Source organism: Myotis myotis, unplaced genomic scaffold (assembly GCF_014108235.1).
Source record: "Myotis myotis isolate mMyoMyo1 unplaced genomic scaffold, mMyoMyo1.p scaffold_m19_p_2, whole genome shotgun sequence".
Lineage (NCBI taxonomy): Eukaryota > Metazoa > Chordata > Mammalia > Chiroptera > Vespertilionidae > Myotis > Myotis myotis.
The window spans coordinates 136,524,378-137,028,406 of NW_023416324.1; the positions used below are offsets into that span (position 1 = coordinate 136,524,378).

At 39.5% G+C, this 504,029-nt stretch overlaps 3 protein-coding genes, 1 non-coding gene and 2 pseudogenes across 37 annotated transcripts; 3 read left to right on the forward strand and 3 right to left on the reverse strand.

The window, feature by feature from the left end:
• Nucleotides 1–37,144: 37,144 nt before the first annotated feature.
• Nucleotides 37,145–37,524, forward strand: LOC118675690 (annotated as a pseudogene).
• A 55,350-nt stretch (nt 37,525–92,874) lies between these two features.
• On the forward strand, nt 92,875–350,593 carry LOC118675254 (ABI family member 3 binding protein). 28 transcript variants are annotated; one of them, XM_036347661.1, is made up of 66 exons: nt 92,875–93,041; nt 154,223–154,402; nt 184,085–184,153; nt 187,605–187,737; nt 199,336–199,517; nt 200,077–200,132; nt 211,619–211,667; nt 212,896–212,967; nt 213,566–213,658; nt 219,970–220,047; nt 221,962–222,036; nt 222,766–222,840; nt 223,492–223,563; nt 224,055–224,129; nt 234,544–234,609; nt 236,271–236,345; nt 236,888–236,962; nt 237,769–237,828; nt 238,751–238,822; nt 239,630–239,704; nt 243,147–243,188; nt 244,305–244,352; nt 245,001–245,081; nt 245,508–245,555; nt 246,786–246,860; nt 247,568–247,615; nt 249,427–249,486; nt 250,300–250,434; nt 250,733–250,765; nt 251,560–251,646; nt 252,986–253,045; nt 253,301–253,384; nt 253,544–253,576; nt 254,368–254,454; nt 255,746–255,805; nt 256,061–256,144; nt 259,897–259,956; nt 260,774–260,857; nt 262,125–262,184; nt 263,262–263,345; nt 264,028–264,087; nt 264,861–264,944; nt 266,625–266,681; nt 271,230–271,304; nt 272,192–272,248; nt 272,940–273,011; nt 273,479–273,526; nt 276,837–276,911; nt 280,737–280,811; nt 287,214–287,273; nt 287,868–287,915; nt 288,702–288,782; nt 290,832–290,909; nt 295,237–295,302; nt 297,789–297,863; nt 306,369–306,446; nt 308,538–308,642; nt 311,891–312,019; nt 312,562–312,630; nt 318,472–318,681; nt 325,740–325,848; nt 343,585–343,664; nt 344,463–344,492; nt 345,085–345,246; nt 347,959–348,081; nt 349,373–350,593. In XM_036347661.1, exons 1-66 carry the CDS (start codon nt 92,963–92,965, stop codon nt 349,486–349,488), a joined length of 5,286 nt encoding a protein of 1,761 aa, XP_036203554.1. In that variant the 5' UTR covers nt 92,875–92,962; the 3' UTR covers nt 349,489–350,593. The 28 variants fall into 28 exon arrangements, with proteins under 28 accessions (XP_036203554.1, XP_036203525.1, XP_036203527.1 ...); XM_036347632.1 differs by lacking the exon at nt 221,962–222,036; XM_036347634.1 differs by lacking the exon at nt 221,962–222,036 and having other exon boundaries at nt 290,835–290,909.
• LOC118677999 lies at nt 188,312–188,399 on the forward strand (annotated as a pseudogene).
• Nucleotides 350,594–350,930: 337 nt separating the features above from the next.
• On the reverse strand, nt 350,931–382,940 carry TFG (trafficking from ER to golgi regulator). 7 transcript variants are annotated; one of them, XM_036347663.1, is made up of 9 exons: nt 382,555–382,938; nt 380,218–380,338; nt 378,564–378,790; nt 375,625–375,708; nt 367,697–367,843; nt 363,630–363,797; nt 359,531–359,671; nt 356,150–356,248; nt 350,931–351,756 (listed from the first exon to the last, which is right to left on the reverse strand). In XM_036347663.1, exons 3-9 carry the CDS (start codon nt 378,769–378,771, stop codon nt 351,377–351,379), a joined length of 1,227 nt encoding a protein of 408 aa, XP_036203556.1. In that variant the 5' UTR covers nt 378,772–378,790; nt 380,218–380,338; nt 382,555–382,938; the 3' UTR covers nt 350,931–351,376. The 7 variants fall into 7 exon arrangements, with proteins under 7 accessions (XP_036203556.1, XP_036203557.1, XP_036203560.1 ...); XM_036347664.1 differs by lacking the exon at nt 380,218–380,338 and having other exon boundaries at nt 382,688–382,938; XM_036347667.1 differs by lacking the exon at nt 380,218–380,338 and having other exon boundaries at nt 350,931–351,753; nt 359,543–359,671.
• A 15,635-nt stretch (nt 382,941–398,575) lies between these two features.
• Nucleotides 398,576–485,239, reverse strand: ADGRG7 (adhesion G protein-coupled receptor G7). The gene is made up of 16 exons (XM_036348525.1): nt 485,050–485,239; nt 455,994–456,107; nt 454,602–454,706; nt 454,056–454,168; nt 450,648–450,806; nt 449,319–449,416; nt 442,539–442,678; nt 442,312–442,419; nt 426,104–426,267; nt 425,623–425,778; nt 417,406–417,515; nt 413,473–413,801; nt 411,684–411,774; nt 405,512–405,667; nt 402,886–403,042; nt 398,576–398,824 (listed from the first exon to the last, which is right to left on the reverse strand). The coding sequence occupies exons 1-16, from the start codon at nt 485,162–485,164 to the stop codon at nt 398,576–398,578; spliced, it is 2,364 nt and encodes a 787-aa protein (XP_036204418.1). The 5' UTR covers nt 485,165–485,239.
• On the reverse strand, nt 411,875–411,930 carry LOC118677926. Its single transcript, XR_004974632.1, has one exon. It is a non-coding gene; the product is annotated as a small nucleolar RNA SNORD31 (small nucleolar RNA).
• Nucleotides 485,240–504,029: the final 18,790 nt, after the last annotated feature.

Sequence of the window (504,029 nt, forward strand, 5' to 3'; positions counted from 1 at the left end):
TTTTTGGAGCAGAACACAATGGATGAGTAACATAGAATAGAGTTGGAAGAACATGTTTTTACTTGCATTATAGTAATTTTTTTTTCAACTTTGTTAAGAGTGAGACAGTTATAATAGTGAGAGAAGCCATGGACCAGCTTTCAACTTCCTTGAGCCTACTTTCAATAATATTTCTAAGTGCCACTGGCATATTTGTATTTTCTCTTTTTATTATAAATTGATGCAGTTAGTGTTCATAATTGTGGACACATTTGGTGAACTTTGTCATTCTGTGGACCCCATTACACTAGGATATTTCTCTTCTTCCTCCTGTTGCAACAGCTCTATAAATTTCACAGGGATGCATCTAAATTTTTTTCTTCCGTTTTTGTTTTCCTCTTCAAACTTTTGTTGATATCAGTTCAACTCTTACATTTATGTACTAGTAAATGCCTCCTGAGTTTGAATTTTTCTCCAGATTCCCCACTCTCCCCACCCCCCAGACACTTATTTCACTTTTTGTTGCATCCCCCAGTGTCCTTATCTTCTTTTTTCAACTCTGTTCACAATTTCCTATTGTTTTTCGGTTTCTATGAAATCACTTTTCTAATTACTTGGGCTCAAACAAGGTCTCCCTTCATTCTTTTCTCCTTTAACACCAATCCTCCTAATTAGCTCCTGATAAGTAAGCTAATTCAGGTACATGTCTTCTGATCAGTAGAGAACAACTCCTGAAAAGCAATAGTTTTCTCCTTCTCCCCTCCCTCCCTGCACTTCCACTCTCAGAGGAAAGTGACTTGAACTTCTGTTCTCTCTTTTCGTGGTTATTTCAAAAACTGTAGGCAATGTGTTTATACCTGTACTTATTTATTGATCTATCAATTTCATGTCTATTAACTCTCAACATGGCATATAAATCTTTAATTGTTTACCTCTCTGCTTCTGATGTTTTGATATTTACATTTATAGTTTTTATTCTTTTTACTTGTATCACTTAATCCATGTAAGCTTTTATTTCTTTTCCTTCAACTCTTTTACTGCTTCTTTTTTTTGAATAGTTTGTTGATTTTTAGAGAGAAAGGAAGGGAGAGGGAGAGAGAGAGAGAAACACTGATGTAAGAGCACAACATCAATAGGCTGTCTCCTGCATGCTCTCCCCCTCCCCCCGCACCAGGGATGAAGCTTGAAACCCAGTATGTGGCCTGACCCGGAATTGAACCAGCAATCTTTCAGTGCACAGGACAACACCCAACCAACGGAGTCACACTGGCCAGGGCACTTTTATTATTTCTTGATTTCCTTTTTGTTAAATGAGAAATCAGTGCCCCTACCATTTCCTCTATCTTTATTGTAGTCCTCAGTTACCTTCTATCTGCATTACTTCTAAGTTTTCTGTGTTGTTGTTGTTGTTATTTTTACCTCTAAAGGTTTAAAACCAAAAAACCAATTGCCTACACTATTATAACATTATACTATCTATGCCCACAGCTGGGCCCCCATTACATTTCTTCCCCTACCAGAGTCAGTGCCATTATTCCCAGACCCTAAAGGAACACGTGCTTTGTTTCCAGGTCTATTGAATTCCTGCTCTTTTTTGTTTTGTTGGTTTGGTTGTTAAGGAGGAATGATTGTTAAGGTATTAAAATAATAGTACAATTGACACTTGAACAATGAAAGGGTTGGAGTGTCAACCCCTGGCACCGTAAAAATCTACATGAAACCTTTGACGCTCTAAAAACTCAGTTGTCCCTCAGTATCCGTGGTGGATTGGTTCCAGGATCCTTGTGGATGCCAGAATTTGCAGATGCTCAAGTTTCTAATATAAAATGGGGTGGAACAATGCATACAGGTGCCCTTCCACATTCGCAGGTTCCCAACTATGGATAAAAAATATTGTTTTCAGCCCTGGCCAGTGTTTCTAGTGTGAGAATGTCAGCCTGTGCACGCAAGGATCTCAGATTTGGTTCCCAGTCAAGGGCCCAGGGTGGGTGCAGGAGGCAAGCAGTCGATGTGTGTCTCTCACATTGATGTTTCTCTTTCTTCTCCACTCCCTCCGCCCCTCCCCTCCACTCTTTCTAAAAAGCAATGGCAAAAATATCCTCAGGTGAGGATTAACAAAACAACAAAAAAATTGTTTTTAATCTGCAGTTGGTTGAATCCATGGTTGGGAAACCTGAGTATACTGGGGGCCAACTGTAAATTTATTGAAAAAAATCAGCATGCATGTGGACCCCTGCAGTTCAAAGCCATGTTGTTTAAGGGTCAACTGTACATATATTTTTGAATTCATTTTATTATTTTTTTTTTCAGAGCAGTTTTAGGGACACAACAAAATTGAAAGGACAGTGCAGAGATTTCCCATATGTTCCTTGCCCCCAAACATGCATACCCTCCCCTGTTATCAACATCTTCCACTATAGTGGTACATTTCTAAATAATTGAAAAACCTACATTGATACATCATTATCAGCCACAGTCAATAACTTACATTAGGGTTCATTCTATGGGTTTAGGCAAATGTATAATGACATATATCCTCTGTTATAGTATCATTCAGAGTGGTTTCATTGCCATAAAAATCCTCTGTGTTCTGCCTATGTATCCTTTCCTCCTCCCTAATCCCTGGCAACCACTGATCTTTTTCCTCTCTATAGTTTTACCTTTTTCAGAATGTCAGATAGTTGGAATATTTCAATATGAAGCCTTTTCAAGTTGGCTTCTTTCATTTAGTAATACATTTAAGGCTCCTCCATGTAGCATTTACATGGCTTGATAGCTCATTTCTTCTTTGTGCTGAGTAATATTCCATGTGTACATGTACAGTTTATTTATCTACCCACCTACTGAAACACATCTTGGTTGCTTCTAAGTTTTGGCAATAATACATAAAGTGGTTATAGACACTCATGTGAAGGTCTTTATGGGGATATAAGTTTTCAACTCCTTTGGGTAAATACCAAGGAATGTCCTTGCTAGGTCATATGGTAAGAATATGTTTAGTGTTGTAAGAAACTGTGAACTGTCCTGCAAAGTGGCTATACTATGTACATTCCTGCTAGCAGTGAATGAGAGTTTTATTGCTCCATATCCTCCCAGCACTTGGTGATGTCAAACACATTTAGTGCCTGTCTGGATTTTGGCCATTCTGATGCGTGTGTAGAGGTATTTCACTTAATTTGCATTTCCCTAATGACATGATGTGGAACAGCTTTTCACATAGTTATTTGTCATTTGTATATCTTTGTTGGTGTGGTGTCTGCTGAGGTCTTTGGCCCATTTTTCAATCAGATTTTTTAAATCCATTGTTGAGTTTTAAGACTTTTCTTTATATTTTGGATACCAGTATTCTATCAGACATGTCTTTTGCAAACATTTTCGTCCAACTTGTGCCTTGTCTTTTTATTCTCAACAGTGTCATTGGCAGAGCATAAAACTTTAATTTTAATAATCCTAGCTTATCAGTTCCTTCTTTCATGGATTGTGACTTTGGTGTTGTATTTAAAATGTCATTGCTATACCCAATGCCATCTAGGTTTTCTCCTATGTTATCTTCTAGGAGTTTTATAGTTTCGCATTTTATTTTAGGTCTGTGATTCATTTTGAGGTGACTTTTGTGAAGGACATAGGTCTAGATTCATTTCTTTTTTTGTATGTAGATGCCAGTTGTTCCAGCATGATTTGTTGAAAAGACTATCTTTTCTCCATTGTGGATTCATCTATTTCCCTTAGCAGTTCTATTTCCATATAAGTTACTGCTTTGAATTGTTGCCCTTGCTCTTTATTCCTATTTTTGTCTTTTGTACATATTTGTCAACTTTGTCCCTGTAGCCCTTTATGCAAACAAATTTACAAATAAAAAAGGTTCTAAAATAAAATATAATTCAAAGAAACTGCTTTAATATGCATTTTGTTGAAAATAAATTACCTTTTATTAGATATAATATTTTTACTTTGAACATTAGTAGTTGAGCATTGATCTATGAACCAGGAGGTCATGGTTTGATTCCCAGGTTGTGGGCTCAATCCCCAGTGTGGGGCATGCAGGAGGCAGGAGATTTAAGAGAGATTCTTAAATCTCTCTCATCATTGATGTTTTTATCTCTCTCCCCTTCTCCCTTCCTCTCTGAAATCAATAAAAAAATATGTTTAAAAAAATAAAAGGTGGTCTATCATCTATCTATCGTCTATCTATCTATCTATCTATCTATCTATCTATCTATCTATCTATCTATCTATCATCTATCTATCTATCTTTCATCTATATCACCTATTATCTATCTATCTAATCCCTGAGAAGGGAAAGGAAGTAATTAGAAAATACTGTACTGCAGTTATAAAAAAATATAGATGTGCTATTGTTCTTTACTCACAATAGATGCCCAATAAAGACTTGATTGGTTCCAGATGAGTAGAGCATTTGTTTTAAAATCTAAAAATGTTTAGAAATTCTCCCTATCTCTTCTTGAGGCTGGTCCTTGAATATTTGTTTTCTGACTTGTGCTGGAGAGACCTGTCTCAGTATGGGGTGATGTGGTTCTGTGCTTATGGCCACAGAGTTGGAAGCTGCTCCTCTATAGACCCATGCAGTTCTGACTAATACCTGTGTAGGTATTAGAAGATGTGCTGACCTATGATCTGCCTACTTAATTAACAGAAAGTTCTGTCGGCTCTTAGCTAAGGTTTTAAAATAATTTTGAAACAATACTGGAGAGATTTTATCTTTGAAAAATAAATAAGAACATGACTCACCATGAACAAAAATACAAGGTACTTTTTCCTCGTGTTGGAAATCAGTGGAGTTTCTCCAACTCTTTAATTTACTTTCACAAGCTATAAAGTTTTGAGAATTTAACCCAGATTGCAGCACAGCTGCAGTGTTTGGAAGCAGCTGCCTGAGTGGGGTGGAACTTGTCATGGTTATTTGAAAGGATGTTTGAGGTTATTTGACAAAATGAAGAGCTTAACAAAGAATGAAGCTCTTTTTTTTGTTTCTTCCTTCTCTATATGCCACCCAATAGTTTTAATTTGATGAATCATCTGAAAATTACAAAAAGTTGGTTACTGTTAAAATAAAAATATTTTAATAGTTGACAAATTGACTCTTTCTCTTCCTCCCACCCCTCATTCCTTGTGAGTGAATCAAAGCAATATAAACATACTAGAGGCCCGGTGCACAAAAATTTGTGCACTCGGGGGTGAAGGGGGGGTCCCTCAGCCTGACCTGTGCCATCTCGCAGTCTGGGACCCCTCGGGAGATAACGACCTGCTGGCTTAGGCCTGCTCCCGGGTGGCAGAGGGCAGGCCCAATCCCTAGGTGCAGCCCCTAGTCGGGCTCAGAGCAGGGCCGATTGGGGAGTTGGGGCGCCATCCCCTGTCATGCACAGAGCAGGGCAGATTGGGAGGTTGCGATGCCACCCTCAGTCATGCTCAGGGTAGGGCCCATTGGGGGGTTGGGGCACTGCCCCCTGTCACACTCAAGGCAGGGTCAATGGGGAGGTTGCGGCACCACCCCCTGTCACGCACAGAGCAGGGCCCATCAGGGGGTTGAGGCTCCTTACCCTGTCATGCACAGAGCAGGGTCGATCAGGGGGTTGGGGAGCTCCCCCCTGTCACGCACAGAGCAGGACCCATCAGGGGGGTTAGAGAGCTCCCTCCTGTCATGCACAGAGCAGGGCCCATCAGGGGGTTTAAGAGCTCCCCCCTGTCACTCACAGAGTAGGGCCGATAGGGGAGTTGGGGCACCGCCCCCTGTCACACACAGAGCAGGGCCGATCAGGGGGTTGGGGCACCGCCACTGTCACACTCAGGGCAGGGCCGATGGGGAGGTTATGGCTCTACCTTGTCACACACAGAGCAGGGCCCGTGGGTGGGTGGGGTGGGGGGGTTGGGGCGCCGCACCCTGTCACACACAGACCCACAGGGCGATCAGGGGGTTGGGGAGCTCCCCGGTATCAGGCACAGAGCAGGGCTGATCAGGAGGTTGGGGCGCCTTCCCCTGTCAGGAACAGAGCAGGGTGAATAGGGAGGTTGTGGCCCCGCCCCCTGTCTCACACACAGAGCCGCAGGGCAATCAGGGGGTTTGGGCGCTGCCCCCTGTCACACTGATCCCGGTGCTGGGAGGCATATTACCCTTTTACTATATAGGATAGAGGCCTGGTGCATGGGTGGGGCCGGCTGGTTTGCTCTGAAGGGTGTCCTGGATCAGGGTGGGGGTCCCCACTGGGGTGCCTGGCCAGTCTGGGTGAGGGGCTGAAGCTCCCAACTGCTCCTTTTTCTCTTTTTTTTTATTCTGGGCCAGCTTTATCTCTGGCTCCAGCTCTGAGGCTTCTGCTGCTGAAAGCAGGTATCTGGTTTGTTTAGGTTCTATAATTGAAACAATGTATAACTCCAGATCTGAGATCCCAGCTTGCTGAAAGCAGGTTTCTGGGGTTTTGTTTAGCTTCTATATTTGTTACAATGTTTCAAACTGCAGGCTCAGAGGCCGGCAAGGCAGGCGGGGAACGTTGGTTTCCTCCATCACTGAAGCAAGCAAGCCTCATGTTAGTTTCAAGCTGCCTGGCTGCCGGCCGCCATCTTGGCTGGCAGTTAATTTGCATATCACCCTGATTAGCCAATGGGAAGTGTAGCGGTCGTAGGCTAATTGCCATGTTTCTCTTTTATTAGATAAGATACCTCTCTCAATCAATATAATTATTTTGTTTGAATGCATTTTTTTGGCAAGTCTTTATATATGCTCACCTCTGAAAAGAGATTTAGAATTTTCTTAAATCCCTTTTGAGTGATTTTTTTTAAAAAAAATAGACTTTATTTTTTAGAGCAGTTTTAGGTTCATAGCAAAATTGAGGAGAATGTACAGAGTTCCCCTATACTTGCAACCCCTATACATGCACAGTCTCCCTCACTATCAATATCCTGTATCAGGTGGTGCATTTGTTATAATTGATGAACCTACACTGACAAATAATTATCATCTAAAGTCCATAGTCTTGGTCTTGGGCATTCTATGGCTTTGAACAAATGTATCGGACTTGTGTCCACCATTATAGTGTCATACAGAGTAGTTTCATTGCTTTAAAGATCCTCTGTGCTCCACTCATTCATCCCTCCATCCCCTCTCCTCCTAGCATCCACTGATCTTTCTACTTCTCCATAGTTTTGCTTTTCCAGGATGTCATATAGTTGGAATCATATAGTATGTAGCTTTTTCAGATTGGCTTCTTTCACTTAGTAACATTTAAGTTTGTTCCATGTCTTTACATGGCTTGATAGCTGATTTCTTTTTAGCACTGAATATTATTCCATGTCTGGATGACCTGCAGTTCATCTACCCATTCATCAACTGAAGGACATCATGGTTGCTTCCAAATTTTGGCAATGATGAATAAAGCTGTTATAAACATCCATGTGCAGGTTTTTGGCTGGACATAATTTTTAACTCCTTTGGGAAAATACCAAAGAGTGATACCACTGGATCATATGGTAAGAGTATGTTTAGTTTATAAGAAACTGCATTTTACATGCCCACCAGAAATGCATGAGAGTTGTTGGTGAGATATTTTAAAAATAAATTTATTTTAAATTTTATAACAGCCTTATAAAATGGGTATTAGATTAATGCAAAAGTGATCAGACTCGAGGAGACAGATTATCTTGAAGCTAAGCAGTCAGTCTGAAGTCTGTTCTGGTGCAAAACTTTGCGTTATGTCTTCTGTGCCATGCTGCCTACTCTAAATAAAAACCATGATACACACACAAAATATTTATAAATGCATTAAGTTCAACTATTTTTTATAAATAATCTTGAAATATTATAATCAGACATTCCATGTGCTTACTGTATATATGTTGAAAATGAGGTCTAGCTTGCGTGAGTAATATATATGAAGTCACACAATTAATTAATGGTAGAGCTAATTTTGTCCTAAGGTCTCTTGACTTTGGATTTAGCACTGGTAAGATTGATTTTCATATGTTGCTTATGGGATTGTGTTGCTACATTATATTAGCTTTAATTTTTAAAAAGTTTTGTCCAATTTGGCTTTCAAAAAATAACATTTTGTTCTATTTGTCTATATAGATTATTAAATTAACAGATAAATTCAGATCTGAATAGCTTGAAAAAAGAGTATTTACAAGTGATAATTCACACAGAAATGTTTTAGTGTATGTCATAACAACCAGGAGAATTGATTCTAGTTGCCACAATAGATTCTTCTATTTATCTAGAACTCCTCCAGTGCAGCTCATGCCTAAACAACCATCAAACTTTCATCTTCACTCTCCTGTTTTTTTTACTGTTCTCTGCTCCTCACATTTAGGTTCAACAAGTATTTACAGGTCATCTGCTTTGGGCAGGACTGCGTGTGAGTGAAAGTATATGGCACAGCATGTGTCTTGCTCAGTCCTTACTGCAACTCTGCAGAACAGACATTACACTGCAGGAAAATAATACGGCTTTCTTCTTCCTAGTAATTATTCCATGGATGTTTTTCTTCTTGCTAATAGGTTGACATTGAACAATGCAAAATCTCTCATGAAGCCCCTTGTTAACCTATAGATGGTTAACCCCCAGGTGGGCTTATGCCATTAGCTCTGGCAGCCTCAGCTTCTCATGTGTCAAAACACAGAGCTTGAGCCCATGGTATACCTACTCTTAAGCAGCATTTTATATGACATTCTAGAGCTATAAAATAATTTAAGGGAAAATTATGGGATGTAGGAAGGATTCTTAATATTTATAACTTTAGGAATAATACATAAATACCTTTTCTATAAATTACTTAGCCCCAAATTTCCTAAGTGTCTTGTTTATTTTCAGAGGCAAAGGAAGGAAGCTGGTGACCTTTCGGTGTTGTCACATCCATAGCCACAAGGCATTTTAATTTAAGGGGAAACAAAATCTGTGAACCACTTTTAAACAATTGAGATTGATTAACCCTTGTTTATGTAAATTTATGTAATTTTAAATAAACAGTCTGGAAATAAGTCTCGGACATTTTTTGGTAGGAAATGGAGAAAGTGGCCATGTAAATACACAAAGTGAGAAGAGATGTTAACTGTATAAATGCTGGTGTGAACTGCAGGTAGAGTTTCATTTAAAGAATTTCTCTAATCATCCGAGAGATGCAAATCAAAATGACAGTGAGGTACCATCTCATACCTGTCAGAATGGCTATCTTCAACAAATCAACAAATGACAAGTGCTGGCGAGGATGCGGAGGAAAAGGAACACTCATGCACTGCTGGTGGGAATGCAGACTGGTGCAGCTACTGTGGAAAACAGTATGAGGTTTCCTCAAAACACTAAAAATGGAACTCCTATTTGACCCAGTAATCCCACTTCTAGGAATATATTCCAAAAACCAGAAACACCAATCAGAGAGGACATATGCACCCCTATGTTCATAGCAGCATAATTTACAATAGCTAAGATCTGGAAACAGCCTAAGTGCCCATGAGCAGATGAGTGAATTAGAAAACTGTGGTAAATCTACACAATGGAATACTATGCTGCTGTAAAAAAGGAACTCCTACCATTTGCAACAGCTTGGTTGGAGCTGGAGAGCATTATGCTAAGTGAAGTAAGCCAGTCAGAGAAAGATAAATATCACAGGATCTCACTCATTTATGGAATATAATGAACAACATAAACTGATGAACAAAAACAGGTCCAGAGACAGAGAAGCATCAATCAGAACATCAGACCTCAGAGGGAAGGTAGGGGAGGGTGGGGGTAAGGGGGAGAGATCAACCAAAGAACTTATATGCAAGCATATAAGCCTAACCAATGGGCACCAACACCAGGGGGTGAGGGCATGGGGGGGGCACAGGGGGAATAAGAACACATATGTAATACCTTAACCAATAAAGAAAAAAATAAATAAAATAAATAAATTTAATTTTTTAAAAAAGAATTTCTCTTGTCTCTCTTATGTAGAATTCATATCCTCATTCCTACTGGTCTGAGAAATGGATTATTTTTTGCATGTGAATGAAACCAAAAAGAATCTTGGCAAGTTTCAATATTTTACATATGTATAACATTACAAGGAATATACATGTTTGTTCTTTGTGGAAACTGGGGCTCTATCTTTCCTCCTCCAAAGTATAGTGAGTCAGTCATAGTGTTAAATACAGAATTTAATTGGAATTCCTGAGAACCTGAATTCTTATTGGGGATGGATTTTGATAGTGTGCGGCATTCTTCATTGTTTCCTCGCTTGCAAAGTTTTTGTCCATAGTGGTACGTAGAGAGTTCTAGATTAGGAGTCAGGAGGTTTGACTTTGCTATTAACTAGTTGCATGATTTGGGCAATCTGTTTAACCTCCCTGTGCCTCAGTCTTTGTTGAAGAATAGAAAAGAGTGGGGGGAACCTGTCTTTGCTGGGGCAAAAACTGGTTATAAGCAAAATGTGTTTTAATACTTCTTTAATACTACTTTAATACTTCAAATACTTCTATCAAAACTCATGTAGAATTAATACATCAATATGAAAGAGTTTGGCTTAGGTGATGATGCTGTTATGAATTTCCATCGCAACAGAAACATACTAAATTCTATCTCTAAAAATTATTATATCCAGCCCTGGCCAGTGTGACTTGGTTGGGTGTTGCCCCATGCACCTAAAAGTTGCTGGTTCAATTCCCAGTCAGGGTGAGTGCCCAGTTTGTGGGCTCTATACCCAGTAGAGGGGGTGTGCAGGAGGCAACCAATCAGTGTTTCTCTCTCACATCAATGTTTCTCTCTCTCTCTCTCTCTCTCTCTCTCTCTCTCTCTCTCTCTCTCTCTCTCTTCTCCTCTCTCTAAAAAAATAAAAACATTAAAAAATTATATCCATAAGTTGAATAAACTTAGAGAATAAATAATTATGCAGTTTATTAATAGACACAGCACATTTATACTTCTTTGAAGAATCTTTTAATTATTGTATTTGTATATTTAGTGGTTCCCATGTGGTTGCCTATGGAGCTTTTTCTCTATGGCAGGCAACTGTTGGCCTGCACAAGGATGCCTTCCCTGCTGCCCAGGAGTAGGGAATCCTGACCATTGCTACGTTCTGAGAATTCAGACCACTCAGCACTGATGCTTCTTTACTTTATGTTATTGAAACTCTCCTTGGCCACAGAATAGCATTTAGCTCTGGGGCAACAATTGCAATACAATATGTCAGATTAAAAACAAATGTTTTTATTGACTTTTAGAGAGAGAGTGAGGGAGAGGGCAAGATAGAAACATTCCTGAAAGAGAGAAACATCCATCAGCTGCCTCCTGCATGCCCCCTTCTGGGGATCTTGCCCTCAAACCTGGGCATGTGCCCTGATAGGAATCCAACCTGCAACCTCTTGGTACATGGGTCGATGTTCAACCAACTGAGCCACACGGGCTAGGCACCTTCAGATGTACATATGAATTATTAAGTCCTAGTTGGTAACTGGAATCCTGACCATCTCTATGGCCGCGTCCTAATAATCTGTGCTGATTGCACGCTCTTTAAGAGTTGTTTTGTTCAGGATGCACCTGATGTTTTTCTTTTCATTGCACTATGGCTCTTGAAATTTTGCTCCAGGCTTCTGTCCTGAGACATTTGACACAGGTGTATAGATTAGGTGCAACTGACCCAGGAAGTTTGATCATTATAGGACCCACCTCAAGCACCTTTTCAGGGTGATTGCAACAGCTTGGTTGGATATAGCCTACTGGTTCAAAGAGCAGAGTAATAGATGATTCACCAGAGAGCTTCTAGATTCTAGACTCTAGAACAGGGGTGGGCAAACTTTTTGACTTGAGGGCCACAATGAGTTCTTAAACTGGACCGGAGGGCCAGAACAAAAGCATGGATGGAGTGTTTGTGTGAACTAATATAAATTCGAAGTAAACATCATTACATAAAAGGGTACGGTCTTTTTTTTTTTTAGTTTTATTCATTTCAAACGGGCCGGATCCGGCCCGCGGGCCGTAGTTTGCCTATGGCTGCTCTAGAATCTAGAAGAGCTTCTTCTAGAATCTAGAAGAGCTTCTTCTAGAATCTAGAAGAGCTTCTAGAATCTAGAAGAATCTAAACTTTATAGACTAGTACTTCATCAGAAAGTTTATGTTTTGTAGGAAAACAGTTTATATTCCCAAAGGTGGCTGCTGCATTGATCCTTGGATGTTATTTTTGTAGACTTCATTGCTAACTGTTTGTTATTATCTGTCTTTACTCTCTTTGGTAGCATAAAAGGGTTAGCTTATTCCAGAATATATTTTGTTTCATAAAAAACTACTCTTAAGGCCAGCAAATGTTTTGTTTAAGCCTAACAACCCATTTTTATTATAGACCTTTTTATTTTTGAAGAAAATATTGCTGTTTTATTCTTTATTTATATGTGATGCACTTAGATTGTATATATCTTTATAAAACTAAAACATAATTTGGAAGAAGAATTTAGAAGTTTTTAAAAAGAAGGTTATTTAAGGGTTTGTAAACATCATGTAAGTTAGTTGCTATTAGATAAACATTCTAAGGGAGTATTTTTCTTAGATTATTTTGAGCTCTAACATACTCCTTTCTGGCATTCTCTTGAGATTATGAATTTTACAAATCAGACCAAGTTATTAAAATTTAAAATAGCTTTATCAGCCTGAGCCAGTGGGAAAATTAAGAAATTTCTTATGTAAATTACCAAACAACCTTATATTCTCTATAGTTTTGGCTTTCTTACAATAAAGTGAGCAATAAATTCAATTTTAACTGTAGGCTTATTTAGGATAAATGTGGAGTTAGTTCTTAGTACCCTGTGCTCTTTTGCAAACTAATCATTGCTTTTTTCTTCCTCCCAGCTATATTAAGACATAAATGACAAATAAAATTTTACATATTTAAACTGTACACTATGATGATTTGAAATACATACACTTTGTGAAATTATTACCACAATCTAATTAATACATTTATCACCTCATGTAGTTGCCATTTTTCTTTTTGTGCGGTGAGGATGTTTATTTATGCTTAGCAAATTTCAAGTATATAATAGAGTATTATTTTTTTTAATAATATTTTATTTTTCAATTACAATTCATGTACAATATTATATTAGTTTTAGGTGTACACATAGGATTAGACATTTATATACCTTACTAGAGGCTCAGTGCACGAAATTCATGCATGGGGTGGGGGGTACCTCAGCCCGGCCTGCACCCTCTCTCAATCTGGGACTGCTGGCTCCTAACTGCTCACCTGCCTGCCTGCCTGATCACCACTAACTACTTTACCTGCCTGCCTTATCGCCCCTAACTGCCTTTGCTTGCCAGCCTGATCACCCCCTAACTGATCCTCTGTCGACCTGGTTGCCCCCTAACTGGCCCCCACACTGGCCTGATCATCCCTAACTGCCTCTGCCTTGGCCCCCGCCACCGTGGCTTTGTCTGGAAGGAAGTTGGATGTCCGGAAGATGTCTGGTTGGCCTGGTTTAATTAACATATTACCCCTTTATTGGTATAGATGAAGTGATCACCCTGATAAGTCTACTACCTATCTAACACCACACATGGTTATTTCAATGTTATTGGCTACATTAGCTACGCTGCACTTTACCTCCCTGTGACTGTTTTTTTAAATTTATCTTTATTGTTGAAAGTACTACAGATGTCCCCTTTTTCTCCCATTGACCCTTCCCATCCTGCCCTGCACCCCTAGACCTACTAAACTATTGTCTGTGTCCATGGGTTATGCATATATGTATACAAGTTCTTTGGTTAATCTCATCCTGTTCCCCACCCCCCTTCCCTCTGAGATTCATCAGTCTGTTCCATGCTACCATGTCTCTGGACCTATTTTCATCAGTTTATTTTGTTTTTTATATTCCACCTATAAGTGAGATCATGTGATTCTTGTCTTTCTCTGACTGGCTTATTTCACTTAGCATAATATTCTCCAGGTCCCTCCATGCTATCTCAAAGGGTAAGAGATCCATATATTTTTTTTTACAGCTGCATAGTATTCCATTGTGACAGTTTTTATAACTGGCAATTTTATAATTGATGATCAGTTTTGCTCAAATAAGCTCTTATAGAAATTATCTCCAGGTTTGGATGTTTGGTTTCCATTTTTTGCAAATGACTGTGATACACAAGGGATTCATCAAATCTCTCATTTAGTCTCTGAAGAAGAGAACTTGATGGCATTTGAAGAGCTGGAAATTAAATTGAGCTTTTACCTTTCTCTTTCTTTCTTCCTTTCTCCTTCCTTTCTCCTTTCTTTCTTTCTTTCTTTCTTTCTTTCTTTCTTTCTTTCTTTCTTTCTTTCTTCTTCCTTCCTTCCTTCCTTCCTTCCTTCCTTCCTTCCTTCCTTCCTTCCTTTCTTCCTTTCTTTCTTTCTTTCTTTCTTTCTTTCTTTTCTTCTTTCTTTCTTTCTTTCTTTCTTTCTTTCTTTCTTTCTTCCTTTCTCCTTTCTTTCTTTCTTTCTTTCTTTCTTTCTTTCTTTCTTTCTTTCTTTGTTGCTAATCCTCACCAAGGATCCTTTTTTATTGGTTTTTAGAGAGAGTGGAAAGGAACGGGAGAGACAGATAGAAACATCAATATGAGAGAGACACATCGATTGGTTGCCTCCTGCATGCGCCCTGACCAGGGTTGGGGATCAAGCTGCAACTGGTATGTGCCATGCCCTTGAATGGAATCAAACCAGGGACCCTTCAGTCCACAGCTGATGCTCTATCCACTGAGCAAAACCAGCTAGGGCTATATTGAGCTTTTTAACTCCTGAGCTTTTAAAGCTAAGTACCATCCTGGGAGGGGTAGGGAAGAGCATTCTTCTGGGTGAAAACTCATGAGCTCTGAGTGGGTGAAAAGCAAGTGGTTTAAGATTGCTTGACTACGTCCTCTTTTCTCCTCATTAATGTCTTTTCTACTTACTAGACTTTGGTTCTTGCTTCTCTCGTCTTCTAACCTCTGGTCCTAACATTGTTGTAGGTGATGGGAACGGCACCTGTGTTTGTCTGGTGGAGTCAACACCAGACCTGAGTTCAGCAAACCTCAGTACTTGAGTTCTGGCTAGGAAAGAATTCAGAGCCAAGACCCAAACTATAAGAGAACATTTATTCGGTAAATCACAGAGGTAGAAAAAGTAATTCTGAAAAGAAATGGGCTTAGGAAACAAGTTATCGAGGTAAAATAAGGACCCTTGGAGCTTGGAAATGAAGAAACTAATGGTAACGTGCCTTGAGGGGAGGGAAAGAAGAGAAAGGCACAGGTGTGCTCCCAGGAGGGAGAGCAGCTGGTTCCCCATCCTAAGGACTTTAAGAGTAGATAGTTTAGGGGAGGTCCCAGGGGAAGATCTCAATAGAATATTCAGTTCTCCAGGCGTGTCCCCTCAGGGTTGTGGTCTCCACTGATTGATTGGCCAACAGCAGGGCAGGGGGCCATTATTCAATGCAGCTGATCCTGAGGTCAGCCCTGGCTGCTTTTGTTGGTTTCTGGTCCGGGAGCTGAAATACAACTGAGGCCTAGATGCTATCTCTAGGGAGGAAAGGCCAGGGGGTCCAAACTGCATGATCATCAATCTGCTAGGGGAGGCAATGCCACCCCAGGGCGAGGTCCCACCCTACAGCTGTTGCCAGGCACTTGAGGCTTCCCACCCTGGGAACCTTCTGTACCTGGCCCATGGTCCTTGCTCTGCTCATGTCTGTCTAATTGCCCACCACAGCATGAGGCCTAGAAAAGAGTAGCTGTTACAGGATTTGTTGAGTCATGGTTTTGCAGTCTCTTGACTTTTGGGAATAAGTAGTCAAAATAGTTTCAAAGAATGATTTATCTTTGGTTTATTTCTTTCTAAATAGTGTAAAATAACTCCCTCATTAGAAAATAGACTCATATTTCCTAGAGCCTCAGGAAACACCTTCATATATCTTTTGCTTTGCAGGTAACTCTTTGCTACTATAGACTTGTTCTTGTGGTTTTAATTTTAAGTGATACACTTGGAATAAGGGAGCCTTTTGAAGGCTTTTCTTGTGAATTCAGACTGTAGACACATCATTGCAAGAACTGCTGCTGTAGAAAGAGTCTTAAAGCAAAAATAAAACTTAGAAACTTTAGAGAAAAATGGCAACACTTTGTTTTATCCAAAAAAGAAATCCTTATGGCATCATAATTGGAACTCAATGTATTTGGAGCCAGACAGCTTGCCCTTGTCTTTGGAGGCCAGCAGGCTGGTCTCCAATCATCACAGCCCAAGCTAGCCCTATAATTAAAGAGGAAAGCAACTGAGGAAAACTTTGGAAAGTCCCTATCTCTGTTTATGTGTGTTCCTTTGCCTAGTTTGTAATAATTAGACTTTTTTACACTCTGGCCACAGTACTTGTAATGGTTCTCTGAAACCTAATATTTGTCCCTTGTCTATACACATATTAGATGAATCCTGTAACATAAAGAAGCTTGTAGAGGGTCAGTGTGATATTTTATAGAGCCCAGTATTTTGCTTTTAGGTAGTGACATTAAGCTATTGTCATGGGGGAGGATGGCAGTGACCTCCACTGATGCCACACATGGACATCAGAAATATGTGGCTCTTGTTTAGCTTCACATGTAATTATATGGAAGTTTGAAGCATGAATTAAAGAATACCTAAAATAAATATTAAGTAAAGAACTTGCCTTTTGTTTTCTTGAGATTATCTGAAATGGCCAATTTTATATTCCAGATACTTAGCTCAAGAAATGTGCCCACTTTGAAATTTTGTGCTTGATAATGAAGCATAAATATTTTCATGACTAAGTGGACATATGAATTAGAAGGCCCTGACATATTAAATATGATGGAATATAGGTTTCTAAATTAATATAAAAGAAATTAAAAACATATAAAATAAACTTGTCCCCAAATCAGTGATTCTCAACCTTGATTGCACATTAGAATGACATGGGGAGCTTAACTGTTACCAGAGAACCACCTTAATTATTACCAGAGACCTACCTATTGGAATCAAAGAGAACTTGGCTCTCCCCTGTTTGGCTCTTGTTATACTCTCAAGAAAGAATTCAGATGAGTGATAGAAAGCAGTGTTGAATCAAAGCAAATGACGTTATTAAGGAAGCAAAGAAAGCTAATTTATTAAGAATGTACTTGGCATAAAGCACAAGCAGGCAACTCAGCTGGTCTGAGCACCCTGCCTGGTGGAGATTCAAGAGTTTTATGCTTTATCCCCTATAGGTTTCAAGGTTCCCCTTTAGATTGTTGTGGCTTTCCCCAGAATTTATGAGAACATCTCGTGATTTTATCTTGACAAGTCCCAAGACTGCTGACTGTTCAGTGAGTGAGATAAACTCCCCCTTTTTCCCTTTCCTCTTCCCTGACCTAATAGCAATTTATCCTGCCACATTCCCCCCTCAAGTGATACCACCCAAATACTTTTAGGGGTTTTTGTTATTTGTCCCCCAGATTTCTTTTGTCCTTGGGTTTAGCTTGCACAAATGGCATTAATTGGGTCTTTGCTCTCTATTTTTCCCAGACCAGGGTAATTTAAGCTATGTATTTTCTACTTAGGAAGGAGAAGTATAAACATTTTGCTATCAAGAGTCTTTGGTTGGGGAAGATAAGGCCTTGTGATTCATAAACTGGCTGTGAGCTGCCCCAAATTTTTGGCTTTGTTTATATTCTTGTCTCAGTTTCCCCATTGCACTTGCCCTGGTTTCTTACTATCCTGCCACAAAATCACATTGATGCTTGGGTCCCGCCCCAGTTTGACTTATCTGGTCTTGGTGTGTCCCAGCCATCAGGATTTTTGAAAGCTGCCTTAGGTAAAACTGCTTGATAGGCCAAAATGTATTAAAAAGTATTGATTTTATCCAAGTGTTTTGTAGTCAAGTTGATATCAGATCAAATATCGCTATCAGTGGGTAAGAAGCAGCATAGTGCTCACCCTGGTTATTTTCTTAAATTTAATGATAAATTGTATACACTGTTCAATGTCTGTTGCACCCTCTATACTGTAAGCTCTTTGAGTGCAGGGAACCCAAAGCTATATATAGTGGCAGACATATGATGGGCCCTTAAATATCCTATATTAGAGGCCCAGTGCTCGAAAATTCATGCATTCAGCGGAAGGGGGCAGTGGGCAGACCAGGAGCCCTCAGGGAATGTCTGACTGATGGCTTAGGCCCGCTTCCTGTGGGGAGCAGGCCTAAGCTGCAGTCTGGCCTCCCTCTGTGGGAGGCAACTGGGGGCCGATTGGGGACAGTACCAGCTGACGAGAAGCCGGCCCCACCCCGCGTTGCCCCACCACCACTGCCGGTGGCCTCCCTCTGCAGGAGGCGATCAGGGAATGGCGCTGGCCTGTGAGAATCTGGCTCCGCCCCCCAATCGACTCTCTACCACCGCCAGTCGCCACTGCCCCCCAATTGCTGTCCCCTCTCTCTGCCTGCTGGCACCCACCTTGGCTGGCTTAGCACTGCCCGCTCACTGGCCCCACCTCCTGCCAACTAGTTGTTCCACCATTTGGTCGATTTGCATATTAGGCTTTTATTATATCGGATAAGAGTAGGTAGTTTACAACAAATCTAATTTATTGTAGCTTCTTTTGTATATTCTACAAGTATATCATAAGCAAATAATGACTATTTTATTTCTGCCTTTTCTGAATTTCAAACTTATTTCTTCTTTTTCTTGTCTTAATGCACTGGCTAGAACCTCCAGTACAAATTTGAATAGTAATGGAGACAGTGAACATCCTTGTCTTGGTCCTTATTCCAGGGACAGAGCTCTTACTATTATACCATTTGAAGTATGACATCTGCTTCATTTCCACCCTCCCACCCCATTAGATATCCTTTAAGAAATGCTATTCCTTATTGGCTAGAAGTTATATATAGAATTTTATCAAATGCTCTTTTTACATCTATTGAAATGATTAAAAAAATTTTCTCTTTTATTCTACTACTAGAGGCCCAGTGCATGAAATTTGTGCACTCCAGGGGCTCCCTCAGCCCAGCCTGCACCCTCTCACAATCCAGGAAGTGAGCCTAAGCCATCAGTCAGACATCCCCAGTGCTGCTGTAGAGGCGGGAGAGGCTCCCGCCACCGCCGCTGCACTCACCAGCCGTGAGCCCGGCCTCTGGCTGAGTGGCGCTCCACCTGTGGGAGCACACAGACCACCAGGGGGCAGTTCCCGCATTGAGCGTCTGCCCTCTGGTGGTCAGTGTGCATCATAGTGACTGGTCTTTTTGTCGTTTGATTGATTTGCATATTACGGTTTTATTATATAGGATTGTGTTGAATTGATTTTTAACATTAAACCAACCTTGTATTCCTGGAACAAATCCAATTTAGTCATAATATATTATTTTCTTTTTACATCAGTTTGGTGAAATTTTGTTTAGAGTTTTTTGCATCTACAGTTTTGAGCAAAATTGGCCTATGTGAAGGTTATGCTGACCCCATGTCAAGAGGGGAAACATTCCTTCTTTTTCATTTTTTTTGAAGGTTTTATATAAAATAGGTGTTATTTTAAAAAATGGTTTGTGAACTTTATCAGTAAAGCTACCTGGGTCTGGAATTATTTTGGGAGCAGGTGAGGAGGTTTAAAATTATAAATTAAGTATAAAAGCAAAAGGTTATTGATTCAGAGTTTCCATTCTTGTTTCAATTTTAGTTATTATATTTTATTTTCTGAAATCTTTACATTTCATCTAAATTTTCAAAATTAATGGTATAATTATGGTATCTTCTTATTTCAATGTTAATGTTAGTAGAATCATTAGTGATGTCCCATTTTTATTCCTGATTTTGAATATTTAAGTTTTCTCTTTCTTGCCCACTTTCACCACCAATTTAATAATTTGATTAGTCTTTCAAAGAATGATGTTAGACTTTGTTTATTGTTCTGATAAAATGTTTTCCTATTTTATTAATTTTGCTTTTTAAATTTTATTCCTCCTAATTTTGGTTATAATTTGCTTGGTTTTACTTTTTGTGACTTCTTGATTAGATACTTAGATAAATTTTTAATTGTTCCTCTTTTCTAATATATGCATTTAAAACTACAGGTTTCCCTCTGAGTATGGCTGTAATTGCATTATAGACATTTTAATATATACTATGTTTATTGTAATTCAGTTCAAAATTATTTCTAATTTCCATTTTTATTTCTTTTTTTAAATCTGTAGATTATTTATTTAGTAATATGTTACATAATTTCTAAATAATTGGGGAATTTAAAAATTATCTTCTTGTGTTTTTGTATAACATTGTCTAAGTTTAATGTGTACAGATTGATTTGATATATTTGTATTTTGCAAAAATGATTACCATCACAGTGTTAGCTGACACCTACCTCGCATCACATAATTACCAATTCTTTTGGTGGTGAAGACATTTAAGATCTACTCTGTTAGCAACTTTCAAGTATATAATACAGAATTGTTAACTACAATCACCATGCTGTGCAATAGGTCCCCCGAACTTATTCATCTTACAAACGAAAGTTTGTACCCCTTGATAACTATCTCCGTTTCCTCTACCCTCCCAGCTCCTGGCAACAACCATTCTACTCTCTGGATTTATGAGTTAAAATTTTGGAATGCACATGTTAGTGAAATCATGTAGTGCTTACCTTTCTCATCTGGCTTATTTTACTTAGCATGTCTTCCCCAGTTCATCGATGTTGTCACAAATAGGAGGATTTCCTTTTTTTCTTCTGACTGAATTACATATATAATCTCTACTTATTCATCTGTCAGTGGACCCTTGGCTCGTTCTTATACCGTGGCTATTTATTGTAAATAATGCTGCAATGAACATAGGAGTGCAGATAGCTCTTCATTATACTGATTTCACCTAGTTTGAGCATGAACCCAGTAATGGGATTGCTGGATCATATGGCAGTGTTCTTTTTAATTTTTTAAGGAACCTCTACTGTTTTTCATAATAACTATCAATTTTACATTCTCATTAACAATGTACAAGACATATGATTTGCAAATATTTTTTCCCATTTTGTAGGTTACCTTTTAATTTTGTTGATGGTTTCCTTTACTGTGCAAAGGCTTTTTAGTTTGATATAGGCTTATTTATTTTGCTTTTGTTGCTTATGCTTTAGCTTTGCAGTATAGTTTGAAATCAGGAAGTGTGAGGCCTCCAACTTTGTTCTTTCTCAAGATTGCTTTGGCTATTGTTCCATAGGCATTTTAAGGTTATTTTTCTATTTCCATGAATAATGCCATTGGAATTTTGGTAGGGATTGCATTGAATCCTTAGATTGCTTTGTGAAGTATGGACATTTAAAAAATACTAAATCTTCCTGAATCTGGGGTATTTTTTCACTTATTTGTGGCTTCTTCTTCTTCTTCTTCTTCTTCTTCTTCTTCTTCTTCTTCTTCTTCTTCTTCGAGAGAGAGAGAGAGAGAGAGAGACAGAGAGACAGAGACAGAGACAGAGACAGAGACAGAGAATGGAAGGGATGGGGAGAGACACAGAGAGAGAAACATTGATTGATTGCCTTCTGCATGCACCAGGACTGGGGCCAGGAACCGAGCCTGCAACCAAGGCACATGCCCTTGACAGGAATCAAACCAACAACCCTTCAGTCCACAGGCTGATGCTCTAACCACTGAAAAAAACTGGCTAAGATTTTTTTTTCATTAATATTTTATAGTTCTCAGTTTACAGGTTAATCACCTCTTTGATTAAATTTATTCCAAAGTATTTCATTTTTTGATACTATTGTAAATTGAATTGTTTTATTATCTTATTTTTCATATAGTCCTCTGTTGCCATTTAGTAATGATTTTGTGTCCAACAACTTCATTGAATTAGTTTACTAGTTCTAACAGGATTTTTAGAATGTTTAGGTGGAGTCCCTAGGGTTTTCTATATACGTATAAGGTCATGTCATCTGCAAACATACACAGTTTCACTTCTTCCTTTTCAATATGGATGATTTTTTTTCTTGTCTTATTGCCCTAGCTAAGATTTCCACTGCTCTGTTGAATAGAAGTGGTGAAAATGGACACTGTTCTTTTGTCTCTGATCTTACGGGAAAGGCAAAACAAACAAAAAAATCCAATCGACAACATACCAAAAATACTTCTAAGAAGGAAGCGTATACTATAAATCCCTACATTAAGAAAAAAGAGGGGGGAGGTAGGACTGGGTAAAGGGTGAATAAATGGTGATATAAGAAAACTTGACTTCTGGTGGTGAACACGCAATACAATAGACAGATGATGTAGTAGAGAATTGCATCCTTGAAACTTTTATAATTTTATTTACCAATGTCACCCCAACAAATTCAATTAAGAAAAAGGAAAATAAAAATAAAAAAGATCTAAAAAAGCAACCTAACTTTACATCCAAAGAAACTAGAAAAAATAAAGTTAGCAGAAGGAAGGAAATAATAAAAATTGGAGCAGAAATGAATGAAATACACACCAGAAAGACAATAGGAAAAGATCAACAAAATTTAGAGTTGAGTTTTTGAAGAGAAAAATTGGCAAGGCAGTAGCTAGACTTACCAAGGGGAAAAAAAGGACTCAAATGTATCAAATTATATATCAAAAGGGAGACATTATAACTAACACAACAGATATACAAAGGATTCTAAGCGACTACTATGAGCAATTAGATAACCAACAAATTGGATAATTTAGAAGAAATGGCTAAAATCCTAAGAAGCATAATTATATCCAGATTGAATCCTAAAGACAGAAAATATGAACAAGCCAATAAGGATAAGGAGATTGAATCACTAGTCAAAAACCTCCCAAAAGAGAAAAGCCCAGGAATAGAAAGAAGGCTTCACAGTTTATCAAGCATTGAAAAGAAGAATTAATACCAATTCTCCTCAAACTCTTCTAAAACAATCAAACAAGAGGGGACATTTCCAAAATAAGTTTTCAAGGACAGTATTAGCCTGATACCAAAGCCAGACAAGGATACTACAAGAGAAGAAAGTTACAGGCCCATATCCATATGAACATAGATGTAAAAATTCTCAACAAAATTCTAACAACCAAATTCACAGCACATTAAATGGATCATACATGATAATCAAGTAGGATTTATCCTTGGGATGCAAGGATGGTTCAACACACATAAATCAATAAACACGAGCCTGACTGGCATGGCTGAGTGGTTGGGCATCAACCTATGAACTAGGAGGTCACGATTCAGTATCTGGTCAGGGCACATGCCCAGATTGTGGGCTTGATCCCCAGTGGGGAGTGCAGGAGGCAGCCGATCAGTGATTCTCTCTCATCATTAATGTTTCCCTCTCTCTCCCTCTCTGAAATCAAAAAACAATATTTTTTTAAAAAGTAAGCATGATACACCACATGAACAGAATGAAGGATAAAAATTGTATCATCTCATTAGATGCAGAAAAAGCATCTAACAAAATTTAACATCCTTTTATGATAAAAGCTCGCATTAAATTAAGTATGTGCCTCAACATAATAAAGGCCAAATATGACAAATCTATAGCTGACATCAGACTCAATTATGAAAAGAACAAATTCTTTAGTGGTTTGTTAATTAGATATATGTCAATTCTGCTTCTTTTGGTAATTTCACTGCTCTCTCCCTTTATTTTTTATCTGTTATTTTTGTTTTTATAAGTTTCTGTTTTTAATCTAGTTGTAATTTTATAATTGAATGCTTCATTTATTCTTATTCTTCAAAGTCAAAATTTTTACTAAAAGTAGCTTTATAAAACTATAACTAGTAAGTTTTGACATAGAAAGATTTCAATTTTATTTTTCCTAACTTACTTTTGCATGTCTGAGTTTTATTATTGATATTTTAACTAATGGGGAATTTAAAAATATGATTTTTTTTTTTAATGTCTCAGCTGGGTAAGTTCCCCCGCCTTGGTTGGTCATGAATTTCAACTTCTGTCTCTCTAGCACTGATAGATTGCTTTACACTTGGCGTCTCAGCTGGATGTTTTTGCTTGGGTTTTCAAATCTCACTCTGCATGGGAAAGGCGTAGGAATTGGCTAAAGCCTCAGGAGGAAGTTGCTGCTGCATTTCAGACGATGCTTTCTATTGCTTGTTCCTCCCTGGTCTGCTTTGGCACTGTGGTCTGTGTCTCTCCAGCCTGGTGGAACTGCTCCGAGCCCCAGCCCACTAACTTGTGTTTGGAAATGATGGTCCAAACCTCCAACACCTCTGAGGAAAAAGCCAACCATCAAAGTGGATTCACCTTAGTCCAGCCCTCTTTTCTCTCACATCTTTGCAAAATGAACTCCCGATTATCTTGGTTGTCCTCTAATACCTTCACTAATGTTTCCAAACTTTAAAAAAATGTCTCTTTTTCAGCTTTTATAATTGTTTTTGGCAAGAGAACTGCTAATGAGAATACAAGATTTCCCCCTTAACTTAATGCATTCTTTTCTTATAATGGTCAACTCCTTTTAAATTTTAATCATAGTTTTGATTTCAGTTTATTCTATTTTAAACTCAACTTTTGACTTAATGTTTCAAAAGTCTATTTCTTTTAATTTATTAAAAATATAAAGTAGAGTCCTGCCCAGTGCGGTTTAGTTGGTGGAGCATCGTCCTGTGCATAAGAAGGTTGTTGGTTCGATTCCCTGTCAGGAGGCAACCAATGGGTGTATCTCTCTCAAATCTATGTATCTCATCTCATCTCATCTCATCTCTCTCTCTCTCTCTCTCTCTCTCTCTCTCTCTCTCTCTCTCTCTCTCTCCATCTTTTTCTCTCTTCCTCCTTCCTTCCCTTCCTCCCTCTCTAAAATAAAAATAATAATAATGATAAAATGAAATAAAAAATACAAAGTAGATAATTTCTAAAAATATCTTCAGTTTCTTACTCTAAATCATTTTGTGCATACATCCTGTATCCCTAAGGGAATTTTTCTCTTTATGTAATTTAATATTGTTTTACTCATTCTTGAAAGAGAAAAAAATCTGCCCAGGTTCTGTGTTTGGAAAAAAACAATTTAAAATTACTCTAGGTGCCCTTTTTTGGGTGTGGAATAAATCTCATATATCTTAAACTGAATAGGATAGTTTTTATTAGATATCTGCTAGCCAGATGTCAAAGGTCATGGCTCTGCTAGATTTTCTCTTGTCTTTCAGCTGAATTCCCTGACTCAGAATGGAGTTTATTCTTAAATCATTAGAAAACAATTGCAATTCTTTCACCAGGGTAGTACTTGATAAGTAACACTCGTTTCCTTGCCTCTTCCTTTAGTTCACCCTTGTCTTTTAACTACTTCATATGAGGAGATGCAACATACCTCCACTTTGCGTTTTTTATGCCATCACTACCTGGGGTTATGGAGGCTTAGATAGAATGACGATGCCTTAAAAGTTGTTGTGTTATAGAGGAGTGGATGCCCAACACCAGATATGGAAAGAGGAGAGAGAGTTATGTCAGGCAGTACTGGGCTTTAATACTGGTTACCCCATTCTCAAGTTACTCATCAGTGGAGATTATTTCCTCTTTTTTCAATGGTAATATTGGTATGATAATGTACCCTCCTCAAAGGATTATTATAAGAACAAACTAACAAACGAAACACGATCAATATACTCTTGCTACAAAAAAAGTGCTCCAAGTACTAGCTATTATTATAATTCATTATTATCTTATTTTAAATAATTATAACCATTAGTAACTTAATTTTGGGTACAACACTCCTTTCAGAAATCTATGTATCTTGTACATTAGGCGAGGTTTTGTAATATTTCTAATTTGGTGAGGTGGGGGACATGGTCAAGTGGAAGTTACAGTTGGCAATGAAAAAAGAATTAGTCTTGTGGGAAGGACGGCCCTTAGACTAGTCTTTGCAACGTGAGTGACTCAGTCGGGTCATTTGGGGGGCCAGGGCTTCCACATCAAAGCCTGAGCAAAGACCTATTATAAATATCTGTGCTATTTCCCCCAAAGTTCTATTGTTGCTGCCATTTCTTCACTTTGAAGCCCTTAACAAACTTACTTCAATTTATCATTCCAATCTGAATCTCTGCTATTGATGCTTATATACTCTTAAGTTACAACTGCACAGGGCAATTGTGATATTCTCTGAACCTATTAACCCTTTTTCCACTTCTGTGCAGTTTTGTATGCTATGTTCCGGGCCTGACAGTCTCGAATGTCCTTTCTCCTTTGTTATTGTCAACACGAATTAGCAATATCTTCCTTCTTCATAACTCAGCACGAGTATCTTCTTTTCCAAGAGTTCTTCCCTTACTCCTCAAGCTCCTATTATTTTTATTCTGCATATTAAAAACTTATACTTGCTATTATTCACCATCCAGGCTGTAAATTTCTTGAACTGTGTCTTATTTTCTTTTGTATTTCCTGACAATAAGGTGTGATTTTTGTACCTATTAGGCATTGAATAAAGGCCATTAAAAACTGAACTCAAGTATCTTAATTAATGGTAATGCTTTTTTACTTAGATGCCACTGGTGAAAGATAGTACTTAGACAAATGGAGAACTACTTTTAAAATCTGTTATAATTTTGTTTGCATATATAGTCAATTGTCTGTAGATGGTTATTTAAACTAATAGTGCCTTAGTTTCTATGGTCTCAACTGTAATCACTGAGCCAGAGAAGGACTTTATTATTAATTATAAGAGTGGGCACTTTACCCTGCACATCATGGCTCTAAGTTTCACTCATAGAATCAACAAGGGCATTTCTAGGCCTTTATGCCCTGTTCCCAGAGTCCTTAAATGAAGTTCTCATTCTTTGACCCTCAGATGAACACCTCCTTTACCCTTGATCATGGTTAATGATTTTACTCAGTTTCCCAAGTCAGAAATTTCCATGTTTCATTCAATTGTTTTTCTTTTCTTCCTGTATTCTATTTATTATCCTAAATCTATCGATTGACTTGAAGTTTAAAAGTTAAATGCTCGGGTTGTGGGCTTGATCCCTGGTAGGGGGCATGTAGGAGGCAGTTGATCCATATTTCCCGCTCACATCACATTGATGTTTCTCTCCCTTTCCCTCCCGCTCCCCTCTCTAAAAAATAAAATAAAATAAAATATAGCTCTTACTTTATCTTCTTTTCCTTTTGGAAAGAGTAGGAACCAGTCTCCTACCCATGTCACTGACACTAATTTCTTTCCCACTCTAGTCTATTTTAGTCAATGCCAACTAAAAAATTGTTCAATAAAACCATCTCTGCTATTTGAAAATTTTTTAGATTCAAGTGGCTAATTTATTGAATTGAAACTGATTAGTTTTGACCGAACTGATCAGTCTCACTTCCCACTGCTCCTCTCTGTACAGCTTAGTTCCAGGAAAGCTTCAGGTCCTTTAGGCTTCTCTGGACTCCTTTGTTTCCTGTTTCTCTGGACTCCTTTGTTTCCTGTTTCCTGTCTAGAACAGCCCTTCTACTCAACTTTCATCCCTAACAAAATATTAGGTAATAAGTTGCTCTATCCATGGGGCTTCTCAGCCCTTTGTTAAAGTACCCTCAGTGGTTACTGCACTGGTGCTTGTTTGTGTCCCTGTCCCCCAGAGTAGAAGTCCCATGAGAGCAGGAATCCTAAATTATTAATTATTGTAATCCCAAGGTCTGGCACAGTGCCTAATAATGATAGGGGCACAGGTTGCTTTTCTTAACTCTGGATTTAAGATTCCAGCCATGAGTTTAAGGGTATAATGAGAAGAACAGTAGAAGCAAGTATGGGGACCTGGGTTCTGGTCCTGTGTTGATTGTTAATAAGCTGTATAATGCTGGGTGTGTCGCCTCATGTCAGAAGCTGCAACATACCTCCACTCTATGTTTTTACGCAAATCTCCTTGTACTTGGTTTCATCACCTGTAAAGTGTGTGTGTGTGTGTGTGTGTGGGGGGGGTTTGAACTAGATCAGGGGTGGGCAACCGTTTTGTGAGTGTGTGCCAAAACCAGCAAAATCTCTGACTCAAAATTCTTCTGCGTGCCAACCCTAATTTTTTGAGAACATGTTACGCCTACTTGATATCTCTTAAGGTGTATGTATGTGAAGAACCTTGAAGAAATAATAAAATTCATTCGAGCAACAAAAACACAGTATATGATGATGAAAAATACATTTATTTTTTAATGTATACATGTACGATGATAGTCCGACAGAAAACTTTATGACTCCGTTTGATATTATCAGTGGGACTTTTGCTGCTGCATCACTGATGACAGAGATTTTACATCAGGTTTATATTTCATGACCTTCAGAGATATGCACGAGCTACTACTTTCATCCATCAGGCTACTCCTATTACAAGACTTAACAAAATTCATCACTGAGAACAAAGATTCACAAGCGTATGTGAATGAAACCAAAACACTGGTCAGATCTAGGAAGGCAGGGAGAGTTAAGGCAGAGGCATAGAAATTGCTCTTCCCCTCTTTCATCAATCTATGTCTATGGTCTTTAAGATAACTTGTTATGTAAAATTATTTATTTAGCTAAGATGCACCTACACTGAATTTATCTGAAAAATAAAAAAGTCGATATTAAGAAAAAAATTGTAAATGGAAGATTATAAGAGGGTTTCACGTGCCAGCAAAAGTTACTGGCGTGCCATGTTTGGCACGCATGCCAGGGGTTGCCCACCCCTGAACTAGATGCTCCCTGTTCTAACTGGTGGAAGTTCTAGGTGCAGAGGTTTGTGCATTGACTTGAGTGGGATGGCATTTCTTAATTTATAATTATTAATTTCCTCCTCTTCCTTTACTCTAACCACACACTCATTCTGTGTGTGTGGATTTCAGAGTGAGATGTTAAAGATTCATAGTGTCATAGTTTAGACATGTGATCTTATAATCACATGAGGTCCTCAGTACACACAGTGCACACACAAACCTTTAATTAAGCATGTGAAATGTATTAGTCACATGCTCTTGAGAAAACTATAAAAAGGACCCATCCCAGGCCCAGATGTGCCCTTGGAAAGGTTCGGGCCATCAACAGGGAAGGAGGGGTGAGAGTTTCAGCCATGATTACTCCCATCTGTTGTTCTTTAAAACAAACAAAAAAGTTTCCTAAATGAACACTAGATGTGGGAAATATTATAAGAAGCTTTTATCAAAGCTGGAAAAAATATGTTTTGAGATGAGATTTTAGATTTCAAATTTTGTTAAAGCCTGAACTGCTTATCTCTCCTTCCCCCCCTTGATTTCATTGTTTTTAACTTTGATGCTTCGGTGATGAGCCTAGGACATACCATTTATTAGGTGGGTAACTCCACTTTGTGGAGCTAAGCTTGATCACAATTTTTCCATATAAACTCCTGGGCAATCTAAACATGTATGCAATACCAACTTCCCTCATTCATTTAAGGAGCAGAGAATATAAGTGAAGAGAACTCAGTTGAAGGTATATTAATCCATCTAACTTTTTCTTGGTTACTCCTCACCTCACTCAAGGATAATTTTTCCATTGGTTTTTAGAGAGAGTAATGGGAGGAGAGACACAGTGAAAGAAACATCAATGTGAGAGAGACACTTCAATTGGTTGCCTCCTGCATGCACCCCAAACAGGGCCAGGGATGGAGCCTGCAACTGAGGTACGTGTCCTTGATCAGAATCGAACTTGGGGTCCTCTAGTCCAAAGGCCGAAGCTCAATCCACCGAGCCAAACTGGCGAGGGCTCATCTAACTTTAATAAGCCACCTTCTAACTTAACAAAGATAAACTTGCTACAACACAGGACAGAATTTGTGTTATTAGCTTATCTATTATTTTTCCCGGATGACAGCAGAATTTATGGCTGGGTAGACCCCACATGACTATTGGTATTAATAAATAATCAAATGAACCAACTAAATTCTCATAGATGTATTAATAAAATGTGCAGTTGTTGATGTCTGAGGAGTGTGAAGAATGGAATTGCTATAAATATTTTAACCCTTTGGTTTAAATGTCTAACTTGTTGTTGCCCAATATACATGAAGTCCTACTGTGACTTTACATAAATTCTAAGAAGATAGTTTTATGACTGTGCTTACCTTTTCTAATGTATTTCCATTCAAGGCAGTTAATGAAGTATTTTAATTTATTTGTTCTACACAACTGAAAAAATCATCAAGCTCAAAAGCAAATAATAATTCTTTTGAGATACTCTAAGTCCTAATTAAATGTAAAAACATTGAATACTTTAAAAATGTGAAATGTTTATGGATGTAGATATTTTAAAAACAGCAATTAAATATTGTTTTTTTCTCCATGCAGATAAGAAAAGAAAACATATTTAAGAACATTATGTTTCCTTCACTTCTATTTCCAACAAGAACTCAAATTTAAAGGCTTCATTCATTACAACTCTAGAGAAAGTCTTTCACTAAAGAGAAAAGTTGTTGCATTAAGTTTTAACAAATGTGAACAATTTCAAGTGAATTTGAGTGTTATTTCAAAGCCAGTTTATAGAAAGTATCAGGATCAGAGTTTAACTTTTGAAACAATTTTATTCCTATTTGTCTTTTCTTCCTATTGCAAATCTGTGGGAACTATGACACAATTTGATTTTAACATGTTCATGTGTAGTCCTATTGGATGTCTTAAACCAAGAGAGAAACCTTTATGTTTCTGGGATAAAAATATTAACACACCTGGCGCAGACATCCTGCTACTGAATGAGTGGATCAGTAAATGAACCAATGAGTCCAGTCTTTTCTACTTTGCTGAGCCAATGATACCTTTCCAAATGCCATCTCAGAGATGTCTTCATACAGTTTAACAAATCGAGCTGATAGGACAAATGCCTCCTTCAGCACCCAACCATAGAGTATTTGGAAAAACTTGAAGCAAAAACAAGTTTTCTTTTTTTCTTTTTATTTCCCCCCATCACCATTTATCCCCCTGTACGCTCTTCCACTTCCTTCCACTCCCTTCCCCCTACAATCACCAGACTGTTGTCCTTGCAAAAGCAAGTTTTAAATGAATAGTTCAAAAAAGAGAAGGAACAAAAGAAAAATACCCACCTTCAAATAACAGAGATAACTGAGGTAAATCCAAATGGCCATGGATGTATCTCAATTAGATGGACTTAAATGACTGGGGTTTGACATGAGAGCTAAATGGAGGCTTAGGTCTGTAGGTACCAAGTGTGGAGGGAGCTGGAATTGGGCTGACCATATAAAGCTAGTAGTCTGAAATGGCTGTGTTGTTCCTAAAACTAGAAAATTGGGCTGGGGCAATTAGAACAAGAATGACTGCTGTGGGCACTAGGAAGTGTCATCCTGGAGAATTCAATACATCAAGCTCATATTGGGAATGCCACCACGGCATAAGGCTGAAGAGACAGTCCTAACATCCATTTCCCCCTTTTCTCTGGGAAGGATCTGGAATTGGAATGACATTGCATTTCTTACCAACAGTACTGGAATCTAGAAAATAACAGACATATGCTTTTTATTTTTTATTTTTATAAAGGTGTTAGTGTTTTGTTTTGTTTTAATCCTCACTCGAGGATATTTTTCCATTGATTTTTAGAGAGCGGGAAGGACAAAGAGAAACATAGATGCGAGAGAAACACAACAATTGATCGACTCCTGCACACACCCCAGGGCCCGAGCTGAGGAGGAGGCTGCAACTGAGGTTCATGCCCTTGACCAGAATTGAACCCCGGGACCCTTTTGTCCACAGGTCGATGCTCTATCCACTGAGCCAAACCAGCTAGGGCAATAGACATATGCTTTTAAAGTTGAGGAGAAAGTATTTCCAGCCTAGAATTCTATGCCAGCCACCTGTCAGTTATGACAACAGAATAAACAACCTCATAGGCAATCTCTTAAGTATTTTTCCTTCCATATCCCTTTTCTCATGAACCTATTGGAGAATGTACAGCATCAAAATAAAGGAAAAAATAAGAAACTATAACCAAAAAACCAGGCAATGGAGAATCCCATAGAGAAAGAAACGAAATTCCCAGGATGATAACAAAGTTCAACCTCAGAGTGACAGCTTTTCCTAGAGAGCGAGCAGTCTGGTTGTGGAATAAGAGAACACAGGGATCCTGGTGGATGTTTCCAATGAAAACAAAACACAATGGATGGATCACCCAACGTGTTGAGGAGGGTTTTATGGCTCTTGTGGAATGTTTGCTTCTAAACTGGCAATAGCCAGAAGGAAACCAAGGGAGAAAAAAGTCAACTATTAACTCATCCCTGAAAAGAAGGGTTACACAAAAAAGGTGAGTTTTATTAAACCTTCAAGAGGCAAATGACCTCTAACTTGCACCATCTGTTTCAGAGAATAGAAAGAGAAAATATCCCAACAATTGTCTATTATATCTTTGATATCTGTAGTGGATAGGATAATGACCTCCCAAAGATATCCTAATCATTGGAACTTGTGAATATGCTGTGTTACATGGCAAAGGGCAAAGTAGTGGATGGAGCTGAGGTTGCTAATCACCTGAGCTTAAAGAGTTTAAGCTTGAATTGTCCAGGTGGACTGAGTGGAATCTCACAGTCCGTAAGAACAAAATAAATGAACAAAACAGAAATGGACTCATCAATACAGAGAACAAACTAATGGTTGCCAGGGGGGAGGGGGGTTGGGGCTGGGTGAAAAAGGTAAAGGGATTAAGAAGTACAAATTGTTAGTTACAAAATATTCACTGGGCTGTAGAGTGCAATATAGAAAATATAATCAGTACTAGTATTATGGTAATAATTATGTATGGTGCCAGGTGGGTATTTGAAATATTGGGGGACCACTTTGTAAAGATATGATTGTTTAACCACTATGCTGTACACCTAAAACTAATATAAAATAATATTAAATGTAAACGGTATTCTAAAAATAAAATTTTAAAAAGTGGAAGAAGGAGTTGGGAGAGAAGGTCTGATGATGTGTTATGAGGAAGGCTCAACCAGCCTTAGCTGGTTTGATTCAGTGAATAGAGCATTGCCCTGCAGACTGAAGAGTCCCAGGTTCAATTCCGGTCAAGGGCACATGCCCGAGTTGCAGGCTCAAACCCCGGCATGCAGGAGGCAGCCGATTAATGATTCTCTCTCATCACTGATGTTTCTATCTCTCCCTCCCTCTCCCTTCATCTCTGAAATCAATAAAAATATATTTTAAAAATAGAAAGACTCAACCAGTCATTGCTGGCTTTGAAGGAGACCATAGACTAGATAAAAAATTAGGATTCCTATACTAGTAACAACCAATTCCAAATATAAAAGCATCCCATTTTATAAAGTACCTACTAATAAAGCTGCCAGAAGGTGTAAAAGATAATTTATGAAAAAAAAATCTTTAAATGTAAAAGAAATCCTGAATAAATTGGGAGCTGAACCACATTGCTGTATGGGATGATTCACTATTGTAAAAATGTTTCTTCTCTCCCAAATTAATGTGTAAAGTCAATTCAATCCCATTCAAAATTCCAGCAGGATTTATTTTATGGAATGAGACAATTAGATTCAAAATTCAAATGGAAGAATAAGGAACGTATTTTGAGGACACTGTTTATATTTTATTCTATGAGAAGTTGCCTATTTTAGCAGTATAGGGGCCCAAGAGCCCACCCCAAATAAATAAAGAAACAAAAATAAAAACTTTTGAAAAACAACGGGTGGGGTCATCTGTCCTACTAGATATCATGATTTATTATAGAACCACTAGAGGCCTGCAGGGAATCAGGCCAAAACCGGCTCTCCAACATCCCCTGAGGGCTACCGGATTGTGAGAAGGGGCAGGCCAGGCTGAGGGACCCCACCGGTGCACAATCCGGCCCAGAGAAGGACTGTGGGAGGGCTCCAGGGCATGTTTGGCCCATCTCGCCCAGTCCTGATCTTCTGGACCCCAGCAGCAAGCTAACCTACTGGTCAAAGCATCTGCCCTCTGGTGGTCAGTGTGTGTCATAGCGACTGGTTGAATGGTTGAATGAGCTGTCAGACACTTAGCATATTAGGCTTTTATTATATAGGATGATGTTGAATTGATGCAGGGATGTACAATGGAGCAGAAGAGAGAGTACAGAGAAGACCCATGCATATACAGAACCCTTATGAAAGAAATGGCATTCAAATCAGTGGGGAAATAATAGACTATTCAGTAAATGGATATGCCAATTGGGTCTCCATAGGGGAAAATATAATCCCTCTTATATTGCACATCAGAATGTAAAAAAAGAAACTTTAAAACTAAAACTATTTTGATCTAGATCTAGCTCATCTAGGTTGATCTAGAACCTTTTGTTCAAAAATATAGGAAGATGTGTAAATTGTGTTCATTGCTATATTTTTGTAATAGCAGAACATTGGGAGTAATTTGATATCAGTCAAAAGGGAAATGGATAGGATAAAGCTATTCATATGTTGGAAAATGAACAGCAATTAAAACAAACCAAATATAGAGAAATCTTAATATCTAAGGTAGATGAAAAAGCAAGTTTTAGAATGATTCATATTATAGAATTGCATGTATGTAAATTAAACCCAAAGCAATGTTATAGATGTTTTTGTATTTATGAATGTAGTAAAAGTATAAAAGCTTAGACTGGAAGGCATATATGCCACATTCCTCTTAGTGGCTGTCTCTGGGTAGGAAGGGACTTGTGGGAAGCATGAGAGTACAATGTCTTGGCTTGAAATATCTGAGTGTTCATTTATATTTTGATTCAATTTAGACTCAATTCTTTTTATGTCTGGAAACTGTCTGAACACATTTCCAGGAGTCTCAGCTACAGTCAAATTAGTTCTTACTATTGGGAGCAGATAGAGATTTGTGTTGTAATTTTGAGGACAAGTTATAAAATTTGTATTGGAGCAATTATGACCATTTTTTTTATTTCCCCACTAGTGTACAGTCCAGTAGGAGGACTTTTATTTCAGTTTTTAAATTTATTTTTGAATAATATTAGGTTGATAGAGAAGTTGCAAAGGTGGTCCAAGGAGTTCCTTATGCCCTTCACCAAGCTTCCACAGTGATAAATGGAAGAAATTAATCCCCAGCTAGTGGAATAGTAAGACGACAAATGCAGTCACACATGTGGTCACCTGAGAGCAGCTTGTTTAAAACGAATGAGTTTTCACCAATGTGAGAGGTGACATGCTTCTAAGACGGAAACAGTGTATGGGAAGAGAATGAAAAACTTGAACAATTTTTCAATTTGTATCATTAATTGTATTGTGGCATCATTTTAAATTAAGTATTCAATTTATTTGTATTCAGATATAATTATCATGCATAAGCAGAAATGAAACAAATTAATTTTAAAATGTTCACCACTGTTATTGGTGTCACTTACTCTGGTCCCAATTTCTCATATAACCTGTTTCCATCTGTCACACCTGAGCTACAGTGTTCTTTTCTAGGCTAGTTGGGTTCTCTGAGCCCCCAGCTTTAACTGACTCCTTCCATCTCTCCTGATCCTTTCTAATTGTCTGGAGCATCTGCTGTATAAATTTCTCACGCCGTATTCCTTATCTCTGTGTAGTTTTACTTTCCTATAAAGCTTTTACAAATGAGTTCTACCAACATTCTTTTCCCATTTGCATACTCCCTGATCTCCTCTTGTTTAAATGACTGCTGTAATTATTGCATTGAATCTATTCTATATGTACATACCGCTTGTCTGCAATAATAACAAACATTTGTGGCAACTTGCCAAGGATATCTTACATTATCATGGGAACAGAAGTACTAATACACTACTTACCAAAGACACACCAATTTCTATGTTCAACCCTTACTCTCCTCTAAGCTTCTGCCAATTCAATAGACTATTTGGATATCTCTGAGTACCTCAGACTCAACGTCTTGGAGACCTAACTAATAACATCCCCTTTAGACTTGCTCTTCTCTCCATGTTTTCTGTTTAGTCAATGGCACTGTCACCCACCAAGATGTGCAAGTCGGACTGTCATCCTTGAAACTGGATCTCCTTTCCTTATTTTTCATATCCAGTTTTCTTCCAGGGTATGTTGATTCTGTTTTTTTTTTTAAAATATATTTTATTGATTTTTTACAGAGAGGAAGGGAGAGGGAGAGTTAGAAACATCGATGAGTGAGAAACATCGATCAGCTGCCTCCTGCACACCCCCTTCTAGGGATGTGCCTGCAACCAAGGTACATGCCCTTGACCATAATCGAACCCGGGACCCTTTGGTCTGCAGGCCGACGCTCTATCCACTGAGCCAAACCAGTCAGGGCTGATTCTGTTTTTTTACATATCCCACAAATATGTCTGGATTCAAGCTACACACCATCATTGGGCACATGGACCATGGCAACAGGCAGTTTGCCGATCTCCCTGTGTTCCCTCTTGCTGTCCTTCAGTGGGTTCTGTAGACAGGACTAGGAGTCGGGGCAGGCTTTCCAGGATGCAATCACTTCACACACACTCAAACCCTCTCACCTGCTTGCTTAAAACCCTGTCCTCAGGCTAAACACTAAAGTCCCTTATGTGACCAGTAAGGTCTGGCCCCTGTTTTTCCTTGAAACCCTTACTGTGCTCTGACCACACTAATTTCACATAGTATCATTTCTCTTTTATTCTTGATACCTAGATTGCCTCTGTGACACCCTACTCTATCTAGTTGACCCTTACACTTTCGTCAGATTTCTCCTTCCATGCCACATCCTTACAGAAGTTTTTCTTGACGTCCCTGAATTGGTCAAATCTTCCTATTATTTGTTTTCAGAGCACTTAGTACCTAACGTCCTTATTAGTACATAGTACAGTTATAATATTACATTCTTTTCATTAAGTATTTTTCCTACTAGACCTGCACTCTCCAATACAATAACCTAGCTACATGTGGCTATTTAAATTTAAATTAATTGAAATGAAATAAAATTAAAAATTCCATTTTCTAGTCACGCCAGATGCATTTCAAGGGACTAAAAGCCACATGTGGCCAGTAGCTACCACATTGGGCAGTGCAGAACAAACAGCGTTTCCATCTTTGTAGGAAGCTCTGCAGGACGCATGCACCAGACTATAAGCTCCTTAAGGGCAGACGCTGTTTATTTTCTCCTTTCCTGTTATCTCACTATCTGTCTGGTTGTCTGTTTTTGTCTTTCCATTGTATTCCCAGTGCCTAGCAACATTCTGGCCCACAGAAAACCTTCAAAACATTTGTTAAGCAAATGAAAAAATGAGTTGATTAATGAGCACCTAAAGCCTTGGGAGGATGAAGTGGAGCTGTTGAAAGTGTTTCAAATTGTTATAACCCTGTGTGCTTGCCTCTCCAGCTCTTTTCCCACCATCTTTCTGTGCCGCCATAATGATGCGCATGAATGCCCTGGCTGAGGCTCTAAAGAGTATCAACAATACCGAAAAGAGAGGCAATGCCAGTTTAGCAGGCCTGCTCCAAAGTCATCCTCTGGTTCCTAACTGTAATGAGGAAGCATGGCTACATCGGCAAGTTTGAAATTATTGATGATCACAGAGCAGAGACAATTATTATGAACCTCATTGACAGGTTAAACAAGTGTGGAGTATTAGCCTGATATTTGATGTGCAGGTCAGAGATCTAGAAAAGTGGTGGAACAATCTGCTCCCAGCTCTTAGATAGGTTTCATTGTACTCACAAGTTCAGTAGGTATCATGGAGCACGAAGAAGCAAGGTGAAAACACACAGGAGGGAAAATACTGGGATTTTTAAAAATTATTATTTTTAAAAAATGTATTGAATGTATTGGGGTGCCATTAGTTAATAAACTTATATAGGTTTCAAGTGTACAATTCTATATTACATCATCTGTATATTGTATTATGCATCTCCTTCCATCTCCATTTATCCTACCTTTACCCTCTTCTACTTTCCCCATCCCCCTTTCCCTCTTGGTAATCACCATACTGTTGTCTATGTCTATGAGTTGTCTTTTTCTTAATCCCTTCATGGTTTCATCCATCCCTCCAACATCCTCCTCTCTAATAGCTGTCAGTTTGTTTTCTGAATCCTTGCTGTTTATTTGTTTGTTTCTTTCATTAGATTCCACATGTAAGATTCCACATATGCTATTTGTCTTTCTCTGACTGGTTTATTTCACTTAACATAATACTACTCTCCGGGTTCATCCATGCTGTCACAAAAGGTAAGATTTCTTCCTCTTCCTCCTCCTCCTCTGCCGGGATCCCGTCCATCCTTGCTGTTTCAAGGGACTTGGCATATATGGCATACTGTTTTTAATATGTTTGCTCACCTTCTTGGCACTATGTGTTTTAACCAAGGCCACCTCTCTGAGAAAGGTTGTTTCCCCAGGTAGGGATTTTCCCCTGAAGTTAGGGAGGGAATAAAACCCCTTAACTAAGTGCCAGGCGGGTAATTAATCACTTAAACTACAAACAATCATGCTTAAGCTACATAATCTCTACTCCCTGGAATGGAGATAAGAAACACCCTAACCTTTGGAATAGAGCTTGATAGGATTGGAGTCAACTGGTATAAATACAGATGTAACAAGACAACAGGAGACAGAACCTAGACACAGAACCTAGACACAGAACCTACACAGAACCTAGAGACAGAAGAACTTCGCTGGAGAGAACATGGCAAAAGATCCTGGACAGAAACTGGCCACAGAACCTAGAGACAGAACCTAGAGACAGAACATGGCTGAAGAACCTAGAGATAGAACCTGGCTACAGAACCTGGATTGAACATGGCAAGAGAACCTGACTAGAACCTGGTGACTGAACCTGGCTGGAGAACCTAGCGAGGGAACATGGCTACAGAACCTGGCTGGAGAACCTGGAGAGAACCTGGCTGGAGAACCTATCAAGAGAACATGGACACAGAACCTGGCTGGAGATCCTAACCAGAACTTCGCTGGAGATCCTGACCAGAACTTGGCTAGAGATCCTGGCTAGGCTGCTGATCAACTGAACGCTGTCTCCGTGCCATTCCTTCTTCGCCGACTCCGTCCACACCTTTGGGGACCCCTGGACCTGCTGGGGTTGGACCCCAGCATCTGGCGCCCAATGAGGGTGGGGGGGCTTACCTAGGGGAATCCTGTTCCAGGGGTTCCCAAAGGTGTGGACGGAGTCGGCGAAGACTATCCACCCTCTTCCTACGGTGGAATCCTATCTGTCCCAAGTGCGGGGTGCTTACCTAGGGGTCCCTGTTCGGGCACCAGATGCTGGGGTCCAACCCCAGCAGGTCCAGGGGTCCCCAAAGGTGTGGACGGAGTCGGCGAAGAAGGAATGGCATGGAGACAGCGTTCAGTTGATCAGCAGCCTAGCCAGGATCTCTAGCCAAGTTCTGGTCAGGATCTCCAGTGGAGTTCTGGTTAGGATCTCCAGCCAGGTTCTGTAGCCATGTTCTCTTGCTAGGTTCTCCAGCCAGGTTCAGTCACCAGGTTCTAGTCAGGTTCTCTTGCCATGTTCTATCCAGGTTCTGTAGCCAGGTTCTATCTCTAGGTTCTTCAGCCATGTTCTGTCTCTAGGTTCTGTCTCTAGGTTCTGTGGCCAGTTTCTGTCCAGGATCTTTTGCCATGTTCTCTCCAGCGAAGTTCTTCTGTCTCTAGGTTCTGTGTAGGTTCTGTGTCTAGGTTCTGTGTCTAGGTTCTGTCTCCTGTTGTCTTGTTACATCTTTATTTATACCAGTTGACTCCAATCCTATCAAGCTCTATTCCAAAGGTTAGGGTGTTTCTTATCTCCATTCCAGGGAGTAAAGATTATGTAGCTTAAGCATGATTGTTCGTAGTTAAAGTGATTAATTACCCGCCTGGCACTTAGTTAAGGGGTTTTATTCCCTCCCTAACTTCAGGGGAAAATCCCTACCTGGGGAAACAACCTTTCTCAGAGAGGTGGCCTTGGTTAAAACACATAGTGCCAAGAAGGTGAGCAAACATATTAAAAACAGTATGCCATATATGCCAGGTCCCTTGAAACAGCAAGGATGGACTGGCTCCCGGCACTCCTTCTCCTCCTCCTCCTCCTCCTCCTCCTCCTCCTCCTCCTCCTCCTCCTCCTCCTCCTCCTATTCTCCTCCTCCTCCTCCTTCCAATTAGTATTCCATTGTGTAAATATAACAAAGCTTTTTTATCCACTCATCTACTGATTGGCACTTGGGATGCTTCCAAATCTTGGCCTTTGTAAATAATGCTGCAATGAACATAGAGTGCATATATTCTTTTAAATTAGTGTTCCAGGGTTTCTTTTAATATATTACCAGAACTGGAATTGCTGGTAGTATATTCTGTCATAAGACAGTGCGATTTTTTTAAGGAAGCTCTATACTGTTTTCCACAATGGTGGCACTAATCTGCATTCCCACCAAGAGTACATAAGGATTCCCTTTTCTATACCTCCTCACCAATACTACTTTGTTGACTTATTGATGATAGCCATTCTGACAGCTGTGAGGTGATATCTCATTGTGGTTTTAATTTACATTTCTCTGGTGATTAGTGATGTTGAGCATCTTTTTCTATGTCTATTGGCCATCTGTGTGTCCTCTTTGGAGAAGTGTGAATTCAGGTTCTTTGGCCATTTTAAAAAATTGAATTGTTTTTTGTTGGATTTTTTTTTGGTATTGAGTTGTATAAGTTCTTTATAAATTTTGGATATTAACCTCTTATCAGATATACCATTGGAAAATATGTTCTCCTATTCAGTGGGTTGTCTTTTTATTTTGTTGATGGTTTCCTTTGCTATGCAAAATATTTTAGTTTGAGGTTGTCCCATTTGTTTATTTTTTTCTTTTGTTTTCCTTGCCTGAGGTGACCTATCAGAAAAAAAATATTGCTATGAGAAATGTCTGAGATTTTACTGCCTATGTTTTCCTCCAGGATTATTATGGTATTGTAACTTACATTATTTAAGTTTATTTTTGTGTATGGTGTATAAAGGTAGTCTAATTTAATTTTTTATTTTTTTTCAACTATCTGTCCAATTTTCCCAATAGTATTTATTGAATAGATTATCTTTATCCCATTGTATGTTGTTGTCACTTTTGTTGAATATTAGTTGGCCATAAAAGCATAGATTTATTTCTGGGTTCTTTAGACTGTTCCATCTATATGTCTATTTTTATGCCAGTTTCTGTGCTCTTTTGATTACTATGCCCTTGTAGTATGGTTTGATATCAGGTAGTGTGATTCCTTCAACTTTGTTCTTCTTTTTCAAGATTACTATGTCTACTCAGGGTGTTTTGTGGTTCCATATGAATTTTGGGAATATTTGTTCTAGTTCTATAAAATATGTCATTGGTATCTTCATAGGAATGTAATTAAATCTATAGACTGTTTTCAGCATTTTGGAAATTTTAATGATGTTAACATTTTGTGGACCAGTAGTTTTATTGCTAGCTTTACCAGTGGCCAGAGAAGTTTTTATGGAATGAGTACAAAAAACATTTTACATAAATGTTAAAGGCATGCTTTAAAATTAATTACCCATTGCATTTTGAAGTTATTTATTACATGTTCTTACAAGCTAATATCTTTTTAAAGTATGATACTTTGTAAAACACTGTGTAATCTGAAGTGAGAATTCTCGTGATTCATCTGCAATGTGTTAATTTTCCTATCTATGAACACAGTATATGCTTCCTCTTAGTTGTATATTTTTTAATTTCTTTCTTCAGTGTCTTACAGTTTTTTAAGTACAGGTCTTTTACATCCTTCGTATAATTTATTCCTAGGTATTTTGTTCTTCTTGAAGCAATTGTGAATGGGATTGTTTTCTTAGTTTCCTTTTATGATAGTTCATTATTGGTGTATAAAAGTGCAATTGATTTCTGGATATTTATTTTATATCCTGCATCTGTACTGAATTTATTTTTCAGTTGTAGTAGTTTTCTGGTGGAATCTTTAGGGTTCTTCATATACAGTATAACAAATAATGACTGTTTTACTCCTTTCTTTCCAATTTAGATGACTTTTATATCTTTTTCTTGTCTGATTGCTGTGGCTAAGACTTCCAGTACTATCTATCTATATAAACAGGGAATATGCTAATTAGCCAAGCATCACAACCGCTTAGGAGGAGCTGCGCGCAGATGGGCGGGAGGGGACTGCGTGTTGCCCCCACCCCAGCGGCCGTGGGGAGGCTGGGGCTGAGGACGGACTAGAATGGAGACGCAACACACGGAGAGGTTGGGGCTGGGGCGGGCTGGAGTGGAGACACAACACACAGGAGCACCTGCCCCCACCCCAGCAGACACAACACTGCGGCCGGTGCTACGCAGGTCAAGCACGGGTCCTGGCCCCGCACGGAGTGCCTCCTTGCATGATTTCAGTTGCGTGCTGGGCCTCTAGTCTCTCTATATAAAAGCCTAAGCAACCTTTCAACTGTTTGACCAGTAGCTATGATGCACACTGACCACCAGGGGGCAGATGCTCAACACAACAGGTATGGAAACATGCAACAGACTGATGAATCTCAGAAGGAAGGGAGAAGGGAGGAGGGCAGGAAGAAATTAACCAATGATCTTATATGGATACTAGAGGACCAGTGCACAGATTCGTGCACCAGTAGGGTCCGTAGGCCTGGCCTGCAGGGATTGGGCTGAAACTGGCAGTCCTACATTCCCCGAGGGGTCCTGGATTGTGAGAGGGCACAGGTCAGGCCGAGGGACCCCACTGCTGCACAAATCTGTGCACTGGGCCTCTAGTGTTGAATAAGAGTGGTGAAAGAGGACATCCCTGTCATTTTCCTAATCTTAAGGGAAACACTTTTAGTTTGTGTCCATTGAATATGATGGTGATTGTGGATTTGTCATACATAGCCTTAATTACATTGAGGTATGTTCCCTCTAATGCCACTATGCTGAGAAGTTTTTATCATAAACTAGAGGCCCGGTGCACGAAATTTGTGCACTGGGGGGTGGGTTCCCTCAGCCCAGCCTACCCCTCTCACAGTCCGGTAGCCCTTAGTGGATGTCCTACTGATGGCCACAGTCTGGCAGCAGAGGCTCGGAGCAGGCATCCCGTGTGTGTATGTGTGTGTGTGTGTGTGTGTGTGTCTGCTGGGGGCCTGCCCCCAGCCACACCATGGAGGCTTGGAGCAGGAGCCCCTCTGTGTTGATCTCTCAGGCTCCTGGCCTCCACTGCATGTTGTACTCTCCCTTGAGCTATGGCTAGGATGGGGGTGCTGCTTGCAAGCTGGGCTTTCCTACTCCAGGATCGCCATGGTGACCGGGGAGCAGGCCCAGCTGGGGGCTGTCCACAGGCCGGGCTTTCCCGCTTCCCAGTCTCCATGGTAACTGGGAGCAGGCCCAGCTTGGAGTTGCCTGTAGGCTGGGCTTGCTCTCCTGCTCCCGGATCCCCATGGTGACCAGGGAGCAGGCCCAGCTGGGGGCTGCCTGCAGGACGGGCTTTCTTGCTCCTGTATCAGGCCCAGCTTGGAGCTGCCCGCAGGCCAGGCTTGCTTTCCTACTCCCGGATCCTCATGGAGACTGGGGAGAAGGCACAGCTGGGGGCCGGTTGGTTTGCCCTGAAGGGTATCCCAGATCAGGGTGGGGGTTCCGCTTGGGTGCCTGGCCAGCCTGGATGATGGGCTGATGGCTGTTTGCAGCTAGTCACACCCCCTTCAGGGTAGGGGTCCCCACTGGGGTGCCTGGCCAGTCTGGGTGAGGGCCTGAGAGCCGTTTTAAGGCTGGAGGGCAACTTAAGCTCCCAGCCTCTCCTTGTTTTCTTTTTTTTTTTTTTATTCTGGGATTTATTTACCTTCTATAGCTGTCACTGGAGCTGAGAGCCAGCTCCAGCTCTGAGGACTGAAAGCAGGTTTCAGGGTCTGTTTGGCTTCTATAATTGAAACTCTGTTGCCATCACAGCAGCTCTAAGCTCTGAGGCCGAAGCTGGCTGAAAGCAGGTCTCTGGAGCTTGTTTAGCTTCTATAATTGCAACATAGTTGCTTAGAATGCAGCTCAGAGGCAGGCAGCAGCAGGCAGGGAACGTTGGCTTCCTCCGTCACTGGAGCAAGCAAGCCTCCTGTTTGCTTCAGCTGCGTGGCTGCCGGCCACCATCTTGGTTGGAAGTTAATTTGCATATCCTGCTGATTAGCCAATGGGAAGGGTGTCGGAGTTATGGTCAATTTGCATGTTTCTCTTTTATTAGATAGGATGGGTACTGGATTTTATCAAATGCTTTTTCTGCATCTATTGATATGACCATGTGATTTTTACCCTTCATTTTGTTTATGTGGTGTATCATGTTTATTGATTTACAGATATTATACCAGCCTTGCATCCCCGGAATAAATCCCACTTGATCATGGTATATTATGTTATTAATATATTGCCGGATTTGATTTGCTAATATTTTTTGAGGATTTTAGCATCATCTATGTTCATCAGAAATATAGGCCTTTAATTTCTTTTTCTTTGTAGTGTCCTTTTCTGGTTTTGGAATTAGGATAATTCCAACTTATCCTGGCTTTGTAAAATGAGCTTGGGAGATTTCCCTTCTCTTGACTTTTTGGAATAGTTTTGAGAAGGATAGGTGTTAATTCTTCTTTGAATATTTGGTAAAATTCACCTATAAAGCCATTCTGTCTAGGACTTTTGTTTGGAGATTTTTTTGTTGCTGCTTCAATTCAGTTAGTTGCAATTGGTCTATTCTGAATTCTGATTCTTTCTGATTCAGTTTTGGAAGATTGTATGTTTGTGGGAATTTATCCATTTCATCCAGATTGTCCAATTCTTATTCACAATATTTTCTTACAATCCATTGTATTTCTGTGGAGTCAGTTGTTACTTCTACTCTTTTATTTATGATTTTATCTATTTGTGTCCACTCTCTTTTTATCTTGATGAGTCTGGTTAAAGGTTTGTCAATCTTTTTTATTTTTTCAGAGAACCAGGTATTGTTTTCATTGCTCTTTTGTATTGTTTTTTAAGACTCTATTTCATTTATTTCTGCTCTGATGTTTATTATTTCTTTTCTTCTACTCACTTTGGGTTTTATTTGTTGTTCTTTTTCTAATCCATTTAAGTGTAAATTAAATTGTTTATTTGAGATTTTTCTAGTTTCTTGAGGTAGGCTTATAATGCTATGAATTTCCCTCTTAGGACTTTTGCTGTGTCCCTTAGATTTTGGGTTGTTCTGTTCTCATCTTTATTTGTGTCAATGTATTTTTTTTAAATATTTTATTAAATTTTTTCAGAGAGGAAGGGAGAGGGACAGAGAGTTAGAAACATCGATGAGAGAGAAACATTGGTCAGCTGCCTCCCGCACACTCCCCATTGGGGATGTGCCCGCAACCAAGGTCCATACCCTTGACCAGAATCGAACCTGGGACCCCTGAGTCCTCAGGCTGACACTCTATCCACTGAGCCAAACCGGCCAGGGCTCAATGTATTTTTTTATTTCTTCCTTAATATTATTATTAACCCAATAATTATTTATTAACATGTTATTTAGTCTTCATGTCTTTGTGTATTTTTAGTTCTTCTCTTGTGATTGATTTCTAGTTTAACACTATATGGTCAGAGAATATGCTTGATATAATTTAAATCTTCTTAAATTTATTGAGACTTCTTTTGTTTCCTAACATGTGATCTATTATAGAAAATGTTTTATGTGCACTTTAAAAGAATGTATACTCTGCTGCTTTGGGGTGAAATGCTCTGAAGATATCAATTAAATCCATTGTGTATGTCATTTAAGGCTGCTACTTCCTTGTTGATTTTCTGTCTGGAAGATCTACTTATCAATGTCAATGGGGTGTTAAAAATCCCCTACTATGATTGTATTACTGTCTATATCTCCCTTTTTGTCTGTCAAGATTTGCTTATATATTTAGGTGCTCCTATGTTCGGTGCTTAAATGTTTACAAGGGATATATTCTTTTGTTGGATTGTTCCCTTTATCATTATGTAGTGTCCTTCTTTGTCTCTTAACTTTTGTCTAAAATCTAGTTTGTCAGATATAAGTACTGCTACCCCAACTTCTTTTTATTTCCATTATGTATGAAATGTTTTTTTAATCTTTACTTTTAATTTCTGTGCATCTTATGTCTGAGATGGGTCTCTTGTGGACTGCATATTTATGGGTGTTGTTTTCTCATCCATTCAGCTACCCTATGTCTTCTGATTGGTGCAATGATGCCATTTACATTTAGAGTGATTGTTAATAGGTACATACCTATTGCCATTTTATTCTTTTAACTATTCTCCTCATCATCATCCTCTGCCGCTTCCTCCTCTTCCTCCTCCTCTACCTCCTAATTCCAGAAGGCCCTTTAACATTTCATGTAATACTGCTTTGGTGGTAACAAACCGCTTTAGCTTTTTCTTCTTTGGAAAGCTATTTATTTTTTCTTTAATTTTAGATGATATCCTTGCTAGGTAAAGTAGTATTCATTGTGGATCCTTGATTTTCACCATTTAGAATATCTTATGCTAATCCTTTCTGGCCTGAAATGTTTCTGTTGAGAAATCAGCTGACAGTCTTATGAGAGCTTTTTTGTAGGTAGCTAACTGCCTTCTCTTGCTGCTTTTAATATTTTCTCTTTGTCTTTAACCTTTGCCATTTCAATTGTGATCAGTCTTGGTGTGGGCTTCTTTGGGTTCATCTTCTTTGGGACTCTCTTGCTTCCTGAGCTTGTGTTTCTTTTTCCTTCATCAGGTTAGGGAAGTTTTTGGTCATTATTTCTTCCAATAGGTTCTTGATCTCTTGCTCTCTTTCTTCTTTTTCTGGTATCCCTATGATATGGATGTTGTTATACTTCATATTGTTCCAATAGTCCCTTAAACTATCCTCATTTTTAAAAATCCTCTTTTTATTTTACTGTTTTGATTGGGTATTTTATGCTACCTTTTCTTCCAAATCACTGATTTGATCCTCTGGTTAATCTAACCTACTGTTTATTCCTACAAGTATATTCTTCATTTTAGATATTGTATTCTTCACTTCTTACTGTTTTTTTAAAAAAATATAGTTTCTATGTCCTTTTTATGTTTTTCATCTCTTTGTTGAAATTCTCAATAAGTTCCTTGAGCATCCTTATATATATTTTTGAACTCTATAGCTGGTAATTTTCTTGCCTTTGTTTCATTTAGCTCTTTTTCTGGAGATTTCTCCTGTTCTTTCATTTGGGCAAATATCTTTGTTTTCCCATTTGGCTGCCTCTTTGTTTTTGTCTCTATGCATTAGGTAAATCTACTATGGCTTCCACTCTTCATAGGGTGGTCTTATGTAGTAGGTGTCCTCTGGTGCAGCCTCCTTGATCACCTGATCTGGGTGGTCCAGGAATGTCCCTTGTGTGGATTCTGTGGGTCCTCCTCTTGTAATTGTCTTGGTTGCTATTGGCCCATTCATGTGTGAGGTCGATCCTCAGACTGGCTGACTGTGAGGATCAACCCTGACCGCAGTATATGAGCTACTGTGCAGGTGCTGATCACACAAAGCTGAATTTGATTCAGCAAAGTCTGCCAAGATCTTCCTTTGGATATGCCCCTGGTGAAGCTAAATGTATCCTGTTGTGATGTTTTTTGAACCTGGCCACTGGTTGTGTTATTTTAGGTCCTCTTGTTAGGGCCAATGCCAGACTCTGTCTGTGACTGTTCCTGGGCAACCTATTTGAAGCTACAAAGTGATCCACAATTTGTGGCTGCCTCTGTTGTTCCTGAGTGTGTATGGAAAGGACCACACTGCAAACTAAGGCTGGCTTTACCAGCACTGGGCCTTGGGGTAGGTCAGCAAAAATCCCAAGATACCTCAAGATCCTCCACCTGCCTCCACCTGCTGGCTGCCTGATAGGCTCAGTCACTAAAACAGTCTCTGGTGGTACTCAAAGTTGTATGAGATAGGTTCTCAGTGAGTCACCAGGTAGGGGCAAATGGTGTTCACTAGATCTCTACAGGTTCAACTTAGTGGCACTGAGTCTGAGGCCACTTGGCAATGTCCCAGGATATATCAAATCTAGCTGCCACCCACTGGGTGCTTCCAGACATTTGTGGTGGGACAGTATTCTCAAGGCATCATCAGGGTGAGGCCAGCAGAATTTATTACACTGAAATAGATCGATATTTGGCCACATAAAAGATGGGCACTGCACTGGTTGGAAGTGGGAGGGACACACAATTCAGTCCATCCAAGATCCTTCCAGAAGCCCAAACTCAACAGGGCTATCAGGAGATAGGGCAGTGGGCTTGTGGATCTCCTGTGCCAGGGAGGTGTCGATCAGCCTTGGGGGAAGGTGGAAGGACTGGCCTTGTTCCAGAGCCACACAACATAGTCTGTTCTGGATGCTGCCCAGACTTTGGCAGGACGGGGTCATCAGGAGCCCAAAGGACGGGGCCAAAGGATCTTCTGTGAGCAGGAGGCACCAATCGGTTTCACAGGAAAGTGGGAAGAATGACCCCCATCCCAAAGCAACACCACTCAGTCGCTGACACCCCCTGAGTGTGCCCAGACCTTTACATCCCTACCCAGACAGATGACTCAGCAGGGAATGAGCTTTACAGGTGGAGTGATATGGAGTCTAGAGGGTGGGACTGTTGCATCCCTCCAGGCTGATCCCGTAAGAAGGGGAATGTTCCACCCCAGAAATATGACGTTTGTGGTGTGAGAGATTGAGCACAGAGGTCCCAGTGGCTGTCCCCTCAGCTCTCTTCCCAAAGCCACAAACTGCAGTCTCTACTCACATTACTCCAGTGCACTTTGTCCTTCCTCTCAGGGAGCCCAGGGAGAGTGACTGCAAATGAGATTTTGTGCATAGACCCCTTAGAAGGGTGCCTATGTCTCTAGCAGACTCCTGTGTCTATTTGGCATACAGAATCCCCACTGATTTTCACAGCCATATATTATGTGGATGCCTCTTCCCAGCCCAGGTGCTCTGGGCTGGGAGCCTGGCATGGGTTGAGACCCCTCACCTTTAAGGGGGACCTTTGAAGCTGAGATATCACTCTGAATCTCAGCCTCTGGGAGCAAGGCAAGGCCTTTTTGTGTCTCTGCCCCTCCTACCAGTCTGGATGTGACTTCTTCTATAAGTCCTTGTTTTTAAGACTTCTCTTTAGCTAGTCTCTATTTGGATATTCAGGTTGATTGTTCTATATTTTAGTTGTAATTCCAGTTTGGTCCTGGGAGGAGGTGAGTATAACATCCACTTAGTTCACCACCATTTGGAGCTCTATCCTGGGGTTCTTTTACTAGGGCTTTGATATATACATGCATATAAAATGCCTCAATGGAAAAAAAAAAGAATGTTTCAAATTGTGAAAATTTTCTCTGAGCCTGGTATTTGCCGAGCTTTGCTGCAAGGACTCAGCACTTTATGCTCCCCATGTGCTTACTTAGTGACATGCCCACAGAAAGCTTTGTTTTGTTGTCTCAAAATTATACTTGGCAAACCATGGTCTGGAGGTCCTTCGTGAACACTTTTTAAGAAAGGGCTCTTTGTGGAAATAAAAGTACCCAACTGAGGTAGTGTACATATTAGTATATGTGTATTAGTTTTTGGCAGTGAATAATTGTCATGTCTGAGATGTGTTCTTACACCTAAATGAATATGCCAAATGCTGTGAGGGAATCATATTTCTTATTTTACTTTGTTTTATTTAGCTTAATTTACTTTTAGCCAGGAGGAGAGCTATTGAAATGTAGTCTAAACACCAATAAGGTGGGGCTCTGGTTTCACAGAAACCCATGTTCAAGCTGGAAAACACCTCAAAAGGTTCGAGAGCCAAATCCAGCCCAGTGCCTGGGCTTATTGGAACAAAGCCACACCCTTTCATTTACTCATTGATCACTGCTTTTGCCCCACAGTCACATAGCTGAGTAGCTGGTTAGAGACCATTATAGTATAGTGACTATGCCAGTAATGACCTGTTTACTTAAACTCAATTCAATGGTATATATCTATTACTTTAAATTGTCAGCAAAAATAATTTTAAATATTTGGAAAACTATACAGATAGAATTTAGATGTTGGCAAAAAACAACAACAACACAAAAAAACTATTAAGAAATGAAGTGCCAGATATGCTTTGTTGAAAAAATTGTTTAATGATTATTTTGTTTGAGAGAAAAAAATGAAGAGAATGACTTGAACTTTGGTGAAGAAAAATAATGTAAAATAGAAGACATTTTAGTAGAGGTGACATAAAAATTAGAAAGACAGATACAAATGATACTTGTTCTTAAAGTTCTACACATCAAAGAGTGCAAGCAGCATTGCAATGTCATTATTCAGTCTGACACTAGCGGGCACTAAAATGAAGAGACATAAATGAGTTTATTTATTTTCAAGGTCTTTTAAATATTGAATCAGAAAATTAAATCTGATTTATAAAATGCCTTGCTTTTGCAGAAACAACCCTATACCAATCATGGCAATTGTTGGAACTCTTTTTTCATTGTGTATGAATGTTTAGTTATATGTTTGCTGAGCAAATTGAGCCCTGGGAGTTTGAGTGTGGTCTTCTCAAAGGGAAAAGAGAATTCCAGTCTTACTCATAGGATAGATATGAAAACAGAGCTACGGTGGGCAACTGATGGTCCTGAATTCAGTGAGTCCTATGTGGTGCTGGGAAGGAGAAAGTTCTAAGGTCGGAGCCTGTCGTTACTGGAGTAGAGCTCATCGCATGCTTTGATATGATAGACTTTGAAACGAGGCACTAGCCGAGGGTGTTAAACCTGGCCCTTTATTGCTTAACTTCAGGAGAAACAGTGTGGCAGGCATTGGGGTGAGACCACCAGCAGGGGACTGGCAGCACTGCAGTCCCTTTGTTACAGGAGGTTCCTAGTATTAGACCTATTGTTGCTGAGGTCCCAAGCAGTATCACTGAATCATAGTTCCTCCATTTTTTCAAAATAAAAGTTTTGAGTGATCAATGTTTGCTGGGTAACATCTAAGATCTGACTTCCCAAGATTAGAAAATGCATAATTTCTGCCCTTAAGAAGCTCACCTCAGCTGTTCAATGGTGAGTATGGCATGTTGTCATTATTTATAGACAGAGGTTAACAAAGAAAGATGTGTGGACACCTTGGAAAGATAGTTCTTCAGATACGGGGTCATTGACCCACAGTTTCCACAAAGTAGAAATTGAGGGGAGGGAAAGAAGGGATTCAAATGAATGTGAGTTGCTGCCAGGTAGAGTGAGTTGGGGTGGAGTTAGTGGACACTCAAGGAGGGAACTTAGGAAGGAATGGGGGGGTGGGGGTGGGGTGGGATGGGGTGGGGGGGATGTCACTGAAATCAGAGGAGGTCCTCAAGGGGAAGGTCATTTTTGGTCTTAGGATAGAGAGTATAACTTTACTAGTAATTATATGGTATTGAGGCAATTGTATAATAGCTTGTGAGAACTGGAGGAGACTTGATCTGTCATCTAATTAGCCCACTCCCCTTTCAACTCAACAAAGAGAATCCTAGAGGGATGGACTGACTTACTTTAATTAGCTTTTTCTTTTTTAAAAAAATAAAAATATGCAAAGAACACATTGTGTCTAAATTCACCCACTGCTTTTCAGTGATCTTGTCTAAGTGTTCTGCTGACTATTTGATACTGGTCACTCTTTTATATTTAAAATTTCTGGTGCTTTTGGTGGCACCACATCCTCCTGTTTTTCCTTCTGTTCTTCTGACCAGTCTTTCTCAGCATTCTTTTTTAGGTTCTCTTATTAAACTAAGTCTATACATTCTGCTCCCTGGGGTTTTGTCTCTCATCTCTCTCTCTCTCTCTCTCTCTCTCTCTCTCTCTCTCTCTCTCTCTCTCACACACACACACACACACACACACACACACACAATCCTTACCCAAGAATATTTTTCCATTGATTTTTAGAGAGAGTGGAGAGGGGGATGAGACAGAGAGAGAGGAACATCAATGTGAGAGAGACACATCAATTGGTTGCCTCCTGCATGCACCCCAAGTGGGATTGGGGATTGAGCCTGCAACCAAAGCATATGCCCTTGATCAGAATTGAACCCAGGGCCCTTTAGTCTGTGGGCCAATACTCTATCCACTCAGCCAAACCGGCTAGGGCTTGTCCATCTTTTTAACTTCTACAATCCCCATGCATTTTCTGAGCAGTCCAATCTAATTGGCCATGACTTTACTGTCTGTAAATTGATAATTCCTAAACATACATATCAAGCTAAGATCTGTCTCCTGGATTCTGGGCCCTCATTCCAACATCATACCGAATGTCTCCACTCAGCTGTTTCATGTGAGCCTTAAACTCAATAAACACAAAACTAAAGTTATCATCATTTCACCACACACTCACCCTGTGCCCCCAAATCTCTTCCTCTTCTATTTCCTTTTTTCCTCGGCACCATAACCTTTGGCTCCTCAAACCACAAATGCAAGTTTCATCTTTGATTTTTCTCTCATCTTCCGTTGAACATTTTTTTTTTTTACCTCTGCAATTTATTTCCTCACTATCCCTAAAGCTACTAGGTTGAAGGGCCATCCTTTCCAGAATGGATCATCAGTCTACAAAAAACAAATTGGCCTCCTTGCCATCATTCTTGCCTACCCCTAACTGCTATCCACCTGACTGAGGGGGATTTTACTGAAGGAGAAAGCCTAATCCTATCATTTTTCTACTAAGTAATTCTTTGAAGGCTTTCCATCACCTGGAGGGTCAAAATTCCTTAGCATGGCACAAGGCCCTTTCAACACTTTTATGTCAGAAAAGTGTTGAAAGCATTGTCCACTCTGACTTCCTGTATAGGCCCTGCTTTGCTGGTGCCATGTAAACAACCTCACTGGCATTTTTTAAGGGGTGTTGTCATCTGAAGGCAGCATATGATGGAAAATTCTGTTATGTTCCTTTGCTAGAAATTATTTTATGGCCATTAGAGGGGAAAAATAAAAAAATGTCACATAATCAAGTTTTGGTAATAATATGAAGAAATGGGAAATTAAGCATTGCTGGTGGTCCTTTTGGGTAACTTAGCAATAACTAGTAAACTCATATATGTATAAATCCTTCAACCAGTAATTGATGCTTCCAAGAATATACTCCAAAGAAACTAAAGCACAGTTACACGTGAAGAAATGCTTGGAAATAATAATTATTATTATTGAAAGTTTAACTGGAGAAGAGAAAGGTGGGGGCAAAGTCATTTAGTGGAATACCATACAGCAGTTAAAGTGAATCTACTGGAAGCTGCCAGAATCAACATGAGTATATATAAAAACATAGTGTTCTGCAAGAAAAACAAGTTGCAGAATAATAAAGTGTAACACCATTTATAAAATTTAAAAACATGCAAAAATATTAAATATTTTAACACATTTGGCCAATCTATTAAGGTATGCATGGAATATAAACACTGACTTCCCAGAGGTGTTAGAGAAGGAGGAGAATGAGATTATGAATAAGTATCTGCAATGTTTTATTTAAAATAAACTACAATTCAGAGGCTCAATGACTTTGCCAAATTGTACCAATTAGCCAGGCTTCTAGTAGTATAAAGAGTAGGAATAGATAGTAAAAATTGGGATTTAAATATTAAAAAGTAAAAGTGTGTTTTTGGAAAGTGTAAGTATCAAAATAAACCAACTGCCTTGCGTAATTGTGGGTGGATACATAAATGGTTTTTGGTTTTTGCCAATTCACAAAAACTCTCTCTTCTATCAGAAGAGTGTTGAAAGCATTGTCCACTCTGACTTCCTGGATATGCCCTACTTTGCTGGTGCCATGTAAACAACCTCACTGGCATTTTCAAGGGGAGCTGTCATCCGAAGGCAGCATGTGATGGAAATTCTGTTATGTTCCTTTTCTAGTTCAGTCCTTTTTTACCTGACCTTTAACTGTTTAATTTGTCTTGATTCCATCCTTCTGACACTATCTGTTATTTCCCTAAGTGATTGCATCCACATTTAAATCTCAAGTTCAAATAGCTAATTTGAGCTCTAGATATGAAATAGCCAACTGCTCACTCAACATCCCAGTGGACATCTCATGGACAACTCGGAGTCCAGATGTGATACTGAATTCATTATCTTTCCACTCGCTTCCCCAAGCATATTCCTGCTATATTCTCTTCCCCAGTTTCGCCATCCACCCAACTGTACCTTCCAGAAACCTGGGAGTTATTATTGACATTCCCTCTCTCTTTATATCCAATACATCACTAAGTTCTGTTGATTCTACCTTATAAACAATCTCAAATATATTGGCTTTTCTACAAATTCATTACTGCCTTTAGTTTTCCTGGCCTTTGATGGTCTCCTTATAGGTGTCAGCCACCCCCTCTCCCCCACCCATATTTTATCAGCCTCCACCCCACTAAGCTATTTTCTATTCTATTTCCAGAATTACCTCCTAAAAATGTAAATCTGAACATATCACCCTGTCTTGAACATATCCTTAGCTCTTCTTGTTCTGGGGGCCCATCCTAGAATCCTTCATAAGCTCTAGAGAACATGGTCTCTTCCCATCTTGGAAGCCTCATCCTATTGCAGACTTCTGCTCTTCTCTACACCAGCTTCCAGCCACACTACATCCCTTTTAATTCCTCAAATGCATCAAGCTCCTTTCCAGTTCACAGGGATGTCTCCTTCTGCTTCCTTTGCCTGTAAAACTGACTCCTAAGCTACTGCTTCCCAATCCTTCCATCTAAGACATGACTCTTCACTCTTTAGCTATCAATTCAATCAGTACTTTAGGGAAGTCTTCTGTGACCACCTTAGGTGGGATTATCTGTAAAATCCCAACTCTGCAACTGTTGATAGCATTTAACTAAAAAGTAATTAAACACTTAATTGCATAATTGTCTTCTTGTTCCTTTGCTAGTTCAGTCTGACAGTAAGTTTTACAAGAGCAGGACAATGCGTGCTGTTCACTGTTGTCCCCCACGACTAGCTCAGTGCGCTCCAAGTGGTGCCTGAGTGCAAGGCCGGACTTGTGGGATGGCTGCAGAGAAGGATCTACAGTAGTGCACAACATTTGGAAATCAGTCCTTTTTATAATTTCAGAAGAAAAAGTCTGAGATAATAATTTGAAAAAAATTTTAAACTTCTGAGGAATTGTATATGGAGATACATCTTCAATCTGAATTAGTTTTCCTAAGCCAAAGTGTGGTTCCTTGAAAACTGATCAAAGCCCTATGCATGTTAGAGGTTTGGTTTCAGGGACTGTGGAGTTTATGCTTGGGAATGCTTCATTAGAACCCTTTTCAGGGTGACCCTTCAAATAGCTCATAGCCAAGTAGTGTTAGTCGTGGGTTGGTGAGTAAAGAGAACTAATCTTTTCTCATGAATTGAGTGAATTCTTGTCTTTGGAATTGAAGAAAAATGGATTTTGAATTCATATCTGCATTAGGATCTCAATTTTTTTTCACTTAAATAATTTTTATTTTTTAGCTAAACTTTTTAACTGCTGTAGGCTTCAGTTTCTTCATTTATGGAACTGAATCTGTTTCTCCTTCAAGTGAACATTTACAGAAAAGCCATAGACTTGTGACATAACATTTATCCGGCTCTGAGCACAGTGCTTGCTGCCGGTAGAGACCCAATGAGTTTCAGCTCTTTTCACTTTCCTTCTAACTGAAACCAGTTCAGTTGTCCTTGAATTGAGAGCCAGAGCCCCAGATAATTTAAATTAGACTTTTGACACTTAAAAACCTCCCTTTACTAGAGCTCAGTCTCAAAAACTATTTGCATAGATTGAGTAAAAGATTGTATGCTCATAGTACACATCAATCAAGGTGCCTGTATGCATCTGGACAAAACTGATAATGAAGCAAGGATAAAAGAGGAACTCCCATAGGTGGAAGACTTTGGCAAATTGTAAGAAAGGAATAAAGCAAAGCCTGTCTTACCAGGGCTGGGTGCTATTCAGTCATAACCTTCCTAGAATATGGTGGTAGACGTGTTCTGAAGAGTAGCTGGAAGAAGGACCAACATGCATCTCCTTGTATTGGAGAGTGATTCATCCACCCTTCAGCTCACTCACCTCACAAATGTTTGAGCACTCAGGTTATGTCAGGCACTGTCAGCAGCATAAGTCCAACAGTAAACAAGACACAGCTCTGCTCTGGTGGAGGGAGGGGAGGAAAGGGAGTAGAGGATAATAAGCAAATATAATTGATGTTGGGTGGAGATAAATTCAATAGCACATAAAAAAGGATAAGGGGATAGGGTGTGTGTGTGTGTGTGTGTGTGTGTGTGTGTGTGTGTGTGTACACTGTTTTATACAAGTCTCTTAAAGAGATATTTCAACAGAGGCCTGAATGTAGTCAGGAAGCAAGTCTTGTGGGTCACTGTGAGAATGGTTTCCAAAGAGAGGTTACAGCAAGCATGAAGGTGTTAGGCACCATGATTGATATGTCTGAAGAAAGGCAAGGGAGCTGGAGCAGGGAGTACAGCAAGCTAGGGGAAAGGACGTGGGAGAGAGGGACAGCACACCATACTGAGATTTGTCTTTGAATCCAAGAGAGGTGGGAAGCCATGAGGGAGATTTGAGCATGATCTCATTTACCATTTAATAGTATCACTCTGGCTGCTATGGGAGAATAGATTGTTGTGGGGCATAGACAGAAGCAGGGAGACTAGTTTAGGAGGCTGTTACTGAAACTGGATGAGAAGTATGTTTCCCTCAGTATGAGCTATAAGTTGTGTTAATAAAATATGCCTCCATATAGTATTTTTCTCAAATAAAACAAATTTTTTTCTACTGTCTACTAACTACCACATTAAACACAACCTGTTTCTCTTTGCTTATTCTTTTATTTCCCTCTACACACACTACCCTTCAAACATAAAAGCTTAACCTAAAGTAACAATAATGGGGGTGGTAATGAATAGTTGAATTTTGGATATACTTCAAAGGTAGAGCTGAAAGAATTTGCTGAGGGACTAGATGACAGGTATGAAAGAAAGAGAAGCCAAGGATGACACTTAAGAAATGGGCCTGCGCAACTGGAAGGGGGGAAGAGACCAGAAAGGCCAAGAGGGGCAGATGTGGAGGATGCTCTGAAGACTTTTTTTCTTCTCTGAGAACCCTCTAGTCCTATTCAGTGTCTGGAAACAATCCTCCCAGGCTTATAAGTCATCATCTTCCTGCAGTTGAGTTGACTGCTGAAGGATGGGTTCCATGGAATACCAGGCTTTCCGGGCATGAAGGGTATTCTTTAAGGGAAGTTGGGAGGAGTGTAAAACACAAATTGCATCTATTTGGCTGCTTACCCAAGGGCTAGCCCTGTTTATTAAAAAACATTCCTGACTAACTGTCTCCCTAGAGGTCCAAAGCTGGAGTAACAGCTGTAGGTGATTCCCAACTTGGCAGGAGTTACAATAGACACTAAGACTCCAAAAAAAAAAAAAAAAAAAGAATCTCAAGCTTTCCTTCCCAAATTTTAGTTAGTGAAAGCAAAGAGCTGGAAGAGGGAAGAACTTAAAAGATGGTCAATAGCTGGAAGGGACCTTTGCTAGAGCCCAAACCAAGACTCAGAGGGACATGAGATGCAGAGTAGCCGAGATAGGGCGGGAACCTGGTCTCTCACTCCTAGTGCAGTGCTTGTCTGGCTGTTTGATGCTGGAGGAGTATAACAGTCCAAGGTATGCTCTGACTCAGAGAAAATCATCTTTTATTCTTGGGAAACTAGAACTTGTGAAGCCTTCAACACCCACTACTTTTAGGCATTTATGAATCCCATGGCTTTACCTTGTAGGGAAACTGGAGATTCCCATGGCTGAGTTTACTGGTCTAACTAAGCAAGTGGAAAACAGCAATAGCAGTCCTTGCCTTCCTCTGGGGATAAAATAGTACTTTCACAATCATGTATAATTTCTCATTCGGGAAGTGAGGGATTGTAAGTTATCATGGTTGGAAAAAGACAGTGGTGTAATGAGTGACGTTACCACCATGAGTGTGGGGAATAACTAATCTTGATCTACAGACAATTACTCTAAAAATAAGTTTGTAGTATTTCAATTTTCTTTATCAAACTGGCAGCAGAAGCAAAATGGTTTGATTTGAATTTCGACCACTCTCTTCTGAATATCGAGGGAGGTGCCAAGGAATAGCAAAAGGTCCAAATTAGACTACCAGGGAAAGAAGTGATGTGAGTAGTCAGCCCCTGAAAGATTGAGATTTGATTGTTTATTTCCTTTGAAAATCCTGGTGTGAGTTTGTGAACAGCTTCACACTGGAGCCAAGACTATCTCTGATTATTAGTTATCACACCCACATGTCAACAATAGTCACTGTTCACACAATCTGTAGTCACACTCTTAGCTTTTGTGTGTATGTGTGTGTATCTGTAGACTGGGGTAGTCCAGCCTTTTGGTGAAAGTTTGTCATTGTTTTACAGGTTATTATGCTTGACACCCAAGCATAATATTCAATTTGATTTTGAGGTTCATTGAATCTAGACTTAGACTCTGTTCTATCTATACCAGTTGATTGACATCTGATGCTTTTTTTTTTTTTTAAGAGAAAAGCTTTTCACATCTCTGTAGATTTCTTACCCTGATGTGTTCTAATATGGAATATTTTATTTCATCCTGACTCATTACCTTGATATCTTCTGTCTTTGGTTCCCCAAGGATTTGGGAAGAATCTATCCTTCTTCTTTGGAAACTGAATGCTGGCCTTCTGAAAATTAAAGATGCTAAGCTATTTTCTAGGAACTGATGTGACACCGTTATTTCCCTCTGTGACCTGGCAGCATCAATGGAGAGGTCCAATGAATTGCATAAAACAAGTTAATATTTCAGTGATTTTATGACCTGTTAAAATCTAGATACACTTTGTTCTTTCTCTTTTCAGATTTATCTCCTGTGCTAATTGATTTAGCTCCTCCCCTCTGCCCAGGAGTACACAAAACCCTTGATAAACATGGAACATTTTCCCAATGCTTCAAGTTTATTCTATGATATGAATGAAGGGAGTCAAGGGGTGTTGAATTTTTACATTCCTCAAGGTTTTGTAATCCACACATGAAGTCAAGATCAGTGAATTCTGCTTTTTTGCTTTCCTATCAATATATTACAGACCAAATACAAAAAGTCACTTAGATTTTTATGAAAAAATAACAGACTAAAAAATTTTGAGTTGGAGGCAGTGTGCTCCTGGCTATGGCCAGGCTTCCAGTTCATTATTCTGGGCCTTCAGGTTACTTCAGTGGAAAGTGTAAGGAGAGCTTACCATGCTCACTCAGTCTCAGCAACCTGTCACCTGGATGAAAGATATTATAATCCCAAATCCTGGTAAGGTATGTTTTGTTTTTACTTGCCTCTGTTTACTCATTTAAAGTTGCATCTCCCTTTCCTCCCCCCCCCCCTTATAAATAATTATATGCATTTGGCTGTGAATGAACAGAATGTGTTTATCAGTTTTTAGGACATCATATAATTCATCTCCTCAATTATCCAATTGGGTGAGCTGCCCTATTTACTCCACTAAAAATAATTTTTTCTTGTTTCTCTTTCTGAGCGTTCACTATTGGTGTATACAAATGCTATGGATTTTTGGGTGTTAATTTTGTATTTTGCTATGTTTCCAAATTCATTTATTAAATCTAGTAGCTTTCTTTTGATGGAGAATTTAGGGTTTCTTATGTACAGTATCATATAGTCTGCAAACAATAAGAGTTTTACTTCCTCCTTTCTAATTTTGGATGCCTTTTATTTCTTCTTTTTGTCTGATCACTATGGCCAGGACTTCCAGTAATATGTTGAACAAGAGTGGTGAGAGAGGGCATCCTTGTCTTGTTCCTGTTCTTAGGGGGAATGGTTTCAGTTTTTATCCATTGAGTATGATGTTGGCTATAGGTTTGTTATATATGGCCTTTTTATGTTGAGATATGATCCCTCTATTCCCACTTTGCTGAGAGGTTTTTTTTTTTTTTTTTTTTATCAAAAAACAGTGTTGGATTTTGTTGAATGCTTTTCCTGCATCAATTGATATGATCATGTGATTTTTGTCTTGAAATCTGTTTATGTGCTATATCACATTCATTGATTTGTGAATATTGTACCAGCCTTGCATCCCTGGAATAAATCCCACTTGATCATGAGATACTTAGGAATAAATAACCAAGGAGGTAAAAGACCTGTGCTCTAAAAACTACAGAACATTGAAAAAAGAAATAGAGGAAGATATAAACAAGCAGAAGAATATACCTTGTTCATGGATTGGTAGGATCAACATCATTAAAATGTCCATACTACCCAAAGCAATCTACAGAGTCAATACAATCCTATTAAAATGCCAATGGCATATTTCACAGACCTAGAACAAACACTTCAAAAATTTATATGGAACCAAAAAAAAAAAAAAAGGAAAAGACCCGGAATAGTTGCAGCAATATTGAGAAAGAAGAACAAAGTTGGAAGAATCACAATACCAGATATCAAGTTATACGAAACCACTGTGCTCAAAACAGCCTGGTACTGGCATAAGAACGGGCTTAGAGACCAATAGGACAGAACAGAGAACCCAGAGATCGGGTCAAGCCACTATGCTCCATTAATATCTGACAAAGGAGGCAAGAGCGTACATTGGAGAAGACATAGTCTCTTCAATATACTATGTTGGGAAAATTGGACAGGTACATGCAAAAAAAGAAAGAAACTAGACCACCAACTTACACCATACACAAGAATAAACTCAAAATGGATAAAAGACTTAAATGTAAGATGTGAAACCATATAAGTTCTAGAAGAAACCATAGGCACTAAAATCTCAGACATCTCTCATAGCAATATGTTTACCGATACATCTCCTAGGACAATGGAAACTAAGGAGAAAATAAACAGATGGGACTACATTAAAATAAAAAGCTTCTGCACAGCAAAAGAAACTATCAACAAAACAACAAGAAAGCCCACTACATGGGAGAACATATTTGCCAATGTTATGTCTGTTAAGGGTTTAATCTCCAAAATTTACAGGGAACTCATACAACTTAACAAAGGAATACAAACAATCCAAATAAAAAATGGGCAAAGGACCAAAATAGACACGTCTCCAGAGTGAACATACAGAAGGTAAGAAGGCATATGAAAAAATGCTCAAAGTCACTAATCATTGGAGAGATGCAACTCAAAATAACAATGAGGTACCATCTCACACCTGTCAGAATGGCTATCATCAACAAATCAACAAATGACAAGTGCTGGGGAGGATGTGGAGAAAAGGGAACCCTTGTACACTGCTGGTGGGAATGCAGACTGGTGCAGCAATTATGGAAAACAATATTGCATTTCCTCAAAAAATTAAAAGTGGAACTCTCATTTGAGCTAGTGACCCCACTTTTAGGAATATATCCTAAGAAACCTAAAACACATATCAGAAAGGATATATGCACTCCTATGTTCATAAAAGTGCATTGTACAATAGCTAAGATTTGGAAACAGCCTAAGTGCCCATCAGCAGATGAGGGGATAAAAAAGCTGTGGTACACAATGGAATACTATGTGGCAGTAAAAAAGAAGGATCTCTTATCATTTGCAACAGCATGGATGGACCTGGAGAGTATTATGCTGAGTGAAATAAGCCAGTCAGAGGAAGATAAATATCACATGATCTCACACATATGTGGAATCTAATGAACCAAATAAACTGATGATCAAAAATAGACCCAGAGTCATAGAAGCCTGAATAAACTGTTGAACCTCAGGGGGAAAGCAGGGGAGGGTGGGTGGGAAGAGATCAAGAGATATATGCATAACCTGTGGACACCTCACAGGGGTGGTGAGGGCCTGGGTGGGTGGGTGGGTGGGGGGCGGTGGGAGCAGGTTGGAAGAGATTAATGGGGGGGGGGAAGAAGATCTACATAATACTTCAACAATAAAGATTTAAAGTATTTTTTTTTTCTGGTGTTACTAAGGTTGCTGGGTGTAGAACTTGATGAGATTTAGGGATGATCTGATAGCTGAAGCCACTTCCTTTGTTCAGATTATCCCATATCAAATCTGTTTCCACAGGAAAGCAGAGGGGAGAAGTTGCCCAGTCTTATCATTTATTTGAAAGCAGCCTCCTTATCAGCTAGACAGAGTGCTTGTGTAGGTGGCAGCCACTCAGGGCCTTTTCCCCTTGGTCAAATGGGTATTTTGATGTGCAAACTGACTTCCTACCTGCACTCAGTTGCAGGGGAGCTTTAGACAGGCATTGTCTTGGATTGTTTGCATGCTCTTTAGTTGCTGTGTAGAATGTGTCCTTCCAAGGTTTTTGTGTGGTTGCCTCAGCTTGGCTTGGCTCTTGGCATCCAGAGACAGCTGGCTCATGCTGCCAAGACTCACACAGGACTGGCTTTTGCTATCTCCAAGTGAATAATTTAAACACCCGTGTGGATACACACATGTAAATAAAGAGACTGAAGTTGCCTCATAGTTCTATCACTCACCTAAGGAAACATGGTAGAATAACTCTGTACTTAGAAAAAGAATCAAATTTCAATTAGAAGGATTCTTGACAAATCTGGAATCTATAGGAGAGGCTTGAGGTCCTTGTGCTGAGGTGACGTGGTGACACACCTTTCTCCAACCTAGAGACCCTCCCTATAGGATTGAAACTGCATTTCCTGTCTGGGCAGGCCCAAGATAGTTCTCCCAATTTGCATTCACTCTTATTTTAACTATGAAAGACTTTTAAAAATTTTTTCTCTTCAATGACTTGCTGCTCTTTCATTTCCACACAATTTTATAACAAGGTCTCAACTTGTTTCAGATTCATTATATTAATGATTTGTGTAAATATCTAAGAAAGCAACCTAATCTAATCAGCTTATAGTCTCCAGACCAGGTATTCCCCAATGACTGCTTTATGAAAGGCTGCTTGCTATTGTACTAGTATGTAGAAGGATTTTTTATATTTAATTTTTACCTTCATTCAACACATGTTTTCTGCTAGGCTTAAGTTCCCTGACTTCTCTTATAAGCTTTCTTTATATCAATGGTTTTTTGCATTGAAATATTTATTATGTAACATTTTATGCATACAAAACAATATGTAATGAACATTCACAGCTCTACAGTCAAATTTAGAACTGGAGTTTTACCAACAGATTGCATATAGGTGTATTCTTTCTCTTGTTTTCAGTAATTGGAAACCACTATCCTGAGGTTATGTTGTTTATCCATGCCATCCTTTTTTGGAGGTGGGGGGCAGGCTTTATCTATAATAATAAAAGCATAACATGGTAATTAGACTGGACATTCTTCTGGACGTCCTTCTAGACGACCTTCCTGACTAAGCCGGGGCTGTGAGGGAAGCCCAGGTCCTGGGTGCCGGAGGGAAGTCGGTGCTGGCAGCCAAGGGAAGGAAGTCCTACTCTTGCACGAATTTCGTGCATCGGGCCTCTAGTATGTATACAATGCTAAAAATATTTTGTTGTGTTTTATTGTTTGAGCTTTATTAAAATGCTACCATTATCAATATAGTCTTTTCCCACTTGCTTATGTCATTCAGCTTTGCAATTCCTCAGTGTTGTTACATGTAATTTTTGTTCACTTGTGCTCACTGTTGTATAATATTCCTTTGTGAGGCTATACAAAAATATATCTATTTCCTGTTGATGAATTTATGGATTGTTCCCTTTTTAAAAATTATGAGCTTAGCCACCATGAACACTCTTATACATGCCTTTGGTGTGGATGTGGAATTGCTAGGTCACAGTGTATGCTAAGTTTTAACATTAGAAGATAATGTCCAGTTGTTTCCCAAAGTGATTGTGCAGTTTGCATATCTGTCATCACATACTAGTACACAGCGATTCCTTTTGAGCCATATCCTTGCCAATACTTGTATTTTTAGGCTTTTCAATTTTTGCTAATCTAATGGGTATAAAACGGCTTGTTTTTAGTTACCAAGCAAATGCAAATGAACCTGCCAAAGAGGTTAGGCATTTGCCATATGTATATTGGCTGTTTCTCCGTTCTCCTTGTGAAATAACTGTTCAAGCCTGTTGTCTACTTTTCTAATGGGTTGTTTGTCTTTTCCTTACTGATATGCAAAAGTTTTTATATATTTTAGTTACTTAGCCTTTGTCAGTTGTATGTGTTGCCATTAATGTCTTCTAGTTTGTGTCTTTTTTTCACTTTATTCATTTTTGATGAGAAGTTCTTAATTTTAACAGGGTAAATTTCATAATTGTTTTTTCATGATTAGTGCTTTTTATGCCTCAAGATGACATCCCCTAATCTGATGATATAAAGATATTCTCCGATATTTTCTTTTAAAAGTTACAATTGTGACATTTACTATGATGTTTTTAATCCATCTAGATTGGTTTTTATGTATGGTAGGAGGTGAGAGGTCCAGTTTCATTGTGTTCTCCTGCGGGAGAACCATTTCTCTCAGCACTATTGCAGCTCCTTCCTTTCCCCAATAATCTGCAAAGTAACATAATATTTCAGATTCTATGTTCATGTCTGTCTGTCTTAGAACTCTTTGTTCCTTTTGAAAAAAAATTCTTAAAAACAAACAAAATCTTGTTAAAAGTTGGTATTGAATTTCATCAAGCATATTTTTCCTGCAAAGTTGAGATCATATGGTCTATCTCTTAGTAATCTGTTAATGTGGTAAAGACATTTATAGACTCTATTAAATTGCCCTAAAATTCCCTAGGATAATCCCAACTCAGTCATGATGTTACATGTATTTTTTTTTTTAACTGCTGGGTTTGGCTGGCTAATATTTTGTTTACAATTTTTGCATCTGTGTTTCTGAGTGAAATTTGCCTGTAATTTTCTTTTCTAAAGCCATCTTTTACTGGTTTTGGCATCAAAGTTACATTTGCCTGAGAATGCGCTGGGGAATGTTCTTTTTCTCTTCGCTAAAAGACCTTGAGATTATTTGTTCTTTGGAAGTTTCATAGAATTCACTTTAAATATCTATATCTATATCTATACCTATATCTATGTCTATATCATCTAATATATCTATATCTATATCTATATCTATATCTATATCTATATCTATATCTATATCTATATCTATATCTATATCTATATCTATATCATCTAATATATCTATCTCTATTTCTATCTCTATCTATCTATCTCTATCTCTATCTCTATCTCTATCTCTATCTCTATCTCTATCTCTATCTCTATCTCTATCTCTATCTCTATCTCTATCTATCTATATCTATATCTATCTATACTAGAGGCCCAGTGCACGAAATTCGTGCATGAGGTTGGGGGTCTCTCAGCCCGGCCTGCATCCTCTCCAATCCATGACCCGTCGGGGATGTCCCTGTGGGATTGGCCCTAAACCAGCAGTGGGACATTCCTCTCACAATCTGGGACTGCTGGCTCCTAACCACTTGCCTGACTGTCTACCTGCCTGATTGCCCCTAACCACCTCTACCTGCTGGCCTGATCACCCCCTAACTGCTCCCCTGCCTGCCTGATTGACCCCTAACTGCCAGCCTGATTGCCCCTAACCGCCTCTGCCCAGGCCTCTGCCATCATGGCTTTCTCCAGAAGGATGTCCGGTCTAATTAGCATATTACCCTTTTATTAGTATAGATTTTTTGGGGTTTTTTTTTTTTGGCTGAAGAAGATTTTAAACTACTAATTGAATTTCTATATTGGCTATAGTATATTTAGGCTTCCTATAATAAGGCAGTTTTAAGTTCTTTTTTCCCCCCCCTAGAATCTCTGGCTTCAAATAGGAATCTTAGGTTCAGTTTCCCAGTCTTGTTCCTGCTTCAAGATTTCATCTTGTATTTTCAGAGTTATAACCAACCCCCATAGAAATCACCTTCAAAAATAATTTTCACAAAGGTACTATTTAAGTCAGCACTGTCCTTGTAGATGCTATTGTTGAATTTTGTCTTCAGGACATTTACATTTTATTACACAAACCTGAACTCCCTAGCTGCTTGCACACATGACTTTTCAGAAACATCTGCGAAGATTCTGATTTTGGTTTGCCTAATTTGTGGATGTCCCAATTACAGGAGCAGCGCCCCCACCCCGGGGGGATAATATGTACCACTTGGCCAGTAACGGAAACTCATCTCCCTCTCCTGTGGCTCCTGGGAGATTGCCCTAACTATAAATACCGCATGGGAAAGAAGCAGTATATGGCATGTATGCGCATGTGGATACTCAGTGGTTATAAGGAACTGATTTCCTTTACTATAAACACAATAAATTGATGTTTATATAAAATCAGGACATATGTACTGAGTTGGCATTTTGTGCATTTGCAATATACCTCTGCTGCTCAACTGCTGCATTTGTCAACAATTGCCACAGGGAGGAGGGACCTTGCAGATTCTTCAAGTGTCACATATTTATCACCCCTTCTGATCCTCCTTATGTTATTAGCAATCTGCTAGAGTTAAAGGAAGAGTCAACAGTAAAGCAAGTTCATGCTTTTGAGGCTGCCAAAGGCTCCGTTGCATTAGCTATTTTCCTCATAATAGTCATTTGCTTCACAGCCCCTGTTAATGTAAAAAAAAACACCATTGAAACCTGTGAAGAATTTTTGTGAGTTTGAGTCCAACTGTCGACATATGCTGGGAAGCAGAAACTTAACAAATTGAGATAATGCTCCGGAAAATGGCGGGTTACATCTGTATTTATACATTGCAATCAAAGGAAAGGGATGTAGGTGGGTTACATGAAATCCATTGGCGATAGACTAGAGAGGTGGGAGAAAGCAAAGTGGGAGGGAGTGGGGGGGCTGGGATTGGATAAAAAGTAAAATGATGGACACATACTTAGGTGGGTGCAGGAACAATTAACATGATAATGAAGGAATTTGTGGTATCTGTCCTGGCACCCAGCATATTAGGTTGTGCCCCAAGGGGTCCAGAAAAAGGGAAGTTACAGGTTACCCAGACATTTCAAAGGGTATGTTATTATAGATGCATAAAGACAGATAGGCTCAGTTAAGATAAAGGTTGACCTTGTCAATGAAGATACCGGCCTAGAATGTAACTACCCATCATAACTGCTTTTAGTTAAAGTTTAATTTCAGACCATCCTTTGTGATTATTTTAGGTCTCTGAGGTTGCAAGACCGCCATGCAGGCCTCCCCTAAGCTTGTCAGGTTAGCATGAGGCCCCTTTCGTCCACATCCCTAATCATTTCTCCTTGTAAATCTTAGCAAGTGCTAGAAACTGAAGGCATGGTAGTAGGATGTGCTCAGAAGAGTTTGAGTAGAGAGATTGCTGGGGAAGAAATAGTAAAATCTAGTGACTATACTGGAACCCTACTCCACCTCACCTCCCTTTTTCCAAGTCCTGAACTACTCATTTTAATGATATCTTGCCAGCGCAACTCATTTTTAGTTTACAGTAAATGCATCTCCCAGAAGACTAGATGGATATCCAGTTATCCTATAGCTTCTGAAACAGAAATAGTGATAGTTGATAAAAATTATTCCTTTCCCATCTGCATAACTGTATTCTATGTTTTCTGCAACCTTAGGAACAGGAGAACATTAAGAGTGTTTTACAGCAAGAGTTGGCAGCTTTTTCTGTAAAAAGCCAGACAGAAAATAATTTAGTGTCTGTGGGCCATATGGTCTCTGTGGTAACTACTCATCTCTGCTGCAAAAGTATCCATAGACAAAATGGCAATACACAAACAAACAGGCGTGGGCGTGAACGTGTGCCAATACAGTGCTATTTACAAAAATAGGCAAGTGGGCCAGGTTTGGCTCATAGGCCATAGTTTGCCAACCCTATTTTAGAGGCAGTGTTTAAACTGGGACTTTTCTCAAGATTTGTTGTAATCATTCATTTGTTTGTGATCATTTATCTAAAGCAGTGTTTCTCAACAAAGGCCCTATTGAAATTTTAGACTGGTTAATTCTGTGATTAAAGGGCTTGTCCTAAGCACTATAGAATGTTTAGTAGACTTTGTGACTTCTACCCACTAGAGTTGTGATAACCAAAAATGTCTTCAAATGTTAAATATACCCTTGGGCAAAATTGTTCCCAATGGAAAATCACTGATGTGATGTGATATGATGAGGATGACATGTCACATGTGGGAAATGTAAATTGTTAAGTTCTCTGGCCATAGAGCAAAGGAGGGAATATCAGAGATTGAGGCCAAGAGATAGTCAGGGCAAAGATCATTCAGGGCCATTTGGACTCCCTTTTGAATGCAACTCGATGCCATTGAAGGGTCTTACAGAGAAGGGTGTGGTGGAATTTCTATGTTCTTTCATCAGAGAAGAAAATGGGTTAAGCAGAAAAAGACTGGAGGCTGGGAGGTTGATGAGAAAACCCGGCTCCTGATGTTTTGACTGGTACGTCTTGAACAATGTTGGTTTGGTTTCTGGGTATTATTAAATCCTCATAAAATTCATGGAATGCTAACTGAATCTAAGAAAGACTGATTAGTGCCATTATGTCAAACTACAATTTATTAAAGATGTACTTGACCTTAAAATCAAGTTGTCTTAGAACACTTATTTCCTTCTTGTTGGGAAAGAAAATCTAATCTAATAAAAGAGAAACATGCAAATTGACTGCACCTCCACTACACCCCAAACCACACCCACCAGCCAATCAGAATGACTATATGCAAATTAAACCAACCAAGATGGCGGCCAGCAGCCACAGAGCTGGAGCAAGCAGGAGGCTTGGTTGCCCCGGTGATGGAGGAAGCCAAGCTTCCCGCCTGCCCTGGCTGGCTGTGGGCTCCGCTCAAGGCAACAAAGTTTCAATTATAGAAGATAAATAAATCCCAGATACCTGCTTCCAGCCAGCCTCCACTGGGAGCAGGCTGGGGGCCGTGGCCAGCCTGCAAACAGCCATCAGCCCCTCACCCAGGCTGGCCAGGCACCCCAGGGGTGACTCCCACCCTGAAGGGGCTGTGGCCAGCCTGCAAACAGCCATCAGCCCCTCACCCAGGCTGGCCAGGCACCCCAGGGGTGACTCCCACCCTGAAGGGGCTGTGGCCAGCCTGCAAACAGACATCAGCCCCTCACCCAGGCTGGTCAGGCACCCCAGGGGTGACTCCCACCCTGAAGGGGCTGTGGTCAGCCTGCAAACAGCCATCAGCCCCTCACCCGGGCTGGCCAGGCACTTTAGCAGGGACCCCCACACCTGAAGGGGGTGTGACCAGTCTGAAAATGGCCCTCAGCCCCTCACCCAGGATAGCCAGGCACCCCAGCCGGACCCTCACCCTGATCCAGGACGCCCTTCAGGGCAAACCAGCCGGCCCCCACTCATGCACCAGGCTTCTATCCTATATAATAAAAGGGTAATATGCAAATTGACCCTAACAGCAGAACAACTGGGAATGACTGGTCACTATAACACACACTGACCACCAGGGGGCAGACGCTCAATGCAGGAGCTTCTCCCTGGTGGTCAGTGCGCTCCCACAGGGGGAGCTCTGCTCAGCCATAAGCCAGGCTGATGGCTGCCAGTACAGCGGTGGTGGTGGGAGCCTCTCCCACCTCCTCAGCAGCACTAAGGATGTATGACTGCAGCTTAAGCCTGCTCCCCGCTGGCAAGTGGACATCCCCCGAGGGCTCCCGGGCTGCCAGAGTGATGTCTGACTGCCAGCTTAGGCCCAACCCCCTGGGGAGCGTGCCTAAGCCAGCAGGTGGTCATCCCTTGAGGGGTCCCAGACTGCGAGAGGGCACAGGCCAGGCTGAGGGACCTTCCCCCCCACCCCCCAAAGTGCACAAATTTTTATGCACCAGGCCTCTAGTTACTTTATAAAACAAAATCACCAATGAGACTTTTCAGCTGTGATTATAAAATAAGAGTGAGGATGCTGACCATCACTATGAGATGTGTTCAATAAGCTATTATAGCCAAATGAATAGGTCAATTCCATTTTGGGGGTCAAATTGGAAGAAGCCTTAATATTCAATGTTCATTGAATACGTTTACGAAACCATTTACAATTGATTATATCACCTCCCTTTAAGTAATTCTAGCTGTGTCTTGGCTCCCGAGAATGCTCATGACATTTTTTAACCTGTAATTATTAGATAGCTCTTTTGTTTTTTACTTCCACAAGATGTTAGATATTTGATATTTTTTTCCCAAAGACCTGGAATACTTGAATGAGTACCCTCTTTCCTGGACAGTCTTGGGAATGTGGACAAATTCTCATTCTCAAACTTAGCTGTTTTGTTCTGTCTTTAATTCCAGTCATTCACACAACTGTGATAATCCAATCATATTATCAAAGGTCTTCACTCTTTGGGCATCATAGTAGGTAGTGGGGATACAAAGGTGATAAGACAGAGATTCTGTCCACAAGGAGCTCACAGTTTCATGGGAGAAGGGGGAGGGGATTCCATATTAAAATAACAAGTATGCACTTGATATAATTTATATAGTGGGATACATTCTTTATCAGTATTGAGGGAGGAACAGGAAAATTACTCACCTAGTTACTGTCTAAAATTGAACTTTTCCTTGAAGCAAATTATCTAATGGTGCTTTTCGCAACAGAAAGTATCTTTTGGGTCATTTGTTCCTCCTCTTGGCTGACAATGGATTCCAACCTACTTCCTTAATACCATATTGATTCCAGCTGCAATTTCTTAATAGCTATTCTGTTTGAGAATGTTTATCTCTTATTGGCCAGAGTCCAACTTTGACAAAATATACCAGTCATAGAGGTGCTTAAGGTGTTCATATAGGAAAAGGGGTTACACAACCATTGGCCACCACCAGAGAGCCATCATTTTCCTAATAACTTAAACCTATAAATACTCAGAAGTGGGGGACTGAATAATTTCAGAATATATGGTTTCCACTCTAGAAAACTGGGAGATGAACTTAAGTATTAAACAATAGCTTTGATTTCATATGTGATAGTTTAATACTTTGATATGCGCTTGACCTCATACCCCCCAACATCATCACCTACATTTTGATTCAGTGAAATAGCAGAAACAACTTCCTGTAGGTATGTTTTCATGCACATTTGCTTAAGCCAGCCGTGGGCAAACTATGGCCCGCGGGCCGGATCCGGCCCGTTTGAAATGAATAAAACTAAAAAAAAAAAAAAAGACCGTACCCTTTTATGTAATGATGTTTACTTTGAATTTATATTAGTTCACACAAACACTCCATCCATGCTTTTGTTCCGGCCCTCCGGTCCAGTTTAAGAACCCATTGTGGCCCTCGAGTCAAAAAGTTTGCCCACCCCTGGCTTAAGCACTTCTGTGTATCTTCCAATTAAAACAATAAGTGAAGTACTGTAAACTGGAAGACAGATAAGAGTTGTGAGATTTTTTTTCTTTCTCTTACCATCTGCACATATTTTGCTGATAGCATAATGCTTTGGATAAAATTCAGTGAATTTGGTAAACTTTAAGAGAAATCAAGGTGAGAGCTTTTTCTTTTAAACTGCTGTATTTTTGAGTTTTACAGAATCATTATAACTGGTATTTAATGGAAGCATACCCTGGCCTTTAAAGGCACAGAAATATTATAAAACTTAGTTTTATAAACATAAGTGTTTTGGATTTTTGAAGTCTGAACGAGTAGCAATTCATCTGCTGGAAGGCATTTTGCTTGACCTTCACGAAACAGAAATATAAATTGGGAAAATCACTTAGTTTCACACATTTAAACATACTCTTCATCTCTAAACTGTAAAAGTAGTATTTGTTGCACTAAGACAAAAAAAACCCACACAAAACTGTTCTTTTTTCCTAGTAAGAATTCCAGGAAAAGCAAAAAACTTGTTAAAACACTTAATCCTTCTTTTCTGAAGTGACTCACTGCTTCCTTCTTTCTCCTGACAAACTACATATCTTTGTATCTGTGCATCAGCCTGCCTAAGGCTTCATCTCCTTCCATCGCCCAAAGACAGTGCCGTGGGGACACTTCCAAGAGTCAGCTGAGGAGAATGCACACACTTAAAACCCACACCTGTTAATTTCCCATCTTTTCCAAAAGAGCTTCTTATTCAGTTTTAGACTGAGAGGCTTTGTGAAGGAGTCCAGAATATTTTAACATTTCCTGCTTCATCTGCAACCAGAGCCAAAAGTATAGTCCCCGTTTCTTCCAAGATGTTTTATGAGGAAAAAATCATGTGCTCCGTGATCATTCTTAAAGATGCCTCAGGCTTCATACTTTGGGGATAGAGGAGGAAAATACATTTTCTCCTGCATTTCAAGTTCATGTGATATATATTTCAGAATGCTCCCCCCCCCCCCCCCCCAGCTGGATTGTGGTTTTCTGAAAACCAAGCTGGGATGCCATGTTAAGATGCATGAGTCTTGATTTGTCAAATGACATGTTACTGTGGTTATAAGTGACCAGCTATGAGCAAAATGGTGCAGTCAATTATATGTGACTTCATTGCCCCTTGCTTTGACTTCCTATGCAGTTTTTGTGGATGCTGCCCTCTCCCAGTCTTCTAAGATGGCATCCTTATATTTTTTGTTTTTCCCTCCTATCAAAATCTCTTATGAAGAAAATATTAGTAGCACACTCACACTGGCTAAACATGGCTTAAAAACTCCTCTTCACAAATAAATTCACATTTAAGCCAGGCCCTAAGCTAAATGCCTGTGTTTTCCTGTAGATTGAAAAGATGGAGGTGAGGGCTTTCCTGAGGTAGCAATCTAACTCTGATCCTAATTATTCATCTTTTGGTCATCACTGGGCTGATTCCACAGCAAACATATGTTCCTTTTTTGATCTCATCCTTTAATGCTTGAAATAGAAGGCAACAAAAATAACCTAAGGAAAGTTATTCTTCATTACTTCAAAAGACATTATTAATTGCTTAAATACATCACATACCTATTAGGCAAATGAATATGCAAAAATGTGTAACAAATACTTAAACTGAAAACAAATAGTGGGCACAAAATACTAGTGAGTGGAATAGACAGCAAGAGCCAGATCAGAGGAAGGAAACAGCAGACCAGGACTATGGGATTTAGGGAATTTTTATTGGAGGTGGTAGAAATCAGAAAAATTGGTAACAATTTAGAAAACAGCTACAGTGGTCCAAGAATGAGGGGAGGCTACATACACACACACACACACACACACACACACACACACACACACACACACACTCCAGAAGTGACAAATGACTGTAGAGGACAGTTCTTTCCTTTCTCTGCTCCTTTTCCACATGACAGAAGTTGGGGACTACTGAATCTTATTTCTCTGTATTTGTATTGTGGGCAATGCCACATAACAAAGGAGAAGGGGTGGTTATGTTCAACAGATAATTATTGAGTCTGCAGTGGACTGGCAGCTGGGCTTTCCTGTAATGGCCGCCATCAGCCTCTGTTCTGAATGCCTGAAACAGACCACTCTCTTCTAAACCTAGGACAATATATAAATTGGGCCTCAGCCTACATGATTGATCTAGTCACCATTCCTGGTTAGTGTTTTTCTCTTGTCTTGTATTGAGTGTTTGCCCTACCAATATATGTTGTGATGTGGCCTGTATGTTGTGAATAACTCACTTGGGTGAGAAGGGTGAGAGATCTGATTATCTGCTGTTTTAACATCTAACCCCTCCTAGATCCACTTACTTCTACCAGCTATTTAGTGCGATGGTTGCGAATAAGAAAAAAAAATATTTCCAGAACATTTTGTCATTGTCTTAGTCCATTCAGGCTGTTATAACAAGATACTAGAGACTGGGTTAATAAACAGCATGAATTTATTTCTCACAGTTCTGGAGGCTAAAAATCAGGATGCCAGCATGGTTGACAGAGGCCCTTTTATGGGCTGAAACTTCTCCTTGTATCCTCACCTGGTGGAAGGGGGTAGGAATCTCTCTGGAACCTTTTTTATAAGGGCACTAATTCCATTCATGAGGACTGCTCCCTCATGGCATAAGCATCTCCCAAAGGCCCCACACCCAACCCCATCATCGTTAGAGGTTAGGATCTCAACATATGAATTTTTGGGGAACACACTCAGCCAAAGCAGTTATTGCACAAAAAGTACTTGCTTATCATGACTATTTGAAACTATGAAAATATAGGGGGGGAAAAAGGTGTCTCCATAGTTCTACATACAGACAACTGGTCTTGGTTTATATTCTTCTAGCTTTTTTGTTCTACACATATTTTTAAAATAGTTGTGTCTGTCAGTGTATAACAGTTTACAAACTGCATTTTTTTCTTTTTGCATTTTAGGATTTCTCATGCAGCCAATGTCATGTGGGTTTTAGTCACTAACTCCTATTTGTTGATTAGATTGTGCCTCAATTTATATAACAAACCTGTTTTTTGAATGTCTTTTGTTGTCTCATGCTGTTGTAATTTTTAAATTTTCAATAAAGGTGTTTATGTGGTCTTTATATTTTGGATTATTACCTTGGAATATTTCCCAATGTGAATTATTAAGTCAAAGAGCATAAACATTTTTAAGGCTCTAATTACTATTGTTAGAGAAGCATTAAGAGCTATTTCTTAGTATGGATATGTTGGTTTCATTGGTTTAGGTGAAACCCAGTGACAGGGCCATGGTGCATTGAAGTTGGTAAGACTAATCCAGTAGAGATATCTTAACACATCCATGCATACAACAATACATATATACTAGGTTTCCTTAGGTAGAATCAACAAGCAGTGGGTTTAAAATATATTTTAACTAAATCTCCTTGTTTATCTTTACTGCTTTGTCTTTTAACTATTTTAACCTCCCAAGGCAAATGTAGTTTATTCAATATCTGCATTTTCCTGAGGTTCTTTGAACCATCTTGTCATAGTGATTTTAGAGAAACTTCACTTCTTTGGGAAAATTTCACAAAGACGTTCACATCCTAATCCCCACAGCTTGCGAATATGTTAGGCTATATGGCAGAAGAGAATTAAGGTTACAGACAGAATTAAGTTTGTTAATTAACTGATCTAAAGTAGGAAGATTATTCTTAACTGTCCAGGTAGACCTAATGTAATTACAAGGACCCTTACAAGCAGAAGAGGGAGGCTGAAGACAAGTCAGAGAAAGAAATGTGGTGATGAAAGCAAGGTCAAAGAGTTAGTATGCTGCTGACTTGGAACGTGCAGGAAAGGGCCCGTGAGCTAAGGAGTGTAGGCTTTAGAAGCTAGAGAAGGCAAGGAAACAGAATCTTTCCTAGAGCTTCCAAAAAGGGATGTAGCACAGCCAACACATTGATTGTAGTCCAGTGAGACTGCATCACACTTCACAGCTACAGAACTAAAAGATATTAAATTTTTTATTGTTGGCACTATTACAGATGTTAAAATTATGTTTGTTTTTAGCTACTTGTGGTGATTTCTAATGGCAGCAGTACAAAACTACAACAGGTAGTTGTCATTTAAAAAAAGATATTTTTATTGATTTTTAGAGAGAGGAAGGGAGAGGGAGAGAGAGAGAAAAATCATTGATCAGCTGTCCCCTGCATGCCCCCCACCAGGGACTGAGCCTGTAACTCAGGCATGTACCCTGACCCCAGGAATTGAACCCCTGAAACCTTTTGGTGCATAGTATGATGACCAACCAACTGAGCCACACCAGGCAGGGCAGTTGTCATTTCTAAATAGAGTTAAACCACGTTTAACTCTGTTTTCTATTTTATATCATTTTAATTTTGCCTTCCATTTATCGAGTAATCAAACTGCCATTATGAGGAAGTAAATATTCTTATTTTGTTCGAGTCTAAAACTTGCTTGCCAAGAAGTGTTTGAGTAGATGCATAAACTGTGTTGTTTCCAGAAAATGGAATATTATTTAGTGCCAAAAGAGAAATGAGCTAACAAGCCACAAAAAGACATGGATGGATGTTAAATTCATATTACTAAGTGAAGGAAAAAATCTGAAGAGGCTGCCTACTATATGAATCCAACTATATGACATTCTGGAAAAGGCAAGACTATGGGAACAGTAAAATATCAGTGGTTTTTGTAACTCCTACTTGCCCTTTAGTAGTGACCAGAAGCTAACACCTTCAGGAAGCCTTTCCTGCACCCACCCGTCTAGGTAGGGATAGATGCTCTCTTAGGGTTTCCATATGTTCCTGTGTTTACCACTATCCATAAGGCACAACACACTATTTAGTAACTTTTGGATTGCTTTTCTTCATTCCCTAAACGTTTAGTTTTCCTCTTGAGCAAGGCATAATTTCTTCTCTGTGGCCCTAATACTTTAGAGTATCTGGCATATATTGGGCTTTCCATAAATATTGGTCAAATAAATGCAAGATATATATATATATAGTCAATATATCTTATTGCTAGGGACAGTTCTGCTTTTTTATATACAAAAGATCTATTCTTCACTTATAATATAGCTGAGGTACTTTTAAAATTAAGACTATTTAGTAGAGCAGTTTCAGGTTCACAGCAAAATTGAGAGAAAAGTACAGAGATGTCTTATATACCTGTTGCTCCCACACATGCATAACCTCCCTTATCAACATCTCCCACAAGCGTGGTGCATTTTTACAGTTAATGTATGTACATTGACACATCACACATCATAGTTACCCAAAGTTCATAGTTTACATTAGGGTTCACTATTGGTCTTGCACATTTTATGGGTTTGGAGATACATATAATGACATCTATCCATCATTACAATATCATACCAAGTATTTTTAATGCTCTAAAAATCCTGTTTCTGCCTATTCATCTCTCTGTCCCGCCCACACCTGGCAACCACTGATTTTTTTCACTGTCTCCACAGTTTTGCCTTTTGCAGAATGTTATGTAATTGTAATAAATACAATAGGTGGCCTTTTAGATGAGTTTCTTTCACTTAGTAATATGCATATAAGGTTCATCCATTTCTTCTCATGACTTGATAGCCCATCTACTTTTGGGTCTGTATAATATTCTACTGTCTGAATGTACCAGTTTATCTATTCACCTACTGAAATAAATCTTGGTTAGTTCCAAGTTTTGGAAGTTATGAATAAAGCAGCTGTAAACATCTGTGCAGGGTTTTGTGTGGACATACATTTCCAACTCCTTTGCATAAATACCAAGGACCTTGACTGCTATATAAGGTGGTGAGAGTATGTTTAGTTTTGTAAGAAAATAACTGTCTTCAAAAGTGGTTGTATCATTTCGTATTCCTGCCAGTGATAAATGAGAGTTCCTGTTGCTCCACGTCCCTGCCAGCATTTGGTGTTGTCAGTGTTTTGGCCATTCTTATAGGAATGTAGTTGTATCTCAGTGTTATTTTAATTTGCATTTCCCTGATGACATATGATGTGGAGCACTTTTTTCATATATTTATTTGCAATCTATATATCTTCTTGGGTCAGGTGTCTGTCTGTTAAGGTCTTTGGTCTAGGTTGTTATTTTTTCTTATTGTTGAGTTTTAAGATCTTTATATGTTTTTGATAACAGTTCTTTATCAGTGTGTCTTTTGTAAATATAGTCTCCCAGTCTGTGGCTTGTCTTCTCATTCTGTGGATATTGCCTTTCACAAAGCAGAAGGTTTTCATCTTAATGAAGTACAGTTTATGAATTCTTTCTTTCATAGATTTTGACTTTGGTATTGTACCTAAAAAAAATCATAGGTTTTCTCCTATGTTACCTTCTAGGAATTTTATAGTTTTGCATTTTATTTTGGGTCTGTGATTCATTTTGAGTTAATTTCTGTGAAGAGTATAAAACTTGCAACTGGATTTTTTTTTTTTTTTTTGTACGTGGATGTTCAGTTGTTGAAGAGGCACTCCCTGAAAAGATGATATTTGCTCCATTGTATTACTTTTGTTATAGATGTTTGTAATGAATCATATAATTTCAAGGAAAACTTTTTTTTTTTTACTTTAGCAAGGAGAAGTTGGGGGGAAAGATGATGTTCTCAGTGTTTGCCTGAGATAGTCAAAGAGCAGTTGACTATATTTATGTGGAACTATTTCTGGGTTCTCTATTTTTGTTTCATTGATCTATTTGTTATTCTTTTGGCAATACCACACCATTTTCATTATTCTGGCTTTATAGTGAATCGTAAAGATGAGCAGTACCAGTCCTCCAACCTTGTTCTTCTTCAGTATCGTGTGGCTAATCTAGATCTTTTACCTTTCTGTATGAACTTTAGAATTAGCTTGTTGATATTCACAAAATAACTAGGTGGTACTTTGATTGGGATTGCATTGAATCTATAGATTAAGTCATCTTGATGATGTTGAATCTTCCTACCCATTAGTTCTTTGAATTTGTTCATCAGAGTTTTGTAGTTTTCCTCATGTAGATCTTACATACATATTTTGTTAGATTTATACCTAAGTATTTCATTTTTAGTGGTACATGTAAATGGTCTTGTGTTCTTCATTTCTGATTCCACTTGTTCATTGCTGGTATATAGGAAAGTGACTGACCTTTTATATATTAACCTCACTGGTTTGAGGGGGTTGGTCAATACAGCACATCCTGTGCTGACGAATGAGTTGGGTCATTTGAAATGAGCAGTTCCAGTCCTCTGGGAAAACTCAGAGCCCTGTCAACATCCTCTTATCTGATTAGCATTCTTTGACCCAATTTAAGGTCTTTCCTGGGCACTGGTGCAGGGAATGAGGTATTTCACAAGTCAAAGGCCACCAATTTTCTGTCCAGGCAGTGAGAGCTGATGATACATAGAGCAAGAAGTTGCCACATCTCATCCCATGGACTCTATGTCAGACCCTCCCTGTTGCTTTCTCTAAGTCTTTGTAATTAAGCCTTGTTCCTGGAATTAATTACTGTCAGATGTTTGTCATGAATCACATAATTTCAAAGAAAGCAATTTTCTTTTACTTTAACAAGAAGTTGAGGGGGAAAGATGATGCTCTCAGTGTTTGTCTGGGATAGTAATTGAGAAGATATTCTCTGAAGGATTCTAGTCTTTCTTCACTAGGTCTGAGACCCTCCTTGGTGATATGTGAATAGCCTGTGGCTTCAGGGGAACTGATTTCACCTTGTCAAGTGGGACCATGAAAGCTGAAACTTAGGTTTGTCTTGGTCAAGAGACAATCTTGAATTGGAGATATTTAAGGGTGCTAAGATGGCTTCTTGCTCCTATTCCTTGTTTCCTTAAGTTCTTGTGGTTAGGCTAGAGGAAGAATAAGGAGCTGAAAACAAGCTAGAAAGAATGCATTGTTAGATGAATGGGTGGATTTAAAAGAGAAGGGCTTAGGAAAGTAAGGTCCTCTGTATATTTCAATGTCCTTTAGGATTAGCATAGGCCTCAAACCCTCAGAAGAATCTTGGTTGCAACTTCCTGCATACCTTCTCATCCTCTCCCCACTCCTTTCAAGAACCCAGTCTTCTCCCCCATCCTCTAATCTGTCCAGAATGTCTTCATGAACTCTAAGGTGTAATGGCTGGTAATATACTGTCTCATAATGTTACCCCTCTCAAGGATCTTTACTTTTTTTCCCTGAAGCCAAGAGAATTCTATAAAATATAATTTAGATATAAGATAGTTAACAAGAGAAGAAATTTTGTGTTTTAAGCCCTCTAGAGATTATGACACACTGAAGTTTGCGAATCCCTAAACTATACAATTAATTCTGTTCCTTGGGCAGGTCTCCGAAGTTGTTTGAATTATGCTTTTTTCATCTCAAACTTTCATAGGGTTGCTAATGAGAATCAAAGAATGTGAAAATGTATTGTTTGGGAAACCAGAAATTGAGTACTCCCAGTGGACTTCTAGAGGAATAATTAGATCATCTTCTAGACATAAACTGGGAGGAAAGTTTTAGAAAAAAGTGTTGAACACCCAATAAACAATAGCTCCTATTTACCGAAATCACCATCACTATCATCATCATCATCATCATTGTCATCATCATTAGCCTGATTAGACTGATGCTAAATCCAGATGGTCTCATTCTGGCCAACATTTTTTCTATTATTTTCTGGTTCTAATTATAATAGTAATTCTAATTACAGAGTATTCTCAATAATATCAGAATATCTTATTCAAGGTCACAAAGATAGACCATATTATGGACCACAAAACAATTCTCAGCACATACAAAAGGAATCAATTCATTTAAAGTCTATTTCTCAGGGAGTGAGGAGAGAAGGGATTCCTAATATATAGTGACAGAAGATTTGACTTTGGCACAATGTACAGATCTTGTAACATAGAAACCCATACCTGAAACCTATATGCTCATGTTGATCAATGTCAGCTCAATAAATTTAATAAATAAGTAAAGTATATTTCTCAACCACAATGGAATTAAATTAGAATTAATAACAGAAAGATCCCTGCAAAACATCCAAATATTGGAAACAAATAATATACTTCTAAATTATACATGAGAAAAGAAGAAACCAAAAGGGGAATTAGAAATATTTTTAACCGAATGAAATGAAAATATAACATTTCTAAATTTTGGTTGATCAGAAAAGAGAGAAAAGACATAAATCAATATCAGGAACAAGAAAGGTGACATGATTACAAATTCTACAGATATTCAAAGATCAAATTCCTCGAAAGATACAAACTCACAAACCTCACTCAAGAAGAAACAATCTGAATATATCTGTATCTATTTATTAGAAAAATTAAATACTTATTAAAACAAAAAATTCCCACAAAACTCACCCCCAAAACAAAACAAAACAAAAATCTTCCCACAGAGAAAAATTCAAGCCCACATGACTTTATAGGCAAATTGTACCAAAACTTGACAAAGACATTATATATATGTATGTGTATATGTAAAAACTACAGACCATTATTATTCATGAATAGATGCAAATATTCTAAACTAAAATTTAGCATATTAAACCCAACAATATATTAAAAGGATACTAAATTATGACTAGGTGGGATTTGTCTAAAGAATGTAAGGTTTATTTAACAGTCAAACATCAATCAATGAAATTCACCTTATTAACAAAAAAAGAAAACCACGTGATTATCTTAACATAGTAGAAACTTAAAAAAAGTTTAACACCCATTTCTGATAAAAATTCTCAGAAAACTAGACATAGCAGGAACTTTCATAATTATGAAAAGGTTTATTTAACAGTCAAACATCAATCAATGAAATTCACCTTATTAACAAAAAAAGAAAACCACGTGATTATCTTAACATAGTAGAAACTTAAAAAAAGTTTAACATCCATTTCTGATAAAAATTCTCAGAAAACTAGACATAGCAGGAACTTTCATAATTATAAAAAGCATCTACAAAAAACCTAAAGATAAAACAAGCTAGGATGTCTGCTCTCACTTTCATTTAACACTGTATTGGAGGTTCTACTTTTTTCAATAAGGGAAGAAAAAGAAATAAAATGCATTCAATTGGAAATTTAAAAACTGTGAAACTGTCTTTATTTGAAGATGACATGACTTTCTACTTAGGTAATCTCATGGAATATAGCAAAAGGTTTTACAACTAATAACTGAAGTTGGCAAAGTTGCAAAATACAAGCTCAACATATGAAAATAAATTGTATTTCTATGCACTAGCAGTAAAAGTTGGTAATTGAAATGAGAAAAATATGATTTATGATAGCATTAAAATAAAAAATACTGATGAATAAATCTGACAAAATACGTGTAAGAACTAAACATTGAAAACTATAAAACATTGTTGAGAGAAATGAAAGAAAACATATAATGGAGACATATACTTGATTTATCTGTTGGAGCAGTCAATTTTGTTATGATGTCAATTCTCCCCAAATTGATCTATAGATTCAATGTAATCTCTATCAAAATCTACTACAGCTTCTTCTTCTTTGTTTTTTTTGTTTTTTTGTTTTGTTTTTTTGGTAGAATTTGACAAGCTGATTCTAAAATTCATGTGAACATACAAAAGAGTTACCTAGATAGGTTAATACTACTTGATTTTAAAACTTATAAAGCTGTGGTATTCAAGACAATGTGTTATTGGCATTAACATAGTACAAGTAAAGCAATGGAGCAGAATCGACTCCAGAATAAACCTGGGTAATATGGTAGTTCTATTTGACTTTTTTTTAGGAGCCTCCATCTCATATAAGTATTGCTACCCTGCTTCTTTTCATTTGCATTTGCATGAGATGTCCTTTTTCATCCCTTATTCTTAGTTTGTGTGTCTTTTGATCTGAAGTGGTTCTCTTGCAGGCAGCATATCTATGGGTCTTATTTTCTTATCCATTAATCCACCTTCTGTCTTTTGATTGAAGCTTTTAATTTACTTACGTTTAAAATAATTGTTCATAGGTATGTAGTTATTGCCATTTTATTATTCATATTTTTATCCCTTTTTCTTAAAGAAATCCCTTTGATTATTTCTTATAACACTAGTTTCGTGGTGATGAACTACTTAAGCTTTTTCTTATCTGGAAGCTCTTTATCTCTCCTTTGGTTCTAAATAGTAGCCCTGATTGGTAGAGTAATTTAGTTGCAGATCCTTGCTTTTCATCACTTTGAGTATTTCATGCTAATCCCTTCTCCGCTGTAAAGTTTCTGTTGAGAAATCAGTTGACAGTCTTATGGGAGCTCCCTTTTAGATAACTGCTTTTCTCTTGCTACTTTTAAGATTCTATCCTTGCCTTTAACCTCTGACGTTTTAATTATGATGTGTCTTGGTGTCAGCCTCTTTGGGTTCATCTTGTTTGGGACTTGGTACTTCCTGAACTCATATGTCTGTTTCCTTCACCAGGTTAAAAAAATTTTCAATCATTATTTCTTCAAATAGATTTTCAATTCCTTGCTTTCTCTCTTCTGGTATCCTTGTGATGCAAATGTTGTTTTGCTTGATATTGTCCCAGAAGCCCCTTAAACTATCCTCACTTTCTTTTTCTTTTTGCTGTTCTGATTATTTTCTGCTACCTTTTCTTCCAAATTGCTGATTCAATCCTTTGCTTCATTTAAAACACTGTTGACTTCTTTAAATGTATTCTTCATTTCAGTTGTATTCTTCATTTCTGACTGGTTATTTTTTTATTCCCATTTTTATGTCTCCTATCTTTTATTGAAATTCTCATTGAGATAACCTATTCTTTGCCTAAGTTCATTTAGCATCCTTATTAGCAGTGTTTTGAACTCTGTATCTGGTAGATTGCATGTCTCCATTTTATTTAGTTCTTTTTCTAAATTTTTGTTCTGTTCTTTCATTTGGGACATATTTTTGTCTCCTCATTTTGGCTGCTCCCCTGTATTTGTTTCTACATATTAAGTAGATCTGCCACATCTTTCAATTTTGGTAGGGTGGATTTATATAATAGGTGTCTTGTGGGTGCCAGTGGCACAGTATCCCTGGTTACCTGAGCTGGATGCTCCAGGGGTGTCCCTTGTGTGGGTTGTATGTGCTCTCCTGTTGTAATGGAGCCTTGATTGCTGTTGGCATATCAGTGGATGGGATTGACCCTCAGGTAGTGGGTACTGGCCATGACTACAGGGAACAAGCTGTTGTTGTGTGTGGGCTGACCCCAAAGAGTAGGATTTACTGTAGTGGTGTTCTGGTGCCTGCTGAATTCACCCTTTGGGTGTGTCATTTGTGAAACTAAACGGGTAGTACTCTTAAGTGGTCTGAAGCCAGCCAGGCCACTAGGTATGTTGGTTCTGGGGATTCTTGGGAAGGCCCCAGTGCAGGCCCAGGTCCTCTGTTTCCTGTGCCCGACACAGGGCCATCTGATAGGAGCTACAAGTGATTTGCAGTTGGTTTCTGCCTGCGCTGGGCTTGGAAGCACCTAAAAGAGGCTATTCTGTGAACTGAGGCCAGCTGCCACTGGTGCTGAGCTGGGGACCATTTAGCAAGAAGTACAAAGCATGCTGAGGCCAGCCACTGCTTGTTAGGGGTTTGTGAACTTTGAGAGATTTTAGAAAAGTCTGCAGAGTGGGCTGATGCTAGAAGCTTGTGAGGAATACCACTCAAAGAGGCTTGGGCTGGCCCTGGCTGGTGTTTTACCATGGTTAGAGCGTTGGCCCATGCAATGAAGGGTCACAGATTTGATTCTCGGTCAAGGGCATGTACCTGGATTGTAGGTTTGATCTCTGGCCCCGATTGGGGCACATGCAAGAGGCAACCAATCGATGTGTCTTCTAACATAGTTGTTTCTCTTTCTTTTGCTCTCTTCCCATCCCTTCTTCCCTTCCACTCTCTCTAAAAATCAATATAAGTCTAACCAATGGACACAGACACCAGGGAGTGAGGGCATGAGTGGGGGGATGTGGGGGCAATGGGGAGATAAGGACACATATGTAATACTTTAATCAATAAAGAAAAAAAATCAATGGAAAAAAAATATCCTCCAGTGAGGATTAAGAAAAAAAAAAAGTTCTGGCTGATACATGGGTTGAGTAGGGTGGGTTCTCAGAGAATCACCAGGGTGAGGCCAATTTGTTGGTGACTCAGATTTTGGTGCCTGCCTATGTCCGAAGGCTAGATCAGGGGAGGGCTCAGTAGATGCTACTATACCTATTAGAACGGCTAAATAGTCACAGGTGGTTAATAACTACTATATTGACAGTACAAGTATAAATCAAACAAATACTTTGTTTTATTTTCATTTCCTTATTTCTATTTATTCTCTTGTTAAGAGTCATTATTACACAAAGTAATACCCAACCTTGATCTTGCAATATTCTTAAATAATTTAATTATCTCATAAAACTGTTATTATTTTTGTTAACTTCAAACACAAATGTCTTTTTTAAAATATTTTTTATTGGCCTGGGCTGGTGTGGCTCAGTTGGTTGAACACCGTTGTGGGTTTGGTCCCTGGCTGAGAAACCAATCGATGTTTCTCGCTCTCTCCCTTTCTAAAATCAATAAAAACATAATTTAAAAAATACAATAAGAGCTTGTAACAGTTATAAGTTAAAATTCATGGCCCCACCCCTTTTCTACTAAATTAATTTTAAAAAGCTTTTTAAACTGATTTTTAGAGAGAGAAAGAAAGAGGGAGATAGAGAGAAACATTGGTGCAAGCAAAACATTGATGAGGCGAGCCCATAACCTGGGCATGTGCCCTGACCAGGAATTAAATCAGAAAACTTTTGGTGTATGGGATAACACCCAACCAACTGAGCCACACTGGCCCAGAGCCATGCACATGTTTTTAAGCTGGAGGAGATATAGAGATGAGAAGGAAAAGGGTATCACAAAGTCAAAACACAGAATTTCACATATGAAACTTTTGTTCACTTTTATCCTTGTCAGTTATTGTTACTTTAAATACTAAAATTATTCAACTATTGTATGCTATCATTTTCTAAGAATAGCTTGTTATTCTCAGTTTAGACCCATTTACCTCATCTTTCCCTTTTGTGTCAGGCTGTATTTTTATTTTATATTAGATTTAGAATGTGTCCTTCCCTTTGGAATACTGTTCTATACTTTATTTTAGTCACTAGCTATAGCCAAAAGGACCACATAGATACCTTGAGAGAGATGTACCCTAAATGTGCTTCAAAGGGTCCTTCTTTTTCATTTTCTTATTTCTGTTTATTCTCTCATTAGAGACATTATTAATGATGTAATTCTCAATCTCAGTTTTGCAGTATTTTCATTTTAATTTTTAAAAATTTATTGGGGTGACATTGATTAATAGGATCCTATAGGTTTCAAGTGCATATTTCTATGATTCATGACCTGTATATTGCATTGTCACCACCCAAAGTGAAATCATCTTCTACCTCCAGATATTTGCCCTCCTTACACACCCCATTCCCCACTTTCCATCTCCCACCCCCTTCGCTCTAGTAACCAATATTTTTGCAAAGATATGCTGGGGTTTTCTAGATATCTTTGCAGTATTTTAAAAGCATTTAATTAACTCTACTTGCAGTCTGCTTGTTATTCCCCAAAACAATGCAATGAAGTTGGGAAGCATCTAGAGATTTGGATTCTGTTGTTTAGAAAACTATGAACATGGCTATCCCAGCCTTTAAAAATCATCAGGCCTCCCATACCCCACATGCAATAATGTGTAAGGTTAGCCTGCTGGCCAAAGCTCCTCTATGGTATATTCCCAGGACATTCATCTTCCTACTTGTCCCACCTGCTGCCTCCTTGCATTCCTCCTGTTCTTGGGCTCCCTGCTGCTGTACTCTATTTTAGAACCCTCCTCTGACACATCCTCCTGTTCAGAGGAGAATAGTTTATTAGCTTATATTTCCCACTCAGCACTTGACTGCCTCAATTTTTACATTATTTGAAGCTGGTAAAATATAATGCCTCCACCTGTTCAAGCCCGGCACCTCAACAAAGAAAGGAGAATTTAGAGAATATAGGAAGGCAAGCCTCACCACTCAGAGATGTGTAAATTAGGTCTTAAAGAAGCTTGTTTTGAACCTAACAGAAAGAAAGGATTCTTTATACTCATACTAGAGGCCCGATGCATGAAATTAGTGCAAGGGGCTTGGCCCTTGCAGCCCCGGCTTCATTTAGAAGGTCATCTGGAAGGACGTCTGGAAGGTCATTTGGCTGTTTGGCCTAATTAGCATATTATGCTTTTATTATTATAGATAAAAACATAAGTTGCTAATTACCTCAAGATTTTAAAGCCACAAATCTAGAGAACAAGAAGCCTTTAGATAGATTGAAGAATGATCTGCAAGTGTCACTTAGGCATTTAAGGGGCAGTACTTCCCCGTGCTATATAGAAAGCATAGAGGAGAACTTCATTCTCTGGTCCAATATACCCCCATCGGAGCGGGATACTCGTCTAATTTATCACAGGTCTCACTCAGTAATTATAAAAACAACATTTGGGCTGAAAGCATGGAACACTGGTTTTCCATTTTCAAATATGAGTCAAAATAAAAATTATTTTTATTAGCATCTTCTAGAAAACCCCAGCATATCTGCATATTATAAATTGTAGCTATTTATATAAGCCTTTTTGAATCTCTCAGCAATAGGAGAGCAAATATGAGAGACTAAAAAAATGAGAACTGATAGGTAAAATGATTGCACAGGATTTATGTCCAAACTTTGAAGGACTTATAAATTTTAGTGAAAGTCTCATTTGAAATAATGGAATTAACAAGGAACACTTAAAAAGTCAAATATGCACAGCTTACAAATATGACACTTATTTAGAGCAGCGTTCTGGATGGCCTCCTGCCTTTTACCAACTTTCCCAAAGAGAGAAATAATATAAAGAAATGATGCTATATAATTATTCCACCAGGGTCTACTGTTGTGTAAAGAAAGCAGAGAACAAGTTCACAGGTTCTCACATCACGTATTTGACTAATTTTATTTTTGAAGGCTCCAGTGGCTTTATTTGTGTATTGTTTTATGATTTTACTTTTTTTTATTTTTTAACTTTATTTTCATTGTTGACACATTAAAGATGTCCCCATTTTCCCAACCCCCTTTGCCCACTTCCACCCAGCCCCCACCAGCTCCTTCCCTCTGGCCATCACCTCACTGTTGTCTGTGTCTATGGGTTATACATATATGTGCTTTGGATAATCTCTTCACCTTTTTTTTTCCTTTTAATGTTTATTTATTAAATTGATTGGGTAACATTGGTCGGCATGAACATATAGGTTTCAGGTGTGGGTTTCTATGTTACCAGATCTGTATATTGCACCATGTGCCCACCACCCAAAGTCAAATCTCCTGTCAGCTTACATAAGACCACCCCCTCCCCCTTTTATCCCTTTGCCTCTGGCAACCACCACACTGCTGCTTGTGTTTGTGAATTTCAGTTTTATATCCACACATGAGTGAAATCATATAGTTCTCGGCTTTTTCTCATTGACTTATTTCACTTAGCATAATATTCTCAAGATCTATCCATGTTGTTGCAAATGGAGCTATTTCATCCTTTCTTATGCCCGAGTAGTATTCCATTGTGTATACATACCACATCTTCTTTATCCACTTCTCTATCATGGGACACTTTGGTTGTTTCCATGTCTTGGGCACCTGAATAATGCTGCAATGAACATAGGGGTCTTCACCTTCTTTCGTCCAGTTCCCCATCACTCACCTCCCCTCTGACAAGTGTCGGTCTGTTCTGTGTATCCATGCCTCTTTGTTCATCAGTTTATTTCATTCGTTCGATTCCACAATACCATACAAGTGAGATCACCTGGTATTTGTCTTTCTCTGATTGACTTATTTCACTTAGCATAATAATTGCATCCATGCTGTGGCAAAAGGTAATTTGTTATTTTTTATGGCCACATAGTATCCATTGTGTAAATGTACCACAGATTTCTTGTCCACTCATCTACTGATGGGCCCTTGGGCCGTTTCCAGATCTTGGCTATTGTAAATAGCACTGCTATGAATATAGGGGTGCATATATTCTTTCAAATTGGTGTTTTTGGTTTCTTAGGACATATTTCCAGAAGAGGGATCGCTGGGTCAAATGGAAGTTCCATTTTTAATTTTTTAAGGAACCTCCATACTATTTTCCACAGTGGCTGCACCAGTCTGCATTTCCACCAACGGTGTACAGGAGTTCCCCTTTTTCCACATCTTTGCCAGCACTTGTTGTTTGTTGATTTATTGGTGATAGCCCTTCTGGCAAGTATGAGGTGGTAGCTCATTGTGGTTTTAATTTGCATCTCTCTGTTGATTAGTTACATTGAACATCTTTTCATAAATCTATTGGCCATCTGTATGTCCTCTTTGGAGAAGTGTCTATTCAGATCCTTTGCCTGTTTTTAAATTGGATTATCTTCCTGGTGTTGAGTTGTATAAATTATTTATATATTTTGGAAATTAACCCCTTATCAGATGTATCATTGGCAAATATGTTCTCCCATACAGTGGGTTCCCTTTTCGTTTTGTTGATGGTTTATTTTGCTGTGCAGGAGCTTTTTAGTTTGACGCATATTTTTGATGCAACTCCTGTGTGTGGAGTTTGTTTATCCCTAACCTTATTCCAGAAAAAAAAATAAAAGCAACTTATAAAATCACATAAATTAAGACTCCAAGTAAGCAAGAAATAAGGGTGGAGATGGAAAATAAAACCAGGCATGATTCCAAGACATGCATCATGTCTATACACTTAGTGTGGGCCGGGAACACGTTTGGCTCTGGTTTTCTAGCAGTCAATGCAGAACAAGAAACCTGGTTACGATGTCACGACATAAATACAGTTGCTCAGAAAAATTACAATAGTTTTTCACGTAAAGAAGAGTTAAAGTTTCTTCTCCACGGTTTTTACAAAGAGGATACTATACGGTTTCATAAGCAATGTCTAGCAGCACTCTTCCTTTGCACAATAGACTTTCATGGTTGATTCTTATAGTGGATTTCAATGTGGGTGATGGCATTATACCAAAGATTATCTAATAAAATATTTTGGAATGAGCCAATCTTATTGTCAAGAACTATGAAGGGTTGATATTTTACTGTACGTGCAAGCTAACACGCACAGTACATGGATGCTGGCAGGAGACACAAAACTCCTGAGTCAAAGACAAAGAGGACTGTTTATTTATTCAGAGCAATAGCAGTAGCCTGCATATCCGCATTTGTGCCAGTTCTAGGTGTCCCAGTGCCCCATAGGGAAGCACAAGGAGGTAGAGGTGACACCTACACACGCCATGGGTTATATTATAGAACAGGAGCCCTGTCCTTAGGAAACCTGAATCGTTGATAATAGGAAGTGAGCATGTGTTCCCTTGACTCCAGAGGGAAACACTGCCTTTATTACATAGGGCAGTAAACAAACTTCTATTTTCCAAAGCTGTTTGCTATACAGATATTCTTTTTGTTTAAATTTTAAAAAATATTAAAAAAAATATATGTTTTATTGATTTCAGAGAGGAAGGGAGAGGGAGAGAGAGAAACATCAATGATGAGAGAGAATCATCAGCTGCCTCCTGTGCGCTCCCTACTGGGAATGAGCCTCAACAGTATTTTTTTATAATTTTCTTTTAACAGCAGTTTTAGGTTCACAGCAGAAGGTAGAGATTTCCCATATACCTGACCAGGAATGGAACGGGTGACCTCTTGGTCCCTGTGTCTATGCTCAACCACTGAGCCATACCTGGCTGAGCTAAAATATTTTTTATTGACTTTTGCAGAGAGAAGAAGGGAGAGAGAGAGAGAGAGAGAGAGAGAGAGAGAGAGAGAGAGAGAGAGAGAGAGAAACACTGATGTGAGAGTGAAACATCCATTGGCTGCCTCCTGCACACCCTGCACTGGGGATTGAGTCAGCAACATAGGGATGTGCCCTGACCAGGAATCAAACCAGCAACCTTTTGGTAGCACTGAATGACCAACTGAGCCACACCAGTCAGAGCCAAATATTATTGAAAAACAAGCCTGGAACACAGGGAATCAGTGCCTCTTCTCATAAGATGTGCAGAAATGGGAGGGACCCTTGACTTGTCTCCCAACAACTATCAATCCAGTCATACTCTAGTTCTCTCTGGTTTGATTCAGAGCTAACCTTCAGACTATCTGGAAGAATTGATGAATTTTGCTTCATTTGATACTTACTCATCGTACTTACTGCATTCTCATTATATGCACTGGGTACAGTGATAAGCAAAAACAGACGTGGTTCCTGCCTTCACAGGATAAAGACAACGCACATATATTTTATGTGTTTTTCCAGCAGTTATTCCTAAATGTTCTCAACAATATTTTTTTTATAATTTTCTTTTAACAGCAGTTTTAGGTTCACAGCAGAAGGTAGAGATTTCCCATATACCTACTCCTTGACCCCACACATTTAGAGATAACATCATATACCCTCCACCCTCCCCATACCAACATCCCCATCAGAGTGGTACATTTGGTACAATTGATGAGCCTAAATTGACACATTGTTATCATCCAGAGTCTATATTTTACATATAGTTCACTCTCAGTGTTGTGCATTCTATGGAGCTGAACTAGGTTCAACTTTAAACCTAGTAAAACTAGGTTTTTCACAGATATTGGTGAATACAATATTCTACAATCTCACAACTAATGGAGCTTTAGATTTCTATATTTTCAGATAAATATAGACACAACCAGGGCTTCGTATTGGCCTTCTCTCATGACAGCTGAGAGACCTCACAGGGATGCACGGATTAGTCCAGAGCCATCATCTCCAAGGTACCCATGGTCAGAGGGTAATTCTTCCTTGAAAATGGCCTTAAATCCTCTAATGATCACATGCCCACAGCTCTGAAGTTTTATTCCATGTAGCAAGGCGCTTACAGTTCCTCGGGACTATTTGTCCACCTCCCGCTTGGGTTAGGACTCTGACATGATGGGAAACTTTTCGTTCATTGAGAAGTGAAATGTCTCCTCTAACATGGTCTGCTTCTTTATGAGGTGCCCCTCCCTGGTCTTTGGAGAGGAAGTCTGCCAGTGTCTTCACTGACTGCTCAGTGTCCTACTAGTTAAGGCAATAAATCACCTTTTCCGGACAAAATAATCGGAGATCAGCCTTTATTCAATTAGCTCCCAGACAGTTTCAAACTGCAAATAATGATTGCTCAAGCAGCCTACAGGCCAAGCGGAGACTGATCCCGTAATTCCATTACCTAACCCGCGGACCAGCCCCACACACAGCCTTCTTCTCAATATTTTTGCTCGGTTATTTTTTCCCCTCAGGAACCTGTCGTTTCTGCTGGCACAGAGGCCTCCCTGGCAATGGCATATAGAGGCGGAATCAGCGGTGCCAGCTGGATGAATGTCCGAGCTCGGGTTCGAGAGAGCTGCCTAGTCGAGTAAAACATTAGAGATGAAAAGACCTGGTAAATAACCAGATCCCCTCAGTAACCAGGGCCAGAGCATTCCTAGGGTGAAAGCTGAGACCGCGCCAGCTCTAATGACTTTAACAATGCGCCTCCTCACACTTTATGCGGAAGACAGACAGGGCTGTCTCTTCAGTTTCTCTTTGGGAAGTGTATTGACTGGAATCTCATTTGACCAGAGTTAGTCCGCTTCCCTCAGCTACAGCAATCCCATGAAATAGCCTATTTTCAGAGGCAATATGAATGTACAGACAACACTTAAAGCACTTTATTAATGCAGCCATTCCAGCAAGGCCTATATTCATGGAAATGTGAAGTAGGACCAGAGTGGACACACATGAGCGTTGGAGATAGAAGCACCCAGTTAGAATATAGTTCTACTTACGTGGGGAAAATATTTTTGCTGTTTTCAGTGACTGTTATTTATTAAATGCTTTCTGTGGGTCAGCTACTATGGTAAACACTATCCCAAAATCCTGCTAGCAAATGTATGAACTCGGTACTATCATCTCTACTTTAGAATTTAAAGTTTAGTAATTACGAGTGCAAGCTCTGGGGCTAAATTGCCTGATTAAAATGCCAGCTCTGTTGCTTACTAGTTGTGACCTTGTGCCTGCCACTTATCCTCTCTATGCCCAGTATTTGTCACCTGTAAAGTAGAGATGATGACACTGGCTGCTTGTAGGTTATTTTGAGGAGTAAATGTTTTAATATATGCGAACTGATCATATCAGCACCTGGCATGAAGCAAGCACTTAAATGTAAGCAAAGTTGATGAGCTAGAGATGGAGCAATTTGTTCAAAGGCATATGGCATACACATTTAAACTCTGGTCAGTTCTATTGCAAAGCCCATCCAAATTATTAACCATTAGAATACACTGTCAGGACATTTAACTGTCTAAGCTTCAGGTTTTCTCACTGATAAAGTGGTGATATCATACTTCCTGTACAGCCACTGTGAGGATTAAATTACAATAATGTGGGCAAAGATACTATTACACAACATGGACCAGAACTGTGGACAATCAGTGACAATGAATTCACTATATCTCTGCATCTATATCTAGAGACTATCAGTAGGTATATCTGTGTGTGTGTGTGTGTGTGTGTGTGTGTGTGTGTGTGTGTGTGTGTGTAATGAATAGCTGTGTAGCCAAGTATTCACTTTTAAACGTTTCTTATAATACTGGGACTTCAGAATGGTTAAAAGTGCATTTTTATGAGTTTACTCCCATTTAAAAGAAGAATTGGATTGGTGTACTGGATAATTAAAAACAGTTTCCTTCCTAATAAGGTTTTATTTTATATTTTTAACGTTCCAATGGTTTTAAGTATGTCTTTTTTGGATTTTTAAAGATAGCTCAACCAATGTTTCAAAACTGACTAAATACTTTTTCTTTCGCAAACACAGATTGAACCTAAGTTTGATGTTTATATCACAGGAGCAAGAGACAGACAGTTATAACCTAGCAGGAAATGTTATGATATGTTTTTGCTGTTGTGCCTTTCTTTTTTTTGGTGTGAGAAAGGGTGTGATGTCATGCTGTCTCCACCCCCTGTGAGTAAGCCCACGGCTCGGCTAAGTGCAGCCGCCCGCCTGTCACCGGGAGACAGTCCACTTAAATGCAGCTCCAGGGTGGCGGGACACCCACCAGCATCACTCCCCGTGTGAGGTGGCAAATGCAACATGCTGTCCAGCTTGGGGTGTCTCCTTCTCTGTGGAAGTTTTGCACTAGCCCTGGGAAATGCACAGAAATTGCCAAAAGGCAAGTAGCTCCGATGTGTTGTGTTTTAACAATAATTTTTAAGCGATACTAGTTTTGAAATGTTGACGTTAAGTGTGATCTGCTTTTCCATTTGGGGGTGTGTGGGGGGGTAGCATTTTATAGGGTGGACAGTCTAAGTTCAAATGTGTGAAGGAGTTACTTAAACTTTTACTTTTTTTCCCTCTGTTATTTACTTTTCAGTTGGATCTCTTTATTACAAAAATGAAATCCAACTTCTTATTAGGTTTAGCAGATGTTCACGGGAGCTTGCGTGGTATCGTGTCAAACTACAGTATTTGTATGTGGAATCAAATTATATAGATGAGCATTGTCGTCTGTTAAAAAGAGTTTTTGGTGTTTTATCCCCCTTCCCAGAGACTAAGCCGTTACTGTCTTAAGGTTTTAAAGCAGCTAATTCGGAAACCTGAATCTTTGGCGTAAACCTCCCGCACACCTGTTCGCTCGGAGGTTTGAGGACCCGAGGCGGGGCACATCGGCCATGTGTTAATTCATAGACACGCTTCTCCAATGGAGTTTGGATGAGTTTTGATCTTCTGGACAGGACACTCCCCCCTTTCCTGGCTAAAGTGCTCTCATTTTAGCATTGGTATTTTGTTTACAAATGTCACCAGAAGCAAATTAATATTTTGAAAGTTAAACCCTAAAAACAATCGTTTGAGCCCAGCGGCATGAAAACAAGGGCTTTCCTCTCTCCTGCCTTTAAACGTAAACGTTACATGTACTTTTTTTGTTCCTTTGCAAAGGCACTTTCCGAAGCCAACTCCAGGTCTGAGAGGCTTTTTATGGTGACAGACTGCTTTAGTCAGCAGGATTAGGAAAACAGGCTGAAACTTACATACAGTCACAATGGAAAATAGTGGAGGTAATGCAGAGCCACAGGCTTGTCAAAACCCTGCTGGGCATGGAGTCAGAAGGCAAGGTTGTTAGTGTCAGAACATCCGAAAGATCCTTCCTAGGGGATAGTTTGTCTCAAGTGACAGTTGTTCTCTCCTCAGTGTGTTGAGTGAAAGTTGAATCTAGAATTGTGAAGGCTAAAGGGTTTGGGTAGTTGATATTTAACACAATCACATAAAGCGTAAAGAAAAAGGCAAAGTTTAACTCCGGATAATTATACAAAGAAAAAGAAAAACAAGTACACACTATTAGATTTTTATCTTCTATCAAGAATTTTGTTTTTTGATCATAGAAGTGTTGCAATAAATTAACTATGAGCCACAGCATAAACATTCAGAGTTAATTGTTCCTGCTGCTGAAATATTTAATAAGGTCACACCATTTGAGAGGAATCCAGGGGTTTTCTCAGGCTCAATTTTTACCTTGGTTTTATTTTACCTTTTTTTCACTGTGCAGGGATGACAGTCACAATTTGTTACTGCAGATTTCTGCAAATTCCAAGTGCTTTAATTATCATGTTGTAATCACTGGATATAAATCTGTTGACATAATTTTTTAAATATGTTATGGTAAAAAAATGATCAAAACAGCCACAAAACTCTTCTTTAGTCCCAATGCACTTTAATCTGAAGTATTTTTATCCAGGCTTCTTTTGTAATTTTTGAAAATATCCATAGTTTTGGTAATATTATAAAGTAAGTGGGAGTCTCCTTGCCTGTAATACTATATTTTTCTTTATTATGAAAGCTACGAAGAAACTTTCTTTTAGCTTTAACTGAAGTTGTCTTTCTCAAATTGTATTTCAGGAATAGGTGCACTGTCCTCAAAATGGGGCTGGGGAGCATCTGCTCTCCATCAGTAACTTGGGGAGCACTCATGCTTTGTCTCCTTTTGGGGGGTCACAATAAACATAAGAATTTTACAGGAGCTGAAACCTGTCCAACTTGCTTAACCTATTGTTTCCCAAACTCATTTAACTAAGAATGCTTTTCTGGTGGAATAGCTATAATATCTTGCTAGGGGCTGTCTTTCAGCAGAGCACATTTGGGGAAATGCTGAAATAAATAAGGAAAAAGGGGATAACACTTTTTCTTCTTTTCTACTTTAGAGTCAGCTAAATATCATTTGTGATCTAAGAACAGGGTAGAATTTTGAAGCTAGAAAGTACACTAGTGATCATGTAGTTTAGTGTCCCCTGGCCTTTGGGTTTATGAACCAGTAAAAATACATACGTGCTTTTAATGTCGGGTCCTGCTATGGAGGACATACTTGAATTTTGCCAGGTAAGGATGTCAAAGGAAAAAAATCACCATTGTTTATTAAAAAATAGCCACGTTAACAGATTTATAAAATAAGCAAATTTATGTAAATATATCCATTGTTCTTATTTTTCTCATTTCACCTCAGACTGATGAAGTTCATCACAGGCCAACATTTGGTAACTACTGACCTAATACAACTATGTATTTTCAAATTAAGATGGTCAGGGGAAGTTTAGTGACTTTTCTACATTGATGGAAGAACCAGAACTGGGATCCTGGGCTTCTGACTTGAAACTTTCTATTTGAGATTATAATATAATATAATATAATATAATATAATATAATATAATATAATATAACCTATATATATAAAAGCCTAAGCGACCATTATGACTGGTCACGATGACACGCACTGACCACCAGAAGGAAGGTGCTCAATGCAGGAGCTGTTCCTGGTGGTCAATGTGCTCCCACAGCCAACCTCCTGCGACTAGCCAGCCAACCTCCCACAGTCCCTCCCCCCAGCTGGCCAGCCAACCTCCCATGGTCCCTCCCCAACCCCTGGATTGGGCGAGATGGCCCTGATCAGCCCCAATTGCTGGCCAACCCGAGGGACCCCAACCGTGTATGAATTCATGCACTGGGCCTCTAGTATAACATAATTAATATAATATAATATAATATAATATAATATAATATAATATAATAAATATAATATTTATATACAGGGTGGGGCAAAAGTAAGGTTACAGTTCATATGGAAAATCATACAATAATTGATAAATAATTCATATATATAAAAGCCTAAGCAACTGTTACAACCAGGGGACTGGATGACCAGATGACCAGCCAGTAGCTATGACATGCATTTACCACCAGGGCCAGACGCTCAATGCAGGAGCTGCCCCCTGGTGGTCAGTGTGCTCCCACAGCCAACCTCCCGTGGTCCCTCCCTCCATCTGGCTAGCCTTGATCAGGACTGGGAGAGATGGCCCTGATTGGTCCTGATCACCAGCCAGGCCAAGGGACCCCACTCGTGCATGTATTCGTGCACCAGGCCTCTAGTAATACAATAATAAACCCTGTGTTTTGTGTACTCACAACTGTTGCCCTACTTTTGCCCACCCTGTATATATATATTTTGTTATTTATAAGAAAAAGAAATTATTTTTAATAAGAAGTCACTCAGTGCATGTCTTATGCATGTTTGCATATTTAGTCACATACTTATAGAAAATAAATTATGAGTTGCTGCTTTTTAAAAGCTTAGAGTTGGAGACTATTATTAACAGACTTCTCATCTTCACTTCTCAATTACTATATTCCTTGATAAATCATTTACCTTTGTGAAGTCTCAGTTTTCTCATCTGTAAATGGGAATAATGTTAATAATCACATAGTATTTTAGGATTAAATGCAATAAGAGATGCAAAGCTTTTAGTGAAGAGTCTAACGTATAACAAGTATTCATTCAATAAATATTGTTGGATTACAGAAAAGTGGGTCAATACTGAAAAAAAATATGCATTCCAAGTAATACGTGTGTCCAAACTGTCAGATAAATCTCTTGGAGGATAGAAAATGTGGTGACAAGTTCTTGGCAGAAAGGTGTGGCAAGGGAATAAGTGCTGCTCTGCAATGAGAGAAGGCCTCTACCATGTCCCAGCCTGACCATTGTCAACACAGTGTTTGATTGTCTGTGGAAATCTGCACCTTTGCCTTAGGATCAGCTTTTCCCTTAAGATTGTTAAGGCCTCATGGAACCTCCAGGAGACATTCTCTTGCACTTGTTTTTCAAGAGGAGGATTATGCTATAACACACAGGCCCTAGAGAAGAATTACCACATTGTTTTACACCTTTGACATCCCTGTGCTCCAGCTACCTCTCAGAATCTTTGTTCTTGGCACCATAGAACTTCTTTTTTTCCCCCTGGAGTACAGGCTAAAGTAAAAACCACAGAGAGCACACATATAGTGAAGGGAGCCAACAAAAGCTTGTAATGAGACATGAGGGGCTTGACACACCTCTTTGCAGAAAATCCTGTGTAATAAGCCAGAAGGCAAAGGCTATATTTCTAGCCAACTCTATCAGTCCTCCTGAGGAATATGGGCAGAGAGCAACAGAGGAGCATCCAAGATACAAGTGCAATCAGATGGGCTGAGAGCATGAGGCTCTTGGGAGCGACTCTTGGCATGTGGCAAAGGAAAGCCACGTCTGGCTCTTTGCCTCAGGTTCTTACCTGACAAGGTGGAAATCTCTGACTCCAAGGACAAAACACACAGGGGTAGATGATAATAACAACAGCTCTCATAGCTATTAATAACTGTTATTATTATTATTATCACAGATAACATTCTTTCAGCTCACAGTAGATAGTTGTGGTAATTTATGGCTAAATATTCTTTTTAAAAAAATATATTTTTATTGATTTCAGAGAGGAAAGGAGAGGGAGAGAGAGACAGAAACATCAATGATGAGAGAGAATCATTGATTGGCTGCCTCCTGCACATCCCCTACTGGGGATCAAGCCTGCAACCCGGGCATGTGCCCTTGACTGGATTCGAACCTGGGACCTTCAGTCTGCAGGCTGACACTCTATCCACTGAGCCAAACCAGCCAGGGCTGGCTAAATATTCTTAATGTGGAAAATCTAACTAAATTCCCAAAGCTTTCCTATAAAGCAGGTGTTTTATTACTCTCATTTTATAGAGCATAAAAATGTGTGCCTCAGTGTTTAAGTGATTTGCCCAAAGTCACCCAGCCAGCAAGTGGCAAAAGATTATACCCTTAATTTCTATGTAGTGCCAGTTCCCTGCTCCATGCAAAGATAGCTAATTTGTTCAAGTAACAAATTATAGTCTGTATACATGCAGAACTCCCGAAGCTGGGAAGACACAGCTCAGCACTGGTCTTCAGGGAGCTGACCAGTTCCTGGAAGAGACACGGATGTATAGGCATCATTACAATCAAGTGAGATCAGTGTCTGATTTGGGAGAAGTACGAATGGCTTTGAGAACAAGCAGGAGAACCCAACCCTGACAGAGGATCAAGAATTATAAGAGAACTAGTGGCCCAGTGCATGGATTTGTGCACATTGAAAGGAAATTAATTAGAAGAAAGATTCATGTGGTAATTACATTACTGCAAAAAATTACATGTCAAAATAGTATATATAATATCTATAATAATAAAAGTTTAATATGCTAATTAGACTGGACAACTGAACAACCTTCCAGACAACCTTCCGGACAAAGCCTGGGCTGCGAGGGCCGAGGCAAGCTGCTGTGGCTGCAAGGGCTGAGCCCCTTGCACTAATTTCATGCATTGGGTCTCTAGCATTATTATAAAATTAAAACATGTGTGCAATTGGCAGCAGCAAGAGCTTTATATGTATCGTGCATGCGTGAGTCAACGTTTATTTTTAAATTGCCAGTGTGCATCCTATGTACCAGCTGGTCAAATGGTAGGATGGGTGGTCAGTCAGTCATTTAGCCTTATATATATATATATAGATATGGCACCCAAGTAGAGGCTTAGAAGACAAATTCAAGTTGGGGTAAGGAGGATGGTTAAGAGGTGAGGGGCCTTCCCAACAGGGATATGTATAGGGCCAGACAAAGGCAACCCCCAGGGGCCAGAGCTCAGTAGGTGTTAAAGTACTCAGAGGGGGAGCCAAGACTAAGAAGTCCACACAGATTGCAACTTTGTCTTCCTTGTCTCGATCTACCCTGACTCCCCAAGATTGATTACATGGAGGCAATAGAAGGCAGTCTTTGGAGAGAAGGGTTCCTACATTTTGCTCTGTAAACTTTACCAGCTACTCAACTGGGGTCTGGCTCTCACTCTCCATGGAAACCTCCCATGTTGACAAAATAAGAATGTGTTACTCCAAGGGTCAACTCCATTTTTTTCAAAGGGGTTGGTAGTTGCGAGCAGCTGGAGAGGATTTCTTTCATCTCAGGGCAGGGAGGTTGTAGGTGGGGAGGAAAACAGTAAGGAATAAAAATAAGCCTAGTGGGAGGGGTTCTGCTATTACTTGAATAATGTAATTTATGTACTGGTGGTATTAAAGAGTACACGGGAAAAATGGTTCTACTCCTACAAGAAAACAAACAAGTTCAAAAATCACAGAAAGTTAGCTTAGCATCTTTTGTAGCTCTAAAGTTTCTTAGAAGTGTTAGTGATTTGTTTGTCTATTCAACTACTATTTATTAAGCATCTACTAGGTAACACTGAGATCCAGCCCCTGCGATAAGAGACTTGTATTAGAAATGTAAATTTTTTTTTAATTTGTTTTTTGGAGCTTTTTTTTTTTCAAATATATTTCTTTATTGATTTCAGAGAGAAAGGGAGAAGGAGAGAGAGATAGAAACATCAATGATGAGAGAGAATCATTGATCGGCTGCCTCCTGCACACCCCCCATTGGGGATCGAGCCCGCAACCCAGGCATGTGCTCTTGGCCAGAACCGAACCCGGGACCCCTCAGTCCGCAGGCTGACGCTTTATCCACTGAGCCAAGCCGGCTAGGGCTAGAAATGTAAATTTTTAAAAAATCTTTGTTGTTGAAAGTATTACATATGTCCCTCTTTTTCCCTCAGTGACCCCATCTAGCCCGCCCCCGTCCCCTGCCCCAGGTCTTCACCAGGAATATAAAAATTGATCAAGTATAATTTGTTTTGTACTAAGACTATTATATTTAGAACCCAAGGTTTAAAAATAAGGTTTCCCTGTGTTAATTATACATTTACTAGTTTACTGTCTTAATGAAAAGATAGTTAAAATGTTTTTGTAGGTTACTGTCAGTTGACAGAAGATATGTCTGAGACAAAAATGAGCTATCTGATGACAGGAGGGCCTTTCAGGAAATGTGACCACCCATGCAATCTGGGTCACAGTCCTCAGAAAGATTCCCTTTGCCACTTCCCTAATTTTATAAATTGTCATTTATAAAAGTAGGTATAAGATAAAGAATATGGAATGTAAATAGATGAACTTAATAAAAGTGAGCAAAAAGATAGATAGGATAATCTAATGTGAGAGACTAGAATAGTAAAATAAAAATATAAAAATAAGTAGTATCACCTAAAGAAGGAACATACTAAAAACAGAAAAAGATGATATATACACATACATTCTATTAAAGTTATGTTTAAAAAATATGATAATAATTTACCATGTATTATATATCATGCATGGTGTTTAATGCTAAGTGTTTATATAAATTATCTCATTTTATTCTTATGCCTATGAAATATATATTATTACTGTCTTTATTTCACAGATGAGGAACTAAGCCTAAGGAATATGTTAATTATCTATTGCTGCATAATAAATTACCACAAAATTAGTAGCTTAACACAACACATTTATTATTTCACAGTTTCTGAGGGTTAAGAATCGGAGTTTGGCCTAGCTGGGTCCTCTCACAAGACTGTAGCAAAGGTGTTGGTTGGGACTGGGATCTCATCCGAAGGCTTGACTGGGAAAGGATCTACTTCCAAGTCCTACAGTTGTTGGTAAAATTCAGTTCCCTCATGGTTGTTGGTTTGAGGGCCTCGTTTCTGCACTGGCCATTGACCAGAGGGCACCTAAGTTCTTTGCCACATGGGCCTTTCTATTATGGCCACTTGCTTCATCAAAGTGTACAAGCCCAGATGAGTCTGCAGGCAAGATGGAAATCATAATTTTATGTAGTTCAATCATGGAAATGACAGGCCAAGTCCTTTGCCATAGTTTATTGGTTCCAAGCAGCTCACAGATCCTGTCATACAGGTGATTACACAAGAAATGAATGCAGAAGGAAGGGATTATTAGGGGTTATCTTAGAGTCTATCCACAACAAAATGGGCAATGGCTAGAAAATGATATAGTGGAACTATGAATGCAGACAATCTAACACCAGAGAATATACTGGTTAGAGTATTAATACGCCATCTACTTCCCACAGAATTGAGCCATTAGTGGCAGATGCCAAACTGCCAATTTGTCTTTCATATTTTTTTGGTGTTAATAAAACAATTCTTCCACAGGATCTAGGAATCTAAACACAAAATTTAGATTATACAAAGAACATATTCTTTTTTTTTTAATATATTTTATTGATTTTTACAGAGAGAAAGGGAGAGAGATAGAGAGTCAGAAACATCGATGAGAGAGAAACATCGATCAGCTGCCTCCTGCACATCCCCCACCGGGGATATGCCCGCAACCCAGGTACATGCCCTTGACCGGAATCGAACCTGGGACCTTTCAGTCCGCAGGCCGACGCTCTATCCACTGAGCCAAACCGGTTTCGGCGAACATATTCTTTTTTAAAAATATATTTTTATTGATTTCATAGAGGAAGGGACAGAAAGAGAAAGATAGAAACATCCATGATGAGAGAGAGTCATAGATCAACTGCCTCCTGCATGCCCCACACTGAGGATTGAGCCCACAACCCTGGCATGTGCCCTGACCAGGAATCGAACCGTGATCTCCTGGAGGACATATTGTTAATATGACACCCAGATGGGTATAGACTTTTTAATACTGTGGGTTTTTCCTCTAGCCCACAGTCTCTTCTTGTGTTGGGATGGTCCCAAAGGTCTAGGAGGCACACAGTAAGAAGGGTAGTAAACCTCAAGGTTTCAGGCTGTTTTGTGAAGGTTCTGTGGACAGCTAAACTGAATCAGGACTCACTCCACTGCTCATAATGTTAGCTTGGGTTCCCCACCAAAAACCTTCCACCATGAGATTTTTGGAGTTTGTCATAGGTTTCCCTAGTCTAACAAAACCCTGACTTGTATTCCTAGTGATTTTGATAGAAATGTGGGAGCCTTGAAGCTAATCTGAGGATTTTAGACCCTCTTGGTACAGCAAGCATCCTCTAAAAAGTCAACTAATGCTCCTCCCCGTGGAAGTCCGAAAAGAAGGTTTCGCCTTTATAGAACGTTCATTATCATTCTCCAGTCATGGACTGTGTATCTAAAGCCCATACATAAGAAAGCCAGACTGAAGCCACCCACTCCAAGCACCTTCTGGTCAGATTAGAAATTAATTTTAGAGAAAATTGTGGTCCAATTCACACCTCACCTGTCATATAGCAATTCGATGTTTTCTTTAAAAATAAATTTAGCTATGAGTACAAATACTATAGCAGCTATCCCAAGTGTTGTAACTTTCATTGCACTTAGAATAATTGAAACTTTCCAAAATATCAGTACTTTTCTGCTTCCCTACTCAGTTATGATTTTATTAGTCTGAGGTGGGAGACTTATAAAAATTCTTCAGGTGATTCCTATGTGGCCAAAGTTGGAAACCATTGATCAAAAGTTTTTGAAAATTTGCATGTGTAAGTGGGTGATAAACCTTTCTGGATAAGTACAGGGTAAAAATTAGGAGTTGCAGTAAATTATTTTGCTAAGTTTTAATATTAAGTTAAAGATTTTATTTATTTATTTATTTATTTACTGCTTCATTCCAGGATTTTAAAACATTATTTGAAAAAAAAATTTGGGAATTCCTTCTCAAGCTGCATAAAATAAATATTTATAACTGAGATTAACATTTATTTTTGGCGTTAAAAATGCTAATCTCTACTTTTACAAAATCTCAGAAGCCAGATCCAAAAAGCTATGGCAGATTGTGTTTTTCAGGACTGGACTTATCATTCAACTAACATTTTTTAAAAAAAAAAATTATCATATTAGGATTACAAAGATGAGTAAGACACTGCCGTACTTCAAAGAGTTTGAAATTAGTAGTATTTAAAATGACTTGGCTACACCAAAGTCATTTTCTTTTAGATAAAACTGTTGGTGTCTTAATTCTTCAACACTTGTGGGAGTTAACCCATCCCATTGTATTGTCATGCACTAGCTTTAAGTGAAATATCTGTATATATATTTTAAAAAATGAATTCATGTATTATGTTAAGAAAAACAAAACATCCCATGATCTCAGTCAATGCAAAATACAGGAATTAGGCAAATGTTCGATAAATTTCCATATTCAGAAGGTCCAGGTTATCTGAATTGCCTTTGGAATGGTTCCTTTAGTTGTGCATACTATTTTATACATTCCGGCTCATCTTCTTTCTGTTTTATGCTAAGGAAACTTTGTGGGCATGCAAGATGATTTATTATCTGAAACATATTCCCCTGTGTCTCCCACACAGTCTCTCCTCTCTGAGTGGAGAACGAGCCATCGCCAGGACATAGCCTGGGGGGTGCCTTGCTTCCCACAAGTTGTCAAAGTGGAGTTCCAGATTTCCTTTCTCCTTAACTGCCATCCTTTGATCTCTCCGTTCTGCTGGTTGATAAGAAAACATTCTGGTTTCCCAAGGGCCCTGTTAGAACCCGCTGTGCACGTGTGTGTGGGCGTGCGGGGCCTAACAGGCTTTCCTTCTCCGAGAGCAGCAGACTCTGCCCTTGCAGGAGGGGTTTGGGGCGGCTGCCAGAGTCATGCTGGCAGAGAACCCTGGAATTCAGTCCTGTTACTGATATGCTGGCAGGGGACACAGGACAGAGTTTCCTTCTCCTTTCACTTTCCTAAATGGAGTTGAAGGCAGCTCCAGTCAGGAAGTTCAGGACAAGGAATCAGACAGTCTGAAGAACACCCCCTCCCTCCCTCTCCTGGCTCACTCTCTTCAAATACCCACCCGACCATGTTGTCACAGAGTGGTTCCCTAGGCACTCACATTTTCATAAGCGTTAGAAGATGTTCTCCATGGAAGTTTCCTCTAATCGGCAGTTTCATCATGAATTGGAAAGATAAGTATTGGAAAATAGCAGCAGGGGCTAGTACGGAAAGCCCAGGAGTAAAGGTGAGCCTGGGCACATGTCCTGACCTCTCTCAACATCAGATTTTCTTCCTTGGAAAAAGGGAACGAGAAAAACAGCAGTTCCCTTTTTAGCCTCCACTAATAAATATCAGGGTGACTTTAATTGAGTTTTTTGGTAGTAACTTACTTAACCTAAGTAAGAGGAGATGTGAGGACCAGACACATTTTTTTTCTTTAAATTTTTTAATTTTTCAATTACAGTTGACATTCAATATTACATTAGTTTTAGGTGTCACTTATACAGCTTAAAAAACTCTTTATCTGCTGTGGCAGCTAGAGGATCTCTTAGATGCTCCGGTCTCCTGGATCCCTCCAGAACAGACACTGCGTTGAGAAAAAGCCACTGCTGGATGTTCATGTTGACGGCGTCAGGGCCTGGGTTGTGTAGCCTCAGTGGCACGGGGACTGAGGAGAGGAGCCATGGCACTATGGATTTTTAAACCATGATTCTTCCTATCAGCATTCTGCTCCTAATCTTGGTCCAACTCTCCCTGCAGGGTTTTGGAAGGTCCTGCTCAGAGCAGATTTATCTTTTATTGTGAAAGGTTTGGGAGTATAAGTCATGGTCTTTGGTCATTTTTCTTTCCTCCACATATTCTTGGGATGCAGGTCTGTATATTTGGTTTTCCCCTGGATGCCTCCTGCAGTCTGTCTGGCTGACCCAGGTCCTGGGTTGGTCTGATCAGCTGGCTGATCAGACCCTGGGTGAGATTCTTTTTCCCATCCTCCCTCTTTTTTATTAACCCTCCTTTCCCTTTAGCCCAGAGGTTCGACCCCTTTGGCGGTCGAACGACCCTTTCACAGGGGTCGCCTAAGAACATCCTGCATATCAGATATTTACATTACGATTCATAATAGTAGCAACATTACAGTTATGAAGTAGCAACGAAAATGATTTTATGGTTGGGTCACAACATGAGGAACTGTATTTAAAGGGCCAGAAGGTTGAGAACCACTGTTTTAGCGTTTCTCTCTTTCCCTCTTACTTGCCTCCTTTTCTCTTTCCCCTTCTCTGAACACCATTAGAGTCCCCAGAACATCCTCCTGGCTTCCACCCCAGCTTCTGCTACTGGCCACGTTGGCCCTCATTCATGCCTCACAGCTGACTCTTCATCTGTTTGGATATAGCAGAAATCATTCCCTTGGAAGACAATGCACACTTTATTTTTATTTTTTCAAAGCAGGAGTGGGTGTTTCTATGTCATGCTAAATGTTCCACTTGATTGAAAATACCATGGTTTCTCACTCATTTATCTTGGCATCAGCAAGCTTGCAAAAAGCACAAATCTCCATTTATCTGATCAACTCTGTGCATGTCTGATTGGACAAGCCATAGCTATGTATTAACACTAGTTAATTCTTAAAAGGTTTTAAATATGGCAACAACATATGCATGATAAAAGCCAGATATTACAGTGTTATTTTGTAAGATCACTTTTCGATTTGCTCCTGAATTTTTGTTCCATTGTTGCTGTTGGAGTTTGATATTTTGAAGAACTTGCAAAGAATTTTGCAGTTTAGTTTTCCAGTGGCTCATTGAGTTGGATCTTTAGTTCAAATGCCATGTTTCTCTTCATTTGACTGGTAGCCAACATTTCAATGAAACCAAGTTTCTGTGTCAAATGTCCTCATGAAATTTGATTCTCTAATTGGCAACTGGGTCACAGTTGCAGGCATCTAACACCATTATTACATACCAGCCTCTGATTTGTTGCTGTTTTCAACAGGTGACTCCCGAATCGTCCTCTCACTCTTTCTGTACAGCCCTCCTCTTTCATATCTTTTTAAAGTTCTGATCCTTGTGCTTGGAAGACTCCATAACATCTGCCATGGAAACGTTATGTATTCTGTAGGCTTTTAGACCTTTTCAACCATATCAACAGTAATGATGACTAGGGAAAAAATGTATATATAATTAGGTTTCCAGATCCAAGTATGTGCGCTTACACACATGTGCCATTCTGCATTGTGCTGGTTCACTTTGTAATACAAATAAAAAGCAAATAAATATTAAATCGACAAAAGCTCTAGAAATGGATTAAATTGGGTGTCATGCACCATTGATTTTTGATTGGTCAATAATTTAGTTGCAAAACTATTTATAAAGTCTTTGACTGAAGAAAATAATTATTTTTATTATCCTGTTAACTCAAATATTAACAGATTGGAAAGGGTGCAGGCTGGGCTGAGGGACCCCCCCCCCAAGTGCATGAATTTCGTGCACCAGGCCTCTAGTAATATTATAATAACTGTATAGTGTCAGACAGGTTCTAGACCTATTGTGGCAATCCTTTTATAAGGTATATATGTCTAATCACTATTTTGTATACCTGAAACTAATATAATATTGTATGTCAACTATAATTTTAAAAGAAATTTTAAAAAGTAATAGTACTTCATACTCTAGGTTAGTCAAAATTCCTTCTTTGTATACTCTCGGCAAGAAACCCCACATTCATAATTTTTCAGCATGTCAGTACTTTCTCAAATATTTTCAGGTGCCTTTAGCAGCTGTTTACAAAAAGAAAATACCATTTAGTCTTATAATCTCCTAACTTGTCCATTGAATTGCGTTATGTAATACTTATTCTCCCCCCACCCCCTTGCTTTTATTTATTTATGTGTTTGTGTATGTATATTTAGATAGAGTGGAAGGGAGGGAGAGAGGGGGGAGAAAGGGAGAGAGATGTGAGAGAGACACATTGATTGTGTGCCTCCCACACATGCCCAGATTGGGGCCAGGGAATGAACCTGCAACCCAGGTATGTGCCCTTGACCAGGAATTGAACTGGAGACCTTTTGGTGCACGGGCTGATGCTCTAACCCAGCCGTGGGCAAACTACGGCCCGCCGGCCGGATCCAGCCCGTTTGAAATGAATAAAACTAAAAAAAAAAAAAAAAGACCATACCCTTTTATGTAATGATGTTTACTTTGAGTTTATATTAGTTCACACAAACACTCCATCCATGCTTTTGTTTCGGCCCTCCGGTCCAGTTTAAGAACCCACTGTGGCCCTCGAGTCAAAAAGTTTGCCCACCCCTGCTCTAACCACTGAGAATACTGGCCAGGGCAACACCTATTCTTAATCATCCATTTAATACAAACATCTGTGTTTACATATGTCAGAAAATTAAGACAACCAACATTTACTGTAGTGTTTTCCAATGTCATCATAACCCATTCCTCACAGATGTGGTGTCCCAGAAACATCCATTTCAAATATTCCTTTTCATGGCCAGAGGTTCATAAGCCCCAAAAGGACTACAGATTTTAACAAAAAATAAGCTTCCTGTAAATTATGTTATAAAATAATTTAAAAGGCATTAAAAGATAAGCATTAACAGAGTCAAGATCTTTTTAGGGATCTCTTTCTAGGGATGTCCTTATTTTGTGAGAAATTTTTTTATTTTTGCTTTTTTAAGGGGTGAAGCATGCACACTTGTTTACCTGTCTTGAACCTAAAGTCTTTCTCCCGCCTACCTTTTCTCTTTATAGCTCTTGCAACCTACATCCACCCACAGGGCCTGGTTGTGCAAGATGATTAGATGGTAACTGGAAAGGAAACCTCTGTGTTTTGTTTCATTGAGATGAAGCTGTTTAACAAACCTGGAGATAATAATTCTCAAACTTGATTGAGGAATAAGGAATCACTGAGGATAGTTGTCCTCAAGCTTGATAGAGCATCGGGAGGGCTTGTTAAAACTTGGAAGCTAGACCACATCCTCAGGGTATCTGATTCAGTAGATCTGAGGTGGGGTGGTCCAGAGAGTTGGTGCTGCTGGTCCTGGAACCACATTTTGAAAACCGCTAACTTAGTGAATCTCTTAAGTATGCAGAGCCCCACTGCCTCCACCCGTCACCCTGCCCACACTTAGTAGACTCATACCAGATTCTGAGTTAGTAGGTGTGATTATCTGCATGTTCAATCACTATCACTGATGATTCTGATGAGGTTAACGGTGTATGGAGAAATAATACTGATCTTTTATATAACCAGTACTGAGCACAGAGGCACTAACTGGAAGAAAGCAGTTAAGAGAAACTGAGCTAACTTACTATAGTTCTATACATTTGGAGAACCTGTGCTTTTCGTTGTTCAGTATATGATATATGTCTGTAGAACAAGGCTTATCTTGAGATAGTAAAAACCCTAGGTCTTGTGTTGAACTTCTTAATACTTAGAAACCATCTTTTCCCATAGCTAGCTGGAGTCCTCAACAACATTTGCAGTCAATGCAGCCTTGTTTGGTGGTGAGTAATGTTTAAAATTGGGGCTGGAAGGCTTTGGTGACATTTTGAGATATTAGTGAGAGTCATTCTGTTTGTGTGTATATGTATGTTAAAGTCAACGCCTAATATTAGCCTGAAGCATCTGTGTAGTGTAACCCAGACTCAAGAAAGTCCACTATAAAGTATGACCAGTTTATTCACTGAGCCAATCAAGAAAAATACAACTCTGAAACTAAAGATGAATTTGATACTTCACATAAAAGTTCTGTTATTTTGGCTTACATAGACTGGTAGCCAGCCCTTCAGCTAATACTGGACACCGGTCTATTCTTGAACATTAGCTATGACATTTATATTTGGCAGGCAGCTGAAAACATTGTGTCTGTATCTTGCAGGTTGAAGTCTCTTTTCTGAGCTCCAGAAGTCCATAAAAACATAAAGTCGTACACTTGTGGGTATATACATTTTTCAGGTATGGGTTCTTCAATATTGAGATTCTCAAGGAGTCTAAGAGCTAATAAAAGTTAAGAACACCCTGTCTAAACAGGTGCCTTTTACTGAGTTAGAATTGGGATGCATCCAGTGAGTGGCTTTAAGGATTGCTACCATATACCTGACACATGCAGAAAGGGCTTTGAGATGGTCCATGAAAAAGTTCAAACTTCATAAGGAAGATGCAAACACAGTTTACTTTATGTAATTGATTTCGAATTGCAACAAAAAATTTAAATGTGGAAGTACATCCAAGATGACCCAAGACGACCCTTCCCTCTTGGTATTCATACCCTTGTCCCCTCACACACCGAATCGTGGCTGGTCTGTGTATCCGTTAGAGTACAGAAGGAGTGAAGTGAAGATGTGTGATTTCTGAGGCTAGCTCATAAGAGTCACAAAAGTTTGCACCTTGCTCTTTCTCTTGGATCACCCAGTGGAAAAAGCCAGTTGCATGTCATGAGAACACGCAGGCAGTCCTGTGGGGAGGGCCACGTGGTGAGGACTGAGCCTTCCTGTCCACAGCTGGCACAAACGTGTCACTCATATGAGTGACCATCTTGGAAGTGCATCCTCCAACCTCAGTCAGGCCTGCAGGTGACTGCAACCCTGGCCAGTATCTTGACGGCAACTACATCAGAGATTCTGAACTGTAACTACTTAGCCATGCTGTTTCCAAGTTCCTTCCTGATCCACAGCAACTGTGTGAGTAATAAATGCGTATTATTGTGTAAGTCATTGAGCTTACAGGTAACTTATTATGTAGCAACTAGTCATTACACAGAGCATGTTTGTTGCCTTTTTATTGTAATTTAAAGGACTATTTAAGTGGAGCAAAAATAGAATGAGAACTACAGATAATCTTATTTATTGGCGTATGGCTTGAGACATGTAGTTTTGACTGTAGGCAAAAGATAAGTGGAAATAAATTCTGAAGGAGTATTTTTGAATCATTTAGTTTTTCCAGGATTACAAAAAAAAGGTATAAATGCTGATCAGAGTGATTGGAAAACTATGTGAACAAATATCCTTTTAAAGAAATCATGGAAAAAGTTTGATGGTTTGGAGCAGCATGAGGATCATGTTTTCTAAGGCCTTGATAAATGGCCTTGTCCTTCATTCCAGAGACATTTTAGGACTGGCCTTAGGCCAAGGGTAAGTCTGTATTGGTCCTGCTAACATATAGGAGAGTCAACCTGTGTCCCACACAGCTTAAAGAGAACCAGATCCAAGATCCACACTGTAGCGGACCTACATCACAGAATTCTCTGAGGAACTAATGGGCCTCCTGGCACAAATTTGGATCAGGCCAGACTCTCAGGCCTTAGTTAGTTTTGACCTCATGCTGAAGTTTATGCCATGGAGCTGTAAATATATCTCTAGCATAAGCCTTTGTGAAATTTATCTCTTATACAATACAAGCACCTAATGTTATAATAGGAGGAATAAACATAAAAAGAAGAAAAATGGTTACTGTCCCAGTAGAGTTTATGTCCTAGCAAAAGGAATAGATGAACTAAACAGGATAATACAATGTAATAACAGCTATGATTGAGAAATGAATGAGGCTGAATTGGAGCATAGAGAAAAAAGAGATTTATTTTGCTTGGAAGAGTGGGAAGGCTTTGAATAGAACCTTCTCTGTCATTCTACAAAATTAAAAACAAGTGTTTATTTAAAAAAAAAAAAAAAAAGCCCACACACTTCTTGTAGGGAATTTCTTTATATGTGCTCTCTGGGGAGGGTGAGCAAAATTTTCTAGCTCCAAGCCAGAATGCATAAGAAATAAGATATTCTTAAAGACATTGAAAGTGTTTGTAAACTAGGGCTCTTTCAGAACATTAAGATGCTTTAACTGTATTTAACTTATAGTGTCATTCATTAATGGGTGCTTTTAGTGCTTTAAACAACTCATTTGCTCCCTTTAAATATAACATTGTTTATAAAATTATTACAAAGAAAAATCACAGACACGTACCATCAGTTACTAGGACCTTATTAACAAATAATGTAACAAAACATAGAATTGGCCAGTTCATTGACCAGTCAATATCTGAGTCAATTGGATGATCTAGGTCACAAAGAACAAGTCTTCCTGCTTAGAACTTCTTCTGAGACCAAATTCTAGTCTAGATCTAGACTAGATTTTTACTAATATCTATCATCACTCAGAGACTCACAAGGCCACATGTGGTCTTTGCTTTTTCATGCAAATTCAACGCACCAGGGACTTGACTTTCCCAGAGCATTTTTATCGTAGTTGCTAAAGAAGGGCTATTTTATCAGTAGACACAGCTCATTTCTACCACTGCTTTATTCACTCCCAGTGGACACAGCTAATTAAGCAAGCAAAGCATTCAGGCTTTTAAAGAAGAATCTATTTGTGAAGGATGCTGTGGTCAAATCAATCAGGGAAGGCAAAAAATTTAGTCAGATCTGAAACTGTCATCCAAGCAGGCAGCAGGCACTAGAAGAGTCACAAATGTGATGAGATCAGCTATTTTAGGATCCTTTCCCGCTCTGTCCTCAAAAGTGGGGACCCCTTCATCCTCAGCAGCCCATCTCCTCCAAGTCAGCAGTGAGGCTCACTTTGCTACTCAAACTTCTTCATTAGAAGTGAGGGTGTATTGCTATTAGGTTCAATTTTGTCATCTTGCTTACAAATGTTTTATTTAGTGCAGCATAACAAATAAGGAAGCAACTTCCAAAGACTGAAGGTTTTTATCTACATTCAAATGTAAACCATTTTTACTTTCTCAATATCCTATTTCTTTTTTCTAAAATAATTGCAACAAATTCTTTAAGAAATTCTCTTTACTATTTTAATACATTGAGTTATTTAATACTCATCAGATCAATGTATTAAGAGTGACTAACTTCTTGGCTCAGTGGATAGAGCGTCGGCCTGTGGACTCAAGGGTCCCAGGTTTGGTTCTGGTCAAGGGCACTGGTTTGGCTCAGTGGATAGAGCGTCGGCCTGTGGACTCAAGGGTCCCAGGTTCGGTTCTGGTCAAGGGCACTTACCTGGGTTGCAGGCTAGGTCCAACGTGCAGGAGGCAGCCAATCAATGATTCCCTCTCATCATTGATGTTTCTCTCTCTCCTTCCTCTCCCTTCCTCTCTGAAATTAATAAAAACATATTTTAAAAAAAGAGTGACTAACTTCTAATCAAACAGGAGAAATGTTGTGTCTAGACTGCCTATAGACAAGGTGCCTGTTATCTGGTAGAGAGAGAGGATCCCAAACAGTACCTTGGGCAGGTTTGACTTTCCCGAGTGCCCTTCTTTTGGGAAATGTTAAAATATGCAGCCTAAAGTTAAATGTGACTTATTTTAGCTAATTAGTAAATATTCTGTAATTATAGCTTAATCTAGGAGGATAAGCAAAAAATAACTAACTTTCAGCTTTCCTTCTAAATTTGAACATTTGAAGATGTCTCTGTTGCCTATTTGTCTACTCCTTGTTTCATCCAACCTCATAAATTTTTATATTTTTTCAGTTTCAATCAACATATAAAATATTTCCGTCACCACAGAAGATTCTCTGGTGCTCCTTTGTAGTCAATCCCGTCTCCGATCCCAGCTCCTGGCAACCATTGATCCGATTTCGGTTCCTTTAGTTTTGCCCTTTACAGAATGTCTATAACAGAAGCATATATTATGTTGCCTTGTGGGGAGGGGGGTATCTGTTGTTGCAGGCATTAGTAGTGGTTTTCTTAGTTGGTTGAGAAGGGTTCCATCATATGGCTATACCACAATTGTTTACTCATCCACTAGTTGATGAGTTGTTTCTAGTTTGTGGCAATTATAAGTAAAACTGATATAAACATTTGCTTGCAGGTTTTTGTGTAAGCATGTATTTTTATTTCTTTTGCCTAAATATCTAGGTGTGGGATTGCTTTGTCATGAAAAAAAAGCATGTTTAACTTTATAAGAAATACCAAAGTGTCAATAGCATTTTTTTTTATAGCAAAGTATGAAGATTTCAGTTGCTCCACATTCTTGCCATAGTTGGTATTGTCAGTTTTTTGGTTTCCATTTCTTTAATTTTAGCTATTTTAACAGGAATGATTCAGATAAGATGTGAATCCATATCTTTACTCCTCAGAGATTGGCTCACACTTGTTAAGGATCATTCTTTTAAAAATATAGGATCAGTTTTCTTAAAAGCAGTAAACTTTTCCAAAACGTAATAGGTAAATTAATTTGCTAAAATCTACACTGATTCTTTATTAGGTAAGATAAAATATGGGAATCAGGTACATTTGCCTGACACAGAGAGAACAGTCAGTAGATTTGTCTTTTCTCCTTCTCTCCCTTGATCTTATATTCATGAGACATCAAACCCAAACATCAGAACGATAACCTAAATTGAACTGTCACATAATTTTTTGCCTCTTTCAGCTTTAAGACTAAATTTAAGCTTTAAACAATTTAAAAGACACAGCCTAGCCTGGCTGGGTGTGGCTCAGCAGTTGAGCAGTCAACCTAGGAACCAATAGGTCACCAGTTCGATTCCTGGTTGGGGCATATGCCGGGGTTGTGGGCTTGATCCCTAGTGGGGGATGTGCAGGAGGCAGCCGATCAATGATTCTCTCTCATTGATGATTCTATCTCTCTCTCCTTCTTCCTTCTTCTCTGAAATCAATAAAATTATATTTAAAAAAAGACACAGTCTGGATATGAGGATGCTAAGTAAACCTGGGCACCCGGTGTTGTGCAGAAACAAAAGCCCCTTTCTTTCTCTGTAACTGAGAAAAGAATAGTGGCATGAGGCAGAGAAATGATCCTTGGACTTGGAACAAAACACCTCAATTTTAGTCTTTACTCTCCTTCTAACTGGATGAGTGAGCTCAGAGAGGAAATAATTTAGTCTCTCTGGGTCTTAGTTTTCTCATCTGAAAAACATGCAGTGTAATACAGTGGATTCTCATTACTCGCGGCAGTTATGTTCTATAAAGTTGCTGCAAGCACCAATTTAGCAAATACCAAGTGAACTATTATTTCTAGGGGAAATAGTGGGTTAGGTTCCTGAGAGCATCTGGTCACAACGTTTTTGCAAACCAATCAATACATAATCTTGTTTTTGATATGTTTCTGTTTAAAGACACGTATTTAATACACGTATGCTGTTGACTCATTAACATTGAACTCATAGTCAACAGCACTATATTCATGCCTGAATAGAGCTTATCTTATATTTTCTCCATAAGGCATAACTCAGCCTTCTTGTGCACATAACCACCTCATGGCACATTAGCATTACTCTTGGGGGCCATTTTAAACAGAAAAAGGACAAAAATGAGAAAAACAAAGCATTAAACAGACCAAGCAAAGCACACTTATAGCTGCGAGCCGAAACAGAGGCAGAATGTTGCCGTTTTCCACCTCAGCTTGGAGTGTGCACATCAGGGACTCAAATATTTAACACTCTGTGCATGTCCATGAATGACTGCGAAAGTGCTCCGAGTATTGACTTTGGGGTTACAAACAAACTTCAGCAAGTAGGTAAATTCTCAACTATGGAATCTACTCATAATGAGGATTGAGTGAATCTGTCCATAATGAAGGTGGATCATGCATGTTGTTTCTGTGAAAGGAAATGACGATGCTATTATTGTTTATGGGTGTTTTCTCCAGCCAGGGCCTAAGAACATTCATTGGGGGTGGGGGGGATCTCAGTGCCTCAGTCACAGGGCCTCAAACACTATAAGCAGAAAAGGGAAACCAGAGAGACGAATGGAACTGCTTATTTGCCTTTAAAAAACATGCATTACATATGAAGAAAGCATCATGTTGAAGAGCCTCGATTAGCAAAAATAATAACTGTGTTGTTTGATTTTTTTTTTTAAGGTGAACGAGGGCTTAGGGAACCTGATGGCCTTTGTGTATATTTGCAGCTGCTGTGGGATCCTTTTAAAACTAAGTGGTCATCCATCACGTCTGTTCTTGGCCAGAGAGTAGTTGTCACATGTCAAGGGCGCTTTATAAATATTTGCATCACCAGTCTATTGGTAGATTCCTTTTAGTACAGACAGAATTTTTTCACATAAGATTTGATTTTTCTTACATTAATTTCTATGGTGTAAGTTTCATTTTCTAAATATACAGAGGTTGTTTTAATGGCAATGGTAGTGTTATTAAATCAAGGAAACTCTAAATACATGAATGTATTGCACTACTGAGATGGAATTACCAGGTTGCAGAAATGTTGATGGGAATTTGGAGCTTCAGGGAAGAATGACATTCCATCTTCAGTCGCCCCCCTTTGTACCCCGTTTTTGGAAGGCACACCCCTCTCAGCCCACATTTCTGTGATTCCTTCCCTAACAAGGTGCAAGTTGGTTTGACCGGCAAGAACCCTCACATCTTTCTATTTTCATTTCCATTAAAAAAATCTACTTTTGATTATTTGCATTCTTGATCCATTCATTGAAAAAAAAAATAAAAAGAAAACCCCCCAAAAACCTGTGGTTTTATTGGGACAAAGAAAGATAAAGACTTTAATAAGCAGACAAGTGAAGTTCAACTTCCATCAACATCTGTTAAACATCTCCCAAATACCAAGCCTTGTACTTGCAGTTATTGTAATTTCCATCTGTAGCCTCTGTAAGGTAATTGTGATAATTGGGGGGAAATCCAGAATGGGTGGGAGATATAAATGCAAAAGTGGAAGCACCTTATACCTTTGGGGCCCATGCACATTCTCAATGTTCCCCTCGCTGGAGCTCAATATGTAAAGACTTATATTGTCTCACTCTGGACTTGCCTTCTCTTTTTAATGCTTCAGCTTCAAACTATCCCATCACGACTCTCTATCAAAATTTCCCTAGTCAGTGCCCCATTCCTGCTAGCCTACTTTTTTAAAATAATCTGATATTTTTTGTTCATAGTAAGATGTTAATAGCAGGTAACACGAGATATCTTCTTTTCCTGAGAGGTTTGTCTTTTATCCAAAGGTGTTTATATGAATAAAGCCTAAATGCAAGAGAATCTGGTCGATCTTCTCTCATGGGAAGACTTCAACCAAGTAGGGTTTGTGGGGAAAATATTGTTAAAGCATAAGAGACCTTCTTGTATCTCTCAAATCTTTCAAATAAGTGGCAACGGATTTTGTTTACATGTCCCATGAGTCCCAGAAGAGACGCCAAGTAATGTCTTCCCAGCAGAAAGTGTTTTCAGGGAACTTGCACTTGATGTGTTTGGTATTGGGAGAAGGATGTATATTTAATCCAGAAAGTGGTATCAGCAGCCACAAAAACTTCTTGAAGCAGTTATAATTACCAAGAAGGCAGCTTGAAGGTCTTTTGCTTAATGAACTTCTTGGAGTACCTCAGTTTTAATTTGGATTTAAAGAAAAAGCTCTTGGCTTGAAGCACGTGACATGAGCACCTGTGATGGTCCACTTTCCAATAGTTTCATTCAGATACTGAGATGGAGCAACACTTACTAGTAGATGGGGCCTCACAGCCCTCCCTGCCCCCTTGGTCCACTTCTGTTCTTCCACCTCCCTCATTCTCTAAGGGGAGGAAGACCAATATTGCAGCTGTAGAGGAAAGCCTTCAGCACAAATGGAAAAGCTGCTCTCCTCAGGGTGGGGCTCCAGAAGACGATTGTAGCAAGCTAAGAGCTCATGGGCTCTCAGCCCTGAAGAGAGAGAGTGAGAGAAAAGAGGCCACAGAGCAGCACCTGCTGCACAGATATGAGAGGTCAGTCAGCCATATCTGGGAGCCGGGCTTGATGTGTATGGTCATAGTTTTTAGTGTGTGCACTTTGGAAGGGACTATAGCTACCGACTCTTTTGAAAGGAGCAAAACCCAACACATTTCAAAACCAATTGATGTTTCTGATTTTGCCACTAATCATCATCCTATCAAATAAAAGAGTAATATTCAATTGACCATCACTCCAACATACAAGATGACTGCTTCCATGTGGACACAAGATAGCCTGCAGGGGAGGGCAGTTAGGGGTGACCGGGCTGGCAGAGGAGGGCAGTTGGGAGCAACCAGGGCGGCAGGGGAGGGCAGTTAGGGACAACCTGGGTGGCAGGGGAGGGCAGTTAGGGGCAATCAGGCTGGCAGGCAGCAGCAGTTAGGGGCAATCAGGCAGGCAAGTGGTTGGGAGCCAGCAGTACTGAATTGTGAGAGGGATGTCTGACTGCCCGTTTAGGCCCGATCTCAGTCAGGCCTAACAAGTATTAATAAGTACTTGTTAATCACTTTCAATAGCCCAAGCACTATAAGGGAATGGGTATGAATAAGAGTGCCCTTTGCCTTTTTTATAACATAGACCTAAACAGCTACGGAGATTGTTGGCCATCCAGGCATGTGGCTGTGAGAGAAGTGGGGCTGCAGCAAGAGTTTAGAGCAGGGGTTGGCAAACTTTTTGACTCAAGGGCCACAATGGGTTCTTAAACTGGACCGGAGGGCCGGAACAAAAGCATGGATGGAGTGTTTGTGTGAACTAATATAAATTCAAAGTAAACATCATTACATAAAAGGGTAGGGTCTTTTTTTTTTTTTTAGTTTTATTCATTTCAAACGGGCCGGATCCGGCCTGCGGGCCGTAGTTTGCCCACGGCTGGTTTAGAGAAATAGCCCAGATTCGGCTAGATCTGCACTTGTAGGAATACCCCCCTGGGAGTACTCTGTTGGAAGAAATGCAGTAACTCCTTATGTGACATGAGTTTTTAAGTAGAGACAATTGAATAATGATTTCCTTTGAAAGATATTTATAATAGAGCCTTTTGTTTGAGGCTATCTTTACATGAACAGAAAAAATAAGTACAGAATGAATTTCTCCTCAAATCTCTGAAAAATTTTTTTCCCTCTGCTGAGATTATTGGGGATTTCCTCTGACTCTTGGCAGATGGTTTACAAAAATGAGCTAACATCCTCAGATGTGGAGTCTTCCTGCTCCACCCTGACTCTTTTCCAGCAAAACCCATTCTCCTTTTCAAAAAAGTGTGTGTTTTTATTCTTCTTGATGACATAGATCTGCTTTTCTATCTGTTCAGAGCTATGCCTTGAAATTTGAAGATACTAAAGTTTCTTTACCCTTCTTTTCAAATGCACATTTTTGGGGGGACAAGATGTGTTCTGATTACTACACTTATCATATATATTTATAGTTTGAGGGAGAATTTTTTCAAGGTTATAATAAAATCCAGAGCCAAGGACCTTCTGATGGCCATGTTTATTGGTGTACCCATCTCTTTAGTGATTGGCTCTTGCTCTCTCTCCATGGGGCAGCAGGAGGTGCACAGTATGGGGCTGATTGGTAGTCTGGAGAGTTCCAATTCCAGCGATGGCACTGGTTAGCTCTAGAGCTCTGTATCAATCACCTAACCTCAGTTATCTCTGCTTTAAAATGAAGAATGCATTTTATAATCTCTAAACTCCTTTCCAGCTCTGAAATTCAGGAGGATTTACGCTAGAAGAGCACACTGAGAATTGCCTTATGGCAAACTGCATTGTGGACCATTTGTTTGGCTCTCACTCAGGTCTGTGACTTCTTGCTTCATGGTTTGCATCACTTAGACCATGTCTGTGCCTCCCCACCCTTTGTGTCAGACACTGGATCTGCGTAAAATGAGGCAACGATGACCCTGCTGGTGAACTGAGAATAAATAGATCACTCCAAAGGGAATTATGCATGAAGCTTAGTCTGAAGGAGAAAGTCACATTCAAAGGATAATCTGTATTATCCTTTTAAAACAGCAAGTTATATTTTAAGAACTCTGAAATATATCATTCAGGATTTTTAAAAACAGGATTCTGAGATTCAAAGCTGTATAATATATACTAATAGATTAATAGTCTGGAAGACATCCAGAATCTGGATCAGATATGGTCAGATTGCTGTACTCGAACTCCCCCAGGTCACCCATGGTAGTCCTTGCCTGTGACCTCCAGTACAACAGAGCCCTGTTTTGATGTCAGCCTCAACCATCTGATAGTTAACTCCTTTCTAATCTCATTTTTAGTAAATTTTGAAAAGCTATGTGGCTACTAACCTAAATAGCTATAGGTTGTTGTTTTTTCTTAAATGTCCGTGAATGTATATTTTTATGAAGACTGGGCTAAACTGAAAACTTTTGGCTAATTGCAGAAAAAAAATGACCTTTCATAAAATGTTAATTGAGATATTTTCATTCCAGTCTAATATAATAAAATTTAACTGTCGGACTAGTTGTAAGAATTCTACATTATTGGGCAATTTTTATTATGATTGAAATCAGAAAATTGCATAAAGACATGAGTACATTACCACAAAATTGGAATTAATTATTTTTATTGTATATTCACAGGTTAAATTGTTGTTCTTTCTCACATTGGTGCACCCAAAGGTTGAGAGGTCCAACATACCCGAGGCAGCATTAATTTCAAATAATATTTGATTTAACAAAATTCTAATGCACTATAAAGTGGATCTGTCCTTGCAATTGATGGTAATCAAATGGGATTTACCTTTATTAGTCTCGGAGTTTAGAGCCCCAAACCCCAGAGGGTATACAGTTCAAGCCCTCCCTTTCACAGATGAGAAAATTAAGGTTTAGGAACATGAGGTCAATTAACTGTGACAACACTGCTAGTCCAGGACAAAACCAAGTCTGCCAAAGTAACTTTCTTCTGGCTGAGAAGGCTTCAGTATTGGGTGGGGGGAATAGCCTTATAAATTCTAGAGTTGTAAAATTCATTGCACATGCAACAACATTTGAGTTCCTTAGTGTAAGACCTCGTGCTCATCAAGGCGGGGTTGAGGTGGGGGGTAGATGCAGAGACATGGCATATGGTCTTCTAGGAGGTAATCATGAACACAAAGCCACCAAGCCTGACATCTAAAATAGCAGCTTATGTCTTGAAAGAAGAACAGCATTCTCAGACCAATCTTTTTATGTGTCATGGATCAAGGGAGGTATATTTGAGTCTTTACATTCATGAAATTCCTAATGCTTAATCTGTGCTGTAGTTTCATAGGTTTAACTAAGTAAAAAACTGTATTTAACAAATCATCTTAACTTTTTTATTTGCAATCCAACTCTGTAATAAAGAAGAATCTGCTTATTTTTGTTGCTTAATTATTTCACTTTAGAACAGGGGTCAACAAATCTTTTTCAGTAAAATATCAGATAAGCCCTGGCTGGGTGGCTCAGTTGGTTGGAGTATCACCCTATACACTGAAAGGTTGTAGGTTTGATTCTTGGTCAGAGTATATTACCTAGGTTGCGGGTTCGATCCCTGCTTGGGGCACATATGGGAGACAGCCCCCCCCCCCTCAGTAAACATATGATCAGATAAGGATTTTAAAAAATCAGATAGTAAATACTTAAGATTTTGTGAGCCATACAGTATTTGTCATATTCAACTCTGCTGTTTTTACAAAAACTGGTGGCAGAGTGAATTTGGCTCATGGGCCACAGTTGCTCTTTGGAGCATGAAATTAAGAGATAGCATGCCTCACTTGCTTCACTTCATTAGAGAAAAGTTGGCAACAACTACACTGATGGATGAAGGTCTTACCCAGTTTCCTAATGATCAAATTAGAGAGATTGGGTTTATTGATAGCAGATCTCTTCTCTGCACTCATAGTTCACACATGAAGTCATGGTTCTCTATTTGTGAACAACAGCTGTGCACAATTGAAATAATTAGTGTTGGGGATCCAATGTGACCACTGAAGGTTGAAGAACACAAGCATTCTCAGAATTATGAAGTTGGTCCTGCTTTCATGTATCCCCATTTAGGATTAATTTGGGGGGGGGGGAACTTAGTCACAAAATTAGATCTGTTTCATGGACTTATTTTTGGCTTTGGGCATGACAGCTGTATGCATTCATGCATTTCAGACACCTCTATAATAATGGCAGTATTTATTATTTAAAAAATGATTTAGTAAATGAAATTGAGGATGTTGAGGCCCTGACTGGGTAGCTCAGTTGATTAGAGCATCATTCCAACATGCCAAGGTTGCAGGTTGGATTCCCTGTCTGGGCACATGCAGGAATCAACCCATGGGTGCATGGATGGGTGGAGCAGTGGATCAATGTTTCTCTGTCTCTCTCTCAAATCAATAAAAAAAAAAGAGCATGTTGAGGACAGGGACTTCGTTTTATTCCCAATTATGGTGTTTTGGCAAAGTCACTTCACCAATCTAGGTCTTTGTTGACGTCTTTTGTTAGCTCCATAAGGCTCTTCCACTACTAACAAGCCATGATTCAAGTCTCCAGAGCACCCAGAATAATGCCGGACACATGAAATTTTTCAAAAAAACTTTTTTTTTTTTTTAAATGAATGATACATAAACTCAGTCCTTTCCTCACTAAAACCCCTCACTAAATCTTCTGATGTTGAATCAAATCTTTCCTCTGCTATTTTGTTTTACTTCATTCAAAGAGTACAGGCTTCTCATGTTTTCATGACATTACTATAGCAACTCTACTAGACTGTACTTTGGTCCAGAAATAACTGGCCATGTTTAAGGACACTTGCTAAAACTGCAGAGCTTTATTTCTTTTGTGAACCCTGCTATTTGAAGAAATTAGAATGCTTAATAATTTGAACTGCACAGAATTGTCACAATATCTACTAAAGTTTCTGAATTAGGCCTTGAGATTGGTGGGAATTGAGAAAGCTGGGACTTGACATGAGTTAAGGGCCATGGACCCATAATGTAGCTTTACCTTAGACTCCTCATTCTGCTTGTTCATATGGCTGAAGTTTGGCTTAATATTCACATTGGAAAGGGCTGGCATCTGTGTGAAAGGGGAGGTGGGCACGGGAAAGAAGTTGCAACTGACCGGTAAGAAGCCTGCGTCCCCAGGTTATCTCTGATCACTGTGCTTATACTATTGAAACTTAGATGATGCAGTTTGGTTTCCCTTACATCAGTGGTTCTCAACATTCCTAATGCCACGACCCTTTAATACAGTTCCTCATGTTGTGGTGACCCCCAACCATAAAATTATTTTCGTTGCAAAAAAAAAATTATTTTTGTTGCTACTTCATAACTGTAATTTTGCTACTGTTATGAATCGTAATGTAAATATCTGATATGCAGGATGTATTTTCATTGTTACAAATTAAACATAGTTAAAGCATAGTGATTAATCACAAAAACAATATATAAGTATATATGTGTTTTCCGATGGTCTTAGGTGACCCCTGTGAAAGGGTTGTTCGACCCCCAAAGGGGTCGCAACCCACAGGTTGAGAACCGCTGCCTTACATAAACATTTACCATGACATAAGAAACACCTTAATTTTTGATCAGTCCTTTCCAACTTATTAGGAAGGAGCTCTAGATCCTTCCAGCATGATAATTAGCCAACCAGAGCTTAAAAGTCTGGCACAACCAGTAAGGATAGAGAAGCTGGCAAAAACCACAAGTTGGGGTAAATGTGCTGAAACTGGAGATAGGAGGATGATAACATTTTGCCTATAGAAGTTTTTTCCCCCCTAGGGCCAACCATGCGGAAGCTTGCCACAAACTATTATCCTTTTAAGATGATTTAAATGTCTTAAGTCTTTTCTTAAAGACTAATCAATAAGGAAGAAAGAGAAGAGGAAGAGAAACCCCAGACCAAAAAGCTTGGGTGGATGGCATCTGGTTAGTTGACATTTCTGAGCTATTGAGTACCAAGGCATTAGGCTACTAAAGTGAACAAATATAGACAGTTATGCTTTTAAATAGATTACATTTCAGTGGGCAAGAATATGTTAATTATACACTGAATGATTAAAATAAACTGAGATGAATGTTCTTCATGAAGAAGAGCTCCAAGCACAGAAACCAAATCCAGGCTGCCGTGTCAGGGGAGTCTTCCATAAGGAAGAAACTCTCAAACCAAGTTTGAAGAATGGGTAAGAGTTAACCAAGTAGGGGAAGGAGTGGGGTTCAGAGCTCTTCAGGAGAGGCGTTTGTTCTGAACAGACAGTTGGAGGAAGTAAAAGTTGTGTGGATGGAACAAGTAAGCTGGAGAAAATGAAAGTTGGCCAGTGTGACAAGCGCAGCAGGCAAGTGGAGAGTGCTGACTGATGAGAATGGAGAGAGAGAGGCAGCAGCTAAATCCTGCCTTGGGGGTCAACTATATTAAAATTGTTGGTCGTCATCTTAAGAGCAATGGAAACTTTGAAGTGCCCTATGCCCAAGTGATGTAAACAGAATCATGCTTTAAGAAGTTGTCCCTAGTCGTCAGTGTGAATCTATTTTAGTAGCTGAAGTAATAGATGACAATGGTTTGGATTAGTGTGGTAATTTAGTGATGATAAGGGTCAGTTTTAGGGCTAAAGAATATGTGTACAGCCTTAGACGTGTTGAGTCTGAGGTTTCTTTGAGACTTCTTAGTGAGGAGTGTTGAGCAGGCAGTTGCATACAAAGAGCCTGGAACCAAGTGACAAGGTCTGCACCAGAGTTATAAATGTAAAGTCAGGAGTGTATAAATGACAGTTCAAATCATAGAAATGAGTAAAATCACCATAAAAGGGCTTCATAATGAGCCTCAGGGGCCTCTAATATTGAATGACCAAGAGGAGGAGTTAGAGAAGACAAGAAGACAGTAACACACAAAGGAGCAGTCAGAATGTTTGAATGAGAGTGTGGTCAATAGGGTCTGATGCTGCTAAAAAAATCAAAGATAAAGAGTGTCTGCAGAATGTTAGGGTCTGGAAAATGCAGTCACTGCTGACCTTACAGGGAGCAGTTTCATTTATGTAATTGACACAGCAGCTATTTCATAGTGCGCTGTAGGGTGGGGGAAATAGAGAAAATGAGTAAAGGCAATGTGGAGAAGTTTGTGAAGGAAAGGGGAAGGAGTGGGAACTGAAACAGAAGGAGAGGTCAACTGAGGGCAGTATTTTGTTGCCATTGTTTTTCTTTTTAAATAATAGTTTATTTTTTTAAGAGAAGTTTAAGGTTCACAGCAAAATTGAGACGAAAATACAGATGTTTCCCTTATATCCCCTGCTCCTATAGCCTTCCCCATTATCAACATCTCCCACCATAGTCCATTAGTTGCAACTGATGAATGTACATTGACACATCATAATCGTCCTAATTCCATAGTTCACATCACAGTTTATGTTGGCATTGTACATTCTATGGGTTTAGATGAATGAATAATGACATATTTCCATCATTATAGTATCATACAGACTATTTTCACTGACCTAAAAATCCCCTGTGCTCCCCTATTCACTCCTCCGGTCCCCAAACCCTGACCACCATTGATCTTTTTACTGTTTCTATAGACTTTTCAGATTGGGCATTTTCACTTAGTAATATACATTCAAAGTTCATCATTCATCCATGTCTTTGTAATGCTTGATAGCTCATTTCTTTTTAGTGCTGCATAATATTCCATTATCTAAATATATCATTGTTTGTTTATCCGTTCACCTTCTTAAACCCATATTAATTGCTTTCAAGTTTTGGCAATTATAAAGCTGCTATAAACATCACGTACAGGTTTTTGTATGGGCATACGTTTTCAACTCCTCTGGGTGAATGACAAGGAACTCAATTACTAGATCATATGATATGAGCATTATTAGTTTTGTAAGAAACCACCAAACTATTTTCCAAAGTGACTGAACCATTTTGTATTCCCACCACCAATGAAAATTTCTGTTGCTCCACATCCTTGTCAGTATTTGGTGTTGTCAGCATTTTGGATTTTAGCCGTTCTGGTAGGTGTGTAATCTCATTGTTTTTTATTTTATTTGCATTTCCCTAATGACATATGATGTGGAGCATCTTTCCTATGCTTATTTGCAATCTGTATATCTTCTTTTGTCAGATGTCTATTAAAATTTGTGGCCCATTTTTTAATTGGGTTGTTTGTTTACTTGTTGAGTTTTAAGAGTTCTTTTTATACTTTGGATAACACTCCTTTATCTACTCCTAGTCTTATTGATTTTAGAGAAAGAGAGGAAGTGAGAGGGAAAGAGAGAGAGAGGAAAAACATTGGTGACAGGGAATCTAACCAGAGACCCTTCAGTGCACTGGCCGATGCTCTAACCACTGTGATTACTGATGAGGGTGTGTATTCTTTTCTTTTTGTATTCCATGTAATTTTTTTCTTGATAATCGCACATGTGAAAAGAACTGCTATAAATAGGCCCTTAGAAATGTGACGATGTGTGAGGGGAGGAGAAGAATTCTATAGTTCTTTGATTAGAGACACAGTCTTTAATGATTCTATCCTCTGGACTGTGAACTTCGCAAGTGTTTCTCAGGTGGGTTTTTTAATATATGTTTTTATTGATTTCAGAGAGAGGAAGGGAGAGGGAGAGAGAGATGGAAACATCAATGATGAGAGAGAATCATTGATCGGCTGTCTCCTGCATGCCCCATACTGGGGATTGAGCCCACAACCTGGGCATATGCCCTAACTGGGAATTGAATCGTAACCTCCTGATTCATGGGTCGACACTGACCACTGAGAAACACTGGCCAGGCATCAGGTTTGCTTTTTTGTTTTTTCTCTCATTTAGCGGGGACAGAGTGGCTAGAAGGGCTGGAGGTGAGACTTTCTCTTCCCCAGGGTAGTTAAGCTCTGACCACACCTTAGCTGTCTGGGCTCTGTTTAACAGTTTCCCTGAGGATGGGCTTTATTCCAAAGAAGAGAGTACTCTGGGATATTTCAAAATGGCTCCTTTTCCTCTTCTGTCTGAAGCATGAGGGGATTTTTCTGCAATATTTTTTGTGAGAACCTGGTTGAGCTCCTGGGGTAAATTTCATAAAATTGTGGGGCCTCCCCTGTGATTGGCCCCCCCCCCTGGAGTGTTTAACTGAATTGTCCCCACTGAGCCTCCAGCAGTTCCTGCTTGCAGGATTCTGCTCTGTAAGCCATGACTCCCTGTGTTCACTTGCCCTGTGTTCTGCCCTTTCTTGCATATCCAAGAAGAGCTGTTAATTTTTCAGTCTGGTCAACTTTTTATTTGTTAGGATGAGTGCTGACTTCTAAGGGAACAGAAAACTGTTAAGGTGCTGTTGATTTTAAGATGAGAAAGATTTGCATATTTTAACTGTCAAAGATCAAGTTGAAAGAAATAGATTGAATAGTGTAATTTCCCTGGCAAAAATGAGAATGGGTAAGATGCAGAATATAGGTTGAGGAATTATCTTTAAGTAAGGGGAAAGATACAAAGGAAGACAGAAATGGCTGTTGATGTAGGCAGGTTTGTGGACTTAAAAGTGGGAATTTGAAGTTGCTCTTGTCCAGTGGGTCCACTTTTCTTGTGAACAGATGGTCTGCTGAGTGAAGAAATCGAGGTTGGAGGAAAGGGCTGAAAGTTTGACATGATCATTAGGGAGAAGGGGAAAATAACCTGGCCAGAGGAATGAGAACCCACTAGAGATTAGTGATCATGAATTCATAATGATGCCATCTGCCCTGCTGTGTGATATTCTCTGGCTGAATTTGCTACTTGGAGGCAGGTGATGAAACCAGATTGTTGGGTTCAGCCAGGGTGGAGATATCACCAGAAAGATGTGATGGGGTGGGGGGAGTGGCCTAAGCAGTTTGGGGCCTTAGAAGAATATAATTGTGATGATGGAAATTTAATGCCGGGCCATAGGAGAGGCTGCTAGTTTTAGAGAAAATAAAGGTGTCTGTGAAGGCAATTTTCAAGTGATATCTAAGAATAGCTGTAGTGAAAGTAGTTTAATAAGCAAGGAGAAGAGATGGTGATTAGGGTCTTGTATTCTGGAATTCCTGAGCTAGAGAAAGAACAGGTTTATGGATGGTAATTTTAAGGCTGATTTGTGTGAAAATGTCTTAAACAGAAAGCTCTTAGTTTGTAAACACTTAAAAAATTCTGCAAAAGGGAAGTTTGATCTTTGCATCATAATAGTAGCAATAATATCTGAATCTGGGTTCATGCCTTCCCATACCACTAAGTGTAGATTAGGCTGAGTCATCTGCCTCTTGTTGCATTTTTGTGCTAACTCTGGTATGTAACTAGACCTACTGTTGTTTCCAAACATCCCTCTCATGTCCTCATTTCTCTTCTCCTCTCTTTTCCTTAAATAGTGCTTAATGCCGGCAACCTCACCCCATCCTAGAATGAACTATCATTATCAGTGGAAGTGGGGCATCCCTTTCCCAGAGTGCTGGGCGTGGAGTCATTGCAATATCTCCAGAAAAAGAATTTTCTGAGACTCGCAAGGGAGAATGAGTGATGTTTATTTGCAGGGAATTACATCTTTGTGTTTCTAAAGTCCCATTTCCCCTAGTCCAGGCTTGGAAGAAGTGTAGTTGGGGCTACAGTAGAGCTCAAGTCAGAGCCAGTGTCCAGCATTTCCATTCCATGTTGCAGCCAGGTCTAGTTCAGCATCAGGCTAGTTACAGTTCATTGTGTGTGGGTGAAGGCAGGAGCGAGAGCCCTGAAAGCCAGGAGTCCAGTGCAACAGGCCAAGAGCCAGGAGAGCTAACTCCTTTGTTTAGGGAATTAAATATCTCAAACTTTCCCCAGCTTGCAGTGGCCATGCTTACTCTGGCCAGTGACCTGTTTCCAGCCAGCATCTTCCCTAGTCTCCCCAACTTTACTAGGTATGCGTCTAATTCCCCCGTTTCCAGACCCGTCCCCCCAGAGATCTGCAGGGAATAGACCAGTGGCTCCCTGGGGGAGTTAAACCTGCAGTGTCCCAGCAGATCTGCCCAAATAACATGCCCGTAATATCTGGCCTTCCCTTTGCTCATTTCCTGTTATTAATAATTATGTTAATCACAACAGTATCACTGTCACCTCCTAATCTGTGTGATTTATACATGAGCCTTGGAAGAGACCATACTTTACTCATCTTCTATTTGGTATTAACACAAGTAACTTCTATCTCTAAGATTGACTCTGTAATTCAAATCTGAAAATTCCGGCATGATGGTGGGCAGCTGGGGTGAGGTGTATTTCATTGGGTAGAGTCTTTCGGTGCCTGCCCAATGGGACCGAGATAAGTCCTTCTTTGCTTCCTTATTACTTTGAATATTTGGAGCTTGGGCTGTTTTTGCTGAGCCTTGCTGTTTATAAGGCCTGCCTTTGAGTGGATTGATAAAAAGATATTGTATTTGCTTTTTCTTGTTGCTATAATAAGTTACTACAAACTTAGCAATTTAAATTAACCCAAATTTGTTATCTTACAGCTCTGTAGGTGAGAAGTATGGATAGGCATGGCTGGTTTCTCAGTTCCCAGTCTTCAGAGATATACAGCTGTTGGCTGGTGTAGGCTGTGGATGTGGTCTGGAGGCTTTAGGGTAAAATACACTTTCAAGCTCATTCAAGATTTTGGCAGAATTAAGTTCCATATGGTTTTAGGGCTGAGGCACCTGTTTCCTTGCTGCATGTTGTCTAAGCGTTATTCTCACCTTCTATGGGCCACCCATATTTCTTGTCCTATGGTCCCCTTATTTCATCTTCAAAGTCAGAAACCATGGGTTGAGTCCTCCACATGCTTTGAATCCCTCTGACTTCTCCTGCTTCATATATCCTGCCTCCAGCCCGAGAAAGCCCTCTGCTTTTATGGAGTCATTGATTAGATTGGGCTCACTTTGCTAATCCATGAGAATCTCTCAACTTTAAGGTCCTACATTTGGAAAGTTCATTTAGCACTTTATATACCTTTGTTCTTCAGTATATAATGTCCTTTTGCCCTGATTGCCTTAGGTTTTAATCTTTTGCTTTCAGAAATTTGAAAATAATATGTCTAGCTATTGTTTTTGTGTGTATTTATTCTATTTGATGGTTTTTAAGTGTCTTAGATTTGTGGGTTGGTGCCCATCATTGATTTAGAAAAATTTCAACTATTTCTCTCTTCAAATATTTCTTCTCAGTTCTCTTTCTCTTCTAATTTTCTAATTACATGCATATTGAACTGGTTCATATTGTCCCTCTTAAATGCTCTATTTTTTAAAAAAGTCACTCCTTTTTATTTGTTTATTACAGTGTTTTTCATTTCTGGCATCTCAATATGATTCATTATTACACTTTTCTTCTCTCTTCTGAGATTATCATCCAATCGTACACACTGTCCACATTTTCCACTAGAGTCTTACGCTTATTTATCATAGTTATAAATTTTCTATCAGATAGTTCTAACATCTGTGTCATAAAAGTCTGTTTCTGTAGATTGCTTTGTCTTTTCACAGGTTTTTTTCCTTCTTTGTATATATCTCATTTTTTGTTTGTTTTAAACTTAGCATCTTTGTAGGACAAAGAGACAGAGGAAAATAGTTTTATGCCTGAAAATTAGCATACATTTTCTTTTGTTGAGCCTTTAGGTTGAGACATTTAGGTCATGGGTTGAGCTAGATTTGTTGTTTGCCACAGTTACTTCAGTGAGCTACAGGATTCAGACTCCTCTGGCATTGCCTTGCAGCCAGAGCTGACTGACCAGAGGGTATTTCTCAGAGTCTTCCCTTTGAGGCTGCACCTCAGAGCTTCTCTCCATGCTCCTGATGCTGCCTCAGCACAAAACTGTGATTACTTGTTATTCAGTGCTTGTTAGCGTGTTGCTAGGGGACTTGGGCAGTGTTTCCTCTGTTGTTCTGATCCAGACGCAGTCTTAGGAAGGCACCCTTTCCTGGGTCTTAGGAGTGGAGTGTTCTCAGTGATCCTGACTCCCTCTCTAAGGGTCTGGGTTTAGGAGGTATTCCTGCCCTTCTCCCAGGGAGAAGATATGTTTTTCTAGTCCCTTCTCCCAGCTCCAGGTGGCTCTTCAACTGTGCTCCAGGGCATGTCGTGTCACCCATGGGGCTAGGAAAGACAGGAGAGAAGGATCTGGGTGGTACTTCATGACTTTTCACAGTGGCTGCTCTTTCCCCAGCCTTGAACCACAAAGGAGGCTTTCTCATGACTCTCTTGCTGCTTCCAATCTTTCCATCAAGTAACAATGAGTTTAATGTAGAAAAACCATCAAGTGGGTGCAGGTTCTTCTCATGTCTGAAGTTCCCAGGCATTCTGCATCCTCAGAATATTCCACACTAGGCCGAGAGGAATTCGTTATAATTTCCAACCAACGTCTTCTTACCAGCTCCCATGACATCCACTGACATCTCTCCTTGGATGTGCTTGTCTTTTCTTAGATTCCAGGTTTCCCTACGATCTCAGTTCTGAATAATTTTTAAAAAGCCAGCAAATTTGAAGATTGTTTGGGTGCTCTTTTTTGATTATTATAAGGTGGGAGTGATATTTTTTCCACCTTTCTACATCCTAATATACATGAATGTAGAAATAAGAAGTTTGATGTTTTAAAAAAGTTTTGGAACACTTTTATACTATATTCCTTTTTTAAAACTATAGCTATGCATACTCTTTTCATTAGTTTTCCCAAAATAGTACATGAGAGTATATTTTTTCAGATCGTAAAATTATCCTGGATAAGAACACTGCTGTAAAGTATATCCTCAAAGTACATTTTCTGTAATGGAGTGAGACTGCAAAGAAAATGCTTGTTCCAACCGTTGCTTTGCCTCTTTCTCTCAGTCATATAAACTCTCTTCTGTTCTGTTTCATTTCTTAGTCAATTTATTGTTTGTAGCCACATGTTTCTCAATTGGGCCAATTTTTATGAGCTATTCCAGAAAAAAGTAACATGCAGTTATGCTGAGTCCCAGCACAGTCTTCCTGCACATGAGCTGAACTGTGAGCAGTGGAGCTCCGATCACAGTTGAAGTTTGATTCTCCCCTGACAAGTAACTTAACATCTCCGGTTTTCTGCTTCCTCATGTGTCTAGTTCTCCTCGTTTCTCACAAGCTGATCCTCAGTCTCCTTTGCAGACTCATCCTCATCTCACCAATCTCTTAAATTGGAGTGTCCCAGGACTGAGGCCTTAGATGTCTTCTCTCTCCTCTCTCCTCCCTTGGTGATCTCATCTAGTTTAATGACTTTAAATATCATCTAACCACTAATAAGCTGAACATTCCTATCTCCAGCCCTGACCACACCCCTCAACTTCAGACCTATTTATCCAGGTCCCTACTCAGTATCTCTGCTAGCCTTTCTAATAGGTTTAAGAAGGGAATCAGATACCAGGAAACAGCAGTGGTATCTGCCCCATCATCTGACATACCATGTGTCTTACTTATTATTTGTCTATCTCTTCTCATTAGAATGTAAGCTCAATGAAAACATGGATTTTTTTGTTTTGTTCACAGGCATATTTTTAGCTCATAGAAGAGAACTTGGCATATCTAGATGCTCAATAAATATTTGTTGAATGAATGAATGAATGAATGAATGAGTGAATGAGTGAATGGATGAATGAATAATTGAATTTCTATCATAATTTGAAAAAAAAAATCTATCATTCCTACAGGTTTGTCAATAGATGCAAAAGATTCTTCCATGTGTAAAGTATTGTCAATACTAGTGTTATCAGTGAAAGTGTGTTATCCCTTTCGATATAGAAAGTGGACTCTTTACAATATCTCTAGAAAAAGAATTTTCTGAGACTCACATGGGAGGATGAGTGATTTTTATTTGTGTGGAATTACATCCTTGGGTTTCCAAAATCCCATTTCCCTTAATCCAGTGCTGGTAGATGTGCAGCAGGGTTTTAGTAGAGCTAAAAGCAAAGCCAGCATCCAAAGTTTCTGTTTCAGGGTAGAGCTGGGTCCAGTGTAGCATCAGGCTAGTTGCAGTCCATTACTGCATTGTGTGGGGTCCACATGGCCCTAAGCCATGTGGGTGAATATAGGACTATGAGGGCCCTGCAAGCCAAGAGCCAAGAGCAACCAGGAGCACAAGAGAGCACGAATGTAGGGGCCAGAGGGTGAACACCTTTGTTTAGGGCATTAAATATCCCAAATCTTCCCACACTTACAGTGGCCATGCCCACTCCAGCCAATGACCTGTTCCCAGGTGTGACTGACAGACAAGTACCTTCTCTATGTCTCCCAGACTTTACTGGGCATGCGTCTATTCTCCACCCTGTTCAGTCCCTTCCCCCAGCCCCTACCCCATCTATAGGGAATAGACTGTTGGCTTCCTGGGGAGTGTTAAACTACAGTTTCCTGGTAAAGTTGCACAAATGACATGCCTATACTTTCTTTGGCCTTCCCTTTGCTCCCTTTCTGTTATTTATAACCAGGTTAATTATAATGGTACCACTATTACTTAATATTGTTGTTATTGATGAGAGACCAGTCGGGAGCCAAAAACCAGGATTAAAGGCTGTATTAGGGGAAAGAGACCTGCCGGGCTCTCTTGCAATGGGAGAACAGCAACCCCTGCAGAGGTGGGCACTCCTTTTGAGGGGAGAAGTGGGAAGGAATGGGGGCTTAGTATACTCGGCGCACGCTGATTGGTGGCTGAATGTATGGTCCATATAGGAACAAGAGCTTAGGGTATTGGCAGGTGTGGATTGGCGGTTCAATGTAGTCCATATAAGGTCCATGGTTAATCATTCAGGTATTTTTGGGCTGCAGGTTACATCATACTCCACCCACCAGTTGGGGGAAGGGAGGATCTATCAATTGATATTGTATACTTATAATTAGAAGATATCTGTGAAATGGAAATATTTTTAAAATTGTCAAAATAATGGAATATTTAAGCAAAGAATTGTCTAGCTTAAAATCTTATGAAGAACAGAGACACACAGACCATATATCTAGTGTGGTTCCCAATAAGTTACGGACTGTAATGGAAATCTTCTAATATCACTTACGGAGGGTTGGGGAGAAGACACACAGTGAACATGTTGTAAAGGGAAACTAAATCAGCACAGTCATTCATGACAAAATTTATCTTCATTAAAAAAAATTATTCATCTTCAGGGAGGGGATCCTCTAGGGCCAGTCCTGTCCCCACTCAGATGATATTGTTGTGACATTTGTCTGATATGCATTGAGTGTGGTGCTTGGACTTGTGTCAGGAATAAGGCCCATTTCTTTCTCAGGCAAACTCGTTGTTTTCTTGGGCAGACAGCAAGCTCTTCGAGCTAAGAATATGTAGCAGGGATTGTCAGCCTCCAAACCACCATTTCTCTCTGTCTGATGACACGTGTGTTGATTGCTCTCGGTGGTTATGAAGAGCTTTGGCTGAGTTTATGAGGAAGACATGTCCTGGTTTCCCTGCCTAGTCTCTTGCTAGCCAAGCCGTATGATTCTGTAAAAATAAAACCCAAGTTAACAAATGAATGACAAACACATTTTACTTTTGTCCTGGGATTGGTGGAAACATGCCATTTCCGATAAAAATAAAAGCTGCCTGTGTGCATTTCCATGTGTGCCTTTGTGTCCTGTGGATTTATATGCTAATGATCTGGCATTTTAATTGGGGCCCAAAACTGCAGAGAAAAAGGGTTCTCTATTCCTTGAATACTAATGCAGATTAATATTGGCCCCGTCACAGACAAAATTTTTGTGCTAAGATTATCTAGAGCAGATTATCTACTAAGACAATCTATGTATAATGTAAAGGCCCATGGAACTGGCTGGACCTTGTTTTGTCTCATACCATGTATTTCTGAAAGGAGTGGCTAACAATACTGTAAAAATATTTGCAATTGCTTATCACAGTCAGTTTATTGCCATTTTACTTATTTCATTGCATAATTAATATTTAAATTATAATAGAGAAGAACAGAGGAAAGAAATAAAAAGTAAAGAGAGACTCCCAGGGAATGGCCATTCTAAAAATAAATGTGATGAGGGAAGTTAGGGACAGCATGTAAATGAAAAGAATTCTTAAATTGATTAGAAGTGATTCCGTGACTAATGGCTAACCAGTGAAATTCTATTCAAAGGGTAATTCCAAGATTTCATAATTCCCAGCCCTCTTCAGACTTTTTATAATTTTGCCAAAAAATCAGAGTTGTTGCCTTTTTGGCCCAAAGCTAATGCTTCCTGTTTGTATTGCTGTTTCCAAGTTTTGGGTTATTATGCCCCATTAACAAATAACAATAAGTCTCTCAAATACCACTGAATTATTTCTAAAAGGCAAATATCTCATGTATATTCCTAAATGCCATATTTGAAAGGAAAATATTCTGATGAAAAACAGAAATGCAGTACCTAGGATTGCTGTAGTTGGGCCATTGCTAGAGGAACTAGTGTTTAGGAGGGCGGAGGGTTCTCAGTTGATCCTAACAGCTAATCCGCAGTCTGACTCCAGTGTATCTGTCTAGTGTCATTATTAGAAAGAACTGACACGATTACTTTCAAGTCGCTTGCAACTCTGAGAGTCCAAGGACCTATGAACATGATCCTTCCATTTCAACCAAAGCGACCTATTTCTTTTTGTAACTAAGTGTAAGATGTGTAGTTCAATATGAGTTTCTGCTTCTACCATTTTCCACCTGAAATGCTCTTCCAAGTCCTGCTTTTCATTTGGCTTTTTCTTTCAAGGTTCAACTGAAGTTCCAACTCCCCCATGAATCTCTCCCTGGACAGAAACCTCTAATCCCTCTGAATTCAATAAATGACAAACATTACTTTGTATAAATAGTATCTCCAACTGTCTGGTCGTTTTCTCAAAGGCAAAAATGGTATTACTTCCTCAGAGAAGTGTTCCTAAAAATATTCCTCCTTGCCTCAGAAACTCCCTTTTCTTTCTTTGCAAATGCTCTCTCTGGATATAGCCCTCATCATGTGTTAGAGCTAACACTTAGACATCAGTAGCCCTCATTTCAGAGGTACCAGGCTTGGAAGTGTCTTACCCATTTTTGCGTATGTACTGTTTCACCTGGGCCTGCAACATTATTTTGTAAGTTTCTTTTCTTTTTCATCTATAACAGAGGTTCTCAACCTGTGGGTCGCGACCCCTTTGGCGGTCGAACGACCCTTTCACGGGGGTCGCCTAAGACCATCCTGCATATCAGATATTTACATTATGATTCATAACATTAGCAACATTACAGTTATGAAGTAGCAACGAAAATAATTTTATGGTTGGGTCACAACATGAGGAATTGTATTTAAAGGGCCAGAACCACTGATCTATAAGGATAGCCTTATTTTGACCTTTATGCCAGGAGCATTCAGGAGTCACCTACTATTTTAGTGGTAGATGTAGGAGGAGAAAGAGGTAACCTAAAGTAGGATTGTGTGATTATTACATACAAATATTAAGAAGGATAGATTGAAGAGGTGATGAATTTGATTATTATAACAATGGGTAAGATTACCAGTCTTTTCAGGATAAGTCTATGGGTATTAACAGGCCCAGAGGACCCATGGCTCCATCCCCCAAAAAGAAATGAGGCCGTCCGACATGGGGGTTGGGGAGAATTATATTTAAAATTTTAAATATACTTAATTATATTTAAAATTTTAAAATAAAATTTTTTAAAAAAATCAAAGATGCATCAAGAGGATGCAGGATAAGGTTTCAGAAGTTAGGAATGAAAAGAAAGAGAGAGGGAGAAAAGTTAAGAGCATGTAACAGCTCAGGGGAACTAAGTGGGATTTTACAGAAACAAAAAGACAGATAATATGCAAAATTTACCTAGACTGCATACAGGAGAAAATTGACAAGTCAAGGTTGAGATGGTGTTGTCTTTATAGCAGCAGTGTCTCAAATAACTCTGTTCACTTTTTAAAGATCAATTGAATCGGAAGAGTGGCAGTTTTGACCAAAACTTAAGGGATTTATTTGTAGGCCAGTGACAAAATTGCTTCTTCCCCCCAGAGACCAGAATACCAATAGGAAGAGCTAAGATGTTGTTCAATAGTATACAAATGGAGTGAATCAGAAATAATAAGCAGTGATTTTATTGAAAAGGCTAGGAAAGAAGGTAAAATTAGAATGGCTGGGAAAGTGATCCATTTACAACCTGTTTTATGTAATTTAGAATCTATCAAACCACAATCTATATGTGGTTTGTCATTTAGAGACTCTTCAGTTATAACAAAAATTAGTGAGATCTGAAATGACCTGCCTTAAAGTGGGCAAGTGAAAGAAAGAAAACAAGGAAAGTCACTTTTTCCTCAAATTTAGCCTTTTAGAAGAGAACCACTACTCAAAGCCCAGGGCGATAGTGAAGCAAAGTCATAGGCATCTTTGAATTCGGAATTTTCTGTTTGATGCCAGTTTTATAGCAAGGTCTGAACGATGACTCTTCAAGGGCAACTCAGGTGCCTAGGACTGTTTCAGAAGAAGGGAAATAAGAAAGGCAGAGAAGTCAACTGGTTTTTGAGGAAGACTGGGTTTGCGTGTCATCGATGACAGTGTCAGTGGCTCACGAAGTCCGGAGAACTAAAGCTGAATGAGTTTTCAGAAACAGGTACAGGTTTCAGAGAAAGCCAAGTTACTTGGTAGTTAGCAGCTAAGTTATTATTGAAGACTTGACTGTAAAGGAATTCCCTAGGAGCAAAAGACTGAACCTAAGTGAACTACCAAGTTGTGAGGCCAGAAGAGGAGGAAAAGTAAGGGAAAGAAGTGTTCTTAAAATATGATGAGATCGAAGATACCACTGTGTCCCAGAGTAAAACCAAGGGGGTGGGCGGGGGTGGGGGGTGCATTCATGGGCCCACATGTAAAAGCACATGCATTGAGGTGGTCAAACGTGTAAATGCTATAGAGAAGTTATGAAGATGGGCACTTAAAACAAATGTCTAAAGCATGAGCTCCTCCAATCTGTACGACACTTGTCTCAGATAGTTCTAGAATCATTACAACCATGGAAATTGTTGTAATGCTAGTATGGGAAAAAATAGGCAAATTTAAGAATTAGTCCGTCATTGCTCATTAGAGAGGACTGAGGAGCAGTCCTCAGTGGGTGGAGTTTAGTATGCTGGATTTAGCGTCATGGCCTGTGGCCGCACTGTCCCAGCTCCATGGAACTGGACATCTACTGGGAGATGCCTGGGGTAGGGTGGACACTACAGAAATTAAGTATATGCATTATTTTATGTTTTGACCCCTTAGAAATAACTTCTTGCTCAGAGGAATGATTTCTGTGTGGGAACAATATGAAATGGCATCAGATGCTTATGATCTGATATTCATTTTAAATTAGAGGTTGGATGGAAAGACTGTTTTGAGCAGCAGGATATATTGATAGAATATGCCTTACGCAATGCCTCGTAGAATCACAGACATCAACCCCCAGACACGCATCTTCACTTTTCCTCAGCCTGCAATCCCTTCCTGCCGTCCTCTGGACAAATCCTTTTTACCACTCAAGACCCAGCTCAGAAGCTACTTCTTCTATGACACCATTCCTGACCCACCCATTTCTAATTACTTAGTGTTCCTCCGAATCACCTCAGCCGCAGCTTACTCTACTGTGTAGAATTTATTGAGTAATAACTCGCACAAGTCTGTATCTTCTAATATAATAACACTAGAGGCCCAGGGCACGAAATCCATGCACGGGAAGGGGGGGTCCCCTCAGCCCAGCCTGCACCCTCTCCAATCCGGGACCCCTTAGGGGAGGTCCGACTGCCAGTTTAGGTCCAATCTTGGGGATCGGGCCTAAACCAGCAGTTGAACATCCCTCTCATAATCTAGGAACTGCTGGCTCCTAACTGCTCACCTGCCTGCCTGCCTGATGGCCCCTAACTGCCCCCCTTGCCAGTCTGATCACCCCTAACTGCCTCTGCCTGCCAGTCTGATCTCCCCTAACTGCCCCCCTGGCGGCCTGATCACCCCCATCTGCCCCTATCTGCTGGCCTGGTTGCCCCTAACTCCCCCCACCCCGCCAGCCTGGTTGCCCCTTACTGCCCCCCCGCTGGCCTGGTCACCCCCAACTGCCCCCCACCCCCATCAGCCTGGCCATCCCAACTGCCCCCCCGCTGGCCTGGTCACCCCATGCAGCCTGCTGTTCAGTCGTTTGGTCATCCCTCGCTAACCCCCCTGCTGGCCTAGTTGCCCTACACAGCTGTTCGGTCGTTACTGTTACTGTGATGGCATCCTGGACAATTTGCATGTTCCTCTATTATTAGTATAGATTTTCTCTGAGGAGACTCTTTTGTTTATTTTAGCATTAATTCTGAGCAGGCACAATATTTCCCACATAAGTAAAATGATGTATGTGTTTGCTCATTCTTTTGAAAAATATTTATTAAATATCTTTTCTGTTGCCAGGGTCAATGGTCGTGTGTAGCTTATGATCACATAGATGCTACATCTGTATTTATACAAGGACTATCTGGTTGGAATGCAAGGAACTCTAAAAGTTCAAAGTACACCCAAATTGAAAAACACACACACCATTAATAAGGTCACATCAATAACAACTATCACTGAGTAGCACAGTTTAGAACTGCTTCTCATAAACTATTCCACTTAATTCTACTGGCATCTCTGAGAAGATAGCTATGTGTGATTAATCCTATTTTATAGGGGAATGTGACATCCAGATAGTGAGTTAATTATCATATAACTTGGGACTTGAACACAGGTTTTCTGGCTCCAACTCTGGGTGTTCCCATTATGCAGTCCTCCCTTCCTAAAGCACTGCCTCTTAGAAAACCAGGCAAAGAATCTCGAGACATGGAAACATTAGCACCCACATAGCCAAAATATTCACAATAATCTCACACACAATACAGTGAGTTTATGCAATTGCCATATGGACTCAATAGAACAGATCTCAAATGTGATGAAAAACTAGGTCAAACTAATGATACAAATTTTATAAGACCAAGTCCTCATCTCTAAAATGAATACCAAATGCTACCTAAATTCAATTATGAAACTAATTCACTAGGTGATATGGGTCAAAAGTACAGGTTATAAAATAGTACTTAAAATATAATCTTATTTTGTAAGATGGCATCTATATTATATCAGAAAAAATATCTAACAGGACATATAAAATATTTTTCAGAAGACCTCTCTGCATATTAAATAATAGGTTATTTTAAAAACAAATTTTAACTCTTTTGTAACTCTTACATTTTGTTACTAAGATAAATGTGTATTATTTGCATACTTTTTAAGTTAAAAAGGCAGTGCATTGATTATTATTGGGGTGGGGTGGAAAGGGAGATGAAAGAGGACTAGGAATTGTGCTACCAACTTGGGCTAAACAGGGCGATAAAGGAGTAATTTGGGGAAGACAGATTATAAAATATAAGCAGCATAATTCTCAGGCTGTCCTTGCTAGTAGAGTCAATTAGAGACAATTATTTTACTTTCTTTTAACTTTTGGCTAAAGAATGGAATTAATAATTGATTTTTTAGAGAAAAGTAAGCCTTTATCATGCTTCGTTAAAAAACAACAACTGGCTGACTTTGTTATAATAACAATTGGTTTTAATAGCACATGATGTTTGCATGAGGACCTGTATTGTTTGAATTCCATTTCAACTGTAATCTATTTGTGAAATATTTTTGGTGTTTGTTTATTTAAAAACAGCATTTTTCTCTACCCCAAAAAATTTCTTGGCTCTGAGCATTTTACTTGAGTTGTTGTTGCTGAGGGCACATGAGGCAAGATTCCTACCATGTGGACATACTTTATAACTGTAGAAGATTTAAATTTTGTATTATTCATTTCTCAGAAGTGCATGCGTGTGTGTGTGGTGGGGGGGGAAGTTGGCAGGGGAAAATAATTTAGATTTGCTTTTAACACAATGACAGGTCTTTTAATGTGGTCTAGAGGCGACCCATCAGACTCCTGAAGCCTCCTTGCTCACCCCTTGCCCAATTCCATCCCAGCCACACTGACCTTCTTCGGGGTGCACTAGGAGACTTCCCTCAGCACTGTGCTCATGCTATTCCAGCCTCCTGGGAATGCTGCTCCTGCCCTCTCCTCACCCCATATGCACATTGACACTTTGGCTGACTAATTCCTACCCATCTTTAAGATCTGTCACCTCCTCAGATCACAGCTGTGGTGCTATGGAAGGTCTGGGCACCCCAACAATGGAACCTCAGATTTTTACTCTAGAATTCCCTTGTGACTATTTCCTGCTACCAAGAGCTGCCTTGTCCTATATACTTTATCTTTTTTATTCAGCTTTATGATAGCTTCTGTTACCTAACAGTTTACTATCTCAACCTTAACTGGCTTTGGTTCCTTGTTACCTCTTCTGGCCCCTCTTCCTCTGCTTTCCTTATAGCTTAAATTGATTGGGGAATGGTGTGACCAGTGGAAATTGAATTACTCACATTTTCGGTGTCTAAGGGACAATTTCCCATGAATAGTACATGGGACACTCAAAAGACAATCTTGTTTCTTCATTTTCTACTTCAGAATTTGGAATGAGTTGGGAGCAAATCATCATAGTTTCTAAGTTCTAAATACAAGAAAAAGAAAAAAAGCTAACTTTGTCATAATAAAAAAGAGTTATGAGAAATACTTCCTTTTTATCTTTTTTAAATTTTAAGTCAAAAAGACATTTCCCCCTAAATAGTTTATTTAGTTATATTTTGCTAACATTTTATAAATGTTTTAAAATTTCACTTTAAGAACCTGGTCTTAAGCTTGAATCACATCCACCATGCAGGCTGGGAAATTTTAATAATGTCATACCACTAGGCAATGATATCAACCCATTTTGGCTTTCTTTTCCTAGAAAATTTCAAATGCTACATTAATTACAACCATCAGAGAAGTTAATGATATGTGTATGTATATATATATATATATATATATATATATATATATATACATACATACACATACATATATATATTAAGTACATGATCACAAATTTCAGTATTTTATTAATATTAAAAACATTTTAGACATTCAAAATGTTTTAATTCTGTTTGAATTTTAATTCATTGAAAAAGAAACAGTGAAAAATATTATCAAAATAGCAATAAATTCTGTCATTATTTAGTTACATATTCAGATGAACCCAACTAAGGCATTTGGTTCACAAGGTCAAAGTTTACATCAAATTTCACTTTAACATTAGGTATCCTATATAATAAAAGCTCAGTGACTGAAACGGCAGAAAAACCAGAACAACCAGAGACCAGAATGACCACAGCCCCTGACCCTGGCTGGCCGCCCCCCAGTGAGCAGTTAGGGGGGATCAGGCAGGCAGACAGAGTGCTTAGGAGCGATCAGGCAGGCAGAGGCGGTTGGGCTCAGGCAGGCAAGTGAGTGGTTAGGGGTGATTAGGCGGACAGTCAAGTGGTTAAGGGCGACCAGGCAGGCAGAGGGGTTAGGGGCATCAGGCTGGCAGGCAAGTGGTTAGGGGCAATCAGGAAGGCAGGCAGAAGTGGTTAGGGGTGATCAGGCAGGCAGGTGAGAGGTTAGGGGTGATCAGACAGGCAGGCGAGCAGTTAGGGGCCAGCGGTCCCGGATTGTGAGAGGGATGTCCGACTACTGGTTTAGGCCCAATCCACTGTGAGATCAGGCCTAAACCAGCAGTCGGACATCCCGTGAAGGGTCGCAGACTGTGAGAGGGTGCACGCCCGGCTGAGGGACCCCACTCCAGTGCACAAATTTCATACACCAGGCCTCTAGTAAGTAATAATAAAGTTAATCTTTCCAGAACCGGCTAATTCTCTGGTGAATAAATATTAACATAATTATTATAGGCTAAAATATTTTTAAAACTGAACTGACTAGAGATTGAGAAGACAACTTAGTAATTTATCCTGTATCATAATCATTGGCAGAAAGCTTATTTCTTGCATTCTGGATAAATTGGAGTTACTTTAAAATCATTCTTATAACAAGATAAGTGGTTTTGTCTTTATTAATGACTAAAGATAGAAATCCAAGGGTTGAAAGTTATTAATTTTATTTTACAACACATATTTAATGATAGTGACCAAACAGGATAGCTCATTTACCCGATGATCACAATTTGGTGTTGTCCTCAAGCAAGAGTAATAGTCACAATCTTAAATGTTAATATAAAAATTGAAAAGTTTGACAGTTTCTTAGAAAGTTAAACATGAAGTTAGCATATTTTATGCCAAAGTATTTACCTATCTATATATATAAAAGCCTAAGCAACCGAACAACCAAATGACCGAACGATCGGTAAACTGGTCACTATGACACGCATTGACCACCAGGGGGCATATGCTCAATGCAGGAGCTGCCCCCTCATGGTCAGTGTGCTCCCACAGCCAACCTCCCTCAGTCTGCCAACCTCCCACAGTCCCTCCCACAAAACAGGAAGCAGACTAGTGGTTACCTGATGCTAAGGGTGGGAGCAGGAATTGACACAGGGGAGTGTTTTAGAGTGATGAAAATGTTCTCAAACTGGAATTTGGTGGATTTAGTAAGTTCTAGAAGTTTTCTAAAAATTATTGAAATGTATACTTATAGTGGGTGAATTTTATGGTCTATGATTGTACCTCACTAAATCTGTTAATAATTATATATGACAGTCACATTCTTTCTACATCCCTATAAAAATTTGTGTTCTCTTTTTCACATTTGAGGTGTAATTTTATATTTCTGTGAAAAATAAATGTTATCTGGAAATTATTAGGCAAGTGTTTCTAGAAACAAATTTTCTTTATGATTTATGTTCCTGCATTTTTATAGGAAGATATTATTCTGTCCAGATGAGGTGTTAGGGATAGCCTTAAGATTGAGAATGTATTTGGGATTCCACGATTCATTCCACAGAGGAGGACAATGAGCCTTATAGAGGACAGGTGATTTAGGCCAAACACAGTGAAAGGCGAAGTTGATGCCAAACCCCTTCTGTTGCTCCCACAACATATTAAAATGGGATGCCCCACTATGGGGTTATTAGCAAGTGGCCCTGTCTGTCTTAGTACCTGAGGCCACGCAATCACACTCTCATGGTGGTTTAGTCATTTTTCTCTAGGGCTTTAAAAAAATGTTTTTATTGATTTGAGAGAGAGAAAGAGAGAAACATCGATGAAGGGAGGAACATCAATCAGTTGCTTCCTGCACGCACCCAGACTGGACCCCTGGGGACCTAACACTGACCGGGAATGGAACCAGAAATGTTCAGTGCATGGGAGGACACTCAACCAACTGAGCCATACCTGCTAGGGCTCCTCTAGGACTTTCTGATGCTGTGAAAGCTCAAAATAAGTAGCTGTATACCATCAGCACTGGGTACTTATTAACTAAGCAAATTATAAACAATTCATGAAGACTGCAAATGTCTAAACAGTGATGGTGGATAAAACCATTATTTCAGCTCCATGTCATGTTTTCATTTGTGAGACTTTGCAAAGTAAGTAAATAAATAAAAGCCAGATTTATTTAACAAAGTATTAATGATTGACAGATTTTTACAAGATAGCAAAATTTTTATTTTCATCGAGTCTTTCCAATTTGCTCCCTGCAGCAACATTTTCACAATGGGAGTATTTAAACTTGTATGTGCAAGATTTTTTCTAGTGCAAGTCAAAATTGTGCATTTTCTGCTTCAACCTATAAAGAAGCATTTTGACTACATTTGGCTTTTACTTGGTTGATGTAATTTACCATGTACCCATGGTAAATATTGACTTTTGATACCAGATCATTGTAAAATTGTCAGGATAAGCAATTTTTTTTTCTTATGTCACATGTTAAAACTTATCCACTTTCTTCTTAGTGAAAATCACTCTTAGATAAGAAAGTCAATATCACACTTTGCTGTTAAAAGAGGCTCTCTTGTGCCTGGTGTTCCATTAGCTGGGAGTGAGAGGGGAAGATAGCAGATACTTGAGTATCAATGCCTTAAGCCTTCTAGTGAAGATGAAACCATTACATAGTTTTGTCTGCATTTACTATGAAGCATTTGTTAAAGTCTTATAATTAAGCATTTATTGTAAATAGAAGAGTTTATAGTTTTGTTTGCCTGGTAAATAGCATAAGGTAAATAAAATGTGGAATATACATAAATTCTCCCTTGTACTCATAGAAAATTTTATTAAAATATAATCAGCATTTTAAAAAATTAGTAAATCAAGGCAGATTGATATTTTGTGAAGATACTGGAAGATGTAATAATCTTGCTTTTAATAATAATTATCAGAATACTATGCAGTAAAAATGACAACAAAAAAACTACTTATTCATGCAACAAAATTATACATCTCCAAAACATTATGTTGAGTGCAAGAAGCCTTACATAAAAGAGTACATATTGTATGATTCTATTTAACTGAAGTCTAGAACAGGCAAAACTAATTAGTAAAAATCAGAATTGTTGTTTCTAGGAGGATGGTGTGGGAATGGACAGAGAAGGAGCATGAGGAAGCTTTCTAGATTGATGATAATTTTCTAAATCTTAATAGAGTTTTGGGTTCACAGATACATGGCATTTGGAAAAAATAAGTAATGTGTAGTTAAGATTTCCATTATATGTAAATTTATCTCAATAGAAAAACAAATATTGAATTCTAATGATATGCATGCTGCAGTGTTTGGGAGTGAAGAATACTGAAGTGTAACTTACTTTGAAATTTATTTAAAAAAATAAGATGAATTGATGGATGGATAGAGGGATAGAGAGATGAATCAATATGTGATAAAACATGGACTCTTGGTGGTAGCTCTACAGATGTGCACTGCACAATTCTTTCAATGCATCTGTAGGTTTGAAACTTTTTATTAAAAAAATGTTAACTCATCTTCTAAGTCTCTAAAAAGTTTGGTTAGATCTAAAGACACACAACTGGTGCTAGAAGTAAGAGGAATTTTCCAGACATGTATAATGTTTTATTTTGTGTGTCTCCAGAAATTATAATTCTAGAAAACCCTAATTCTCAGAGTTTGTTCACAGATCAAAATAAATATAAAATGGTCATGGCATGAAATCTAACAGTGTTGTAGGTGAGGTCCTTTTTTCTCTATATTGCATTGCATATCTATAAATCTCTTTTAAAAAGACATTGGCCCATTGATTTTATTTTTGATGCACCAAGTTTGCACAGAGTAATGGTACTCAAACTTGAGTATACATCAGAATTCCCCAAACAGCTTGTTAAAATACAAATTGTTGCCCGCATCTCAGATTTCTGATTCAAGAGGTTTGGGGTGGGGTCTGAGGATGTGTAAATATGGCGTCCCCAGGTGATGCTGATGCTCTGACTGGGGCAGTGTTAAGAACCCTCTCATGGAGGCTCTCCCTCCTTCCATAAGGCGCATCTACTGCCATTACTCCTTACTTTAAAGGGCAGGACAATGTCAGCAGATCAACTCCAGGATTTTCAGGAAAATCAAGCAGAAAAAGAACAAAAAGAAGGGATATGAGTTTTGTTCAATCCCTTAGCCTGTTCCAGTTTTTCTTTTACATGAATTAAAAAAATAATAATTACTAAGAATATACCAGTTGTCTAAAACACTATAGAAAGAGTATTATAAAATAGACTTTGAGACCTACTTCCCTACCTGCATTTGCATATCCTTGTGGAATAAAAATTATTTTTTGTGACTAGTTTAACAAATCTAAAGGGACACTTTTTGTACATTTTTTTCTTCCCACCTCTTCTTTCAGATTTAGAGCCCCTCAACTGTAGCCACATTGTACTAATTGCACTAATGGTTGGCTTACTCATCTGCCTAATTTACTACTAGAATGCAAAATCTTTGTGATCAGAGAGGTCATATTTGAGTCAGTATCACTAATTGTTAGTCCCTGACAGTGAATGAATGGATAAAATGAAAAGCAGATGAATAAAAATAAAAATTCCCCAAAGCAAATATAAATTTTATTTATATTTTGTATTGTTTGAATTTAACCATTTCACTACTCCCCTTGCATTATGGTCATTGACTACACGTGGTTGCCCTCTCATCCACCCCACTCCCCACCTGTAAAAAAGTCCAGCATGCTCCTGACTTTAAAGAATAATTTGGGAAGAATTAGATCAAGGGGAGGTGTGTAAGTGACAGCTGTGTATGTCTCAGGATGAGATTTATCCTCAAAAATGAGAAGCTGTTGACATAGAAGGTAGTCTATGAAAAGTAATTTTCCTGCTTGGCTGTGGTCGGGTCACAAAGTAGGTAATGCGGTCACTGCTCTTGCCATGTGATGCTGAAATGTCAACATTGCCAGGTCCAGTAAGTCTCTTCAGTCATCCAAAGTCATCACCCAGGGAAGTATTGGCCTGAGGAGTCAGGACACTGGGGATTCTGACTGAGGTGGAAACTGGTGGTTTTAGCGGAAATGGAACTCACTTATTCAAACAGTTGGGCAAACATGTAAAGTGCCCCATTAGGGAGAAAACATTTTCTCCCTTGGGCTTTTGGCAAAATAGCATTTCTTTCTAAATTCAATAGCAAATGTACTCTGGGTATTTGGTGACTATAATGTCCTAATGAAAATTTAGTTGACTCCTGGGGTTATGGCTCCTGGGAGTTGTTCGGGTGTGGCTTTAGGAGAGGAGCTCTCCAGGTGAGCTTTGGTCTTTTATTTCCTGGACTCTAAGCACATGCTACATGTGGGGACGTGTCCTGGAGCTGGCAGAGTGGCCCCAAAGCCCTGGAGAGGGAACATCCTGCTCTGCTTGTGCTAGGACTGGGGTCATGGGATTGTAGGTGGAGCTTCTTGCTGTCACTGGTCATGCTGTGTAAAGTCAAGATCTGAGTTTATTTAAAGGACCCCATTCCCTGGCTCTGGCAGCTGTTCATGTGGCTTATGGTACTTTTACACAACCTTTTTCTGTACTTTTTAAAAATTGCAATTTTTCTTTAGATTTATTGAAATCTTGCTTTGTATATATCTACATGAGTTTAATCAGGACGTTTTTCTTATGTTTTTAGATTTACAAATACAAGTAGGGATGCCTCTGTTCACCTCTAAAGTTGTATGCTCTTTTTTGGTGGGTATGTATTTTTAATCTCATTAGATTTACTGGGGGACATTGGATAACAAGATTATATAGGTTTCAGGTATATAATTCTATAATAGATCATCAGTATATTGCATTGTGGGTTCTTAATTCACCATTTCCCAAATGCCTAGAATTTCTTTTCCTTTATTGTTCTGATTTAGATCCTTGATTCATCCTATGAGTTGTATATATTTGGTGAAGTAATTTTATTTGTAAATTAGGGATAACAATGTCCAATGTTTTGTTGCAAATTCCTATCCTGCTTACATCAGACCTCCTACCACCCATATCCCTCATTACCTGTGACAGCAGAATCAGAAGGCAAGGAGATAGAAGTCAAAGTCCTGAAGTGAGTGGGTGGAAGCATGAGGGCTACGGGAAGAGATCAGAGATTTTCAGTTTGATTATCGTATCAAATCATCCAATTTTGTAAGTAGCAATTGTTTTTGCATGGTCTTTGTGAATGTGGCCGCTGTGTAGAGCCATAGATAAAGGATGGTTTGACTGGTGACATGTAGAGTTTTGCACTGTGCAACTTAAACAATACTTGGTGACATCCCTGTTCCCAGAAGGCATGCTGTACAGCTGCTCCATGTTTGCTGCACACTAGTTCTTTGCAAGCTCTCAGAAATCCTCTTTTGGGCCTCAGTAAAACTTCATCCCCCGCAAAAGTAATAGACAATCTATGAGATTTTTGAGAAAAAAATCATGTGTGGAGATCCAGAGAGCCAGGATGCCATAGGTCTATATGATTAATAAGCTGGAATATAAGAATCTGAAATTTAAAAAGGATTCTCTAGTAATTACTCTGTGAGTGCTTTTAATTGCAATTCTGCCTTCACCACCACCACTACCAAAACAATTTAATTCTTTCCACCTATCTTTTCTGTGGAATGCGTCATGACTTTCCTCATCTCCATAACCACCTTGCATAGACTCTTTTTCCCATGAAGGGTTTATTTAAACATCTTGCCATTACAGCACTGGTGGAAGTAGTTTCTATAATGCCTAATACAATTTAATTAATAGCAACATCTAATTTTCATTCTCTTTCCAATATTTAACTGCAGTTGCAATGCTTTTTCTGCTATGGAAAATGTTCACTTGTATCACTGGCTTTCGAGTTGGTGTTACTTGTATGAAAAAGTCATGGTAGAGATGACAGACCACACATTTCTGTTTAAGGATCAGGAACACTGAAGATACCTGTCTAATTGTCTCTGACCACTCCTTTCACCCTGTGGCCGTCACAGAAAATTTACTGAAACTCCATATGGTTTTCTTTTTCCTCCTAACATCTTTCCATCTTAGTACCAGGGCAGGAAGAGATTTGAGCACCAAGCCTATGTTACATGATCCCTTTTTGATTGTCTAAGAATGTTAAATTATTGCCAAGTTCTATGTTAAAATAATGGTTTGTATAACTTAGCATTACAGGTCTATTAAATACAATCTAAGCTATCAACTATGACTTTGGAAGCCTTTGAATGAGTTGTCAGACAGTAACTGCCCTACTTAATACATGAACTTGAGATGTTTTATCCTGATAGCTCCTTAATAAGCTGCTGTGACCATAAGGCATTGGAATGTTTTCTGCTTTCAATCTACTCTGTAAAAACAGAATAGATACGAAACTTACAATTGTCAGTTCTTGGAGCATAAAAAAGCCTGAAAGGACTTGCTGATTTTATATATGTGCCATTTGTTGAATGGCAAATAATAATGTCAGGCACTATTAAAACTACTTTCACCAATGCTGTAATGACAAGATATCTGAATGACCTTCCATCAGAAGGAGATGAGGAAGGTTAAGGCCCATGATGATGTGCCATGTTGAATTACATAAATAATGTGTTCTGTTTTATTGCTGAGTCATATCCCATTATATGGATGTTATAGTTTTATTTATTCATTCAACTCTTGATGGACATTTGGGTTGTTTCAAGTTTTGTGCTGTTTTGAATATTTGCGTAGACTTATGTTTTTACATCTCCTGGGTAAAAACCTGGGAATGATATTGATGGGTTATTTGGTAACTGCCCAACAATTTCATACATGACTATACCTGTTAACATTCTTAAAATGTATGAGGAATCTTCTTGTTCCAAGTCCTGCCTAACACTTGACAGTCTTTTTAATTTAGCTATTCTTATGTGTGTGTTATATCATCATGGTTTTAACGTGCATTTCCCTGAAGACTAGTGGTATTGACCAAGAGTTTGTAAGCTATGAACTGGTAGCTAAATCAAGCTGCCTATTTTTATAAAGATAGTTTTATTGGAACACAGACACATTCATCTGTTTACATAATGTCTATAGCTGCTTTTGTGCTATAATGGAAGAGTTGAGTAGTGAAGGTAGGTAGAAAGCCTCCGGCCAGAAAAGCCTATAGTATTTACTATTCTACCTCTTACAGAAAACATCTGATGACCTTGAGTATCTTTTCATTTGCTTGTTGGTTATCTCCTTTAGTGAAAAATCTATTTGAATCCTTTGTCCCTTTTTCTTAAATGTTTTGTCCTCTTACTGAATAAAAATAATTATTTTAAATATGATGGATACAAGTTCTTTAATTGACATATGTAGTACAAATACATACAGACATGAAAGAATCCCTCCTACTGAAAGGGCTGTAATGGTAATTCCTTTCTCACAGATCATGCCTGGATGTCTGCAGTAGTTGACCTGGTTTAAGAACCATGTGTTTGTACTGTGTATTTTGTCAGAGCTTTATTGAAACTGACCACAGCCACTCAGAACTCTAGGTTCAACATGAAATGTTTGCTCAGCACCTGTGCCTACAGCAACAGCAACCCACTTCCTTGAATTGATACAGAGAATTCTATGAACTTATAGGGTCTACCTTTTGTCTGATTTTCTAACCTCACTACCTCCCTCATTGTTTTTAATGCCACAGGGCATGTATTTACTTTTGAAAATTAAAGGGGGGTTAATTATAATTTTGTTTTGAAATACTTTTTTTTTCTTAAAGAATTTCACAACCCCCTTTGAAATATTTAGAGATATCCTAGGGCCATGGTCGGTAAACTGTAGCTCGTGAGCCACATGCGGCTCTTTGGCCCCTTGAGTGTGGCTCTTCCACAAAATACCACGTGCGGGCATGCACGTACAGTGCGATTGAAACTTCGTGGCCCATGCACAGAAGTCGGTATTTTGTGGAAGAGCCACATTCACGGGGCCAAAGAGCCGCATGTGGCTCTCGAGCCGTGGTTTGCTGAGCCGCAGTTTGCCGACCACTGCCCTAGGGTGTTGCAAAGAGAGGATTAGAAACAATTCCACTCTGCCAATATGCAGTGTTTTTCTCAGCCATACCAGTGTTGCTTTCCTGAAAGGTTTACATTCTTTATTTTCTCTCACTCTTGGCATATGCTTTGTTTACTGTATAGTACAAATAAGTGTTCTTCTAATACTCTTTTTTTCTCTGTACTCCTCGGGTTTTCTGGGTGACATATATGGCATTTTACTTATAAACTTTTCCTTGTTAAGCTTCTATCTTGTATTATTGTTCTACCAATGACCTGGTGCATGGATTCATGCACATTGAAAGGAAATTAATTAGAAGGTGGCTGGAGGGGCAGGACTGGGCTAGATGGGGCTGAACATGCCCTGGGACCAACCTTCCATGATCCCTCCCTGGCCAGTGGCACCTGGGGTGGCGCTGTGGCTCAAAAGGTGTCTGTGGAGTAAGTGGAATCCCTCTGGCAGGTGGGGTCCCTCGGCCTGGCCTGAGGGGATTGAGCAAAAACCGGCTCTCGAGCATCCCCCAAGGGGTTCCAGAGTGAGAGAGGGCACTCTGCAAAGTTGCTGGTTGTACAGGGTGTGGAACGCAAACGCAAGTGTGTGGTAAACCAGATTTGAGGCCAACAGTGCCCCAGCAACAACATAACCCACGGCCAAAGGTGGAATTACACAGCCCCGCTAGGAATCGGGCTCCCGCCTCTCTGGTTTCAGGGTGCATCACCTGAGAAATGCCGCTGCCAAGTCACTGCTGCTTGGCAGCTCCTGCATTGAGCGTCTTCCCCCTGGTGGTCAGTGTGCATCATAGTGACCAGTCGAATGGTCGAACACTTAGCATATTAGCCTTTTATATAGATAGATAGATAGATAGATAGATAGATAGATAGATAGATAGATAGATAGATAATCTCTAAGTCATTCACCAGAGGCCTTCATACTAACTGTTGAAAGATAAATGTCATTACATGATCTAGTATTTCATACCTTTAAGCCAGAATTACTCAGAGTGAATATAATTTTATCAAAGATTAAAAATTAATTTAGAATGCACAGATATACCCTAAAATATTGGGGAAATTTCCCAAGAGCATAGAATTTAATGGTACTCTAAATACGCAAAAGAGAACATTTGCTTAATCTTTTTACTGAGCACTGAAAGAATTAATGGGGTTATAACTGGGTGAGCAAAGGGGTAGAGAGAAACAAACCTAAGATAAAGCTAACCATACTGGTGATACTGTGAGCATAGGTGTAGGGCCAGGGCTTTGTATGCATCACAGAATATGAGAAAATTATACTGGTAAAAAAAAAAGAAAGAAAGAAAAGTAGGATACGTTGAGAAGGAATAAGAGAGGAAGTAATGTGTGGCTAGATAATGAAAGGATTTGAGTGCCTAGTTCCAAATAAAGAACTAGGATGACAGTCTCAAAATATAAAGTTGATGATGCTGTGGTTTTTGAGGTAAGATTTGTCTGGGTGTGTTTCTCTTTTATAGGACAGTTAAAAATTTAGCTCTAGAAAGTAGTATGAATTGGAATTTTTTTATTATGTAGAGAAGCTAACTACCAATTCATTTTAAAAAATCACATGATGTTGATGTATTTTTGTTGTTGTTTTTAAATATATTTTTATTGATTTCAGAGAGGAAGGGAGAGAGAGAGAGAGAGATCAATGATTTTCTCATTGAGAAAATCATTGATCTGCTGCCTCTTGTGCGCCCCCTACTGAGGATCGAGCCTGCAACCCAGGCATGTGCCCTTGACCGGAATCGAACCTGGGACCCTTCAGTCTGCAGGCCGACACTCTATCCACTTGGCCAAACCAGCCAGGGCTATTGATGTATTTGTTGACATTGATTATTAGGAAAAAGGAAAAAAGAGACTGGAGTCATGAAAATTCCTGTGCAGAGGAAGTGAGAACACTCCCATTTCTGTTGGCCGGCGATGCTGTTTACAACCTGCCTTTTTCTTGCTTGGTGTAGGCACCCTTTCCACTTGCCAGGGGGAGTAGTAATGTGGTACGTCATGCCAGAATTTGTAGCAAAGGTCTAATGTGATGATGCTGTGGCTCTTGGCTCTTAGTCAAGTGTGCGTGTAGCCCAAGCACACTAAGATTCCTTACAAGGTGCCGAAACAGGCTGGCTGTGTTCTCATTTATTGTGAGGCCTGATAATGTGCTAAGGCAACAGAATATGTGCTTGCCTTATATTTGTTCCATCTAGTGAGCAGGATGGAGTAACTCTGGGGTTAATTTAGGCACACAGCTAAGAAGAGGAAAATTGGCTTGGATAAAACCTGTTCTATCTGAAGTGTAAACCATCTCATTGAAATCTAATGAAGTTGGGACAAAACATCAGAAGTTAACATCAACTTCTTAAGTGTTATGGTCTGGGAGCTGGCCACTCCTTACTCTAGTGGGTAGTAACAAAGGTCTCAATAAAAACAAGAGAAGTCCAGCCTAGAGAAAACCTGAGACCCAGTTTTGAGCCTGAGATCTGACTTGCAGAATGACAGGGGCGTGTCTACCCTTAGTTAAGCTGTTTGGACTAGATGAACTGGACTAGGTAAGTCTTCCTCAGACTTTAGAGAAACCCAGTGTCTCTGGGTTTCAATTTTGCTACAAGTGTAGGAATAGCTATCTGAGAAGCAAGAAGTTCATGGAAATAACATCAAATTCTTGGGAAGTACAAAGTACTATGTACATATCTAGAAATAGTATTGGCTGCTGAGGTAAGAGAATGGTTCATTTCCACAACCTGGTCTTCAAGAAGGGGCTGTTTTTAGTTTTTCAAAGGCCTAATAGAATCCTTTTATGTAGCTATACTGAGGTGGTCCGGGCTGATTTCGACTGGAATGTGATGACTTTGGGAAGCCCATGCCATTCAGAGGTGCTGACTGGTATATATACAAGCCTTTTATTAATGAGGAAGGAAATGTGAGATGTTAAATTAGTAAGTGCAATTTTCTGAATAGGTACAATATTTTAGAAACATGAAATTCCTGTGGAATAAAGAAAGAAAATAATTGAGGTTCACAATCTTTTATCTAAAACTTTGAGCCAGACATGTTTTTGAATTCAGAAAATCTTTGGATTCTAGAAATGTATTGGGATGCCTAGACCATACATCAGTGGAGTCTTGACCAACAACGCTTAAACACATTAATATTTCTACAATTAAACATGTGAATAGTCAGACTGACCATTCGATGAGATTATGAAAGACTAAGAAGACTTATGACAGTTCAGATGTTACCAAACTGGTTAGGTGTGAAGTTACAAAAACCTTACAAATCAATTCTGGATTTCTGAATTGTGGCTAAAGTGTTATGAATAGACCTGATCAAGTAACCAATTATTAAGTAATTACTACATGTCAGCTTTGAGATGGGGCCATTTGCACTAATCTTTGTAAACATCCTGTTAAAGTAGACATGGTTACCTATTATCCATAATTTATGAATTGGGAAAGTTCCAAGGCTCAGCCTATTCAGTGAGTGGCCAGCGGCCATAAGTATGTGGCAGACCTGGAATTTGAACTCAGCTCCTTCTGCTCCAAAGACAAAGAACAATTGTCTTCCTCCCTGATTGATCAAGACCTCTGGTTATTGTGATCATTTGCGACTGTTGCCTGCACAGAAAAAAAAAAAAAAAAAAAAAAGCCAGTCCTAGCCAGGTAGCTCAGTTGGTTAGAGCATCATCCCAATATGCCGAGGTTGCTAGTTCGATCCCCAGTTAGGGCACATACAAGAATTGATGTTTCTCTCCCTCTCTCCCTCTAAAATCAATAAATAAAAATTTTAATGCCTTAACTTAATTAAGTTTTCTCTCCTCACGCTACAATCTTTCTCAGAAAATTCATCCAATGGTCATTTATAAACGAATGATACCGGCTGGATCTATGGCCCACTCCTGAGTATCACACTTAGATATTTGACTTACTGTTGGGCATCTCCATGTAATTGTCTCACTGTCCCAGTGACCTCCAAATAGAAGTAAGCATTTTCTCCTCCATAGTTGTCTTTCAGAATTCCCTCTTCTACCATCTCAGTTACCCCTAAGCTGAACTCTTCCCATTTCCCTCCCTCTCCAGCTCTGTAATTACAAAGTCCTGTGGAGTACAACACAAGAGCAGCACCAAGGAAGCTGGGGTTCTCCCAGTGCAGTAATTTAATTTACCAACCACAGATCTTGTCACCATTCCCAGCCACTATGTATAAAACGGAGGTTCTGACCAATTGTGGCTAGCCAAAGTAGCCTGGAATCCCATCTACCTGCTCAATGGCAGATTGCTAAATATTAAACACTATCATTTTACCTTGTATTCTAGACTACTTTCTGTGTTTAAAAACCTGTTTTCTGTGACCTCAAAATTACCTGTATTTTCTCTATTCCTGTGGGTGTGTCATAATATTGAGTAACTAAGTAGATAACATGCTTTCCGTTAACAACTAACCTTTGCTCTAAACTTGGGCTGGGACGATCATGAGGTAAAGTAACAGCCACCTATTTTTTCATTCCCACCTTCAGGTAAAAGGCCGAGCCTGAAAGTCCACATCAACACCACAAGTGACTCTATCTTCTTGAAGTTCCTGCGTCCAAACCCTAATGTAAAACTGGAAGGTTTTCTTCTGGGATATGGCAGCAATTTATCACCAAATCAGTACTTCCCTCTTCCGGCGGAAGGGAAATACACCGAGGCGGTAGTCGGTAAGATGCTTGGCTCTCAGGCCTGGGAAGAGAGCTAAAAGTAATGGGTGTTACATGATACATAAATTGTGAGGGCAACACCATTTCTTCTCCATCCTCAGCTGAATCAAATGCCAGAATTACAAATCCTCTTCATAATTGTTATCCATAGCACAATTCCTTACATCAAAGAATATGGGATGCATATTCTGCATGTACTACAGAAATAATCAACTTTATTGCCATTATACCTACAATCCCTGAGCACATACTTAGATTGAATAGGGAAAAAATAAGCTGAAACACCTGGTTTAAATCTCTGTACTATAGCTTATGTGGATTAATTCCCCCACACCCCCCAACCCCCAGTGCCTTAACTTTCTTCTGGTGGAAAATAAAAACTATGGCTTTCTGGATGCCTCTTCATGAGAAGCTACCTTTACAAATGTTATTGATGCATAACCCATGGACACAGACAATAGGGTGGTGGAGGCCTGGGGTGGGGGCGGGGCGGGCTATAAGGGGTCAATGGGAGAAAAAAAAGGGGACATATATAATATTTTCAACAATAAAGATTTAAAAACAAAAACAAAACATAAAAAAATAAAAAGAGGAAAAATAAATAAAAATGTTACTGGTAGAAGTGTGGGATCCTCTTTCCCACTGGGTGCTGGGGGGTGGGGGCCTTATGATATCTAGAGTCAAAGTATTTCCTGAGGCTTGGGAGGGAGGGCTTGTGATTTTTATTTGTGTGGAATTATATTCCTGGGTTTCCAAAGTCCCATTTCCTTTATTTCAGTCATGGGAGAGGTACAGCTGGGGAGTCAGCAGATCTCAAAGCAGAGCCAGTGTCCAGAGCTTCCACCCCATGTTGGAATTGGGTCCTGTACAGCACCAGGCTAGTTCAGACCATCAGTCCATTGTTTGGGGTCCACAAGGCTGTGGGACATTTGGGCAAATGCAGGAGCATGAGAGCCCTGCAGGTCAGGAGTCAAACAAGAGGAACCTGGAGTCAACCAAGAGCAAACTAAGAAAGCAGGAAGCAAGAGAGTAAACTCCTTTGTATCCCAAATCTTACCACACTTACAGTGGCCATGCCCACTCTGGCCAATGACCTGTTCCCAGGTGTGACTGACAGACAAGTACCTTCTCTATGTCTCCCAGACTTACTAGGCATGTGTCTATTCTCCACCCTGTTTAGTCCATTCCCCCAGCCATCCATGGGGAATAGACCCATGGCCCCCTGGGAAGCATTAAACTGTGCTTCCTGTCAAAGCTGCACAAATGACATGCCTGTACTATTTGTCGTTCCCTTTGCTTCTTTCCTGTTAAGAATAACTAGGTTGCTCTAACCTGTTTGGCTCAGTGGATAGAGCGTCGGCCTGCGGACTAAAAGGTCCCAGGTTCGATTCTGGTCAAGGGCATGTACCTTGGTTGCAGACACATCCCCAGTAGAGGGTGTGCAGGAGGCTACTGGTCAATGCTTCTCTCTCATCGATGTTTCTAACTCTCTATCCCTCTCCCTTCCTCTCTGTAAAAATCAATAAAATATATTTTTTTTTAAAAAAAAGAATAACTAGGTTAATTACAACAGTATCAAAAAGAAAAGAAAAAATATTACATTTTGAAAAAATTTTTAGTATGTCAGACACAAAGATTAGAGTTTTCATATCTACACTAATAAAAGACAAACATGCAAATTGACTGTACCTTTGCTATGCCTTAAGGCACACCCACCAGCCAATCAGAGCGACTATATGCAAATTAATCCAACCAAGATGGCGGCCGGCAGCTACGGAGCTGGAGCAAGCAGGGCAGGAGGCTTGGTTGCCCCAATGATGGAGGAAGCCAAGCTTCCCGCTTGCTGCAACTGGCTCTGAGCTCCACTCAAAGCAAGAAAGTTTCAATTATAGAAGGTAAATAAACCCCAGATACATGCTTTTAGCTGGCTGTGGCCACGGAGCTGGAGTGAGCAGGAGGCTTCCCCCCCACCTGCCCTGGCTGGCTCTGAGCTCCTCTCAAGTTTCAATTATAGAAGGTAAATAAATCCCAGAAGAAAAAAAAAAAGAAAAAAAGGAGAGGCTGTGAGCTTCCATCGCCGGAGGGCTTGGCCAGCCTGAAAATGGCCCTCAGCCCCTCACCCAGGCTGGCCAAACCTCCATGGGGTGAGGGTCCCCACTGGGGGGGCGGGGGCTTGACCAGCCTGCCACAGCCATCAGCCCCTCACCCAGGCTGGCCAGGCATCTCAGTGGGGACCCCCACCCTGAAGGGGATGTGACCAGCCTGCAAACACCCATCAGCCCCTCACCCAGGCTGGCCAGGCACCCCAGCGGGACCCCCACCCTGAAGGGGGTGTGACCAGCTGCAAACAGCCATCATCCCCTCATCCAGGCTGGCCAGGCACCCAAGCAGACCCCCACCCTGATCCGGGACACCCTTCAGGGCAAACCATCCTGCCCCCACCCGTGCACCAGGCCTCTATCCTATATAGTAAAAGGGTAATATGCAAACTGACCCTAACAGCAGAAGGACTGGGAATGACTGGTCACTATGACACACACTGACCACCAGGGGGCAGACGCTCAATGCAGGAGCTGCCCTCTGGTGGTCAGGGCGCTCTCACATGGGAGGAGCTCTGCTCAGCCACAAGCCAGGCTGACAGCTGCCAGTACAGCGGTAGTGGTGGGAGCCTCTCCCGCCTCCTCAGCAGCACTAAGGATGTCCAACTGCAGCTTAGGCCTGCTCCCCGCTGGCAAGTGGACATCCCGCGAGGGCTACCGGGCTGCCAGAGGGGTGTCTGACCTGATCCCCTGGGGAGCGGGTCTAAGCCAGCAGGTGGACATCCTCCGAGGGGTCCCAGACTGCAAGAGGGCATAGTCTGGGCTGAGGGACCCCCCGAGTGCACAAATTTTTGTGCATTGGGCCTCTAGTATATAATAAAGTTTAACATTACATTGAAAATGTTTTTAATCACATTAAAATGTAATTTGGAGGATGTGGGCAGCTTCAAGTCTTGTTCAGTAAAATTATTTGCAGATGAGACCTTTTTAAAGAATAATACTTTTTAAAACAGAGATCATCTATTATGAATGCTCTCAAAGGCTTCTGAACAGTCTGAGATTTATATTTTGCTCCACTGCTAGGATTATTGTTAAAGAGCTTTTCCATGAACTTCTGACATTTAAGCCCGTAACTTGAACTATTGTCGATCAGATCTGGCATTTATTCATATATACCCAGAATGTTGAAGATGAATCTGTTTTGTCCTGCAGCCCCTTGCTTCTCATAGAGAAGTCTCAGTTATACTTTAAAATCAGGTAAGGGAGTAACATTGTTAATTAAATGTCTAGATAGATTTTATGTAAGATAATCACTTTAATAAGACAAACAAATTATAGTTACCAAAAAATTGAGATTAAGGAACTTTGGACAAATATTACCACATTAGCCTTGAACATGTAAGCCATAAGGAATTTGAAATTTGCAAATATTCTACCATCACATTCACTCTTTACTATAAAAAGTGACTGGACCCTGTATACTATAACTCCACACAAACAGAAACAGATCTACTGCTCCTTTATTTACTGAGCATTAGAAGTGATAGTTCACTTGTGATGGTTCACTAGTTAAATGATGAGGAATAATCAAATAGTCTAGGTACCCTTTTATTTCTCTACTACTGTTTTAATCCTTTAAAATATTTTTATTATGGAAAATTCAAACATAAGGGGAGAGAATATTATAATGGCCCTCATGTCTCATCATGCAACTTGAATACGTATAACTTTTTTAGTAATCTTGCTCCATGTATTCTTCATACACATTATGTTACGTGAGTATTTTAATTGTGTTGCTGGACAGGGACTGGGCCCAGAGCAGGTCTGCCTTGAACTGGCCAGTAGTGTCTGGATTCTTGACTTTGTGCAGCAAAGATTTCACAAATGAGTCCAGGTGACTTTGAGGATATGTTTATTAAAGTTGGGGACAGCGAGGCAAGGAAGGGCTTAGAATAGAAGAAGCAGCAGGACAGCCTAAGCAGGGCTGCTCTGGCTCTCGAGAAATGTCATAGGAAAGAACAGTGTGCCGTGGGTCCTTTGTTTTGAGGTTTTTAATCTCTCTCTAGCTGGTGGGGGTCTGAGGGGAGGTCACACGAGAGGGTCTTAACAGACTATTCATTAACTTTCCAGGTGTGTCCTTCAGTATGTCCATTCATCATATACAGGGTCAGGTGTTTTGTTTTTTTCTGGTTAGTTTTACTTTCAAAGAATGTCATTGAAGAGTGGCCGAAACCTAGGCCCGTCTGTGACCTGGAATGTGTAAAGTATTTATTCCTTGGGGTCCTTGGTTAGGGAGGGTAAAATTTTGTGATTCATTATCTGGCTGTAAATTGCTCAAATTGTTTGGCCTTATTTAATTATTTTTGTCTCAGTTTCCACTTGTCAAGGAATTTCCCTAGCTTCTTACTATCCTGTCACAATTGGGTATCATATTTTTAAATCTATTTTTTTAATTAAATCTTTATTGTTGAAAGTATTACACATGTCCCTTCCCCCCCCCCCCCCCCCCCCCCCATTGAGCCCAGCTAGCCTGCCCCCACCCCAGGCCTTCACCACCCTATTGTGTGTGTCCAGGGGTTATCCATATATGCATACAAGTTCTTTGGATGATTCCCTCCCACCCACCCATCCTCCCCGCCTTCCCTCTGAGATTCTGAAGTCTATGCTTCTATGTCTCTGGATCTATTTTGTTCATCAGTTTATTTTGTTCATTAGATTTCACACATGACTGAGATCCTATGAAACTTATCTTTCTCTGATTGGCTCATTTCACTTAGCATAATACTCTTCAGGTCCCTCCATGCTGTCTCAAAGGGTAAGAGATCCTTCTTATTTTTACTGCTGCATAGTATTCCATGGTATAAATGTACCACAGCTTTTTTATCCACTCATCTACTAGTGGGCACTTGGGCTGTTTCCAGGTCTTAGCTATTGTAAATGTTCCTGCTTTGAACATAGAGGTACATATATTCTTTCTGATTGATATTTCAGGTTTCTTAGGATAACTAGTATTCCAAGAAGTGGGATCACTGGGTCAAGTGGCAGTTCCATATTTAACTTTTTGAGGAAACTCCATACTGTTTTCCATAATGGCTGCATCAGTCTACATTCCCACCAGCAATGTACTAGGGTTCTCTTTTCTCCACATCCTCGCCAGCATTTTTCATTTGTTGCTTTGTTGATGTTAGCCATTCTAACAGGTGTGAGGTGATGTTTTAATTTGTCTCTCTCTGATGATCAGTGACTTTGAGCATTTTTTCATATGTCTCCTCGCCAACTGTATGTCTACTTTGGAGAAGTGTCTATTTAGGCCCTCTGCCCATTTTTTTTTTAATTGGATTGTTTGTCTTTCTTTTGGTAAGTTGTATGAGTTCTTTATATATTTTGGATAGTGACCCTTTATCAGGTGTATCATTACCAAATATGTTCTCCCATACAGTGGGCTCCCTTTTCATTTTGTTGATGATTTCTTTTGCTTTGCAGAAGTGTTTTATTTGATGTAGTCCCATTTGTTTATTTTCTCCTTAGTTTCCTTTGCCCTATGCGATATATCAGTAAACATATTGCTATGAGAGATGTCTGAGATTTTGCTGCCTATGGTTTCTCCTAGAATTTTTATGATTTCACAACTTACATTTGTCTTTTATCCATATTGAGTTTATTCCTGTGTATGATGTGAGTTGGGAATCTAGTTTCACATTTTTTGCATGTATCTGACCAATTTCCCCAACATCATTTATTAAAGAGACTGTCTTAACTCCATTGTATGTTCATGCCTCCTTTGTCCAGTATTAATTGAGGGTAATGGAGTGGGTTGGCTTTTGGGGTCCTTTCTGTTCTGTTGATCTATATTCCTATTCTTGTGTCAGTACCAGGGTGTTTTGATTAAGGTGGCTTTGTAGTATAACTTGATATCTGGTATTATAATTCCTCCAACTATGGTCTTCTTTCTCCAAATTGCTGCAGCTATTCAGGGTCTTTTTTGGTTCCATATAAACTTCTGGAGTATTTGTTCTAGATCTGTGAAATATGTTGTAGGGATTTTAATACCAACAGGGATTGCATTGAATCTGTAGATTGCTTTGGGTAGTATGAACATTTTAATGATGTTGAACCTACCAATCCATGAACATGGTATATTCTTCCACTTGTTTATATCTTTCTCTATCTCTTTTTTCAATGTCCTGTAGTTTTCCTAGTACAAGTCTTTCACCTTCTTGGTTAAGTTTATTCCGAAGTATCTTAATTTTTTTTTGTTGTTGCCATGGTAAATGGAATTGTTTGTTTAGTTTCTTTTTCTGAGAATTCATTATTGATGTAAAAAAAGCCATTGGTTTTGGGGTGTTGATTTTGTATCCTGCTACATTGCCAAATTCATTTATTAAATCTGGTAGTTTTTTGGTGGAGTCTTTAGGTTTATCATGTCATCTGCAAATAATGACAGTTTTACTTCCTCTTTTCCAATTTGGATGTCTTTTATTTCTTCTTCTTGTCTGATCGCTGTGGCTAGGACTTCCAGTACTATCTATCTATCTATCTACACTAATAATAGACAAATATGTAAATTGACCATACCTCTGTGACCCCTGAGCCAACCAGGAGGGAATATGCAAATTAGGACAAGATGGCGGCAGCCACAGAGCCAGCTGGAGCAGGGGAAGGCTTGGGGTGCTCCCAGCGATGGAGGAAGCCTAGCTTCCTGCCCACCTAGGCCGGCCGCCAAAGGAGGAACCTATGGGCCTGCAGGGAGCAGGCCAGAGAGAGTGGGAGGCTTGGGTCACCCAGGCCAGTTGCCGAGGAATGGGCCTGCAAATGGCCCTCAGCCCCTCACCCAGGCTGGCCACGCCCCCACAGCGGGGACCCCCACCCCAATGGGGGCATGGTCGGCCTGAAAACCACCACAGACCCCTCGTCCAGGCCGCCCTGTCCCCCAAGGGAACCCCCACCCTGATCTGGGACACCCTTCAGGTCAAACCAGCCAGCCCCCACCATGCACCAGGCCTCTATCTATACTAATAAAAGGGTAATATGCTAATTAGACTGGGAGACCTTCCAGGAAACCTTCTGAACATTCTTCTGGACAAAGCCATGGTGGCAGGGCCGAGGTAGAGGTGGTTAGGGACCAAAAAGGGAGGGCAGTTGTGGGTGATCAGGCCAGGATGGGACAGCAGTTGTGGATGATCAGGCCATGGGGGGGGAAGGGGCGTTGGGGGTGATCAGGCCGGTGGGGGGGCAGTTGGGGGTGAGCAGGTCAGCAGGGGTGGCCAGTTAGGGGTGATCAGGCCATCAGTGGGGGTCAGTTGGGGTGATCAGGCTGGCGGGGGGGGGGGGCAGTTGGGGTGAGCAGGCTGGCAGGGGGGCAGTTGGGGGTGATCAGGCTGGTGGGGGGTGGGCAGTTGGGGGCAAGCAGGCCGGCAGGCAGAGTGGTTAGGGGCAATCAGGCAGGCAGGAAGGTGAGTGGTTAGGAGCCAGCAGTCCCAGATTGCAAGAGGGATGTCCTAAACTGGCAGTCGGACATCCCCAGAGGGGTCCCAGATTGGAGAGGGTGCAGGCCAGGCTGAGGGAACCGCCCCCATGCATGATTTCGTGCACCAGGCCACTAAATATATATATATATATATATATATATATATATATATATATATATATATATGCCTAAGTGACTGGCCGACTGGCCAACCAGCCAACCAGCTGACCGACCAGTAGCTATTATGTGCACTGACAACAAGGGGGCAGACACTCAATGCAGGAGCTGCCAAGTGACAGCAACTTTGCAGAGTGCCCTCTTGCACTCTGGGACCCCTCGGGGGATGTTGGACTGCCGGTTTAGGCCCATCCCCACAGGCCAGGCTGAAGGACCCCACCTGTGTATGAATCCATGCACCAGGCCTCTAGTGTTGAATAAGAGTGGTAAAAGCAGACATCCCTTTCTTGTTCATGTTCTTCAGGGAAATATTTTTAGTCTTTGCCCATTGAGTATGATGTTTGCTGTAGGTTTGTCATATGTGGCCTTTATCTTGTTGAGATATGCTCCCTCTATTCCCACTTTACTGAGAGTTTTCATCAAAAATGGCTATTGGATTTTGTTGAATGCTTTTTCTATATCAATTGATGTGATCATGTGATTTTTGTCTTTCATTTTGTTTATGTGATGTATTATGTATATTGATTTGTGAATATTGTACCAGCCTAGCATTCCTGAAATAAATCGTGCTTGATCATGGTATATGATCTTTCTAATGTAATGCTGTATTCAATTTGCTAGAATTTTGTTGAGGATTTTAGTGTCCATGTTCATTAGCGATATTGGCCTGTAATTCTCTTTCTTTGTAGTGTCTTTATCTGGTTTTGGATTTAGGATAATGCTGGCCTCATAAAAAGGACTTGGAAGTGTTCCTTCCTCATGGGTTTTTGGAATAGTTTGAGAAGGATAGGTGTTAGTTCTTCTTTGAATGTTTAGTAAAACTCCCCTGTGAAGCCGTCCAGACCAGGGCTTTTGTTTGTTGGGAGTCTTTTTATTACTGTTTCTATTTCATCAGTTGTTATTAGCCTCTTCAGGTTTTCTGATTCAGTTTTAGGAGATTGTATTTTTCTAGGAATTTGTCCATTTCATCCACATTGTCCAGCTTGTTGGCATATAGTTGTTTATAGTAGTTTCTTACAATCCTTTGTACTGCTATGGTGTCCATGGTTAATTCTCTGCTTTCATTTCTGATTTTTTTTTTATTTGGGTCTCTTCTCTTTGTTTCTTGATGAGTCTGGCTTGTTTATCAAACTTGTTTATCTTTTCAAAGAACTAGCTCTTGGTTTTATTGATATTTTTGTATTATTTTTTAGCCTCTATGTCACATATGTCTGCTGTAATCTTTATTATTTTTAAATATATGAACACTTAAGTATGCATCTCTAATAGATAAGAAATATTTTTTAATAATGCCATGCTTTTATCACATTATAACAATAATAATTCCATAATATTTTCTACCTAGTCCATACTTAAATTTCTCTGGTGATCTTAAAAATGCCTTCTTAGAGTTGTATTTTTTCTTTTTTGAGTCAGGATCCAAACAAGGCCTACATGTTACATTTGGTTGTTATGTCTCTTAAATCTCTTTTATTCTATAATAACCCTCTTTCCCTTCCCTTTTAAAATGTCATTGATTTTCTGAAGAAATTGGGTCACATCCTGGTTCACATTCTATATTTAACTGGTTCCTTCCATTCCATATTTCTGAGTTTGCTCTTCTATCACTTTACTTACTGTGAAAAGCTATTTAAATTAGGAGGTTGCATTATATTTGGATTCAGTTTTTTTTTGGGGGGAATAATATTTTATAGGTGATACTATATCTTTCCTAGCAACTCACAAAAGAGGTACATGATGGTTGATATCATACTTAGTGTTGTTAATACTGTTGTGTGTAGGTGGTCTCAGCCTGATCCATCCATTATAAAATTCACCATGAAATTTCACTTAGTGGTTTAGCATCTACCCATGATCATTTCCCAGATCCATTATTTTAAAGTAGAGTTATAAAATGGCAGTTTTACATTGTAGCGAGTCTAGATGGAATCTAATTTTATCATTTCTTCTGTATTGTTTAGCTGAGATTCTATAATAATTAATTTTCATTTATTTTATTTTTCTTAGTCATGTTTTAGAAAAGGCAGGATAAATTCTCATTGCAGTAAGTTGGTGCCCTGCTATGGTGACTAATGATACTGTTTGTTTTATAATCAATAAGTGAGTTAATTTTTATGTATTTAATGGGTTTTTATCAATATGTCATTTATCCAGCTCTATGTTTCTTCTCATTATCTAGCTTGAATATGGTTGGTTGTGAACTTACTGAAGTCAAAACTTATGTCTTACTCTCTGGCTTACAATGAGTAGGGAGGCAGTAACTACATATTTATGGCATTGAATTTAATAGACTCAAGTTGGCATCTAGTGGTTAGGTTGGAGGAAGCCATGAGAAATCGTGCAATCTAGACCTTGGTCATCAGGCAAGTATTTATCTAAGCCATCCAAGGTGGATAAAATAGATAGATCACTATGTATTGTAAAAATCTCTAGGGATGAGGATTCCCAAACTTCTGGAAAGCATTTTCAAATAGCCTTTTCAAAACTCTTACCTCAGCCTTTAAATCAATATGTTCTTTTTATTAATCTCCTTAGTGTTCTGGTATATTCTAGTGGAAGAAAAAAACATTTCTCTTACATATTTCCTTTCCCACCTTTCTTTATGCCAAGGAATTTGTGCACTTCTACTTTTATTACTTCAAAATGGACTTGCATTTCCAGGATAAATGTTATTCTTTGGTTACTCAGATTATATGTTGATTATACATTGATTAATTATGGTGTTCATATTAATTGCTTCTAATTGATTAGCAGCTGTCTATTATTAGTTTTCTATTGTTGATATAATAAGTTACCAAACTTGGTTGCTTAAAAACATCACAAACTTATTATCTTAGCCTTCTTTAGATCAGAAGTTCAACATGGGTCTCACCAGGCTAAAATCAAGGAGTGGGCAGGGCTGGCTGCATTCCTCCCTGGGGGAGCATCTGTCTTCTTGCTTTTCCCAGCATTCCTCTTTTACCTTTAAAGTCCACAGCGGGTCAAGCAGTTCTACCACATCACTCTGATCTTCTCTTCTACTTCCCCTTTCACTTTTTAAGGATCCTTGTCATCATACTGAGCCCACCTAGATAATCCAGGATGCTCTCCCTAGTTTAAGGTCAGTTGATTAACAACCTTGATTCCACTCGCAGCCTTGATTCTCCTTTAATGTAACATATTCACAGGTGTTGGGGATTAGGATGTGAGCCATTATTCTGCCTGCCATAAACTGTCTGTTTGAAATTAGTGTCTCTATTCTATTCCGGTTCTGCCACCAGTTTACTGCTAATCATTCTCAATTCTATTCATCTGTAAATGTAATAAAGTCTATTTTTCACAGATGTGCTGTGGGCATATTAGTGAATTCATGGTCATAAGTGATGAGTTGAAATCCCTTGAGATCAATATGCTATACAAGAGCAAAGAATTTTGTGGTGGTGGTTTTTGTTTTTTTTTAATAGAAAAAAAGTATCACAGCCCGTCCTATTACTTTTTCTGTAATAGGACATTACACTGAATTATTCCCATAGTAACTGATTCTCATTTTCAAAACAAATACGAAATGCCACATCATCCGACATATTCCACTTGTTCCGTGTGTTTAAAAGATCTCAGCATTGAAATGAGAAGCTGTTGATCATTCAGAAATATTCAAATTAACACTTAGTAATCTGTGGACTAACGCTCTAAATAACCATTTATAAGTATGTCTACATTTATTTTAATGTCTATTTGTCTCTATCTCAATAGTACTAACAGGAGCATTTCCAAAAGTTACATGCTGCTCTTAGATGCAAAACTAAAAAGTTTGCATAAAATATTCCTTTTTGCTATTTTAGAAAATAAGATTCATATGAAACACTTGTAAAAAAATTTTTTCCTAATGTAAAATCTTTTACTAAAATTTTGATAGATTAATTGGAGCAGTAGAATAACTTGTATTTTCCAAGGTCACTATTAATAAATAGCAATGGCGGTGAGAATCTTGCAATGATGTGCTAAAACATGATTCACATATAATAGATCTGCGAGGTCCCTGTGTCCTTTTTTCACCCACATCATCAGTGTGCTCATTTCTGGTTTACACATCCAGTTTTTGCTTTTATGGGCAGCTGTTGGTAATTTTGCATATATCCAATAAAGTAAAAAATGAGAATTTTTTTTACTTTGAAACTTTATAGAGTCAGACTCTATGATGTTCTCTTGACATCTGAAAATACTTTAATCAGTGTCACCCAGGAAGGAAAGCATTTCAGTCCATCAATTATTAGTGCAAGTTAACGAGCTATTTTTGTATGTTTACTGCAAGAAAAGCTTAATTTAAAAAAAAATCATATATGTTTATCACTACCATGAATTCTGACTAAAGAATTTGTCTTTCAACCGGGCGATAGGACTCCAAAAAGGTTTAAGAGGGCAGATTTCTGAACTCTCGTGTTCTCCCAGCTGCTAACCATCACACTCGGGGTCCTAACAAAGCACGTTTCTCACACCCAGCCACAGGCCTCTCAGCCACTCTGCCCAGTCCCCACGCTGCCAGCAGCACCTTAGAGTGACGTCTGTACCAGAGGGGAACACAGCACCAATAGCCCCATAGACTCTCAGCACTGGAAGGAGCCTGGACCAGAATGCTAACATCTGCATTCTAGAAAGATCCATCTCTACCCAGAGAGGCAGAATGGTGAGAGGAAAGAATGTGTGTATACTTTTTAGTCAGACAGACCTGGGTTTAAATTCAACGCAACTACTCACTGTGGAGTAGTTCTGGGTAAGTCGTAAGTTCTCTGCTTCACTTTTCTCATATATAAAATAGAGAGACAATCTCTTAGGAATGTTGTGAAAGCTATGCATAAATTATATAAGGCAGCTAACATAAGCCCTAGCACTGAGTAGGCAGGTCTTATACATTTTTTCAGTTGCTATTATAACGAGCTGAGTGATCCTGGATAATTTACCTCAACTCTCTGAGCTTTGTTTTTCTCAGTTGCTAATAATGAATGGGCTGCATCACCACTAAGGTTCTGGTCGGCTCTAAGAGTTGCCTAGGTTGACAAACCTCGGTCTCAGTGGTAGATCTGTGGTTTTGTTTTCAGTTTTGTTTGATTTTTGGAAGGTGGGGTTTCAGTAAAATGGTAGAAGTAGATGTTTTAGCAGAACTGTCAGATACTAAAAAGAAGTACCGATACACATCTTTCTGTTGCACTTAAATGTTTTCTTGGAAGGGACAACTCCAAAAACAGATTAAGGAACAAAAGAAGCAGCAAAATCTGACTGTGACCCAGCATGTTTGATGGGCACACGCCTCTCCCCTGTAGTCATGGCCTTTTAGCTATGAAGGGGGGGTTCCTGTTTGGTGCCCTTGAATAGCGCTGTCAGGGGCCTCTTAGAATTCCACAGCTGTGGCCTCCAAAGAAAAAAAAGGTGAAACCTCACATTATATATTGCTTAAAAAAATACAGCTGAGCTTGTCATCTCTAGATTTTATTTTTCCAGTCTCTGTCTTACTCCAATAAAGCAGTTTTTATAAAGAACATAGCAAAATTTTTTACCTGTTTTACAAAATAAGATAAAAATAAGAGCATGACACTGTTTTATTTACTTAACTGCTGGTAATTTTATCTCGGCAAGTTCAGGCCCAAGGGTAATCAGCAGTTTCTTATTCTGATTTTTCACTGTTTATTTCACAGGAGAAAATTACTTTTTAAATGATTTTGAACAAAGTTTACTTATAATTGATTACCCAGGTATGAATAAATATAAATTCTATGCTTATAATTTTATACAATTTACATTCCTGCAGATTATTAATTCCTCTTACACATTTTACCCTGAATTTTCACATTTGCACAGAAAGTAAGAGTAAATGCACAATTTTTCTTCTTTCTTCATTGCAACTCAGAACTTCAACTGCCCTTCTCTATCTCTTTGTCATAAAAGTGCTCTGTTCATTTTTATGGGAGTGGGATGAAATATACAACCATGGAGATTGCTACTATGTGTTACACTTAAGGATAAATATCACCTTAATGACAAAAAGAAGTGAATATTCATTGCAATAAGTACCACGAGGAAGGTGGTGGTGGATTTATTGAAGAAAAATAGCTGGAATAAAGAATTGAAGGAACTGTATAAAAAGTAAGCTGAAAAACTATGAGGGGAGAGTGAGATGACAGACAGCAGTGCGAATCCAAGGCAGCCCCGCCGTGCAGATGAGGGATGGTAGACGGATAGGGGAGATCGTGGTGGTTGTGCCCTTTACACACAAGGAAACTGAAGCTCCAATGCAGGGTGTCCCCCAGAATGTATACACACTTTTTTTCTGTTAGTTCAGATTTAACCCATTGGAATTAATAATTATTCAAAGTGTATACATTTTTTTTTGGTGGGGGGGACACCCTGTGGTTTAAGTAACCTTCCTAAAGTTACTCAGCTGGTCCAGAGCTGAAACCCAGCAAGTCTGCCTCTAGAACCTGAGCTATGAAACTCTGTACCCTACTGTTTCTCAAAATTAGGAAATTTTATCTATTCTTCTATAGTAGAAGATACACACCAGCCATTTATTTGTTGCTTCTATAATGTCCTTTAAACAGAAAAGAAAAAAGTCCACATATTATGGAAGGAGCCATTGGCTCCCTAACTCACTAAGATTTAAATGTGGAAACATGTAAAGTACTTTCTGTGCCTCTTCCACCTCCACCACCATCTTTATTATGAGCTGCCCGTCCATCAAGCCCTACCTCTCTGTTCTTTGCAAGGCCATCTCTTGGCAGGTACCATTGTTACCGTCTCCATGAATATCCTAGAGTAGTGATGGCGAACCTATGACACGTGTGTCAGAGGTGACACGTGAACTCATTTTTTTGGTTGATTTTTCTTTGTTAAATGGCATTTAAATATATAAAATAAATATAAAAAATATAAGTCTTTGTTTTACTATGGTTGCAAATATCAACAAAATTCTATATGTGACACGGCACCAGAGTTAAGTTAGGGTTTTTCAAAATGCTGACATGCCGAGCTCAAAAGGTTCGTCATCACTGTCCTAGAGCCTGAGTGCTTTTTTTTTATCATCCTTATTAATAAATTGCTCTTTGTTTTTATTTTGGTGTGTCTTGTCTGCTCTCACACTCCACCCAAACAGAAAACTCCCAGTAGCTAAGGGCCCTAGAGGCCTTAGATTCCTTTTTTACTTCCAGTGTTATTATAAATTTAGAAGCACAATAAGTGAATGCATGGGAGGGAGGCAAGGGAGAGACCCAGGAAGTCTGAAACAGCTGTGGGTCACACTTAATACCTTGCTGACAGTCATGAGTATACTCACGTTTCCATGTCCAAATGTTGCTGACCAGTCACAAGTTAACTCATGTCTTTTTCTCAACTCATCAGTCAGTATTTCTAGAGACATGAAGGGTAATGCATCTAATTCTTTCCACCCACCTTTTATTATGGAAAAAGTTTTTAAAAAGATGTGTCATGGCAGAGAAGAACATTTGGGCAAATTATGTGCAGACATTGTGTCAGATTGGCCAGGTGACTTTGGTAGTCAGCTGGAAGATAGTACTTTGTCAGAAGATAGTAATGAGGCTGACATTAGAACATCACAAAGGCAAAAGAGAAATATGATAGCATCCGACAGTGAAAATGATTCTGACGAAGAATGAGCAAAAAAAGACATTTTACCAGCCTTGGAGGATTATACAAATACTAGAGGCCCAATGCACGAAATTAGTGCAAGAGTAGGCCTTCCTTCCCCAGGCTGCCAGCACCAGCTTCTCTCTGGCACCCGGGCCCCGGGCTTCCCTCACAAGGTCATCCAGAAGAATGTCCGATCTAATTAGCATAATACGCTTTTATTGTTATAGATTTCAGGCCTAACTGTTCATTTTGGAGACCCACAAAGCATAAATGAAGTAACAAATTTATTTATTTATTTTGTTAATCCTCACTAGAGGATTTTTGCCATTGATTTTATTTTAGAGAGTGGAAGAGGGGGAGAGAGACACACAGAGAGAAACCTAGATGTGAGAGAGACACACTGATTGGTTGCCTCCAGCACATGACCCGACTGGGGCTGGGGATGGAGCCTGCAACCCAGGCATGTGCCCTTGACTGGAATGGAACCCAGGACTCTTCAGTCCATAGGCTAATGCTCTATCCACTGAACCAAACTGGCTAAGGCCCAATTTATTTTTTGGTAAGGATTTTTTCTATCTCATTACTTCTCAAACCAATTTATACCATCACCAAATGGAAAAATACCACAAAACCTTTGTTAAAAGATCATCATGGACAGATGTTACTTATACGGATATAAAGAAGTTTCTTGGTTTAATTATATTGATTTGACTAACAAAGAAGCCAGAATGGAAAGATCACTGGTCAACTGATCCTTTACTTGAATCACTCATATTTCCAAAAACTATGACTTGAAAGAGGTTCGAGCAAATACTTAATTCTTTCATCGGAACGATAATTCACAAACTGTCTTTACAAAGTCGGATCTCTTTTGGATCCTTTATCTTGAAAGTAAAATCTTTATATATTCCCAAACAGCTATTATCACTCAATGAAACAATGGTTCCATGGAGAGGACACATCAGATTCAAGACATATAATCTGGCAAAAATGATAAAATATGGACTTTTAGTAAGGATGCTTTGTGAAAGTGAGAGTAGCTATATTTGCAAATTTGAGATATATAAGGGGTGAAGGCAAAAAGTTACAATAGACTATATTATCTGTCTTACAGCCTTTTCTTAGTTCTTTTTTTTTGGGGGGGGGGGCATTTAAAAATATTTATTGAAAGTTATTTTATGTCCATCAGAGTGCTAGAAAATGGGAATCTAAGTAAATAAATCTTGATCCCATAGTCTGGTGGAAAAGACAATCATATGTAAAATCAATTATATTGCAATGTAATAAGAGTTAGATTAAAATACATAAATAAGGCAGTTTAGAAGCCCAGAAGGGAGAGGAATTTATTTCTCTAGGTGGGACTCACTTTCCTATCTGACTTCTTCCTTCAGCTTTCTACATGTAAACTGCCTTCCTAGCAGTTTTGCAAAAATGTGAACCATATTTCTGCCTTTGGGACATTTTACCGTTTGTTCCTCTGCCCATGTAGCTTTCTCCCTCGTGCCCATGGGTCTTTTTTTTGGTTCTTGGCATCATATTTACCAACATAATTACTGCAACAGCATGTCTACAGCTGAACTATTTTTGAACACTGGTCTGTGAAACAGTAAAGGAGAACTATGGGTTGCCAAAACTACTGAAAGAAAAGTAGCTGCTGCATGAGTGAGTTCTGGCTCGAAATAGCCGGTCAGCAAGGTGTTAAGGTGTATTTTTCTCTCTTGCTTAAGGCTATTTTGAAAATGTCATCTAATTCTTAGTTCTTTCTCTGGAAATGGTTTTACCACTTGGGAAGTATTTGGCTTTAAATATTCAGGATTAATCCAAGTTTTTCATTAACAAATAGGAATCTCAGAATCACTTGACTTTTCTCCAAGGTGCAAAATTTAGCACAAGTTACGTAAGCTTCAAAAAGAATTTTTAAAGAAATTGGCACAGTGGGCATCAATTTCTTAGTAATTGCTATGCTATGCTATTAAAGAATTCACCATGAGTTTACACCAGAAAGACCTTGATAATCATAGATGACCATTTTAGCATGTTTTCATAAAAATAGCATCTATTCAAAGTTCTATGTTTTTATGATCTTCCTGACCTCACCAAACAGTAGATAAACTGTTTCCAAGACTCTCTTTTCTTGAAAATGCAATTAAACTAATTCAGAATATTTTAATATAATGCATAACAATTTTTTTTCAAATGTATTGCACTAAGACCAAAATCTAACTTTAAAATTTTATTAATTATATTTAAAATGGTCTCCCAAAATAGATGGGCCAAAAGTATACCTTGTCCCAGATTCATTGCAAGAGGCTTGCTATTGAAAAGGGGTCCTAAATGGAAAGACAGCTGCCAATAGGAGGATAAATTAGAGAATTTGAGGGTTATCTGGAACAGATGTGCAAGATAATATTTAGACTTTATAATTTCATTTATTTTTTAGGTTTAAATGAATTAAAATATATAAAGCATTTACTGTGTCCCCAAAACTTGTTCCCCCCCCCCCCCCACATCTCTTCCACCACCATCTCTATTTATTATAAACTTTTTAAGGAATATATCTCAAAACCAAGAAATACAATCAAATCCTCATTTTCTAGTTGCCCACATATTTTCTTAAACATTTTACTTTCCTCTGGACACTATTGTTCCCTGGAACATACTGATCACAACCAAAGTGCTGACGTGTCGGCCAGCATTTATCATTTTCTGTTTTGAATTGTTCTATAATTGCTTTTGTTATTATTCGTTTGCTCTTATTTGTGTCATGTCTCACCAGCTAAATCGTGAGCTAGGACCTGAGCGGAGCCTCACCTTCCCACGTTCCTTCATGTCCATAGATCTGTGGCTGTAGGAGCTGGCGACCCACAGACTGAAGGGCGGTTTGCTGGGAAAGCCTCCCAGTCAACATGGTAAAAAGTATCTATTTGCCAGGAGTGAAAATCTTCAGAAAAATCATTATTCTCAGGCACGGTTATGGTTTATACCTGTTGTTCTGGCATAATTATTAGCCATGTTCCCCTTTCTCTCAAAAGCATCTCAGTTTAGTGGAAGTATATGCTTAATCTACATGTGAAAGAAAGCCTTGAATTCTTAGCACGGTCATAGGTCTTTCTTCTTCTGATTCTAAGCCAATAGCTCAGCCTTTTCTCTGGCCACCAGGGACACTCCTCAGTGAGAAGGGAAGGATACAATCAAGAAGAGGTTGCCATTATTGTGTTCCATTCACCAGGCTGGACACAAAGCAGCTGCTCAACAAACGCTGGAGTGGAAGTTCTCACCAGCTTGTTAGCTGATGATTTCGTGTTGAGCACCTTCAAAGGCCTTTACAGAAGCAGGTCACTCAATCCTCACAGCAACCCCTTGAAGCAGTACTATCAGTATCCTCCTCTTCCCAATGAAGACAGTAAATCCCCCCAGATTAAGAAACTGTAAGTGGCAGGCTGGCTTCAGACCTGTGCACATGACCACCATGCCTTTGTGCTCCCCCCATGCCATTCAAGTCCCCTCTCACCTTTGAACCCTACGTAAAAACTCATCTCATGGGAATTATTCCTGCCTCCTCACCCCTATGTGGTATCACTAACCAGCATTTAAGAGAGAAAACACCTTGCTGACCGGAAAGCTTTGGCTGACCGTTTGATAGCTCCTGTGGCCTAGCTTCATTATTTGAAAGGGAAATAGCAAGACACAGTCCTGATTTTTTAAGGGTGTTTCCTGTAGAGACAATATGAACGCAGTGATGAACTCACTGGAAAATGTGTGTATGTCCAGTCTGTCCTTCAAAAGCAAGCCCTTGCCAAACCTTAAAACAGTTCACAGACAACACCCATCACTCAGTTTCCCTGCAGATTGCACATGTAAGACACGGCAAGGAACTAACCTACAGGCAATGAAGTAGACCATTTTAATGCCTCCCAAGTCTGCAGACTAGGAAAGGATGTGTGTTGGCTGTGGGGCAAGTGGGTAAGAGAAATAGGTTATTACACAGTCTTTGTTTGTAGTGCAGGGAGAGAATTTGTCTCCAAATAAAGATGGTGGGTATGCAGGATTGGAGTGGATGGTAGGTTCCAGGCTGGCTTCTTGGGCGTGTGACCATTGTACTCAGGAGGGCCCTGCATTTGAAGTTTAATGCTTTACTGTCACTGTCTTGAAATTCTTAATAGTTTTGCCTTTCAGTTTGATGTTGTCAGTTAGGTTGGATGGCCTTGGTTCTCAGCACCTGGTCTCCGGGCACCCCTGCTGCTGGGCCTTCTCCTCACTCCCACTCAACTGTTGTCACCTCTGCTTTTGGCAGGGACTTGATGTGATGCAGGGAGGGTCAGGTCTGCAAACCCCCACCCCCACCCCTGCCAGTGGGGACATCTGTCAGGACATGGTGGCAGCAGTTCTGCATGGGCTGGCAGTGACAGTGCAGTCAGTGGGTGATTTTGCCAGTGAACACTTCTCTCTCACCCCTATAAAGTACACAGTGTGTCCCAGCGCCAAGGCTGCAATCTCTCAGCATCTCAGGGCTGGAATGGCAGGCCTGTGGGAAGGGGAGGTTGGCTTTTTCACCCTGGAGGGTGGGGTCGGGGGTAAGGCGCTTTGATCCTGAGTTTGCAGTGATGGGGGAGGGTCCCACGCAGTGAGGCAGGCAGGTTGAGGAGGAGGGTGGGGTGAGGGTCTGCACTGTCCAGCAGAGCTCAGCATTACGTAGCCAGTGAATACCATGGCAGGTCTGGACAGGGACTGTGAAAGAAAGGAAACATTTTATATTTGAGTGTCCTTAATGTCACTGTCCCCCCGCTTATAAAAACGGGGGTCCCACCCTTTGATTTTGCATTGACGAGGCCTGCAAAGTATGTAGTCATGCCAGGCGACGTGTGTTTTCAGTAGCATTGCTTCCCCAAATCTCACTGAAATTAAAGCAAAAGTTTTAGTAATGTTTTCCAGTAATGTCTTCCTCGGTGGACTGTGTCTTTGAAATGCCTCTCTGGAAAAAGGATGCATCTCTCCTCTCAGCCCACTTTAGTCGGCTGCGGACAGCGAAGGAGCTTAGCAGAGCCTTTGGGTGTACACGTTACTGGGCCTAGGAAAAGTCTCTTCCCCCTCCAACCTCTTCCTTCCACCTCCTCCTTCCCCACCTCCTGTCTTCCTGTCAAAGCTGAGTCCCATTTTGTAGCTAGAGGTTCCACTCACTCTGTAGCGTGGACATGAGGGGCTGCTCCTCAATCTCAGATGACTCTGAAACATGCACACCATCAGCGGTAAGCTCCCTTCAGAGCGTGTCTGTGACTAGACACTCTGGCACCCCACCCGTGGTGATGTTCCTTGTCATTTTTGCATTAGTAGGTGCTCTGAGGTAGTGGGCGGCTGTGCCTCTAAAGACCATTTGGCCCCCGTGTTGCCCCAGCCTGCTGGGGGCCGTGCCCGCCGGATGCCTTTCAGAGGCTGAGAGAAGCCAGGGCTCTCTCAGGGCCCAGGGCCCAGCACATTGTTCTGTCCAAGTGGGTGTTGGTTCATTTTTCAACTGTTTTTATAACTTTTTATGGAAATAACTACTGAACAGTGTAGGATTTGCTTTAAATTATTTTTGCAGGTGAAAAAAGGATAAGGATTATTCTTACACACAAAACCGTATATAAGAAAAAACTTCAAAGGAAAAAGAACAGTTTTACAGATAGCTTACTCAGTGGTTCAAATTTACTAGCTTTTAAGAAAGATCATTTGCTCTTTTGCTGACTGCTACTCCCCAAATCCCGAAGCATTGTTTCCTTTCCTTCTGCAAGCTTCACACTTTATTTTTACTCTAGCCCCAGGCAAAAAAGAATAGAGGAGTAGATTCGGAGACCTTTCAGAAGAGGTTTATTGTGCAATTACTGTATTTCCAGGCCTTATGGTACAGATAGCAATAAAACATGAACTGAGCCCTGGCTAGATTCAGCGTGATTCTCGGCCCCCACGTCTCCTTACAGGGGCTTAGAAACACTCTAAAAGGTGGAGACCTTGTGTTCGTTTGTGGTGATTCATAATTCTATAGATGTTCATTTTTTATGTACAACTGAGAGCAACGTGCTAGTAACCTAAGTGGTTTATTAAAAATTACGAACGTCTTATATTCATAAACTTAGTAAATTAAGTGCAATACTGATATCACTTGTGACCACTGTGTCTTCTCTTTGGACTCCTGCCCCCGTGAAGCTTTGCAAAGCTATGGCTTAGCACTTGTCTAAGCAGATAGCATAATTTCCTCAACGTTCTAGGAAAAACCCATCAGTATTTTTCCAGAAGAGACACCAAACTTCCTGAAAGGACATAAAAACAAACAAGACTAACAATGGCTACTGTTCTAGCTTTTGACTTAATTATTACATTTTATAGTGAGTTTTTTGGTTGATACTCCCTCTGGAGGGATGTATCTCTTGCATCAACAATATCTGAGCCTCTCATTTTCCAGTCACTGGGCTTCAGAATGGATGTGGACTGCGCTCTCATATGAACCATCTGTACCCCGTTGCTGAAACCCATCGGCTGTTGAGACAACTTGTTATTATTTATCATCACTAGAATGTGAGAGTAGGTGGTGTGGGTGGGGAGCAAGGTTGGTTATTCTCCTGAAATTTAGAATTACTGATGCAGCTTTCAAAAAATGAGTAAGTAGACAAGTAGGATTTGCTGTCTTTTTTACACTCCACTCCCCCCCCCCCCCCCCCCCCCCCCGCTCCCTCATCACCACTAGATTACACCTCTTGCCCAGCACACGGCCTCCTTCACTCCCTCCTGGCCCAGCAGGTGAGGGAGCTGGTGCCAGCAGCATGGCAAGGGCCGCTGAGACAGAATGCAGAGCCAGGGCCCACAGAGCTCTGCTGGCTCACCCCCTCCAGTGCCGCACTCCAAGATTCTTCCTTCAGAACTGACTATTGGTTGAGGGGAGCTCTCTGCCTGAGCTTAAAACACAAGGAGGCTGTTCAAGGGTCTTTGCAAGCAGACATTACTCAGTGCTAGTGTTGATGAAATAAGGCACAGGAGCTGTCTGCCAAATGTTAAAGCTAAAGGGACTACTTAAATGTGGACTGTACCTACTCAGGCCAGATTACAGTTAAGGATGGCATGTGAACACTTGCAGATGCAAAGAAAATTTGAAAATATTTCTCTGTGGAGATTTCCAGGGCCACAGACTTTTGGTACAGGCTAGGTGGGTGATTTTCTTAACGTCTTAGTTTTGTGATGTGCCATATGGGCTTCTAATAAAAACACCTACCGTATTTCATCAAATTCTAAAGCCCCTTTAACTGTAAATCACACCACTATTTATCTAAAATGAAAAAAGTTGCTGATGAATGACATTGCTTTTGCATCCTAGTAGGGCCTTTATTTTATACTTATTGAAAGAGCTTCCTTTGATTCATGGATACATAAATTTTGTTATCTATTTTTTACAAAAAGATTTTTAAAATAAACTCTTTATGCTAGAATAACTTGTAATAAGTTGCAAGTGTAGTACAAAGAATTCCTGTGTACTTTACACCCAATTTCTTCTATTCTCAACATATTGTGTTAATACGCTACATTTGTCACAATTAATGAACCAATATTGATACATTTTTAACTAAAGGCCATCCTTCATTTGACTTCCATCATTTTTTACCTAAGGTCCTTTTTTCTGACCCCGGGTCCCTCCCAGGACACCACCTTACATTGTCACATCTCCTTAGGCTTCTGTAGACTGTCACTTCCTCAGACTTCCCTTGTTTTTGATGACCTTAGCAGTCTGGAGGAGTCCTGGTTAGTTATTTTACAGAATGCCTTCAATTTTGTTTTGTCTGATGTTTTTCATATGGTTAGCATGGGATTTGGGGTTTGAGGGAGGAAGATATCTATTACTTAAAAACAACAACAACAACAACAACACGAAAGGAAAATAAGCCAAAGAAAAGTGAACTTACTGTTAAATATTCTTCACCTTGGGGTTTAACTTTTCCGCTTTACCTTTCGACTCAGAGTTCTCAGTAGCCTTATTTTCCACACCATCTCACCCTCTGTGCCAGCAAGAACACTGGTGATGCAGCATTTTGGAGACACTGTTTTACTGGGGTTTCTTCCAAATCACTGGCCCTCTTTTGCCAGTTTTCAAGCTGTCACTTTTATGGTATTTTTGTTTTGTTGTGTGTTTTTATTTATTTTTGTGTGTGTTTTTTTGAAGCTCTCACTTTCTTGACCTTACTGGAAGGTGTCAGGCAAACTCTAGTCTCTGACAAGACATTTGCAACCCAATTGTCTTTAGCTTATGGAGTAGGTAGCTCTCCACACCTTAATGATTTTAGGGACAGAGAAAAGGAATTAGGAAGGGCACTGGGACAAAAAGTCTCCCCATTTGTTGCTTGAGGCTCAGGATGTATTTAGTAGAGGACATGCTTTTCTTATGTAAATGAGATAGATCATGAGTAGAGATTAACATGAATCCATTCACATTAAATTGCAAATGATTGCTTTTGTGATCCTCTCTGAGAACAAAGGAAAATGAGATCTAAGAGGACAAGCTATTCAGTCAAGTGAGGAGGTAACTCAAAAAGGGAAATGGTCATAGGAACTTATATCTGGGACCTTAATGAGCAAGTTTGTTCTAATTCACTCTTCTGGTAAGACTGGTCTTGTGCGTAAATGTTCCAGGAATGCTCCCAACCTACTACTTCATTTTAGCTATTCCTATGGCATTGGCGCACAAGAACACATAATATAGTTGGTTACATAATTCTTTGTTTGCCTAATCCTTGTCCCATTACTCAAAGAAAAGCTGGAGCAGGTTACAAAAATAGAATCATAGTGTAACATTTTAAAAAAATATGATAATAAAAGGGAAAGAAAAATGTGGGTTGAATGTTCTGATAAAGTCAAAGGTGAGTTATCAACAGAAGTATGTGTGTGAGATCCTGCACATTTAATTAAGGTGGTGCAGATGTTTGAAGATATATTTTATCATATTAAGGAATGTTTCATTGAACTTTTATTCAGAATTGGTTAAAAATGGTAATAAAGTTTGTCAGTATTTCAGCAGAAATAGGAAATATCTTTTTCCTCCTTATGTTACATTTCTGGAATAAATTAGACTTGGCCATATGTTTTCCTGTACTATGTACTGCCAGGTTGTGCTTGTCATTCTATTTTCTAGGATATTTTGCATTGATATCTATGAATATTGTTAAAGAAAAAAAAATTACCCAGTGGCACTTGTTACAGATGGTAAGGAAGACTTTATTCAAAGGGAACTGCCTTGATAGTATAGGGACCACTGTAATGGGGGTCTTGTAATGGAGGAGAGAGATTGGGCTCAACTCTAAATACAACAAGGAAAATTGGAAATTTTTAACCAAGAAACAGCATTGTGGAGAGGTCAATGGATGAAAAATTACTAAGGGGAAACATCAAGTGTAAGAGGAATTCTGGTTAAACTGACCTAACAGATTATTGCTGAAGGCAAGCCAGGCTGATCAGATACCTCCTGAGGTATGGTGAAGGATAAGAGATGGTGAAGGGATGGTGAAGGATCAGAACCTGATTAGGTATCATTGGTGATGAAGTATGGAGGATGGGGAATTCTGGCTAAACCATCTAAGCAGGATTCTCCCTAAAACTGGACAATGCAGAGATGAACACAGAATCCTAACAGTCAGGGCCTAGTTGAGAAAGAGCTCGGAAGAAGAGAATATGGGTCAAGGACAGAATTTTTATCAGTATAATTTTCTTTTCTATGAAATTTTTGTATTTTGGAATCTGTGAACAAAAGGTTTGGAAGATTTTCCATACTTCTAATATGTCCCCGGGACCTCTTAAGGCAAAAACTGCTTCAAGAAATCATCCTCGTCATCATGATGGCTAAAGTTACATGAGCACTTCCTGTGTGCGAGGCGGTCTGTAGGCTACTCGTCCCTGGGAACCCCATGAGACTGGTACTATGATTTTTTCCAATTTGAAGATGAGAAAGCTAAGGTGCACAGGTGTGAAGTACTTCACCTTGTACTGATAAGTAGCTGAGCAGGATTACCCAGGCTCCAGAGTCCACACTCTTATGCCATAGTTTGACATGAAACCAAATTGCGAAAAAGATGGCATAGTAAATATGGTGTGTGTTTTTTTCATGCCCCTTACCTGATTTTCTTTAGGATCATCTGGCTTATTTTATGGTTATCGTGTGGAAATGTATGTGGCAGAAACAAACGGCACTGTGACAGCATTCTAAAGCAGGTGGCTTGCAAGGCAGATGTCCTCTATTAAAAAATGAGAGAATTGGAAGTTGTCAAACACAGCAATTATGGGAGGATTATTTATATAATAAAAACTCTAGTACCTTATAAAGGATTTCAATAGTAGATTTCCCCAAACAGTAAACTGCCTCTATAGTCTACCATAGGGCATTTAAAATAGTAAGCAAATTAGATATAAATAGTCTACAACAGGCTTAACTATTAGGAAAGGAACATTTGTTAAGGTAACTGCTTTCCACACGATTTTCTTAAATTGACATTTTAGTTAACACATGCTTTAAATGAAAGAGTCATGTATTTTGGCATGTTTTACCAGAATTTCTGATCAGGCTACTGTTGTGTATATTTCCAGGTTGCTACAAACCCACAAAGAATTTCATAGCTCAGATCAGAAATAGAAATCTTCTTTTTCACTTGTTTTATTTTTCCGTATCTGTGTTACCACTCAAATGCAAACACTGCTGAAATCCATGAACACTAAAAGTTTTTAATGAGCAGAGAGGGCCACATGTGCACCCAGATTCCAACATCTGTTCCAATTTGTAATTGGCTGTAACCGCCTTTGCTTTATACAAAATGACTGGGATCATAACAAAAATTACTTTTAAATTGCTTGTATGTCTTGGATCATGCATGTTATTTTTCTAGTACTCCAAGTCTTCTTAAAAACCACTGAGGCATAGTTGGGTTAATGCGTATCAAGGAAGGAAATAAAAGGCTAACTCTAAGAGGCTTTGTCTCACTAAGGACAATTTAAGAAAAATAGGGATTTAGCTTTTTTTTCTGGAAGTAAATTCCAGAGTTTTAGTAAAAGGGCATTTTGAGGACTAGATTAAGGGAGCGACATAATTTTCAGGGCCGAGTGCAAAATAAAAATGAAGGGTTCCTGGTTCAAAAAGCAGTGGGGGTGGGGGGTACTAAAGGTACTAAAATATAAAGTTCTTCCCTTTCTTCCAGAGTTTCCCTCTCAGCTTGTCCTGGTGTTATTTTATTTGCTCCTTAATGTCATTAAATTAAGTTTGTTTATTATCAGCATCAATTTTAACATTTAGCATTATCCTGGGCAATGCTAGTTTTAAGTGCAAACATAAGTGCTTTAAACTCCAAAGCAGTATCACTGACGTTACACAATTTGCAGTTGGTAGTTCATACATGTATTTCATTCTTACCAGAGTAGTGGAAATGTACAAAACTAACTCAACTTTTTATTTCGTTTCTTGATACGTGCACACACTACCAATACTCTGCCTTTGACTTGCCTATGAATGTGGAAGAATAAAAAGAAAAGGAACTAGGGGTTGCTCTAACTATTCCTTCTGCATCATCATTTCCAGCATAAGTAGTTGGTGAATACAAGAAGTAACATGAGTAAGGAAGAATACAATTGGATTCCTTACTCATTTGTGTTTCTTAAAAGGCTATTGCCTTCATTATGCTTTGAATCAAGTTCTGGTTCAAATGGGAACTGTGGCCCTTACTCAGTCATAGATGTAATATGCTCACCTTGTTCTACCTTTGAGTGTTGCTGAACTCCCAGACAATCATGGATCCTTTGACATGCTGGGCTAATGGGGTATCTCGAATGCTCTATGTGGATGGGAGGACATGCATATTGTTCCGGTCTTTGCTCACTCGCATGCTCCATCCTTCCATCAAACTTCCCTTGCAAAACACAAAGTCAAAGACAAAAGTGTTAACAATTTCAATATGGTGACAGTGGGTTATTAAACCAAAGCTTGGCACCCTTTTGGGCACAGGACTCTGTGCGACTGCCTACGTTTTGTGCCCATCAAGCTGACTGCTGCGGTGACCTTATCTACATATGAGGGGTGATAATAAGATGTCTCTGGGAGGATTGCCATGAAGAGTAATTAAGGCATGAATGTAAAGTGCTTAACAAGTACAGTGGGGCCTTGACTTACGAGTTTAATTCGTTCCGTGACGGAGCTCGTAACTCAAATTACTCGTATGCCAAATCAACAGTGAACGAGTGAGACACGTGATGCTGGGCTGATGATGTGGCGTTCACTGTGATGTTAGCTGTGCTAACTAGCGGTGGGGTATCTGAAGCTGGCTCGTAACCCGAATTTTAGCTCGCAACTCAAAGAAAAAATCGGCCGAGAGGCGGCTCATATCTTGAAAAACTCGTTAGTCGGGACACTCATAAGTCAAGGCCCCACTGTATCCTGCACACAGAAAATACTCAATACATGGTAGTTTCTTAATACCTATGTCACATTATATCCCAAATAAAATCAGGAAATGGTTAATGTATTTCTACTAGGAAACTTGATTTAGATTAAACGCATTCCCAACATAAGCTTCACTAAACAGGATTTGCTTCCAAACACTTGAGACTCTGAAACACAATGAATGCTCCTTTATCTGTGCTGTGCTCACGAGGCAACTAGATGATAAACAGGCAGAGCTCTGTTTATCCTGAACTTCCCTGGTTTGGTTTATGCTGTGGTAATTACCCAGCAAGTTATAGCAAATAGAGCAGTGAGATGTCCAGGAAAAAACAAAGGCTCTAGTCATTTAAGGCAGTTGAATTTCCAGGTTGCCTTTGGCTGAGAATGAGGTCAGTTCTGTAAAGCCGGGGGCAGACAAGGCCTCTGTGAACCCAGAATGAACACAACACCAAGATGTGCAATGTGCCTGAGCAAGTGGTGGGGAACTCTTGTTGATTACAGTGTCTGAATGCAACTTGGAGTAGAATGAGTTTCAGGATCCAAAGTTACTGAAGAAATATCCTATATAATAAGAGAGGAATATGCTAATTAGCCGTTACACCCTGAGGCGTAATGATGAAGCGCATCAAAACCAGATCACGGATCAGCAGGAGGGTGGGCCAGCGAGGTACAAGCGGGCTGTGGAGAGCTACAGGAGGGGGCAGGGCAGCAAGCTATGAGGGGGGCAAGGAGGGGGGAAGCTAGAGGAGGGCAGGGAAGTGGGCAGAGAGCTACAGGAGGGTGGCAGCGACCTACTGGCGCACGGATTCGTGCGCAAGGCTACTAGTATTATTATAAATAATACCCATCACTGAGTAATTCTAGTAGAGCTGCTTATAAAATGCTATTTAGTATGCCCCAAGTGTATTTGCTTTATTACATATATTGAAACCAACCATGGACCTTGGAAACGTCAATTTAAAAAAGAGCATTTGATAAATTATTAGCTCATGATTGAGTTAGCACATACTAATTATTTAAACATTTTATTTAAAACCTAAATATTTTAAAAACAGATTCTCTATTAATTTATTTCCCATTGGCATATTTTAGGTGAAAATCATAGCAACCTAAAATTGTGAGCTTATTTTAAAATTTTTCACACAAATGACTGGTTAGATATGAGACTGGCTGAGAAATTATGTAACAAGATAAAATAGGTCATTATAAATACTCATATGTCGCCCTGACCAGTGTTGTTCAGTGGTTAGAGTTTCAACCCATGAGCTAAAAGGGTCACCATTTGATTCCTAGTCAAGGGAATGCACCTGGATTTCAGGTTTGATCCCTAGCCCTGATTGGGGCATTTACGGGAGGGAACCAATTGATGTGTTGATGTGTCTCTCTCTCCTCAATGTTTTTCTCTCTCTCCCTCTTTCCCTTCCACTCTCTCTAAAAATATCAATGGAAAAAAATATCCTCAGGTGAGGATTAAAAACAACAAAATAATATCTTCACAAAAGTGAGCCATTTCAGATCATACAACAGGTGACACAACCATATATTTTATGCAAGTGGGATTTCCCATCTCCGGTTTTAGCATCAGGATGAACCTCTGTGAGAAAGAGGATCACAGAATCGATTTGACCTAATTTTTGAAAAATCTCTCTACAGGGGAAAGGATTGATGAAGCTGTGACATGAAATCCATGTCTAGTAAGATTCTTTTAAGAACTATCCCCTACCCCTGTCCATTTGGTCTTAAAAATCTGGATTTAATTTTCATTTTAAAACCTGAATTAAATTGAACTATGCAAGAAGTATTAAGTTTCTGAATTCCTGGGTCCTCTCATCCACTGTGGTTATGATGACTAAAGTTGGGAGCACTGAGTCAGGACATGGGTGTGCTGTGGCAAATGCTGCTCGTTCTCAAAGAATTTTATTGATAAATAAAGTTATTATTATTTCCAGATGCAGAGCCTAAATATCTGATTGTCGTGCGACCTGCTCCTCCACCAAGTCAAAAGAAGTCATGCTCAGGTATTTTTAATTCACTTTGTTTTTTATTAACTCTAAACCATGACTTTTTGTCTCTTTTCTACCCATGGAGACCCAGTGCCTTGGGGAGGCCTTAAGAATGCAGTTTAGAAGTTGAAACATGCGCAGCAGGCTCTGGTCAATAGATTAGTAGCAGAGGCAGGAGGAGACTTCTCGGGATCCTATCCCAGTACTACCACATGTGAACTGCAGGGCTTTAGGCAAATATTGAACCTCTCAGTGCCTCCTTTCTGCTGCACAATTAGGGTCATCGTGAGAATTAAATGAGTTTGTGGATATGCCACACCTAGGACAAGGCCTGGCTCATAGCAAGTGTGCCCTGAGAGTTGTTCCTCTTAGTGTCTTTGTTTTGAAATGTGTGACCTCATGCTTGCCATTGGGCCTTTCAGATTTTGAAGGCAGATTTTGATGTCTAACCTTTGCTGAAGGAGACTGTTTACATTTCAAAGGCATAATTAATTTATATGTGTTGGATTAATAGACTGGAACTTAGGTTTTATTTAATCCTGATCTCTCCCTTCTAAACCTCTTCTATTTAGTCAAATATAGAAGAACTCCTTTTATGAAACAGCAATGCAACACCCATCTTCCCATGGATAGGACGTCTCAAAATGGGAACATAGATGCCATAAGAATAAATGAGTAGAATTATTTCCATGTGATCAAAAGATTAAAGTCCTTCTTGAAATTACCCCAGTTTCACTACTTAAGTGTCTTCTCAGATCAAATGAGTTGCCATTGCTATAACGAGGGACCAATTATAGCTGCGAATATGATTGACCACCTGATACGACACCTTCCTAACTCTGTAGGTAGAGTTGACCTTGTCTTCCAATGTGAACTGTTCTCAAAATAATTATTTCCTAATCAGACTTATCTTTTATAATACACTGGATGTCACACACAAAAAAAAGGATCTTTTTTGTTTTGTTTTACTTTCGTTACATATTTTTTAAGGTATGAAATGGGTGGGGAGAACATACAGATCTTTAACTATGACCAGCAAGGGGTCCCTGGCAGCTGTGTGTTTGTCTTCCAGATGAATCAGCCAAACCTGGTTCACAGAAATCAGTTGCCACAATCCTCTCCCCTCTCCCCCCTCCTTCTGGTGTTTTCCACTTCTTTTAAGAGAAGCAATAAATAGTCAAGCATTTTGAAAAATACACATTCCTTTTCCTGACCTTTTATATTTTCCCAAAGTCCAAGGAAAATTTCAATCACTGCTTACAACGTGTTAACAATAGTTGTCCAGGCAGCTTTCCATACTCCTCAAAATAAATAATCTCACAATATTTCAAGACTCTATTTCAAAATATTTAACAATAAAGTCAAGAAGCATGAGTCTGGTTCCATGGGATTCTGGCTTCATATTCATTGGACTGTTTCTTAATGCAAATATGATCATAATACACATATACAAAAATATATAAGGAAAGTCAAGACGGCGATTGCACCTTAGTAGCACCTCATAACTTCACTTCGTTTTGGAGCTGCTATGACACTGGCCTTAGCAGTCATTTTTCACTTTGTGATCCCAGCGCAGGAAACTGCTTCATCTTGCCAGGATATAATGCCCTACCTTTCCTTTCAGGCAGCAGATATCATTTTTGTTTTTGTAATCTGCATTTGAGGATGCTGTCATGACTAATGGATTCACTTCCATTCATTTTATATTTGCATCTACCACATACATTTTGATTATTTAATCATTTTATATTAAAATCAAACTTAGTGAAATAATTATTTGATGGGTCATGTAAGCCATAGGTTCCCTTGTGAAAGAAAAATGTATCTGTGGTCTTTCAGTGGCATCATATTCATAAGGTGTGAGCTAAACCAATGATGCAGTAAAAAGAAAATTAGATTACAATTGCCTTTGGTGTGACCTTGGCCACCCTTGAAAGTTCAGTGGGTTGAAAGTTATATTTATCTGTAAAATAAGATTACATTAGTATTACATTACATTAGTGAAAATCAATGCAGGGGTGGAAAAAGGCACACCAGGATCACCTCAGGGCCTTTTAAAACTACCGGTGCCCCCTACCCTCATTTTAGATTTTAATCTGCCTGCCTTGGCGCCCAGACTTGGACTCTTTGTATCACAATCGTACGAGGTACTATGATTGGTGGATTGGAAAAATCTACAGAGAAGTATAAATGCATGTTTGCAACCAAGTAAACAATAACTATCATTGAAAATTATTTCAAATATCTTGTAAAAATTCAGCTATGTTACAATGAAGCAGTTTGTCATCATTAGGTTATGTATTTTCTGGGCTCAGAAGATTTTTTCACTGGAATAACAACTTTCAGAACTTAAATCTAGTAGAAGCAACAGAATGACACAATTTCCAAGGACTTTTGGTTAAGATAAGCTCCACTAAGCTCATACAATGAGTACCTTCCTACCCGCTGGTTCCCTCTTGCATTAGACTAAGATAACACGAGTTTGTCCTATAGCAAATACAATACCCATAGTCTCATGAAATGAAAGGGGAATCCAATGAGAATACAAATACATATGTTTTATGTTAGCTCTGTGCAGTTTTATTAGGTCTGCTATTGGATTTTTATTTTATTTACTCTGTTTTATGAGACAGTGTTGGATTCTATGGTTGAGGATCTTCCCTTCTCTTTTTCACTGTTTCCATTCTTGCAGTTTCACATATTTTTGGAAATGCAAATGTCTGGCCTCTATATACTTGAAAAGAATCTACAGTGGTTTATCAGCATTGCCCAAATCTACTCAGTCCCATCAGAACAGCTGTGCTTCCTGTTATTCCTCCTCTCCCAGCATTGTTAAAAGTGTATCTGCATTTTCCATTTAGATACTCACTGTAAAAAATATTCTTATTTTAATGGTATGATGGGGATTTTACACTACAAAATAGGTTTTAAAGAGAGAATATACCTACACCTAGATGCTAAGCTTTCTTTTCTCAGATGTTATTTCACACTAATTCACAGTTCCAGGGGAAAAACAGCATGTTTTAATTTTGTATGTAAAAGAAATGGAATGAGTGTGTATATATACATACATACATATATGTATATGTGAATATAGTATGTATATGTATATGAAAATGTGTGTGTTTTTATTTTACTGGTAACAGCCAAGACCTCCATATTCATCCCTGACTCCCAAGAAAATAAAAACTAGATATAATTGGATATAGTTTGTATGTATATATATTACACATATATGAATATATACATATATGCACATATACACACACATAAATATCAAAAGGAATATTTCATTTGATTCATGCTTAAATTCATTGTCAAAGAATTAGTAATATTTGTGCATTGTATAAAAGGAATTTGATACTTTCACACTTTTCTTCATCTTACCAAGTCATCTTCATGCATTTACCCCAATCATGAAAATACACTAAGTGTTACAGAATTAACCTGTATGTCACCTTCACAGGCAAAACACGCTCTCGCAAGCCTCTCCAGCTGGTGGTTGGCACTCTGACACCAAGCTCCGTCTTCCTGTCCTGGGGTTTCCTCATTAATCCACACCATGACTGGACCTTGCCGAGTCACTGTCCCAATGACAGGTAACTCATCATAATGGAAGACTTTATTTTTCATCTGAAAATTAGTGCCTGCTTTTAATAGTATTTGTGCATGCCTTAGAAGAATGTGTAAATATCAGGAGCATCAGCATTTACAGGTCACCTCTTAGCTGTCCAGCCCATTCTGGATGTAAGGGGAATGCAAAGGCTTACCCTTCAGGGAGTTATCACCTACCTGAATAGAAACACATGCAAGTATGTTTTCTTTTTTCTTTTTCTTTTTTTTGATTGATTTCAGAGAGGAAGGAAGAGGGCGAAAGAGATAGAAACATCAATGATAAGAGAGAATCATTGATTGGCTGCCTCCTGCACGCTCTTCACTGGGGATTGAGTCCGCAACCGGGGCATGTGCCCTGACCAGGAATTGAGCCGTGACCTCCTGGTTCATAGGTGGATGCTCAACCACCGAGCCACGCTGACTGGGCAGTATATTTTCTTAACAAAGAATAAACCAGAAGGGAGAATAAGCCACATGGCAAATGGGGAGTATCAGTGAGAAGTGTAATGAAGGCTCAGAGGATGAGGCCGAAGGCAGTTAGGGAAGACTGTTAAAAGTTGGAAAGGTAAATGTCCTAGAGGAATATAGTAGCTTTCTGTTCACCTTTTGCAAGTAAAATGGGTGGATTGTTCCACTACTGACAAAAAAAGGGAAAAAAAAGTTGGAAAGGTTGCTGGCTCCCAGGAAAGATGTATATTTAATTTTTTTTGCTTTGTTTGTTTTTTCCTAACTTTTCCATTACATTCCCATAAGCAACATAGGAAGGGTTCCAGTTGCTCCCCATTCTCGCCATGTTTTGTGTTGTCATTATTTTTCATTTTAGTTATTCTAGTGTAGTTCTCTCTTCATTATCATTTTGATATGCATTTCTTGTGTACTAAGGTATTGAGCACTTTTTCATGTACCTTTTGGCCAAGTATCTATTTGTGTAGTGCTTATTTTTATTTGTCTAAATTGAACTAAAAAGAAAGATCTTTAAAATGTTTATAAGTCCTCAAAAGTACCTTTCACATGACTTTGATTAGGAAATCTAGACTAAGAAAAAATTAAATTTCCCTAAACATGTCCATCCCACAGTTCTGAAGGAGACATTTTTGGGAAAAGGCATGTAGACGATATTGCCAAAACCAATTTTTTTTGAAAAATAATTTTGGGATGTTACAAAGAATCTGAAATATTTTTTATTTCACCCACTACTAAACCCATACTTATTTTGTTTGGAAAATGAACTCTTAAAAGAACATGCTTTCTTGTGATAATTCCAGTTTCTAGTGGATTGGTCCACGGTGATAATGCTAAGAAAATAAACATTTATAAATTGCTTTCTTTTTTAAAATAATTTTTTATTCTCTTATTTTAAAAAAAAGTCAAAAGTAGGGAAGGAAAGAGGGAAGGGAAGAAATTTGGAACACTTGTAGCAAAATGCAGTTATTCAATTTGCTTGATAAATCATTGAGGTGCAGTTACCTGTAAATTCATACAGCATAATATGGATATGATTCCTTCCCCTGTCCTCAAGCCTTTCCTTTAATCTCACCTGGCCTTGCTGACCCTTTCATGAAAGAATTTATCTAATGACTGATTCTAATCTAATCGATAGCTGTTGTCATGGTCTGACAGCACAAGCAGGTAACGGATGTGGAGAAGGTAGAGGAGCAGGTGACCTAGTGCAGTGGTCGGCAAACCGTGGCTCGCGAGCCACATGTGGCTCTTTGGCCCCTTGAGTGTGGCTCTTCCACAAAATACCACGCACGTACAGTGCGATTGAAACTTCGTGGCCCATGCGCAGAAGTCAGTTTTCGGAAAGGAGATAGATGAAACAAGTATACAAGACGAGTGTGGATGGGAGAGTTGGAAGGGGTCAACCTCAGCGAACGTACCTCAATCAGATTGAGGACGTTTTTAGCAAAGGCCAGTTTAGGAGTACCCTAATTAAGTTAATAGCAATGTATCTACCTATATAGTTTAAGTTTAAAAAATTGGCTCTCAAAAGAAATTTCAATCGTTGTACTGTTGATATTTGGCTCTGTTGACTAATGAGTTTGCCGACCACTGTCCTAGTGGAACTAGGATTTTAATCAAGGCATTTGGCTCACAGGCCCAAGCACCTCACCCCCAGCCCCTGACTCACACCCTCACTCTGTTCTTTTCATCAAGTAAATGGACTCATGCCTGTCAAATCACAATATTAAAAATGAAGAATTCCATTTTGAGTAAAGCTTCTTTAAAAATTGGGCATGAGAGGGGGAGTGGGGGGGCAAAGGGGGGATAAGGACACATATGTAATACCTTAATCAATAAAGAAAATAAAAAATAAACAAATTAAAATTAAATAATAGCATGTCAAGATGCTATGGACAGAAATAGAAAATTGTTAAGACATCACTAAAAGGGAAGAATTAAATAGTAATGACTAAAAAGAAGCACTTGAAGTATTTGTGAATTTCATTTAACCATGCCTCCTTTCTCCCAGTGTAGTTAATAAAGAGCTGACATTTTAGTCTTTGTGGTATTTAAAAAAAATAGTAGTCCCTATTTAAAAGCTCTGGAAATACTGTACTCAGTATAAGTAGCCAAATAAATCCACCAGAACAACTCTAAATTAGTGTAATTGTAAGCAGACTTGGAGAAATTCACTCTCAGATGATCATGCAGATGTTTTTAGAATTTAGACTAATCTAGTAGGTTAGAATAAGCAATAATAGCTATAGGGAATGATTGCTTCTCAAAAATTGGAAGGTTAATCTAGCCAAAGTTTTCCTTCAGGAGTATCTTCTTACAAAACCACTGAAATCTGAATGCCCTTGGCTTGCTACAGAAATACCAACTGTTGTTATTTTAATCCCTTGAACTCTAATATTTGGCCCCCTGTGTAGAGTCCCTGATTTAAACACACACACACACACACACAACACACACACACACACACACACACACACACACACACAAGAATTTTCACATTGTTTTGTTGGATAGCCTCATTTATCCTACAAATGCAAATAATTTATTGGAAAAGTTTTTGCTTTTTAGTTTGCTTTTGGACTTCCTATGTCAAAGCTCTGTGTAGTAAGTTTCCAGTGAGAAAACCCCTGTTTTAGTTTTATTTTGTTTGGTTTAAACTTGGGAACATTAATTAAATGTTGATTCACTCTTTTGTGTCACATGTTTCTATTCTGATTGGCATAGGGTTCATATGGGTCTCCCTGTTTTTAGACCCTTTTCTTAATTCACATTGGAGAATAGATGTGCTTAATTTATGGTTTTTATTCTTAATGGACTTTGAAAGGAAGAACGTTACACTTACCCTTGATAAATCTAAGGTCAAATGAAAGCTTTCCAAATTGGCCCAGATGAAGAGTAAAACATGTTTTGAACCAAAATTTATTTTGCCATTAATAACTTATTTTTTCCTTCCCATGTTTCCAATTTAAGTCGTTTAAGATTGCTTTAGTTCTTGCTTCTTTGCCAACTTATTAAAGTTTTATGGTTCGTTTAGATATCATTTTCACATTTTCTAACACTTTCATATTATATTTATTTCCTCTTAATGCAGAGTGAGGGCCTCCTTGTTAGCTGGTTCAGAACAGGTTGTTGACTCTCCTTTCCCCCCCTAAGTTTTTAAGAAGTGGGTATTTTCAATGTTTGTGGATTCTCACCTGAATGAGCACAATGCCTCGGTATCCATTTGTCTTGCCACGTAAACTTTAAGTCCTGTGAGGAGAGAGATCATATGTAAGTTTATCACCATTATCTCGCCAGTTCCTGGAGCCAGCATCTGGTACAAGGTAGACCTTCAGTAAATAGATGCTGAATAATAGGCAGTGAAATGTCAGCATTTTTACTTTTATGTTGTACCATTACTTGAAACTTAACATGATATATTACCTCGCTTGTCTTATTACTTTCTGAAGTATCATAATTTTTCCACTCACCTTAATTTGAATCTTTACTCATTTTTTTCATCTATAACTAATGAGCCCCCAAGTTATATTGGTTTTGCCTTTGAGAAGTATGCATGTAAGTATCTTTGTCTTTTACTTCTCCATTTCCGCACCAATGATTCCAATCCAGGCACTCCTCACCTTACCCCAGATCATAGAAATAGCATCCTGGCTTTTTCCCTACCCTAATCTATCCTGGCTTTTGCAATGCTGAGGAAATTTAGAGTATCCACCATCAGCTTACTCTTTCTTCAGCCCAAATTTATCTTTACCACTCTTTCTCTTCTTTCCAAGGGATATGTTTTTTGCTTTGTACAGTAACAATTGAGTCCCTTCCATATTCTGTAAGCCTTTCTCTTTTACATTTGCCCCTTCCCGGTCATTGGTGCCCTGCCTTTGGCTTACAAACATGCTCTAGAGTTCCCTACCTGAAAACAAAATCTGTTGATCCTGTTATATCTTCCAAGCTATGGTGTTGTTTTTTTAAAAATTTATATTTATTGCTGAAAGTATTACAAATGTCCCCTTACCCCCCCTCCCCCATTGACCTCCTCCACCCAGCTCCAGCCCCCTCCCCAGGCCTTCACTGCACTATTGTCTATGTCCATGGGTTATGCATATATGCATATAAGTTCTTATATTAATCTCTTCCTGCTCCCCCTCTTCCCTCAGAAATATGTAAGTCTGTTGCATGCTTCAATGTCTCTGTTTCTATTTTGTTTGTCATTTTATTTTTTCATTGGATTTCACATATAAGTGAGATCATGTGATACTTGTCTTTCTCTGACTGGCTTGTTTCACTTAGCATAATACTCTCCAGGTCCCTCCATGCTGTCTCAAAGGGGAAGAGATCCTTCTTTTTTACAGCTGCATTCTACGTTTTAATCTCTTCTCTAAATTCCTAAACTTCTTAGAGTGATCTGCTCACTATTCCTGATTTCTGTATCACCAATACAGTCTTTATTCCATTTCAGTGGCTTCCATCCTTCTCTACCATTCACTGAAACTTCTCTTTGTGGTCATCAGTGATCAATTAATTGCTAACTAGATGTAGAACAGTGCTCAATTGATGTGCATGTAAATCATTTGGGAGACCTTATGAAAGTGCGGATTCTGGTCCACAGGCCTGAGGAAGAGCCTGGTTCGACATTTCTAAAAGCTCCCAGGAATTGCTGATGTGGCTGTTCCTCAGAGAACAGCAGGAATGGCAAAGATATTAATGATTTCCAATGCTAAAGCTTGGACCTTGACCCATTTCCAAAACTCTAAGATATATTTAGTTACCTATGGAATATTTTCATTAGATTAATCACTACACTGTCAGCTCATTTTTGAAGTTATGCATAGTGGACCACTCATCTTCCATCTCACAAAGAACCTAGCATCATGTTTTACAGAATAGGTCTCAACAAATGTATGAACTAATAAGCAAATGGAATGTCAAGATTAAGTCTTAAAAATCATCTATCCAGTCCATTCAGCCCTTGGACCTCTTCTGCAATATCTCCCATCCAAAGTTTGCAATGTCTCCAGGGATGGTAACAGCGAGGGGTACAAATTCTGCTCTATTATATACTGTGTGGCCTTTGGCAAGTTACTTGAATGCTTTAAGTTTTGGTTTTCTCATCTTTAAAATTGGAGTAATAATAGTAATATCTCATAGGGTTGTCAGATTTAATGAAATGACACCATAAAATGTGGCTATGTTGCCATAGTGTCTGGCATGCAGTGAGCACTCAATAAATGGTGCTTACCATGTTCTGCTAGTCTTGATGTTTTTTATATTATTGCCTTATATTATAATTATTCACAACACACTGTTATAATTATCACTTCAGACAAGCTATTTCATTTTAGATAGCACTAAAATTACTAGGAACTTATTTTGTTGAGCTTAAGCCAGCCAATAGGAGGTAATAAGGAAAAGAGATTTTTGGAAATGGTTGACCAGTTTGAAAATTATTGAAAAAGTTCAAAGATAATGAGGACCTAACCCGGGTCCTTAAACTCCTTAGGAATAGAGAAGGGACAGGTGCAAGAGGAATCATGCAGGAAAAGTAACTGGCCTTGAGAACTGATTGGACATGAGGGGAGAAGAAGCCTGAAAGGTTTGATAAAGAAGATGGGTAGATTCTAAAGTAGTTTTGAAATTCATGGAGGAGTAAGTCATTGGATTTGATCCTAAGGTTTTACTATACTAACAAGTCAGACACCACATTGTAAAGAGGATTACTGGGGTAGTGAACATGATACAATATACAGATGCATTACCGAATTATACACCTGAAACACATATAATTTTATTAACCAATGTCACCCCAATAAATTCAATAAAAATAAACATGTTTAAGCCAAACAAAACAAAAACCAAAGAGGTTTAGGCATTATGAATGTTAAGAAGGTGAGAGAAAGTATATTACTTTCAAGAAATCTGTGTGAAAAGACAGTAGCAGGAGTAAGAAGTAAGCATCAGTTTTACTTTGTTTTGATAGAATAGAAATATTTAAACATCATTTAGACTCAAAGAAAGGTCCTTGAAAGATCAAAAGAATGGTTGGGGAGCAGATTGAATTAGGACATGCAATAAAATTACCAAGTTACTTAATTTTCAGAAGAAGGGAGAACCCTGGAACCAGAGAGGGACAGGGAGAGAGTGAAGGGGGGGAGAGATACTTTCTGAGGAAGGGAGTGAGGACAGAATTTATATCAGTAGTCACAGTCTTGGTGTGGCAGGACACAAGAACAATGATAAAGGGGGTTACAGGAAGTGTACTTTGATGTGAAGAGAGCAAAAAAATGTGTGGAATAGATGTTTTAGGAAATCTAGTAGTAGTTAATCACATAGAAATAAAAACATTGTTGGGAGGGATTAACCGGGGAATTTATATGCATACATGCATAGCCCATGGACACAGACATAGTGTGGTGAGGGCTTGGGAGAGGTGGGTGCGAGGTAGAGTGGGTCACTGGGAAAAAATAAAAAGAGGGACATCTGTAATAGTTTCAACAACAAAGATAAAAATTTTTAAAAAAGAAAATATTGCTGAAAAGGTATGGAAAGCCTATAGATGGCCTGCCATGTGCACCAAGCCAGGGAGTTTGTGAAAGACTAACTTTATTTTGACATTCTTCCATTTCTCCACTTAGTATAATTCACTGTCAGCTACATCACAGATTTTGTTTTTGGAGTTTTTGGAGTTTTACTCTATGTTCTGCCTTTGTATTTTATTAGACTAGAACAGCGGTTCTCAACCTGTGGGTCGCGACCCCTTTGGCGGTCGAATGACCCTTTCACAGGGGTCGCCTAAGACCATCCTGCATATCAGATATTTACATTACGATTCATAACAGTAGCAACATTACAGTTATGAAGTAGCAACGAAAATAATTTTATGGTTGGGTCACAACATGAGGAACTGTATTTAAAAGGGCCAAAGGGTTGAGAACCACTGGACTAGAATGTCTAATATGTAACTAGAATAAATTTTTAGTAACAGAAACAATCTTAAAGATCATCTAGTCTAGTCCAATTCCCTTCTTTTTCAATGGGAAAAAAATCTATGCATAATTGGACAAAGAGAGTCTCCCGAGGTCACGCTACTAATTTGCAGCTGACAAATATCCAAGCCACTACCTGCCTTCTCCACTACATTTTGAGGGGCTATGGATTTCTTTAAGCTATAATAATAATTCTTGTCAATATTGAGACTATCGAGGACATCAAAGCACAGAATAATGCCCGCTGAACCAAACACTGCCTTCAACAGTTTTATACTTAGTTGGGGTATGAGATGTGTTCTTAAAATCAAAATTGCCAGAGGAAGGCTTTCCAGAGGTCTTCTCTGATGACATTCACGGGCTGCTACCTGTTTAATAGACTTGTTGCCCCTCCATGCACTGGTGCCTAAATTTAACACGTCAAGTGCCAAGCCTGTTTTGTCTTCCTTTCCCGAAAGTATAGTGTCAGTCACCGGTGATTGACATGGTGCTTAACGTGTTAATCATCCACAGAAAAGATGCAATCAACATTTAATCCTGGGTGTCCTCCAGCAATAATGGGAAGTCTGTGATGTAAATACACAATAAAACAAATGATAAAAAGCCTTAAATAATGCTAAAAGGAATTGTGATTCCTTTTACTCTTCTCTTCTGCATCATTTTACCTGTCTTTTACCATCTCCTTTTGCCAAGCATCACAGTACAAAGATAGTCCAATGCAATACAAGAGGTATTAACCTTTTGCCTGGCTCTCTCACTGGTTATCAGACATTAGACACTTCTCAGCCTCTCCTTTCCTTCTATAGTAATTCTTGCTCTGCTCATTTCAGAGTTTATTGTATGGATAAACCAAAATAAATAAAAGTCTTAAGCCTTCTGCACATGTACAGTGTAGACATTTATTGTATTTTCATTCAGTTCGCACTGATTTTATGGGACTCGTGTATTTTGGTAAGTAAAACCTTCTGCAGTGACCATTGAAAAATATAATTATAGACCTAATTGTTTAAGCAAGGTCACTCCAATAAATTCAATAACAAGAAAAAGGAATAAACCAATATATCTTGGTGATTGAATCATTGGCCATTCAGAGCAATTGTATTCTAACTAGAGGCCCGGTGCACAAATTTGTGCCCCAGTGGGGTCCCTAGGCCTGGCCTGTGGGATCGGGAGGAAACCAACTCTCTGACATCCCCCAAGGGGTCCCGGATTGTGAGAGGGTGCAGGCCAAGCCAAGGAAACCCACAGTGGCATTAGCATATCATTAGCATATTAAGCTTTAATTGGTTGAATGGATGACTGGACGACAGGACACTTAGCATATTAGGCTTTTATTATATACTAGAGGTCCAGTGCAAAAAAAATTTGTGCACTTGGGGGGGAGGGGGAGTCCCTCAGCCCGGCCTGTGCCCTCTCGCAGTCTGGGACCCCTTGGGAGATAACGACCTGCTGGCTTAGGCCTGCTCCCGGGTGGCAGAGGGCAGGCCCAATCCCTGGGTGCAGCCCCTGGTCGGGCTCAGAGCAGGGCCGATTGGGGAGTTGGGGCACAGCCCCCTGTCATGCACAGAGCAGGGCGGATTGGGAGGTTGTGATGCCACCCTCAGTCACGCTCAGGGTAGGGCCGATTGGGGGGTTGGGGCACCGCCCCCTGTCACACTCAAGGCAGGGTCGATGGGGAGGTTGTGGTGCCACCCCCTGTCACGCATAGAGCAGGGCCCATCAGGGGGGTTGGGGCTCCATGCCCTGTCATGCACAGAGCAGGGTCTATCAGGGGGTTGGGGAGCTCCCCCCTGTTATGCACAGAGCAGGGCCTATCAGCGGGTTGGGTCGCCGCCCTCTATCACCCACAGAGCAGGGCCGATCAGGGGGTTGGGGAGCTCCCCCCTGTCATTCACAGAGTAGGGCTGATAGGGGAGTTGGGGCACCGCCCCCTGTCACACACAGAGCAGGGCGGATCAGGGGGTTGGGGCACCGCACCTGTCACACTCAGGGCAGGGCCGATGGGGAGGTTATGGCTCTACCCCATCACACACAGAGCAGGGCCCGTGTATGTGTGTGTGTGTGGGGGCACCACACCCTGTCACACACAGAGCAGGGCTGATCAGGGGGTTGGGGAGCTCCCCCTTATCAGGCACAGAGCAGGGCTGATCAGGGGTTTGGGGCGCCTTCCCATGTCATGAACAGAGCAGGGCGGATAGGGAGGTTGTGGCCCCGCTCCCTGTCACACACAAAGCCGCAGGGCAATCAGGGGGTTTGGGTGCTGCCCCCTGTCACGCTGATCCCGGTGCCAGGTGGCCTCACAGTTCCGCTGATCCTGGTGCTGGGAGGCATATTACCCTTTTACTATATAGGATAGAGGCCTGGTGCATGGGTGGGGGCCGGCTGGTTTGCCCTGAAGGGTGTCCTGAATCAGGGTGGGGGTCCCCACTGGGGTGCCTGGCCAGCCTGGGTGAGGGGATGATAGTTGTTTGCAGCTGGTCACACATCCTTCAGGGTGGGGGGTCCCCACTGGGGTGCCTGGCCAGTCTGGGTGAGGGGCTGAGGGCTGTTTTCAGGCTGGCGGGTGACTGAAGCTCCCAACTGCTTCTTTTTTTCTTTTTTTTTTATTCTGGGTCAGCTTTAGCTCTGACTCCAGCTCTGAGGCCTCTGCTGCTGAAAGCAGGTATCTGGTCTGTTTGTGTTCTATAATCGAAACACTGTATCAACTCCAGCTCTGAGATCCCGGCTGGATGAAAGCAGGTTTCTGGGGTTTTGTTTAGCTTCTATATTTGTAACTATGTTTCAAACTGCAAGCTCAGAGGCCGGCAAGGCAGGCGGGGAAGGTTGGTTTCCTCCGTCACTGAAGCAAGCAAGCCTCATGTTAGTTTCAAGCTGCCTGGCTGCCGGTCGCCATCTTGGCTGGCAGTTAATTTGCATATCGCCCTGATTAGCCAATGGGAAGGGTAGCGGATGTATGCTAATTACCATGTTTCTCTTTTATTAGATAGGATGACTTTAAAATGACCTTATGAACACCTAAGTATCCATTCTAGTCATTCCAGAAATATTTATAGAGTATCTGTGGTGTGCTAGGTTGTGCAGCACTGTTTATTATCACAGTCCTATATTTTGCTTTAAAAATAAGGAAACTTCTTTAAATAAGTAGTTTTGTGTACTATCTCTTTTAGAATTTAGAACTTGCCTATATTACATAATTATTAAGTAAACCAATGTGACAAGGGTAGGAAGCTGACCGAAGCAGAGGACATCCTCTCTCCTGATCTGCTGCCCTACTCAGTGAGGCTGTGGAGAGCAGAGCCAGAGGAGTCTTTCTGTATATTCTGGTGCTGCCTTTGCCACTAGGAAAAGTCACTACCTGGGTGACAATAGGCAAGTTAAGTGACTTTCCAAAACTCCATTTTCACATTTGCAAAATGGGATTAATAATTTCTACTACTTGAGATATTTTTGTGACAAGTAAATGAGATATGTAAAATCTAGCATATGATAAAGGTGCAAAAAATAGTGGTGGGGATTATTATTACTTTACTATATATAATGACTATAATATGAAGCCATAAGCTAATATGTAACAGTGATCTTGAATTTACATTGTTTGATTTTTCTCATTGTACCCTTAGCTTGGCTGTTGGTCTTAATTCTTTGTTTATAATCATAAGAAATTTTCACCCTTGAAATGTAGCCCTGGTTGCATTTTGTAGTTTCAGGTTTCTCTTTAACAAAATTGAATAAAATCACCTCTAATGCAATTTTCATGGGGTGAAAGGCTTGAATCCCTACAGTTATGAAACTACTGCATTAAGCATTCAGAAAATTACACCATGTTCTACTCTATGCATAACTGGAATAAAGTGAACATCCAGTGTTAATTTTTCAAAATAGCAATAACAGAACTGAGAAATCTGAATTCTGTCAGACCATAAATGTGCTGCTCCACAGTCTCCTAACTGTCAATTAGAAATTAAAAACTTAAGATTACATTAAGGTATTTTTTAATGTTTTCTACAAATTTTTCAAAAATTGAAACAGAAGATAATATTAAATATAGCCTTTGGAGTAGATAATAGGCTGTGATGTATTAAGAAACAAAACATTCTGAATCTCCCTGTGATTTCAAAGCATCATATTTTGGGTTTTCAACAGATTTTATACAATTCGCTATAGAGAAAAGGATAAGGAAAAGAAATGGATTTTTCAACTCTGTCCAGCCACTGAAACAATTGTAGAAAATCTAAAGCCCAACACAGTTTATGAATTCGGAGTGAAAGACAATGTAGAAGGTGGAATATGGAGTAAGATTTTCAATCACAAGACTATTATTGGAAGTAAGTACCTGAACTATCTTAGCTTTCTGTAATATTTTTCTTTTCCCCCTAATGTTCAAATTTCTAATTATGTATTAACTGTATAATATGAGACCAGTTAATTCCCATCTTCTAGTATTTGAGAAAACACAAAAATAAACAGAACTTATTGGGTATTGATATTTCAGAATCTATTTTTTATAATGAGTCTGTGTTTTTTAAATGGTACTAATATTTGATGCTGCCATTGATAACAGTTCATTGATTGTTATAGTATTTTAAATCAATCCCTGACCTATGAACACAAATTTAGCCAAAACTAATAATATGTGCACATATTCAGATGGAAAGCTACCAGAAGTGAATGTAAGAAGACTTTATGGGGCCCTGGGCTTTCTTCCTGTTATCCTTTCATTCAAAAACTTCATTGGAAACCAGTGTTTTAAATTATAGTAAACAAAATAATATGCTCGAGTTGGAGAGAGCATAAGTTATAGTTGTTTTCATAGTGATTAGTAAGAATTGATATAGAAACCAGAAGAAATGAAAATAATGTCATTTTTTTCCTTGTTTTTGTCAGGTATAAACAAAGTAAACGGGAAAATTCAAAGTACCTATGACCAAGCAAACACAGTGGTATGTACCAGGTTATTTTCAAGAATGTTTTTTAAAAATTTATGTTTGCATTGTATTTTTATTGAAATAAGGAAATAGTCCTATTATTGGGTACTGAGAATGAATCAACTGGTTAGCTATGTATGGGTGTTAGGTAAAAGTACTTAACATTTTAGGCATTCATTTCTTTTTTAGAAAACAAAGTTGGATGTATAAGACAAAATCATACCAAATTATTTAAATATCTAAAAGTCTGATATTCAATATAGTTACTCTAGTACTTCAGTATTTTAGGTATTTTGAGATTATGTTTATTATCTTCTGTATTGTGGATTGTTTTTTACTATAACATATTCCAAGAGCAAATTGGTACATGCTCTACTTACATTGCTACTGTTTAAATCTTCATCTATCTTCTATCACTTCCTACGCATAAGAGTTAACTCTTCAAAATGATAAAGCAATTGCTTTGTTTTGTTTTATTTTGTTTTTTTATAGTTTTGAAAGTATTTTGTATTATTTATTTATTTATTTTTAATTTTTTTTCTTTATTGATTAAGGTATTACATATGTGTCCTCATCCCCCCATTGCCTGCCTTTTTTTTTTTTTTTTTTTTTATGTGCCCAGCCTGTATTTAGTGCAGGAAATGTTTGTTATTTTATGTACCACCAATTCCCACCATCTCGACACCCTTTTCTCTCTCACTTCAGAAACTCAGTCCCTTATTCTCCATTTTCCCTTCACCTTTCAAAATACGTTCTCAGGAACCATTCTCACAGTTGTGTACTACCTGTTGTAAATGCAAGCCATTGTTATAACCATCACACAAATGTTTGCATTTCAAATCACATGCCCAGTTACAAAGTGAAGGATGTTATGTCACTGAGCAGGTAGAGGAAGCACTTTGGTGAGAAGAGGGAAATTTGGTCCTAACTTTGGTTATTAGGTCCTGAAGTATTCAGCCAGGAACTATCCCATATTCAGGTGAACATGCAAAAGACTATTCATGGCTGAGTGTGTGCATGTGAGTATATGGATGGATATCTTTCTGTGTCTAATTAAGTAGTCCACAGAACACTCCATTGATTAGATAGTCCCATGGGGGAAAAGGTAGTACATACCCCATTGAAAGAAAATAAAATACGGAATTGTTTTCAGTGACAAATGGGTTTTGATAAAATAGAACTGAGAAATAATCTTGCTGAGGTGACTGTTTCTGTGGTTTGAATTGGCAGAAAAGTGTGTATAGTGGGGATTATCAGATTATTATGATTGCCCAGAAAAGTATTTTGATGTATTTCAAATAATAATATAAAAAAAGGAGATTGCAGGTACATTCCCAAGCCATAAATCTTGTTTTATTTTTCTTTGCTATCTTTTTCCTCTTTCCCTCCCCGACTTCTACTTTCCCTTCTACCCTCCCTCATCCCTTCTTCCCTTCCTCCCTTCCTTGTTTTCCTTCTCTCTTTCTTGTTCTTTCTTTCGGTCTTCCTCTTTCTTTTTTTCCTTCCTTCTTTCTTAAGTTTTAATTTTTTCTTAATTATTTAATTAATATTTAAAGATTTAGAATATATAAAATTCAAAAGGAAATATTAACAAAACTTTCTATTACACTGCCAAATGACTAGTAATAAAAGTATTTGTAGTCTACTGTTAAAACTTCAGAATATTTTTTTCTTTCTAAGCATATTTTTATTATAAAATTAAAAGAATGTTATATAATTTTATACCTCACTCTTTTTACTTAGCTGCCATATGACATAGCATATTCATGTCATTAAATTCTCTTCATATACATAATTTTAATTGCGATGTATTACATGATCTAAATATGCTTTCACCTACCCAATCAGTTTCCACTTTGTAGGCATTTAAGTTATTTCTAATGGTATTTTAATTGTAAGTGATGTTTCAGTGAACATTTATGATCATAAGTCTTTATGCACATTTCTGATTATTTCCTTTCAATAGATTCTTAGAATGAGAGTTAACAGTTTAAGTATTTAACAGTTCTTAACTTCTTAATATGTCTGGTCAAATTTCTTTCCAGAAAGGATATACCAATTTTACATCTTGCCAGCAATGTATAAGAGTTATACATTGCTATAGTACCCTGATTATTAACATTCTGTATCTCCATCACTAAATTTCTAGCTAATGTAATAGTGTAAAATGTTTTCTTTATTTCTATCTCTTGATTGCTGATAAAGTAGTACTTTCTTCACTTGTTAATTAGCCATTTGCATTTTTCACTTAATGATCTTTACTTGGCTCTTGTTTATTGGGCATCTCATGGTATTTTTGTTGAATAGTTTAAAGACATAGGTTAAAGAACATTGACCTACTAGAAAAAATTATTCTTACATGTGTTATCAACTTTATGAGAATTTTTAAAATAGTCAAGTCTTGAAATTTGCTTAATCAAATTATTTATCTCTTCCATTGTCACATCTTTAATTGCATTATATTTTAGAAAGCCCTTCCCTATCCAGAGAGCGATAAGTATTTTCTCCCCCTTTTTAGTTTTATAAATGGTTTGATTTTGTAATAATTAAATTCTAAGCTATGTGTTTGATTTCTCTCTGTTTTGTATGGTAAGGTTCTCTATTGATTAGGTTATATATTTTTCCCAAATAATTGACCAATTGGCCTAGTACCAGGCATCCATAAAGTCCCTTTGGCTTTGTCTCTCTTAGAACCAATCCCAGGGATTCTCTCCTAGAACAATTCTCAGTCTTGTTGTGATGGTTTCCTAGGAAGCATTTCTTATCTCCTGGCCACTTGGCTGTCATGCTTTGTCTTGCATGTGACTCAATGATATCATCTCATCACATCCCAGTAATTCGTATTTCTTTTGGCAGAATATTCCATTTAGGTTGCGTTACTCAGCAAGATTGGGAAAGATGATTGAGGTTTTAACTCCCAAGGAACTTAATTTCTTTGTCATATCACAATAGCCATGGCAAGAAGGGCTAGGAAGAAACTTCCTGCATCTATGACACAGAGCCCAGATACCTTATCACTTCAAGCTGTGAGGTGGAGTTACCCCCAGGCAGCTTAATGAGATGGGGTTTGAAATTCTTGGTTATTTCCACATGAAAACCTAAATTAATTGAAAAGATATTTTAAGGCTTCTCTGTGATGTTTTCTTCTTTGTTACGTTCTGGAGAGCAGAAAAAAATGTTTCGCAAGTTGCCATCTGTGCTCTTGGGTAGCTCAGGAACACAGGAAAGCTGGAGAGAAAGCACTTGGGAGAGCCATAATTATCTTTTATGGCCACTTAGAATTGATTCTAAAAATTGATTTGATACTTTAGAGGAATATTTTAATCCAAATAAAGTCCATGTCATTCCAAATACTAACCCATCTCTTTCCTGAGACTGATCTTAGAAGGCAATATTTCAAGAGATACTGAATTGATTCCAGATGTTTTACTTTTAGAGTTTTAAGCAAAAGATACACTAAAAATTGTTTTTATTCATATATGCATGCTTACACCTAAAACTTATATCCAGCAAAAACTTCTTAACATTTTCTAAAAAGAGGTATTTGAAATGGGAAAAATAATAAAATAAAATAAAACTATTCAGTTTTAAAAGATAAGTACTCTTTTGGTTAAAAAAATTGACTGTTGATAGATATTTTCAGCTCCAATGCATACATATTACAGAGTTCTATTGCTTCTCCAAAGTAGTGAATGATCCTGGTATTAATGTGTGTGGCATGGGGAAATGATTTAATACAGTTTTAATCACTTACAATAAAAGAGTTAAGTACAAAATATTTTTTTAAATATATTTTATTGATTTTTTTATAGAGAGGAAGGGAGAGGGATAGAGAGTTAGAAACATCAATGAAAGAGAAACATTGAATAGCTGCCTCCTGCACACCCCTCACTGGAGACATGCCTGCAACCAAGGTACATGCCCTTGACCAGAATCGAACCTGGGACCCTACAGTCCGCAGGCCGATGCTCTATCCACTGAGCCAAACCGGTTAGGGCAAGTACAAAATATTTTAATGTTGAACTCAGCCCCCATCTTAAGCATATGTTTATTATATACTAGGGGCCCCGTGCATGATATTTGTGCATGGAGGCTGAGCCTGCACCCTCTCCAATCCAGGACCCCTCGGGGGATGTCCTACTTCCGGGGATCAGGCCTAAACCGGCAGTCGGACATCCCTCTCACAATCCTGGACTGCTAGCTCCTAATCGCTCACCTGTCTGCCTGCCTAATCACCCCTAACTGCCCCCCCTGCTGGCCTGATCACCCCTCACTGCCTCTGCATGCCAGCCTGATTGCCCCCAACTGCCCCTCTCTGCTGGCCTGGATGTCCCTAACTGCCCCCACCCTGCTGGCCTGGTCACCCCCAACTGCCCCCTGCCAGCCTGGTTGCCCCCAACTGCACCCCCCCACTGGCCTGGTCACCCCTAAGTGCCCCCTGCCAGCTTGGTCACCCCTCACGGCCCCCCCACCAGCCTGGTCACCCCACACAGCCTGCTGTTCAGTCGTTTAGTTGTCCCTCACTAACCCCCGTGCTGACCTGGTCGCCCCATGCAGCCATCTTGTGAGGGTGTGAGGGTTAATTTGCATATTACTTCTTTATTATATAGGATTGTAATCCATGTCTGTAAGCATGTGTTCTGCTGGCATGCTCAGTACACTTGTGTCAGGGACATAGAGCAGAACTCTCTCCTGTTTGGTCAGTGACTTTGTTCTACCAGTTGTAAAATATTTTCAATGTTACCCCTGCTTATACCTCTAGAAAAATCAGAGAAAAGGTATATGCATAAACAAAAGTATTATTCTTTCAAATTATATTACTTGAGATTCATGTAGTTAAATAAAAAAACATGTTTTTATGATAATCATGCTGTTTTGTCCATGTTGAGAATCTAGAACACTGTTTTTATGAAGGTTAAATGTTTACTATTAAATGTTTACTGTTAGGTTTTATTATATTTAAAAGTTTTAAACAATGGCGAAAACACCTAACTTTAATATCTTATCTCTATCATTTAAAAAAAACTTAGTTATCTAACTAATTCACTGAACAAACAATTTTTTAGGTAGCATTTATTTTTATTTTTTAAAAATATATATTTTATTGATTTTTTTACAGAGAGGAAGGGAGAGGGATAGAGAATTAGAAACAATGGGAGAGAAATATCGATTAGCTGCCTCCTGCACACCTCCTACTGGGGATGTGCCCGCAACCAAGGTACATGCCCTTGACCGGAATCGAACCTGGGACCCTTTAGTCCGCACACCGACGCTCTATCTACTGAGCCAAACTGGTCAGGGCTAGGTAGCATTTATTAACTGAGACTTTAAAATAGAAGCTTAATTAATCCAAATCTCCTTAGAGTCAGTGTTGCCCTAATATATGACATCTATTTTCACCCTTAAATTTTTCCCATCAAAAATCCACCCATGTTTTTAAAAAGCCACATCTATTATTGGTAACAAGAGATGTGGCGCCAATCTTTAAAGTGTCAAGTTACAGACAAGTAAAGTGAATAGAGAGAAATAACTTATGGTCCCCATCCACACCTTGAGATTGTGTACAGTAAATAAATCAGGTGTCCTTCCATTCTTAGCAATTGCTGTCCTAAGCAGAAACTTGAAAAAATTATATTTAGGCCAATGATATCACCAAAGGTTTATGTCTGATTCCTCCCTAGCTTATTAGAAATATGAAGACTTTCATAAGTAGAATGTGAGATTCACTTTTCACCAGATGCTAGATTGAATCAGTAGGTTTTGTAACTTTCATTAGAGTATCCCCAAGTGATTTAAAACCAGAATGTAACATGCCCAAGTTCTTTTGATGTGGTTTGGCTTGTGAGTCATTGAAATTTAATTTTAAGCAACCCTTAGCCACTGCCCAAATGGACAGCTCCTCCTTATCTCAGAACCTGAACATCAAGTTAAATAAATCTACAGTGAATATTCTGACACCACAATAATACCAAATTGACAAACCTCTCAAGAATAACCTGCAAAGAATAGCATCCCGGTCCCATCACTAGTTGTACTAAAGCTAATTTTCAAAACAGCGCCAGGAGGAAGTTAGTACAATGCAGCGTGGATTGGAAGTCCCTCGTCCTGCATGGCGGCTGCTGGTGTAGTTATTTCTGGACAAGCATAGGCTTTCCCTAATCAGGATGAAAAAGCTGAATTGGTCATCAGGGCATTGCCTTTTACCTCTTCAGTATCAATCTCTCTCTTGAATCTCACCAACTGGGTACTCAGCCACAATGTTCCCAGAAAGATGGTAAAAGTGAATTCCCTTAATCAGTCACCCTGCTCAAAATATACTACAACCTGGGTTCTCAAGGGACAGAATATCTGGAAACTCAGAAAAAAACCAAAACACAATAATGGATCCTTATAGAACAGGAAGAAAATATGCTTACTTCCTGGTATATAGCAAATGTTTGAAAAATACTTGCTGAATGGCAGGGTGAGAGCTAAGGAAGGAAGTGGCGATGGAGGTTTGCAGCAGGAATGGGGGTCAGCAAGCTGCAGAGAAAAGAATCAGCAAGGAAATGACCTAAGGAAGAAAACTGGCACCATGATGGTGTCCATAGACATCACGTTCTGCTGAGGCCACACCAGCTAAACTGTGCAGCAGCCGGTGGGACTCTCACTGCCTCGCTCCCCACCCCCACACCCCCATCTGCTGCAATGAGTTTTAGACAAAATGATAGATGTTCATAAGAGCAAGTCTGAAATGGTAGGTTCAAATTACTGGTACCTTTTAAACAAAAAAGCAAACAAAAACACTATTCCTGAAACACTTTAATTAAAATTGGGTTGCAATTGGTTAAACTTGGAAATTATCACAATATTTCATTTTCCAATGAGTCCAGGTAACAGACATTTCCCTACATGTTTATAAGAAAACACAGGGAAAGGATTCACAGTATGGATTTCTTCTTGGGAATTTTAGTGCCTTCAACAGAGACACACAGGGACTCTCCTGATGCCCTTTTAAAACCTGCTTACAGAAAAGCAGCTACCTGCTCAATAGTCTAATCTTGGAGCATCTTTGGATTACAGATTAGGCGAGAGAGTAACTATAGGTCTAGAAAGAATAAAAATAATTGGATTCTGCAGCTAAATGATTTCCTTGTATTTTGGCAGCACATATTATACATATAGTCTTTCCATCCTCTTAGTAGAACATGGGTCTAACTCAGGTATGAACTCAAAGAGAAACTCTGTTCGGTCCATGTGAAGAGTGAAATATTTTCCATTTGTCCTTGTAAAAAAAATTGTTTTAAAAAAATCATCACAGAAAAAGAAATGACAATTGGAATAATGCAACTCAAAGGCTCAACCCAGCAACATGCTGCCTTTCTGCTATAATGTGATGTCTCTCTGAAAATCTTCACATTCAGCAAAACGGGCACTACATTCAGTAAAACAAAGCATTCAAAATTCTTTGGAGCTGTAGTCACAGCTCTAACAAAAACCATTATCCATGCCCGCGAAGATGGTGTGGCTCCTCTGGCAAGTGCTCCATGTGACTGGAGGTCGCTGCAGCAGGCATTTGGAATTCTGAGAAATGATAGAGGCCATGGACTGTCAACCCTTCACTGGAGCAGGGCAGGTGGAAGGAAGCTGGACACATGAGGCAGTGCCATGGGGCTGACTCCCTCTCTGGGGAAGGCTCCTGTGTACAAGTGCTCATATTTAATTTTCTTATGAAAAGGGTGAAAGACATCCTACTGCCAGTGCAACATCAAAGCTGAGATTTTTTTCTCTCTCCTCCTGAAGGTTATGCTTCTATTCCTACTTCCACCTCTTGCCTGGGAAAAATCATATACTAATTATACTTACAACTAGAAGCCCGTTGCATGAAGATTTGCGCAATAGGACTTCCTTCCCCTGGCTGCCTACACCGATTTTCCTCTGGCACCTGGGACCCAGGCCTTTGGTTCGGCCACAGTGAGGCTTGGCTTCTCCACCTCTTCAGTCTTCAGTCGTCAGTCTTCACTCTGGCCAGAACCTTTAGTTTTGCTCCATGCCTGCGTATGCAAATTAACCTCCATCTTTGTTGGGTTAATTTGCATAGTTCCTCTAATTGGCTGGTAGGTGTAGCAGAGTGACACCAATTTGCATGTTTCTCTTTTATTAGCATAGACTAGAGACCCAGTGCACAAAAATTTGTGCACTCGGGGGGAAAAGGGGGTCCCTCAGCCCAGCCTGTGCCCTCTTGCAGTCTGGGACCCCTCAGGGGATGACTACCTACTGGCTTAGGCCCACTCCCCAGGGGATTGGGCGTAAGATGGCAATCAGACATCCCTCTGGCAGCCCGGCAGCCCTCAGGGGATGTCCACTTGCCAGTGGGGAGCAGGCCTAAACTGCAGTCAGACATCCTTAGCGCTGCTGAGGAGGCAGGAGAGGCTCCCACCACCACTGCTGTACTGGCAGCCATCAGCCTGGCTTGTGGCTGAGCAGAGCTCCTCCCATGTGAGAGCACCCTGACCACCAGAGGGCAGCTTCTGCATTGAGCATCTGCCCCCTGGTGGTCAGTGTGTGTCATAGTGACCAGTCATTCCCAGTCATTCTGCTGTTAGGGTCAATTTGCATATTACCTTTTTACTATATAGGATAGAGATCTGGGGCACAGGTGGGGGCCAGCTGGTTTGCCCTGAAGGGTGTCCCAGATCAGGGTGGGGGTCTGCTTGGGTGCCTGGCCAGCCTGGATGAGGGGATGATGGCTGTTTGCAGCTGGTGACACCCCCTTCAGGGTGGGGGGTCCCCACTGGGGTGCCTGGCCAGTCTGGATGAGGGGCTGAGGGCCGTTTTCAGGCTGGTGGGTGACTGAAGCTCCCAACCTCTCCTTTTTTTCTTTTTCCTTTTTTTTTTTTTATTCTGGGATTTATTTACCTTCTATGGCTGTCACTGGAACTGAGAGCCGGCTTTAGGTCTGAGGCTCAGCTCCAGCTCTGAGACCTCGGCTGCTGAAAGCAGGTATCTGGGTTTGTTTAGCTTCTATAATTGCAACATTGTTTCTTAGAGTGCAGCTCAGAGGTGGGCAGGGGCAGGCAGGGAACCTTGGCTTCCTCCTTCACTGGAGCAAGCAAGCCTCCTGTTTGCTTCAGCTGCCTGGCTGTCGGCCGCCATCTTGGTTGGCAGTTAATTTGCATATCGCCCTGATTAGCCAATGGAAAGTGTGTCGGAGGTACGGTTAATTACCATGTGTGTCTATTATTAGATAGGATATTTTCTCTTTGCCAATAGTATATGAGCTATGCAGTGCAGGAGCATATGTAGGAACTGAACAGACTGTTGATTAAAATAACTTTTTCTAATTATAAATGTACTTCATTCATGTAAGAAATTTGAAAAATAGAGAAAGGTATATGAAATAAAATTACTATAAGCTTATAAAAATAACTACTATTTGTAAGTCAGAATTCTTGATGTTGAATCTATTCCTCTTTACTATCTACCACACAACCTCCTTACTTTATTGTCTTTTAATTTTCTTATGTAATAAAATTTCTCTTTTAACAGCAAAAAACCCAAAAACTACTGTTAAAAAAACTATGATCTATTTCCTTCTGGCCTTATATCTATACATATTTGTTATAAAATCAGGTTAGGTTGTGGTTACAAACTTGTATCCTTTGTATTTATCACATGCATATTTTTCTACTTTATTAAATAGATGTCAAAAACTCAAACCATACTTTATTTAACAAAACCTCTGTTTTTGGATAATGATATTGTTTCACATCGGGGAATAAACACCCTTACACATAAAAAATTATTTGTATCTTCGATTAATTCCTTAGGCTAGGTTGCTGGGCGTCTTAATCCATTTGGGGTACTATAACAAAAATACCATAGACTGGGTGGCTGAAGCAGGAAACATTTGTTTCTCACATTTCGAAGCTTGGGAACCCAAGATCAAGGCACCAGCAGGTTTGGGGTTTGGTGGAGCTCACTTCCTGGTTCACAACCAGCCATCTTCTTACTGTCTTCACATGGTGGAAGGGTGGAGGGAGCTCTCTGGGGTCTTTTTATAAGGGCACTAATTCCATTTATGAGGGTTCCACCCTTATGACCTAATCACTTCTCAAATGCCCCACCTTCTAATGCCATCACATTGGGGAGTAAGTTTTAACATGAATTAGGAGGGGCACAGCATTCAGTCTAGAGCTCTGAGTCAATAGGTAGATTATTTTTTAAATAATCTGATGATAGTCAATTTTGTTCATTTATTTATTTTAAAACATAAGGACCTTAATACAAGAAGAAAAATAGCCAAAAAAAAGCCAAAAAAAGCCTGGTATAATGCCACTTCTTTATTAGGGAAAGGTCATTTATTAAAACGATAACATGTTAGTCTCTTTTGCTCACAATTATGTTGAAACTATTTCATTCAGCACATCCTAATTTATCAACAGGTCTAGTAGGTAGAATATCTGTATTATGTATGCACTTTAAGCATCAAGAAATTGATGTCTCCTTGGCTGATGTGGCTCAGTTGGTGGGAGCTTCATCCCATGCACCAAAAGTGGTGGGTTTGATTCCTGGTCAGGGCACATACCATATTGAGGGTTTGATCCCTAGTCAGGGTGCATGTGGGAGGCAACCAATCAATGTTTCACATCGATGTTTCTCTCTCTTACTGAAATCAATTTTTTAAAAAAGAAATTGATGTCATGCTTACCTCTGTAACTCAACCTAATTCTTCTCTATATCACTTGTTGCCTTTCTCTTATTTTGTTCCCATGTCTCTTCCTTGGCTGTCTTATCCTTGGCTCACAGTGATGACTTCCCTTTAAAGTTCACACTATACCCATCCCTAGTTCAAGTAGGTCTATGATTTTAAAACTCCCAGTGGGACATCTGAGGCAATTTGGGAGAGATAAAAGTGCACAGTCTCCTGAGAACCGCCCTTCTAATTCTGACGTCCCTTGTGCATAAATATGTACAGAATGGTTAAGAGTACAGGCTTTAGAAGTAGAAATGTCTAGATTTGATTCCAAGCTCAACCTTCTTGGGCAAGGGAATGTGTGGTGTCAGGAGCTCATGGTGTGTGTGTGTGTGTGTGTGTGTAGTAGCAGTGGCAGCAAGTGGGTGAACTCAAACAATCGATGTTGTTTGGTTTAGAAAGTAATATGTAGCTTAACATCTATATGAGAGAGAATGTAAAGGCAGAGTTTGACAGGTTACACCTGAAATAAAGTGAAAATTAGCTAGTATTCAACCCAGAAGATTTAGTTTCTTTCCATTGCAGTTTCTAAGTAAACGAATGGGAGTTCTGAAGAAATTGCTTCTGTCAAATCTTTGGACATTTATGAGGGGAGGTTGTCCAATAAAGTAGAGACAGATATATATGTACCAAAGATCTTTCCAGCAACTGTTAAACCAGTGTCGTGGGAGGCTTCATTAAAGACAAGAAAGGGCTATTTCCAATTCTTCTTCTTTTTTTTTTTTATTAGCACTAACTCAAAAACTAATTCTTCCTCTTTTTTCAGCCAGCATATGTCCCAAGGAAGCTGATCCCAATAACAATCATCAAGCAAGGTAATTTTATAAGTCTGCTCTGGATATGTATTTATAACTATTTTTAATATACTTTTTAAATTCAGATCATTCAACATAACACATTTTTTCTCAACTTCTCTGATTATTGTTTTTCAGAAAATGTTTGAAGTAATCAGTATGACCTAGTAAATTAGAAGTTAATAGGTAATTTTGGCTCTTGTACCAATAGGCCTAGTCCTGGCAAGTCACATTGTTTGGATAATCAGAGACAAATCAGTCATAAGTATTCAATTCTAAAAAGCCCATTAAATATGTGTGGCTTAGTTTAGTGTTAAGCTAGCAAACATGAATAAAATCATTCATAGGATATGAATTAATGAAATGAAAACTTTAGGGAAAGGTAAGACATCCAGGCTTCAAGAATTATAATGTCTTATTTTATTTCATTATCCAGTTGTTTCTGTTTTGACTCTCAGTTTTTCAAATTATTATTTTTAACATTTTTTAAAAATCTTTATTGATGAAAGTATTACATAGGTCCTCCTTTTTCCCTCCTTAACCTCTTCCAGCCCACTTCTGTCCCTCACCACCCCATTGTCTATGTCCACAGGTTTGCATATATGCATATAAATTCATTGGTTGATCTCTTCCGATCTACCCTCCCTTGCCTTCCCTCTGAGGTTCAACAGTCTGTTCATGCTTCTATGTCTCTGGGTCTATTTTTTGTTCATCAGTTAATTTGGTTCATTAGATTCTACATATGAGTGAGATCATGTGATAATCTTTCTCTGACTGGCTTATTTCACTTAGCATAAGTCTCTCCAGGCCCACTTTATTATGTCCAGAAAGTTTCTTGGTAGAAGAGATTGGGGACTTAAAATTGTTCTTCAATTTAAGAAAATAATGTCACAAGTATACTTTCAAAGTAGGGTCGATTAGTACTGGAATTATCCAATGATTCTTTGCTTTGAGAACATATATTTTTTAATTTATTAGGTCATTGCCTCATTTTGTGCTAGTTCTTTAGGAAATTTTCAGCTCCTTAGATTAGAACACTCCATGATAAAGTAATAATAGCCTTTCAGTACTTATAGGGATTGGTGTTAAGGTAAGATGTGCTGTGTAGTCAACCCAATGAGTTCCTTTTTATTAATTGGAAAGTTAGATCAGTGCGTCTTCAGTGCAGATGACTTCACATTATTAGCTTCTTACTGCTTTCTGACTATTTCCCCCCAACACACACTATTATCTTTTTGTATTTCAACAGTGATTCAGAATGTTACTCACAGAGCTTCAACTAAATCCCCAGATAGGACTCCCATTGGAGGAACAATACTGGGTGAGTCAGTCTTGAACTCTATATCAAGATTAAGAAAGTCGGGCTATTTTTTTTTAATAGAGTTTTTATGGAATTTTGCACTGTGAGTAGATCTGTTAAATTGATGTTGATTCATTTCCTTTCAATATTTAGGATCCCGGCTGTGTTTATTCCAGGCTAGGAGCCAAGAGATGCTACCTCTATCCCAATGTGTTAGAGAAACAACTCTAGCTCATGCCTAGTGGGAACGATGGAACCCATCCTACCCCACAGGGTTGTTGCAGTTATGAAGGAGTCTTTGTCATATTGAACTTCTCTTTTAAAAATGTATTATTAATAGTGGTGTCCTTTGTTCACCACACATCTTAAGCACCCATTTTACAATTTTTAAGTTTATGGATTAAAAGCCAGAGTATTTTGGTAGTTCAGTTCCTAATAAGAAAAAGATTCTGTGTAAAAGGTACTGTCATATTTTTTTCCAACATTTTAAAGTTGGGGTTAAAAATGACTAAGCAAAATAAGTGCTAAACTCGATATTTACTAATATCTGCCACTCTGAGCTTTATCTTATGTCATGATGCATTTTCTTTCTTTCATCTTTACTTCTGTTTCTTTGCAGTCCACCTTGTTATTCCTGGTCTTAATGAAACCACCGTAAAACTTCCTACATCCATAATGTTTGAGATTTCAGATGCAATCAAGACACAATTAGGTAAGCATCAAAGTTCTATGATTGAACTTTCAGTGTACTAGTACTAGAACTGATATTCTTAGAATATCCAAGGAACCTAGAAAATCGGCTATTTGAGATCTCAAAGTAAAAGCAAGGGACAGGCATATGTACTGTTGGTAGGAATGTAAAGTGGTATCGCTGCTATGGGAACAATATGACCACTCCTCAAAAAAATAAAATTACCATAGGATCCAGCAATTCCATTTCTGGGTATATAACCAAAAGAATTGAAAATTTCTCAAAGAAGTATTTTGTACACTCATGTTTGCAGTAGCATTATTCATAATAGCTAAAACATGGAAGCAATTTAATGTGTCCAACAGATGAATGAATAAGCAAAATATGGTTTATACATACAATGGAATATTTCATTAAAAGGAAAGGAAATTCTGACGAATGCTATAATATTGAAAAACCTTGAGCAAAATAAGCCAGTTACAAAAAGATCAATACACTATGAAGGATGGTTGCTAGGGACTGGAGGGAGGAGAGGAATGAGGAGTTAGTGTTTAATGGTACAGAGTTTGTTTTATAAGATGATAAGAGTTCTGGAGGTAGGTGGTGGTGATGGTTGTACAACATTATGAAAATACTAGAGGCCTGGTACATGAAATTTATGCACTTAGGGGGATCCCTCAGCCTGGCCTACACCCTCTCACAGTCCAGGACCCCTTAGGGGATGTCTGCCTGCTGGCTTAGGCCCAATCCCCCTGGAGCCCCTCTCTCCTTACCACCCACTTGCAGTGGAGACGGGAGAGGCTCCCGCCACTGCTACTGCGCTCGCCAGCCATGAGCCTGACTTTTGGCTCAGCGGCACTCCACCTGTGGGAGCGCACTGACCACCAGGGGGGAGCCCCTATGATGAGCGTCTGCCCCCTGGTGGTCAGTGTGTGTCATAGTGACCGGTCGTTCCTGCCAGGAGTTCTGCCTTTTGGTCAATTTGCATATTAGGGTTTTATTATATAAGATTTAATACTACTGAGCTTTACATTTAAAAATGGTTAAGATAATAAACTTTATGTTATATATATGTTACCACTATTAAGAAGTTGGGGGGAAAGTAAGAGGCAGAGAAGTTGGAGTGTTGAAGGTATTAAATCACATTCTGTATGGAAGTAGTTATTTTATATTTATATAAAATATTAAATAAATGTACATTTATAAAAGAAGAGTGAACATTTGTCAAATTTATCCAAATACACACATTTATATAATTTTCAAATAGAGTAATTGTTATAAATTATACTTAGTATACTATCAAGGGACCACTAGATACTTTCTATAAGAACTGATATAAAGGTCAGGGCTGTTAGCATTATTATTTACTTGAGATTGGTGCTACTTCTTACTTCTAGAAAGAACCTACTATGATTTCAGTGTTTAAAAAAACATAGAAAATAAACAGACAAACAAAAACATAAAACATAACAATTTGGGAAACAACAGCAAAACCTTTTAAAGGGAGCTCAGGGAACAATTGTGGTCACTGGGCTTAGTTGCTGCATTTGAGTATCAAATTAGTTTGATACTCAGACTTAATCAAGCATCACACACCCTGGAGAGCTTGTGAACACAGACTGCAGCCCCCACCCCCACCCCCCCGCCCCAAGAGTTACTGATTCAGTAGGTCTGAGCTGGGGCCTGGGAATTTGCATTCCTTACCAGTAGGTGATACTGATGCTGCTGGAAACCATACTTTGACTGACTGGAGAATGTCTTGGGCTATTGATAAATATGAAAGGAGACAGTGTAATGTGATAGAAATTGAAACAAGACTTAAAATTGCATAGTATTTTCCCTAAAGTAGGCACTAGCTGAGAACTTCAGCACTTACATAATCGACTCTTCACATTGTATGGATGCAAAAACAGAGGCCCAAGCCCCTGTTTGGTAGCACTCAATCAACAAATACTCATTAAGCATTACTCTGTGCCAGATAGCACATTTCTGGGGCCTATCATGATGAGCTACACAGCCCATACCGAGACCTCAGACTTATGTTTCCCTTGTTGGAGACCTAACCTATTTGTTTTCTGATGGTAGGCAATCAGACTGTATCTGTTTTAAAAATTAGGAACTCCTAAATTCTCCTTAGCTGTTAATTTTGAGAACTTCCTGGAAGAAGGAGGAACAAAGCTTAAGTGGGTAAAGAACACTTAATAGGTGGTCTATTAGCCTTACAGTTTTAGAAAAACTTTCAAAACTTATGCATCACCATTTCTTTAAGATGTTAAAATATTTGCCAGTAAATCTTTGTGATTTTGTTCAATCCTTACATGTTTACTGTAAAATATTCATAGCTGTTAGTACTAGAATGAGTTACCTTCAAGGACATAGACTCGTGACCCTAGGCTTCATATCCTTAATTCGTACATCAGGCTTCATCATCTCACACTTAACTGTAAAACCCTGTGACTCAACTCCACATCATCTATACACACTGTGCTCAAAACCAGGACGCTTCCAAATTAAATGCCCTCAGGGAACCTGCCTTTGGAATCGGAGCTCAGGACTTTTGCATTCACTTGTTCTCTGTCTAGAGCAGTGATGGCGAACCTATGATACCCGTGGCAGAGGTGACACGTGAACTCATTTCTTTGGTTGATTTTTCTTTGTTAAATGGCATATATATACATATATATATATATATATATACATATATATACATATATATAATATCAAAAATATAAATCTTTGTTTTACTATGGTTGCAAAGATAAAAAAATTTCTATATGTGACATGGCACCAGAGTTAAGTTAGGGTTTTTCAAAATGTTGACACACGGAGCTCAAAAGGTTCGCCATCACTGGTCTAGAGCCTGCATATTGCCCTGCTCCTCACCTGGAAACTTGTTTTGAGAGAGAAAAAAAGGAGCCAGCCAATCTCTTATTGATTTGGTCCCTAATCTGTCTCTCAAAACTACAAAACCCAGGATGTGAAGGAGATTGAAAATGAGCAGTTTTTTTCCCCCAGACCATTGCTGTCAGTTTTGAATTAGAAGATGTTTTATTCCCTAGTCCAGTGATGGCGAACCTTTTGAGCTCGGCGTGTCAGCATTTTGAAAAACCCTAACTTAACTCTGGTGCCGTGTCACATATAGAAATTTTTTGATATTTGCAATGATAGTAAAACAAAGATGTATATTTTTGATATTTATTTTATATATTTAAATGCCATTTAACAAAGAAAAATCAACCAAAAAAATGAGTTCGCGTGTCTCCTCTGACACGCGTGTCATAGGTTCGCCATCACTGCCGGGCCTAGTCCTTAGTCTTGAGTGATATTTCCTTTTGGTTTTTGCAAAGTTCCACAAGCTACCTTAATATCAATTCAGGTGTTTTGTTTACTTTAGAGCTTCAGGGATTTTGTTTTGTTTTTATTTTATTTTTCTGATATAATTCACTAAACCTTCAGGATTGTAATTTTAATAGAGATGAAATGGTATGCGAATAGTTAAATATCTCTTTTAACTTGTATTTCTGGGAAAACACCTGTCAAATTTAACACTGGCAATTTTTTATGCATTGAAGAGATTGACAATATGTTTGAAAATCTACAGTAAATCCGTCAAATGTAACATCTTAATAGACTGTATTTTAAAAATTATATTTTAAATATACTGTAATTTTTTAATGCAGACATAAGCAATTCTTTATACTACTGAGGAAGAAATAAACTTTCCTGGGGTTATTTATCACCACAATTCAGAAAAGTCCAAGTTTTTGATGGGGTAAATTCTAAAAATAATATCCTCATTCCAGCAGCATCCATCATGGGACATCGAGAAATTACTAGCTTTTGTTCTAAGAACACATGGTGTGAATAATGAGAGATACAAACAAGAAAATTAGTATTACACCCACATCGCCAAGGGATATACATAGGGTTTGCCAAAGTCAAGACTTAGCTTGCCAAAAATTAACGGAAACAACAGTGTTGGAAAAAAGGTACAGAAGAATCAGAGAGGGAAAAGAAATTTCCCGGGTTTTAGGTCATTCTGATGGGATTTTGCTCCACCAGTGCCAAGACTGCACTTGTACATAGATGATGCACAATGTTTGGGTTTGATAGGAAACATAAAATCCCCCCCATTTAAATATTTCTCCATCTACCAATTTCTCTGATTCTGAAAGGCAATATTTAGAAATACAATATGCCTTTGTAAGGAATTGGTGATGTGTAAAGAATACAATTCTCTCTTGGGAACATAGTTTACCCTTTTTTCTTCAGGCTAATTTTAGGCGAAGGTGATTGCCAGCTAATGGCATGTTTAGAATATAAGAAGCTAAAGCAACACAATTTAGAGCATTCATGAAAGTCTAAATGTTAAAATAAGTTAGTAAGTAAATAGTCCTAGTCACCCTGGCAACCACCAAGAACACAGGATGTTACACAGGGAGGAGAGGATTAGCAAACATATCCTAAAGGATCAGAGTACACTGAAAAAGAAAAGACCCTTAAAGAGAAACCTTATAATCTTACATTTGAGAAGTGAAAGCAAACACCTTCCTATGGCACATCCTGAAAATAACAGAACCAGAACTTGCTCATAAAAATTTGTAACCTGAATGGTTTTTCCTGTGCAAACAATCACAGTGGTTCTAAACAAAAACTGGGATTACAACAAAGGGCAGGAAAAAGGGTTGATCAAACTTAGACGTTTCAAAAATAGGATTTTTTTTGTAAAATTATACTGGATTGGCATTTTTAGTTATTCTAGAAATAGAGTCCTCTCTCTCTCTATGCCCTGCTAAATCAATTTGAACAATGATATCAAACATTTCTGCTGTGCAAACATGCTGTACAACTTCATGTGCTCATGAATCCGAAGCACACACATGGCCATTAGATATGATATGGCAAGTACATAGCATGCGTGACACCTATTTCTAGCATTTTAAGTTACTCCTGAAAATAACTAGCTCTATGTAGGAATCTATTGAATGTTTCCATAATGCAGATTAAAAATTGATTGGCTTCTATTATCATTGTGAAAGGGATGACTTTATAACTGCCTTTGTCCATCACAAGTAAATAAGTATGTCATGCCCATGTCAACTATAAAAAAGAAAATGGTCTTTACAGCAGGAATGTGAACTACAAAAGGAAGTTATAAAATTTGCATCCTCAAAGAACTTTGAGAGGACAGGTTAGATCAATTGTTCTCAACAGAGAGCAGTTTTGTACCCCCGTGGAAATTAGGCAATGTCTGGAGACATTTTTGGCTGCCACCACTACATACATGCTAGTAGAATCCAGTGGTAAAAGCCAGGGGTGCTACTCAACATCCTGTAACATAGGAAAGCCTCACACCAAAAAATTATCCAGCCCAAAATGTCAATAGTGCCAAAGTTGAGGAACCCAAGAAGTTCCTGTATAGCCTTTGGACTCTTCAAAATCCCATCTAATTATGATCAGTTCAAAGTGACATGATCAGGGTATCTCAATGATTAATTATTTTTTCATGCCACTAGACTGTTTCAAAATATTATAAGTAGGTTATTGATTTTGTATGTGAAATAGCTGACTCAAGTTAATCCTTGGTGCATTTTTAAAATGGGGAATATCTTAATCATTGGGAAACTCTGGTATAGAAATGTACTTTCTTTGAAAAAAAATAACTACATTTTAGACGGAAGTTTCCTGAACAGTTCTCTGAAGAGGGAAAAAAATCTATTTTAATCTTTACACTGAATCCCCTCAGTGACCAAAACAATAGGTGTTTGTTAACACATGGCTCAAATAAATTACTGTTGGTATTTTTTTTGCCACAAGTATTTTCAAATAAGTTAGTTTCCCAAGTGTGTTACTTGTGCTTTTTAAAAATTTCAGTGTCTGAACCTATTGCATGTTTTACCATGCATAATAATGGAAATTTTCTATTCATTGATTTTTTTAAAAATTAGGAGTACTTCAATATAAAATTCCAGTGAGTATTTGCAATGCAACATATGCCTTCCAGGAACTCTATGAATAAGAATGACTTGAGAGTTATCCAAGTGTTGGGTTGTGATTTATTCCTTCATTCCAATGCCAACTTAGATCTTAATTACTAATGGTAACAAAAAGGGATTCTGAACACTGTCATCTATTCTATTCATGCTAATCCCTGGTAGAAATGCACAATAAATTTGTTGACTGCCTGGTGTGAAGAGATAAAAGCAGACTAGATTTTTGGAAATAGTCTGTTACTTGATTATGTTTTGAATGAATTGTATTTGGACACTGTGTTATAGGGAAGTGAGGTAAACTGTTTGTTCTCTGACTTTTTTTTTTTTTTTTTTTTTTAGCTAAGAATGAAACCTTGGCATTACCAGCTGAATCTAAAACACCAAAGGTAGAAAAAATCCCAGCACAGCCCATAACAGGTAATGAGATCCCCGTATTGGTCACTTGCAATAAGTAATATTTTTCTAATAGTAAATGATTGACAAGCTGTACTTTTTTTTCCAGTGAAGAGCCAGTAGGAAATTCATTTCGATCATTAGCACAAAACGATAGGTGATGTGATTCTAGGTCCTTAATCTAATGTCTGGAAAAACAAAAACTGCAAAATGAACTACTGCATCATATAACTAATATGTAATATGGAAACTATATTTTTCACTCTAAGTGAAAGTTATTGCCTCAACATTGTGAAATAATCCTATACTAAAACATAAGGCCTGGTTTTGGTGTTTTCCTTTTATGTGAAGACATGAGACCATTTTTCATTTCTCCACTTTCACAAGTGGTCATTTGAGCAAAATGCCGTCATTAACCTTGACAAATCCATAGCTTGTGAGCTATGTCATTTAGCAGCAATGTCTTTGGGAGATTAAAAATCCCAATATAGATAATATGTAATAGTTCGGTAAAAATTCTTTAAAGGATAACTGTGGAATGCATTTTCCCCACAGTTTATCGGCCGTTACTAACAAACATTCAGCATTTGAATGAACTGCCCACTGGGGACACATTATTCTCTGAACTACAGGGTTTTGCCAGAGCCGTACCACCTCATCTAGGACTCAGTGAAGCAAACATCTGGCAAGAATTTCCCCAAATCCACATTTAGCAAAGTAACTCCAATCTGGAGTAAAAATTTTAATCCATAAAATTGCTACAAGTTGAAGTATTAGTGGTATTTACCTTGTACTAAACTCTTAGACTTATAACTGGTCCAGAGAAGTTAAACATTGGTGGAAAAATAAAATAATGTGATTTCAAGAAACCAATTCAAATAGAGATATTTCTGACAAAGCAAGAAGTATGTGGTTCTGCCTAAAGGAGAGAGATGGACCTTCCATCCCTCACCTTCATGGCAGGTGGGGCAGACGTAAAAGCTATTCAGGAAGCTGAAATAATCTATTTGAATGAAATTCCTAGGTACTTTTCTGATTTCAATATAATTGTTCAATACCAATAAAAACATAGGCATGACCCAGTGGATGACTCCAACTTCTTTTCTGCCCCAAAGATTCTGCCCAATTATACCTTCTTCTCTTGGCACATTATCTCATGGAAGAGTCTATACTATAGACTCTATAGATTTCTTAGTTCTCTTCCAAATCTTCCTCACAATTTCCCACTTCAGAAACACTTAAACACCATAACTTACTATTCAGTGTTATTGTGTTACCGCGAGTCCTTAACCCTGCAAAACTTCTAGAATTGTCTAGCTCCCAATTCACTCTAGATCTCAGTGATCCTGGTTCTTATTTTCTTGAAAACTATTTAGCTGAGGTGGTCTTTGCTTTTGACCTAGCAATTAGAGCACCTTGTGGCTGAGCATTTGCATCTTTATCATAATTTCAAGCCAGTTCCAACCTTTGCATGTTGACTGCAGTTTGAAAGAGAGAAATCAGAGAATGTAATAGTTCTCAATAAACCTTTTTGCCCTGGATCATTGTTTTATTTGCCCATTTATAAATGCATTTAATAAACATTTATTATGCATTTGCTTACTATACCCCAGACATTGTGCTAAGCCCTGAAGGTAAAGAGAAATAAAAAGGCAGACGAATAAAAAGTTCTGATTAATCTGATCAGTGTTGTCACGGAGGACAGTTCAGAGTGCTTCTTGTAACACATGGGAGTGGACCAAACCTGGAAAGGAAAAGCTGGGAGCAATGTCATGTCAGGCTGCGGCGCAAGCAAGCCCTGGAGCCCTTAACATAAGTAGCTTGAAAAGTGATGAGCTGTGTGTCAGTTATTAATCCTAAAGGGCACCAATGTCTTAGGGTCTCCGGTTGTTTCGTAATTTTATCTTAATTTGTAAAGTTGTCTTTTTTACTTTCCAGTGACTCCTGACTCAGTTCCAGGAACCACTAAATCCACTGTATCTAGTGCATTAGATATTTCAGAAACAACTCTGGGTAATTCTAAGAAGTTTTTTTCTAAAACAAACAAAACCTTCCCAGCACTCATTGAAAAGAAAAGTAACCCAATACCTTACCTTTCCCCTCATCTCTCACCTCCTTTCTGACAGTAGTTAATCTTCCTATTTCTTGGACCAATTTCATTAAAGAGTTAATCGCATGCCTCGATCCTGTTGAATGATGTTCGAGGCAGCGCTGGACGCTAGCTGCTAGCTGCACACCCTTTTCACCAGTCTCGTAGGATGTACAGAGAAACAGATTGCAGCCATTTATCCCAGGAGGCTTGGAGAGGTGGGGGAAACCTGGAAGTCTTGACTATGTCTGTGCTTTACGTTTTCAGTGGCTTTTCCAAGTCTTGTGTGTACTAAAAACGAGGAGAATCCCAAAGGTGTCATGCTTTCTAATAAGAATTTCATGTCACACCTGTTAGCTGCTTCTTGGCCCAAGGGGCTCTTACTTGCCTGGTTCTCTTCGGAAGAAAAGGAGCGGTGTGTATTTTGTCCTGTACTTGTGATGCTGACCATCCAGGCCACACCACAGCCCTTTGGAAGTGCACCTTCAAATCTGAACAGCATGTCCACCTTTTCCAGGGAAAGCAGCGGTGTCCTGGAAAGGCATCAGCTGCCAGTGCACACTCTGTGTGAGCACGCGTCACATGATCATGGTTAAGCCACAGCATCAAATCCCAGTTCATACATTTGCTAACCGAATTCTTCTTTATTTTAGTTCTCAGCGAAAAGACCCCGGAAAGATCGCAAACTATTCTAATACCTAGGTTTGAGTTACCACTGAGCACTCTAGGTAAAAATTTTTAAATACTACAGCTTATTATTACCTTGCAAATTTTATGCATGCTTGAAAGCCGTCCTTAGGCTAATTTATTTAAATTTATCTCCTCGCAGGAAAGAAGAAACACTTAGCTTATAAAACAATAAGCTCCCCAACACCACGTTTTTAGATGTTATAAAATATTATAATTTGGGGTCCTAAAGAGTCTCTATAACAAATCTTTCAGCTGTTTAGAATTCTAATTTCTTTATTGAACGCAGTATAAAAAAAAGTTATTGGTGGAAGTGAGCTTAATTATAAAGCCATGTGGTCACTAAAATTCTATTTTTAAATGCTAGTCGATGGACATTTTCTAGTTCAGATGTGTTTGGTACTTGATGTGAGTCTAAATGAGCACACATACACATAGCTGAATAAATTAGAAAACCAATTTAATCAAAATTAAAGCTCAAATTCCTCAAATCTAGTATCTGGTTATAAAAAAAATAGAAAAGGGGGCTTTGTTATATCATCCAATGTTGAAACACAGGATTAAAATATACTACTAACAGTCCCTTACTTAACGTGAACAATTTGCCTGTCTGTGTTTGTTTATTGCTTTAGTAAAATCTTTTCTGTTACTTGCACCTCAAGTCATAACATTTCTTATGTGTTTCTTTACAGCTCCGAAAAGACTTCCAGAATTTCCTCAGGCAAAAACACCCTTCCCTTTTGAGCAACCTGGGGGCGCCTTGGGTAATAACAGCACCTGAAATCTGGTGTTAAGATGTGGGTGATGATTGCTTCATTCTGGAGGCTACATTCACTGGGTCCTATCTCTGCAAACCTCAGTGAACTGATAAATTCCATTAGCATAACCAGACAAGTGGTTGATTTGGTAACGCAACACAAACAAACAAAAGACATATTTGTCTGATTGTGTTTTTTAAAAGTTTAGTATCAATCATCACTCTATCAATTCCATACAGGTCATTAAGTTAGTTTTCTGTCCTCAGAAACATTGAGAGTATGACACCAGCCTTTGGTCTCTCTCTAGTCACTAACCAATCACATGCTCTCAGGATGGGAACATAGTAATTTCTTCTTGATAGACGGTGGCTTTTGATAGAATGAGTATGTGCTTTTCATTGCAGGATTCTCATAGTCAACCATACCAGCAACCTATTTCTGTTTCTTTGTCCTCCTCAAAAAACTTCAGCAAATTCCCTTTCTTTTTACTACTGTAGCTTCGAGTGAAAAGCCATGGATTGCACCTGTAACTAAAACACCTGAAGATTCCAAAGTTTTACCACCTCAAACTGGTAATTGCATTCTTTTTTTTAAAAAAAGAATAGACTGAAACAACAGTATTGAGTTTCTCATTTTTATCTTTATAGGTTCCTTAATTGATTATCAGTATACTTTATAGTAAATGGTAAAGCTATAATTCATTCTTATACTTAAATAAATCTCATTTTTTTTCTCAGTACAAAAGCAGAATGTTTTTGCATTTGTTTTAAAGATCTGTATTTTAACATCTGGACATCTATTTTGATCTTTGGCTAGAAGATGAACTATGCATTGGCTCATTGAATTTCTAGCGATCTTTTCACGCCATGAGGCAGTAACAAAAATAAGAAGCATCATCCTGGGTCTGATTTAACAGTGTGAATTTAATGTTTCCCTTGCAGGTAGATATTTGCTTCTTTTCCAGCAATGAACTTTTTTTAGTGACAGTTATTGCTATTTATTGAGCACCTTTTATGTGCCAAACGTGGTACTAGGTGCCTGGGAGTGAGCTGTATGACTTGGGGTCCAGGGGGCCAGTGATAGGACATTGCATGCAGAGTCCAACTTTAGAAAGGCTTTCCAGCTCCTGCGTATCCTCAAGTCAGCTTTGATTTGCTCAGCAAGGAGCAACTGAGCTTATAGGTGGAAATCAGCAAGTCTAGCTGAGTGGGGGGTAGGGCAGGTGACTCTCATTCTCCTCATACCATGCCTTATATTTGCCAACAATGAACATTTGAGAGCCTACCATGCACAAGATATTATGACTGAACCCTAAAGTTTACAAGCATACTGTGATATAGAGGGAAGACCACAGGTCTTGGAATTAATAATGGACTTTTTTCCAATTCTGGCTTTCCTGCTAACTGAATACTTTAGATGTTTTACTCTACATTTCTGGGTCTTAGTTTGCTCTTTTATATATTGCGGCAATTGGCTTTCTTTCCTCTAGAATTCTTGTGTTCTACCACTAAAACTGATTAAGGGAGATGGCGCTCCTTTTTTGAAAATTGATTTTTCTCAATTAAAGAGTTTCTCCCTATGTATCTTTTTTTTTATCTAGAAGTCAACTGAAGAGGATGGATAGTTAGCGTATGGTAATTATAAAACCTCAGAAACCACTTAGTGTGATTACCTCCCTGGTTTTTATTTTACTTCTTTGTATTTTAATTTTTGTATATCTCCCAGTTGTGGTTTTTGGAGCACGTATAGTATATTATGTAGTTAGAAGTTGGGTAATAAAGTTATATAACCAACATTTTGTGGAATTTTCCAGTAAAGAGTCCAACAGAGGACTGGTTTGAGAAAGGATGAGAATGATCCTTCAGATAGATAGATCTTGGTCAAATTATATTTTCTCTGATATCTGCAGTGGTCTCAGATCTTAGCAAAAGATTTAAGGATGTATCAAATAAAGTAAGCATGTCTATTATTATAATATCCACTAATTTCCTCATGTGGGAAAACACTTGAAAGTTGGTTAACGTTGTCAGCCAATCCAGAGAAGCCTCAAATTGGGTCTTTCTAAGCCATAGTTACTCTAGTCACTGATCCAGAACCTTTACTGCAATTAGTTACTGTGGGTGTAAAAGTACGTTTAGCTTTCCAGGCCACCTGAGTCCAGGTCCTGAGTAGAGTTTCACACTGTGTTCCATTACCTAACGCACTGTGACTATGGAACAACATTTAGTCTAAGGGCATCTGTGATGGTTCATCTGCAACACTAAGGCAGGCCCGGCCTCACTCCCACATACTTCATGAGCATCACATCTCCCAAACCAAACACTTTGGGGGCTCACTGGACTAGATGAACTCTTAGGTCCCTTTCATCTCTTCGCTTCTGTGCTATAGCATAGGAGACACAGGGTCCCCCACAGTCTCCCTTGAGCAGCCTCTAGTTTTTTGATATCTTTGATTATTAAAGAGCAAACTGATCAAAACCTCAGGGGAACCATATGCAGTTTTAATGCGTAGGGCATGGATTATATGTAAAGCCTGAATTGAACCAAGTATTGGGAGTGGAGAAAATATGTTTGGAAGTGAAGGTTGTAGAGTTCCAAGGAGATAAATATACAGTGGGTGTGATTACAAATCCCATTAAAAGCAGACTTCTTTTTGCCTTTAATTTCAGAAAAGGAATATTCTGGTTTTTCCCTTTTGGAATATGACTAGTGGCTAATGCAGTTTTATTATTCAGCTGCCTCACTACTGCCAGGGCAATTTTAGGCCACCAGAGAACTTCCAACAGCTGACCGCTAACCTTCTCTTGCTGAAGTGTTGGGGCTTGTCATGGGCTGTAACAGTACAGCTGGTAATTATTGCAGGCATGACCAGTAGCCCCAGGAACTCCTAGCCTGCCCTTATAACATTTAATTTGTACATTCCTGCTACTCAGGGTGGTCCTTGGACCAGCAGCGTTGGCATCACTGGAAGTTAGCTGGAAGGCAGAATCTGGGGCTCTGCTCCAGATCTAGTGAGGCAAGATCTGCTCTTAAGAAGATCTCTAGGTGGTCTTGCACATTCAAGTTTGAGAAGCACTATCTATCACTGAAGTCTGTAACATTTCACATGGTATAGATAAGCGTCATCAAAACTTGGTTAACTGTAGACAAGAGGACTCAAATCAATAGAAGATTGGTTTCTCAGAGTGGGTGATTCTTATCCCTTGTTTTTGCTAATGCGCACAACGCTTACATCTAACTCTTATATAGGAGTTCTGTGGCATCTTCCTAACATGTTAAATTTTAAATTAAAATTTATCATATGCATTATTTATGATTTAAAGAGTTGATATGGTCATGGCACTCTTTTATTGGTTTTAGCTTTTCTTGTTTATTGTGATTGATTTTGTGTGAATTTATACAGGTACTGAGGGTATCTATTACCTATTTAGTTTCAATGTATAGGATTTTTTATTTTATATTCCAATTACTCACATGAGTTTCAAATGTAATTGTTTGGTGAATTAAGACGAGAAAGAGGTAGAAATAGTATTTGAATGCTGGTCCATAAAACCATTAATCCAATTTTTAGTTGTTATATCCTTTGAAGAAATGATATATTTTAACTGGTATTAATGACATTACTATAGCAAAATTAGCATAATTTGTTTTCTCTGTTGGGGTACAATGCATCTATATTTACTATATCAATTCCCTTCACCCAAAGACCACCAGGAACATACCTATATTTGAACAAAGTTAGGTTTACTGACTCATTGCAACAATGGAAAATACAGACATGAGAAACTGGGAACATTTAGTAAGACAGTGTTGGAAAGGACTTATTGTAGAATGTGGTCTTGTGTTAGGTGATTCTGGAGAGGCTCCAAGGAAGTGAAGCTTTGTGGATAGGATGCTGTCAGAAAGTGGAATAATTCTGTGATTGAATATCTCAATAATTACTTTTTTCTATTTTATACATAACTTTAATTTAACCATACATAGCATAATTTATTTTTAATTTATTTTTATTGTTGAACACTATTACAAATATCCCTATTTTCCCCCACCTCTTTGCCCACCTCCTCCCAGCCCCTACCTCTGTCTTCACCACACTATTGTTCGTGACCATGGGCTATACATATATGTTTCTAATAATTCTTAATGAGAAGACAAGAAGAATAGAGTGGAACTAAAGTTGTAGTTGGTAAACAAGCAGCAGTTAGTCATATTAGCCAGACTGTAGGGACCGTCATTTTTGTGTTCATTCATTTGTCTGTGTCCCATGCAGTTAGAGAGTGCTCTTGTTTTTTGTTTCCATCCATCTCAGTCACTAAGTGGTCTTGTTTGATATTGGCATTCTTTAAAATTGTTGGTGTTCAGCAGAAGAATGCCAAGCCTAGCCGTGAGCGCCAGACCAGCACTGCATGCCAGCATCTGCTTTTCTCTTTATCAACCATTAAACATGATTTATCAATACCATTTGTAAAATTCATTTTGCTTCCACATTTACTAGATTTGTTTTCCACATTTACTTCATATTCTGTATTAAATCATTAGAATGCACAAGCTCCAAAGGATTTTTGTATAACTTTTGAATATAAAAAGCTATGTGGAAATTCTAAATTGCATACTAAATATTAAAATCCCTGGGTCATTTCAATAGTTTATGACAAGAGTGGTTCAGGGTATTTGGAATTTGGAATATTCCAGGAAACCTGAGAAGTATAGTCATTACGCCTATTTCCCCTAACCTTTCATTAGTGCTGCATTTTGTGATCCCATTATTTGAATTGTATTTTGTATTAAACTTTCTCTAAAGTACATTTATGTAGGATTGATTGTTTTTGAGTCTCTTGACAAATCCAACTCTTCATAAAGTATAGAAAGGAAATTACAAAAATCTGTTCTACAATTACATGCCAGAATGCCAACTTGTTTATAAAGGCTGTATTAGAAGGAAGTTGACCACATTTTAGAAATATTTTAGTGCTTGTGATAATCATTCTGAGAAGTCAGTCTCTCTGATGATAAATAGAATTGGTCTATATTCTACTGGAAGCTGGCCAGTTGACTATGATTTCTGTGCTATTACAGAGCGAGTTCCAGAAAAGCTCTCAGTACTTTCCAACCCCAACCCCACCCACACCCACACCCACACCCTACTGAATTGTGCACTGCACATATTTGCATGTATTTGTTGCATTACTTCTTCATTGGAATAATATAATTTTGTATATACTTGGCAGTTTTCTATTAAGAGATTCAAAGAGTTGTATTTATACCATCACATTGATCTTTCAGAAGTCCCTGGAAGCAAAGAGAGTTATTTTATTTTAAGAAGATATGTAAGAGACTTGCCTTTGAATAGGTAGAGGAGCAAAAACTAGATTCTCATTCATTTCTTTCTGAATCTCTACAATGAACCACTCCATGTTAAAAGTGAAATGATGTCAGATAGTTTGCTTTGAAATTTTCACAGAATAGTGCAACAGAGAAAATAAAATATTTTTATTAGAGCCACGGACCTTCTAGATTTTTTAAGAGCAAGTGGTCTCTAAGGAAGGCTAGCCAGTCCCTGAAGTTTATTCTCTATGTGAATGTGACCTCTGATCTGTGAGCTATAGGATGAGACAGAGCTGGGTTAATAACCAGCTCAACTATTTATTATTTAAGTGGTGGTAGACAGTCATCTAAGCTCTTAGATCCTCAGTTTTCCCATTTTTAAAGGGAAATAATATATATTTTTTTCATTGGGTTGTTATGTTTTAGAAATAATGTATAATCACTTCATCTAATTCACAGTACATAAGGGGTATCCTGCTACCATTTTCTTACTACAGCAGACTCTTGCATTGAACGCAAGAGTCTTTGCATCCCCTTCCCATCACTCAAATTTCCTGAATTGCTATAGATGCTTAATAATAATAACAATAAATTATTTAATTAATGAAAAGAAGGAAGAGAAAAGAAAAAACACTGTTAAGCTTATATACATATGAGCGTATCAAATGATTCTTGGGTCTTCATTTCACCTGTGAAAAATTTTTAAGGAGAATGGAAAGGACGTGTGCTATGGTATTAGGAGAACCTTGCAACCCCGTGGGAATGGTCTGATGTCATATTAAGCTCACAGCATGGCTGGTAAATTATTATCCCTTGGCCATTCTGTTCAGTTAGAGTGGCAGCCTGTATCATTCTGTGAACTGGGCTCAGACCCTGCCTAGGCTCAGGGAGTAAAATTGATGCCAAGACAACTTTCTGTGTTTTCTGTGGGCATCAGAGTTGAGAGAAGCAGCATAAATTCCATGTATTGACCATCCCTCAGATGGGATTTGGGCATGATTTCTAAAGCCCTGGTATGGTTTGAGGGGGTGGATGGAAATCAACTTTGTTTCTAGCTTGATAATGCCATCAGTGTTAAGGCTCCTTAATCTCTTTGATTATCCTCTTAAAAGACCATCATTTAGTACCAAGAGGGATTTAAAGCCCAAATAAAATAAAATTTTTTTATATAATCCCAGGGTGATTCAATGAGTTTATTTTCATCTAGAAAATTCTCCTGTCTGTTCTTCCCCCACAGTGTCCAGACAAACTGATTTTCCCCTCCAATTGTGCTGTGACTAAGACAGTGACTTCTTCTGGCAAAACTATTTCCCCTTGGACAATAAATGGTTATCTTTAGGGACTTCCCTTTATAGTTAGAACTGAGGATGGTAGACCTCAGTCTTTTCATTAGACTCCATTAAAGAGAGCTACCTTTAAGAGTTTATCACCAATTATTTTCAATGTTTAATGCTTTTAGTACTTTGTAGAGCTGTAGTAAATTGCTATATGCGCTTAAGCTCCATCAATTACTTAAAGACTTGAAAATTGAACTGGTCAGTATGCCTGAGAAGTCCTATACTGGATAGAACATTTTGACCCAGGTGGTTTGCTCAGGGTGCCTGAAAAGAGGTTGAACTCTACGTTTGGATCTTATTGCCCACCTGTCAGGTGTTAATTATCATAGATCTGGCCTGCCCAACTGGATTAAGCCCTAGAGAGGAGAAAAAGTAGGAATGAGTGGTGGTGGTGTTGATGCTTTGAGAGCAAGAAAATAGAATTCAAGTGTAGTAGATGGTTTGCAGATTTCCTGTGGCCTCTTAGAGATTTATAACCTCAGCCTTTGACTTTACTTCATGAGCATATTTTTTTTGCAGACCATATTTTCACAAATTTCAGGTTTAATTAGAAAGGTATTTTATTTTCCTATGAATTGAAAAAAGCATTATTTATTTATTGAAATGATACTGAGAACTCTGTGTGTGGTGTTTATATAAATGTTTTTCTCATCAGCTATTTTTTTATAATCCTGTTCTATTTTCTCATTGCATCTATTTTAAAAAAGTATTTATTGTTTAAAGTATTACATAATTCTTCTTCCCCCCCCCATTGACCTCTCCCCGGACACCCCCACCCTTCAGTACATGCACTCATCCCCCTACTGTCTGTGTCCATTGGTTATGCTCATATGCATGCATAGAAGTCTTTTGGTTGATCTCTTACCCCCCTCATCCCTCGCCTTTCCTCATAGGTTGTACAGTCTGTTCCATGCTTCTATGACTCTGATTCTATTTTTTTTATCAGTTTATGTTGTTCATTATGTTCCACAAATGAGTGAGATCATGTGATATTTTCTCTTTCTCTGACTGGCTTATTTCACTTAGCATAATGCTCTCCAGTTCCATCCATTGCAAATGGTAAAAATTTCTTCCTTTTTACAGCAGCGTAGTATTCCATTGTGTAGATGTACCACAGTTTTCTAATCCACTCATCTGCTGATGGTCACTTAGGCTGTTTCCAAATCTCAGCTATTGTAAAGTGTGCTTCTATGAACATAGGGGTGCATATATCCCATTGCCTCTTCATGTATGTTTTTATGATTCTATTTCCATGGCAGGGTATGGCCACACAAGCACATGATTGTGTAGTAGAGAATAAGATTTGTGTGCACATGTATGTGTATCATAGAATAATTAAAGAACCTGTTCATTTATTCTCACTCATCTTTACTAAGAGCATAAGCTACCCAACTGTCAAACTCATTGTTACTTGTTTATTGTAATGGGCATCTGTACATTAACTCTGTTTAGTCTCTGCTTTGTACCAGGCTTTGGGGAAATAACCTTGGAGCACATAATGAGCATGACAGTCACAATTTCTATCCTACTGATGACTGTCTTTCACATAGTTATTAATATTAATGCTACTTGAATAAAACAAACTGATAAATTCTTGATAATTGGAAATACCTTGTCAGTGTTGCCATTATATGTTTCCAGAGCAAGATCATAGCATTTTTATTATGGAATTTTCATCTAATCGGTTTTTTTAATTAAAAATATCCAAATAACAAAACACAATTAACAATATGGCTTTAGGAAGTTATGAGCAAATGGTAGTATGGCTTATCTCATACTATAATATTTTTATCTGAAAAATAGAAGAGTAAAACTTAGCTATCATGATCATAAGTCATTACTGTATTTCGAAAGAAACTAATATTGCTCATTGTAACATTTGAATTAAACTACTTCTTAAACACATTAGATTTCTCCTCCAACCCTTGGTCTCATGTATAGGTGAGAGATAGTGCTTAATGCCAGATGGCTGGAGCATTTCATCCACTAAGTAAACATTGGTGGCAAGATACTTGCCTCCAAACAATAATGCATGACAGAACATAGAGTGTCTAAAAAACAGAGGGATTCACCCCTAATTCTTAGCTATTTGTCAGTTTTGTAGCCTTTTAAAAACCTGCAGTGGCTGACCATGCCATGCATTTTGCTCTGGTATAGGAGTACATATATAAGAGTTTTGTAAGGAAAGCAAGAGCAGTTGGTTTTTAGGGACCTTCATTTCAACGCTATCCTCTCCTCTGACATCTATTACTTCAGAGTAAAAAAAAAAATCTTGTTTAACCCCTGAATGATCTGAGGTGGTGGTGTGCTTCTCAAGGCAGCCCACACAATGTAAAACTTCCACCAAATGATGTTTGTGTGATTTTAGCACTCCTGTTATTTACTACTCAATTCTCAAAAACTCCAGAAATAGAAATATGAAGGGCCAAGTCTGCTGGCAAATGTGTTATTTTCATCTTGGAGCATATTTGAGAAAATGTTTGGAAGTAAGAGGTCCCTGACCATTGAGGACTTCCAGACGGGGGCCACCGTTGCCCAGGAATGATGGGAAGGGGCTTCCTCCCAGGGGAGTGCCTTCTGAGAATAAGCCAAAGAAGGTGGCAGCCAGGCTTGGGAACTCCAGACTAGAAGGAAATTGCAAGTATGGAAAAGAAATAGAGAGAGGGTGAATAAGCATATACCTATGGGACAAAATTACAGACTGTAAGAAAGGTGGGCCATTGTCACGAGATAAAAGGAAACTGTGGGACTTAGGATAACATAAGGACAGTTGTATATTTCAAAAGTAACAATATAAATAAGTCAAGTTATTAATTCATAATTTCTTTCCTAGTATGAGAGGGCGAAATACAAGTTGGTCAAGGTTTCTTACTTTATTTAGTGGTAGCTAGAGCTGACTTTGATGGTTCCATGAAATTGGCTTAAAGCAAGACTAAAATCAGCAACTGCCAGCTTTTCTGTCCTTTGAAAGATTCGTCTTTCTTCTCTGACCCTTTAAAGTTGTAGCTACACTAAAGATGTCATGTACTTACGCTCAGATTGTTTGCACATTTTAACTCATAATATTCTGAGTGCTGTTCTTACTGGTTATTTATTTGTTGTTGTTTTTAAGATTTTGCAAAGCAATAGACTCACCTCCACAAGCTGAAATGTATCTCCTGCCTCTTTAGTATGTGGTACGATATAAACTGTCCAATCCGAATATCAGAGTGTGTCACAGGGTCTGGTACTATCTTTCTTACAGCTTCAACTAGGGGTGGTTCAAATCATTACACTGTCATTGAATTACAAGTAACCCCCTGAGAGAATTTTCCCATGAGCTCCCCCCACCTTTCTAGTTTACTTCTGTACAGCCTTTTTGAAGGGGCAAGGAAAGGAAAGTCCACCTCACAATTCAAGCTTCTGTACACCTGTCATTATCGTAGTGACAGCTCTTGGTGCAGAAGAGAGGACATTTGTATTTTGGTCCTGTTTTTGCTTACAGATTCAACTCTTATGTGAACATAAAAGGGACCCTTGCTTTAAAACCAACCTTTGTTTTTAAGATCACCCTGCTTTCTTTATTTCATGTAGAATATAAATGTTATCTTTAAATCCACTTAGATTATAGAGGGGTTCTTGGCTTAATGGAGGAACAGAGAAAGAAGGCTGCCTCCAGTTAAAGGGGCAAGAACAACAGTGCAAGGGATAGAGTGCTGGGTCTTAGCACCACCGTTCCTGGCCCTGTGAATGCAGTGAAAAATATGCTGCACTGGACAATCCCGTGTGTGACCACTGGCAGATGTATCACCATTGTGAATCTCCGCTGCATTGTCTAGGAAATAGAGATAATATCCTTATCTATGAAGTGGGAATAAAGTCTACCTCACCTATTTCTCAGGGGTGTTAAGGCAGTTAAATAAACGTATATATGAGAGAGCGCTGTGCAAATTATAAAGTGCTGTCCGAATGTTAAGGTAGCATGATGGAAATGTTTACTCAGCAGAAAGACGAAGCAGTAGACTTTGTGCAAAGAGTCTCTATGTGAATGTTGTTTCCTTCTTTGGAAATCTCTCCATTCTGACTTCGTTTACGTTTATATTCTTGGGAGCTCTTTGATTTAGAGCTGGCACCACTTTACTGTAAATATACAGCACTATGCGCACATCAGCCCAAGGCCGGTGTCAGGCTCGCTGCACAGAGGCCTTCAGTTCAGGTCAAGAGGGACTACAGTAAGTGTTAGCGACTGCTTACACTCTAGTGACAAGACCATTACTAAAATATGTGGTGAAATCTTTTCAGTCAAAATTAACCTTATCTCTTTTGTTTTACCTTTTCCTTTAAAGCAGCTTATGACGTTTTCTCAAGCCCTACAACGTCAGATGAGCCTGAAATATCAGAGCCCCACACAGGTATACCCAACCTCTCAATTCTTTCCTCTGATTCCATGTGTTCTGACAATACTGCACCTAGTTCTCTCTTTAATTTTTGCTGAATGAAATAGTACACTCTCCAGAGCTCTGCAGCAAAAGAAATGGCAATCCGCGTCAGGGAGACGATGCTACCCTCTCTCCCTGCGGGATTAGTTGTTTGCATCCATGAGTAAACAGGCTCCCACAAGTGGGAGATGCAGATAGGTTTGCTTGCTACTGAGGCAAAGTAAGGTAATGGTCTATTGCTCTGTTGTTCAGCATCATTCTAAAAAGGTTTTAGAATCCTAGAGAGTTTTCTCTGGAACAGTGGTTCTCCAGTGGGGGGTGATTTTGCTCTCCTCTATTCCCAGGGGATTTGGAAATGTCTAGAGACATTTTTGTTTGTCACAGCTGGAGGAGGTGCTACTGACACATCCAGTGAGTAGGGGTCAGAGATGCTGCTAAACCCCTACAATGCAAAGAACAGGCCCCTACAACAAAGAATCACCCAGCCCTAAATGTCAATATTGCCGAGGTGAGAAATCGTGCTATGGAGCACGATCATGCTATTCATTTATCTACTAGAGGCCTGGTGTAAGAATTAGTGCATGGGTGGGGTCCGCTGGCCTGCCTATGGGGTGGGGCCGGCTGGGGGGAGTGGCCACTGGTGGTTGGCCGCTGGCCCAGCCCCTGGTCGAACTCCTAGTTGAACTCCCGGTCAAGGGAACAATTTGCATATTAGTCTTTTATTATATAGGATAGAAGTTCAGGTGGGTCTAATTTTTGGCATTCACTTACTGATGCAGCTACAGTGAATTTAACTCAGTCCACTAGTTCCTCTTGGCAAGTGTTTACTAAGCACCTACTAAGCTTGGTCCTGCAGAACATTTAAAGTGAATAAGACTGGTCTCTGCCAGGCATGCATGTATGTCTGAGACTTTCTCTTTGTGTAGCTTTATCTCAGCATTATTTGTGTCATAAATAAAAGTGAGTAATTTTAAACAGCAGAAAATTTTTAAAAATGAAATAGAACGCTAAAAGTGGGTTCAATTAGTAGTTAAGAAACAGAGAGAAGAAGCCAGCAAAATCTGCTGAAAATAAGTTAGGTATATAGACACTGTTTTGTCATGACTTCTGATGTTTAAAATATATATGTTCTTTAAAGTGAGCTCATATTTAAATTCTAATGAACCACTCATTTAAAAATGTTGGTCAGAAATCTCTCAAGTGTTCTTTTTTAAAATTTCTTTATTGATTAAGTTATTACATATGTGTCCTTATCCCCACATTACCCACCATCCCTCCCACTCATGCCCTACCTCCCCCCCCCCCCCCCCCGTTGTCTGTGTCCATTGGTTAGGCCTATATGCTTGCATATAAGTCCTTTGGTTGATCTCTCCCCCTTACTCCTACCCTCCCCTACCTTCCCTCTGAGGTTTGATGGTCTGATCAATGCTTCTCTGTCTCTGGATCTGTTTTTATTCACCAGTTTATGTTGTTCATTATATTCCATAAATGAGTGAGATCATGTGATTGGCCTAAATTCTCAAGTGCTCTTGATATTTTTTTCCTATATGGGGCAAAATTTATTACTCATGAATTTGTATTTTATTCCTTGGGCCTTCTACTGCTTTTGTAAATGTTGACATTTATTCCAACAGCAACAACGGATCCATTTCTGGATTCTGTCCCACCTAAAACTTCTAGAACTTTTGAACAGCCAAGGGCAACACTGGGTAATGTTTTTAACAGAAAAATCGTGCTTTGTTTTCCATCAAAAGAAAATCCATGTGAATGCCTTCCTTCCAAATGACCATTTCTTTCCATCACATCTAATCATTTATTTCTTTCCTATTTCTGAATATATATACTTTTTCCCCCCTATAATGCAGGCATCTCGTGTTTCATTTTGGTCTCTTTTTTTCTTTGTACTGTAATAGATGATATTTTTCCATCCCTAAAGGAATGAAAAGTTTTGAAAACTGCATGGATACTTTCATCATCCATATCACCCATCTCATGTGTTTGTGGCCTGTATCACCTTTCTTTCCTGCATTGAGTCTGCCTGGAGTCAGTTACTGAACAATTATCACTTCGACCTTTCCCTGACTTTACATTATTATTTCATTCATCAGCTTTGAAGACTACCTGCATTTTCATCCTTAATCATGTACTTGTAGCATGTGCTTTGTAACACCAGCTGAAAGCATGTGAAAACTCCTAAAATACCTCATTTTAACTGGAACTATTTGGTGGGGTGGGGTGTTTGTATTTTCAGCTCCAAGTGAAACGCCATTTATTCCTCAAAAACTGGAAATCATTACCAGTCCTGAAATGCAGCCTACAACACCTGGTAACTAATGACATTTGTACAGTTGTTTACTTTGCAAGAACAGATCAATTCAAAAAAATCAGTCATGTTGCTCCTTTCAGAATATTTTCAGTGGTGAACACTTCTCTTCATTCCCTACTATGACACTGTGTACTAGTAGATATTGTGAAGAATTATTATTTTTTGGCTATACTTTCAAATTCTCCAACCAGAAAATAGCAGCAGGATTATAGATGGTAATTATTTTAAATATATTCCCTCCTAACTAGCGCACTCACATACCATGAGGTCAGAGACTTTTTCTCAAAGTAGTCCAAATATAAAGAGCCCCAAGAGAGCTCTGCAGTCCTGAGCATGATGAAGAAAAACGGGCAAAAGACAGGTTACACAACCTCATTTTAAAATATAAAATTATAGGGATAATGAAGTTCATTATTTCCTGGTAAGATTAGTAAAATGCTACAGAATTAAAGAATTCCTGGACTTTCTATTCTCTAAAACCCAAATAGTTTATTTGTGTTTCTCCCCAGCTGTTTGGTAAATCATCTTTTGAGTTCTTAAATTGCACCATCTGTTCTCAAATTCTTCAAAGGTGCTCACTTTGTAGGACATTTAACTGAAGAGTTCTCACGTAGAAAATTAATTCCTTTGGCCCAATCAGCACCTTTATTGAGCACCTGCTGTGAATAAGGCACAGTGCTGGGCATTCTAGGGATACAAAGAAACATAAAGCAGTCCTGGCACTCAAGAAGTTTACAAATTTACACTTAAACCTGATCCACCCTGAGGAAAATCATTTCTGAAAGCTATTTTAAATCTTCTTTCAGCTCCCCTGCAAACTACACCTAAACGACGCCTCAGGCCCAAACCACCAAGAACCAAGCCTGGTAAACAAATGTCTCTTTAACCTTTCAGGATATTTAATTCCAAAAGGATAATATCCATCTCCTTGCCATAAAAATAAGTGACATGATTCTGCAGGTTAAAGTTTCTTTACAAAATCTGAAGGTAACTGAAGATGAATAATTAATGATAATGAATAACAAGAGTCAATAATTTCTGATAAAATTTTATTAAAAATTATGTAAGTGGTGTTCTTGCATGTGAATTTTGGTGTAAACCTAAATACAAGACTTGCTATCACATGGTAGAGTGAGATATATAGTATAATTCTTTTTCTTGGTATGCCATCTCTATTTAAGTCTTTATAAGGTGACAGTTCTTGGTTCTGGGTGCCTACTATGCTTTCAGTTTTTCCCCAGGGCAATGGCTGAGATGGAAAGGACATGACCCCAGTTTTCCAATGGCTTATGATCTTATGAAGATAACGTATCATAAACAATGAGAGAACATAAGATCATATAATCTACTTGTGAGACTAATACTCATGTAGAAGGTCAGAAAAAGAAAGTAAGAGTTGAGGATGCAAGCCTCAAAATCTGTGTAGGATTTGGGCAAAGGAAAAAGCAGTGGGGAACAGCATTATTTTCAGGCACAGAGTCTGGGGGATGGAGGCAGCTTATCAGCCTGGAGGTGATTTTCCTCATTGTCAAATAACACACTCAGAATCATACTCAACAACTGGGTTTTGCTTAGTCCTTTGTACTACAAGTACAGTGGTTTTATTATAGTCTATATCATTTTGACTGAGTTTGAAAATTCTTTTCCAAAATGTTTACTCACTGCATACTTTATAAACACTGACTACTAGCTGTGGCAGGATTTTAACATGCCATTCAGTTCCTCTTTGGAAGACATCTTTTTATTGTCTCTAGGATATCATAATATCTCTTTCCTTTCCATCACCAGAAAGAACCAAAAGTCCTGGAACAACTACTTCTAAACTTTCTATGAGCCCTGAACCTACATGGACCACACTGGGTAATGATATGTCCTTAGTGGGTGTCTTACTTCTTGTCACCATGGGAAATCCAGGGCCCCAGCTTTCATGTAATGTCTCAGTCAGTATTCTAATGGGCTCGTTGCAGCAGTACCGAGTATCTCATGTAGCACATCGACTATGGCTTTCATGGTTTTGGATAGCTGGCCCTATAGTAAGCGGATCTGAATGCAACCTTGTACATCACCCTATGCTTTGGAAAGCTATAAAACCACTGCTTCTTTCTCATCTTCTATCCAATCATTGTATCTGAAGTTGGGTCTTACACACAGTTGTTTGTTTGTTTTTTCATAAAGCCCTTAATTTCAACTTTAGACTGCATTTGGAAAAATGACTATTATGGTATTAGTAGAATTTCTTTATGCTGCAGATCATAGCATATCTATCAGTAAATATTAATTTTAAAATATATCTTTTTCTGGTGCTTAAAGACTTAGATGTAACTGAAGAATATGAAATAGGAGCACAAAATGATTACACTGATTTTTTTAAAGCATGGATTAAAATCACACTGTCTTTGTGTAGTTATTATGACTACTTAGTAGCAATGCTATTTCTTTAGGTCAAATATACTCTATAAATGTTTTTTTCAAACCAGATGAAAATTTATCACTGTATTTCCATTAAATGCTGCTCTTAAAATACTCTTTTAATGGACTATTTCCAAAATCTCCCAAGATGATGGGCTCATTCCACTTAAAGTATAGGTTTTCCTTTGTAGTTTTAGACACTAAAATGTCTAAAAATGGATTTGTTTGTTGATTCTTTTTGTTTCTTTATTTTTCCAGCTCCCAGTAAAACACAATTTATTTCTTTGAAACCTAAAATCCCTCTGAGCCCAGAAGTGACACACGTCAAACCTGGTAATTACCCTGATTTTTTTTTTTTTTTTAATATTCCAAGAGTAGGATTGAAAAGTTGTTTTATGCCACTCTTTGGAGCAAGAACTTCTGATTTGTATTTTGGTGTTTGACACATTTTGCCATGAAAAATGCAAAAATGCAATGAAATGCTCTCATTATAACCAGCCCCTCTGATGTTATCACAGCACTGCTCTGAGCTATGTGGAGGAGCATTATGCTCATGACCTTCACAGAGAAAACACAGACATAGAATGATGTACATGATTGAGGACTGCCTTGTCTAGGACTACAAAATAGTTTCCAGTACCAACGTTGACTGGAACTCCATGACACTGAACAGTCGCCTTTCAGCTGGAAAGGAAGGTGTTTCCATCCCCTAAGAACTCTGCCTTGTTTGAAGCTTCTTAGTTTTCAGGCTAAAAAGTGTGTGTCTCCCTGATGCTCCATGACGTCTTTCTCTCCTGGGGCTGATTTCTGAACACTGACTTCTGTTTACTTCTCAGGAGATATTAAGGGTGTTTTCCTGAAGAAAAGGATGTTTTGCTCTTTTACTGGGAGGGGTTATTCCATAAAATTTAAGACAAAGATAATTCCCTACATAAGGATTGTGGGACATATTAAAGGACCAAATCTTCATCACTTTCTATCCAGAATATATACAATAGTTTACATGTTGACTTACATGATTGATATGTATGGATCTCTGTCACTACTCATCACTTTCATCTAAATTTTAATTCCTTAGCTCTGGGAAGAATATATTTCTCACTGTAATGTTCAATGGATTTTTCATAAATTTATGTTTACAAAGCATAGTTATTAAAGCAAGTGACTTTCTGCTTTAGTGAGCAAGCTTTATTTTTTGCAATGAAATGCATAAGGAAGAAAAAGTAACTGCTCAGAAAAAGAATTCTAATGACCCCCTTTAAAGAGGCAGTGTAGGTCTCAGACTGAAGAAAATTAGGGATTAAGGGAGTATGACCATGGGTGAGGTCTCCAAGTCAGGACATGGAATGATGCATTCTTACTCAGGGAGGATATTTGGAGAAAGAGGCATAGCTCATGATACTCAAGAGCTCTACAAGTTTAAAATAAAAAAACACAGACAGCTATATGCAAGAAGGGTTTCACCTACATTTATTTTTAAATATGCTTGGAGGACTTTAGATTACGATAGTAACTATTACATTTATGTTATATTTGCATAGAAGACTATTACCAAGCAGACTGTATGAGAAACGTTACTGTATGTTTGGGTCACCAAATTTAAATGAATATTTCTCCAATCTAATTATTTCTGTTATTACCAATTAAAATTTGAAAACATCAAAAAATGCCTCCAAATGTTAATTGTAATTTACACAAGGTAATTTACATTATTAACTTCAGTGGTTTCTAAAAAGTTTTCTGACAGGCAGTACATTAATACAAATAAGAATTGGAGGGTGTGTTCTTATTATTCTAAGGTATTTGAGCAGAGACTTCTTAATTTGACATTTCCTTTTAAAGTGTAGAAAATTATTTGGAAGCTTAATGCGTTTATGTTCCTTTCATTTCTACCTCCTAATCACTTAAGAATAGCCACATTTCCCCCCCCAACAGCAAGTATAGCCACTTCAGAATCTGCACCAAAATGTATGCCAACTCAAGTTGACACTGAGGCAACACACAACACAGAGTAATGACTGAATGTCTGAAAACTGTTGCTTGTGTTTTAGCTTTTTAAAAGAATTTATTTATTTTTACTTTAGGGCAGGCCACCGTTATAGCTCTGCTGAAAATTTCTGTTTCTAGCCAAGGTTCAGGAGAGCAAATAAACCACCAAAAGCTGTTTGATTTGAGTGATTCATTGCCTTCCCCAGCCCTCTCCTCACTCTCTTTTTTTCCATTTCACTTTCCATGCAGGCTGCTTTTCCTTTGGTTTTCCCTGGCGGTTAAACTAACAAGTAAAAACCACCATTGGTTTTGGCTTGTTTCGTAAGCAGAATCCAGTGCTTCCTTGAAAATCCCAGCCATCTGCTCTGTCTCTCCTTGTCTACCTCATCCAATAAGAACTGTTTCTTTCACAGTTAATCTTTGACATTCCACTCTTCAACTTTTAACACTAAAAAATGGGAGAGTGCTCCAATTAATTACAGGTGTGGTGGATGGACTTGTACATTGTTCTCTTTGCTAGCCACAAATCCATGAGCAAGTTGTGTATTTCTTTGTGTTGTGTTGATGTGAGTGGTGTAGTTATTTGCCTGCCACTCAGGTTTTTTATGGAACATTTCTATATCTTTATCTACAACACCTAAGTAGTGTCAATAGAGGAACTCATCAGAACATGTATTTGTTTTTTAATAAACACTGACTTTTTTTATATGGAGGTGAATTGGAAGCTTCATTGATAGGAATACATACCTATGTGGTCTGCGCCTGCCAAGAGTTCAAAAATGCAGATTTTTCTTTACAGATTTAAAAGACAGTATTCTTTAATCTTTGTAAAGTCTTAAAAATGCTGTGAGCAGCAAATTTTACTTACATTTTCACTCTTTTAGAAGATACCTTTGTAGAAATTAAAACATGAATTACAACCTCGAAGTTTCAGAAGAATTTTTGTTGGTTGCTATTTTCAGATGTGGATCCTTTAAAAATATTTATTATATTTAATGTATTGGTGCTTACTGTTTTTTTCCTTTTCTCCTGTAGAATCTGAAACATTGAGGCTCTCTCTCTCTCTCTCTCTCTCTCTCTCTCTCTCTCCCAATTTGAATGACATTGAGGATTTGTTGTCTGATAGAATATTTAAATGATACTATTATTCAATTTTTTCAGCATTTCAATGAAATCTGAGACTGCCTTTTGACTTCTGCTGATTTACTAACCAAAATGGACTAAATTTTATAAGTGAATCAATTTTTTCACCAGCAATACTGCTAATAAACATGGAGAACATCATATGAGCATTTTGGTTTCTTTTTAGACCATAAGTTTGATTTTTTTAAATAAAATAATGTCAGATCCAGCCAAACTGAAAATCATCCAAAATGAACAGAACTCAGACACAGGTACAGGTCTAATGAGTCTGTTCCTTCTTCCTTGGACCAACCTGACGGTCCTGCATGGGAGCAACATGGCCGGTGGACAAGAGCTCCATGCAACCTTTCAGAGCTGCCTGACCTCCCTTTGATGGAGTATCTCCTCAAGCACTAGAAACAGTTTCAGAATATTGTGTAGTAAATACAATAGCTAAAAATCTACCAAAAAATATAGAAATCTCAATTCTTACTTTTATTGTGGTTTGCGGAGAGGATGTGGGTGTTGAGCTTTACGGTTGTTAAGCCAGGAGAACCTGATTGCTCATCAATGAGAGAATACTTTTTCTACTGAAGGACATTTAGTTTCTGTCTTAGATGGTGCTCTTCAGCATTGCCTTTGATAATACTTGCTTTTATTGCAGCCCCAGAACCTCTGACTCCAACACCATCACAGTCAACAATAGGTAATGAAGTTTTCGTTAGTGAAAAAGAATTATCTCTCTTTTTTACAACCTCTATCTTCAACTTTGTCCTTAATTCTGGCTTTTAAAAAATTTATTTTGCCATGGCTGGTGTGGCTCTGTTGGTTGGGCATCATCCCATGAACCAAGAGGTAAAGAGATCACTGGTTCAATTACTGGCCCAAATTGTAGGCTTGATCCTGCTAAGGGGACAGGCAGCCTCACATCAATGTTTCTCTCTCTCTCTCTCTCTCTCTCTCTCGCTCTCTCGCTCTCTCGCTCTCTCCCTCTCCCTTCTCTCTAAAAATGAATACAAATATCTTTAAAAAAGAGATTTAAAAAATAAAAAATGTTATTTCTTCATCATCCTTTAGCTCTTTCAGCCATTTTTGCCAGAAGATAAACTCTCTGCCTGTGCTCAACAAAGCAGAGGTTCTGAGGTAGCATGACAGCCATACTGACTTTGATTTGACACATTCTTTTCATTTTTATTTTACATGCTTTATTGTCCTTCCATATATTTGAGGAATGTGCCCTGAGCTTCTTTTAACCTGGTGAGGACCATGGCTTTCCTAGGACATGCTTTGCTTTCACATTTGGAGGTGTTTTTCTTCCTTTTCGAAACTCCAACATTTGCAGATTTTCTTGAAAGACATTATGGTCTTTCCAGATCTAAATATCCTGATATGTCACTAGGAAATTCATTAAAAGAAAGAAATATAAACACTAACCCTAATGTTATAGCTTCTTTTTCTTCAGGAGAGCAAATACTGTGTTCTGCTGGTGCCATCTTAGCCAATTACCCATATTTTCCTTCATAACACGAATGGTTGGTTACTTTATTGCATTCACATATTCCAAATAAGAATCGTACCTTTTTCTTTCCAGTTCTCTTTCCAAACTTAACTCACTGGCTATATTTTTGTTCATTTTGTCTAAAAGCACAGGGATCAATTTAAACAAAAAAGGGAATTTTTATGTGGCTAAATTTTTCATCATTTATATTTGTTCAACTTAGTAATTAAAAATTAAACATTTTTCATATTTATTTCATATTAATATTTCATATTAATCATTTTTTCTTTGATCTTGATTCTTTTTTGATGATGTTTCATGCAGCCTTAGAACCTGGAACACTGGAAACCAAACCTTCAACAACAACATTAGGTAATGCAGTTATTGAGTGACCTCTTTTCCGGACTGCTGGTGGCTTTATTAATAGGCTCATATTAATGCATTAATCCATTAATATTCATTTTTGTGTGTGTTTTCTATTCTTACTCCCAGAGAAACATTTTTAATCTATAGTTTTATAAACTATATCTCAATTTTAAAATATACCTCCCTGAAATAATTTCTGAATTCAAAATACATCTTGCTGATTTGCAGATTTTTTTTAATGCTAAGTGCAAAACTTTTTCTTTTGAATCTTAGGCCAAAGAAATTTTAATTGTTACCCCTAGTGGCTTTTTAAACATAACTTTTCTCATGTTCCTATTGAACAAGCACTTTCAAAATTTTTATGAGATTGTTTTCTCTAAGTTATACAGAGTTCTAGGTTTTCCCATCTCAAAATGGATGAACAAGGGATCTCTTGAACAGTGATTGTTTACAAATCTTTGTCCAAAAAAATATACTTGAAGATTCATTTAACTGGCCAAAAAAATATAATTAAGGATTCATTTATTATTTAATGATAGAAAGGTGCAAAACAGAAAGGTACATATCCACAATAAATCGAAGAGTTTAAATGTTCTTCTAAGGTATATGTAAAATTGTTTGTCCTATATTAACTAGCTAATTTTCTTTCTTCAGCTCCACCAAAGACCAAACGACCAGGTCGTCGCCCCCGCCCTAAAACCACACGTAGTCCAGATGTGCCCAAGTCCAAACCTGGTAAATGTGATGTTGAGGGTTTCAATTAACACAGAAAGTGGAATATGATAGCGTCTGATATAGTTGCTATCTACTACCTACGTTGCTGGACTTTGGGAACCACCGTAGTTGATGTTTATATTTAAGTATCTGTACTAACCTTCCATATTCATGTCACATGAATATACACATTTATATTTACAGGTACACACAATAGTAAGCTGACTCACTAAGTGTATTATTAAAGTAAGGCACCCTAATATCTTACGGAGGATGCATATTCATGGCAGATGAGCTGTGGGAGAAGAGGAGGGAAAGGGGGAAATAAAAGGGAGAATCACACCCAAAAAGAGCACACAGGTTAAGTAAAGATTGAGGAGTAATGTTTCCTTCCTCAAGATGCTGCTTCTTGATATAATTATTCTTTTTGATTTTTCACTTCTGTAGCTCTGCAACCTGCAACGGTACAACCGGAGCTCTGGGTGCCCACAGTCGGTAATTCTACTCTCCTCCAACTGCTCTCATGTTGTCACTTTTGCTTTCCCTACTCCCCACCAGGCATGACTGCACTTCTGCCAGATCACCACAATTTCATTCCATGCGTCCCCTCAGTTTCCTATCTGGGTCTGAAGAACCCGATGATAGGAGACTTCTAGAAGAATCCTGTGTGCTTGTTTAAGGAAGCTCTGTGGCCTTGGACACAACTTCCTGGTTTTTCACTAACCCTCTGCCTTTCCATCCCATGTGTCCTTGTGGTGAAAAGACCATCTATTCTCCCAGACAGAGGCTTCTGTGTGCATCCTGAACTTGACAAATGGCAAAATTTCATTTCAGTGCCCTCATTATCATTTCATTGATTTACTCATTCAACTTGTTTGACATTCTTTCTTTTTAAAAGTTGCATGAAATAATGGCTTCTTCAGCTTTTTTGTTTCTTTGAAAAATAATTTTTGAGTATGTTTTGATAATTAGAAGGACAAATACTATCCTTGGTCTACGATCCAATATAAAAATAGGATGGTCTGTAACTTGAGAACATTAGATGTCCCAAGCTGGTTTTATTGTTTTTAGTACTAATGCTGTTGATGATAATTATTTCATTGTAAGTTCTCATCATTCACAATAAATCTGTCACTACTTTACTTTAGAAAATTCCAGAAATCAGTAGCCATGTAACATTGTATAGAATTTCAAGTGTTAAAGATTATTTCCCAGGTCCCCTACTAAGCAAGTTTCAAATTTCTACCATATTATTTTTATACTGAAAAAAATCAATTAAGAAATAGAACTATTATACTTATCACATTTGAAATTACGTAGAAAAGAAGTCTTATTACAGTTCTCATTATTTTTGCTCAAAGACACATGTTGAGCATTTCCTGGAGTTTTCTCTTTTGGACATATTTCCCATTCATCCCACAACGTAGGAGCTAATTTTGCTGGATATCACTGAAATTATTTAGTATATTTGCTCGAGCCTATATGTCCTTAATTCTGACAGTTACAGCCAGGACCATTATGCTAATTTTAATACTTTTTTCTTTAGCATCAGAACCATCCAAAAGACCCTAAACCACACATAGACCAGACGTACCTCAAACCCAGCCAGCTAGCCACTACTTTCAGTGCCTTGATTTATAACTAGGAAAACTTTGTGTCAGTAACATTAATCTTGACATTCACAGCTCTGCTATGACACTAATTATAACACCTTTTTTCCTTCAGATTCAAAACCACCAAAGCAATTACTTCCTAAACCCCAAACCACAGCAAAACCAGATATGCCATCAACTAAATCCGGTAAACATAAGTTCCAATGCTTTGGTTTAAGAAGCTCTTTCTTTGGGAATGTTGCTGAAAATGCTTACAGTTTGTTATATCACATAAAACATAGAAACCCAAGCACCATGACTTTGTTCATCATTGTCTCAAAGTAGTCACGCTAATGTTGTAAGTGTTAAATGAACAAATCAATGTGTGGGAAATTAGTACATTTTACAACTGATACTGACAGCTGCTGTTTCCTTAAGGAGTTTGTAGGCGTTGTTTTCTGAGTCTGTGTGTGTCACGAATGGGAGCCTGGTTTTCTGTATCTGGACCATTTCTGAAAGCGCGGTGAGCAGCCACGGCCAGACAGCACTTGGGAGGCTGGCACTGCGTTCTTCCTTTGTGGGCACAGAATCAGAGCTTGGCCTCCTCTCAAATACCTTATTGACATTTTAAACAGCAACTATTTACTAAGCGATTTCCTACCAAATAAGGGGATGTTTATATAACAGTTCTGGAAATTCAACTGTTTTGCAATTGAAAATTTCTCCTAAGATTCCCAAGAGTATAAAATTCTAACTTACTAAGAGCATCTCTCATGAAGCCTATCAAGAAGTCAATTTATATCACTTTTGAATTTATATCAGGTTCTCTAGCCTCTGAATTAAGCATCAGCGATCACCTAAAAGTTTAGACTTACTGCTTTTATCATTTTTATCTGTTTGTTTTTTGTGCTGCAGGCTTTGAGCCTGTTACATTGGAGGCTGGAGCTCCTTCCATAACCATAGGTAATGATGGCTGTCTTCCTTCTTGTCAGTGTTTCTCTGAGCTTGCTCCTCTCTGTCGTTCTCTTGTGTAAACGGTTATTCACCATCTTTTTCATTCATTTCCAACGTTGTTAGGGACCTTTTTAACATTGGGAGGCCATCTGGCATCTGCTGCTCAGCTGACAACCCCTGATGTTACTCTTTCCTGGGTCACCTTCGGAGGCATTCAGATTGCTTCCGGCCCTTGACGCTGTCAGGAGTCACAGGGGCTCTCTCCATCCATCCTTTAAACCAGGACATGTTTGAGATTTCTGTTTTTATGTGTATAATTTATAAATGTGGGAGGGGATCAATGAAAAAGCTGGTTGGGGCTTGACACAATACATAATTATTTCTTTCTCGAAAAATCTCTTGCTTCTTTGATTCCATACTATTCAAACACAACTTGAATGAATGTCAATTTTCTGTTGAAAAATTAAGCTGATCATGCTGAATTCCAAACAAAACAAGGATTCCCCTTTTTTGTTTGAAGGCAGTCAGTTTTGAATATGGTTTTCATCCTGTTATTCTCGCTTTCTCTCTCTTTTCTGTCTGCCATGTTTTCCATTAGTTCAGAAAATGTTCTCAGATGTGGCTTAACCTAACTCAGTGCTATATGTCTTAGACAGTCAATAAAAAGCAATCTTCATATAATTGCTTACAGGGTTTTTAGTGATAAAAATGTTTTAATGATACATTTAATCTTCTGAATTTAATGAAAAATAGAAACTAATTTAAAACTAGGGAGTCAGCCGAAACCGGTTTGGCTCAGTGGATAGAGCATCGGCCTGCAGACTGAAAGGTCCCAGGTTCGAATCCGGTCAAGGGCATGTACCTTGGTTGCGGGCACATCCCCAGTGGGGGGTGTGCAGGAGGCGGCTGATCGATGTTTCTCTCTCATCAATGTTTCTAACTCTCTATCCCTCTCCCTTCCTCTCTGTGGAAAATCAATAAAATATATTAAAAATAAATAAATAAAAATAAAAAAAAAATTGAAAAAAAAATAAAATAAAACTAGGGAGTCAATAAATCTTAATTTCATACCTATGCATAATTTAATCATTACAGAATTTAAAACAAGAGAGGTACTAAATCCTAACTTCATCTCTATGCATAATTTAATCATTTCAGAATTCTAGGTATCCTATTTATCCAGACAAAAAATTGAATTATTGCTTTTCAGAATTTTTTCTTAATCATCTCTTCTTCTCACTTGAATAATTATCTCCTAATTATCCATTTGAAATAAATGAATAAATAAGAAACAGTAAGAAATGTATCACATTTATTCTGGAGAAAGTCAAAAGTTTATCTTTTGTATAACTGCCACAGATCTCTGATAAACAGACTGACTAAGATTTTTAAAAATTCTCTTCACTACCAATATTCCTCAAAACATATATCAAGAATGATGGTAAAAGGGTTTCAGATACAAACAGAGATTTTCATAATATATTTTCGGAGTAATTTAAAATACATATCAAACAACGAATTATCTGATTTGGGGGGGGGGGGGCGGGGAGGGCAAGTTTCCAGTATAGTTGGAATCAGATAATTAAACACACAAAAAAAGAACTTTTCATTGGCCTCATAAGGATGCAAAATGCAAAGAGTATGACTATTTGTAAGATAAATGGATACCAGAGTACAGCCAGTTATTGGAGAACAAATACTATTTTTCCAGAGTTCAGAACTGCTTTTTAAACATTACAGAGCTAAGAAGATTTATTTTCAAGGTAATTTTTTCCCTGTGTTTCTTAATCTCCATTGCTCATTGTATTGCTTTTGGTCAATTCCTGCCACAGACATTGAACCTGAAAGTCTGAGAACTGAGGCTCCCTGGACAACATTAGGTAATGACCTTCTACGTCTTGAAGCAAGTGCATTTTCTGCTCATTGTCTAGCCTATTCCATTACTATCTTGGCCAGGGGCCTTTCTCTTTCCTAGGATTTTTCTCATCATCCTCTCTTGTCATTCCACTAGATCCCTCACTTTGTACTGAAGATGTCTAAAACAAGTCACTTGGTTAGAATATAAGCCTGTTTGCAGCTAATGCAAAGCATCTATCTGCCGTTCTATCCATCTTTATTAATACTTTACAGAGCCTGTGATTCTGCCCAGTGCTTGGTGATAAAGCTGAATTTCAAATACAATTCTGCCCCATAAACATCATTTATAACTCGGTGTACATCAACAGAAAGTTGTCATAAAATATGCAGGGCACCTTTGTTGTCTACCAAGGATGTTAGGTAATGAAATGTGCTTTTCCCAATCATGTTTCATGGGGTGTATGCCTAACTGAAGTATTATCTAAGTAAAGTCCCCCAGAAGCTGGTGAGCTGGGGTCCCTCTCTAACCTGACAAGTACATGCTGCGCTCTGACTTCCCTTGGTCAGGGTCATCGTTGAAAATCTGACACCAACAATAACAATAATGGTTTCAGGTTATTCAAATAATGTTATACAGACTTTTTCAAAATAAATGTTAGGAGGCCCCCCTAAAAGTATTTTTTTGCATATGGATGGCAAAGAAATTTTTTGAAATAAAGAGGAAAATTTCTCAAGGCTCAAAGAAATCTAGCAAAATTTTAGAAAACCTAGAGCCAGGTATAAACCCTTTTTTAGTTTCTGGAGTTATTTGATATTAACCAGTTTCCTTTCTTCAGCTCCAAAAACATCAAAACGACCAAGAACACGTCCTCCACGTCCCAAACCTTCAAAACGTCCCAAACCTTCAAAACCTCCCAAACATCCCAAACATGAAACCACGCCGAGCCCAGAGGCACCTGCGTCCGCACTAGGTAAATATATGGCTCCTGGTGCCTGTGGAACCTCCTTGGATGTGATTCTGGGATGACAGTTTAAATTGCCTCCAAATTACCTCTGTGACCTTTAAGGGTGAAGGCCCTAGCAGACACCTGTGACTTCCTTACAGGGCTGGTATCTTCTTGGTACCTGTGTATTTATTTACTTCTCTGACCACTGAATTACATTTTTCTCTGTGATTCTGACAAAGTTCATTTTCAAGAGAATTTGATAACTTTTCTCCTGTGTTTAACGTTTCTTTTTAAAAGTACTTTTGATCATTTCTTGCTACAGACATTGAACCTGTCACTCCTGGGACACCTTTAGGTAACAATTCTTTATGTCTTTCAGCAAGAGCTTTTTCCTATTCGTTGTCAAACTTATCTATGGTGCTATATAGATGATGACATCAAAATGTGTCATCCTACTACAATATTCATCTTAAAAATCTAAACAGCTTTCTTTCTAACAAAAATGGGCATGGACTTAATTCAGGACAGCTGTCTTCTCCACATCCCAGTTTGAAATTGCATCTCTGTTTAAATAGTACTGTTTGTGAGAGCTGAGGTCCAAATGTGATTATCTATATGACCCTTATTGAGACCACCAGTACAGGATCAATTGTAATGCCATGAAGTTTCTCTAAGTATCTCACTTTCTACATCCAAATTCTGTGTAACTTTTTTTTTTTACTTTGTTGATGTTTCAGCGAATTTTGTGTACTATATTCTAGTAAATAACCAAGTGTAAAAAGTGTCCAAGCCTAACCATTTTAAATTGTTGTAAGTGAATATAGGGTGGTTTGAACTCCTCTCACACCATCATAGTTTAGCAGCAATTTGTAATCAGTTTTGGATTAAGGGCATTTCAAGAAAATGAGACTTTGTCATATTTATTTCTTAAACATAATTTTAATGTAATTTTTAATCTCTGGAGAACCCTTAATTATAAATGAAAACCTATTAATATACTAAAGGAGAAAATCTCAAACCAAAGTAACAGTTTTCTCCACCTAAAGAAATTCTGACAAGTTTTAGAAAGCTTAGAGTTACGTTTTATCATCCTATTCAGAGTTTCTGGAGCCATCAGCACTATGTTAATACTAATTTTTCTTCCTTCAGCTCCAACGACAACAAAGAGACCCCGTCGTCCACGTCCCAAACCTAAAAAAACCACACCCCAGCCAGAAGTACCTCAGATTCCACTGGGTAAATACCTGGTTTCTCATTTAAGGAATCCAAACAGCCACCCAAGTTGGGGTCCAAAATTCTATGCACATAATCGATATATGTCCTACGTATCTATTAAGAGTAAAAGCTACTGGTTAGGAGAACATGACCTGAGCACCCCATGCCTCCTGCGTGGGGATCTTCTCCATCAATGTACCTTTTGCTATTTGAGTCCGTTCATGTTAAAGCTTGCTCAGGAAAGTATGAACCTATGCAATCAATTCAACTATTTTCATTAATCCCATTTAAACCCCCATGACCATAGTAGCAGCTGTGAGATACTTCAGAATTAAGGAATATGTTTTATTTCCCCAGTTCGTACTATAGCTGTAAACAAAAGCTGTTCCTGCCTAAACCAGTAGAAAATAACAAAAGGCGTCATGTTATATGATGTAAAATAACTTCTCAAATGGTGCAATTACTATATGCTAGGAGTGTGGGAGTATTTGGAACAGGAAAAAATCGAGGATAATTAGAAAGAAATCAGTACAGAATTTGGACTATTGGCAGATAAGCAGGGAATGTGTTGAAGCTGGCATACCAAACAGAGGATGATGTGTTGATGCCATCCTGTTAAATGGGCTCATGGGATGAATTAAGGGGGAGTCTGGGCCCTAGCCAGTTTGACTCAGTGGATAGAGCTTCAGCCTGTGGCCTGAATGGTCCTGGGTTTGATTCCAGTCAAGGGGACATGCCCAGGTTTTGGGCTCTATCCCCAGTAGGGGGCGTGGGCGTGCAGGAGGCAGCCAATCAATGATTCTCCTCATCATTGATGTTTCTATCTCCCTCTTCCTCTCCCTTCCTCTCTGAAATTAATTTTACTAGTACATCCTTCCTCTCTGAAATCAATTTTACTAGTACATTCTTCATCTCTGAAATCAAATATATATATATTTATGTAAAGGAGAGTCTGGGATGTCTACTCAAGAGCTTACATTTGATCCAGTCGGCTTTTTTAGAACTGAAGATGCCTAGCTTAATATGATACAGCAAACTGAGAGGTTGTTCCTCATCTTAGTGATGTTAAATGCCATTGTTTCCACTAAGGATTAGTCTCTTAGTGAGTATAGTCTCAGCTTCCTTTAGGCTCTCTGTTGTATGTGTGGTAGATAGACTAGGGTGACCCCCTGCTCCCCACCCCACTTCATCTCCCACCCCCATAGTTCCTACCCCTTGGTGTTAAAGCTTTGTGTAATCCATCTTGTCCCTCCCCCTCGCCTCTCCCTTAGAAGCATTATTTTTATTGGCAAGATGAATTTTCTGACATTTCATGAATTCACAAAAAATCTCTTTGGTTCCTTTCATTGTTTTTGATCAGTTCCTGCCACAATCTTTGAACCAGTTGTTCCTAGAACCGAAGCTCCTGGAATAACACTAGGTAATGACACATTATGTTCACCAGCATCTGCTTTTCCTGCTCATTTCAACCCATTTCATCACCCTCACAACCATGGATCTTTCTGCTTCCCAGGACTTCTGTGTCATCCTCCATTGTCATTCAATTATTTCTTAATATACCAAAGAGTATTAAAACAACTCATTTGTTTTGAGAAGGCCAAGTATAACAAGCATAATCCTATTCTCAGTTTATCGAACAAAAACACTCTATTAACCAGAGATTTTCTTCCTTTAGCTCCCAAAGTGCCTGAACAAACTCACCATCCACGCCCCAAACCTAAAACCACACCAAGTCCTGAAGCTCCTCAGACCGAACTAGGTAAATGCATAGATCCTGGATAAGGAGTCCTGGCAGCCCATCCCTGTGGGATCTAGAGAAAGGGAAGGGACATGGCAGGGTCAGCAGCTGCTTCCACCCCACAGTAGGCTTGAGGACACATTTCTTTTTAAAAGTATTTTTGATCATTTCTTGCTACAGACATTGAACCTGTCACTCCTGGGACACCTTTAGGTAACAATTCTTTATATCCTTCAGCAAGAGCTTTTTCCTATTCGTTGTCAAACTTATCTATGGTGCTATATAGATGATGACATCAAAATGTGTCATCCTACTACAATATTCATCTTAAAATCTAAACAGCTTTCTTTCTAACAAAAATGGGCATGGACTTAATTCAGGACAGCTGTCTTCTCCACATCCCAGTTTGAAATTGCATCTCTGTTTAAATAGTACTGTTTGTGAGAGCTGAGGTCCAAATGTGATTATCTATATGACCCTTATTGAGACCACCAGTACAGGATCAATTGTAATGCCATGAAGTTTCTCTAAGTATCTCACTTTCTACATTCAAATTCTGTGTAACTTTTTTTTTACTTTGTTGATGTTTCAGCGAATTTTGTGTACTATATTCTAGTAAATAACCAAGTGGAAAATTTGTCCAAGCCTAATCATTTTAAATTATTATAAGTGAATATAGGGTGGTTTGAACTCCTCTCACACCATCATAGTTTAGCAGCGATTTGTAATCAGTTTTGGATTAAGGGCATTTCAAGAAAATGAGACTTTGTCATATTTATTTCTTAAACATAATTTTAATGTAATTTTTAATCTCTGGAGAACCCTTAATTATAAATGAAAACCTATTAATATACTAAAGGAGAAAATCTCAAACCAAAGTAACAGTTTTCTCCACCTAAAGAAATTCTGACAAGTTTTAGAAAGCTTAGAGTTACGTTTTATCATCCTATTCAGAGTTTCTGGAGCCATCAGCACTATGTTAATACTAATTTTTCTTCCTTCAGCTCCAACGACAACAAAGAGACCCCGTCGTCCACGTCCCAAACCTAAAAAAACCACACCCCAGCCAGAAGTACCTCAGATTCCACTGGGTAAATACCTGGTTTCTCATTTAAGGAATCCAAACAGCCACCCAAGTTGGGGTCCAAAATTCTATGCACATAATCGATATATGTCCTACGTATCTATTAAGAGTAAAAGCTACTGGTTAGGAGAACATGACCTGAGCACCCCATGCCTCCTGCGTGGGGATCTTCTCCATCAATGTACCTTTTGCTATTTGAGTCCGTTCATGTTAAAGCTTGCTCAGGAAAGTATGAACCTATACAATCAATTCAACTATTTTCATTAATCCCATTTAAACCCCCATGACCATAGTAGCAGCTGTGAGATACATCAGAAGTAGGAAGTAAGTTTTATTTCCCCAATCAGTTTGTACTATAGCTGTAAAAAAAAAAAAAAGCTGTTCCTGCCTAAACCAGTAGAATATAACATCAGGTGGCATGTTTATATGATGTAAATAACTACTCAAGTGGTGCAATTACTATATACTAAGAGTGTGCGGAGTATTTGGAACAGGAAAAAATCCAGGATAATTAGAAAGAAATCAGTACAGAATTTGGACTATTGGCAGACAAGCAGGGAATGTGTTGAAGCTGGCATACCAAACAGAGGATGATGTGTTGATGCCATCCTGTTAAATGGGCTCATGGGATGAATTAAGAGGGAGTCTGGGCCCTACCCAGTTTGACTCAGTGGATAAAGCTGTGGCCTGTGGCCTGAAGGGTCCTGGGTTTGATTCCAGTACATGCCCAGATTGTGGGCTCTATCCCCAGTAGGGGGCGTGCAGGAGGCAGCCAATCAATTATTCTCTCTCATCATTAGTGTTTCTATCTCCCTCTTCCTCTCCCTTCCTCTCTGAAATCAATTTTATATCTCTCCTCTTTGAAATCAATTACATATATAAGGGAAGTCTGGGATGTTTACTCAGGAGCTTAAATTTGATCCAGTGGGCTTTTTTAGAACTAAAGATGCCTAGTTTAATATGATACCACAAACTGAGAGGTTATTCCTCATCTTAATTATATCAAATTTCATTGTTTTCACTAAGGATTAGTCTCTTATTGAGTATAGTCTCAGCTTCCTTTAGGCTCTCTGTTGTATGTGTGGTAGGTAGACTAGGGTGACCCCCTGCTCCCCACCCCACTTCATCTCCCACCCCCATAGTTCCTACCCCTTGGTGTTAAAGCTTTGTGTAATCCATCTTGTCCCTCCCCCTTCCCGTCTCCTTTAGAAGCATTATTTTTACTGGCAAGATGAATTTTCTGACATTTCATGAATTCACAAAAAATCTCTTTGGTTCCTTTCATTGTTTTTGATCAGTTCCTGCCACAATCTTTGAACCAGTTGTTCCTAGAACCGAAGCTCCTGGAATAACACTAGGTAATGACACATTATGTTCACCAGCATCTGCTTTTCCTGCTCATTTCAACCCATTTCATCACCCTCACAACCATGGATCTTTCTGCTTCCCAGGACTTCTGTGTCACCCTCCATTGTCATTCAATTATTTCTTAATATACCAAAGAGTATTAAAACAACTCATTTGTTTTAAGAAGGCCAAATATAACAAGCATAATCCTATTCTCAGTTTATCGAACAAAAACACTCTATTAACCAGAGATTTTCTTCCTTTAGCTCCCAAAGTGCCTGAACAAACTCACCATCCACGCCCCAAACCTAAAACCACACCAAGTCCTGAAGCTCCTCAGACCGAACTAGGTAAATGCATAGATCCTGGATAAGGAGTCCTGGCAGCCCATCCCCGTGGGGTCCAGAGAAAGGGAAGGGACAAGGCAGGGTCAGCAGCTGCTTCCACTCCACAATAGGCTTGAGGACACGGTTGGAGAGGTCTCAGGTGGTAGCCAAATTCCCTGTACGTTGTGAATCTGAATCATCTATTTGACTTCTTATTTGATTCTACTCATCCTTTAAATATTGAAATTGTATTGTGGACTGAAACAACTACAAAACAACATATGTTTGGACAAATAAGAAATTATTTCTTGGTAACTATAAAGGTTGTGTAAATCATAGTAAGGACCACCCGGCAGTGTGGGTCAGTGGATGAGCATCAGCCAGGAAACTAAGAGGACACTGGTTTGATTCCCAGTTGGAGCACATCCCTGGGTTGGGGGCTCAATCCCCAGGGGTGTGCAGGAGGCATCTAATCAATGACGTTTCTCTCTCATGTATGTTTCTATCTCTCTATCCCTCACCCTCCCTCTCTCTTTAAAATAAAAACAAAACTTTTAAAAAGTCATAGTGAGGATCTAGGGTGAGAGTTAGCAAACATTTTTTTTTTCAAAGAGCTAGATAGTAAATACTTGGGGGCTTTGGTGGTTATATAGTCTTTGTTGCCTATTTTTCTTTTTTCCCTTTTTTCTTACAACTTAAAATAGGGAAGAAAAATAATGTTTTGCTCTCATGGGCTGTTTGAAAACAAGCCATGGACAAGATTTGGTGTAGGAGGCATAGTTTTGGGGGGAAGAGGGTGAAGAAGTACAGAAAGGAAGGACATGTGTAGAAGCCAGTGAGAGGAGGCAAAGGCTTCTAAGTGTTGATTGGGGCATTTCATTGAGATTACAGCAGGTAAATGAGCCCATTGGGCCAGTTGAAAAGGGATTTTGAATGTTGGCTTTGGGAGTTTGGATTTCATAAGAATCATCAGTATCCATGTGTGGTCCAGCTTTCCCTAAGCACTGGACAGACGGATAGATACCCTGCTACCTCAGCCTGAATGGGTGCCCCTTACGCTGTTCTTTAACTATCCTGGTGGTTTCTTTCAAAGATGAGTTTTCAGCATGATAGGTATGGTCTACTTTGGTGTATTACTTAGACTAGGATTACCAAAATGAGTGAGAATCTTCAGGGGCACTTCATAGGGATAGTTATCTGAGTACAAAGATGGTCTCAAAGTGGTGCATCGGTACCTGAGTGCAGAGATGCCATACCCCTACGCTCAGAGGGTTGGTAGTGTTTGCTTTGTACTCTAGACACATGATTACTGTGGTACAATTCTTTTTGAAGTGAATGTTCTGAGATGATATAAATGTTTACCATTTCACTGTTTTATTGTTATTCTTTTTGGTCAGCTCCTACTCTCGTCCTGGAACCATTTACTCCTATAAAAGAGGCTCCAGGGACAGCATTTGGCAATGCCACTTTTTGACCTTCAGCAAGTGCTTGCTTTGCTCATTGTCAAACCTGATCCACTTTGTTTCCATTCAACCAAATTCTTCAACTTATGAGCTGAACAAGTTACCTCTTGTTCTTAAGCGAGCCATGCCTAAATCTAGTTTGGGATAGCTTCTTGTCCTGTACAGTTCTTTAACATTTTTTCATGCCACCTTATGTTTTTAGATTAACCAGAGTGCTTTGTTAAGGTAAATTACATAAATGCCTGGTCTTGGTCTATGCTAACAAGGAATAGGAAAGTTTCTTTATACATTCTTTGTACATATACCTTTTTATCTGCCTGGTTTTTTTTTTTGTTGCTGTTGTTGTTTTGTTAACATTTGGGTAGTGTGTTTTTAGAGGATTGTCTAACAGATAATATGATCAAGGCTGATAAGTTTAAATGGCAAGCTCCATCCTTATGGTTAATCTGACTCTCCCTTACTCTCCACCATAGTTTAGAAATGATTCTTGCCCTAGCTGGTTTTGCTCAGTGGATAGAGCATCGGCCTGCAGACTGAAGAGTCCTGGGTTCTATTCTGGTCAAGGGCACATGCCTGGGTTGTGGGCTCAAGCCCCAGTAAGGGGCATGCAGGAGGCAGCCAATCAATAATTCCCTCTCATCATTGATGTTTCTATCTCTCTCTCACCCTTCCTCTCTGAAACCAATAAAAATATATATTTTTTAAAAAGAAATAATTCTTAAAATTTTAAATGTAGTCAGGGAACTCTAGGATAATGTGAAAAATACCAATTTGACTCCCTGAATTAATAACTTCATTTTTATGTTAATTTTGTGTACATACACACACACACACACACACACACACACACACACACACACCCATCTTCAATAACAAAAGAAGACACAGTAACATAGTAGGATAATTTTTTTATGCTAGAAAGATCCATTTCCTGCAACTCAAGAAAATCTATCAAGGTTCGGAAAACTTCAAGATTTTTTTTACAACCCTATAATTTGTAGAACCATAAACTTTAAAGTAACTGAACGTTACATTTTTTCACATCCCAAAACATCCAATGGACATGTCATTCACAACACAAACTTAAGACCACTCCATGTCCAGATGCACTTGAAACTACACCAGATAAAAGCAGAGTCCTTGGTTTAAAGTCACTGATCAAGAATGTAAACTCAGATACCATCTAGAGAGGAAATCATGAAGAGTCCTTCCTCCTTCAGGGTTGGCAAGGAGTTTATGTTTGGAAGAGACATAATCTTCCCTCAAAGTCTGAGTATTAGAGACATGTTTTACTTCTCAGTCTGCAGGCTAATTGAGCAGAAAAACTTTTCCTTCATGAAAAGCCTAGAGAATGAGAAGAAGACAGGGTGTTTGTACAAATTCAAGATTTTTCTTGGATACATAAAGTGTTAGATGCATCATATAAAGTCTTGAAGAAATGAAAATCCATTTGGGCTTCTGTAGAGTAGGAATAGAGTTTGGACCTTGATGTCACATCAGAATTTACACAAATGGAAATGTGAGAGTAAACAAAGTTGAAAAGAATAGGATATGTGTAGAGGCAAACAGAGGGGGAGGAGATCTTGCTTCTTCTATCAGAGTATTTTTGTTGGTGATTCTGCATTTGGATGACACCGTGAAAGTTGAAGGAGGCTGATATTGTTCACATGAGGATTAGAAATCTCTTCTTTCCACACTGAATTGAGTTGTCCCTCTATGAGAGTGAACGGGTGCTAAACAGTGACCAAAAGTGATGACTATTTCATGAGATAAAAATGTTGAGAACTATAGTTTGGCCAAATCAGGACAAAGAAAGTGATTTCTCTTTGTATTAGTTTGCCAAAGCACCATAGCAAAATACTACAGACTGGGCAGCTTAAACAACAGAAATCTACTTCCTACCACTCTGCAGCCTAGAATTCTAAGATCAAGGTGTCAGCAGGTTTGATTTCTCCTAAAGTCTCTCCCCTTGGCTTGCAGATGACCACCATCTTGCTATCTCTTTTCTCTCCCTTTGTCCTTGCACAAAAGTTCTTCATCTCTCTCCCTCTTCTTATATGTACTTTAGTCCTATTGGGTTGGGGTCTCACCCATCAATGACCATTAATTGCTTCTTTAAAGGCCCCGTCTCCAAATACAGTTACATTGGGAGTTAAGGCTTCATGTGAATCTTAAGAAGACATAATTCAGTCCATTACTACCTTTATCCAGAAATTTTTTAAAAATTATTCTAAAGGTGATAGGATACTGGAAAATTCATTTTGCAGTAATGTAGCTCTTGAAGTAATGTAGCTTTTATTTCTATTACTTCAGTTCCTATTACAGACCTCGGACCCGTTACTTTTACAACTGAGACCTCTGGGACAACATTAGGTAATGACTCTGCCATTCGCCTAGTGCTTTTGCTGTTCATCGTACAGTCAACTCATTCTCCATTCCCATAACAGCTTTTCCTTGTTCATGAGACAGCCTCCATCCTCCTCCATTGCCATTCAAGCACTTCCTTCATCTGAAGAATGCTGAAGCCTCTTAAAAACAAGTTTCCTGTTGTTTTTACGAGAACAGGCATGACCTTAGTCCAAATCATGAACCTGTCATGTGGTGCATTTGAAACTGTCATGTTATCTTGTGCTTCTCTGAAACGTGTTCTGTGTTAAAGCTGAGTTTAAAACAAATGTGGATCTATTTCTTAACTAGGCTGATTTTCAATAACAGCTACTCCAATGTTCCCTTGGGCATCCAAGTTTCTAGATTTTTTTTTAACTATTTGCATGTTATTTTTGTTTCTTTCTTGGTACTTTAAGTACTGATGTATTTTGTTACTAATTTGACAAATAAGGAATTGCCCAAATTTTAAATTTTAAATTGCATGCCTCTTCCTTAGTATGACCCTAACTTCCCCTCCTCTTGCGTCATAGTTGAGCACTCCTTCTCAATCACTTTTTCCCAGTGAGAAAATGCTCTGAGTGTCTGATTATAAGTGCTAATTTTCATGACTTGAATGAGTAATGAGGTGCCCCCAAAGTTCCCTCAATGACAATAAGAAGACACATTGTTATAAAATAAGTAAAAATTTTAAACTATAGACAATTTCCAGGAACTTTAGGAAATCTAACAGGTTTTGGAAAAACCTCCCCTTCATGTCAAAAGCCATCAGACCTAGAGTAACACAAGGCTTTTCTTTCTTCAGCTACCAAAGCATCAAAAAGACCCCATCGTCCACATCTCAGACCTAAAACTACACTGAGCCCTCAAGTACCTCAGACCAAACCTGGTAAATGTGTGACTCCTTGATTTAATGATGAGCCTTAGTAGCCTAATGAGGATGCAAAGCAGTGCCAAGCTCTTACTTCCTCTAAGTGTGAGGTCACGAGGCAGAGTCAATAATGTCTCCTCTTCCCAGGTGTCAAGGAGAATATGACTAGAATAACATGTGAAAATATTCTTTGATATTCATTTAGTGTATTTCTTACTATCAAATTTTATTCAAATCTTAAACCTCTTTAGCAAGCCAATTTATTCAGTTCAAGTAACTAAACAAATTGTAGGCTGCTTTCATATACCTGGACTAATATTGGCAATCATGGGTGATTTGTCAGCTGTAGGAGACCTATTTTATTTCTAACACAGTAAAGTTGAGTATATGTTTGCGTGATACAAGCACTAAATATTGATCTTACAAAAGAAAAGATCAAGGTGAATTGGACCTTGAACCCACTACAGGATTTGAATGAATGGAGGGAAACGTGAACCAAAAAAAGGACTGGACATATAGGTGGGGTAGGGGTTGGGCCAGCCCTGAGGGTGAGCCAGTCTGCCTGAAGCAGACTCTCCTACTTCAAAATAATCAAAACATGGCTGCTGCTGACCCTGCCTTTGGAAGGGTCCATATTCTAGACAGAGTTGAAAGAGGATTTTGAGGACCTGAATCAGGAGCTTAGACTTTACACAGAGACATCAACTGTCTCAACTTTTCTTTTTTTCTTTTTCTGGGCTTAGGCCATCTGGCTGAGTATTACAGACTGAGTGACTATCTTTATTCTGCTCTCTTATGTACCATGATTTGGACAGCGGACTCAGATTCTTTCCATAGATGAGTTCTTGGCAAGATCAACATAGTCCACTTCAATGATTAATTTTTATATCTATTTCAAACTTACAAACTACTTATTTATCCATGTTGACTTAAACATTGTGAGTATTCATGTTCAGCTTCCATAGAAGTACAAGTTGGTCAGATTTTTTAATAGACAGTTTCTTTTCTGCGTGTATATTAAAAAATACATGTAGAGTTTCCTTTAACCAGGAGAATTTCATATTGACTTCTTTAAGGTACTAAGCTAGTTCAAAGGCTAATCCTAAATCTGGCTGTGAATATAATTTGGCCAAATTTTCAAAGAACAAACATCTACTCTTTTTCTTAGTTATTTTTTTCTTTGTTTCTATAACAGTATTATATACAAGTAAGATTGTTTGGATGTGAATGTTCTAATTTTTCACATATTTTAAAATCTCTTTGGTTAACTGTGTTTTTTGGTCAGTTCCTGCTACAGTCCTGAAACCTGTCACTTTTAGACCAGAGGCCACAGGAACAACATTTGGTAATGATACCCTGTGTTTTCAATAAGACTTTTCCTGATTACTGTAAAATCCAGAGTTTCATCTTGCTTCATGTGATAATAGTGTCATCCTTCACGGTCATTCATCTATATTCTCTTCTTAAAATTATGAAAACTGTTTTTAATTAAATTTATTGGGGTGAAATTGGTTAATAAAATTATATAGGGCTTGAGTATACAATTCTACACTACATCTTCTGTACATTGTAATGTGTGTATACCACCCCAAATCAAATCTCCCTCCATCACCATTTATCCTTCCTTTACCCTCTTTTACCTGCCCCCACCCATCTCCCTCCTTCTGGAAATCACCATACTGTTTGTCTGTGTCCGTAAGTCTTTCTAGAAGGATGAAGAGGTTAAGCAAATTTATGAAAACTGTTAAAACAAATTACCTATTGTTTTTAATAGAACCAGTCATACATGACCACATTAGAACATTTATTTGCCATGTAACCTACTTGAAGTTGTGTCATATCAGTCTGTTTTATTTAAGCAATGTTTATAGTAAAAATTATTTTCAAACATATCATGGCTCCCTACCTCTAGTCTAGATAGAGAAAGCCATTAACAGCCATCATAGGGCCAAGAGGACCCAGTATTGTATGTCTACATTTCTAACTTTTTTTTTTTATTTGCATAGAATTTAGGTTTTTTTTGTTTCAATTTAGGGAATACTATGTCCTTATTTTAATAGTTACGTAAACATGTGCCCCAAATTGAAAGATTAAGTTATAAATCTCAGACTTAGTATGACCTTTATTATCCATTAAAATTTAGGGACAGCTCTTAACCTTTTTGTTGCCCAATCAAGCTGTCTTATGAGACTTTGATTATAATTACTAATCTTTACTTATTTAATTTAAAAGTATTTTTGTCTTCAAATAATCTTCTATGATGAAAGAAAATATAAGAGGAGTATATATGACAAAAATCTCAAAGTAAAAAGGCAAATATCTAACAAGTTGTGGAAAATGTAGAGCCATGTTTTGACCTCTAATAGCATCCAGAACCATAGATAATGTAGTTATGTAGTAACCCAAGAATTTCTTCCTTCAGTTTCCAAACCACCACAGAGGAAGGGTCGTCCATGTCCCAGACCAAAAACCACACCAGGTCCTGAAACACCTGAGTCCAAACCAGGTAAACACGTATTCTGGGTTTAGAGTCCCAGCAACCTAATTGAGCAGGATCTCAGGAGTAATATTTGGAGCAGGGAAAGGTAGATTAAGAGAGAGTGGAGCCTTGAAATCACCATAATACGTGGATGAGTAGGAAGATGGGGAGGAATAAAATCAGAAAGAGTGGGTAAAAATAGAGACTAACCAAAAGAAAAAGTCTAACCACGATACTAGTATAGAGGATGCCTGACTCCAGGGTGGTAGTCAAAGATTTTCTGGATCTAGATCGGCCCATGGACTTTCATGGTGGTGTTCCTAAGGCACCTGATGGAGCCGTTGAGATTTGACTCCGTAAACAGAAAACTCTTCTTTGCACAGGAAGGCATGCTCTTTCTTTGCTTAGAATAGAGGGATGCACTATTTGATTCGTCATGAGGAGGCCTCAGTGTCTTTCCAAAGATAAGTTCTAAGCAGTACCCACACATCCCACTTTGGCTTATTAGTTAGATAATCAAAGAAGGGGGAATAAGAAAATAAGTACTTGACTTGATATAACCAAATTTAACAAAAATATTTAAGTTTTTAGAAGATGCTATATAGCTCTAGAAACTATATGATACTAGTAAGATTCATTTTGAATCAAATGTTGCATTTTTCTTTCATTTAAGACAATTAGTTGGTTTACTTTTAATACTTTTGGTCAGTTTCTACTGCAGACTTTGAACCAGTAACGCTCAGCACTGAGGCTTGGGTGACAACACAAGGTAATAACACATTGTGATCCTCCTTAAATGCTTTCCTTCCCATTGTCAGACTCATTCCAACAACGTGGTAGCTATAGGTTCTTTTGTTTCTTAAAGCTGCATTGTCATTCTTTCTTGTCACTCTTTTATATTCTTCATCATAAAAGTATTGAAGATTTTGATTCTTAAAACAAGTTATACCTTGTTTCTCAGAGAGCCATGCATGAACCTAACTCAAGTCATCTGTTATGCATATAACCATCTGAAATTGTTTTATAATTTTATGTGTTTTTTTCACCAATGTTTTGTTAAAGGTGGTTTAAAAGCAATTATTTTGAATCTAACAACTATTATGGTGTCTAGGAGTTTCTTTGTGGATCTAAAGATCTACTTTTTTAAAAAACTATGTGATATTTGTTCTTTGATAGACATTTTAGTTGATTACTGGTCTTATTTAGTAAAATGTCAAAGTTTGTATTTGGGTATCACCACCACAATAATATTTTAGCAGTGATTCTTACCTTTTTATTCAGCAGAAGAGTCATAAAAATGATTCTTCACTTCTTGAGCTAATAATTTTATATATGACTTATTTCCAATGAATTTCCAATTTTAAAAGAATAAATACTATTATTATAATAAGGGTGAGAATTTTAAGTTAAAAAGTTAAAAAGACACGTTTCCTAAAGTGTAAGAAAATCTAATAAGTTTTAGGAAATTGAGAGCCACGCATCATGCTATCCATAACTTCCGAACTACAGACTCCTTAGTAACTGAAGGTTTTCTTTCTTCAGCTCCTAAGCCATCAAAACGGACCCGCCGTCCACGTCCTAAACCTAAAACCACACCAACTACTGAGGCACCTCAAACCAAATTGGGTAAATGTGGGTTTCTGGTTAAGGGACTGAGTCCCAGCAGCTTTGGGGAGCCTAGGGTTGATGTCCATGGGTGGGCGTGGTAGACCAGGTGAGCCTTCTGTGGGTGACGGCACAAGATGACCTGCTGCTGCTGCCACTGTCGAGTTAGCAAAGGAAATCATGGCTGGGGGAGGCCTGTGTGGCAGCTGAATTCCTTGTTCTTCCTGCATAAGTATCTTCTCTTTTAATAGATATTTTATTTACTTTTCCTTATTACATTATATTCTTCTATTAAAGACAAAATATTTTAAATAGAACCAAGCATTTTTAATTGAAGAACCAAACATTAAGTGCCTTTCATCCCTCTAGAGTCACATCAACAGCTGTGAGGATATCACAAAAGTAGGCAGCTTGAACTTCTCGTCCGTGGTATAGTCAAAGTCAAAACCTACCCCAATATGAAACATTCAGAGATTGAAACAAGGCAGTGTGTCTGTGCAAATCTAGCTTGATCTTTCTGCAGGGGCTGTGAATATCTGCAGAGAAAGAGAGAAGTCTGTGAAGGACAGAAGTAAGGAGTTAGAAACAAGTTGGGTCTTAAAATCATGAAAATGAACAGGCAGAATAAAAGGGGTACAGAGGCCAACCAAAGGCATGGGCTTCTGGGAAAAGGGGGCCCTGCTACTAAATGGTGATGATAGTGCTGTGTTTGGAAGGGCCCACAAGAGTAGTAAAAGAAAAATTCTTGAAGTTATGACTCAGAAGTTTGGATCTGACCCTACAAGTATCATAGGATACCACATTTTTGTGATCAGAGATGTGCTCTATTGGGCACCACACACTGAGTGAATGTGCCTTATCCTGATTTATTGGGTGCCTAAACTAAGTTTGAGCCTATTTCCAAATTTGAGTTTTCAATGAGATGAACATGGTTCACTTTGCTTTATTCTTTATTCAAACATAAATGCTATTTATTATATGATTCTTTAAACATGCTATTTTCTTAAAGCTTCCACAGATATACCAACAAGTGCCAGAATAGTTACCTAAATATATCTATATATATAAAAACCTAAGCAACCATTCAACCATTTGACCATTCAACCATCAGGGGGCAGACACTCAACTCACTGACCAGTAGGGGGCAGATGCTCAACACACAGGCATGGAAACATGGAATAGACTAATAAATCTCAGAGGAAAGGGGAGAGGGGGAGGGCGGGAAGAGATTAACCAAAGATCTTATATGCATACTAGAGGCCCGGTGCACAGAGTCGTGCACCAGTGGGGCCCCTCAGCCTGGCCTGCCCAGATCGGGCCAAAATCAGCATCCGAGGGGTCCCAGATTATGAGAGGGCACAGGCCAGGCCAAGGGACCCCACCAGTGCATGAATCCGTGCACCAGGCCTCCAGTATTTAATAAAATGTTTAAACAAGTTTCCAAGAGCAATAGTTAGAATTAGGTACTTACAAATATCATGTTGACTTTATTGAGATACTTACTAGATTTGTGTTAGGCTATGACTGACTATCTCATAAAAGAACATTTACCTGGCTATAGGATGGCTGAGCCTTTAAATAACAAGTATTTAATTTTAGAAAAATATTTAAAACTGCTGTACACCTCTTAAAGCAGTATTATATGTGTAAGATTTAATTTGCTGACTTTCACAAGTGTTTATTTCATTGCTTTTTGATTAGTTCCTATTACAGATCTTGAGCCTGGTACTCCTAGAACTGAAGCTCCAGAAATCGTAGGTAATGAGAATGTGTGTCCTTCAAATAGCGCTTTTCCTACTCATTGTCATACCATTGTAGTAACAGGTTCTCCTTCATCTTAAAACCATCTCAACATCTGTTGCTAATCCATTAGTCTTCATCTTGAAATTATGCTAAGCTCTATGTCAAGCTATCTGTTGGATTTACGAGAACTGTGCATAAACTAATTTCAGGACATCAAACTGCCATGTAACTTCTCAACATTGTGTCACATGATCATGTGCATTTCTCTTTCAAGCATGAATTTCCATCCATTCCTTACTTACACTGCTTATGTCACATCAATTCTGGAAATACCATATTTCTTGGCTCATATTATTTTTTATTATATTTTATTGTATTAGTGTCTCTGTGATTATACTGGTGGATATATTATTTCAGTGAATAATATTTTTAGTTAATTGTTAAGATTTTAAATGCGCTAAGTCTTGAAAGTTTAAATGACAAGCTTATATGACAGAGTAGACTGACTCTTCTGACAAGGTTTAAAAATGTTTCTTAACTTATTGAATCAAGGACCACTTTAAAATTTTGATGAGCACAGTCCATTTAGTATGCATTGATCCTTATGTTTTCAAACATATGAACTCATAATTGTACTGTGGTTATTTAAATACTAGACAAAAATAATAGGCACTTATGTCAACTTGTACAGAGGGAAAGTAGACTGATAAAGGCTTTTCCCAGTAGAGTTAGAAAAGTATATATTATACAAATGTGCAAAAATCTTGTCCAGGAGAGTTTTCCATATTAGCAAGAGTCGTATAACCAAACATCTTGTTAACCATAGTATTTAGTGGAGTACAATGCTATATCTAAGGAGATTAATGGGTACTTGGCCATTTGGTCAAACCTGCAAAGAACAAGTGTCTCTTTTCTCAGTTCTGAAGTTTAAAAATTGACCTCTGAAATTAGTCATCAAAAGAATTTTTAAAATTTCTTCCGCTTATTCTATTATTTTTGGCCAGTTCTTCCCACAGTCCTTCAACCTGTTACTCTTACATTACGTAATGATATTCTGTGTTTCTTATCAACTTTTCTGCCCATTGTCAACCTATTCAATCATCATCATAATCCAATTGTCATCAGCTTCAAAGGACTGTCTTGTCATTCTCTACTGTCCTTCGACTTTATTTTTCTTCTTCTTAAAAGTATTGCAGATTCACCCTAGCTGGGTTTGCTCAGTGGATAGAGTGTAGGCCTGTGGACCAAAGGGTCCAAGGTTTGATTCCAGTCAAGTGCATGTACCTCAGTTGCAGGCTTCTCCCTGGCCCAGGCCCTGGTCAGGGCTCATGCTGGAGGCAATTGATTGATGTGTTTCATATCTATGCTTCTCTCTGTCTTTCCCTCTCTCTTCTACTCTCCCTAAAAGTTAATGGAAAGATATCCTTGGGCAAGGATTAACAAAAAAAAAAGTATTGCGGACTCTTAAAAGAAGTTACCTATTTTTAAAAGCTATCCATGGACCAGATTAGAATGTTTGTGTTATTTGAATTTTTTTCATGTACTTTTGTCTAAACAGCTCTCACATATAAAGCTAAGTTTCAAATGCAGTGGGTAATGTCTGTATCTTCTCTAGACTAAACTAAACATAACAATTGGTATAGTGCCATGGATTCCTTGGCATATTTAAATTTCTTGGTGTGAATTTAAGACCACACAACCTACAGCTTGGCTATAGTCCTTACCTTTTTTCGAAGTTAAGACTCTTCACTCCTTGACTTAATTTTATGTATTTTATCTCTCAAGATTCCTTAGTAATTAAAAGAAATTTAAAAAATAGGAGAAAATATTTTAATCTTAAAAGTTATATAACTTAAATTTTAAGGAAATATAACATATTTTAGAAAATCAAGAGCCTTATTTCCAAAACCACTTTCACTAGAGTAACCCAAAATTTCTCCCTTCAGTTCCTAAAACCACAATGATCTCATCTTCCACATCCCAAACAGATTTTCCAAAGCAAGCTTTCATATTAATTAAGAGTCAGAAAATCAAGCACCTTGGAAAACCTCATGTTGACCATAATAAGATGTTTAACTGAGTTGAAGAGTTGTGACTACTTTCTGCAATGAATTATTCCTAGCTACAGTTTGACCAAAACTTCAAAAAGAAACTATTTACTTCTTGTCCATTCAAAGGTTTAAAAAAATTGTTTGTCATTTGAAACTAATGTTTTGAAGGAAAAATTAAGACTTTCTATGTGTGTTTAAACTTTCTCATTTTCATGTTGTTGCTTTTGGTTAGTTCCCACTACAGGCTTTGAACATGTTATTCATAGTTCTGAGGCTCCAGGAACATTAGGTAACAATTTTTATGACCTCATTAAACATATTCTTGCTCATTAAAACCCATTCCATCACTGTCACAGCCAGAGTTGCTCTTGCTTTCTTAGGCTACTATTGATTGCCATTCCATTTCATACTTCATCATATAAGTAGTCAGGATTCTTAATTCCAGTGTTACCTATTGTTTTTAACAAATGTCCTTGGATCCAGTTGAGGAAATCTATCTGGTATGAAACCCCCTTTAAAATTTTATTATATGATTCAGTGTGAAGAGTCTGAGGATCAAATTGCTCTCCTTCTATTTGGTATTTAAATCTATAAAACAATGTCATCTAAGTAACATGAACTTTCTCTGAGCAACTTTACTTTCTAGAAGGTCTGTTTGATATTCTCATTACTCTTTTCCTATTTTAAGGAATGAGGATTCCTAATTGTATTAAATTATCAAAAAATGTTGCCTCCTGGAAGTGCCAATTCTAATAAATATGTTACAGGCTCTGCAACCTTTGATGAATTTGGCTATTCATTATTTTCCACCACAGTATAACATTGTTCTTAATCTAAGTAGAAATTTCTCTGAGTATCTAACTATGCATATTAATATTTATTCCTTTAATCAATAAATTTTATGTATTAAATTGGACTCTAAAGGACCTTCAGTGATGATAAGGAACAAATTATGTTAGTATAATAAATTTTTTCACACTTTGGAAATAAACTCAAGAAACTGTCTCATATGTTTTAGAAAACATAGGTCCTATGTATAATGTTGGTGGTTGTTTCTAGACCTTCAAACACTATAGTAACCAAGATCTTCTTTCTTTAATTTTAAAACAATGGGGGGGTGGGGAATCCTCCTCTCAAACTTGCATCTTCCTGAAGCTTCTCCATTAAAAACAAGAAAATCTATGGTTTCTGGTTTAAGAGTCCTTCCAGCCCATTGCAGTCGGGCCCCAGGAGTGACAAATAGGTGTCTTGCTAACTTGCACTTCTCACCTCTATGCCTTCTAAATACGAAGGTGAAAATAATGGTTAGCATGTCTACGACTACAGGGTTGACCAGAAGGCTCATGGTTGGGAGACCTATGTGGTAGCCAAATTCGTCATGTGCCCTGCATAAGGATTGTCTCTGACAAAGGATGTATCTTATTCAATTTTCTTACTATTTCATTTCATTCATCTCTTTTTAAAAAGTGCTGCTTCTTTGGTTTATGTAAACAAACATTTCCTTGGTCTATATGCTCTCAGCACCATATTAGCAGTTGAGTGGGGTGGGGTGGGGAGCTGAACAGAGATGGAGATCAAAATAAGAGTGTGTTTTACTTTTTGAACAGATGATAATATAATTATGGAAAAAAACCTGTTCTTGAGTTTTTTTAGATATAAGACAATTTGCTTATACAAAAGCAACTTGTTTAATTGGGTGGTAAAAATATGCAGAGAAAATATTTAAAGGAGTCAAGGATCTATGTTAAAAAAATAGTTGGACTTTGAAATAACTTTAGGATTTGAATTAGTAGATGGAAGGGAGGGAACAGCAAAAATAAAACAAAAAGTCTCACCCCCTACTGAAGGTACCGAAAAGGGCAGTCAAACTGAAACATAGAACAAAACACTGTTAGGTGATACTGAGCATTATGTTAATGATACTATTATGAAATCAGCTGTAGGAAGCTCTTAAAAGCCCTTGTGGGAATTCAGATTCAGATGCAATAATTAACAACCTGATTTTTTCAAATAGGCTCTTGCTTTTTCTAGAAGGATGCTTTAGGTCAGGGGTTAGCAAAAATTCTTATGTGAAGAATTAGTGAGTATTTTAGACTTTGCAGGCCATTCAGTCTCTGACACAACTACTCAATTCTGCAATTTAGCCTGAAGGCAACCAAAGCCAATATGTAAATGATATGTAAATATGCCTTGAATTATCTTAGTTTGTGGATGTGTCTTTGTTCCCATAAAACTTCATTTGAATTTCATACCACTTTTACATGTTATGAAATATTACTGTTCTTTTAAATATTTTCCATCCTTTAACAATGTACAAAACATTCTCAGCTCACAGGCCAAGCAGAGGAGGACCATAGTTTGCCAGTTTCTGCTTTAAATAATGCATAGTCTGCATGAGCTCTCCATCATCCTGCTATTTTGAGGGTCTATGCATTTCAGTTCATTGCTACCCTTGTCTAAAACCTATGAAATAAATTATACATAATTGACAACTTAGATCCTCTTCTTTCAGCTCCTACTGATCTTCAAACTCTAATTTTGAGACCAGTGACATCACGAAGCCTAGAAATGACACAAAGTCAACCTGGTAAATAGATTGTTTTATTTATCTGGATATACTGTGAGCTTCAAGGGATAAACTTCAAGGGTTGTATTTCCAAATATGAAAAAAAACCACAAAAGAATGCACATTTAACAACTCTCTCTACATATTGTATGATGCTCTTTCCATGATTGTATATTAGTGTTAACTTGGTAATGCATTATGTTTATGTTATGTTACTCAACAGTGTAGAAAAACTTACCTTTATTTCACTGTTTGCTCTGTTTCATTTTAGATAATAATCATGTATCTGATTAAGTAATACACAAAACCACTTAAAAGAACTGATTTTATTCTTTATCCTTAGTTTTCACTAACAGCTATGAATTTGTGGTACAGTTTCGCAGTAAGCTTGATTCTGTTCTGCCACGTGAAAAGAATGCTAGTTCAATTGTGACCATCAAGGAAGGAGAAAGTTCTCCCTTCAGAAAAGATAAAAAACTTTACTTATACAATATAAACCTGAACTTATTGCCTTCAAAATTGAAAACTAAATTTTTAAAACATCCTTAGCAATGCTGTTGTTACACCCTAACATTTATCTTGAAACATTGGATCTTATTTTTTATAGCATAGGATAGTAATCTTATTCATCTCCTTTGTGCATCTTTTAATTAGCTAATGGCATTTGAGTACACATGTTGGCAGCACAAGGTATGGTTGTTATTAGTAACCTACAACATTTATATAATTGTGAGTTCAATTCAGTTATCAGAGCTTCTTTTGGTTTTAGTAATAACGTATTATCATATCGGCTAGCATGGAGCAGTTATAGGTACAAGGCACTTTTCTAAATAGTTTGTATTCATCCATTCAATGTTCACAACAACCCATAGTGATCAATTGTATCATCCTGTGTTGTTTTTTACTAGTTTCTGAAGGCCTGGAATATGTTACATTTAGCACTGAGTCATCAGAGGGAGCTAGAGGTAAAAATGTTTCCTAATTGGAAGTCAGGTATATGTGCTTTCTCCATCTCATTGTGGAAGTCCTCTTTGAATGCCCTAATGCTTTGTGACATTTCATAGCTCCTCGCATCTTGTCTGTGCTCATCCAGTGAGTCTTGAAAGTCAAACATTATATAGAGAATATTGTGCTGTCTGCTCTACTACTATGCAAGTTTCACAATTTCCTTGTTTAATTCTCTCAGTCGGAATGTAAATTTTACATTTTTATGTCCTTATCACTTTTTCAATATAAATATGCACAATATGCTATTTTTCATTTTAATATCACTTGTAGTATTCATCCTCATGCTTCCCAAGGACTCATTCTATGTCTTTTTTTCACTAGAATTCTTTTAAAAAATGTAAGGAAGTGAAACAAGCTACTTTGCTCCAGGTAGAAACTGCTGTAGTGTGTGTGTGTGTGTGTGTGTGTGTGTGTGTGTGTGTGGTGTGTGGTGTATGTGTGGTGTGTGTGTGATGTGTGTGTGTTTTCCCACATTGCCTTTATTTCCTGATTTCATTCTGCCATCTTAAATTGTAGTCATCTTCTTAATCACCTAAATGTTATTCTCACAGCTGTATCTAGTAATCTTTGTTTTCACATTAAGCAATATTCCATTACAGAGTACTATGGGCTGCCCACCACTAACCAGACATTCCGTTTCCTCCCTAGCATCAGCCGAGACAGATTATGTAGATTCCACTTCCAAAGCACCACTCAGGCCAGAGGAGCCAAAGACTGAAGGTGGTAAAGGTTTTCATGCTTTGATTTGTTTAATTAAACAATATTTAGTTCACGTATATTATGTCCATGGAACATGGAAGTCAAGCTGCTGTACTTGGTCTTCAACTGAATAGATTTGAAGAGCTATAGCTTCCAACTTCTTGGATTCTTAACATGATAATAGGCTCTCTGAATACAGAAATAGATTTCAGTTTCTCTGCAGTATCTAAATATTGAGGCATAATAACAATTGATAACCAGTTAATAACAGTTAAAACATAAATATTAATTGGGTTAGTTAGGGTTAGTTTTATAGGATAGAATTTCCACTCTTGGTTCTGTTTTTTCTTGTCTAAATTCATTGTCCTATCTGTAAAAATACGATGCAAAATCTTAAGAGAATGAGATGTGTTGATATTAAAGAAAAATACTTGACTATAGCTGGACATCTGACAATTTTTAAAATTGTTCTCCTTTTTTTGATACAGTTGTGGAATCTATTACAAATGTGTCTGAACCACCCGAGACCGCGTTAGGTAATGACATACCTAAGCAGCTTTTGTCCTCATTGCCACCGTCATCTGAGAACCTCAGGTTCTCTCTCATTGTGAATTCATGTTGCAACATCATTTCTAGATTCTTCTATTTATAACCATTGTCCAAGAAGTCTCTTTGTTCACTCAGTTTTGTATCGAGACCTGGTCTCTGTCCCTACTTTAAGTCAGCGAAACTATCAAATCTAAAGCATCTTTTCCCTAACATTGCATATTCTGCCAGCTTGATGTTGTGTTGAATATTTCAGATAATGTATTTTGTATAACGATCCATTCATACTTTCTACCCTGGCAACACATTTTCCGTTAACACTCATTCCATCATGTTCATTTGCATGTTTGATGTTTTCTCTGTTATTTAAGTGAAAGTCAATGCTTCTTGAATTGGCTTAGCTTTATTTATCACTTTTTTTATTACTTTGTTTTTCCCTTTATGGTTACTATGGAATATATCTTTCTATCATTGTTGAGGAGGTACTAGGGTGAAGGGAAAATTTTAAAAATAAGGACATTACTTACTTTGAACGTATTTTTATAACCTGTCATCTCCAAGCATTTTTTTTAACTAAGGCATTATGAAGAAAGAGGAATGCTATTTTTGCTGCAGAGTTGCAGTTTCTTTAAAAAAAAAAAAAAGTCTACTTGTTACCATCATTTCTGTCATCTGTACTTAAGGTGTGCAAAGCACCATGGTAACCTCAGTTATTCTCCTTTAATGAGCATAGAGGCATCAACTCCGCCTTCCCAAACTGTAATCCTACTCAGCCCAAATGAGCCTCAGACTGGACCGGGTAAATACATTATTTTGTACTTGATGTAGAAGGTGAGTGTTTGCAGAATGTAAGAATGGAAAGGTAAGAAGGGCACTGCTTGACGTTGGAAGCCCCACCTTCATCACTCAGCTCACAGTTGTCACTGCCCCTCTTCTCATCTGTCCATCACTTGTAGCTGTCACATGTTGTGAATAATCTTTACGGTATGGCTGAAAAACACCTTTCAGCTGCTGTGCAAGTGTTTAACATGGGAAGTAGTAATGGGGAAGACCACTTATATTCCATTGAAATATAAGTAGATATCCTAATTTTAAGTACTTAATCATCTTGACTAGTTTGACAAGTTCTGTGGTCATGTATTAACAGAAACAAGTTTCACCACACAATCCAGATAAAAGGTATTACTGCCTCTCACCTTGTCATTATCCGATCCTTTACTTCTTTCCACTCCTTCCTGCAGTGGTTTGACCGTTTCACTGCATGCAAATAAGAGAAACTGAAATCAAACCAGTGACTTTGAAAAATCATAAAAGGTTTACTTGATGGGGGAGTTGGGAATTAAGGAAAACAAGTCATTAACATCGATAACTAAATATGCTTCTGATCATAAGGAAAAGCCCTCTCAATATTTATAGACTCTCTTGGAATAGGAGTTTATTACACATAAGTCCAAACGTGTGTTTTGATTGCCATCGGACTTTTTATATGGCTCTATTTCCAAAGATAGAGCTGTTTATTTTACTCATTGTTCACAGAAACATCCTGTTAAATATTGAACCTGTGTCAGTTATCTCAAGCTTTTTGAAGTTTATTGTTTTTAATAGCTGTAATAATTAAATTATTGAAATGTTTAAATGTAAATACTATTAGTGATTCTTATCTCTTTCTGAATCATTTTTGTGGCATTGCCTCATGATATGCCTTTACCTGCAAACTATTTTTCCTATTCCGTGGAGGAAGCAAATAGCCTGTCAGGAACCTCAGCAAGCAAGGAAGTTAGGAGTCGGGAAATCATAAAGCTGAAAGAAACTCTAGAATCAGAAAATCTTAGAATTGGAAGGGCGCTTTAAAAATTCTGTACCTTTGCATGCATATTGGCATAACCATTGAACACAGACACTGGAGTGGTGGGGGCTTGCCTAGGGTGGGAATGGCTTGGTGGGGGAGTGGGGATCAGTTGGGGAAAAAGGAGACATGTAAAACTTTAGTCAGCAGTTCTCAACCTGTGGGTCGCAACCCCTTTGGCGGTCGAACGACCCTTTCACAGGGGTCACCTAAGACCATCCTGCAGATCAGATATTTACATTATGATTCATAACAGTAGCAACATTACAGTTATGAAGTAGCAACAAAAATAATTTTATGGTTGGGTCACAACATGAGGAACTGTATTTAAAGGGCCAGAAGGTTGAGAACCCCTGCTTCAGATAAATAAACAAACAAACAAACAAATAAATAAATAAATATTCTGTACCTTTTGATGGAGATCCTGCGCTGTCACCCAGTGATTAGCAAAAGGAGCTCTAACACTCCAAGTTGCAGGCTCCGAAACCAGTGTAACCTCCAACATATCCTGGTGTTTATCTCTCTACAGGCAAGAAGATTCCACTAAAACCATTGCATGCCTTGCATATTTGACTTAGTTTCCTGAGGAAGTCTCTGCAGACTCTAGAAACTTCTAGTATCTAATAGTTCTTATTTTCAGCAATCTTTTTGTAAGGTACCTGGAACTCCCTGACCTTGGAAAACATTTTGTTAGTCTTACCCTCTTACACCAGATACACTTTAGTCCAACTAAATGAGATGTTTCCACTAACTGCAACCTTGCATTTGATAATTCCTTTTCCCCAGCAGCATAGACTGTTCATCTCCTTGGTGAAGAAATAATTGGTTTTTATACCGAGTGTCCTAGAACTCCTTTGGGAATTGCCCAGCGAAGGAATGACTTTCTTCAGTAATCTTTTGTTTTAATTTCTGTTCAATTTCTCTTCCTCAGTATGACCAATAAAAATTATTTTCTTTAATAAGATTAATTTTTCCATCAGCACTTGCTACTAAAATACATTCATTTTTTTCTAGGTATATTTGGAATGTGACATGCTAACTATTTTTTTTTTTTTAAAAAAAAGAAAGAAATTGTATCTATTTGCACTCAAAATATGTATTATACTGGGATAATCTGATAAAATGGTGTAAACGTGTAAGGATGAATACTTGTTATTATGAAATTTATTTTAACCTGTTTAAAAGGTACTTAAAGTAGATGTTTCTAGAATTCTAACAGCTTCATTTGCCAGTTGAATATCTTGGATGTCGTTTAATGTTCCCTCTTGTTTTCTGCTGTAACAAGAAATTATCTTCCTATACTTTGCAGCTGTATGGAAGATTTAACTGCATGAATTGTTGTGTATGTAGCTCATCAGTCACTCGACAAACATCTCTGAGAGCCTAGAGGCTGTTAAGTAACTGTGATTCTTGCAAGAGCTCAAGAGCTCCAAGCCTTATGTCCTTTCTTCTAGCTCCCAAGCAGACAGCGCGCACTCCTCCCAAAACAAAAACATCTCCACGTCCAAGAGTCCCTCAGACACAGCCAGGTAAATACACATTTTACATTCCAGCCTGAGAAGTTTGATGTTAGTGAAGTTGTTCTGCTGAATTATTGTGAGTTGGGTTTTTTAACTCTGGTAAAACAGGTCTTCCATTGAAACCTGATAAATATTTACATTTGCTTTTATACTGAAAAGTGTATTATTGGAATAAGTTATTCCAGAAAGTTCCCTAGTATTGTATTATTTTGAGTGGGGGATGGAGAGGAATGGAATTTCTTAAGAGTAACCTGTCTACTCTCTCTGCCTTTTCCAGCTTGAGAATCCCTAACGCTTCCATGGTCCTTGAATGGGCCTCCTCTTGCCAATCACCTAGTTTGGTGTTTTTTGTTTTTTTTAAGTTTTCAGTAGATTTTATTTAACATTAATGTCATGAAGAATAAACATATATGTCCTCTCCTATAACATAACAATTATATTATATTGCTTTGGTTGTTTTGCTGTAAAATTTTGATAAGGACCCAAATAAGATTCATTATAAACTATTTTTTATTCTGTTCAAGAAGCTCTCATTTGAATGTTTAACTCTAACCCAACTCTTAACCAACTCTTCTCTAATTTCTCCAGCTACCTCAGCCAATCTCCATGTTGGAATACCATAAACTCGACATGCCTCAAAGAAAGCTTATTGTTTTTCCACCTTTCTGTTACACCTGTGACAGGTTCTCACCACATTATATCTGATTCTTACCTCTTTTTCTCACCCAGCCTCGGTAGCTCATCTGTTACTAAGTATGGGGCATTCTAGCATTGGTGCCTACTCCACGCATCTACCCAGTCATGACTAGTCTATTGTCATCGTTCAACTGATCTCCCATGTCTCTTCTCTTCTAATTTCAAATATGTCAGCCCTTCATGCTGAAGTGACTGTTTAATTCATTTAATCAGTCATTCAACAAATATTTATTGCATTCTGACCATGTGCCAGGCAATGCACTAAACACTAGGAATGTGAAACAAAATTGAATCCTTCCATGGTCAAGGAAGTTACAGTCTAGGCCAGTCACCTAAATTTAAATTTATCATTTATACATGGTCTGCTTTCAAAAATGGGAAAGGAAAATGTTAGCAGGTAGCAGTTCTGGATTCCCACCACAAATCCTTTAATCATAGCTTAGTATCCCTATTGAAAGAAAAAACTATACATTTTGGCACGGTCTTTAAGGTCTGATTCTGAGAGAAATTTTACCTGCTATTTTTTTCTTTAAAAGGAAATTCCTTAAAAGTAGATTCTATGTTCACATCTAGCTCATTTAAATCTGCTTTAATGTACTTTAAAATGTGTATTACTTAATTACTAAAATTTTTATATGAAGATAATATGGGTATGATACATAAGTATATGAGGGTAACAAGACAACAATCTCTTAATAGAATGAGAAATTTAAAATAATAACAATAAATACATGTGTAACATTAATATATAAGAAATACTGGGGGAAAGAATTAATGATTAATGAATAGAATAGGAATAAAAAACAAAGCAAGTAGATTAAATTTATGCATAGGAAACCGAAATCTAATTTTAAAAATAAATCAATTCAAATCACATGAGAATTCTCTCAATTTTTTATTTGAATATAAAGCATAGAACAAAAGTAACAGAAAAAGGAGAAATGGAAATAAATAAAAAAGCATGCAAGTTTAATGAATGTTGAAAAATAAGAGTAGAGATGAAAAATAAGTGCTTGGAGTTAAGACATTGGGAATATAAATTCCTGGTTAGTAAAATTAAAAAAAAATAAAAGAGATATGAAGTAACAAGAAAGACATTCATAATTTTCTTTTTGAGCTGTACTCTCTACATATAGAAATATGGAATAATAAATTAGCAGCTTACTCTAAATTTCCATTATTATACTATATGCAAAGTTTCAAATTTGTTTGATTTAGACCATTAGCCAAGCTCCCTCCACAAGATATGCACCTTCAGAACAATAGAGTCATAAGCTCAATGCATTACACTTTCTACATCTGAAACCCTTGAGTGGCTGCCAAACAAGCAACAGAGCCTCCTGATTCTGTCCCAACTCAGGCAACTAATTCCCAATCCATTAGCATCTCCCATAGAAAATAGCTGCAATCAAATACATCTGGCTTTGTTGGTGATACTTAATGCAAGGGAACAATTTGTAAAATTGATCGGGAAAAACAAAATACATTCTAATTATTCCTCTTAAAAGTGGATGAAATTAGGATCTCTCTTACCCAAGAGAACATGATCTTACCTAATAAATCCCAGTAATATCTTGGGTTTTATAGTCTTTCAAGAATGCTTATGTATGTATTCGTATGTATTACTAAATATTTCAAAGACAGATATTCAAATTCTAGTACTTCCTCTCTAACCTTGGCCAGCTTTTTATGGACTTCAAAAGGCTTTTGGGAGGGGAGAATGTCCTGCTCACATGTATAATAACAAATGAAATTACTATTGCTGGGCTGTAAGGGTATCATCTGACAATAGTGTATACACATGTGTTCATCCACCACTTTTTTAGGATGAAATTCTTTAAATGGACATGCCAGCTTTCTTCTTATTTATACATGAATTATGTTTATAAATTAGATGGCAAAATTTAAATCCATATTTGCCATTGAAGGCAAAGTGAGATAAAAAATTTGGAACAAATTATGAAGAATATTTTGTCATTAAATAAAGATTTGATTTTTGAATTTCTATATTCATAGGTAATGCTTAATAATCCCATTATTAATTGTATACCTAGAAATCTTATAATCATCCAAACTATAGGTGTTCCTAGTTTTTGTAGAAGCAAAGTGAAAATTAAAATGTTCTCAGATCCTTCAATGTCAACTTTGTAAAGATTTTTCTAGAAATGGAAAAAAAATTTATAGTAGTAGAGTCTTCACATCATTCCCACATTTAATTCTCACAATCATCCTTTGAGTTAGCACAGATTTGTCATTTCCTCATAAAAATGAGAAACAAGTTAAAATGTGACATGCAGAACTTGGATATAGAGAATCCAAGTGTTTGGACCTAGTGATAATGTCTGGACCTCAGCTTTAGCTGAAGCCTTTTCTCTGGTACCTAATAACTATGTGACCTCAGGCGGATAGTCACCAACCCAAATCTTCAAAGTGAAGCTGATAGCTCCTTCCTCCCAGCATTCTGATAAGAACCAAAGGGCATAATCTTTATGAAAGCATTTTTGAAATTGTAAAATGTGCTATAAATAAATTAGGGTTTTTTTTCCTGGGATCTATTACATTAGCACCTGTTACAAAGGAACAGTTGTAGAAAGACAATTTTAGTTTGCAAACATGTTCATTTAAAGGTTTATTTGGAACTGAAGAATTGCAGGAAGAGTGGAGTGCCAGCCCACCCACTCCATCCCTTCCATGCTCACTTCCCTTTCTGCTGTGGCCTGATTTGACTTTAAGCTTCTCTTTTTCTTATTCATGCTTCATGGGCTTCTACTCTGACTCATTGAATTCATCTTCAAAGAAGACATAGGCTATGTGTGTGTTGTGGGGAAGGGGTGAGAAGTCAAGCAAACATCTAGAAAAGAAGAATATTCTTTCATTAATTTCGTAATCTCTTCTGAAATGAAGATTTTTAAATGTTCTCCATCCTACCCTTATGCTTAGTCAAATTTTGCATTTCTTAGATTTCATTTTCTACAAGCATCTGGAAATCTAACTGATCTATTTTTAGAGCTTGAGGTTTATTTTTCTACCTACCATTTTCCAATTTTTTTTATTGTCAGGCTTACACTTTGTCAAATCGTGTGTTAAGCATGACCAGGAGATGCTGACAGAACTCATGATCCGAGTCCTCTCTTTCAGCTCCTAAGGTGTTCCAGCGTGTTACTTCAAAACCAAAAATGTCACCAAGGCCAGAAGTGTCACATACTCCACCTGGTAAATGTTTTATTTCATATTTGAGCCAAATGCATTCTATTGTCACATTCTGCTGCAATGAGACATAAGAGCTCATTGGATATGAGGTCAATATTTCACTTATGTTCAGCTATCATGTTGTATCATACATGACATGATCATTTCAAAGGTTTCATAAGACTTCTCTAAGTGCTCATATAGTAAGCTATTTATACCAGGGGTCCTCAAACTTTTTAAACAGGAGGCCAGTTCACTGTCCCTCAGACGGTTGGAGGGCCGGACTATAGTTTAAAAAAAAAACTATGAACAAATTCCTATGCACACTGCACATATCTTATTTTGAAGTAAAAAAACAAAACGGGAACAAATACAATATTTGTATTTGCATGTGGCCCGCGGGCCGTAGTTTGAGGACCCCTGATTTATACAATCAAAAAGCAGAGACTTATGCCAAGAATAAAATGTTTCTTTTAGAACTAAACTTCCCTTATCTTCTGCCTTACCAAAAAAAAAAAAAAAAAAAAAAAATGACCTGCCAATACTAACTCTGCTGTATTCCAATGTTCCACCAAAACACCAAAATAAGATAAAGAATTCAAAAATTTTCCCCCAAAAATGATAAAATTATGTTTTTACAAACAAAAGAAATGATGTTTAACCATTTTCTTGGGTTTAGAAATTTAACACTATCCAGCACTGAGTGTTTTTTCTGTTTATTTGCTTGTTTGTTTTTTCTGTCAAATTCTTTTACCAGTTCATGGAGCAATAGCTTGGGTTCAGAAAAAAACTGTTATACACACACACAAAATAAAGGGTTTTTTTAGCTATAAATTTATATCTTGCCTATCACTTGAGAAGGCCTTTTGTCCATTTATGAGGAATAATCTCATATTTGCGGGAGTATCCAGGGTGGGGACTGCAAGGATCAGACCTTTTCTGGGTCTTGCCACCAATGCTCCAGGTCTTCAAGTGGCCTTAAGAACTGTTAGCTGAACAGCTGTGTAATAAGCAAAACTAACCCATTTTTAACTAGAGTACCTGGGAAATACTCTCAGTTTTTTTCTCTTTCTTTTTAAAGATCCAATTATTATAAATTCCTAGTGCTCCAGAAGCATATCGACCATTCGCAGGACCAAAAGTATTTCTAATCTGTGTCTTGAAATGATGGCATTTTGGAAGCAAGTCTGAATTCAGTTGCTGTAGTGTTTTCAGATTGTGAGTGGGAGGAGGGTGTTGTTGCTAGGGAATTATCTGGTTGTTGTGGGTGGTGGGAGGCTAGGGAGGGGCTCCTTGGCCCTGAAGCCTGGAATTTAAATTTGTATCACTAAACCGGCAGCCAACATTGTAAATGCCAATTACACACACACACACATGCACGCACACACACATGCACACACACACACACACATGCACACACACACACACACACACACACACACCAACGGTGATCTTCCCACTTGCAAAAGATTGGCTTCTTATTTTCAATTGTGGGAAAAAATGTAACAGAAATTGAGTTATTACAGATAACAGCAGTAGATCTGAGTGATATTACTCACTTTTCTTTTTTAAGAGAGAAAGCAATACTATTGGTCCTAATGTTACTTAATCTCATTAAACCACTATATCAAATGAACTTTTTTTATTCTTTTAAAATGTATAATTTTTTTCAATTAATGTGCCTTAATTGTACGAAACACCTTCATTTTCACAGAAATTCTAGCCTGTAAGTGAGCAGGGAAACAACAGCACAAACAGTTCTTGTGGAGCTTCCCTGGCGCTTACTCTGTTAATTCTCTAAATCCAGTCATCCAGTTAGAATTCTGTCTCTAGACCTGGTGTTGGTCCCACTGATCTGTATTCATCAGGGAGTTCCCTGGTGCTCCAGGGACGTGAGGCCTATAGGAATAATCATGAGGCAACTGTTACTATGTTTCAAACAAGTGTTCAAACAACCTAGATCCTGTTGTGTTCAGTTTCTGCGTTGTGTGTAGGCTCAGGTTTGCCTCCTGATGAACCCAAGACCTTGTTTATAGGCTCCTGTAGGTTATTTCCCCAAAACAGAGGTAAATTATATATGTACTTAATATTTATTAATATCCTAGAGAAATAGATGCTCTGTAAAAGTCTAAAAAAAATGCAAAATGTGCTGAAATCAGGACAGTTTTGTTTTATCATAATGTTTACCTCAAAACTTATACTGAGAGCTATCAGCGGTAGCAAAGTTGAATTTTTAGACCTGGATCCAATAAGTCAGTCTAGGATTTGCTGGGAGCAAACCAGGAAGAAAATCTAGATTTCTGCAAGCTATGCAATCCTCGCAGCTGTTCTGCGTAAACCACTCTTTGTGGCAAATTCTAACTTGCAGTCACATTGCAGCACATTTGCACTGAGGAAGTAAGGGAGTGATGCTGAAATGCCTTTGAGATGGAATTGCTAGGACCTAGAACCCTAGCCAATGACTGAATGCTGTTAGGGAAAGAAGGGTGGCCCTGCAGGAAGGAGTAAAGCGTGTGTTCGGATGTGCTGGGTTTGCAGGGCCAGTAGGACATTAGAGTGGAAATATCTGACTGGTGGTTGACATGTATTTCAGGATATCTAAACAGAAGTCAAGATGCGGGATGTAGATTTGGGAGTCACTTGTATAGAAGGTTCTTAAATCTTGTGAGTGGATGACATCATCCAGAAGAAAGGACAGACTGAGGAAATAAGAGGTCAGAGGTCAAAGCCTTGGGCAACACATTCTTTCTAGGAGGAGTGGGCAGAGGAGGAGGAGCCAGCAGACAGGAGAGTCCCAGGGAAGATGGGTCAGGAGGTGAGGCAGGGAAGGGTGGTCAGCAACGCCTGTGAGGGGTCAGAAGAGCTGCTGGACTTGATAGCTCAGGTGCTCAAACCTGTGTCTGAAAACCATGGGCTGATGCTTTGGAATTCAGCAATTTTCAGGTTGCAAGCATATTAATGTGTCTGCCGTGAGAAGTATGCAGAGTCATACTACACAAGACACATAAAAACTGCAAAGAGTCCAGTTCTAGTTAGGTTTTGCTGTGAAATGAGTTTGGTTGTTTGTTTGTTTTTAATTGTTCGGTTTCAGAGCATTTTGGACTTCAAAACCATGGGTGAGGAATCATGCACGGGTCCGTGGTTGAAGGTCAGTGCAGTGGAAGCCAGACCACAGTGGATAGAGGAGATGTAATTGAGAGACCAGGATGCAGAGTCAGATAGAAGGTTTTGATTAAAGCAGCCGTTCTCAACCTGTGGGTCGCGACCCCTTTGGGGGTCAAACGACCCTTTCACAGGGGTCGCCTAAGACCATCGGAAAACATGTATATAATTACATATTGTTTTTGTGATCACTGGGCTTTAATTATGTTCAATTTATAACAATGAAATTGGGGGTCACCACAACATGAGGAACTGTATTAAAGGGTCGCGGCATTAGGAAGGTTGAGAACCACTGGATTAAAGGATGAGAGCAAGAGAGGGATGGTGTGACAAAGGAGCCATGTCAGGGGATGACTTTTTTAAAGATACTGAGGCATTTGATCTGTTTTACAGGTAGAGGGGAAGAAATTGATGGACAAATGGAAATATGGACTAATAGAGAAAATATAAAATAGTAGAAATAATGGAAAGTAAAAGGTCCCAGAGACACGGGAGGGAGCGTGGCCCAAGACCCCAGGTTGAGCTTGCAAAGTGGCCTCCAAAATGGCAGGGAACCTGCTTCCTCTCAGACTGGACCTCAGGGAACAAGGTCAGAATAAAGGGACAGAGAGCTGGAGGTGGAAGAGTGTGTAGCCTACATGTATTCCTTTGCTATGGGATCAGTCTCTTTGTAGCCTGTTGCAGGGTAAACCTTATTGCAGATTTCATATTTCGCCATCTTCGTCAGGGAATAACATATTGATTCTCTCACCTGGTACAACATCCATGCACATTCGTTTTCATTTGTCCATATTAGACATGCTCCTCATAATTGTCGTGTGTTAGTTGAACTTTTCTCTGGAGCGGTGCCCTTTATTCAAAAAGATAGTTCATTTCATTGATATTAATATCAATTAATATAATGGTTCATTAATATACATGGTAAGTTGGTTAATATAATTGAGTCCAAAATACGATAATGGTAAATATTCTTATAAGGAAATCAAAAGTGCCCTCTTAAAAAAAAATTGTCATTATTTACATTGTTTCCCCCAGCATGGAAGGTTTAGGTTTTAGGAATCATGCTCTTTTTTAATGTAATACACAAAGTACAAAGGCATGCACATGGGGAGAAAGGAAAAAAAAAACAACTTGCATTTCTTGAAGCTGCAACTGACCAAGCAAGAGAGTGATTCATAACGCTTTCCCATGAATATTTCTATATTTTTTTCTCTCCACGGATTTTAGCTGCTCTAGAGAGCCTACTGTGGCAGTTTATTAAATCATCACTTCATGGTCACCAAGTGCCAATCGCAGCGGCAGGAATCCACATTACCCCAGCCCGAATTCCCCAGGCAGCTGAAGCAGTAGTGAGGAATGCGTTTACAATATAGTGGATTCATTGGTTGCACATTTCTTCTGGGTCTCCCTTCCTTAATCCCAGCTCCCTCTGTATAGTCTAACACTGTAACCAATTAGGTTATGTATAAACTACTGGCACTTTGTATTAGTCATGACCTTCACAGACCCAAATCCAAGTACCTTCTCCTTCACCCTCCAGATAAACATTTAGTTTGATTTATAACAGGAAATTCCTCATATTTTACCATTTGAATTCCCCAAAATACTACACAGCAAAGGTGAAACAGTCACTGTAATGATGGGTTTTCTCTAACTTTGACAACCACTGAGCTTCTTGAATTTGTCTTTTTCCTTCAAAAAAAAAAATCCAGATTTTTTTAATTCCCCTGGATATTACCTTTTAGTTTATAGAAGTTCTAATTGAGTCAAGTTTCTTTCCAATGTACCAAATTCCACAACTGTAATTTCAGTGGTGGTTAGCAGCCTACACTAAGAACAGATGTGATATGTGCCTTAAATATGATCCCCCAAAGCAATAAAAAGTGAATGTCCATTTTATAAAACCTATTTTATACTAATGATAAAGTGGTGCTTGGCCACCTGATACAAAGGTTTTTTCATTTTTCTCTGAGGCAGAGTTCTAGCCTGAACTCTAATTATTTTTCCCTAGCATCATATAAGATGCAAGAAAATTACACTGCCTACAAAGGGACTCTGGTATTTATGAAATCTTCGGAGTGGCAGGAAGACCTTTCAGTGAGAGAGCGGGGCTGAGAAGGACCTCCTTGTGGGGAAGCTGAGTCAAAGAAGCACATTATCTTGCTCTTGGAAGAAGACTTTGCCATAGAAATCTGATTCTAGCAATAGGCAAATCCCCCTGAAATTTGCTCCACTGAGAAACATGGTATCAAATTCTCAGCCTACTGTTCTATTTTGTTAAAAGAGAATAGGACAAAGGTATCAAAAATATACTTGATATCAGGTACTGAATATGAATAGGTTTATTGTAACGCTGACATTTTTGTTCTTCATTTTCATATTCTCACTAGAGGTCTGATGCACAAAATTCATACAAGAGTAGGCCTTCCTTCCCCCGACTGCCAGCACCAGCTTCCCTCTGGCACCTGGGACTGGGGCTTCCCTCGCAGCCCTGGCTTCCTCCAGAAGGTCGTCTGGAAGGACGTCTGGTCTAATTAGCATATTATGCTTTTATTATTATAGATATGTCAGGAGGCCCTGATACCTAATATACTAAAAGCCACATCACTAAGAATGCCAAAAATGGCAACAATTATCTAGTATTTACTATGAAACAAGCACTCCATCAACTTTTCATGTGGTATTTCTTTTTTTTTTTCATGTGGTATTTCTAATGAGAGACTGATTTCCTTTTACTATTTTCTTCACGTAATAACTGTTAGCGTCTTTTAAAATAAAACTTTGTTTTTCTCTTAGATATTCAAGACTTTTATCTTTCTTGCTATTTTCATCAATTTTTAGGCCATTTATGCACTTTATCTAAGATCATGTATTTTCTATTGCTATCAATGGAATTTTAGTATGAATATCAAATGGCCCCTAGCCACTTACTTCAGGGAAAAACTGACTTTCTATTTTGAAGTCAACTTGAAGGACACCTACCTTCTTGTGTTTAATTACATTAGTTATTTCCTCTTTTTTTTTTCCCTTTCAAGGGAAGCTTCAAAATGAACTGTGGCCAACTCTTTTCTACTCCCACTAGAACCTTCCTGAGACAGTAACATTTTTCCACTTTGAAAAGAACGGTGTCTCCTCGCCTTGTTCCTTAGTCACTGTGAAAGTACGCTTGCCTCATTCTCACTTTCCAGGATTGTGTATCTGTGGATTGTTTCAGTCCAGGGGTGACATTTCGAGTACACAGTGTTCCCTAACCTTTTCTTTCAGTTCCAGGAGATGTGCTCCGTCCCCAGAAACCAGACCACGAAGTCTCTCAGAGAGAACCTGGTAAATGAACCTTTTTATTTTCCTAATTAGGAAGTATATTTTTCAAAAATATTCTTGAGGTAAATATTTTTTAATGATTGTAGATGTGGAAGACGTTTGAAAAAAAAGTATCAATATAAAAGGTGTACTTTATTTCTTTTTGGGAAGGGGTAATCATACAATCTGTTTGATTTTTTCCCCCCTGGTTAACACTAGGGAACAATGTGCAATTAGTTTATTTTTCCTAGAAGTGTTTTCATTGAATAGGAAATCATGTCAATATTATAAGGCCTAATTATTAACTGAGCCAACCATTTACACCTTATTTCAAAATGTAAATATAACTACATTCCAAATGTGCGTGTACTTTGAAGTAAAACATGTAGGACTTGACTCAAAAATGTTCTTAAAGTGGCAGTGAATACAAAATTTAATGTTTTAACTAAACTAAGTTTCCTGAGTGGCATCTAATAGGTATAATTTTCTCATATTTATCATGGTTCTTAGAGAATTGTTAAATGTTCAAATGGATGCATGTAGAAACACAGAAACTATTTTTACTTCACCAGGTAGTAATTCTCATGAATATGTTTCTTTGGTTTCCTTTTGGCCCAGTTCTGCAGCCCGTTACCTTTAGAATTGATCCGCCAGAGACAACAATAGGTAATGGCTTTCCCATATTGACCAAGTCTAATTGTTTTCCTTGCCATCATCAGGATTACAGGTCTTTCTCAAACGATCATATTGAAACATCATCTCTTCTCACACCCGTTTCATCATTTCATTCTCATTATCACTCTTTCCAAAGTAGAAAAGTAAAAGTTTTGCTCTGAAGACCAGCTTAAGACAGCTCACCACCAAGCCCATCCTCACCTACCTCATTTATCTCCATGTTCCAAATGGCTCCACCTCACTCATGCCCATCCAGTTAACATTTTCTGCTGGTTTAGTGGTTCTCAGCTGTAGTGTTACGATATACTAGCGATTTGTGAGCATTACTGGCAAGTAATTATCATTAATATTGGTCAAAATACTAAAATTTGCCAATGGTTTATTTTTAAAAATAAACTTGAGCAGACCTGTGATGATTGTAGCAAGCACAGTGATAATGTCCTCACTCGTGTTGTAATCCTATGTGCTGTGTTGGGTGGGAGAACTACAGCTGACAGACTCAGGACCAGGACTGGCCCACACCCCATCTTGCCAATATGGTCATGGAGTGTGTCAAGCATTGAATGGCATTTATTATCTTAGTGGGAAAACACAGTTGAGAACCATTATGCCAATATTTCAGTCATTTTCCTAAGGTTCTGTGCACACTTTATTTTCTTCTCCATAACTCAAAGTTTTCCATTTTCTGTTTCAAATAAAGGAATCTCATATGATACTCTGATCTGGCACTGGCTTTTGAAACTAGGGATTGAAAACCTTGGTGCTTATCTTTTGCAGCTCCTTTAGAGACCCGAAGCAGCCCTTTCATCCCTATGATTTCACCAAGTTCTAGTCAAGAGGATCTACAAACCACTCTGGGTAAATTTTGTTTTGATATTTCAGTCCAGTGAGGACCTACCTTCTAGGGCTTGCTCTTAAAGAAACCATATTACATTGTGCTCATGTTGTTTCCAAGTGATAGAGGGTTTCTTTCTACCATCATATAAAACCTCCACTTCACTTGATTCTTTTACATTAATTGTGTATTTGTCTTCATCCTTATGGTGATTTTTAACATAAAATGAAAATGTTTTAAATCACCTTGACAAATTTTCAAGCATTCTTAAAAGCAGAATGTTCCCAAAGTGTATCAGTGCTATATGTTTTATTGTTTCTTCTGTATTTGAAAGTGCATTTGAAAGAAAAATTGTATCTAGTATTTATTGAGTGTTTCATGGCACAATGCTAAGCAATGGGAGTTTCGAAATAAAACTGCTTTAAAGATGGGTCCTTCCCCTGGAGAACGTGCCCTCTAATATGAAAACAGGATTTAGGGATAGTGGTGCTTCCTGAGTGCCCCTGAGGATGCTACCTGTATTTTTAAATTTAAGCCACATGACAATGTTGGGAGGTAGGTTCTATTACTTGCCCCATTTTACAGATTAGAAAATTGAGGCATAGAGGGATTTAAAATTGTGGCCAAGTCACACAGCTGACGTCAGAGCCAAATTGGAACCCACACACTCAGTCACCAGAGCTCCTGGGACTCACCCCAGTGTTATGCTTTACCAATGAGTGTGATAGAGAAATGGGCAGACTACCTGCAGGCATCAGGGAAGGCTGCACAGAAGAGGTGACATTTGCACTGGTGTTTAAGTTGGAGAAACAGTTGAAGTTAAAAATGCAAGGTCCTTTCAGGTTAAAGACAGATGGGAATGAGCACAGGACAGACTAGCGGCCAGTCTAATGTGGTGAGCACGCAGGTCACATGGAGAGAAGTTGATGGATGAGTCAGGACAGTTGTTTGGGATGAGCTGGCCATGCTTTCGGGGAGTTCATAGTGGGAAATCCCAGTCTGCCTGACTCTTGGCTGAAAATGAACCAGAAAACAAGTGTTCCCAGCTTGTGATTTTTGGCTCCTTTGCCTGTCCATGCTACATCACACATGACTGTGTTTAAATTAGTGGCCTTATTTTTCTTTCTTCCTTCCCTTTTCAAACTCATTCTTTATGTATGGCTGCTGAGATGAAGTTACAGGTCACATTTTAAAATAAAATTCTTTTGGAGAAAAAAATTAAAAACTGAATGAGCAAATATACCCTGATTACCAAATATTCGTCTATTGTAATCTAGGCCCACAAGGTCAAGATCACCCATGAAAATTAATCAAAAGTACTTTCAAGAACCCATGCCAGATAGGCTAATTATCCAACTTCCACTCCCTATTTTTTTTAATGTATTTTGATTTATTGAAGCAAGAATCAGCACCTCTCATTTATCTCAAGTATCTCTCATGAGCCAAAGCCAGATTATAAAGCAGAACAGAAACACAAAGAATAAGATGACAGTATATTATTTGCACAAAGTTTTTCCTTGGATTCAGTATATGCCAAAGTGAACAATGTAATTTTCATGATGTGATAATGAGTCCAAGATAATATTGAAGGTGGAACTATTGCCACACTTATTTCTTTTTGAGGGAGTGGAGAAGGGGTCAGGAGAAGTGTGTCTATTTGTCAGTAAACACAAACTTTGCTTTTCACACGAGGAAAATAAAAGAAAATTTATTCTTATATGGTACAAATACACATATTTTCATCTGATCTATTTCTTTTCCAGCTCACCTAAATAACTTGTGGAATATTTTATGGAATAGGAAAAAGACATGAAGGCAGTTAGGAGACACATCCAAGTATCATCACCTCCAGTATCATGAAATAATGATCCTGAGCTAAAAGCTTTTTAAAATCATTGAAATAATTAGTGCAAGAAGAGAGAAAATATAATAAATGGGAGTTACTAAAATCTACTATTAACTTTGGATTATCATGATTACTGGGCGTACTGATAAATGCAATTTACCCTTTCGTTACCACTTGTTGGTAGTGTTAATTATTCAAAGCAAGCCCTCGTACTGTGCTTCCCCAGCAGAAACAGACCAGTCCACCCAGGAGCTCTTCACAACTAAGATCCCACGAACCACTGAATCGGCAAAGACAACTCGGGGTAATACTATTTTCCCACCTCTGTACAGTACCTTCTTTTCTTCATTTTAAATTAGGAAACACAATTTCTTTACAGAATGTGATTTCTCATCACAGTGAATTACTTGATTTTTTTTTCATTTCATAGGTGCAGGACATCAGCCAAATATTAATGTCCATATGACTATCAGTGAATGTCGGAAGACACGTTTTCTAGTTAGAGCTTTACTTTTGAATGGATGGCTGATAACCAACAATGAAAGCTCTCTTTTGTTATTCCTTGATGGACCTTCATTTACCTCATTTTCTATATCTGATAAATAAGAATCTTTATTACCTTTCCTCTCCTCCACCCTCCACCACCCTCCTCTTTCTCTCCTTTTTTTGTTTTTTCTGTGCCCAACTTGCTGGACACATTGATATGTGGCCCAAGGAAGGAAACTAGTAAGAAGATATGTCAGTTTTTAGAGATGATTTAATATTTAAATTTCCAGGAAACATTTCTCTGGAATGTCCATTTTTAATTTCTTCTTTTCTATATTTTGGAAATTAAACTCGGCTACACAATTTTCTATCTCATCTTCATGCGCTCAGAAGGATGTTTTTGTCCTATATGGCTTATAATCGTTGTGGATTTCCAGTATTTTTGTGTGTTCTTTCTTTCTTTTCCCCCCAAAGAGCCCCTTTTGCCCATCTCTGCCTCTTTCATATGGAAGTAAGCCCAAAAAGCAAAAGCAAATATTTTTAAGGAGATAGAAGACAAATTTATTTTATTATTTTGTTTATTATAATTTTGGGGTGGGGGAACTTAATGAAAAAAATGTGAAATAATAAGAGCAAATGATAACAATAAAATAAGTCTAATTTTATGGTGTATATTTTATAGTAAATAGAGTAACATGTACTTATTCAATAAGTGTGACTGAACACTATGGCATAGGACAGTTCTCGTAATTTTTCTAAATTATTTTTACTTATTTGGTTTAATTTTTATTATGTTTTAAATGATTATTTTATTATTTGCTTTAATCACCTTTCTACTTATTCACTTTTTTATAAATCCACACAGAAGCCTAATATACTGACAGCCCTCCCACATCCTCATTAGTAATAGATGTTTAATCATGTTACATCCATACTCCACCCTCATTTTTGAATGTTTATTCTTTTATGTTTTTGCAAACTTCTTTAATGTCTGGCTTAATGGAAGATAGCTGGATTAATTTAATTAATAATCAAGCACATTAATTTTTTGCAGGAAAATATATATGTACTTACACTAAGAAGGAAAAATAAAGACTATTCAGCACAGGTCCTGTTACAATGAGAAAGCTTTCAGCTTTTTAGAGCTTTATAGGTTTCAGAATGGAGGATGAAAGATCATAGGGCTGTTCTTTATTTTTGCATTTTATTACTTTAATGAGAATATCATTATTGTATTACTAGTATGAATGTGTGTAGAATTTTTATCAAATTTCTTCTAAAACGTGGTTTTCTTAGATAGAAGTTTCACAGTTGATTGGATATATATATATCCAGGATTTGATATCATTATATGAATTGTCTTAACATAGTGATATAACATACTATGTTTTAATTATTTTCTTATATCCTGAGGATCCTTAGCTTAAGTCTCAACTGCATTGCCTGGGAGTCACACTTTTCTAGACTGTGCCAAGGGTCTTGAGAGTGGCTCACCAGAGATTCATTTCCATGAGGTGACAAGGGACATCCTAGGAAAGAACCCATCTAAGGATGAGAGTAGCATCCACAACCTGGCCCAGCCCAATAGCCCTACCTGGGAGTAGAGGGACAACTTTTAGTCAAAGCAAGATGTGTGTCTCTAGGAGCACCTTTTGGCCCAGTCCTCATAAACACTGCCTGAGCTCTGTCGAAGGGGTGGCCAATCAACTGTTTTGTTTTGGATGTGCTGTGCTGTTTTATTTGAAACATCAAGCATTAGGAGCACAAGACAGCACACAATACTCGGATATAGATTCTGTGGGGGTGAAATAGCTCCTCTTGAACTTTGCACTCTACGCGTGCCCTCCAATCCCTCAAACATGGGGCCCAAGTGCTCCAAGGAAACTCCAGCACCTCCTCTGTGGCCCCTTGGCTCCATTATCTGCTGAGACAGTTCCCTGAAGCACGCTACAACCCTGAATACTCAGACACTCCTGCTCTGCCTTTCTCATTGCAGCCCATGGGAGAAATCCACTTGGCAGGCGCATTTGGGAAGCATTTTCTTTTCTTTTTTTTTTCCTTTTTTTTTTTATTATTAGTTAAGGTATTACAAATGTGTCCTCATCCCCCCCATTAACCCCCAACCCCCCCCCACACACACTCATGCTCCCATCCCCCTGTTGTCCATGTCCATTGGTATGGCTTATATACATGTATACAAGTCCTTCGGTTGATCTCTTGGGAAGCATTTTCATTATGTTATTGCTTGCAGCCTCTCATACTTACCCCCCAGGGCAAGTTGAATATACTCCTTCCCCTCTCCCTGTATCATTCACAGTGTTTCTCCAATAATCCCTGTTTGTTTAGTTTTAAAGTTCATTTTACACGGATTTTTATAGAACTATTCAGATATGAAGCCATCTTTTAAAGTTATTTTTATTACTGGTCGCCAAAAACTACATGGAGATGATGTTCACGTAGTTACATTGTCACAAAGCCCCTTTGTCATTTTTTTTTTTTTTTTAACTTTAAAACTGAAACCCTAGAGTAGATTTCTCAAGGCCATGGGATGTGCAAGTAACTCACAACCGAAACTTAAAATTATATTTTGGCTTTTTTTTAATTAAAGTTCTTTCTAGATTTAAGTAGAGACTGTGGAACAATAAAAAACTCTGTGACTTTGAAATAATGAATATAGTTCTGATTATTTTTGTGTTCTGCTCTAAGTCTCTTCTGTCTAACTATAAGTTTTTAAATTTAAATTTCTTCTAAAATGAGACTAATAAGAACCATGACCATTGTAGCTCTTTAAGAGAAAGCAATCTAACACAGAAGAAATTAATATGAAAACTTGAAATATGTAGAATTGACAGATAATCCTATCATTCTCACATAAAAATTAAAGAAAAACATGGGCTAGTCATCATCACGCATTTTAGGATGTGTCAGAATTCATATTTTATAGCACTGGTGCCCCTGTTCACTCTAGTTATTACACTTCGAAGGCCCCACACTGAATCCACAGAGAATATCAGCGTGTGTCTGCTGGTTTTGGCCTGAAATATGGCAAAACTCTGCTCACCGGTCTTCACATTGGAAGCTTATAAATGAGCTACATTATAATCTGTTCTGCAGGTGTTTTTTAGCTTGTTAGGCAAAAACAAGCTAATTTATGGTTACATAAATACCCCCTTAAGATCTGAACAAAAGCAATGTAATTTACTTACAAGTTTGAAAAAAGAATTTATTTTCTCCGGTCTCAGCTAAAGTATTACCAAGAAAGTTGGAGTTAGGAGGCAGTGTGCTATGTCAAGAAGGCAGAGGAGGGAAGGGAAGAACGGACAAATTCCTGGATGAATGCATATTTTAAAATCTTAGGAAGCAACCAACCTGAGCTTCTTGTGAATTTGCCTGTGTACAGTGCTCGCTCCATTTTTAATTTCTTCAACAAGTCTTCAGTTGGAATCCTCACTGTGCCAGGCCCTGGATTACAGGAACAGGAAGTGACGAATTGATGTGTTGGTCCCAGAGCTTGTCTGAGTTGCTGCTCCTTGCTCTCCCTGGATAGATGAGCAGGACCCCTGAGCTCTTCTCTCATCCTGACGCTGTAATAGATGGCACTAAGTGAACATTGATTCATCTCAGGGGTCATGAGCCAAGACATTTCGATAGAGATCACATGTTTTTACTCTTGTCTTCTTACCTACCTCAAAATATTTTATGTTTTGCCTTTAAGATTACTTGTCTTTTTTGGCAAAACAACATTTCACAGTGACTACCTAATTGAGTGATGTGGGTGGATGGATAGATGGACACATGGGTGATGGATGGACGAATGCTTGGCTGCCTTTTATGTTTGCCATGTTAAGCAACCATCTGGTAAAGTAAATGTCCTTGAAAAAGTGGACTAATGATGACATCCGTAACACACATTAGAAATTACCTACCTCATTCTGACAATGTGCATTTTAATATCCAATCATGAGTATTTTCACTTGTTTTATTTTCCTTTAGCTTCAGTGCTGTAATGCATAATTGGCGGTTGCAGGGTGTTCTTTCTACTTCCATGCACAATGTACAAACTGTTGGTCCCTAGGGTGCCAAATCTCGATTTAGTGGGCTTTGGAGTGTAGGGTATTAAACATGAAGCATTTGCTCTGTTTCAGCACCACATAGATTGTACACTACTCCTGGGAGGCCCAAAATACCAGAAAAACCACCCCTCAGACCTGGTAAGTTGTTTCCCTTTCTGATGACCCAAACAGTCAGCACATCTGAGAAGATATAAACTGTATCGAAACAGCTAGATGCACTAAAGAAGAGCTATATGCTTAAATTGAAATAAAGGACATACAGAAATTCTGATCCTTGCAGATAAGTGGAGAGGTATTGATGGATCCTTGGAACTGACAAGACCTAAGTGAGGTTTTTAAGGAGGATCAGCTTCAGAGACCACTATAGAACTTTATCAATATAAAATTATTTTTGAAATAGTATTTGTGCATAAATCACACATGCACACACACACACACACACACACACACACACACACACTTTTTCAAATTTCTATGACAATTATAGGTAGCATTAACATTCTGTGTGAGATATTACTTGCTTTCAAATATTATTAATCTTTTTTATTTTATTTTATTGTTTAAAGTATTACAAATATATCTCATTTTTTCCCCCATTGACCTCCTCCTGCCCTCCCCTACCCCCTAGCACTTGCCCTCACCGCCCCCGCCCCCCAGTGTCTTGTGTCTATTGGTTGTACTTATATGCATGCATACAAGTCAAATAGTATTTATCTTTTAAGAAAAGATAATCTCTTCAGTATAAAAGGCTCTTGTTCTGGGAGAATATTTTTACTTTATTCCTTCTGATGATAAAAAAAAAAGCACATAATTTTTCAGGTTTTAAACAGTAAAAATAAAGTGATAATTAAACATTAGAAAATACTTTAAATTTACTAAATTCTCAGAGGTTCTATAATCTCCTTTACTGGAGCTTATTAGGGAAGAGTTAACTGGAGGGGTTGATTTGAGCCATGTAAATAACTTCTATGCTAAAGTACAAGTTAGACCAAAGACTGGTGTTTTCTACCCTTTTTCTACTATGTTTCTAAAAGTCTTCTTGAATTTATAAATTATGAAACTGGCTTATAAATTAATATTCTTGGTTAGCATCTCTCCAGGCACATGGAAGAAAGAACAAATAATTTTTTTCTATTCTTTGGTTTATAAGTTTTAGAGTAATCCTCCAAATCCTAAATGCATTAGGCACAGAAGTCTTTTATAAACAAATATATCTCCATGTAACTTTTATATCATGATAGCTGTTGAGAAATGGTTATACTAAGTGTTTCTACAAAATAATGAATAGTAGCAATACAGGCAGTCCTCGGCTTATGTCGGATTCAACGTACATCATTTCGTGGTTACGTCGCCATCTCCCATTTATTTATAAAAAAAAGGTTCCGTCATTTTGACATGTGTACATATGTGCTTTATGTTTTTTATTATTTATTTACCACAAGTAAAGGTCAGGAATTGTTATTTTTCTTTAAATTTTTTTTTTACTGTTTCACTTCATTACTGCTTCGTATGTGCTCCCTGTGAGTGACGTAGGTGCTTATGTAGGTGGGTTCCGACTTATGGGGAAAATCACGTTATGTGGCACCATAGGAACAGATCTCCATCAGACGTAACCCAAAGACCTACTGTGATGGCTAACAGTGACTGAGTGTTTGCCTTGTGTCCCATTAGGTAGAGTGAGGAAGCTAAGAAGTAGCTAGGAAGCTAAGAAGAGCTAGGAAGTAGATTCAGAGTCAAGCAATCAGGGTCCAGTGGTTACTCTCTTAACCATGGTGTATTTAGTTCTTTTCTTTAAAGAATCTTCTAAGTGAAGCATAAGGCAGGTGACCTCTTAAAGTTTTGATAGTGCTATGGCTGTCAACAGAGCAGGAAAGATATTGTAATGGTTTTATTACAGTTTTGTGTTCAATGATGGGTTTGTACCAGGATTATCAAGGAGTATCTGTACCTAGAGACTCATGCAAAAGGACCATGAACTTATGAGTTATGAATTAAGGCCTTGACAAGTAAATACACTCCCAGTTTTGTTTTTTCATTAGCACAGGTAGGTGATGGTGAACGTTTTGAGCTCGGCGTGTCAGCATTTTGAAAAACCCTAACTTAACTCTGGTGCTGTGTCACATATAGAAATTTTTTGATATTTGCAACCATAGTAAAACAAAGACTTATATTTTTGATATTTATTTTATATATTTAAATGCCATTTAACAAAGAAAAACCAATCAAAAAATGAGCTCACATGTCACCTCTGACACACGTGTCATAGGTTCGCCATCACTGGCATAGGTAGTCCTGATTGTTCTTCAGTTCATTTTGGAACGCATCTAGTGCTTATAAATGAAGAAAGATATTTCCCATTTAGAAATATAAATTTCTTTGCCAGTTATTTTTTTCAAACCCAGTAATCACATTAGAGTACAAACCCAGGTTTCTATTTCCAAATACAAGCTTATGATTTTTATACCAGAATTGTGGTTTCTATATTCTAAACAATAATTTTTGGTAAGGCATCTTTTTTTATTGCTTGGTTAAATAATTTACAATTCTCTGGGAAGTTTTGTTTTCCTTGGCTACAAATTATTATAAGAAAATGTCTGAACTGTTTCTTTCCCACTTTATTATAGTTCTGAATAAGACAACTACAAGACCTACTAGACCCAAACCCAATGGGATGCCCAAAGGAAATGAGATGGGAACAGGTAATGATCACAAATTTATTTCCTTTTGATGCTGCCAAAACTATAAGTGTTTTCATTCAATTTTTATAGTTTTGTTGAATTCTCACTTCAATTTCTTTTTTACTAGTTTTGGAAGTTCCTAGCTTAAGGAATTGAAAATTGTAATGCATTCCAAAATCAAAACATCCTATGTCTCTAAAAACATTAAAGGAGAATTTATTATTTTTTCTAAACACATGTCACTAAATTAGCTAACATACATGGGCTTGATTCTTCAAAAGATGCTGATTAAATATGAATTATTGAATTAAAATATCAAAATAGCTGTTTTCCTTCATTTCAAAACATGTCCTATACACAGGCTTGGTTTTTGAGACTGAAATCACTTGGTTTTCAACTTTATAATTTCACAGATACCATTATAAATTTTAAAAGACCTAAATCTGTTAGAAATCTTGACTATAATATTTAAATAATAAGGGGAATTGGCAGTTGATCGCCCTTGTTATAGTAATATTAATGTTTATAAATTATCCTGTTTAATTAAATGACATTAATTTAGTCACATCTATAGGAGTAGGCATCATACAGATAACTAAGACAATGATCTGATAAAAATTTAAACACCCAACTCACTAAGTGTGCAAATGATAGTTTTGATGACTTAATATGGTATGGCATCATTCCCTTGTAACATATATTTATTAATATGTATGATATATATATATTTGTTACTTCTCACCTGAGGATATGTTGTTTTCTCTATTGATTTTTAGAGAGAGTGTAAGGGGTGGGAGAGACAGAGAGAAACATTGATGTGAGGGAGACACAATGATTGGTTGCCTCCCACATGTGCCCCGACCAAGGTCAGGGATCAAGCCTGCAACCAAAGTACATGCCCTTGACCGTAATCAAACCTAAGACCCTTCAGTCTGCAGACCAAAGCTCTAACTACTGAACAAAACTGATTAGAGCAATATTTTTTAAATAGTACGAAATTTGTGATTATTTATGTAAAAAAGCATGAAAATGAGAATTTATTTAATGGTATATATTTAATCAACCCATGATGTTTCCTAAGGAGAAAGAGATGTAAATAATACCGGGAGATATTCAGTATAAAAATCATTTAGATTTGTTTTAGAATGTCTTTTTTGTATCAGGTTATTATAGTGTCTGAAGTTGTAGGAATTAACTTCCCTGCAAACCAAGTAATGAGACAACTGTTATAAGTTCCTGACTCATGAAAAGTAAGAGAGTTCTGATACTTATTTGGGCTTAGCTGCTCCTTTTATTCTTCGCAACAGTGAGATTAGGCAATGCATAGTTTCTCAGCTTGACATGAACAATCTGGCTCTACACAGAGCCAACTTCTTAATATTCAAAGTAATTCTCTCAAGTTTGTCTAAGTAAAAATAAAAGAAAGCACTTATGTCAACAAAGCAAATGAAAGAACAACTAGCTATGATCAAACTTGAAAGTCTTCAACCCTCAGTACAATCAAGCATTGATTCTCACTAGGAAAGTGCTCATTGTTCCTCAGAGGGGAAAACAGAGTCATTATATTTTAGTTTATCAACAATATAAACATTTTTGCAGAGCCCCTTATAACACAAACTGACATATATTACCCTCTTGTGTAGATGAACTCAACTATGTAGTAATAACTCGTGTAACTTAGCCTTACATAATCTCTTGTCAGGGCTTTTTCAATCTAATTAGCTGGTTGCTGGTAGAAAGGAGCTGGTGGGCATAGGCAGACAAAGCTGAGCTCACTCTTTCCCTTATCCTTGCTTCACCTCCATCCTCAACCAAATTGTGTTGCACCTATTCTGTGTTCTAATGTCTGTCTATTGGGATTTCCCTTTGGGAAAACACTTGCTACCCACCTGCAGGGAGTGAGATCAGCAGATAGCATCCAAGGTCAACCTCTAATATCTGGGTGGTACATTTCCATGTCAACTACAATAACACATAACAACCAAATGACATTTACCTCAGGAATACAAGGTTGGCTCAACATTCAAACAAATTAGTGTAATTTTCTTACATTAACAGAGCAAAGGAGAAAAATGATATGACCATCTCAATAAATACAAAAAACCACCATTAGACAAACTTCAAAATTTATTCATGATGAAAACTCTCAGAAAACTAGGACTTGAAAAAAATTTTCCTCACTGATAAAGGGCATATGTGAAAAATCTACAGTTAAAATTATACTTAATAGTGAAAGTCAAAATATTTTTCTCCTATCATCAAGAACACAAGCAAGGGCTTCTATTTTTATCATTTCTTTTGGAAATAGTCATGGCATATGTAGCCAATGCACTAAGTCAAGAAAAGAAGTATGCAGTATAAAAACTGGGGATCACAGATGACATTATTTATCATCTTATGAAAGGAAAGTTTAACAGCTCTCAAACTATTTGCCCTAGGGAATAAAAAATTGGTAAGAAAAAGAATGTTTAAAATATATTCTCTCCAGATTATAGGTTTACATGAGTTTACCTTTCTTTGATTCTGCATAGTTTTGATCTGATTTGTTTTCAGAAATGCAGGTATTCACATTAAGTTTATTTTCTTCTCTGACCCAGTCCCACTTTCTCATCCACATTCACTTCTAACATCCATTGAGTCTTAATGGAAGTTTTTCTGTGTCAACTTCTTCCTTATCCAACTTTCACATCTTGTCCAGAATATATATCTTTATTATCCATCTCACATACATTTTTCTATAGTTTTCCTTGCTGAAGTTTTCAATCCAGATACTCTATAATAAAACTAGTGGCCCAGTGAATGAAATGGGGGGCGGGTTGGAGAGTAGGAGGTTTTGTCAGCCCAGCCTGCAACCTCTCCAATCGGAGACCCCTTGGGGGATGTCTGACCGCCAGTTTAGGCCCAATCTGGGACTGCTGGCTTCTAACGGCTCACCTGCCTGCCTGCTTGATCACCCCTAACTGCCTCTGCCTTCCTGCCTGATCGCCCCTAGCTACCTCTGCCTTGGCCCCCACCACCATGTCTTTGTCCAGAAGGAAGTCAGACATCCAGAAGATGGCCAGTTGACCTGGTCTAATTAGCATATTACCCTTTTATTAGTATAGATACATTATATAAGATAGGATTTCTTAAATGGGGGGGGGGGGTAGGGAGGAAAGCCTTTTTCAGCAGAAGGAGATGCTCTTGGCAGACAAAAAAACATAATCCCTATATCTGGACTGATAGCCAGCCATATGCACTATGCTGCCAAACCGGTCATTAAAAAATTGAACCGCTTTCTTACACCTTACACCACACAGCTGCTGCCCTTAAAACCCCTCCTCAGCCCCCACCTTAGGTTCTGCCTTCGTAGTTCACCCAGATTAAGTTCTGATTGGTTGGTTTCTATGCCAGTCAGCATCAAAAGCTCCGCCTCCTAGGCAGCCATTGGCTCCTGGCACTTCATCCAGATTTGGTTCTGATTGGTCAGTTTCTATGCCAGTCAGTGTCTCTGGGCCTATCTCTGGGCCTGATCAAAGAGGCAGGGTTGATCAGCAGCCACCCCCCACCCCCCCCCAGAGGCCCAAAGAGAAACAGAGGTGCCGCTGCTGGCGAAGCCCAGAGAGAAAGAGAGAGGCAACGGCTGATCAACAACTGCCACAGAGGCTATGGATCAGACCCTGCCTCTCTCTCTGCAGGCCTCTCTCCGAGCCTGATCTGCAGCCCCCTTGGCAGTTAGTGCTGGGTTGTTGCACCAGCACCAGCTGCAATCAGTGCTGGGTCACCATGGCAACCCAGCACTGACTTCCAGTGTTCGGTGGAGCCTTGGTTGTTGAGGACATTATGGACCCTGGCTCTTTATATATATAGATAAAATCAGTTGATAAATGAAGTGTTTAAGGATTTATAGGACATATTCTTCATGGTCTCACATCTCTTAAGGTTGTGCCTTGGAAGACTAAAGAAGCAAGATTCTAAGGCCTCAAAACTATCAACCTTTGGCTATCTGGGCCTCTATAATAATTTCACTATGATTGCATAAACTGCAAGAATCTTTAGGCCACCTTGAGCCAAGTAAAATAAGTATCTTATTTTACTGTTACAGATATTTATCCTGCTTTAGGTACATTCCATACCTATATGCATAAATATTTTTCCACCTCCAAATTAGAAAGCAGCCTATAAGAGGTTGAAGTTTTAGGTAGGTCACCATCTCTGCATCTCTTTTTTCATGGCTTTTAGAGCTGTGCCTCAGCCTAACTTATGTGTTCTACATATTATAACCAACTTCAGAGATGCAACAAGCATGCATTAGATCTCATAAACTAGAGCCCCACAGGCCAAATTCAACTCACTGTTTACTTTTGTAAATAAAGAGTTATTGAAACATTGCCGAAACCGGTTTGGCTCAGTGGATAGAGCATCGGCCTGCGGACTGAAAGGTCCCAGGTTCGATTCTGGTCAAGGGGCACATCCCCAGTGGGAGATGTGCAGGAGGCAGCTGACCGATGTTTCTCTCTCATCGATGTTTCTAACTCTCCCTTCCTCTCTGTAAAAAATCAATAAAATATATTTTTTTAAAAAAAGAGTTATTGAAACATAGCTTGCTTTCTCTGGCATAATTGAATAGTTATGACAGAGACATATGGCCCACAAAGCTGACAATATTTACTATCTGACCCTTGACAAAATGTTTTCCAACCCTGTGCTAGACAGTCTCTCAACTTTCTCCCTACAGAAGAAAGCTGCTGAGTTGTGTAGCTATTATTTCATTCAACCAACATTTATTGAAGGCCCACTAAGTGCTAGGTGAAGTGTAATTTGGAAACCACCTTGGCACATGTAGTTTGGCAGATATGTTCCATACTTGAACCCCAGACTCCTTTTTCTACATCCTGATGAGGTGCACTTCACTGCCCCCAAATGGAGTTTGCTTGACAAGCAAAACCCAGATTCCTTTTTTGATTTGTGTATTTACATTTAAGGAATGTGTTTGGGCTGTGGCTAAATCTTCCAGTCTGCTGGCTCATCACCCCTGACCTTTTAGCTAGGTGCTAACATTTGGAGACAAGGATGAGGAGAGCAATTATCCATAAACACCATGCCTTTATGGTTATAAGAAATAGAGTCTCTGATACATTTGGAAATTGATGTCCAGTTTACGATGTTTCTTTGCAAGTTTTTTGTTACCATGGTTAAAAATACCTGAATCATTACTTTATTTCTGACAATAAATTCCTAAGAGGTGAATGGTGTAAATCCAGAAAATTTTGGAGAGCTCCCATTTGGCTATCGGGAGCTCATAGTGAATGAAACTACAGTGTTGGTGTTTCCGAACACAACCCTGCACTTTAGAAAATCTGTGGATTAATCCTGACTGAGGGAAAAGGAATTCAGATCACAGCCTGGGCCAAAGTGGCCGATGGTGTACCAGTTCCTGAGAATTCTTTCTCTGCAGTATCTCTCTTACTGGCCTCTTCCTTTCCCTCCCATTTCCTCTCAGCTCCCTTCGGCCTTTGCCTGCTCTCCTCTGATTCAGGGAAACAGAAGTTCACTGGTCTGCAGCCTCTGTGCTCACACTGCTGCCTAGCTCGTGTGCAAACCACCGCGAGGTGGAGGCAAGGCCAGAACTGGAGTGCAGTCTCTTGTCCTCAGTTCAGTGCTCTTTCCCTGAGCCCCATGGCTGCTTTCACAGGAATTTGCCAATGGTTTCATCTACCACTAGCTTTTATGTGTTTTACAGGCTAGCTGAAGCCCAGCTTATCAGCTGACACTTTATTGATTTGAGTATTTACATTTAAGAATTGTAACAATATGATGCTCTGTCTCTACCTTTACAGAAAGTGATAGGAAATGGCTGGTTTCTGCTGATTGCTCCCTTACTTAGAAAAGAAACCAGTTTATATCTGTGGTCTTATTCATAAAGTAATGCTGCAGAATTTTGGATTCTCTCCTAGCTCTCCAGTTCAGCAGCCCATGGCTGGTAGATATGGCATGTGCATGGTGGTATCTGCCATCAGCCTTGTATTACATTATCCTGAGTCCCACACACCAGTGGCATGGCTGGATGATACATGCAAGCCTGTCCTGACCAGGTGGCCCTCACACAGTGGTGGCCCTTTAAAACACCCTAAGACAGAGTATAGGACTCTAGGGCTGAAGTCACTTAGAGTCATTATAAGGAATAAGAGAAAACTGAAAAAGACAAGAGGAAGATAGTATTCTGTACTATCCCACTTAGGACTTAAGAGATCGGCTTAGGAGCCAGGCACATGTGGATCTGAATCCCACCACTTCTAGCTGTGAGTCCTTGGGCATCTGCTTAGCCTCCGCTTGCCTTGGGTTTCCTCCTCTGTGGGACCTGGGTGATATCTCCCACCCAGAAGGTTTAGAAGGATCAAATCAGGTAATGACCATGTAAAGTACTTGCACAGCATCAAATCAAAATACTTTGGTGGGTTTTTTTTTAAGGGTAGAAAATTTTGGAGAACGGCTCTGAGGAAGTATAGTGAAGGCACGCATGGCCTACTAGCCTTCCACAGTATATGATACATATTTTACCCTGAACAATAGTGGTAAATCAAATCTCACCGCGACAGGTCATCCCAGTGACACAGATGGAAGTGTTTTCCATTTCCCTATGCCTTGCCCAGAGCAACCACCCACATGAGTCATTTCCCTGGCCCATTACCGCTGACAGCGGGGCACAGGATGAAAACTAATGAGCCATTTGTTTCCACCGTGCCTGTAGGGTTAGCCATAAAATAGACATTGACCCCAGAAACATTTTTTTCCTATCGCAAATTAGCAATAATTAATTTATGACTCCATATAAGCTTTCACTAATATTTCATATATTATCTTTTATTCAAGCAGCAGAGAGTATGAATTATAATGTTTGGGTTCATAAATTAATGTTAATCATTATTATAATGTTAAAAATTATAATAATGCTAGTATATAATGTTAATAATTATAACATTAATACCAATTATGTTAATTTCTATAACAGTATGTTATAGAAGTTAATGGAAGAATATTGTAAGTTAATGGAAGAATATCATCTAATTTTTGGCAAGCAAAGTTGTATATTTAATTTATGGTTTTGGTTGTGTTTGTCATTGTTAATGTACTAACTAGTATGTTAATTAAATGTTCTTATTTTATAGTATGCGAATTATTATAGAATCCTGAGAGTATTCTATTCTTCTTTTAGGATGAATCGTTATATCTAATGTGATACTTACCTTTTAAATCTAAAAATATGTTTCTAGCCTTTCTTAGTGAAGACTGTCAGCCATGTCAGGGAAGATTATTTTATAATGTAAATGAAAAATAGCCCTGGCCTGTGTGGCTCAGTTGGTTGGGTGTCTTCCTGTGCACCCAAAAGGTTGCTGGTTTGATTCCAGGTCAAGGCATGCCCGGTTTGCAGGCTCGATCCCCAGTGGGGGCCATGCAATTGATGTTATGCTCTCACATCGATGTTTCTCTCTTCTCCCTTCCTCTCTCAATAAAAATCAATAAACTATTGATTTTTAAAATAAAATAATGATAATAATTTTAAAAGAATGAAACCTAAACTCTGGGCCTGGGTATTTAGATGAATGGCTGAGTAATAACCACCAGATTATGTTTGAGAAGTTTAGGAGTTCAAATATCAAACAAAGTAATTTTCAGATCAGTTTCTTTCAAATAGCAATTTGGAGTACTAGGCCTGCCCGGATTAATTTACAAATCTCAAAGGCACAGATCCAGTTTGTGGCCTACCCAGTCTGATAGCCAAGTCCTCTCCAGAAATATTTTAAAAGTCAATCCATTAAGTATAAACCCAAACACATTGGAATTTTAAGGGTTGTTTTTTTTTATGAGGATAGAATGGTTGGAGGAAATTTTTTCAAAACCACAAAATGTGTCCATGAATGTTGGAAAAGAATGGCCAATTACTGTAGATGAGATCCTCCTGGTGAGGCAGTACCACCCAGGAAGGCTGTGCAGACAACATGGAAAATCAAGACAGAAACCACAGCCCACAATCAAGCATTAACTCTTCAGAGAAAATATCACAACCAGTGAAGGTAGCCCTTTGAATGTCTTCTGTATGAAGATGGGAGAAGCCAATTAAAATGCCTGGCCCTAAATCACCATGTCCCTGCTCTGTAAAGAATGCATGTGATGCCCTAGCTGGTTTTGCTCAGTGGATAGAGCGTCAGCCTGCGGATCAAAAGGTCCAGGGTTCAATTCCAGTCAAGGGCACATACCTCGGTTACAGACTCCGCCCCGGCCCAGGCCCTGGTCAGAGCTCATGCTGGAGGCAACCAATAGATGTGTTTCTCTCACATCAATGTTTCTCCCTGTCTTTCCCTCTCTCTTTTCCACTCTCCCTAAAAAGCAATGGAAAAATATCCGTGGGCAAGGATCAACAAAAAAAATAAAATAAACATAAAGAATGCATATTACACTGAGACTCTACCAAGTTTCTGTTAATAAGAACATTTAACACATTTTGCTATATATTTATTTATTCCCTTTTCTTATCTCTGCTTATAGGGGTCAAGCAACCACCAAAGCCATCGAGTGCTGGTAGAAATGCATCCATGGACTCTACCCACTTCACAAAAAAACCAGGTAAGGGGTAGGATGCTGACTTCACCCTTACTCAGCTCTGTGCTGGACTGTGGGCAGTAACTGCAGTATCATTTGTTTCAGCAAAAGCATCAGTATCCTCAAGGCCTCTAGTGTAGTGGTTCTCAACCTTCTGGCCCTTTAAATACAGTTCCTCATGTTGTGACCCAACCATAACATTATTTTCGTTGCTACTTCATAACTGTAATGTTGCTACTGTTATGAATCGTAATGTAAATATCTGATATGCAGGATGGTCTTAGGCGACCCCTGTGAAAGGGTCGTTCGACCGCCAAAGGGGTCGCGACACACAGGTTGAGAACCACTGCTCTAGAGCATCAGAGCCTGCTAGCAGCACATGGGGGTTACTAGGAAAGCATTCAAGAGTCTTAGGTTTGAGAGAATGAAAATGCTCTGTGTACAAATTAAACATTAATAAGAATCTCTAATGGGTACCAATTGAATAATTACTTTGTATAATGTTCTGAAGGGCCATAGTGCACAAATGCGGGTGAGTCACGTGGGTTCCAGTCTTCCTCATGTTCAAGTTTTGCTCTTGTGTGATTTATTACAGTATCCTTTTGCCTGAAATGATTTATGTTTCTAATTTACGACTATGCTCTAAATTTGAGGCCCAAATTACGTAGCTGGTGACTTGGAAACTCTTGGCATTGAATAGAACTCTGTGCTTTTGGAAAGGATACTGTGAAACCTACTCTGGTGCATTAATGTTGGGGCTACAGATCTAAATTCTGTCAGCACTGCTCACTCCCCGCACACATGCACGCACATGCACACGTACGTTTTAGTCTCCTAAAAACTTAAAGACACAGGGCATTTTCCTGGATTGTCAGTTGTACATGAAGTTTAAAAAAATTATTTTTTTTTATTGATTTAAAGAGAGAGGGAGATAGAGATAGAAACATCAATGATGAGAGAGAATCATCAGTGGGCTGCCTCCTGCACACCCGCTACTGGGGATCAAGCCAGGCATGTTCCCTGATCAGGAATCGAACTGTGACTTCCTGGTTCAAGGTTCGATCACTAAGCCACACCGGGTTGTATATGAAGATTTTTAAACCAACATATATTATGCAAAGAAAGCTATAACACAGACTTAAAAGAAAATTGGGTTACGGGAGACTGCTCCAGGCACCCCTAGCCTTACCAGCCTTAGTGCAAAGTAGACACCTTGTGCAATTTTTAAATGTTGCTTCTTCCCTCCATCCTTTAGGTAAACCATTTACAAAAATGTATCCTTCCTCTGGGCTGGCAGCTTTGTACCAGGGCTTGTGGGTGGATGAGCAGAGTGGGTGTTAAACTTTGGGTCCCACTTACACACCTCTGCTCAGCTGCCCTTGTGCGCTGCACAACCACTGACAATGACCCTGCTCTCTATGGGTTTATAGCTTCTGCCATCAAGGCTCCTTGGTTGTAATGATTTAAGTTCTGAAAGTGTTCGTTTCATTCTAATTACACTAGAGGCCCGGTTCACAAATTCATGCATGGGTGGGGTCCAGCGGGCCCATCCTGGGGCCGATTGGCCAGGCAGGCCAGAAGGAGGGGCCATGGGGGGTTGGCCAGCTGGCCCTGCCCCCTGGTCAAACTCCCGGTGGAGGGGGAAATTTGCATATTAGCCTTTTATTATATAGGATAATGGAGTTTGGGGGTGAGGTGGATCACCCACTAACAGAGAAATTATATGCTTTAACAATTTAAAGCTAAAATGGTAAGAATTGCAGCCTCAAAATCAAAGGCAATTGTAGATAATGAAACTCAAAAACGCTATTGCTGAGACTATCTGGGAAACTAAAGGTGTTAAATTCTATACATTTATACAGCCTTTCAAGAGGCAGGTATACCTATACATGTTTATCTACAACTAGAGGATGCTTTCATATACTAATGTGCTTCTTCATTATTCCTGAATACATTACAATCATTACTTTAGAAAAATATCAGAAATTACTTAGCACTTTTCTATAGAATCTATGCCATTCAATTACTACGTATTAAATGTTATAATTTTTTAAAACCTGTGATTTTTATAGAGTGAATCCTTATGACAACTTTATCTGTAATATAATCTCTTAGCCATAATTCCAGGCACTCGCCGCCCACCCTTGCCACCTAGACCTACGCCCCCTCGAAGAAAACCATTGCCACCAAATAATGTCACTGGAAAGCCAGGAAGTGCAGGTATGTCAGTCATATGCATCCCTTCTCTCTCCATGACTTCAGTTGTACTAGCCAACCACAGCCCTCCTTGTATACTAGCCCAGGCAACGGACAAGCCCTTGGTGTGTGTGATGATGCCTGGGTTGGCGCTAAAGACCAGACGTAGCTTTGAGGACTCATATCCTGATTCTGGGTGGGTGGGTTGAAAGAAACCATCATTGAGCATCCCAGCCAATGTGTCTGCTTGGAGCCAAGACAGAAGCTGACTCAGGCCCTTCCAGGGATGGATTATTTGGGACAAGATGTTGAATGTTGCCAACCCACCAGGGGTAATAGAAAATGTGAGGCCCTGTCATCAGCTTATCATTCTATCTTCTGAAATGAAATCCCACACATCTTGTTGAAAGCTCCCCTGTCCACCAGCCTTTATGCTGGCTCCAGTATTAGGTAGCGGAGGAAAGATTAGGGACTAAAATATTAGCAGCTCTAGGCGGAGCAACAAGGCAGGGCTATAATTTAGAAGTTGAGCTGCCTCTCACCTCTATGCCTTCGCATCTGTTATCTCCTTCCCATGGAAGGGCCCCCCCTAGTCACCTGAATGCTCACACTTCACTCTTTTCTTAAAGAAGAGCCTTTTCTATCTCCCCAAAGTAGTCTTAGCATTGCTCCTCTGTTCTACTTGTCCTTGATACACACCTCTGTCAGAGCAAAGATCAAATTGGTTTATACCTGTTTGTTTACACACTTGTCTTCCCCTACTAGACCAGGAGTTCTGTGGGAACAGAGTCCTTGGCACATTTTCTCTGAATTCCCAGAACCAAATCTGGTGTGTGGCACCTAGAGGATATTTGATAAGTTCTCACTGACTGAATAAATGGATGAAATTAAGAATTAGTGAAAATTGACCTGGTTCAGAGCAAAGCTTTACCTCATTTCTCTTTGACTGGACTTGCCAGCAAATCACAGCATGTTCCCCATCTTTCCTTCCTCTCTCTGCTATCTCTACTTCCTAAATATTTTCTAGGTGGAAGCAGGATAAAAATGTTAGACGGCTGTGAATGATGAAAGGGTGAGGGGTTTACATGAAGGGGAATAGATGTCACTCTTTTCCCGGGACAAAAGTAGGGTGTGGTGATAGAGAAGCTTTTCTGATGTATCCCGTGCACAGTGGACTCCATCATTTCCCCATGAGCTGAAGGAGGGCTCAGCTCCTCCTGCACGTTTTTGGTGCCTTCCTGAGTCAAGGCCCAGAGGCATGGCTGCAGTGAGGACATCTGGTTCTCCTGTAACCTGGGGTCAAATTGGATGAGTCAGACTGAAAGTGATGCCTGAGTGTCCCCCACAGAAAACTTGGGAACCCACCTAAAGAAGAACCACAACCACATTCCATTTCTGAGATTAACTCTGGTTCCCCACCTCATCCCCCTCATACTATCCACCTCTCACTCAAAGGAAATGGCTCCATGGAGGAGCCAAACACAAGAAGAACAGTTGCACAATTTTGGCCTGATTACAGAAAGGGCATCCTGAATTCAGGAATCAGCAAAATGTTCTGGGTGCCTGCAAGCACCCTCTGAGACTACCGTGTAGATCCTCCATTTGCCCCCTACGTCCAGACCTGCCGAGGCCTCAGAGTCCCCCTCCCCTTGCCAAAGTACACGTGCGGGCTGCGTGCACCTTCTGTTGGTTTTTGCTCACCCTCTCTCTGTGGCCCGGTCCCACCATGACCAGGAGCATGAGTCTGCTGGGGTTGCTCCCGCAGCCCTTCTGAGGGACTCGCCCATGGTTTCATGCTGGGCCATGAAGTTTGGGTCAGTGCTGTGCCCTTGACTCTTTATTGTCTGAGAATGATCCCTTTTCCCAGGAGGACTGTAAAATCCAATCTAGCCCCCAACCTACCCTACTTAAACACCCAGACTGGACTAGACCTGGGGATGGACCTGGTTTGGGAGACCTATTAGTGTTTTTAGTGGAGGAGACACTGGATTATAGTGTTACTGTTCTGGCTACTAGGCCAGAATCACAGATGTTACCTTCAAAATCATTTTCTTCTTCTTCAGCTGTCTCCCATGCCTGCCAGTTAACCTCCCAATCAGGCTATGCCATCGTCTTGACATCCCTCATGTCTAATTCCTTCCATCCAGCCTCACTGCTTCTGCTGCAGTTCACCTCGCCTGCCCCTGCCTACACAACTGCTTTTGTCTCCTCTCTTCTCTCTCTGCCACCAGCCTTGCAGCCTAACTATTCATCCTCTTCTCATCTGATCTGGTTGTTTCCCTGTTGAAAGTCTTTCAGTGGTTCCTTGCTGCCTAAAAATAATGTGCAGATCCTGTTGTATTGTAAATCAGAAGACGCCTTAATCAATAAGCCTAATTTATTTGGAGTCCTGTTCATTTTCGCTAGTGCTAGCGGGCCCAGAGGAACTCTTGCTTCTCAAATTCTGGGGCCCAATATGGTGGAAGTCTTTTCAATTTATATGTTTTTCAGCTCTTTGTTTTCCAAATTTGGAATGAGACTTCCGGACCTTCTGAGAAAAAGTCCTGTTTGCTGGGACAGGGCTGTGAGACCATATCTCAAGGCCTGGCCTGGCGCCAGGACTGACAACTCTGTCTGGGGCATATTTTATGGCCTCTCTGGAGTGGGGAGTAGCCTTATTTCCCCTTTTATTTAAGCAAGCAAATGTTTACAGAAGCCCGAATAGCAGGGTTAAAATTTTGAACAGCTGTTTTCACCCAAGATGGAGGTTACTGTGCTTCAATCGGTGGAGCATGGCTCTTCAAGATCTGCCGCCACTGCCCTCCACCCTTGGCTCTCACGGCCGCCAGCCGCACTGTGGGCTCTCACCCTTCAAATTGAAAATACCAAATGGTTACATGCTTCCTTGACTTGGTTCTTCTTGCAACCTCTGATTCAAATACAGCTGATCACTTCCCACTGATCACTTCTTTATTGTCACATCCTCTGTGAAGGCATTTTTACCTCCCGCCCCTCCTCCACAAAACCCGTCACCTTTCCGATAGATATTACTGTTCCTTCCTCTTGCCCTCTCAGCGACTTTAGTTTAGCCCGTTCTTTCACGATATCGGTAATGATTCAGTATATTTGGCTCACACGTCTCTCTTGATCAAGGATACAAGGTCTTTTCTCTCCAAGCCTGGCATATAGTGCCAAGCTACATGGTAAGTGCCTAATAAATATGTATTGAATAAATAAATTGGAAACTGGGCAGTGCTCTTCTAAAGCCTGACCGCTTTGGCTCTACATTTCAGGGATCATTTCATCAGGCCTAGGAACTTCCCCCCCACCAAGGGCAACACTCAGGCCTACTGGACCCACCTCAGAGAGAACAGAGAGAGACAAAAAGGAACCAACAGCTCCCGCCTCAGGAGAAGATCTTGGTTAGTATGTCAGTCCCTTCCTCCTGGAGGCTTAGCTATAAAATACTCAAGGATTTCCAATTAGGGGGGAAAGAGTCTGAGCTCTGGATCATCTTTGTTACTTAATTTTATGATTAATATGACGCTTTTTAGTTTTAAAATATTACTTATTTTTAATGCTTTGGCATAGAATATGCTCCTTCCCTTCACAGACATAGAGGAAAGTACCTAAATTTTTTAGGAAAGTCTTCCTGAGAAGATATAGATTACCCAGTGCTTCTTACTAAGTCACATCATTATAATTGCATATGCCTTGTTTTATTAATAAGCATTAGCTACTTGGTTGTAATCTTTAAAGCTTCATTTATTAGACTGTAGAATGCCTAAAGTAGAACACAATTAAAGACCTTTTATTGCAGTTGATGTGAATAATAAAAAAATGAAAACCAAAGTTGTGAACAATTGACTAGGAGGCATGTGAAATATTTATAGTTTTTACTACTTTTGATTGTATCATGAAGCTTTATCTTTTGCCAAAATTGTTTATTATACTCCATTCTCAGGTGATATAACTGACTTTAGCTCAAGTCCAACAAGAGAAACTGATCCTCTTGGGAAGCCCAGATTCAAAGGTATGTCTGGCTTCAAATCTTAATTTTGACAAGGCTGTTCGGTAGGTGTAAAAGTCAGAAGTTGCTTTGCCACCCAACATCTTAGTGGCATACCATATAAGGATTTACTTCTCATATGTGTTCAAGTCAGCTTTATGATGATATTAACAAATGGGGGTCAGTTGTTCTAGGATGTTCTCGGTTGGGTGTTTCTGCTGCGCCTCTTGTGGGTTGGGGATGGGCTTCTCCTCATCTGTTCATTCTACAATGAGGGACTAACAGTGACCCAACAGTGACCCAAAAGAAGCCATTCTCAGGACTATACAAAGTCAAGAGAGGGGGAATCCAAATACACAATCACATTTTAAGCTCCTTCTTGTGTTATACTGCCAATATCTATTGGCGAAAGAAAGTCACATAGCAATGCTCAAATCAAGGATTGCGGAAGTATACTTCTTTCATGAGTATAGAGAATATTTTTGAACAGTAATTTTATCTAACACAGGAGAGATGTAATATGATATAGAGCCCAGTATTTCCTTTTGTAATATTTTGTTCTGAAGTATATAACTTGATACATTTTTACGTATGTATACCCCATGAAGACACCATCACAATCAAAATAATGAATACCACTTCCAAAAGTTTATAATCCCTCTCACTCCTCCTACCAAATCTATAGACCCTAGGTAACAGCAAATCTGCTATACTATAGGTTAGTATGCATTTTGTGGAATTTTATATCAATATCTGAACTCTTTTTTTATCTGGTTTCTTTCACTCAGCATAATTATTTATTCATGTTGCTGCTTTTATTAATATCCCTTTTTATTACTGCTTAGTATTATATTGTATCCTATATAATAAAACCCTAATATGCAAATTGACCAAATGGGGAATGACCAGTGGAACAAGCAATCACTATGATGTGCACTGACCCTCCTCCCACACACACACAAGAGAGAGGCGACCAGCGGTGGCAATTGGGGGGTGGGACTGGCCAGCGAATGGCGCCAGGACTCCAGCCAAGGTGCCAGCTGGGGCCCCCACAATAGCCCTACCCACCAATTGCCCCACAGATGGCCCTGATTGCCGGCCAGGCCTAAGGACCCTACCCTATATATTGGGAACAGTCTCTTAGATTTAAAAATTAAAACCTGGCAAGGCTACTCTAACACTGAAAAAAACAGGATGATGCAGCAATGACATGCATGGACTCTGGCTTGCACATTTTGTGGTCAGCCCTGATTCTGACACTTATAACTGTGTGATAAAGCCAATTACTTAACTTTTCTCTGCTTCAGTTTTTCCACCCATAAGATGGGGGAAAATGGTACTACTACTTCAGAAGGATCATGTTATGTACTACTTTTTATAATCAGGGCAAAAACATGTAGCTTCCCACACAACAGCAAGATGCCTTTCACCTGTATGAAAAGTATGGTCACTGGTGCATGCAGCATCCTGGATTGCGAGAGAGAGGTCCGACTGCTGGTTTAGGCCCGACATCCCCTGAGGGGTCCAGATTGCAAGAGGACACAGGCCGGGCTGAGGGACCCCCTCCCATGAACAAATTTAGTGCACCGGGCCTCTAGTAGACATATAATAATTTAATTAATCCTGTTCATGGCATTTGGGTTGTCTCTAATTTTTTTTATATTACCTTTAAAGCTGCTATGACCATTCATAAGTTTGTGTAGACATACGTTTTCATTTATTTTGGACAAATTCCTATAAGAGGAATGGCTAGATTATATGTACCTGTATATTTAAAATTTTAAGAAACGGCCAAACAGTTTGCCAAGTAGTTGTATTATTTTACCCTCCTGTCAGCAGTATATGAAAGTTCCAGTTTCCCTAGGTCTTTGCCAACATTTGGTGTGGTCAGTCTTTCATTTCAGCCATATTAATGGTGTATAGTAGTATCTGATGGTGATTTCACTTTGCATACCCCTGATGACTAAGGATGACAAACATCTTTTCATGTCCTTATCTTCCATCTGCACATCTTTATTGGTGTGTCTGCTCAAAATGTCTGTCCATTTTTTTCTTATGGAGTTGCTTATTTTATTAGCATTGAGTTTTGGGAATCTTTATATTTTCTGGGTAGGAGATATTTGTCTGATACATGCTTTGCAATATTTTCTCCCAACATGTGGCTTCTCTTTTAATTTTAATGAAGCTTGCTTTATAAATTTGTTTTTTTATAGATTGTATTTTTGGTATTATCTTTGAGAAATCATGAACTAATCAGAGGTCATAACGACCTCCTCTGTTCACTTCCAGTTTTCTAGTTTTACATTTAGGTTCTATGACCATATTGAATCAAATTTTGTATGTGACACAAGCTAATTTTCTTGCTTATGGATACCTAATTTTTCTGGCATCATTTGTTAGAAAAAGAACTATTCTTTCTCCACTGAATTTTATAGTATATTTGTCAAAAATCAATTGTATATACACTGAGTGGCCAGATTATTATGACCACTTGACATTTGTAGGCAAATTAGCTATAATTTCATGCTGAAGTTGCTGGAGGGCCAGACCATTATAAATAGGGAAGCAGGTTGTTTACCACAACAGTAGAAATGATTTTTTTCTGAAGATATGGGTAAACAATGTATTTAACAGCTTTGAACGTGGGGTATATTTGAACGTGCATGGCCAGATTATTATGACCACCCCATCAGTACTTCATTGGGCCACCTTTTGCCTTCAATACTGCGACAATTCTTCTTGGCATTGACTCCACGAGATGTTGAAAGGTGATGCGAGGAATCTGACACCATGCCTGATGAATAGCACTGTCCAGTTCTATGAGATTTAATGGTTGTGGAACCAGCTGCCTGGTGGCTTTTTTTAACTTCGTCCCACAAATGCTCAATTCGATTGAGATCTGGTGATTGTGGGGGCCACCTAAGCAAGGTAAATTCTCCCTCATGTTCTTGAAACCACTCCTGCACAATATGAGCACTGTGGCATGGTGCATTGTCTTGTTGGAAGAAGCCATCTTCATTGGGATACGCCATCAACATGATAGGATGAACTTGATCAGCAACCATACTTAGGTATGTTGTGCTATTCAGACACTGTTCCATACAAATTAAAGGGCCCAAATCATGCCAGGAAAACATGCCCCAAACCGTAACACTGCCCCCACCAGCTTGAAGGGTTGTACTCATGCATGTGGGGTGCATGCTTTCATGCTGTTTCCGCCAAATTCTCACTCTGCCATCTGCATGATGCAACTGGAAACGTGATTCATTGGACCACATGACTTTTTTCCAGTGCTCGACTGTCCAATCCTTGTGTTCCTGTGCAAATTGGAGACGTTTTATCTTGGTAACTGCAGACAGCAAAGGTGTTCAAACAGGCCTTTGGCTTCCATATCCCATAATATGCAGTGTACAGCTAATTTGCCTACAAACATCAGGTGGTCATAATAATCTGGCCACTCAGTGTATATATGGAACTATTTTGGAGTTCTCCATTTTATTCCAGTGATCTACTTACCTTTACACCAATTCCACAATGTCTGGATTCCTGTGGGTTTATAATAAGTGCTGCAATCAGGTTGCATTCGTTCTCTAATGTTGTTCTTACTTTTCAAAGTTGTGCTGGTTATCCTGGGACCTTTGGGTTTCTATCTGATTTTAGAAACGGGCTGGTGTTATTCAGTGGTTACAGTGTCAGCCCAAGCACCAAAGATTATCCGGTTCCATTCCCAGTCGAGGGCATGTGCATGGGTTGCAGGTTCAAATCCCTAGCCCTGGTCAGTGCTCATGTGGAAGGCAACCAAACAATGTGTCTCTTTCACATTGATCTTTTTCTTTCTCTCTCTTCCTCTCTCCATCTCTCTCCATCTCCCTTCCTCCCTTCCTCCCTTCCACTCTCTCTAAGAAAAGGCAACGGAAAAAATACCCTCTGGTGAGAATTTTTTTAAAAATAGCCTGCTTAAGTTTCTGTTAGAATTGAGAAAAATTGACAGCTGTACAATATTAACTCTTCCTGCCTATGAACATGGTATATTTCAATTACTTAGGTCTTCTTCAGTTTCTCTCACCAATGTTTTATAGTTTTCTTTTTTAAAAAAAATATACTTTTATTTATCCCAGAGAGGGAGAGGGAGAGGGAGATAGAAACATCAATGATGAGAGATAATCATCAATCTGCTGCCTCCTATACATCCAACACTGGAGATTGAGCTCGCAACTTGGGCATGTGCCCTGACTAGGAATCAAACCCTGACTTTGTGGCTCATAGGTCAACACTCAACCACTGAGCCATGCCAGCCAACCTGTTTTATAGTTTTCAGTGTATAGAAAATCATAAAAGTATTTGTTTTTATTTCTAATATATAAAAACACAATTGATATTTGTGCAGTGATCTTGTATCCTGCAGCCTTGCAAAAACTCACTTAGTCAAGATTTTGTAAATACATTGGATTTTTACATACAGAATCATATTATCTGAGAGTAAAGTTTTACTTCTTCCTCTCCATCTTGGGTGGCTTTTCTCTTGCCTTATTGTACAGGCTGAAGCCTCAGTAAAAATATTGAATAAAAATAGTGAGAATGGACATCTTTTTCTTGTTCCTAATCTTATGGGGAAAACATTCGGTCTCTCACCATTAGGTATCATGTTACCTGTAGAGTTTTCATAGATGCCCTTTATTGGGTTGAGAACATCCCCTTCTACTCCTACTTTGGTGTGAAATTGATGTGGGTCTCTTTTATATCTTTCATGTCTTAACTTTTGACCATATGGATTATCCTATACTAGAGGCCCAATGCACGAAATTCGTACAAGAGTAGGCCTTCCTTCCCCCAGCTCAGCACCCAGGACCTGGGCTTCCCTCTGGAACCCAGGACCCAGCTTCCCTCTGGCACCCAGGACCTGGGCTTCCCTCACAGCCCCGGCTTCGTCTGGAAGGACGTCCAGTCTAATTAGACTGACCAGCAGAACTATCAGTCGCTATGACACACACTGACCACCAGGGGGCAGACGCTCAATGCAGGAGCTGCCCTCAGGCCCCAGGCCAGCCAAGGTGGGTCTCCCCAATTGCCCCACCAGTCACCCTGCAGAGGGAGACAACCAGCGGTGGGGGGCAGGACTGGCAAGTTGGTGGCACCAGGGCGACCAAGGTGGGTGCCAGTGGGGACCCACCAATTGCCCCGCCAGTGCTCCCACAGATTGGCCCTGACCACTGGCCTGGCTAGGGACCTTACCCGTGCGTGAATTTTGTGCATGGGGCCTCTAGTAGTAGTAATAACTGCTTTGTTGTTTTTGTCTAATGATTCTAACACCTATGCAAGTTCTAGGTTGGTTTTAAATGATTAATTTTTCTCCTCCTTATGGGAAATATTTTCCTGTTAATTTCATCTTGTTGGGTTCTGAATGTTTTTATATTTAAAACATTTTTTAATTTTGTTCTAGGTGCAGGCAAATTATTTGAAACCACTTGACCTTTTTGAGTCTGGCTTTTCATATTTATTAGGTGGAATCAGAATTGTGTTTAGCATAGGGCTCATTATTGCCCACGACTGAGGCAAGACCTTTTGAGTATTCTTTCCCATGCCACATAAATTATGAGGTTTAAACCATGCTCGGGGGGGGGGGGGGGGGAATTACTTTTGGATATTAGTACACACTAAACTATCTAGAAAAGTAAATTTACAAACATCCATATCATATATCCTAGAGACAGGATTTTCACACTTCTGAACCATCCACATCACTGCTTCCATCTAGCTGCTCTTAATGTGAGACCAAATGTCCTCAAGCAATTATATTTATTAGTTCGCCTTCCCCCAACTTTACTCAAAATATGCTAAAGGTCAGAGTCCTCTCTCTCTCTCTAGGGCCTCATGTGCGATATATTCAGAAGCCTGACAACAGGCCCTGCTCCATCACCGACTCCATCAAACGGTTTCCCAAAGAGGAGCCCCCAGAGGGGAACGCCACCAGCCCGCCGCAGAACCCACCCTCCAACCTCACTGTGGTCACCGTGGAAGGATGCCCCTCATTTGTCATCTTGGACTGGGAAAAGCCACCCAATGACACTGTCACTGGTAAGAGCCTGGCATAGGACTGTTACTAATGTGCTGCACTGGGACTGAGGAACCCTGAGTCAAACTATAGCCTGTGGGTCCTCGCTCAGGAGCAGCGAGTTCTAGCAGAGTTCTGCTGTCCCTGTGGCACATTCCTGATGAAAGTGTCATGTGATGGGGAGAGATCATCTTTGTCCCGGTTATGGGCTCCCTGTTCATCATCCTTAGCTGATCTAAGTTGCATCCTTTCATCTCCTCTTAGAATGTTTTCATAATGGGGAGATATATCTAGTTTTTTCATTACCCAGAAAATTACAGATAATATATGAGAAGTTGCCACTGCTGATAATATTTAAATCAGTTTTCCTTTCACCAACCCAGTTTCTAGATGAACCTAGAACTTCCAAGTAGGCTAAAATGTTATTTCAATCATTTTAGGGTACATGTTTTAAAAATTCTATTCCTGGTCAATTTTCTGCTTATTTCCTGAAATTTTTATTCTGCTATCCACCCACCCATTTCCTTTTAAAATTACTGTGAAAATTAAAAATCCTGAGTCATTCTTTGAACTTGTTAGATGGGAATTTAATTCTCCATAATGAACAGAATAATCCAACTAGAGAGGAAGGGGAAAGATCAACGACCTAAATCAGTTTGAGAATACAGCCTGAGTATGCAAGATTCCTGCTGCCCATGTCCCTGTTCGGGCGCCTGGAGCGGGTGGCAGGCCACGGAGGAGCCCACTAAGAAGCTGTCAGCAGGAGTAGAGATCCCTACACAGAGGGGTTGGGGAGTGCAAATTTCAGGCTCTGCCAAAAAAGTTTTCTACGAATAAAGAAGAAAACAGCAGGTATATCTCCTCAGACAAACTGTCTGGGAAACTCCAGTGTACGCAGCCTGTCTTTACTTAGCTGGCTTTTTTAAAAACCATATTTTGTAAATTTTCTTTCTCATGTAAAGCTTACCTTTGTATTGAGAGCAAACCAGTCACTGCTGGTGGCTCCTGGGGACTTGCCTAGTCCTGCTTCTTTACTTGGGACTGTGCCCATAGGTGCTAAGTCAGTATCTAAATCAGCATCAAAAAATCAATCAATCCCTAAGTATTGATTATCTACCTGTATTAAAAAGTTCAAAACTTTCAATCCAAATACTGTGCTAATAAGAAGTTCCTGTGGTAGTCTGAGGTTTAATTCTCACAAAACCAAATTATCTATAAAATTTCATTTGGCTTAAAGATGTGGGACATCAAGTTGGAATTGGTTAGTCTACTAGGTCTAATAATCTAATAGAGCAATTTCAACCAATATGCCACGACAATTTTTGAAACATACAATACCTGACTATTTAGTCTGTAGCACTGACCTCTTTTCCCTTAGACTGTCAAATTAAAAAATGACAACAGCTAACACAACAGCCATCCAGTGTGAACCATAAATACATAGGTCATATAAGAGTTTCATCTTATTGGTCACATTGCACAATAAGAGTAGGTAATTACCATTTTTTTAATCAATCAAAATTGTACCTGTTTTTGTCAGATTGGCAAAAAATATATTTTTAGTGTGCTGCAGAATTTTAGTAATTAGTTTATGTGTCATGTGATGAAAAATGTCAAAAATCACTGACCTAATACATGTAATAACATATTCACTTGTGTATGTCAATTATATCTGATTATTTTTAAGAGAATGATTTTTCTTTCTGGTTTATTATGTAACATTTTTAAAAAATCACATAAGCTTGTAATCTCAAAGTATTCTAACCAATTACTTTTGGAACACTGTTACCAAATGTTAATGGACTGATTGAGATCTTTCATAAGATGACAGACTTAAATAACAGTTTTCATGGATAAGGACCACATCTCATTAGCTATGTTTTCTACATTAAAATAATTCTATATTTAACTATTACTCATCTGGCCTGTATTTAAATGTTGTACAGACAATATATCCTAATGGTCTGTTCTATTTTTTTCATTTCTGTTTATTTTTAAATTGTTAATTTAAATGTAATCTTGCTTTCAAATAAACCAGCAGCCCAGATATTATAGAAATTAATTCTCATATCACTGAAAATGATATGAAAGGAAAAGATTGAGAAAAAGGACAGAAAGAGAGTGAAACATATTCTTTATTACATGCGTTGGCTTGGTCTATCTCTCTCCATAAATCTTTCTTCTAATTGATAGTCATGTACATATTCACCTCTAGTAAACACATTAAAATTCAGTTGCTTCTACATGTCCCTTCTACACTAATGTAGAAATAGGTGACCTAAGAAATTGGCCACACACTGCTGGGGTCCTTGGCTACTTAAAGTTAAGTTGGTTATAAGGTGTTGCTTTATGATATGCCAAGAGTGTGCTGACATCTCTTCAAATCCCAGACCAGCTGTGTTCTAAATATGGAACTTGGGTATATAGTTAGCCTCTCTGAACTTTAGCTTCCTTATTTGTAATGATACTCATCATTATCAGTTTATCCTGAGGATAAAATTAAACAGAATGAATGCCCAGCATAAGTCAGCAGCTGTTAAATTAATGTTTGTCAGTGGTCGAAGTAGTAGGACAGGGAGAAATAGTATCACCATTACTATTTTCATGCTCTGTTGACTGGAGTGGTGTTCCCAAACTTTACAATAAATAACTTTTTCTATTAAGTGAAATTTTTCATAATAAGACAATAAAACCATTTGAAGGGTGGGGGAGACCAATTATTCAGTGTTAGTTCTTTACAGATTTCCTTATGTCTTTACTGATAATGAAATTATAAACAAAATCCCATATTTGAAACAAAGAAATATGGGCATAAATTTAAGAGACTGTTTTTACCTTCGGAAATATACTCAGAGTGTATTTATAAATATTTATTCCAAAATCAACATTCCATTTTTATAATGTTGGTGAATTTATTAAAAGCTATTATCACCTAAAACATTAAAAATAAAAGATATATTTACAAAGCCCAAAAATATACATTCACAACGCTAGAATTCTGAGAGTTCTAAACACCTATTTAATTATGAAGGTAAGTCCTAGGTTCATTTTGAAAACTACAGTCTTTTAGGACTAAAATAGTATTAAATCACTAGTGGCCCAGTGCACGAATTCGTGCACATTGAAAGGAAATTAATTAGAAGAAATATTTTAATATTGCAATTCGTCCTTTCTCTATAATAGAAGTGTCAGAGATGAAAGAAAATTAGTAAAATGTATATGAAAATAATATATAAATTGATTAATAAATAAACAATAACATGATATAACAACAGCAAAGACATGATATAAAAAGAAAAACATGATATAAAAACAACATTGAAAAAACAATGACTGATAAATTGATTAAACTTATTCTAACACTGAGGCCAGTGTCAAATGGGGACAAATCAATTCTTGGAATCAGAACAACCTCTCTTCTGCAGATCCTATTAATACTTAAGCTTTGACTATGTTAGGTCTCAATCTTTTTATAATAAATCTAGTACCATTACAAAGACCCCATTTACTATTAGGATTTCTCAGTAGCATGGTGATTGTACCTACTTTCAATTCTAATTTATGACACAGCATTCCCAAAGGAGTAATACTTTTAAGAAATTCAATGAGAAAATTTTCCTTTTCAGCATCATCCAGTGAATCTAGTATTATTGTCGATTACACTGTTGTCTCTGAGTCTTAATGTAATATTCATTCCCCAGCCTTTTTCACCATGTGGGAAAAGAATAGGATATGTCATTGCATCTAATGTAGGAAACAGAATACTGATTTGTTTCATTTTAGTGGCATTTGTATTATTGGGATCTGGTTTACAATGAATGAGCAAGTCCATTTCAAAAGGAGGTCCTCCATTTCTGAATATGTTGGCAACTTCAGATACACAGGGATAATTATATCTACTCAGATAACTACTACGATCATATTTAATTGCCATTGTTACTTCTGTGCGACGCTGCTTTCTTTCAACTTCAGAATGTCAACAAAAACAACCAAATTCACAATCACAATGGCAGATTGAAACACATGCATGCCATTGGCACCAGTGAGAGCTTTATATGTATCGAGCATGCACAAGTCAGCTTAGCCTTTTATAGATAGAGAATAAACTTGCTTAATTAGACCTGCTTTCTGATTTAGCTAAACTTTTTCCAGCCCAGTAAAGCACCCCAACTTCTCTTTCAGGTAATTGTCAGCAACACAGCAGTCAATATCAACACGAAGCACATTATTATTATGCTTCACGCAGGGAGAACAAAGGGTAAACTGTTTAACTGCAGCAGTGTTTGATTATATTCTGCGCAGTGAGAAAACCTGAGGTCTTTTCAAGGTCCACTATTTCTTACTTCTTTTCAGTAGGGTCAAGTTTATAAACTTTCTAAATCTCTGTTTTCCAGCTAATGGAAAGAAAATAGGATTCCACCGAGTCTCCTATCTACCTACTCCAGGACTTCTGTGAGGATCAAATGAGATGAGGCACGGGAAAACACTTCACAGACATTTGGTTACAGTGTAAAGTGTTTCCACCTGAGGCTAGTCATCGCTAGGGAGAGGAAGCCAGGTGTTGCTACTTGATGTCATTACCCAGATGGTTGGACACTTAGCATATTAGCCTTTTATATAGATCCGTGGTTCTCAACCTTGGCTGCACATTAGAATCACCTGGGTATCTTTTTAAAATCCTGATTTCTGGGCCTCATCCTCCGGAAATTCTGTTTCTTTGTTACTAATGTTGTGGCCTCACCCCATAACAAAGAAACAGAATTTCCAGAGGATTCTAATGTGCAGCCAAGGTTGAGAACCACTGATATAGATAGATCCTTTAAGTTTGAAATCAAAAGAAGATTAGAGAAGATATAAAATAAGAGTTTCAGGTTTGAAGGGCTGGGGTAATATTAAAAAGAGTAACATATAGTTGATGAATGTTCCAAACCAAAGATGTTTTTTTGAAGGTAGTAGCTTTTATGCATAACCAATTGGAATGTCGCATAAATTGTTCTTTTGATAACTAAATTATACTTCAATCTTTTCGAATGGAATCTTTTAAATTTTTGTGACCCTATTTTCAAAACACAACTAATACGGGATAATAAAAGCAAGCAACAATAATAGGTACCACGTGTTGAGCAAATAAGCATTGGCTATATATGTTCCTAATTTAATCCCACAAGCAACACCCTGAAGAGACATTATTGACATTTAACAGATGGTAAAACTGGGACTAAGATCAAGGCAAGCGGCTTGGTCTATCTCTCTCCATCAAGCCACACAGTTTCCATTTTTAAAAAATAAAGTTTACCCCCATTTAATTATTAGTACATGTTTCTAGTAAATATCCCTCCACAGCTGAGGAAAGATATAAAAAGGACATTTTGAATTCAGGGTCCAGACACAGTGGCGTTGCCTTCCAGTTCATTATTGAGCTTTTGGAAAGACAGCCAAAAGAAATTATTCATAAAGAGTCATGTTCCTTTTTAGAATTTTGAAATACAGCATGAAAATCCTTCCCAAATGAAAGTTGGTGATTATAAGCCTCCTGAGTTACTTCATGGTTTCCTACCTTCGGTCTCAGTGCCAATACAGGAACCCTCAGGAACTCGCCAGCTCCTTCGCAGCCTCCCGCTTTCCCCGACACCCACCACTTGTGTATTTCTTCATACCCATGGAGCTGATTTTGAGTGGGGTTTTGTTTTTTTGTTTTTTGTTGGATATTTTTAAATCCTCTGTATGATCTTGTCACTGTGTTATAAAGCCAACCAAGAGCAGGGAAAGCCATTTAACAAATTTGTAAATTATATTTCAGATCCTGAAACTCTCTCTTTTCATTAGCCCTGCAAGTTCATAGGAATATGCCTTGAAGTAAAGTTTATGCAGATCTCTGTTCAGAATTTAAGGAATAGCTTCTTTTTATAAATACAAAGTTAATTGTCAAAGGGGCATATATAAGCAGTATGTACAAAACTTAATAACTTATATAAGATGTAGGTGCAAAAATCCCATCTATATATATAAAAGCCTAAGCAACCATTATGACCAAACGACCAGAAAGACTGGAATGACCAGTTGCTATAACACGCACTGGCCACCAGGGGGCAGATGATCAATGCAGGAGCTGCCCTCTGGTGTCATTGCACTCCCACAGCTGGAGCACCACTCAGCTGACCAACCCATCCCAGTGGCCCACCAGCCCTGAGGCAACCACTCGCTCCCTCAGTAGTCCTGCAGGTCCAATCTCCAGAGAACAGGCCAGGCACCAATGGACCAGAGCCTCCAGCACGATCCCAACAGTGCCACCGGCCTCCTGGAAGTCAGTCTTGGGCACCGTGGCTGCTTCCCCTTCCTAGACTCTCCGCAAGGAAGCAAGGATATAAAAGCCACCACCAGGTGGCTCCCAACAGCCGGTGTAAACATCAGCGGGACCTGGGCTGGCAAGGGCGTCCCACCACTCACCCAGAGAGCCGATCGCATCCCAGCCTTCCCCACGCCCCTCAGGACCCCACCCATGCACCAATTCGTGCACCGGGCCGCTAGTAATTCTATAAATCAGAATAATGAAGGGTAGGAAAGTATAGTTCATTGTGTGGTTAGCTGTCATTTGCTGCTATGGTTTGAGACCCAGATGAGTTTTTTGCAGCAGCGCCATGTAGTCAGTGGCCTTTTCCCCATCGAGTAGGAAACAGGGCTCCTACCCACACACCCCTCAGCAGTGCTCTCCAATGGCAGGCTGACTTGCCTCCCAAAATTATAGGTACCAGTTTCCAAAGCTACCCTAGGAGTGTCATTGACCTTCACGGTTGCCAGGCCTTCCCTGCTCTGCTAAAGGGAAAGCAGAAGTGGTCTATGAGCAACTCCCCAAATGCACCTTTGTCATCTGCTGACTATCCCAATCTGGAAATCGCAAATATATAAGAATTATGCGTAATATATACATAATGTGTAATTTCAACATGTAATGTATAAGATCAGAGCTGCAGTCTGAGTTGCTTATTTTTATGAGAGTGACTTTATTATGCTGTTAGCATGTAGAACATTTAATTCAGTCAGAAAATGAAGATGAGTATCTGTTGGCTTTTTCGCTTTTCAGAATATGAAGTTATATCCAGAGAAAATGGGTCATTCAGTGGGAAGAACAAGTCCATTCAAATTACAAATCAAACCTTCTCCACCGTAGAAAATCTAAAGCCAAACACAAGGTAAGCAAGCCACCAGTGCTATTACAGGTGAATTCTGAGAGTGCAAAGTCAGAATGAAGGAATGGAGTGACATCATCCCTCTGTGTCCTCAGGGAGGGTCTAATTTGCATTTCATTCTTTGGCTTTCACAGCACTTGAAACCTCTAAAGTCATATTTTGCAAATATGCAAGTTACTGGTGGGGATACAAGAGCTAACAGGATGGTCTTGTAAGTTAACATATAGCTGGGAACACTGAAAAATAGAAGTTCATTAGTACCAGATGTTGATATTAAATACCAAAATTTAGAGAAGAAAGTCTGTGGACCAGTGACACCTGGAGTGTGCATGAGGTAAACTACATTTGAAGTACAGAAGAACTTAGCTGGCATGATGGAAAGGGGAGGGCAAGGAAATAAAAGCCATGAGGTAGATGCAAGGGTCAGTGTGTAATAGTTAATGCTTAAGGTAACTAGAGATGAGTCCCAGATATAGCAAACCTTTGCTTTCGGGTCTTTTTATAATAGACAAATGAGAACAGATTTTTGAAAAAAAGATATAAATAATATTAGCATCATTATATAATAAAAAACTTTTCTTGTTATCCCTCATTGCACATTGACACCAGGTTGTTTATATTGCTACTAGAGACCCGGTGCATGAAAATTCATGCACTGGAGGGGGTCCCTCAGCCTGGCCTCCCCCCTCTCACAGTCCAGGAGCCCTCAGGGGTGGGAGGTGACCCGGCGATTGGGGGAAGGCGACACCCCATCACACCTCTGCTGCTGCCACTGCCGGCAGCACAAGCCTCAGCCGGCCCTGGTTACCTGAGCCTTGGGCGGCCCTGGGCGGCTGGGCAGCACAATCCAAGTCTCGCCTGTGCCTTGTACTGGCCCTGGGCAGCTGGGGGGCTGAGGGGACTGGGGGACTCTGGAGGCAGGCACGCGGTGCTGCCCTGGCAGGGCTGAGGGGACTGGGTGCCACCATCTTGTGGCTGTGGGCACCTCCATCTTTGAGAGCATGGAAGCCAATTAGCATATTCCCTCCTTATTGGCTGTGGGTGCTGCCATCTTTGAGGGCAGGGCCGTCAGCATATTCCCTCTTTATTGGCTGTGGGTGCTGTTATCTTTGAGGGCGGGGCAGCCAATTAGCATATTCCATCTTTATTAGATAGGATGTAGTTTTGTGATTCTTTTATAAATCTAAATTACACAATATTTTGTCAGTTTACTTTATTATTACAAGAAATATAAAGGCCTTAAGACATTTCTAGAAATGCAGTAGGGTTTTTTTGTTTGTTTGTTTAGTTTGTTTTTTAATATATTTTTATTGATTTCAGAGAGAGGAAGGGAGAGGGAGAGAGAGACAGAAACATCAAGTACCAGAGAGAATCATGGATCGGCTGCCTCCTGGACGCCCCACTCCGGGGATTGAACCCAAAACCCGGGAATGTGCCCTGACTGGGAATCGAACTGTGACCTCCTGGTTCACAGGTCGATGCTCAACCACTGAGCCACGCCAGCTGGGCTGCAGCAAGGCTTTTTATGTTTTGTTTTACATGGCTGAATCGCCAGATTTAAGCATGTCAAACAAATCAAAAATCAAGGAGATTCTTAAATGGATACAGCCAAGCATTTTCTTAACAAAGTCAATATGCTAAATGGTCCTGGACTGAATTTTACTCTCTGTGGGAAATCAATCTCTCCTCAGACTCCAAAACACTATTCGGTAAATTGTCTGTGCTTCCTGTTTAAAAAGAAAAACAACTGGCATCTTGAGTTATAGTCCACTAAGGAACATAGAAGAATTTTCAGAGGGACACAATCGGGAATTTTTTCAGAGAGAATATTGCATAGCTCAGTGAAGTTCCTCAGTGTTGAAAAAGATCAGCATAGATGAGGGCTGAAACTCCAGCATCGGAGACTTTGTTCATAAATTTCACCTCCTGTATCTTTCACTGTCATCAATGGATTGGATAGAATTGGATATTGACTGTGACAACGCAAAAGAGCCCGTTTTGGCTCTGTCAGCAGGAAGCATCTATTTCCTTATAGATGGCTGCTGTATATTAAACTCTAGTCCAATTCTGCAAAAATAACACTTTTCCACAAGCTTTTTTTTCAAACTTTCTATTTTGAGCTATAATATGGAAAATTTTGCAACTGCTGATGTTCTTAAAGGATTTAAGTTAGCCAAAATAAGCATATATTTTAGTAATGATGATCTTGGTTCTGTTTTCTTAACAAGATTAACAGAGACAGAGCCTTTTTTACTATAATACATTTTAAAGAAAAAGTAAAAAAAGAAAACTCATTTAAATTGCACTTTATAATAGTGGACTTGGGTTTACAGGACTTGGAAAGAATATCTCTTAAGTCTCCTGCTTTTTATACCATTTAATAAAAGGTGGGCTGTGTAGTATACAGGAAATACATTGAAAAGCATCCAATTTCTAAATGTTCATTGTGTTCCTTTTATGAATCAAGCTGTCCTCAGAACTCACAGTGCACCTATTAGCTATAATCAGAAGTAGGACAGTTATTCCAGTGACATTTTCTTTTTTTTTTTAATTCTTTTTAATCCTAATCTGAAGATATTTTTTCCATTGCCTTTTTTTTTTTTTTTAAGAGAGAGTGGAAGGGAGGAAGGGAGGGAGAGAGAGAGAAACATCAATGTGTGAGAGACACACCCATTGATTGCCTCTCACACAAGCTCCGACTGGGGCGGGAGATCAAGCCTGCAACCCAGGTATGTGCCCTTGAATAGGAATTGAAGCCGAGACCCTTCGGTACATGGGCTGACGCTCAAACCACTGAGCACACCAGCCAGGGCTCTAGTGACATGTTCCATGTGGTTTGTTTGTTAAGGGTTTGTGTTTTCATTTATTAAGCGCCAACCATATCTCAGTGGTGTGCTTAGTGTTGTGACTACAAATCAATAAACATGGTGCCTGCTCTTGAGAAGCTAGAGGTTGGGGTGGAGAGAGGGTAGGCAATTAATAACAGCTTATACTATACAGAGTGGTGAGAGCTCTGGTAGAAGTATGTCCAAGGCGCTATGGGAACCTGGAGTGGGTAGCTCTTCACAGGGTCTGGGGAACTTAGGAAAAACGTCCTGAAGAAGGTGGCACCTGGGCTGATCCTTAAGGATAAGTAGGAAGGAGCTATCGAGGTGACTGTCTCAGGGGAAAGGAATGTCAGAGAGAATAGCACTGTCAATGCTGAAGCAAGAGTGGCGTGGCTGTGGGCAGTGAGCAATACGCTGCTTTTACCAGTGTGAGAGGTGAAAAGTGGACCGAAAAGAGAGTCAGCACAGAGAGGTGGCAGCACAGAGAGGTGCAAGCTAGGTTGTGGAGAGCCTTCCATGCCAGGTCAGGAAAATGGGTCAAGGGATGAGGAGAACTTGAAGGAGGGTAACTGGGGAGGGACTTGTTCTTTCATTTTTGTTTTCATTTTGACTTTCATTTAGTTGAAAAAATCATTTTTATACTTGAGCTACTTATAATGAGTGACTGTTGGTGAAATAAATCTACCAAAAAAGAACATTTTGTTAATGGCGTGTAAGAACGCCATTTTGGCATCTTGTTCAAGAAAAGTGCCTTTGGGCTGAGTTGCATTTTACCCTGGAATCACAGGACCAATCTGGGATTCCCCTCTGGCTTCTGGTCTAACTGCTGTGGGACGCGTGCGCATTGTTTCTGTTTTTTGCCTCAAACTGAAATACAACCATGTCCCCTTTATCCCGCCCTCATGGTGTGTGTCTTCCTTATGTCTCTTGTCCTTCGTCAGTGGGCCTTCTAAGGGAGACCCCTTACAGCCTATTCTCATCTATAGACAAAGCCCAAAGGGAGGCCCTTTCTGCGTGTGTCTTTGGGGGAGAGCAATACTAGATTTAGTTTAGGAACCCTGCTGACTTTTACTACAAGGCATAAATTTGAAGCCATTCAAGTGTGTCTGTATGTGGCTTACTCAATGTTATTTTTAGAGTTTGGCATAATTGAATGAAATCCATTAGGATATAAAGACTGTTGATGTTCATATATATGATTTCACCAGGATTTATGTCGATAGCCCCTAATGGGTCAGGATTTAAAAGCTGTATATCAGTAATCTGAAGTAAAAAAACATCTTCCCATTGGGGGCAAATATAATGCCTGTGGGTGTAGAGGTGCTCTAATGAAAATTGTTTTGCCTACAATAAATGAAACTGTGTGGCCTTCAATAGGTCCCAGTACCCAAAGAGCCTGTGAATGCATACCATGCTCTCTCAACAGAGGCATGCAAGAGATTACTTTGTCTAATTTAATGAGCAAAGGTTTTGAGCTGAAATATTAAAAACTATTTGTTGAAATCCCTATTAGTCAAAGTAACTTGATAAGTTAAGGAAGGAAGAATAAGCTGAAGTCTAATTATTTCATTGAATTTAAGGTTTCAGAAGCCTTAAAGTATCTAGAGCAGGGGTCCTCAAACTATGGCCGGCGGGCCACATGCAAATACAAATATTGTATTTGTTCCCGTTTTGTTTTTTTACTTCAAAATAAGATATGTGCAGTGTGCACAGGAATTTGTTCATAGTTTTTTTGTTTTTAAACTATAGTCCGGCCCTCCAACGGTCTGAGGGACAGTGAACTGGCCCCCTGTTTAAAAAGTTTGAGGACCCCTGATCTAGAGAAACAAAACTAACACCCATGAAACAAGCATCGTAAGACAGCATAAAAGAACATGCCAGTGTAGGACTTACACCCAGTTCTGCAATTTATCAGGAGAGAAAGCCTCATAGAGCACTTGAGACTATAACTTGGCAGTAGCGGATAGGAAGGAATGGGACAGGCTGGCAAGAAAAGAAAAAGAAACAATAGCATTCAAGTCAAATCCACGTGCATGACTTAGGTGAAATACAAGTAGTCCTCAAAGTTACTATGGACAGCAAGGCTGCAGCCAGAATAATAAAATTACGAGTTCCCAAATTTAGGTTCATTGGCTTTTTGATGCAAGCTTTTTTCAGACCATATCACATTGTAGTTTCATTCCATTGTATCTACTGCCCAACCATGGCCCAAGATTAATGCTAATAAAAGATACTGTAAAATAAAGAGGAAGTATGTACAGGATGCAGCCAGCAAGTGGTTTTCATTAGCTTATAAAGAATGACTTTGGTCACATTTCAATGCTTGGGAAAATTTTATAATCAAAATATATGGTAAAATTGAATTCCCAAAATAGGCAAACTTTGAAGTATAGCTATTCTGAAATTCCCTATTTGAAAAGCTGAAGAAGATAACTTCTAAAAGAATTTCAATCCTGCCCTGACCGGTTTGGCCCAGTGGATAGAGCATTGGCCTGTGGACTGAAAGGTCCCGGGTTCAATTCCGGTCAAGGGCGTGTGCCTTGGTTGCAGGCAACATCCCCAGTGGGGGTGTGCAGGAGGCAGCTGATCAATGTTTTTCTCTCATCGATGTTTCTAACTCTCTGTCCCTCTCCCATCCTCTCTGTAAAAAAATCAATAAAATATATTTTTTAAAAATAAAATAATAAAAGAATTCCAATCCTGGAAGGCATGTGTAAATAATTTATTTTAATAGCATTTTCCATCATTTGTCCAGACTAAAAAAAAAAAAAATAGGTGGTAATTACTGGCTAACCTTTATATACAGAGGAGGGTGGTGTAGAGAGTTAAGTGTTAGAACATTTAACACAGTTAGAACAAGGCAGAGAAAATAGGTCTGTAGAGCCTGAAAAATAGCCCACAGTATGGGACCAATGCCTTGCTGCTGGGAGGGTTCAGTTCCATACCTGCAGGAGATGTTTCTGTTTATAGAAAGTGGGGCCACACAGCTATTCTGGGGCACGTGGAGGCAGCCCCAGCCTTGTCAATGACCTAGCTAGCCCATACTCTTAAGATTTATTTTCCCCTTCTTTTTCCCCATGAAACCTCAATGTGTGCCTCTTATTGAACCTTGATGTGTGACTCGTATTGAACTAAAAGAAAAATATTAAGAAGAACCTCTCCTTTCTGGAACCAACCTCTTTGTTTACAAAGACCACTATGATAATTTTTAGTTCTGTGAACAGAACTGATAAAGTATATGACTTAAACAATTGCACCACTGCTTGCAGCAGTTCTCAACCTGTGGGTCGCAAACAATGAAAATACATCCTGCATATCAGATATTTACATTACTACTCATAACAGTAGCAAAATTATAGTTATGAAGTAGCAACGAAAATAATTTTATGGTTGGGGGTCACCACAACATGAGGAACTGTATTAAAGGGTCTCGGCATTAGGAAGGTTGGGAACCACTGGCTTAAAGGATTAGGAAGTGTGGACTAATTGATCTCCAGTCTCTCCCAACTCTAAAATGATATAATCTTATAATTTCTGAAGCCAGGCACAGAATCAGTGGGAAAACTGGAACTGAAATTAAAACCAAAACCTAGGTCAGTTTTACATCAAGTAGACTTGTCCTGATAATCCATTTTTCTTTGAATCTGTGTCTGTGGTATGCAATTTGTTTTCAGAGAAATTGTTTTTAATACTCATTTTGATAATCCATTGATGGGCCAGGTTCTTCCTGATGAACTGGTTGGGCAACATAGATGGACACACACAATTGCTGTACTAACAAAAAAGCCCTTCAACCTCACCCTTCTCTTCACCGGAGCCCGTGGCTCTCCTCACTGACTAAAAGACTGAAGAATCCACTGTGTGTGCCAGACTCACATGTGGCCCAGCAATTTCCTATGGAAAATGCACTCTGGTAATTAAATAAATCAAGTTCACTAACCTGCTCAAGTACTTCTACTGTCCTTTGTGGCTTAGGGGCGGGGGGGGGGGGCGGGGGGCGCAGTTCTTCTCTCAGGCTGAAACCTCCCAAAGTTTCCTGCAGCTGACAGCAAAGATGGTTTGGGACTATTGCTTATGTTGTTTGATTTAATACAATTTTGGCGCTAAAAGTAAACGGGAACAGAGGCAGCAACTTATAAACTGTAAATCTGGCTGAAGGAAGCGGGCATATGGAAGAGCCATTATGTCCTTCGTGGTATTTTTGTGAAATTCTGGTCTCTGCAGACCCTGTGTTGAACTTTCAGCATCTCTTCTCCTGGGCTGGGTAGAGAGGAGTAGAATAAGCTGCCAGACCTTAGCCAGTTTATCTAGTTTCATTGTAGGTATGGGCAGCAAAACAACTGCTTCATTAGAGAAGGGAGAGATATAGGGGACTGGTCACTTTTGCAACTTTTCTTCAAGCAACAGGACAGCTGAAAGCATAGAACTCCTCTAGTCTATAAAGAGACTAATCAATCCTTCTTTTCACATCACCATATTCTTTTCATTAGTTTTCACTTACAGTTTTTTAGTAGTTAGTAGAGGGGTGTCAGAAACTCACAGCAACACTATAATTACAGTGCAGCCCAGATCTTACATTTATGTCCCCCCCAGAAATGGGAGACACGAGAAACGTCTCTGAGGCACACCAAGCAGCTAGTTGGTACCTGATGCCCACTGGTACCTGCTCCCCTCCACTCTGCCCCTGACTGGGACTTACTTTGCCCTCTAAGTCCCCACAGCTCTGCCCTTTTGCTCCTCACCTGTGTTCCCAGGTCTGCATATCTGCATGTGGTGGGAACCCAGAAATGCTTGCTGTAAGCCTGCAGTGTCCTTGGAGAACTGATTGACTGGGTTTCTGTTCCCTGTTTGAGCGCCCCTGACTCTTTTCCCTCTTATTCCACTTTTTTCTCTCTCCCTGACTGATGCCTCACCTGAATGAGGCTCAGATACTTCAAGACTACACTAAGGATAAGATTAGCTAACCAAACAATTCAAACAAACAGCTAAGAGTAGCCTTTCTATATAAAAAGTAGGTTGCTTGAGGTTTTACAGAGACTTTTGTTAGAGTGAAAACCAGCTTTTTAAATCAATGGAAGTATGTAGAAAGTTCATCCACTAATGAAAAGTATAGTCAGCTCTATATTAAGGGAAATGGTTATGGAGAGGAATAAAGAAGGGAGGCAGGAGATGGCAGCACTGTCTGCCGTAGCCAGACCTGAAGAGTATTCTCAGGCTGGATCCTCTAGGCTGGCGCGTCCCTGTCTCTGACAGTTTTGCCCTACAAATTCCCACTATTTGAAACCCTAGTTTTTTTACTTTTCTGAAAATTGATATTTAATGCTTATGCTGATGTTCACAGTAATTCTCAAACTCTACCCTCTTCTTTATTATCCCACTCCTCTGGGATAAAAATTGGAGCTTAATACCAGAGAATATGTAGACTTACTATGCACCAGACCCGTTGGAATCTATTATCTCATTTAATCCTCACAAAAACCTCACACTTTTCTACCCTTTAGAGGTTATAGTTAGTCACAAGTAACATCATTACCCTCATTTTTCTACAGGGGGAAATTGAGGCTCATAGAGGTGAAATAACTTACCTGAGAGTCCCACAGCAGTGCAGCCGTGAGAACAAGTCTCTTTCCGGCTTCACCTTCACCATAGTGCCATGCTGCTCCGACAGGGAGACTTGGGAGAGTATTTTTGTTTGGGTCCATACCTACCCAGGGGAACCAGGCAGGGCATCTGCCGGGGGGACTTGCTGGGCTTGTCCTCTGAGAGGCCCAAAGGTTTGACTACAGCTGTCATCTGGACTGCACCCCATTCAGATATTCGTTTTGATTGAAGAGTTCTTATCCATGGCTTTTTAAATTTAATTTTCATTTTTATCAGAAATCCATGTACATGGTTTTAAAACTCAAATGTTACAAAAAAAACCTCAAATGTTACAAACCAGTTCATTTCTAGTCTTAAATTGTTTCCCAGAAGCAAATCTTTTCAATTATTTTATTTTTCAGCTTTATTGAGATATAATTGACAAATACATTTGTAAAGATAAAGTATTCAATATGATGATTTTTTATATATAGTGAAAGGATCCCCCCCGCCCCACTACACACACACACACACACACACACACGTTAATTAACACATCCAACACCAAGTATACATTTGAATTTTACTCTCTTCACACATTTCAATTATACAATAAAATGTTCTATATTACATCCTTAGGCCTTATTCATTGCACAACTGAAAGTTTATACCCTTTTACAAGTTCTATTTCCCCTACCCTCTAGCCCCTGGCAACCACTTTTCTACTCTGTTTCTGTGAGTTTGAGTTGTTGTTGTTTTTTAGATTCCACATATAGGTGATACTGTGCAGCATTTGTCTTTCTCTGTTTGCCTTATTTCACTTAGCATAATGCCCTCCAGGTCCAACCCATTATTGCAAATGTAATATTTCTTTCTTTTGTATGTGTGGGTGTGGCAGGGGGGTTGCTGTTGTTTTTGTTAATCATTACCGAGTGGGAGGGAGAGAGGGAGGGAGGGAGAGAGACAGACAGAGAGAGAGAGATAGAGAGAGAGAAACATCAATGTGAGAGAGACACATCAATTGGTTACCTCCCGCATGTGCCCTGAATGGATCTGGAAACAAACCTGCCATTGCTTCCTACCATTGTAGTCAGAAAATATGCTTGCTTTGATTTCAGTTTTTTAAAATTTATTAAGACTGTTTTGTTTTGTGGCCTAACATATGATCTATCCTGAAGAATGTTCCATGTGTGCCTGAGAACAATGTATATTCTATTCTTCTCAGATGCAATGTTCTGTATATATTTGTTAGGTCCATTTGATATAACATACAGTTTAAGTTTAATGTTTCCTTATTAATTTTCTGTCTGGATGATCTATCCATTGTTATAAGTAAGGTATTGAAATCCTCTGTGCCCCACCCCCAATTGCTGTCTGTTTTTCCCTTCAGATCTGTTAATATTTGCTTTATATATTAAAGTGCTCTTATGTTGGGTGCATAAATATTTACAAGTGTTATATTTTCTTGATGAAGTGACACATTTGTCATTATACAATCATCTTCTTTGTCTCTTGTTACAGTCTTTGGCTTAAAATCTATTTTGTCTGATATAAGTATAGAACCCTGCTTTGTTTGGGTTCTATTTTCATAACATCTTTTTCCATCCCTTCATTTTTAGTCTGTGTCCTTAAAGCTGAAATGAGTCTCTTATAGGCAGCATATATTTGGGTCTTGGGTTTTTTGTCCACTAAAACTACTCTATGTTTAACTAATCCATATACATTTAAAGTAATTAGATAATTTAATCCATATACATTTAAAGTAATTGTTAATAGGTATGGACTTACTATTGCTATTTTGTTCACTGTTTCTGGCTGTTTTGTAATTCTTTTGCTCCTATTTTTCTCTCTTGCTCTCTTCCTTTGTGATTTGATGATTTTCTGTAGTCTTTTGCATTTATTTTTCTCTTTATCTTTTATCTATCTACTATAGGTTATAACTTTGTGTTATCACAAGGCTTACATAAAACATCTTCTACTTCTAACAGTCTGTTTTAAGCTGATAATAACTTCAAATGCATACAAAAGCTCTACATTTTTGCACTCTCTTCTTCACATTTTGCTTTTGATGACACAATTTAAAATTTTTTACATTGTGCATCCATTATCAAGTTATTGTGGTATAGTTACTTTTGATACTTTTTTCATCTTTGTATTAGTTATGTAACTTACCCACCAGATTACAACACTAGGATATTCTGAATTTTACTATATATTTACTTTTACCCAGTGAGTTATATATTTTCATGTTTTCCTCTCATTAATTTAGCATTGTTTAGTTTCAGCTTTAAAAACTCTCTTTATCTCTTCTTGTAAGGTTGGTGTAGCTTTTGTTTGGGAAATTCGTTCTCTTTCCTTCAATTCTGAAAGACAACTTTGCCAGGTAGTTTTTTTATTTCAGGCACTTTGAATATATCATGCCACTCCCTTCTGACCTGAAAAGCTTCTGCTGAAAAATCTAATAGTCTTATGAGAGTTCCCTTGTACATAACAAGCTGTTTTCTCTTGCTGCTTTTAAGATTCTCTCCTTGTCTATAGCATTTGACAATTTAATAATAATGTTGTCTCAGTGTGGATCTCTTTGGATTATCTATATTTGGATATCTGGACTTCCTGGATCTGGATGTCTCTTACCCCAGGTTAGGGAAGTTTTCAGTTATTATTTCTTTAAATACGCTTTTGCCCCTTTCTCTCACCTCCTTCTGGAACCCCTATAATTCATATCATGATCTGCTTGTGTTTCATATGTCCCTTAAGCTATCCTCTTTTTCTTTCTTTTTTCCTTTTTACTCCTTTGATTGGATAAATTCTAGTGCCCTGTGAGGTTTGCTGATCCTTTCTTCTACTTGATTTAGTCTGCTGTTAAACTCTAATGATTTTTTTTTTCAGTTCAGTTATTGTATTCTTCAGCTATATGTTTTCTATTTTGTACTTTTTACTATTTTCTTTGTTGACATTTTCACTTTGTTCATGCATTGTTCTCCTGGTCTTAATAAACATCTTTACAATTGTTATTTTGAACATTCTATCTGGTAAATAACTTATGTTCATTTCATTAAGATCTGTTTCTGGAGATTTTTCTTGTGGTTTTGTTTTTGTTTTGTTTTGATTTTGGACCATATTCCTGTTTCTTCATTTCTTTGATTCTCTTTGGTGATCTCTAAACATGAGATAAAACAGCCACCTCTCCTAGTCTTGATAGACTATCTACACTAATAAAAGAGAAACATGGTAATTGGCGTACGACCGCTACCCTTTTCATTGGCTAATCAGCGAGATATGCAAATTAACTGTCAGCCAAGATGGCAGCCGGCAGCCAGGCAGCTTGAAACTAACATGAGGCTTGCTTGCCTCAGTGAAGGAGGATCTTGGAGGAAACCAACGTTCCCTGCCTGTGGCTGCAGGCCTCTGAGCGGGCAGTTTAAGAAACATTGTAACAAATACCGCCGGACTTCAGCCAGCAGATTCGCAACATTGTAAGCAAAGGCCAGAAACCTACTTTCAGCACCGGAGGGAGGCCTAAGAGCTGGAGCCAAGCCTCAAGGTAAAGCTGGCCCAGAATAAAAAAAAAAAAAAAGAAAAAAAGGAGCAGTTGGGAGCTTCAGTCACTCCCAGCCTGAAAACAGCCCTCAGCCCCTCACCCAGACTGGCCAGGCACCCCAGTGGGGACCCCCACACTGATCCAGGACACCCTTCAGGGCAAACCAGCCGGCCCCACCCATGCACCAGGCCTCTACCCTATATAGTAAAAGGGTAATATGCCTCCTGGCACGGGGATCAGCGTGACAGGGGGCAGCGCCCAAACCCCCTGATCGCCCTGCGGCTCTGTGTGTGACAGGGGGCGGGGCCCCAACCCCCTGAGCAGCCCTGCTCTGTGCCTGATAGGGGGGAGCTTCCCAACTCCCCCCCCCCACGGGCCCTGCTCTGTGTGTGATGGGGTAGAGCCATAACCTCCCCATCGGCCCTGCCCTGAGTGTGACAGTGGTGGCACCCCAACCCCCTGATCGGCCCTGTTCTGTGGGTGATAGAGGGCGGTGCCCCAACCCCCTGATGGGCTCTGCTCTGTGTGTGACGGGGGCAGCGCCCCAACCTCTGGATTGGCCCTGCTCTGTGCGTGACAGGGGGTGGCGCTGCAACCTCCCCATCAACCCTGCCTTGAGTGTGACAGGGGACGGTGCCCCAACCCCCCAATTGGCCCTACCCTGAGCGTGACTGAGGGTGGCATCACAACCTCCCAATCTGCCCTGCTCTGTGCATGACGGGGCGGCGCCCCAACTCCCCAATTGGCCCTGCTCTGAGCCCGACCAGGGGCTTCACCTAGGGATTGGGCCTGCCCTCTGCCACCTGGGAGCAGGCCTAAGCCAGCAGGTCGTTATCTCCCGAGGGGTCCCAGACTGCGAGAGGGCACAGGCTGGGCTGAGGGACCCTTCCCCCCACCCCCCCGAGTGCACAAAAATTTGTGCACTGGGCCTCTAGTTCTTATTATAAAAGTGAATCACTTTGATCAATCCAGCCAAGTTTCTAGTTGTCTCTCAAGCCTCTGAGAGTGTCCAAGCCACTTTCCTTGTTTCTATAGTGGCTTCAGGAGTTGAGTGTGTGCCAAAACCTGTCAGTGTCCCAAAAATGAGAATGGCAGTCAGCACGTAGATGCAGGCTGATTATAAACTGGACCCTCAGGTAGCAGCTGGGCAATTATGTAGTTAAACCCCTTCTAGGGAAACACTGGGAGATGGGTGTTTTTGCCTACTTCCTCTCTGCTGGGCCCAGATATAGCTGTGGGGAGAAGGGAATACTCCTGCACCTGTTAAGAATGCTTCATTTGATACAGTACTGGGGGTGCTGAGGAATTCAAGCCCCATTGGCTCTCAGAGCCAGGTAATCTGGGGGCCATCCCTTGGGCAGCAGCCACAAAAGCTGGAGTGCCAGCCATTTGCAAAAATTCCTTCCAGAGAGACACTAGTAACTTGGTTTTGTTGTTGGAGTGGGCTGAAGAGAGAGGGCAGGAAAGGTGTTTGCTGTTTCCGTCTCTGGGGAGTATTGCAGCCAGTCACTAGATGTGTGCTGAGGTTAGAAACCTCATCCTCAGGTAGAGTATGCGGGAGGTTTTGCCTATTTCCTCTGCTCTAATCACTGGATGGGGGTGGGAGGTGAGTGCTCAATGCATTTGTGAATAACTGGGTTTTGTTTTGCTATATTCTTAAGGGTCTCATAGACACAATCCCCATTGGCTTTCAGAAATGGGTATTTAGAGAGTCTTAGAAGTTGAGAAAAGTATCACAAATGTTGGCAAAATCCAGATGCTAGATTTGACGTCCAAACCCTTTGCTCCTCAGGGAAAAGCCAGTAGTTGGGAGTCTGCTCCTGATCGTATGGCCCTGTGGCAGGGGGCTCTGTCAAGTGTCTCAGCCTTTTCTAGGCATTTTGATGTGGGTGGGTGTTCTGTCATTTGCCAATGTGTAGGAGCTGTTCGGCTAGTTTCTGGATCACTTTCATTAGGAATGTGCAGTTATACATTCGCTGTGTCTGTAGGAGGAGGGGAGCTCAGAAGCCTATGTCACCATCTTGGTCACCTCTGCAATTTCCAATTATTTTAGCTATTTCTTTGGTCAATTAAATCCGTATTTCTAGACTGACTATTTCTCAGAATGATCAAATACTCAGGTCATCTATATGTTCCATGTACTTTTTTTATGGCAACATCTCCTGGAATTCCTCAACATCATCATCTTTTGGCTCTCTCCTATGTTCAATAACCTAGCTCGTAATCTCCTGCCTCCCTTCTTTGTTTACGCCCTCACATTGTGGCACTTCTTCAGAAATACATCTTGGAAAAAAGCTTAAGGAAGATAATATTTTTTAGTCTTTGCATATCTGAAAATATCCTTGTTTTACTCTAATACTACCATTTAGCTAGACATGGAGTTTAGGATACAATGAAGATTTTTGAAGACATTGTTCCATTGTTTTCTAGCTTCCAGTGCTGCTAGGAAGTCAAATGTTATTCTGATTCTGCGTCCTTTGAATGGGACCTATTTTCTTCTCAGAAACTTAAAATCATTTCTTTACCCCCATACTCTGAAATTTTGGAACATTTGTGCTTTGGAGGTTTTTTTCTTTTTTCATTTTTCTGGGTGTACATTGGGCCTTTGTAATCTGCAAACTCATGTCTTTCAGTTCTGAGAAATTACATAATTTCCAGGATAATTTCCTACCCTTCTTTTCCCCTATCTCTTCTAGAACCCACTACTTAGGTATTGTATTCCCTGAAATAATCCTATTTTCTTATTTTCTCTCACTTTTCATTTCTTTTTGTTCATGTATTTGTAAAACTTCCTTAGCTTGATCTTCCAAATCTTCAAAGTATTATTTAAATAGCTTTATTGTGCTTTATAACTTTTTAATATAGCATCCCATGCTTATTTCCTATGTATAATCAATATTGACCTACAATGTCATAGACCTTGTGATATAATGTGCTTCTTGGGGAAAAACTTTGCCACTTCAATATTTTCTCTTTATATAGGGTTTAATCTGCCAAAAATATGTACCTTTTAGTCCCCATGCTGTTAAATTTACTTTAAAATGATTTCTTCAAAACTTGTCAAGTATCACAAAATGTTGGCAAAAAAACAAAGTTTCTTAGGAGTATTTGTGGCCACACTACAAATAGAGCTGAAGTATAAATAACTGCAAGATAAAAAGACAAGGAGATGGTTCCAGCAATCAGAGTTAGCCAAAGCACAGGGCTGTTGGCAGTGGCCTGGAATGTGGGATGCATTGCCCACTTGAATCAAAGTCCAGATGCCTGTGGTTTCTTTTTTCCATTATCAGTTCATCATACTGGTTTGTTTTTGTTTTAAGGTCATCAGGCTTCTGAGCAAGAATCTCATCTCTAGAAAATATTCCATGCCAAAACTCCCTATGTATGTGCAATTTATTTAAATGAGTGACATGTGGTTTCATATCGGCATTCTCTTATTGCAAATGATAAATGGCATCTTATATCAGTTGATTAGGTTACAAAATGCTTTGCTGTGCAGTCTCAGTAAAAACCCAGTACATTTTTTTTTTTACATATTATTATTTATTTCTGAAAGGAAGGGACAGGGAGAGAAACATCAATGAGAGAGAATCATTGATCGGCAGCCTGCTGCATGCCCTCTACTGGAGATCGAGCCCACAACCCGGGCATATGCCAACCAGAATCAAACCCGGGACTCTCCAGTCCGCAGGCCGATGCTCTATCACCTGAGCAAAACCGGCTAGGGCAACCCTGTAAATTTTAACCTTCATTTCACAAAGGTTGTAAAAGCAGACAGCACAATGGTTAAGAGCCTCAACATTCTTAACTGAAAAAATGGGATAACATTGATCTCTTAGGGTTTGTGTGTTACTTTATATACACAGAATGATTAATGTGTCTGGTATATAGTAAGCACCCCTACAGGGGTTGCCATTGTTGTAATGCTAGAATCTGTCTTAAGGATTCCAGCAGTGTGTTAATGCTGTCATCCTGTTTTTCACTTATTTGTAAAATATCTTCCTTTTGTTTGTTCTGCATTCTTATTCAATTACAGACTTCTCAAAAAATGGGAATTATCTACCAAAAGCCTATACAAATTTGAGACTCACCATACTATCAGCTGACTCAAATTGATTTTGCATCCAAAATACTTTCTGCATCCAAAACTCCTAGTTTTAGGCAAATGGAAACTAGCTTTACTATTTGAATTTCTTAAAAGGATGTGCTCTGCTTAAGTATTCTATGAATTACATTTCTCAGTTATTGCATAGCAATTTAATGTGTACTTCTTTTTTTTTTTTTAATATATTTTATTGATTTTTTTACAGAGAGGAAGGGAGAGAGATAGAGAGCCAGAAACATCGATGAGAGAAACATCGATCAACTGCCTCCTGCACATCTCCTACTGGGGATATGCTCACAACCAAGGTACATGCCCCTGACCGGAATTGAACCTGGGACCTTTCAGTCCGCAGGCCGACGCTCTATCCACTGAGCCAAACCGGTTTCGGCTAATGTGTACTTCGTAAGGATATAATCAAACATATAACTCCAAAAAGATCTGGGTTTATTTGGGTGTGTTTTTTTTTTATCCTCATGAGAGGATTTATTTACTAATTTTAGAGAGAGGCAAGGAGAGGGAGAGAAAGAAAAAGATCCTTCTGTTGCCTCCTGTATGCACCCTGACCAGAGCTTGAACCTGCAATCTGTTTTGGTGTATGGGCTGATGTTCCAACTGAGCCATCCGCCAGGCCTGTGTTTTGGTTTTTAACATGAAAGCTAAGAGCCTACCAGGGGTGGGCAAACTTTTTGACACGAGGGCCACAATGGGTTCTTAAACTGGACCGGAGGGCCGGAACAAAAGCATGGATTGAGTGTTTGTGTGAACTAATATAAATTCAAAGTAAACATCATTACATAAAAGGGTACGGTCTTTTTTTTTTTAGTTTTATTCATTTCAAACGGGCCAGATCCAGCCCGCGGGCCGTAGTTTGCCCACGGCTGGCCTAGCCCATGTGAATCTGATTTGCAGAGACGAGAGAACTCTGCCTTTGTGCCTGTGCTCTTCAAGAGGTGACACTTCCGTGTCCCTATCCTGGAGATGATGTGGCTTCCTGTGGTCCACAGAAGACCTGAGTTCCAGGGAACACAACCAGGAAGTCCTTGTAAAGACATTTTTTCATGTGCATTTGTTTCCATAGCTTAGTCTAATAGTTTCCAAATGTCAATGGAAGCAGGATTCAGCTCAGGAACTTGTTATAAATTCCTACCTGGACCCCCTCAAAAATTTGATTCGATAGGATGGAGCAACAAATCTGCATTTAAAACAAACTTTCCCCACAGCTGCTGCTATGCGATTCCAACATAGGTAGTGCAAACCCCACAAAGAGAAACACTGCCTAAGTCTAAGGCTTTGAGGGTTGGGCTAAAAGGAATAAAAAGGGCTCTCCCTATTTCTTTCCCCCAGGAAGTAGTTGAAACACCTAGAGAAAACCGAGGGTCCTTGTTGCTGGAATTGGTCTGGGTCCACCACATACCTCTTTCCTATATATCCATTACCAACTTGCCCAGTTATTTCTACTAATTTGGACTTTTTTAAACAGACAACTATTTTATTAACTTAACCCTGTTCTTATACAAAGCATTACACAAGCTGTTTAGAAAGTTAAGATTCAATATTTTGTTTTCCTTTCCTTGTGCTTCTAGAACATATGTCCATTCAAAGCAGATTCAGGATGTTAGTATACAAGGGGATGTTGTCTCCCCTGAAGAATGTATTACAATTTATTTTCATTTCCCCCTACACAGCTATGAGTTCCAGGTGAAACCAAAAAACCCACTCGGAGAAGGCCCGCCCAGCACCACAGTGGCTTTCAGCACTGAATCAGGTAATCACGTCAACAGCAACTCCCAACAAGGATGTAGAGGGCTACAGTGTTTTGCAACAGGGAACTTGTCTGAAACCCAGCCAAACACTATGTATAGTTTCTTGAATTCCCAAAAATCATCTATGGGACAAAACCAATTGTGGACGATGCCCAGAAGGAAAGACCACTTATGTTTTTCCTCATATATTTTGATGTAAGAAAAAAATTAGGTATAACAGTTTAAAAGAAAAGTGTTTAATCTATACTCAAAAATCTAGTGAACTAATGGTCTTCTGTATGCCAGCAACAATGCCTAGAATCAAAATATCAGACATGCTGAGCCATACATCTTAAAAGGAAACCTCATTTGATACGTTTGTTTTCTGATAAGCAGCTGTGAAGTTCTCTTTTGCGAGCAACTAAGCTCCAATTCCCTAATGAAATAAATATATGCTCACAGCATCATTTGTATAATTTTACACCAACTGCAGTTCATGGCACGTTGGTGATTTATCATCAGTAATTTTTGTATGAAACTAAGAGGAGGCTTTTAAAACGGAAGTGAAAGCTAGAACAGCAATGAAGATGTCTAACTACTCAAATCACAAATAAAAGATACAGCTGACTATCTGGCAGAAGATTTCCAATTGAGACCATTTCCAAAACAACACCCACACACTTTCCAGTTCCATTTTAGAAAGAGTAAAGTATTTTGTGGGTAAAATTTCTTTACTGTAAGCACCCAGCTTCTGCACTGTGCCCCTGGAACACTGAGACCTACTCACTTAATAACTTCTGACTGTTGCCATTTCTCCTCAGCGGATCCGAGAGTGAGCGAGCCAGTTTCTGGTAAGTACCTGTCTTGATGTGAACCTAACTACATGCTTTTCTAAACTGATTCCACTACCCAGACATGGCAGAATGTAAGTCATGATATCAATCAGGTGCGAATGTGTATCCAGAACACTCAGTTTCATCAAGAGTCTGATGTTTTGGGAACCAGTTGGATATTTTGAAGCTTGCTTTCATTCATGTACCAAATTTTCTGTATAATAACTGTCAAGATATAATACCCTCATTTCCACTTTTAATAACAAGTCAGATTAGAGCAGCTGTTTAAATTGTGTATGCTGCAACACAAAACAAAACCTGAATTCTCTCAGGATGCTGTCTACATCTAGCACTGCAAAGGCTATTCAACACCTAAAAATACACCTCTACAACTTTATCACTATTGACAGGAACTTAAGTGGGGCCTTATGTGTTTAACTCCTATAATATTTTGGCTCCAATATTTAGCATTGGAGAAAACCAGCTGTCAGCAAGTTGACAGTGAACTTTGCAAACTGTTTTTTGTTTGTTTGTTTTTTAAAGCTTTTAGGACAGCTCTTCAGCACCAAAATCAGATACTAAACTCAAATCTTATGTTTTCCTTATGCAGGAGGAAGAGATGCCATCTGGACAGAAAGACCCTTTGATTCAGACTCTTACTCAGAATGTAAAGGCAAACAGTATGTCAAAAGGACTTGGTATAAAAAGTTTGTAGGGGTGCAGCTATGCAACTCCCTTAGATACAAGATTTATCTGAGCGACTCCCTCACAGGTAAGCAAGACTACCTGCTGTTTTGAGTCTTGTCTATCAGGAAATGCTTTGCAGCATTCTGTAAAACTTGGTTTTTTCTTTGGACAGAAACTAAGGTATGATGTAAATACAAATATTCTTTTTGAACAAGAAATAGCCTAGAAAACAAGGATTTAAGACATGCTATTAGAAGGTAAACAATGAAAATGCAATTTGAACAGTGCTATCATGGCAAACTTGAATGTAAAGACACTAGCCACATTCAAGCTCAATTTTGTTACAGCCAACCAAAGATAAAAACCTTACTGATAATAAAATGGGTGTATCTAACAGTCCTCATGGGAGGAATATGACAATCAAAATTTTAAGTCTATTAACGACAAGATCAAGATTACAACAACTGGCTGGAAAGGCTATGTAACCCCTTGCTCCAGACCCAGCAGCTTATTTTCACTTCTCTACTCCTACAATAAAAATTTTAAACAAATAAGGCTGAGAAAGGTAGGCATTTGTTCAATTATTCAATAGTATCTGCTTTATTCAGACATTGTTCTAGGTGTTAAGGACAAACAGCAAACAAGACACAAGCAAGCCCTCTTGTAGCTTACAATCTAGTTGTAGTGCTTTGAAAAAAAACTTAAAGAGTGGAACAAAACGGCTGAATGGAAGCTCCTTTAATTAGAAGTGCTAGGAAAAGCCTCTCTGAAAAGATAACACTGTGCCAGGAAGAAAACTACGAGAAGGCACCAACCAAGCAAAGATCTAGGGGAAAGCAAAGATGGAGGGAAGAGAAACTCAAAGGCCTGTGGCACAACATGCACAGCCAGTTCCACTGGTGTGGCTGAGGCTTAGTAAGAGGAAGACAAGGCAGGCAGGTGTGAAATCATGTGACACTTTGGGTTTTCTTCTGAGTACAACAGGAGTTTGCTGGAGAGATTTATGGGAGTAACATTACCTGAGAAGCATTTTTAAAACATGTAGGCTATGAGAGGAAGAAAGGAAGAATAGAGGCAAAATGAAAAACAGGAATGTCAGCTGGGAGACCATTTCATAGTTCAGTCAAAGGGCACTGATGGCTTGAACTAGGGCAAAAGTACAAGATCAGGAAAGAATGATTATTTGGAACAATGTGATTATTTCAGAACTAGAGGCCTGGTGCATCCGTGGACCAGTGGGGTCCCTCAGCCTGGCCTGTGCCCTCTTGCAATCCAGGACCCCTCGGGGGATGTCAGACTGCCGGTTTTGGCCCTATCCTCACAGGCCAGGCAGCCAGGGAGGAGCCCGGGCTGGGTGCTGCGCAGCTCCCGCTCATCCTGGCCCCGCTGCGCCTACCACCACAGCTCGGTAGCGAGCCGCCGGGGAGACAGGAGAGGCTCACCGCAACTGCACTTGCCAGCCATGAGCCTGGCGTCTGGCACTCCCACTGTGGGAGTGCACTGACCACCAGGGGGCAGCTCCTGCGTTGAGCATCTGGTCAGTGCGTTGATCAGTGCATGTCATACCGGCCAATCGTCCAGGTGCTTGGGCTTTTATATATTATACTAGAGGCCCAGTGCACAAAAATTTGTGCACTCGGGGGTAGGGGGTCCCTCAACCCAGCCTGTGCCCTTTTGCAGTCTGGGACCCCTCGGGGGTGACCACTTGCTGGCTTAGGCCTGCTCCCCAGGGGATTGTGCCTAAGATGGCAATCAGACATCCTCTGGCAGCCCGGCAGCCCTCGGGGGATGTCCACTTGCCAGCGGGGAGCAGAACTAAGCTGCAGTCGGACATCCTTAGTGCTGCTGAGGAGGCAGGAGAGGCTCCCACCACCACCACTGTACTGGCAGCCATCAGCCTGGCTTGTGGCTGAGCAGAGCTCCCCCCCAGTGAGAGCGCACTGACCACCAGAGGGCAGCTCCTGCATTGAGCGTCTGCCCCCTGGTGGTCAGTGTGTGTCATAGTGACCAGTCATTCCCAGTCTTTCTGCTGTTAGGGTCAGTTTGCATATTACCCTTTTACTATATAGGATAGAGGCCTGGTGCATGGGAGGGGACCGGCTGGTTTGCTCTGAAGGATGTCCCAGATCAGGGTGGGGGTCCCCACTGGGGTGCCTGGCCAGCCTGGATGACGGGCTGATGGCTGTTTGCAGCTGGTCACACCCCCTTCAGGGTGGGGGTCCCAACTGGGGTGCCTGGCCAGTCTGGGTGAGGGGCTGAGGGCCATTTTCAGGCTGGCGGGTGACTGAAGCTCCCAGCCTCTTTTTTTCTTCTTTTTTTTATTCTGGGATTTATTTACCTTCTATGGCTGTCACTGGAGCTGAGAGCCGGCTCCAGCTCTGAGGCCGTGGCTGGCTGAAAGCAGATATCTGGGTTTGTTTAAATTCTATAATTGAAACTCTGTTACCATCACTGGCGCTCTAAGCTTTGAGCCCGCTACCGGCTAAAAGCAGGTTTCTGGAGTTTGTTTAGCTTCTATAGTTGCAACATTGTTGCATCCGGAGCACAGAGCTGGGCTGTGGCAGGCGGGGAACCTTGGCTTCCTCTGTCACTGGAGCAAGCAAGCCTCATGTTCGCTTCAGCTGCATGGCTGCCGGCCGCCATCTGGGCTGGCAGTTAATTTGCATATCGTGCTGATTAGCCAATGGGAAGGGTAGCGAAGTTATGGTTAATTACCATGTTTCTCTATTATTAGATAGGATAGTATCGTATTAAAGAAAGTAACATTTTATGATCCTTTTAATTTTTGGTTCTTCAGGAAAATTTTATAACATAGGCGATCAGAGAGGCCATGGAGAAGATCACTGCCAATTTGTGGACTCGTTTTTAGATGGACGCACAGGACAGCAACTGACTTCTGAGCAGTTACCCACAAAAGAAGGTATGTTTTCTGAGCCTCCTCAAAAGCAGGACGGTTTTATAAATTGACCCAAAAAGAATTCAAGCTGAGGAAAGCAATCACTTTAAAAATAATTCTATGCTAGAACTGTTATAATTATATAGCTAGAAAGAAAAAAATTTTAAAAGACCTTACTTAGTATAAAGACCTTAATGAAAGTTTCTCAACTTTCCTCCCAGCCCCTAAGACTCTATTCCTTAGGGCCAAGGAAAGCTACACACAAACATATATAAATGCGTTCTACTTCAAGGAAACCTGAATAAAAGAGCAATGTTTCCTAAACTTAAATCATTCATATAGTACCTTTATGTTTTTTTTCAATACTGAGCACATAGGCATTTTTTTATTCCCTTAAAAAAATTTTAAAGACAGACTACCACAAATGGAAAAACAGTACTAGTATGTGCTTTCATTATATAAGTTCAGTTAAAATAGAACAATTTTGTTAAAAAAATGAATAACCAAGGTAATGCTGAAGACACTTTAGCACTAAGCTGCTTAATGAGGATTAAAAAGATGAAAATTAATTTACTTGTTGTCCAAGCAAGGCAGGAGAGTGTAAATTAAATGTCCATATTACTTGGGAATCACCAAGAACTTTGTTAGATACTTTAAATCATTTGACTAGTCTTTTCAGCAACACATTTTGTTCGCTGGCATCATAGAAAAGATGCCTTAATAGGATCTGTGAACCCATGAACCAGAAGTTGAAACTGGTATCTTATAGGAACTGGATATAAACATACTATAAATTGTGTATATTTCTATATTTTACATTCACAGAGAAATTTCGAAATTTTTAATCATTTAGTATAGGGTCATTGAAGATTCCACCTAAGTTTAATTCTTAGAAATTTAGCAAGCTTGATATTAGCTTTCTTTTGTTTCTTAGCACAGTGGTAAATAAATATAGCACCATTACTCTGGTCAGTTCTTCACAGACCACCATGAGTCTGTAATGTGCAGAAAGTACACTTTCACATAAGACAGAGTGTAGATGTGCTCAATGACACTCAGAAACACACAACCCTTCTGACTCCTGCTCCTTTCCAGCTTTGTTTCCTAGACACTACCAATAGTCCCATGCTTTGTTAAGGAGTTACAGATGCCCCTCATGTTTAGCCCCAGTTTCTACCTCAGGAAAGATACCATTTCTAAATGTCCATTTCTAAAATACTTCACTTCACTTAGAGTAACATTCAGCCATTCAATCTATGAGCAATGAAGGCAAATATATAACGTTGCAATTATTACAATGTACTTTCCCTTATAGGCTATTTCAGAGCAGTTCGCCAGGAACCTGTCCAATTTGGAGAAATCGGTGGTCACACCCAAATCAACTACGTTCAGTGGTATGAATGTGGGACCACAATTCCTGGAAAATGGTAGACGCTGCAATCGTGTTCACAAGTGCCTTGTTTCATCGTGGCAAAAAATAATTGCAAACACTATGGTATTTGTCACATTCATTTAAAGCTGTTCTGTTTACTATGTATAAAAGTTTAAAATCTAATTGATAGCAGTATTAGATGTTTTTATTAGAAAAATTGCTGAGAATATTTATCAGGTTTTAAAAAGTCATTTTAATAAAGCAAGATATTAACAGAGTAACATTTTCTGGGGAAGCTGGCTCCCTATTCATGGTATTTTAAGAGATTTTTTGTATATTATTTATCACAATGTTGTAATGTTTTGAGATACTTTTATAACAAAATTAACATCAAAAACTAATATACTTTTTAAAAAATGTTTACTTTTATTAATGTGTATCCTTCCTACTGGTGAGTTAATTCCATAAATCTCTCTTTGGTTTAACTTATTAGATCAGATTAACTTCAGCATATATATCTGGGGGTAAAATTCACATGTTTATTTAAACTTCAGTTTTTTAGCAATAGTTGAATATCTTTTCTGAATGTTTAAATAAACATTCATGTGAATATACATTGCCTCAAATATTTTTAAATTATTAAAAAGGTTTAGTTTCAATAAGTAAATTTCATTTCAGCTAAAAATAGAATTGAGAATGACATATTGTTTCAAAAATACACATTTTTTCTTACTATACTCAATTATATATTACAATATCTGAATATACTTTGTCAAACTATTCCTTCAAGCAACTGTCTTTGTACTGTTTTTAATATAATTCTAAACAAGTTGTATGAAGAAACTGAATGTGAAGTCTGAGCTCAAAAAGATAACATATGATGAGATCGCTACCATTTTACAGGATATTTACTATATTTTTACACATAAGACTTCTAGGAATGAATGTATCAAAAGATGTTTTCAGTCTAACTTAACCTGTACTGACTCAGACTCATTTTTATTTAAAAAGGTATTTTCCTCATTTGGAGAGGGAGGTGGGAATGCTGCATTGTTTCTCTCATTCTGAGAGGATCCTTTCAACATGCTTCAATTTTATCAATGCTACATTCTGTACTTTTCAAACAAGTAGAAACTGCAATAAAGAAATATAGTGTTTTTTTAAGGCTGAGTTCTTTATTTTTGAATAGTTCATCTCTATAAGGAAAATTACATTTATTCAGGATCTACCAAAATCCCCTTGTGTTTTATAATACTGTATCTGTTGTGTTTATGTATTATGCTAATCTATCTTCCTGTGACATCAATTTTAAAGTTTCACTGTTTTAAGCCAATAGTTGTTAAATGCATTTCTTTCAAGTCAGGACAAAAATCAGTTTCTCTGAATAGAAACTAGTCTAAGTTAGACCACCTATACTTTATTTACAAAACATTAGTAAGGATTTGTTTCCCACCTTTTTCTCATGAATATATAATTTTAGTGATTAAATTAAACAAGACCGTTAATTGATTCAATCATCTTTATTAACCTATCAATGTTACATTTTATACATAATATCTAGTTGTCTTTTCAAAGAGATCTATTTTTAGTACATCATGTTAATAGTACAAAGCCAAATAAGATGGCTAAATTTCAACCTAGCATTTTAATAACCTCTGGACAAGGCAAGCTAGAAAGTCAATCACTTTACACACATAAGAGTAGTGTTCCAAAATTACTAGGAAGCTGCTACACTTTTAAGCAGGGGAGGAAAAAAACTTTCATTTTGGTCTTTTTTTGTGTTCTAGCAAGTTATACTCTCAATTAACAGCAACAATGATATCATAAAAAATGCTCTGCTTTTTAAATTTCTGAACTTCAATACAAATTAAAATAAAATAATAGTATTGGAGTCTTTTGGGAGGCAAACAGCTACCAGCTACACTTCATCAATGTAACTGAGCTGCTTTATCGATAACCAGGTCCAGGTTGAGTATAGCCCTGACCAAAGGGAGGACGGTTACGTGCATAAGGGTTAGGCCCACTTGGAGGAGGGGTTATGGTACTTGCAGACTGAGTAAAACCTGGTCTTGGTTGATAGGCCCCGGCTTGGCTTGGAGCCATTCCAGGCTGTGAGGCAGGGGCCACAGTATAATTAGTAGGCTGAGAAGTTTGGGTAGCGTAAGTATGTGGAGGGTAATTGCTCGCCTGGTACTGCTGTGGCTGTTGAGCAGGCAGTTGTTGAGGCTGACCAGAAAAGGCAGCAGCTTGTGCTTGGGAAGTTGCTTGCTGGCCATATCCCTGGAACTGCTGAGGTTGCTGGGGTCCAGTCTGCTGACTATAGCCTGCTGAAAAGGCAAAATAAATAATGTATATACTATATTTTTCTGTTGATAAAAATTTTCCAGAGAAATAGCCTTTACTGTTATGGACCAAAAATGATGAGAAATTTAACAAACTTAATCCTAAGTATTTATATAACAAGTAAGGTAGTAGATTCTACCATGTAATCTTATTTCCAGACTAAATGACATCAAAAATTTTCTAAAAATTTTTTAAACCCACTCATCTTACATTGAAACCTGTATACATACATTTCTTCACTACCAACTGCTTCTACACTATATAATCCCTGAAAGCATAATTCCTAGTAAAGAGTAAATGCTCAAATGATAAAGCGCAGAATTAATGCAAAAGCTAGTCATTAGTCTGGTTTTGAGGGAAGGCCTATTTAACAACAGTACCAAATAAAAATGCATTAGAGAATTAATATTTTTAAATGAAACCATCGTGCTACAAATAGATCTAATTGTGATGCCTTAAAAGTTTAGTCACTCTATAAAAACTAAGCCACATAAGAATAAACATTAAGTACCCATCTTCACAACCCTTAATATTTTCACTTTTTTAAGATTTGGTATCTGATTTTTTTTTTTTTGCCTTTACAACTCAATATTATGATTTAGCAGTAATAACATAACACACAAAAAGCATACCATATTGCCCCACAAAAGCAAAATCTATATTCATTATTTACTAAATTGTTTTAAAAGAAAAAGTCTGCTTCACTAAAAACTTTTATCTCTACCATGAAACACACCTGCAGCTACTTGCAATGAAACCTCTCCATTGACTGGAATCCTGTCAGCATTAAATACCAGATACATAAGAAAATTATTAAAATATGTACAACCCCGCATTTGAAAAAAAAGGATTGAATGAATTTGTGTATATTCTGAACTCACCTTGAACCTGGGTTCAAAATTTACTCATGAAAGAAACCTTTTTGACATAGTCCATGAATAAAACTGGAAAAAGGTCAGAGGGAAACTGGCAAACCAACAGTGTCAAAAATGGTCCAATGCTACCACCACCACTTAGTCTCCAAGCGGAGTATTCAGTTGACTATTCCCATATCTCCCAATAAAATTCAAATTAATAGGACTAGTGGGATCAGAAATACAAAGACAATTTCAAAAAAGCTAAATTTTACTCAGAGTGGAGACCCTGACTAAAATCATTAAGAGCAAGCTTAATTATTAATAACTAAATCAGATATCTAATGCATTTTACTTATATTTTCTAAATACTGAACTAAAGTCAATTCATGATCAAATCTTGAATGTCATACTGTTTCTCCTATCTTCTACATAAAATTTTTTAACTTATTTTTTTATTATAAGATTATGAAGAAACAGATGGACTCAGCTTTTATACTGAAAAGGTCTGTTCAACTTAAGACTGTGAACAAAAAAACAAAAACAAAATTAAAACAAACAAATAAAAAAAAAAAACCTGCCTTTTCATCCTGGCAAAAACGAACAAAAAAATCTAAACTGGCTTTTTCACTAAGGAGTCTGGAAACAACTAGATCCTTAATTTTCTCTTAAGAAAGAGACTGACCCCTAAGGGCCTAAGATGCCATTTTCATTAGCAAACTAATAGAGTCTTTGACTACAACGTGGCAATACTTCCAAATTATATGTATAGTTTCCCTCAAACCACCATCCCCTCCCTTAAAAAATGACTAACTTTGGTGAAGAAACCAGAAATCATAAGAAATGAAAATTCTGTTTTGAACAAAGGAATAGTGGGGTCGTATGGTCCACAAAGCCTAAAATATTTACTATGTAGCCTTTTATGACAGAAAAGTCTGCCAACCCCTAGCTTAGTTTGAGAATGCAGAATGATATAGGGAAGTAATTAACAGGGAAGTAATTAACTGGAAAGTCAAGTGCACTGGGTTCTTATCTAGCACCCCCACTGAATGGCTGCATGTGTTTCAATGCACCACAACCACTCCCAACCCTAGTTGCCTCATTTATAACATGGGTGGATGGGACAAAATCAGTGGTCCCAACCTTGCTGACTTTAGAATGACCTTCAATACTTTCAAAATATCAAAACCTGAGTCCCACAAACTAAATGAAACAAAATCTCTGGGAGGAGGGCCCAGGTACCTATAACTTTCAAGAAAAGCTCTCCGGGTGCTTCTAAAACTCTGAGATTTCTACAAATTACATAATTTGTAACATTTTGATTTTTCTTTAATTTTAAGGATTTGCATCCTAAAAATAACCTTCCCTTAAATATCATAATCCAAGTTTAAATTCATTCCACCTATTTTATACTAGTGGCCCGGTGCACAAAATTCATGCACGGGGGTGGGTGGGTGGGGGTGGGGAGTGTCCCTCAGCCTGGCCTGCACCCTCTCCAATCTGGGACCCCTCAGGGGATGCCCTGTAGGATCGGGCCTAAACCGGTAATCGGATATCCCTCTCACAATCTGGGACCACTAGCTCCTAACTGCTCACCTGCCTGCCTGCCTGACTGCCCCTAACCTCTCTGCCTGCCGGCCTTCTCGCCCCCAATTGCCCCTCCCCCCACCAGCCTGATCACCCCCAACTGCTCTCCCCTCCTGATCACTCTTAACCACCTCTGCCTCGGCCCCACCACCATGGCTTTGTCCAGAAGGTCTCCTAGAAGGTCTCCCTGTCTAATTAGCATATTACTCTTTTATTAGTATAGATAATTAAAAACTAGCAGCTCAGGTTAAATCACTATACTGCAAATACAATCCAAATAAAAATTGCTGTGTGTGTTAAGATATGTCAAACTGCAACTAATGATAGAATTTTGTAGTCTAGTTCAGGGACAGGCAAGCTTTTTTTTCTGTAAAGGGCTAGAGTAAATATTCTACATCTTATGGGCCTACTAGAGGCCTGGTGCACGAATTTGTGCACCAGTGGGGTCCCTTGGCCTGGCCTGTGGGATTGGGCTGAAACCAGCTCTCCGACATCCCCCAAGGGGTCCCAAATTGCAAGAGGGCACAGGCCAGGTCAAAGGAACCCACCAGTGCACGATCAGGACCGGGGAGGGACATGAGGTTGGCCAGCCGGAGATGGACTGCAGGAGGGCTCCACGGCATGTCCGGCCCATCTTGCTCAGTCCCGATCAGCTGCACCCCAGCAGCAAGCTAACCTACAGTCTGCCCCCTGGTGGTCAGTACACGTCATAGGGAGCGGTTGAGCAGCCTTAGCATATCATTAGCATATTACACTTTGATTGGTTGAATGGACAACCAGACGACCAGACACTTAGCATATTATGCTTTTATTATATAGGATGATCTCTGTTGCAACTGCTCAATTCTGCCATTGTAATGCCAAAGCAGCAATAGACAGTACAAAAATGAATGAGTGCAGATGTGTTCCAATAAAACTTTATTCACAAAAATAGGCGACAAGCCATATTTGGCCTATGGGTTATAGTTTGCTGACTCCTACTCTAGTTTTTACTACAAAACTCCATAAAATAGAAATTAGGCAAGATTCAGATAAACTGATTGTAGCTGAAATTTGACACTTAAATGTTTCATTGTAAAACAAACAGTTGAATATGAACTCTCTAGCAAATGTAAAAATTACCTGAATTGTTATAATCACTATGTTTAAACTATACTAAAGTGATTTATCATATAAAAGTATGGATAATCTTCAATGGTCAGATGATAAAATCTCCAGGATGTCTATTCAAAACAACTATATTTAATGTTCTTAAACTGCCTGAATTAGGTTTTATACAATTCTAATTTTTTTTTTTTTACCTGTTTTTGGTATTCCTACATACTTTGGAGAGATTTAAAAATCTAAGTAGCTTAATTTGCTTATTTACAGGGCTGGGCAAAAGTAGGTTTATAGTTGTGAATACACAAAACAGAGTTAATAAAGCTATTATAATAATCATAACCTGCATGTCTTTTCCATACAAACCATGGTAAGCCTACTTTTCCCCTACCCTGTATTAAGATCACCTTTCCATGTATGAGGGAACTGTGAGTATTAATATTTTTACAGACACTAAGAGTACACTGGAATTATGAGTTACATTAATAAAGTGAAAAAACCTTGTACTTTTGCAATCTAAATTACCTAAGGGTAATCTGATCATATCAGTAGGAAATAGCTTTGTATTAAAAACTTTTTTATACTATGAGTTATTACAGAATCATCTATGACTGTTTTACTTGCCCACTGAAAAACTGAAATGTTGATTTATAATAAAATATTTATACAAAATATTTTAAAATAAATAAAACAAATGTTATTTCCCTAATAAATAAATACTACCTGCTATGACAATGTATTACAAATCAAGGAATTAAGAGGAAAGGATTAATGTTTAGTGAGTATAGCAAGAGCTCAAAAACCATGAGCCAGATCCTTCTGGACACCTGCTCACCTGAATACTGAATGCCATACTGCTGTGCTGGCTGCGGTGGTGCCTGTGGCTGCTGAGCACCATAACCAGCCTGCTGTGGGTACTGCTGATACATCTGACCTAAAAAAGACAAGAAGAAGAGGCAGGTTTAACTCAGTAGAAAAACAATACTTTTAAGGCACATTTAATTCTCTGCCCATCCAAACACATAAACATACTGAGTAACAAAGACAGAAGAATGTTTGTTCCCCTTTAAATGTCAATGAATAGACATTTTACAATTTAATGAATATTTAACAAGTGTTTTCAAACCCAACTACCAATAGGTATGTACTGCTAATGTTCAATAAAAATCAAGTGAGTCAAAAAATAAAAATCTAAGAGACACACATTAATAGCTCCCATATCTTTCCTAAAACACTGTATTTGTCATCTAAAGGTTTGAACCTTTTTTGGTTACCATATGAATGGACTCTTTGGTAGCAAGGAATTACAGTACATGATGTCTTTCATTCCAGACCTCAAAGACACCTTTGGCATTTTGACAACAGTTTGCTTTTCCATCATCTGAAGATCCTAGTCAATCACGTGGAATCTGATAAAGCCTAATTAGATCCTCAATGAACTTTTTAAAAATGGTAGACCTGTTTAACACTGGGGATGTGTACTTGGAAATGAGAGTACTATTTATGTCAGTAGACTACAGTTCCTACAGAGAAACCCTTCAGACACTTTTATTACCTGTGATTTCCAAACAAGTTTTTCGTGATTCATGTCTTTATCATCTTTACTACTTTACAGTTGTAATGGTGGATTTATCTCAATGTAATGCTTAGAGCTCTCATTCTAATATCTAGCTAGTATTTAAATCTTTAAAATTTCATGTTGACTAATTCTTTCAAAAATATTCAAACTATCTAATGTTGATCAAAAGACTGGGAGTAGCCTGGCTAGTGTGGCTCAATTGGGTGCACGTCATTCCATGCACCAAGAGTTCGCCGGTTCAATTACGGTCAGGACACCTGACCGTGGCACATGTTGGGCTCTATCCCCATTAGGGGGTGTGCAGGAGACAGCTGATAGATGTTTCTCTCTCATCGATGTTTCTATCTCTCGGTCCCTCTCCCTTCCTCTCGCTCTAAAATCAATAAAAACATATTTTTTAAAATGACTATGGTAAAATAGCATATTTTTGGCAGAAAGAGACAGCTACTAAAAAAAGTCAATGCAGCATCCAGTGACACTTTAACTGTAACTGAAGTGCAGCAGGCAGCCAGCACTCACTTGCTTCTGTTGCTGAAAATACATCTTACTACCACATGGCGCCTTTATACAAATAGTTAGAGCTCCACCTAGTGTTTGTTTTCAAGTGAAATGTGTACTTTTATGTATGGGCAATTCACAGAACCAACATTTAAATATCTGGAAGGCACCCTAGAGATGAGTAACTACAATAATTCTCACACATTTATCCACAGAGAATATGTTCCAAATGGATACCTGAACCATGGAGAGTACCCAACTATCTATCTATATACATATATATATATATATATAAAATGTTTTTTCTATGCATAGCTATGCTATAGTTTAATTTATAAACTAGGCACAATAACAGATTAATAATAACTAATAATAAAATAGAACAAATATGACAATATACTGGAATGTAAGTTATGGGAATGGCTTTGGGGCCATTATTAGATAAAATAAGGGTTACTTGAACACAAAGCACTGTGATAACACGACAGCAGGTATAACCATATACAGTGTGGGTATACTGAACAAAAGAATGACTCATATCCTAGTTAGAATGACTCAAAATTTTATCCTGCTACTCAGAACAGTGCGTAATTTAAAAATTACAAATCATTTATTTCTGCAATTTTCCATTTAATATTTCAGACCACAGTTGACTGCGGGTAACTCAAACTGCAGAAAGAAAACTATGGAAAAGGGGAAACTACTATACTTAGCCAATCGGCAGAGCTCCAAGAGTATAAATGAGGCACCCCAGTGCCTGCTGTCCTGAGCTTGTGGCACAATTCCCTTCACATATGGCAGCAACTTTTAACTGGTGTGCCACAAGACTTTTTAAAACATGCAATACCTGATTATTTAGTCAGGGAACTGACCTCTTTTCCCTTAGAGTCCAGTGGTTCTCAACCTTCTGGCCCTTTAAATACAGTTCCTCATGTTGTGACCCAACCATAAAATTATTTTCATTGCTACTTCATAACTGTAATGTTGCTACTGTTATGAATCTCAATGTAAATACCTGATCTGCAGGATGGTCTTAGGCGACCCCTGTGAAAGGGTCGTTCGACCGCCAAAGGGGTCTCGACCCACAGGTTGAGAACCGCTGCCTTAGACTATCAAATAAAAAAATGACAACAACCAACACAGCAATAGCTATCTGGTGTGAATGCCCTATATTGAACCATAAATATATGTCATATAATACAGCTGCATCTTATTGGTAACATCACAGATTAAGGTTGCATCTGATTGGTTAATTCTTGGTACCAGAAATCCTTATATGGGCACCTGATTTTTTTAAAAGTCACTTTGGAGCAAAAATAGTAGATAAATACTACCATTATAGTTTTTGTAAATAAATCAAAATTATACTTATTTTTTGTCAGGTCAGCAAAAAATCTATTTCTTGGTGTGAAGAATTATAGTAATTAGTTTATGTGTGCCATGAGATAGAAAAGATTGAAAAATCGCTGACATATGGCAATGACCCCCTTTTTATCATAATATTGTAATACTGAGCTTACAAGTTATATTTCATTCAGAATTAGATTTTCTTTTAAAACTACTGGTTTAGTCCAATTTTCACAATTTACAGTGAGAGAATATCAAAACCCACAGAGTAAATTACCATCTAAGCACACATCATTTAAAGAAAAAACATTTGATTTTAAAATACACTTTTTCCCTCAAAAGACATTATTAACAAAACTACCCTTAAGATAAATACGCTTTACTTCTATTTTAAAAATATTTTTAAATTACGAAAGTAATACACAGTTGCATAAGGGAGAAGGGAGAAGAAAGAAAGTAGCACCTAAATTAAAAGTATCACCTCAATGAGTCACCTCTGACCCCAGGGTCATCACGGACTGATATGAATCCTTCCAGATCTTTCACCTTGTGTTTTATTCACATAAATACTTTCTTAGGTTCTTTTTTCTTTTCAATAATCAGAAGCATACATAACATATTGTTCTATTTGGTGTGTTTTTTTTTACCCCAAAATATACCATATTAGTAAATCAAAATCTTTCCCTCCTGTGTTCATAGCATGAATACAAGCATTTACCATTACCAACAACGCTGCAATAAACATTTCTGCATGTGTACTTTTCTGCACATGTGCTCTAAGCTCTATTTTACCTTCACTCTGACCTGCTTGTGTCTGAGCTCCTGTATATGGTGGCTGTTGTGGCTGAACTCCAGGGGGATGAGCTGCGGAGGAGGAGGAAGCAATGCTGTCAGGCGTTCCTGAACGGTCTTCTGCAGGAGCACTGGGTGGCCCTGGATGGTCATAAAAAGTCAGTTCAATTTCTAATGCAAGACTATTCCCCAGCAAGCTCAATTCATAAGTATGGTTAAAAGAGACTAAAAATAAAAGTACTACAGAATAAACATATACGTAAATGCAGCATTTTACAGTTAATATATATATTTTATTCCAGGGGTCCTGAAACTACGGCCCGCAGGCCACATGCAAATACAAATATTGTATTTGTTCCTGTTTTGTTTTTTTACTTCAAAATAAGATATGTGCAGTGTGCATAGGAATTTGTTCATAGTATTTTTTTAAACTATAGTCCGGCCCTCCAACGGTCTGAGGGACAGTGAACTGGCCCCCTGTTTAAAAAGTTTGAGGACCCCTGTTTTATTCCTTTGCTCCAGTCTCTTAAGAATCCACAGCTACAACAGGAAATCCTTTCCTATAAAGTGCAGAGTGCTGTATTTCTGAGTAGTAACCGCCCCCTGCAAAAACCAAAACTCATCTCTGCAATACCAATGTCCTCCACATCATGCGATCTAGTTTGTAGGTCAACCAAAAGTATAATTTCATTCTTTAATGGGTCGGCACTGCCCATTAAAGAAAATACAACCCTATAGTTTGGTATTTAAGGATACAAACACTATTTCTCACAATTCCTTCTCACATGCCCCCTTCAGCTAAACTAATCTATTCCCTATTCCACCAATATATGTATTTTTTCTGCCTGCATCTCACTTACCACTATCCCTCCACTGCCCCATTTTCACGCATCTAAATACAACAGTCTTTAAAACTCAGTTATAACTCCACAGTTCTAGTAACACTTCTTCACCCATAAATACTTTTTCCTCTTGTGAACTTCTATAGAGCATACCTTTATTATGACTCTTACCAACTTCTGCCTTGCATTTCTGAGTAGATTCCATCTTCCCTCTTACTACAAGCTCTTTGACCAGGTTCCTTTTTGATTCTTTTCATCTGCCTCACAACCCCTACCTCTCTTATCCATGGAGCTACCCATATTGTTCCAAAATCATAAACAAAGCAGTAAATGGAGAAAATTCACTAAAGTTCCAATAATGTGACAGTCAAAAAAGACATTCTGAAGACAACTCGTGATATGTTTACTCCTTTAAGTTCTTTTTGTTTAGAAAATATAGGAGAGTGGTTAAAAGCACAGGTTTTGGAGGCAGACTGCCTAGGATTGAATCCTCGTACTTCCACTTAGTAACTGTTTCTGTGCCTCAGTTTCCACATTTGTACAAAAGAAATACTAATTCCTACTCCATAAGGTTCCTGGAAGAATAAGTTACAAGTGTTTATAAAAGTGATTATTTAGCAAGAGCTTATTAAAGTATTACCACTTACAAAGCTCCACATAAGTACTTGCTTGCTATTGCTAGTAGACTAATTTCCCTGAAGGCAAACACCTAACCCTTGCACTAATATATCCCAGAACTTAGCACTATGTTAGGCACACAGTTGGCAGCTAACAGTCCAGATCTGATGAGAACCTAAAGTAGGATTAACAGCAGTGGTAATACAAGAGAAACTGATGATTACCAGAGTAAAATGGCTGACTGCTCCTGTTTCACTGACACCTACACACATGTAGACAAATTCATACACACATCCCTCCTATAAAAAAGTTATTATCTTTAAAAAATGTATTACTTTGACTGCTCTTTTCTCCCTTGCACGTAATTAATGTACATTATCCAATCTGTAATAGTTCATCCCTCCTTCCCCTGTCCATTCACTATTATAGATGAGTTTTTCACCACATCATACCGGAATAACTACAAAGTATTTTGACATGTCTTCAACGTGTATAGTTTTTGTATTTCAATGCGCAAAACTACCAGAAAAAATGATCTGCAAATAATGTGATTGTATTAACCGTAATATTCTGGTCTGGCACATAATATATTCTAATAAAAAATTTTAAGACTGATCTCATATATAATTATTTACTCCTCTCTCTAGCATTTCTTGAAGTTTTAAATATAAGAAGCTGTAATATTAACTTGTTTCAGTTGCTTTAAAAATGTGTTTTTCAGCTGTGTGATTTGTCTATAGTCTTCTTTTGTCAAGAACATACATCATATACAAATATGAGTCTCTTCAGAATTTCACAATTCTCTCTAGTGAATAATCTCATAAAAGTACCAAAGAAAAATAAAATTAACAGACTGAATCTTACATTTCTTGTTAATAATGGCAAAGTAAACTAGTCGGGTAAACCATTCCACAGGTAACAACTAAAAACCTGAACAAAATAAAAGAAAACAACTATTTAAAAATCACTGAAAGTCAACCAAATGTCTGCAGAAATCAGAAGCGTTTACCCTCAGTGGGATTACAATGGGAAAGAAATGCAAGCCTTGACCTCTGCAGCTCGAAGAGAAAGCCACAGTGTTAACGTCATGGCTAGCCAAGCACCTAGAAATTTGAAGGCCAAATCCTTAAAGTAAGAGACCACCAATAAAGGAGACCAAAAATCTGAGTATAAACCAAGTCCCAAATTCCTAGCTGACCAGAGTTAGGAGTAGGGCAAGAGACAGCCAAGAGGGCTCAGAAAAAAAGCAGCTCCTAGAGCTGAAAGTACTGAGCAGAGATGTCAGCTGCCATAACTCCGTGAGAAGACAAAATGAGCAATTTGAGTCCATACAAGTTAACTCCCTGCTAGAGCAACAGTAACAAAAAAATTCTCAAAAGAACCAAAAAGAATGCCAAGTCATTACAACATATTAAACACGATGTCCAGTTTTCAAACACTATCAGGCATACAAAATATTAGAAAAAATGTGCCCATACTCAGGGGAAAAAGGCAGGCAAAAGAATGTGACTCAAAATTGGCCCAGATATTAGATATAGCAGACAAACATTTCAAAGCAGCTATTATAAATATTTTTGAAGAATTAAGTAAAATTACATTCAATGAGTTAAAATGAAATAATCTTAATGAATGTAAAGGTAAGCAATCTCAACAGAAAAAAATAAACTATAAAAAGAACCAAATGGAAACTCTAGAGCTAAAAGCAAAAAAGAATTCTCTAGAAAGGTTCAATAGCAGAATGGAAATGGCAGAAAGAACCAGTAAACTTGAAGCGAGTTCAATAGAAATCACCTCAACTGAAGAATAGAGAGAAAAAACAGTGAAGAAAAAAAAAAAGAAACTCAGAGACCTATGGGACAATATTAAGCTCTCCAATGTATGTGGAACCCCAAGAGAAAGAAGCAAAAAATGTTAAAGAAATAAAATATAAAAAGGAAGAAATCACAGTATAGATATTATTATAAGATTTAAAATATTCATATAGCCTGCCTGGTGTTGCTCAGTGATTAAGCATTGACCTATGAACCAGGCGGTCACAGCTCAATTCCCAGTCAAGGGCACATGCCAGGGTTTCAGGCTTGATCCCCAATAAGGAGCATGCAGGAGGGAGCCGATCAATGATTCTCTCTCATCACTGATGTTTTTCTCTCCTTCTCCCTTCCTCTTTGAAGTCAGTAAAAATACTTTTAAAAAGTATATTCATATAAAAGCATTTTCTATACTAAAGCAATTTAACCAGAAATGTACATTTGAATTTCTCTAATTTCAGATCAAAAGAGAGACCAAGACAGTAAATATAATTTAATCATGAAACAAATATGAAACGATATTATTTTTAAAAAATAAGATTTCTGATTTATTTCTAAAATTGATAAAATTTACCTAAACCAAATAGTGGTTATTCTATGAAGAGGAGTTTTCTACTAACTGGGAGAGGGTATGAGAATGCTTTCTGGGAACTGGAAATCACCTACATCTTGATATAGTTGGGGTTTTATATAGGTGTATACATATGTAAAATTTACTGAGCCTTAAGATTTGTGCACTTCACTATATCCAAATTATCCTTCTATTAGAAAAGAAAAGGGAGGGAAGGAAAGTGAGATCAAATGAAGAATGGGAGGAAGGAACTAACTTACCTGAAACCTGATCATCTGTTAAGCCAAATGCTGACATGACATTTTTACTGATTTCATCTTGGTTTTTTAAAGGATCAAAAGCTGACATACTTGCTGCCATAACCTGAGTAGACTGTTTTCCAGAAGAATCAGAAGCAGCAGGCTTTTCTTCCCTACCATCCATAGTATCTATAAGAGGAAAAAATCAAAAACTTGTTTCCATTTTATCTATACTCACTAAGGGCTAACAAAAAGAAGATAGGGAAATACAGGGTGGGGAAAAAGTTGGTTTACAGTTGTGAGCGCACAAAACAGTTTATTCTTGTATTATTATTTATTCATTACTATATTATTTCCCATACAAGCAACTGTAAGCCTACTTTTGTCCACCCTGTATAAAAGTATATATAGTGTGGAACGTTAACAGTATTTCTGAACACAAGATTGGAGATCATTCTACTTTCTTCTTTATACTTATTTACATTTTTAATTTTAAAACTATAAAAAATAGTGAAAAAGAAACACAAGATAAATAACACCTTTTTCAAAAAATTATATCAACATTTTTCCCTAAAGATTATCAGATGAAAAAATATATATAAGCTCCTTAACAAACAGAGAAAAAAAATTTTACTTTTTTTTTAGTTCTTGGAGCCCCAAGACCTATACCCTAATATCGGACACATACTGAACACTTATTTATTTTGTAAAAGGAGAAGATATTAACTAAAGTTACAATTATCAACGTTTATGTTTTATTTCTACTTGTCTACTGGTCTATTACGAGATTACATGGAAATCCCAAGCCAACCAATACACTAAAAACATTATTTTAACTTGCTATGTTTTTGTTTCAAATACTTATTTAATTAAACCCTTACAGACAAAATGAAATGTGTCTGGGATCTGCTCAAAATAATATGGGAGGAGTGGAAATATGGTGGAGTATAGATGACATGATGATGACTATGACTTGAGGTTGGGTGTAGGTTCATGGGATTCATTTCAGTATTATGTCTACTTTTATATATCTTTAAATTTTTCCATAATATACTATTTTTAAAATGGAAAAATAAAATTTAAATATGAGCAGGCTACTTTTAAACCATTTTTTTCTTCTAAGGATACTAAGGTACTCAATAAGTATTTATACTACTACTTTGTAAAAGTAAAGGGATTCAAGAATAACCTACATTTTACAAATAGGAACCTGAGGTCAAGACAAAAAAAGATATAAAAACAGAACAAAATATACAAGTAAAAAGAATATTGCCAACGATTTACTCAATTAACAGTTAGTAATCAATTTTTTTCTGTTACTAAGCAAGTAAATAAACATGTTATTAGATCACATCTTTAATCAAGAAAAATTTACAGTGGGGCCTTGACTTACGAGTTTAATTCGTTCCGAGACCGAGCTCGTTAAGGAGCTCGTTAAGGAGCTCGTTAACTCAAATTACTCTGTCAACTCAATGCAAAAAATCCCCGGAGAGACAGCTGGTATCTCAAAAAACTCATTAGTCGGGACACTCGTAAGTCAAGGCCCCACTGTATCTTGTAAAAAAATATAAGTACTAAGGGGAATATAAGCACATAAGGGCTTGTATCTCTCATTCATTTCTATCATTCCACTGGTTATACTAACATTTCCTAAATTTCTAGAAGAAAACTCCTACGAATACTTTTTTAAAATAAGTCCACCAGTTATCCATCATCCTCACCAATTTTCCTTCCTCTAATTCCAAGGCTACACCCCAAGAGCATATCACATCAATCTTACGAGTTATGCACCCTCACACTACTACCTTCCCCTACCTACGCATCCTTCCAATTGCAAACTAAATCCATCAGAAAACACAATATATGTCCACCCGCCTACTAGTTGCTCCATTAGCTAACTGCTAGAGCTACTGTAACAGATCAATCAGTATCTAAGGTAGCCTACGCATTATCTGCTTCATAGAGAAAGCAAGTGTCCAAGAACCACTGCAAAGGTAGAGCACTGAAAATCATGCATAGCTGCATATTTCTGTCAGTTCCAAATTTACTGATAAATCTTGTTTCATCTGAATATAAACAGTACATGTCATCTGTAAAATGGGAATAAAAATTAATTTTTCTTTGCATATTTTAATTAAAAATTGTGTTTAAGATAAACTTTATAGTAGGCCATTAGAATATACTAATCTAGATTTTTTTTTTAATCCTCACCTAAGGATCTTTTTCCCATTGATTTTTAGACTGAGTGGAAGGGAGAGAGAAGTGGGAGAAAGAGAGAGAAAGAGAAAGAGAAAGAGAGAGAGACACCGATTGGTTGCCTCCCACTCACACCCTGGGCTGGGGATGGATCCTACAACCAGAGGTTATGTGCCCTTGACCAGGAACCCCTGACTAGGAATAGAACCCATGACCCTTTGGTCCAGCACTCTAACCACTAAGCCAAACCAGCCAGGGCTAGAATTATTTTTTACTTGAAACTACTTGCATACCAATTGAAGTGAAATGATTTCAATTCCTAAGGTTCATTAACTATTACACTGAAAAGGATTCAAGAATCTAAGGCAGCGGTTCTCAACCTGTGGGTCGCGAACAATGAAAATACATCCTGCATATCAGATATTTACATTAGGATTCATAACAGTAGCAAAATTAGTTATAAAGTAGCAACGAAAATAATTTTATGGTTGGGGGTCACCACAACATGAGGAACTGTATTAAAGGGGTGCGGTATTAGGAAGGTTGAGAACCATGAAAAATGACCTACATCACAAATCCAGAGGTCTAAAACTAGACTCAGTCACCAAGAAAGCATTTTAAAAATGGGATTCCTGGGTCCTGCTCTCTGGTAGGCCTATAATAAGACCTAGGAATCCTATCTAATGAAGAGGGAATATGCTAATTTACCCTCACACTGTCACAAAGATGGCAGCAGCCACAGCCAATAAGGAGGGAATATGCTAATTGACTGCCTGCCCTCAAAGATGGCAGCAGCCACAGCCAATAAGGAGGGAATATGCTAACTGACTGCCTGCCCTCAAAGATGGCAGCGCCCACAGCCAATAAGGAGGGAATATGTTAATTGACTGCCCCGCCCTAAAAGATGGTGGTGCCCACAGCCAATAAGGAAGGAATATGCTAATTTACTACCACACCCTCAAAGATGGCAGAGCCCATAGCCAATAAGGAGGGAATATGTTAATTGACTGCCCTGCCCTCAAAGATGGTGGTGCCCACAGCCAATAAGGAAGGAATATGCTAATTTACTACCACGCCCTCAAAGATGGCAGCGCCCACAGCCACAAGATGGCCAGCAGGGGAGGGCAGTTGGGGGCGACCAGGCCTGCAGGGGAAGGCAGTTGGGGGCAATCGGGCCAGCAGGGGAGGGCAGTTGGGGGTCACTGGGCCAGCAGGGGAGGGCAGTTGGGGGTGACTGGGCCACCAGGGGAGGGCAGTTGGGGGTGACTGGGCCACCAGGGGAGGGCAGTTGGGGGTGACTGGGCTAGCAGGGGAGGGCAGTTGGGGGTGACTGGGCCACCAGGGGAGGGCAGGTGGGGGCAATTGGGCTGGCAGGGGAGGGCAGTTGGGGGCAATTGGGCTGGGAGGGGAGGGCACTTGGGGGCAATCGGGCCAGCAAGGGAGCAGTTAGGCATCGATCAGGCTGGCAGGGGAGTGGTTAGGGGGTGACCAGGAGGGCAGGCAGGCGAGCGGTTGGGAGCCAATAGTCCCGGATTGTGAGAGGGATGTCCGACTGCCGGTTCAGGCCCGATCCCACAGGGAATGGGCCTAAACCGGCAGTCAGACATCCCCTGAGGGGTACCAGATTGGAGAGGGTGCAGGCTGGGCTGAGGGACCCCCCCCCCTCCAGGGCACAAATTTCATGCACCAGGCCTCTAGTTGGTATAATAAAATCCCCCGACAATCCTGATGAACAGCCAGGTTTGGGAATACATATATGAATACTAGCAAAGGCAAAAATAAAAAGATTTGACAATGGGAGTGCCATCTGAACTCCTACTGAAGAGTGTGTGTTTTTTATTCTGCAAAAAGATGTAAGAAGGACTTTTTTTAAAAGTGGAATCACAGTCTACCATTTTCAGGAATACTGGTGGAAGGTCCTGGTTCGCCAGGTGGTTCCAAGCAATCCAATAAGCGATTCACTTTATTTCGAAGTTCTATGAGTTCTCGACGGAGATATTTCACCTGACTTGATTCAAGGGGTCTTGGTTGGCCATTAACTGGAATAAAAGAATTAATTTGGTGAAAATTAGGAAATGTTTTTGAGTAAGTATATTGACAGAATAATATGCACTAAGAAAAGATAAATATAATTTCTTTAAAAAGTGAAACAAAATCAAACAAGATACTTATTAATGTCATTTGAATGGTAACTATTTTTAAGGAAAGAATTATTTATTGCTAATAATTTACTTTTTGGAAAAAATACATATTCATTAGTCTTTGCTGATGCCATATCTATGGCTTATGATCACACTCTTTAAAATGTTTCTCAGAAGAATTTAATGACAGTAAGATAAATTAAAACCTATAGAAAGCTCTGGTATCATTTCTTTAAATCTTTATTATTGAGAGTATTACAGATGTCCCCCTTTTTCCTCCATTGCCCACTCCTCCCGGTTCCCATCCCACCCCAGGCCTTCACCACCCTATGTCTGTGTCTACAGGTCATATATATATATATATATATATATATATAATCTCCCTAATATGCAAATACACCAAATAGGGGAACAACTGGTCACTATGATGTGCGCTGACCAGCAGGGGGCGCATGCGGAACATGGAGGGCATCGGTTGTTGCGGGATGGTGGAGCAGGTGATCAGAGGCACCAGACCAAGGCAGGGGCACCAATCGCTGTCATCGGGGAGAGCCTCTCGTGGTTGCTGAAAATTCTTTGCTCCTGCACGCCGCGGTCCCGCCGGCTGCTTGCACCTGCTGCCAGCAACAGCCCCACTCACACCCAGCACCGGCCCGATTGCTCAGCGCCGTCAGCAGGTGTGAGCGGTGGCTTCTGGCCCTGATCACCCTTCAGGGCTTCTCCACCTCCTCCTGCTCCTGAAGAGTAATCAGGGCCGGCAGCCGCCGCTCACACCTGCGGCCAGCGACGGCCCCACTCACGCCTGCTGCTGGCACCCGGCGCCGGTCCCAATTGCTCAGCGCCATCAGTGGGAGCGAGCAGCAGCTGCTGCCCCGATTGCCCCTGAGGGCTTCTCCACCTCCCCCTGGTCCTGAGGGGCAATCAGGGCAGCAGCTGCCACTCACACCTGCTGCTGGTGCCAGATCCAAATCACTTTGCATCATCAGCGGGTGTGAGCGGGGCTGGTGCCCTCAGCGCCTGGGAGCGGCAGCGGGGCTCCAGGCAGACAGGAGACTGGGGGCTGTGGCGGGAGGGGCCAGGCAGGGGCACGGAGGATGAGTTGAAACTCGCCCCTGTGCCCACCGCAGCCTTACGACCCACAGCTCCTTTCAAGGTGCACGAATTCATGCACTGGGCCCCTAGTATGTATATAAGAACTTTAGTTAATCTCTTCCACCCCCTCCCTTTCTAACATTCGTCAGTCTGTTCCATGTTTCCATGCCTTTGATTCTGTTTTATTCATCTGTTTATTTTGTTCATTAGATTTCTTGTTCACTTATTTTGATTTTTATATTCAATTGTTCATAGATAGGTATTTGTTGCCATTTTATTGCTCATCATTTTTTCTTCTTTTTTGTTTCCACTTCATTGTTCATATTTTTCCTCCTCCTTCCCCTCCGTTTTTCCTCCTCCTTCCCCTCCTTCCCCCATCTTCCCTTCCTCCTCCTCTTCCTCCTTCTACAATATCCTTTGTCCTAGCTGGTATGGCTCAGTGGATAGAGCATTGGCCTGCAACTGAAGGGTCCCATAACCCTCCTCCTCCTCTTCTTAAAGAATACTCTTCACCCTAGCTGGTTTGGCTCAGTGGATAGAGCGTTGGCCTGCAGACATAAGGGCCCTGGGTTCAATTCCGTTCAAGGGCACATGCCCAGGTTGCGGGCTCAATCCCCAGTAGGGGGCATGCAGGAGGCAGCCAATCAATGATTCTCATCATTGATGTTTCTCTCTCTCCCTCTCCCTTCCTCTCTGAAATCAAGAAAAATATATATATATGAATACCCTTCAACATATCATGCAATACTGGTTTGGTGGTAATGAACTCCTTTAGCTTTTCTTGTCTGTGAAGCTCTTTATCTTCAATACTAAATGATAATTTTGCTGGATAAAGTAATCTTGGTTGTAGGTTCTTGCTATTCATCACTTTGAATATTTCTTGCCACACCCTCTAGCCTGCAAAGTTTCTATTGAGAAATCAGCTGAGAGTCGTATGGGCAGTCCCTTGTAGGTACTGACTGCTTTTCTCTTAATGCTTTTAAGATTCTCTCTTAGTCTTTAATTATGATGCGTCTTGGTGTAGGCCTCTTTGGCTTCCTCTTGATTGGGACTCTGTGCTTCCTGCCCTTGTAAGTCTATTTCTTTCACCAGGTAGGGGAAGTTTTCTATCATTTCTTCAAATAGGTTAATATTTTGCTGTCTCTCTCCTCCTTCTGAAACCCCTATAATGTGAATGTTGGTATGCTTGAAGTTGTCCCAAAGGCTCCTTACTATTTTCATATTTTTGGACTCTTTTTTCTCTTTGCTCTTCTCATTAGGTGTTTTTTGATTCCTCATATTCCAAATTGTTAATCTGATTCTCAGAATCCTTACTCTACTGTTGAATACCTGTAAATTATTTTTTATTTCAGTTAGTGTATGCTTAATTTCTGACTGGTCCTTTTGCATGTCTTTGAAATTCTAAGATCCTTGAGCAACTTTATAACCATTATTTTGAACTCTGTATCAGTAGTTTGCCTTCTTCCATTTCTTCCATTTGTGACATTTTTCTTTGTCTCTGTATTTTGGCTGCTTCCCTGTGTTTGTTTATATGTATTAGGTAGAGCTGCTATGTCTCCTGGAATTATAGAGTGGCCTTGTGTAATAGGTGTCCTGTAGGGCCCAGTGGCTCAACCTCCCTAGCCACCTGAGTTGAGCACTCTAGGTGCACCTCCGTGTGGGCTGTGTGCACAGTTTTGTTGCATCTGAGCCTTGATTGCTCAGCCCAATTGCCTATGAGGACCAGCTGTGACTACAGTGGAAGAGCTATTGTGCAGGAGGGACCCCTATGGAGCAGGGCTTGCTTCAGTGGAGCTTTGGTGCTCACTGAGTCTGCCCCAGGAGAGTGTCACTTATGGATGTGTAGAGTTGTAATGTGGTATGGCTTAAAGCTGTCTACCAGGTGCACTGGCTCTGGGGCCTCCTAGGAGTTTCAAAGTCAACCCACTGCCTGGGGCCACCCAGCAGGAACTAAAAGAGATCTGCAGATGGTCGCTACTAGTATTGCGCTTGGAAGTGCCCAGGAAAGTCCAGCTGTGAAGCAATGCAGGCTGGTGCTAGTGCTAGTTCTTGGGCCTCTTATTGATAGGTTTGGGGCATGCTGATGCCAGCTGCTGCTTGTTTCGGAGATTTTAAGAAAGTCTGAAGCTGGAGCCAGAACAGCCATCCTATATAATAATCCTATATAATAAAAGGGTAATATGCAAATAGACCCTAACAGTGGAACGACCAAGAATGACCACTTGCTATGATGCACACTGACCACCAGGGAGAAGACAACACAGGAGCTGCTTCCTGGTGGTCAGTGCGCTTCCACAGAGGGAGCACTGCTCAGCCAGAAGCCGGCTCACGGGAGCATCTCCCGCCTCTGCAGCAGCACTAAGAATGTCTGACTGACAGCTTAAGCCTGCAGGTGGAAAGTGGACATCCCCCAAGGATGTGAGAGGGTGCAGGCCGGGCTGAGGGCCCCCCCCCCCCCACAACCCGAGTGCATGAATTTTCATGTACTGGGCCTCTAGTCTCTAATAATAAAAGCATAATATGCTAATTAGGCTGCACATCCTTTCGGACGAAGCTGGGAGTGCAAGGGAGCCTGGGTCCCGGGTGCCTGCCAGCGAGGGAAGCCCAGGTCCTGGGTGTCAGAGGAAAGCTGGTGCCAGCAGCCAGGGGAAGACCCACCTACTCTTGCATGCATTTTGTGCATCGGGCCTCTAGTTTATATAGAAAAGCAGCAGCAAACAGCTTGGGTGGGGTTGCAAATTGGATGGGGCAAGACCCCAGGGGATCACCAGGGCAGAGGGAACAATGTGGGCCAGGATGATGGAAACTCAGATATGGCTGCCAATCATCTGTGACAGGGGAGGTCCCAGCACAGGAACAATGACCCTTGTGAGCACCCCCATCTAGGAGAAAGCTGCCCCCGAGTTCCTTCCCCGATACCAGACAATCAAGTTCCTCCCCATATGTCCCTGGGTCCCCCAAAGCTGCTGCCCAGCACTGGGAAGCAGAGGAAGTGGGACGTGTAAGTTGCCCACCCTTTAAGAGGAATGCTGGGTCTCCAGCAGCCTCCACGTCACTCAGCCACAATCCCCGCTGGTTTTTATAGCCTGAAGTTACGGGGACTTCTCTTCACAGTACTGGAACCCTGGGCTGGGAGTCTGGTGAGGGGCTGGGAACCCTTGCTTCTCATAGGAAGCCTCTGCAACCACAATAGCTCTCCCTATTAAAAAAACAAAAAAAAACAAAAAAAAAACACCACGTGGGTGTTGGACCAGGCTGTTCCGCACTTCCGCACCTCCTACCAGTCTTGAGGTGCTTTCTCCTTTATTTCTCTAGTTGTAGGACTTCCATTAAGTCAGATTTCAGGCGATTTTGAATGATGGTTGTTCTGTATTTTCATTGTAATTTTGATGTAGTTGTGGGAGGCAGCAAGTACCAGTGTTTATCTACACCTCCATCTTGGTTCTAATAGAAATTATACACCTTCAAAAACTCATTTTATCTCACCCTCTTCTTTTATATTCTTGAAATAACACAATAAACACATTATTCTACACTTTAATGTTAAAAGGTACATGACTAATAGGTCTGCTATCCCTCTTGCCTACTTTTGACCTAAAAAAATTAGTTACCTAAAATAACTGACCTAAAAAGTAACCTGTTAAAACAAAAATATGCAGAATTCATGAATCCACACTACCATCCTTAAAAGTATTTATAGTTGGCCCTTGAACAACACGAGTTTGAACTATGCATATACACAATTTTTTTCAATAAATACAGCATATATATTTTCTCCTCCTTATGATTTTCTTAATAAAATTTTTGTTTCTCTAGACTACTTTATTGTAAGAATACAGTATTATAATACACATAACATACAAAATGTGTTCATTGACTATTTGTGTTGTGAAGCTTCCAGTCAACAGTAGGTTATTAGCAAATGTTTTAGGGACTCAAAATTTATATGCAGATTTTTAACTATGTGTGGGGTTGATTCCCCTAACAAGGCATTGTTCAAGTCAACTGTACTTCCAAAAGCAGTATGTGAGTAACAAAAAGTCAAGAGATTTCTCAATAATCAGTTTGTTTTTAATGAAGGCAACATTACTTCATTTAATTACATTTTGTCCAAATGACTTTCAGCTGAATTAAACAAAAAAAAAAATGTAACACCAGGCTCTGAATACAAACCTCAAGATAAGGGCTCAAAAATTAAACTAAAAGGCTTTATGCATTTCCAGTACACATATATACAAATTCCTAAGGCACCATATTAGAAAAGGAAATCTATTTGAAAATAAAGGTTCAGAGAGATTCTTAAATATATTTCAAACATCAAACCACTAATGTAAGCTTTTAGAACACAACCACCAGTATTTTACATACTCCCTATATAGTTATGAGGAAATTCAGTATCATCTCCTACCTGTATCAATTAATTCTTAGCTTTTACTGGATTACTGGTTTTTCTCTAATATCTGAGAGAGAAAAGCAGCCAGGAACTGGCCTGGTACTGTAAGACAGGCAGTAATGCTGCTGGAAGCTGGCCTGGCACTCAGGTAGGCTATGGAGTTCTCTTGCTGAACATGAACTACTTCAAAGAACACCAACAATCAGAACAGATCACTCTGTTACTGTGATCAAGACAAAAACAAAGCCATTCCATAGTCATGTGAGAACTCAGACAAAAACAAGAACGCTGACCAACCATAAAAATTACCAAACATCCCTAGCTAATATGAGTAACTGCTGCTTTTTAACAATTGCAGCTTTAGCCTTAATTCACTCCTCTGGTTTAGATCTACTAAGGTGCCCAATCACAGGACCACTCCTACCACTTCTTGAGAGCATCCAATCTAGAACAAAGCCCCACTTCCTTGAACCTTATCAAAAATCACCTAACACAAGCCCAAGGCCTATGAAAAACCCTTTCTAACACACTCTTACTGAAACAGTCACTGCGGAAATATTTGTAGTTATGTCCCTTTGCATTTCTAATGTTGCTTATTTGTACCTTTTTACTTCTTGAATAAACTTAATAGAGGTTTGCTAAGTCAATTCCCTGACTTCTAGTTAATCTCTGCACTTTATTATTGTCTTCCTTCTAAGTTATTTGTGCTTACCTTGTCCTTTTTGTATTTTTGTATCCATATAAAATTAATGCAAATACACCCAACTTTGTTCAACTACAGCTGTGGTCCTGGTGGTCTTTGTATGAAGAACCCAGCAGATATATCCCTCATATGGCCTATGATCTGAAGTAATCTATTTAGTGGCCCTTGGAACACCATGTGTTATAAATTTAAATTCCCTATTCCATAATTATGTATTTTTATTAGTATGACTATAACTTTATGACTTTAATGAATTATTTCAAGCACACAAAAAGATAAACTCATTAACATCTTCATTAATTTAATATTTTTCCATCTTTGTTCCTGATCATTAATAAAACTATACAGACATAATTAAACTTCCCTGGCAAGCTCTCCCCAAAACCCATCCCCCTGCTTCATGATTTATATTAAAATTTTACACATTTTTCCATAACAATCTTGCCTCATTACATTTATCTCATTATCTTTTTGTTATAAGTATGGTTAGTATTCTAGTTACATTTTATAATTCTTTTATATTAGGGTACATAGCAATTGTTCTGTGATAGTTGCCCAATATAAGGCTAAAGACTTCCCTTCTATCCCTAGTTTGCTATGACTTTTTAACATGACTGGCGTCTGAATACTTTTTCTTTTAGAGAAGATGGTTCAATTTTGCCCCTATATGGACAGTGGTGTTAATAGATTTTATTTAAATCAATCCTGTATTCCTAGGATGAAAAAAATCTTGGCAATGATACATTTTAATATTCACTGCTGAATTTGAGTTATTATTAGTAGTATTTTGTATCTAGGTTTATGTGAGACTAATCTGCATTTTCCTTGAGTGGTTTTCATGTTAAAATTATAACCTCCTAAAATGAGTTACTTCAGATTCCATCTTTGCCTATTCTCTGGAATAGTTTGCGTAATTTGGGGTCATCTGTTCCTTAAATATTTAGTAGAATTGATTTGATTTCTTCAATGTTTATTGGGACAAATTTGCTATTTTTGAAATACTTATATATTAAATTCACATAGGAAATTGTCCATGTCATCGGAGTTTTCAGATTGAAAGTTATTCACAGTAGTCATAGATTTTTTTAAGTTTCTACTATATTTTGTAGTTATGCCTCTTTTTATTTCTAATACTAGAGGCCCAGTGCACAGATTTTGTGTACTGGTGGGGGCGTGGCATCTAGCAGCAGGGCCTAACACAAAAACAGGTGGCCATGAAGAAGGTAACATCGAGGCCAGATGCAGCCACTGCCCAGAGATTTAGGATAATTGAGCAAATGGGGAATTTCAAACATGACTACTTTCTATTAATCATATATATATATGTATAATTATAGTTACATATATATAATTAAGCCTTAATTCAAAAATTCTGATACAGCTCAAAACTTATCATTTAATTCTGAGTCTTTAAAAGTAAATAAGCTAGAAAAGTCTTTAATAAAAAACAATGAATAAAATAGTAAATTTATTAGAAAGTTTACCACTTACCAAATAATGTCAGTTTCAGTATTCTACTACACTGAATTGCAAAGGAAAGGTCAGAACTATCAAAAATTGTTATAAGATCTCCATCTGGACAAAAAAAAAAAAGAAATGAGTTTCAAACTTGCATCAATAGTAAACTAGGATCTACATTAAATTAATACCCAAAACCCAGATTGCATAATTAGAATCTCCCATAAAAACCTTACAAACAGTAAGAGATCAAACAAAGGACTTATATGCATGCAAATGAGCAAAACGAATGGACATAGACAGTAAGGGGAGGAGTGAGGGCTTGTGCTTAGGGGAGAGGGTGGCGGGGGAGAGGTCAATGGGGAAAAAAAGGAGACTTGTAATACTTTAATCAATAAGGAATTTTTAAAAAATTAAATAATTATCCAAAATTCCTTAAAAAAAAAAAAAAACACCTTACAAACATTAAGGGATCTAGGAAAAATGTATGTTCAAAAAAATACTACACCAATTTTGCTTATTACTTTTATAAGAATAGCCAAAACATAGCTAACATTAATGCATTAAGTCATCTTTTACTAGTCACCAGGAGATGCATGGTAGCAACATCACAAATTACTAGTTCATATTAACATCTTTCCATTCCAGAAAATTTAAATATATATGGTGTCTCCAAAAAATGCATACTTTGAATAATTATAAAGGCAGTGTTTATTAAAATACATCTCATTCTCAAATCAATAAAGAATTTTTAAAAAATTAAATGATTATCCAAAATTCCTTATTTATCAAAAGTTAAAGTAATATTCTCAAGGTTCAAATTTTAATTCTAAGTACCTTAAAACATCCCTGACACAAATGGCAGAGAAGCCATATATATGACAGTAACTAAAAGTGTTGCAAAAAAGATTTTTACAGAATTGCCCTAATGATGGGTAGACACTAGTCTTTCAGGTCACTGACCATTTTAATCATCAAAACCATTTTTTCAGTGTTTCTCTAGAACTGTATATGTCTAACATTCTGGAGTCCACCATGAATGGACAGTTGGACCTAAGTTAGGGGTCCACAAACAGCAACCAATGAATAAATCCTGTTTAGAGACAGCAAACTAAAAATGATTCTTACACTTTTAAAAGGTTTTAAAGAAAAGATGATAAGACACAGGGCTTATGTAATCATGCTAAAATATGTATCTGGCCCTAACCGGTTTGGCTCAGTGGATAGAGCATCAGCCTGCGGACTCAAGGGTCCCAAGTTCGATTCCTTGGTTAATTAAATGGTTGTACCTTGGTTGCAGGCACATCCCCGGTAGGGGGTATGCAGGAGGCAGCTGATCGATGTTTCTCTCTCATCGATGTTTCTAACTCTCTATCCCTCTCCTTCCTCTCTGTAAAAAAATCAATAAAAATATACTTTAAAAATAAATAAATAAATAAATAAGTAAGTAAGTAAGTAAGTAAGTAAGTATCTGATCCTTTAAAGAAAAAGCTGGCTGACCTGACCTAAACAAAAATAAGGGAGTTAGGAGTAAGCCAGATAAACATTTGAAGATATGCCAAGTTTGAGGTAAAAGCAAAGCATCTCAAGTAATTAAAAAAAAAGAGACATTTATAACTGATAAAATTAAAGCACATATTTGGACATTGAAGAGATGAAAGTTGGTATATTGTAAATAATAAATTGCTCTCCTTTATTGTTTCTTATCATGGGTGACTCTCAAAAATTAGTTTTGGATACTGTTAAAGCATACATTAAGAAAAAAAGCACAGTGTCACAGATGGTAAGGAATAAGAGTACTTAATACGGGGTGATATGGACAGCAGAGCCGGGTATTGAGGTCAAAGTAAAATAGACTGGGAATAAATTCAGTAGTAAGAAAGATACTGGTAACCACCTAAAGTACAATTTCAGTAGAGATGTTAACAAAGAAAACAGGTTTAAAGAAAAGGAAATAAACAGTCTACTACTGTAGTCCCACTGTGTGTTTGATAAAACATTTTTCATGGCCCTAGCCAGCTTGGCTCAGTAGATAGAGCGTAAGCCTGTAGATTGAAGGGTCCCAGGTTCAATTCCCGCCAAGGGCACATGCCTGGGTTGTGGGCTCGATCCCCAGTAGGGGGTGTGCAGGAGGCAGCCGATCAATGATTCGCTCTCATCATTGATATTTCTATCTCTCTCTCCTTTTCCCTTCCTCTCTGAAATCAATAAAGAAATATAAAATAAATAAATAAAAACATTTTTCATGTTAAAAATCCATCTCCATAAAAATAGTTTTGTGGTCAATAAGTCTGGGAATACCGTATGCTATAAAGCAAAGGAGGGGAACCTTTTTTCTGCCAAGGGCCATTTGGACATTTATAACATCATTCGTGTGCCAAACAAAATTACCAACTTAAAATTAGCCTGCTATATTTGGTCAACCATTTAATTAACTCACCCCTAATGCCAAACCAAATGATTTCTCGGGCCCTATGTGGCCTGCAGGCCAGATGTTCCCCACTCCTGCTAGTATAAACTGACAATTTGCATCAGCATAATTTCCTACAATAAAGAAATACATTTGTCTTTTTTTTAAACAAGCTTTTCCAGGCTTAGTTGACCATGGAATCCTTTTTCATTCAATACCTACTGAGACACCTTCCACTTTGGAAAATATGAGTGAAAGTTTGGTTTTAAAAGCAAAAATGAAGCCAGAATTGCATAGGCAGAAAGAGAAAAAGAAATGCTTGTAAAAATATATGTGACAGTATTCTATCACTTAAAACCCCTTTTATTAATAATATTCCTTAGCTATTTTTAACTTATAAAAGAAAACTAACTATATAAACATCCCATTTAATAAAAGAAGTGGGCACTCAAATCACATGAATGGGATGAAATTTTTATTCTGAGAGAATTCAATGAAATATTGGCAAAAGAACACATAATAAAACTTATGTTTTTAAAACTAACTTTAGAAACACTCTTACCTTCATCTTTATACTTTATGATAACTTCATCATTACTCAGAAGTTTTCCTCTGAAAACTCTTTGCATCATTAGCACTAATTCATCATAAGTAATATCTTCATTATGAATGGGAATTCGTCGAATATCCTCCCCAAGTTGAGCTTTGATGATTAGCTTCCCACTTAGGTCCAACTGTCCATTCATGGTGGACTCCAGGATGTTAGACATATACAATTCTAGAGAAACACTGAAAAAATGGTTTTGATTATTAAACAGCTATAAAACATACCTTAAAAGCTGAAAAGCAAAGCTATTATTAGAATCTAAGAAATTCTGACCATCAGAAGAGATTCACTGTTCCAATGTTATCATACTCACCTTAAAATGGTCTGGAGGTAACTTTATTATGTGCACAATAACATAAGTTTCATTGTTTTATGTCTATTATTATTTCATCCAAATGTTAAACTGCGTATCTGACATTACCATTTAGATATCTATTTTAACATGTCTAAAAACAAACTCCTGGTCTTCCCCCCAAAATCTGCTTCTCCTATAATCTTCATCACCTCAGTTAATAACAATTCCTTCCTTCCAGTTGTTCAAGATTATATACAGTATATACTAGAGGCCTGATGCATGAAATTCGTGCAAGAGTAGGCCTTCCTTCTCCCGGCTGCTGGCATCAGCTTCCCAGGACCGGGGCTTCCCTTGCAGCCCTGGCTTCGTCCAGAAGGATGGCTGGTCTAATTAGCATATTATGCTATTATATAAAATTAGTTCCTCTCTTTTCCTCACACCTTACATCAACCAAATTTCTAAGGAACCCAAAATCTAGTTGCCACTACCTTTAAAATATCTCTAGAATCCAATCACTTCACTGTCTTCACTTCTAATCAGCTTGATCCAAGCCATTATCTTTTGCCTGAATTATTGTAAAAAGGTCCAAACTGGTCTGCCTGCTTTTTACCTTTGCCCACCTTTTGATTTATTCCCAACACACCAGGCCTCTCTCTTTCAAGACCAAGATGTTCTTGAAACACTGAGCATTTCCCTAGCATCAACTCCTCCTTCCTCCTGTCCCAAGCAAAAGATCTCTCCGAATACTTAAAGCATCCTATTATCTCCTACTGGCTACATTCTGGCTTCAACCTCATGCTTTACTATGGCAGCTTTCTATTTTCTCCTCTTAAATTTGTTATTTCATTAATTAACATCATACTTTGTTTCCACAGTGCTCTACAATTAGTGTGTATGTGTATGTATGTGTATGTGTATGTGTGTGTGTAAGCACCACACCTGCTCCCCAACACATCTCAACCATTAAAATATTTGAAGTACTTATGAATCCTAATTCAATTCATGAATATTACATATAAATGCCCTATATCCTTCCAACTATTCCTTAAATGAATGTCTCTAGACTCTCTCACCATCCTCTGAAGAGATTACATTTTATTAAAAAACCTTTAATGCCTCATCATAAAAGGGGAGATTAAATACTGAATCTAACACTCTCAGGTCAGTTCATAACAGAGTGGATTGTGATCCATGATTCGGATGCTGTGCTTATCATAATGTGAAATAAGAATACAGTTAGTTTTATCTTTGCACTCTTTCACAATGGACTTCTGAAGACTGTGATTAACTGAAACCTCTATACAACCGCTTTACCTGTTAGCCAAACCTGACTTCTTCGTTCAGGAAGTTTACTGGAATACCTGCTATGTTCCAAGCTCTGAAGTATGATTACTTCAACAAGATGGTGAAGATTCCATCTTGTGGGCCTTGCAGCCTGAGAGCAATAAAGAACTTCAGTAAAATAATGTTACCTTCTAGTACCTACAGGTTGTGTAAATCAGCAATAATGTCGTTAAGGACCAGGGCTTAACTTCAGCAAGATGGTACTATCTATTCTCAGCAGCACCTAGAATAGAACCTGACATACAGTAGGTGAAGACTTGATTTTTGTTCCCTGAACAAAACATGAATGAGACATAATCAAGTTCTGATGAAGGAAGTGGGAGGAGAAAGCTGTACTATTAGGTCAGCTCCTAAGTCAGACCTTCACAATGTACCTTCATTATATAGCTAGAAGTGACTCCCCGAAACAGACATACTCCTAATTAAAAGGAATTTCCAACATCAGATATTACTGATAGTATGTATGTCCTTTTAACTATGAGGGGATTCTTGCTCACCAATGAGTCATACAACTGTACAGTGGAAACCTGTATCATTTTATTAACCAATGTCACCCCTATAAATTTAATCAAAATAAAAAGACCAGACCTGCAGATCAATTTGCTCCAGTTCCTCTATTTAACAGTAGTCTATACTTGCCTCCTCAGTTAATAGAAACACCACATTTCCATCCCAATTTTTATTTATGTTTATTTGCTCTAGTATGTATGTCCTTTTGTTGGGGGGGAGGGGGGGGGATTCTTGCTCACCTATGGACGGTAAAACATGAGTCTCTTTCACTTTGTATCTGTCATGTTTGCCTGCAAACTCACTCACTCCTTGGTGTGTGCCATGGACTGTAAACTCCCTGTGGCCAGGAACTGGGGCTTCGTTCCAAAGGCTGTGCCCAGTTTGTGCCGTCACCTCCTGAAGGCATGCACACATACCACAAAACTAAGGGTGCCACAGAACTTTCCCTTCCCAGGGAAATCCCCCCCCCCCCCCCCCACATATAGTGTGTGTAACGGCATAATTTCAGGTCCTCTTTTTCCCTAACTTCAGTCACAAGGTAGACATGGGGATGCACTAACCGTGCCCAGGACTGCTGCTGGGCCCTGACAGCCTTTTCTCCTCCCACCCTGTCCCAGCCCCACGCCCTCTGAAGGCCAGAAATGACCCAGCCGTTAAGGTGAGCAACTTCCCAGCAGGAGCACTGAGCTCAGCACTGGCCAACACAGGGGCATGCCCACGGGCAGTACGGAGAGGCAGTCTACCCCTTGACCCAGGGTCTAGGTTCATCCAGGGGCCAAACCTCCAAATCCACCCCGCTGGGTAGGGCCCTGCCAAGTTCAGGGGGGGCGGGATCAGGCCCGTCCAAGAGGGTAGCAATTTCCCTTTCGAAATTCTAAGCGCCCTGGCTGGTCTGGCTCAGTGGATAGAGCGTCAGCCTGTGGACTGAAGGGTCCTGGGTTCGATTCCCGCCAAGGGCACATGCCCGGGTTGCGGGCTCGATCCCCAGTAGGGGGAGTCCAGGAGGCAGCCACTTGATGATTCTCTCTCATCATGGATGTTTCTATTTCCCTCTTCCTCTCCCTTTCTCTCTAAATTCAATACAAATACATTTTTTTTGTTTCCTGCCTGACCAGGGGCAACGTAGCAAGACGGTGAAGATCCCACCACTGGCTCTGCGACCTTACCCACGCATTTCTGGAAGCTTCGTTTTCATCACTTGCAAGAAGGGACTATCTGTGAGAGGATCCTTGTGATTAAGTGAGATCACGTACCCTAAACGGCTTTGTACCGTGCCTAGCAAGGCCGAGGCTTCAAAGTTAGCAACCCTCCTCACTACAGAACGGGACTGGGCCTTCAGGCGGCGCCGGAATAAGCACCAGCACAGCCGAGAAACAGGTTCCTCTGGCGGGACCCCGACCAACTTACTCCCAGAGACGCCATCGCCACCCTCTCGCCTCTCCAAGGAGTCCCCGCTGGCGGTCAGGCGCTCGGCCCCCACAGGGCCCCCCATCACCCCTGCTCTCCCTCGGGCAGCCCGACCCCTGCGGGCCCGGCGCAGCGCCCACCGCCCCCCGAGACCCGCCCCCCGCTACCGCGGACCCCTCGCCCTCCCCCCTGCCCCGCGCCGCGGCCTCGCCGCCCCTCCCCCGCGAGGCCCCGCCCGGCCTCCGAGCTCCCGGCCTCCAGCCCCCAGCCAGGCCCCTCCGGCCCCACCGCCCGGCGCCGGCGGGAGCGAACGAGGCCCTCCCGGCGTCTCCTCGTCCACCGCCCGCTTTGTCCGAGAACGCGGCCGCGCCCCCGTCCCAGCGGCCATACCGGCTGGCGGAGGCCGCGCTGGCGCCTCTCCGCGGGTCGTCGCTGACCCGAGCGGTGCAAGGCCGCGGGGCTCTCGGGCGTCGGGGGTGGCTGCGGTCAAGGCCCACTCCGCTGCCCTCGGCAGCCGCCGCACCTCGTTCGTAGGATCGCGCGGGCTCCGGCCAATCGCACGGACGCACCAAACCCAGCGAGAGCTCAGGCCCAGTACGTGGCAGGTGGGGAAGAAGAGGGGCGGAGTCGGGAGGAAATCTGTCCTTTCGCTCCGCCTCACGGCGAGCCGACCACCCCACGACGCATGCGCAGCGGCAGGGGCGAGGGGCTGTCCGGGCCCGGGCCGGCGAGTCTCTGCTTTCTCACTGGATGACCCAAGTAGAGGAAGTCCGAGCTGAGCGGATGCACGCATGCGCGGGGCCTGACCAGGCATTTCCGGTTTTCCTGACAGCTGGTACGGTACTTCTCGCCTATCACCCGTGGGCGGGGCGGGTAGTGTGCGGATCTGCAATCTTTTTGAGAGCTGGTTGAAAATGGGCATTTGTCCAAGTGTGCGTTTGGTTGTTTTGTGATCGTTGCAGTTCTCCGTGTCATAGCTGGCAAAAACTAATCTTTTCCCGCCTTTCTTCTACAAACTCATTCATTCATTTGTGGGCGCCTACGCTTTGCCAAGCACTGTGCTGGAAGGAGGATGAGTCAGTTTGTGAGCAAGGACTTTCCAGTAGCGTTTACGAAACGGGACAAACCTATGAGTGTGTACAGGATAAAGGCTGGGAAATCGAGGCTGATTAAGGATTCCACAAGCCTTTTTTTGTTTTGTTTTGTTTTTTAAGCGTTTCAGCATGCCCTGCATCCTCTTCCCCTCTCCCTTACCTAAAGCATTTGTTTTGAATACATTTATGTAAGAAGTGCCCAGACTCGGACTCTCAGACCGAACCCTACATGGGGAGAGAGGGGAGAGTGCTATTTTAAAAGTTGAAAGCAAGTTTTGCCTTTTCAGATAGAAACTAAGCGATTTGAATTGACCTGGTCCCCAGTTCTTCGCGGGATAGAAGGCCCTGAGTAAAGTGAATTCAGAGTGAGAAGTCATGTTCTTTTAGTACTGTAAATAGTGTGGTCTTTTTTAGAAAAATCTGTTTGAGAGTGAAATATGTCAGAATGCTTTTTGCCTCTGAATTGTATTTTCCAACTGTGTATATTGTTTTGGGGCAATTAATTACTTGCAGGAATTAGGGACAGAGTATTATAGAAAGAGTGGGGGGGGGGGGAGTTCTTTATCTTCTCCAAAAACAGTTCTTTACTTGTTATTTAGAACTAAGTAATCCAGATTTGGACAAATGGACTGTTGTCCAATAATAATATTTTGATGTCTTTCAGATTGAGATTGGATAAAAACACACAAATATGAATGGAGGTAAAATGTTTTCCCCAGGAAGAGAATATTACCACTCTCAATCTTCCTATAAAGAGGTCAGATCCTAGGGCAGGAGATTAAGGGGATGAACTTTGGCCTGGATTAAGGGGAAAGAATGTCTTCACTCACTCTAGGCTCCCAGGAAAGAGGCACTCACTTAACAGTCCTGCCATTGAGGAGAAATAAACTGACCCCTGTTATACCGGCGCCAGCTGGAAGCTAGGAAGAGAGGCACTCATAGGGTGGTCTTGTGGTTGGGCTAGTGTGTGAACTCTGAAAGCAGCTGGAGGTTTTTTATGTTATAATTCCCTCGTGCCACATCCCCAAACAAATAGTGAAGTCTTGTTTAATGTTAAAACCCATTCCATTCCACCACTGTTCAGATTGGGAGATGGGGTAGTGATGATTCCTCAGGTCAAAGCAGAAGCAGGAGCTGCCAGAGGTAAGAAGTGAGAAATGAGAGAGTAGCCATAACCGGTTTGGCTCAGTGGATAGAGCGTCGGCCTGCGGACCGAAGGGTCCTGGGTTCAATTCTGGTCAAAGGCATTTACCTTGGTTGCGGGCACATCCCCAGTAGGAGGTGTGTAAGAGGCAGCTGATCGATGTTTCTCTCTCATCGATGTTTCTAACTCTCTATCCCTCTCCCTTCCTCTCTGAAAAATATCAATAAAATATATTTTAAAAAAAGAAATGAGAGAGTAAAGCATTAGTGGGAAGCTAGATCAAAGGCTCAGGGGACATGAGATAAGAAGGACATCTATGCAATATTAAAGCATTTCCCCAGGACTCTCCAGAAAGAAACATTTTAAAATTTGTAATAAAGAACTTTACTTAAAAATTTGCCTCCTGCTATCCAGCTGGAAGTGGCTTACAGTATTGTGTTTGCACATGAAATTGAGGAAATTTGGGTTTATTTTCTGTCATATAAGAGCATGTATAGAGAAGCACAAAAAAAATATCATCTGAGTTTGTTAATTTTCCCCCTTTAGGTTATAAACACCTTAATAACCAGAGCCATTTCCTGCCAGTTTTCTTGTTTCAACTTAATACTAAATTGTCCACAAAAACGTCAGTGAACTTTCCTGTTCTTGACCTTATATAACAACTAGAGGCCCAGTGCACGAAATTCATGAACTTGAGGGGAGCCAGGCCAAGGGACCCCACTGGTGCACAATCAGGGCCTGGGAGGGACAGGGGAGGTTGGCCAGCTGGGGAGGGACCCCAGGAGGGCTCCAGGGCTTGTCTGGCCCATCTCACTCAGTCCTGATCAGCTGGACTCCAGCAGCAAGCTAACCTACTGGTCGACTGTCTGCCCCCTGATTGTCAGTGCATGTCATAGTGAGCAGTTGAGTGGCAATAGCATATCATTAGCATATTATGCTTTGATTGGTTGAATGGCTGACCAGACGACTAGACACTTAGCATATTAGGCTTTTATTATATAGCCTAATACATTGTTTAATTTAATTTAACAGCATAATGAACTGCTGGAACTCACTGCACAACCCAAGGATTAGAACATTACCAATTGTCCTCCTATGTACTCCTCCCCTACGTTGTGCCTCTCTTCTGAATTTTGTGGTTAACATTCCCTTGGTGTTATTTTTAAATCTTCTATATTGTTTAATCATATATATATCCTATCTAATAAAAGAGAAACATGGTCATTGGCGTACGACCGCTACCCTTCCCATTGGCTAATCAGGGTGATATGCAAATTAACTGCCAGCCAAGATGGCAGCCGGCAGCCAGGCAGCTTAAACTGAACATGAGGATTGCTTGCTTCAGTGACAGAGGACTGCAACGTTCCCCGCCTGCCTTGCCGGCCTCTGAGCCTGCAGTTTAAGAAACATTGTAACAAATATAGAAGCTAAACAAAACCCCAGAAACCAGCTTTCAGCGAGCTGGGATCTCAGAGCTGGAGTTGATACAGAGTTTCGATTATAAAACCTAAACAAACCAGATACCTGCTTTCAGCAGCTGAGCCTCAGAGCTGGAGCTAGGCTAAAGCTGGCCCAGAATAAAAAAAAGAAAAAAGAAAAGAAGGAGCAGTTGGGAGCTTCAGTCCCAGCCTGAAAACAGCCCTCAGCCCCTCACCCAGACTGGCCAGGCACCCCAGTGGAGACCCCCACCCTGAAGGGTGTGTGTGACCAGCTGCAAACAGCCATCATCCCCTCATCCAGGCTGGCCAGGCACCCTAGTGGGGACCCCCACTCTGATCCAGGACACCCTTCAGGGCAAACCAGCCAGCCCCCACCCATGTACCAGGCCTCTATTCTATATAGTAAAAGGGTAATATGCCTCCCAGCACCGGGATCAGCAGAGCCATGAGGCCTCCCGGCACCAGGATCAGCGTGAGAGGGGTCAGCGCCCAAACCCCCTGATCGCCCTGCGGCTCTGTGTGTGACAGGGGGCAGGGCCACAACCTCCCTATCGGCCCTGCTCTGTTCCTGACAGGAGAAGGTGCCCCTACCTCCTGATCGGCCCTGCTCTGTGCCTGATAGGGGGGAGCTCGCCAATCCCCTGATCGCCCTGCGGCTCTGTGTGTGACAGGGTGCGGCGCCCCAACACCACCCCACCCCCACGGCCCCTGCTCTGCGTGTGACGGGGTAGAGCCATAACCTCCCCATCGGCCCTGCCCTGAGTATGAGAGTGGCGGCACCCCAACCCCCTGATCAGCCCTGCTCTGTGGGTGATAGAGGGCGGCGCCCCAACCCCCTGATCAGCCCTGCTCTGTGTGTGACAGGGGGTGGTGCCCCAACTCCCCTATTGGCCCTACTCTGTGAGTGACAGGGGAGAGCTCCCCAACCCCCTGATCGGCCCTGCTCTGTGTGTGACAGGGGAGAGCTCCTCAACCCCCTGATGGGCCCTGCTCAGTGAGTGACAGGGGGGAGCTCCCCAACCCCCTGATGGGCCCTGCTCTGTGCGTGACAGGGGGCAGCGCCCCAACCCCCCGATTGGCCCTGCTCTGTGCGTGACAGGGGGTGGCACCGCAACCTCCCCATCGACCCTGCCTTGAGTGTGACAGGGGGTGGTGCCCCAACCCCCCAATCGGCCCGACCCTGAGCGTGACTGAGGGTGGCATCGCAACCTCCCAATCCGCCCTGCTCTGTGCATGACAGGGGGCGGCGCCCCAACTCCCCATCGGCCCTGCTCTGAGCCCGACCAGGGGCTGCACCTAGGGATTAGGCCTGCCCTCTGCCGCCCGGGTGCAGGCCTAAGCCAGCAGGTCGTTATCTCCCGAGGGGTCCCAGACTGGGAGAGGGCACAGGCCGGGCTGAGGGGTCCCCTCCCCCCCCCCCCCCAGTGCACAAATTTTTGTGCACCGGGCCTCTAGTATATATATATACATACACACACACACACACACATATATATATATATACACATATACATACCTTTGGAATATATTCAGTTTTACTTGTCTATAGACATTATATAGAGTATATATCTATGATTTTCTGGGATAAATTATTTGCACTCAATACATTCATGCTGTTCCATACAGTTGGAGTTCATTTGTTTTCATTACTGAACCGTATTTCTTTTAGGGAGTATACCACAAATTTTTACTTTCAGTTTTTGCTCTGTGCCTCTTGTACATGTCTCTTATATGAGCATATCTGTATCTGGTATTGTCTGCCCTGTGTGTGGATAGCAGGCATTTAATGAACATCTGTTGACTCAATAAAGTAATTATTACTATTTCTGTAATGAGATGGTTGCTGATGCTGCAAGTCTCTGTGCTTAGGCTCCCAAAAATATACAGGTGATAACTGGCCCACCGAGTGATAACCTGAATTGATCCAGTTACCACCATTACCAAAAATATGGTTTCTCCCACAGCATGTGGATACACTGATTTTAGTTACTACTGCTTTTTAATAGTGAAGCCCAAAAGGCTAAGTTAGCAAATAATTATCATTTGCTAAACACTTATGGTCACATTGATGCTTATTAACATAAGCATCAATCAATCGTTCTAGGAATTCCATATATAATCATACCTTTAAAGCAGTTAGAAAACATTTTACCTTCTCTTTTTGTGTGGAGCTTAGAAAGGTAGTGGACCAGAGAAAATTTGACTTCATGCTCACCTGGCCCTTTATCCTCTGTCCAGGTGAATTTGGTTTTATATGAACACCAAGAATAGCCTTGAATCAGAAATGTGAAAGTTTGAAATATGTGAAGAAAGAAGAACCTGTGTAAAGAAATACCTTTGACCCCACCTGTATCAAGGGGAGAAATGAGCCTCTATGTTCAAAGGTTACTTTCCATGTTTCACAGACATCTGAAGAAGGGTTGTGGTCTTGAGAGAGGCAGTCAACTCACTTACCTACCATCTGCTCTTTCTCCCTAAAAGTCGGTTTGGCTAGAACTTTTCAAATAGAAGAGGGGAAATCCTAAGAATGAAAAACAGGAGATCTCAGAGTGGACAGAAAATGGAACAATGACTGTGAGCCTTGTAAGCAAGTTGGACGAAACTTGTGTTTCATCGTGTTCTCCTTTAGCAGTTAGTATAAATCATTTTGAAAATTTCAGTCAGCTCAGCTACCCTCAAGGGAACCAAAAAAAAAAAGGAGGTAAGTTTCTCCTTGGATGAAAATTACAAGAAGTTATGTGTCTCTTGAGAATGAGCTCTTTTGTGGTGACAGTCAGCTAAGTGAGGAAAACTCCAAGCAGCAGGTGGAAACTCATTAGCACCGAATAGGGGCCAGTTGGTCAGCCTCCCCTCCACTGGCCAAAAAAAACAAAGATCTGTTTGCATAAACAAAAGAAGCTGCCCCCTGCTGCAGAATGAATAAAGGAGAAAGTTATGATATTCTTACCATGTACCTTTGAGTGAGTCATTCTTAGCACCAGCTAAGCAAAACACTTCAGTCTATACATCTATTGAGACCCTAAAATGTTTTGCTTTATCATGGGGTTCTATGTCCAACCCCTCATTAGAGAAGTTGTTCCTTGAAGACAGTTCTTCCTAGGCGCGTCGTCGGTATTAAATACCTATTTATTGAATGAAAGAATGGAAACTGAGTTCCCCACCATTTCACTGGGCGAGCTTTCAGAAACAAGGAGCAGCCATCACTGGTAAGTTCCTAGCTCCCAATGATATAGAATGTTATCTGTGAGTAATTTAAAATCGCTTACTTTTCTTCATTTATGTCTCCTGGAAACAGTGCTGACTTTCCTCTGTGCACTTTGTCAGAGTTTAGGTTGAAAGACTAATGCCACAAGGTGTACAGGTGACCTTACAACTTTTCATTTGATTAAGAGGAGCTTAAGCAACAACGGATGGTTGCCAGAGGGAAGGGGACTTGTGCGGGGGGAGGGACTGGGTGAAAAAGTGTGAAGGGAGTAAGAAGTACAAATAAGTATCTACAAAATAGTTACAGGGATGTAAAGTATAGCATAGGGAATATAGTCAGTAATATGGAATAACTAAGTATGGTGCCAAATGGGGACTCGAAATATCATGCAGATTATCACTTCATAAATTATATAAACGTCTAACCACTATGTTGTACACCTGAAACTAATACAAAATAATATTAAATGTCAACTTTAATTGAAAAATAAAATAATACACTAGCTATGAATAAATGAGTAAATATCTCAAAAGAAAGAGTAGCTTTTTTCAGCTTTTTTGAGAAACCAAGATGTCTGATTCTAGAAATTATACATGGCAAATCACACTCTGGGAACCTTTAAGCTCTTGAACCTCTAACACTTATGCCAATGATCCTGCTTTTGTCTGACCATATAATTGCATAATTAAACAAGGCATTTTCAATAAGCCATTTCAACAGAGAAAAACACATTCATAATAAAAGATGCAAAGTAAACCACAATATGTCATTTTCACATTAATTTGATAAAAATAAAAAAGTTTCGTAACACTTTATAAGGGTATGGAAAAATAGACATAATACTTTGCTGAAGAGGGGCATAAATTGATACAAACTAAAAGGTGTTATGGTAATGTTTATCAACATCTAGAACACCCAACCCTGTATGACCCAGCAATTCTATTTCTGGGGTACCAGAGAAACCCTTGCACATGAGAACACAGATACCAATTAATGTATTATTTTCAAGGAAAAGACTATAGCTCAATTAAAAGAATATACACACATACAGTTTGATCTCAAAAATATTTTATTGAGTGAAAAAGCAAGTTTCAGAAAGTTACGTTACTGTGCGGGAAAAAGTTAACATAGCAGCCAGAGACTGCTGTACTTAGGAAGACTGCTTACAAGGTTGGCCCACAGCTAGTGTCTGGGAACTAGAATTCTGGGAGCATTCCCAACATTCTTTGATAAGAGTGGTGCACTGTATCCAATCAAAAAATGGGCAAAGGTCCTAAATAGACTCTTTTCGAAAGAGGACATACAGAAGGCCCAGAGACATGAAAACATGCTCGAGGTCACTAATCATCTGAGAGATGCAAATCAAAACAACAATGAGGTACCATCTCACACCTGTCAGAATGGCTATCATCAACAAATCAATAAACGACAAGTGTTGGCGAGGATGCAGAAAAAAGGAACCCTCGTGCACTACTGGTGAGAATACAGACTGGTGCAGCCACTGTGGAAAAACAGTATGGAGTTTCCTCAAAAACTTAAAAATGGAACTTGCATTTGACCCAGTAATCCCACTTCTAGGATTATATCCCAAGAAACTAGAAACACCAATCAGAAAGGATATATGCACCCCTATGTTCATAGCAGCACAATTTACCATAGCTAAGATTTGGAAACAGCCTAAGTGCCCATCAGCAGGTGAGTGGATTCAAAAAAACTGTGGTGCCTCTACACGATGGAATACTATGCTGCTATAAAAAAGAAGGAGCTCTTACCATTTGCAACAGCATGGATGGAACTGGAGAGCATTATGCTAAGCAAAATAAGCCAGTTGGAGAAAGATAAATATCACATGATCTCACTCATATGTGGGATATAATGAACAACATAAACTGATGAACAAAAATAGATCCAGAGACAAGGTAATACTGAACAGACCATCCAACCTCAGAGAGAAGGGTGGAGGGGTTGTGCTGTGGGCGGTGGGGGCTTGTCCTGCAGGGGGGAGTGGCCGGAAAGGGGATCAACTGGAGAAAAAGGAGACATATGTAATACTTTAAACAATAATAATAATAATAAAAATGGTGCACCGTGCTAACCTGTTTGTATAAATAATGTGGTTTATGCTGAACACCTGCGTGCTTTCTGAGAGTATGAGATTTTGGAACATGCCAGACAGAGGGTGCCTGTGTGGCCAGTCCCAAATAAAAACCTGGGCACTGAGTTTCTAAGGAGCTTCTCTGGTAGACCACATTTCACACGTGCAGTCACAATTCATTGCTGGAGAAGCTAAGCACACCCTATGTGACTGGAAAATAACTTTGGGGAGCTTGTGCCTGGTTTCCTCCACACTTCACCCCATGTGACTTTTTCCTTTGCTAATTTTGTTTTATGTTGTTTTGCTGCAATTAATCTTGAGTCATGAATCTGACTCTATGCTGAATCCTATACATATACTGCAAGTTCTTCTGCTGGATTATTGAATCTGGAGGTGGTCTTAGGAACCACTGAATTATTTCTCTATATCATTTATTTTTTTAAAAGAGAGAAAGGAAAAAAGTACACACACAACTGAATTTCTGTGGGTATATAATTCTGTGTATACCTATTTCTTAAAATCTGAAAGGATACACATCAAACTTATTACAGTGGTTAACTGTGGGGAGAAGAGAAAGGAAGAGGCGGGGAGGGGCCTGAGTTTGGTAGAAATTAGTCAAAGGGAATTTTGGCTCTTTCTGGCATGCTCATTTTAATTTATTTTCTCTTTTTAAGAAAAATATACACATGCAATACTTGGGTGAAAAAAGTATTATAAATTCATTTAAAAATAATTTAATCCTGCTTTTAGAGCTGGTAGGGAATTCAGAGTTCACTTAGTCCCACCCATCCCCTTACAAAGGCAGAGCTTCAGGCTTATGTGCAGAGAGGCCAATGTCCTGCCTCAAGTCACATAACTTGTAGTTGGGACCACAACTCCCTGTCCACCATGCGTCCTAATCTGCAGTTGCTTGGTATGTACTGTGGCCAGGAAAAACAAGAACAGAAACTCTTCGTTTTTGTTACTGCAAAGGTACAGAAGGTCTCAACTATTACATCATGGTTATAGCAGCTTATATCAAAGTTCAGCAAATTATCAATGTCATACTTCCACGTGTAACAACGCTCTTCTGAAAGAAGATAAAAATTGGACTATAGTTCCCTGGGAAATATAGTTTGAAAGAGATAGCAGCATTAGATCATACCACTCTGCTTTTCTTTTTCGTTGTCTTCTTTGTTTAAAAAAAGGATAACATATTAAGTAGGATTTTTCAGAAACATGATCAGTATCTTTGGAAAAGGATCTATAACCTATTTCAACTTTTTGAAAAACTTCACAAATCAGAACTTTAAAAACTAACTCCAAACTTTATATATTGCTATTGGTAGTATAAAATGATACAACCACTTTGGAAAACTGGTTAGCAGTTCCTTACAGTTAAATATATATATTTACTCTGTGACTCAACAATTTTACTCTTAGGTATTTAAAGAGAAAACACACATTCACACAAATACTTATTGTATTAAGTTTATATCAGTTTTATTCATGGTTTTCAAAACTTGGAAATGACCAAATGTCCATAAACTAGTGAATGCATAAGTAAAATGTGGTCTATCCAAACAACTGAAATTTTTTTAGAGCAAGATGACATGTTATATATTTATTTCTGTAACTCACAATCCCCTTTTTTGAAATTCAATATTATATCAGTTTCATGTATACAGCGTAGTGGTTAGACATTTATATAACTTACGAAGTGGCCCCCCAACAAGTCTAGTACCAGTGATGGCGAACCTTTAGAGCTCGGCGTGTCAGCATTTTGAAAAACCCTAACTTAACTCTGGTGCCGTGTCACATATAGAAATTTTTTGATATTTGCAACCATAGTAAAACAAAGATGTATATTTTTGATATTTATTTTATATATTTAAATGCCATTTAACAAAGAAAAATCAACCAAAAAAATGAGTTCGCGTGTCACCTCTGACACGCGTGTCATAGGTTCGCCATCACTGGCCTAGTACCCTCCTGACACCATTCGTAGTATCATTGGCTATATTCACTAGGCTGCATTTTACATCCCCGTGACTATTTTGTAACTGCTAATTTGTACTTCTTAATCCCTTCACCTTCGTCATCCAGCTCCCACCCCCATCCCTTTTGGTAATCATCAGTTTGTTCTTGGTACCTATGAGTTTGTTTCTGTTTTGTTTGTTTGTTAATTTCAAAACAACTGAATTCTACTAAGCAATGAAAAGAAGCAGGCCACTGATACACACAACATGGCTGAATCTCAAAAGCACAGTGATGAGTGAAAGAAACCAGACTCTGACATTCGAGAACAGGCAGAAGTATTTCATGGTCATAGAAAGCAGGTCAGTGGTTGCCTAGGGCTGGGGATCCGGGAAGGGTTTCACTGGGAAGGAGAACTAGAGAACTTTATAGGGTGGTAGAAATGTTCTTAATCTTGTATGGGGTGGTGGTTTCACAGGTGTATACATTTGTTAAATACATCTATCTAATTGTACACTTAAAATTGGTGATTTTATTTCGTGTAAATTACAGATCAATAAAGTTTACTTAAAATTTTAAAAAAAGAGAGAACAAGTCCCTTACCAAAGTAAACAAACAAAACAGAAAACAAACTCCAATAACCAAATTAAGAAAAACCACTTTACTATTTTTAAAAGAAGAAACAGTCTTCAGTGCCTTCTTTGTGACTCTGAAGGTTCTTGTGGTGCAAATTAAGTGTGTGTCTTTGTAGATCCGTAGTATTGTGTAACTTTGAAGTAACACTGAACATCACCGTGACTGTTTAGCATACACTTAGCAAACTGGCAGGCATGGGAGCTGCGTTTCCAAATGTGATAACCCTTCCGTTCATTCCAAACAGTTTACCCTCTCATTTGGCAATATATCCAGATGGACATTAAGAAAACTTAATACCCATTTCAAGTAGTGTTGGAATAACTATGTGTCTGTTTAATTGTTAAGAGATACGTGACTTGTGATCACGTTTCCCTATTTTATGTTGGTTGTCAGAAAGCTGATAGTCCAATCTGTGGCCCACTCCTGGCAAAACTACCAGACCTTATAACATGCTTCTTGGGTACTAATCTCATTCCTGGTTTCTTACTTTTTGCTCCTAGATTATTTTCCCTTCCTCCTGATTTTCTTACTTAATCAGTTTTTCAGCAACTGTTATATATTATTTTCAAATACACATTTTAATACTGTACCTATATGTAAATGAAGTAATATAGATGATGCATATGTAACACTACTTTGAATCTTTTGTGTGTGTTAATCAATAATTGTTAATAAAGCTTATTCCTCTCTCCTCCAAGATTTAATGTTTTATTTTTAAGAAAAGGTAGATGGACAAAAAGAGTCAAAAAATGTATTTGAGAGGGAAAAATAACTTTGTCATAGGACCTCATCCAACTGCTGAATAATATTAATGAAGGGTTAGACATGTCATGTGCCTGTCACACATGATTCGTTTGTCTTTGGTTGGCATATTTATGCCCCTGTTCTTCATTTTAAAAGCTTCTTACATAGTCCCTAACATATTCCTTAGCCCTCAATAAAAAATAATCTGCCTATATGAGGACACATAAACTCAAAAATTGCTAAATCCTTTATAAATCTTTTGGATATTTTAAATTAAATGCAGAGGGGGCATTTTATTATATTAAAAAGAGAATAAAATAATAAAATGAAGGAAATATTTTCACCAAATAACTCTAATGAAAAGGAACTCCTGAGAATTTATCTTAAGGAAATAATTAAAAAGAATGGAAAAATATAGGTACTAACTCATTCAACACTATAATATTAAAAATGGAAATGATATAAGTATCCAGTAATAAAACAACTTAGTAAACTATACCAAATTATGCAATCATCAATTATTCTAAGGATTTCATTAGTAGGTGATTTAAAGTAAAAATCAGAATAAGTTTTGTTTTTTTTTAGCTACTAGAGGCCCGGTGCACCGATTCATGCACTGGTGGGGTCCCTCAGCGTGGCCTGCAGGTATCGGGCCAAAACTGGCTCTCTGACATCCCCTGAGGGGTCCTGGATTGCAAGAGGGTGGTTATCAGGTGAAGCACCCCAGAATTGGGCTCCCTCCTCTCTGGTTCCAGGTGTGTCACCCGAGGGCCGCCACTGCCAAGTGACTGCAGCTCGGCAGCTCGGCAGCTCCTGCATTGAGTGTCTGCCCCCTGGTGGTCAATGTAAGTCATAGCGACTGGTTGGTCAGCTGGTCGGCCAGTCAGCTTAGGCTTTTACATATATAGATAATTACAGTTATGTAAAATTCTTATACAATCAAACAAAGAGCATAAGGGAACATGACAAAACAGACATTATTAATATGTTTGGATAGGGAATTATGGATTTTGCTTTTTAAAAATATATACTCTGTGAGTATCTTTTAAAATCATTATAAGATGGCTAACACAGTGTTTTAAAAATATAAATGTAAATGTAACCTGCCCCATCTCCACCCCTGAACCTTTGCCCCCAGGTTCTACACATAATCTAGGACCTAGTGGCTCTGTCTTGGACCTAATCTGCCAGCCAGGTACTTAAAGCCCCAGGGTCACATTAAGGAGGTTCCAGAGAACCAGAGAGCTCCTATGGTTGACAGGCTGATATAATCTAGTCAACGCTTTTGGCCAGGGTTTCCCAAATGTTTGCAAAGAATGCCAAGCTCTTCTGATGAGGCAATGACCAACTGATAGCAATGACCTCGAGAATAATCTCTATTTGTTGGTGACAGAAAAAAAGAAAGAAAGAAAGGCAAGATAAACTTTAAAATGGGAAGAGTTCGGGGAAGAAAAAAAAAAGCAATCCAGACTCTTGCGATTAAAGAGTGAACTCTGAACTGACAGTTAAGACCCAGGAAAGGAAATTCAAAGGTCAGGGTGGTTTGTTTCCAAAGAAACTACATGTGCTGCCACAATCAAAAGGCTAAAGGGCGCTGTTATCACACAATATAAATCAGAACCACAAAAGTTGGCCTCATATAAGATCACAAAAGCCAGTTCTGCAGTCATCTCAGTTTTCCTTTCCTGAAATTTTCTTTAAGTAAGTCACTTCCACTTCTACAGTCTCTATCCTTGCTCCTCAACTCCCAAGGCAACAAATAAGTTCTTGCTTTTCTTACCCACCCCATTCAAACCCTGCTCAGACAAGGATCTAATAGGCTTATTCAGAGTAAAATGAGTGATGAGCCTAAAGGTGGTTGGTTGCCTTCCTAGAAGGTGCTTATATTTTGTCAGGCGATGTAGTGGATGCTGCCAGCATCCCATGCTTGGTGTAACTGTCCATTCTCCACTTCAGGATATCCTGTCAACCAAGTCGTCCCCCATTCCTCCACTTCACAGCGGGTATGTGACCCAGGCTGAACACAACGCCTGTAGGCACACGACCAAGCAAGGTGTGCCAGTTCTTAGGTCCTTTCCTCTCCCTCCCCCTGCTGTGCTCCATATCACAGGGGAATGAGCCCCACAGGCTCCTGGCTCCACTGGCTGCTGGCTGGCTACAGCCGACGAGAGACACTGATGGGAGGTTGCAAGGCAGAAGGATGGAGCTGCCAATGGCCAGTTTCCACCCATGTCTACCCCATTTGAGAATAAAGCCAAACAACAGAAGCACGAAGAGCCAAAAAACAGGGAGATAAAAAGAATCTTGACACATTCTTTGAACTCCTTGCATTTGAACTCTAAACCTAAAGTTAATATTATCATATATTTTATGCCCCAAACCAGGACACTTTCGAGAGTAAAAGGGGCTGCTAGTAATACCTAAGTCAGGACAACAGGCACAAATTGAGATTGGTCCAGGCAAACCAGAACCCTATCTAAAACCAACCTGGCCTTTGGACTTTACAATTAATTGAGCCATTCCATTCTCTTTGACCCTTAACCTAATTTGAGTTGGATCTCTATCACTAAACAAAAAGATCCCTTTAAATAGAATTGTTTCCTCGTGGTTGGATTTCAGGGTAGGTACATCATTGTCTGCCTGACTTTGCCTCCACAGTATGCATGTGGAGCTTGCAAATTTATGGTATAGCTATTCCAGGAATGTTATAAGGAATTCTGATTCCTATATTCCAAGAATGCTGAAAAGGTGCAAAAAAAAAAACACTAAAATCACCAAGGGAACACATGTACTCCACCCTCAGAGTAAATGTGGCTCTTTGGTGCTTTTTTTTCATATTTAAAATGGCCCTTACTTAAGATTTAATTTTATCTGAATATATAATTTGGGAAATAGAGTAGGTCAACCACATCTTATAATTTTCCCTGTGTCCAGCCCCTACCTAGGCGTAGCACTATAACACCACTAAAACACTGATCTCTGAGAACTGCTTTTCTTCTTTATTCTTTTCCCTTTACCTTTCACCATTACCCTATTAGGTCTCAATTATTCTACAGATGAAACAGGCTCTTGTTGTCTTAACTAGGAATCCAACAGTCATTTAAAACCACTCCTATAAAAAACACATATACTTTAGGGTGTGGTGAAAAGGGTATGCCACAGCTCACCTGACATGTTAGTGCCTTAGTGTCAGTGTACTCACAGCAGCTGCCTAGTTCATGACAAAACAGAACACAGCAATTCAAAGGCTGTCTCTCCTAATTCCAGTGGGAGTACCCCCCAACCCAGCGGAGGTCATTTTTTTATTTAGGAAGTCATTCATAATTCAAGTGGTTAAAATTTCATGAGCAATTAGTCAGATCTTTCAAAAGCCATAGGGGTGACTGTGACTAACATTTTCACTTTGTGAGTCTCTGTGTCATTTCATCAATAAAAAGGCAGATACATTAAGAAGTGGGAGGAAATATCCAGAGGCGTTAGTAACCTAGTAACCTAGTAACCAGCTAATCTTTCTACTTCTAGCTGCTGGTTTCTCATAGAGCCAACTCCTGAGTCATAAAACATGACTTTTTAAAACAACAAAAAATTCCCTTTCCAGAGGTTAAATGGATACAAAATTCTTAATTGGAAAGTATAAGCATATACAAATTTTAAATATTCACAGTCCAAAAGTATGATACATATAAGGAGCTCTTCACATTGTTCATCAGAAGTCATTTTCTAGTTGGTAAATTTTTCTCCTTGTACCCTTTGTAGTAAATCGTAAAAGAATTTGTTTAGGTTCTACATTTTTATCAAAGTTTGTCACAGACTTTATGATATACACAGAGCAATGATAATCTTGAATTATTTTGAATGCTGGATGGGATTCTTCACCTCGTTCAGGTAAGAATCTGTTGAATACTAAAAAAAAAAACTACCAAATCCAGTATCCCTGATGATAATAAATCACAGGTTTTACCTGATTTTTAACCTTGAGCCAAATATATTGAGGGAGACTTTCCTGAAGGACTGGGTAACAAAGGAAAGAAACAGAAAAAGCAAAACTCACACAAGTTGAATAAGAAGGACCACAGAAGGCCACAGGTTTACTGTTGCTTATGTTTGGTCACTTTCAGAGAGTGTCGTTTCCTCGGTAACCACAATTGGCTCCAGCAGCCTAAAGCGTTCGTTTAGGGCGGGGAATGACCTGAGCATGTTATACATCCTGACGCGCAGCCTCATCCGGGTTGCTGATGGCAGCAACTTCACTCTCCCGGCAGATGACGACAGCGACTTCAACAGTTTGGAAGCTTCATTCTGGAAGATTTTTGTTCTGACAGTGTAGAGGACAAAAATTTGCAATCCCTGGCAGATAGAATAAAAGCTTAATATTAGATAAGCGCTGTGATACAGAACCAGGGAAGGGATTTTATTTCACCTTGTCACCTACCCTTTTCTCATCATGCACACAACTCCCCAACTTGACAAATTAATAACATCTGGCCCAGCCTCTGGCACTCAGTGGTTGAACATGGACCTATGAACCAGGAAGTCAGGGTTCAATTCCCCATCAGGGCACATGCCCAAGTTTCAGGCTTGATCCCCAGTAGGGGGCATGCAAGAGGCAACGGATAGATGATTCTCCCTCCTCATTAATGTTTTCTATCTCTCTCTCCCTCTCCCTTCCTCTCTGAAATCAATAAAAATATTTTTTAAATATATATTAAATAACATCAGTAACTGAGTTCATAGTATTGTGCTAATGTTTACTTCTTTATTTTGGCAACGCAGTAGTGTTATACAAGGCATTATTATTAGGGAAAGCTGGGCAAAGAGTACATGAGACTCTACTGTTTTTGCAACTTCTTGTAGTCAACTATCTCAAAATAAAAAGTTATTAAAAGTAAATATCCATGGATGTCTCCCAGACTGGCATCTATGTGACCCCAAGTTTTATAAGAATTTATTTCTAGCCCTGGCCAATGTGACTCAGTTAAGCATCACCCCCACCCCCATCCCCCCAGCCCCCCCCCCCCCCCCCACACACACACACACCTAGACTGAAAGGTGGCCGGTTGGATTCCCGGTCAGGGCACATGCCCAGGTCAGATTTGGTCTCCAGTGGGGTGTATAGGGGAGGCAACTGATGGATGTTTTTCTCTCACATCAATGTTTCTCTCTCCATCTCCCTTCCTCTCTCTCTAAAATGAATAAAAATATTTTTAAAAGAATGTATTTCTATAATTAATATATTCCATAGATACCGTTTAGGAGACTTCTGGTGTTGTGGTAAGATAATCCAAAGATTCTGAGTTTGGCTAATAGAATCGATACTTGTTAGCAAGAGATAGACCAGTTCACTGGACAAAAGCAGGAAGATTAACTTGATTGTTAACCAACAGGCGGTATCTAACACATCTGAAATAGGCCTGGATGACACAAGGAAGTGTGCATGGGGTTTCGGAAGGACAAACGTGGTCATTAGCCATCCTGATTGTTCAAGGGAGAGAAATTCATTTTGGAGAAATCTGGTCTCTAGAAAAGCTCCTTTCTGTGGGGTACACTATTTCATCTGGCTTTTCCAGAATTTAAATTCTAAGTCAAAGACAATACTAAGAATTTCTGGTTGTACAATAGCTAGGAAAAGATGTAGACCATGGAGAATTCATGAAGACACTGTCCTGTGGAAGTCAGTGGAATCCCAATATTTTTGTGCCTTTAAAATCCCAAAGATGTTATTTGAAAAAACAAAATGTAGGCATCAAACTAATTATCACTAGCACAAAGATTAAATTGCGTCTTTTAAGTAATATCTGTAGCACTTAGCAAATAAATATGTATTAGCCTTATAGCATTCTACAACTAGAATGAGCTTACATGTGAATTAATCTAGTCATTCCTGTACTTTAATGTACATGAAACTCACCTGGGCCCTACTTTAAACTGGAGATTCCCAGCTCTTTCCCTATAGACTCTGATTCAGTAGGGTGAGGGGTGAAGTTGCCCAGAAATCAGCATTTTAACACATTGTGTACATTCTGATGTAGGCAATATTCAGAACCACTTTGAAAAACACTGTGTCAATTTTAACACCCTCTTCCATTTTATATTTTGTATGCCTCACTCAGAGGTAGTGACTTACCTGAAATCATGAGTCAATAATATTAAACCTGAAAGACAGCCAAAGTCTCCTGACTTTTAGTCCGTGGGGCTCTTGCCCCACAGCCACCCTCAATTTTACCATGTAGTATGAACATTTTGCAATGGGCCTCTATTTTGTAATGTGCCTCTCCTATGCATGCAGAAGAGAATATCCTTGACCATACCTTTTTTAAAGATACTTTTCTAAATTACTGGTAGCTGTAGGCAACAACTCCATGGTCAATTGGCAATCCCAGACTAAGCTTACCCTATTTATTGCCCTTCTGGAGAGATTCCACTGGGAGTTGCCAACAGTAAAGAACTGCCTTATATCTATTTAAACTTAGGCATTTAAGGGAGTAATTCATGAAAGGCACTGAAGAGGGCTCTCTGGGATAGACAGTGAGGAGCTTACAAGTATTAAATGTGACGTTAGCAATTCATACAGATAAGCAGCTCTCCACACGTCACTAAACAAACTCCTCATCATTTGTGGCCAAGACAAATTTAACTAATGTCCTACCCAATGATCTCCATTTTGTATCAAAGATTTCCCTCCTCTGATATTTGATCAGAGCCAGAAACAACCAATATCAACTACACACAATGGTTACTCTTCTCAGCAACTTAATGAGACATCACCAAACACTGCAGTATACTTCACAAAATACTAGAGAAGTACAGCCCATCCTGATAGCAAACAAGACATCTACTGCAAAAGATATACACAAGCGTGTTACTTGCACTAGAGAACTAATAACCTAGTTGAGGAGATGAGACTTCTATGTAAAAAAAAAAAGTTAATTTTTAAGTACAAGAAGAAATGGGGCAAATGAACGTATAAAACTACAATCCTTCTACTTTACTTGAGTTATATTAATATAACTAGAATTAAAATCATCACCTCAGCCCAGCCAGCATGGCTCACTGGTTGAGAGTCAACCTCTGATTCTCTCTCATCATTGATGTTTCTCTCTCTCTCTCCCCCTCTCCCTTCCTCTCTGAAATCAATAAAAATATTTTTAAGTAAAAATAAAAGAAAGGTACTTTTATTATATTGAAGTATAATTCACTCTGCCAGCTCAGGAAAGATAAGATTAAATATAGAGACAGAAAAGTCCTTGTAATATTTTTCATCAGAGCAAAAGACAATGTTTGCCACAGGAGGAGGCATAGAATAAAAACCATGGAAAGAAATTCTGATTTCAAGATAAGTCTTTCAATAATGAATCCTTGTTTTATCTTAAAGTTTTTACATTCTCTACACATATACACAAATACAAACATATGAAAACAAAAATCATCTGAGCTCAAACAAAGTTATTTTTAATCTACCATTTTGATTTATCTATACCAGTATTTTTGCCATAATTAAAATTAGATGACCATTATATTTTCTCTAAATGTTTAGTTTCTTATAGGAGATGCTTCCAATATGTTAATAGAATGGTTTCCAAATAAAAACATATATAAATCTTCATTCAAATTTTAAGACAAGTTATGAATAGAATGTTCTTTAAAATTATGATTAAATGTATCATTGAGATAAGACTCAGGAATAAAAGCATCTTTAGTCCTATGTATAATTATGTCACACAAAAAAACTTCATAAGGTTCTGCTTCTAACAAATCAACTCTCTTGCAGGATTTTATATATAGAAAAACCAAACAATTCCACCAAAAACCAGTTAGAACTAAAAAATGAATCCCATAAAGTTGCAGGATACAAAATCAACACATGGAAACCAGTCGCATTTTTATACACTAACTACAAACTATCTGAAATAAAATTAAGGAAATAATCCTATTTATAATAGCATAAAAAAACAATGGCATAATTTGTAATAAATTTAACCCAAGAAAGTAAAAGACCCAAAACAATAAGTCATTGATGGGGAAAAAGGTAAGAAATTAATGAAAGACATTGAAAAAGACACAAATAAATGGAAAGATAGCCTGAGTTCTTGGATTAAGAAAAAAAAATACTGTGAAAATGTTCATACAACCCAAAACAATGTAGATGAAATGTAATCCCTACCAAAATTCCATTGGCATTTTTCACAGATATAGAAAAAACTATCCGAAAATTTGTATTCAGCGCAGGAAAGAACATTTAGTCATAAAGAGCTTTCCTTTGTCTTCCCTCAAAAAAAAATTAAATAAAATCTCCTAAAGGTACTAAACAATGACCTTCAGGGAGTTTTAAAAGGAGAAAACTTTGGTCCATGGAGATATGACATCCACCACTGCATGGTCTGCTACTTTCAGACTAATCCACACCATACCTGAGTAGTGTTGAAAATGCAGAATATGTAGTTGAAGACGTGTCTGATGGTCTCATCACCTAGTAGCATAAAGTATCCCAGGATCCAGGTAATTCCAAATATGACTGCAATAGATAACGTGCTAAAAACCTTCTTTAGCGATGAAACCTTTTTTGTGCTAGGTAAATGAAAATAAGCAAGAAAATATGGTTCATTCAGTTCTTTTTATTTTTTATTAATATCATTGTTACCCTACTGTTAAGAATATATATTCAGCTGCCCATATATACTGCTCATTTAACAATATTATGCCTCCAGTAGAAAAATTATGTTAGATCTATGCCTTGCTGGATAGAATCTGATTTAGCAAGCTTTATTAAGAAATACAGTGATAACTGTATCTGGCATAAACAATTCCTTACAGGCAAATTTCACAAAGAATAAATTCTTTCTTTGGAAGAGAATTTGATTTTAGTTATTATTACTATTGGATCAGCTAGTGATTAATTGTTATGGAGGCATCTGGAACATTCCCATGGTGTAGGCCCGTGATCGGCAAACCACGGCTCGCGAGCCACATGCGGCTCTTTGGCCCCTTGAGTGTGGTTCTTCCACAAAATACCATGTGCAGGCGCGCTCATACAGTGCCATTGAAACTTCGTGGCCCATGCGCAGAAGTCGGTTTTTGGCCTGGGCGAGTCTATTTTGAAGAAGTGGCATTAGAAGAAGTGGGGGGCAGGTGGGCCGTGGGATACACAGCGCGGGGGAGGTGCGTGCGATTCATGCACGAGTTGAGTGAGCCAGTCAGCAGTCTCATTGTGCAGTGGTTAGTGCTAGTAGCATCCGCAAATCACGCAGGTGACAAAAGTTCCTACTTGAAGCATGAAGTTACCTGTATTTTCCCAACCAGCTGCAAATCCTACAGGTATTTTTGTCATCAATTTAAGAATTGTAATTATTTTGTGTTGGCTTTATTATTATAAAATGAAACATTTTTTTAGGTGCCCTATATGTTGAGATGGTTTGGACATATAGAGAGGATGAATGAAAGGAGATAGACGAAACAAGTATACAAGACAAGTATAGATGGGAGAGTTGGAAGGGGTCGACCTCAGCAAATGTACCTCAATCAGATTGAGGATATTTTTAGCAAAGGCCAGCTTAGGAGTACCCTAATTAAGTTAATAACAATGTACCTACCTATATAGTTTAAGTTTAAAAAATTTGGCTCTCAAAAGAAATTTCAATTGTTGTACTGTTGATATTTGGCTCTGTTGACTAATGAGTTTGCCAACCACTGCCCTAGACCATTCACCTACATTCAAGCCAGAACCAGGACAACTGCCCAACCAATGCTCAAATTTATGACAAATAATAAACATTTGTCATTCTAAGCCATTAAGTTTTGGGGTGGTTTGTTATGCAGCAAAAGCTAACTGATACATGAAAGATAACTTGTTAAACAATTAAATTGTAACCTGCTTTGCATTGTAACTAAGCCAGTTTAAGAACAAGTGCTATCAGCCAAAATTTGGAAGTATAAATTTGGTTGATGTCTGATGCCAAAGTGATATTATTTTGTATAGAGAAAATATAACTAAATTTGCAATTAGGGTGAGAAGACATCAGTGAGAAGTCTTCTAATAAAATATAGGTTTGAATGATTATCATTGATATTCTTCCCCATATTTCCCCTCAAATGGATTATCATAAAGGGAAGATGATACTACTCTTGATCAGTAAATTACATATTAAAGATTATAGTCCCACTGATGAGAGTTGTTTTCATCATCTGTTCATACCAAGTGCACTCATTTGGTGACCAGCAAAACTCACAGATGTGCTTATAGTAAGTCTACTTGGGCTAAGTAGAGTCTTATAGAATTAAACCTGAATTCATAGCCTCTTTGGCACCATGTTTTAATCAATGTGTACTGTGGGAGAAGGGGGGATTTATGTATTTAATAGTTTGTGTTCTTTCTCTCTCCAACTGAAAGCTTTTTCTGCATATCAGGAATGACAATGAAAATCTTTATTGGAGTCAGGAAGGTTATATAAAGGAGAAAAGCAGTAACGGAGACTAATAAACCAGGGAGCACATGCTCCATCTGCAGGGAATGTGGGCTTAATGTTGCCAGTTGTTCTTGTTGTTTTTTGTGGGGTTTCTTTTTCTTTCAAGAAAAAAAAAAAACATTTTAAGTGAAATCTTCCTATTATTTTATGTTTACAAGTAATAAAAAATATAAATCCATTATCTGATTCAAGCAACACATATACAACATAACCTACAGCTACTAGTTTACAAAATACATTTACTAGCATTTATGCACAACCCTCCCATTTCTTTATCCAAATCTGATTTATTGAATATTTGGGAGAAAACTTGGGTTGAGTTTTTTAGTTGGGCTCATATAGCACAAAAGTATGTTGTGTAATGCAGCACACCCACATTATAGTGCTGATGTTGGAAGATGAGAAGATCTACTTTCAGAGGCAAAGTTTAAGAGAACATCTGTCCTGCAACCACATGTCCCTGCCATTGTCCCAGAGTCTGAAAACTCTTCTATGAGGCGCAGATATATGAGGGTGCTCTATCGTGTGCTCACCGAGTCATGCCTGGCAGCTTCTCATTTGCTGGGAATCTTACCTTGTCAGATTCTGGTTATCCTTCCACACCACTTTCACTATAATAACAACAAATAGACCGACATTGCTGGTGAGGATAATGGTCATAGGTAGAATGAATGACCAATATAATGGGCTTGTTTTATCATCATCCTTTTTTGGACCTGCCAACCAGCAGCTGTGGAGAGAAAAGAAATGCTTTCAGAAGACTAAGAAAGCTATACATACTAATTCTCCATGCTGTTATCATTACTGATGTTCCCTCGGCTGAAAGAGAATATCCCTTTGCATTCTATATATTTGAGGTGACTTTCAAGAATTCAACATAATAAAAAAATGAAATGTATTGGCTCTGGCATATTCCTCTATGAGACAGTATAGGCTAATAGACAGAAAATGGGCTTTTGAGTCAGGCAATCCCAAATTTAAATGTCATTCTCTGTCACTAACTAGGTGTCTGACTTTAGGCAAATTATCGTTTAATTTTATTTTTTAATATATAGCACATCTAGGTGGCTCAAAATTTAAATGGTGCAAACACTCATAGAAAGACAAGATTGACCTAAAATTATCCATAATTACTAGTCTCTATCTCCAGTGGTAATCAATGTTTCTTGTATATTCTTCCTGATTTAGGCTATACATATATCGGCAAATGTGCATATTTTTCCTGATGTTTAAGCAAATGATAATATATGATACTTCCATACCTTACTTAACAACATATCTTGGATATCATCCTATATCAGAATATAAAGATTGTCTTCATCACTTTTTAGAGGTACATATTATTTTGCTATATCATAAATTATTTATCTATCTGTTTGTTTGTTTATTTATTGTTAATCCTCACCCAAGATATTTTTCCATTGATTTTTTTAGAGACAGTGGAAGGAAGGGATGGAGGGGGAGAGAGAGTAACATTGATGTGAGAGAGACACATCAATTTGGTTGCCTCCTGTACACACCCTCTATGGGGGCTGGGGATGAACCTGAAACCCAGGTACATGCCCTGGACCAGGAATCAATCCGGAGACACTTCGGTGCATGGGCTGACACTCTAACCACTTAGCAACACCGGCCAGGGCACACCATAAATTATTTAAACAGTCTCTTATTAATTGGCATTTTTTTAGGTTTAATGTTTAATTTAACCTCCTTGGATTAGTTTTGGGGGTTTTTTGTTGTTGTTGTTGCTATTTGTGGTGGTAGTTTGGTGGTGTTTCCTTCTCATCTGTGAGGTCTAGTAATCATCTGACATTGTTGTAAGAATTAATTTGTTCACTTAATAAGTATTTACAGAGTATGTTATGTGCCAGATAACATTCTAGATATCAAGATATAAGCAGTAAATAAAAAACCCTTCTTTAGTGAATTTATTCTAACACAGAGAAATTGGTAAAACTAACAAATAAATCATATATATATATATATATATATATATTCAGGTGGTGACAAATGCTGTGGAAAAAAATAAAGCAGGTAATGCGGGTGGGTATTACTATGGGGGGTTGGGGTTCATTTTAATTCAGTGATCAGGAAAAGCCTTATTTGAGCAAATATTTGAAATAGATGAAGAGCAAGGAAATTCCAGGCAATGGGAACATTAAGTACAAAGGCCTTGAGTTCAGAGTTTAAGGAAGAACAGAGGCTAGAATGGCTAGAATAGGGTAAGTAGATGGGATTAGTTGAAAGATGTAAATTATGTCAGAGTCTTATAGGTGATTGTATTCACTCTTGTCAAGAACAAGACACTTGATATAATGTCTTGACTTTTAAAAGAATTACTCCAGCTAGGTGCAAAGATAAGAAAAAAGCACATGCAAAAGCAGGAAATCTGCTGGAGTTTATTGCAATAATCGGGTGGCTTGGGCAAAGAGAAGAAATGCTAAGAAATAGTCTGGTTCCAACTAATGCAAACGAATATATGCACCCCTTTGTTCATTGCAGCATTATTTACAATACCAAGATTTGGAAGCAACCTATGTGCCATCAGAAGATGAGTGGATAAAAAGCTGTGGTACAGCTACACGATGGAATACTACTCAGCCATAAAAAAGAAGGAAGTTTTACCCTTTGTGATAGCATGCATGGACCTGAAGAGCATTATGCTAAGTGAAATAAGCCAGTCAGAGCAAGACAAACACCATATGACTTAACTCATATGTGGAATCTAATGAACAAAATAAACTAGCAAACAAAATAGATTAATCCATAGAGAGGAGGCTGACAGCTGTCAGAGGGGAAGGGGTTGTGGGGCTGGGTGAAAAGGTAAAGAGATTAAGAAAAGTAAAACATTATAAATATAGGTAACAGAATGGGGGTAAGGAGGTGGGAGAGGCAGAAGCGGGTATAGAGGGGATAAATGGTGATGGAAGGAGACTTGACTTGGAGTGGTGAATACACAATGCAATATACAGAAGATGTATTATAGAATTGTACACCTGAAACCTATATAATTTTATTAACCAACTAGGGGCCCACTGCATGAATATATGCACCTTGAAAGGAACTGTGGGCTGCAGAGGCTGCTGTGGGTACAGGGGCGGGTCTCCGCCCATCCTCTGTGCCTCTGCCTGGCCCCTCCCGCCATGCCCCTAGTCTCCTATCTGCCGGCAGCCCCACTCCCACCGCCATCACTCCCACTCGCTGATGGTGCCGCCCCACTGGTACCTGCTAGCAGCACAGAGCAATTGGGTCCAGAGCCAGCAGCGGGTGCGAATGGGGCCGACACCATCAGCAAGTGCGAGCAGCGGCTCTGGGACTGGCAGCGGGTGCCAGTGGGGCCGGTGCCAGCGGGGCCAGCGCCAGCAGCAGGTGCAAGCACCAGGCGGGACTACAGTGCACGGGAGCAATGAATTTTCAGTAACCACCAGAGGCTCCCCGTGATGACAGCAACCGGCTCCCAGCCTTGGTCTGGCACTCCAGCTCACCTGCTCCACCATCCCACCAAAGCCGACACCAGCCATGTTCCGTGCGTGCCCCCTGGTGGTCAGTGCACATCATAGCGACTGGTTATTTGGTTGTTCTGCTGTTTGGTCTATTTGCACATTAGCCTTTTATTATATATGATGTAACCCCAACAAATTCTATTAAAAAGAGGGGGAAGAAATATTCTGGTTCCAGATGTATTTATAAAAAAAGCAAAATGATTTATCTTATTGACAGGTTGGATGTGAGATGTAGGAGAATTGAGGATGACTCCCAAGTCTTTGGCCTGAGTATCTGGAAGAGTGGAATTACCATTAGCTGAGATAGGGAAAATGATGGCAAGAGCAGGTTTCTGAGGGAAGACCATGAGATGTCTTATTAGATAGCCAAGTGGAGGTGTCAAATAGGCATTTGGGTATTAATGTGAGAAGCCCTAGCATATATTTGGCATTCAATTAATGTATGTTTTCTTCCCCTGTAGGTAAAACACCATTATTATACATGTTAAAGGATGTCTAAATTGTTTTTCTTTGGACTATTGTTATAATTTAAATAATTTCAAATCATTAATACAGAGAATAGGCCATCCTATCTAATAAAAGCATAATATGCTAATTACACCAGAGGACCTTCCAGATGACCTTCTGGACGAAGCCAAGGCTTTGAGGGCTGAGGCAGAGGCAGCTGCCGTGGCTATGGGGACTGAGCCCCTTGCACAAATTTTGTGCATTGGGCCTCTAGTCCTTAAATAAAATGGTGAGAGTGAGCACGTTTTTCTTTAGGACTCTGGCTTCTGTTTATCTTCAGGACTTCTGGTTTCCCTTTGCTTTCCTCTGAACTGGAGAATAACTCTCCCCTCATCCTTCATCTCACAATTCCCTACGCAGAAGAAATGAGGGCACGTGGCTAAGAATTTAATGAAATCCTAGTGGGAAGTCCTTTCAAGAAGCTTCTTTAGTGAGTAAGCAAGTGGCCATCAAAAGTTTGAAATGGAAAAGATGAACACATTTCTTACCCAGGAAGCCTAAAGAAACACAGTTTAAAGGGAGAGGAAAAGATCAAGAAAGAAAATGAACAATTCAACTCTACTCGATAAAGGAGACTTGCAAATTATGAAACAAATAGATAAGTATTTATCCTATCTGTATGAATCTTGAGTTATTTAAACTTTAGACGATACAATTTCTGAGAATTAATATTTGTACTATAGGGGTGTGTGTGTGTTTGTGTGTGCAAATGTCTGTAAGAGTCCTCAATTAACTCACATGGATGGGGACCTGGAGGGAAAGAGGCTTGGGTACCCATGGTCATTAGGAAGTGTGCACCAGGAGGGGACTCCTCACCCCCTTTATATTTGTATTGCTTGGAGAAATAATCATGCTAAATTTGTTCTCACAACAGCCTTTCCCTTTGTTATCCCTAATTTAATAACTAGGATTTTGAGAAATAAACTGCCGAGAAGAGAGATGGATCCTACAGTGAGACTAACCCTTGTAGGCATGGCGCAAGATTTCTAGGGTGGAGATTGGAGAGTCACATGGTGGAGGATGAACTCACAAACGGCTGTGGACCTGAGGTCTGGAGAGCATCATAAGAAGACTTCAGATGAAGTATTTAACTGCTTAGTGAATTTTCCATGCAGCACACCATGAAGAAAGCTTTAGGATATACAGCATACAGTTGGATAATTTCTCCCTTCGTGCATTATAATTTATCATGATTACCTCAACCCTTCAGGAAAGTCTGAAAACAGCCTATATGATGGTGGTACAGATAGTTGGTGGATAGAGAATTAATGAGAAATGTGGCCTGCCTTGCATTTACCTCTTAATTGGGTCCTTCTTGCCAAGATAGCAGTATGTCAGGGGAACTGGGTTAGGGGTTTCAGGTATCACTGGCAGAGCAGGGAGCAGTGGGGGAGAGCATAGGATATTGAGGTTCAAAAATTGGGAGGAAAACTCAGGAAAACCAAAAAAGTCCCTCCACTTTCTAAATAAATCCTGAAGGAATGTGACCCTTGATGCCTGTGTGTAGGGTGGAATGTGGGGGAAAATGGTCCAAGAGGAGGCAGATGTTACACATCCTTTCCTCTCTTCCCAACTTCTCTTATTATCAGACACCTCGTGTCTTCCCTAACATCCAGTACCGTACTCAGGAAAGAATCAGGAAAGAGTTTGCTCTCAATTATTTATAGCCCAGTGAGAACTAATGTAAGATAGTAGTCTTCTTTCTCCTAAAGGCTTTTATAGAAATAGGTTTCGCCTTGTGCCTGGATTCGAGTTGGAAATTAAAAATGCAATTTGAAGTAAATTACCTCTCCCAGGAGATACACGCATCTTATCCCGATCTCTAATTTCGTAATTCAAAATGTAAAACTCATTGAAAGATACTTAACCCTAATTAAATGGAGAAAATAATACCTGAAGTGCTTGGCTCCTAAATTCAAACCAGGCGGATAGCCTCCTGTTCCACAGCTGGACATGGTTAGCCCTGGAAATAGGTAAGCACCCTAACACCACAGCCTTCCCTTGGGTGTATTGCACATTTGCAAAAGTTTTATTTTTATTTGAGTTGATCTGGGTCTTAAGGTGGAATCTGGGGATATGAATGATTGGATTATAAGATGAGAAAGGAGGATTGATTAAAGAGCAGTTGTTCTATAGCGGAAATACTAGTACATGTAAAAAGTTCCACTCAGCTTTCTTCTCTTCCTCTCCACATAAAAAGCAACCACCACAAAGTCAGGTACTTCTGTTATTAACAGTTAGTGAGTTATTCACGCTGGAGTCACAGAGAGAATTTTTTATGTGTAATAAATCATCATGAAATAGTCATTATAATCATATAAACATAAAATTGGCTCATAAGTATAGATAGCACCCTTTAAGTTATGAAATGTTTTCACATTTGTCTCACCCCTCACAGTAACCTCTGAGCAGGTAGTACTATTATTGTCATTCCTGCTTTCTAGATGAGAAAACTAAGATAATTTTTCAGACTTAATAAAAATTTCAATTTAACATAAGAAAGTTCAAATATATAAATTTAGAAGGGAAATATTTGCTTTACTGAAGGATTTATCGTAGGAAACTTTCATGTCACCATATTTAAAATATAATATCTTCTTTGAGAATTTGAAATATGACATTTAGCATATGACCATTATAAAGTGAGATGCATATGTACAGTGACCCTTGGACTCAATATCACTGAATAGTTACACTCATATCAAAGAAATGGACATTTTAAAATATATAACTCACATTTTTTCTTCCCGGTAGTCTAGCTCCCATTCTGAAGGATTCTGAGAATAAATAATTCCCACTGTCATAGCTACCATGACAGCTGGGACTCCTAGGTGATAAAGAGAGGAACAGAATTAATAATTTACCCATGACTGGTATTAATTATAAAAGATCATGAATGAATTATACAATTGACCCTTTTTTTTTTTTTTACCTTTCAGTCACAGTGATCAGACTGGGGCGGTATAAACTCATCACTGGTGGAGACCCTTTTTCAAGATGTATTGTTGTTTCCACTATAGACAATGTACTAACTCAGTGATGGCGAACCTATGACACACGTGTCAGAGGTGACATGCGAACTCATTTTTTTGGTTGATTTTTCTTTGTTAAATGGCATTTAAATATACAAAATAAATATCAAAAATATAAATCTTTGTTTTACTATGGTTGCAGATATCAAAAAATTTCTATATGTGACATGGCACAGAGTTAAGTTAGGGTTTTTCAAAATGCTGACACGCCGAGCTCAAAAGGTTCGCTCGCCATCACTGTACTAAATGATCCTATAGCTGTAGGTCAACAGTTTTGAAATTATTTTCTTAAAGAGTCACTCTCATTTTCTTTCTTTAAAAAATTTTTTTAAAGTAGCTAGAAAGTTTTTCTGGTCTAAATCTCAAATCAAATGAATAGAGATGTTGAAGGAAATTAACACCTTGAAGTTAGCTTATGACATATCTCAGAGCTGCCTTGGTCCATCTCCCTCCACAGAACTGTGAGCTACTAGGTGGGAGGCACTTCTGAGTTTTCCATCTCCCCTACAATTAAGTCATCATACAATTAGGTCTTCAATAGGCATTTGCTTAAATTAAATTATTTCCATTAAAGAAACGAAAATTAAAAGCACAATAATATATTACGCCACAACTGTCAAAATGGCTATCATCAATAAATCAACAAGCAAGTGTTGGTAAAGATGTGGAGAAAAGGGAACCCGGGTACACTGTTGGTGGGAATGCAGACTGGTGCAGCCACTGTGGAAAGCAGTATGGAGTTTCCTCAAAAAATTAAACATGGATCTGCCTTATGACCCAGCAATTCCATTTCTGGGAATTTATCCGAAGAAACCTGAAACACTAATTCGAAAGAATATATGCACCCCTATGTTCATTGCAGCACTATTTACAACAGTCAAGATTTGGAAGCAGCCCAAGTACCCATCAGTAGATGAGTAGATAAAAAAGCTGTGGTACATTTACACAATGGCATACTACACAGCTGCAAAAGAGAAGGAAATCCTACCCTTTGTGACAGCATGGATGGAGCTGGAGAGCATTATGCTAAGTGAAATAAGCCTGTCAGAGTAAGACAAGTACCATATGATTTCACTCATATGTGGAATCTAGTGAACAAAATAAACTAACAAATAAAATAGAAACAGACTCGTTGATAGAGAACAGGCTGACAACTGTCAGAGGGGAGGGGGCTTGTGGGGCTGGATGACAAAGATGAAGGGATTAAGCAAAAGAAAACCCCAAAAGTCATGGACAACAGCATGGTGTTTACCAGAGGGGAAGGGTGTCGGGGAGGTTGAAAAGGGTAAAGGGGGGGGGGGATGAATAGTGGTAGGAGGAGACTTGACTTGCTGTGATGAACACACAATATAATATACAGATGAAGTACTATAGAATTGTACACCTGAAACCTGCATAATCAATGCCACCCCAATAAATAAAGATAATCGCAAAACAAATAAATAATTTCAACAAAACTAAATTCCTGAGTAGGTAGAGAAGCAAACACTTACCCCATCCAATTAAAGAAATGTAAAGAGTGAACCGTTGAGGAAAAGGCTTCATGGTCCTAATCAGAAGGAAGTAGAGCTGCACTGCACTGACTCCAGTCCAGGTAAACATCACTAACAGGAAATAGTGCAGCAAGGCAGCGACCACTGTGCACCTGGGATTTGAAACCTCCTTAGTCATGTCTCCTTCGGGAATTGTATTTTCTTTAGGAGCTTTGGTCTCTTGCTTCTTATTGGGATTTTCAATTCCAAACACAAAGAGGAGATTGAAAATCAACATTGATGTGCACAGACTGACCAACACCCAGGTTACTGAGGTTTTTCTGACTTTCCTGAAAATAAATTGGTAAATGTAATTAAATAAATAAACAAAATAACTGCAAAACATAAATTCAAGTGAAATCATGGGGGAACAACGGAATATTATTATCCAATGTAAATCCAGTGCATAGCCTAGTGGGCCAGCTGGTAAACCTACCTTCCCTACTACATCAGAAAACCATACTCCCCTCTTATCTCATTTCCACAAGGAAGTGAGTTAGAAAAAACAGGCTGATACATGCTTTCTTGAAACTGTGTTCTAATCAAAGGTGATAGCTATTCTCTAGAGATGGCCCAAATGAATTCTACTTCCCATTATGTAGGCCCGGCATGTTCACCTCCAGCACTGGCCTGTGACTTGTTTTAATTAACAGAGTGCAGCAGAAGGCCTGGGAGCCAGGGCCAACTTGCCCATTAGATTCAGGAGTGTTTAGGGCCCCCAATACACTTGTGGCCCACAGCAATGTTTCAACCCCTTTCAATCCAAAACAAACAAACAAAAATGAACTTTCATGTTTAAAAAAATGTAGCATATAATATTAATATATTCATCTTTATACCAGTGCTGTCATAAAACATAATTGTTATCCTTTTTTATGGAGGGCAGTCTCACAAAGGCAAAAGTGCCTAAGACACACGAAAGTCATAACAAGCTTTCCTTTTGTGCTCCTGTGAGTTCTGAGCCACGATGTAAAATTCCAGCTACCCTGCAAAGGAACCTCATGGAAATGTTCTGAGACTATTCGAAGAGAGAGACCAGGCTGCTGCAGCATCCCAGCTGAGCCTCCTGATGACTCCAACCCTAGCCACCAGGTGGCTACAGTCTCATGGGAGACATTAAGTGAGACCTTTGGAAGAACGTCCAGCTGAGCCTAGTCAAGTCACAGAATCATTATAGATAATAAATTGTTCTTTCAAGACAGTAAGTTTTAGGGTGGCCTTTTTATACAGCAGTAGAGCATAACTTCTCTAGATTTGCAAGGACATACAAAGGCTATCTATAGAAAGGCTCTAAAAGGAATTTTCAGATTTTCAAAATAGGAAATTATTGCACACTAGAGGCCCATTGCAGGAAGATTCCTGCAAGAATAGGGCTTCCTGCAGCTGGACGAAGCAGAGAAGGGAGCGAAAGCCGCTAAGGCAGGCTTCTCTCCCGCCTCCGCTGCCTTGGCCCGTTCCTGTCTCCGCCACCTCTACTTTGCTCCCTTCTGCAGCGCTTCGCTTCCTTCTACGTTGTCTTCAGTCTTCACTCCCAACTGGTATATGCAAACTAACCGCCATCTTGGTTGGGTTATTTTGCATATAGTCACTCTGATTGGCTGGTGGGCATAGCGAAGGTATGGTCAATTAGCATCTCTGTCTTTTATTAGTGTAGATTCTAGATGAACCCATGTGTGAAAGCCTCTTGAGTTTTTAAAAGTATTTTATTTTAAAAGTTATGTATAAATTTTATTTACTTTTTAATATATTTTATTAATGTTTTACAGAGAGGAAAGGAGAGGGGTAGAGAGTTAGAAACATCGATCAGCTGCTTCCTGCACACTCCCCACTGGGAATGTGCCTGCAACCAAGGTACATGCCCTTGACCGGAATCGAGCCCTGGACCCCTGAGTCCACAGGCCGACGCTCTATCCGCTGAGCCAAACCGGTCAGGGCTAAATTTTAAAAGTATAAGGTCAGATATAAACTTTAACTAACTGTATAATTTTAAGTAATATTAAACTTATTACCTTTAAACTAACAAAATGTTTTAAACCAGCAAAATGTTATAAGGTTTAGCTTACATTACATTTAAAGAGTAAACATTTTAAATTACGTGAAAATATTTAAAATTTGTTTTAACAGCCTATTGTTCTAATGATATTCTTCATAACCTGAATAGACTGATGATTACCATCCCTGTAAATGGCTTATATGCAACATTTCACATGTGTCTTCTCTATAAGATATCTCAGAGCCCCTTTTCTATGGAGTATCTCCCAATGACTAGAGTTCCAGGGACCATACTTTGGGAAATACTTGCTGATAGTCAAATGGTCAAGATGTTTTGAATGGGCCTTTTAATGTCAAACATGCCTGAGGACTGTCCTTTCCTGGGAAGATATAATTCTGGATGTAGAACCAAGTGCTCTTTAAATGTTTTTTCCTTCATCTCATATTTACCTAAGATTTTTCTAGAAAAGATAAAATAAGAGCCATTTCTTTTTGTATGACTGACTTTTAATTACATAGCATGTAATTTTCCTTCCTCAGGGGATGTCGAAGAGCCGGTTTTAGCCCAATCCACACAGGTCAGGCTGAGGGACCCCAGCGGTGCACAAATCTGTGCACTGGGCCTCTAGTATGCACATAAGATCTTTGGTTAATCTCTTCCCACCCTTTCCTCTGAGATTCATCAGTCTGTTCCATGTTTCCATGCCTGTGATTTCCGCTCCTGCGTTAAGCGTCTGCCTTCTGGTGGTCAGTGCGTGTTATAGCTACCAGGCAGTCGGCCGGTCACTTAAGCTTTTATATATATAGATTTCTGTATATATTTGTATAACATTTGTCTTCCCCCTGGAAATGTAAACACCATGAGAGATGAGAGCTTATCTGTCTTGTTCATATGGGTGGTTGGTCCATAGTTAGCACTCAGTATAAGAATTTTAAATGAATGGCAAGAGACTCATTGAGTGCAAAAGATAAAGAAAAGAAGTAAAAAAGAATTCTGGCTCTTTTGAAATATGGCTGATTCTAAGTACAGGGCAAAGAAAGTGATAGATGTGCCTTTGTCATCTTGCTGTGCCTGAAATAAGGAAGTGCGTAAAGACTGATAGGAACATGACAAAATAACATCAAAGGACTCCCTCTGGTTGCATTGAAGAGTACACTTTTTTTTGGTATTTTTTTAAAGAGAGAGGAAGGGAGAAGGAGAGAGAGAGAGAGAGAGAGAGAGAGAGAGAGAGAGAGAGAGAGAGAGAGAGAAATACCAATGAGAGAGAAACAGCCATCAGCTGCCTCCTACAGGGGATAGAGCCTGAAACTGGGGCATGTGCCCTGATAGAGAATCAAACTGGTGACTTCTTGGTGCATGAGACAGTGCCCAACCAACTGAGCCACAGCGAACAGGGTGGAGGGTACAGTTTTTATGAAGGAATATAGTGACTAAATATAGAATGATAGGTTAGAAAATTATTATTCCCAACCATCAATGTAATAATATATTCCAGTAATGATCATCTATCTCTCTTTCTCTCTCTTTCTCTTTCTCTCTCTCTTTCCTCTACATATCTGAGAAAACAGTTGTGAAGGAATTAAGTAGAGAGAAATAATTCTGAAGGAAAGATGAATTCAAGTTATCTTGAGCATGAGAGTACACAATAGACCCATTTATTTTACTGATATTCCTCTACTATAAGTCCATTCCTCTACTGTGGTCAGCCTTGCGGATATGGTGGTGAAAACAAAACAAAACAAACGACAGCAACAACAAAGTCAGAGGAAGTCACTGTTCTCATCAATTTACATGCTGATGGGGAAAACAGCACACAAGTAAACTAAAAATGGGCAAAATGCTCAGAGGAAATAAAAAGGACAGCAATTTCTCTCATGAGAAGAGCCAACTTCCCTTCTTACCTGGTGACAATCTGAAATATAATTGTGAGAACCAGACCAGTAATGGACAGCGCACATCCAACGTTGGATAATTCGTTTAGGCCAGGGTATTTATAGTCCTTTCTATAACTCTGGAAAATAAGACAAGATTACTATTTTAAAGTAACCATTAATGAAATGCCTACAAAATCATGAAAAGTTACATTGGTCAAAATAACCAGAGAGTTGCCACATATGTGTTCATTTTATAACTGTTGATATATTTTAAAAGAAAATAAATTAACGACCCCTTATTGCTAAGCAGTTTACATGAAGTAGGACTTAACAGCAGTTTTTTTTAAAACTAATTCAATTAGGGAAAACATATGTACTGCTCCTCACTGTCTAAAATCAAAGTTGTTGGATGAGATCTCAACTGGCTAGATTTACTTCATTTATCCATTACATTATTTTTTAAAAAATATATTTTATTGATTTTTTACAGAGAGGAAGGGAGAGAGATAGAGAGCCAGAAACATCGATGAGAGAGAAACATTGATCAGCTGCCTCTTGCACACACGCTGGGGATGTGCCCACAACCAAGGTACATGCCCTTGACCAGAATCCAACCTGGGACCCTACAGTCTGCAGGCCGACGCTCTATCCACTGAGCCAAACCGGCCAGGGCCCATTACATTATTTTTATGTGTAACTTTAATCCAAGGGAAAATCAGCATATCTAAGCTGATGCCCTACAAATAAAGTTGCAGAAATATTTTTAAGGATATGGAAACTTGTTCGTATTATCCTGTCATTTTTAAAAGGTCTAATTTGTATGTAATACTAGAGGCCTGGTGCACTGGGGGCCGGCGAGGCAGGGGGAGGGGGGGCGCCCCTCAGCCTGGCCTGCGCCCTCTCACAGTCCGGGAGCCCTTGGCATACATCCTTCCCGCAGTCTGGGATCCCTTGCTCCTTACTGCCCACCTGTGTGCTGCTCCTTACCACTGGGCTCGCTGCTCCTTAGCTCTACCACCCCCCACACACACCCCTGCACTCACTAACCATGATCTGTGAGCCCGTGAGCCCGGCTTCTGGCTGAGCGGCGCTCCCCCTGTGGGAGCCCACTAACCACCAGGGGGCAGCTCCTGCATTGAGTGTCTGCCCTCTGGAGGTCAGTGCACATCATAGCAACTGGTCTACTGGTCATTTGGTTGCTTAGGTATATATACAGATGTGCTCCAATCCTTCCACTTCCAGGGAAAGGGGCAAAGGAGGATTGCTGAAAGTGAGAAGGGGGGCAGCAGGGTGAACTTTTATTTTTTTTTTGGCGGGGCGGGGAGTTTCCTCCTGATGAGGGGCTTCAAAGGACAGCAGCCTACTTCTGCTACCCTCTATCTCCAGAGACACAATTTCTGATTGGCATCCGGCAGGACAGAGCAGTCGCAGGTACAGGACTGGGAGCACCTTTCTGCATGCAGCTCCCTGCAGAGTCTCTTCTGGTCAAGGAAAGCTTTGTTCTAACCATTTCTCCTGGAGCCAGGGATGCTGGGTGGTCTGGGGCAGGAGGGCAGAATGGAGATGGGGCAGGGGAGGGCAGGGCAGGAAGAAGTATGGGGTAGAAGACTGGGGGTGGGGGAAAGAGAGAGTGAAATCTTTGTGTGTGGGAGGGGTGGGGGGTGAGGACCAGTGCAGATGGAGAGTTGGGGTCAGCATAGGAAGGTTTGGAGGTACTGGGGGAGTAAGAGGGACCAGCAGATGCCAGAACAGGGGAAAGGGTCTATGGAATCAGGCGGGGTCCGCGAGGGTGAGTATAGACTAAGTCCCTTCCCCAGACCCTGCCATCCCAGGTGGCTAATGGGAGGGTTCATAGGGAGGCACTGAGCCCCCTACACTTTGTGTCTGAGGCTCCAGAACAAGTGGTCAACACACCCCGCCCCAGCCACCCCAGCCGAAGCCAAAGTGCTGCCATTGGGAACGCATTTGCAGACACATAGATTGTTTTTAAGTTAATGCTTTTTATTCACTCTGTTTCCCACTTGTTTTTTATTGAAAAGGCGGATTCTGCTGGTGTGTGTTCCTTTGAGGGGGCAGCAGGGGTGTTCTCCACGGGCAGAGATCCGATGAGAGACAGAGACAAAAGGCCCAGCGAGACATAGGGAATGAGTAAACAGGATCACAGAGCAAGGAACAGGGAGCGAGATGCACCAGGGGAGACAGACACAGAGAAGCCAGGGAGGCTCTGCCCCTAAGGGCAGAGCAAGTGTGCCCAGAAATCCTGCTCCGGGAAGGCTGATCCCTCCATCCCTAAGGCCCCTGGGGCTGAGCTTGCTCTCCTCTGCGCTCTGGTTCCGTTCAGCGTAGACATGGCTGAACTGGCCTCAGGGAAAGGGCTGGAAGGATGTGGCGGGCAATGGACTGAGTACACAGGACCAGGGTCACCGAGGGCTAGGGATCCCAGACCAGACAGAGAGAGGAGGACCTGGAGGCGTTCCCTCTCAGGTCCCCGCACACCTTCTGTTCTTGAGCAAATCCCGAATCCTGAATCCCCTGCCGCAGCTCTGGAGAGTGGCGGCCCTGGCCTGCTGTGCTGCTTAGGGTGAGTTCCCTAACCTCTCTGAGCCCTGGCTATGCCACCTGCAGGAGAGGAGCGCTGGTGGCTGAGGTTTGAAATGGCTCGAGGGGCCTAGGAGACAGAGCAAGGTCTAGGGCCTTGGCGGTTACATCTGAAATCCCAGGGATTTCTGGCCTTGACCGCTGCTCTGGGCTCAGTTTATGTAGGACTTTTGCAGACGGGACAGCCGGGCACTAGCCCTTCCTTGGCAGCTGAGAACCAGTTCATCCCCCGCCCCCCACCACGCCTCCTCTCCTCATGGGTGCCTGGTACTCATGAACCTTCCCAGCGGCCAGGGTAGACACACGACTGAATGTGATGAATTGAATGTCAGTAAAAAATTTTAACAAGGATGGGGTCAAGGATAGGTAACCAGGCATAACTCCAAGTCTCCCACTCCCAGACATCGGCGCGTCAAGGTCCTGATTAGACCCTTGTAACTGTAAATCAAGGACGTTTGTGGTTCCTGGGAATAAAAGCTCGCCGGGCACAAAGCTCGGGGCTGTTACAGGAGGAGAAAGCCTGTGGCAGTCACTGGCCAGTTCAATAAATCCTCGCTTGCTGTTTAAGACCTAATTGGAGTCGGTGGTCTTATTCTCGCAAATGTTGGTCCACAACATGAGGACACACAAAGATACCCCAGGCCAGCTATGTAGACAGTTGAGCAAACACAGACACATGACACAACGTGCTGTGGACGGGGATAGAGCTTCCTGGCCCGGTGAGAGGGCTCATTTGGCGGAACAGCGGCTCCATGGGTGCAGCTCCCAGGCCCAGAGTCAGCAAACTGAAAGCCCGGGATAATTACAGCTAATTTCATGTGTGCAAACAGCCTCAACAGAGGCCGAGGGCTGGCCACCCCTCCCCTAGCCTGCCCCCTGGGATCCCACACCAGCAAAGGGGCTTTGCTGGCACAGCTGGGGTTGAGTGCCTGGGGGAAGGGTGCGCAGGCAGAGAGCCCCCCAGGGCCCAGGGGTTGGGGTGAGCCCTCCGCCTCCAGAGCACCCCCTACGATTACACACTCCAGTGCTAACTGTGGCCCTGGATGCCCTGGATGGCAGTTGCGACCTGGTTAGGAATTGGACAAGAACTTGGTCTGAGCTCCCCTTCGCCTAGTGCTGAGCGGGCCCTGGCAGCATGGGCCCCAGCATTTGGGTCCTTAGGTTTCTATTATCTTGGCCTCCTGAGCACTCCCATCTCTGCGAAGATTCCAGGTGGCTCTCCTTGCGTCCTGCCCCAGGAGTGCCTGTTGGAGCTGAGGCCACGGGTGAGGAGGGACAGTCTGATGCTTGGCTGCTAATCAGTTTGTCTGCCTGGATGCGCCACAGGACCCCAAAAGAGTGACTTCTGAGCTTTCTATTGCGTGTCTGTCCTCCGTGCACACCTTTCATACTGTGCACACCTCTGAGGCAGGGGGGTCCAAGACGAGGAGTCCAAGGGGAAGGAGAGAGATGCGAATTCCTCCCGTGTGAATGAGGCTTTACATTTGCACTGCTAGCCTGAATCAGTGATCTCATGTGGTTTCAGGAGCCTTTGGCGGGTTGGGTTGGAGTGGTGGCAGGGTAGGGTTTTATATTTCTACTAGAGGCCCGGTGCACAAAAATTTGTGCACTCGGTGGGGAAGGGGGGTCCCTCAGCCCGGCCTGTGCCCTCTGACAGTCTGGGACCCCTTGGGAGATAACGACCTGCTGGCTTAGGCCCGCTCCCGGGTGGCAGAGGGCAGGCCCAATCCCTAGGTGCAGCCCCTGGTCGGGCACAGAGCAGGGCCAATTGGGGAGTTGGGGCACCGTCCCCTGTCATGCACAGAGCAGGGCAGATCAGGGGGTTGGGGCGCCGCCCTCTATCACCCACAGAGCAGGGCCGATCAGGGGGTTGGAGCGCCGCCACTCTCACACTCAGGGCAGGGCCGATGGGGAGGTTATGGCTCTACCCGTCACACATAGAGCAGGGCCCATGGCGGGGGCGGGGGGATTGGGGCGCCGCACCCTGTCACACACAGAGCTGCAGGGTGATCAGGGGGTTGGGGAGCTCCCCCTTATCAGGCACAGAGCAGTGCTGATCAGGGGGTTGGGGAGCCTTCCCCTGTCACGAACAGAGCAGGGAGGATAGGGAGGTTGTGGCCCCACCCCCTGTCACACACAGAGCTGCAGGGCGATCAGGGGGTTGGGGAGCTCCCCCCTATCAGGCACAGAGAAGTGCTGATCAGGGGATTGGGGCGCCTTCCCCTGTCACAAACAGAGCAGGGCAGATAGGGAGGTTGTGGCCCCACCCCCTGTCACACACAGAGCCACAGGGCGATCAGGGGGTTTGGGCGCTGCCCCCTGTCACACTGATCCCGGTGCCAGGAGGCCTCTCAGCTCCGCTGATCCCAGTGCTGGGAGGCATATTACCATTTTACTATATGGGATAGAGGCCTGGTGCACGGGTGGAGGCTGGCTGGTTTGCCCTGAAGGGTGTCCTGGATCAGGGTGGGGGTCCCCACTGGGGTGCCTGGCCAGCCTGGGTGAGGGACTGAGGGCTGTTTGCAGCTGGTCACACACCCTTCAGGGTGGGGGTCCCCACTGGGGTGCCTGGCCAGTCTGGGTGAGGGGCTGAGGGCTGAAGCTCCCAACTGCTCCTTTTTTTCTTTTTTTTTATTCTGGGCCAGCTTTAGCTCTGGCTCCAGCTCTGAGGCCTCTGCTGCTGAAAGCAGGTATCTGGTTTGTTTCGGTTCTATATTCGAAACAATGTATAACTCCAGCTCTGAGATCCCGGCTCACTGAAAGCAGGTTTCTGGGGTTTTGTTTAGCTTCTATATTTGTTACAATGTTTCAAACTGCAGGCTCAGAGGCCAGCAAGGCAGGCAGAGAACGTTGGTTTCCTCCGTCACTGAAGCAAGCAAGCCTCATGTAAGCTTCCAGCTGCCTGGCTGCCGGCCGCCATCTTGGCTGGCAGTTAATTTGCATATCTCGCTGATTAGCCAATGGGAAGGGTAGCGGACATACGCTAATTACCATGTTTCTCTTTTATTAGATAGGATAGAGGCCCAGTGCACAGGTGGGAGCAGACCAGCCCACTCCAATGGGGGCCATTGGGTCCTGGCTGGCCAGGGTGAGGGGCCACAGGCGGTTTGCCGGCAGACTCTGCCCCCAATTGGGGTGGGGGGGCCTGCTGGGGCAAGGGGCCACGGTTGTTCTGGTCATCCTGCCATTAGGTCACTGGGCTTTTATTATATAGGATATCTCTATTCCAGTATTTTAGTATATATCCATGAAAACTATATTTCATGTAAGTAGTATTCTTAGAAATCTAGGGAGGTAATAATAGTGGTCACTGAGAGGGTAGGATATATATATAATTATTTTTGATATAATTATTTCCTATACTTTCCAATATTTTTCATTGGTAAAATTTAAAAAGCCATATATGCTTATTTATAAAACATAAAAGTTATATCCATATTAATAATAGCCTAGGCCAGTGGTTGGCAAACTGCGGCCCCTTGAGTGTGGCTCTTCCACAAAATACCACACGCGGGCACACACGTACAGTGCGATTGAAACTTCGTGGCCACACTCAAGGGGCCAAAGAGCCACATGTGGCTCGCGAGCCGCAGTTTGCCGACCACTGGCCTAGGCCCATCATGACCAGACAGAATGACCGAACAGTAACAGTAACAACCACACAGCAGCTGCATGGGCGACCAGGCAGGCAGGGGGGTTAGTGAGGGACGACCAAACGACTGAACAGCAATCTGCATGGGGTGACAGGGCCAGCAGGGGGTTAGTGAGGGCCAACAAAAGGATGGACCAGCAGGCTGTGTGGGGCGACCAGGCCGGAAGGGTGGTTAGCGAGGGATGACTGAATGACTGAACAGCAGGCTGCGTGGGCAACCAGGCTGGCAGGGTGGTTAGTGAGGGACAACCAAAGGACTGACCAGCAGGCTGCTTGGGGTGACCAGGTCAGCGAAGGGGTCAATTAGGGGCAACCCAGCCAGTGGGGGCAGGAGGGGGGGTAGTTGGGGGCAATCAAACCAGCAGGGGGGGCAGTTGGGGATGACCAGGCTGGCATGGGGGCGCAGTTGGGGGCAATCAGTCGTCAGGCAGTGGCGGTTAGGGGTGATCAGGCTGGTTGGGGGAGGCAGTTAGGGGCAATCATGTAGACAGGCAGGCAAGCAGTTAGAGCCAGCAGTCCCAGATTGTGAGAGGGATGTCCGACTGCCGGTTTAGGCCCGATCCCCAGGATTGCACCTAAACCAGCAGTCGGACATCCCCTAAGAGGTCCCAGATTGGAGAGGGTGCAGGCTATGCTGAGGGAACCCCCCTCCCCCCGTGCACGAATTTCATGCACTGGGCCTCTAGTAGAAACATATTTTTAAAAACATGTTTCTCTTTACTATCAACTACCCCATATCATAACCTACCGCTTGAAATCCTGTCTCTTCTCCAGAAGTGACCTTTTTTGATGTGCTTATAAATGTTACTATGTCTTTTGCACAAATATATAGGGCTTTATTAACATAATAGAATTATTCTTGACTATTTAAGATCTCATAAAGATTTCCCATATCAGTGTATTTCTGTGCAATAGGTAAGCTTTCATACTTTATGCAGTGAATATGTGTTTCTTTTGTAGAAGTAAAAACAAAAATGAACTTTACTTCAAATAAAAATAAAACAAAATTTTATGATGACAAAGAATCAGACTACATAGATCTTCAGATCATAGAAATAATCTATTCACTCAGCTCCCACACACTACTTACAATTCTAATTCGCCTTTTTTAAAATGCTGCAACCCAAAAACTAATTGTAAATATGAGTAGGTAGTCATTGAGGCAGATGAAGATATTAATGAGAAGAAATAGTTGAAAGCCTAACCTCAAAAAAAAAAGAAAGAAAGAAAAGAAAAAAGAACTAAAAGAACTATGGCAATGTACTCTGTATCATTTACTATGTGTAGCAGTCTCAGCTACCAAAAAAGTTAAAATTTTATCTTTATTATGTTCTGATTGAGAAAGAAGATCTTCATGTAATACCAGTTAGAAAACAATCAAAATCAACTAAGATTGTATAATTAAAATAAGAAAACTATAGTTATCTCAAAAACATTGAAAGAGCAATGTTTTCTAATTCGATAGTCTCTGTCATTCCAGGGAATTCTGATCTCCACTGGCTTCCCAAATACATCATGGTTACTAGGGAAAGAAAACTTCAGCTTCTCGTTGGGAGATTCACAGCATTAGTAATACCTTAATTATGGGTAAGTTGGCACACATTGCATCAAGAATATACATTAACATTTTTGGTGTCACCAAAATAATAGTTTTCTGGAAATGGAACAAACAGAAGCCCCTCTTCTTAAAAGGGTCAGCCCAAGAACTTCCAGAGGTGAAATAAAGCTGCACAATGAAGTTAAATGTTATCAGCTACTTATACAAGGTAGCTTTGGAGTTAAAAGATTTAAGAAATATGTACAGGAACTATGGGACAAATTGAATCTATTCTATTTGCCTTTCCCTTTTTAGTCTGATCATCCCATTCCCTTTTTTCCCCCATTTAATCTGATTTGAGTAAACCAAACACCAAAGTTAACTTCAATTAGCACATACCAGAACTGTGTGTAAGCAAAATTCCTGTCTGAAAAGAGATTACACTGTACATCCTTACCATTAACACAGCAAAATTTGAAGTGTGGTTACAGCGGCAGTGCAGCAACCCATCCCTTTCTCCATCTTTGAAACAGCCATCTGTGTCCCAATCTTGCTTTTTTAAATTCCAATAGACACAGGCAAAGGAATAGAACTTGAGTTCCTTTTCTTTGTACTGTGAATTGATAAGACAATTGCAACAGATTTTTAAATGCTTAACTTGGTAGAAAAAAATCAAAAAGAATAAGATAATCGTATGAGAAATCAGATATGTATTAAGCATAACATCTTCATTGTAGATTAAGGGGGAAAAGATAAAAAATTCAAATTAGCCAATTTTGCATTTAGTTAGTCTGACAAAAAAAATATGGAAGGTTTAAGTGAATACTTTCAAAAAAAGACTCTCAAAGAGTTTTTCTGTAAATTTCTTTTGCCCAAACTATCCCTGCTTTTGTAATAAGAGTTGGCTAAATTATTAATTTGTTAATGGGAATGCTCACCTGCTGCTGAAAGGCCATTTTAAAAGAAACACTCTGATTGTTCCCAGTGTTATTAGTTGTGCTTGAGATAACTCTTTTATTAATATCTAATTGACTTTTGAAAGTTTTTGATTGGAAAAACTTTCTGTTTTGATACACTATAAAGCCATATGACGTGGCATTACCTGTGAAGGAAAAAAAGAGATGAAAATCAATAAATGAACTGCAGAGTAAACAAGAAACAAAGTCCCATGTCACTGTTGAACTGCACAGCTGTTTAATATTGATTAAAACACAGTAAAAATGGTTTGCTGGCTGAACCTTTACTTAATTGAAGTATGTAATCCTATATAGTAAAACCCTAATATGCAAATTGTCCAAACAGCAGAACAATCAGTCATTATGATGCACACTGACCACCAGGGGGCAGACGCCCAATGTAGGAGCTGCCCCCTGGTGGTCAGCGACCTGCCATAGGGGGAACACCACTCAGCCAGGAGCTGGGCTCACAGCTGGTGGCTGGTGAGCATAATGGCGGTGGCGGGAGCCTCTCCCACCTCCGTGGCAGCACTAAGGATCCCTCGGGGTCCCAGACTGCGAGAGGGCGCAGGCCAGGCTGAGGGACACCCCTCCAGTGCACGAATGTCATGCACCGGGCCTCTAGTTAACATATATAATCTGTGGTTGGCCATTCCTCCCATATTAATTTATTTTCCTGAGGTTCAGATTTCTTACCTTCTAAATGGGAACAATAACTCCTCAAAGGGAGTTAACTCCCTGACATGGGACAGGAAAGAGTACAGGGTGAATATCAGGACAGCTGTGCCTAGAGAAGTGTTCTGTGAGGTCTGCCTCCTGTTCAAAGGGACTGAGCAGGAACCAGTCTATTAAGTCACAGAGCCAGGAGTTCAAATTGTTCATATCAGGGACTCTTTCCATGGAGCCAGATTCTTTCCATCATCCCTTTTTTTCTTTTTGTAAATGATCATATAATTTGCAAACACTGATCTTTTTCTTCCATGTTTTTTACCCATCACCATTTATCCCCCCTATACCTTCTTCCACCTCCACCCCCTCCCACCGCACCCCCGTGCAATCACCCTACTGCTGTCCGTGTCAATGAGTTCTTTCTCTTTTATTTTCTTTTTTTCTCAATCCCTCCCCCACTTAACCAGTATCCCTACTTCCCCAACAGCTGTCAGCCTGCTATCTATCTATGAGTCTGTCTCTATTTTGCTTGTAAGTTCATTCTGTTCATTAGATTCCATATATGAGTGAAATCATATGGTAATTGTCTTGCTCTGACTGGCTTATTTCACTTAGCATAATGCTCTCCAGGTACATCCATGCTGTCACAATGGGTAAGAAATCCTTCTCTTTTTTTTTTTTAACAACTGGGCAGTATTCTATTGTGTAAATGTACCACAACTTTTTTATCCACTCATCTACTGATGGACACTTGGGCCACTTCCAAATCTTGGCTATTGTAAATAATGCTGCAATGAGCATAGGAGTGCATATATTCTTTCCAATTAGTGTTTTGAGTTTCTTCAAATATATTCCAAGAAGTTAAATTGCTGGGTTATAAGGCAGTTCCATTTTTAATTTTTTGAGGCAACTCCATACTGCTTTCCACAGTGGCTGCACCAATCTGTATTCCCACCAGCAGTGTACATGGGTCCCCTTTTCTCTACATCTTTCCTAACAATTGCTGTTTGTTGATTTATTGATGATAGCCATTCTCACAGGTGTAAGGTAATATCTCATTGTGGTTTTAATTTGCATTTTTTTATTAGTGATGTTGAGCATTTTTTCATATGCCTATAGGCCATCGGTATGTCTTCTTTGGAAAAGTGTCTATTCAGGACCTTTGCCCATTTTTAAATTGGATTGCTTGTTTTTTGGTGTTGAGTTTGTTTGTTTTTTAATTAAATCTTTATTGTTCAGATTATTACATTTGTTCCTCTTTCCCCCCCCCCCCATAACTCCCCTCCTCCCAGTTCCCGCCCCACCCTCCGCCCTCACTCCCCACCCACTGTCCTCATCCATAGGTGCACGATTTTTGTCCAGTCTCTTCCCGCATCTCCCACACCCCTTTCCCCCCCAGGAATAGTCAGTCCATTCCCTTTCTATGTCCCTGATTCTATTATAATCAACAGTTCATTCTGTTCATCAGATTATTTATTCACTTGATTCTTAGATTCACTTGTTGATAGATGCATATTTGTTGTTCATAATTTGTATCTTTACCTTTTTCTTCCTCTTCCTCTTCTTAAAGGATACCTTTCAGCATTTCATATAATCCTGGTTTGGTGGTGATGAACTCCTTTAGCTTTTCCTTATCTGTGAAGCTCTTTATCTGACCTTCAATTCTGAATGATAGCTTTGCTGGATAAAGTAATCTTGGTTGTAGGTTCTTGGTATTCATCACTTTGAATATTTCTTGCCACTCCCTTCTGGCCTGCAAAGTTTCTGTTGAGAAATCAGCTGACAGTCGTATGAGTATTCCCTTGTAGGTAACTGAGTTTCTTTCTCTTGCTGTTTTTAAGATTCTCTCTTTATCTTTTGCTCTTGGCATTTTAATTATGATGTGTCTTGGTGTGGTCCTCTTTGGATTCCTTTTCTTTGGGGTTCTCCGTGCTTCTTGGACCTGTAAGTCCATTTCTTTCACCAGGTGGGGGAAGTTTTCTGTCATTATTTCTTCAAATAGGTTTCCAATATCTTGCTCTCTCTCATCTTCTGGCACCCCTATAATTCTAATGTTGGTACGCTTGAAGCTGTCCCAGAGGCTCCTTACACTATGCTCGCATTTTTGGATTCTTTTTTCATTTTGCTTTTCCGGTTGGGTGTTTTTTGCTTCCTCGCATTTCAAATCATTGACTTGATTCTTGCGCTCCTCTGGTCTGCTGTCGGGAGTCTGTATAATATTCGTTATTTCAGTCCGTGTATGCTTAATTTCTAGTTGGTTCCCCAATATAAGATCGAGGGTCTCATTAGTTTTCTTGTAGATCTCATTAAGTTTATCGGCGGCTTCTAAACAGTTCTTGAGAGACCTTAAAAGTGTGGTTCTGAACTCTATATCTTCCATTGACAATTTTGTCCTGTTTCTTTGTCTCCGAATTTTGTTATGCTTCCTTGGTGCACCCCCTAGTGGTCTTTGTTCGCAGTTTTATAGTTAAATCTTGATTGTTGTAGCTAATTCCAGGGAGGGTTTGACCTCCAGGCCAAGTGGCTATGAGAATCAGCTGTGTCAGCAGTGAGAGAACTTCTGTCCTCTAGGGAGGTGCTAATCTGGCGTTTGCCTGAGGCTATCCGGCAAATGCCTGTGTGCAGGGCTTGGGCGGGGCGGGTCGCACAGGATCAACAGGGTGGGCCAGAGAGAGCAGTTATGGCGGCTCTCAGTCCTGTCCCCAGGGGCTCTGCCTCTCTGAGTCCCAGCACCCGCTGCAAAGCTCGGAGAGAAAGCTGCACTCGCTCTGACCGAAGCCAGACAGTCCCGCTTCTCCCGTTTGAGTCTGGATCCCTAAAGACTCGCCTGTATCTGGAGCTCAGAGTCTGCGACTCCCTCCTGATTGAAAACGCCAACCGCGCCCTCCGCCGCCAGCCCGCTCCGCGACTCCGCACCTCAGAATTTGACTTCAGCACTGCGCCTCCTCTGAGTGTCCGTATGCGTTGCTCTTTCCTCCTAGTTGTAGGACTTCCACTCAGCCAGTGTTCCTGTGGTTCTGGGTGATGTCCGTTCCGTTTTTTAGTTTCACTTTTGAAGTTGTTGTTCAAGGCAGCAAACTCTGGCGTTAACCTATGCCGCCATCTTGGTTCTCTGGTGTTGAGTTTTATAAGTTCTTTGTAAGTTTTGAACTTTAAGCCCTTATAGGTGTATTGGGAAATCTGTTCTCCCATTCAGTGGGTTATCTTTTCATTTTGTTGATGGTTTCCTTTGCTGTACAAAAGATTTTTAGTTTGATGTAGTTCCATTTGTTTATTTTGTTTGTTTGTTTCCCCTGCCAGAGGAGATATATCAGAAAAAAATATTGCTACAAGAAATATCCAATGCCCAGATGGCATGGCTCAGTGGTAGAGGGTTGACCTATGAACCAGGAGGTCACTATTTGTTTCCCAGTCAGGGCACATGCCCAGGTTGTGGGCTCGATCCCCAGTGTGGGTGTGCAGAAGGCAGTCAATCATTGATGTCTATCTCTCTCTCCCTCTCCCTTCCTCTCTGTGAAATCAATAAAAAAATAAATATAAAGAAATGCCCAATATTTTACTGCCTATGTTTTCTAGGATTTTTATGTTTTCTAACCTAACATTTAAGTCTTTAATCTTTTTGGAGTTTATTCTTGTGTATGTTGTAAGAAGGTGATCTAGTTACATTTTTTGCACATTATCTGTTTAATTTTCCCAGAACCATTTATTGAATAGACTATCTTTAGGCCATTTTATGTTTTTGCCTCCTTTGTCAAATAGTAATCCTATATAATAAAAGGCTAATATGCAAATTGACCGAACAGCGGAACTACCAGTTGCTATGATGCACACTGACCATCAAGGGTCAGATGCTCAATTCAGGAGCTGCCACCTGGTGGTCAGTGTGCTCCCACAGGGGGAGCGCAGCTCAGCCAGAAGCCCTGAGTCAGGCTTATGGCTGGTGAGCGCAGTGGTGATGGCGAGAGCCTCTCCCACCTTCGTGGCAGTGCTCAGGATGTCTGACTGCCAGCTTAGGCCCATTCCCCCTGGGAGCAGGCCTAAGCCATCAGTCGGACATCCCCTGTGGGCTCCCAGACTGTGAGACGGTGCAGGCTGGGCTGAGGGAACCCTTCCCCTCTCCCTGAGTGCACAAATTTCATGCACTAGGCCTCTAGTTGACTATAAAGACCTGGGTTTATTTCTGGACTCTCTACTCTGTTTCATTGATTTATGTGTCTGTTTTTATGCCAGTACCATTCTGTGTTTCTTTTGTTTGTTTGTTTTTATATTTTTATTTATTTCAGAGAGAAAGGGAGAAGGAGAGGGAGAGGGAGAGAGAGATAGAAACATCAATGATGAGAGAGAATCACTGATCGGCTGCCTCCTGCACACCCACTACTGGGGATCGAGCCTGCAACCCAGGCATGTGCCCTTGACCAGAATCAAACCTGGGATACTTCTGTTCACAGGCCGACACTCTATCCACTGAGCCAAACCAGCTAGGGCCCAGTACCATGCTGTTTTGATTATTATGCATTGTGATATAGTTTGATACTAGGTAGTGTGATTCCTTCAATTTTGTTTTTCTTTCTCAGGATTGCTGTGGCTATTCAGGTCTTTTGTGGTCCCATATGAATTTTTGGAATATTTGTTCTAATTATGTGAAATGGGTCATTGGTATTTTCATAGGAATTGGTGTTTCATAGGAATTGAATCTGTAGATTGCTTTGGGTGGTATGGACATTTTAATGATGTTAATTCTTCCTATCCGTGAACACAGTATATGCTTCCACTTATTTGCATCTTCTTCAACTTCTTTCTTCTGTCTTATAATTTTCTGAGTACAGGTCTTTTACATCCTGGTTACATTTATCCCTAGTATTTTATTATCATTGAAGCAATTGTAAATGGGATTGTTTTTTTAGTTTCCCTTTTGGTAGTTCATTATTGGTGTATAAAAATGCAACTAATTTCTGCCCTAGCTGGTTTGGCTCAGTGGACAGAGCATCGACCTACAAACTGAAGAGTCCTGGGTTTGATTCTGGGTTGCAGGGTTGCAGAAGGGGGAGTGCAGGAGACAGCCAATCAGTGATTCTCCTTCATCATTGATGTTTCTCTCTTTCCCTCTCCCTTCCTCTCTGAAATCAATAAAAACATATTTTTAAAAAATTAAAAAATAAAATTCTGGATATTTATATTGTATCCTGCTACTTTGCTGAATTCATTTATCAATTCTAGTAGTGTTTTGGTGGAATCTTTAGGGTTCTCCTATCATTTCTTGAACTATTTATTGGTCTCTGCCATTTCATGAAAATTACAAGCTTTCCCAGAGCTGGAAGACTATTGTGACACATATCTTCAGGACATTGGAAAAGGTGCTTAACTGTTCCTTAGCAATCCTAGAAGAACATGGCCACAGCCAAGGGTTTTACGGTGAGGCTGACCAGGGCAGCAGTCAAACAGAACTACCTAAGGAATATTTCCTAACACTTCATACAGCTGTTGGCCATATTTTAAATAATAGAAACACCAACAATAAGTATACTTTTTAACTTAATTAATTTCCTAAACTGTGCTCTCTTTTACAAGTGATACACGGAAAACTAAAAAAGTGGCAGTTAGGTCAGTCTATATATTCAGTCATGCAACTTGAGAAATCAGCAGGCAAGATCCTGACAGCCCATCAAATGCCCTTCACAGGCTAGCAATGGGGTTGCTCTAGCCTCAACACACTGTGTTTTTTTTAACCCTCACTTGAGGATATGTTTTATTGATTTTTTAGAGAGAGAGGATGGGAAGGGAGAGATAAAGAAACATTGATATGAGAGAGAAACATCCATTGGTTGCCTCCCATATGCCTGACTGGGGACTGGAAATTGAACCTGCAACATTTTGGTATACAGAAGAACGCTCCAACCAACTGAATCACCAGGCCAGGGCTCTAGGACTTTTTCATGGCACATTGAAATTGTTCCTTCTGGACACTAAAGGAGAAAGTTAACCCTAAAAATGCAATAAGGCTTCCTCTTATTTTTATAAAAGAATGGCATGCTTGATATAAAATTCAAATCCATAGAAGTATATTGATTAGAAGATGGCCCTGCTGGGACGCTCAGTTGATTAGAGCCTCATCCTAATACACAAAGGTTGTGGATTTGATCCCTCGTCAGGGCACGTATAAGAATCAACCAATGATGATAGAGGAGAAACCAAGATGGAGGCATAGGTAAACACTGGATATTGCTGCCTCACACAACCACTTCAAAAATACAACTAAAAGTCATAACGGACATCATCCAGAACCATAGGAAGGCTGGCTGAGTGGAAGTTCTACAACTAGAAGGAAAGAGAAAAGCATACCGAGACTCAGAGGAGGTGCGGTGCTGAAGTAAATACAAAGGTGCGGAGGTGCATGCGGAGAGGGCTGGCGGCTGAGGACACTATTGTCTTTTTCAATCGGGAGGGAGTCTCAGGCTCTGAGCTCCAGTTCCAGGCAAGTCTCTGGGGACCCAGACTCATACGGGAGAAATGGGACTGTCTGGCATCGGTTGGAACTCGAGGGCAGCTTTCTCTCAGAGGCACTCGCGGAGATTGCCAGGACCTCTGAAGGCAGGACTGAGAGCAGCCATACTGCTGGCTCGCTTGGCCCGCCCCATTGATCCCCTGAGACCCCGCCCCGCCCAAGCTGTGCATGGAGGCTTTTGCATATGAAAGGCCCGGTCCTTTGTAATCTGAAAATAACTTAACAAACTGCAGCTGCCCCAAGGCCCCAGGGCAACTTGCATTGCTTTCAGCTGGCTTCTGCTGGGTAACCTCAGGCAAAGGCTATATTAGCACCTCCTTAGATCCAACAGCCAGTGTACCCAGTGGTCAGAGTGAGACCATCCAATTACAACTCCTCAGATCAATAAGGGACACACTCAGGGTGCAGACTCAGTGAGCACCAAAGCCCCACTGAAGCAAGTCTTGCCCCATAAGGGTGTCTTCAGCACAGAAGTTCTCCCACTGCAGACACAGCTGATTCTCACAGCCAATTGGCCTGGAGGTCAAATCCTCCCAGTTTTACCTACAACAATCAAGGCTTAACTACAACAAGACTGTGCACAAAGCCCACAGGGGGTGCACCAAGAGTGTCTACCTCAGGTAATTGGGACACTTAGCACAGAAAGGCACTCTATCAACAAAGAGAAGCATAAAAAATGCCAAGACAAAGAAACAAGACACAAATGACAGCAATGGAGGAAAGCCAACTACTGGATATAGAGTTCAAGACCACACTTTTTAGGTTTTTCAAGAATTTTCTAGAAACCGCCGATAAACTTAATGAGACCCTCAAGAAATCTAGTGAGACCTTCGATGTTGTGATAAAGGACCAACTAGAAATTAAGCATAAACTGACTGCGATAAAGAATATTATACAGACTCCCAACAGCAGACCAGAGGAGCTCAAGAATCAAGTCAAAGATTTGAAATATGAAGAAGCAAAAAACACCCAACCGGAAAAGCAAAATGAAAAAAGAATCCAAAAATACGAAGATAGTGTAAGGAGCCTCTTGGACAACTTCAAGCGTACCAACATGCGAATTATAGGGGTGCCAGAAGAAGAGAGAGAGCAAGATATTGAAAACATATTTGAAGAAATAATGACAGAAAACTTCCCCTACCTGGTGAAAGAAATAGACTTCCAAGTCCAGGAAGCACATAGACCCCTAAACAAAAGGAATCCAAAGAGGACCACACCAAGACACATCATAATTAAAATGCCAAGAGAAAAAGACAAAGAGAGTATCCTAAAAGCAGCAAGAGAAAGAAAGTCAGTTACCTACAAGGGAGTACCCATACGACTGTCAGCTGATTTCTCAACAGAAACTGTGTGGGCCAGAAGGGAGTAGCAAGAAATATTCAAAGTGATGAATAGCAAGAACCTACAACCAAGACTACTTTATCCAGCAAAGCTATCATTCAGAAGTGAAGGTCAGATAAAGAGCTTCACAGATAAGAAAAAGCTAAAGGAGTTCATCACCACCAAACCAGTATTATATGAAATGCTGAAAGGTATCCTTTAAGAAGAGGAAGAAGAAAAAGGTAAAGATACAAATTATGAACAACAAATACACATCTATGAACAAGTGAATCTAAAAATCAAGTGAATAAATAATCTGACGAACAGTATGAACTGGTGATTATAATAGAATCAAGTACATAGAAAAGAAATGGACTGACTATTCTTGGGGGGGAAAGGGGTGTGGGGGGGTGCGGGAAGAGATTGGACAACAATCGTCCACCTATGGATGAGGACAGTGGGTGGGGAGTGAGGGCGGAGGGTGGGGTGGGAACTGGGTGGAGGGGAGTTATGGTGGGAAAAAAGAGGAACCAATTAATAATCTGAACAATAAAGATTTAATTTAAAAAAAAAAGAATCAACCAATGAATGCATAAATAAGTGGAACAACAAATCTTTCTCTCATCAACCAATAAATTAAATATATATATATACATATATATGTGTATAAATATATATATATATCCTATCTAATAATAGACAAACATGGTAATTGACCGTACCTCCGACACGCTTCCCATTGGCTGATCAGGGCGATATGCAAATTAACTGCCAACCAAGATGGCGGTTAACCACCAACAAAGATGGTGGCTAATTTGCATACTGCAGGCAGGGCGGGACAGCGCCACCCTGCCTGCCTCACTGCCATCCAGTCCAGCTATTTGTGACCCCAGTGGCAGGCGGCCTGTATGGGAACAGACCCAGGGCTGGCAGCAATCGGCCACTGGCCACGCCCACAAACAGCCTTCCTGGGGGATCCCAGGCTGACAGGTGCTTATGCACCGATCTGCCACTGGCCACGCCCACAAACAGCCCTCCCGTGGGGATCCCCGGCTGGCAGGTGCTAATGCACCGATCTGCCACTGGCCACACCCACAAACAGCCCTCTGGGGGGATCCCCGCCTGACAGGTGCTAATGCACCGATCTGCCACTGGCCACACCCACAAACAGCCCTCTGGGGGGGATCCCCGGCTGACAGGTGCTAATGCACCAATCTGCCACTGGCCACACCCACAAACAGTCCTCGGCGGGATCCCCGACTGACAGGTGCTAATGCACCAATCTGCCACAATGCACACTGGGGCCACCTTTGCCCTGCGTGAACTATGCAGCCGGCAGAGGGGAGTAGGGCCGCTGGGAGCAGGGCGGGAACTTCCCGGGGTTTGCGACAAGCAGCCCAGAGCAGAGTGCAAACTATCCCCGCTGGTAGCTGCTTGCTCATTCACTTACTCCTCATTCATTCACTCATTCATTCACTCATTCAGCAAACCCTCTCAGGTCCATGGCACCAGGCCAGGCACTGAAGTTGAAGCAGGATAAGACAGAGCTATGTCCTCAAGATGTTAGTAATTCAGTAGGGCGAAACAGGCACATGAATGAGGCAGTTGTATGCACAGATGCAGTGTGCTGGGTTCTGTGAGGGCTGTAACTAATGCCGACTTTGTTCTCCTGATAAAATGGGGCCTCAGGAGCCAGGCTGCCCAAGCCTGTAGGCCTGTGCCTAGGCCAGGACTGGCCAGGGTCCCGGAACATGACAGAGGGTGCAGGTCAGGCTGAGGGGTCTGGTCCCACCCCTCACTCTCACCCCCGAGTGCACAAATTTTTGTGCACCGGGCTACTAGTATATATATATATATATATATATATATATATATATATATATATACACACACACATACACATATGGAAGGCCCTGTTCACACCTCTCCTCATTCCTAAAGTATCTTGGTCATTTATTAGAAAATCATTATCTCATCTAAATATTCAGATTCATTAGAATAAATTGTATTTACCACTATCTTATAATTTTAAACAATCTCCATATTTCTAGATATACCCCCTTCATGTTTTTTATTTATATTCTCTTCTTTCTTTTCTTCATCAAATTTGTTAGAAGCTTATGTATTTCATTCGTCTTTTCAACAATTTTTCATTTTGTTGATTAAGTCTAGGATTTGTTAATTTTTATTTTTATTAAGTTCTACCCCTGTATTTATTAATCCCTTCCTCCTAGCTTTCTTGACATTTATTTTATTTTTATGCCTCTTTGCTGAATGCTTTGTTTATTTTTAACGCCTTCTTTTATTTTCTAATAAATTTATTAAGCATATATATTTTCCTTTAAATTAATCTTCATCCACATCCTACGGGTTTTGATCTATGATGTTTTCATTGCCATTAATTTTCAAGTAATTTGTAATTTGAACTTTAATTTCCTTTCTAACAATGGTGCTTTAAAATTTCTAATTGGATAAATTTTGGCTATTCTTTTGTGGTACATACATACTTTTATTGCATGGTCAGTAACTATATATATCCTGTGTGACTTTTACTTTATAATATATGCTAGAGGCCCGGTGCACAAAAATTTGTGCACTCGGGGGGTGGGGGGGTCCCTCAGCCCGGTCTGTGCCCTCTCGCAGTCTGGGACCTCTCAGGGGATGACCACCTGCTGGCTTAGGCCCACTCCCCGGGGGATTGGGCCTAAGATAGCAATCAGACATCCCTCTGGCAGCCTGGCAGCCCTCGGGGGATGTCCACTTGCCAGGGGAGAGCAGGCCTAAACTGCAGTCGGACATCCTTAGCGCTGCTGAGGAGGCAGGAGAGGCTCCCACCACCACCGTTGTACTGGCAGCCATCAGCCTGGCTTGTGGCTGAGCAGAGCTCCTCCATGTGGGAGCTCACTGACCACCAGAGGGCAGCTCCTGCATTGAGCATCTTCCCCCTGGTGGTCAGTGTGTGTCATAGTGACCAGTCATTCCCAGTCCTTCTGCTGTTAGGGTCAGTTTGCATATTACCCTTTTACTATATAGGATAGAGGCATGGTGCACAGGTTGGGGCCGGCTGGTTTGCCCTGAAGAGTGTCCCGGATCAGGGCGGAGGTCCCGCTTGGGTGCCTGGACAGCCTGGATGAGGGGATGATGGCTGTTTGCAGCTGGTCACACTCCCTTCAGGGTGGGGGTCCCCACTGGGGTGCCTGGCCAGTCTGAAGGCCGTTTTCAGGCTGGCTGGTGACTGAAGCTCCCAACCTCTCCTTTTTTTCTTTTCTTTTTTTTTATTCTGGGATTTATTTACCTTCTATGGCTGTCACTGGAGCTGAGAGCCAGCTTTAGCTCTGAGGCTCAACTCCAGCTCTGAGACCTCAGCTGCTGAAAGCAGGTATCTGGGCTTTGTTTAGCTTCTATAATTGAAACACTGCTACAACTCCAGCTCTGAGGCCCGGCTGGCTGAAAGCAGGTTTCTGGGGATTGTTTAGCTTCTATAATTGCAACATAGTTGCTTAGAGTGCAGCTCAGAGCTGGGCAGCGGCAGGCAGGGAACCTTGGCTTCCTCCATCACTGGAGCAAGCAAGCCTCCTGTTAGCTTCAACTGCCTGGCTGTCAGCCGCCATCTTGGTTGGCAGTTAATTTGCATATCACCCTGATTAGCCAATGGGAAGCGTGTCGGAGGTATAGCTAATTACCATGTTTGTCTATTATTAGATAGGATAACTTTTCTATGTGGCCTAATAAATGGGTGGTTTTTAAAGCACTCCATTGATATTTGAAGAGTTTTTACTATGCATCTTCTGTCTACAAACAAAATTACACACACATAAGTTTATATAAAGGTCAAGTTTATTAGGTATATTTTGTCTACTTGATCTTCAATTTCTAGGATAGTTGCCCTAATTTCTTTCCTTACAAAAGTATTTCCAATAATTTTTGCCCATACATTTGAGTGATGTGTTTTTAAGGGAACAAAGAATTAAAATATAGATAAGTTTGGAAGCATTTTAAAAATCAATATAAAAAATATGTCCCTTTCAGTCCATTCTGAGTGTTCTTTTTAGACTGTGTTTTTTTAACCTACTCAACTATATTAATAGTTCATATGGAAGAAAAAATTAGATCCCTATCTTCCACCAAACACAAACATAAATTCTACGTGTACTGAGACCTAAATGTAAACACTAAAAAACCCAGAAGAAAATATAGGAGACTATCATTGTGACTTTAGCACAGGGAAAGATTTTTCTTAAAAGGTGCCAATTATAGAGGAAAAGATTGATACAGTGCAGGTTAAAATTTGGGCGTGACAGAAGACATTAAAAACAAGCAAAAAAGAGAAATCAAGATGGCAGCATAGGTAAACACCTGAAATTGCTGCCTCACACAACCTCTTCAAAACTACAACTAAAGACAAAACAGACATCATCCAGAACCACAGGAAGGCTAGCTGAGTGGAAATTCTACAACTAGAAGAAAAGAGAAAAGCACACTGAGACTCAGAGGAGGTGCGGAAGTAAAGTGCTGAGGTACGGAGGTGCACGTACGGAAAGGGCTGGCAACAGAGGACGCCGGTGTCTTTTTCAATCAGGAGGGAGACACAAGCTCCCGACAGCCCTGACTCCAGTTCCAGGCAAGTCTCTGGGGACCCAGACTCATATGGGGAGAAACTGGACTATCTGGCAGCGGGTGGAACTCAAGGGCAGCTTTCTCTCAGAGGTGCTTGCAGCAATTACCGAGGAACACTGAGACCCAGGGGCCTCTTAGGGCAGGACTGAGGAGCAGCCATAGCTGATTGCTCCACCCTGTTGATTCCCTGAGACCCTGTTCCACCCAAGCTGCAAGCAGAGGCTTTTGCATATGAATGGGCTGGCCCTTTGAGATCTAAAATTACCTAATAAACTGAAGCTGGGTCAGAGAGACCCAGAACATCCAAAAGAAGGCCCAAGGCCCCACAGCAGCTTGCATTGCTTTACAGCTGGGCCTCATCTGAGTACATCCAAACCCCAAACAAAGAAGAGAAATGTGCAGATCTCTCCAGAGATCCTGCTGGGTAGCCTCAGGCAGAGGCTAAATTATCACCTTCTCAGAGATCCAAGAGCCAGTGTACCCAGTGGTCAGAGTGGGACCATCCAGATTATAACTCCTCAGATCCATAAGGGAAACACTCAGGGGCAGACTCAGTGAGCACCAAAGCCCCACTGAAGCAAGTTTTGCCCCATAAGGGTGTCTTCAGCACAGAAGTTCTCCCACTGCCGACACAGCTGATTTTCACAGCCAATTGGCCTGGAGGTCAATTCCTCCCAGTGATACCTACAACAATCAAGGCTTAACTACAACAAGACTGTGCACAAAGCCCACAAAGGGGTTCACCAAGAGTGTCCACCTCAGGTAATTGGGGAGGCTGAGCCACTGGGCCCTATAGGACACCTAGCACACAAAGCCACTCTATCAACACAGGGAAGCATAAAAAATGCGGAGACAAAGAAACAGGTCACAAATGACAGAAATGGAGGAAAGCATAATAGAATCAGGGGCATAGAAAGGGAATGGACTGACAATTCTTGGGAGGGAAAGGGATGTGGGGGGTTGGGGAAGAGACTGGATATTACAAGCACAGAAAACAAATAGCTGGATATAGAGTTCAAAACCAAACTTATAAGGTTTTTCAAGAATTTTCTAGAAACTGCCGATAAATTTAGTGAGACCCTCGAGGATATGAAAAGGACCAACTAGAAATTAAGCATACACTGACTGAAATAAAGAATAATATACAGAGATCCAACAGCAGACAAGAGGATCCCAAGAATCAAGTCAAAGATTTGAAATACGAAGAAACAAAAAAGACCCAACCGAAAAAGAAAAAGAAAAAAGATTCCAAAAATATGAAGATAGTGTAAGGAGCCTCTGGGACAACTTCAAGCGTACCAACATCTGAATTATGGGGGTGCCAGAAGAAGAGAGAGAGCAAGATATTGAAAACATATTTGAAGAAATAATGACAGAAAACTTCCCCTACCTGGTGAAAGAAATAGACTTCCAAGTCCAGGAAGCACATAGACCCCTAAACAAAAGGAATTCAAAGAGGACCACACCAAGACACATCATAATTAAAATGCCAAGAGCAAAAGACAAAGAGAGTATCCTAAAAGCAGCAAGAGAAAGAAAGTCAGTTACCTACAAGGGAGTACCCATACGACTGTCAGCTGATTTCTCAACAGAAACTGTGTGGGCCAGAAGGGAGTAGCAAGAAATATTCAAAGTGATGAATAGCAAGAACCTACAACCAAGACTACTTTATCCAGCAAAGCTATCATTCAGAAGTGAAGGTCAGATAAAGAGCTTCACAGATAAGAAAAAGCTAAAGGAGTTCATCACCACCAAACCAGTATTATATGAAATGCTGAAAGGTATTCTTTAAGAAGAGGAAGAAGAAGAAAAAAGGTAAAGATAAAAATTATGAACAACAATTACATATCTATCAACAAGTGAATCTAAAAATCAAGTGAATAAAAAATCTGATAAACAGAGTAAACTGGTGAAAAGAATAGAATAAGGGGCATAATAGAATCAGGGGCATAGAAAGGGAATGGACTGACAATTCTTGGGAGGGAAAGGGATGTGGGGGGTTGGGGAAGAGACTGGACAAAAATCGTACACCTATGGATGAGGACAGTGGGGGTGGGTAAGGGCAGAGGGTGGGGTGGGAACTGGGTGGAAGGGAGTTATGGGTGGAAAAAAGAGGAACAACTGTAATAATCTGAACAATAAGATTTATTTAAAAAAACAAGCAAAAGAAAAAAAGTTTATTCTCATACTTAATTCACTTTAACATATTAGCTCTGTTAATAACTGTGAAATTAGATTTTATAAATAAACACAATATAAACTTTTAAAAAAACAAGCAAAAGATTACTGCAGACTGAAGGGAAGATATTTGCAAGTTCTGTGACCAAAATACATTTATTAACCAATCAGAATTATATAACCAATGAGAAATATAAACTTAGTCTTTCCAAAATAAGTTCATTATAGCATTCTGTTTCTTTTTTCTTCTTCTTCTTCTTCTTCTTCTTTTTTTTTTTTTTTTTTTTTTTTTTAGGGAGAAAATAAGTGTAAATGTGTGTGTCTGGTTTGCTTATTATTATTGTAAAAGAATCAGTCAAACTTTTTTAGACTTTGTAAAGTACAAACATTTCAAGTTAGACATAAGAATTTCTGTAGGGCCATGTGCAAGAGAATAGAGAGCCCATGCTTGGCACCATATTAGTGGAAATAACTGAAAATTGGTACTAGTAAGTGATGCCTGGGTCAATTACCTAAAATATCCCCAGCACAGGTGTATAGGATGAATCCCAGTAGGTGAGTGCCATGGACAGAGCTTGTGACTGAATATTTTTTTAAGTGTATTTTTTTTAATGAGCCACATTAGCTAGATTTTTATTAGAAAACAGATTTGTGTCCATGGCCAGGGCATTTCAATTCTACTATCCTCCAAAATATTTTTGAAAAGGAAGAAAGAAGAAAAGTAATCATCTCTATGACCTAGCATTGTAAAGATTACTGTAATCTGGAAGAGCTCTAACATACTCAAATGTAAATTATTCAGTGTGAAACTGTGTAAACATTATTTTGCACTCAGTGATTTTTAAATTATTAATTCCATGAATTGGGGTGCATTTTTAAAAATATAACAAAGTTTGAGACCTACTTGTTGATGTATTGAGCCAGATCTGAAGTTCAGTCATTTTATCTGGATGAAAACTGTCCTCCTTTGGATCTACACGTGTGTCACCAGTAAGAAGAGAATCGCTAGCTCCTATGAGATGGGGGAGAAAAGTATATTTTAAAAGTCTACATTTTCATGAATAAATCATTAGTTATGGTTGGTAGCAGAATGCTCTCTGATATTACAAGCACAGAAAACAAATAGCTCACCTTTCTGCACAGTGAAGAGAACACCTGTAGACCCCCCAGTGTCTTTCGGATCGGAAGTGACAGACCGTACTGCTATATTAGGGTCCACCACTGAATTATTGTCCAAAGACCAGGAATAAGTCTCCATTTCAGTAATAAGCCTGCATAGAATAAAACATAACGATATGATAGTCAAGAGATTCATTGTAAAATCAGAGGTGTGTGTATGTTCTCTCCCATGTTCCAGTAGAGAGGTATGACCACAGAACTCATCAGATTACAACATTAACACAATCACCTAAAAATAACTGCTTTCTTTAGCAGGCTCATCCTTTGTTATATACACCTTTTTCAAAAGCTCTGGTGGACTACCTCCACTGAAGGGCACCCTCTACATTGATGCCAGAAGGCTGGAACGCTGGAATGACAAATTTCCCAATAGAAATAATCTTTGCCACGCTGCTGTTCACGTAGAAGGATGGTGTTGCCACCCACCATGGGCCAGGCATGAGATTCTTGTTCCTCCAGTGGTAAGACTCAGTTTCCACCTATTCAACTCCCTCCTCTCACCCAAACCCTTTGGGATCCAAAGCAGCTCTTGTAGGTTGTTCATTCCCGAGGTGACAGTTCATACGGAACTATGGAACAACAGAACTTTAAACTCATTGACCCATAACCGAATATTGCAGGTTTTCACAATGTTCTTTTCTATCTTGGATAAGTTCAAAAATAGATTAAATGGAAAGTGGGAGGGAGTGAAGGGAACCTGTCAGTTTGTTTCCTATAAGAAATATTTGCATTATTTCTGTACTTGACAAAACAAAATCTCTATATATACCATAACTGGTTCAATCTAGTTTTGCCAGAAATTGAAGAATTTCATGAAAACATAATTGCTGAAAATTTTAAATCTTTATATCTGCCACTAAAATGTCTTTTCCCTTCCCCAAGAGAGATAAAAAAGAGAAATTTTAAAATAAAACACTTTATAAAGAGAATGTACTAATCATTCATATGGAAACATTCAAGTTGGCTTCTGTTTCAAAGGTTTTACGTTCATAACAACATTTCCTGTAATTTCCAGCAATTTACCACTATGTATTGCCCACTTAATAAATAACAATCTTACTCCAGAGCTGCTTTCAACCTAACAAGACTTCAACCTGCTAAGAACATAATTCATGCAGTTATTTAACCAACAATATCCATTGAATACCTACTAAAGAGTTAGTGTTCCAGGAAACACTGGGGATACTAAGAGGAGCTCATTCGGGCATTTGAAGGACAAAGGGAAAGACATACTAAATATATGGCGGGGGGAGGGGGGGCATGTTTGCCATGTTCAGAACCACTTTCAAAGGGTAGCTCTAGTCACAGCCACCTCTATTTGATTCTTTCTTCCTCTTGCCATAACTAATTGGATTACAGATGGGTGCCTGCCTCGGAATAGCCAATCTGGAAGCTGGTCATCAACTTGATACAAAGGAGTGGAAAAAAAACAATTAGATTTTTCACTTAGGAATTTTCTACTTAGTACAGCAGATATATCAGAAAAGTCATGGTTTAGAGGGGGACCAGAGAGAGCATTATATCATTTGTAAGGACAAATACAAATTAAAAAGAAGAGGCTTAATTCTTCCTGTTGAAAATAAGGGAAGAAATTGTCCTCCCCTCCTTTTCCCTTGAACATTTTATTTTAGAAATGTTGCAGATACTTTCTCCTCTCTTTGAAATGTAAATAAAATATTTTGAAGACCACATTGGCATTTTGTCAGCTTTGACCTAGGAATGTCTTCCTCAAGGACATGAAAGCCATCTCTTTGAAATGTAAACATTAAGGCAGGTAGAAACCCCCCCCCCCCCCCCCCAGTTTCTGTGGGAGAATGGGGGCCTAACTTCCTTGATTGGACATCTTGCTCCAACTTGCAAAACTACCTCCTGTAATAAGGATATGAGAAGTTTGTATTCCCTCTGGATAAAGCCAATTAGCTCCCACAAATGGTCACCTCACTTACCAGGTAATGTTTGATATCCTATGTCTGACAAATAGTGCTGTCAACTTCTCTTAATTGAGGACTAGTCATTGTTTATCTGAAAACATGTATGTACTGGGTTATATCTGTTAGTTTATATAAAAGAGGTGAGATTCTTGTCTGTTTTTGCAAGCTCTTAGAGGTTTTCCTGTGGTGAGTGTCACACTCTGGTGTAGTGCTTATTCAATAATATAAGTGTTTTCTTTCTCTACTACCTTTATAGAGAGCATTTCTGGGTTGGGACAATATTTTTTTTCTATTTCCCCAACATCATGAACAGGATTAAATTATTAGAAAGCGGAAACTAGGAGTAAATATATGAAGTAAATATGTTTATTGAGTCATGTTCATTATAAAAACATGACCTTTTTTAAAAATATATGTATTTTATTGATTTTTTAAAAAATAGATTTTATTGATTTTTTACAGAGAGGAAGGGAGATGGATAGAGAGCCAGAAACATCGATGAGAGAGAAACATCGATCAGCTGCCTCCTGCACACCCCCTTACTGGGGATGTGCCCGCAACCAAGGTACATGCCCTTGACTGGAATCGAACCTGGGACCGTTTAGTCCTCAGGCTGATGCTCTATTCACTGTGCCAAAGGGTGACCTTTTTTTTTTTTTAAGACTTATATGTATGTAGGTATTATGCTAGTGATTTACATACATCATCTCATTTGAGCTTCACAAAAACCTTACTGAAGTAAAATTCAGAATTACTCCCATATCACATTGAAGAATCTGAGGCTCTTCAAAGAGATATGAAGTAATTCGGCAAAAATCAATGAATAACAACACTAAGATATGAACCCAAGATTGTATGACTCCAAAGGCTGTTGTTCCAGAGGGAAGACTCACAAATTCCTCTGAGACCTTCAAAGCTGCCTTGAGGCCTTGCCACCGCAGGCTCCATTATAATTCTGTTCTTAGATTCCCAGGAGATTCCACAATGCCTCTTTACAATAAAGCTGAAGTGGATTCTTTCTTTCCTGACACTCTCCTCTTTTGTACTCTCACCCTCTACACTTTTCTCACTAAGTGTAGAAAGGGAGTTCAGTAGCTTAAGGATACAAAGAAGAAACTATAAATGAAGAAAACAAAGTGGGATGGAAGACTGAGGCCTGGTGCCTGTGAGGAGACTCAAGGGAAGGAGTTTGGAAAAGAAGAGTTGCCCCAAGCAGCAATTAGTTTCCTTTCCTGGGGAGAGAGGAAAGAGAGAGATGACCTCTGATGGCAGCTCATCAAGAATATTCTCCTCAGGAGGGCTAAGGCGTTGGTGACCTGGCCTTGGGACTGGAGGCTGAGATGAAATGAAGGAACTGAATCCACAGGGCTTACGTAAAGATCACCAGGGAGAAGGGAACTGGTAGACCAGGATTAGAAAGACAAACTGGAAATTTAGAGTGGGAGAAGGGAGGAACGGAGTGTGGTTGTATTATTTCATATTTCAACGTGTTCTGTATTTAAAATGGCCACTTATCCTCTGACCACTTTCTCTGTAGCCATTTGGATATTATGCACTAAATTCTTTTTTCCCCATGTCTTAAGCCAGTAAAATTCATAATTATTTATTGTTAAGTTTCTCATCTGCATCATGATCTGACTTTCTCAGCCAAGTCCTACATCTCTTTCCTTAGCTTTCTCACCAAAAGCATCCACTACTCCCCTTTCCCTCTCTAGCAAGGCTGCAAACACAGAGCCTCAGCTCTGAAGGGACTCTGGCTCTCAGTCTCCATGTTCCCTCAACATAGACTCTGGGCCCCAAGGCCACTTCCTTCTCCAGCTTCAAAAAAAGGGGAGTGGCGCTAGCCGGTTTTGCTCAGTGGATAGAGCATTGGCCTGTGGACTGAAGGGTCCTGGGTTTGATTCCAGTCAAGGGCATGTACCTCAGTTGCAGGCTCAATCCCCAGCCCTGGTTGGGCTGTGTGCAAAGGCAACCAATCATTGTGTCTCTCTCACATCAACGTTTCTCTGTCTCTCTGTTTCTCTCTCCTCTCTCTCTCTCTCTCTCTCTCTCTCTCTCTCTCTCGTTTCCACACTCTCTAAAAATCAATGGAAAAATATCCTCAGGTAAGGATATTTTTTTAAAAAAAGGGAGTAACCACACTCCTAGAAATTTGAAGTCATACAACACACCAATTAATCTGTTCGCACAACCTTTACCATCCTCTCTCAGAATTATAATATTTTGAATGTTCTATTTCATGCTTTTGTGCTTTTTCTACTTTAAAGAGTCAACAGGTAAAGAAACTGGTCTTGCAAGGTGTCAGGCCATAAAAACTGTGAACAATGCACTGCCCTGGGTGGGGGGTGGGGGGGGGGGGTTGTTATCGCTGGCCCCAGGACAGATCATCTGATGTGGCCTGACACCTGGGGGCCTTCCTGCAGGGCCTTGAAGGGGGTAGGGGGCATATCTGCAGACAAAGACCCCAGCAGGATATATACAGACAGGCTCTCTGCATGTTTCTTCACTCTGATTTGGAAATTATTCCCGGAGTCCACTAGTGCAGTGGTCGGCAAACCACGGCTCGCGAGCCACATGCAGCTCTTTGGCCCCTTGAGTGCGGCTCTCCCACAAAACACCACATTCGGTATTTTAAATATGAGGGAAGCTTTTCTCAACAGGTTTCAGGAACTCAGAAACAGCAAAGCAACGTTAGCCTTTGTTAAAAAACCTCTCAATGCTACTGTAACAGAATTAAATTTTTCTCCCTTTAATATTGACATTGGCAACTTTGAAATGCAATTGCTAGATTTAAAAAACAAAGAACTGTGGAGCTTGAAATTTGAATGTCTTTGTGCTGATATAGGAATATTGGAGAAAAACAAATATGAACTTAGTTCACAGCACAAGTGGTCTGCTTTGAAAGACCTGGAGAAGGAAGATATGTTGATTTTTAACACCTGGAATAGTATTCCTGACTCATATAATCAACTGAAAAAACTAGAGTTTGCTATTCTTTCCTTTTTCAGGTCTACATATTTATGTGAACAATCATTTTCAAGCATGAACCTTATCAAGAGTAAATTGAGAAGTCATCTTATTGATGAGAACCTGGAATCGTGCCTAAAATTAAAAACAACATACAAACCTCACTTACCCAAACTTTCCAAGGAGATGCAAGGCCATTGTTCACATTAGTGTTTGTCAGTCATTGTCATGATTTAATTTTATGGATATTGTAAGGTAAATTATAAGGAATTTAATTTTATCAATAAATAATATCGTATTAAGTATGATATCAAGTTTTATTCAATGTACCTATAGTTTAACTAAGACTTAAAACTTTAAGTAAATTTATTAAGTTAATTTTAGGGAATGTTGTGGAGTGAAAGAAGATGTAGTGTCGAGGATTGAGAAAGGTATGTTGAGATGGTTTGGACATATAGAAAGGATGAACGAAAGGAGATAGACGAAACAAGTATACAAGACACGTGTAGATGGGAGAGTTGGAAGGGGTCGACCTCAGCAAATATACCTCAATCAGATTGAGGATATTTTTAGCAAAGGCCAGCTTAGGAGTACCCTAATTAAGTTAATAACAATGTACCTACCTATATAGTTTAAGTTTAAAAAATTTGGCTCTCAAAAGAAATTTCGATTGTTGTACTGTTGATATTTGGCTCTGTTGCTAATGAGTTTGCCAACCACTGCACTAGTGTTAATAAACGAGGTCCTTCCCTTTCTCTAGGAAGTGTGGTTGGTATTTCTTTGGTCTTCTGTAACACAGGTACTGGTTATAATAATGAGAAAATTGAGAATTATCTGTAGGAATTTCTCCCAACAAAATAATGTCTCATGCAAACAAAGATTATATACAAGAATGTTGATTGTTCAAAATATTAAAACACTTAAAGGAATCTAAATGTCCAGTGGCAGAGAACTTCTTAAATAAAAAATTCACTCATATATGCAATAATCTAAAATTTATGATGTGGATGTATAGATATTTATATTAAAATGTTTATATACTATTATTAAGTGACAAAAAACAAGTTTTAAATCAATAGATTATGTAATGTAATGCACATACAGAGAAAAAATTTTATAAGAATATATACCAACAGGTTAATAAAGGCAGGATGATTTTTTAAAATTTTCTCATCTATATATTTTTTTATTTTTCCATAATGAGCATGCATATTTACTTAAATTTTAAAAGAGTTAAGAAGACTATATAGAAGATAAAACACACACACACAGTGAATCCTAATGGGAGGCCTCTATGAATAAAGTACATGAGTTTTAGTTTAAATATACACCCAAAAGAAATCCAGAACATAGGAGTCAAGAAGAAAGAAAACAGGTAGAGTTGGATCCCTTTTGTTGTTCAATGTAACCATGGAAACGTTTAATCAAAATACACCAGGATCTTGGGGAGAGCTGAGTTGTGGGTGGGAGGCTACCAATGTGTCTTACAAAGTTATGCTGTTATTTGCAGCTCTGTAAACTGAGAAAAGAGCATGAGGAGCTCCTGCTGTGCATGCTGGCTGCCAGCTGGGCATACCAAACTAAGGCTAGTAAAACAAGTTCTAATCTAAATCATCCCAGTTACTCTCTATCCATGGCCACACCTGGAACCAGGAGTTAACTCCATCTAGTCACTGATGATCAGTAGAAGGCCAAGGTTTTAGTCTGCATCCCATAGGAATCAGCCAGTGAGCGCATTCATGACAGAAATAAAGACATTTCTATTAATGCTTTAACCTAGGAAAGTAAACAGCACTTTGTCAGGTTTTTCTTTCCAAATTGGAATTGTGCTTACGTTGAAAAGGCCTTTCCATCTCCAGCAACAGCTTCTTGAAGATCCTTTTCACTGGCATTTAGAAGTTGACTCACTGTTGTGACAGCAACTCTTTTTGCCTGCCAGGAAGAAGACACCAGTCATCATAAGGACATCATCATGACCTTCATTATCATGGATTATTATGGTATCAAGTGGAACTGAAGGCTTAGTTTTTTATCTACAGAAGATGGCAGAGAGAATAAAGATAAGGCACAGTGAAAATATAAATTAAGGCAGTCAATTAGAAGGCTTAGGTCTCTGAATTTGACCTCAGAGCAAGGTCTTCACAGAACCTCCTCCTCATCCCAAGAACACAAAAGCCGATGCTCAGATACAAATGCAGAAACAAAATAAGAAGAGTGCAGGGCTTTAATTGTCAGAACATCACAGTTTACAATATTTAATATAACTTACTAGTTACACCTAGTGTACCTATTAGAGTTAGTAAAATATTTTTCTTACAATTAAAACATCAGGAGTACATTGAAAGGATCTTAATGTATTTGGTTACTGTTTAACTGCCCTCTTTTGGGTTATTAATATCCTTCTGTCTTTACTGGCTAATCCTTCCACAAAGTCTACATTTGGTGGTCATTATTTTTCAATTCCATTTTTATTAACTTGTGATTTTAATCTCCCTTAATTTCCAAAGGAGCTAGGATAACATAAAATAATTTTTTGAAATAAAACATGTAAAGAGAAGAGAAGAAAGGAATAGGTATTTTCAGGTCATGCCAATATTCAACTGGTAAACACTGGGTCAGTCCATTTTGGTGGCTTATAGCCTGTTTGACCAGTACTCAAGCTGTGCCAACTGATAAATGTTGACTATAGTTCTTGTCTTCAGGTACCAGAGTTTAGCAGTTTATAATATCAGAAATGTAAAGTAGGCCAAAGTTTTTTAAAAGCTAAAACTAAAATGCAAATATGCTTAGCAGGAAGAGATCGGTTTAAAACACCATGTTCCAAAGTGAGTTCCTTGGAAGACCATTTCATCAGTTACTTGGAATTGAATAGGGATGCTGAGGCCAAAAGCAGTTGGTAAACATATTAATAAGATGAAACAGAGTTGTTTGTTATAGGCTTTCCGGATTTAACATGGTAATGATCATTGTGACTACCCTCAAAGAGAATATTTGGACAAAGAGCCCTTTATTTCTCTGAGCATCTCTCAGATAGAGTACTCTGCAAAATGGTTCTAAGCAACCTGAATCATGCCCAAGTCCATATCCTGGAATAAGCGGTAAAGTTTGGGATGAGTTTCTTCCTTTCTTCCCCTCCCTTTTTAAAAAACCTTGTGAGTTTTACCTCAGGTGATGCATTTCTGGATGAGTTGAAGATCTGTCCAACCACTTTAGTAGCAGAAGTGATGTTCTCACGATTTAAATTATTGGTATTAGATGTTAAAATCTGGACTTCTTTAGAAACAATTGAAATAATTGAAGAATTTTTTGATGAATTATTTATCTGTTTAAAAAAAAAAAAAAAGCAAACCTAACTTTTTACAACTACATCGAAACATTTCAAGCAACTACAAATGACTGAGCTGGAATTTAGTTGCACCTCAATCACCTCTATCTCCACTTAGTTTTTCATTATCTGTTTCTTTTCTTGTATAACTTATATAACAATTGTAATCTTATATAACAATTCTATGCTGTTGCATATAATAATTTTTAAATGGATTTGTATTTTATGTCTTTTTCATTTCATTTTCCAAGTCATTCATTTTTATTGTATTGTACATGATTATTGGTCTACAATGGGTTGGAAATTCTAAAACTAGCTTTTCAGCGCAGATAGTGTGGGCAGCACTGACCTAGACAACCTCAGGTACCAGCTGGCCCCCGGACTCTGCTGTGCACTTACAACATGTTAATCCTGTCACTAGTGGGGCTGGAGGTCAATCTCTCTCTCTCTCTCTCTCTCTCTCTCTCTCTCTCTCTCTCTCTCTCTCTCTCTCTCTCTCTCTCTCTCAGTTTTTCACTAGATGGCAGCATCGTTTCAAAAATCAAACCAAAGTCACAGGCTATTCAAGCTTGGGAAAGACTTGGAAGCAATATTCCATCAGTAGACAGTAACAATGCTCTCGTTCCAAATCCAGGTCCCTGCTGCGTGCTAGGCACTGCTAAATGTTTTACAGGTGTTACTACATTTAATCCGCAAAACAACACTGAGTTGAGCATTCTCATCCCTATTTAAAGCCTTGGAGAGGGTAAGGAGCTCACCCAAAGTTCATGCAGCTTAGAAGTGGCAGAGCTAATAGTCAAACACTGTTTTGTCAGATTCCAGAGCATGAAGTCGTTCCCACAGTCTGTGTGGCTGGCACAACCTATGTGGTTGGCACCACCTCCACATCCTCCTACCACTCCTACTCCCACCTCCACCCCTGCCCATGTATGATATGGTTCAGTGTGGACTTTAAAATAAAAAGCAGCGCCATCACTTTTGGCTGTGACTCATCAGGCAAAATACTGCACTTCTCAGAAACACAGTTTTCTCATCTATAAAAAGAGTACATTCATACGTATCTATTGGGGTGTTACAGGAATTAAATATGATAAAACAGCATATGTAAAATGTTCAGCACAGCACTTAGCATGCAGTCAATGCTCAATAATAAGTAAGTGTTATTAGCTATAATCCTATCTAATAAAAGAGTAATAGGCAAATTAGCCATCACTCCATCACAAAGACGGCGGCACCCAGTCCCCTCAGCCCTGCCGCTGAAGTGTCCAAGCCTGTTGGCCAGGCAGGTGGCAGGGGAGGCGGGGGGGCGAGGGGGGCACTCCATCACCTGTCACCTGGCCGGGGGCCGCGGGGGCGAGCAGCGAGGCACGATCTGCCCACTCTGGCAGCCGGTCCAGCCTCGCCACTCCACTGCCGATGGGGTGTCCCGAGGCAGCGGACACGGGGGGGGGGGGGGGGGGGAGCGAGGCAGCGGACACGGGAACGGAGCCGAGGCAGCGGACACGGGAGCGGAACCGAGGCAGCGGACACGGGAGCGGAGCCGAGGCAGCGGACACGGGAGTGGAGCCGAGGCAGCAGACACGGGAGCGGAGCCGAGGCAGCGGAGAAGGGCGGGCTTCACTCCCTTCTCTGCTTCGCTCCGGCCGCAGGAAGCCCTGTTCTTGCAGGGACCTTCCTGCAATGGGCCTCTAGTTATCTATAATATGGGAATAACACCTAGCTCTCAGAGGTTCTATAAAAACTAAATGAGATAATATGTAGCATGCCTGGCACCTAGAAGAACCACATAAAGATAAGTTTCCTCTTCTGCCCCTTGTTTGGCCCCAGGTGTTACAATTTCATGCATTTGCATTTGGGTATCTCCTTAGTCAAAATAATTTAATTTGCATGAAAAGTATTTACTTAGATGTACTTCCCATTCCACCTGCTCATGGATATAGCCCTGAGACTCATCAGGTTCTGGAGTTTCCTGTCTCAAAAGGCCTTAGTTTTTCCTCAGTGTTCTGGTCCAGTAGACCCCTAAAATACCTTCCTTTTTAAAAAATATGTTTTTATTTATTTCACAGAAAGGGAGAGAGAGATAGAAGCATCAATGATGAGAGAGAACCATTGATCAGCTGCCTCCTGCATGCCCCTTACTGGAGGTCAAACCCGAAACCTGGGCAGGTGCCCTGACCTGGTTCATGGGTCAATGCTTAACCACTGAGCAACACTGGCCAGGCAAAATACCTTTGTTTTTGGTCTCAAATGTCAGATCTATTTTGGTCAAAATGCACTAGCTTAAAAATGATGAGGCCATTAGTAAATGTGCTATAGATTATCATGTGCTGAAATTTGCAGAACCAACATGTTCAGCTAGTCCAGCTGTGGGCAAACTACGGCCCGCAGGCCGGATCCGGCCCGTTTGAAATGAATAAAACTAAAAAAAAAAAAGACCGTACCCTTTTATGTAATGATGTTTACTTTGAATTTATATTAGTTCACACAAACACTCCATCCATGCTTTTGTTCCGGCCCTCCCGTCCAGTTTAAGAACCCATTGTGGCCCTCGAGTCAAAAAGTTTGCCCACCCCTGAGCTAGTCTTTTTTACAAATAGATGTCAACTTAAAAAAATAAAAGCTTTAGCCCTGTCTGCTGTTGTTCATTGGTTAGAGCATCGGCCAGCACACTGAAGGGTCTCGGATTCAATTTCTAGTCAAGGGCACATACCTGGGTTGCAGGTTCATTCCCAGCGCTTGTGGGGCGAGTGTGGGGGGCAACCAAAGGATGTATCTCTCTCACATCAACGTTTCTCTCTCTCTCTCTTTCTCTCTCTCTCTTCCCCCTCCACTCTTCCTCCCTTCTACTCTCTCTAAAAATCAATGAGCCCTACTGGTTTGGCTCAGTGGATAGAGCATCGGCCTGCAGACTCAAGGGTCCCAGGTTCGATTACTGCCAAGGGCATGTACTTTGGTTGCGGGCACATACCCAGTAGGGGGTGTTCAGGAGGCAGCTGATGGATGTTTTTCTCTCATCGATGTTTCTAACTCTCTATCCCTCTCCCTTCCTCTCTGTAAAAAATCAATAAAATGTATTTTAAAAAATAATAAAAATCAATGAAAAAATTATCCTCAGGTGAGGATTAACAACACCAACGAAGGTTTAGTTACTAGTTTTTGTTATTTCTAATTTGAAAGTTTTAAAAAGCATTGATTTGACCATCAGGTTTCTTTCTGGTTGCCTATCACATGGGCCATAGGGCATACCTGGTCTTCCAGGATGTTCAGATTTATATTGCAATTTCCTTGTATCGCATTTTGTAATTCTATCTCTCCATCTTCAGTGACATTGCATAGCCGGGTTGCTCTTGGCATGTCCGCTTTAACAAAAAGAAAAAGAAAAAGAGAGTGTTTGCAAAGATGGCCACAGCAACTACATGCTCCTGCATATGTGCCCCTTCACAGACATGGTGTAAGTCAATAGTTTAGCTAATTGTTTACATTGAGAAAAATTATATAACTTAAGAAGCAGATGTGAACCTGATCAAACTCCAAGAGACAGAATAAGCTAGAAAAATAAACCAATTGAAGAAGTACAACTGATCCATAGTAAGGTTTTCAGGAAAATTAGGATTATGTGAGGTAACACCCTAAACTTTGAACATTGGCATCATAAAAGGGAACCCAACCCTCTGCAAAGCCTTCCTTGATGCCTCTCCCAGGAACCTAATACTAGTTGGAGGGATAATAGGTATAACCCAGTATAGTGATTTGTATGCCTAAACAAGGAAGATGTTTAAAAAACACACATACCATTTAGAGTGTCCTTGCCACATGTTTCCAAAGAAGGTCCATATCTTCCCACTGCAATTTTGCCAAAAGTAAAATTCCTATCGGTACTGTTTTCACAGAAATTAACTATAATAAAAAGAAATTTTTTTCATTTTAAATTATACTTTTCTTTTGAAATTTCAAACCAGATAAAAGTCAAAATTCAAAACCTAGTCAGTATAATTTAAAGGGTAATAGAAAGCTTATAGGACTCATTGGCCCACCAAGAACTTAATACTTTCTTTCTTTTTGGGAAAAAAATACGCTTTTATTGATTTGAGAGAGAGAGAGGAAGCAAGAGGGACAGATAGATAGAAACATCGATGAGAGAGAACCAGTGAGATATGTAGCATGCCTGGCAACTAGAAGAACCACATAAAGATAAGTTTCCTCTTCTGCTCCCTGCACACCTATAACCCGGGCTTGTGCCCTCACGGGGAATCTGATGAACTCTTGGTTCATAGGTCTATGCTCAACCGCTGAGCAACACTGGCTGGGCAAGAACTTCATACTTTCTTATCTGGTTAAGTTATTTCCATTAAGATAACTAGTATGTTAGATAACAGGTTCCAGTTAAAATGTGCACAATATATAACTTGCCAGAAGTGGGATATGATCACTAACACATCAGCAAGAATAATGTATCAAATTAGTTGAAATCTGGAAAACCTAGAGTGGCAAAGAGCAACATGAGGATGTGGTCAAAGCAAAAAAGCCAAAGTCGTGAGTATGTGGAATATGCTGGCTGGTAGGAGTGTAACAAATGGTAGGAGTGTGTTCCTGGAACTCTGGATCCTAAGCAGGCAGCATGAAGTGTGTAGAGTGCTGAGATGCGCACTGCAGATCAACAAGTGATGTTGAACTTCGATCCTGAGATACCTTTGATTGAAGTCAAAAAGTCAAACCACTAAATTAATAACATCTCTTTAAGAGAAAGGAAGAAAAGGCAAAAACTTCATCCAAGTATATACTTAGCTAGAAAGATGCATCATGATTTTAGAAAAGTTAAATGTGTTAGAATTGTGATATTTGAAGTGATGTGATATGGTTTATCACCAGTTGAAGGACCTGCGAAAACAATTTCACCCATTACTCTGTACTGGACACTGTATCCAGAAGGAAAAGCAGTGTTGAGTTTACAGAGAAACTTGATAGTTGGGAATCAGACAAGGTGTATTGAACATACAGGGAAATAGTCCCAAGAAGAAAACTCAACTTTTGCTATCCAGCTAACAAATACATCTTCAAACCATCATCATTATGCTCACTGTTACTATAATCATTAACAGAAGCTTTGAAAAACTTTGCTGCTGTCTTTATTAACACAAGAGTCACCTAAACCTCACACCTTAGTATTATCCTCAAAAAACTTACCTATTGTACATCTCAATCCTTTCCACTCTTCTGGACAATGGCATTTGCCATTTTCCCAGGTTCCACCATTCTTGCAGTAGTCTTCAGAAGTGCTTGATGAGGGGGGAGGTGTTTCTTAAAAAACAATAAATAACAGAATAATATATAAAGTGGCTGATTAGTATCTCCCTTTGGTTTTGTGACCTTTAACTTCCATAAGTAAAATTATTGCTTTGAATAGCATTGCTGAGATATATTCTTTGTAATATCATTATAGAGTAAAGAATGCTAACTAGACATCATAGATATGAAAAAAAAAACCATATTTGAAAGACACAATACCTTGACTGAGAAGATGAGAATCTACTTAGGGAAACATTATATAGACGACAGATAGATGGTAGCTAGCTAAATAGATGATAGATAGATGACAGATAGATAGATAGATAGATAGATAGATAGATAGATAGATAGATAGATAGATAGATAAAATTAGGTAGGCAGACCAACCAACTCGACACTCAAATGTCTAAGATCTGTAGGAATATAGAAGAGAGATGTTGAGGACAGAGGTAACCTATCCAAGGAAGACTTTTCAGAAGAGGTGTTATTTGAATTGAATTTTAAAACTAAATCTAGGAAAGCCAAATGCAAATAGATAGCCCAAGAAGGCAGGATGCAAAGTACAGAATACAAAAACATGGAAAGTTCTGATATGTCCAAGGAACAAAGAAAAACTTAATATATCAGGAGCACAGGTTCTATGTAGAGCAATAGCAGGACATAGATTGGATTATGAGTGGTTTTGTAGACCAAGCCAAGTGGATTTAATCCTACGGGAGTTTAGAGAGGACTTGAAACAAGTGAGCAACATAATGAAGAATGCTTTTTAGGACGATACCTCAAGCAATATGGTAAGTGACTGAGGCAAGTAAGACCAGTTAAATGAGGACTTAATCTAAAGCAGTAGCTCTACAGAGGTTATGTGTCAATAGATTCAGGAAGCATACCTGAGATAGGATTATTATGATCTACTGACTGGTTAGTTTGGGTTGGGGAAACTGGGGTCTTTAAATTTGAAAACAAGGATGATGAACAAATTAACTAAGCTTAAGAATATAGGAAGGAGCCCTAACCGGTTTGGCTCAGTGGATAGAGTATCAGCCTGTGGACTCAAGGGTCCCTGGCTCGATTCCGGTCAAGGGCATGGACCTGGGTTGCGGGCACATCCCCAGTGGGGGGGTGTGCAGGAGGCAGCTGATTGATGTTTCTCTCTCATCCATGTTTATAACTCTCTATCCCTCTCCCTTCTTCTCTGTAAAAAATCACTAAAATATATATTTTTTTAAAAAGAATACAGGAAGAAGGAGTTCTACTTCCAGGAATGATGGAGTAGATTATAGCATATTAACCCTCCCAGATGTTTCTCTCTCATCGATGTTTCTAACTCTCTATCCCTCTCCCTTCCTCTCTGTAAAAAAATCAATAAAATATATTTTAAAAAAAATACAAGAAGGAGGAGTTCCACTTCCAGTAATGATGGAGTAGATTGTACCATATTAACCCTCCCACAGATAATCATTTTAAACTCTGGACAAAAGTAAAAACAACAAATTACTAGAGGACATGGGATAACAATGAAAAGTAGACAAAAACTGAACAATATTCCAAGTTTACATGGTCTTCCCACTAAGGACACTGCCCAGTCAATACAGCAGGAGTGGCTGAAAATCCAGAAGAAAGCTAGTCTTAATGGATTGAGGTGTGAAAGGAACCTGTTTGGGGTTACCATAACAATTGGAAATTGAAGGGAGATAGTCTAGAATGGAGGAAGCCATATAGACGAAAGGCTCAAAGTGTATGTGTGAATTTCCCTCAACTCTAGGGAGGAAAAAGTCTTAAAAAATAAAGAGCTCTTCAGGGACTATGCGACAATGTCAAGCAGATATATATATATATATATATATATATATATATATATATATATATATATATATATATATATATACAATTGGAGTCGCAGAGAGGAGAAGAGATGGAATTGGGTAGATAAAATATCTCAAGTAATAATGGTCAAAATTTTTCAAATTTGGCTAAGAACTTTAACCTATAGATCCAAGAAATTCAGTTAAGCACAAACAAAATAAATACAAGGAAATCCACACTTAGACACATCATGATCAAACTGCTAAAACTCAGAGGTAGGAGAAAATCCTGAAAGCAACCAACTACTGACCTGGACAATTTTACTGGTGAATTAGGGAAGAAATAATGACAGTCTTATATTTACCCTTTCAGAAAATAAAAAAAGGAATAAAGTTTCCAAGTATTTCATAATCCTAGCATAACTCTGATACTAAAATATGACAAAGACATAACAAGTAAATGAAATTACATACCAATTAACCTCATTTATATAGATTCAAAAATCCTTCAAAAATAGTAGTAAATTAAATCCAGCAATATATAAAATTTGTGATGCACCATGACCAAGTGAGATTTATACCAGGAGAGCAAGGTTTGTTTAACAATAGAAAACCAATTCGTTTAATTCATCATGTGACAGAATAAGTAAGGGAAACCATATGATCATTTCAGTAAGTGCTGGGGGTAAAAAGCATCTGTCTTTTTTTTTTTTTTTTAACTTTCAGCAAACAAGGAATAAAAGCAAACTTCCTCAAACTGATAAAGATTCAACTGTGAAGATCCTTCCAATAATATATACTTAATAGTGTAATGGTGAATGCTTCCCCCACCTAGATTGACAAAAATAAGCACTTTTTTTCAATATTGTATTGAAGATGTTATCCAGTGCTATAAGCAAGAAAAGGAAATAAAAAATGCAAAGTTAAGAAAGGAAGAAATAGAATTATCTTTTGTTGCAGATAACATCATCAAATATGTTTAAAGGTATCTCAAAAAAAGCTACTTGAATTGATAAGTGAATTTAGCAAGGTTGCATGATGCAACACATATACCAAAAAATCAATTATTTACACATATTAGCAATTGGAAAACAATATTGTAAAATAATTTATATTTAGCACATGGGACATTTTCAAAAATAGACTATATATTGGGTCACAAGCAAAGTCTCCCCAAATTCAAGAAGATTGAAATCATACCAATGATCTTCTCAGGCCACAATGGCATAATATTAGAAATAAACTACAATAAAAACAACCCAAAATACTCAAACACTTGGAAGCTGAATAGCGTGTTATTAAATATTGATTGGGTTACTTATGAGATCAAAGAAGAAATTAAAAACATTCTGGAAACTAATGACAATGAAAACACAACAATCCAAAACCTATGGGACACAATGAAAGCAGTCCTGAGAGGGAAGTTTATAGCTCTACAGGCCTAATTCAAAAAACAAGAAAAAACGGTAGTAAATCATCTAACTCTACACCTCAAAGAAATTAGAAAGAGAACAACAAGAAAAGCCCAGAGTGAGCAGAAGGAAGGAGATAATAAAGATTAGAGCAGAAGTAAATGACATACAGACCAAAAAAACAATACAGAAAATCAATGAAACGAAGGGCTGGTTCTTTGAAAGGATAAACAAGATTGATGAACCTCTAGCCAGGCTCACCAAGAAGCAGAGAGAGAGGACCCAAATAAACAAAATCAGAAATGATAGAGGCGAAATAACAACAAACCCCACAGAAATACAAATGATTGTTTAAAAATATTACGAACAACTCTACTCCAACAAACTAGACAACCTGGAGGAAATGGACAAATTCGTAGAAAAATACAACCTTCCAAAACTCAATCAGGAAGAATCTAAAAATCTCAATAGGCCAATAACTATGGAAGAAATTGAAGCAGTCATCAAAAAGCTTCCAGCAAACAAAAACTCAGGGCCAGACAGCTTCACAGGGGAGTTTTACCAAACATTCAAGGAAGAACTAAAACCTATCCTCCTCAGACTATTCCAAAAAATTCAAGAGGAAGGAGCACTTCCAAGCTCATTCTATGAAGCCAGCATCACCCTCATACCAAAACCAGATAAAGAAACCAGATAAATGAAAGAGAATTATAGGCCAATATCCCTCATGAACATAGATGCCAAAATCCTCAACAAAATCTTAGCAAATCGGATCCAGCAGTACATCAGAAAGATCATACACCATGACCAAGTAGGATTTATCCCAGGGATGCAAGGATGGTACAATATCCGCAAATCAATAAACGTGATACATCACATAAACAAATTGAAAGAAAAAAAACCACATAGTCATATCAATTGATGCAGAAAAAGCATTTGACAAAATTCAACACCCATTTTTGATAAAAACTCTCAGTAAGGCGGGAGTAGAAGGATCATACCTCAACATAATAAAAGCCATATATGACAAACCCACAGCCAACATCATACTTAGTGGACAAAAACTAAAACCATTTCCCCTAAGAACAAGAACAAGACAGGGATGCCCACTCTCATCACTCCTGTTTGACATAGTACTGGAAGTATTAGCCATTGTGATTAGATAAGAAGAAGAAATAAAAGGCATCCAAATTGGAAATGAAGCAGTAAAACTGTCCTTATTCGCAGATGACATGATATTGTACATAAAAAACCCTAAAGACTCCATAAAAAAATATTAGACTTAATAAATGAATTCGGCAATGTAGCAGGATACAAAATCAACGCCAAGAAATCTATGGCATTTCTATACACCAATAGTGAACTTAAAGAAAGAGAGACTAACAAAGCAACCCCATTTACCATCACACCAAAAAAATTAAGATACCTAGGAATAACCCTAACTAAAGAGGTAAAATACCTCTACTCAGAAAACTACAGGACGTTGAAAAAAGAGATAGAGGAAGACATAAACAGATGGAAGAACATACCATGTTCATGGATTGGTAGAATCAACATCATTAAAATGTCCATACTACCCAAAGCAATCTATAAATTCAATGCACTTCCAATTAAAATACCAACGGCATATTTCACAGACCTAGAACGAACTCTCCAAAAATTCATCTGGAATAAAAAAAAGAGCCAGAATAGCTGCAGTGATCCTGAGAAAGAAGAACAAAGTAGGTGGGATCTCAATACCTGATATCAAGCTGTATTACAAAGCCACTGTTCTCAAAACTGCCTGCTACTGGCACAAGAACAGACATATAGATCAATGGAATAGAATAGAGAGCCCAGAAATCAGCCCCAACCAATACGCTCAATTAATATTTGACAAAGGAGGCAAGAACATACAATGGAGTCAAGACAGTCTCTTCAACTAGTGGTGTTGGGAAAATTGGACAGATACATGCAAAAAAATGAAACTAGACCACCAACTTACACCATACACAAAAATAAACTCAAAATGGATAAAAGACTTAAATGTAAGACAGGAAACCATAAAAATACTAGAGGAATCCAAAGGCAAAAAAATCTCAGACATATGCCAAAGCAATTTCTTCACCAATACAGCTCCTAGGGCATTGGAAACTAAAGAGAAAATAAACAAATGGGACTACATCAAAATAAAAAGCTTCTGCACAGCAAAAGAAACCATCAACAAAACAACAAGAAAGCCCACTGCATGGGAGAACATATTCGCCAATGTTATCACCGATAAGGGTTTAATTTCCAACATTTATAGGGAACTCATACAACTTAACAAAAGGAAGATAAACAATCCAATCAAAAAATGGGCAAAGGACCTAAATAGATACTTTTCAAAAGTGGACATTCAGAAAGCCAAGAGACATATGAAAACATGCTCAAAGTCACTAATCATCTGAGAAATGCAAATCAAAACAACAATGAGGTACCATCTCACACCTGTCAGACTGGCTATCATCAACAAATCAACAAATGACAAGTGCTGGAGAGGATGTGGAGAAAAAGGAACACTCGTGCACTGCTAATGGGAATGCAGACTCGTGCAGCCACTATGGAAGACAGTATGGAGTTTCCTCAAAAAGTTAAAAATGGAACTCCCATTTGACCCAGTGATCCCACTTCTAGGAATATATCCCAAGAAACCAGAAACACCAATCAGAAAGGATATATGCATCCCTATGTTCATGGCAGCACAATTTACCATAGCGAAGATCTAGAAACAGCCTAAGTGCCCATCAGCAGATGAATGGATTAGAAAACCGTGGTACATCTACACAATGAAATACTATGCTGCTGAAAAAAAAGAAGGAATTCTTACCATTTGCAACATCATGGATGGAACTGGAGAGCTTTATGCTCAGTGAAATAAGCCAGTCAATGAAAGAAAAATACCACATGATCTCACCCATTTATGGATAATTAAGACCATTATAAAATGATGAACAATAATAGATACAGAGGCAGAGCAACATCAAACAGACTGTCAAACTATAGCCGGAAGGCTGGGGAGGGTTGGGGGGCAGGAGGGTGGGGTAAGAGATCAACCTAAGGACTTGTATGCATGCATATAAGCATAACCAATGGACACAAGACACTGGGAGGTATGGGAGGCTAAGGGAAGGTCAAGGGGAGGAAAAAAAAAGGAGACATATATAATACTGTTTGTAATACTTTAAGCAATAAAACAACTAAAAATTTATATTTAAATTAGAATAAAATATTTGAAAATAACTTTAACAAAATATGTGCAATAATTCATTGAGGGAAAATCTTAAAGATCTAAATAAATGGAGACATATACCATGTATGTATGAAAAAGTCAAAGTTGTTAAGGTATCCATTTTCCCCAAAGTGATACAGCTAAAATCCAAAACCAGAAGACCTTTTTTTAAAAAATTAAATCTTTATTGTTCAGATTATTACAGTTGTTTCTCTTTTTTCCCCCATAGCTCCCCTCCACCTGGTTACCGCCCCCCCTCACCCCCCCCCACTGTCCTCATCCATAGGTGCATGATTTTTGTCCAGTCTCTTTTCGCATCCCCACCCCTTTCCCCCTCAAGAATAGTCAGTCCACTCCCTTTCTATCCCCTGATTCTATTATAATCACCAGTTTATTCTGTTCATCAGATTATTTATTCACTTGAGTTTTAGATTCACTTGTTGATAGATGTGTATTTGTTGTTCATAATTTGTATCTTTACCTTTTTCTTCTTCTTCCTCTTCTTAAAGACTTCTCAGCATTTCATATAATGCTGGTTTGGTGGTGATGAACTTCTTTAGCTTTTCCTTATCTGTGAAGCTCTTTATCTGACCTTCAATTCTGAATGATAGCTTTGTGGGATAAAGTAATCTTGGTTGTAGGTTCTTGCTATTCATCACTTTGAATATTTCTTGCCACTCCCTTCTGGCCCACAAAGTTTCTGTTGAGAAATCAGCTGACAGTTGTATGGGTACTCCCTTGTAGGTAACTGACTTTTTTTCTCTTGCTGCTTTTAAGATTCTCTCTTTAGCTTTTCCTTATCTGTGAAGCTCTTTATCTGACCTTCAATTCTGAATGATAGCATTGTGGGATAAAGTAATCTTGGTTGTAGGTTCTTGCTATTCATCACTTTGAATATTTCTTGCCATTCCCTTCTGGCCTGCAAAGTTTCTGTTGAGAAATCAGCTGACAGTCGTATGGGTACTCCCTTGTAGGTAACTGACTGTCTTTCTCTTGCTGCTCTTAAGAGTCTCTCTTTGTCTTTTGCTCTTGGCATTTTAATTATGATGTGTCTTGGTGTGGTCCTCTTTGGATTCCTTTTGTTTGGGGTTCTCCGTGCTTCCTGGATTTGTAAGTCTATTTCTTTCACCAGGTAGGGGAAATTTTCTGTCATTATTTCTTCAAATAGGTTTTCAATATCTTGCTCTCTCTCTTCTTCTGGCACCCCTATAATTCGGATGTTGGTACGCTTGAAGCTATCCCAGAGGCTCCTTACACTATCAACAGAAGACCTTTTCATGTAGAAATTTACAAACTGATTTAAAAATCTTATGGCAATATAGAAAACCTGAAAGGCCAAAACAAACTTTTAAAAGAGGAACTGATTTGAATGATTCACATTACTAATTTTATGACTTAATATACAGACATAGCAATCAAGGCAGTATATCAGCCCTGACCGGTAGCTCAGTTGGTTGGAGCATTATCCTATACACCTAAAGGTTGCTGGTTCTATTCCCCCTCAGAACATATACCTAGGTTGTGGGTTCGATCCCTAGTCGGGGCACATTTGGGAGACTACGGATTAAAGTTTCTCACATTGATAGTTCTCTCTCTCTCTCTTTTCCCCTCTCTCTCTAAGAAAATTTTTAAAAAGACAGTATATCAATGAAATAGAATAAAGAGTTTAGAAATAGATTAAACATAATTAGTTGATTAAAAAAAACATGCCAAGGTAATTCAATTAGAAAAGGAAATATTTTTCAATAAATGGTGCTGAACTAACTGGGTAAACATACCACACTTAAGACACAATTTGAAATGGATCATAGTCCTAATAGCAAAAGCTAAAACTATAAAGCTTGTCTAAGAAAATATAGGAGTATATCTTTGCAACTTTGAGAAAGACAAAGATTTTTTTAAAAAGAGCACACAAAAAGCACTAAACATAAAAGAAAAAAATTGATGCATTCAACTTAATCAAAACTAAATACTATTCTCAGAGGGAAGGCAGGAGTAGGGTTAGGTGGAGAGAGAATAACCCAGGAATATATATGTGCAGTCCATGGACACAGACAATAATGTGGTGAAGGCCTGGGAAGGGCGGGTGCAGGGTGAAAGGGGTCAATGGGGGAAAAAAGGAGGGGACATCTATAGTACTTCCAACAATAAAGATAAATTAAGAAGAAAAAGGTATATTGTATATATTTACTTGAATTTTTATTAAATAAATCAATTTCAGAGTCGTGTAAAAAAAAAAAAAAAAAAAGAACAACAACAACCCAGCCTTAGCTGGTTTGGCTAAGTGGATAGAGCATCAACCTGTGGCGTTAGGGCAGTGATGGCGAACGTATGACACGCGTGTCAGCGGTGACACATGAACTCATTTTTTTGGTTGATTTTTCTTTGTTAAATGGCACTTAAATATATACAATAAATATCAAAAATATAAATCTTTGTTTTACTATGGTTGCAAATATCAAAAAATTTCTATATGTGACACGGCACCAGAGTTAAGTTAGGGTTTTTCAAAATGCTGACACGCCGAGCTCAAAAGGTTCGCCATCAGTGCCTTAGGGTCCTGGGTTCAATTCCAGTTAGGGGCACATGCTTGGGTTGTGGGCTCGATCCCAGTAGGGCATGTGCAGGAGGCAGCTGATCAATGATTCCCTCTCATCATTGATGTTTCTTTCTCTCCCTCTCCCCTTGTCTCTGAAATCAATAAAAATATATTTTAAAAATACTAAATACTACTACTCATGAAAAGGCACTATTAAGAAAATAAAAATGGAAGTCACAGAGCAGGAGAAAATTACATCCTTACTAATAAAAGGCTAAGTAGTCATCACACCCTCACGCGTGATGCCCTCATGCTGTCATAAGGTGGCTGCATGCACAGTGGAGGCAGGCTTCCCACAGCAGGTGCGCAGGACCCCTGGCTCCAGCCTACCTCTTTGGGGCAATTCATCAAGGAGCCCCGGATGGGTGGGTGGGGTCTATTTCTTTGGGATGATTGATCATGGGGCCACCACACTGTGAAAGGGCACAAGCCAGGCTGGTGGACCCCTCCCCCGCCCCAAATGCATGAATTTCATGCACTGGGCCTCTAATACATATATATACATATATATAATCAAAGGAAGTGTATCCATAAGTGTAAACTAGAATTGTAAATTAGAATTCTAATTTGTAAATTGTAAAATATACACATTACTTATAAGAATACAAACAGCCCATTTTTTTAAATGAGTAAAAGACTTAAATGACACTTCAAAAAAGAAGATTCACAGGCACTAAACACATGAAAATGCTCAGTATCTTAGTTGTCAGAGAAGTGTAATTTAAAAGCACAATGAAACGAAATGTCATTTTACACTCCACCAGAATGACTACAATTACAAAACGGACAATGACAAATGTTGCTGAGTATGTGTAACAACTGGAACTCTAGCAAATTGCTGCTGGGAATTTCTAATGGTACAGTCATTTTGGAAGGCTGTGTGACAGACTCTTATAAAGCTAAAGATGACACAGAAATTCCATTCCTAGACAGATATGCAAAACAAATGAAAATATGTACCCACAAAAAGACTTGTACATGCCATGGCTGGTCAATGCCAGGAAGTAAAGGTTCATCCCTCAGCCTCAATACCACAAAGGGCTTATTTTCCAAAGATACCTGTGCTACGTACCCCTTCTCACTCTTGTAGTATGATGACGACACTTCTCTATTGAGAGGCAGGGTGTTTGTTCCCTCTCCTGGAATCAAATGGACTTTGATTCCATACCTACAGCTACAGCTGACACTGAATACAGCCTGACTCCTAGTCAGATAAACTTAAAAACCTTACTCAACCAATAGAATTAAATAAATGATATTCTGTGACTTCACTGCTAGACCATAAGAAGCAATTTGGCTTCCGCTTGGCTCTCACTCACTGAGGATATGTCTTGGGAGACTATAGGTGACAATTTAAAAACCTGGCTCCTCTGAGGCCTCCCTGCTGGAGATATCAAGGAGAGAAACTACATAGAGATAAAGAAGCATGAGGAGCTTCAGCTGTTCCATTCTTTCTTAGTCTTTTCAGCCCAAACACCACATATGAGTGAAGAAGATGTTAAAATGACCCCAGTTCCAGCCACCATCTGAGGACACTGCATGAGAAATCCTGATCCAGAACTACCCAGGTAAACTGCTTCAAAATTCTGGATCAGGAAAACCATGAAACACAATAGATGGTCATTGTTTTAAGCCACCAAGTTTTGATATGCTTTGTTCTGCAGCAGTAGTTATCTACAACACAGAGGGCAACTCTAAAGAGCCAACCCAACTTTAGTTGTGTTACAGTTCAACTTTTCCTTCTGCCCAATCCTTCTTTCATCATTCCCCAGAAAGTATTGATCCCATGAGCACCTGTTGAACCATTTATGCAGACGAATCTTCAATTTAAAATTTGTTTTCCAGAGAACCCAGTTCTGGCAATTTTATTCATGGCAGCCAAAAGAAGAAGAAACCACCCAAATAGTTCATTAACAGAAGACTGAATAAGCAAATTATGCTTTATTCAGACAATGACATACTGATTATTTAGCAATAAAAGCATAAACATAATGACATGGAGGCATCTTAAAACACTATGGTAAAAAAAGTATTCAGACTATAGAAGAGTAAATGTTATACGATTCTTTTTATATGAAGTTCAAAGATAGCTAAAGTAATCTTGGTGAGAAAATCAGAACAAGGGGTAGGGAGTAGAGGTGGGAAGATTGACTGGCAAGGAATACCTACAGCTACAGCTGACACTGAATACAGCCTGACTCCTAGTCAGATAAACTTAAAAACCTTACTCTAAAGACCTGTACCTCAACCCCTTTTACCTAATACATCATGTCTGACTTCCAATTAAAAATTACAAGGCAGCCTGAGCCAGTTTTGCTCAGTGGATAGAGCGTCGGCCTGCAGACTGAAGGGTCCTAGGTTCCATTCCGGCCAAGGGCACATGCCTGGGTTGCAGGCTCGATCCCCAGTAGGGGGTGTGCAGGAGGCAGCCGATCAATGATTCTCTCTCATCATTGATGTTTCTATCTCTATATCCCTCTCCCTTCCTCTCTAAAATCAATAAAAATATATTTTTTAAAAAATTACAAGTTATATTAAATGGCAAAACAAAACAAAACAAAAACCCCACAAGAACCCACAGCCTGAAGAGATAAGCAAAGCATCAGAACCAGACTTAACATACAACAGAGATTTTGGAATTATCAGACTAGGGATTTAAAATAATTATGATTAATACTAGAGACCCGGTACACAGATTCATGCACCAGTGGGGTACCTCAGCCTGGCCTGTGCCCTCTCGCAATCTGGGACCCCTTGGGGGATTTCAGACTGCCCAGGTTGGCCTGCAGGGATCGAGCCGAAACAGGCATTTTGACATCCCCCGAGGGATGTAGTAGTGTGTGAAATGGCAGGTGGCCAGGGAGAGGCCCAAGCCCAGGCTGGGCACTGCACCACTCCCGCTCATCCCACCCCCAGTAGCCCTGCCACGGAGATGGGATAGGGCTGTGCGGCCGCAACTGCATTTGCCAGCTGTGAGCCTGGCATCTGGCGCCCATCGGTCAGCTGAGTGGTTCCCACTGTTAGAAGTGCACGGACCACCAGGGGGCAGCTCCTTCACTGAGCGTCTGCCCCCTGGTGGTCAGTGTGCATCATAGCAACCGGTCGACCAATCACTTGGTTGCTTAGGCTTTTATATATATACTAGAGGCCCGGTGCAGGAAATTCGTGCACTGAGGGGTGGGGTTCCCTCAGCCCAGCCTGCCCCTCAGTCCAGGAGCCCTCAGTGGATGTCCTACTGATGGCCACAGTCTGGCAGCAGAGGCTCGGAGCAGGCGTCCCATGTGTGTGTGTGTGTGTGTGTGTGTCTGCTGGGGGCCTGCCCCCAGCCACACCATGGAGGCTTGGAGCAGGCGCCCCTCTGTGTTGATCTCTCAGGCTCTTGGCCTCCACTGCATGTTGTACTCTCCCTTGAGCTGTGGCCAGGTTGGGGTGCTGCCTGCAGGCCACCCTTTCCTGCTCTGGGATCGCCGTGGTGACCCAGGAGTAGGCCTTGCTGGGTGCTGCCTACAGGCCACACTTTCCTGCTCACCGACCACTAGATCACCAGGGCACCCAGGGTCAGGCCCTGTTGGGTGCTCCCTGTGGACAGCACTTTCTTGCTCTCTAATCACCATGGTGCCCTGGCTAGGGGCGGGGCTTAGGCGGCGCAGGGTTTAGGTGGCACACCGGGGTCCCGGCTGGGGGCGGGGCTGCACACAGGGCCCGGATGGCGGCTCGCGCTGTCCCGCCCTGCCTGCAGTATGCAAATTAGCCGCCATCTTTGTTGGCGGCTAATTTGCAAATCACACTGATTAGCCTATAGGAGGAGTAGCGAAGTTATGGTCAATTACCGTCTTTGTCTATTATTAGATAGGATAGGTGCTAAAAAACTTAATAAAAAATATGGACAGTATGTAAGAACAAGTGGGTTATATAAGCAGAGAGATTAAAACTCTAAGAAAGAATAAAAAGAAATACTAAAAACCAAAAGTACTATAATAGAAATAAAGAATGCCTTTGATGTGTTCATCAGTAGACTGGACACGATCAAGAAAAGAGTTGATGAGCTTGAAAAAATGTTAGTAGAAACTTCCCAAACTATATAGCAAAGAAAAAAAGAATAAAATATGTAACAGAATGTCCAAGAACTGGAGGACAAAAGGTATAATATATACATACCAGAAGGGGAAGTAAAGGTATCCCCAAATAAAAGACAGACACAAAACCATAAATTTCAGAGAATGCCAACCAGGATAAATGTCAAAAACGAGCAAATAAAAAACTATTCTTCAGCATATATTATTCCAACTATAGAAAGTAAAAAGACAAAGAGAAATTTTTGAAAGAAGCAAGAAGGGGGGAACTTCCCTATAGAGAAACATCTTTAAGAATTATTTTGGAATTCTCCTCAGAAACCATGCAAGCAATAAGAGTGGAATAAAGGAAGAAAACCATCACAAAAAAATTCTGTATCCAAAGAATTATCCTTTAAACGTAAAAAAGAAATAAATACATACTCATGGAGTATGTAAATACATACTCAAAAATTGAGGGAGTTTGTCAGCAGTAGATCTACTTTGCAAAAACAAAAATGTTAAAAGAAGTTATTTAGAAAGGAAATAATACAGGTCAGAAACTTAGATCAACATAAGAAAAGAATTAGAGAAAAAATAAATGCAGGTAAAATAAAATCTTTTAGTTTTTACTCTAAATTGATTTAACAGATAACAATTTGTTCAAAATAATAATAGCAATGATGTATCGAGTGATTACAGCTTATGGTAAATAGAACAAATGACAAAAATGTTATAGGGGAAGAGAAGGAGGATTAGGGAATACCCTGTTAGAAGGTATTGGCAATACCTATGAGGCTATATATAGTTGTTAAAAAGTGGACTTAGATTAATTGTAAATATATATTGCAAACTCTAGGGCAACCATTAAAATGTTTTTTAAGTATAAATGATATGTTAAGAGTGAAGAGAAAATGGAATCACTTAAAATGCTCAGTTAAAACCAGAGAAAGCAGAAAAAGACAATGGCAGTGGAAGAAACAAAGAAAACAATAAAAAAAAGTTACAAATAAAATAGATATTAATCCAATATATCAATAATCACTTTAAAACAGCATGGTCTGAATATACTAATTATAAGGCAGATACTATAAGAATGAATAAAAGCCCTGACCAGATGGTTCCATTGGTTGGAGCATTGTCAAGTACACCAAAAAAGTTGCAGGTTTGATTTCAGGTCAGGGACAGCAACTGATTGATGTTTCTCTCTCACATTAATGTTTCTCTCTCTCTCTCTCTCCCTTCCTCTCTCTCTAAAAACAAAAAATAAAATATAATGTCTTCAGGTGAGGATTTAAAAAATGTTTTAATTAAAAAAAGAATGAATAAAAAATAAGACCTAACTAAAAAATTAAAAAATTATTTTAAATAAAAGACACAAATACATTAAAAGTAAGGTGATGGGAAATCAAGGGAAAGTTGGAGAAACTATATTGACTTCAGAAAAAGTAGACTTCAGAGCAAGAAATATTATCAGGGATAATAAAGAGTGACATGTATAATAATAAAGGGGTTAATTCTTCAAGAAGAACTACCAATCTGAATATGTATGTGCCTTTTGACAGTCAAAATAAGTGAGGCAAAAACTGATAAAACTACAAGAAAAATAGACAAATCTGCTACTACAGTTGGAAACTTACACACCCCTCAATTAGTAATTGACTGGTCCAGCAATAAGAAAATCAGTAGATACAGTTGAACTGAATAGCACCATCAATCAACTAGATCTAATTGACATTTATAGTATATGAGAGGCCCGATGCACGAAATTCATGCAAGAGTAGACCTTTCTTCTGCCAGCTGCTGGCACTGGCTTCCTTCTGGCAGCTTCCAGGCACCCAGGACCCGGGCTTCCATCGCAGCCCCAGCTTCAACCACAAGGTCGTCCAGAAGGACATTCAGTCTAATTAGCATATTAAGCATTTATTATTATAGATTTCATCTAATGATGTCAGAATATATATAGTCTTCTTAAGCTCAACAAGACAGACTACATTCTGGGCCATAAAATACACCTTAACAAATATTTTCAAAACTTTTTAAATTTAAATAAAAAAATATTTTTTAAAGGATAGAAATCATACAAAGTATCTCTTTAGCCAAAATGGAATTATACTAAAAATCAATAACAGAAAAGTGGCTAGAAAATTCCACAAACATTTGAAAATTAAACAACATATTTCTAAATGGTATGTGGGTTAGAGAATTCTCAAGAAAAATTTTAAAATATTTTGAACTAAATTAAAAGAAAGTGAGATGCAGCAAAAGCAATGCTTACAGGTAAATTTATAGCATTGAATGTGTGTATTAGAAAAGAAAAAAAATATCAGATTGATTAAGTTTTCCCCTTAGGAACTAGAGAGATCAAATTTAGTTTAAAGGGGAAAAAAAAGAAAACAAATAATAAAATATTAAGGCAGAAATCAGGGAAGTTGAAAACTGAAAATTAACAGAAAATCAATGAAACCAAAAGTTAGTTATTTGAAAAGATCATTAAAGCTGACAAATCTCTAGTCTGTATAACTGTGAAAAAAAGAGAGAAGTCACAAGTTATTAAAATTAAATATGAAAAAAGATCATCACTATTGATCCCCTGAACATTAAAAGAATAATAAAGGGTTATGAATAACTATGTTCACATATTTGACAACTTAGATGAAATGGACCACTTCTTCTAAGCATACAATCTACCAAATTCACACAAGGGGAAATAAATAATAAGAATAGGTCTATATTAATAAAGAACCTGAATCTTTGGGACTGTCTACATAGACAATTATGTCATCTCTGAACAAAGACAGTTTTATTTTATTCCTCCTAGTCTGAATACCTTTTATTTCTTTATCTTGTTTTATTGAATTAGCTGGGATTTCCATTATAATGTTGTTCCTTTTCTGAGACTACCTTCCCCCGTCACACACAGGGTTGACAGGCAGACACCATATCTAAATCTCCATCAACCTGGATCACACTTTTTGCCCCACTATGGTGACTCCCTGAGACCCCCACCCCACCCAACTTGTAGACCCCATGCAAGCCATTTCTAATGGCTTTTTCATACAACTAGCCTCTCTTGCCTCATGTTTCAGATTTTCCTAAAGCAGTATTTAGCCTCTGCATGCCCCCTTCCTCTTGTTAAGTAGCTCCAGACTACAGCTCTATTACCTCCATGAGTGATACACTCAAGAGACAAACTTGGAGAACACCAAAGCCCCACTGAAGTAAATCCTGCTCCATAGAGTCAACTCCTACACAGCAGCAACTCTGTTGTAGTTGCATCTGGTGATAAATCCTTCCAGTGATGACAACAGTAATCAAGGCTCAATTACTACAGCACAGTGCTGTAGTACAACTACACAGCCCACACAGGGACATACTTGGAGCACCCAGCTCAGGATACTGGGGAGGCTGAACCACTGGGCCCTACAGGACACCTACTATACAAGGCCACTCTACCAAGTCCAGGAGACATAGTAGCTTTACCTAATACATAGAAACAAACACAGGAAAGCAGCCAAAATGTGAAGATAAAGAAACAGGTCTCAACTGAAAGAACAGGAGAAGTCTCCAGAAAGAGTACTAAATGTAATGAATGCAAGCAAACTACCAGATACAGCATTCAAAACAATGGTTATAAGGATGCTCAAGGAACTTAAAACTTCAACAGCCTGAAAAAGGACATAGAAACCATAAAAAAGAACCAGTCAGAAATGAAGGATACACTAACTGAAATAAAGAATAATTTACAGGGAATCAATAGTAGAGTAGATGACACAGAATCAAATCAACAATTTAGAATATAATGAAGCAAAAAACACCCAATCAGAACAGCAAAAAGGAAAAAGAATACAAAAATGAGGATAGTGTAAGGAGCCTCTGGGAAAACTTTAAGCATAACAACATTCACATGGTGGTGGTGCTGGAGGGAGAAGAGAGAGAGAGCACAAAATTGAAACTCTATTTGAAAAAATAATGACAGGCCCTAACCGGTTTGGCTCAGTGGATAGAGCATCGGCCTGAAGACTCAGGGATCCCAGGTTTGATTCCGGTCAAGGGCATGTACCTTGGTTATGGGCACATACCAAGTGGGGAGTGTGCAGGAGGCAGCTGATCGATGTTTCTCTCTCATCGATGTTTCTAACTCTCGATCCCTCTCCCTTCCTCTCTGTAAAAAATAAATAAAATATATATTTTTAAAAAATAATAATGACAGAAAACTTTCCTAACCTGGTAAAGGAAATAGACATATAAGTCTAGGAAGTGCAAAAAGTCCCAAATAAGATGAAGCCAAGGAGGCTCATACCAAGACACATCATAATTAAAATGCAAAAGGTTATAGACAAAAAGAGAATTGTAAAAGCAGCAAGAGAAAAGCAGTTAGTTATCTACAATGGAGCTCCCATAAGACTGTCAGATGATTTCTCAACAAAAATTTTGCAGGTCAGAAGAGAGTGGCAAGAAATATTAAAAATGATACAAAGTGAGGATCTTACAACCAACCAAGATTACTCTACCCAGAAAAGCTATCATTTAGAATTGAAGGACAGATAAAGAGCTTCCTAGGCAAGAAAAAAATAAAGGAGTTCATCACAACAAACCAGTATTACATGAAATTTTAAAAGGTCTTCTTTAATAAGAAGAAAAATATATTAAAAATATGAACAATAAAATGGCAGTAAATACATCACTATCAACAATTGAATCTAAAAATTAAAGTAAACAAACAAGCCCTGGCCAGTGTTCTCAGTGGTTAGAGCATTGGTCCAAGCACTGAAGGGTCAGAGGTTCAATTCCCAGTCAAGGACACATACCTGGGTTGCAGGTTCAATCCCTAGCCCTGGTTGGGGTACGTGCAGGAGGCAAACAATCTCTCACTCTCTTTCTTTCTCTCTCTCTCCCTCCCTTCCATTCTCTTTAAAAATCAATGGAAAAAATATCCTCAGGGGAGGATTAACAATAATAAATAAACAAACAAGCAGAACAGACACAGGCTCATAGATATAGATAACGTTTTGACTGTAGCCAAATGGGAGGAGGTTGGGGAAATGGGTGAAAAAAGTGAAGGGATTTAGAAGTACAAATTGGTACTTACAGAATAGTCATGGGGATGTAAAATACAGCATAGGGAATATATAGTCAATAATCTATACTAATAAAAGAGTAATATGCTATTTGCCAAAACCGGTTTGGCTCGGTGGATAGAGCGTCGGCCTGCGGACTGAAGGGTCCCAGGTTCAATTCCGGTCAAGGGCATGTACCGTGGTTGTGGGAGCATCCCCAGTGGAGGGCGTGCAGGAGGCAGCTGATCGATGTTTCTAACTCTCTATCCCTCTCCCTTTCTCTCTGTAAAAAGTCAATAAAATGTATTTTTTAAAAATAAATAAATAAATAAAAGAGTAATATGCTATTATACCGGGAGACCTTCCGGAGACCTTCCGGATGTCCTTCTGAACAAAGCCGGGGGCTTGGCTGGTCTGAAAACCATGCCCAAATGGCCCTCAGACCCTCGCCCAGGCTGGCCACACACCCCTGTGGGGACCCTCACCCCGATGGGGGTGTGACCAGCCTGCAAACAGCCCTCAGCCCCTCACCCAGGCTGGCCATACCCCCTCAGCAGGGACCCCCACCCCCATGGGGGCGTGGCCAGCCTGCAAACCACCCCAGGCCCCTCACCCAGGCCAGCCCCACCCCCCAAGGAGACCCCTACCCTGATCCGAAAACACCTTCAAGGCAGACCACCTGTGCAGCAGGCCTCTATACTATCTACACTAATAAAAGAGAAACATGCAAATTGGTGTCACTCCTCCACGCCCACAAGCCAGTCAGGATGAGTATGCAAATTAACCCAACAAAATGGTGGTTAATTTGCATATGCAGGTGCAGAGCAAATACTGAAGACTGAGGACGACTGAAGACTGAAGAGGCTTGGCTTCTCTGCTGCAGCTGGAGCAGAGAAGCCTAGCCTTGCTGCTGTGGCCGAACCAAAGGCCTGGGTCCTGGATGCCGGAGGAAAACCGGTGCCAGCAGCCAGGGGAAGGAAGGCCTATTGCACGAATCTAAGTGCAACGGGCCTCTAGTCTACACTAATAAAAGGGTAATAGGCTAATTTAGACTGGGAGACCTTCCAGGAGACCTTCCCGGACGTCCTTCCAAACAAAGCCATGGTGGCGGGGCTGAGGCAGAGGGGTTAGGGGCAATCAGGCCAGGAGGGGAGAGAAATTGGGGGTGATCAAGCCAGCAGGGGGAGGGAGTTGGAGGTGAGCAGGCAGGCAGAGGGGGCAGTTGGTGGAGAGCAGGCCAGCAAGGGGGGAGTTGAGGGCAAGCAGGCCGGTGGGGGGTGGGGAGTTGGGGATGATCAGGCAGGCAGGTAGGTGAGTGGTTAGGAGCCAGTGGTCCCGGATTGTGAGACAGATATCTGACTGCCAGTTTAGGCCTGATCCTTGTGGGGTCCCAGATTGGAGAGGGTGCAGGCCGGGCTGAGGGACAACTCCCGCTTGGTGCACAAAATTCATGCACTGGGCCACTGGTATCCTAATAACTATGTATGGTGTCAGATGGATGTGAGATTTATCGGGATGATAACTTAGTTTAATCACTGGGGTGTACACCTGAAAGTAATGTGATATTGTACATTAACTGTAACTGAAAAATAAAAAAAAATGATTTAAGAAGAAAAGAAGGTCAGATCCAGAAAGATTGAGTGTCTTGTTTATATCATACTACAGGCCCAGTGCATAAAAATTCATGCACTGGGGGCGGTGGGGGGGGGGGGGTCCCCTCAGCCCGGCCTGTCCCCTCTCACAGTCTGGGAGCCCTCAGGGAATGTCCTACAGTCTGGCCTCCCTCTGCGGGAGGTGACCGGGCTGATCAGGGGAAGGTGCCGCCCCCATCACCCTACTGCTGCCGCCACTGCCAGCAGCAGCGGCTATGAGGCCTGAGCCCCAGGCCTCATAGCCGCCAGGGCTCACAGCTGCCTGAGCCCTGAGCCTTGCAGCCACCAGGGCTCATGTCTGCCGTGAGCCCCAGGCCTCGCAGCTGCCTGAGCCCATGGCTGCCATGAGCCCTGGGCCTCACAGCAGCTGTGGCTTTGTCTGCATATTACCCTTTTATTAGTATAGATAACTAGTTTTTAGAATTATGGACTCATAAAAGTGACTTCAGCTATTCATTAGCTCAACTTCCTTCTTCTATATAGAGTACACACAGAGTACATTTTACATAAACAACAACTTGTTTCAGATCAATAATTAATTGATAGCTGCGTGGGGACTAGAATTCAGATCTCTTGGTTACTAAGCAAGTGCTCCTGCTCCCACTTCATAGTGCTTGCCTCTTCCACAGGGAGAACAGGTGAGCATCAGCTTCCTTTTACTTGAGAACCCATATACTGGAACACATTTATTACTTGCATTTTTCTTTTATAAAATTTGTATATTAATAACATTTTTCTGCATTCTTTCAAATTGTAATAAGTAAGATTTCCAGAAATAGTAGCTCTAATTTCAACACTTTCACTACACATTATGGAAAATTGAATGCAGAACATATGTGACACGATACAGCTTGAGAAAGTAACATAAAATATTTTTTTAAAGTTTTCAAATGGAAAACATGAATTTCATTTCTTTTCCTTAACTACACAAAATTAGAATCCCTTTTGAAAAGTCTAGTTTGATTAAGTGGAGGAATAAAAATATCTTTCCATCAGGAAACTCTAGTGTCTGGTTCAGAGTCTTCAGAGGTTTTAAACCCAGTCACCTGTTATTTGTCCAAGGCCAAAAATTTAGAGTATTTGGGTGAGGATAAAGTTTACTCTTAAATGAAAGAACAATGTTTAGGAAAGTTTAACCCACTGTGGGAAAAAAATTTAAACAAATAATATACATAAAGTGTAATCTTTACTGAAGGTAAAGGGTATTCAATATTAACTACTTACATATTTCAATAAACTGGTTAATATTTTAATAAAATTTTCCTCAACGGTATAATGTAATATAAATATTTTTTTAAAACAAATGAGGAAGATACAGCAGTTCTTAGGACTGTTTCTGTTTTGAGCTAGTCAATTGAACTTAATGATTAAACCTATTGTAGATCTTCAGTTTAATAAATTGCTTCAATCCAAAGGTCCAATCTAGGTCAATGGCAACTATTCAAGGAATAATTCAGGGAGGGGAGGAAACTGTGCACTAAATTATTTAGAAGTTCATAACTCAAAATAATAGCAAGCATTTATTGAGTGATCACAGTGTACTATAGACATCATCTTAAACCTGTAAATATATTAACTCATTTAGTCCTCATACAAGTCCTATGAAGGTAGGGTTTATTATTATTGCCATAGTAAGAAAACTGAGGCAGAATTATTGAGGAACGTGCCCAAATTTACTCGGCTAGTAAGTGCCGGCACTGAATTTGAACCCACATAGCCTGGCTCCAGAGCCTTTCCCCCCTAATCTTATACTCCCCCCCCCGCCCCCCAACTCTAATGCATACACTCTTCACCACCATATTCTGTAGTAGATCTTCAATAACATGATTCACCAAAGACCCTTGGGTGATAGCTGTATTCAGAATTCCAAGTAAAAATATCTAATACCTTGAAATCAAGGAAAAATCCACTAAGCCAAGCTCCTAGGCTCTTAATTTAAGAAAGTGACTTTAGGCATGAATGCACGGAACAGAATAACAGATCTCAAAGGGGAGAGGAGTGGAGGAGATGGAAAGGGATTAAACAAAGAACACATATGAATATATGTATAACCCACGGACACAGACAATAGTGTGGGGAAGGCCTGGGGAAGGGTGGGTGGTGGGTGGTGGGTGTAGTGGGGTAAATGGGGAAAGGGTTTTTTAAATATGTTTTATTTATTTTAAAGAGAGAGAGGGAGAGAGAGAGATAGAAACATCGATAAGAGAGAAACATCAATCTGCTGCCTCCTGCATGCCCCCTACTATGAATTGAGCCCGCAACCCGGGCATGTTCCCTGACCAGGAATCGAACCAGCAACCTCTTGGTGCATGGGACAACGCTCAACCAACTGACCCACACCAGCCAGGCGGTGGGGGACATTTCTAATACTGTCAAAAATAAATTTTTAAAAAGACACAAAGCGCAGTAGCCAGTTTTGCTAAGTGGTTAGCACTGGCCCACAGACTGAAGGGTCCCAGGTTTGATTCCGGTCAAGGGCATGTACCTCAGTTGTAGGCTCATTCTCCAACTCAGGTTGGGGCAAGTACAGGAGGCAACCAGTCTATGTGTCTCTCTCTGTGTCTTTCCCCCTCCCTTCCACTCTCTCTGAAAAATCAAAGGGGGGTGGGGGTAGGGGTGGGGAATATCCTTAGGTGAGGATTAACAAAACAAAAAAAAAAGAAAAGAAAAAGAAAGTTACTTTAGGGAGCATTTGAGATCTTGCTTCCTGGCCATTGTCATCAGCTTTAGCTTAAATAAACTCATAAAAATTATCAAAAAATGTAACTTTAAAAATGGAATCAATCAGCAATTTAAACATCACTAATTCTGGTGTTAAAATAATTCATGCCCCTAAGCCAATTACAAAAGATTTATTCCTCAAAAAATTCCCTTTCCATTTATAGAAATTATTGTCTTTATTTAGAGAGTGGTTATATGAAGAAGCAAGAAGAGAGGCTGGTAACAGACCAAAAGAGAGATCTACAGCAGCGGGATTGAGACTAATCTACAGCTGCCTAAAACCCAACTTCCTCTATTCAGAAAACTTCTCTGGATCTTTTTTTTTTTTTAACCCTGAAATGCAACCTTTCCTCCAGAAGAATCATATGAGTCTAATTTATTATCAAGTTTGTCTCTTGAGGAAGTACTGTAATTCAGTAAAATGAAAGTCAAGTATCTGTGGACAAATTATTTTCTGAGAATCAATAAACTTTCCTTGACCTCTTCCCAACAACATACATTTCTTATTGTGCAAGAATTTTATTGCTATAAAGTCTAACCTTGGGGCTTGGGAATATTTCAACCTACTAAAACCTGAGACATAAGCAAGTCCTGTGATAGGGAATAAAGGCTAGAGCATCTGGAAAGGCAGTCATGATGGCAGAGGACAGGCATTCCTATTATCCAGAAAAGGCATAGGATAGGGTTGAATAAGGCATAATCAGCATTGCTAATATGTAATTAGATTAAGATATCCTCCCATTGGTAAGAGTTAAAGAAAACATCTTATTATGATTATGGACATTGACATCTGTCTATGTTTACCTCAAGCCTAGCTCAAGTTGGAAAATGAAAATGTCAATGGAAAGGTACGCAATAAAACTTAATTATGTTTTAGGTTGACTTTTATCATCAAGTGTGATGGGACAGAAAAGTCATGCTGCTTCTGTTACAAGGTTCTCACTATTGGAAGCACAACTCCAACAGAGATGAAGCATCACCCTGAAAATACACAGGAAAAGGAGCGTGCTATTCCATGAAGAATGCCCAATGCGAAAAGGTTGGAGGGCCATCAAAACTTAGATTTTCTCCAACATAAAAGATTCCTCAAAGATTGTGGAGCATATGATTAAACAAAAGAGGCCACACACAGTTGGCGAGATCTTAACAAAGCCAAAGTCTCAGAAATAGTCAATATGTTGTACAACTTGGAGCAGAGGAAGAAAATCAAAATAGTGTCTGTGTTACTTATGTAAACAAATCTATAATTACATTTATTTTAATACTAGAGGCCCAATGCACAAAATTCATGCAAGAGTAGGCCTTCCTTTCCCCAGCTGCCAGCACCAACTTCCCTCTGGCACCCAGGACCCAGGCTTCCCTCCAGCCGTTGGCAGGCACCAGGCTTCCCTCACAGTCCTGCTTCATCTGGAAGGTCATCCAGAAGGACGTCCGGAAGCATGTCCGGTCTAATTAGCATGTTATGCTTTTATTATTATAGATTTTGAGGCGAATCACAAGGAATTGGCAACTATTATTTCACTTTTGAATATAGCTATTTGGCAACTCTTCATTCAGTTTCTTTTTTTACATAATTCTTTCATTTACTCATCAATTGTGTTTTGGCAACTATATTTCAAGTACAGTATAGGTACAGGGAATAGATTAGTAAATCAGGTCCCTGACTTATTCTAGGAGCTTTCATTCTAAAAATGGGAGACAGCAACCAGCAAACAAATAAGTAATAAATTATGAAGTGATAAAAGCTATGAAAAAATATGTGTGAAAAAGAGTGAATGGAATGGCAACATTAGACTAGGTGGATAAGAAAGGTCTCTTTGAGGAGGTGACCTTTAACCTAAAATCTGAACTTCAAAGAAGGAGACAGCCATGTTACCCTAATTGAAGAGTTTCAGGCAGCCTGATATTATTAAAGAAGAACTCCAAGCCTTGAGTTTCATTTAGAAATTGCAAAAATCACCAACAGTTTTGAAAAAATTTTTACCAAACAAAAATTCAAATGCATAGCACATCTTATTCCTGGGAGCATAAATAGAGGAAGTATACTTGGCAATATTTTTATGAATTAATACACCTTTGTATCTGTGTTTACTTCTATATAATTTATATGTATATAAGTATATTTATTTAATATAGATTCAAATATATATATATATATATATATATATATATATATATATTTTTTTTTTTTTTTCAAAAATGTCATGATGTCCTGGTGAAAAATAGATCATCTAATCCAGGGGTGGGCAAACTTTTTGACTCCAGGGCCACAATGGGTTCTTAAACTGGACCGGAGGGCCGGAACAAAAGCATGGATTGAGTGTTTGTGTGAACTAATATAAATTCAAAGTAAACATCATTACATAAAAGGGTACGGTCTTTTTCTTTTTTAGTTTTATTCATTTCAAACGGGCTGGATCCGGCCCATGGGCCGTAGTTTGCCCACGGCTGATCTAATCTAATAAAAGACAAACATGCAAATTGACCATGCCTTCACTACACCTTAAGCCACGCCCACCAGCCAATCAGAGCGACTATATGCAAATTAACCCAACCAAGATGGCGGCCAGCAGCCACAGAGCTGGAGTGAGCAGGAGGCTTGGTTGCTCCAGTGATGGAGGAAGTCAAGCTTCCCGGCTGGCTCTTAGCTCCACTGAAGGCAACAAAGTTTCAATTATAGAGGTAAATAAATCCCAGAATTTAAAAAAAGAAAAAAAGGAGAGGCTGAGAGCTTCTGTCACCGGGAGGCTTGGCCAGCCTGAAAATGTCCCTCAGCCCCTCACCCAGACTGGCCAGACGCCCAGTGGGGACCCCCCACCCTAAAGGGGGTGTGGCCAGCCTGAAAACAGCCATCAGCTCCTCACCCAGGCTGGCCAAACCTCCATGGGGTGAGGGTCCCCACTGTGGGGGGGGGCTTGACCAGCCTGAAAACAGCCATCAGCTCCTCACCCAGGCTTGCCAGGCACCCCAGTGGGGACCCCCAGCCTGAAAGGGGTGTGACCAGCCTGTAAACAGCCATCAGCCCCTCACCCAGGCTGGCCAGGCAGCCCAGTGGGGACCCCCAGCCTGAAAGGGGTGTGACCAGCCTGTAAACACCCATCAGCCCTTCACCCAGGCTGGCCAAGAACCCCAGCAGGACCCCCACCCTGATCCAGGACACCCTTCAAGGCAAACCAGCCGGCCCCCACTCGTGCACCAGGCCTCCATCCTATATAATAAAAGGGTAATATGCAAACTGCCCTAACAGCAGAACAATTGGGAATGACTGGTCACTATGACACACACTGATCACCAGGGGGCAGACGCTCAATGCAGGAGCTGCCCTCTGGTGGTCAGTATGCTCCCACAGGGGGAGCTCTGCTCAGCCACAAGCCAGGCTGATGGCTGCCAGTACAGCGGTGATGGTGGGAGCCTCTCCTGCCTCCTCAGCAGCACTAAGGATGTCCGAATGCAGCTTAGGCCTGCTCCCCGCTGGCAAGTGGACATCCCCTGAGGGCTCCCAGGCTGCCAGAGGGATGTCTGATTGCCAGCTTAGGCCCAATCCCCTGGGGAGCGGGCCTAAGCCAGCAGGCGGTCATCTCCTGAAGGGTACCAGACTGCAAGAGGGCACAGGCCAGGCAGAGGGGACCCCTTCCCCGAGTGCACAAATTTTTGTGCACCAGGCCTCTAGTTATTATTATAATGTTTTCAGCAGCAGCTTGTAAGAATACCAAAGACTATTCTACCAATCCTAAAAGAAGTCTCATCTACTCAGTGAAATACTGTCAATTTCATCAGGACCAGAGCCATGAACCATGATCTTTCCCAAGAGGTCTTGGTAAGATACAGGAGCAGGATAAAAACCTTTTCTATATAACACAGAAGATCATTGACATTCTAAAGGCCATGTCTTGAAGCACTTGCTTGATATTTAAACAAATGATTTATTTTTTTAAAAAAGATAAGCTTATTCAGAATAGACAGAAATGAGCTCATCTGTGGTTTACTTAATGGCTAGTAGATATTGGGACTGTGTGAATGTGAGAAATCTTTCTATTAAAGGCAGTCACCAGGATGAATTAATTGACTGGGTTATCATCGTCTTGTTTCTAGTTAGGCAGAATGGTGTAGGGATAATGAGCATAGATAAGGAAGTTAGAATGATTAGAATCAAATCCAGACCCAACACTTTCCAACTACATAAACATTAAAACATTCTATGAGCCTCAGTTTCCCCATCTGTAACATGGATACAATATCTGCCTCAAAAAGTGGTTGTCAGGATTAAATGAAATAAGGTATGTGAATTTTTTAGCATAGTGCCTAGAATATAGTAAGAATTTTTCAAATTGTCAATTTTATAATATGGAATAATGAAATATTTATGACTCTCCCCTTAAAATGATAAATTGAAAAACAATTCATTTGTATTCCCAGTAAAGGACCAAAGGAAGACCGTTCAATAATTACGTAAGATGGGAGAATGAGATGAGGTGGAAAGAGATGGAGTAGAATGGAATGGAATGAGTGGAAGGGAGTGGACCCAAATTTACCAACTAAAACAAAATCTGAATAAAATGCACGAGGCAAAATATAGCAGTGAACAGTATCAGTCTTTCAATCTTTCTCTTTAAATGATAGCAGTAACCCTCTCCTGTTCAACTTGATTTACCAAAAAAAACTGAGGGCTGTCCTTATATAAAGAACTAATTCAAAATTCTGCTTAGAGCAAGAAAACATTTGTCTTTGCTGAGGAGCTGGGATGCTTCTACATGGGATCTTTGTTTCTTGCTCTGCTTTGTTTGGGGCTCAGTGATCAGGAAGCTCAGGATTTGTTCTGTATTTATTTTGAGCAACTCCCCCTAGCCTTTGACTTTCATATTTCCCCACCCTGTCCTCTTCCTTAAGATGTTTTTGTACTTTGGTCCCTGTTTGAATGGTTCTGTTGTACCTGGGTCCTTTATAAGTCACCACAAATTTCCCTTTAAAAGTAGATGTCATTATACGCATAGCCCATGGACACAGACAACAGTGTGGTGAGGGCCAAGGGAGGGGATGAGGGGGGAGGGGGGCTGGGTGGAGGCAGGCAAAGGGAGTGAAAATGGAGGACATCTGCAATAGTGTCAACAATAAAAAATTTAAATTAAAAAAATTAATGTACATTTTTTTAAGTAGATGCCACATAAAGATAGGAAGAAAAAAGGTAAGGGGGGGGGGAGGGAAAGAGAAAAAATTTCTTAAAAGTATACCTTTAAATGAGGTCTTACAAATTTAGGGGCCTTAATGGAGCAAACTCTAGGATTTTATAAATTTTTTAAACTTCATCTAAACTACTTTATAAACTTTAAACACACAAACAAAAACATTTTCCCCAAGTTTAAATTTTACTGGGTTTTTTTTTTTTTCTGATACATTTTCTCATGCTAATTTTCTAAATCCTACGAATACAGTAATCTAGAAATATTGTTCTTTGGTGGGAAAGGGGAAAGCCAGATCTATTCCCAGCTACCACGGCATCAGCAGCCAATGTGTCTGACGCCTTTTGTCTCTGCAGCGGAACTTTACAACCACGCGTTGTGCTCCTTCTGTCCTGCACAGCTGCCCTCTCAGAGGGACGCCTGTCCTTCTGCCCTCTCCTGATGGACCCTATTTACCCATATTTACTCCGTTTCATTAGAAACTTCCTACAAAAGAGAAGTGCTGAGCACACCCAGCTTTGAGTCCCTCATAGAGAACCTGCACAGCCCTAGGGAACAGCGTGGATTGCAGAAAGCCTCTGTTGAGAGTTTCTGGGGCTTTCCTTTAACATCATTGTTTTACACATCATGGACCTCCCCACCCGCTTTCCCTGGATCAGCTCTAGCACATAGCAGGTGACTAGCAAAATATTTGTTGAATAACCAGGAAAATTGTTTTCTAAATTACATTAATTTTTTAGTAGTTTTCTATACCTCAAAAGGGAGAACTTTGTGTGCAAACCATATTATCATTATTTACAATCCTAGAGAACACATTCTTAAACTTCCTTCCTGAAATGAAACTTTATTCTATGTATGTTTGATTATGTGTGTATGTGTGTGTCCATAACTATTTTCCTTTCTTAGATTTAGCTAAAGAAATCCAAACATGTGTTATTAATGGTTTTAATTCTTACTCTCCTCTCCATTCAATCAGGAGTTGAAAGAGCATAAAGAGGCCAATGCAACCATGTCATCCATCACCTTGCCCACTCACACACGCAGTCATGTACACACAACCATATTCCAGCCATCAATTGGCCCTTGTCTTCTATGTTTCATAGAAGACAAGGGCCAATTGAGGCGGAGCCTCAGCCTAGACACGGCACTTTTCAGTGCTGTGGCAGGTGCAGGGACAGAGGCTCCACGCCTTCTCTCGCTCTAAGTTAAACATAGTGAGACGACATTACCTCTCTGGATCCTGACCACAGCCCTCCAGATGCCCAGTCCCAAAACGATGGTGGTCAGCAGCCCAACCACGATGGCCACCAGCGTCCTCAGGTCACACACACGACGGGAAGCCATGGGGAAGCCAAGCCACAAATCCACTCCTGAGTGAAAAATAACTAGCTTCTTTTCTTCTCAAGCCAAGAAGTTTAATCTAAAAACTTCTAACCTAAAAAATAAAAATGATTTTTTTTTTCTTTTAGTGACCTTTCAGGCAGATATCCTCATTTTTAAGGATATTTTTAGGGTAATCAGGGAGAATGCAGTTCGAATCATGGAATGAAAGTACATACTCTGCTTGCAATTTCCTCATCTTCACTGAGTGAGAACATGAAAAAGTGATTGGAGTATGGAAAAGGGAAGAGAACTCAGGGCAATAAAGAAGAAGGGGAGGGAATAACTAACAGAGTCAAAGGGTAAAGGTCCTGACAAGCAAGATGGTGGGGAAGGGAACAAAACAAAAGAAACCTAGAGAGGCCCTGGTAGGTGTCCCTCAGTGGTTAGAGCATCTGCCTGAGAACCAAAGGGTCACACGCTCAATTCCCTGTCAAGGTTGCAGGTTTGATCCCTAACCCTGGTCCAGGCCTGTGTGGGAGGCAATCAATTCATGTGTCTCTCTCACAATTCTCTCTCTCTCTCTCTCTCTCTCTCTCTCTCTCTCTCTCTCTCTCTCAGTGGCAATCTAAAATAGGGAGTCAGACCACAAGAAGGAAGAGAAGGGTGTCAACACTTGGACAGGAATGGGGGTGAAGATCAGAGATTGATTACATTCCCGGTGATCAATCAAACAGGTAAACATAAGAATAACTGGAGCCAAGTTCTTTACTCTAGAAGGGAGTTACAAATATGGAAAGGAAGGGAACTTGAGTGCCATAAGAATTTGAAAACAATCAGAAATACGAGGAGAGAAAAGCTGTATGCAGTTAATTCTGAAGGGAAGATGGCTGTCAGAGGAATGTATGAGTCAGTTATAAACTTCTTATTCAAAAGGTGAGTATTTCAAAGGAAGGAATGTGATATTACTCCTTATTTCTAATATTTGAACTAGTAATTTCCATTGTGCCTAAAAAAAAAACCCTGTAGTGTTGGATTGGAATTGGATATATGCCAAATATATATGAGTTTGTAGTATGTATATATATATATATATATATATATATATATATATATATATATATGGAACCATGAGTTTGTATTTATGAATACATCCAATTCCAATCCATATATGTAGAGAGATATATATTTCAATATGCACTCAATATTTATATGCAGGGTGGGGCAAAAGTAGGTTTACAGTTGTTCATATTGAAAATAATACAATAATTAATAAATAATACAATAATAAACTGTTTTGCATACTCACAGCTGTAAACCTACTTTTGTCCCACCCTATATATAAACAATACAGAAGTAAACATAGATGCAGAAGTGTGTTAATACACAAAAAATTATATACGTGCATGTTTATGACATATATCACAAGCATACATACATTCTCTAGCTCTGGTCATTCATAAGGTCAGGAAGCAATGACAATCCATTAGCAATGAGCATACCTGAAGCCCGGATCTCGATTTCGAAAAATAATTTTCCACTAAAAGGAAGAGGGCTCCCAGAGGCAATGGCTAATTCCCAGACTAGGGCATAGAAAATCCAAAATGAGTCTAGAATATTTTATGCCATAAAGCAAGGGACATATTCAAGGAATGATGGGTACATAACAAACGGACACAGAATCCAGCATGAAGTGACTCTCCATTGTCAAATGAAGGACAATTTGAACATCAGAATAAATAATTTTATAACAGATTATAATCCATTAAGTAAAATAGGAAGTCTACTGACTCTGAAACTCTGGAGGTGGGCCCAGCAATCTGTGTTTTAAATAGTCCTCCAACGTGATGCCCACTGCAGTTTGGTAACCCACTGTTTCAGGTAATTCTCTCAAGAGAGTGAATCAAGTTTACAGTAAACTAGCAAATAGCAAGAGATTAAATTGCTTTTTTGTGCAATAGGAATTTCCTTTGTTAATGTTTATGGGAAATGTCATGGCTTTAAAGATCGCCAGATATATGAGGACACATTTATAATACCTTAACCAATAAAGAAATTAAGGATTAAAAAAAATCGCCAGATATTCAGATAAGTATGCTAAGACACATATCTTTGTGTCACCTGTGAAACTACTATTCTGTTATTTATCTTATTCCTTTATGGAACCAGATTTTTTATGGGTTTATACTCAGAAATGTTAAGAAGTTCTGAAATCCCTTTTATAGGCACACCTTATTTTATTGCAATTCACTGTACAGCACTTTATAGATGTAGCATTTTTTTTTATAAACTGAAGGCAAGACCCTTTCCCAGCAAAAGGATTACAACTTGCTTTATTACTATACTGGCTTTAATAGAGTAGTCTGGAATGGAACCCTTAATATCTTATAGATATGCCTGTATTTCCCTACCATCTGGACTGTGACCCCGGTGGAGAGTTAAGTACACAGAAACCTGCTTACCTTACCTCCCATGACATTGAAGACAAAAGCCAATCTCAACTTCCCCACCTGCTGTACCTTCAAAATGAGCCTCTGAGTTTCTCCATTGGAAAACCTCCCAGTAGCATTTGCTACTCATTCATTATTGAGAACTCAGAAACCTTTAACTCGCCTATTTGTATATTTATACAACCCTACCACCCTCTTTTCTATCTGGTTGCCAATGAAGGGGAAGGAGAAAGGTATCAAAAAAGCTTTTCTTAACCAGGTTACTGACCTTTTTTGTGCCTTCCCACTTCACCCCACATGCCTTTGTTCTTCAGATGCTGCCTACGCTCCCCTGAGCCAGGTGTTCCTGATAGGATCTCCAGGGCTGATTGCTTCATGGAAGGAAAATTAGCATCTGTTTGTGAAAAAATGACTCACTTAATACTAGCAGAAGTCTGTTGCTATGAAACTAAAATATGTACCCATTAAACTCTGATTAATGTAACCTTGAATTAACCTCTCAGTACCCCAGAAGATGAAAAAAAGGAACCCTCAAATTCTTCTTTTAGTTTTAAGCTTACTTCTGCATCTTGCTCCAGAGAACCTCAATTCCTCTCTCCATCTCTTCTGACTTGCTTCTTATAGCTTTCTTATCCTACCTTTTCCTTTTATTTCTTCCATTTATCATCCCCCAAATCTGAGCTGATGGGCATAGTATATGGTCAAGACTGAAAGAGGAAATTGTCAATATGGTTAGGTTAAGAAGTACAGTGCAGGAAGTAATTTTATTTTCTTCCTTTCCTTCTAGAAAGTTTGATTCAGGTGAAAGGCAAAGCCAGAATTTATAGTAACTAGACAAGAGCTTCAGTCAAGAGACATGAGTCCCATGTAAGCACTAGTACTTCTGAAAATAGTAACATCAAAATCATAACATCTTATCTGAGGCAAGATGAGTTGATATTTTCAATGTCCTGCACAAACTAGCATTATTATTTATACCTTAACAAGGTAATATTCTGAATCCTAAATCTCTCCATTTAGAATATTTGACAGAAATCATTGGTGCAAATACCAATGATCTATTGTTACATAACAGACCCCTCCAAAATTTGTGACTTAAAACACAGCACCATCTATTCGCTCAAGATCAGGTAGTTCGGACAAGACTCAGCAGGGATGGCTTTGTTCCACATGATCATTTAGCCAAGTCATCTAGAAGTTCTACTGGAGCATCAAGGATCCGAGATGGCATTTCTCATGTGTCCAGGGTCTCAGCTGAGGTGAATAGAAGGCCAACTTGGCTGAACCTCTCTCTACCTCATGGTTTTTTTCTCTCCAAGGCCATCTCCTCCTTGAAGCCTTTCCAACACAGTAGCCTTCTTCACAGGGAGGCTGGGTTCCAGCAGCATAAGCTGGAAGACTTCTTAAGACTTAGGAGCATAATTTACTCAGTATCACTTTTACCACATGGTATTGATCAAAGAAAATCACAAGGCCAGTCCAAATTCAATGTTAAAGGGGACTACAAAAATGGATGAATTTAAGGAGGCAGAATTCATTGGGGGCTGTGATGTTTCATTTCATGTGTCATCTTGGCTAGGCCATAGTACCTAGTTATTGGTCAAACATTATTCTAGATCAGTGGTTCTCAACCTTGGCTGCACATTAGAATCACCTGGGAATCTTTTTTAAATCCTGATTTCTGGGCCTTATCCTCCGGAAATTCTGTTTCTTTGTTATGGGGTGGGGCCACAACATTAGTAACAAAGAAACAGAATTTCTGGAGGATGAGGCCCAGAAATCAGGATTTAAAAAAGATTCCCAGGTGATTCTAATGTGCAGTTCTGGAGGATAAGGCCCAGAAATCAGGATTTAAAAAAGATTCCCAGGTGATTCTAATGTGCAGCCAAGGTTGAGAACCACTATTCTAGATGTTTCTGTGAAGGTATCTTTTTTTTAATTAATAAATCTTTACTGTTCAGAGTATTACAGATGTTCCTCTTTTCCCCCCATATCTCCCCTCCACCTGGTTCCCATCCCACCCCATGCCCTTACCCCCTGCCATTGTCCTCATCCATAGGTGTAAGATTTTTGTCCAATCTCTTTCCGCCCCCCCACCCGCTTCCCCCCAAGAATTGTCAGTCCACTCCCTTTCTATGCCCCTGCTTCTATTATATTCACCAGTTTATTCTGACTTAATTTTTACGTACACTTGTTGATAGGTATTTATTTGTTGTCACTTTGTTGTTCATAATTTTTATCTTTACCTTTTTCTTCTTCCTCCTCTTCTTAAAGAATATCCTTTAGCATTTCATATATTCCTGGTTTGGTGGTGATGAACTCCTTAAGCTTTTTCTTGTCAGTGAAGCTCTTTATCTGACCTTCAATTCTACATGATAACTTTGCTGGGTAGAGTAATCTTGGTTGTAGGTTCTTGCTATTCATCACTTTGAATATTTCTTGCCACTCCCTTCTGGCCTGCATGGTTTCTGTTGAGAAATCAGCTGACAGTCATATGGGTACTCCCTTGTAGGTAACTAACTGTTTTTCTCTTGCTGCTTTTAAGATTCTCTCTTTGTCTTTAGCCCTTGGCATTTTAATTATGATGTGTCTTGGTGTGGTCCTCTTTGGATTCCTCTTGTTTGGGGTTCTCTTTGCTTCCTGGACTTGTAAGTCTATTTCATTCATCAGGTAGGGGAAGTTTTCTGTCATGATTTCTTCTAATATGCTTTCAGTATCTTGCTCTCTCTCTTCTTCTGACACCCAGATAATTCAGATGTTGGTACGTTTGAAGTTGTCCCAGAGGCTCCTTACACTGTATGTTTGAAGTTGTCCCAGAGGCTCCTTACACTATCTTCATATTTTTGGATTCTTTTTTTCATTTTGCTTTTCCGGATGGGTGTTTTTTGCTTCTTCCTATTACAAATCTTTGACTTGATTCTTGGGATCCTCTAGTCTGCTGTTGGATCTCTGTATTTTATTTTTAATTTCAGTCAGTGTATGTTTAATTTCTGACTGGTCCTTTTCCATTTTTTTGGCATTCTCATTAAGATCCTTGAAGGTCTCACTAAGTTCCTTGGAGGTTCGTAGAAGATTCTTGAGTAACCTTATAACTGTGGTTTTGAACTCTATGTCCTCCATTAGTTTGCTTTCCTCCATTTCTTTCATTTGCGACATGTTTCTTTGTCTCTGCATTTTTGGCTGACTGCGAGGACCCGTTGTGTCTATAGTGGAAGAATTGCTGTGCTGGAGACACCCTTATGGAGGAGGACTTGCTTCAGTGGGGCTTTGGTGCTCACTGAGTCTGTTTCTTGAGTGGATGTGAGGAGTTGAAATCTGGTATCTGACCAGGGGTACCCTGGCTCCTGGATCTCCAAGTCAACCACTGTGTGGGTCCACCCAGCAGGAGCTACAGCGATATCAACAGATTTCTCCTCTTTGTTTGGAATTTGGAAGTTTTGGAGCTCTCTGACCCAGCTGCAGTTAGATTAGGCTGCAAAAATGCAGGTCATTCCTTGCACCACTGGCACAGCTTGGGTGGGGATGTAAATTCAGTGGGGCGGGGTCTCAGAGAATCACCAGGGCGGAGCAAACAGCAATGGTTGTCGTCAGCTTCTCCGCAACTCCGACTCCGGTTCTCTGCGTCCCTGAGTCCCGCGCCCCCACAGCAACAATGATCTCTGTGAGCAACTCTGCAAGAAGACCACCCTCACTTTCCGACCCGCTGCAAGACAGTCCAGTTTCTCCCCGTAGGAGTCTGGGACCTCAGAATCTCGCCTTAAACGAGCTCAGTGCATTCGAGAGCTTGTATCCCCTTCCGATTGAAAAAAACCGCGCATCCAGTTACAGCCCGCCTCATGTGCACCTTCGTACCTTTGTTCTTGGTGCCTCTGCACCTCCTACTCAGTCTCAATGCACTTCTTTTTTTCCTTCTAGTTGTAGAACTTCCACTCGGCCAGCTTTCCCGTGGTTCTGGATGATAGTTGTTTTGTCTTATAGTTGTAATTTCAGTGTTGTTGTGGGAGGCAGCACGCACAGGTTTGTACCTTATGCCGCCATCTTGGTTCTCCTGAAGGTATCTTTTTTAACGAGATGAATATTTAAACCTATGGAGTTTGAGTAAAGCAAATTACCCTCATCCAAGTAGTTGAAGGCCTTAATAAAAAAGACTGAAGAAGGTGGAATTCTGCCAGCTGACTGTCTTGGACTCAGACTACAGCATCAACTTTTCCAGCCTGCCTTCTTAAGAACCTAAGAGCTTACCCTGCAGATTTGGGACTTGCTAACTTCCACAATCACATGAGCCAATTTTTTAAAATACATCTTTATTTATCTATCCCCTTGGCTCTGTTTCTGGAGAATCCTGACCAATACAGTGACCATTTTGCAACATGCACCACGCATTTTCCCGATAAGGCTCCTAATCCCCAGAAAGCTTAATAATAGTGTGTGCTCCTCAAGGATTTTGTGATTTATTGAGAGGGCAGTCATATAAAAAGTTAGAACACACCACAGATAATGTGGGAGTCACCTGTTGATAGATGGTTTACTCTGCAAGTGTCTACCTGAGGAATGTTGGAATTACCAGTTAAGAAAACTTGCCAACCTGGATGAGGCCATAAAACAGCATAAATGTGTAACCAAGCCAAGTTGTCAACAGGCTGCACAGTTATAATACACTTTATGGTTGATAATAAAACTTGGGAGATATCTTCATGCCTCACATTTAGCTCAAACACAGGCTGTATTTTGAAGTCTAAAACATTAAGCTTAAAACTAATATTAAAGTAATGGATGTATCAGTTTTCTATGATTGCTAAATACCACAAACTGACTGGTTTAAAAAACAGAAAAATTTTAAAAATATATATTTATTGATTTCAGAGAGGAAGGGAGAGGGAGAGAGAAAGAAAAACATCAATGATGATGGAGAATCATTGATTGGCTGCTTCCTGCACACGCCCTACTGGGGATTGAGCCCGCAACCTGGGCATGTGCCCTTGACCGGAATTGAACCTGGGGCTTTTTAGTCCACAGGCTGACGCTCTATCCACTGAGCCAAATCGGCTAGGACAGAATAACCAGAAATTGAATGTCTTACATTTCTGGAGACTAGAAGTTCAAGATCAACTAATCAGTAGGGCCATGCTCCCTCTGAAGGTGCTAGGGAAGACTCTGCTCCAGCCCCTCACTTAGCTTCTGATGGTTTGCTGGCACCTTTGGCCCTCTTTGACTTGTAGACAGCACCCTAGTCTGTGCCTTTGTGTTCACATGACACTCTCCCTGTGTGTGTGCCAGGGTTCAAATTTCCCATTTATATAAGGACACCATCTATATTGCATTAGGGACCACCCTACTTCAGTATGACCTCATCTTAACTAAACTAATTCTATCTACAACAAACAACTTTATTTTCAAATAAGATCACAATCTGAGCTATTGGAGATTAGGACTTCAACTTATGAATGTAGGGGTGGGGCGCAATGTATTATAACAATAATCAATTACAATCTAAGACTTAAATAATAACAACCCAAAACTCCACCTGTAACATTGTGGTCTAACTTGTTGCTTGGGTTACGGAAGCTTCTTTCTGTGAACCTGGTGCTTCGGCTTGAGTTGTGTTTCCATGTTTTGCCACTAGAGGGAAGCATCATTGCTGTGGGTTTTTTCAGTTGTTAAACCTAATATACAGAATCTTCAGTACTCAGCCATTCATAATGTAGGCACATCAGATGTGAAATAAATTCAGACACATTTCTTGGGATTGGAGAGTAGAAAAGATATCATATGCTGGGAAGAATGGCGTGACTTGGTCATCTCTGTTCTGGTAATCCTTCTCTTGTATCTCTGCTATGGACTGAATGTTTTTGTCCCCTCAAAATTTTTATGTTGAACCTCTAATCACCACATGTTAGAACACAAAAGAAGTTTCAATAAATTTAAGAATATTGAAATCATATCCCACATGTCCTCTGATCATAGTGGTATGAAACTAGAAATCAATCACAAGAAAGAACTAAAACACACACAAAGACATGGAAGATAAATAACATGTTATTGTATAATGAATGGGTTAACAATGAGGTCAAGGAAAAAATAAAAAGATACACAATGAAAACGAGAACGTAACAACCTAAAATCCATGGGGCACAGTGAAAGAAATCCTGAGAAGAAAATTCATGGCATTACAGACCTACCTCAAGAAACTAGAAAAATCTCAAATAAACAATCTAACTTTACACTTAAAGGAACTAGAAAAACAACAACAAACAAAGCCCAAAGTGAGTAGAAGAAAGGAAATAATAAAGATAAGAGCAGAAATAAATATAGTAGAGTATAAAAAACAACACAAAAGATCAGTGAAACCAACAGTTGGCTATTTGAAAGATAAACAAGATTGACAAACCTTTAATCAGACTCATTAAGAAAAAAGAGAACACAAATAAATAAAATCAGAAATGAAAGAGGAGAAGTAACAACTGACTCCACAGAAATATAAGGGATTATAAGTAAATGTCAACAAATTGAAAAATCTGGACAAAAGGGATACATTCCTACAAACATAAAATCTTCCAAAACTAAACCCAGAAGAATCAGAAAATCTGAATAGATTGATTAACAACTAATGAAATTGAAGCAATAATTAAAAAATAAATAAAACACACAAAAAATCCCAGCAAACAAAAGTTCTAGACCAGATGGATTCGCAGGTAAATTTTACCAAACATTCAAAGAAGAACTAATACCTATCCGTCTCAAACTATTCCAAAAAGTTCAAGAGGAAGGAAGACTCTCGAGTTCATTTTATGAAGCCAGCATTATCCTAACTCCAAAACCAGATAAAGAAACAACAAAAAAAGAAAATATAACTGATAAACATAGATGGTAAAATCCTCAATAAAATATTAATAAACCAATCCAGCAATACATTAAAAAGATCACATACCATGATCATGTGGGATTTATTCTGGGGGTATAAGACCAGTACCTACAAATCAATAAACATGATACACCACATAAACAAAATGAAGGATAAAAATCACATGATCATAACAATAGATCTAAAAAGGCATTCAATAAAATCCAGCATCCATCCATACTAATAATAGAGGAATATGCAAATTGACGGGATGCTGTCACAGTAACAGCAGGCTGCCTGGGGTGACCAGGCTGGCGGAAGGGTGGGGGGGAGGCAGTTAGGGGCAACCAGGCCAGCAGAGGAGGGCAGTTAGGAGCAACTAGGCTGGCTGGGGGGGCAGTTGGGGGCAACCAGGCTGGTGGGGGTGGCAGTAAGGGGCAATCAGACCGGCAGGCAGAGGCAATTAGGGGTGATCAGGCTGGCAGGCAGAGGCAGTTAGGGGTGATCAGGCTGGTAGGGGGGGCAGTTAGGGGCAATCAGGCCGGCAGGCAGAGGCAGTTAGGGGTGATCAGGCTGGTAAGGGGGGGCAGTTACAGGGGATCAGGCAGGCAGGCAGGCAGGTGAGCAGTTATGAGCCAGTGGTCCTGGATTGTGAGAGGGATGTCCCAGATTAGAGAGGGTGCAGGCTGGGCTGAGGGCCTGCCCCCCCCCACCACCACCATGTGCAAATTTCATGAACCAGGCCTCTAGTTTATGATAAAAACTCCCAGCAAGGTGGGAATAGAGGGAACATGCCTCAATGTAATAAAAGCCATATATGACAAACCTATAGCCAACATCACAATCAATGGGCAAAAACTAAGTGTTTCCCTTAAGACCAGGAAAAAGACAGGGATGTTTGGCCCTAGCTGGTTTGGCTCAGTGGATAGAGAGTCTGGCCTGTGAATTGCAATTCTGGTCAAGGGCACATGCCTGGGTTGCAGGCTCAATCCCCAGTAGGGGGTGTGCAGCCAATCAATGATTCTATCTCATCATTGATGTCTGTCTCTCTCTTCCTCTTTGAAATCAATAAAAATATGTTTTTCAAACAAGACAGGGATGTCTGTTTTCACTGATACTCCTTTTCAACATAATACTGAAAATCCTAGCCACAGCAATCAGACATGAAGGAAAAATAAAAGGCATCCAAATTGGAAAGAATGAAATAAAACTGTCATTTATGTAGATTACATGATACTAAAGATTACACACACACACACACAAAAAAAAAATACTAGAACTGATAAGTGAATTAGTAAAGTATCAGGATACAAAATAAATATCCAGAAATCAGTTGCATTTTTCTATGCCAATAATGAATTATCAGAAAGGGAAACTAAAAAAACAAAACAAAACAAAAACTCATTTACAATTACATCAAAAAATAAAATACCTGGGAATAAATTTAACCAACAATTTAAAAGACCTGTACTCAGAAAATTTTAAGATACTAAGGAAGTAAATTGAAGGATATAAACAAGTGAAAGCATATACAATGTTCATGGATTGGAAGAATTAACATCATTAAAATGTCCATACTACCTAAAGCAATCTATGCATTCAATGTAATTCCTATCAAAATACCAATGGTGTATTTCACAGAACTAGAACAAATATTTCAAAAATTCATATGAAACCACAAAAGACTTTGAATACCATAGCAATCTTGAAAAAGAAGAATAAAATTGGAGGAATCATGCTACCTGATATCAAACGATACTAGAAGACCATAATATTCAAAACAGCATGGTACTGGTATAAAAAAATAGACATATAGCCCTAGCCAGTTTGGCTCAGTGGATAGAGCATCAGCCTGAAGACTGGAGGGTCCCAGGTTCAACTCTGGTCAAGGGCACATCCCCAGGCTGGATCCCCAGAAGGGGGTGTGCAGGAGGCAGCCAATCAATGATTCTCTCTTATCACTGATGTTTCTCTCTCTCTCCCTCTCCCTTCCTCTATAAAATCCAAAAAAACAAAACAAAAAACAGACATAAAGACCAATAGAACAGAAAAGAGAGTCCAGAAATAAGCCCATGCTTTTATTAATATTCAACAAAGGAGTTAAGAATATACAATGGGATAAATATACTCTATTCAATAAATGGTGTTGGAAAAATTAGACAGATACGTGCCCAAAAATATTAGACTACCTTCTTACACCATACACAAGAATAAACTCGAAATGGATTAAAAACTTAAATGTAAGACTCAAACCCACAAAAATCCCAGAAGAAAATATAGGTAGTAAAATCTCAGACATCTCTTGTAGCAATATTTTTTCTGATATTGTTATATTGTAAATCAGCACACTAAACAGAGGATTAATCAGTCAATCAGTAAGCTGAATTGTGGAGCCTTTATTACACTAGAGGTCTCAGAGAAGTTGTCTCACAAAGTCTGAGCAAAGCAAGATGGAGGAAGTTTTCCCTTTATACCCCCCTAGTCCCTTTGTCTCCTAAATATGGAGTTTCCAGACCTTTGCAGGCTTTACAAAGAGCCCTATGTAGATATTTTGCAGGCGGCTTGTAACCTTGAGTACAGCACAACTCAGTAGCCTTGAGCATAATACATTTCAGATAACTGGAGGGCACCTGGCATGGGAGTAGCTATGGATGGCAGCAGAGCAGCTTGCAAGGTCAGATAGTTGAGCTTATTTTCCCTATTATTCAAGCATGCATGTTTACAGAAGCCAAGAATAGCAGAGTTAATTCACAGAACAAAGGACTATCTATGCTTAGTGGAAAATTCAAACAGCAGTTTTTACAAAATAGAGGTTACCATGCTTCATTCCCCCCTGGTTTTATGTATATGAGTCAAATCATTGACTCTTGTGGGTCATTGTTGGGGAGGAGGTTAAGACAGCAATACACACGAACGTCTTAGCTTAGTGGGTCTGAAGAATTTGAGTCCTGGACTCTATTCTGCCTGTGCTGCCTTAAGCTGAGTGTGATGAAGCCACATCGGGATTCCATCAACCTTGACTACCATGGAGGTGGTCAAAATGATGGTGTGTGGTCCTTTCCAGGTAAGAGTCAGTCCTTGGATGGTAAATTTCTTTACCCAAACAGAGTCACCAGGTTAGAAGGGATGGACCAGATTAGAAAATGATACAAGCAGAGCATCTCAGACGTGTTTCTGGACTGTCTTCTGAGTGGACTGTCAAGCCTGTAAGGACTTGAGTAAAGATTGGTTACGGATTTCAGCTTTTATTTCTTCTCGAAGTTTTGGGAGTATGGGAGGGGGTCTCTCAAACATAATTTCATATGGGGAGAACCCCACTTGGTATGGAGTGTACCTTGCCCTAAGTAGGGCAAAGGGGAGTAAGGTGGCCCAATTTTCACTGGTTTCTGAGGTAAATTTGGTGAGGACCTCCTTTAGGTCCTATTCATGCGTTCTACCTGCCCAGAGCTTTGGGGCCGGTAGGCGCAATGTAGTTTCCAATTAATATTCAATCTCTTTGCTATGTCCTATGAAATTTTTGGCTATAAAAGCAGGTTTATTGTCCAATCCTAAAGTTACAGGTAAGCCAAATCTGGGAACTATTTCCTGGAGTAGCTTTTTAGCTACAATGGTGGCAGTTTTTGTCCTAGTCGGGTAAGCTTTAACCCATCCTGAGACAGTGTCTATGAAAACTAAGAGATATTTATACCCTGCCGCCACGGGCCTGACTTCTGTGAACTCTGTTTCCCAGTGTTCTCCCTGGGAATTTCCCTCAGCCCAGATTCCTGTCTGGGGTCTTTTACCCTGTTTGGCATTCACTTGAGCACAGGTAATGCATTGGGAAACAATGCTGTCTATTATACTATCTAGGTTGGGTATATAGTATCTATCCTTTCGGAATTCTGTAAGCTTGGTATGGCCTAGGTCAGTGGTCGGCAAACTGCGGCTTGGCAAACCGCGGCTCGCAAGCCACATGCGGCTCTTTGGCCCCTTGAGTATGGCTCTTCCACAAAATACCTACTTCTGCGCATGGGCCACGAAGTTTCAATAGCACTGTACATGCGTGCCTGCACGTGGTATTTTGTGGAAGAGCCACACTCAAGGGGCCAAAGAGCCGCTTGTGGCTCACGAGCCGCGGTTTGCAGACCTAGAGCCTTGGGAACCAAAAGTCGGCCATCCAGTAAAGTCCATCATCCTTCCAGGTTTCCGGAGGCCTGCTTCTGTGTAGCTAGTTTCTCCTCCTTCTCCGAGTAGGCTGGTGAGGTGGGTAGGTCAGCTCTGGAAGCGTCACTAGAATCTGTAGTTGCCCCACTGGTTTTAGGGCAGCCTCCCGGGCTGCTTCATCTGTGGCCTGGTTCCCTCTTGCTTCTAGAGCAGCTGTTCTTAACCTGTGGGTCGCGACCCCTTTGGCGGTCAAACGACCCTTTCACAGGGGTCGCCTAAGACCATCCTGCATATCAGATATTTACATTACGATTCATAAAAGTAGCAACATTACAGTTATGAAGTAGAAACGAAAAGAATTTTATGGTTGGGTCACAACATGAAGAACTGTATTTAAAGGGCCAGAAGGTTGAGAACCATTGTTCTAGAGAGTGTCCTTTCTGGTGCTCCTTACAGTGGACCAATGCCACTACCTTGGGTAACCAGATGGCTTCTAGTAGAGCCAGAATTTCTTCCTTATTTTTGATGTCCTTCCCGGCTGAAGTTAAAAGTCCCCTTTCCTTGTAAATAGCATTGCGTACATGAGCTGTTGCAAATGCGTACCTACTATCAGTATAAATCATTACTGATTTTCCTCTTGCCCACCGGAGAGCCTGAATAAGGGCAATTAACTCAGCCTTCTGGGACAACATTCCACAAGTGAATGCCTGAGACCAGATGGTTCGGTCTAAAGTAACTACCGCCGCCCCTGCAAACCTGGTTCCTTCCTGGACAAAACTACTCCCGTCCATGAACAGTACCTCATCCAGCAATGCCAGTGGGGTGTCAGCGAGGTCCGGGCAGGCTGTCTGTACTAAGTCGATGACCTCTAAACAGTCATATAGAGGTTCTTTGGGTTCATTGTCTGGGAGGAGGCTGGCAGGGTTGATGGCAAGAGTCTTGTGGAACCTGAAGCGGGGCCGAGCCGGTGTTGTGGTGGCCATCATTTGGACTACAACCGGGGTTTTGTGACTTGCCAGTCCCGGAGGGTTGCTCTCCGTCCATACGGTGGGGAAAAGCTGTTGAAATCTTTTTAGGTATGCAGAGGGCTCACTGGCAGGTGAAGCTTCTGGAGGCGGTTCTTCCTATAAAAGATATTCCTCTGACAGGGCAGGTGAGTAGGATTTTGGTAGGAAAGGAACCTTGAGCTGGAGAGTCCAAGGTAAGGTGGGCCTTGTCCCCTTCGAACGAGATAGGGGCTTGTAGCTTTTGTAGAAGGTCTTGTCCTAATAGGGATGACAAGGAGCGAATGGGTTTCAGTGCTTTTCCCAAGATCTACTGCCCTTTTTGAAGTCCATGGGCAGAGAGTTGACTTTCTCATGGCCCCCTGAATGGAAGTTTTCTTGGTGGTTATTGGTTCCATAGGCTCGGTTAGGATGGAATAGGTAGCACCAGTATCTACTAGGAAGCTAACAGGCTTGCTCCCTATCTGTAATGTTACCCTGGGCTCCTGGGGGCTGGGCGGGATGGAGCCCCGGCTCCATCAATCCTCTAGATTCAGGACCTTCGGGGCCTGTGACTGCCTCTTCCTGTCCCCATCAGGTTGGTCGGGGCAGTCCTTCTTTCTTACAAAAGGCACACTGGTTTTTCCTTAATGGGGGTCTACTTCCCTGCTGTTGGTCTTTTTGTGAACTCTTTTCCTTTGGGGGTTTGTATCTTTTAGAGCCGCTACAACTGCCCTTGCTAAGGCTCTTGTCCTGTGTGTCTCCCTTGGGGAGTCTCTATTGCTGAATACCTTTTGGGCTACTTCAGTTCATTGGGACCGATTCATGCCCTGGAATCCCTCTAATTTTTGAAGCGTCTTCCTTATATCTGAAGTGGACTGGGTTACAACGGCTAAATTGAGTGCCCTTCGGTTTTCTGGAGCGTCTGGGTCAATGGGTGTGTAAGCTCTGTAAGCCTCGCAGAGGCGCTCCAGAAAAGCCGAGGGCGATTCCTGGGTCCCTATATAACCTCGGTAACTTTTGATAAATTTGTAGGCTTCTCAGGCTGCTGTCTTAATGCCTGATAGGAGAACACGGTGAAAAGTATCCAAGGAAAACCTCCTTAAGGGTAGGAGAGATCCCTTGTGCGGAGGGTCTCACGCGCTGCCCTCCCTTGCCTGGGTGCGGTTCCGGTTCCGTTGGAGTGGCGGGAGGTGAGAATGAAAGAGACCGCTCCCCCTGTGCTGGAGCCTGGGGATCTCCCTCCCGCTGAGGGGAAGTTTGTGGCGAAGGCTGAGGCGGCAGGACCCAGGAGGAATTATAAGGTGGAGTAAGGTCTGCCTCCTCTGGAGTCGGGGCAGGGCGGGGTTTGGGGCGGGGGTTGGGGGGGCTTGGATGGCATCTCCCCTCCAGCACTTCCCTTGGGATCTGAATGGACACTTCTCCAAAGAGGTTAGACAGATGGCCAATAGAATTGATATCATTAATAAATCAACAAAAAAGTATTGCAAGGATGTGGAGATAAGGGAACTCTCATGCATGTTGGTGATAATGCAGATTAGTGCAGCCACTCTGGGAAGTAGTATGCAGTTACCTCAAAAATTAAAAATGGAACTGCCTTTTGACCCAGCGATCCCACTTCTCGGAGTAGATTCTAAGAATCCTGCAACACTAATTTCTCCCACATACACACAATGGACAAAGATTTGTCATTTTTGCTTTATGACTAATGCCTTAAAGGCTGAGAAATACTGGCATCCAATCTCAGAGCTGTTAATAGAAAGGTTAAGTTTTGTTTTTGTTTTTCATTTTTACTAGTTTAGCCCAGAAACCCAGTCATTCTATTCATGGCATGTCTGCCCAAGCTTAAAGAAAAAAATCTTTCTTTATTGTTATTTACTTAGGGAAACTTCTTTTCTCTTACTTCATACTTGTCCTCTATTCTCTCGATTTTCTCCATCTGGAATTCACATTAATCAGAATATAGAATTTCTGGATCTATTCTCTATGTGTAAGAACTTCTCTTTTACATTTTTTATCTATTGGCTTCTTGCATTTTGGAAGAACTCCTCACTTCACGGCTTTTATTGATTGTTCCTGTCGTCCACAGTGACTCTTGCACTGCCTTATTGCAAATACAGCCTTGATTAATGAGCCCTATTGTGACCAGATGAGGATAAGAATGGCGATGGCCCAACCTCCCATTTCAACAAGGAGCTAGAAGTTAATGCAATCAGAGGCTGGAGTTTCCCAAGCAAAAGAGATTGGAGGTTACAGAAATCACTGAGGAACTGGTATCACATCAACAGCCAATGTTGATTTTGCACTGAATATATAAAGAGTTTCTTTAAACACAATCAAATACAAGTAAATGAAGTGTGAAATACCCTCAAAGGTAGGGTTACAAAAAGCTCAAGAACTGAGAGCTCAGATTTTTGAAAGAGTTGAGATCAAATACAAATAAAAATAAGTGAAGGCACCCTCCCTCAACTGCTTCCTTTGTGAAGGCTTCCATAAAATTATAAATAATGGTGTTCAAATACTGCTGATTTCAGGCAGACTAGAGGCAGGAAGCCCCAGACTGTGGACTTAGAACTGAACCTCTGAGAGCTCACTGGTGGCATCTCATTCATATTCTCTCCATGCAGAGCCTGGAGGAATGGACATTTCTGCTTTTTCATAAAGACTGTTGGAATATTCGCACTTACCAGTTTTCAATATTCTCGCCTTAATCTGGTGCATGATAATTCTTCCTAGAGTTCCTGCTCAGGTCTAGACACCAGCAAAGCCATTTTCATGTAACTTCAGCTGATGGCTCACTCTTGTTTTTCCTTTTTCTCTTTCTTTATTTTTAAATTCCAGTTGACATACAATATTATATGTTTCAGGTGTATAAACCCATGATTAGACATTTCTATAACTTTTGAAGTAAACCCATGTGACACCATACAGTTATTACAATATTATTGGCTATGTTCCCTATGCTGTACTTTACATCACTGTGACTGTTCTGTAACTACGAATTTGTACTTTTTAATCCTACCATCATTCTGATGGCTTGCTCTTTTGAAACACAGAGTTGCCAAAGTCATACAAATTTGGCAGACTAGAAGAGACCCCTGAGATGGAGGACACACGTGGGGCAGAAGGCCATGATCTCCTGAGGACCATGACGTGTGGGCCTCTCAGATGCCAGAAATGCAGTAGGCTTTATTGCATTGTTCAAGATCAACCTTTAAGGACCCACATCAATTGTTTTCAACCATTACAGTAAGAAAATAAATGTATCTGAAAACTGGTGAATAGAAAAGCTAATGTGTATAGAAAGAATACCAAAAATTATTCATTTATTCATTTATTTTGTTCATAAAAATGAACAAAAGTTATTCTTTTATTTAATAATCTTTATGTCTTCAGTTCTTTCATTAACACACTCAGAACAAGAGCATATAACAGCGGTTCTCAACCTGTGGGTCACGACCCCTTTGGGGGTCGAACGACCCTTTCACAGGGGTCACCTAAGACCATCGGAAAACACATATATAATTACATATTGTTTTTGTGATTAATCACTATGCTTTAATTATGTTCAATTTGTAACAATGAAAATATATCCTGCATATCAGATATTTACATTACGATTCATAACAGTAGCAAAATTACAGTTATGAAGTAGCAACGAAAATAATTTTATGGTTGGGAGTCACCACAACATGAGGAACTGTATTAAAGGGTTGCGGCATTAGGAAGGTTGAGAATCACTGGCATATAAGAACAGTGAGCTATGGATGATCACCCTCTATATTGTACTATGTAGACCTTCCTAAATGCTTGCCTGGGGGACAAAGATAGCACACCTTTCTAATCACTTTTATAAACTAATAATTTAAGCAGAAAGAAACATTTGCTAGTTCAAAAGGAAAATTAAAAAATGACTGAATCAAATTAATCTTAAAAAAAATGAATATGTCCAGTTCTTTGGTCTAAACAATCCACTCACTTTCCTCTTCAGTGTCACTGTGACCATACCATACTGGGCCAGCCCCCTAGATTTGTCAGTGCTTCTGGAATGCCAGGGAGCCTGCAGGATTTAACTGCCCACATTTCACCTTCAGCTGCCCACGAGGCTGCCTCTTTTCCTCCATATGTGAGTCATCTCTCAAGGATTCCTGAAGCCCTCCTTACCTTTTCTGTCATGGCAGAGATTGACATGACAGAAAAGGTAACATGACAGATTGACATGACAGAGATTGTACAAAATTAGCTATCTCCATGCTTCAGTTTTGTCTCAGAGACTCTAGATTTATAACATGTGACATTCAGAAAGAGCCCCATGATTCATCCAATTCAATTCCCTTACTTTAGAGAGAAGGACATGGTGATTGCTCTAGCCCCAGAGGCTGGTTAATGGGAGAGCCAGAATTAGAAACAAGATTTCTTGACTCTCCACTGAGGTCTACTTAGCCCACAGACTATGCAAGGGCTCTGACTTT

Bases quoted from the DNA above. Each gene is read 5' to 3' on its own strand.
- LOC118675254 (XM_036347661.1), top strand. From the start codon at position 92,963: ATGCTGTCCAGCTTGGGGTGTCTCCTTCTCTGTGGAAGTTTTGCACTA. The intron at 154,403-184,084 runs GTAAGATGCTTG...TATTATTTCCAG, and splicing joins ATACACCGAGGCGGTAGTCG to ATGCAGAGCCTAAATATCTG. The intron at 212,968-213,565 runs GTGAGTCAGTCT...GTTTCTTTGCAG, and splicing joins CATTGGAGGAACAATACTGG to TCCACCTTGTTATTCCTGGT.
- TFG (XM_036347664.1), bottom strand. From the start codon at position 378,771: ATGTCTAACATCCTGGAGTCCACCATGAATGGACAGTTGGACCTAAGT. The intron at 363,798-367,696 runs GTAGACTGTGAT...TTCCTCTTATAG, and splicing joins CACCAGTATTCCTGAAAATG to ATACTATGGATGGTAGGGAA. The intron at 359,672-363,629 runs GTAAGTTAGTTC...ATGACCATCCAG, and splicing joins AACAGATGATCAGGTTTCAG to GGCCACCCAGTGCTCCTGCA.
- ADGRG7 (XM_036348525.1), bottom strand. From the start codon at position 485,164: ATGGCTTCCCGTCGTGTGTGTGACCTGAGGACGCTGGTGGCCATCGTG. The intron at 456,108-485,049 runs GTAATGTCGTCT...TTGTTTTTTAAG, and splicing joins TGTGGTCAGGATCCAGAGAG to AAACACCTCCCCCCTCATCA. The intron at 449,417-450,647 runs GTAAAACTCACA...TCTTCCTGGCAG, and splicing joins CCAGAAATGCATCACCTGAG to GCAAAAAGAGTTGCTGTCAC.